At 40.2% G+C, this 576,716-nt stretch overlaps 5 protein-coding genes and 1 pseudogene across 10 annotated transcripts; 4 read left to right on the forward strand and 2 right to left on the reverse strand.

The window, feature by feature from the left end:
* The first annotated feature begins 42,054 nt into the window (after window positions 1-42,054).
* LOC122737012 lies at window positions 42,055-42,785 on the forward strand (annotated as a pseudogene).
* Window positions 42,786-55,305: 12,520 nt separating this feature from the next.
* LOC122735388 (GRB2 related adaptor protein) lies at window positions 55,306-119,839 on the forward strand. The gene is made up of 5 exons (XM_043976900.1): window positions 55,306-55,594; window positions 72,070-72,167; window positions 76,665-76,787; window positions 111,287-111,455; window positions 119,268-119,839. The coding sequence occupies exons 1-5, from the start codon at window positions 55,517-55,519 to the stop codon at window positions 119,451-119,453; spliced, it is 654 nt and encodes a 217-aa protein (XP_043832835.1). The 5' UTR covers window positions 55,306-55,516; the 3' UTR covers window positions 119,454-119,839.
* An 8,682-nt stretch (window positions 119,840-128,521) lies between these two features.
* SLC5A10 (solute carrier family 5 member 10) lies at window positions 128,522-314,982 on the reverse strand. Of its 4 annotated transcripts, XM_043978045.1 has the most exons (17): window positions 314,875-314,982; window positions 308,723-308,794; window positions 306,790-306,894; window positions 304,666-304,725; window positions 298,892-298,996; window positions 251,869-251,974; window positions 250,913-250,993; window positions 245,028-245,233; window positions 239,035-239,170; window positions 176,321-176,339; window positions 173,649-173,680; window positions 171,180-171,287; window positions 162,771-162,921; window positions 143,387-143,555; window positions 135,803-136,018; window positions 131,612-131,696; window positions 128,522-131,070 (listed from the first exon to the last, which is right to left on the reverse strand). In XM_043978045.1, the coding sequence occupies exons 1-17, from the start codon at window positions 314,980-314,982 to the stop codon at window positions 130,976-130,978; spliced, it is 1,854 nt and encodes a 617-aa protein (XP_043833980.1). In that variant the 3' UTR covers window positions 128,522-130,975. The 4 variants fall into 4 exon arrangements, with proteins under 4 accessions (XP_043833980.1, XP_043833979.1, XP_043833981.1 ...); XM_043978044.1 differs by lacking the exons at window positions 173,649-173,680; window positions 176,321-176,339; XM_043978046.1 differs by lacking the exons at window positions 173,649-173,680; window positions 176,321-176,339; window positions 250,913-250,993.
* On the forward strand, window positions 182,658-245,052 carry FAM83G (family with sequence similarity 83 member G). Of its 3 annotated transcripts, XM_043978042.1 has the most exons (6): window positions 182,658-182,800; window positions 183,157-183,955; window positions 215,363-215,530; window positions 234,830-234,954; window positions 237,100-238,594; window positions 244,431-245,052. In XM_043978042.1, exons 2-6 carry the CDS (start codon window positions 183,431-183,433, stop codon window positions 244,836-244,838), a joined length of 2,721 nt encoding a protein of 906 aa, XP_043833977.1. In that variant the 5' UTR covers window positions 182,658-182,800; window positions 183,157-183,430; the 3' UTR covers window positions 244,839-245,052. The 3 variants fall into 3 exon arrangements, with proteins under 3 accessions (XP_043833977.1, XP_043833976.1, XP_043833978.1); XM_043978041.1 differs by lacking the exon at window positions 182,658-182,800 and having other exon boundaries at window positions 182,988-183,955; XM_043978043.1 differs by lacking the exon at window positions 182,658-182,800 and having other exon boundaries at window positions 182,988-183,955; window positions 237,100-238,318.
* An 11,309-nt stretch (window positions 314,983-326,291) lies between the features above and the next one.
* Window positions 326,292-392,283, reverse strand: PRPSAP2 (phosphoribosyl pyrophosphate synthetase associated protein 2). The gene is made up of 12 exons (XM_043972419.1): window positions 391,903-392,283; window positions 376,172-376,283; window positions 375,815-375,967; window positions 375,360-375,412; window positions 370,859-370,925; window positions 366,193-366,365; window positions 364,402-364,517; window positions 357,077-357,132; window positions 350,232-350,380; window positions 341,516-341,586; window positions 330,581-330,727; window positions 326,292-327,100 (listed from the first exon to the last, which is right to left on the reverse strand). The coding sequence occupies exons 3-12, from the start codon at window positions 375,931-375,933 to the stop codon at window positions 326,942-326,944; spliced, it is 1,110 nt and encodes a 369-aa protein (XP_043828354.1). The 5' UTR covers window positions 375,934-375,967; window positions 376,172-376,283; window positions 391,903-392,283; the 3' UTR covers window positions 326,292-326,941.
* Window positions 392,284-427,511: 35,228 nt separating this feature from the next.
* On the forward strand, window positions 427,512-515,500 carry MFSD14B (major facilitator superfamily domain containing 14B). Its single transcript, XM_043975409.1, has 12 exons — window positions 427,512-428,160; window positions 464,349-464,444; window positions 465,662-465,724; window positions 471,620-471,747; window positions 473,002-473,116; window positions 486,997-487,215; window positions 488,026-488,139; window positions 492,755-492,826; window positions 498,087-498,199; window positions 499,954-500,051; window positions 511,978-512,135; window positions 513,589-515,500. Exons 1-12 carry the CDS (start codon window positions 427,996-427,998, stop codon window positions 513,790-513,792), a joined length of 1,545 nt encoding a protein of 514 aa, XP_043831344.1. The 5' UTR covers window positions 427,512-427,995; the 3' UTR covers window positions 513,793-515,500.
* Window positions 515,501-576,716: the final 61,216 nt, after the last annotated feature.

Here is a 576,716-nt window from a genome sequence, read left to right on the forward strand (position 1 = left end):
ATCAAATTATTTCCAAGTTAATCCTATTTTAAATGTGCCAAGGAAGCTCCTTCTCATACGAATATTACAGTGATTGTTTTGATAAAAACTAAGGATACTTTAATAAAGCAAATATCCACCCCTTAATTTATCTGGTTTTTTAATCTGAATTTTCATATGCTATCTTGGATTTCCTTAAAGAAAGGCATCCATGTATCTAGTAGTATGGAGAAAATTCAATTCAATTGAACATTTATTAAGAGACTATAATGTGTGGGGGCAGCTAGGTGGCACAGTGGATAGAGCACCGGCCCTGGAGTCAGGAGTACCTGAGTTCAAATCTGACCTCAGACACTTAACACTTACAAGCTGTGTGACCCTCGGCAAGTCACTTAACCCCAGTTGCCTCACTAAAAAAAAAAAAAGAGAGACTATAATGTGCCAGGTGGGGGCATCTGGGTAGAGCAGTGGTTAGAGCACTGCCTCTGAAGTTGGAAGGACCTGAACTCAAATCTGATCTCAGACACTTAGTAGCTGTGTGATCCTGGACAAATCATTTAACTCCAATTGTCTTAAACACCCAGAGCCATCTCCAGTTATCCTGACATATATCTTGCCACTGGACCCGAATTGCTCTGGAGGAGAAAGTGAAGCTAGTGACTTTACACAGCCCTCCCTCACTTAAATTCAATTCACTGCAATTGACAACATAATAAAATCAAGCCTTGATTTGTTAGTTTCTGATGTGTAAATGCTCACACTGAAAATTTAACAATCAGCTTTCCAGTCGTAGCTGGCTCCAGGACACCCTTGTGTATGGACCACCACCTTCCTTAAAATTTTGCTAAGCTCTATTTAATTTTTCACTTCACCCTAATAAATGAGTTCATCTTTCCTTCTGCCATATTTGCAGTTCTACATTTTGCTTTTTCTGAATCAATTTTCTGTATTCAACAAATTGACAAATTCCCAACTCAAACCTCCACCAGTTCCTTCCTCCAGGGCCTGGCTCAGGTGCCACTTCCTTAATTCAGCTGAATTTGACAAGTGACTATCTGGGTCAAGATACCATGTTAGACAATGAACATGTAAAAATGAACACCCAGAATCCCTGTCCCTCATGGAACTCTTATCCTGCATTTGGAGAAGGAGAAGGAGGAGAAGAGGGCAGGATGTAACATGTACCTATATAAATAAACACAAAGTAATTTGAGAAGGGAGAAGAGACTACTAGAGAGGCAGGAACAGCTTAATGGAGGAGATGGTCCTTCAGCTGAGCCTTGATGGAAGATAAAGACAGAGCTGAAGGATTTCATTCTAAGAAGAAGAAATAGTTCATCTGAATACATGCAGGCAAGAGTTGGAAAGTCTAGTTTGGAAACAGTTTACAAAAGTAATTTTGTTTGGAAAGTAAAGTGCATGAAAAAGAATAGAAAAAAATGAAACTGGAAAGCTAGATTGGGTCTAGATTGTGAAAAGTTTTAAATGCCCAGTTGAAGAGTTTGCATTTTATCCTAGACAGAATAGAGAACCACTGAAGATTTGGGGTATGGTTGTGGCATGGTCATATCTGCATCTTAGGAAGATTATTTTGACAGTTATGTGAAAGATGGATTGGATAGGAGGAAGTCTGGAGTCTGGCAGACCAAATAAAATCCTACTCTAATACTCCAGAGAGGTTGTGATAAGAACTTGAATTATGATAATGGTAGTGCCAGCAGAGACCTTTTCTCGTGGAAATTGCTTCCCCAAATGCAAATAATCTTCCTGCTCCTTGGGTCACCCAACACTTTTTTTGTACCTTTGTTATAAAGATATTCTAATGTGCATTGTGGTTGTTTCTTTCCCCAACTATATTGTAAGTTCCTTGAGGTTAAGAATAGTATATTATTCCAGTTCCTAATATAGGACCTTGTACATAATAAGTCTTTATTAAATGTTTAGGTAACAGGCATGGCCAAGGTGGGGAGCAGACTGCATTTCCCATGAGATCTGGGCTTAGAGAGTGGTTGCTCATTTAATAGCTAATAATACACATAATGCTTTAGAGTTTTCTGGGAGATTTATATCAGTAACTCATTGATGGCCTTGCCCACAGGGAACAAACCCTCTCAGAAGTCTTGGGAAAGGGGACCACGTGCTAGCTGAGAGTTTAGACAGCATTCTCCAAGTTCCTGGGGTTTGTGCTCTTGACCTTGAACCGCAACAGGGGAAGAAGAAAGAGGATGTCAGGAAGTCACAGCAGCTTGGCTACTGCAGAAAAGCTGTAAGAGCTGACCGCCAGGGGACAACGGAGACATTCCAAGCATGAACCCTGGACTAAACAAGGCCGGCATTGCTGATCAAGCATGGACAGGAAAGGCAAGACTGTGATTCCCTCTCCCTTTCTCTCTCTCTAAAGAAAGAAGTTTCATTTCCCTTTTGGCTAAATCTCTCCCTTTTACTCTTAGCTTCCATTGTTCCTTCTCATCTGTTTGAGTAGCAGCCACTATTTAGAAGCTTTCTTCTTATCCTAAAGAGGTCACTTTCACTTTTCTATTGTTGGATTTTTTTTTTGTTGTTGTTTGTTTTTGCAGGGCAATGAGGATTAAGTGACTTACCCAGGATCACACAGCTAGTAAGTGTCAATTGTCTGAGGTTGGATTTGAACTCAGGTCCTCCTGAATCCAGGGCCAGTGCTTTATCCACTGCACCACCTAGCTGCCCCCCACTTTCACTTTTAATCCATTAGTCTATGCTAAGTGTTGGCCAACAAAACTCAGACTGTTTTGCTGTGTTTATTAAAGGCACAGCACAAGAGAATGACTTCCCTTTTTCAGAGATGAAATCATCTGATCAATTGAATCATTCAAAGATACTTGATACCTGATATATACTTCCAGTACAAGATAGCACATTTTATTATTTCCATATTCCAATTGGGAAACTGAGGTCCTTGAAGGCAAGGACTATCTTTTGCCTCTTTTTATCCCTAGTACTTAGCACAGTGCCTAGCACTTAGTACAGGCACTTAAATGCTTCTTGATTGATTGACTAACATGTGAAATGCTGATTAACCTGCAAACTTTTTTGTGATCTGATGTTTAGGTATTCAGCCTCCTGTGAGAGTACAATAATTATGTTCCAGATTCTAGTTTGAGCTCTTCTATCAATGCATACTTGTGAATCTTTTGTGTTTCACATTTCTTTTGTGTGTAAAGGAAATAAGTAGATTCTCTATAGCTGTTTTACATTGTACACTGAATACCTTATTTACTCCTTTTTGGGGACTCCCTATACAATAAACAAAACCTAAAAATTATTTATTTATTTGTTAGCAGTCCCTCCTGCCTCCCTTTCCCCCACTGAACAATTTAAAATTTTAAAAGTTAGTCTAGAAGAGTAAATTTCATGTTGACCATGTCCAAAAATACATACTTCATTCTGGATTTTAAGTCGATCACTTCTCTGGCAGGTTGGCTTGATTCATCTTTAGTCTACTGGACTCATGATTCATTATGGCATTAATTGTAGTTCTGGAGTTTTTCAAAGTTCAAACCTAAATTTTATTTAAAAAAAATTTTTAGAATAAAATAATATTTTATTTAGGCATTAGGGAAAGGAAACCAAGAGAGAGATCCCTGGACTTCTTCTCATGAGGAGAAGGCATGTCAAAGAGTTGTAGTTCTCTGAGATACCTATCTCCCAAACCTAAATTTTAAATAATTTTTCCCAGGGTTCAGAGACAGAAGTATAAAGAGCCAGACTTTAAAAAAAAAGAGTTTGACCCCTCTCTTTAGGACCTGGGCTCTACCAGGATTGAAATCTGTGAGTTCCTGGATCCATAGCCAAGATGACCAACCCTGGGCCTCCTAGTGGCTGTTCAATTCTTTATTAAGCTATGGTACTCTCAGTGACAATTTTTTTCCAATTGCACTTATAATTTTTCCGCTTTTTGTGACAAATCTCTCTCTTTAGAACTATCAGAAACTTAGGATCCTATAGCTTGAAACTCCTCCTATTGTCATTCAGTTCTGACTAAGGTGCCCAGGTGCTCTGATCTGTCATCCTATGCCATGAGAGACATGATGTACTCTCTTGCAAGTTCTCTCCCTGTCTCCCGCCATTGTAGAAACAACTGGAAGGGGATGGAGAAGTATGTGTTTGCCTTTCTAGAGAGGTTATTTAGGTCCACTAGGAAATAGACTTGGTGCTGGCATGTGTCAATTGGTGGTTTGGGATGCAGGCCTGGAAACTATGAGCATGCTAGCATAAAAGGAAAATCAGATGTTGTGATGAGTGTGTTGGGGCGTGCGTTTGCATGAGATTAGAATGTTAAGAGATTTTGAGCAGGGGAGGTGTTTGGATTGAAAATTATTTCTATGAGTCTATGTTTGGAATTGGCTTGAGGAAGAATCAGGGCAGGTGTTCCCTGATAAGTGAGGCAGGTAAGTCTGGGGGTGAGGAGACCTTGGTAGCATAAAACTTTTTGCGCATCCCCTCCCCCTGTCTTGCTTAGTGTATGCAAGGGGGCTGGGTTTATGGAATGTCTGCTAGTACTTACTACACAATTTGCACCAGCACAGCATAGGTAATAATGAAGGGCTGCAAGATGGAATTCTGTCCAGTAGAACATATCAGAATCATGGTCTCTTGAATTTCTCCAGGTCTGTGTTGCAGAACAGTGCCCAGTGGATACAGCACCTTTCCATGTGAAATGACATAGGTAGGACTCTTATGGAGGTCAGTACAATCTCCTATTCTTTGGACCCCTTTGAGATCCATAAAACTGATTTTGGAACAGACTGTTGTCTCTGCTCCCTTCTTCCTGGCATCACTATTCCATCCCTTTTCTAGAACCTTCCTTACATGGAATTTTATTTTCTGGAAACTTCTAAGATCCATGATGGGAGGAAGTGGGGGGAGTTGGGGAGTTGGGCATTCTCTAGTCACTCCTAAGCATTTTTTTCAGTAATTTCAGGGATAAAAATCTAATAAGAAGAGACCCCTTCCCCTTACTCAAACAAACAAACCTCTTTATCTTTCAGCTACATAGCTGAGCAACAGAACCCAGGCATCCTCATGCCAAATGGACAAGAGTTTAGAATATCCTGAGTGTGCCAAAAACAAATTTGCTTCTCAGTTATCACCCTCCTTCCTCTTCCTATTGTGGCCTGAAGATCATAGCATACAAGTCCTTGCAATCCCCCACCCCTTAGCAAACAGAGACCCAGTTTTATCCTTGTCCCTCCCAAGATTAAGACTAGATGTATACTTTGTCCTGAATCCCTTTTGCTTCTGGGTATCTCAAGTTAGGTGTTGTGCCTGTGTTGCTTTTAGTATCACTGGACAGAGTATGAAAGCATCTAAGTCCCAAAGCAGCTGCAGTGGACTGAATTGACTCAAAAGCAGCTTGTCATATTGTAAGAGTCAGCCACAAGCACTAAGGACACCCTGAGAGAAAACACACATGCCACCTGTTCTTCTCCTTGCATTCCCACAGGAGTTGTTGCACTAGGGAAAGGGGCAAGGGAATAAGTGTTTATGTTATGCCTACTATGTGCCAGATGGGGCAGCTAGGAGGCCCAGTGAATAGAGTGTTGGGGCTATAATCAGGAAGACTCACCTTCCTGAGTTCAAATCTGATCTCAGATACCTACTAGCTGGGTGACCCTGGGAAAGTAACTTAACTCTGTTTGCCTCAGTTTCCTCATCTGTAAAATGAGCTGGAGAAGGAAATGGCAAACCACTCCTGTATCTTTGCCAACAAAACCCCAAATGGGGTCATGAAGAGTTGGGCATGACTGAAACAACCAAACAACAATATGTGCTAGACACTGTGCTAAGTGCTTTGCAAATATCTCATGTGATCTTCCAAACAACTCTGGGATGTAGGTACTATTATTATCCCCATTTTATGGCTGTGGAAACTAAAGCAAATAGAAGTTAAGCAACTTGCCCAGGGTCACACAGTTAGTAATTATCTGTGGCTGGATTTGAACTCAGGTCTTCTTGATTACAGGCCCAGCACTTTATCCACCATAGCACTTAGTTAGAAAGTACACTGTCATGAAGGAGCGGAAACCCAGGGACCTAAGGTGTTCACAATTGCTCTGCCTCACCGACACCTAAGGATCCTACCACCCTCATTCTCCTTTTCACTTTGCTCAATGTCACTCTATATCCAAAGAGTGATGAGGGCTACTCTGAAAATACAGCAGCCTTCCTCTCAAATATCCTAGCTAGCTGCAGTCCCCAGATGGATGAGCACACTGGGGAGTTCTCCCCACCTGCCTTCCTTCTTCTGCCCCCACAGTTCAACGGTGTTGTCCTCCACAATGTACTAAGTTGGAACAATGTTTTGTTTTGTTTTCTAGTTCAATTCATCAAACATGGAACCATAACTATATGAAAAGTCCTGTGCTTCAACAAAGACAGGGACTGATTAGTATGGATTTTTTTTTTGTTTAAATGCATCTTTCTCTGAGCCACTAGGCAGTCAAATGGGACCAAAATAATAGTTAAATACTTCCCATATGGAACAGCATTTGCTGAACCTCCCACATTGTCAGACAAATGCTGAGATAAACATATGGAGCTAATAGGACAGTCTCCTGGTACAATGGAAAGAATTCATGATTTGAATGGGAGAATCAGGGTTCAAATCCCAACCCTGCCACTTATTATATGTATATATGACCTGGGGCAACTGATTTAACCTATCCAGGCATCAGTTTCCTCATCTATAAAATGAGGAGACTAGATGAATATGTGATCTTGTACTGCTGTCATGTCATTTCAATCCTGTCTGACTCTTCATGATCTTATTTGAGGCTTTCTTGGCAGAGATCCTGGAGTGGTTTGCCATTGTTTCCTTCTCCAACTCATTTAACAGATGAGGAAACTGAGGCAAACAGGGTTAAGTGACTTGCCCAGGATCACACAGCTAGTAAGTGTCTAAAGCTGGATTTGAACTCAGGAAGATGGGTCTCCTGGTTCCAAGCCCAGTGCACTATCCACTGTAACACCTATCTTCCCTTTTAGATGACCTATAAATCTATGAAACTCTAAACCAAGCTAGTGGGAAACCAAGATGAAGGTGAGCAAGATCTTTCCAGAGAAATGTCTAGTGCCCATGTTGCCAAGATTCAAATCTATGTGCTCAGTGGTAGAAGCACTTCAGTCACAAATTCCTATGGCTGGGGAGAGTATGCTTTTGGTTAGAATCTCTAGAGCAACCAAGCTAATTATTCCAGATTTAGCTGTTTCACCCCAGGGACAAAGTGTCATCACCTGAGTGTTTTATTTTTCCTTTCTTTGTATCTCCTGGTTTGTAGTAAGTACTTAATAAAAGCCTTTTGACTTTACTTAAATTGACATTTAATCATCTTAATTTAAATAATATCAAATTGTGATACTGGTTTTAGGAGAAAATATCCTGCCTGATACTGCTGAAACTAGTAGAAGAAAAAAAATGACAGAAGTAGTTTAAATACAGAAACACAATGTGAAAAGTTCAAATCTAGAAAATATAATTAATCCACTTTGAAAATAAAAGATTTTCTATTTTGGATTGGTCATAGATTTAAAGCTGAAACAGACTTTACAGGCCATCAAGTCCAACACCCAGGGTCACTCAGCTAAGCATCTCAAATAGGATTTGAACTCAAGTCTTCCTGACTCTAAGTCCAGTGCACTACACCTACTTCATATCACCTCCACCTGCAAACGGATGGAATAACACACGTAGTTAAAGATGCTTGATTAAGTATTACCCAACCCAGTATTCCTCATGCTTGATTGTCCCAAACCCTCTCCTTTATGGAATCCTGACCTCTTTCTTTGTTGTTTCTTTGTTGATTGCCTTTACTTTCACTCTTCCATATGGTTACTCACAGCCTGCCCCACTTCATTTCTGTGCTTCTACTCATCCAGCCAAGAACAGGGTTCTTCTCCTGAATTTTTAAAGGTAATGAGGGGATTGTTTGTCTTGTATTTTTACTCCTTTTCTAATTCACCTAAAGAAATTGTTTACACCAATAAAAGTATTGCCCAGTTTGACTGTATTTTTACAATTTGTTTAACATTTTCTGTTATTAGGTCCCTTGATGCCAGGTGAATAAAAAAAAAAATCTGGCTTATCAAACAATGTGATACAAATTTCACTACCATCATGGTTGCATCAAATAGGATATGAAGTGTGTATAAAGTGCTTTGCAAACCTTAAAGCACTATATATATACTAGGTATTATTAGTGGTTGAAAATGAATTATTAGTAGTAATACCATCAACAATGCCCTACTTTGAAAATCTTTGGGCTAAAAATCAAACTCTCCCATTACATTAATAATAATTATTACTGTGATTGTACATATGTAACCTATATCAGATTGCTTGCTGTTTTGGGGGAGGAGGGAGGGAAGGAAAAAAATTTGGAACTAGAAATCTTATAAAAACATGTGGGAAACAATCTCTACATGTAACTAGAAAATAATAAAATACTTTTATGATTATAAAAAAAATTATCACTATTCTTTTGTGTTATAAATATGAAACTTACAAAATATTTTATTATTTTGTGTTATATTTATGACATTTAAATTTGTGTCATAACAATTGTAATAAATTATTAGTTTTATTTGGACAAAATATAAGTTAAGAAAATTATATGTGTGGATGATTTTATGAAAAGTGAGGGACTAAAGGACTGTGACATAGAGATTCTCCTGCCGCAAGGATGTTAAAGAATGATCCTACAAATGTCAAAATATTCACAGCAGCACTTTTTGTGGTAGCAAAGAATTGTAAACAAAGGAGATGCCCATCAATTAGGGAAAAGATGAGCAAATTGAGATGTGCATGAAGGGAAGAGAGTATTACTGTGCTGTAAGAAATGTTGAAAAGGGGGCAGCTAGGGGGTGCAATGGATAAAGCACTGGCCTTGGATTCAGGAGGATCTGAGTTCAAATTCAGCCTCAGACATTTGACACTTTCTAGCTGTGTGACCCTGGGCAAGTCACTTAACCCTCACTGCCTTGAAAAAAGAAAAAAGAAAGAAAGAAAAAGAAATGCTGAAAAGGAAGACTACAGAGGAACAGAGGAACATTTGTTTAAACATATGTAAAGTAAGCAGGACCAAGAAAACGATCACAACAATGACTAAAACAATGTAGCTGAGGAAAGAACCAAAAAAAAAGCAGTTCATGTTTCCCCTGGGGGAAAGATGGTACTTCTTGGGTATTTCTCAATAATTACATTCTCCCACACAGTTCAATTAGAATTAAAGTGGTCTTTTATTTGGCACTAGAGAAAGTGACCAAGCGGGAAGTCAAAGATTTCACCCCTTGGGGAGAAGGGTTTAGGAACATTCTCCTTTTCCTCCAACAGAGAGAAGGCAAAAGCTTTTATGGAGGATAGATTGGGTGTCCACTTGAAAACTGGAAAGGTCCCTTTTGGGATGGGGTGGGGAAAGCTTGGATGCTTGTCATATTCCTGAAAGTCGAGGGGGAACTTTTTCTTTTTTCTTTTTCTTTCTTTCTTTCTTTCTTTCTTTCTTTCTTTCTTTCTTTCTTTCTTTCTTTCTTTCTTTCTTTCTTTCTTTCTTTCTTTCTTTCTTTCTTTCTTTCTTTCTTTCTTTCTTTCTTTCTTTCTTTCTTTCTTTCTTGGGCAACGAGGGTTGAGTGACTTGACCAGGGTCACACAGCTAGTAAGTGGAGGGGGAATTTTTTGAAATGATGGTACTAACCTTTGGAATTATCTCTGTCTCCTGGCTCCCTTCAGGTAGAATCCATGCCTAATTGACTTTCCTGCTATAAAATTTTATCTCCCCTTACTTCTTAGGTGTGTCTGTCCTAATATCTAGTTGGTCAATCTAAACTTTAATAGTCCCTTGATTCCTTAATATGTCTGTCCTGTTATCTGGTCATCTTTGATTTTGCTTCTCACAGGAGAAACTTCTGAGCCCCATGTCAATGTGTTGGCTGGTTTTTGCTGAACTCTTTTTCTTTTTCTTATTTTTTATTCTTTGTTACTAGGGATGGCTCTGTGGTTAGGGAGGGGATGAAAATATATTTGGAAAACTAACCAATACCTCAATGGTGTCTGCTAGTACATGCAATACTTCCTACACATAGTCCCTTGCCTCTGCAAAAAGAAATGAAGAAATAAAGAAACAAGTGAATAAATAATTAAATAAATAAATGAGCAAACAAACAAACAAATAAATAAATAAATGCAGGAAGCTACATTTTCTCAACTCTTCTCTGGGGCCAAACTTGGTCATTATACTTACATAGCATTCAGTTGCTATTAGTATTATTCTTTCCACTTACATTATTGTAATGATTATATAGAGAGGTAAAATGACTTGACCAAGGTCATACAAGGTAACAGTGCTGGAATTTGACTGTAGGTTCTCTAACTCCAAATCCAGTGTTTTTCTCTCTATGTCATGATGCCTTTCCTCCCAGTCCCCAACACAAAAGCAAGAACAACATTTATTAATTGCCTAATAAGTGCAGAACATTATGTTAGATGCCATGAGTTACATAACATTGAATTCCAAAAATGAGTTGAAAATTTAGACTTTACTAGATATTCAAGCTGTTTGGATTTTGTTACTGCATTTTAGTTTCATTTTCACTGAAGTAGATGCAATTTAACCTATTTTTTTTTACTGAGTGAATTCAATAGGTTATACTGAGAAGAAAAGTGAGATTAGAATCCAGGTGGGTGAGAATGTGCACCAAAAGAGAATTATGAAAAAAAAAATTAAAACAAATTTAAAAAGAGAGAATTATGAAATGTTATTGGAAATCCATACTTTTGGGTAGATTTAAAATACAGAGTCTGGTAGCACTGGGAGGAGAAGGCTAGGATGACTATATTTTCTGTGCGTGCATAGTTGGAAATAAGTTGGTTGGTATAGCAAACTTTGACTCCCTTGTTGGCATGGCATAGCTATAATACCACAAGTCACTGCCTCAAAACCTTGGAGCCAGTAGAAACACTGCCTCCATGGGGCCAAATTGTCCTGGGTGGGTGGGGAGAGCAAAAGTGTAATATATTCTATAGTTGTTATTTTGGTTTCTCAGTGATGTTTGACTCTGTGACCCCATTTGGGGTTTTCTTGGTAGCAACACTGAAGTGGTTTGCCATTTCCTTCTCTACCTCATTTTACAGATGAGAACGCTGAGGCAAACAGGGTTGAGTGATTTGCCCAGGGTCACAAGCTAGTCTGAGGTCAGATTTGAACTCAAGAAGATGAGTCTTCCTGACTCCAGGCCCAGCACTCTATCCTCTGTACCACCTAGCTGTCCCCCACGTTCTATAGTGGTGTGTTCTCTAGCTATCTGTGCTGATGTCATCTCTCCCTACTAGACTATCAGGTCCCTGAGGACAACCATCACATCTTATCTAAACTTTGTAACTTTAGTTCCAAGCACAATACTTTGCATGCAATCAATACAATTGTTGCTGTTGTTTCATGTCATCGACTAGTTAAACAAAGGAGAAGCAGCATGAAGGAGTGAGAAGAGTCCTGGATTTGAAGTCCAGGGACCTGGTTCAAATAGAGTGATGTTGGGAAAGTGGTTTTATCTCTCTGGGCCTCATTTTTGTTATCTATAAAATGAGGGAGTTGGACTAGATGACCTCTAAGTTCCTTTCTTGCTCCACATCTGAGATCCTACGGCCCTCTGATTTCACTGGCATCTGTCACTTCCTCTACAAACAGAGCCAATACAAGGGAGGCTTGAATATAGCAACTAGAATTGACAAGCTGGATAACAGAATCAGGCCCTGACCAGATCTTAACAGTCTGGAAAGATGAGATGAATTTAACATGTCAAAATGTAATGGAGATAATAATTATGATGATCTACATATGGGTTTAAAAAATAAATTGTGAGGGGGCAAGTAGGTGGTGCAGTAGATAAGAGCACTGGCCCTGGATTCAGGAGGATCTGAGTTCAAATCTAGCCTCAGACACTTGTGTGACCCTGGGCAAGTCATTCAACCTTCATTGCCCAGCCCCCCCCCCAAATTATATATATATACATATATATATAATAAATTGTGAAATAATAATAGCTAGCATTTATATAGCTCATTAAGGTTTACAAATTGCTTTATGAATATCATCTCATTTAATACTACTAACAACCCAGTAAGGTAGGTGCTGTTATTACCCCCATTTTACAGAAAGGGATAGAGGGAATGAGAGGTTAAGGGACTTGCCCAGGGCCACACAAGTCAGTTATTGTCTGAGGCTAGATTTGAACTGAGGTCTTCCTGATCCTAGATCCAGCCCTCTATCCCCTCTACTAACTAGGAGGTGTACATGGCTAGACACATGGGGAAAAGGTCATGTGAGTTATAGAAATCTACAATCTAAGTATGAATCAATAGTGTGACATGGCAGTCAAAAGAAGTTATGCACTCTTAGGCTACATTAATTGTAGAGCGTACACAAGGGTGGTGATACTACTGTTGTACTTTGCCCTGATCCTACTATGTCTTGGAGTATTAATTTCAGGTCTGGGAAGGAAGGACATTTTAGGAAGAACACTGACAAACTAAAGCCCATTTAGAGGAAGGAAGCCAGTAGATTGCGCATAATCAAAACCATGCCTTTCAAGGATGAGATAAAGAGCCTGATCTGTTTAGCATGAGGGAAGAGAAGACCGAAGGGGGCTGTCAAGGTCTTCAAGTATCTGAAAAAAGAGGTATTGAATTTGTCCTCCTCGTAGCAACAGGTGGGTGTTACAGGGATAAGGAAAAGCTTAAAATCTGTACAAAAGGAGGATGAGGTAATGAGCTCCCCAGAACTGCGGATCTTCCGTTGGAGGCTGGACTTATGTATTGTAGAAGAGATTCCTGTTGGGATTAGATTTGACAACAACCTCTGAGCTGACTTCCACATCTATGATTCTGTCTTTCTGGATCCCATGGCTACTTCCTACATGCCTTGCTTCCCATCTCTCTCCACCTCCCAGTTTAACTTCCACAAAACTGGTCTAGCTTAAGATTGTGTTAGGATAAGAATAGGGACTGTACCTGTAATTTCATTGTTAGGAAACTCTCAAGTGAAGAAACTTCCTCTACCAATGCAGGTTGCCTCCTTCTCTGAAATTTTCTTCTAGAGGACCAAGAAATTAAGTCAAGCCAAGAAACATCCATTCATCTATCTATCTATTTATGTATTTATTCATTCATTCATTTGTTTATCTGTTCATTTATTTATTTATCACTTCATTCATTCATTCATTTAGTTAGTTGTTTGCTCAGTAATTTATTTATTCATTCATCATTTATTTGTTTATTTTTATTAATTTGTTCATTCATTTATTTATTCGCTCTCTCATTCATTCGTTTGTTTATTTATTTATTTATGGGGCAATGACGGTTAAGTGAATTGCCCAGGGTCACATAGCTATTAAGTGTCAAGGATCCGAGGCAGGATTTGAACTCAGATCTTCCTGAATCCAGGTCTGGTGCTTTATCCACTGTGTCACCTAACTGTCCCAAGAAATATTTATTAAGTGCTTATTCTGTGCCAGGCACCGAGTTGTTGTGGGAATGTAGTGGGACCCCAAAAAACCTAAAGATCCCAGCCCCCAAGACCCGGGAAAAGCAGCTCTCTCTCCCACCTCAGGTATGACATTACCGCAGTAAACTGATAAGCAATATTAAGGTCTGCAAGAGGATATGCAGGATATGGATGGATGCTGCCTATCCTACTGATACTGTGTTATCAAAGATCCCCACTTAGTTATCTGGCTCCAGTCTTTGCATTTTCCCTTACTTTGCAATTTCCTTCCCTTTCTTTGCTTTGTAAAGATACAAAAGACCAAGTCTTCTCTTACTCCAATGGGACAGTCACCATGGTGATCTGTTCCCCGGACATATATCCCTCTCTCCTAATAAATCTCTTTTTATTTTACAAGATTCGTGATAAGCCTCCAATTCTTTGGGTGAGCTAGCCCCCTGAAACAGGTTGCAATTCCCCCCAAACAGAGTGAACAATGGGGATACAAATAAAGGCAGTCCCTGCTTTCAAGTAGCTTACATTTTAATGGGAGAAACACACACACACACACACACAAAGTGGGGCAGCATAGTGTTGAGGGACAGAAGAACAAAGACTTTCCAGAAGGAACTTACCAATGGGAGAAGGGGGCAGCAGGAAGAAGGCAGCCAAAGCATCGTGTCAAAGTCCAGAGAGTGAAGCATGGCTGTGACTTTCCCAGGGTCATACAACCAATATGTATTAGGTGGGATATGAACTCAAAACTTCCTGATGTTGTCTGACTCTCTATCTGCCTTTCAAGGTTTGTTACAACTTATTACTATTCGGGCGACATATCAAACAGAGCCAACTAGAATTCCCAGATCTCTTTCAATAGAACTGCCCTCAAGTCAGATTTCACCAGTCCTGCACTTGTTAATTACATGTTTTTTTAAACCTACTGACAAACACAATTAACTGAGATCTGACTGAACTCCATCTAGTTTTGTTCCCAGGCCAGTGAATTGCCTGGGGCTGACCCAACATTATATTCTGGTTTCTGATTATTTTGTAAAAGCCCCAAAACTCACCTCTTCCTGAGATTCCAAAGGTTTCTTCCTGATCTTTAGCTTGTTATGAAAAATAACCTGTCAGGTGGAACTGTGAGATATTTACTCTTCCCAAAGGCAATCTCATCATTCTCTCTGTTCTGTTACCCCATATAAACCCTGTCCCCAGTTCCCATCTTTGGGTACCCTGGTACCTGCTGTGAGGTATCCTGAGTTGCAACTCCTCTTCCTTGATTAAAGACCTTAATTCTGCTATATTAATTGTTTTCATTAATTTTTCAGGTTAACACTACATTAAAAAGGAGCAAAGATTTCTTCCATGAGGGCCTGCGGCTATGAACTCTTTTTTTTTTTTTTTGGCAGGGCAATGAGGGTTAAGTGACTTGCCCAGGGTCACACAGCTAGTGTCAAGTGTCTGAGGCTGGATTTGAACTCAGGTCCTTCTTAATCTAGGGCCGGTGCTTTATCCACTGTGCCACCTACCTGCCCCCTTGCTGTGAACTCTTTTGAAGTTCATCGAAGGTGTGGACTGACCCCAGAATTGGTGGAGGGAGGTCGGTCGGTCGGGCTTCTCCCTTATTGGTTCTCTGGCTATGCCCTCATCCTAGAATAATTCTAGGGAAATTTCTGAAACAAAGCTTATGTATGGCTCCCACTTTTAGTCTCCTCTGAAATGCATAAGAGAATACCTTCCAGAAAAGTTAGTCTGTTTATAATACAGGTATCAGGTATAGGAAAGCTCTTTCATCAACCACAGAAATTGCTTAAGATTAAAAAAAAATCATATAAGACTTCATTAGCATATGGAGAAAACATAAAACAATAATCCATTAACATTCATTATACTCTCCCAGGAAGTAAGATGACTACTTGGGACTTTTTCCCCTTCGATTCTGATCTTCACATCCAAGCAGCTGACAATGCCCAGACCTCCTGCTTTATATTTCAGGATGATCCTCTCAGTAGTCACCTTCTTCCTCAAAGATGACGGCACAAAAAAACCAAAATAAATAAAAATAAAAATAAAGAATTGGGGGCAGCTAGGTGGCGCAGTGGATAGAGCACCAACCCTGGAATCAGGAGTACCTGAGTTCAAATCCAGCCTCAGACACTTAACACTTACTAGCTGTGTGACCCTGGGCAAGTCACTTAACCCCAATTGCCTCACTAAAAAAAAAAAAAAAAGATGACAGCACTATAGAAATTGCCTCCCTATTGGCAACTGGTATCAGACTCTAGACTTTCTACACTCTTAAATCCCTAAAGCAGCTGTCAAAGCTGGCATCAAGATAGCTATTTTCAGACCTCTCCTTGGGGAAGAAAACAGAAAGGCAAAAGAATTTAGCCTCCTATTGAACTAATAGTTGGCATGACCTTCTAGAAATAAGTTTTTCCCAGCCTGGAAAGAGGCTGAACTATTGGCTGAATGAAGAAGTGAATGGAACACCCTTCACTTAGTGAATGACCATAATGAGCATAATCAGCTATTTAGTCATTCTTTGCTATCTCATCTACTTAAGGAAGACTCTACTTGGAAAAAACTGATTGATTGACTGTGGTCCCAAAAGGATGATGAGATCTGGTGAAATCCTACTTCTCACCCTGCTCAGCTTTGTTGTTGCTGGGCAAATCAGCATAGTTTTTGTTTTGTTAAATTTTATTTACTTGATGTTTGTACTTTAATGATTGGCTTTGACCCAGATAAAAATAAGATGATTTTAACTGCATTCTGCCCGAAGCACTTTTGCCACAGAGAGTGAGGTTTGAGGGAAAGGGAGGAAGCCAGTGGCTATGAAGAAGGTCCATGCCCTGTATTGTGGGCTAGGTCTGGCTCAGATCAGTCCCCCTGTTCAATCTTGAAACAAAATGAGACACCAGTAAGTCATTCAACAGCCAACAAAAGATTCTTTTAGCCATAGAAAGGAAAGGTATTCAGTGAGGAATTGTTCAATTCAGTTTAATTCATTGTTCAACTGAGATAAATCCCCTTGCCCAAGTTGCCCATCATTTTCCACCAGTCAAGTTTCAAAACAGTCCCTAAAGCTCTCCTTCTATGGCTGTTGTGTGCTCAGGAGACCAGAAGAGAGGTCAACAGCTGGAGCTTTTGTTCCCTTGAGATAATCAAGTTTCAGTTGGAATACAATACCTTTGAAAGGAAAACCAGCCTAACTTGCCTGGGGGCAGGGGTTAGGATATTGCTACCACTCCAGATTCTGTGATAAGGTCCTTTAGGTCCAGTGGACCTTCCTCCACTTAAATGACCACAGGGCAGCAATAAAAGAGGAAAAGAAAAGCTAAAATAAACATAGCAAAAACAAAACAAAATAAACCCTGCAAAACCACCCAGAAGGAGTGGCTGAATATGGGAGGACAAAGACGGGAAATCCCAGGCTTCCTCGTGCCCCACCCCCCCCTTGGAAGAATAAAGTCTCAGGATCTAAAAGATCAGGTTCACCGGGTAAGTGATGTCAAATCTTTGTAGTTCACAGTAGATTTCTCCATGTAAGGAGAAGACCAAAAGTAGGAGCAGTACCAGGAACATCAGGGTCATAGCAAAGATAATGACACTTCCTGCATAGTTACAATCTTTATCACAGGTCAGGTGATGGACTGACAGGAATATGGAAGGGTCCAACTAGGTCTAGATGACAATAAGCAATAGTTTACAGTAGGCGGGCCTGTCTTCTGCTGCTGCTCATGCCAGTGACCATTCTTAGATAGGTAGATAGATAGATAGATAGATAGATAGATAGATAGATAGAGATATATTTTGGCGGGGCAATGAGGGTTAAGTGATTTGCCCAGGGTCATACAGCTAGTAAGTATCAAGTGTCTGAGGTTGGATTTGAACTCAGGTCCTCCTGACTCCAGGGCCAGTGCTTTATCCACTGCACCACCTAGCTGCCCCAGTGACCATTCTTATACTGTTGGATTGCCTGCTACTAGGGCCAGTTTGGTGATCAGGGGTGCTGGACCCCACATCTCTGTTTACTCACACCTGGTCTGTGTCTCTGTCTGTTAATTGGTCCTTGGCCACCACTGCTGAGGTTTGTGTCTGTCTACTGTTCGTTGGCTATTGCCTCTGCTACCCACCCCACTGCCAGTCTCCCAGGGTGAATTGTTATTTCCCTATGCCAGGCATGAACATTGTCTTGGGTATTGCCTCTGGCCCTGTGTTGGGGAAGGACAACTGTCACCAATGAGGCTCGAGTTCTGTTCTGTGGTAAGCATTGTCCCATTATTCTGGGGCCTGACTCTGTCCCCCTTTGCCTGGCCTGATTCTGTGCTCCTATTTTGGGGGACCTACCCTATACTGAGGCCTGACTTTGACTATATTGAAGACCTGTGCTGCCATAGATCTCCAGGAGCTTTTTTGTTACTGCTGAAGCATTTGTGTGTTGGGGACAGGGGTTACAGGCCAGTGTCACTGTCCCTGGCTGGTCTACTCCAGTTGATGAGACCAGGAACTGACACATTGGAAAGCTCAGAAAAAGAATCATGGACTTTCGTGTAAGGGCTTGAGTTCTGTTCTTGTTAGTGGTCATCCTCTCTAATTCAAGAAATTCCTCCTGCTTCTAGTCAGCCCCCACTGTGGGAACTGGGAGCTCCCAACATCTCAAATTCACAAGTCTGGCACAAAGATTAGGAGTGTCTAGCTCAGGATCACCTATCTGTCTGAAATGGAAGAAGGCTCCTGGAACCTCAGCTCTGCTCAGGTCCCCCACAGGAAGCTCCAGAGAAGAGAGGTCCAGTTCAAAGTTTTGCCTGTCCTCAGCAAATTAACTGGGGTACAACCAACATTTTTGTTCACCTCTCCCCAGCCCCCAATTCTAGAAATATCTCAGGGCTCCTGGGGAGAATTATACATTATCTATTCAAGTGCATCCCCAAAGGCTTAACCAATAAATTATAGCAATGGTCACCTGGCACAATTTCAGTTGCCCTCTCAAGCACCAAATAAAAATGGTGGTGGTGGGGGGGAAGCACCTTTAAATATTTCCTTTCCCAAAATTAGAAAATCCTAAATTTCCAGGGATCTGCCTTGGTTCTGTCAGTGTTGAACATTCCTTGTGCTACCATTAAATGGCTACGTCCATTTACAGTTATAAGGTAAGAAGTATTTATTCAGCGGAATTGTAATTTCCAAAAAGCTATTCAAAACCAAAAAGTTTATTCCCCCCAGTAGTAGACAAATATAATTCCCTTTAAATTGGGAAAGGCCTTCTTTCAGTAGACCTTCCAGGAGCAATTCAAGACCATTAAGAAAGCAAAGGCATTTAGTCCCACTAAAAGGAAAGCTCAGGCTCATTCTTGCTTGTGTGTGTGTGTGTGTGTGTGTGTGTGTGTGTGTGTGTGTGTGTGTGTGTGTGTGTGAAAGAGAGAGAGAGAGAGAGAGAGAGAGAGAGAGAGAGAGAGAGAGGAGAATATCACTATCTATTCTGGCTGCTTTAAAGGTAAACAGAGCTCTGAAGAAATTCTCTAGAACTTGGAGAAGATAAATTGCCAGTGACCAAGGCTGGAAGGCCTAGGCACGACACAGTCAGTGGCCGTAAAAGAGAGTTTACTGCAATTGTCTTCAAAATATAATCCTTAAGGGGGTTAGCTAGGTGGCACAATGGATAAAGCACCAGTCCTGGATTCAGGAGAACCTGAGTTCAAATCCAGCCTCAGCCACTTGGTGCTTACTAGCTGCGTGACGCTGGGCAAGTCACTTAGCCCTCATTGCCCTGCCAAAAAAAAAAAAATCCAAAATATAATCCTTAAAACAGAGCATATTCTCTTCAGTCTCTACTTGATGAATAGCTACAGGTTGCTGACTTTCTAATCTCCCAGAGACAGAGGGGATAATTTGGTGGTATCAAACTGAAGCAAAAATGGGCATTCTAAACAGTACCTAAGCATGCCTGAGGACCCACATATTCACAATATCTATGTTCTATTGTATTTTTATTTATTTTGTTAAATATTTTCCAATCACACTTTCCTTTTTTTGTCTTTAATAGTATTATATCTTAATTTTTCCAATTACATGTGAAGATAGTTTTCAACATTCATTTTTGTAAGATTTTGAGTTATAAATTTTTCTCCATTTCTCTCTGGCCTCCCCCATCCCGAGGCCAGCAAGCAATCTGATATAGGTTATATACTACAATCATGTTAAACATATTTCCACACTAGTCATATAAGAGAATAAGAAAAAAAGGGGGAAACCGCAAGAAAGAAAAAACAAAAAAGCCAACAAAAAAGGTAAAACTAGTATCCTTTGAGCTGCATGCAGACTCCATGGTTCTTTCTTTGGTTGTGGAGAGCATTTTCTATCATGAGTCTTTTGAAATGGTCTTGGATCATTGTATTGCTAAGAAGAGCTGAGTCTATCACAATTGATGATCACACAATATTGCTGCTACTGTGTAAGGTGTTCTCATGGTTGTGCTTATGATATAGTGGGAAATGGGGTACAGGTTGGGGTTGGGGTTCTTGGGAATTCCTCTTTAAAGAATTACACCCTCTTGCACACAAAACTTAGAACAAGGTGATAGTTTATTTAGGAGCAAGGGAAGGGAAGGGTGGGGGAAGGGAAACCATGAAAGAAATCCTTAGACTTTTCATGGGGAGATTTGGCATAAAGCACATGGCTCAGAGGTACCAAATCTCCTCGAACAGGAGACCGGAAGGTACTTTTATAGAGGACTGATGGGGGTGGACCATCTGCCCGTGAAAAGTTCCTTTAATGAAGGTGGACCATCCCCCACTGGTGGTAGCTGGGGGAATTGGGTGAGGAGTGGAAGACCATCCCCCACTGGTAGTGACTAAAGGAATTGGGTGAGGGGTGGCTACGGATCCCTCTTCAGAACACAAAGGCCGAAGCCACACCCAAACTTATCTCTCCAGAGTAAGGGAGACCAGAATGAAGGGTAGGAATCCGAAGCTAGCTCAGTCCGGTTTGGTTCAGCTTATCTCTCTAGGCGTTATCTGTTCTCTGGTTTAGTTTCTCAAGGAGAATATTCCTCGGTGTGCCCCAGAGAAATTCTGGGGTGCTCTGCGCCCCATGACACTTACTTCACTCAGCATCAGTTTATGTAAGTCATTCCAGGTTTTTCTGAAATCTGCCTGCTTATCATTTCTTACAGCATACTAGTATTCCATTACATTCATTTACCAAAACTTGTTCTGCCATCCCCCAATTGATGGGTATTCCTTCAATTTCTAATTCGTTGCCACCACAAAAAGAGCAGCTATAAATTTCCAATCACATTTTAATCTGGTTTAGGTCAGCACTGGGAGCTCTGCAGGCCCCAAAGCAGCCCGGGATGTTTGACCTTTAGAGCAAGCCATCGCCATCTCTAGAGGAATCACCAAAAGAATGAAGGTGGATGTGGGTCCACTTTCCCCTGTACTGCCCATCCCCCATTCCAATAAAATGTATAATGCCCGGTTCCACTCCCACCCAACAGTGACTGTGCCAATTGTTCTGGGTTGGGTTTGACTCAGGCCAGTTCCCTGGTAGTTTATGTTCAGTATTAGAAGAAAAAAAAAGAGAGTCATACATCATTCAACAGTGAACACCCATAGTAAGAGATGGATATTCCATAAGGACATGCATTAAAGACACCTGGATCTGATTCAGCTGATTGGCTTTGCCTCAGTTGCCCATTTTCCAGCAGCCAAGTGCAGAAGTGCATTGTGGTCCTTGTGGTTGTTTTGTTCTCAGGTGATCAGGAAATCATGTCCATAGCCTGAGCCGTTAGTCTTCTCAGCCAATCAAGTCTTGAGAATGGTTTCCATTCCTTCAAGGGAAAAACTAGCCCAATTTGCCTAGGAACAGGGGTTAGAATATTGCTCCCATCACACCTCATAATTTCATCAGATGGATTGAGTCAACTCAGTTGATAAGGATTCTCTTGATCAACCACCTCCTCTCTACATCTAAATTACTTTTTTTTTGTTTCTCCAAGGTATTTATTATTCCTTTCCCTAATGCAGTACAGTACAGTACAGTACAACCCAGAGATTTTTTTCTAAATGACTTTTTTTTGGGGAAGTTCAAATACTGATTTTTCAAAGCTCCTCTCTCCCTCATAATGATCCATTGTAACCTGCCTGCTGTAATCTTTCGCTCCAGACTCTCCCGGGCTCCATTTATTGTAGGAAAAGTCTGACTCAGACCCATCTCCTCTTAGGTTATGTTTGATGTTAGGAGGAAATGAAACACCTGTAGAAAATCTGACTGTTAACCAAAGGAGATTTACTTCACCATAGCAGGGGGTTTATTCAGCCAAGCAAAGCTTCCTTGCTTCTTTGATGCAAATATAAAGACCGAGCCCAAGCTGCTCGTGGCTTTTTGTACTCAGACAAACGTGAGGTCTGAGTCTTTAGTCTTCTGATCCAATAATGCCTCAAGGATAGTTTTGATACATTATAAGGAAAAGAACTAGCCCAGTTCACATGGTGGGAGATTCTGATAGATATTCCTCCTAACATACATTTCCTTCTTGGGATTTCAGTTACTCTGGGACCCTCTGAGATGCATGACCAGCCCTCTTCTTGTTTGAGGAAATCATCCAAATCCATGTCTTAGGAAGTGTGGTCACCCACAGGCATGCCTTGAGGTGCTAGAAAAATCCCCCTGTAAAAATATTCTAAGCATATGCGTAGGTGTCACAATGCCAATCCTACCTTTACTACTATGCCCCGCTTGTAAGCTTCTCTTTTACGTTTAATCAAATCCCCTTTAAAATATCCTTTGGCGGGGGGAGCATTTTAGTATCCAAAACCCCAGTGTAGATGAGCTTCTTAATGGCTTTCCTCCCTAAAGGATGTGACTGAGGCAACACTGAAGGTACTGGGATTGGGGGCAGGGTGGGAGAGGAACTTGGAGGGGAAATGGGTACAAAAAAGGGAGGGCAGTTCCCTGATGACATATTTTACTTCCTTCCCCCTTTTCATCAAAGACCAAGAGGGTGTGGTCAGTCAGGTGGGAGTCTAGACTCCCAGGAAGCAGCTGGGAATTGTTGTGCATCTCTATTCTTCTAGATCCCAGAGAAAGCTCCGTTTGGTTTGGGGGAGGTAGGTATTTAGCACTTGGACCAGGCCTGCAGAGCCCAGCAAGAACAGTCTGTCTTTGCTGGAGGGAATGAACAGACCTGGAATGCTCTTCTATGAACTCCCTGTCCCACTGCCACCCCAGGCCAGGAAATGGCTCCCTCCCCCAACCCCGGGGACAGAACATGCTAAGAATACTGAGTGACAGCTGCAGCAGGACCCAGGCTAAGACAGAAGGCCTCAGTGCTCCATCTGGTCTGGGCTCTCTTTCTCTCCCTCTCCCTCATTCCATATTTTCCTTCATGAATTGTTTATTTCAGGGCTTAGAGACTGTGGGGCTCTTTCTTTTTGCTCCCACCCCCCTCCTGTGTTTCCTAAAGAACTTGGCCTTCATCCATCCATCAGCTTCCGCTTGCTCTCAGTTTGACCCTTCTTGGAGGTGAAGAAGGTGGTTGCACAATTGTATGGTGTGGCTTGAGGAACTCTTAAGAGTTCTTTTTGGCCCCCTTAGTACTTTCCCTACAAGTCCTAAAATATTTGGTGAAGGCACTGAAGACTCTGTGTCAGAATGCAAATACGTAGAATTTCAGAGCTGGATGGGCCCTTTTCTATTATCTAGTTCAATTCTTTCATTTCATAGAGGAAGAAAGAGTTCCAGAGAAGGTAAATTGTCACCGCCTAATTAAAGGCTGATTTTAGAACCCTGCTTTTCTGAGCCCTAGTCCAGTGTTCTTTATACTGAGAGACTAAGACCTGGGACCAGGGACCACGTGGGATCCTTTATTGCACAGACTGTTGCTAAGTCAGGATTCAAATGATGCATACTGACCATGGCAGCAAGAGGGAAAAGCCAATATCTCTTGCTTGTCTTTTTTGTAGTTACATTCATCATGCAAGAAATGTACTTCTGTATCTCTGGACTCTGAGGTAAGAGTTAATGCTGACTTTTGTTTTTTCTTATTTGCAGGAGTATGTGACTTAGTCTGGATCCTCCTTCCAGAGTCAGAGAAGAGGCTATAGGAAGAAATGCCGAAGGAACTGACAATGAGTTGTGGTGAAAAGAACTCTGGACCGGGAGTCAGGAGGTCAAATCCTCTCTTGGCTCTGTCACTCTATGATCTTGAACGAGTCACTTATCTCTCCTTTTTTTTTTCAGTGAGGCAATTGGGGTTAAGTGACTTGCCCAGGGTCACACAGCTAGTAAGTGTTAAGTGTCTGAGGCTGGATCTGAACTCAGGTCCTCCTGACTCCAGGGCCGGTGCTCTATCCACTGTGCCACCTAGCTGCCCCCACTTATCTCTTTAGGCCTCATTTTCCTCCTCTGTACGTTGAAGGAAATGGACTAGAAAAAGATGATCTCTAAAGTCCCTCCCACCTCTGATATTCTAGGATTCTGTGACTCCTTCCTCCAGGGACTTGCAGCTAAGATGGTGGGTAGATGAAACACTGGACAGCAGAGAGCACTGAAGGCAAGCAACCCAAGAGGGAATTGGTAGTGAATGAGCAATATGGCAGAGACTAAGGACTCATGGGGAGATTAACTGAAGGAGAACTTCTGGCGACAAAGCAACTAATGAATACTAGGTTTCTTCCTTGCTATCCCTTCTTCCACAATCCCCTTCCCCAGAAGAAAATAAATACAATATCCATCCTTGGGGCAGGGGGAGTGGCCAGCCAGAGAGGAGGTGTTTCTTGAGTCCTCTCCAATATAAACTCTTTGTGTCCCTTTGTGTAGATAAAACTATTTTGTTTAGAAGCTTCTTAAGTCTGAGTTTATTCAAAGAGTCCAGGGATCATTCTTCCACATCGTGCAAAGTCAGTGGCCAGAGGGCCAGGAAGACCTTAGAATCATGAGTTGATATTGACTCCACTTATACCTAGGGCCATATGGAGAGTTAACAAAACTGCCTTTTCATGATGACTGGGATAGTGTTAGGTCTATGGTAGATACTCAGACAAGGCCTTCAACTGCATGGCTGGGTCCAAGTGGTTAAGTAATGTAGTTGTTTTCCTTGAGGAGTTTTCAGTCTATCTTCTTACCTGCTGTGGACAGACCACCTTAGGGCAAAAGTTGCCACAGCAAAATGGATCACAGTTATTTCTGAAAATATCTTCTCTCTCTACCTTTGCTCCTTCAGAACCATCCCTTGTAACAACAACAACAACAACAAACAACCAAAAAACTAAACCATTAAGCAAAAACACTTAATACAGGGACCTCTTATAACAACATATATAGCATTCTTTCTTAATTCTGCTCATTTTATTCTGCATCAGTTAATAGAATTCTTCCCAGTTTTCTCTGAAATTGCTCATTTTATCATTTCTCATATTGCAATAATATTCCATTGCTTTCATATACCACATTGCTATTGTCCAATAGGAGGATGGTCCCTTTGTTTCCTATTTTTGTCTACTATGAAAAGAGCTACTCTCTCTGTGTATGTATGCATACGTATATATACATATATGTATATATTTATACATAGGCCTTTTTCCTTTGAGATATAGACTGAGTATAGCTGGGTGAAAGGGCACGTAACTATATTTATGGGTCTAGTTTCAAATTGTTTTCTAGAATGGCTGCACCATTTCACAGTTTAAAGCGGGGTCAGATAACTCAATTTCTATGTAGATTGGTTTCACCAAGTTCAGGTTCAAATGCAGCATAGCGGCTGGCTAAGACCAATTTTCCATCTCAATGTATGGCTCAACAAATTATCTGTGATAAAGTTACCCACAGAAATGCCTCAGCTAACTCCAAAGTGCTAGCCTTTTAACCTTCTCAGGTCACATAGTTGTTACTTCTTCTTGTTTCCTTTCCCGCCATCCAGTCTCCACTAACAGCATTCACTGGAGCCTTACTCTGGCTTATCTACATTGTTAAGATTTTTTTCACTCAGGACAGGCCTGTTTTTTTCAGAAATATTTAAGACTAAAGCTCAGCGATACAGCCACTAGGTTATGTTTCTTGTCTTGATTATTTAGAGTTTGAAATTAATGGCTTGAAGTACAATGGGGATATAATATTAACATGACAATTAATCTGGAAAAATTCCATTACCACCCCCCAACCCTATCTGCAACCCCATCCCTGCAAAACAAAACAAAACACAACAAAACAAACAAAACCCAACCTAACTCTCCTCTGTGACTAAGTAAGGTGGATCAAAAGTCACAATGTTTTAATAACTTTTTGAAAATTATTTTTCTTTATTTTTTACCATTTACAAGATTTAATTTTTCACACATAATGCAAATTCATTTCTATATATGATGCTATATAGGCTATGTATATGCTATATATGATGCCTATATATATGATTTCCTATATAGTTTGTGATGCTATGATATTATAAATTAAAAGCAAAAAATAAAGGAGTTATTAAATATCAAAACCCTTTTGTGACTTTTGGTCCACTTATATAATCTATGAAGTGGAACTAAAAGTCTTCCCATTAATACAGCAAACTTACTGAGACATACAGTGCCAAATCATGACTATATTTTGAATTTTACTTGTTAAACAGCTTATGTTGGTAACTTTAGATCAAAATAAATTCTTTGCATTAAATATTGTTCTTTTCAAGCACCAAGAGATGAGGCTTCTAGTACTGATATAAGCTATTTAATAAGCACTAAAGCCTGCCCTTTCTTTGTAAGCTTCAGAATTGTTTAATTTATCTTCAGGTAATACTACTTGGTTCAATAGTATCATGGTACTCAACATATTTTCTTTTCTATCCTCAGCTCCACATTATTATCTCTTGTTGTAATTAGAACCTGGCAAGTTGCTTTGAACAGAACTGGTTTTTTCCCCTAAGATGTCACTGCAGCATTTCTGTATAGTAGGATGATGAGTAAATTTTAACAAGATAGATTATGCCCTTATTAGTAATTTTCCCCTATATATCTGTGCCCAATTTGGAAACATCCATAATTTGACAAAAAATTAACCTAATTGATTTTAGATTTTGGTTTACTTCTATTGGAGGTCATTCAATTTTTGTTGGGACATTGCTTTTTTTTGGGGGGGCGGTGTGTACATGAAATAACTATACTATTTAAGTATTACTTGAAATTAATCTATTAGTAACAATTGTACAGTATTGCTTGGTTCATACTATGAAGCAATCAGTCTATGTCCTTTTAGGAGAAAAAAAAAAGATATAGCCCATAAGCATCAACTAGTAAGACAAAGAATATTAGGAGATTGAAACAAGGGACACGGGTACATTGAAATTTGAGACTACTATATGATAATAATAATGATGATAGCTAGCATTTATGATGCACTTTACTTCTTTTTTTTTTTTTAATTTTTTTTTTTTTAGTGAGGCAATTGGGGTTAAGTGACTTGCCCAGGGTCACACAGCTAGTAAGTGTTAAGTGTCTGAGGCTGGATTTGAACTCAGGTACTCCTGAATCCAGGGCCAGTGCTCTATCCACTGTGCCACCTAGCTGCCCCTATGATGCACTTTAAAGTTTGCAAAGCACTATTCAGATATTATCCATCTTATTTGAGTTGGTGTTCTTGTCCCTTTGTTACAAATGAGGAAACTGAGTCTTGGAGGGGTTGAATGACTTACGTAGGGTTACTTTTCAAGTATATATTTTGTTGCTGCTGTTGCTGTTGTTCAGTCACATCTGCCCCTCTGTGACCTCATTTAGCGTTTTCTTGGCAAAGATATTGGAGTGGTTTGCCTTCTCCAGATAATTTTACAAATGAGGAAACTGAGGCAAACAGGGTTAAGTGACTTGCCTAGGGTCACACAGCTAGTAAGTCTCTGAGACCACATCTGAACTCAGGAAGATGATTCTTTCTGACATTTAAGCCCAGCACTCTATCCATTGTGCCACCTAGCTGACTCGTCAAATAGAAACCTTGGGAAATGTCAAGTCATATATGCACTTTTAAATATCAAATACCCATCCAGAGGTCTTAGTTCTCTATTTTTGAGATTATCATTTTTTAAATTGATGTTTGTTTTGAAATATATTATTAATGGTAGCTTCATGGTTTAGTGCTAGATTTGGAGTCAGGAAGACCTGAGTTCAAATCCCACTTTAGACTAGTTACGTGACCCTGGATTCAGTTTCTCTCAGCTTCAGTTTTCTCACATGTAAAATGGACACAATAATAGCACTTACCTCTCAGGATCATTGTTGTAAAGAGAAAATAAAATGATATTTGTAAAGTGCTTTGCAAATCTTATATATTAGCTACTATTATTTTGTAATATTATTATTATTAATATGCAAGTCAGCTCCCGTAGCACAGAAAAACTGGAGTTAAAGTCATTTAAGACAATTCATATGTTTAATGGGTACACAATATGTTTAATGTAATATTATCCAATCATGATACAAAGGTAAACCAGAACCAATACAGCAACAAAGTTTTATTATTATTATTTTAATCCCCCTTTTAATACCTTACCTTTTTTATTAGATAGTATTTTATTTTTTCCAATTGCATGTAAAGACAACTTTCAACATTCATTTTTTAAAATAAGCTTTTGAGTTCCAAATTTTTATCCCTTCCTCCCTCTACTCCCCCCTCCCCCAAACAGTAAGTAGTCTGATATAGGTTATACATGTGCAATCATCTAAAATATATCTCCACATTAGTCATGTTATGAAAGAAGAAAAAGAACAAAAGGGAAAAAAAAACATGAAAAAAAGTGAAAATAGTGTGCTTCAATCTGCATTCAGACGCCATCATTTCATTCTCTGGATGTGGAGAGCATTCTCTATCATGAGTCTTGGAATTGTCTTAATACTAGAACTTCTGAAGTAATGAGCACACTGTCCCAGACCCTATCCTGCCCAGAACAAGAAGGGTTAGGAGTCCTACTGCTTTGACTTAGCACCCAGTCTCATCTACTCCCCTACATCCCTCCACTGTCAATCAGATGTTTCTTCTACTCAGGCCTTGTAGCCAATTTGTCCTCAGCTCCCAATGCAGACATCACCACTGGCTGGTGCCATTCTGGACATCCTCCTAGTATGCTAACGAAAAGTCCACATCTTCTGGTCCTCTGAAATTCACCAGGACCTATTCTATCAAAGTGAAGGATCTGGGACGGAGGAGGGTGGGGCGACAAGACTTGAGACCAGGGCTCTTCTATTCCTCCCATCCCCCCAAATGATTCCTTCTCAGCATCAGCTTTCTCCTCTCCAACACCAAACATTTGAATCCTTGGGCTCTGGAATGATCTACTATTTTATAAATAGTGTAGGACATGACCAAGTTTCCTGAATACTTCTTAGGCAACATCACTAGTTAATTTGTTGGCTTTCAAGGAGGACATCTAAATTAATCAAGGGCTTTTTCATACTTAATTTAAAGCCAATGCCTGATTGATTCAATAGAGATCTGTTTCCTCCAGACAAATGCATCATGGCATAAGATCTTGTCAGTTACTTTAAGTAGGGTGTGGTGACTTGATTGATTGACTCAATAACTCCTCACTCATGTTAATGACATTGAGGCCACTGTAAGGAAGAAGTCTTTTGGTTCTTGGAGCTAGAATATGCACACTACACTAATATTTAGGATGATTGGAGAGTCAATGGTGGGGGTGGGGGGTGGGGGCGACGCAGGGAAGTCATGCCTAAGTCATGATGTCTGTGGAAACTGTGGTCACCCAGAAACTGGGCAAGGATTGGTGGAAGTATCAGGGAGAGAGGCTACTAATTTGAGAGTTTGAATCTATTGGAAAGGAGAGAAAGAGAGCCTTAGGGAGTGTAGTCTGGGTTAGGCAGTGAATGGTGGCCTTCTTCTCTCCTGGGGGTATTGTTTTGCACAGGATTGTTGGTTCCTCCAGGGCAGTCAAGTCAAGTCCTCAAGCATTTATTAAAGGCTTACTATGTTCCAGGCATTGTATTAAGTGCTAAGGAAATAGGGATAAGTGCAAGAATGGAGTTTCTCTATTACAACTGCATTCCCTTGATCTTTCTCATTGTTCTAGTCTCTTCCCTAAAGTTTTAATTGGAATGCTACACATAAGCCTTCCCATAGGGATTGATGACATCCAACAGAAACTTCAGGAAATGTTCAAATAACATTAATTGATATAAATTAGTACCTTGTTCACTTCAAAGCCCAAACTAACAGAGACTACAGGGTTAAAAGTCAGGATACCAGGGTTCTAGTTCTACCTGCCACTAACTTGCTATGTGATCTGGGGAAAGTGACTTAGTTTTTATAGGCTTCAATTTCCTCATCTTTAAATGAGTGGGTTAAACCAGACATGGTAATTCAAAGTCTCTTCTGGCTCAGATATTCAGGTAAATCTATTAGTCCCTAGGGATTTAATTGCATACTTGGACTACCCTCTCCTGCCCAGAATTGGTACTGCAATGCTTTCGTGTATTTCTTATCTTCCTCCTCCACTCTCTTTTTTTCCTCTTCTCCCCACCCATCACTATCTATGTAGAGACTGATTATCCACTAGGCATATAAAAAACTTATTGTCAATATAGAAAAAATCTAATTCAACAACTATTAAAATGCCTACTATGTGTAAAACATGCTAGGTTGTAGGGCTACAAAGACAAAAATAAAAAAATCCTGTCCTCAGGGGGCTTATGTTATAAGGGAATGTACATGTTAAATAAATACAAGGTAATTTCAAATGGGAATGAGTGTTAACAATTGGAGGAAACAGGAAAATCTTTATATAGGAAGTGGCTACTACACATATTGAACCTTGAGGAAAGTTAGAGTTTCTAAGAAGCAGAAATGAGGAGGGAGTTTGTTCCAGATAAGGGGATCAGCTTGTGCAAAGACAGTTAAGTTTAGGTGAAAGTTAGCAAGCTAGTTTGAAGGCAGGGAACAATGTGAGATGAGTCTTCAAAGGTAGGTGGGAACTGCAGAGTGGAAGGCCTTAAACTCAGTCTCATTTACAAACTTTGGCCACCCTTTGGCCACCCTTTGGCCACATCCATATATGTTACCCAAGTCAATAGGTACCTCCCAGTACATGGTGTTTTCGGGGCTCATCCTTCTATCTGCTGCCTGAATAGTCAAGTAGGAAGGAGTTCTGGGCATTATAGAAATTGCCTACCTTAAAAGTTCATTGGGGCAGCTAGGTGGTGCAGTGGATAAAGCACCAGCTCTGGATTCAGGAAGACCTGAGTTCAAATCTGGTCTCAGACACTTGACACTTACTAGCTGTGTGACCCTGGGCAAGTCACTTCACCCTCATTGCCCTGCTTAAAAAAAAAGTTCATTGTTTGCTACTTAGTTTCAAGATGACAGACCAATCTATATAACATAGTGTAACAATATTATATAATAATGTAACCAGTGTTATACTGTACAATGCAACAAAAAAGAAAATCAAGGAATTGGGAGTCAGGTGAATTGGATTTGAGTCCTGGCCCTGCTGTTATTAGCTGTATGATTTTCAACAAATCACTTCTTTTTTCTGTACCTCATTTGTCTCATTTGCAAAATATGGAGGTTAAGTAGGACCAAATCTGGGGTTCTTTTTAGCTTTAATATCCTATGAGTCTATCAGCTTTGTTGGACTGTGCTCTTTAACTAACAGTGATTAACCTATCAGCTCCTCCACAAAAGCCCTACTCTGATCATTAAGTGTGACATGGAGGCACCTGTGGGCTCTTAAAGGCCATTCCAGGAGAAATCCATCTCTAGCAAGTCCTACTAAATTGGAGAGGCTGCAAGCACAGGCTCAGTCATGGAGTTAATGTCTATTTTAGTTCCTCCAATTTGTTTATGATATAGGACATGTATTCATTTGAAACTTATTGTGGTATACAGTATAAGATGTTGCTCTAAATTTAATTTCTGCCAAACTATCTTCCAGTCTTCCCAGCAGTTCTTTCAAGTAGGGAATCCTTATCACAGAAGTTGGAGCACTTTAGATTTATCAAACCCTGTGCTAGCATATTTGTTTGCTTCTTCATCTTTTGTATCTATTCTGTTCTGCTGATTGACTTCTTTATTTTTAACCAGTGCCAAATAATTTTGATGATTACTGCTTTCTAGTACAGTTTGAATCTAGTATCACTAGTACCCTTTGCTTTCCACTTAAAAATTTTTCTCTTGTGATTCTTGACTCCTCCCCCTTCTCCTGATAAATATTGTTATTCATTTATCAAGTTCTAGAAAGTAACTCTTTGGTAGTTTGATTAGTATAATACCAAATCTCTAGATTATTTTAAATAGTATTGTCATTTTGATTACCTTTTTATTGCCTGACCATAAGTAATTAATTTCTTGCCAATAGTTTGTCTTCCTTCATTTATATAAATAGCATTTCAAAATTCTAGTCTTATAATTCTATATTCTATATTTCTTGGGTATGTGTTGGTAGGTGAACTCCCAGATGTTTTATAGAATCTGAACTTTTTTTTTTTTTGTGGGGCAATGAGGGTTAAGTGACTTGCCCAGGGTCACACAGCTAGAAAGTGTCAAGTGTCTGAGGCCAGATTTGAACTCAGGTACTCCTGAATTCAGGGCCTGTGCTTTATCCACTGCGCCACCTAGCTGCCCTGAATCTGAACATATTTTGAATTGCCTTCCCCCCTCCCCTTCTCTTCTGGGAAGAACATTAATAACAGGTAATGAACTATATAATGTTAGAGTGGTCCCACAGACTATTCCATTAGAGAACTAGCCCAAGAGTAGAGGCTCAAATTGGGGGAGTAGCCCAAAAAGGATGCTGCACCTGCAATTACTTTGTGTGTCATGGTAGTTGGACTCATAGATATCTTATATATGTTGAATGGAATTTCTTTCACTATCTCTACTTGCTGGATTTTGTTGATAAGATCCAGAAAGGCTGATGTTTTTGTGTGTTTAATTTTTAGCCTGCTACTTTACTGAAGCCATGGATTCAAATAATTTTTATTTGAATCTTTTGAGCTCTCTAAGTAAATCATCACCTCATTTGGGGAAAAATGATAATTTTCTCTTTTTTTATCTATCCTTATTCCAACAATTTAATTATCTTATTGCAATAGGTAGAATTTCTAGAACTTTTAATGGTGTCAAAAGATATTCTCATTTTATCTTTGATCTCATTAGAAAGTCTTTACCTTTTATGGGTTAATAGATTATAGATAATGCTAGCTCTTGGTTTTAGTTAGATATTGTTTACTATATTTTTTCAAAGGTTTTTTCTGCATCTGTTAAGATAATCATTTGATATCTGTTGTTTTTTGTTAATGATATAGTCAATTAAGCTGATAGTTTTCCTAATATTGAACCAGCCCTATATTTCTGGTATAAATCCTACCTGGTCATAGTGTATGATCCTTGTGATATACAAGAAAAGTCTATTTGTTCCTTTACTTTTTTTAGTGTTTTAAACATAATGGATGTTACATTCTATCAAAAGCATTTTCTATATTTATTGATATGATGTTCACTTTATATATTTTTGGTTTATTGTATTTATGCATTTTCTAATGCTGAACCAAGCTTGTAGTAGGAAATCTTATTACTAAAGCTTCTTACCACCACCATTATAGCAACCCTGGCCTCCATTCTGAAGTCCTTGCTTAAGCCCCAGAATGCCTTACCTTTGTATTCAAGCTGTCCATAGAGGAGTGGGAGTTATCAGTTATCAGAGTCCCGGTTGTGGGACATGTGTTACTAGTTTCCCAATTAAAACTAAATATATTGACCCATAGAAACATTGATATACAGGTCTGGTGACTTATTTCCAGGGACTAGGGGCAAGTTGAATGGCTAGCTAGGATTCAGGAAGATGGATTCTTATTGAGGGAGGATCTTTCTTCTCTTTGCTCTTTAAATGTGGCCTAATAGGCTAGCTTCTTATCTCTTTTGGACTTCCTTTTCACTTACCTCTGTTCAGAAGGCAGACCATTACACAGAAGAGTAAACTTGATTCTTGTGCAGGGGGAAACTATGTTCCTGAAAAAAATCTTCTCCATCTAAAAACTGGTAATGACTGCCCTGTGGCATGGGAAGGTTGGAGTTGCATGTGCTGGTAGATGGCCCAAGTGGAGAAATCCAGAGAGCAGAATTTCACAGTTTAAATGGTAGCTTGCTGAAGTTCTCTGAAATATTTGGAAATCAGAGAAATTTTCTTGTCAGAATCAGATAGGTATGTGCCCACTAAGCCTGAGAGAGGATTTGCTTTGTTTGGCCTCATATTTAGAGCATTGACCTTTAAGAGCAAGAGTTCTAAACCTAGGGTCAATTAAACCTCTACAGAGTCCATGAACTTGAATGGAAAAAACCCTTACATTTCTATTTTCACTAACCTTTGGCTTCCTTTCTATTTCATGCATTTAAAAAACATTATTCTGAGAAGAGATCCATAGGCTTCACTAGACTGCCAAAGGGGTCCATGACAGAACAAAAGTTAAAAACTTGTTAGAGGGAGACAATTGGTTCAAAGAAGGCTTATTGAAGGAAGCACCTACAGATGAAGGAATAAAACCATATCATAGCTTAAAGCTACACCTAGACTAGGCACCTGAAGAAGAGAATATTTCTAGTTTCTCTCTCTCCTTCCTGTTTCTGAAGCGTCACAACAGCTTGTGTGGAGAAGAGACATCTGGATCTTTGCCATCCCTTACTGTTACCGTGAATTACTCAGCGCAGTTCTTATGGGAAGAGTATTGCTTTTTTAATGGCTCAAAAGTATATACAGGGGCAGCTAGATGGCGCAGTGGTTAAAGCACCGGCCCTGGATTCAGGAGGACCTGAGTTCAAATCCGGCCTCAGACACTTGACACTTACTAGCTGTGTGACCCTGGGCAAGTCACTTAACCCCAATTGCCTCACTAAAAAAAAAAAAGTATATACAACTGTAGTCTAACCCAAGTTTTGTGATTTTTGTGTAAAAGAGGGATTCAATAGATTGCAATTCATAATAGTTTGCCCCACAATAGTAGGCCCAAGTTCAGTGCCCATTTTGGGGGAACTAATGGAATATTTAAGTGCTTTATATGTATTTTAAAAATACCTGTTGGGGGCAGCTAGGTGGTGCAGTGGATAGAGCACTGGCCCTGGATTCAGGAGGACCTGAGTTCAAATCCAACCTCAGACACTTACTAACTGTGTAATCCTGGGCAAGTCACTTATTCCTCATGGCCCCACCATAAAGAAAAAAAAAATAGTTACAAGATTTTGGGCAGCTAGGTGGCACAGTGGATAGAGCACCGGCCCTGGAGTCAGGAGTACCTGAGTTCAAATCCAGCCTCAGACACTTAACACTTACTAGCTGTGTGTGGGCAAGTCACTTAACCCCAATTGCCTCACTAAAAAAACAAAACAAAACAAAACAAAAACCTGTTGGGGCGGCTAGGTGGTGCAGTAGATAAAGCGCTGGCCCTGGATTCAAGAGTACCTGAGTTCAAATTCAGCCTCAGACACTTGACACTTACTAGCTGTGTGACCCTGGGCAAGTCACTTAACCCCCATTGCCCCCGCAAAAAAACAAACAAAAAACCAAAAGAAACCAAAACAAAAAGTTAAGTTTCTGGGGCAGCTAGGCAGTTCAGTGGATAGAGCGCCGGCCCTGGATTCAGGAGGTCCTGAGTTCAAATCCAGCCTCAGACACTTGACACTTACTAGCTGTGTGACCCTGGGCAAGTCACTTGACCCCAATTGCCTTACCCAAACCAAAAAAACAAAAACCTGTTTATTGGCTCTTATGAGTCCTCTGTATATTTATCATATATCAGTTGAAATGAAGGTCTTATACCATGTGCAGCTAGGTGGCACAGCAGAAAGAGTGCTGAGCCTGGAATTGGGAAGATCTGAATTCAAATCTGGCCTCAGACACTGGCTGTATGACCCTGGGTAAGTCACTTAACCCCATTTGCCTCTGTTTCCTCAATGAGCTGGAGAAGGAAATGGCAGGATTGGGTCCATGAAGAGTTTGACATGACCGAACAACAGCAACAACACCTTATGATATCTATATAATTATATATTATACTATTTACATAGGAGTTAGTCACCTTTGGGGAAATCTAGGGCTACCATGATTACATTTGGAGATTTTAGTGGAGTAGCTCCACATAGGGGCAATGATCTGAAAAGAGAAATTGAACTTTTAGAGTTCAGCCTCCAAGAGCAAAAAGCAGTCCATGAAAGCCCAGGGTCTTGGGCTATAGATTACCTGTGGAGACCCCAAGATCAAAAAAACTTAGAATTGGAAGGGATCTAAGAGGCTATCTAGCTTTACAGATGTGGGTACTGAGGCATAGAGAGTCTCATCACCAATATCACATGATTGTAATTGACAGAACTGGAATTCAAACCCAGATCCTTCAAATCCAAATCTAATGCTCTTTCCACTTCTCCTGTAGGGGGAGACAAAGATGTATTCAAGTGTAACTGGGGTTTATACAAAGCTCTTAAGAGAAATTTATTTATAGTTCTGAGAAAAATAGACTCAGAGAGTCTTGGATATTTTAAAAGATAGAGTTAAAAGGACTGAACTTTCATTTCTGGGGGAGGGTAGCCTGGGCTAGGAGAAGCAGCCATAGTGAGAAAGGTAGGATGCTTGTTTTAGCTTTCTACCACTAATATGATCTGTACCAGTCCTGTAGCAAAATAAAAAGAGGGACCAAGGTTTCAAGGGACTGAAACACAGAGTTGTTCTGGATGATCTCTAAAGTTCCTGTCTGTTCTGACATTCTATAATCCTAGCACTTTATATGAAGACAGGGAATAGATCTTATTCATTTTTGCACCTCCTACATACTTTGTATGCAGTAGATGCTCAAAAATGACATTGAATCTTTCCATGAATTTCCATGGTGACTTTGCAGAATCCTTTGTTCCACTTCCTGCCTTAGATCAGGGACTCTGGCAAACAAGAGGATTAGAGAGAGGCCCTGTGGCTGTCTGGCTGATGGATCAATAAGCAGTTATTAAGCGAATAGTAGATACCAGGAACTGTGCTAGGCTCTGGGAATACAAATACAGAGAATGAAATAATGCTTACTTTCAAGGAACTTGTAATCTAACCAAGAGAACATTGTACACAGTAACAGAAATATTGTTTTAAGAATTACTTTGAGTGAATAAATTATTTTGACTCTTATAAATACCCAAATTAACTATAAAGGACATATGTAGAAAGACACTATCTGCATCCAGAGGAACTGATAAATGGAAGTATGTCTAGAATAATTTTACACACACACACACACACACACACACACACACACACACACACACACACACACACACATACACCCCTATTCGTGTCTAATGGTAACCATTTTTAGAGTGAGAGGAGGGAAGAAAAAAAAGAAATTTACATGATAATTTTTTTGTATGTTTGAAAGGGATAGTGAGTTGTACATAGTAGACTTACAGTTTCATATGCAATCATCTTTTTTATTGTATTATGTTATGGAAATGCTTGTTTTATTCCATAAATTAAAAATAAAATTTAAAAATATTTTTACTGAACAAACACATATCAGGATTGATGAAGAATAGGAAAGAGAATTGTACAAGAAACTGTAAACTTTCATGCACAAATAAAAATAATATCTATAGGGATAGAGAGATCTGTAAGCTTAACCAGATAGTAACAAACTTCTATTTTTTACCCCCTTTGCACCTCCCTTGTTTGTACCCTTTAAAGATTTTGTTGATTATCTTTTAAAAATATCTGTCCCCAGGGGCAGCTAGGTGACCCAGTAGATAAAGCACCAGCCCTGAATTTAGGAAGACCTGAGATCAAATCCGGCCTCAGACATTTGACACTTAGTAGCTGTGTGACCCTGGGCAAGTCACTTAACCCTCGTTGCCCCCCCCCCAAATATATATCTGTCACCATTCATCAACTCCTTCCCCCCAAGTAGAAATATGTGTAATTCATCTGAACAAATCAAGATATTGTCTGTCTCAATTCATGTCTAGTTCTATGCCTTTATCCATCACCTCTCTATTAAGAGATTAAAGATATGTTTTATCATTATGCTTTAGAAGTCATGTTTGGTAGCTGCTTTAGTTAGAGTTCTAGGGATTTTCAGATAGGTTTCCCCTTATATTATTAGGGTCATAACAAAACTTGTTCTCTTCATTATGTATCAGTTCATTCAAGTTTTTCTATGTTTCTATGACTTTATCAACTTCCTAATTTTTTAATTGCAATTTTATTACATTCATTTGCCATAATTTGTTTGACCATTCCCCAACTGTTGGAATACACTTTTTTTCACGTTCTTTGCTACAATCAAAGGCATTATTATATTCTTGTACATATGGCCCTTTTCCCACTGCCTTTGAACTCCTGGAGCAAGAGCCTTTTAGTATCACTGGTTCAAAATTTATGTACATTTTAGTGATTTTTTAATATTGTTTTTCAGATTGGTTGAAAAAACTTACCATTTTACCAGCAGTGCACTAGTATATCTGCCCTTCCACAATCCCTCCCAAAATTGCTCTTTTCCTCTTTTTTTCCTCTTTGACAATCAGATGAGTATGAACTGAAACTTCAGGGCTGTTTTGATTTTTATTTCTCTTATTATTATTGACTTGGAGCATTTTTTCACACAGTTGTTAGTAGCTTACATTTCTTTATTTGAGAACTGCCTATTCATATTGTCTGACCATTTATCTATTGGAGCATGGGGTAGATGGGGTGTACGGGGAGGACTAGCAACTTTTGTGAGAGGGCTTCTTGAGCCATTTTCAGGGCTGCTCACCCACCTTTGGTGTTCACTTGTTACCCAACTCATCTGTGGCGCCAAAAAGTTGTAGCATGCTCAGGGGCCACCCCAGTAAAAACCCATCTTGGCATACCGGCTAAACCAGGTCGAGGGTAGCTGACAGGCCTTAACCCTGTTCATGCGTTAGGGGGATGTCTACCCCAAACATGTGAAGACTTCTTCCAGTGGGATGGGTGGATGAGAACAATTTGCTACAACGACCATGAAAGCGCTGAAGCAATCTATATGGAGCACTTAGAGAGCTTGGTCAGATATCAAAGATGCAAGGTCAGGGCAGCTAGGTGGCACAGTGGATAGAGCACTGACCCTGGATTCAGGAGGACCTGAGTTCAAATCCAGCCTCAGACACTTAACACTTATTAGCTGTGTGACCCTGGGCAAGTCACTTAACCCCAATTGCCTCACCAAAAAAAAGAAGAAGAAGAAAAAAAAAAGATGCAAGGTCATACATTGCACCCTGGGCTGTCACCAGTTGTCCTGACTTTTGTCTTTCTACTGGACTTTGATGACTCTGTAAGAGGGAGTGAGACTGATGACTCTCAAAACTTTGTCTCATTTAAATTCAATTCATGAACAAGTCAAGACATCACTTAAAAGTGATGTCATTGGTCTTTGAAAATGAAGGATACCGGCAGCTAGGTAGAGAGCACTGGCCCTGGATTCAGCAGGACCTGAGTTCAAATCTGGCCTCAGACACTTGACACTTACTAGCTATGTGGTCCTGGGCAAGTCACTTAACCCCAGTTGCCCCACCAAAAAAAAAGAAAAAAAAAGAAAATGAAGGATAAACAACAACAACAATGGAGAATGGCTCTTATTCTTATATCTTTGTATCAAGTATGTCTGCCTCCTCTCCTCCATTCCAATCCACACTACATTCATCCATTAAAGTGATTTTCCTACAACACACATCCAATCTCAGCACACCCACTCCACCCCCATACACTCCACTGACTTCCTATTGCCTCCAGGAGCAAATAGAAAATGGGTATTCAAAGCTCTTCATAACCTGGACCCCTCCCACCTTTCTAGTCTTCTTAAATGTTACTACCCTAGGTGTATTTTTCAATCCAGTTACAATGGTTTCCTGGCTATTCCACAAAGAAGACACTCAGCCTCTTCCATTCTCTCTGGTTGTCTCTCATGTCTGGAACATTCTCCCTCCTCTGCTTTGATTACTGACCTTCCTGGATTTCTTTAAATCCCAACTAAAATCCTTCTACAAGAAGCCTTCCTCAACCCCTCTTAATTTTGTTGTTTTCTCTCTTTTTCTTTTAAAAATTTATTTAGCATTTTATTTTCCCCCAATTACATAAAACAATTGTCATGTTATAAAAGAAAACATAGACCCAAGAAAACCCAAGAAAAATAAAGTTTAAAAAAGCATGCTTTGGGGGCAGCTAGGTAGTATAGTGGATAGAGCACCGGCCCTGGAGTCAGGAGTACCTGAGTTCAAATCTGGCCTTAGACACTTAACACTTACTAGCTGTGTGACCCTGGGCAAGTCACTTAACCCCAATTGCCCCGCAAAAAAACCCAAAACAAAACAAAAAAAAGCATGCTTTGGTCTGTATTCAGACTTCATCAGTTTTTTCTCTGGGGGTGGATAGTGGGGGATGGATAGTATTTTTCATTATAAGTCCTTCAGAGTTGTCTTGGATCATTGTATTGCTGAGAACAGCTAAGTCATTCACCATTGATCATCTTACAACATTGCTATAACTGTGTATAATGTTTTCTTGATTCTACTCAATTCACTTTGCATCAGTTCATCCAGGTTTTTCTGAGAACAACTTGCTCATCATTTCTTATAACACAATAGTATTCTATCATAATCATATACCACAACCTTTTCAGCCATTCCCCAATTGATGGGCATCCCATCAATTTCCAATTCTTGCCAACCAAAAAGAGCTGCTATAAATATTTTTGTACATATAGGCCCTTTCCATTTTTGCTTTTTATCTCTTTTGGGATGCAGACCTAGTAGTAGTATTGCTAGGTTGCCTTCTCTTTTTTAATTATTTCTTATTTATAACTGTATATAACTTGCTTTATATATTTTTGTTTGCATATTGTCTCCTCCATTAGATTGTAAGCTCCTTGAGGGCAGGGACTATCTTTTGCCTTTCTGTATCCCCAGTACTTAGCACAGTGCCTGGCACATAGTAGGTGCTCAATAAATACTTCTTGATCAACTAATTGAGTTTTTTATATATCTTAGAAATTGGCCCTTTGTCAGAGAAATTTGTCATTAAGATTTTTTCCAAATTGTTTCTTTTCTCATTCTAATTGCATTTATTTTGCCTGTGCAAAAAAAAATGCCATTTGGTTTTATGTGACCAAAATTGTTCTTTTTTAAAAAATGATCATCTCCATCCTTTGTCTGGGTAAGACTTCTCCCCCTTGTCATAGTTGTGAAAAGTATCTCCTTCTTTTGTCCTCTTCCCCCCCCCCCAGGGCAATGAGGGTTAAGGGTCACACAGCTAGTAAGTGTTGAGTGTCTGAGGTTGGATTTGAACTCAGGTCCTCCTGACTTCAGGGCCAGTGCTTTATCAATTGCACCACCTAGTTGCCCCCTCTTATTTTTTTAAGGTAAACCAACCATTTTATTTTCCTCTGATTAGTTCAGGAATTTTGATAGACAGATATCTCTTTACATGGGCTTTGGAGAGGGTCTGGGGGCAGCACCTACAGGTCTGAAGGAGGGTGGGGGTGTCCGATCCTTTCCTGCCTCACGAGATTGATTCCTCACTAAGTTGCTGTGAATTGCAGCTCACAACAGTAATGTAGTTTCACATATAGTTTGTGCAGCACAAAAGAGCCGAATACACTGGCCTCCGAGATGTCCCTGACAGCCAGCTTCCGCGATGTTGCGGGTGCAGCGGGCTGCGCATGGCTACGGCCCTACTTGGCGCGCCCATTGTTCCTCCTCTTCTTGGTCATCTTGTAAGTCAGAAGCTGAAAAAAAGTTATCCTCTTTTTTTTGTTTGTTTGTTTGTTTTGCAGGGCAATGAGGGTTAAGTGACTTGCCCAGGGTCACACAGCTAGTAAGTGCCAAGTGTCTGAGGTCGGATTTGAACTCAGGTCCTCCTGAATCCAGGGCTAGTGCTTTATTCACTGAGTTACCTAACTGCCCCCTATCCTCTTATTTTTAACAAACATATCTGTCTTTTTCTATTTAGGTTGGAGTTTATTGTGGTAAATGGCATACAGTATTCACCTAAACCTAAGTTCTGCCAGATTGCTTTTCCCATTTTCTCAGCAATTTTTATCAAATGGAGAAGCCTTCTACCAGTAAGTAATGATCCTGGATTTATCAATATGGTACTGTTATGTTTTTTTGTTTATGGGTTTCTTTTACTAATTTCTTCCATTGATCAACCTTTCTATTTTTTAACAATTGTTTTGATGATTTTTGCTGTATAGTAGGCTTTAAAATCTGGTACTGTTATATCTCCTTCATTCCAACTTTTTTTCCATTATTTCCCTTGAAGTTCTTGACCTTTCATGTCTCCAGATTGATTTTGTGATATTGCACATCAGCATTTCATCATTCTATCACTATATCGACTGAACTTGGGGGTGGAAATCAATCCCCTGTCGCCTACATAAGTACACACACACACACACACACATACAATATAAAGAGAACAAATAAAAATAAGTATTAGGGGAGGAGAAAAGACAGCAGCAGTTGGGAAGATCAGAAAAGTCATGAAGAAGGTGGTGCTTGAGGTGCACCTTGAAGGAAGAGAGGGATTCCCAAGATGGCTGACACCATGTAGAAGGCAGCTGCAGAAGATGTGAATGTTACTTTTGAATACTAACAAAAAATGAACACATTTGCACTGAATACTAGAAAAACTGAAATAAAAGTTAAAAAGAAATAGCTTGGGGGCAGCTAGGTGGTACAGTGGATAGAGCACTGGCCCTGGATTCAGGAGAATCTGAGTTCAAATCTGGCCTCAGACACTTGACACTTACTAGCTGTGTGACGCTGGGCAAGTCACTTAACCACCATTGCCTCACCAAAAAGAAAGAGAAATAGCTTTGAAATTTAGAAGATGCTTGTGATGATATAATGATGGTGGATGAAGATTGTTTAATGAGTCTCTATCAAATTGGTGATGTTTTAATTAGCAGTTTTATTTTTGTTTTGTTTTGTTTTTTTGGTTTTACAGGGCAATGAGGATTAAGTGACTTGCCCAGGGCCACACAGCTAGTGTCAAGTGTCTGAGGCGGGATTTGAACTCAGGTGCTCCTGAATCCAGGACTGGTGCTTTATCTACTGTGCCACCTAGCTGCCTTCTCATTAGCAGTTTTAAAGATGAAACCCAGGAAATGTTGGAAGAAGCTAAGAAAAATTTGCAAGATGAAACTGAAACATTAGAATCCAGAGTTGAATCAATCTAACTTAGTCGATTTGTCAAACAATTTGAAAATTGAGTTATATGCAAAATTTGGGAGCAACGTAAACCTTGAAGCAGATGACAGTTAAAAGTTTTCTAAATATAATTTTAAAAAATCTGTTTAGGGGGCAGCTAGGTGGCGCAGTGGATAAAGCACTGGCCTTGGATTCAGGAGTACCCCAGTTCAAATCCAGCCTCAGACACTTGACACTTAACTAGCTGTGTGACCCTGGGCAAGTCACTTAACCCTCATTGCCCTGCAAAAATAATAAAAAAATCTGTTTAATAACTGTGAATATTGGTAACAATATCTTTCTTCAAATGATGTTGAAATCAACATTTTTCTTTAAAAATTTCAGTCTTTTGTTTAATGAAAACCTGCCTATTTTCACATCTTACTTATTTTATATATTTTTTTTTAAATTTTTATTTATTTATTTAATTAATTAAAATTTTTTTTTTGGTAAGGCAATTGGGGTTAAGTGACTTGCCCCGGGTCACACAGGTAGTAAGTATCAAGTGTCTGAGGCCAGATTTGAACTCAGGTACTCCTGACTCCAGGGTCAGTGCTCTATCCACTGCACCACCTAGCTGACCCATTTTATATATTTTAAAAGGAAAAATCCTACTCATCTGCATATTTTGCAGAACAGTTACATCAAGATTAGTGTCTTTGTGTTCTATTTATTAAAGCCAGTTACAAAAAAAAAAAAAAAAGGAAGAGAAGATTCTAAGAGGTGGAGGCATGGAGGGAGTTTATACTGTAGCTATCTTCCAGGCATGGAGGTCAACCAAGGATGGGTGATGGAGTGCTATGTATGAGGTTGAGATAAAAGGCCAATTTCGTTAGACTAAAGAACTTGGGAGGGGAGGATAATGAACAACAAGGTTGGAAAGGTAAGATGGCTGCAGATCATGAAGAGTTAAAAAAACTAACCAGAGGCACAGATATTTATCCTAGAGTCAATAGAGAGCCCGTGGAGTTTATTGAACAAGGCAGTGACATGGTCTGATCTTTTTAGGCATAGTCTCATTTGGTTTCTGAACCTTAGTGGAGCCACCAGGTTTAGGTTCTAATTCTCAGCTTTGCAGATTCAGAAATTCATCTTTAACAGTTTTGTCAGAGTTATGTTCTAGGGGTCTTTAAGCAGACTCAAGAACCTGGATGATAAACCAAGATGCTGATGTATCTTGATTGGTAATTGGTAATGGGGGAATATAACTTTCTAGTGGCAAGAATAGTTATATTGGTTAATTTGTATATTCTCTTCCCAGTAGGAAAATCTACTTGGGAATTAATTACAGATCAGAAGTGGGAGTGATGCTGTGGAAAGAGGATTGACTCTGTAGTCTGAAGACTTTGTTTCATATCTCACCTCTGAAACTAACTATCTGCATGACTTTGGGCAAAGTCACTTAACCTCCCTTGGCTTCTACATCTGTAAAACATCTGGGTTGGACTAAATGGTTTCTGAACTCCCTTTTAGCTGTAGGTATGATCCCAAGATGGGCATAGAGTCGGAATAAAGGTAGCTGGATGTTTTTAAGAGATAGTACCAAGAGACCATGATAGTCACCCTTCAAATCCCAGTTAAAATCTAGGTATTTCCCAATCCCTCATAATTCCAGTCCTTTCCCTCTGTTGATTATTTCATATTATCCTGTGTATAGCTTGTTCTTATATGGTTGTTTTCATGTTGTTACATTAGATTGTGAGCTTCTTGAGGGCAAGGTTGGTGTTTTGCCTTTCTTTGTATCCCCGGCACTTAGCATAGTGCCTGGCACATAATAGGTACTTAAGAAATTGTGGTTATTGCTTGTCCTTCATTTTCAAAGAGGACAAATGATATGCTTATTTACTCCACTACAGTTATGGATGCCCCTGTCCGGGTACTGTGAGTAGATCAGGTAATTTTCTTGCCTGGATTGTACTTATAGAGACAGTACTGAAAGACCCATTAAAAAACTATTTATTTTATTCTGAACTTAAGAAATGAAACAAGCATTTCCATAACATAGTAGAAGAGAAAAAAAGATGATTACATATGAAACTGCAAATCCATTATGTACAACTTGCTATTCCTTTTAAATATATAATAAAGTTATCATGTAACTTTATTTTCCCTCCCTTAACCTAATATATGTTTATATTTATATATGTGAAATGATTCTATACATAATTCTATTTGTCAGTTCTTTCTCAGGATGTAAGTAGTATCTTCCTTCATGGGTCCTTAATTTGGGTATTTATAATAGTCAAAATGACTTAGTTGCTCAAAGTTGTTCTTAAAGCAATATTGCTGTAACTGTATATGGTGTAATCTTGGTCCTGCTCATTTTGCTCTTCATTATTTCATGTAAGTCTATCTGTGTTTTTCTAAGATCATCAAGTTCATCATTTCTTTTTTTTTTTTGCAGGGCAATGGGGGTTAAGTGACTTGCCCAGGGTCACACAGCTAATAAGTGTCAAGTGTCTGAGGCTGGATTTGAACTCGGGTACTCCTGAACCCAGGGCTGGTGCTTTATCCACTGCACCACCTAGCTGCCCCCCTTCCTTTAGTCTTTAATGCTCCTTATAGGTCATGGAAATGTTAAACGATTAAAGATAATAATTTCCTATATTTGTATTAGACATTATGGTTTGCAGGTGTTCTTATCTTTCCAACCTCATTGTACATTATTCAACCTCCAAAATTCTTCAGTCTGGGTAAGCTGTCCGTCCTCCTTTCTGTTCTTAATACTCAGCATGTCATCACCCATTTCTGTGCCTCCACACCTCTAACTCTTGGAATCCTTCTCATCCTTCAAGGCACAACTCAAGGCCGGAGAGAAGCTGACTTTTCTGAGAGGAAAAGATGGCACCATGGCTGATGATTTCAAGTGACTCTAGAAGTTGGAAACACATTATAAAACAGTTTAATATTTATAGTGTCAAAGGGGGGGGGAAGGCTTTGATGAATGTGCAACAGCTATGCATTTTGACCATTTAGGTTTATTTGCTCCACTCATATTTATTCAATTTTTGTAAAATATTCTGAAAATGAGAAGTATCATTTAAGACTATGCATGACATGGCCAATGGAGAAATGTTTTACATGACTTCATATGTAAAATGGGTATTATATTTCTTGCCTTTTCAATGGATGGGGAAGGGGGTGGAGGGAGGGAGAGAATTTGGAACTGAAAATAAAAATAAAATATTTAAAAAAAAGATGCAACTCAAACACCACCCTCTATTTTATTTTGTTAGTATGGGGATTTACACAGTGCTTCTTCAGGTAATCTTTGTGTACAGGTTTACAAGTAATCTCACTTAATCCTTACAGTCTCTGGGGTTTACTGCCCAGTGGGAGGAGATGGAAGGGGATGGAATCCAGCAAGAAAGGAGGCTAGGTTTCATGTCATTCTTGTCCCGGTCTCTTTTTTAAAGACCATGTTGCTTTTCCTCCAGGAGAAGCTCTCTCCTGATATTAAGTACATGGGCACATTTAGGCACCTCTCACTTCTCTGGTTCGTTGTACTGACCCAGGGGAAACCTGAGAATATAAGTATCTGGCATGGCCCCTAAAGGTGGCTACCAACTCCTTTTATAAGCATTGAGACTCAAAAAACTCAAAACACATATAACACACAACACAATTGTTATTTACAAATTAATGGACACAGATAAGACACATCCAAGTCCATTATAAGAGTTCCAGATACATACCTTCTGCCCAGTGAGCTATACTCCCCCAGATGCCAGTAAAATCTTTGTAATTAACTGCCTAGGATGTGACTCACACAAGGTGGGAGGCCAAGGTTTGTATTTATACAAGGTTGCTCCCTTCTAGGACCCCTTTTTGGTGTTCTATGATTTTTTCCTAAGGAGTTCTTACTAGGCACTGTCAGCGCTCCACATCGTGCTCTATAGTTCATTGCCTGTAATTTAGCACTGTGTCTCTGTATTTTGCAGCTTAGTGCTTTTTGCTGACTTCTGCAGTTCTCTTTCTCTCCAGTAATTGTTACTCAACAACTTCCCCAGAGGATGAACTTGATAGTTGCTGTAATATATAGAATGTCTCTACTCTGCTCAACTGTGTTTTTAGTGTAAAACACCTTGGGGTTAGAGTGCCTCTGTTCCTTTGAAATTCTTCTTTCATACACTGTGGTACCACATTTCCTGCCTTTTCATGTTAAATGTCTCTTAGGGTGCTTTGGGCTTGCTTTACCCTTCCACTGTTCAAACAAGTCTCCCATTCAACCCCATTTAGTATTTCTTAAAAATAAAAGTACTTTATTATTTTCCAGTTACATGTAGAGATAGTTTTCAACATTTTTAAATAAGATTTCCAATTTCAAAATTTTCTTCCTCTCTCCCCTCTCAAGACAGCAGGTAATCTGATATAGGTTACATATGTATAATAACATTAAACATATTTCTGCATTTGTCATGTTATAAGAGAAGAATCAGAGTAAAAAGGAAAAACCTCAAAAAAGAAAAACAACAGCACCAAAAACAAAAGAAATAGTATGGTTCAATAAGCATCCATATTCCACAGTTCTTTTTTTTTCTGAATTAGGAGAGCCTTTTCCATCATGAGTCCTTTGGAACTTTCTTGTATTGTTGTATTGGTGAGAAGAATCAAGTCTATCACAGTTGATCAACACATAATGTTGATGATACTGTGTATAATGTTCTTCTGGTTCTGCTCATCTCACTCACCAACAATTCATGCAAGTCCTTCCAGGTTTCTCTGAACTCCTCCTGCTCATCGTTTCTTACAGCATAATAGAATTCCATTAAATTCATATACCACAACTTGTTCAGCCATTCCCCAGTTGATGGGCAGCCCCTCAATTTCCAATTCCTTGCCACCACAAAAAGAGCAGCTATAAATATTTTTGTACATGTGGGTCCTTTTCCCTTTAACCCCATTTAGAATTATCATGAGTTAGCCCCATTTTCTGCTCCCTCCCTGAGTTTTCCACCCCATACAAGAAACAGAACTCGTTATCTTTTCTCCCAAAATCCTCCTCTCATTTTCCTTATTATTATTTATTTTAGAGAGTATTTTAGTTTTCCAGTTTCGTGTAAAAAAGACAATTTTAAACATTTTTTTTTTTTTGGTGGGGCAATGAGGGTTAAGTGACTTGCCCAGGGTCACACAGCTAGTAATTGTCAAGTGTCTGAGACTGGATTTGAACTCAGGTCCTCCTGAATCCAGGGCCAGTGCTTTATCCACTGCACCACCTAACTGCCCCCGAAACATTCATTTTTAATAAAATTTTGAGTTCCAAGTTTTCTCCCTCCATCCTTTTCCGCCTTACTCTCTAAGATGGTAAGTAATTTGATGTAGGTTATATAGGTACAATCATGTAAAACATTTTCACATTAGTTAAGTTGTAAAAGAAGAAACAAAACAAATGAAAAACACTATAAAAATAAAGTGAAAATAGTATGCTTCAATCTGCTTTCAGACTCCATCAGTTCTTTCTCTGGATGTGGGGAGCATTTTCCATAATGAGTGCTTTGGAATTATCTTGGATCATTGTATTGCTGAGAAAAGCTGTCATTCATAGTTGATCATTGCATTATGTTGTTGTTACTTTGTATAATGTTCTCCTGATTCTGCTCCCTTCACTTTGCATCAGTTCATTTAAGTCTTTTTAGGTTTTTCTGAAATCTGCCTGTGCATCATTTCTTATAGCACAATAGCATTTCTTCACATGTAGGTCCTTTTCCCTTTTTTATGCTCTCTTTGGGACATAGACCTAGTAGTGTTCTTTTTAAATGTATATTTCTCTAATCAAAAGTGATTTAGAAGGGGCAGCTAGGTGGCACAGTGGATAGAGCACCGGCTCTGGAGTCAGGAGTACCTGAGTTCAAATCCGGCCTCAGACACTTGACACTTACTAGCTGTGTGACCCTGGGCAAGTCACTTAACCCCAAATTGCCTCACTAAAAAAAAAAAGTGATTTAGAGTGATTTTATATGACTATAGATACCTTTAATTTTATCATTTGAAAACTGTTTATATCCTTTTGCCATTTATCAATTGGGGAATGACTTATAGTCTTACAAATTTGACTCAGTTCTCTATATATTTGAGAAATGAAAACTTTATCAGAGACATTTGCTGTAAAAATCATTTCCCAGCTTTCTTCTTTCTTTCTAATCTTGATTGCATGGGTTTTGTTTGTGCAAAACCTTTACAATTTATTATAATCAGAAATATCCATTTTATATCTTACAATGCTTTCTCTCTCTTGTTTGGTCATAAATTCTTACCTTCTCCATAGATCTGGCAGGTAAACTATTTCTTGCTCTCCTGATTTGCTTATGGTATCACCCTTTATGTCTAAATCATGTACCTTATCTTGGTATATGGTGTAAGTTGTTGGTCTATACCTAGTTTCTGCCATACTGGTTCCCAATTTGCCTGTCCATATGACAAGGTGTGACTCCACTAAAGGGTAGGGAGAGATACGGTCCTTCCTTACATTGGTATCATGATGATCCTACCCAAATGGTAGCTTATTTTCAGGATAGCCTTTAAATAAACTTATATTTGGGTCCCTGGAAGTCTATCTGTGTGTGTGTGTGTGCGCGCATGCGCACACTATCTTCCTAATAGGAGACCTTATGAGTTAAAGATGTTCAAAGGTCCTAGGAGATCTATGAATATGGTAGCTATGGTGGCCCTAGAGCATCTGTGGCTGATAGTAAGGGAAGTTTCTGTATCAGAGAGAAAGACCACCAGTTGGAGGATTAGCCCAAGTCTGGCCACTTTAACAGAATACAAGTGCCCTGAATGGTTGTACAGTGCAGAACTGAGGTGAAACAAACAAAAAAATCTAATTAGTATTCTTTAAAAATTGCTTTGTGTTCTTATGAGGCTTAAATATTAGCCTCCCAACTGATTGTAACCATAGTTATAAACTGTCACAAAATTTTGTTTTAATAATTCTATGAATATGCTGATTTCTTTATTTTTATCATTCCTTTTTTGTGAGTAGGAATAAATTATGTGTAAAGTGCTATGCAAACCTTAAAGTGCTATATAGAATCTAGCTATTGGCTATTATTATTACCTGTTCCATACCGAATTCATATTGTTTATTGAGGGCCTTTGTTATTTCCCTCCCTTTTGGGGAGCTCTAAATTTGAGGCAGAGGTTTTATTATAATTGACATAATCTCTGGAAAGCAGTAGAACTATGTTAACAAGCCAATAAATTTTATAATGGGGAGCCTAATCTCCCTAATTATAGGTCAGATTTCTCAAGCACTGAACTCAGTCTACAAAACCCAATGGCTAATAGAGGACAGAGAAGGGCAAGAGTGGCCCAGCTGAGCAGTACCTCAAGGCTAGAAAGGCATAACAAGGAATCTAAAAAATACTACTTAAAAATGACCTTTCTGGGGCAGCTAGGTGGCGCAGTGGATAAAGCACCGGCCCTGGATTCAGGAGTACCTGAGTTCAAATCCGACCTCAGACACTTGACACTTACTAGCTGTGTGACCCTGGGCAAGTCACTTAACCCCCATTGCCCTGCAAAACAAAAACAAAAACAAAAAAAATGACCTTTCTGCCCACTTTGTAACCTTCTTTCCCCACTTTTCTACTATCCCATATTTTCTGATGGGACAAGTAAAAGCAAGGAATAGATTGAAGCAAATAAGGGAAAGTGGGTCCCTATTCTACTAAATAGCAATCCAGGCTAGTCTCACCAAAAAACCCCCGTTGTTTCAAGTCTGATAGGCCCCGGAAGACTCCGGATTGTCAATTTCCTGCATATTGATGCCTTACATCTCACTCTAATCAGCGGCAAGCTCAACCATAAATGGAAAAATTCAGCCTATTAAGGTTTTCTCTTGGTTCCCAGGTTTTCTAAGCACTACCATTCTTTACTGTCTTCAAAGTCTCAATTCTTTTTTTTCCCCCTGGGGAACTCCCTTGCTTTCTCCAACCAGTGAAAACAAAAGCCCCCACAGTCTGTTTAGCTGTTGGATCCCCTAGCCTCATTGGGCACAGGAAGGGTTGGGAACACTGTGGGGGTGCTCCTTTTTTTGTTCATGGTCGAGTTGTCTTTTGAAGGGTCTCTAAGGCCCTTTGAGGATATTAGTTAAAACAAACAAACAAAACAACCCAAACCAATCCTTTCACTGACTTCAGCAAAGATTGCTGCTTTTGCATTCCTCAGTGTCTCTTTTCAATTATGGGACCCCTCAGGCCAAGGAAATGCATGGTGCCTAAGTGGAGGAACTAGGTTTTCAGATTGGATTATTCTTAGTAACTGATTTAGGCAGGCTGGGGTAGGCTGACCAGCAGAGTTCTCAGGAATGCAGGAAGATCCCAAGGGCCCCCTGTCGGCTCAGTCATGTGACTGGTTTGTTTGTTTTCACCACAAACAAATATGAGTGCTGCCTTTCCGAGCAGTTCCCTGGGGAAGACACTCAGTCTTTCCAGTGATGTAACCATTGTTCCCAGAAAGCTCAGAACTACTTTTTGGGAACTGTTCTCAGAGCCAGGTATGAGCCACCCAAGAAAATCAGTCTCATGGCTATAATTTATGCAACCATGTATCCTGGATTTTCTGAGAAAATTCCAATCTCAAAGGTGATTTTCTGGGATAATGTGATGGTGACTGTGAGAAATTCTTCTGTCAGGCCAAATGTTTCCATTTTAGGTTTAAAAAATATGGTTCCAAAGAATCCTGTTGATCACTTAGAAGGAGTAATTAAATTGGAGTCACGTAACTTAATGTTGATTAATTAATTTAAATGTACATATTTACTAAGCAAGTTTAATTGTATATGTCATGGGAGGATTATGGGCCCCGGTCACCCCAACAATTCTCTGGGGGGTTCAAGGAACTTTTTCCTTGAAACCTCAGGGGTTTTCCCTTGAAATCAAGTAGGCCTCTCCTTGAACACAATCAAGGACACACACACTCACCTAATGGAGATAAGCGGCACAGATTGAACTGAGCATGCTCCAGGACCATCACCCCACATTCCAGTCCTCCTAAGCATCTGGATGAGGTAATCCAGGAGAAGACCACCTGGAACCGCCCATCAGCAGACTGCTTAGACCCATTAGGACAAAGTTGATACCCACCACCAGATCTCTCACGAGGGATTCTTCCTACCACAGTGCAACTTGGGAAGACCACCAGCCCCTCACCCAATAAGAGACTCTTACCCACCCTCATCTAAACCCTATAAAATGGCACCCCACAAGTTAGTTGGGGGGAAAGCGTTTTGTTCTGGCAAAACCTTCCTCCTGGCCGGTTTCTCTTGTACCCCAATAAACCTGTTCTCTTATTCCTGATTAGGTCTTGTGTGAGAGTGTAATTCTTTACAGAGGAATCCTAAGGACCCACGTGCTTTCTCCTATCAGTTTCCCCTTATCATATTGATGTCCAGTGTTAAGTTTCAAATAAAGAAATTGCCAAGAAGAGGAAATAATGTTACCATATTCAGGCTCAGTATGGGTAAATGGAAAGAGCAGGATTTAACATGGAAAGAACTGTGTTTGGATTCTGCCTCTGGCACATACTGGCATTTGTGACCTTGAGCAGACCACTTAGCCTCTGGGCATTGGTTTCTTTCTTTGTAAAGTAAGGGTACTAGGGGCAGCTAGGTGGCACAGTGGACAAAGCACCAGTCCTGGATTTAGGAGGACCTGAGTTCAAACCCGACCTCAGACACTTGACACTTAATAGCTGTGTGACCTTGGGCAAGTCACTTAACCCTCATTGCCCCACCCCCCCAAAATGGTAAAGTAAGGGTACTAAACATGATGACTGCTGATGAACCTTCCAGCTCTAATCCCACATATATGCTATAGGCTGAAGTCCTTTTTAAAAATTGTTATTATTTTTTTTGTTTTTGTTTGTTTTGTTTTGTTTTGTTTTGCTTTGTTTTTTTCTTTTTGGTGAGGCAATTGGGGTTAAGTGACTTGCCCAGGGTCACACAGCTAGTAAGTGTCAAGTGTCTGAGGCTGGATTTGAATTCAGGTCCTCCTGAATCCAGGGCCAGTGCTCTATCTACTGTGCCAACTAGCTGCCCCAAAAGGAGATGTGTTATTTTTATTTATTTATTTATTTTTTGGTGAGGCAATTGGGGTTAAGTGACTTGCCCAGGGTCACACAGCTAGTAAGTGTCAAGTATCTGAGGCCGGATTTGAACTCAGGTCCTCCTGAATCCAGGATGGGTGCTTTATCCATTGTGCCAGCTAGCTTCCCCCTGATCTTTTTATTTTTGGCTGAATTCCTTCTATTGATAACTAATATTACCAAAATAAACCTCAAATGGATTTAAATGTAAATATTTTAAATAAGTTTTTATTGACGTCTTTTTTTATATCATATTAATTTCCTCCAGTATCCCTCTCCTTTACATAAAGTCATCCCATATGTGACAAATATAAAAGCCCACATCAAAAAATAAAAATAAAAAGGCGGTATTTTGCACAACTATGGCAAGTAGGAGAATTCTTCGCTAAACAGGGAATGGAGATAAGTTAAAAAGATAATAGACGGGGGCAGCTAGGTGGCGCAGTGGATAGAGCACCGGCCCTGGAGTCAGGAGTACCTGAGTTCAAATCCGGCCTCAGACACTTAACACTTACTAGCTGTGTGACCCTGGGCAAGTCACTTAACCCCAACTGCCTCACTAAAAAAAAAAAAAAAAAAAAAAAGATAATAGACAATTTTGATTACATAACATTAAAGGCTTTTGGTTTTAATTAATTTTTTTAGTTAAAAAAATTCTTCCACTATTGAAAAAAGAGAAAAAACTCATAACAAATATTCATGATCAAGCAAAACAAATTACCTCATTGAATGTCTCCAAATATGTGTGTTTATTAATGTTCTTTTCTTAATATCACTCATTTTCCAATAATTCCTCCTATTCCATATATATATGTATATATATATACACATCTACATAAAACATCTACATATATGTATATTTGAGCACAATTTGATATGTCAATGAACATATGTATACATATACACATATGTCTGTGTGTAAATTCATTATCTCTTTGTCAAGAGGTGGATAGCATGTTTCAGCGTCTCTCCTCTGGAATCATGGCTAGTCATCACATTGATGAGAGTTCTTATGGCCAAAGCTTTTGTATGAAATCAATGCAGTGAGACTTAGAAAAGAAGTAGTTAATTGGCAGAAAATCTTTAAGGCAAATATCTATGATAAGGATCTTATATACAATAAATAGCAAATTGACAAACTATATAAGAGGGAGTATCGTTCTCCATTAGATTAATGGTTAAAGTATATGGGGGCAGCTAGGTGGTGCAGGGGATAGAGCACTGGCCCTGGAGTCAGGAGTACCTGAGTTCAAATCTGGCCTCAGACACTTAACACTTACTAGCTGTGTGACCCTGGGCAAGTCACTTAACCCCAATTGCCTCACTAAAAAAAAAAAAAAAGGATATGAATAGGCAGTTTTGGAAACGTAAGCTATTGAAAATCATATGAAAAAATTGTTCAAAATGACATAAGTTGGGGGCAGCTAGGTGGCACAGTGGATAGAGCACTGGCCCTGGATTCAGGAGGACCTGAGTTCAAATCCGGCCTCAGACACTTGACACTAGCTGTGTGACCCTGGGCAAGTCACTTAACTCCAATTGCCTCACCAAAAAAAAAAAAATTCACATAAATGAAAACAACTCTGAGGTTTTACCTCATGGCTGTTGGGATAGCAAAGAGAGCAAAAGACAAAAATAATTAAATTGTGGAAGGTAAATGAGAAGACAGGCAACCTTATGTGCCAACCATTCCTGACAACAATTTTTAATTAAACTTAAAAAAAAAATCACTAAACAGACTATATCCTTTGGCCCAATAATATCATGAGTAGCCATATATGATTAAGAAGTCAAAGAAAAAGGGAAAATTTCCATATATATGTATATGTACACACACACACATACACACACACACACACACACACACACACACACACACCTGTTCCCGGACCTTTGCTGGATGAGTTTCTCCTTGTGGTCCCAGAAACTCATAAATGTAACTTCCTGGAGAAATCATGTATTATTCTGGAGGTCAGCCCCCTCTTCTTCAAAGACAGTGGGCTATGAAGGAAAGAACCCTGAAGTAGGATTCAAAAGACAAGTTGTAATGCTGGTTCAACTGCTTAGCTAGCTGTGTAACCGTGGGCTAGTCATTTAGCCTTTCTGGGCTTCAGTTTCCCATCTGTTAAATAGGAATACAAACCCTCTTTACCTCATAGGGCTATTTTGAGGACCAAATGAGATAAAGGATATAAACTGCTATCTACCTGAAAGGAATTTTTATTAATAATATTGGTATTACAACAATTATTTCTATTCAAAGGTTTCTGAGGCCATAGCTTTGAGGAGGCAAGGGTACTTCACAGCCAGGTGACATCTTCCTTTCCCCCACATGGTGACACATCAGTGGCTTCCTGTTTCTCTCCCTGTGAGGGGCAGTTTCAATTGCCTCTTCAAAAGAACACACACACACACACACACACACACACACACACACACACACACACACACACACAAAAACTCCTCTGCTGGAGGAAGCAGGAAACTAGTGTTGTTGTCACTTTGGACTGAACCTTTGGGACTGACGAGAGAGGAGCACAAAGGGTCCAGAAGGTGGGGATGCTTAAGGGGCCCAGACACTGGAAGCTCCCTTGAATATCCCTGCTGATCTGAGCCCAGAAGGGCTGTGGAGAGAACCTAAGAGCAGAATCTACCTCCTCACCCTATTACAGATTCAAGTGAACAAGTGAGGTGCTGAGTCCACCTGGCTGCCTGGGATGGAGTCTGTGGCCTTGTACAGCTTCCAGGCCACTGAAAATGATGAGCTGGCCTTTAACAAAGGTGACACACTGAAGGTAAGGTAGTACTTGGGACTGCTATTGGACAAGAAGAAAGAAGGGCCTGTAATGGCAGTGGTTTAGGAGTTCCTGGATCCTCACAGGGGAGGTGCTTAGGAAATGGGTTAGAACTGCCGAGACAGAATTGAGACTTGGGGACATCTGGATTTTGAACACTGCCATACAGTGTAGTAGAAGGAACCCTGAATTTAGTTAAGATGCATGGGTTCTGGTATTAACTCTATTGCTAACTGAGACTTTCTGTAAGTCACATCCACTCCCTGGGTCTCTGCTGCTTCATTTGTAATATAAATGGTTTGAACAAGATAGCATCTGAGGCTTTTTTCCATTTCTGAAATTCTGTGAATCTAAAACTGTGGCTGGAGAAATGAACCACCACTGCACTAGGATGAAATATCAGGAGAGACCTTAGAAGTCATTTTACAGAGGAGGAAACTGAGGTCCAGGGAAGCTAAATGACTTGCCCAAAGTACCATGAGAAGTAAGTGGTAGGGTTGGGATGTGAAATATTCTCCAGGCTTAAGACTGGAGGAAGGTATATATCTTCCCTGTTAGAATATCAGCTCCTAGGGCAGCTAGGTGGCGCAGTGGATAGAGCACCAGCCCTGGATTCAGGAGGACCTGAGTTCAAATGTGACCTCAGACACTTAACACTTACTAGCTGTGTGACCCTAGGCAAGTCACTTACCCCAATTGTCTCAGGAAAAAAAAAAAAGAATATCAGCTCCTTGAGAGCAGGGACTATAACTTTTCTATTTTTATTCTTAGTGGTAAACACAGTGCTTTATAGATAGTAAGCACTGAATAAATGTTTCATTTGGTTGCTGTTAGGAAGAAAGGTACTAAGAGCTCTTCTTGTTCAGTCATTTCAGCCGTGTCCAACTCTTTTGTTACTCCATTTGGGGTTTTCTTGGCAAAGATATTAGAATGGTTTACCATTTCCTTCTCCAGCTCATTTGATAAATGAGGAAACTGCTCAGGGTCACATAGCTAGTAGGTATCTGAGGCCAGATTTGAACTCAGGAAGATGAGTCTTCCTGATTCCAAGTCCGATGCTCCATCCACAGTACACCTAGCTGCCCGTGCTAAGAACTAGGACCTAAGTACTAGTCTTAGATTTTGGGATGGGGTGGAAGATGGGAGTTACATTTCAGAGACAGACTCAAAGATTAGGTTCTGCCCCCAGACTCAGGAGTATCTGGGACAATCTTGGCTGAACTGGCCAAACTAAACTGGTGCTTCCTACCTAAGCTGTTGCCTGTGTTGTCCCCACTGCTGATGTCTCTGCCATTTCTTGAGCCCATTTGAGAAAGCTGGATTCAGCACATGGGAACTGGCTGGATGTAGGTGGAGAATGTGAGTTTTCCAATAAGCCTCTGGGCTTATTTTATTTTTTTATTTTTTGTTTTTTTTAGTGAGGCAATTGGGGTTAAGTGACTTGCCCAGGGTCACACAGCTAGTAAGTGTTAAGTGTCTGAGGCCGGATTTGAACTCAGGTACTCCTGACTCCAGGGCCGGTGCTCTATCCATTGTGCCATCTAGCTGCCCCCTCTGGGCTTATTTTTAGCCTACGGGGCAAGCAAGCTTTAGTAGCTTGTTTCAGACCATGTACAGAAAGAATTATATGGCTTCTCCCCATTCCTTATATTCCTCAGTGGGCTGAGCATTTACTGAGTCTGGAGAAACCATGAATTTTCTTAGGGTTGATCTACCTCTTGTTCTGGGCTACCATCCAATCTGTTAGTAAATACTACTCCTCTCACAGCCTCATAATAATCCTGTGAAGTAGATGCTACAAATGTTATTATTCCCATTTTACAGATGAGAAAACTGAGGCTCATGGACTTACCTGTGGTTACATAGCTAGTAAGAGACAGAAGAGGAATTTGAATTACAGATCTTTTTGGCTCCAGGTTCAGCACTCTAGTCACTCACTACTCTATGCTGCCTCTCTAATTCACTCAAAATCAATTTCAGAAAAAGGGAAGCTACTTATTTTTTATGACACAGACAAATATATCCTCCAGAATAATTTTAGTTGCTGGCACTAAATCCCCTGGGTAACGTATCAGGTTGATGATTGTATCTGTTATATTATGTTACATTACATGAGACATCTGGGTGACATAGTGGATGGAGCTCTGGACCTAAAGTTAGAAAGAAAGGAAATAAGCATTTATTAAATGACTATGTGCCAGGCCCTGTACTAAGCACTGTCTGATGTCGGGTTTGAACTCAGGTCTTCCTGACTCCAGGTCCAGTGCTCTATCTACTGTACCTGCTAGCTGTCTCTGAAAGTGAGACCTGAGTTCAAATCATACCTTAGACACTTACTAACTTTGTGACTCTGGCCAAGTCAGTTTCTCCATTTGTAAAATGGGAATAATAAAAGCCTGCCTCCCCCATGGTTATTGTGAGGACCAAAAGAGAGAATTTTTATAAAATGCTTCACAAACCTTAAAATGCTAGCCGTTGGATATTCCTGGGACCTATGTCAATGCTCAGAAATCCACTCCAGTATTTTTTTTGTCTTCTCAAAAGCCTTGCAAATGGCCTTTGGCCAAATGAAATACAATTCTAACCTTTTCTTTTTTTCTTTTTCATTTTTTTGCGGGGCAATGAGGGTTAAGTGACTTGCTCCGGGTCACACAGCTAATATGTATCAAGTGTGTGAAATTCCATTCTAGCCTTAGCTTTAATACAGAGAAGAGATTCTCTGAGAGAGGAAGCTTGATTTTCCCTGGAAGAGGGAGCCCAGTGACTTATTATCACACTGAATAATAGTCAGTGGCTGGGGTCAAGAATCTTTCCTGAGAGCAAAATTTGATAAAGTGGGACAACTACCTTTTAGCGAAGAAAGAAAGGCTGGAGAATCCCCCTTCAAAATTCTGCATTGCTTTGCTCTTATGGCATCATAAATTGAGCTAGGAAGGATCTCCGAAGTCATTTAGTCCAACCCCTTCATTTTACAGATGAAGAAACTGAGGTGCAGAAAAGTCAAGTGACTTGCCCAAGGTCACAAAGGTAGTAAATAGCAGAAACAGGGTCTGAACCCAGTCCCTGTTGTCTCCAAATCCGACACTCTTTCTACTGCACTTCTCTGCTTAGCCTCCAGCTCTGGTTTCATCTTTTATCTTCCTCTGCCCATGCCTCCCATTAGATACCACAGGCTGGGGAGAGAATAGCACTACTCAGGTGGGTGTTAGATGTGGTGACCTCTGAGGTCCCTTCCAACTCTGAGATTCTGTAACTTTATGATTGTTACTCTTTCCTTTTTCTTTTTCTTTTTTTTGGTGGGGTAATGAGGGTTAAGTGACTTGCCCAGGGTCACACAGCTAGTAAGTGTCAAGCATCTGAGGCCAGATTTGAACTCAGGTCCTCCTGAATCCAGTGCCGGTGCTTTATCCACTGAACCACCCAGCTGCCCCAGATTCTGTGATTTTAGAATGGCTTTTCCTGACAGGTCTAGGTTCAACACCTACTAGAGAACCTCTTTTGGGAAAATAGAAGCCAGCCCTTTCCAAATGGGGTCTGCTATGAATATAAACCCAACAGGGAGACAGATGAGAGTGGAAACCAGGGATATTTATACCGCGTGTCTTCCCCCAACTTGGCAAATTGGAGCAAAAGTTAATCTAGAGCTTTCTCATCTCTGGTTAGGTGGAAATTCCCCTGCAGTTTTGCCTGCCTCACCACATGAAACAATAGCTCTGTGGGTGGTGCTTTTGTACCACACCTGTGCGCGTGAACACACTCAGACAAATAGAGAAACATACTCTGATAAGATGCAGAATAAGAACTGTAGAGTTGGAAGGCCTCCCTTTAGTCCAATTCATATATGTAGCCAATGAGTCTTCATTGATAATCTGACAATTGGAGATTGAACCTCCCATGAGGGAGAGCACACCGCTACCTGAGGTAGCTCGTTCTGTTTGGGATGGCTCTAATTTTTAGAAAGTGTTTCCTTACATCAAGCCTAAATTTGTTTCTTTGCAATTTTCATCCATTTCTACTGGCTCTATTATCTGGAGTCAAACAGGTCTAGTTTTTACATCACAACACTTCAAATATTAGAAGGCAGCTATGATGAACTCAGAGGCAGTGAGATGGCACAGTGGCTAGAGCGCTGGATTTGGAGTCAGGAACATCTGAGTTCAAATCTGGCCTCAGACACTTACTAGCTGTGTGACCCTGGGAAAGTGACTTAACCGCTGTTCGCCTTAAGCCGCTGGAGAAGGAAATGAGAAATCATTCCAGTATCTTTACCAAGAAAAGCCCATGGACAGCATGGTTCATGGGGTCCCCAAAATTCAGACACAACTGAATAACAACAATCACGAGCTCCCTTATAGTCTTTTCTTTTCCAGGCTAAATGTTCCCAGTTTCTTCAGCTGATCGATCACATAGACTGGTGTACATACACATATTGACGCATAGAGAGACACACAAACAGCATGTATCACGAATACTCAAACCTCCTCGCCCTCGCCCTCCCCAACATGTGGCACATGATCCAAGATACCCAAAACAAAACATATGTGGTCTACCCTGTATACTCCCACATAAACACACATACATACTCTCAAATTATTTTTAACAAAGTGTTCAAAGACTAACTAATGCTTTATGGTGACTACTTCTCTCCACCCCCCTGTTCCTTTCAGTTCCTGTTTGCCTAACTCTGTCAGCAGAACAATGGAAAATCCATCTGTGAACAAACAAGGCCCTGGCCTGGCCTCAAAGAGACGAGTCCCTTCCTCTCAGTGACCTGTTGGCTTTATGTTGCTCACAAGTAGGGACTTCAATACCTCAGGTTTATTCCCCAGCTGTGGCCAGTCCTGGCTTCTAACTAGGGTTGTTGTTTGTCCTTCATTCTGGAAGAGGAACATGACAGATGTCATGACTTGCAATGACTTAGACTTAAATGAGTTGGGGCTGTGCAAAGCCACCAGCCTCACTTTCCCCTCCAGAGCCATTTGGGTCCAGTGGCAAGATATACAACAGGACAACTGGAGATGGCCCTGGATGTTTAAAGCGTTTGGGATTAAGTGACTTGCCCAGGGTCACACACAGCTAGTAAGTGTCTGAGGTGAAATTTGAACTCAGGTCTTCCCAACTTCAGAGCCAATGCTCTATCCTCTGCACCACCTAGCTGCCCTTACTAGGGTCAAAGAGAGACTGGATAGAATGCTGGACTGGAAGTCATAGAGACCTGAGTTTGAATCTCGCCTTTAATGCTTATTAGCTGTGTGACCATCAGCAGTCACTTAACTTCTCTGAATCTCAGTTTCCTTTCCCTATCTGTAAAAGGGGAATAATGATTCCTGACAAGCTAGTTTTGAAGCTCAGGTGAGATGCAAACTTTGATGTGTTATACAAATATGTGCCAGGCAGAATAGGAAAATAAAAGAGAAGCAGTTCCTGCCCTCAGGGACTCCTATTCTGCTGTGAGGAAGGGGACAATATACATTTTGGGGGTTAGAGGTTTCAAAAGAAATTTAGAGACATCTCCAGTCCAGATGGTCATATGGACTGTTTGTGGTAGAGCCTTCTGAGCTCGTATGGATCTCATCAGCCACAGCCCTACACGTCGTACTTTGACTCTGACATAGTGATGCTGTTTAGGTCCTCTTCAAGAACCAAGAACAACAACCAACCAACCAACCAGGGGCAGTTTACCTTTGCAGGTTTCCTGGAACAGCTAGCAGTTGGAAGAGATTTGAAAAGCCCTTGTAGGGGGTAGTACTTAAGCCAAATCTTTAATGAAGTTAGGGATTTTGAAAGGCAGGGGTGAGGCAGAAATGGGTTACATCTTTGTAAGGCAAGGGCAAACGCACAGTGGCAAAAGAGAGAAACATTATCTATCAGGAAACACCAGGTAGGCCAATTTGACTGAAATGTAGAGAGACTGAAGGAAAGAAATGGGAGAGGTGTCTAGAAAAATAGGTTGGAGGGTTTTAAGAAACTATTGCTATCTTTTGTTTTTAAATCATATATTTTTCAATGTATCATTCCCCCTCCAGTTCCCCCAGAGAACCATCTTTTTTTTTTTTTTTTTTGGTGAGGCAATTGACGTTAAGTGACTTGCCCAGGGTCACACAGCTAGTAAGTGTGAAGTGTCTGAGGTCAGATTTGAACTCAGGTCCTCCTGACTCCAGGGCCAGTGCTCTGTCCACTGTGCCACCTAGCTGCCCCCAGAGAACCATCTTTTAAAATTTTTTTATTTAAAAAAATTTTTTTTGGCAGGGCAATGAGAGTTAAGTGACTTGCCCAGGTCACACAGACACAAGTGTCTGAGGCAGGATTTGAACTCGGGTCCTCCTGAATCCAAGGCTGGTGCTTTATCCACTTCACCACCTAGGTGCCCCCTAAATTTATTTTTAATAGTATTTTATTTTTAAAATTATACAAAAAGGCAAATTTTAACATTCATGTAAGAAAAATTTCGAGGTCCAAATTTTCTCACTCCCTCCCTCACCTAGAACCACTTTTTTAATAACAGAATTTTTTAAAAGAGGGGGAAGAACAGTTCAGCAAAACTAACTAACCCACAAACAGAGTCTGAGATTTCATAGAGTCTACACCGATAGTCCCCCCCACTTCTTCAGAGATAGGAGGGAAGTGTTTTCTAATATGGTGCTTGTCTTTGGGAACAAGTTTGGTCATCATAATCTCCCAGAATTTTGTTTCAATTGTTTTTGTTTTCGTTGTTCTTTCCATTCATGTTGCTGTAGACTTTGTGTATATAGTTTCCTTGGATCTGCTTAGTTCACTTTGCAATCAATTCAAGCTTCCCCAGCTGTATTCATCATATTCATGAGCTCCAGTGTGGTTAGTCATTCCCCAGTTGATGGGCACTTGCTTTGTTCCCACTTCTTTGCTACTACGAAAAGTGTCACTAATAATTATTTTGGCGGAGATGACACCTTTCTCTTTGACATTGACCTCTTTGAGGGCAAACACCAAGCAGAAAAATGTCTGGGACAAAGGGGTTTTACTCATTTCCTTAGCATGATTTCAGATTGCTCTCTGGAACAGTTGAATGGATCCACAGCTATGTGGAGGATTAAAAAACCCCAATAGAGGTATTTATACTTGATCCTAGGGGCCACAGGGATCCACTGGAACTTTTTGAGCAGGGTAGCGACATGGTTAGACTAGTGTTTCAGGAATATCAACTTGGTAGCTATCTGGAGCCTGAATTGGAGAAGGGAGAGGCTGGAATCTGGGAGTCTAATTAGGAAGCTATTGCAATAGTTAGGGAGAGAAATGAGGAGGGCCCGAACTAGGGTGGTGGCTATGAGAAAAGAGAGAAGGGGAGAGATTTAAGATATGCTGTGGAGGTACTTTAGAAAAGACTACTCACCAGCTCTCCCCACCTTCCCCTCCCGGCCAATCCAATCTGTTGCCAAGGCCTGTTGATTTCACCTTTGTAACATCTTTCAAATCCGAGCATTCTCTGCTGATAATGCTACCACGGTGGTGCAGGATCTCATCACCTCCTGCTTGGACTAGTGCAATAAGCTCTGGGTGGGTCTCCTTGCTTCAAGTCCATCCTCACTCCAATTCATCTCTCATTTAGCTGCCAAAGTGATTTTCCTAAGGTGTAGAAGTGAATAGAGTACTGGGTTTAGATTTAGGATGACCTGAGTTCAATTTTGGCCTTTGACATTTACTAGCTGTGTAACTCTGGGTAAATCACTTAACTTCTGTCTTTCCCAGTTTCTTCATAAGTAATATGGATATAATAATAGCACCTGCTTCCGAGGGCTATTGTGAGGATCAGATGAAATAAAATTTGTAAAGTGCTTGGCCCAAGGCCTGGAGTATAGTAAGTGATTAACACATTTTTTCCTTCCTTCTTTCCTTCCTGGACCTGTGATCTAGAGCCTAGCTTCTTCTTCTTTTTTTTTTTTTTTTAGTGAGGCAATTGGGGTTAAGTGACTTGCCCAGGGTCACACAGCTAGTAAGTGTTAAGTGTCTGAGGCCGGATTTGAACTCAGGTCCTCCTGACTCCAGGGCCGGTGCTCTATCCACTGTGCCACCTAGCTGCCCCTTAGAGCGTAGCTTCTTAAACTGTGTCTCACAACCCCATATGGGGTCATGTAATTGAATGTGGAGGTCGCTAAAATTTGGCAACAGCAAAAGATCTGGTATACCTATTTGATATACCTATATACTAGAGGTCTCGAAAAAATTTCTTGGGTAAAAAGGGGTCATGAGTGGAAAAAGTTTAAGAAGCCCTGATCTAGAGAATTCCTAAGACTTAAACCAACGTCTGCTTGACCACCTGATACTTCTCTTTTGAACTGGGTTCAAACAAACAATGGATCAATAAGATTTGTCTCTTCACCTGGACCCAGTTGAATTCTGTGACTATTCTGCTGACAAAGGAGTTTCTTTTGTTTTCAAGAAGAATGGCTTGAGAGTATGTTGCAGAGTGACTTTCATGGGGAAAGCAGAAATGACTGGGAGGAGAGGACAAGGGAGATGAATGATGATAGGGGTAGAGACAGCATTCCTGAGGCTATAGTCACAGAAGGAACCCCAAGATGGGGGGGGTACGAGTGGAAGAGGGGATGGATGGGCATAAAGGTGAAGAACAAACAAGACCACTACCAAGTGACTGGGAGGTCTGACTTCAACCTACAGAGGCGAGAACCCCAGTATCACATTACAGCTAGAACTCTAGACACAAAGATCCAATGCGATCTGACAGGTATTTATGAGAGGCAACTTGGTATAGTGGATAGAGAGCTGGCTCTAGCTTAAAATGTAATTGGTGGGGGCAGGTAGGTGGCACAGTGGATAGAGCACCGGCCCTGGAGTCAGGAGGACCTGAGTTCAAATGCGGCCTCAGACACTTAACACTTACTAGCTGTGTGACCCTGGGCAAGTCACTTAACCCCAATTGCCTCACTTAAAAAGAAAGAAAGAAAGAAAGAAAGAAAGGAAGAAAGAAAGAAAGATAATCACACAGCAAAATAAATCTTACCCTCATGGGCTTGTGAGATGAGAAATTCATCAAGGCTATTTGGGAATTTATAGTCCTCACTGATGGCATGAAGGAGGAAAATAGTGCTCTTGCCCCTTTTCTGGGTTTTGAGTTGGTTTCCTAGAAGCACAGGTGATCTTCCTTCCTCCTTTCTTGGCCTGACTCCATGGCATGCATCAGTATACATTTGCAGGAGGCCCCAGCCTACTGGCTAACTCTGTGGCTGGTTTTATGGCCCAGCTTACAGACAGGGTTAGTACTTAAAGTATATCCTGGGTTAGTGGCTCTGTGGGCAGCCATTGGTCATTTGATGGACTGGGGATGTTTTTCTGGAGGAAAGGAAAAGATTCTGGAGCATGACAGGCAGGAGAGTATTGAAGCCAAAGATTATTAAATTTTCAGTGTGAGGATTGCACCTTGGAATGGTACAAGTACAAGTAAGGGTCTTGATTTATTTTGTTGTTGTTGATTATCTAGATTTAAGAAAGTGTTAATAATAATTAAACTTACAAGTGTGTGGCTATATTCCTCCTCTGCTCCTTCAGTCCCTTTATTAAACATTTACCAGCACACCCCTGGGGACCTAAGCATTATTTTCAAGTGTTTTATTGTTATCATGTAGCAGGATAAGACTTTTTCTGCTTGGCCCCATCCAGCAGAATTGGAGCAATGGATGGACATGGCACAGGTAGATTTTGGTTCAGTGTAAGGACAACTTTCTGTACAATTCAAAGCAGAATAGGTTGCTTCATGAGATGATATGTTCTTCACTAATGCAGGTCTTAAATGGAGGTTGGATTACCATTTGGAGATTCTTAGAAAGGGGAGTCTTCACTTTAGTAAGCCGATAATTAAATATATACTACATACTAGGTATTAGGGATACAGAGGATTAAAAACAAACAGCTTTTCCCCTTATTGATGTTACATTCTACCATAGAGAAACAATAAATACACAGATAAGTGAATACAAAATACATAGGAAGTAAATAGGAGGGAGGCAGCTAGGTGGCGCAGTGGATAGAGCACTGGCCCTGGATTCAGGCGGACCTGAGTGCAAATCCAGCCTCAGACACTTTACGCTTACTAGCTGTGTGACCCTGGGCAAGTCACTTAACCCCAATTGCCTCACCAAAAAAAAGTAAATAGGAAATAATTAGAGAAAGTCCTACAATGGGAGCATAATGGGATTTGAACTGAGCCTTGAGTGAAGCCAGGGGAGAAGGTGAAGAAGGAGAGAATTCCAGGTGTGTACAAAGGTATGGGGGTGGGAATAGAATGTAAGCTGCCCAGCACCAGCCTGGGCACACATGATGCCCTCCCAAGCTCACATTCTATCCCAAAGTTTGCATTCTCTGGAAGTATCATCTCCTCAAGGCACAATCAGTTGGGATGTTTGGGGTGTTCAGGAGGACAGGTACCTCTGGTATGAGGGCTGCAGAGGCCTTTCCAGGGCTGCTCATCCACCTTTGTTGCCCTTCTGCAGCTCAGCTCTTACATGTGGCTCCCGTTGGTAAATTGGGGTTGTCTACCCCAAGTAGGTGAAGACTTCCGGGGTGGAATGGGTAGATGTGACCGTTTTGTGTTAATGGGCTATGAAGGCAGAGGGGACGGAGCGGTAAGGAAGCAGAGCTGTGGAGCGCTTACAACTTGTTTATACATCAGAGATGTTAAGATCATCCACTTCATTCAGAGCCATTGCCAGTGGTCTTGACTTTTATCTTGCCACTGGACTTCAATGACTCTGGAAGAGAGAGAGGCGGACTGTCTCCTGTAAATCTAAAGTCCACTAGAGTCAAAAACAATCAGTAGCCAGATGGACCAGTGATTTTTCCTAGGAACGTCCCAGTTAATCCATTAATCAACAAGCATTTATTAATCAATTACTACTAGGCACTGTTTTAAGTGTGCCCAAAGACAAAAATGAAATTGTCCCTGCCCTCAAGGAACTTACATTTTAATGCAGGAGACAGTGACTACACATGTACACATCCAGGGCATGAACCCAATGCATAGAGGGGACATTCATTCTTTGCATTAGGGAATTAGATTTTGAAAAGGGAAAGGATGTTTTCAAAGGCCTGGACTCTAGTCCTAATGACTAGAAATTCTAATGATCAGTGCCTGACTTGCTCTGGGGACACTAACTCCTGGAATATGCTTGAGGCAGGAGAATTATAATATAGAATTATCTAAGAACAGAACTAGACAGGATCTTAGAAATAATCTAGTCCAGTCTCTTCACTTTGCAAAATAAGGAAACTGTGGCCAAGAGAGGCAGAGACATGCCTTGAGTCACACAAGTCCGTGGCAGAGTCAGAATTGAAACTGTGGTTTCCTGCTTCCCAAGCAAATGTTCTTTCTATGAATACATTGCTTTCTCCTCTAAAAAGGACACCTTGGACTAATCCAGCCAAAATAAATGTTCAGGCCATTTGGATACCTAACACGGGTCTGGGCCTACAGTAGTTGCTACATGAACACTTGGGAACTAGGCAGTTGATTACTTCCTCTTGGTTTTTTTTGTGGAGCAATGGGAGTCAAGTGACTTGCCCAGGGTCACACAGCTAGTAGGTGTCAAGTGTCTGAGGCTGGATTTGAACTCAGGTCCTCCTGAATCCAGGGCTGATGCTTTATCCGCTGTGCCACCTAGCTACCTCCTAGTTGATTACTTCTTGAGGAACTATCCTGTGGGAGGTGGGATAAAGTAAAGAAAGGGATTATCCTGTCATCCTGGAAGAATGTATTGTATAAATACAAGGCAATTTGGTTATTCTTCACAAATTTGCATTCAAAATTTGGAATTATTCATTTCTCCATAAAAACAATGTTATCCATGGTGGTTTAGGGTCCCAGGCCTGCCCACAAAAGCCTATTTTAATTTATAAAAGGGCTTCTCTCTATGTGCTAGTTATAAAGTCGGGACGACTCTTGCCACTGGACCCAGATGGCTCTGGAGGACAGAGTGAGGCTAGTGACTTTGCACAGCCCTGCCTTTCTTAAATCCTGTTCACTTGCAAGTCAAAACATCTGTCACGGCCCTCTTTGAGAATGTAGGACAAACAACAGCAAAAATAGTTATAGAGTCAGTAATACCTGGATTCAAATTCTGTTCTTGACACAAGCATTGTGACCCGGGACAAATGATTTAATGTCTATGAGCCTCAGGCAACTCTCCAAGCCTTAATTCCTAAATTATAGATGGGGATGTCATGATAGATACGTTGAGGAGTTTCCACACTAAAGAAATCCCAGATCCTTTGAAGTGAAGTTTATTACTGGGAGGAAAAGTGTGGGGGTAGAAAGAGCCCAAAACTTTGGATTCAGGAAAGGCCTGGATTCAAATCCACTAGCTGTGTGAAGTTGAGTAAGTCACTTCATTCTCTGAACCTCGATTTCTTCATTTGTAAAATGGAAATAATACCTCTATTTCTCAAGGTTGTTGTTGGGATAAACCAATTTAATGTATGTAAAGAGCTCTGCCAATCACATACATATGTAAACCTTGTGTATATGTGTGTATATGTACATATGCATACACATACATAGACATATATGTGTGTATCAGTTATTATTATTAGCACTGGACTTGGAGTCTGAAGACATTTATTTGTCGTAATGTGACTGTAGGCAAGTCACTGAACTTCTCTGTAAAGGGGTATTAATGCTTGTCCCACCTGTCTCACAGTGGTATTATGAAGAATGCTTGGTAAATTGTTAAGTTATGTAAAGGTGAGTAGACTGCAGCTAAATAGTCCTGCAGTAACCCTACTATAGAACATAATCCAACTAGAAGAGAGACTGAGAGTTAGAAATATCTCCTAATCCAACCCCACTCATTTTACAGTTTATAAATGAGCAAACTAACTTTGAAAAAGGTCACATGACTTGTTCATTGGTCAACCACCATGGAAAATGACTTTGCTTTAGGAAAGTTTGTTCAGAGTTGCTAACTACTTGTGCAACAGCAGGAATGGAGACTCCCCTAGCAACTAACTACTGGTGGGGGGGGAGGTACTTTTGGATATGATGGCTAGGGGAAAGGAAGGGAGATTACTGGAGGTAGGGAATGGGAGGAGTATTTAGACAAGAGGATTATAATATAGAATCATCTAAGGCCAGAACTAGAGTGGACCTTAGAAATAATCTAGTCCAATCTTCTCATTTTGTAAGACAAGGAAACTGTGGTGCAGAGAGATAAGGAGACATACCTTGGTCACACAAGACAGAACAAGAATTGAGACCATTAAATTGTAGAATTCTAGAATCATAGATTGAAGGCCTCAAGGGACCTTAGAGGTAATTTTCAAGAGTTCCTAACTTTTTTTGTGTCCTAGGTGCCATTGGCAATGTGAAACATAGGGACTCCTCAGAATAATGTTTTTAAATGCTATACTACATAAGATTACAAAGAAAACCACTTGTGTTGAAATAGTTATCAAAATATTTTTTTTAAAAAGTTCACAGAGTTCAGACTAAGAATGCTTGACAGATTAACCCCCTGGTTTTATTTTATTTTATTTATTTTATTTTTTTGCAGGGCAATAAAGGTTAAGTGACTTGCCCAGGGTCACACAGTTAGTAAGTGTTAAGTGTCTGAGACCAGATTTGAACTTAGGTCCTCCTGAATCCAGGGCTGGTGCTTTATCCACTGGGCCACCTAGCTGACCCCAACCCCCTTATTTTATGTGAGGACTCTGAAGCCCAGAAAATTATCTTAGAATTTCCCTTCACACTTGGGGCCTCCCTGCCTTGGAACAGCCTACCATCCTTGTGGCTGGTTCAGGCTGGAATATTTATCCACAAGGTCCACTCCCCTTCTCCTAGTGGTGAATCTCTTCCAGAGCTTCCATTTGGGGGACGGACTCAACGCACCTTCATTCTCTTTCTGGCCCTGTTCCTGACTTTCTAGACCTTAAAACTGTGCCTCAAAGCTGGTTCCTTTCTCTTCTCCTCTTTTAAGCTTCCTCTTGTGTGTTGTCTCTGAGGGCAGGGACTTTATTTTGGTCTATATTTGTATCCCCAGTGCTTAGCATAGTGCCCAGCACATAGAAAGCACTTAATAAATGTTTGTATCCTTCATTTTCTTCTTTTTTTTTTTTTTTTTTTTGCGGGGCAATGGGGGTTAAGTGACTTGCCCAGGGTCACACAGCTAGTAAGTGTTAAGTGTCTGAGGCCAGATTTGAACTCAGGTACTCCTGAATCCAGAGCCGGTGCTTTAACCACTGCGCCATCTAGCTGCCCCTTTCATTTTCATTGAAAAGAAATTATTTGGCCAAGAGCAGGAAGGAAAAAGGAACCCAGATATTTTTACTTCAAAATTTACCACACAGTCTGTTGATGTAACACCATGGCTTCTATGTTGTATCTTCCTTTCTCTTTTTTTTCCTAAGGGTTCTAGAGTTTGTTCCGCCCATTTCCTTTTTCACTGACATTCCTGCCTTATCAGACTCACCACTCCCTTGCCCATCTCTCCCCAACCACAACTGCTCCTTTCTTTTTACCTTGACACCCTTTGGAACAAGGAAATTTCCCATTGTGCTCTCCTCTCCCATCCTGTCCCTGAAACAATGTTGTACCCTTTGGAAGATTTCTTGGTTTTGTTTTTTTACTGGTAGCTTGTTCTCTTCATCAGGGATGCCTTTGATATGTGTATAGATTATTTTCAGAAAAATTCTATAAGAAATGAAGTTTGAGAATCACCCGAAGAACAATGGAGAGGGATAGAGTGGGCCTGAGTGGACTGCCACACGTTATAAACAAAAAATTATTCAAAGGAAATGGTATAAAGGAAGTTGTTAAAGACACATGGCAACAACAACAACAACAGCAAATGGGAGTGAGAGAGATAGCTGATAGACATCCCCAGGATGTGAAAGGAACTGAAGGAAACTGTTAGCATAGTGAGATGACCTCCTGTGGTATCCTTATGGAAGGATATGATAGAATCACACAGGATGAGTAGGCTGAGAAGGGTTTAGAATATAAATTTGCTAAGAGTAGGGATTGTTTCTTTCTTTGCATTTCTATCCTCAGGTGTCTGGCATATTGTGGGTGTTTAATAACTGCTTAATGATTGATTGGGATCTGCATTGTTGGAGGAAACTCCCCCATCGGTGAGATCTCAGATTTACAGAAGTATTGGAGTATAACCATGTAGGGGAGAGGGACCTCCACCTTCAGTCTCAGCTGATGTAGGCATAAATGATGAGGGTTAACGTGTAAACTCCCTGATTCCTTTATGAAGTTTGAATTAGACAATTGAATGCATCAAAACGTGAGTAACAGGAAGGGTGACCTTTAAAAGTCAGTTCATTGAGTCTAGGAAAGACACTTAAAGAGAAACTCAGAGGGATCCTGTGTTCATCTGTGTAAATTCGATGGTATTTAATGAAGGTAACAGTGACATAAGTGGTAAGGCTTAAAACTCCCATTTACCTGTTGACGTGTTTCCTTCTACAGAATGCCAATTTCTTGAAGATGGGAACTGTTTCACATATCAATATCCCAGAGACTAGCACAGTACCTAACATAAAGTAGGGACTTAACACTTATTGTCTGATTTATCATTCTATTTTCTCACCTTGATTAGGTACTCCTTAAAAACCTGGAATTGAAAAACTATAACTAGTAGGGGACCTTTCCGTCCAGAAGTACAAATTTCCTCCCAGAGATCATGTTGAGCAACACAGGGCTTATGGAGGTTCATGAGATGCAGAGGAATGTCACAGGGAGAGACAGCATCCTCCCTACCACCCCAGACTGAAGTCAAGGCTGATAGGGAGCCGCAGGCTGAAACCCATCAATGGTACAATTAGGCTGGTACAGGTCCCACCCTCATCCCTGTTGATTTTTCCCAGGTGCTAGAATTTCTAGTTACATCTCTGCTGGAATGTCCTCCTCCCTCCCTTCTTTTATCTTATTCAAATAATATCCATCCTGAGGCAGCTAGGTGGTACAGTGAATGTAATGATGGACCTGGAATCAGGAAGGCCTGTGTTCAAATCCAGCCTTAGACATTTACTAACATGTCAACTTGGGCAAGTCATTAACTTCAGTTTCATCATCTGTAAAATGGGAATAATAATAGTTCTTACCTCCCAGAGTTGTTGTGAGGATCAATAAGATAATACTTGTAAAGCACTTTGTAAACATTAAAGTACCATACAAATGCTAGTTGTCGTTGTTGTTATTCATGGAGCAAGGGTTCAGGCCTCACTTCCACCAATAAGTTTACCTTGACTAGCCCCAAACAGTCCACACTAGACATGATCTTCTCTGAATTCCTCCAGTACTTACAGTGAGAGAGAATCTGTCAGCGTCTTGGTGTCCTGCATCATTGTTTCCCTGGTATTAACGTCCCCAACTCTAAAGAGGCTACATCTCCACCTGTTTTCCCCAAAGTACCTGTTGCAGGGCTGGGCTCACAGAATGTACTCACCTGGGGACTAAGTTGGGTCTGATCTCTGACATACAGATTCTGAACATGGAAGATGACCAGAATTGGTACAAGGCAGAGCTGCATGGTGCTGAAGGCTTCATCCCGAAGAATTACATCCAAGTCAAGCCCCATCCGTAAGTTCATTTCTGTCTCCTGACTAACCCTAGCTCAAGCCTTCTACCAGGGCCAGCAGTAATGTGCTCCAGAGCTTAAAGCCTTTACTATTATAGGACTCACAATCTAGCTGAATGAGCAAAGGAGACTCACCCCAGCAACCAATTAGAGAACAATATGCCTTCTTTTCCATCACTTGATTTGTTCTAACCAACTTTAATTATAGAACACTGGACCAAAGGCTGGAAAATCTGGGTTCTAATCCTGGGCTCTATCCCTAACTCATTGGGGGAACTTAGGCAAGCCATGTCCCTTCTCTGGGGTGTCAATTTCTTCATGTGTAAATGAAGGAGTTAACTTAGTTGATCTCTAAAGTCCCTTTCAACCTACCTTTCTATTGCTCGTATTCAACAAATATTTACTGAGGCAGTCTGTCATAATGTTTAGAGCTGGGCTTGGAGTCAGAAAATGTAGGTTCAAATTCTGCCTCCCATACTAGTAATGTAACTACTGGCAAACCACAATACTTCTTTGAGGTAAGTATTATCATCATTTTTCCAGATGAGGTTTGGTCACACAAGTGGTGTTAGAGAAGGGATTCAAACCTAAATATCTCCTGATGATGAGTACTCTTTCCACTATACTTCACTTCCTTTCCTTATGGGGAAAATGAAGGAATGGTTTCCACAGGAAAAACAAACAAACTCAAAGAACCTCCCAAGTATCCCTTTCAGCCCTACCCTGAATACCAGAGAAGCTCTGTTATCTGCTCACTGCAAAAGAGAGATTTCCTTTCTATCATTTTGTCTGCTTATTTTAAGCTACCACCTCCAGCTTCCTGTGCCTGATGGGTACTTTCAACACAAATCTCCAGACTCTTTTATCATTGCCTTCCTTCCCTCTGCTTCTTCTGATCAGTGTCTCAGGAGCCAGCCTCTTATCTGTCCACAGGGTTGAGATAATTTCCTCCTGTGCCTCTTGCCTCACACTGAGAACTCCTCTAAGGGTCTGATAACCAGAATATAGCCAACTAAAGAAGACCACATGGTGTTGGGCCTGCTGGTTTTATGTAGAGAGACTTAATTCAATGAATAATGGTCACAAGTTGCATTTATATAATGCTTAACAGCTTATAAATTACTTTCACACATATTACCTCACAGTAATCCTATATAGGGCAGTTATTATTATCTTAATTTCACAGATGAAGATGTGGAAGCACAGAGATGCAAAATAACTTGCCCAAGGTCACATATCCTATGGTTTAGGACTGAAGCTCAGGGTTTACATGGACTGGATTCAAAAGTGGGGACTTTTTATTGACCTCTGACTCCTTCGACCACCCAGGTTATGCCCTGGGAATTTCAGAATTTGGCTTATGTCTAGTTCTCTCGAGGAAAGCTCCCATGCAACACTTGGGATAACAATATATCTGATATAAGGCAGGCTTCATTTCAGGATAGAAACCTTGTGATTTCACTGGTGTGGTTAGATAAGTAAACCCTCTCTACCAAAGGAGGTTGGTGTTTTCTCTATCTTCAAGTCTTCATTTACAAGCCTTCATTTAACAAAGCAAAGAGCTCGAAGGACCCATATCCAATGCCATAAACAGTCAAGCTGACTCTTCTTTCCTTTTCAATGTGCGACCCTGTGGGGACCTATATATTGCTCCAGACTTAAGCTATTCTAATACTGACACCTTTCCCATAAAAAAGGAGAATACTCAGTGGTGCTAGAAAGTCTCCTGGTGAGCCCCACATTCCCAGGGGCCAGCACAAGTCCTTAAGATTTGTAGTATTTGATTGGGGCCTCCCACATTGAGAGAACTCATGATCGATGTCTCCCAGATTTGCCTAGTCCATAAGCACAGTAGCAATGAAAGGAAGTAAAAGGTTGGCTTCTCTATAGCATGACTCTATTCTTTTTTTTTTTTTGGAGGGGCAATGAGGGTTAAGTGACTTGCCCACACAGCTAGTAAGTGTCAAGAGTTGAAGACCAGATCTGAATTCAGGTCCTCCTGAATCCAGGGCCAGTACTTTATCCACTCTTCTACCTAGCTGCCCCCTCTAGCTCTCTTTTTAAGGGTTAAGACCAGGAAAATAGCTCAGATGTTAACTTCATCAGTAATTAGGCATCATCTGGGTAATAAGTACTAATGAGCTTCATCAATTGAAGTGAATTTAACTCAGTGATAACCTTGACAAAGAATTAACCTTGTAAAGGGAATGTCATACTTAATTTTTTTTAGGAGATATCCTCAATGCCATGACAAAATTCATCAGCAGACAATGAGAACTTTGCATTTTTTACAAAAAAAAAAAATCCAAGCATCGACAGGGACTAGGGAGAGCTTGGTTGGAGACAGCAGTGTTCTGGTAAATGTTTTACAACCAGCTCTGGGAGGTGGTGGTGGGGGGAATGCCCACACAACACACTTTTAAGCTTAATCTGCATTTTTACAATTTTCTCCATTACTTTCTTGAGTGTAGACAATCAGGTACACCCTCTACAGAGAATAACCAGGTTTCAATTCTACCTCTACTCTGAGGGGACCATTATAGGTTTTCCCCAGGGTACCCAAATTTAGAAGGCAATAACTGCACTTGACCTTCTTATCTGGCTATGGAAACTGTTGAATTTAGCAACTGGCTAACAAAAATAAATTAGTGAAAGTAAGATGCTACCATATGGTGCTTCCTCCTTTTCTCGTCACTGAGGCAAACCCTAAGTGAATCCCCCCACCCCGTTTCTAATAGCAGCAGCTTAGTGTCCCAGGGTCTCTTTCTCTCCTCTGTCTTGCCCTGCCTGATCCCCATGAAGGGGAAGGGGGAGATGATGTTCCAAGGTGTCCAAGATTTCTCTTCATGGGTATGCTGGAACCAACCCTAAAGAACACTAAGAGATTCTGGCTATAGCACAAGGCTGTGCATTGAGGACTAATAAGAAACAAGTTTGGAAAGGTCAGCTGGGTCCTAAATACCAGACAGAGAGTTTTACCCATTATCCTATAAGTAACAGGCAATGTTTGAAGGCCGTTGAGCTCAGGAGTGATGCTGGCAATGCTAAACCAGGAAGTTTCATGTGAAATGTGTTATATTTGATGAGTTTACTGATCTATTTTGGGGGATGAGTGATGGTTGGCAGCATCTGACTTTCTGTCTCTTTGCCTTCTCCTTTCTTCCTATTCTGATGTCCTCATTTTCCTTCCTGAGAGACCTCACAGCTCAGTTCAAGGTTCCTGGTCACTTAGTGTCCTACTCTATTAGTGAGTTTATATAGGACATATGTCCTATTCCATCAGCTACCATGGGGATACTCCCACTGACAGATGAAGGGAAGGTAGTGGCATCAGCTGCCAAACTATAGCTTCTTGTTGATATAAAACAGGCAATGTTTAGGTCCCAGAATAGCCCTGGAGGGGATCTCCCATCTGTGACTGATTCAACCTGAAACTTTCCCCTGTGGGGCTCACTGGGGCAGGGGGAAAGAGGAGGAGAAGGAAGTGTTCAGAACAGCTCATCACAGAGCTAGAGAGAAGGGAAAATGTCCATTTCTTCTTGACACTAACAAGTCTGTCTGTCCTATGTGCTCAGGAACATACATGAAAGTGAGAGCAAGGGAGGCAAAAGAAAGTGAAGACAAAGTCATTGTCTCATTGGGAAGAGGAATCACATACAGAAAACTGATAGCAAACACTCCATATGTTGATAAGATGTGATTTCATGCCACATCAGAAAACCCTGTGAGGTATTAACTCCAATTTACAGATGAGAAGAAAGTCTCAGAGACTTCTAGCTTTAATTTTTTTTTGGGGGGGGCGGAGCAGGGCAATGAGGCCAGATTTGAACTCAGGTCCTCCTGAATCCTTGGCCAGTGCTTTATCCACTGTGCCACCTAGCTGCCCCAGAGACTTCTAGCTGGGGATGGAAGTAGGGCTCAAACCAGCTGTCCTGACTGCCCACCCAGCCCTCCTCCCAATGTGCTAGCTCCTCTACTTTCCCTCCTTGGGCTTTGTGAATATCTTCAGTGAGGCCAGCCATTTGCAAGAGACTACCTACTATATCTATTCCTGTTAACTGCCTTTGGGGACAAAGCCTCTGGTCCTATAGTTAGAGGTTGGCCCTCCAAGGCAATTATGCTGGGAATGTGGTACAGAGCCAAGGAACCTGGCATGGGAGTCAGGAGGACAGAGGTTCCATCCCACCTCTTCCACTAGATTACTGTGTGACTTCGAGTAAGTGATTTTCTTTCTCTAGGCCTTCATTTCTTCTTCCTCTGTAAAATTAGAGGGTTGGCCTAGTTACCCAGGGGCCTCTACATTCTCTTCCAGTTCTCATATTCATGGTTCTAGAGGCTCAATCAATGCTTTCTATGTTGTCTGCTGTTTGCTTAGAAGGAATGCCTGACCCCAAAGGCCAATAGTCCTGTTTTTCCTTGTTTTCTTGTTGTTTGCTCTCTTCTCACTTGCTCCCTTGGGAACGTCAGACCCCTCAGACTATTTGCCCTTCTTCCCACAGGTGGTTTGCAGGCAGGATCTCCAGGCAGTTTGCAGAACAGATTTTGCTCAGACGAAATCACCTGGGAGCCTTCTTGATCCGAGAGAGTGAGAGTTCCCCAGGAGAATTCTCAGTCTCTGTGAAGTAAGTTTTTCTTGGCTATCCCTTCTCTTTCAAATTGGTCACTCCAATGTCTTCGTGGGCTCCCACAGGAGGTAACTGGAGTGAGTTAGTTTGTACTACAAGGATGAGGAGAATTGTAGGGAGATTGACATGGTGATAAATAACTGCTCTATGCCCAACTCTTATTTTTTATTTTTGTTATTTTTATTGATTTATTGATTTATTGATTTATTGATTTATTGATTTATTGATTTATTGATTTATTGATTTATTTATTTTAGTGAGGCAATTGGGGTTAAGCGACTTGCCCAGGGTCACACAGCTAGTAAGTGTTAAGTGTCTGAGGCCAGATTTGAACTCAGGTCCTCCTGAATCCAGGGCCAGTGCTTTATCCACTGCGCCACCTAGCTGCCCCTATGCCCAACTCTTTGGGCAAGATGGGAGAAGGCACAGCTTCCAAGCTTAAAGAAACTACAGTGTAGTGGGACTAGATCACACACATCCACAAATGACTATAATACAAAGCTGGATGTGATGAGTGCCAAAAGAAAGCATCTCCCCCAAAAAAGTGGGGGTTGCTATGGAGAATAAGAGGAAGGGAAGACTTCAAGAAATCAGAGAAAGAATCATGGGTTTGTGTGTGCACACGTGTGTGCATGTTGATCTGTGTGTGTATGTGTGTAACTGGGCCTCGGTGGCAATTTCCAGATTTGTAGATGAGAGGAAGGCCATTCTAGACAGAGGGAAGGGTAGGAGTTCAGCAAGAGAAGCAGGGTAGATATTCTTCCCACTTGCCAGATAATAAGGAAACTGAATCCCCTGGTGGTGACGTTTCTTGTCCAAGGTCACAGAGCTGGCTAGTGGAAGAGCTGGGATTGGAATTTAGTTCTCATGACTAGACAAGCTCTTTCATGACAGCTAGACGGCACAGTGCTTAGAGTGCTGGGCCTGGAGTCAGGAAGATCTGAGTTCAAATCCAGCCTTGGCTGTTTGGCCTTGAGTAAGTCAACCTCTGTGTGCCTCAGTTTCCTTCATCTGTAAAATGGGAATGATAATAATAGCATCTACCGTCCAAGGTGGTTGTGAGGATCAAATGAGATTATATTTGTAAAGAGCTTTGCAAACCTTAAAGAACTATATAATACTAACTATTACTCCAAGCCCAGGACTCTTTCCAATAGACCTGTACCCCATAGCTTTTGGACAGCACTGTCATTTTCTTTGGATCTGCCAAGGACAAGGATGCATCTTCCAAGTTCTCCCTCTTTTTTATCTAGACTGGAAAAATCTGCTCTTAAGGATTGCTGAGGGCTTAGGGAAGGATCAGTTCTGCTACTCTTGACACCTATAAGCTAATGCGCTATTGGAGAAGGGCTAAAAGAAGAGTGATGAAACTCATTGCCAGCTAGGCCTCTTCCCACAAGAATAGGATGCCAAGGGGGTCCACATCCCCTCGAATTTGCTCACAGTTGCAGAGCCCAAAGTTGATCCATATGGCACCACACATTTTTTTGGGTGTATGGTTCTGGCCTTGGGAGAAAGAAAGGGGTTTCTTTGGGAATACTCCAATCTTGACCCCTGATAGGTGACTGGCTAGATTCTATTTTCAAAACCTCATCCCTCTATTGAGACATAACATCTGTAAAGCAGAGCATAGTCACAGGCCTAAGGGCTGTTACTAAGAGTGAGAGAAGAACCTATGGTTACCAGGAAGGAACTGTTGACCAGCTTGGTCTCTTCAGGTCACTGCCCTCAGGCTTGCCTGAAAATAAATCCACTTAACAACCCACTGGGTTTTTCACTTCTACTTTTTAATTTGAATGGTTTCCCTCAGAGATCAGGTGACACGAGGGGCCAGAAGCACTGTAACCCAATGAACTTGTGACCCAAAATGGAGCAAGGTGAGGGGTAGGCCAGGTGGGGCCCCAGATTCAGACATTTCACTTTTAGAGGGGATGGGGCAGGAGGGAGAAGTTACTAAAATCAGAATGTCCAATTTGGAAGGTGTCTTAGAGGTCATCTGGCAAATGTCCTTGTTTTATAGTAGGGGAAACTGAGACTCAGAGAGGGTTAGTGATACACATGGCTGGCTGTCTTTCCTAGATGCCTAGAGCTGTTGTGAGTATGGCTGCTGAGCACCAAGCCCCAGTAGTTCTGGGACAGGGAATTTTTTTGTTTGTTTTCTAACTTCTTGGACAGCTAGGTCTGTGCATCCAGTCCTTTGAATCTCAGTGGCAGGAGACGGACATGGTCTATTATTCCCCAAGAACAAATATGGACAAATAAACCCCCCAACTTTTCAACCCACCCTGCCAAATACATATATGGGCTGCACTGTCCTAGGTACCAGCTAACCATTCTTTTGGCTAAATCCTTCATTTCTTTGGATTAAATTCTACTTTCTCTAGGCTTCATTTTTACAGTATAAATACCTGGAGAGAGAAGGCATAGAAGTCTACAGAATAGAATAGAATAGAATAGAATAGAATAGAATAGAATAGAATAGAATAGAATAGAATAGAATAGAATAGAATAGAATAGAATAGAATAGAATAGAATAATCAAATTGAATAGAATATAACAATATAAAACAACATAATATAATATATAATGTGAAATTATATGAAATATTATAATATAATATACAATTCTTAGATATTAAAACTGTGATAAGGCTTTTAGTAGAAGAAAGAGTGCTGTATCAGTAATCAGTATCATGAAATCACATGATAATGGAATCACAGATTTAGAACTGGAAGAGATTATAAAGGTTTTACTCCTTTGCTCTTGTTCTTGTTTTTGTTTTTTTGCAGGGCAATGAGGGTTAAGTGACTTGCCCAGAGTCATACAGCTAGTAAGTGTCAAGTGTCTGAGGCTGGATTTGAACTCAGGTCCTCCTGAATCCAGGGCTGGTGCTCTATCCACTGCACCACCTAGCTGCCCCCTACTCCTTTGTTCTACTAGAATTTCATATTTGGAAGGCACCAACTCATAATTCTCAAAAGAATCCCCTTATAACATACCCAATAACTAGTAGTCATTCAGGCTTTTCTTTTCTTTCTTTCTTTTCTTAAGGAGGCAATCAGGTTTGTGACTTGCTTGCCCAAGATCACACAGCTAGTCACTTCCATTTGCATATTTTGGATGTCCAAGTTCCTGAGCCATGCAAGGACACAGAAAAGAGAAAATCTATAGGATTTATCCAGTTGCAAGTCTCCCTCCCTCCTTTCCCTTCTTCCCACAGAGGGTGCCTTTAGTCTTCCCTACTGTGGGAACAGAGGTAACCACCTCCTGTCTCTACATTGTGTCTCTCAGTGTGCATATGTGGAGGAGAAGGGCAAGCCTGCTTATAGCACAGCTTCTTAAATTTTTTCCACACGTGACCCCTTTTTGCCCGAGAAATTTTTACGTGATCCTAGGTTTATATGCCAAGTTTTTTGCAATTCCCACATTCTGTTATGTGTCCCCATGTGAGGTTGTGACTCAGTTTAAGAAGTTTTGCTAATAAGACTTCCCTTTCCTCAGTTGGTGGCCATGCCCAGAAGGCAAGGTCAGGTCCTCAAAGAAACGTTGTCTGATAAGGGCTCCCATTGAGATTGGGCCAGCTTCTAGAGGGAGAGGGCTGCATTACTTCCATTCTCACTTCTAGAGCACTGACTTCAGCCCCTTCTCTTAGCAAATCCCTAACTCTTTGTCCCAGAAGGCACAGGACTCTGTTCTTGTGTGGTGGATTGTCCCAGTCCAAGGAAGACAGAAAAAAAAATCTACCCTTGGCCTACTTTGAGGCCCATAATAACCAGGAAACATTGCCCCGGATGGATCTCCTGAGGCAAGTGTTGGATTCCCCCAGAGGATAACCAGGCATTTGCCCCATGCTCTATGAGGACAATAGTGGTCTGCCATTTCTTTTTTTCTTTTTCTTTCTTTTTTTTTTTTGCAGGGCAATGAGGGTTAAGTGACTTGCCCAGGGTCACACAGCTAGTAAGTGTCAAGTGTCTTAGGCTGGGTCTGAACTCAGGTCCTCCTGAATTCAGGACCGGTGCTCTATCCACTGCACCACCTAGCTGCCCCCAGTCTGCCATTTCTAACACCTTGGTCAAAGTATCATGCGATTTGGCTTGTCTAGTCCTCCCTAAATCTGTTATGGAATCCTAGGATCATAACATTTTATAGCTAGAAAGGGAATTGTGCAAGTATTTATTAAGCACCTACTATGTGCCAAGCACTGTACTGAGTGGTATAGAAATGCTATCTCATTTTGCAGTTGAGAAAACTGAGATAGAGGTTAAGTGACTTGCCCAGTGTCATACAACTGGGAAGTATCTGAGGCTGGATTTAAATTCTTATCTTCCTGATTCAAAGCCCAAGGCTCTATCCACTGAACTACCTAGATGGAAAGGAAATAGAGATCATCTTATTTTACAGAGGAGGAAACTTGGCTGGGGTGGGGTGGAGGGGAGGAAGGAAGGAGGGAACAGGATTACTTACCTAAGGTAACATAACCAATCAATAGTAGATCTTTCACTGCCTGGTCTCCTGATTCCTTGGGGTCCTGGGAATCTCGCCCCAGTCTTTTTTTTTTCTTTTCAGTTTTCCAAGTTTTATTGAAAGATTGATGACCATAGGGAGAGCGCCAAGTTGGTGCCTCCCCCAGTCTTTTTGGACTGGCAAATGTATGCCCACTTTCTTCTGTGATAGTTATAAGACAAAGTTAAAAGAGATGATCTGTTCCCTTGAGGAAGTTGCAGTTTCTTTCCTTGGGGAGATAATATACAAGAAATAATGTATAGGAAATAGTGAAAAAAAAATAATGAGATTTCTTTATAAGGATAAATGCCAACCTGAGGAGTCCAGATAATTAAAGCTGTCAAAGAATAAAGAACGGGATGTCCTGGCATGTCACAGGAAGGTTTCTTGGAGGATGTGGGGTTTGATATAGACCTTGAAGTAGATTTTGGAGAAGGGGAGGAAGGACACCTTTGGGGAGGCCTAGAGGCAGGAACTTTCATAGCATCTAGCTTCTGGGTATGAGTTTAAGGCCTAGATGAACTATACCCCAAGTTATTATAAGAATTTGCAAATGTGATTGCTGAACTACTGTTGGTGGTTTATTTTTATTTTTAAATTAAATGTTATTATTTTGAATGAACAAAAATCTGCCTTCCCTCCCTCTCACTACCCTCCTCCCATTGAGAAATAAAAACAAAATCCCTGTTACAAAAATGTATGATCAAGCAAAACAAATCTCCACATTGGCTATGTCCAAAATAATATATCTCAGTCTGTCCTCTGAGTTCATCACCTCTCTCAGGTCCCTTCCAGCTAGGTGACTCAGTAGATAGAGCCCTGGGCCTTGAGTCAGGAAGCTATGAATTCAGATTCAGCCCCAGATACTTCCTAGTTGTATGACTATGGGCAAGTCACTTAATCTCTGTCTGAATCAGGAGGTGGGCAGCATATTTCAACATGAGTCCTCTGGAATTGTGGCTGGCCATTGTGTTGATCAGAGTTCCCAAGTCTTTTTTTTTTTTTTAAACATTTTTATTTATTTATTTTGCTGGGCAATGAGGGTTAAGTGACTTGCCCAGGGTCACACAGCTAGTACGTGTCAAGTGTCTGAGATCAGATTTGAACTCAGGTCCTCCAGAATCCAGGGTCGGTGCTCTATCCACTGCGCCACCTAGCTCTGCCCCCTCCCTCAAGTCTTTTTAAGTTGTTTGTCAGTGATTTTTGAAATCCCATAGAGAGTGGGAAGATTGGAGAAGAACAAATGTCCCACCTTCCAGAAAAAAAGGGAGGAAGATAGATTGTACAAATTAGAGGCAAGTGAGCCTGACTTTTATTCCTGCCAAAATTCTAGAATGTATTTATGACAGGAACCTCTTCACAAATGCAGGATGGATGAAATGCAGGGGGTGGAAGTGGGAGGGGAAGAAGATTCTGTTACTCCTAGGCTCTACTTTCCAATGAGCCCATATGCTTCTGTTCCTTTGGAAAATCCCTGTTTTCTCTTAGATCCTGCATGTTATTCATATATCACCTCAGACACAAGTTTATAGTGAAACAAACAACGTAATTAGATTAGAAAAAGCAGAGTGAAATCAAAGGAATACTTCAAAGGCAAACACTCCTATAAACCATAGCTCAAGAAAGCCACCTCATTTCTTCCCACCCCCAGGATAGAAGGTTGTGAACTCCAATCTCTTCCTGCTCCCTTGTCCCATTCCTTACCATGAGAAGGGGGACAGAAAACAGACATATACTTCTGTCTCTCAGTATAGAGGGAGACAGATTGCTTGGCCACCAATGGAAATAAACTCATGAATAAGTACTTTAGTTTAAGGTAAAAAATGCTTGCTGGGCAGGATGGCAGTAAATTGGTCCCTATAAGCACATTGTTCTCCCAAAACAAAAACAGAAACAAATAAAAAAATCTTTATCCTGGGTAAGGCCACTAGTTTTTACTGTTTGTACCAATGTCCATATGGCTCTGTAGGATATTGCAATGGGGCATTTTTTAGCCCGACCCTGCCTGCTTGGGAACAAAGGATCTTTCTTCATGGTGACCATATTTCCATGTCTGTATTCTCTCTGTGTCTCTGTCTCTCTCCTCTCTCTCTCTTCTCTCTCTGTTTCTCTCTTTGTGTCTTCTTTCTCTTTCAAGTCCCATGCATCATTCCTATATTTTGTTCCATGTCCACAAAGTCCGTCCAATCCTAATCCACTTTCCCCAGCCACTAAGATTTTGGGGAGAATAGGGCAAACAAAGCTATACCAAACATTAAAGTATGGAAACACTATTCTTTGCATAGTCCTAAAGGGATGGTTAATGAACATCTAGACAAGGAAGCAGCAATCATAGAGAGGCTAGGCTACCATAACTAGGATTTGTAAAATAAGGCTAGGCTACCATAACTTGTTCCCCATGGCTTCATGGGGAACAAATTATGGTAACCTAGCCTTATTTTTTTTTTTTTGGACAGGATAACAATCTTGATAGGGGAGGGGAATGCTGTATATATGGTCTGTCTCATTTTTAGAGAAACATTTGACAAAATCTCATTCTCTCCTCATGGACAAAAGTGGAGAGGTGTGTGCTGATTAATAGAATAGTCAGGTGAATTCAGGATTGATTGGATAACCATACTAATTAATTTAATTAATTTGTAAAATAGTTTGTAAAAATTAACAATCATTAAGTCCATCCACAATAACTACGTCAATATGGAAGAAGGGAGCTAGTAGAGTACCTTAAAGAACTATGCTTGACTCTATGCTTTCTTAACATTTTTATCAAAGATTTGAATCTAATGATCAATAACTTAGTATTATCTTGTATATATATATTTTTGCATGTTGTCTCTGCCATTCGATTATACGCTTCTTAAAAACAGAGACTGCCTTTTGCCTTTTTCTTTTTGGTATCCTCAGTGCTTAGCACAGTGCCTAGCACATAGTAGGTACTTAATAATTGTTTATGGATCGATTGATTAATTACTGAATAAAGGCATACATGATATGCTGATTAAATTTGCAGGTGACACAAAGCTAACACATTTGATCATGTAATCAGGATCCAAAACAATATTTACAGGCTAGGATATTGGGTTGAATCCAACAAGGTGAAATATAATAGAGATAAATGTAAAATCTCACATTTGGGTTAAAAAAACAAACAAACAAACCCGAACAACTCCACAAATACAGAATGGAAAATTTCTGGCTACATAGACTGCTTAGGTCAATATGAGTCAACAGTATATAACAGCCAAAAAAACAGCAAGGCCACTGTGATCCTAATCTGCATTTAGGGTCAGGATGTCCAGCAGGAGGTAACAGTCCTACTGCTAGAACTATGTTCACTTCTAGGGACCACATTTTTGAAAGGATATTAATAAATTAGGGTGTGTCCAGAGGGATTGTGGGGAGGGGGCAGAACATGATGTCTGTCTTCAAGTCCTTGAAGTGCTGGCACATGAAAGAGGAATTAGATTTGGATTGCTTAGTTCCTGAGGGGAGAGTGGGAGTGATGAGAAATTACAGATTTGCTTAATAGGCAAATTTATGCTTGATGTAAAGAAAAACTTCCTAATCAGTAAAGCTATCCAAAAGTGGAATGGGCTGACTGAGAAGGTAATGAGTTCCCCATTGCTAGAGAGCTTCAAGGAGAGCCTAGATGATAATTTGTTCATTATTTTGCAAAGGAAATTCTTGCTCAGATTTGGAGGCTGGATAGCACCAAGACAAGTATGAGATCAAAGAGGGCATTGGAGGAGGGGGACAAGATGACCTCTGTGGTACCTTCTGATACTAAGATTCTGTGATTCATAGTATATTTGGTGAAAACAAGGAGACTGTTGGTTAGAGTGGTGAGTATGTGTATGGAAGCAGTGTGAGGTGGGTCAAGAAAGGTAGGAGTGAACGATCTTGAAATGATTATTCTGGGTGGTATCTAGAGGGCAAAGGGGAGCCATCGAAGGTTGTTGATTGGGGGCATGACCTCATAAAAAGCAGGGTTTTCTGATGATTCATTTGGTGGTGGTTTTCAGAACTCTCCTAATGATTTAACTGAGGTCCTGCCAGTGGTGGGAGAGAGCATTGACAGGTTCCATTAGACCAGACTGAGGCTGGGGTCAGCTTGAGCTCTCCCTAGTACCCATGTTTTAGGGTACAGAGTGAGACCTCGCCAATGTTCCTGCAATAAAAAAGTCTTAGGATTCCTAGGGGCTTCTCGATGCTATCTGTCTGGCAGCCTGGTCCTCACTTTCACTGATGGCAGATGATAGCTCCCTGCTGAGAATGCCCTCCCTCATGCCGAAGTCCCCACGGGTTGAGAGCCCCAAAGCCTGAAGCCAGGACTATTCAGAGAGTGGTTAGTTTTGAGGGGGAAAAAAAGGTCTCTGTTCAATCCCTGCTTCTTATAGATCTCCCTGTCAAAAAGCAGGGGGAGAGAAAGGATGGGGAGGTCAGGTGGTTTAGGGAGAATGAAACCAAAAGAGATATTCTTGGAAATATGACTTTGGGAATGAGAAACAGGACCAAACCTTTCCATGCTCTACTCCTACGAAGGTCAGGCTTTTCTGCTATAGTGAATCACTGACATTTTACTTTTCTCATGACGACCCAGTGAAGTCAGTCATGCAAACAGTATTATTCCCATTTGACAGATAAGGAGATTGAGGCACAAAAAAGGTTAATTGACTTGTGCAGGGTCAAACAGCTATTCAGAGTTGAGGTTTAGGACTCAGACATAAGCCTTCTGATTTGAAAGGGAAGTACTTTAAAAAAAAAAAAAAAGAAAGGGAAGGACTTTTTACATTCTATTACACTGCTATCAATTAACCAGTTGTGTCACTTCAACCAAATCAATTTAACTCTCTGGGTCTCAGTTTCCTTATAGGTAACATGGGGATAGTAACACCAGGACTAACTACCTCAAAGGTGTGAAATTAAAGATTTAAAAGTGCTTTTTGAGCACCAAGGTGACACAGTAGATAGAGTGCCTAACCTGGAGTCAGGAAGACCTGAGTTCAAATCTGACCTCGGAGACTTACTAGCTGAGTGACCCTGGGCAAGTCACTTAACTCTGTTGGCTTCAGTTTCCTCGTGTGTAAAATGGGCTGGAGAAGGAAATGGCAAACCATTCTAGTATATTTTCCAAGAAAACCCCAAATGGGGTCATGAAGAGTTGGACATGACTGAATAACAACAAAAAAGTGCTTTTAAAAAAGATTATAGGGTATTGGATTGCCTCCTGTCTGGGGGAGAGGGGCAGGGAGGGGAGGGAGGGAGAAAAATTTGAAATTGGAAATCTTATGTAAACAAATGCTAAAAGCTATCTCTACATGTAACTGGAAAATAATAAAATACTTTTATTTTTTAAAAAATTTGAACAAGTTAAAAAAATTTTTAAAAAGATTATAGAGGGCAGCTAGGTGATGCAGTGGATAGAGCACTAGCCCTGGATTCAGGAGGACCTGAGTTCAAATCCAGCCTCAGACACTTGACACATACTAGCTGTGTGACCCTGGGCAAGTCACTTAACCCTCATTGCCTCACCAAAAAAAACAAAAACAAAAAAAGATGATAAGTTCTCTATAAAAGAAGGAGATCATTATTTGTTATTATTATCTTAAAACTATGGCTCTCTTCCTCAACTCCCTTTCCAAATGGTCAGATGCTGGGGAATTTCCGTCCACAGGAACAAAAGTACATACTAGGTCAGCTCAATGTTGATTTCCCTAAGCTCTGGCAGGGGCTCAATTAGTCAACATGAGGTGACCACTGAGCTCCACTAGATGGCACCCTTTGCCTACAATGTCACCTCTGAAGTCTAGGCAAGGAGAATAAGGGCTAGGCTGACTCGGTTTCTCCTGAGAAGAGGGGAGGGGAGCAGAGGGGAGAAGAGAGGAAAAGAGAGGTTTCTAGTGAATTACTGAACCATATCCTGACCCTGTCCTATAACATGCAAAATCTAAAGTGATCTTAATCTGCATGGAAAGGCATACACATACCGCCACCCAACCACATACACACAGATGCCAAAGCTAGCTAATTCAGACTAGACATGGAGAATCAGTCAGGGGCAGAGGAGTGCTGGAGTCAACTGACTTGGAAAGGCTGATTGCTAAATTTTCATGGTGAATGTTCACATCTTGGGAATTGCAAACCCTATAAATCAGGGCTCGATTTATTGTTCTGTTGATTGTCTAGATTTAAGAAAATAATGAACAAAATATTAATAATGAATTAAATTTTAAAAGTGTGTTCTGCCTACATGTTTTTTGACTATTAAACATTTACTAGCACATCTTTGGTTGGGGCTTTTGGACAAAGTACAGACAAGTAGACTGGCTAGAGGCTACTGTTATAATCCTACTAGATGTTATAGTATAGGGGAAAGACTATTGGACTAGGAGTCAGGGATTTGGGTTTGAATCCTACTTCTGCTACTACCCTTGTGACCCTGAGCAGGTCACTCAATGTTTCTGGGCCTCAGTTTCCTCATCTGTAAAAATAAAGGTGTTAGGGGCAGCTAGGCGGCACAGTGGATAGAGCACCAGCCCTGGATTCAGGAGGAACTGAGTTCAAATCCGACCTCAGACACTTGACACTTACTAGCTGTGTGACCCTGGGCAAGTCACTTAACCCTCATTGCCTCACCAAAAAAAAAAAAAGGTGTTATACCAGGTGACTTGGTCCCTTCTAATTCTAAATCCTATGAACCCATAACCACTGGACCAGATACTTTGTCATTCTGTGACTCTGTTTCCTTTTCTGTAAAATGAGCAGTTTGGACTAGGTCTTTCTACTTCTGACAATCTATGTTATGAGTATGTCAGGACAATAGGAGAGGTGTCAGTGGGACTAAAAAAGAGAGGAGTGATTCGAAAGACATTATGAAGGAAGAACTGACAAGATTTTGACAACTGATTGGATGGTACAAAGGTGGGAGATTGTGATGGAAACTGAGTCAAAGACAATTCCTGTTTGGAATCTTAGTGATTAAGAGAATGGTGGTGTCACTAACAAACAAGTCACAAGGAAGACCTGTTTTTGAGTGAAAAGGAGTCTTGTTTTTAGAAAGAGTGAGGTCCTGCAAGAGTCCCCTCCCTTCAAGGCTCCCACATGACGAGTGATTTCCTCAGTACCAGAGGGAGATTGGAAGATAATAGTTACAAAGCTAAAAGATCTCAGAAATCATCTGTTCCAATCTTCGAATTTTGCAGGTGACAAAACAGAGGCCTATAGAGGTTAAATGACTTGCCCAAGGTTATGCAAGGTGAAATCAGGTTTTCTAGCTTCTAACTTTAGATCCTACCCTATCTCCAATACTATCTTCTTGCATCTTGAGAAATCCTTCTAGCACCAGACTAATGCTACCAATTCAATTCAATATTCAATATTGGGTAGACATTTATTAAGCACCTACTATATGTCAAGCATTGTGTAAATGCTGGGGATACAAAGAAAGGTAAAAGACAGTCCCCAGGAGTTCACAACCTAACTGGGGAGAAATCATGCAAATGACTATGTACAAACAAGCTATCTACTGGATAAGATAATGAGTTCACGTTTGGATATGTTCAGTCCAGGACAACAAGTTTGAGATGTTTAAGATGCAATCAAATCATATTTTACTCATAGATGACATTTGGTAGGATTTCTTCTTTGCCCATTTTTTCAATCAATTTATCTAATATTAGAATTACTTGTCCTTTCATTGTTTTATAGAATTCCTTTGTGAATCTCTTTTGTCCTATTCCCTGACCAATCTCCCCTCCCCCCATACCTTGATATTTCTTTTATGACTTGTTCTGTTTCTTTTTCTGAAATTGGGTTATTTAAATTTTCTTTCTTAATAATTTAATATGGGTAACATATTTTGGTAAACATTCATCCACTTTATTTGGTATCAGTTTTATTGGCAAATAATTTAACAAAGTAGTCTCTAATAATTCCCTTTATTTCTTCTTCATTTATTACAAACTCTCTCCAGGTAACTTGGACCTAAAGGTCAGGGAGATATGAGTTCAAATCCAGTCCCAGACATTTATTAGCTGTGTTGCCCTGGCTAAATCATTTAACCTACCTGCCTCAGTTTCCTCAATTATAAAATAGAGATTATAATAGCACCTATCTCTCACACAGTAGGTATGAATATGAGGTGGGATTTGAAACTGGATCTTCTTGACACCAAAGCCTGTTATTTATCCACCATACTGTGACCACTCATTAGATATTTTAGACAGAATAGCTAGAATTTTAGCCTTAACAATACCAAACTGCCTCTTGCTCTTAGAAATATACCCTAAAAAAACATATTCTTGTGGTCGAGAATTAAGAGAGAGCTCCAGAGCAATAAAGCTGTGCATACCCTTTGACCCAGCAATCCCACTTTTAGGTCTTTTGCCCAAAGAAATCATGGAAGGGGGAAAGGGACCCACATGTACAAAAATATTTATAGCTGCTCTTTACGTGGTAGCAAGGAATTGGAAGTTGAGGGGGTGCCCATCAATTGGGGAATGGCTGGACAAGTTGTGGTATATGAATACAATGGAATACTATTGTGCTGTAAGAAATGATGAGCAGGAAGAGTTCAGAGAAACCTGGAGAGTCTTACGTGAGCTGATGATGAGTGAGATGAGCAGAACCAGAAGAACATTGTACACAGTATCATCAACATTGAGTGTTGACCTATTGTGATGGACTATATTCTTCTCACCAATGCAAAGGTACAGAAGAGTTCCAGGGAACTCATGATAGAAGAGGATCTCCAAATCCAAGAAAAAAAAAGAAAGAAAGAACTGTGGAGTATAGATGCTGATTGAACCATATTATTTCTTTTGTTTTGGGTGCTGTTGGTTGTTTTTTTTTTTTTCTATTTTGAGGTTTTGCATCACTGCTCTGATTCTTTCTCTTATAACAGGATTAATGCAGAAATAGGATTAATGTTATTATGCGTATATATATGTGTGTGTGTATATATCTATATCTATATCTATATGTATAGAGATATATAGATATAACCTATATCAGATTGCCTGCTGTCTAGGGGAGGGGGGAGGGAGGGGAGGGAGGGAGAAAAATCTGAAATTGTAAAGCTTGTATAAACAAAAGTTGAGAACTATCTTTACATGTAATGGAAAAAATAAAATACCTCATACATAAAAGAAGGTGCCCACAAAAAAAAAAAAAAAGAGAGAGAGCTCCAGAATGGCAGTTATAAGAGATAGCCTTAGAGGTGTCTTGAAGAAAGCTAGGGATTTGAAGAGGCAGATATGAGGAGGAAAAGCACCCAGGAATGGGAGACAGGCTATGACATGGCACAGAATCAAGGGACAGAATGTCATATACAAGGAATAAAAAACAGGCCAGTTCGGCCAGAATATAATAAGTATAAAAGGGAGCGATATAAAATCAGTCTAGAAAAAGAGATCAGAGCCAGGTTTTGTAAGGGGTTTTAAATGCCAAAGGCAGGAGTTTATATTTTAGAATTTGTAGAGGTGATGGAAAGTCACTGAAACTTCTTGAGCAGGGGAAGAAACATGGTCAGAATCCTATGCTTTAATTATATTAATTTTGTAGTTGTATGGAGGATGGGTTGGAGAAGCAAGAGTCTTGAGGCAGGGAGACCAGTTTGCAGATGAGGAGTGATGAAGGCCTGAATCAGGGCGGTTATGTCGAGACTGGAGAGAAGGGAGCAGACTGGAGAAATGCTGTGAGGGTAGACTATGAGAATTGACAACTGATTGGATATGGGAAATAATCACACTCAGGTTGTGAACCTGTGTGACTAGATTCAATTCACTCTAATATGCACATATTAAAGACCTACTTTGTGTGGGTCACTGCGGCACTGGGGCTTCAAAGAAAAAAATGAAGTATTTCCTGCCCTTGGGGAGCTTATATTCCATTGAAAGGATGGTGGTGCTCTCAAAAGAAGTAAGGAGGTGAGGAAGAAGAGTGGGCTTCTCTGGGGAAGACAATGAGTTCTGTTCTGAACATTTTCAATTCGAGACACCTATGGGACATCCAAGTAGAGATGCTCAGCAGGCATTTGGTGATATGGGACTGGAGCTCAGGAAAGATATGAGGGCTAGATGTATAGATTTGGGATCCATTTACATAAAGATGATAACTGAGCTTGGGGTGCTGATGAGAAGATAAGACCCAGGACAATGTCCTGGGGTACCCTTGAAAATAAACTGGGACACGTATGGTGATTTAGCAAGGGAAACTGAGGAGTAGTCAGGCAGGTAATCTAGTGGACAGCTCTATCATGAAAACTCAGGAAGGACAAAGTATCTAGAAGTCTTGGGGCTTAAAAGTGTCAAATGCTGTAGAGAGGTCAAGAAGGATGAGGATTGAGAAAAGGCCATTGGATTTAAGAATTAAGTGATGATTAGTAACTGAAGAGAAATTTCAATTGAGGAGCATAGAGAGAAGCCAAATTGTAAGGACTTAAGAAAGTGAATGTAGAAGCACTGAGTATAGAAAGCTTTTTCTAGGGATTTGCCAGTGAATGAAAGGAGAGATTTAAGATAGTAACTCAAGAGAATAGAAGAGCCAAGTCAAGGGTGTTTGTTTTTAGCAAGGAGAAGATCTGGGCATGGGGGTAGGCAGCAAAGAAATAATCAATTGATAAAGACAAATCGAAAATTAGAGAGTAGGGATAGAATGCTGGGTCTGGAGTCAGGAAGACTTCCTTCTTGAATTCAAATCTGGCCTCAGACAGTAGCTGGGCTAGTGTGTGACCTTGGCTAAGTTACTTAACTCTGTTTGCCTCAGTTCCCAAATCTGTAAAATGAGCTGGAGAAGGAAATGGCAAATCACTTCAGTATCTTTGCCAAGGAAACCCTAAATGGGGTCATTTAGAGTCAGATATGATTGAAAAATGATTGAATAACAACAAGGAGGGATGATCAAAGGAATAAATTCCCAGAAGAGGTACGAGGGAATGAGATGGAGAGTATAAGTAGAGGGGACAACTAGGTGGTGCAGTGGATAAAGCACCAGCCCTGGAGTCAGGAGGACCTGAGTTCAAATCCAGCTTCAGACACTTGACACTTACTAACTGTGTAACCCTGGGCAAGTCACTTAACCCTCATTGTCCCTGCCCCCCACACAAAAGAGTATAAGTAGAGGGAAAGGCATTGGCACAGAGAAGGACCATCTCTTTCTCTGAATTTGTAGCAAAGGAGAAGACAATGGAGGATGATGTTGAGAGGAGGTAAATTGTAGAATTGGGAAGAAGGAGGGGGCCACAATGGATGGATCCAATTTTCTTTGTAAAGTATGAAGTTATATCCTGTGCTAAGAGGAAGTTAATGAGGTAAGGATGGTGAAGATGGTTTGAAGAGGAAAGAAAGTCTGTGAGTAGTGCATAAAGAAGTCAATTAAGGAAGAACAAAAGGATTGCTGTGCAATCCCAAAAGCCCAATTGAGTTTAAATAAAATAAATTTGTAGGAGATACCATTAGCACAATTGTGTGACCCCCCACAGGCTTGGAAGAGAGGAGAAAGCAGATGGTAGGGGTAATCCAGAGCTGGATTTTTTTAAAGGAAGAGATAAGCAGTGATAATGTAAGGTATTTGAAAGTAGAGACTGGTGTCCAAAAACACTCCTTTTCTCTCTAGAAAGCTGGATTCCCCCAAATTCTTGAAAAGAAAGGCATAGTTTCTTTTGTGTGCTAGTGTTGAAAGGTCTCTCTTGACCCATCCTCCAAAAAAAGTGGGGAGGGAAAGACAAAAAGGGCCAACTCTTCAACTGATCCCTCCTTTTTTGGTCCAGAACATAGGAAGATACAATCAAATATCCCAAACAAAGAATCAACTTCTTGTAAACCCATAGTGTTGATTAGAGAGCTCCTTTGATTTCCCCTCCCTATATTTCTGATTCCAGTGTAATCCTTCAGCTTTGGGATTCCTGGGAATATGCCATGACAACTGCAATCAGTTCATAAGCACTTAAGTGTCTCCTCTGTGACAGGCTCTGTTCTAAGTGCTGGGGTTACAGATGCAAAGAATGTAACAATCCCGATGCTCAAAGCACTTATATGTTAATGGGGAAGGAAAGGTGTGTATATGTGGGTATGTATGTGTATATATAGGTACCATACAACACCTATACACACATGTATGTATATATACAAAATAAATGTAAAAGTAAAATGTTCCTATACATATATATATAATGTATATACATGCATATACACAAAATAAAACAAAGTAAACACACATGTATCACAATACACATGTATGTGTATATATTTACAAGTACATGCATATATTTATTCACATAGACATGTATTATGTACACAGAGGTGTGTGCATAAAATAAAATAAATAGAAATATGTTAAATAGACATATCTACATATATGCACACAAACATATGTATATTTACAAAATAAAACCAAAGTGAATAAGTAAAGAGTAGTTAGATACAAAGTTGTTTGATGGGTAGAGAACCAGCAGCTAGGGGTGGGGGAATAGATCAGGAAAGGCTTCATGCAGAAGGAGAAGCTTGAGGTGTGTTTTAAAAGAGGAGAGGGACCTGGGGAGGAAGAATTAAGCAGGGGTCACATTTCATTGGTGGAAGACAACTATGCAAGTGTCATGTGTGAGAAGCAGAGAGAAGGCCAGTTTGGCTGGATTGAGGACTGTGGGAAGTGGGCTAATGTCTAATGATGCTGGAAAGATAGGTTGGGGCAAAGTTGTGAAGAACTTAAAAGTTAAACAGGAGAGCTTCTGTTTTCTCCTAGAGGCAATAGGGAGCCACTGGAGTTGATTGAGCAAGGCCTGGCATGGTTAGTTTTGCACTTGTGGAACAATGACTTCAGCACTAGTGTGTAGGATGGAGTAGGCTAATTAGAGATTTAAAGCAGGGAGCCCAATTAGGAGATTGTGGCATTAATCTAGGTGAGGTGATGAGAGCCTGAACAAAGTTGGTAACTGTGAGTAGAAAGGGGTTGAATGTGAGAGATATTGTGAAGGTGGCTGTGGTAAGGCATGACGACTGATTTGTGGGGTGACAGAATGAGGAGATGAGGCTAATCCTGAGGTTATGACCCTGCGGTACTGGAAGAATGGTGGTACCCTGGACAGTAATAGGGAAATTCAGAAGAGGGTTGGGTTTGAGGGGAAACAGCAAGTTCAGTTTTGGGCATGCTGAGGCAAGGGGCCCTCTTACCTTCTCCTTGTTTCTCAACAGTCAGAACTAGAAAGCAGGATTGAGCTGTGTACCAAGGCCTCATTCCAGGCTAGGTAGAAAGAGCTCTGACCTGGGAATCGTCACAGATCCAGGCCTAGGGTTAGATAAGGTAGGCCCCAGCCTAGGGCATAACACATAGAGTGTGTGTGCGTGTGTGTGTGTGTGTGTGTGTGTGTGTATGCACACATTTTTAATGCCAGAAAATGCCATTCAATATGGCGTACTGGTCTTTATTTTGTGTTATATTCACATGCAAAGTTTAGGAAAGGCTCAAGTAAACAGTACATCCTGGCAAGAGGTACAATATACTGACTTTTGTCTAGATCACAGAAATACCTTGTTCCAGTTTAGAGACCCATAGCCTATTACAGCTAGAAAGGACCATAGGACCTCTTTTATTTTACAAAGGAGAAAAGCAAGGCCTAGAGATTAATCAGTCAATCAAACAATAAAAATCCATTAAGTTCCTACTATGTACCAGGTACGATGTCCTGGGCCCTGGGAATATAAGTACAAAGAATGAAATAATCTTTACTTACATGGAGAAGTGACTTGCCCAAGATCACACAGCTAGTACATGCCAGAGCTAGCACTGAACTCCTAGCTTCTAACTTTCAAGAGCACCGTTCTGGCCACTACCATAGTCTCGATGCTGTGATGAATGGGAAGATCAGAGCCCAGATTTTTTTTTTTTTTTTTGGGTGGAGCAATGAAGGTTAAGTGACTTGCCCAAGCTCATACAGCTGGTAAGCATCAAGTGTGTGAGGCCGGATTTGAACTCAGGTCCTTCTGAATCCAGAGCCGGTGCTTTATCTACTGCACCACCTAGCTGTCCCTTTCCTGTTTAAAAAAATTTTATTATTTGTTTTTATCTCACCTCTCTTATACCTTCATTCGCTAGTCAGTCAATAAGCTCTTATTAGGTGCTTACAATGAGCCCAGTACTCTGTTAAATAATAGCTAAAAAATTTGAAATGGCTCAAAAGAAACGTGAGATGCACAAATTTAGAAAATCTAACCCAAATGTTCACATGGATTATTTGTGCCTGACCTGTGGTAAAGCATTCTGTGTTCATATCAGTCTGATCAGCCACAGTCGGACACATTTTAACTTGACTCTAACATAGTGATGTCATTTTGGTCCTCTTCGAGAACAAAGGACACTAACCAACCAACCAACCAACTCTGCTAAATCCTGGGGATACAAAGAAAGGCAAAAGACAGTCCCTGTCCTCGGGGAATTCACAATCTAATGGGGGAGACAACATAAAAACAACTATGTACAAATGAGCTAAATACAGGATAAATAGGAAATAATCAATAGTGGAAAGACTCTAGAATGAAAAGAGATTGAGAAAGGCTAATTGTAGAAAGTGGGATTTTTAGCTAGGACTTAAAGGAAGCCAGGAAAACCAGGAGTCAGGATTTGGGAAAGAGAGTATTCCAAGCCTGAGGCACATGTAGAGAAAATGCCCAGAGACAAGAGACAGTCTTGTTCAAGGGAGAGAAAGGAAGCCAGTGCTATTAAACCAAAGAGTGTGTGTGTGTGTGTGTGTGTGTGTGTGTGTGTGTGTGTGTGTGTGTGTGTAGTGGGTGGGTGTAAGGTATAAGAAGACTGGAAAAGTAGGTGGGAGTCAGATTATGAAGGGCTTTGAATGCCTAAAGGAAGATTTGGTATTTGATCTTTCTGAGAATGGGGAGCCATTGGAGGTTATTGAGTAGGGAGGTGACATGATCAGACCCGAACTTTAGGAAGATCACTTTCTTAGCTGAATGGAAGATGAACTGGAGTAAGGAGAGACTTAAGGCAGGCTTACCAACCAGGCTCTTGCACTAGTCTAAGATTGAGATGAGGGCCTGCACCAGGACGGTGGCAATATCAGAGGAGAGAAGGGGGCATATTTGCAAAGGTGAAATTGACAGGCCTTAGCAACACATTGGACATGGGGGCAGGGTGAGTTATATATATAGTAAGGAGTCCTGGTTGTAAGCCTTGGGGACATTGGGAGGATGGTGGTACTCTGAACAGAAATAGGGAAGTTTGGAAGGAGGGAGGGTTTGGGAGGAGAGATAATGAGTTTAATTTTATATATGTTTTTATATATATATATATATTTGTGGGGCAATGAGGGTTAAGTGACTTGCCCAGGGTCACACAGCTAGTGTAAAGTACCTGAGGTCGAATTTGAACTCAGACCCTCCTGAATCCAGGGCCAATGTTTTATCCACTGTGGCACCTAGCTGCCCCTATATATGTTGAATTTAAACTGTTTGCTGGAAATCCAATTCTAGATGTTGGATAGATAGTTGGAGATGTGAGATTGGAGGTCAGCAGAGAGGTTAGGGCTGGATGAGTACATTTGAGAAGCATCAGCATACAAATGATAATTGAATCCATGAGAGCTGATGAGATCACCAGTGAAGTGTTATAGGGGGAGAAGAGGGCTCAAAACAGAGACCTTTGGGACACCTACCATTAGTGGGCATGACCTCGATAAAGATCCAGCAAAGGAGACAGAGAAGGAATAGTGAGACAGGTAGGAGAAGGATCAGGAGAGAGTGCATACTGAAAACCTAGAGAGAAGAGAGTGTCAAGGAGAAAAGGGTGATGGACAGCACTGCAGAGAGGTCAAGGAGGTCAATGGTTGAGAAAAGGCCACTGGATTTGGTGATTAAGTGATCACTGACTGGTAACTTTGGAGAGAGCAATTTTGATTGAATGCTGAGGAGAGGAAGAGGAGGCATCTATTGTAAAAAAGCCTTGGGGTAGCTAGGTGGTAGGGGCGGCTAGGTGGTGCAGTGGGTAAAGCACTGGCCCTGGACTCAGGACTCCCTGAGTTCAAATCCGGCCTCAGACACTTGACACTTAACTAGCTGTGTAACCCTGGGCAAGTCACTTAACCCTCATTGCCCTGCAAAAAAAAAAAAAAAAAAGCCTTCTCAAGGAGTTTAGCCATAAACAGCTAAAGAGGAAGCCATGTGGCCAAGACCCCCATTCTGCTCTTCTCATGTCCTGTCCCCCTCACCCCTCACTACCATTCTCACTCCCCTACCTCCTGCTATTACCTTATATATTTCACAGACTCACAGAAACTCAGAATTGGAAGGAATGATGGTACCATTCTGGCTCTTTGTAATTATTGATTACTTTTTTTTTTGGTAAATAGTATTTTATTTTTTCTGATTACATGTAAAGATAGTTTTCAATGTTCATTTTTATAAGATTTTGAGTGGCAAATTTTTCTCCCTTCCTTTCCTTCCACTCCCCAAGATGGTAAGCAATCTGATATAGATTATACATGTGCCATTGGTTATCCTTCTACTTTTTCTTTATGTTATATTTTACAGTTTACATAGAATTATCTCTTTTGATTCTCCAAATAACCTTGTGAGGTAGGTAGCACCTAAGTTCCCCACTTCAGCCTGTTTCTGAAGATGAAATATGAGACAATGGTTTAAGGCATGTCAATGACAGGTACTGGTTATTTGTGATCATAAACCACAGTATGTTTACTTGTGTACAGGTGTGTTTTGCTTCTTCACTTGGGGCTACTCTTAAGTTCTAGTTCTCTTTAGAAGGGCAGCTAGGTGGTGCAGTGGATAGAGCACTGGCCTGGAGTCGAAGGACCTGAGTTCAAATTTGACCTGGGACACTTGACACTACTAGCTGTATGACCTTGGGCAAGTCACTTAACCCTCAGAGTCATCTCCAGTCATCCTGATATATATCTTGCCACTGGACTCAGATGACTCTGGAGGAGAGAGTGAGGTTGGTGACTTTGCACAGCCTTCCCTTATTTAAATCCAATTAGTGAAAGTCTCAGCATCATCTCCTGATGTCATGGTCCTCTTGGAGAATGAAGGACAAATAATAACAACAACAGTTCTCTTTAGAAGGTGCAATTTTAAGAGGACTTAAAGGGGTCTGAGAAGCCAGCAGTGCGAGAGTCATTCTTAGGGGTTTGTGTCATTAAGTGTACAACTGTATTATTTAGGAACCTACAGAAGGGAAATTAAAACTGGGGCTTTGAAGGTGCTTTTTTTTTATGGAGTTCAGTGTGTGTGTGTGTGTGTGTGTGTGTGTGTGTGTGTGAAGAGAGAATGAGCAGAAACCTAAAGGGAACTGGGCGGCAGTTCTAAATGAATTCAAACATTGAGGGGAAAGGAATCAGTCAGTGAGTGAGTCAATAAACATTTATTAAGCACTTACTATATGTCAGGCACTGTGCCAAGGTTTGGAGATACAAAGAGAGGCAAAAACTAGGTCCCTGCTCTCCAGGAACACACATTCTAATGGAAACCAGCTGGTAGCACTTCATGAAATAAGACCACTGAGCCAAATGAAATCAGATTGAAGGTCTAAAGGTAATCAGACAATTTAATTCCAGAGTCTGAAGGTAATCAGTCCTTTCTCCTCTCTTCATTTCCTCATCTGAAAAAAGGAGGAATTAGGATGCAATCATCTTTAAGGTATCTTCTGGCTTAAACACTTTAGGAGTTGAAGCTCAAGGAACTTAGTTGGGTTCCTCCCCCTCATATTTGTTAATGCCACCATTTTGATATCATTAATAGCCTTAACCATATTTATTTAGCTTGGCTAGAGTGTCTATGACTTTTTTGTGCTCCATGGAGAAATGAGAGACGTGTAATGGCTTGTAAAACACCCGCCCCTAATCCCTGGGCTAGTCTCCAGGATATTAGTCAAACTTCTGCTGCGGATGTTGATATACATGTATATCTGTGCACACAGAGAGATGCAAATCAAACTGTCATTGATTTAGCTTCACCGTAGCTTCTGTTTTGAGATAAATATCTATATCACAGCTAAAGGCCACACATGTGTGGGCTGATAGCCACAGGAAAGAAGATCAATTAGCAAATTCATGAAATCTACACTTCTGTTGTCTAAGACTGTTATTTATTTCTCCTAAGTAAGGTGTTCTGCCTTTATTAGAACAGTGCTAGTCATTAAAAAATGAAAATGGACTTGATTTTTCACATTTGAATTTCTCACATTTATCTTTCTCATCTCATAGATGAGAGATATCCTCATTCTCAAAGGACCCTTTTTACTAGCTAAAATTAAGACAGACATTCACAAATTATGGTTCTTTACAATCAAAATGCAACAGAACTTTGATTCATGGATGTGTTAATCATTCTACCTTGTTCTTGACATCATTTCATCAAATACCAGGACAAGAGGAATGGGAGAACAACTTGTGCTGAGAATGAAAAGGAAACTGGGCAGCTAGACATTGCAGGTTATTAGTAGTGCTTCTCATGTTTATTTTTGAATCAGCTCTCTGAATCCTAGAATATTAAGCCTCTTTGTTGCAGAGAGGAAGAAATTGAGACCCAAAGAGAGGAACTGCCTTATTCAAAGTCACACAGTGAATTAGTGACAAAACTGGAATTGGAACTCAGGTCTCCTGATTCCCAGAACTGTAGGCTGGCTCCATCTAGTCTTTTTTTTTTTTTTAAATCATAGACTCTTAGAAACTTAGAATATTAGAAGTGGAAAAGTCTTTAAAGATCATCTAACCCAACCTCCTTATCATATATATATATTTGCAGGGCAATTGGGGTTAAATGACTTGCCCAGGGTCACACAGCTAGTAAATATCAAGTGTCTGAGGCTGGATTTGAACTCAGGTACTCCTGAATCCAGGGCTGGTGCTTTATTCACTGCACCACCTAGCTGCCCCCTCCTCATCATATATTGAAGACAATGAGGTTCTAAGAATTGAAATGGATTGCCCAAGGTGAGACAGCAAGTTAATCTCAAAGCCCCTAGTAGGAACCAGGTCTCCTGATTTCCATTCCAGTGTTCTTGCAGCCTCACTGTTGAGGTAGAGTTTAGTGAGGCTGAACCATTTGTCCTATCTAGTTGGTTCTTCAAATTGGTTGGCCTTGAAAACAGAGAGTAACTCTTCCCTGGACAGCCTGTGCTGTCCCTTGGTTCTTCTAGGACAGTAGGCCAGGCCGGCAGGGGACAAGGAGGGAGGCTGTGTCCATCCAGGTCCTTGTTTTTTGCCCCTGACCCATCTGTGTACCTGGCCAGAAAAACCAGCCTGGCAAGCTGTACTGCTGATGCAACCTGAGAAAAGTTCAGCATAACTTTTCTGCTGGGCTCAGCGTTCCCCTGGCTCTCTCAGCAGTGGCCTGTCCGCCCCAGCTCACACAAAGATACATGCCTTTGGCACTTCCTGTTGAGCATCAATTCCTTCAGCTGCTGCCCTTGAGGGGGAAGTCCTTCTGGCCCCATTCCAAGCCTGAGCTCATCCATCAGCCATACCCACCATTTCCAGGCAAGAAATCCAATCATCAACAGCATCTTTATCAATACTTCCTGGAGGCTCAGCAATGTACAAGAGACAGGGAGAACAGGCACTGTCTCTGTCCTCAGAAGCTCACAGCCATGCCAAGGAACGAATGAACTGATATCTAACGATACTAGGCAATGCCAAATGAGTAGGGTAGGCAGTAAATGCTGCAGAAACACATGAAAGAAGGGAGAGCACTGTGAGTGAGAGAGAGTAGGCAGGGAAAAATTCATAGAGGATATGAGTTTCATAGAGCAGTGGGGTCTTCCAGGCTGGATATTCTACCTATAAAGGAGGATAAAGGACACTTCAAGAAGGGGCATGAAAAAAAAAGAAAGGACATGATTATAGGCAAAGGTGAGAAGGTGAGAATGAACAATTTGTTTTCTCAGGATGGTGATGAAACCACCCATTCACTAGAATAGGAATGAGATGGGATGCTCCCCACAGACACTTTGGATCCCAGGACCAGTCCCAACCTCCAGATAACCAAGTTTGTTAGATGTATATGGGAAGTAAGAATGAATATGTTTTGAGTCAGGGTTGAAGGGGCTTGCCAAAGAATTATGAATTTTAGTGTATGGGCTTTGTTGTATTTTTCTGGTCTGCTCTGAGGCCCTTTTGGCTTCCATGTTGCTTCTTGCTGTGATGGGGGAGGTATTCTTTAACTTGGCCTTCACCCAGAAGCTAGTGACATCTGAAAATATCTTCAACTGAACATGTTTCGATGTAGCTTTCTTCTAAATTATAGTCCCTAGGTTCCTGGGTAAGGACACATTTTGCCTACAGTGGTGGACATAGCAGTTGCACCTTTAGCACAGGCCTGCTTGGGCTCCCAGTCTCCATTCACTGCTAACAACCCTCTGTGAACTTTTCATCTTCTGACTGTCCCTCCAGGCACTGGAGTCATTCAGCTTTATTCAGAGAAGGGAACGTCTAGGCCAGACAGGACGGGAGTTGTCCAGTCCACACCCTTGTTCTTCAGCTAGTGAACAATCCTTCAGTTGCCCACGTGCTAGACTCTGGTCCTGTAGATGGGTTACTCAGAGTAGAACAATGCTCCAGGCTCTGTGAATGCTGCTACTGCTGTTATTGCTGCTGCCTCTAAAGGAGTCTGAGACTTACTGTCTGCAAAGTACTTAGGAAGATTGCTTCATGGGATGTTGTGGAGCCAGGCGCCTCTCCCCCTATGGAGGCTGTGATATTGTCAGCAGATTAGGATGCACCAAAATACAATGAAAAGATCCATGACCTGTGACTCAGGAGTCCCGGGTGCTAGTCCTGTCTCTGCCACTGAGTGTGTGACCTTAGGCAAATCACTTCTCCCCTCTGGACCTCAGTTTCCTTTTCTGCTAAAATAAAAGGGCCAGGTTAGGTGATTCCTAAAGTCTAACACTCTGAAGGACTAACACTCTGAATAAATAATACTATGAAAAGACGTGGTCCCTCATGCAACCTCCCCAATTGGTGCTGCAATTCTGTTTTATACTCATTTAGCAGATATTCCTTACTGAATTAGAAGCAGGAGCCCTGCTTTGTTTATCTTGGTGTGTTCTCCTTTGCCCAGCACAATTTTTACAATAATAATATCTAGTTTTTATATAGTACTTTAAGTGTGTACAAGTGCTTTATAAACATTATCTCAATTTATCCTCCTAACCACCCTGGGAGGTAGGTGTTATTATTATCATTCCCTTTTTACAGATGGGGAAACTGAGGCAGAACTTTTTTATTTGTTTGTTTTTTGTTTTTTAAGTGACCAGAATCAAATGGCTATCTAAGACCCAATTTGAACTCACAGCTTCTTGACTCTGGGGCCAACAGGTCTATGTACTGTGTTATCTAGCTGCCTCCCCAGAGAAAGTGATTTATACCAGCTGTTCCCCCATGCCTGGAGTGCTCTCCCTTTTCACTTCTTTCTCCTGTCTTCCCATAAAATTTCGATCACATACTACCTTCTGCAATAGGCAGAGACAGCTGGGTTTGGAATCAAGACCTCAGTCCAAATTTAGCCTCAGATACTAGTTGGATGACCCCGAGCCAATCATTTAACCTCTATATGCTTCAGTCTTCTTGACTGTAAATTGGGGATAATAATAACACCCACCTCCCAGGGCTGTTGTGAGAATTAAATGGGATAATAATTGTAAAGGGCTTTGCACAGTGCCTGGCACATAATAAGTGCTTTAAAATGCTTCCCCGCCCCTTTCCTGATCCCATCACTTCCCCATCCAGTCCTTTCCCTCTGAGATTACCTTCCCTTTACATTATATGTATCTTTTACATTCATAGTTATTTGTATGTTGTCTGTCCCATTAGAATGGGAGCACCTTGTTTTTGTCTTTCTTTGTCTTCCCAATACTTAGCACAATGCCTGGCACATAGTAATAGGGGATTAATAAATGCTTATTTAGTGGTCGATTTAATGTTTGTGGAATTGTATATTGAATCATATATAGAGAAAGAATATGCATATTATAGAATTAAATATATATCCATATATGTATGTATATAAATATATAAATAAATATGTGTGTATACTTGTTACTAATTTTTTTAGAAAGACATGGTCCCAGCAGTGTGCTGGTAAATGTTTAACAATCAGCTCTTTTAGTCACAGGCCCCAAACACACACATACATACACACCCATGATACATTTTTCAGTTTAAATTGCATTAGTAATATTTTCTCCATTAATTCCTTCCTTTCTTCTTTCTTCTTTCTCCTTTCTTCTTTCTTTCTTTCTTTCTTTCTTTCTTTCTTTCTTTCTTTCTTTCTTTCTTTCTTTCTTTCTTTCTTTCTTTCTTTCTTCCTTCCTTCCTTCCTTCCTTCCTTTCTTTCTTTCTTTCTTTCTTTCTTTCTTTCTTTCTTTCTTTCTTTCTTTCTTTCTTTCTTTCTTTCTTTCTTTCTTTCTTTCTTTCTTTCTTTCTTTCTTTCTTTCTTTCTTTCTTTCTTTCTTTCTTTCTTTCTTTCTTTCTTTCTTTCTTTTTGATGAAGCAATTGGGGTTAAGTGACTTGCCCAGGGTCACACAGCTAGTAAATGTTAAATGTCTGAGGCCTGATTTGAACTCAGGCCCTTCTGAATCCAGGGCCGGTGCTCTATCCACTGCGCCACCTAGCTGTCCCTTCCATTACTTTCTTAAGACTAGACAATCAACAAAACGATAAATTAAGGTCAAATTTGTAGGGTCCAAGTTTGAGCTGGCTCTAGCCTACTCCTGATTCTTGAACTTATGTCTCCTGACTCCAAGTAGAGTACTCTCAGCTGTGTTATACTACCTCCAACAATTGTTTTTCATGAAGTAATTGCATAGTGTCCTCAGCTGGCCCATTGAATGACAGGTACTGGTAACCCAGAACATAGAAAATGACTTCCTGTTGTCATTATTGTTTAGACATTTTGCTGGTGTCTGACTCTTTGTGACCCCATTTAGGGTTTTCTTGGCAAAGATACTGGAATGGTTTGACATTTTCTTCTCCAACTAATTTTATAGATGAGGAAACTGAGGCAAACAGGGTTAAGTGACCTGCCCAGGGTCACACAGGTAGTAAATATCTGAGACTGGATTTGAACTCAGGAAGGTGAGTCTTCCTGACTTCAGGCCCAGCATTCTGTCCACTGAACCAGCTAGCTGTCCCTTAACTCATTTTAGAGAACAGTTATGTTTGTCCTGATAAAACCCCTTTATCTGTTTGAAACAAATTCCAAGTTCTTGACATGGTATCAGCCTAAAACCCACCTTTGTTTGGCAAACCTTTTCTGAACCTAGCACGTAGCACCCAGAATACAGCTAACCTTGAGGAACTCATAGTCTAGGAAGAAAGAAAAAGAAGACTTACCGATGTGGAATATTTAGAAGCCTATACAGTGTTAAGATGATTATATGTGTTAGGAGAGGTTAGAGTGCTGTTTAGTTATATCTGAGTTTGTGAGTCCTTTGGGGGTTTTCTTGGCAAAGATACTGGAGTTGTTTGCCATTTCCTTCTCAGATGAGGGAACTGAGGCAAACAGGGTTAAATAAATTATCCAGGGTCACACAGCTAATAAGTATCTGAGGCCAAATCTGAACTCAGAAAGATGAGTCTTCCTGACTCCAGAATTGGCACTCTATCCACTGTGCCACCTAGCTGCCCAACATTAATGTGGGCTGGGGTTGTCAGGGAAGGATTATTGGAAGAGTTCAGTCTAAAGGGTCAGCACAAGTTTTAGAGGAAGGGAATCATGTTCCAGGTGGAGGAGGGGGGAAGGCAGGGTGATCAAGCAGTATAATCATGTTGATTTATTTAACTTTATCTGGAGAACAGACCCCTTGCAAGGATCATGTTATGGCTCATGAAAGAGCAGGCACTAGTTTTGGTGATTGCTGTAAGTATGACAAATATGGAACTGCTTCTTGTCCTCATTTGAATTGGCTGTGGGGAGAACCTCAGCTCATGGCTTGGTTCTGTGTTGGCTGAGGAGTCAACAAGGGGAGCCAGTGCCACAGACAGATTCACTCTCTGGGGTCACGGGCTCAGACCCCAGTGTAAATGAGGATAATGATGAGAGCTGACATTTCTATTATAGTTACAAAATTTACCTATGTCATCTAATTCTCACAACTCTGTGAGGCAGATTGTGCACGTTATTACCTTTATTTTATAGATGGAGAAACTGAGGCAAAAAGAATTTAAATGTCTCAGCCATAGCAAATGTCTTGCCATAAGACTCCTAAATGTTAGAGCCAAGACTCATATGTCCATGTCTCTGGACCCTCAAACCAGTGCTCGTTTAATTATGACTTAGATTTATACAGCCCTTTAGAGGCAGTTCCGAATGGTACACCCATGTTAAACCCCTAGCTCTGACACTTAACTTTGAATCTGCATTTATTTTATTAACTGTGTGACTGTGGATGAGTCGTTTAATCTCTCTGACTCAGTCACTAACTCTTTGTATCTTTGTGACTAAAGCAGCTCCCTAGAACCAGATAGGCTGCAATCTGCCCTAGTAAAGGGAATTACCATGATAGGATGTTCCCCCTGATGAAATCAGATGTTTTAATTCTAAGGCTTACAAAGTGCTTTCGGCCACAACTCTTATTTGTATAGCTATATGTCATATATCTAGTTCTCTAAGGTTTACAAAGCACTTTATATATGTTAAGTCATTTTGATCCTCACAACAACCCTTTGAGGTAGGTGACGGTATTATCCCCTTTTTAAAAATGAATAAACTAGAGCACAGAGAGGTTGTAATTTGCCCAGGGTCAGACAGTCAAGTGGCAGAGATAAGATTCAAATTCAGGTTTCCTGATTCCAAATTGAGCATTCTTTCAGCTGTAATACACTACCTTCCAAGAATTCTTTCTTTCTTTCTTTCTTTCTTTCTTTCTTTCTTTCTTTCTTTCTTTCTTTCTTTCTTTCTTTCTTTCTTTCTTTCTTTCTTTCTTTCTTTCTTTCTTTCTTTCTTTCTTTCTTTCTTTCTTTCTTTCTTCCTTCCTTCCTTCCTTCCTTCTTTCTTTCTCTTCCTTCCTTTTTCCTTCCTTTCTTTTTTGTGAGGGAATAAACAAATAAATAGGCAAATAAAGGAATGAATAAACAAATAAATAAATAGATGCATAAATAAATACATAAATAGACAGATAGATAGATAGATAGATAGATAGATAGATGGATAAATGAATGAATTTGAATGAAGAGTTGTGTACCAGAAAGAGCCCCGGCTTTGGGGTCAAAAGTCCTGAATTTGAACCCTGGCTCTGATGCTTACTTAGTACCTTGGAAGGGTTACTTCTGTTTGGGGGGAGTCTTGGTTTCTTCTGATGAAATATGAGGAGAATGACCCAGATCAAATGTGTCAAATATGCTATCAGGCTACATGTGACCCACAACATTCCTAAGTGCTTCCTGAACCAGATAAAAATGTAATTGGGAAAGATTTAACAAAACAAATAAAAATATAATAGAACAGAGATAATGTTAATATGTGGTTTTCTAAGTCAATATTCTGCTTGCTGAGATGCTTATGTGTGGTTTATTGGCTCTGTTTCTATTTGAGTTTGAAACCACTAAAAGATTCTTGCCAGCTATACCAAGATACCTGGGCAGTTATGTGGTATAGTAGATAGAGTGGCAGGCCTAGAGTTAGGAAGACTCATCTTCCTGAGTTAAAATTCAGCCTCAGACACTCACTAGAAGTGTGAGCAAATCAATTAACCCTATTTGCCTCAATTTCCTCATGTGTAAAATGAGCTGGAGAAGGAAATGGCAAATCACTCCAATATCTTTGCCAAGAAAACCCCAAATGGGGTCACAGTAGAAGATGGAAGGGGAAAATGCAGGAGTATCTAAGGGGAAAAAGATGGGGCATAGTGTAGGGACCAATTTTTAATTGGGGAGTGTTAGCTAAGCAGCTTGCTGCAATATTGGGGCAAGGAAGGAGACCGGCAGCCTCCCTCAAAACAGAGCAGGATTTATTTAACAAGAACAAACTTAAAAAAAACCCACAAAAACACAAACAGGATCAGTAGGATCAAGGGAAAGGAAATAAAATGGGGAAAGGGAAATTATACAACCTGAACACCACTACCGCCCAGGAATCAGCTGAGAATACACAGCAGTGTCCTGTCACCTTCCAGCTTCCAGCTAGAATGGTGAATCTCCTCCCCAGCTTCTTCCCAGCAGACCCCAGACAGCCCCCAGCCAATTGACTGGCTGCTCTGACAGACACATGATTGCCCTCACTAGGCTTCCAATCATTATAATTTTGCCAGGCCCATGTAGGCATTGGTGAGTAGTGATGACGTGAGGTGCCAGCACCATGGCGACGACTACAACCAGTGAGTGGAGCACCTTGCCATTTGCGGAGCCCCAGAGGCCAGTGCACGCCCCGAGGTTTTTAAAAAAAATTCTAGCCAAAAGATGGGGTCATAAAAACCTCAAATAACAATTAATTCTTTACAGTAGGAAAAAGGCATCCTTGGCAGAGGCAAAAGGAAACAAGGTGTTGTTTATGTGGCAATAAAGGGTCAGTGTGTATTTATAGTATCTTAAACATCACTGTGGGGGACTGGAATTAGCTTCTTTATCCTCACAGCACCTTAGGAGTGGCTTAGGATTTCCTAGTCCTTGCCATTTTCCAGTTCAGAGAACAGAAATACAGGGGTAGCTGGGTGGCACAGTGGATAAGGCACCGGCCCTGGATTCAGGAGGACCTGAGTTCAGGTATGACCTCAGACATTTGACTCTTACTAGCTGTGTGACCCTGGGCAAGTAACTTAACCCCCATTGCCCTGCAAAAAAAAAAAAAGAAAGAAAGAAAAGAAAAGAAAAAGAAGACAGAAACACAGAGCAAGAAATATTTATCCAGGGCCACTCATGATTTGTCCTTTCCTATGGTAGAAACCTGTCTCTGCTACAAAAAGCACTTATTGCTTCATTGAGTCCCAGTTGTGTCCTTATATGCCAACGTATTTACCACTTACGCAAGGCCCGTCCATCCAAGTCAGACACAGGACCCTTTCCAAAGGGAGAGGCAAAGTAGAAAACCTCCCCAAAGCAAGTTAGGTGCATTTCTAGAATACAGAACAACTGGGAAAAGCTCCTGGGGCTCAAAATAGGGCAACCTCCCCCAAAGCATGATAGGGAAATTCTCAGAAGGCTAGTTCCCTGGATAAAATTTTCTGACTTTCCCGTGTGGAACAAACTTCCCAAAACAGGTCAAGTAAACCTGAGGGAAACCAGGCCACTTGTTGAAGTTGTGAGGGGCTTGAAGCGGGAAAAGCTTTATAGAATCAGTCAATCAAGAAACCAAGCTCAATATGGTAATGTTTTACATAATATTTCATGTATAACCCATATCTGATTGCTTACCGCCTCAGGGAAGGGAAAGGGAGGGAGGGAGGAAAGGAGGGATAACAAACGGAACACAAAACTATAAATAAAAATGTTTATTACTTGGAAAATAAAAGAGAGAGAGCAAGCTCCACAGTCTCTAGGAACCTTTGTTGTTCGGTCGTTTCAGTTGTGCCTGACTCTTTGTGACCCCATTTGGGAGATTTCTTGACAAAGATACTGGAGTGGTTTGCCATTTTCCTTCTCCAGTTCATTTTACAGATAAGGGACTACAGCAAGCAGGGTTAAGTGACTTGCCCAGGGCCACACAGCTAATTAAGTATCTGAGGCCAGATTTCAGCTCAGGAAGATGAGTCTTTCTGACTCCAGGCCTGTCTCTCTATCCACATAGCTACTGGGAAGCTTGGGCCACTGCTACTCCCTTCTCTCAAAAAAAGATAAAGAATTGATGTGCACCTGCAGACCACTAGGAAAATGCTGGACTGTCTTTTAGAGGCAGTCCCCACTCTTTTTTTGTTTGTATTTTGTTTTTTGGGGGAGTTTTTGAGGTAATTGAGGTTAAGTGACTTGCCCAGGGTCACACAGCTAGTAAGTGTCAAGTGTCTGAGGTTGGATTTGAACTCAGGTCATCCTGAATCCAGGTTTGATGCTCTATCCACTGAGCCACCTAGCTGCCCCCAGTCCCCACTCTTGTACCAATTTCTGGGAGGTTATTATGTGCAAAGAGCAATGAAGCAGGAGAAACAGAATCAGGGTTCAAATCCTGGTTCTGCTATTTATTATTATTTGGATGATCTTGGTAAGTCACTTAGCCTCTCTGGGCCTCAGTTTCTTCATCTGTAAAATGAAAGGATTGGATTAGATCAGAGGTATCAAACACACATCTGGCCATAACAGTGTGGCCCTAACCAGTTTAAAATGTAATTGGGGGGGCAGCTAGATGGCACAGTGGTTAAAGCACCGGCCCTGGATTCAGGAGTACCTGAGTTCAAATCCAACCTCAGACACTTGACACTTACTAGCTGTGTGACTCTGGGCAAGTCACTTAACCCCCATTGCCTAAAAAAAATTTAAAAAAATTTAAAAAAATGTAATTGGGGCAGCTAGGTGGTGCAGTGGTTAAAGCACCAGCCCTGGATTCAGGAGTACCTGAGTTCAAATCTGGCCTCAGACACTTGACACTTACTAGCTGTGTGACCCTGGGCAAGTCACTTAACCCTCATTGCCTTAAAAAAAATGTAATTGGGAAATATCTAACAAAATAAATAAAAATACAATAAGACACAGATAAGATCACATTTTAAACTGTCAATATGCAGCCCCTAGAGATTCTTATGTACAGATTAGTAGCCCTATTCCTATTTGAATTTGGAACTGCCCAACGAGGTGACCTCTAAGGTTCTTTTGAGAGCTATGATTCTATAACTGTAGGCCATTTTCTTCAAAATCTCCAACCTCAATGTCTTTTAGAACTTCCTGAGCTTTGTACATTATTGCTGATGTAGATTTCCCTGCCAAAAATGATCATAGTACTCAATATTTATTGAGTTAGGTGCTGTATTCTGTGATAGGCACTTTGGTGGGGGTGGAGGTAGGGAAGATGTCAAAGAAAGAGAACAGGGACAGCTAGGTGGCGCAGTAGATAGAGCACTGGCCCTGGAGTCATGTGTACCTGAGTTCAAATCTGACCTCAGACACTTAACACTTACTAGCTGTGTGACCCTGGGCAAGTCACTTAACCCCAATTGCCTCACTAAAAAAAAAAAAAATTAAAAAAAAAGAAAGAGAACAAATAAATCTTCACCAAGCATCTACTGTGTGCTTATCCTTGTAGTCCCAGGAGTCTTCTAGACATCTGCTACCTGTGTAACCCTTCAGCAAGTTACTGAGCCTGCTGGGCCTCAGTTTCCTCATCTGTTAAATGAAAGGGTTAGATTAAGGTCTTTGCCAGCTCTAGATGTACAATCATTTCCTTCCTTCCTTTTTTTTTTTTTTTTTTAGTGAGGCAATTGGGGTTAAGTGACTTGCCTAGGGTCACACAGCTAGTAAGTGTTAAGTGTCTGGGGCCGGATTTGAACTCAGGTCCTCCTGACTCCAGGGCTGGTGCTCTATCCACTGTGCCACCTAGCTGCCCCTCAATCATTTCCTTTCAATGCAGGCAACTTCCTAGCACTGAGACCACTTTCAGAAGAAAAAGGAAGGGAGGGATATATCAATATCTTTCTTTCCCTGAGCTCATCTCTCCTCTACAGGGATGGTGCTTCATTCCTATAAAATTCCCTCCCTTGACTTTATGCTCAGGCCAAGTCAACTCCACAAGCTTTATTGAGCACCTACTATGTGCAAAATTCCTAGATACAAAGACAAATATAAAACACTCCTTTCCCACAAGGAAATTACATTCTTTTTTTTTTTTTTGGCAGGGCAATGGGGGTTAAGTGACTTGCCCAGGGTCACACAGCTAGTAAGTGTCAAGTGTCTGAGGCCGGATTTGAACTCAGGAACTCCTGAATCCAGGGCTGGTGCTTTATCCATTGCACCACCTAGCTGCCCCAGGAAATTACATTCTAATGGGTTTGTGAAAGCTGTGCTTCCCATGGCCCTGGCTACTCAACCTAAGATATCATTCTTTTTCTTCCTCAGCTATGGCGACCAGGTTCAGCACTTCAAGGTGCTTCGGGAAAACATGGGAAAGTACTTTCTTTGGGAGGAGAAGTTCAACTCACTCAATGAGTTGGTGGACTTCTACCGAACAACTACCATCGCCAAGAAGAAGCAAATCTTCCTGAGGGATGAGGACCCAACACAAAAGGTATCAAGAGGCCCCATCATTAGGAACATGGCTTCCCATTCTGGTTTAGCATAGTTAGCAAAGGGTGGAACTATGGTCAAGGACACTACATGCTGAAGGCCAGGAGATAATGAGGACACAGAGGCAGGAATCTAAAATCAGGCAGATTCCTAGTTAGGGACCAAGAGGTCCAGTGCTGAGCCCAATGCCTGGCACATAGTCAATACTCAATAAATGCTTGCTGACTGACTCAATGACTGGTCACAGTGGGAGGAGAAGAGTTTGGATAAGTTTTAGTAGTTCCTTAGAGCACTGACAGGGTGGGGCATCTCCAACTCGGTCCCTTCTCTCCTGGTTAGTGACTCTCAAGATGAGTCCAGACACCAGACAAGGGTGTGGAGCCCAGGGAAGGAGGAGGCTCTCTCAGATGTCAGTCCCAGAAGCCTCTGGAAATCATGGGGAGGTGTGGATTGTAGAAGGTGTAGGGTAGAAGGGCAGACTAAGAATTAAAGGACAGTTTCTAAGAATCTCATACCTCCTGTCCACCTCTGAAGAACTAGTTATAGGAGATGTTAGAGACAGGGTGTCTGATTCTTACCCCTACAACCTGGGAGATTTTTCCAGATGCTCAGGTACTGATTCTATCTAAAGGATTTGCCCCAGGGAAGAACAGAAACATCTGCAAGAGGGATTTTATGAAACATGGGCCACCCTGAGCTAGGAGGTGCCTGCCTCAGGGATCTGTGGGTGGCAGTGGATTTTGAAGGCAGGGCAGGAAACTGAGATTGGGAGAGCCTGGGAATTGAGAGTAAAGAGTCAGGAATAGAAATAGGCTGGATACAGAAATTTGCCCAAATGGCAATAAGAAAAAACAGTAGGTTGGGGGGGGTCAGGGTCACCATAGGTCAGAACAAGGTGGGAACCAAGAGGATATAGGTCCTAGGGATCAAAATAAGCTACTATATTCAAAGACAAGCAGGTATTCAGCATCCAGGAAATCTATAGAGACCAGAGGACTGGGCAAGCCCTCATGTCTAGAATCTAGGCAGGTTGCCAGAACTACAGAGAGGTGACTGACTGAATGTCTCCTGAGTACCTCTCCCATTCGGGGCCATCACCAGTCGTCCTGATGTATACCTTGCCACTGGACCTAGATGGCTCTGGAGGAGAGAGTGAGGCTGGTGACTGCACAGCCCTCCCTCACTGAAATCCAATTCAGTGCAAGTCACCTCGATGTTATGGCCCTCTTCTGGAACGAAGGACAAACTACAACAAGGAGGGTAGCAAGATGAGCCACAAATAATAGGGCTCAAAAAGAAAGCAGTAAAAGGTCCACCCAGTGACTTGCCTGACATGGTAACTGGTGATATGCTCAACCCCCTAGGCAAAGGTTGTCCAATTCTCAGTCCACATTCCAATCCTGACTGCAGCCTTTGAAGTCCATGACCCAGGGAAGGACAGGATAGGATAGGATAGGATAGGACAGGACAGGATGGGGCAGGACAGGATGAGAGAATCACTTCTCCTGGGTGGAGTGCTGGGATTGCCAAAGGAAAAGGGCAGCAGCCGCCCCCAGCTCTTGTGGACTTTCATAATAGTAGTTACTCTTCACAATAACATAAATGTCCACTTCTGGATTCTTTCATTAGGGAAATCTCAGTATCCTTTAAAAACCCCTCCCTTAATTAGGGCTAATGATACCTGTAAAGGTGAAACTTTTTTTAAGCTATGGAGATTTTTGGAGATCCTGGGAGGTCAGATTACAGAATGGATTTCAGTAGAGTTTCATAACTAGCACTAGAGATGGATTTCAAAGAATCTCTCTGTAGATTTGGATGGGGGGAAAAAATCACATTTATTTTCACTAACCGCTAAGTGAACATTTTCATTTCCTTCAATTATAAATTTTTTTAAAAGTCACATTATCTTGAAGAGTCCATTGGTTTTACCACAAAGCCAGAGGGGCACAGGTAACAAAAAAAGTTAAGAACACTTGGTTTCAATAGTCAAAATCCATAATGGGATGGGGCTTCAGGGCACTCCACTTAGGGTCTGATTGAAACAGAGAATCCAAGAAATCCCAAAATAAAGCCTTTAAAACATATAGGGGTGGGGCAGCTAGGTGGCACAGTGGACAGAGCGCCGGCCCTGGATTCAGGAGGATCTGAGTTCAAACCTGGCCTTGGACACTTGACACTTACTAGCTGTGTGACCCTGGGCAAGTCACTTAACCCCAATTTCCTCACCCCCAAAAAAACATATAGGGGTGATTTTTCCTTAGATATGGTTTAATAGGTAGCCTGGAGGCCCCTCATGGCCTTCTCTTTCAGCTCCACCAAGTTCATAGTACTGTTGGGCTAGTTGTTTATTCAAATTCTCCAGCTCTTAGCCCCCATCTATGTAATTTTTTTTAAAATACCAGACCAAGCCAGATGACACATGAAGTCAAAGCAAGAGGTGCTTAATGAAATAGAATAGCAAGGTAATAATAGGGAGCTGAACAAGGTATTAAATGTTTTCTGCACCCATTCCTAAGTGATTGCCACCAGTCCACTTGTGGAAAGATGCTAGGGAAACACCCCAGAAGCCACATAGGGAGCATCAGCATCCTGGCAAGCCAACCAGAAACCACTATCGAAATTGATGTTGACTCCACTTGGTTCTGCAACAGGATGGGGTAGGCCAACCTGTCCCGATAAGGTCTGCTGACTGTAGTGGTCCTGACACTATCTAGATACAGCTCCTATTTTCCCTCATCTCTTGTCTCTTCTCACATCAGCCTCCTTTGTATGACTCCCCAGCTTTTGAAAACTACACTTAGAATGCTGAAAGCACAACTAATCATGTTATGGAGCTCCCCAGGGTGGGGGTGGGGGGGCTTCTGGCAGCTGTAGTACAAAGTGGACATTTTTCCCAACTCCATATAAAAGCAACTGAAGCATAGGAGCCTGAATGGAATTTTAGACAACTAGGTGGTTCAGTGGATAGGGCACCAGGCTTAGAGTCAGGAAGACCTGAGTTCAAATCTGACCTTAGACACCTACTAGCTGTGTAGTCCTGGATAAGTCATTTAACCATTGCCTAATTCAGTTTCCTCATCTGTAAAATGGGGATAATAATAGTACCTACCTCTCAGGGTCGTTCTGAAGATCAAATGAGATAATGGGAAAATATTTAGCACAATGGAGCACATAGTAGGTGCTTGATAAATGCTTGGACCATTGATTATAAGAAGGGTTTGTGAATATGTGTGCTAAAGGATGATGGGGAAAGAGGAGGCCAGACCACAGCCCTTCCATAGTCTCAGAAGTTATCAGCTCTGGAGTCACCTACTGAGAGATTCCATTCTGGAAAAAATTAATAGACCCAAGGGGCAGCTAGGTGGCACAGTGGATAAAGCACCAGCCCTGGGTTCAGGAGGACCTGAGTTCAAATCCAGCCTCAGACACATAACACTTACTAGCTGTGTGACCCTGGGCAAATCACTTAACCCTCATTGCCCTGAAAAAAAAAAAGAATAGCCCTGCCCTCAGAAACATTGTCCTGATTTATTCCCTGGATATACCCTCTTGGCTCTGCCTCCAGCCACCAAGAATCTTTGCACTGTCCCCTACTACCCTCCTACTTCCCCCTCTCCATCTCTTTCCTCTTGTGCTAACCTGGATGAGGAGAGGTCCTACTCTATGGCTCTTTTTTCCTGTCCCCAAAATGGAAGTACACTGACATAGGGGCCTTCTGGGATATTCACCTCTATTTTGTCACCTAACCCAATGGTGGCTCTAATAAGAGTCCTTTCATTAAAGGAGGGGTGGGTGTTCCTGGGCAGGCTGGGGAAGGGAGAGGTTGTCTCAACTGCTTAATTGATCACTGACTCTGCTTATGCCTATTACCAAACTCGAACATCCGTTCTCCTCCTCGTGCTCCATTTCTTTAGAATGAGCCCTATTGATTTATGACCCCATTTTCTTCATCTGGGCCAAGAGGAATCTTACCATCCACTCCTACTTCCACCCTTGTTTTCTTTTTCTTTTTTTTAAATAATAAACATTTTTTCTTTAAAATTTTGAGTTCCAAATTTTATCCCTCCTTCCCTCCCTCCCCTCCCCACTCCCTGAGGTGGTAAGCAATCAGATATAGGTTATACATGTGCAGTTATATAACACATTACCATCAGTCATTTTGTATAAGAAAACTTAAAAGAAAAAATGAAAGAAAGTGAAAAATAGCAAACTTCAGTCTATGTTCAATCAATATCAGTTCTTTCTTTGGAGGTAGATAGTATGCTTCATCATTAGTTCTTTGGGATTGTCTTGGATCATTTTATCGCTGAGAATGGTTAAGTCATTCACAATTCATTTTTTTTCTCCATTAGCATCTGCCTAGTCCTAATGATGAGAATACATTATAGTGGAAAGAAAACTGAATTAACCATTAACTTGCTGTGTAACCTTCTGTCTGGGCCTTGGTTTCTTCATCTATAATGTGAAAGGGTTAGATTATGAGGTCCTTTCTGAAACTGATACCCTGCAACTAGACCTCTGAATTTCTCTAATTCATCCATCTATTGGATATAGACCTACTTCTGCCTCTAAAGCCCCATCATCAAGAGTCAGCTGCCGGGGCAGCTAGGTGGCGCAGTGGATAGAGCACTGGCCCTGGAGTCAGGAGTACCTGGGTTCAAATCTGGCCTCAGACGCTTAACACTTACTAGCTGTATGACCCTGGGAAAGTCACTTAACCCCAATTGCCTCACTTAAAAAAGAAAAAAAAAAGAGTCAGCTGCCCCAAATAGTGTTCTAAAGTGAAGGCTGGACTGGTCTATAGGACAGATAGCTATTGAGATCGCCCTGCCTCATGGGGGCCCCTGCTCTGGGCATTGGCCTACTCCTGAGGATATGACACCCATGAGAAGGGTAGATACTTAGTAAATATGAAATCAATGAATCGTATAATAAATGAATGGGAGGGGCGGGGGAAACTAGGTAACACAGTGGATAAAGCACTGGCCCTGGATTCAGGAGGACTTGAGTTCAAATCTGGCCTCAGACACTTAACACTTACTAGCTGTGTGACCCTGGGCAAATCACTTAACCCTCATTGCCCCACAAAAATAAATAAACAAAACAAACAAACAAATGAATGAATGAATAGATAGATAGATAGATAAATAAATGAATGAATGAATGAATGAACAAACAAATAAACAAACAAACAAATAAATAAATGAATAAATAAATAAATAAATAAATAAATGAATAAATAAATAAATAAATAAATGAATGAATGAATGAATGAATAAATAAATAAATAAATAAATAAATAAATAAATAAATAAATAAATAAATAAATAAATAAATAAATAGGAGACCAATGGTACTGAAAGAGTCCAAGAAATCCTACTCTCTGCTTGAACTACTTTTAGGTGGTTAAGATTTCATTAGGTCACTGCCAAGTCAGTCAGATTGACCTCTACTGAACCCCTACCCAACCCCAACTTTCTCTTATCTGTACCTTCCTTTATCCCAGAAACTCGGAAAGGCAGAGGAAGGGTACAGAGGTGATGGGGAGAACAGCTAAACCCCTAGCTTCTATACAGACCTCTGGTAGGGGGAGTAGGGAGACAGAACTTTGTTCAAAGAAATAGGGAGCTCTTTCTAGGGAGAGAGTCCATGCCACCTTTATACTTCAGAGTCTGGCCTGAGCCAGTCTGCCCCTTTGGAAAAATCTTGATGCTCATTTTATCTTCTCCATGGGGAGGTAGAGTGGGGAGTGTCCTTGGTTCTCTCCAAAGAGAACAGGTTAATTACACCTTCCCTGTGTTGGGTTATCCCCTTGGGTTGATCCTATCACTGCAATTAACCAAATCCCATAGTCTGGAAGATTAGGTTTCCTTCTGATTGGTCAGATAGGTTATCATCCATTTTTGTTACCAGTTTATGCCAGCCTGGCCTGAGTCTTCCAATGACTCCTTGGTGGCTCCTAAGAGATGTCAGTGTCTGGAGCAAGGTCACTGTCAAGGCTAGGGGCTAGAGAGCAGAGACTCTTGATTCTCCCAGGGATCCTAGAATCTGGATGGGTAGACTAGGGGTGGTGGTGAGGGAGTAGGAAGAGACAGAGAGCAAAGGACTAAGTTCCGGTTTTGGGTGAATGGTGAGGTATGTTAAGGGTTAAAATTCTAGCTAAACTGTCTAAAATATCTAATGAGTGGTCGCCAATAAATTATAAGCTTTAGCAAGAGTTAGACTTTTAAGCATTTATTAAGGAGAATAAGAATTTGGTAAAGAGAGAGAAAAAGGCCTAGATTCCTATCTATTAAAGGGAGAGCACATTTCTAGCTCCCTTCTCCGCCAGAGTCCAGAGGAAAGAGAGCGAGACTGAGCGCCAGTCTCTTCCTTCCTCCTCCCACTAGCCCGCGTCAGGAAGTGACGCCAAAGAAAAGACTCCTGGTCTTGCCCTCAAAGACCTTCGCTTCATGGGCAGAACTCTTCTACAGTTAGTATCCAGCAGGTGGCGTTATTCCAATCGTTACAGGTATAAGCCCTATACATTTAAATATATATATATTCCTGGGGGGCAGCTAGGTGGCTCAGTGGATAAAGCACCAGCCCTGGATTCAGGAGTACTTGAGTTCAAATTCAGCCTCAGACACTTAACACTTACTAGCTGTGTGACCTTGGGCAAGTCACTTAACCCCAATTGCCTCACTTTAAAATATATATATATTCCTGTTCTAAGTCTTGTTCTCCATAAAGGCCTGAGATGGCCCAGAGCTCAGTCCATGGTTGGAAGATGGTGTTGGTCCACACGTGACCTGGTGGGACACTAAATCCCCAGACCCTGGACACAGCTTTGGGAGCCACAAGATCAGTCTTAACTTTGGCTCCATGGAGCAGACAGAGGTATACAGCAAACAGGTGTGAAGGGGTTACTTTAAGTCTCCCCAAGCCCCAGCCCAGGGGGTAGATGATTCAGACTCTGCTCCCAGTGGGGGTGGCAGTTGGGGGTGTTGTCTGAACCTCAGAGATTCTTCTGATATCTGAGAATGGGAAGGGACAGCATTCCAATGGCTCACTAGGGGAACCACCACCTTGGGTGACAGCACCAAGAGACCCAGATCCTTCAGGAAATGCTCTGGGCTAAGGTCACTCTCAAGATGTTTCGATTAGGCTGAGGGCCAAAGAGAAATCCAATTTGAGAGAGTTCCAGGTAGAAAAGGAATTTAAGGGGGCATCTAGGTGGCACAGTGGATTCAGGAGGACCTGAGTTCAAATGCAGCCTCAGACAATTGACACTTACTAGCTGTGTGACCTTGGGCAAGTCACTTAACCCTCATTGAGCCACCACCACCCCCCAAAAAAAAGAAAAGAAAAAAAAAGAAAAGGAATTTAATCTGGGAAGGCTTGGAATTAAGACACAGGACTGAGGGAACCAGGATTTATATCTTAAATTGGACAGAGCTGTGTACTCTTTGGCTCTGCTATGTACCGGTAATTAGCTGACAGAGAATTTTGTGTTCCAGAATTCTCCTACTAGAGCAAAATGTCCTTGAAACTGCTGCCTGAGTGTGGGGGTCACATATCAGAAAGGACTCAAAAGACGTTAAGGACTAGAGAAGAGAGGCTACAGCTCCAGAAAGAGACCTCCCTCCCTGACCCTTCCTTGAGTATTGGCATCAAAAGTGGTCAAGGGAAACTTAGTGGAACTAAGGATTTCAACCAACTAATCCAGGATCCTTTGCCTCCCGAGAGGGGAGAGAAGCAGCCAGAAGAGGCTTCAAAGTCAGCTGGTTCTTGGACCCCTTTTTCTGATCCTTTCTCTTTCTCCTTCTTCTAGCCACCCAGAGTCAAGTATGCCAAGGCCCAGTTTGACTTCACCGCCCAGAACTCCTCACAGATCAGCTTCTATCAGGGTGACATCATCGAGCTGCTGGAACATTCTGACCCCAACTGGTGGAAAGGCCAGCTCTGTGGCAGAGTGGGTTTCTTCCCTCGGAACTACGTCCATCCCATCCACATGTGAACTGTTACCTGGTCCTCACCTCTCTCCATCTTGAAGAGTTGCTTTGAATGGCCACAGCCCCTGAGGATTTTCTGGATGAGCAAGTGCCCACAGTGGGGAGGAGCCAGTGGGTTCCCTACTGTTCTGGTATTGAGGGTACAGAAAGGGTTTCCTGCTATATCCAGAGGTGCCTGAGTCAGGTTGGACCTTGGGAGGGTGCTTTCTGGACCAATTCTATTCTGCAAACATTGATTAAACACTTATTATGTGCAAAGACAAAAACAATCCTTTCCCTCAAAGAACTTACATTCTGTTAGAAGGATAAAATCTGTACTAGAATGTCATGTCAAATCAAGAAACATTTACTAAGCACTTATTATATACCAGGCACTGTGCTAAGTTCTAGGAATACCAAAAAAAAAAAAAAAAAAGGCAAAAACCACTCCTTGCTCTCAGGGTGTTCATAGTCTAAGTGGGGGGCGGGAGGTTGTGGGGGGATACAGTATGCAAACAGCTATATACAAACAAGATATAAACATATTCAATTGGGGTGGTCTAAGAGGGAAGATGCCAGCATTAAGGAGAATCAGGAAAGTCTTGCAGAAGGTAGGATTTTAGCTATGCCTTGAAGGAAGCCAGGGAAACTAGGAGGTGGAGGTGGGGAGGGAGAGAATTCCAGGCAATACAAAATTTATATAAAGTAATTTGGGGGCAGCTAGGTAGTGCAGTGGATAAAGCACCAGCCCTGGATTCAGGTGGACCTGAGTTCAAATCCGGCCTCAGACACTCAACACTTACTAGCTGTGTGACCCTGGGCAAGTCACTTAACCCTCATTGCCCCACAGGGGAAAAAATTTTTAAATAAGTAAATAAATAAAAATAATAAAGTAATTTGAAGAGGCAGAGAGTGCTAATAACTATATGCATGCACAAAGTGTGGGCCAGGTGTGCCAACACAACTGTGAGGGAGCATTTCCATTGAACAATTTCTTGAGAAATAACTGATTTTTACTTAGTGAATGAAGCATTATTACTTTTATCAGGGGCAGCTAGATGGTACAGTGGATAGAGCATTGGACCTGAAATTGGGAGGACCTGAGTTCAAACTTCACCTTAGACACTTACTAGCTGTGTGACCCTGGGCAAGTCACTTGACCCCAACTGCCTTAAAAACATCTAGGGCCATCTCTAGTCATCCTGATCTATATCTATATCTATATCTATATCTATATCTATATCTATATCTATATCTATATCTATATCTATATCTATATCTATATCTATATCTATATCTATATCTATATCTATATCTATATCTATATCTATATCTATATCTATATCTATATCTATATCTATATCTATATCTATATCTATATCTATATCTATATCTGTCTATCATGCTACTGGACCCCTCCCTCACTTAAATCCAATTCAGTGCAAGTCATGACATTAATTTGATGTCATGGTCCTTTTTGAGATCGAAGGCCAAAATAACAACAATTACTTTTATCACCCATGTGTAAGGTAGATATGGAACTTATTTGTACTCTTTTCAACTGCAAGGATGCTTAAACCAGGTTCTACTTATAATATGCCCATATATATAAAAAATATGCTCATGAGTAATAGGGGTCCCACATGTGAAAGGGATCTTTAGGTATAATAATAATGTTAGTCCCTGGATAATAATAATAATAATAATAATAATATACATGTGTATATGTGTGTATATATTTACATATATATTTAATCTCTTCAATGGTTTCTCTTACTAGGGGAAAAGGGGAATCATGATTACAAAGAGCCAATATGGCTTTATCAAAAAACAACTGGGGGGGCGGCTAGGTGGCGCAGTGGATAAAGCACCGGCCCTGGACTCAGGAGTTCCTGAGTTCAAATCCGGCCTCAGACACTTGACACTTACTAGCTGTGTGACCTTGGGCAAGTCACTTAACCCCAATTGCCCTGCAAAAAAAAAAAAAAAAAAGAAAAGGAAAAAACAACTGGGGCAGCTAGGTGGCACAGTGGATAGAGTACCGGCCCTGGAGTCAGGAGTACCTAAGTTCAAATCCGGCCTCAGACACTTAACACTTACTAGCTGTGTGACCCTGGGCAAGTCACTTAACCCCAATTGCCTCACTTCAAAAAAAAAACAAAAAACCCCAACCAACCCCATTTCCCTTTTTGATAGGATTACTAACCTGGATAAAGTTTGCCCAGATGTTAGCAAAGCTTTTGATCAAATATTTCATACCATTCTCAAGTAGGGGGTGGATGAGCACTTGTTGGGTGTGTTATTGTGGGGGTTTCTTTCATGTGCAGGTCAGACTAGATGGCCACTGAGGTCTCTTTCCACCCCCAAATTCTCTGATTATATGGGGGTAATTTTGATTTATACCCTTATCCCCAGTGGAGATCAAAGGGTCCCTCATGTCCTCTACCCCTAACTTAACCTAAACTTCCATTGGAGGGTAAAAATATCTCCAGTCTCTTCAAGGGCAAGCCTTTTCCTAAGTCATGCCTGAGGCATCAACATGAAATCACTCCAGTCAGGATTCAGTAGCTATCAGTGTTTTCTTTTTTAAACCAAACAGTTGAAGTAGCATAGAAATTAAAAGGGTTAACAAGCAGAGAGAATAAGCAAAGGCCCAGGTCTTTCTTTTCCCTTCCCTCCCCCAATTGCTCCCCATGCAGTGTCATCTTACCAATATTTCTGTCAGTTCCAAGGAATTTCCATGCCATCCACTTAAGGTCCTGTTCTCCAATGTCCAAACAGCAACCTGCTTGACAGCTAAGTCCCAGGGATGCAGGGAGTACAGGGTGAGGGTACCCAAAGTAGGATACATCACCTTCCTCCCTTAGCCCCTATTCTTTTCTGTGACACAGCAAGATGGATTCTCTTTGTGCCAGCTTGCTTCTTGCTGTAGCTTTCTTTTTCTCCTTCTTACAAGCCCCTTCAAGATTAAAGTCAAAGCTAACCCTGAAACTTGACAATCTGGGTAAACCACCTGTCCAGAAGTTCAGACCCATCCCTGAAGTTTCTCTATACCCTGTGCATATGACCAAAGGTAAGTTGCTTTCAGAAAGGCCTCAGGACATCTTCTCTGTGCCTTGAAGGAAGTTAAGGATTCTGGGAGAGATAGATGAAGAAGGAGTGCATCCCAACAAAATCGGGCAGACAAAAGTGATAATAAATTCAAACATTTGGGGGCAGCTAGGTGGTGCAGTAGATAGAGCACCGGCCCTGGACTCAGGAGGACCTGAGTTCAAATCCTGCCTCAGACACTTGACACTTACTAGCTGTGTGATCCTGGCCCAGTCACTTAACCCCAATTGCCTCACCAAAAAAAAAAAAAAAATCAAACATTTATTAAGTGCCTGCTGTATGTAAAGCACTGGATTAGGCATTGAAGGAAATATAAGGTTTAGATATATAAAACCATCCCTGCCCTCACAGAGTTTATAGTCTAGTTAACAGTTTCTCGACTGAGACACCAACACATAACTATAACATACAACCATATGTGATAACTGTTACAGAAGGACCAACAAAATATTAAGTTAGGTTTCACAGGGAAGGTTGTTGTCAAGTGTATCAAAGAAGGCTTTGAGGAGAGGGGCAGCTTTTGAGTTGAGCTTTAAAGGACAGGTCAGAATCCAGTAGGTGAAGGGGAAGAAGAAAGATGTCTTCCACAAAGTCACAGAAGTGTGATGGAGAGGTACATGATTGGAGGAGCAGAGAAGGGACTAACATGAGGAGAGGCTGGAAAGGCAGGATGGTGCCATATTAGGCATGACTTTGAACGATGAGCATTCAAGAAGAATTTGAGTTTTGCTTAGTAAGCAAGAAGAAGCCATGGTTTTTTTTGAACCGAGGAATCACATGACTAGATATACGCATAAGGAAGATTATTCTGACAGAAAATGAGGTTTGGGACTCTCAGTTCAGTCCTTTGCTTGGAGCCAAATACTCAGTTCTGGGCCCAGGGACTTGTCTGGGATTGAGGAATTCTTGCCACATCTCTAGAAGGCCAGTGTTCAGTAAGTCCCACTAAGCTACCTGGGTTTCCCCTCTCTATGGCTGCCATCGGTAGGGCCAAAAGAAGACCTTTTTATAAATTCTTCTCCAAATTGGCATCTATGATGGTGGGGAGAAGGATATTACTAAAGGGCAGACTTTACTTCCTCCAGTCCTCTTTTATCCTTCCCTCTGGGACCTGCCAGGTCTTCTCTTGCTACTTTGTCTCCCATCAGTTTCTTGACCAGGAGCAGCAAGGTAAGAGTGTCAGGAAGAACCTGAGTTCAAATCTTGCCTTGGACACTTACTAGCTGCATGATCCTGGGCAAGCCACTTAAACTCTCCAAACTTTATTTTCCTCATCTGTAAAAATGGAGATAATAGTAGCACCTACCTCACAGGCTTGTTGTGAGGATTAAGTGAGATAACATATGTATAGTGCTTTAACACAACCCTCCCAAACTCTGCCCCTTAACAACCTTTTATAAAAGGCCCATAGGTCCTGTACAGGGGTTATAATTCAACCTAGTTTGAGCCAATAAAATCATTTTCAATGCTGTTAATCACTCCAAGAGAATGTTCAGGAAACAATCAAAGAGGCACAATCAAAATGCTCCAAATATAACAAAGTGTGGTAAAATAATGGATTGGGTGTGAAAAAGGAACTACTAAGTACCCACTTAAAGGTGATTAGATCTTGAATTTAAATTTAGCCAACCCTGAGAAGGAGAGTTCTCAGAGGCTGTGGACTGTGACATCAATCAGCCAAACAACTTGAAGAACCTCCCATTTCTGGGAGGAGAACAGGAAGTACAAAGCGGAGGCTGGCAGACAGATGGGATCTCTGTCTTTTGGTTCAAGACATTGGCTTGGTGGCAGGACTTCACATGGGCTGTTAGGAAGGCTAAGCTTTCCATGCTATAAGGAATCTGTTCTCAATCTTTCTCTCTCTTTACTATCTTTTATCTTTTAATAAACCCTTAAAAGCCTAAACTCTTGGCAAATTTATCAGTGATTTTAGCCAGTTTCCCCCCAAAATTGGGGGGGGGAACAGATTAGAACCCACATTTAGATTTTTAAACAACACAAAAATCCCAAATAATAATAACCCCATTTATTTTCACTGAATTGACCAAGCTCTCCTGATGAACTCTCCACAGATAGATTGGAAGATGGAAGAGAGAAGAAAGATCAAAAGGGGAAATATCTCCATAGTGACAATTGCAATGGTCTAGGCCGATAGTGCTAAACTCAAATAGAAACAGGGGCCACTAATCCATACATAAAGATACATGCAGGCTGCATATTGACTTAGTTTTAAAATGTAATAATATCTAGGTTTAATTGTATTTTTATTTATTTTGGTAAATATTTTCAAGTTACACTTTGATCTGATTTGGGCCACACTTGTGGGTGTTGTAGGCTTCAGGCAGCCCAGGGGCTATGTTTAATACTTGGTCTAGACACATGATAATCAGGGCCTATGTTAGTTGGCAGTGATGGGAATTGGGAGGGGAGAGGGGACAGGTGTGAGAACAGAGAGAATCAAGAGGACTGGGTAACTGATGGAATGTGAAAGATGAAAAGTGAAGTCAGAAGAGGAGCAGGTTTAGGGAGAAAGATTATGTTTGTTTTTTGTTTTGTGGGGCAACGGGAGTTAAGTGACTTGCCCAGGGTCACACAGCTAGTGTCAAGTGTCTGAGGCCAGATTTGAACTCAGGTACTCCTGAATCCAGGGCCTGTGCTTTATCCACTGCGCCACCTAGCTGCCCCCTGGGAGAAAGATTATGAACTGTACTTTAGAACTGACTTTTATTCTGGCATCCAACCCCCTCTGTGAGATCTATGCCTCTCACATTCCAGTCTCCAAAACTCCTACTACTCAAACCTCAGAAGCATAACTTCTTCCCTCTTTCTCTGTGTACATCCAGATGGAACTTCAGGAGGCCAGTATTTCTGGGCAGAGCATCTTGCTTCAGGTCTCCCTAGATTGACCATGGGTTACATGATGTCATTGGGATGGGTAGAACTTAGCAGGGGATGCTAATTTTTGCCACCACCTTTCCCGGTTCAATTTTGCTTTATTGTGTCTTGGTTTCTCATAAAGTCATTGGCTTCTATTTGTTCAATCCTCATTCTTAGGCAATTATTTTCATCAGAGAGCTTTTGTACCTCCTTTTCCATTTGGCCAATTTGACTTTTCAAGCTGTTGACTTTTTTCTCATGTCTTTCCTGTATCTCCCTCATTTCTCTTTCCATTTTTTCCTCTACCTCTCTAACTTTATCTTCAAAGTCCATTTTGAGCACCTCTATGGCCTGAGACCAATTCGTATTTTTCTTGGAAGCTTTAGATATAGGGGCCCTGACGTTGACATCTTCCTCTGAGGGTGCCCCTTGGTCTTCCTTGTTACTGAAGAAACTTTCTATGGTCCTCACCTTTCTCTGTCTGTTCATCTTGCCTTTCTTTTACTTGACTTTTAGCTCCTTAAAGTGGGGCACTCTTTCCAGTCTGCAGTATCCCAAGCTTAAGAAGTCCCAGGTGGTATGATTTAAGGAGAATCAGGTTCTTCACTCACCCGGCCTGTTCCCTGGTCCTTAGATGACCCCAGACCAACTTGCTAATCAACCAGCTTTGTGTGTTGTGGTTGTTAGTTCCAACGAGCCTGTGCCCCTCCCTCACCTGGGCCACTGCTACTGGAGCCTACCACCTGGTTCTCGGTAGGGGTGTAAAATCCAAGTTCTGCCTTAGCACCAGCATAGACCCCTGTAGTCTCTCCCCTGCCTAGGGCTCAGCCCACTCACCAGACTGTGAGCTTAGTTCCAGACAACACTGGCACTTCAGCTGATTCAGAGGCTCTGGGGGTCTCCTTCTCTGGTGAGGACTTCCTGAGACTGGATCTGTATCAGGGTGACTGTGGGGTTGGGCCTGACTCCTGTATCAGCACAGCAGCTCCCTCCTTCTGACCTTCCAAGCCGTTCTTGGTTAGAAGATGATTTCAGCACGTTCTTCTGTGAGTTTTGCTGCTCCGGGCATTTTCCTATGGTGTTATTTGGATGTTTTTTGGAGCGATCGTGTCATGAATTTGGGAGCTCACTGCCTTTCCTCCGCCATCTTGGCTCCACCCCCTCCCAGTTCATTTTTGACAGATTAGGACACATTAGTATAAAGTTTGGATGAAGGTCACATGGTTCTATTCTGAAGGGTCGGACCTGAGTTCTAGTCTCAGCTGTTCTCCTGAGTCACTGTGTGTGTGATGTCTAGGTTTTCTTCTAACTCTGAAATTCTATCATTCCTCGATATCAAAGGGATGGAGATCCATAAAATATCTGTTTTACTCTCTGGGACCAGGGACTCCAGCACATATTATTGCTTTTACTTGGTCCCATGGGTATTTCCAGGCTCCCATCCTCAGTTGGTCATTATGTGCTGGCTTGAGTCCCCTAATTCAATTAAATTCAATTCAACAAGCATTTAGTAAGCACCTACTGTGACATTATGCTATTGATGAAGATAGAGAGAAAAAAATCAAACAGTTCATGCCCTTAAGATTACATTGTAGGGGCAGCTAGGTGGCACAGTGGATAGAGCACCGACCCTGGAGTCAGGAGTACCTGAGTTCAAATCCGGCCTCAGACACTTAACACTTACTAGCTGTGTGACCCTGGGCAAGTCACTTAACCCCAATTGCCTCACTAAAAAAAAAAAAAAGATTACATTGTATCTGGAGCAGGAAGGGAGGTATGGAAACAAAAATAGATAAATATAAAAAATATAAAAGCAAATTAGTTTGTCTGCCCTTATTGTGCAGCCACACTGAGGAATAGGGGATCAAAGAGGACCCCTCAAGGAATATTTCTTCTAGGATAGGGTCTCAAAAGGCAGGAGGAAAATTTGAGAAGTTGGGAATGGGGGTGGAGGAAAGGTGATGTTTATTAGAGGAGATATGGGAACAGTGACTAGATTTTCCAAACCCAAGATTGGGATATATGCTCTGACAAAGAATATTCCTTTTGCCCTACCCTGCTTCATTATTTTAAAAAAAAGTTTCTTTAAATCAGGACTATTCGGGAAAACCCAGGTTGTGCATTATTGAGGGGGAAGGTATAGTCATTAAAATGACTAAACATTGTCTGAACGAATGAATCAATAAACATTTATTAAGTGTTTACTATGCGCCAGGCACTGTACTAAGCAGTAGGGATAGAAAAAGAGGCAAAACAAAAAACAAAATGAAAAAACAAAAACAAAACACCCAGACCTTGGGGATTAAGGGATTTAGAAATTAGGAATGAGGTCAGTTCCTTTTGGTAAAATAGGGAAAGACTAGCTCTGAAGCCAGAGGACATGGGTTCAAATCCTACCTCTTATGGATCCCATCTGTGTTACCTTAGGCAAAACCTAAAGGGTTTGGACAGGATGGCCTCAGAGATCCCTTCCAATTCTAAATCTGTGATCCTTTCCTCTTCTAAGGACTCAGAGAAGTTGGTGTTTTTTCCCAACTTCCCAGATACCTACTGCTTCTCTGAAAGCATTCTTTGAAACATATATTATTAATAATAATTATACTTACATATTACATAGTAATTATAATATAATAATTATGTAATTTATATATAATTTATTATATAATATATTATATAGTAAATATAATTACTAATTATATATTACTATTATAGGCAAGCTAGGTAGAGCTTGTGTCCAGTGGGACCTGGAGTCAGGAAGAACCTGAGTTCCAATCTGGCCTTAGACACTTCTGTTATTATGCCTATTCTGGGCCTCTCTGAAAGTAATCTTAATATTGACTTTGGACCACTTGTGTGTGTGGGGGTGCTCCCCCCTTCCCTCCCAACCCCCCAGAAGAAACCCGGTGATAAAGCTGGGGGAATCCATGTATCCACCTACCAACAACTCTGTATTGAGGTCCCCAGAAAGCCTGGGCCTGTGCTTAGACCTTTGGAGTAGATATGAAAAGAAATGACATCTGCTCCATCAAGAATCCAGACGAACAATTTTCCCCATGCAGGTTAGAAGAGATGGTTTTTAAGATTAGAGACAATAACACATCAGTCATCCAGTCAAACAGCAAATGTTTATTCCACGCCTTCTGAGAATAAGGTCCTGGGCCATACAGACCTAGGAGAAGATTCAGTCTCTGCCCTTAGGGAGCTTACAGTCTAGCAGCAGACAAAATACGTACAGACATGATGATAACAGGCAATACACAATCGGTACCCAATACATGGTACAGAAAAAGGATCCGAGTCCAAGATGTTGGGGGCAGAAAGATGGGGATTATTCGGCCATGGGAGAAACATTTTGAGAAATGGAGACAGAACGAGGGAAGTCCCAGATCTAGGAAGGAGCCTACCATTGTTGGAATTGGAGTCAGAAGACTTGAGTTTGAACCCTGCTTCAGGTATTTACTAGCTGTGTGAGCCTGGGCAGGTCACAACCTCTCTGTGCTGGTTTCCTTAACTGTGAAATGGGGATGATAATATCACCTACATTCCCAGGATTGCTGTTGTGAGGACCAATGTCATAATGTATATAAAGTGCTTTGAAAACCTCAAAGTGCCATATAAATGTTAGCTATCATCATTATCATCAAGGAGATAATGAAAGACAGTGGAAGGTCTTGGGTAGTTTGGACTTTGCCCTACAAGTGACTGGGAGCCAATGATGATTCTTGAGTGGGGATGAAAATGATGAAAATAGAATTTGGGGAAGATGAACTTGGCAGTATATATGATGAATCAGAAAGAGACTATAGGCAGATAGAGCACCGGCCCTGGAGTCAGGAGTACCTGAGTTCAAATCCAGCCTCAGACACTTAACACTTACTAGCTGTGTGACCCTGGGCAAGTCACTTAACCCCAACTGCCTCACTAAAAAACAAAACAAAAAAAAGAGACTATAGGCAAGGAAGATGGTTAGGAGGCTACTGCAATGACCCAGGTATGAGATGATCAGGACATGGACCACCACCCAAAGAAGTCAATACAATGAGCAGTGTCCAAGGACTCAGGCTTTAGCTGGGTACTGGGCAGGCACTCAGTTCCATTTTGGAGGAGGAAAGGGAGATGCATGAATACCATTGTCACAGGGTCAGCCCTCTCCAGGCTTAGTTTATACCCTGAGGGGATTTGCTAAACCCGGATCCAATTGACAACCCTGTACACTCAACCTTTTGCTCCCGAAGCTAAGATGGAGCTATTCAATGGTGAAAGTTCCCTTGAGCAGACAAGGTGAAGGATGGGGCATCACTGGTGAAGGGATGAAGGGTCTCAGGTCAGGGTTCCCATGATCCCCTTGAGAGTGATAGTGTGGCTAACAACTGCCTTTCCCTGGGACCCAGGGCATATTCCTGTGTTTAGGAGGGACTGACTCAAAAATGTACATGCCAAGGGACTCCTGGGAGGCATACCAAACTCTGGGCTGATTTACCTTTGCATCTTGCTTTATAAATGTTGTAGAAGTGTTTGATGTTTGGCCAGAAGCCAAGTGATATAGATAGGAAGTGTTCCCTGGGAGGCTATAAAGTCTTTTATGGTGTTTGGTTACTCTCTGGTTCTATTAGATGGTGATTCAGAGGCCCATGCCCCATTGGTTTGGGCTGAGCTAGGCTATTTGGCTTTTCCCCCTACTACTAACACTCAGACTCATGCCTTCTTAGTCAAACCTCACTGAATCTCAAGATCCATACACTTCCCTCTTCCCCCATCCCCAACCCAGATCTCAAGACTAGGAATTCACTGAGTCAGAGACTCAAAGTGGGAGGGAGGAACCTATTTTAGGGAAGCTGGACATGTAGAGGGTGCTTTATATGGATCTGACCATAGGCTAAGGGTAAGGAAGGAGGGAAGAGTCAGGGGTTCATCAAATCAGAGAATATTAGACCCCTAAAGAACCTAAGAAATCATCTAGTTCAGCCCTCTTGTTTAATAGATGAGGAAACTGAGTCCCAGAGAAGGAAAGTGACTTGCTGAAGGTCACACAGCTAATTGGTGGCAGAACTAGGTCTCTCTGACATTGCCTTAAGTAATTATGAGTGGGAGAAGAGAAAGGGGCTAGAGACTTGAAGGCAGATTAAGTCCTCTTCCAGGCTCTGGAATCTTCAGGCAGTGGCCTAAGCTGAAGGTGTTTCCAAGGATTATAAAAAACAGTGGTGGTTGGTGGTGATGGTGGTAGTAGTGGGACACCTTGATGTCAAAGGAGACATGCTCTTGTAAGAACTTTCCACAGCCCAAATGCTTCTGAACCAGGAAAAGAAAAGAAGCCCAGTTTAATAGAAAGAGCATCTGCCTAGAAGTCAGCCTTGGGTTTTAATGCCGGGCCTTTGACCTATTGGTAACTTTGGGCAGGTCACTTCCCTTCTCAAGGCCCCATCTGTAAATCAAATGAGTTGGACCAGATAATCCTTCCAGCTCTAATAGTCTATGATACTTCTCTAGATGTCTAATTGGGATGAATCTCTCCTACATCTCTGATCCCATGATCCTCTGGCTTCCCAGAAAATGAACACCATCAGGCAAAATAGGCATAGAAGAATATGTTGACACACACAAGCAGAATGGCATTGAAGTTGCAAACTCGAGTCCAGAAGGGAGCTCGCTTCTTTCCTGTATGTGGGGAGAATGGGATGCATGGTTTTGAGTGAGTTGGGATGGATGAGGAACTTGATGGGTCAGGAGTGAAGTGAGAATGGGAAACTAAGGAAATAATAGTGGGGGCAGCTAGGTGGCGCAGTGGATAAAGCACCACCCCTGGATTCAGGAGTACTTGAGTTCAAATCCAGACTCAAACACTTAACACTTACTAGCTGTGTGACCCTGGGCAAGTCACTTGACCCTCATTGGCTCACAAAAAAAAAAAAAAAAGGAAATAATAGTACAATACTTGGGTATTAGCATTTGGGAGTCGATAGGGACAGTGATCGGCTCTTTCTAGGATTCCATAAAACATCCTCCAGTCTGTTCCCAGTGCCTTTCTGCCACACCAACCATCATCTGAGGATAGCCTAACATTGAGGCCGCTGGTAAGGGAAGGGAATATAGAAGAAAGACCCAAAGGGAGAATGGGGCTGGGTGGTATGGAAAGGCAAACACTGTGACAAGTCTGGCTCTATCCAGAGTGGTCTAGAGGCCCCCAGGGACCACTTACCAACTTTGTCTCCTGTATCATAAGCCTCAGGCAGAGCTTCTAAAAGATTGTCCTTGGAAAGGGTCCACCATGTTAAATTCTTGATCTGTAGGAATCAAAGAGATATTTGAGCAGGGGGTGGACAATAATGAATGAAAGACGTGGGGATAAGAAAAGGAAGGAATGAGGATGGGAATGTAGAATGAGGATATGGGAGACTATGAAACCAGAGGAGTGGGGTACATGGAAATGAGGGATATAGGGATATTAGGATGGAGTATAGGAGATGAAGGATGAGAGAACAAGGAACCAAGAAAACATGAGGATTGGGGGATGAAGAAATAGAGGGAAGATATGGAGATATAGGGGACTAGAGATTCCCAAAGGGGTAATCAGGCAGGTAGCTGCCCTAAATTAGGGCCGAGAGTCACCACTTTGGGGGAATAGAGCAGAGATAGGGACTAGGAGGGGACTGAGCCCTGCCCATTGGGTAGGCTTCATAGAGCCAATCCTTCCTGGTGTAATGTGTTGCGTATTGGGGTTGGGGAAGAGGGATTCAGTTAGAACTTGCCAACCTAATCCATAGACCATTAGACCTGCTCTACTAAGAATTGGCTCCTCACCACATGCACCACAGCACCTGAAATTCTGCCTTTGATTTCTTAATTTAAAGTATCTTGCCCTCATTTTGCTCCTCTCAGAGGAGAGGAAAATTCCTACTCTTGTGCTTTAGTGTGTATGAAGCTATCAGAGACTGACTGATGGGGCATCTGAGAGGTGGACAAGGGGTCAGAAAACAAGGTGGGAGAGACAACACATAAACTTTGACAGGGTCAAATCTTTTTGCCTTTATACCAGCCTTGCCTAGCTAATTCAGGGGATGCCATCCTGCTGTAGTCTGGGAAGAGACGACTCCTAGAAATATAACCCCTTAGAATCCTTTGTTGCTGTTGTTGTTTAATCAATTTAGTTGTGTCCAACTCTTCATGACCCTATTTGGGTTTTCTTGGCAATGACACTAGAGAGTTTTGCCACTTTTTTCTCCAGCTCATGTTATAGATGAGGAAACTGAGGCAAACAGGGTTAAGTGACTTGCCCAAAGTCACAGCTAGTAAGTGTCTGAAGCTGGATTTAAACTCAGATCCTCTTGATTCCAGGCCCAGTGCTCTATTCACTGCACCACCTAGCTGCCCTTAGAACCCCTAGCACATAGAATAATCAAGCCTGAGCTGTTTCTGCGTGGTGTGTCACCACCAGGTCACAGAACAAGGACCCTGTCTGGATCAGTACAACTGTCTTTCCTTTCATCACAGTATCCCACAGACTAAACCTATCAGAGAGGATGAATTATGCTCTCCCCACCTCAATAACTGGAGCAGGTGCGATGAGGTGTTTTCTGTGTTGCTGGAGAATTAACAGTACTACACAATCTGAGTTCCATCACCAGTCTTGTTACTAACTCCTTGTGTGATTGCTTCTCCTCTCTAAGACTCAGTTCATCCATCTATAAAATAAAGTTGTTGGACTAGCTCTACCACTTGATCTGCGGGCTACTTTGAGCAAGTCACTCTGGGACTCAGTTTCTTCATGTGTAAAATGAAAGGGTTGGGTTAAATGACCTCTAAAGTCCCTAGAGGTCTGAATCTAGGATCCTATGTCCTAAAAACTATGTAATTCTCAAGCCTTGGGCAGATGGACTCTTTCCTATTTCATAGGACTATCCCCTATGGATCATATTCAGCTCAATCCAGCTGAGTCATGGTTACCATGGAAGCAGTAGGGGGTATTCCTCATTGGGTGGAGTGGATATAGATGGTTCCTGATGTCCTGTCTAACTCTCTGATAGTCTATGTTCTATTTTTCAATGATTCCATAAAATGCTTAAAGTTCTATAAGCTCTATAATTATGTGGATTAGTTAATTACAGAGAGTGAAGTATGGATAATTGGCTCCCTTGCCCTGAAGCAGACACCTCCTCATGTTAGCAGTCTTGACAGGTCCTCTCTCCTTGTCCAAGCTATGGGGGTCTGTGGCAGTGGCGTTGGAAGAATGAGCAAGGGACTGGAGGCTTAAGCCATGGTGCTTCTTTCTAAGTGATAGGACTGACCAGGAGAGCTTGAGAGAGGAGCATGTGACAAAGTGAGACAGGATATTATAGTGTAAAGAACTCTGGGCTGGGAATCGGGACACTTGAGAATAGTCACTAGCTTAGTTGGCTGACTTTGGGAAAGTCTCTTCCCCTTTCTTGAATCTCAGTTTCTTCCTCTATAAAAATAATACTTAAGAAAGATGATCTCTAAGGTTCTTCCTATTTGTAACATTCCAAGATTTTATGAATGTAAGGCAGATTATGTGTGTCCTTAGTGGGGCAAAGAGAGAAAAAGCTGATCAAAGGGATTCTGGGGAGGGAATCTAGAAGAGCTATTAAATTTACGGTTTAGGTAGCTGTAGAGAATCCAATTTTTACATGCCAAAACTTGAACATGGAGCCCAGAAAAAAAAACCAAACCAAAAAACACAATGAAAACTAAGCTTCAAGGATGGAAGTTAAAGGTCAGCCAGAGGATTCACCAAGGTGGGGGCAATAGAGAGGATTATGAGAGTGAAAGGAAGAGTAGGAAATGATTTAAAAATAATTTTAAGAGCTGAGGTAAGAGACTAAGCTGAACACTAGGCTTTTATTTCTGGTGTCAGAGAATCTGGATTCATATCCTGGCTCTGCTACTTCTGACCTGACCAAATCTCTTTGGGCTTCAGTTTTCTCAATAAAATAATTTGGATAAGGTGACATTAAAGTTTCCTTTTTTCTCTAAGTTTATCAGGCTATTTAATCTATAAAGAAATTGTGCCTAGAAGTTCCTTCCATTAGATTTTTTTTATTACAAGCAATGATAAATTTATCACTCATCCTGGAGAAATATGGATACAGGATGAATATGGGTCCTGACTAAATATATGAATATGATAATGACAGAGGTGCTAACAATGAATATGAGAAATCTGTTTTTATTACATAGCTCTCACTAGGAACGGGGGTGGGGGGAAGAAGTGCAATAGAACTAAGAAGGAGAACCAGGGAACCTGTCTTGAGGGACTGACTTGATGGATAGAGCCAGTGCTGGAGGGGATGTGTATCTAAGTACAATTTCTCTCCTAAGAGGAATGAATCTAGACTCTGTAACCTTTGCTGTGCACACATAAATACTAACTTGTGTTTAGTTTGTGCCTTTAGGTGTTCTTACATATGCAATACATTTGCCTTTGTGTCAGTCAGAACTGGTCTTCAGTTCAGTGTCAGATGTTACTGCTAGGGTGGTTAATGGAAGAGAGAAAAGTGGGGCATTTTTATGGCTACCAGAGCTTCTAGAAGAAGCCCTTCAATTTGGCAGCAGCAGAAGGGACCATGAAATTGGATTGGAGAAGGGAAGGAGATGTTCAAGGCTGGATTTTTGCCACAAGGCACAACTGTAACCATGGGTCATACAGTGGGAGGCAGTTGTGGACGTAGTAACCAGAAGGTATAACCCTTAGAAAATCTTTGGGAATCATGCTAAGAATGCTTAGCTCATTCTGGGACAAATGGTAATGAGAATTTGGGGATGCTACTTCCTAGTCTTTATCTTCCTGCATCTTCCTGCTCCACACCACCCTACTATAATAGGGCAAGTTGAGTTCAGATGACTCTTGGGACACAAACTTTCTAAGAAATGACCCCATTTCCAGGTAACCTCCCTTTGTACACTTAGTGTAAGAATGTGGATCATCAACAAGCTCCTCAGAGTCATTCAGGCCATCCTCTGGAGGCTGAAACTCTAAGCTTCTATTTAAAACTAGGTATAAAAAACTGCAGTAGAATCTAGTAGGAAAATCCAATTGAGGGCTATCCCACTTTTTTTGTTCATTTGTTTGTTTTGGGGTCTTTTTGCGAGGCAATGGGGGCTAAGTGACTTGCCCAGGGTCACACAGCTAGTAAGTGTCAAGTGTCTGAGGCCGGATTTGAACTCAGGTACTCCTGAATCCAGGGACAGTTCTTTATCCACTGCGCCACCTAGCTGCCCCTTTTTTAAAAAAATTATCTATCTATCTATCTGTCTGTTTGTTTGTTTATTTATTTATTTATTTAGGGCTATACCATTATGATGGCAAGACCACCTCCCCCTTCTAGAGAAAGAAAGGCAAGAGTATCCGAGAGGGGCTAGGGGACCATCTCACCTGAGATTCATCAGGGGGTGGGGTCAGCAGACTGACAGCAGTGACTACAGACACTGTGATGGAGAAGAGCAGCAAGGAGAAGTGAAGATAGTGAAAGTTGTTGAGCACAGCTGGCCGGTTGTCTGGGAAACCGCAAGGTGGCTCAGGATAAACAAATTCCAGGATCATCCGAGTAGCTCCTACTACCAGCCCTGTAATCAGGCCCCAGAAGGCCCCCTGCAGGAAAAGGAGATGCAACCATAGGTGTTTGTCTCTGTCTCTGTCTCTGTCTCTCTCTCACACACACACACACACACACACACACACACACACACACACACACATGCACAGAGCAGTGTAGAGCTGGAAGGGACCTAAGAGATCAACTAGTCCAACCTTCTCCTCTTTCTATTACTCTCCCTCTAACCCTTTGAAAGATTTTGCCATGTCAAAGCTTCAGCCTTGGATTATTCCCATTATCCAATGACTTCACTCTTACTCAGGTGCAGCTGAATAAAGTGGAAAAAGATCATGAAATCCCACTGATCGGGTTCACTACAAATTTACAAATTACATTACAAAATCTCAACTGGGCCCTCCTTGCAGCAAGAAAACCCTTCTACACCCACCTAATAAATTTGCTACCCCATTCGCCACAGTGATTTTTCCAAACCTTTTCATCCTTCCTCAAACCTCCTGAAGCTTCTCCTTCCTCTACTTTCTTACGTTTCATATTTTACTGAAAAAAACAAAATTTAGGTCATTCACCCAGAACTCCTCCCTTGCCCCTCCTCCTCCTCTTATATCACTTAGATACCTTCTGATACTATCTTCTCCTTCACTTGTTTAACATAAAGAGGTGGGCCTTGTCCCAGACAAGACAAATCCCTCTACTCACATAAGTGATCCCATTGCATCCAGCACATCACCCACATTATCATTGCTTCTCTCATATAAATCTACAGTCTCTCCCTGTCTACTGGCTACTTGTCTGCTAACTCTGAACACTCCAACACCTCCCTCATTCTCAAAAAACCCTCACTTGATCCATCCATCCATACCTGCTAGTTATTATCCTGTATTGGTCCTCCCTTTTGTCACTAACACTTTAAGATAAGTACCTTCAGTTTCCTTTCCTAACTCTCTGCAGTTTGGCTTCTGATTTCATGCAACTGAAACTGCTCTTTTCAAAGTTATTAATGATCTCTTAATTGCCAAATATAATGGTCTTTTCTTAATCCCTCATCCTTCTTGATCTCTCTGCAGTCTTTGACACTGTTGATATCCCTCTTCTCCTTGATCCTCTCTTCTCTCTAGGTTTTCAGGACACTGCTGTCTCCTACTTCTACTTGTCTGACAAACTCTTTAGTCTTCTTTGTTCATCCAGGTTGCACTCACCAACCATGGGTTTTCTCCAAGGCTCTGTCCTCATCTCCCCCTATACTATTTCTCACCAGCTCCCACTGATTCAATCCTCATCATTATGAAGATGATTCTCCAATCTATTTGTCCAGCCCTAACCTCTCTTCTGATCTCCGCTCTCCAATCTTTAATGGCCTATCAAACATCTCAAACTAGATGTCCCATATACATTTTAAACTCAACATGTCTAAAATTGAATCCATTATCTTTCTCCTCAAATTTTCTTCTCTTCCTATCTTCCCTCTTACTGTACATGGTACTTCCATCCTCTTGGTTCCCTAGGTTCACAACTTAGGTAACATTTTCATCTCTTCACTCTCTCTTACCCCTCCCAAATCCAATCTGCTACCAAGTCCTATCATTTCTATCCCCTTTTCTCCTCTTCCATTGCTACAACCCTGCTGCAGATCTTCATCACTGTATACTTGGTATAATAGCCTTCTGATTGTTCTCCCTTCCTCAAGTCTCTCCTCTCTACAATCCGTCATCTACTTGCCTGTCGAATTAATTTTCATTCTGTGCAAGTTTTAACAATGTCACCTCCCTTCCCATTCAATAAACTCAGGTGGCTCCTATTACTTCCAGGATCAAATATAAAACCCTCTTGTTTGGCCTTTCAAGTCTTTCATAACCTGACCCTTTCTACCTTTCCAATCTTTTTATACTTTATTCTCTCGCCTTCCCTGTCCCCTCCTACCTGTGATCTGATGACAATGCCTTCCTTGCTGTTCTTTGAATAAGAAACTCTCCAGACTGTATGCATTTTCACTGGCTGTCTCCCATGGGTAGAATAGTCTCTCACCTCCTCTTTACTTCCTAGCTTTCCCAGATTCCTTCAAGTCCTAGGTAAAGTTCTACTTTTCCAAGAAGTTTTTCCCAGTCCTCCTCAGTTTCAATGCCTTCCCACTGAGATTAACTCCAGTTTATTCTCTCTATATATATCTTGTTTGTATACAGCTATCTACATGATGTCTTTTGCCCCATTATACTGTGAGCTCCTTGAGAACAAGAATTGTTTTTTGTCTTTTTTGAAATCCCTTGTAACAATTGGAATGGCTACCTGCTGGAGACTTACTGTAGAAGAGTTCCGCCCATGAAGCGAAGGTCTTTGAGGGCAAGACCAGGAGTCTTTTCTTTGGCATCAGGAAGTGACGTTGGGTAGTGGGAGGAAGAAGGAAGAGACTAGCGCTCGGTCTCCGACTTTTTCCTGAGGACGCTGGTGGAGAGGGGAGCTAGAAATGCGCTCTCCCTTTAATAGATAGGAATCTAGGCCTTTCTCTCTCTCTTTACCAAATTCTTATTTTCCTTAATAAATGCTTAAAAGTCTAACTCTTGCTAAAGCTTATAATTTATTGGCGACCACTCATTAAATATTTTAGACAGTTTAGCTAGAATTTTAGCCCTTAACACCCTAAAGCTTGGTGCCTTGCTTAGCATATAGTAGATGATTATTAAATACTCATTGACTGACTGAACTCTCTGAGCCTGTTTCAATCATCTGAAAAATGGGGGGGGGGGCGGTGATTGGACTTGATGACCTTTAAGATTCCTTCCAGCTTTAAATCTATGAATCCATGAAGGATAAAAACAAAACAGCTCCTGCCCTCAATGTGCTTATATTCTATCCAGTATAAATAGCAGTCAATATTACAGATCATTAAAAATCAAAGTAAATAGCAGAATACTTTCTGCAAGAACAGTACTTGTAACTGTGGGCATCAGACTAAGCCTCCTCAGAAAAATGGTGCCTGAGTTGAGTTTTGAAAGAAGCCCCAGATTCCATAATGCAGAGGTAAGGAGGGACTGCATTCCAGGTATGGAGGTCAGCAAAGGCTCAGAGATGGGAGATGAAAAGTCGTGTATAGGGAACAACAAATAGGTCAGTTTACCTGGAATGTAGAATGTTCAAAAGAAGAGGGATGTACAATAAACCTGGAGAGATAGGCTGGAGCCTAATTGTGAGGGGCCTTAAAAGTCAAATGAAGAAGCTTATATTTTATGCTAGAGGCAAATAGATCTGAGAATCATCTTCATCAGGGAAGGGAATGACAGGGTCAGACCTAGGCTTTTCGAAGGTCAGTTTGACAGTTCTCTGGAAGATGAATTGGAAAGGAATAAACCTGGATGAAGAGACCAATTAGGAGGCTACTGAAAATAATCCAGATGAAAGGTAATAAGAACCTAAACTAGCCAGCAGGCTGAGAAGAGGAGGGATTACCAAAACTGGGTCTGATCATCATTGCCCTGCCTGGGAAGTTCCACTGTCTCCTTCTTGACTAGTATAAATTATGTACTTCTCTATTTGACTTTTAAAGTCCTCATGAAGGAGAGGGAAGAGTTAAGGATGACTCCAAGGTTGAGAACAAAGGTTACTGGAAGAGTTATGTTGCCATCAATACAAATAAGGAATAAAAGCAGAGGTGAGGATTTAGAAGGCAAGATAGATTCTGTTTGGGACTTGCTGATTTTGAGATGTCTATGAGACTTCCATGAGATGAATGGAGCTATCAAGTATGCAGTTGGTGACGTGAAACTATAGTTCAAGAGAGAGACTGGTGCTGGATGTATACATCTGTTGGTTTTCTGCATAGAGATGATAGTTGAACCAAAGAAGGGAGCTGATGAGATCACCAAGAGTGTAAAGAAAGAAGAGACCTGGGGTATTCCTAGGCATAGGGAGTGGGACAAGTGTGATGATCTAGCAAAGAAGACCAAGAAGGAGCAGCCAGAGAGGAACCAGAATAAGGAGAGTGTCAGAAAAACCCAGGGAGGAGAAAGTATTCAGAAAGAGAGAGTGGTCAACAGTGTCAAATGTTGACAAGCAATCAAAAAAGGATGAAGACTGACAAAAGGACACTAGAACTCTTGAGTTCCCTTCTCTTTTATCAGCTCCTAATTCATCCAATCTTTTTAGAATCTTGGGGTAGGGTAATTGCCATCAGGTATTCTGTTCTTTCCAGTGTCCAGACTCAGGCATGGTTCTACATTCTTTGTTCTGCCCTTATTTCAGCTCAGAAAGCTAGAATTTTTCCAAAGGAATTTTTACTAAGAAACTAAGTTATTTCCAAAGTCTTGATGGCAAATTGGATATTTATTACCATCAGTTTTTAATTTTATTTTTTAAAAGCCAAATTGGGCAAAAAAGGAGGATAAAAGTATATTCATGGGCTGCATAGGGAGAAGGAGAAGGGAACTGTCATTTATTAAGCACCTACTATGTGCCAGGAATATATCGGTATTATCAATATTGTCTCATTTCATCCTCATAACAACACTGTAAAAGGTAGGTTATTTTTATGATCCCCACTTAACAGCTGAGGAAACTGAGGAAAACAGAGGTTAAGTGATTTGCCCAAGGTCATACAACTAGTAAGTATCTGAGAGCAGATTTGAACTCAGGACTTTCTGACTCTAGGACTAGTGCTCTATTCACTGTGCCACCTAGCTGTAAAGGACAATGATGGCATCAGAGAGAAGATGGAGCTTCTTGATTCTTATCTTGCTTCTATTTTCTCTGCCAAGAAGAATGAGGCTTGTATTGGAGATGATAAGTCAAAAAATGCCCAAGATAAGTAAGGAAATAGTAAGAGAGCTTCTTTTGTTTAACTAAGGTCACCTGGCCCAAAGGAATTACATGTTAAGGTATTAAAAGAACCGGCAGGTGTGATTGCTGAGCCACTGTCAGTGATTTCTGAAAGATCATAGAAAACAGGAGAGATGCCCCCAAATTAGAGAAGGGGAAAAGCCCTAATTTTTAAAAAAAGAGTTTGATTTGTAGTCTGTCTTCAATGGGCTCCATTCTAGAAAGGACCATTAAATGGATAGATAGTGAACATCTTAAAAGGAAAGCAGTGATTACAAAAAGTCAACATGGCTTCATCAAGAACATGTCATAAGAGACAAACATCATTTGCCTTTTTTACAAGATTATTAAATTAATAAAGAGAATGCAGTAGATACACTTCACTTAGATTTTAGTAAACTTTTGATAAACAGCTTCTTATAGACTTCTTGTGGAGTAGATTGGAGATTATGCATTAGATAAGAATACAATAAGATATATTTACAATTAGTTGGAGGGCTATGCTCAAAGAATAGTCACTAATGGTTCAGTGTCAGAGATATGTCTATGGTCCTGTACTATCTAACATTTTTATCAATGACTTGGGTATTGATACTGATGGCGTGTTCATCAGACTTGAAGATGACCCAATGGTGGGAAGAATGGCTGGGATACTGGATGATAGAGTCAAGATTCAAAAGGATCATGACAAACTAGAGCACTGGGCTGAATCTAATAAGATGAAATACCATAAAAGTTTAATGTAAAATCTTATACATGGGTGCAAAAAAGTCAGCTTCACAAATACAAGATGGGGAAGTTGTGGTTAGACAGTAGTTGTTCCCAAAATGACCTGAGGGTTTAATTGCATCATAAGCACCATGGGATGTGGCAGCCAAAAAATTTCATGCAGTCTTGGCCTGTACTAAGTGTGGTATGGCAGACAGGAATAGGGAGGCAATAGTCCTGCCATATTCTGTCCTTATCAGACCCCATCTGGAGTGCTGTGTTCTTTTCTGGGTACCATAGTTGAGAATAACTGGGATGGTGAAAGGCCCTGAATCCATGTCATAGGAGGATCAAATAAAGGGACAGGGGGTGTTTAGCTTGGAGAAGAGACGACATGTTCAAGTATTAGAAAGACCATGATATGAAGGAAGGACTGGTTGGCCAAACCAGGATCAATGAGTGGAAGTTGAAAAGAGAAAGATTTTGGCTTGATGTCAGAGAAAACTTCCTCTGTAGAATGACCTGCTTCAGAAAGTGTGGATTGCCCCTCCTTGGAGGTCTTTGAGGAGGAGCTGGATAAACACATGTTGGGTCTGTTATAGAGGGAATTCTCTAAGTTATGGGCTTAGACCATATGGACACAGAAGTCCCCTCTGAATCTCAAATTTTGTGATGCTGTGAAGGTCCCTCAATCCTTTTTTTTTTTTTTTTTGCGGGGCAATGGGGGTTAAGTGACTTGCCCAGGGTCACACAGCTAGTAAGTGTCAAGTGTCTGAGGCCAGATTTGAACTCAGGTACTCCTGAATCCAGGGCCGGTGTTTTATCCACTATGCCACCTAGCTGCCCCCCTCAATCCTTTGTGAAAGGATATTGGGAAGCTTTTAGCTGGTTCAGCTGCTCATTGTGGGGCTGTAATACCTGTGGGGTGGGAGGGACCTTCCCAGCCCTTAGGGATATAGAAGTAGTCTTCCCTGTGTCCTCTCCAGTTTTGACTCTCCTTAATACTCCCTCTTCCCTACCATCTCCAGCTGACAGGTGTGTCCCTCCCACCATATTGGTTGAGTGGTGCCTGGCACACACTTTGGCACCTGGGCTGCCCACCAGTTCATAAGAAGCAAATGATCAGGTCTTGCAAAACATGTGGTTTCCCAAAGAAACAGAAACACTTCCTCCAAGAGGTCTGATCAGCACCACCTTGGGAACTTGAGAGATATGCTGCTGCTACTATTACTACTGTTACTACTACTACTACTACCACTACCACCACCACCACCACCACTACTACCAATAATTCACATATATGGCACTTTGAAGTTTACAGAGTGCTTTCCTGACAAATGATCCCATGAAGTAGCTATTGCAAGAATTATAATCCGTGTTTTCAAGATTAAGAAACTAAGGCTCAGAGAATTTAAGGGACTTACTTAAAGTCATATAGCTAGTAAGTTATTGGAACCAGCATTCCTGAAACCAAGGCCAATGTCATTTCCACTATGCTATACTGCTTCTATATTTCCTCTGGTTGAGACTGCTCTTATAATCCCAGGTCTGAAGACCTGAACCTGAAACCCAAATCCCCTACCCCCATCCAGACACAGGTCGACACTTTCCAGAGAAAAAAGTATCTTGTTATCTATCATCAGGTAGCTACTACTACCCAACTACTCTTGGGATATTGGCATTGATTTTCTTGGTGACATCACAGTCCTACTTCTGAGAACTTTGGTATGATGGGAATTTGCCCAACTTGCTGGGCAGAACAGAACATTCATCCATTCATCTACCCCTGCTATTCCCTTGTCAATCCACTTAGGGATCCTTACCCATCCTTTTTCTTAAATAGGTGCACATGACCCTTCCCCTTGACCCTTACCTTATGGCTCTTTACCTACCTGTTCATTGGCCCGATTCCAAAATACTCCTAAGACAAAGATAGCTGTGATAGGAGGTGCCAGGGAACTGGTAACCACCTGCATGTAGATGAAGAGCTGGCCACTTTTGGAGCCCTGGAGGACTGGGATCCAGACTACACTAACACCAATGAGGACCACAATAACCAGCCTGTAGAAGGAGAAATGCCAGTGTCACCAGTAGCAAACAAGTCATCCCCATTATTTGGATCCATTTCTCCTCTCAAGCCTCTGTGCTAGGGGTTGAGGTAGAGAAAACTAGAATGAGAATGATCTGCTACTTTGCAGTGACTCCAAATTCCCTTTGGAGGAATGGGGACAGGAGGAAAGGGATTTAGGAGGGATCAGAGTGAGGACACTCTAAGTTGGTTTGCAGAGGAAAACTTGGTATACTTGAACTCATTCTTCCCTACACTTACCTTAACTGTTCTATTCTTATTTATGATTGCACTATGTGTGTCCCCCAATATTGCCTAGGCTAGGGCTGAGGGCAAAATAGGTGTGATAAATTGATTCACTGGCTAACTGGATCCTGACTACCAGGGCTATGCCTAAAGAAGACCTTGAGTCATAAGGCTTTGGAATAGCAAACTTCAGGGGAGAATCATACCACTCCTCTATCCAGGAGGAATTGTAACCAACCACCTGTACCTGTGTCAGCATCTTTGGGAAAAGTCCCAGCCACTGTGCCCTAGTTTATTTTTGCTTCAGAGAATCATGGAATATTAGAACTGGAAGGGACTTTAAAGATAATCCCATCCAACCCTCTCATTTTACACATGACAAAACTGTGGTGTAAGGTAACATAGTAATTTAATGACAGAACTGGAACTAAGAATCCAGGACTCCTGACTCTCAGTCCAATGATATGTTCATAATACTACATGGGTATGAGGGATAAGCAAAGTGGGAGGTGGGGCACTGCAATCCCAAAACAGAAACCAAAAGGAAGAGTCCCGAGCACTTTTGCAGCAGTAAACATGGGGAATGGGTAGAGCTCAGGAGCCCCAAACCTCCATGTCTCCAACAGAGAGCAACCAATTCTGTCCTCTCTAGTCCTTGGGTGGAGAAGAAAGGAGAGCAAAAGGGAAGGAATGAAGGTGACATACTAATTAATACTAATTAACACTTATATATGACACTTCTCATCTTCAAAGTCTTTTCCAAGCCTTCATTAACCACTGTTCTCTCCCCATAAACCATAATTTCCCATGTCTGTTGGATGTCTCCCCTTGCATATCTTGTTAAAAACTCATCATGGCCCAAAGCAAACTTCTTATCTCTTCTCCTCACTTCCCTATCTCTGTGAATGGCATCAAGATCTTCTTTGTTATCCAGACTCAAAACTTCTTCCTCACTCCCACATTTGGTCACCAAGTCATAGCAATTCTTCCATGGTGATATCTCCAAAACCTCTGTCTTCTCCTTTCCCAATAGACCATCCTAAGCTCCTGACTTTAGCCTTCATCACCTAATACCTGGATTATGATAGCACAAACACTGGTTTCTTTGGCTTCAGTGGTAAAGAATCATGGCAATGAGAGTTCTCTGCTATCCCTTCTGATTCAGCAGTCCCCTCAATCCCCATAGGTTAGGGAAGGTGGGGTTAGAGCACAATCCATTGATAGTACCTCTTTCCCTTCTATACCATTACAAATATATACTCAATAATTGGGAAAATTTTTATATACAGTTTCTCAGATAAAGGTCTTATATCTAAAATATAGAGAGAACTTTGTCAAATTTATAAGAATATGAATCATTACCCAATTGACAAATGGTCAAAGGATATGAACAGGCAGTTTTTCAGTGAAGAAATCAAAACTATATATAGTCACATTAAAAATACTCTAGGGGCAGCTAGGTGGTGCAGTGGATAGAGCACCGGCCCTGGATTCAGGAGGACCTGAGTTCAAATCAGGCCTCAGACACTAAAAAAAACTAGCTGTGTGATCCTGGGCAAGTCACTTAACCCCAATTGCCTCACCAAAAAACCCCCAAAAAACCCCAAAAAACAAACAAACAAAATACTCTAATCATTATTGACTAGAGAAATGCAAATTAAAACAACTTGGAAATATCATCTCACGCCTATCAGATTGGCTAAAATGATAGAAGGGAAAAATGACAAATGTTAGAGGGGATATGGAAAAATTGGGACACTAATACTCTGTTGGTAGAACTGTGAACTGATCCAACCATTTTGGAGAACAATTTGGAATTATGCCCAAAGAGTTATAAAACTGAGTATACCCTTTGACCCAGCTATACCACTATTAGGTCTGTTTCCCAAGGTGATCAGTGAAAAAGGAAAATAACCTATATGTTCTAAAATATTTATAGCAGCTCCCTTTGTGGTAGCAGAGAACCGGATACTGCAGGGATGTCTATCAATTGGGGAATGGCTGAAAAAGTTGTAGTATATGACTGTAATGGAACATTGCTGTTATAAGAAATGATGAGCTGTTTGATTTTTTTTTTTTTTTAGTGAGGCAATTGGGGTTAAGTGACTTGCCCAGGGTCACACAGCTAGTAAGTGTTAAGTGTCTGAGGCCGGATTTGAACTCAGGTACTCCTGATTCCAGGGCCGGTGCTCTATCCACTGCGCCACCTAGCTGCCCCCTGTTTGATTTTTTAAAAACATGGAAAGACTTGAATGAAATAATGAAAAGTGAAATGAGAAGAACCAAGAGATTGTTGTATATAGTAACAGCAATATTGTTCGAAGAATAAATGTGACCAAGTTATTCTGAGCATTATAAATACTCAGATCAACTATAAAGGACCAATAAAGGAAGATACTATCCACCTCTGGAGAAAACTGACAAATAGAAGTATGCATGGTATGGTTTTATGCATATTTATAAATTGTATCAAATGGTGGCTTTCTATAGTGTGGGGTGGGGTGGGGAGGGAGGGAGATGGTTCAAAACTTAAAATGTAACCCCAAAAATTCAATTTACAAAACAAACAAAAACAAATTTTCACTCAGAAGTGCCTTAGGGGGCAGCTAGGTGGCGCAGTGGATAGAGCACCGGCCCCAGAGTCAGGAGTACCTGAGTTCAAATCCGGCCTCAGACACTTAACACTTACTAGCTGTGTGACCCTGGGCAAGTCACTTAACCCCAATTGCCTCACTAAAAAAAAAAAAAAAAAGAAAGAAATGCCTTAGCCCAGTTTCTACACTGACCTACCCACCTTACACTACCTTATCCACTAGCCCAGGAGTATTCTCTGAGGGGGAATTGCCTTGGAAATTTGGATTTGAATCCTGCTTTAGACACTTAGAAGCTGTTTACTTATCTGTAATGGGGAGAAATAATATTTGCCTACCTACCTTAAGGGAGAATTATGAGGAAAGAGCTTTACAGGGCCTAAATTACTTTACAAATATGAGCTATTATAATTAGTCTGATATCTCCTCAAAAAAAAAAAAACTAACAAAAAAGAATCCCTCCTACCTTCCAAGGCCAGTCACTAATAACCATAATAACTCACTTATATCAGCACTTTCAGATTTGCAAACTGCTTTGTGTATATTATCTAATTTGATTTTGACAAGCCTGTGGTGTAGGTGCTGTTATTGCCCTTCTTTTACGAATGAGGAAAAGGGCTGAAAGAGGTTACCTGACTTGCTCAGGGTTATACTAGGTAGGGGATGAGGGTAGTTGTTGCCTCTCATGAAGTTCAGAGCCAGCATCCTAGACTTAGAGGTGGATGTATAGGGTTAGTCTCTAATTTTTCAGAGAAAGAAACTGGAACCCAGAGTGATTAAATTACTTTGTCCAAAGTTACTTAGGTAGTAAATGCCAGAGACAATATTTGAACTCAGTTCCCCTGACTCCAAAGCCATGCTCCTCTTGCCACATAAGAACAGAAGAGAAGGTTCGTACCTATCTCACCCCAGAACAGGTTAATAGCTCTTCCAGCCCCAGGCTTTCAGGATCCCTTTTGTAGGATCCCAAAGCAATGTTGTGCTGAAGACAGCTCAAACCCAGCTCATGTTCATAAGAGCTGATTGTTAAAATTTCAGTGTGAGTATTTGCACTTCAGAGATCAGTAAATGCTACAAATCCATGCTATGATTTGTTTTATTTATTATATAGATTTAAAGAAGGGATGGAAAAATGTTAATAATGCAGACAAAACTTTTTTGGAGAGCTGGTTGTTAAACACTGGTCCCGAGAGACAGGGTGGAGGAGGTCAGACTTGTCCTCTCTCATGTCAGCCTCAGAAATTCAAGGTTTTGCCCTCCCCAAAGAGATCTGGCTTCCCTCAACACATCATCCTCCATCCATCAAGGATCTGCCACTTAGGAATTTCTTTGGGCCTTGACTGAAGCTACATGGTTTTTGCTTTCAGCCTTAAAAATGATGATGATAGGCATAATTCCTCATATTTATATGACACTTTGCTTAGGTAAAGGCTCACATCTCACCTGATCCTAACAACAAACCTGTAATCAACATTTGGCAGGTAAAACCACTGAGCTTCAGAGAAGGGAAGACTCAGAGGAGGCCCAGAGAACTTGCCCAACGTTGCTTGGCAAGTTAATGACAGCCAGGACCAGAACAAAGGTCTCTTGCCTCCAGAAGTATGTTGGTAAATGTTTAACGATCTGCTTTCTGAAAAGCATCAGTCACTTCTAAGTTTAATCTGAATTTTTAACATTTTCCCCATCACTTTCTTATGCCTAAGACAATCAACAAAATAATCAACCAGGCCTTGATTTGTAGCATTTGCAAATTTCTACTGTGTAAATGCTAACACCAAAAATTTAACAACCAGATCTCATCAGCTAGCTTGAGCTGGCTCCAGCACAACCCTCAATTTACACAGAATAATGAACATAGTAGCCTATTTCCTCTCCCCATCCGGTGACAATCACCATCTTCTTATTACTCTGGATCCTAACTTATTTCAGAGTGTCTTGTTCATCATGCTTCTTGCTGTGGTAGAAAGGAAACAAACAGGACTGAAGGTCACAGGGACTGAACTTTAGACCCAGTAAAATATAAGCTCTCTGAAGGCAGGCAGTACTGCCTAGGCTTCTAGGTGATGCAGCAGATAGGACACTGGGCCTGGAGTCAGGGGTACTCAAATTTAAATTAGGCTTCTTACAATGACTAACTGTGTGGACAAAAATGCGTATATTAATTTTGTTTTTATCATGAATCTAAACTTTTATTGACTAGGCAGGAAGGTGATAAATGTGGATACAACTTTAAATTTCCCATATTTCTGACCCCATTTGGGAACAACCAGGCCACATGACTTTTTGGTGTGGGTTTTTTTTTGTTGTTGTTGTTGTTACTGTTTTGTTTTTCTTCTATTTCACTCCTGGTCATCTCAAGGAGAATAGGAACAAGTAAGAAATCCTTTTCTCTCGCTAAGGTCTTTAGGGAGTTAAAAAGATGCTCAACCTAAAAAATCAGGGTAGGGGCAGCTAGATGGCACAGTGGATAAAGCACCGGCCCTGGATTCAGGAGTACCTGAGTTCAAATCCAGCCTCAGACACTTGACACTTACTAGCTATGTGACCCTGGGCAAGTCACTTAACCCCAATAGCCTCACCAAAAAAAAAAAAAAATCAGGGGAGCAGTGCATCAACATTTAAGTGTCTTTGTTTCAGATCTAAATATCCATGGTTCGTGTTTTAAAAATAAATATGTATCTATTCTTTTTCTTGGAATAAATTTTACCAAGGATCAAGAAGAATTTAGATTTTAACAGCAAGATTGCTGTACCACAACAAAGTGGGTTTCTTCTCAAACTGACAATGTTTAGGTTTTAAGCCAATAAAGAACCAGTTAATGTGAAACTAAAAAAACAAAACAAAACAAAAACAAAAAACAATTACTAACTGTGTGAATCTGGCCAAGTCCCTTAACCTCTGTCTTCCTCAGTTTCCTCAACTGTAAATTGAGAATAATAGTAGCACATACCTCTGAGTTGTTATGAGAATCAAATGAGATGATGTTTGTAACATGCTTTGCTAACCTCAAAGTGCTATATAAATGCTAGCTCATTATGATTTCACAAATGAGGAAACTGAGGCCTAGAAATAATGATTAAGCAGCTTGCCCAAGGTCAGACAGCTAGTAATCAATCAATCAATCAATCAATCAATCAGCAATATTTATTAAGTACTTTCTATGTACCAGAAATTGTGTTAAATGCTGGGGATACCAGGAAAAGGCGAAAACAATCTCTGCACTCAAGGAGCTGAGATAACATATATGGAAAGAAGTCTTGGAGGGGAAGGAACTAGCAGTCAGGGAGAGCAGGCAAGCTCTCCTGCAGAAGGGAGCATTTGAGCTGAGCCTTAAAGGAATCCAGGGAATTCTAAAAGGTGCTAAAGAGGAAAAGCATTCCAGGCATGAGAGACAGCCTGTGCAAAAGGGCGGGGATCAGAGATGGAGCTTGGTTGCTTGGAACAGCAAGTAGTTGAGCATAGCAGAATCGTGGAGTGGGATTTTAGAGAAGGGTGAATAATTATGTAAAAAAAATTGTCAAGGTAGGAAGGGGCAAGGTGGCCAGAAAGAATTTATATTTGATCCTAGAAGTTAATGGATGGAGTACCACTGGAGTTTATTGGTGGAGGGGAGGAGGTGATAGAATCAGACCTGTACTTTGGGAAAATTACTTAGGCAGATGGGTGGAGAATGAATTGGAGTCAGGAGAGACTTGAGGCAGGAAGGTCAATTAGGAGATCATTATAATAATCCAGTCTATCGTGATGACAGCTTGGGGTAGGTGGTGGCTATATAAAGGAGAGGAGACATTTGGACATTTTTCTAGGCAAGAGGGAGAAAAATAGGGAGATACTGAAATATGTTTTACATCACTTCATATGGTATATCATGAGGGTATTGTATTTCTTGCCTTCTGTGGAAATTTATTTTGATTTGGGGACCCTACCTTTGGGCTGAGATTAGAAAGCCTTAGGCCCTCAGGGTCTCTTCTGTGTGGGAGGTACTGGTGCCCCCCCCTCCCATCCTCAGCTTCAGCTGAGCCAAAAAGCCCCGTGGGCTGTACAAGACGCCAGGTCAGACAGCTGAGGGGAAAAAGCCCCCAGCTCCCTCCGACCTGAGCAGAGGTATATGAGAGATGCTGGGCTCTGGCGTGGCCTATGCTGGGGCCTATGCTGAAGCACGTGAGGCTGGAGTGTACCCCACCCCCCCACCAACCGTAGCCCTGACTGGCAGATTAGCTTGGTCTGTGGGGGCACAGAAAGCCCCGAGATTTGAGTGGAGAGAAGAAAAGGTATATATAGACCTGGGAGTTAGACTCAGGGGGTTCAGTTGGACAGGGACGGACGAGAGAGGCTGAGAAGAGGTTTGGACAAGGAGACGGGGGATGAGAGGAACAGTAACGCAGGACTAGGAGCAAGGAGGAAAGGCCTGCAGACAAGATTAAGAGAGGCGGACAAGATTAGAGGGGCTGCAAAGGCAGAAGAGGGCAGACTGATGGAGCAGACAGACAGAAGGTCGGTGAGAGAGAAACACAGGGGTTCAGCAGTGGCAGTAAGAAGAGGAAAGTTAGAAGCAGGGGGATTTACAAAGTGAAAGGGGCTCAGAGTTAGAATAAAGTACCTGAGTGCCCTAAGGCAAGCGGCGGCTAAGGCCCTTATTGTATTCAAGAAGTTCCAAGCAGTGGAAAGAGAAGTGCCGCAATGTAGTCAGGTTGTACATTTTATTTCCCTATATTCTTAATTTAAATAGAATCTCATAAATAAACTCTGCTTTGATTATTTAGTTAAGAGGCTTCTTAATCTTTAGTTTATCAATTTGGGAGCAGTGTGGTGGAACTTTATAACTGGCCCATATTAAATTAAACGCAGTCAGATAGCCAAACAGTCAAAAGTTCCCAGATTAGTACCCCAGTCAGCTTTAGCCCCCAAATTAGGCCCAGTCAGTCATTTAAATATTTTCACATTTGAATGGCGACCGTGGCAGGACTTATGGCCCAATTATAATTTTTCTAAACTTATCATTTTTCATATAGTTATAATTTTTCATAAGTCCAAAATTATATACATTTCCAGACTAGATTAGCTAATTATAATTAATTTTTTTACACTTCTCAATAGGTAGGGAAGGGGTGGAGGGAGAGAGAGAATTTAGAACTGAAAATAAAAAATTTTAAAAAAGGAAGAAAATGGTGGTGGGGGTGATAATAGGGTTAATTTGTTGGAGAAGATAGGAGAGGGTGAGATCAAGAATGCATCTAGAGGAGTTGGCATTGGCAAGGAAAAGAGCCACCTCTTCATCATAGACTAGAGTGAAGGAAGATATAGTGGAGGATGATGTCAAAGGAATTTGTGAAAAGGAGAAGGGGAGAGGAGGGAACTCTTGGTGAATGACCTCAATTTTTTCAGTGATGTATGAGGGAGAAGTCCTCAACTGAAAGGCTAGATAGAGAAAGGGGGTACCAAGGGAAATTTGAGGAGAGAAGGTAAGGTTTAGAAAGTGTTTGGATAGAGAATCGATTATGGAGGAGCAGAAGGATTGCTTTGCTGCAGTGAGGGTCCAGGTGAGACAAAATAGCATAAATTTGCATTCAGCAAGGATTTGTGATCTCCTCCAGTTCTGTTTAATGGGAGTTAATAAGTTAATAAGTGGCCTCAGCGGCTGAGGGCCCTTCCGGTGCTGAGATTTTATGATTTTGTGCAGATCACAATTTCCTTGAGCCTCATTCATAAAATCGGGATAATAAGACCTGTACTGGGGCAGCTAGGTGGCACAGTGGATAGAGCACTGGCCCTGGAGTCAGGAGTACCTAAATTCAAATCCAGCCTCAGACACATAACACTTATAGCTGTGTGACCCTGGGCAAGTCACTTAACCCCAATTGCCTCACACACAAAAAAATAAAATAAAATAAGACCTGTACTATCTAAATAATAAATAGTGTTTACATTTTTGTTGTTGTTTGTTGTTGTTGAGTTGTTTCAATCCTGTTGAGTTATTTCACAAATATCTCATCTTATCCTCACAACATCTCTGGGAAGTAGGTGTTATTAGTATACCCAGATGAGGAAACTGAGTCAGACCAAGATGAAATGACTTGCTCGGTGTCACATAGGTCAGAGTGTCTGAGGCAGGACTTCGACAGACCTTCCTGATTCCAGGTCCAACTGCTCTAGCCACTTAGCCACTTATCTCATAAGGTCACTGTGAGAATCAGATGAGATCTAAAAAGGACTTTGCAAAACTTGATATACCACATAAATGTCAGTTATCATTATATCCTACTCACAAACAAGCCAGGCCTCTAACAGGACTAAGAAGACAACCCCACGGCAGTACCTAACTCCCAGCATTACCCTTAGCCAGGGTAGCTTGGTTAGCATAAATGAGCTTCAATCACTGGAATCATACTTTAAGGTTAAGGGGAGAGAAAAGTGAGGGAAAGAGAAGAAGAAGGGGAAAGAAGAGGAAGGGAAAGAGGAAGCCTGAGTGGTTATAGACTGGCCTGGGACAGACCAGTTGAGGGAAGGAGTGAGGAAGTCCCCAGGCTGCTGATAGCCTTATTCCTTTCTAGGTATTTCTTTTTTTTCAGTTGATAAACATTTTTATTTATAGTTTTGAGTTCCAATTTTTATCCCTCTTTCTCTCCTTCCCCTCCCCTTTCCCTGAGGTTGTAAGCAATCCTGGGTAATACATGTATTATTATGTAAAACATTACCATGTTAGTAATTTTGTACAAGAAAACTTGAATAAAAAAAAATGAAAGAAAGTGAAAAATAGCATGCTTCAGACTGTGTTCCATCAATATCAGTTCTTTCTGCGGAGGTAGATAGTATGTTTCATCAATAGTCCTTTGGGGTTGTCTCAGATCATTGCATTGTTGAGAACAGTCAAGTCATTCAAAGTTCTTCACCAAACAATATTGCTGTCACTGTACACAATTTTCTCCTGGTTCTGCTTATTTCACTATACATCAGCTCATACAAGTCTTTCCAGGCCTTTCTGAAATCATCCTGCTTGTCATTTCATATAGCACAATAATATTCCATCACCATCATATACTATGGCTTGTTTAGACATTCTCCAGTTGATAGGCATTCCTTTGATTTCCGATTCTTAGCCACCACAAAAAGAGCTGCTATAAATATTTTTGTACAAATAGGTATTTTTCTCCTTTGGGGGATGTCTTTGGGATATAAACCTAGCAGTGGCATTGCTGGATCAAAGGGTTTGCACAGTTCTATAGCCTTTTGGACATAGTTTCAAAAAATTGCTCTCCAGAATGGTTGGATCTTTTCACACTTTCTAGATCTTTCTAATCTAGAGAGCCACAAAGGCCTAGGATAGAGAGGAAAAGGTCTCAGGATTCTGAGAATAGCTGTTGGATAGAAGGAGGGAACCCTGAGGGACTGTTTGAAGGAGATCCCAGTTCCAGAGGGGTGGAAAGCAATATATGATAAATGGAACTTGGGGGAAAAGGCAGGCCTACTGTCCTGCTATGCAGGATATCTGGGCCAAGGCTTCTTAAACTTCTTCCACTTTTTTGCCTGGGAAATTTTTATGCAACCCCGGGTGTATAGGTATATAAAATAGGCATACGTAACCTTTTACTGTTGCAAATTTTTCACGACCCCCACATTCAGTTATGCAACCCCATTTGGGGTCATGACCCACAGTTTAGGAAGCTTTGGTCTAGGCCATCTTTCTGCAATCTTCCTCACTTTCTGGGTAAAGTCTAGCTCAGGGAAAGCCCTCTATCCAGACCAGACCAGAAACAGCTGCCCACTGGGGCTGTGTCCATAGGCTCATGCTGACCAACTTCCTAAAGGCTAAGAAAGCTCTGAATTAACAAGTGAGGGCCAGGAAACCTTTTATAAGAACCGGACTAAGGGTGGTTTGGTGATTCACCTCAAGCCAAGGTCAATAATCTTTACCTTCCTCCCAGTGCCAGTTAAGTGGGGCTGTTTGCTGTTTACTGACTTTGAAGCTGAAACCTGTGGGTTGATTGCTAGTTCTAACTGACAATCATTACAAAGCAGCATCTCAAAGAGAGTGGAAGAGAGCTCCCCTGAGCCCGGAGGCCTGGGTGGGTGACCTGAGGATAAAAGGAGCAATTCTTCCCTCCCCCAGAAGGGGGATGGGCCTGGGCACATAGCTCTGAGGCTGGATCACAAAATAGTCCACACTCATAGAGCCCTTGGCAAAATGGCAAGGTTGGCCTCCCTACTACCATCTGCCAACACCTGTTCAGCCTAACAGCAACTGATAAACTCATTTAAAAGGCTGTAAATGACTAAAAATAGTTCAGTCTGTTGGCTTTCTAGGAGGCTGGTGCAGGGTCTTGGATTCGGAGCTGGAAAGGACCTTAGAGACAGATCACACAGTTATTCTAATCCAACACCTTCATTTGCAGGTATTTTAACAAGATGTTTGTCTAGTCTCCTCATCTTACAGAGGAAGAAATAGGCCCAGAAAAATTACTTGTTCATGGTCACATGGGATATTAGTTGTAGAGATTCTTGGTTTTCTGACCCTTTCTCCTAGACTATGCTGCCACAATCAAAACAAGAAATGAAGCAGGAAATTTTGGTGGAGGCAGGACAGGAAAGAGTTCTATTTTTATAGCACCTACTATCTGCCAGGCACTGTTAGCACCCCCATTTTACAATTGAGGAAATTGAGGTAAACAAAGGTTAAGTGACTTGCCCAGGGTCACTAGCTAGCATCTGGAGTTGGATTTGAACTCAGCTCTTCCTGATTCTAGGCACCATTGCATCCTTGATTGCAACACTTACCAGCCTTTCAGCAAGAGAGCTTCTTGACCTCTAAATCCCACCCAAAGGCTGCTCTCTATTTTCCATAGGCTAGTCCTGGAGTTTCCTCTTGGGAATGTTTAGAATCACATTCAGAATCATGAAATATTAGTCTAGGAAGGGCAAACTCAGAGACCAGCTAGTCCAATGGTGTCAAATGGAATTTTTTTATTCTGAATAGAATTTTATTTTCCAAAATATATGTGAAAACGAAATTTTTCAAAAAACTTTGTGTTCCAACTTCTCTTCCCCCCTCCATTACCACCCCCACCCACAAGAACTCAATCAATTCAAAATAAGTTATACATGAGTAGTCATGGAAAAATTCCCATATTAGCTAGTTGTGAGAGAAAACAGTCAAAAAACCCAAAACTTCAGATTAAGGAATTGTCAAAGAGGAAATGAAAAAAAAATTTTAATGTGTTTCCATCTGTTTTTAGATACTATCAGTTCTTTCTCTGCAGATGGGTTGCAATCTTCATAAGTCCCTCAGGGTTATATTGGATCATTGCCTTGATGGAAAAATGTATGGTACCTACTTTGCTGGGCTTTTGTGAAGAAGATTCTCTGTCAAGCTTAAGGTACTATATAGAGGTTGTGATGAACAGGATGCTATCGGGAAAACCTGGAGAGACCTACATGAGCTGAAGCAGAGTGAAATAAATGTACTGTATACAAAATAACAGCAATAGTGGGGGATGATCTGCTGGGAAGCATGTGGTTGTTTTCAAATGGACTTTAAAAACCATGAATAGGGGCAGCTAGGTGGTGCAGTGGATAAAGCACCAGCCCTGGCGTCAGGAGGACCTGAGTTCAAATCCGGCCTCAGACACTTGACACTTACTAGCTGTGTGACTCTGGGCAAGTCACAATCCCAACTGCCTCACCAAAAAACAAAACAAAAAAACCAAAAAAAACCCCCAAACCATGAATGAACATTATCTAGGTTACTTTATATTTTAAATTTATTTTATTAAGCACTTTCCAGTTATATTTTGATTTGGAGTGCACTGGGAAGTTTTTCTGGCCATCTGAAGTTTGATAACTTAGTCTAACCCTCTTGTTTTACAGGAGAAAATGACGCCCAGAAAGGGTTAGTGATTTACCCAAGAGCACACAGAAAGTGAATGGTAGCGCCAAGCTGATCATCATTTCATACTTAGGTTGTATTTAAAGTGCTTTCACATACATTCCTTCATTTGAGCCTCAGGACATGTCAGGGTCTTAGGAATTATTGTTTCCATTTTATAGAAGAAGAAACTAAGGTCCAGAGAGGGCAGCAACTTGCCTAAAGTCACACAGTTGGTTAATGGGAGAAGACAGGTTATAAGCCAGGTCTTATGACCCTCAGTTCATCATTCTTGCCATTAAACTTCCCTGGTCTAGTTCAACAATTCAATTCAAGAAACATTTATTAAACTCCTGCTATATAAAAAGCATTGTGCTTGTATTCTGGGGATACAAGGACCAAAAAAAAAAAGGAAAAAGTACCCCTTGTCTTTTAAGGGGTACTTAGCTTATATTTTACTAGGTCTAGAGCTTAGGTCTTCTGACCTATTCTATTTCTACCACAGCACAAAGCATGAATAAGGTTCTCTGAAATAGGACAGGCTTAAGGTATAAGGAGAAGGGGAGGGGAAATAGGTACCATGTTCATTATTTTGTATAAATCAAGGGATGTACTAGAGCTAGCTCATACTAGCTTATGAGAGCCAGTCGTTACATTTTCAGTCTGAGTCTTTTACACTTCAGAAATTGCCAAATGTTACAAACAGAGCTTGATTTTTACTTTTGTTATCTAGATTTAAGAAAGTAATGGAGAAAATGTTAAGAATGCAGATTAAACTTAACCGTATGAATTACATACATTTTTTTTGAGAGTCGGTTGTTAAACATTTACCAACGTAAATTCCAATGTGATGCTGAGTTAAGCCTCACTCCCCCAAAGCCACATCATCCATTTGGAATGGGACATGTTTCTTAAAGAGAAAAGAGGCCTCCTTACTTCTCAACAAGTACTCTCCTATGAGCCACTGGGGGAGGGGGGGGAAGCTTTCTGGCTCTAATAAGGTCACCATCCTCCTTCCAATTTGAGATTCCCTGATTCCTTGGACTCCTCTAATTACATTCCCTATGCCTCTCAAATGCCCAAACTGGGCTGAGGCTGTTAGAGGGAGAACTGTATTTAGAGCTTTGGAAGGTAGGAGAATATCTATCAGTCAATCACTAAAAGGACAGAGATGTCCTGGTGGGAAAACCCATCTTCAGGCTACTTCCAAGGGTTGAGACTAAATTCCACCACAATGAGGAGCCCAACCCAGATATGGACCCCTAAGGATTTACCTGCCCAAGGTTATATACAGCAGGTGAGAGGCAGCACTGGTAACCAAAAACTCTTTGGGTCAGAGATTGTGTCCAACTCCTTTTACACAAGTCCATACGCAAATAAGGACTTAATAAGGTCACGTTATAGAGCTTTTCCAAGCCTTAAAGTATTTCAGAACATTGACCTCAGATTCTCCATCTGTGCTATCTTTTTCCTAACCTAGGTTTCCCTCTTCTCCCCCTCTCAGTGAATGATATAATCACCGTCTCACTTCCTGGTTATGGTCTCTATTCTTTTCTTCCCATGGTCTTTACTCATGCAACCATTTGAAATTCTATAAAGTAATTGCATTTCACTGAATTTGTTTTAGTACTATCAAATCCACATACGACTTTAGGGGAGGAATTTGGGAGACTATAGACTTCACTCCCTCCTTATGAGGTTCTTGAACTGTGGGAATACTACAAGGCTCTGCTGCCCAGGACTATCTCTTTTTCTGCTTCTGCCCTGGACCCTTACTCTCTCTAACTCTGTCTTTCTGTCTTTCTCTTTCCCTCTCTCATTTGGCTTGAGTTCAATGACCAACTCTATGAAGATGACTTCAGATCTGTATATCTAGTCCTAGTTTCTCTCCTGAGCTCCCACATCACTAAACGCCTTATTGGACATTGCAAACTGGATGTCCTTTAGGAATCTCAAACTCAATATATCCAAAACAGAACTTATTTCTACCTTCCCCCTAAAAAAACTTCCCTCTTCTAGCACCCTGTTTCTGTTTAGGGCACCCAGATTTGTAACCTCTATGTCATCCTAGACTCACAACTCTCATATACCCCCCTACATACTCCACCCCCAGTCAAATCTTGTCACTTCTACCTCCATTATATCTCTTGTGTCTGACTACTCACATGACCACTACCATAATTCATGCCCTCACTCCCTCCTGCCTAGATACTGCCATCACCTCCTAATTGGGCTCTCTACCTTGGATTTTCCTATTTCAAATCATCCTCCACAATGCCACCAAAGTGATCACAGGTCTGACCATGTCACCTCCCCATTCTGTAAACTCAGTGAATCTGTTACCTTTAGCATCAAATAGAAATCCCTCTATTTGGCATTTAAAGCTCTTGACAACCTGGCCCCATCCTTCCTGGACAACTTTATTACACATGACTCTCTTTGTACAGGCCTTCCTGCTTTTCCTGACATATAATATTCCATTTCCAAACTCCATGACTTTGCACAGGCTCTCCACTTGTCTGGAATACTTTCCATCCTCACTTCCACCTCTGGTTTCCTTCAATATTCAACTCATGCACCATCCTCTGCATGAAACCTTTCCCAGTCTCCCTAGCTGCAAGTGGCTTTCTTCCTCAAGGTTACCTTGAACCTACTTTGTATGTCTTTTACATATATCTCTTATGTTGTCTTTTGTGTATATATTGTTGTCTCCCCAGGCAGAATGCAAACTCCTGGGGAGTGGGCAGTATTTCACTTTTGTTTCTGTATCTCCAGCACCTTATACCATGCCTGACACATACAGGCATTTAATAAATGCTTGTTAACTGATTGAGTTAGGATTTAAGGGTGATAAAATATAATCTTCCAGAGGAAAAATACTGCTTCAGTTTTTTATCTTTATATATCCAACCCCTCCCTTATCTTGTACATTGATTGTTTAACAAAAGCTTGTTGAATTGAATTGAGTTGGGCTCTTTATGACGTGCCTTCTTCCTACCTTCCAGTCTTCTTACACTTATTCTCTTCCAATAACACATAGGAATTCCCTCTCCCACGTCATTCCATGCTTGGAATGTTGTCCCCTTGTATCTGCTTCTTAGTTTCAGGTGGCTCCCTTCAAGACTCAGCTCAAATCTCACCTATGCAAGGTCTTTCTAGTCCCTCTAGCTGGTTTGTTTTGTTTTTTAATTTTTTTGGTGAGGCAATTGGGGTTAAATGACTTTCCCAGGGTCACACAGCTAGTAAGTGTCAAGTGTCTAAGACCACATTTGAACTCAGGACCGGTGCTCTATCCACTGCGCCACCTAGCTTCCCCACCCCCTAGCTGTTAATGTCTTCCTCTCTGAGAAGCTTCCATCTATATTTAACATATACTTGTATATGTGCATATGTATGTGTATATGCATATGCACATATACACACAAATATGTACACATGTGCATATATATGTGTGTGTATATTCCTACTTGTATATATGTTCTCTCCCATTAGAACATAATCTTCTTACAGGGAGGGACTGTATTTTTGTCCCTGTCCTTTGTATAACCAGCATCTAGCACAGTGTCTGGCACATAGTAAGTCTTTTTTTTTTTTTTAGTGAGGCAATTGGGGTTAAGTGACTTGCCGAGGGTCACACAGTTAGTAAGTGTTAAGTGTCTGAGGTCGGATTTGAACTCAGGTCCTCCTGACTCCAGGGCCGGTTCTCTATCCACTGTGCCACCTAGCTGCCCCCACATAGTAAGTCTTAATAAATACTTGAATTGAGTTCATCAGGGTCCTGTGTGGCCAGGACAGAGGCAAACTCAAGAGAATTCTTCAGATAGAATCCAGGGTAGGCTACTGAGTTGGCTTTCAGTTGGCTAGGAGGAGAGAAGCTTCAACCTGGGACTGAATGGGGAAGGGAGGGACCTTTGGCTCAGACTCTACTCCTCCAGTGAACAAAGGAATTGAAAGACTTTAACTCCAGCTCTGGCCTGGGAGTGGGAGTTGGGGTGAGCTAGCCAGGAAGGAGAAGATGATTCAAAGGACAGGGAAATGGGCTGAGCCAGAAGGGCTAAGAGGGAAAAAATAACAACGAACATTTGGAAGACACTTAACAAGTCTTTCAGCCAAGTCAGGCTTGTGAACCTATAACTTATTGCACTCATTCTGCAGTTTATGCCCTAAGCTTCCCTGTGTAGGCTATGTTCCATTGAGACATGAGATTATAGGTACTGCATTCCAGGGGACCAGGTCAGAGATGTAGAACCTAAGAAAGTGGGAAAGATGGAAAGGCTATGATTCCAAGAGGCACAGATTTGGAGAGGAAATCTCCTGGAGGTCCCCCAGACAACCTGTAATTTGGAGGTTGCCTTGTTCTGAATTGTATTCCAAGGTCTTTCTTTTTTGGTAACAGCAGGAGCTGATATGATGACAGCATGAAGGTTCAGGCTGAGGGTGACTGAAGGGTCACTTCTGCAGATCTTCCCCCCTCCTCCTCCCAGCGTTTGCTCCCTCTGTGATCAGCCTCTGCTGGATCTGTTGTAAAGTTAATTAAGCTGGATGCAAACAAGGCTGTGGGCTTACAGGGGATGATTCCACGGCCTACCAGCCACACAACATGTTCCAACAGGCTCTGTGGAACAGGAAGAAGCTCTTGTTTTGCATATTCCAAGGTGCTGGGTATAGGGGTGGGGGCATGGGCTCATCAGAATTCTTATTAATAACTTGCCCCTAGATCAAAGCGCCAGCCTCCTGGTAATTTTTGACTTTCTCGTAAGCAATTGGGGGAGGGGGATAGATTGGTTGTAGTAAGGGTAGATTTCTTCTTCTGGGCAATGTGGAACATGAGTAAAAGTGTATAAATACTCAGGGTTCGACTCCTCCTTGCATCAGTCTCTCATTGGTATTCCTCCTTTCCATCCTATACATGTGACCAGTTTAATTTTCCTAATCACATCATTTTCCATCAAGAAACTAATAGCTCCCAATTTCCCATTAGATAAAGTTCAACAAAACTCATTAGCTTGACATTCCAGGCCCTCCCCAATCTCTGGCCCCAGACTTCTTTTCTCAACCTTATTTCCTAACTCCACCTCATACATCCCATGTTCTAGCCAAACAGGACTATGCCTATTCGTGGAAAATGTTTCTTCCATGTGGAATGATTTCCCCATCATCTCTGCCTATTCAATTCCTACACATCCTTCAAAGCCCAACCCAAATGCCAGCTCCTCGGTGAGAGCTTCCCTGATCCTAGCTGAAAGTGACCCTTTCCTGATCTGCCCTCAGCCCCAACCCTCCAGCAGATAACTTTCTCATTGGCCCACATCATATTCTGTCTTATATTGGAGTTATCAAAATGCATGTCTTCCCCACCCCCCATTTCCCTCTATTATTCTCTAAGGTAGCAGTCTTCAGAGTAGCTTCATGGAGGGAGGGGTTGACGAACTCCCTCAGAGGCTGTGGCATGACTCCAAAGAGCAAGTGATCAACTGATGATGAGTACAAAGATAAGTTGCATCTCACCCCACAAGAGTCAATCTTCTGGTTGTTTGTCTCCAGCATAATCACAACTACACTTCATCCATTACAGCCTAACACTCCCTTATTCCATACCCTCCTACCATTCTGCAAGCTCCCAACCCTCCCCCTTCTGCCTTGACAACCCTTGAGGGAAGTTATTATAATCCAACCACAACCACCCAGAGTAGCAGCTACCCAGGCGTTCCTGGAAAAAATATCAATCTCTCTCTAACTCATTTGGTTAGGTATAGACAAAGATCTCATACCATATCCAACAATAAGCTTCCAAAGGGCACATAACCTAAATATAAAAGGTCATATCTTAAGCAAATTAGAGAGAGGGGAAAGACTTTTCACAGCTATGAATAGTGGAAAAGTTCTTGAGCAAACAAGGGATAGTGAAGCTCACAGGAGAAAAAATGGACAATTTCAAGTACATGAAATGTTTTTACACAAACAAAACCAATGAAGTTAGAAGAAAAGTATTAATTGGGAAAATATTTGAAGCAATTTTTTTTCTTAAAAGGCTCTGTTATCCAAGTTTTATAAGGAATTGATATAAATATAAAAGAACAAGTCACCCTCAAATAAATGATCAACAGTTATGAACAGGCAGTTTTCAAAAGAAGAAAGGCAAGCTATCAAAAACTATATGATAAAGTGTTGGGACTGCTAGGTGGCATGGTGGATAGATTCCCAGGAATCAGGAAGACCTGAGTTCAAATCCAGCATCAGATACTTGACACTAGCTCTATAACCTTTGGCAAGTCACTTAACTCTGATTCCTTCACAAAAAAGGAAAGAAAAGAAGGAAGGAAGGAAGGAAGGGAGGGAGGGAGGGAGGGAGGGAGGGAAAGAAAGAGGAAAGAAAGAAGGAAAGAAAGAGGAAAAAATAAAGAAAAGTGTTCTGAATTACATACACCCCCACTGTGTGTATCCATTAAGAGGATTAGCAAACCTGACTTTCCTTTCTGTAGTCCAACAGGACCCATGTGGCATACCCATACCTGCCCACCAACAGGAGCTCCCGCTCGCTTGCTTGAGGTCTCAGCTTAGTCCAGATGTCCATAGTAAAGAGTGTGCTGCTACTGTTGAAGATGGAAGTCAAGGAGGACATCAAAGCTGCCATCATGACAGCAATCATCAGTCCACGAAGTCCTGACAGAATTGAGAGGAAAAAAAGGTCACGGGGACAAGGCAGGTTCTTCACCAACCTCCCCTCCTCTATTCTTCACCCCCCACCTTGCCAAACACATCTGAATCCATCTAACCCCAGAGAGAGCAAGATGCTCTGATTCTAGCCCTGGATTTTCTGGTGACTTACTGTAGTCACTCATCCTCCCTGTACTATCCGTCTTTTTTTTTCTTTTTTTGGCGGGGCAATGGGGGTTAAGTGACTTGCCCAGGGTCACACAGCTAGTAAGTGTCAAGTGTCCAAGGCCGGATTTGAACTCAGGTACTCCTGAATCCAGGGCCATTGCTTTATCCACTGTGCCACCTAGCTGCCCCCACTATCCATCTTTTTAATAGAGACAATGGGATAATCTCAGGGTTTTTGTTTTGTTTTGTTTTGCGGGGCAATGAGGGTTAAGTGACTTGCCCAGGGTCAAGTGTTTGAACTCAGGTTCTCCTGAATCCAGGGCCGGTGCTCTATCCATGGCGCCACCTAGCTGCCCCTGGAATAATCTCTAAAGTAACTTCCAGCTCTGATATTCTGTCATTTTATGATTTCTTTCCTCTGAGGCAGGCACATTAGGACCATTTTACAGAGAAAGACAACCAGAAACCTATAGAGGGTCTGAGATTTACCAAAAGTCACACACTGGTAAATCAAGCTTAGGGCCATAGTTCAGACTCACCTCCTGGCCTAGATTCCTGCTTACGTTGTACTTCACTTCTGGGTCTTAATTATGTATTCGCTGCTTTGAGGAAATGACAGAGACCTTCACTGAGCTGGTTAGGGGCTGGGGGTGGAGAGAAGGCAAAGTGGTGATTCTGTCCAAGAAACCTGAAGAAAGGATCTTCTAAGGAAAAGAAACAATTTATGGGAGGTGTGAGCCAGGCCCAAACAGAAGAGAAACACAAGAATTGGTGAGATGACAGACCAGAGACTGTGAGAAAAGGGAGGAGGAGGAAGTAAGATCTAAGCCACCAGACAAAAGCCTGAAGGAGAGAAGAAAACTGACAAGGAAAGAGAGAGTGAAATTGAGAAAGAGTGAAGGAAAGAGGACTTCCAGTTAAGATGGTAGATGGCTTCTAGAAGAACTCAGCTCTCCTAAGGAATACTCCAACAATGGTTTATAAGGAAACCAGATGAAACTGATCAAGAAGACCAAAGAGAAACACCAGTAAACTATTTTATATAGTACAGGAGTGCGCAGGAAGAGGACAAGTAGCTTATAGGCAATCTGAGTCTGGATTCAGCAGGAAAAAAAAAAAAGGCAGATCAATTTGTGGCAAATGGGACTCAAAGTCGGTGGGATTCTGGTCCCACAATATTAATTAGCCACTTGGACAGTGTGGCACCTGGGGGTTGTGGGCATTTCATTGAAACAGAGCAAGGGAGGATTGAACATACACACACACACACACACACACACACACACACAGAGAATTTAGTGTAGAAATACATTAGTTAAACAGGGAAAAGGGGGAAAAAACAGGAAAAGGGGAGAAGGGAAAGGAAGATTTTAGAGGGAGGATGGAGTTAGAGAAGGAATAGTCCCAAGTAAAGCAAAGTGAACTTTGTTTTCAAATGGGAGATCATAAAAGGAGGATTAAATGGAGAGAAAGTGTAAGAGTCAGTGATTGGGGTGTAGGCTGGGTGAAGAAAAGAGGGGTAGAGGAGTAAGATCAGAGCACTTCAATTATAGATCACTAGTGTTAATTTCATTACTTTCCTTGCCTTCCTTTCTTCTCATTTGTAAGGGGAAGTAAGGCAAAGGGCAAGGAGAGGAAAAATTCTAAGAGGATATGATGGAGGTAAAAAACACAATTAATAAACATAACAATGAATATGAATGAAATGAATGCATTCATAAAAATGGAGGAGGGTAATAGAAAGCAGAAGCAACCCAACAATATGTTCTTTGGGGGGGGGGGGGCAGTGAGGGTTAAGTGACTTGCCCAAGGTTACACAACTAGTAAGTGCCAAGCGTCTGAGGCGGAATTTGAACTCAGGCAGGTCCTCTTGAATCCAGGGCCAGTACTTTATTCATTGTGCCACCTAGCTGCCCCCAACAATAAGAAATATAAAGTTGAAACATAAAGATTAAAGTAAGGGATTGAACTAGAATTTACTATGTTTCAGGTAATTTTTTTTTAATGCTGGGGTGGTAATAAAGACATTTATTATAATAAATTATATGGTTATAAAACATTACTCAAATTATCATTAGAAATGGAAAATTTAAATAACCCAGTCTCAGAAAAAAAAAGTTGGACATACCATAAATTAACTTCCAAAGGCAAGAACCCCAGGATCAGATGGATTTACAAGTGAATTCTGTCTAACATTCAAATAACAATTAACTCCAATATTACATAAGTTGTTTACAAACATAGAGAAAGAAAGCAATCTATCAAGTTCCTACTATAAGTGAAATATGTTCTGAAACACAAACCAGGGAGAGAAAAAACAGAGAAAGAAAATTAAATACATATTTTTAATGAATACATGATTATGTCAAGAGCTGCAGAAAAGGCTTTTGGCAGAATACAGCACTCATTAGTGTTAAAAAATGTATTTTTAAAATCAGACAAAAGGAAACTTTGCTTAATATTGTAAAAAGTGTCTACCTAAAACCAAGAGCTAACATTATCTGTAATTGCAAAATGCTGGAGGCCTTCCTAATAAAATCAGGAGTAAAGCAAGAAAGTCTTTAGTTCCTGAAATGCTAACTGGTGCAGCAAGACAAGAAAATGAAATCAAAGGACTAAACACAGACAGAGAAGAAACAAAAATTTTGCTTTTTTGTACATGGTTAATTTAGAAAAGCCTAGATACTCAATTAAAATTTGATAGAAATAACAATTTCAGCAAAGTATCTTAATATAGAATAAACACATAAACTTATCAGCCTATTTATATATTACCAATAAAACCCAGTGGGAAGAAATAAAGAAAATATTGAAAGATAAAGAAAGACAGTGTATAAATATCTGGGAGTCTACCTACAAACACACATAGGAATTATCTGAATTAAACTACAAAAAATTTAATTTGGATGATATTGAATTTTTCATATTAGCATTGCCCATACATGAGCAATTAATATTTCTTTGATAGAGTTAAATAATCTAATACTAATATAATAAAAATTCAATATCATCCAAATTAATTTACAGATTCAGTATTACATCTAAATATGAAAAATTACCTTATAGAACAGACTAAATAACATCAAAATTCACCTGCAGAAAGATTAAGAATCACAAGGAAAATAAAAAATGACAAAAAGCATGTGGATTTGTAATGACCAAACAAGGGATAGAAAGGGTGATAAAGGGTAAAAAAAAAATTGTTACAGAAAATTAGAAATTTTATGCATACACAAAACCAATGCAGTTAGAATTAGAAGGATAAGAGTTAAATGGGAAAAATATTTGTAGCAGATTTTTATGATAAAGATCTGATAACCAAGCTATATAAAGAATGGGTGATATATATATATATATATATATATATATATATATATATATATATATATATATATATATATATATATACACACACACACACACAGAGAATTTAATTCACCCTCCAATACATAAATGGTCAAAGGATATGAACAAGCAGTTCTCAAAAGAAAAATGCAAACTATCAACCACCATATGAAACAAATAATCCAAACCACTAATTATGAGAAAAGTGCAAATTAAAAACTCTGAGGTTCCACTTCATACCATCAGACTGACAAAGATGACCAAAAAATAGCAATTATCGGGGGGACTATAGGAAAGCAGGAATGTTCATGTACTATTAGTAGAGTTGTGCATTGGTCCAAACATTCTAAAAAGCAATTTGGAACCATACAAAAAAAGTCATTGAATTGTTCATACCCTTTGACCTAGTGTTGCTGTCGTCGACATTGTTGTTGCTGCTGCTGTTGATGCTATTATATACCCCAATAGAGGTCAAAATAGAGGTAAATGATTCATATGTACAAAAATATTTATAGTAGCACTTTTTGTGGTAGCAAAAAGCTGGAAGCTATGGGGGTACACATCAATTGGGAAATGGCTAAAATTATAGTATATGAATGTGTGTCTATATTGCATCATAAAAATTACTAAAGGAATAGATTAAAAGAAATTTAGGAAGACTTGAATGAACTGACATGGAATGAAGTGAACATAACTAGGAGAACAAAATTTAAACAACTACAATGTAAAGGAAAACAAAGCACATAATATAAAGAAAACAACTCTGAAAGAGTTAAGAACTCTGATGAAAGCAATGAACAATCATGATGACTCTAACAGAAGGATGATGAAGCATGCTTCCCCACTCTAGGCAGGGAGATGAATTAGAGATGCAAATGAGAAGCAAAATTTCAAATATATTGAGTGTGTGCATTCGAATTTGTTTTGCTTGACTATGTATTTGTTACAAGGGAAAGCTTTTATCTAGGGTGGTGTGGAAAGTAGTGGGGTTGATTACTGTAGATGGTGATGCAAAAAAAAGGGAAAAAAAGGAAAAAATACAAGAAACATGTACAAAATATACAGATTAAGGGGACACATAAACATGACTCTTGGTACTACCTATCATGTTAAATGTAATATGTACTTAAAAAAATAAGCTGGACATAAAAGCTGTCCACATTTCACATATAATCTTTTATATTTTATATATTAGAATGTTCATGTTTCTTAAGTTCATAACAAAAAAGAAAACTGGAAAGGAAAAGAGTCAGAAAGAGAGCACAGGACAGGATTAGGGCAAGACAGGCAATGAGTGGCAGAAGATGGGAACCCTAATTCTCCAGGAGAACCATAGCCAGTAATGCCAATGGCGGTAAGGACCTTAGAGACCTAAGGACCATCTGGTCTAACCTCCTCTTTCTACAGATGATGAAACTGAGACCCAGAGAGAGGAAATAACTTGTCCATAGTCACATTTAGAATTAGTGGTAGAACGGGCATTAGAATCCAAGTCTTGTCAAGGTCTAGAGGTGCTAGGGGCTTGAACCTATGGTGTTTTCCAAGGGTTAGTTAAGTAAACTGAATTTAGTTTACCATATTTTCGGGTCTGTAAATGGGATATGCTAAACATCAGATTAAAAAAAATAAATTTAGAGTCAATCAGTGTTGGTGACTTGCCCAAGCTCACACAGTAAGTGTCTGAGGCCAGATTTAAATTCAAGTCCTCCTGACTCCAAAGCCAGTGCTCCACTGTGCCATCTAGCTATTCCTATACATCAGATTTATTGAGACAAAGAGATGCCTATGTATGCTTCAATAGTGCCTTGCACAGGGGGTAGCTAGGTGGCACAGTGGATAAAGCACTGGTCCTCGATTCAGGAGGACCTGAGTTCAAATCTGGCCTCAGACACTCGACACTAGCTGTGTGACCTTGGGCAAATCACTTAACCCTCATTGCCCTGCAAAACAACAACAACAAAAAAAACAAAAAACAAAAAACCCCAAGAACCTTATTGGAGCAGCTAGGTGGCACAGTGGATAGAGCACCAGACCTGGAGCCAGGAGGATCTGAGTTCAAATCTGGCCTCAGACACTTGACACTAGCTGTGTGACCCTGGGCAAGTCACTTAACCCCAATTGCCTCACCAAAAAAAATAATAATCCTAGAACATGAAATAAGAACCATGACAAATTCCTTTGCCTTTGTGTGCTCTATGGGTTACTATATTTTTGAAGTATTGGGTGGAAAACTTTTCATTAAATGTGTTGGTTTACTTATCCCCTTCCTCACTTTACTGAGGAAGTTGGAACTATCTTCTTAGGCAAGTGATTAGGCTAGAGTATGGTCAGAGCTCCTGAAGTCCACCAGCAATATAGAGGCCTCCTCATTCTGGAATAAGCTTGGGCTGATGAACTAGTGAAGAAGCTTGAGTCAGAGCACTCATGCACAAACACGAAATCATCTAGGGGCATTCTGGGAAAGATTCACAATTCTTCTGATGCCAAAGAATGTATTTCTCACCTAGAAAGAATGATGAAGGCTAAATGAGGACTAGGGAACTTCAGATAATGATTAAGTTAAAAGTTAGGTATCCTCCAGATTGGCAATCAGTAATTTTCTTTGTGTTCTTCCCTCACCAAATTACTTTTGTATATACTTCTATGTGTATGTGTTGTTTTCCCTCAATCCCTAATAGAATGTAAGCTCCTAGGGGGGCAGCTAGATGGCGCAGTGGATAAAGCACCGGCCCTGGATTCAGGAGTACCTGAGTTCAAATCCGGTCTCAGACACTTGACACTTACTAGCTGTGTGACCCTGGGCAAGTCACTTAACCCCCATTGCCCCACAAAAAACAAAAACAAAAACAATAGAACAGAATGTAAGCTCCTTGGGGTCAGGAACTGCTTCCTTTTTTGCATTTGTATACTTAGAACTTAGCACATAGTAGGTCCTCAATAAATATTCTTTGAATTAAACTTAATGGAGGTTTCTAATAACCTTCCATAAACCTATTCCTGGTGTATCATTTCTGCATTTGTATATTCTCTTTTATGTCATGAATAAATGCAACAAACTCTCACTTTTGGTGTCTGAAGTATGTGTAGGAACAAAATAGAAGGGAATGAGGAAGAAAACTGGACATCTAGTTACAGTAACAGTGTTAGAAGAAGGAGGAATGGTCATGAGGGTTCAATATGGCAGATCTTAGAATCCAAGGAGCCAAGCATGCTCCAAGCATTCTGGGACTAAAAAAGTTGGCACTTCAAGTTGGGGTTCAAAGATCAGGGAAGTTTATTAATTTGTAAAGTAGAAAAGCTCTGAGGCCATGATTAAGGTGTCCTGGACTAATGCCTAGGAGTTAAAGCTGACTGGGATTGACAAGGCCTAATGCCCAGAGTCAGAGCCTTCATAATAACATAGATTTTCCCCTACCTTTTTGCGGGAGCATGTGATTTCATGACTGGAGAACTCATGTAGAAACTTTCTTCACTCATGTGAATTGGAAACTTGAGCAAATCACTCAGTTCTTGGGATCTTATCTATAAAATGAGGAATTTGGACTCGATGGCTTTTAAGGTCCCTTCTAGCTCTGACTCTGTGATCTCAGTATATAGCATGTAACTTAGATTTAACTACATGTAACTAGTATAGAATATAGACTTAGGGAGCTAGCTACATGAAACACTGAGAGGGACCATGTGCCTTTCCCAGGGACACACAGCTAGTATGTGTCCAAAGCAGGCCTTGAACCCAGATATTCCTCACTCCACTTCTAATCCTCCATGCACTAAACCATCCTGCCTCTCCATAGAACACAAAACCACAGGTTTTGGAAGCGTCTCCAGAGTATTAGCTCTAAGGGGTCCCTTAGAGCTCATTTAGTCTAAACTCCCTTTGCAGTATCACTGATGGGTGATTATCAAGGCTCTGCTTGAATATTTCCACTGATAGTTTCACTACCTCAAAAGATAACCTGTTCCATTGTTGAATAACCCTAATTATTATATAAAACTGAAATCTGCCTCTTTTTTAAAAACTTCTACCCATTGGCATGGCTGGAAAGGATGATCCCAGCCGCTTAGGGGGATATGAATACGGTAGGAGAAGAACAACAGATATATGAGCCTCTGGACCCTCTGACTGATGGCCTAGCCATCTTGAGAATGACCCTGATTATCTCAGGGAAGGGCATTTTTCCTTCCAATCATACTCTCTCTACACTCAACAATAGTTGACTTCTTAAGACCATTTTGTTTGCCTTTCTTTGTATTCTTAACACTTAGCACAGTGTCTGGCACATAGTAAGCCCTTAATAAATGCTTGTGGACTGAATGAGTGACCCTTACAATTGGCTAACAGTCCAAACCTGGTACCTCCAGGTCAATGCTAAGGGGCCAACTAGGTATTGTGGGGAATCTAAGGATCACTGGTAGACAGCAGCAGCTGCCTGAGCAGCTATTCCCAACTGAAGCCCCAAATGAACAAGCTGGGACTAAGGCCATGGCCAGAGTTAGCCTCTCCTCTTCTCAGCAAGCTATAGCCCCTGGAGAATGAGTGACAATTTTCTGGCCGGCCTTGGAAAATCTTCTAAACTAGGGACATTAAGGAGACTTGGCAAATGGCTTGGCTGGGTTGTTGGGACAGTCCCAGTGGGTGAGACTCCTACACAGGGGAAGCATAGCCTCAGCTCCACCCAGGCCACAAAACAATTAGGAGCTGAGCTGACTGGCCTGGCTTGCTCAGCTGGCTCCACCTGTGGCCGCCTTACCCATGGGCATCAACTCCATCACTAGTTTGGGGTAAGCGATGTTGGAACATCCCACTTCAGCCCCACAGGCCCTCAGGCACTCAGATGTCACCACACAGCCCACATCATCTGAAAAATAAAGTGATGGAGAGAGAATTAGAGAGGAGAGAGAGAGAGAGAGAGAGAGAGAGAGAGAGAGAGAGAGAAAGAGAGAGAGAGAGAGAGAGAGAGAGAGAGAGAGAGAGAGGTTATCCCATGGTAAGGTTCTGCTCCCCAAAACATAGTGTCCCTGATCTAGGGAGTATCCTTGAATTTATTCTTGTTTCTAGAGTAGCCATTTTTATCTCAGAATGTAAGAATTCTATCTGCTCCTCACTTTCTCTCAATTCTACCATCTTTCTTTCCCTACTTCCTTATCTCCTAATTATTTCTCTTCAGATAATTTTTTTTTTTTTGCAGGGCAATGAGGGTTAAGTGATTTACCCAGGGTCACACAGCTACTAAGTTTCAAGTGTCTCAGGCTGGATTTGAACTAGGTCCTCCTGAATCCAGGGCCAGTGTTTTATCCACTGCACCACCTAGCTGCCCCCCAGATAAAATTTTTTATCCTTTCCCTTACACCCAAGCTCTTGACACTTGAGTTCTCACCCACGTATAGCCAGCTGAGGTTGTAGCATTGCCATCCATTTGTGGGAGATGCATGCTGTAGCAGTAGACCAGCATGAAAGGGTAGATTCAGAATTCTTTCTCTTTTTTTGGAATTAAAAAAAAGTAATAAACATTTTTATTTATAGTTTGGGGTTCCAATTTTTATCCCTCCTTTTCTCCCTTCCCTTCCCCCCCCCAAGCAGCAAGCAATCAGATATGGGTAATACATGTATTATTATGTAAAACATTATCATATTTGTCATTTTGTATAAGAAAACTTGAATAAAAGAAAAAATGAAAGAAAGTGAAAAATAGCATTCTTCAGTCTGTGTTCCATCAATATCAGTTCTTTCTGCGGAGGTAGATAGTATGTTTCATCAATAGTCCTTTGGGGTTGTCTCAGATCATTGTATTGCTGAGAATAGTTGTCATTCACAGTTCTTCATCAAACAATATTGCTGTCTCTGTGCATAATGTTCTCCTGGTTCTGCTTATTTCACTATACATCAGTTCATACAAATCTTTCCAGGCCTTTCTGAAATCATTCTGCTTGTCATTTCATATAGCATAATAATATTCCATCACCATCATATAATATGGCTTGTTTAGACATTCTCCAGTTGATAGGCATTCCTTTGATTTCCAATTCTTAGCCACCACAAAAAGAGCTGCTGGAAATATTTTTGTACAAATAGGTCTTTTTCTCTTTTGGGGGATATCTTTGGGATATAAACCTAGAAGTGGTATTGCTGAATCAAAGGGTATGCACAGTTCTATAGCCCTTTGGGCATAGTTCCAAATTGCTCTCCAGAATGGTTAGATCTTTTCACAACTCCACCAATAGTGGATTAGTGTTCCAACTTTCCCACATCCCCTCCAACATCCAATATTTTCTGTTTTTGTTATATTTACCACTCTTATAGGTGTGAGGTGACATCTCAGTTGTTTTAATTTGCATTTCTCTCATCAATAGTGATCTAGAGCATTTTTTCATATGACTATAGCTAGCTTTGATTTCTTTGTCTGAAAACTGCCTGTTCATATCCTTTGACCATTTATCAGTTAGGGAACAGAATTCTTTCTAAGGGAGCCAGTCTCCCCAAAGTAAGGAGGGAAAGTCCCTAAGAGGCCAGGGAACATGGCAAAGCTACCAGGGGTCAGGATACTGTTGCCGCTTTACCCTAGAAACAACACATAGGCCCTGGCTAGCTTGCCAAGTCTGATCCTAATGTTACACATTGAGGTGGGTGGGAAGGTAGATAAATTAAACCTGTGAAAGGTAAAGATCACGGACCCTAACTCTGTCCCAGTTGTGGTTGTGCTGTATGATGCTGGCAAAACAAACAAATAAATAAACGAAAATCTGCCAATCAAGAAGGATAATGCTAAGTTTTTCCAATGCTGTAACAAGACATCACTCATAAAAATAAGCCTCTAGTCTTGTGCCATCATCAAAGTATTATAAATGTCAAGCAATAATGCAAACTGGAAAGGATTACAAGGGACAAGAGAAATCCCTCATAAAGCAGGGATTGTTTGAGGCTCCACAATTGGTAACGCTTTGTGGAGATTCTTGTGGTCTGGACATGCTGCTCAGCAAAAGCCCATTGTCCATGGGATAACCTTGGGGTTCAAAAGTGAGCTTAACATTCCAGTGTGAATATGCATCAAGGGGGACTGGGGAGGTTAAACAATCTTCCCTGCAAGGAAGGAAAGAATCCTTCCCATTTGGCAAAGGGATAAAGTGAAGATGGGAAAAGAAAGAGGGTTAGCCCCAGTCCTTGTAGAGATCTGCAGGCCATGGGGTAAGGACAATTCAGTACAGAGGCTTCTGTTGGTTGCTAGTGCGTGAGATCATTAGTTGCAAATGGCGTCTTCAATTATAACATGTCTCAGAAGGAAAGGTCTTCCCTTATTATGAACTTCTGCTTTGGCTGCACTTTCTATCTGCAAAGGGCTTTGTAGTCATTATTAGACAACTCTCCTAGCATCTCTCTAAGCCGGCTATTATTTACATAAGAAAATAGAAGTATAAAGCCAATGAATGGCCTGCCCCATGCCCTGCGTTTGGCAAAGTTGTGAATTATGCATCTAACCCTTCTCATTCAGACTACCCAACTATTATTCTATTTGCTTCCCCTCTCAGCTCAGATTTTCTGGTCCTCTTAGAGTAGAATCTTCACTGTGTCTTCTGCCCACAGACTGAGTCCCATCACAGTTAAACAGCCCTGAGCAAGAGGCACAGAATGGAGATGGGCTACTAAGAGGTGAATCAGGCCAGCCTATGTCCTCCATTATTAAATAATGATGGATATAAGGAAGGCCCCAGAATGCCTCACCAGCCAGTTTGCCACAGTGCCCGAAATTCCACTCTTGAAACTTGATCCCTTTTGGTTAAAACTGGGACTATCTAATTCAAAAATAAGTTCAACCTTTATTAATGCTTAGGTCAGACTCTCCAGGATCTTCCTTCAAAAGTCAACACTCGGGGGCAGTTAGGTGGCACAGTGGATAGAGCACTGGCCTTGGATTCAGGAGGACCTGAGTTCAAATCCGGTCTCAGACACTTAACACTTACTAGCTGTGTGACCCTGGGCAAGTCACTTAACCCCAATTGCCTCACTAAAATTAAAAAAACAAAAAAAACCAAAAGTCAACACTCTTCTGGCAAAGGCCACTTTTTTTAAGGCTTAGACCCTTCAATTTGCATGTGCTTTTCTTATACTTTTCTCCTTCACTCTTGCAGCTCCCCCACCTGAGACACCTTTCTTCCATCTCCTTTATCTATCCAACGTCTACCCATTCTTTAAGGCTAAGGTAAAGTACTTGCATGAAGCTTGGATCTCCATTGAAAGTGATTTCTTTCTTCTGAATTCTTATAGCACTGGTTGTCCACATCACTCGTTTGGTCATTCAGTCATATCCTACCTTGTATTATTACTTAACTGTTTCAGATGTAGGAGTCTTGTGCATTCCAAAAGAATGTTCACCCATTAAGGTTGGAGACTGCATCTTACTCATTAGGAGGTAGTGTAGTACAGGGGAAAAAGTACTGATGAGAATGAGAGGACATGGGTCCAAATCTTGCCTCTTATGCTTACTACCTTTGTGACCTTGGGCAAATCACACTCTCTCTGGGTCTCAGTTTCCCGGTTTGTAAAAATGAGTTTGGCTAGACAACCTTCTATCTCTATATCTATTCAGATAACCCACACTAATTGACAGAGAGCTGTGCATACAGCAGGTGTTCAATACCTTTGGTTGACTCGAGAATTAATTGGGAGAGTATCTCTGTACAAGATCTCCCCATTGTGTGACATAGAACTCAAACCAAACCCTGATGGCTAGTGAATATTCCACAGGGAAAGATGATACTTGTGACCAACCATCAGTTTTGGACTACTTTAACCTCCTGATCTATCTCTCACCATATCCACCTGGCAGTGTGGGAAGTAAATAATCTGAGTAGAATGCCTGACCTTTCCTCCCCTGCCCTCCCCAATCCCCAATGACTAAAGGAGGCAAGAAAAGGCTACATCCTGACTCCAGGAGTTCTGCTTCCTATAGTGTGGGAGGAGGAGGTGAGCCATGGGACAGGGAGATTCCAGACTGGAAAAGGCAAAACTGGTAATCAAGAAAAAGAACCAGATTCAGTTCAAGGGAGAGAAATTACTTCGAGAATCATATGACTATAATTTTTTTAGAGCTAGAACCAGGACTGAAACCTAGGAGCAAAGGTTTGGCTTTAACTAAATGACTCTGGATGTAGCATAGTGTTCATATTTTTGGATTTAAAAAAAATATATTGGAAAAAATTTTTTTTAAATGTATTGGTGGGGGCAGCTAGGTGGCACAGTGGATAAAGCACTGGCCTTGGATTCAGGAGGACCGGAGTTCAAATCCAGCCTAACCACTTGACACTTAACTAGCTGTGTGACCCTAGGCAAATCACTTAACCCTCATTACCCTAAAATAAAAAATTAAAAAATTTTTAAATGTATTGGTTTTGTTGGATTTTTTTCTCTTTTTATTTTTTCTTTAAAAAAAAAATTCTTTGTTATATGAGATAGCTCTCCAGGAGGGGGAAAGATATAGAGAGAAATTTAGGCGATATAATAATAAAAAGATATCAATAAAATTTATTTTTAAAAAATCAATCAGGAAACATACTATCCACCTTCAAAGAAAGAATTGATATTGATTGAACACAGACTGAAGTATGCTATTTTTCACTTTCTTTCATTCTTTTCCTTTTATTCAAGTTTTCTTATACAAAATGACTAATGTTTTACATAATTGCACATGTATAACTTATATTTGAATACTTACTCCCTCAGGAAGGGGGTAGAAGAGGGAGGGAAGGAGGGATAGAATTTGGAACTGAAAACTTTAAATAAAAATGTTTATTTTAAAAAAATCAATCAGCAAGCCTATATTGATTACAGTTGGTGGTACAGTAAATAGAGCACTAGGCACGGAATAAGGAAGATATGACTTCCAGTCAGGCCTTGGACACGTGGTAGCTGTGTGACCCTGAGCAAGGCTCTTAACCTTTGTTTGCTTCAGTTTCCTCAACTGTAAAATTGGAATAATAATAGTACCTACCAAAAAGAGTTGTTGTGAGGATCAAATGAGATAATATTTGTAAAAAGCACTTAGCCCAGTGCTTGCCACACTTGTTTGCTACTTATTTTGTTCTTGTTGTTCAGTTGTGTTCTACTCTTTGTGAGCCCATTGGGGTTTTCTTGGCAAAGATACTAAAGGGGTTTGACATTTCCTTTAAAAAAAAAACAACAAACAGATGAGGAACTGAGGCAAACAGGTTAAGTGAATAGCCCAGGATTAAACTGCTAGCAAGTGTTTGAGACCAGATTTGAATTCATGAATGAATCTTCCAGACTCCAGGCTCAACACTCTATCTCTTCCCCCTGAATACCTTCTGTGGCTTGGGCCTTGGACAATGCATTGTAGAGTAATCAAGAGAAGAAAAGTAAATGTTTTCTGCCATCTTGGAGCTAAGAGTTTGATTTGGGATTTAGGAAAGCATAATAGAGGCTGGGATGTGATTATGGGACAATTCTGTTATAAATGACACAGGCACAAATCAGCAAACACCTTTTTTGAGATAGGAGAGAGGAAAAACAGGACAAAGGAGAGGGAAGAGACAGGGAAGTTGAAGTGGGAAGGAAGAGGAAGAGGGGAAGGGAAACAGAGAAAAGGGGGTGGAATGTATTGGGGAAAGAAGGAAAGGAGGCAAGGAAGCCGAGTTATGTGTGGCACATTGTTAGAGAAACAGTAAACAAGAGCTGAACTGTGTATTACCCAGCAAGCCTTAATGTTCCAGGTGCCTGAGCTTAGCTTAGTGGGTGGAGGCAGCTGATTACAGCTCCTAACTGGGACACAACCAACCCCCTGGGCCGGGCTCAGTTTCATGGTGTTCACTGGGCCCAGCCCTCCCTCAGAGGGAGCAGAGTCATTGGGCATCTGGCTTAGAATCACAGAGTCATTAAATTTTTTAATTTATTTATTCAACCAATTAAAATGTGCCTGGCAGAAAACACTGCCTCCTTTATTCTTGTGTGGAGCATTTATTGCTGAACAATGAAAAAAAATAAATTTTCAAATAACAATAATAAACAGATGCATCCAAACATGGAAACTCCCAGCGCAGGATCCAAGGGGGGGGGGGGAGGGAGGAGACTTGCTTGGTCCTGAGATTAGAAGAGAGAGAAGAATGGGTCCTGACTGGGACAGGCCAAACACATTCCTAATCGGCCAGGATACCAAGCTGAGTCTCTGGCATTTCAGAGTGCAACAGTCTTGGTGCCTCACTTTAGTACATTGACAAGCTGGAGAGTTAACCAGGATGAGGAAGAACTTTGAGCCCATGTCATATAAGGATCAGTTGAAAAAACTGGAAGCCATATTCAATGACATGAAGGGCTGGTGATTGGAAAAGGGATTAGATCTGTTTGTTCCGGTGTCTAAGCACTGAACCAGAGGCAATGGGTAAAAGGTACAAATAGGAAAACATAGGCTTGATGTCAGGAAAACCTTTCTTTCTTTTTTTTTTTTTAGTGAGGCAATTGGGGTTAAGTGACTTGCCCAGGGTCACACAGCTAGTAAGTGTTAAGTGTCTGAGGCCGGATTTGAACTCAGGTACCCCTGAATCCAGGGCCAGTGCTCTATCCACTGTGCCACCTAGCTGCCCCCTAAATTGAGGGTTTGTTTTGGTTTTTGGTGAGGCGATTGGGGTTAAGTGACTTGCCCAAGGTCATACAGCTAGTAAGTGTCAAGTATCTGAGACCGGATTTGAACTCAGGTCCTCCTGACTCCAGGCCTGGTGCTCTATCCACTGTGCCACCTAGCTGCCCCCAGGAAAACCTTTCTAAAAATTAGATCAGTCCCAAAGTGGAAGAAGGTACCGTGAATGATGATGGGTTCTCTATCATAGGAGGTCTTCAATGAACTGGCTAACCACTTATCAAGTATGGTAGGACAGGGAATCCTTTCTGATAAGAGCTATACCAGATGGGCTAGCCTGATAACTTGACTTATCTCTATTTCAATTCCCCCTCCATGAATGACCCAGATACTTAGGATTATAAATGATCAAAGATTTAGAACAAGAAGGGGCCTTGGAAGTCATCTCTTGCAACCCCCTAATTTTATAGTGAAGAAACCAAGGTCTAGAGTGGTTAAGTGACTTGCCCAAGGTCACATAAGCACAAAAGAGCAGAGCTAGGAGTTGAACATGGGTGTTTCTTCTGCACAGCTTCTAAGGATCCTGGTTACAGTTCCATTTGTGAGCAAGTTTCTCTTTAGGGTAAAAGAAGCTTTGAAACTCAAACATGGAAATTCTAGTCACACAGTTAGAGAATGACCCCAAAATATAACTATGACATGGGACAAAGGCTCCACTGAGCCCACTTCTCTTATGAATGTAGTCTGGTGATCCAGTATTAGAAACAGCATCCCCTGCCTGGCATCTTCAAACCTAATTTTGTTGCTGTTGTTGTTTAGTTGTTTCAGTCATTTCACGTATGACTCTATGTGACTTTTTGGGGGGTTTTGGCAGAGATACTGGAATGATTTGCTATTTCCTTCTCCAGCTCATTTTACAGATGATGAAACTGAGGAAGACAGGGTTAAGTGATTTGCCTAGTAAGTCTAGTAAGCTAGTAAGTTTCTGAGGCCACATTTGAACTCAGGTCTGCCTAACTCCAGACCCAGCACTCTACCCACAGTCCCACCTAGCTACTCCAATCTAATTTTGAATCACAGATTTGGAGCCGGAAGGAATTTTTGAGATCATCTAGTCTAACCCCCTCATTATACAGATAAGGAAACTGAAACACAGCAAGGTGAAATAACTTGTCTATGAACATAGAGGTAGAGCTAGGATTTGAACCCAGGTCCTTTGATTCCAATGCCAAATTTTAATTTCTAACATTCCCTTTCCATGCTCCCAGGAGGAAATGCTAACTATAAAATATAGGATTTGAACCCAGGTCCTTTGATTCCAATGCCAAATTTTAATTTCTAACATTTCCTTTTCATGCTCCCAAGAGGAAAGACTGACTATAAAATATTCATAGTGTTTTATAAGGGCTAGAATAACATTTAGAACTGAAAAATAACCTTCAAGATCAAATTCAAATCTCTATTTTTATAGACGAAGTATTTGCTTAGAGAGAGGAAGAGATTACTCAGTATTGCATAGTCACTTAGTGGTATTATAAGGATGAGATTCCAAGTCTTTTTAGTCCTAGAATCGCAGTCTAGAGCACTGTTTATTTCAGGCAGTAAGTCAGTCAGTCAATAAATGTTTATTAAGCACCTGCTATATACTCAGCATTGTGCTAAGCACTGGGGATACAAGGAAAGGCAAAAGACAGTCCCTACTCTCAAGGAACTCACAAACAGGGGCAATACCAAGCAAACAAAAACATTCAAACAGGTTATATACAAGATAAATTAGTTATAATCAACAGAGGGAAGGCACTTGAATTAATGGGGATTGGGAAAGGCTTCCTATAGAACAGGGCTCCTTAAACTTTTTCCACTCATGACCCCTTTTCAGGTATATAGGTATATAAAATAGTTAAACGTAACCTTTTACTGTTGCCACATTTTTGTGACCCCTGAATTCATTTATGCAACCCCATATGGGGTCAAGACCCATAGTTTAAGAAGCAAGGATACAGAATGAGTGATTTTAACTGGGATTTATAGCAAGCCAAGGAACAGAGGGAAACCCCACCTATCTCTTTCTTCTCCTTTTTTCATTATATCCCTCACTTTCTGCTCCTTCTTCCGTTTCCCTCGAGTGGCACCTGCTCCTCTCTGTAACTGCCCAAACTCATTTTGCCTTCTATTTAGGATCACACTCCCTAAAGGTGTAACCAGGCATAACCCCAGAATTTTTCACTTTTCAGGAAACTTTTAGAAAAGAAAACAAGTAAAGTCATTGGGCACTTAACCATTCAACTCTAGGGAGTATTTTCGACCTTATTCTCCCTTGCCCATCCACCTACCCCTAAGATTACTAAATAAATAATCAGAATCAGTGTTAAATCAATGAAATCTGAGGATCTAAGACAACATCAAATCATCCACCCCCTTTACAGGTTTAGAAACTGAGGCCCAGAGAGGCACCATTTTTTGACCAAGGTCACACATCACATAGTGGCAAAACTGGAATAAGCACCCAGGACTCCTGACTCCTAGTCCCAGTGCTTTTTTTTTCACTTCAACATATTGCTTATTCACCAAACTTCCAAACCCATCATCAATTCACTTCACAAGTCTCTGGGCCTGGCTCCATGTCAGGAGGAGCTAGGAGGAGGTAACACAGGTCCCTGCCCTCTTGAAGCTTGCGACCTCATCACATATAGTTCAATGTCTCCTTCCAAACTAGCTTTGTCATTAGGCTGAGGAGGGACAGCCCAAAAAGCAGGTCCGTTTTTAATGGGCTTTACTAAGGCTCTGGCCAATTAAACCCCTCCCTGCCCAAGCAGCTGTTTAAAGGAGGCTCTAGCCATCAGATGTGGCAGCTGCACCACCCCATAACACAGAACCCCCAAGCTCCAGAGACGCCAAGGCCTCTGTCCAGGTAGCTGAGCTTGTTCTGGAGCTTGTGCTGGAGCAGACAAGCTCCACTCAGGTCTGTCCTTAGGGGACCCACCCTAAGAATCTGCTCCCCCTAGAGCCTTCAGAGCCCTCCATCAGGGACCTAGCTTCCCTTGAGTGAAGTATATTGGAATAGCAGGGGTGAGGGGGGTGTGGAGCACCTCGGATTGGGGTACTGATTCTAGTGTTTAGTCATTTTTTTTTCAGTTGTGTCCCACTCTTTTGGGGTTTTCTTAACAAAGATACAGGAGTGGCTTGCAGTTCCTTCTCCAGCTCATTTACAGATGAGGAAAGTGAAGCAAATAGGGTTAAGTCACTTGCCCAGGGTTACCCAACTAAGAATTGTCTGAGGCCAAATTTGAACTCAGGTCTTCCTGACTCCAGACCCAGCACTTTTTTCACTTCACCTAGCTGCCCCTCCTGATCCAGCAGCAGCATCTAAAGTTGTAGAATCATAAAACTTTCAGAGCTGGAATGGTGCTTAAATTATTTTTCAATCCAATAATCCAATCTTCATTTTACAAATAAAGAAACTGAGGTGGGTGAGAGTGGTCTTCACGTTACACAGTGAACCAAGCCCTGACTCAGAACCAGATTTCCCAACTCAAAGACCATTGCTCTTTCAACTACACCACTTTAACTGCCATAGAGAAATAGCATCTTAAGATCTACAGCTGGAAGGGACCATACAGATCATTTAAACCAAGCCTCTCATTTTACAGATAAGGAAACAGGGCCAGAGAGGTGAAACATCTTGCCTAGAGTCATCCAGATGGCGAGCAGCAGAGTAGGGAGCTGGCCTACACCCCCACTATCGGGAATTAATGAAACCGGTACAGTAAATCTCTACTGAGGCTCTGCATCTGGTCCTATGCTAGGTCCTGTGGGAGTGCCAAGAGAGAAAACCCTTAAGAAGTTTATAATCTGAGGAAAATAACACAAACCAATACAGCTGTGGGGCAGTGGACAGTCCTGGGGGGAGACTTCAGACGACTGAGATCTAATCTTGCTTCTGCTTGCTACTGCCAAGCTGTCTAATTTTGGTTGTCACTTCTCTCTTTGTCTGTCTCTGTCTCTCTGTCAATCTCTCATTCTCTCTCTGGGGCTCAGTCTCTTTATAAAATACCAGAGGTTTGGGATTTTCAAATGAGAAAGCAGGTCCAGAGAGGTTCATTTGTAAACTTTTTTCAGGGTTTAAGAAAAAAAAAAAAACCCCAGAAGGCACTAGGGTCTCTAAACAAGCCTTAGATTGTGTGGGGGCAGAGATTAAGTGAAGTGGGCTGGCAGGTCCTGGTCTGGGATGGCTTCTAGAAGGAGGTGGGGTCTGCCAAGTTCCCAGCAGGCGCATCAGGCTCTCTTCCCGACGGTGCGGGGAGGGGATAGAGGAGATCGTTAAGGGTTAGCGCCCCAGAGGGACAGCGGAGCTGGGCAGGAAATTAGGAGGTGTTGAGTGAACTAATCCCAGTGGGTTTCGGGAATGGGGGCGTTCAGCCTCCCCCCTCCCGTGCCCTGGAAGCTTGGAGACGTCGAGAGACAAGGGGATGAATCAACTTCCTGGATACTCCGCTCGGAGTCGGATCAAGATGTACCTGAGCGCGAGCCGATCGAGGCCCGAGGGGGCGGGGCCATGGTTGCACGTGACCCGCTCCGCCCCCTCCCCCTACTCCTCCTCCGCAGGTGGGGCCGGGCGGGGCCATGACTCACGCGGCTCCCGCCGCCCGCCCCTCCCCTCGCGCCTGCTTCCGACTCGTCCTCTGCCGCTTGTCATTTGCCCGCTTTACCTGGGCAGCTCTGTTCAGCCTCCCCTTCACCCGCCCGGCCGGCCGGCCGCTGGGTCCCAAGTTGCTGGAGAGAGAGCTGGGGTAAAGAGGAAACCCTCCATCTACCTATCCTCCTACCCACCCAGAGGCGTCCGAGACAGCCTTCTCACCCAACTCAACCTCCCACCTCTTCCAGGGACTTCCCAGCACTTTGCTGTGCTTGGAGATCTGAGCGCAGGCCCTGCTGGCTTCCCGGGCTTATTGTTGGGGGTTTTATTGCTGCTGGGGGAAGAGAAGAGGGAGAAAGCCGGAGGAAGGGAGAAGACCAGCTTCCGGCCACCGTCACCTAGAAGCCCCCTTAGATTTCTGAGCCATTTGACCCCCAAGCTGACCCCTCTATCCTCGGCTGCCCTTTCCACGAGCCCTTATTCATTCTCTCCGCCTCTTTCCCCAAACAGGTTCCCTGTGCGCAGAATGCAGGTGAAGCCTGTGCGTGCCAACCACCACCTGACCTGCTGGGCAATCGCTGGGGAGTCAGTCATCTGAGCTCAGGATCCAAGGAGCAAGAAAGAAGGAGGGGGAGAGAAGCACGACTTTGGCCTCTGGAAAGTCCTATACAGACTCCACGCTTGAACCTCCCCCTCCTTCCCCTAGTTTAACTCTGCTCCAGCCCCAACCACCCCTTCCTCCTTCAGACCTGCCTTGACCAGTGTATGTGCCCCTGGTACAGCCATGGCGTACTCCCAGGTGCAGTGCCTGGACGACAGCCACGTGAACTGGCGTTCCAGCGAGTCTAAACCCGAATTCTTCTATAGTGAGGGGCAGAGGTTGGCCCTGGAGGCCTTGGTAGCCGAGGGTCCCGAGGCCTTCTACGAAGTTCTCAAGAAGGAGAATATCCGGGACTTCTTGTCTGAGTTGGAGCTCAAGAAGATCCTGGAGACAATTGAAGTCTATGACCCAGGGTCTCAGGACCTCCGGGAACACAGAGGTCTCAGTGAGGGCTCTGGACCCAATGATAAGGAAGAGAATGGAGAGGGAGGTGATGGTGATGATGCTGATGCTGATGCTGATCTGGTCCCTTCCTTGGAATACTGGCCACAGAAGTCAGACCGCTCTATCCCACAGCTGGACCTTGGTTGGCCTGATACCATTGCCTACCGTGGGGTGACCCGTGCCAGTGTATATATGCAACCCCCCATCGATGGACAAGCCCACATCAAGGAGGTGGTCCGGAAGATGATTAACCAGGCACAGAAGGTGAAAAGGGATGGGGAATCCTGAGGGTGAGGGAAAGGGAATAATAGTTAACATGTATATAGGACTTTAAGGTTTGCAAAGAGCTTTACAAATATCTCATTTGATCCTCACAACCACCCTGGGAGGTAGGTGCTATTATTACCCCATTTTACAGGTGAGGAAACTGAGGCAGAGATCAATAAAGTGACTTGTCCAGGATTACACAGGCATTTGAAGCCAGGACTCTATTCACTGTGCCACCTAGCTGCCTTTCAGGAAAGATAGGACTCCTGGGTTTTCTTAAAGTTTTACTGTATATCAATGAGAGAAATGTTACCTTAGAGGTCAGGAGGCAGCAGAACATCCCCTCCAGTTTCAGAATACTGAGGAGAGTAGAGACACAATGATCTTCAGGACTGAGGGAATACTTGGTAGTCAGACAGAAATGACAGAGAATCAAATTATCTTTGAACTGACCACTTTCAACTGTAACCCACTCCCCTTTTGCCTGGCTTTCCTTTTCAGATATCTTTGTTAATTCATATCAACTTTCCCTTCTTTTCCACAAAGACTTCCTGAGAAAGAATTCAGTAGCTGAACATATTTTGCTTTTAGGTAGTGGCAGGGGTTTTGTGCGTGCGCGTGCGTGTGTGTGTGTGTGTGTGTGTGTGTGTGTGTGTGTGTGTGTACATACGTACCTACCTCTATGACTTAGTGAATAGTAAGAGAGCTCCTGCCCACGCAGATGAGTATTGGTGAGACCAGGGTGGGTGTGGGCATGACTCAGATCAAGGTATGGTCTGGATCCAGATTTTGGGGTCAGAAATTTGCCTACTGTGCCCCTAAGCATGTGATTTAGACACTAGAGGGTAGTTGGAAAATAGACAGACCCATTCCATTTGTAGCTAAGATAGATGGATACTGTAGTCTTAGAAAAACAGTATATTGGGCTTAGCGATTGGAAGGTCTAGCTAAGTTTGAGTCCATACTTTGCCTTAGCAGTGCTGTGTGATCTGAGGAAATCACTTGATTTCTCTGGTCCTCCATCTCTGTTTGGGTAAACTTTAAGATGCAAAGTAGATTTCCTGGTTCTACTTCTGGAGCCAGAGGATTTGGTGATGACTTGGCATGGGCAGGCCAACATGTTTCATTGCTGAACTGAGAATTGGACAGAGGTATTAGGTTGCTGGGTAGGAAGACTCAGAGACTTCAGCAGGGAACATTTAGGCTGAATCTTTATAGAAACTTAGAGTTAAAAGGAACCTGAAAGATAATTTGGCTCCACTTCTGCAGGCAAAGAGGTGGAGCATGAGGCCGACTCAGCTTCCCTTTAGTTTACTAATACTATCCAGCTCAAAACACAAACTCCTTCAATGGATCCCTGAGTTTGGGGTTTTATTTTTAGCCCTGCAGAGGATATTGAATGGCTTCCAGAGTCTGCCTCACACTTTAAACTGTGTGTGTGTGTGTGTTGTGTGTGTGTTAACCCTCAACATAGTCCTCAAGCTATTAAACAGAGCAGTCAACTTAAAATGGGCCTTGCTTCAGCCTTGCCTGGCTGTAAATGAACTGCTGTTTTGGTCACATCTGCACTTAGAATTGTAGGAATGAGAGCTGTCGAGCACTTCAAGATCACCTAGTCCACTCCCTTTATTTTTACAAATGAGCAAACTGAGGTCCACAGAAAGGCACACAAGTACTCAGTGGCAAAATGGGGATTTGAACCCAAATTTCCTGATGCCAAATCCAATGCTCTTTCATCTATATCCTGGTGCTTCTTAGAGATTAGCGTCATCCTAAGCATAGAACTTGATGCCTCTAGGTTGAATTCCCTAATAGATCGACTTTGAGCCAAGGGCTCAAGAGTTTACTCAGGGGTAAAGGTTGGTATGTTTTTGGTCTGAGGATTGGTGACAGGGGTGCAGAGCCTAAAACTCTATTGTGTTGCTACCTTTCTGGTTGACTGAGAGTTAGACTGGGAATGATCTCTGGAAAGGCTTAGTGACTGAGGGGAAACCAGCAGAAGGTCAGGAGTCTCTGTGGCCGAGGGAGAAAGGAAGAGAGAATCTTGAGCATAGAAGCTGGAAGAATTCATTTGACTCTTCTCTCCCCTCCCCTCCCTCCCCTCCCCTCCCATGGAAGGGCAGCCTAAGAGTCCAGAGGCTTCTCTCTTGGAATTCTGAATGAGGGGAGAAGGGGAGAGAATCTTTGTTGTATTAGGTTCTAGGCAGAGGAGAAAGGGCATGCTGATATGTATGACCTCTAAGCAACCTTCCAATTCCACTATTCTATGAATTCTCTAGGACTGTTCTGATAGCCTCAGAGCCAAAAATGTCCATTGTTATTTTTAGCTCTCCCTCATCATAGGAAAGCCAAATCTAGAGGAAACTCTGGGCTGGATAAGTGGAAGGTGTTGGAGCAGGGACTGTTAGTTCCTCTTCTGCTTCGTGACCATAGAATCATAGATTTGCAACTGGAAAAGACCGTAGAAGTCATTTAGTTTAACCCCTCCCCCCAATTTTAGATAAGGAAACTGAGGTAAACTGACTTACCTGGTGTCTCCTAGGTAGTAAGCAGAACTGGGATACAAACCCAAATTCTCTGACTTCACATCCAGTGTTCTCACTGAACTTTGCTGCCTCCCTCCTGGCACCCCTGCCTGGAGTATTATTCAGATTCAAAATGACCAGCATTCATTTTCTACCAAGTCTAGTAACCAAGGGGACAATCTGACCTGGAAATTCCACCTGCATCCTATTAAAGGACAGCTGAGGAACCCAGCTTCCTCTTCTTTCCACTAGCAGTGGTTCAGTGGCCAGGGAAGCAGCAGGACCACAAAGCCAAGCTGCAAACTCAGTCCTCTGGGAACTGAGTTCAAAGAGTCCTAATCTCTCCCAGACAGACAGACACTTGAATGATGGAGCCAGATAGAGGAAGCCTGAGGCCCTGTGGGAGGCCACTTTTGGTAGCAGCTTTCCAGGTGACAACTTAGACTGTTCCACCCCACTGACCAGAGTAGTTGTAACCTGGCTGGCACCGATAGCAAGCTTCAGAGAGGTGACAGGTACCTAGCCTTTGTGTGGGCACAACAGGGGACAAAGATTGAAATTGTCCCCCAGACATGGAGAGGGGCCAGGCAGGCCATTCAGGGATCTGTTGGCAAAGGACAGGAGACTCTAAGGGAAGAAAAGGCTCCATCACTCAGTGCTGTGGCTGAGAAAAGATGTGCTCAGAATGGCTCAGTTCCCTGTTCATCTCCAAATCTAGCAGGCTCTTGTCAGTTGCAGAATTGTCACCAAGCAGTCCACCTTGTGGACCAAGGAATCCAACCCTTTTCAAACCAAGGGGTAAACCATTTTTGTTATCCTGTCCTCCCTTCCTAGGAACCACCCCCAAACATCTGTAAGTAGATGTGGGCATTGCCTTTGCCACCAACCTATGAGGGCCAGCCCTGGTGTTTGGCGATTGTCAGCGGAAAGGTGCTGCAAGGTCCAGAGACGCTGATGAATGCTGACAGGGTACATTCCCATGGGGCTCTGAGTATTTGCCAGAACCCTGAAGCTGACATCCTACCGCCTGACATGCTCTCTGGTTCTTATCTCTTCCCCTCAGCTTGGTTTCCATCACCTGAATCATCAGGTCCTGGCCTCACCCTCCTTCCCACGCCCAGTATTCCCCTAATTAGCAGAAGAGGCTGGGATTCTGGGTACATTTGAGCCAAGAAGCTCCTTCATGATGTCCTGGATCCTGGTACACCATTGAGACTAGCAGTGCATATGTATGGATATGTGTGTTTCAGGCTTCTGATGTTTCGTTGCCTTTCCCACCTCTGCTAATTCAAGTGAGTGGCTCACTTCCCTCCTTGAGTGTCTATGTCTAGATGAGCTGCTGCTGCTTTGGGAGTGGAGGTGACTCATGCCTCTGAGTAGTGCCACTGTGGCCTGATACCTCTTAATCCTGTCAGCAGTAGAGCTAAGACATCCTTCCTAAGGCCCTCCTTCCCTTCCCCTCTCCCTTTCCTAACAAAGTGGAGGGAAAGTGAACTCCTCTAGGAACTACTGTGGGGTCCCTTCCCACCAAGAAGGTCAGTAGCTAGCTGAGGAGATTGAATCTTGGTTTTTCAAAGGAGCAGAGGATTGAGAATCAGGAAACCTGAGTCTCTGCCACTAATTCACTGATTAACTCCATCTCTCTTCATCACTTCATCTCTGTGCTTCAGTGTCCTCTGGAATCTGAAGGGGTTGGATTAGATGCTCTATAAAGTAACTTCTAATTCTAACATTCCTTGACTTTTCCATAGTGAGAGAAGCTGTGACCTTTTTGAAGGTCTAGGAGACTGGATTTTTGTATCTGCCCAGGGATGGGGTGGGAATGGGGGCACAGGGCCACAGCCATTCCTTCTGGTTAAGGCTATCAGTACTTGGTTCTAGGGTGTTTGGTCTTTGCTTTTAACTCTGTTGTTCTTCCACAGTCTCCCCTCATCTCCCCACCACCCTTGCCCCACCTTTCCTCCAGGAGCCTGTGATTATGAAACTATGATTTATCGGGGAAAAACCTGTTGGATTTTTACCTACAGCAGCTGGAAATTCCAGCAGCATTCCAGGTGACATCCCCATACTATGTGGCATGTTGTTTCATGCTGGAAGACAACAGAACCTTGCTTAGAGGCTCCAGCTTCCTCAGAGCCTCAGGGAGATGTGGGTACATGGCTATAAGCGCTTTGCAAACGAACTTCAGCAACAGGGCTGATGGCTGGAATGGGCTACGGAAGGGGCACAAACCAGCTGAGGGAGCTGAAGGCAGAAGAGTAAGGTCAGGCCATACATTCCTTCACTTAACAAAGATTTACCTATTTATAGGGAAAGACAAAATTGGAGGCCATCCCCTGTCCTTTAGGGGCTTACAGTCTATTTGGGGAAGATCAGATATATGCTAGCTTCCATTGACCTGCTCAGAGGAAGGTTCCCTAGCAATATCCATTATTATTCCATCCACCAAGTTTCTGAGAGTTTCTTCCATCATAAACCTGTCAGCTGAATTATCCTCAATCTAGCCCACCAACAGCTTTAGGCACAGCCCAACATACTATCTGCTCAATCAATGCTGTTTCACAATATCTTCATTCATATATTATAACTAAAGTAGTGAAAGGTTATTTGGCTTATGGCCCAAAACATGTCAGTCAATAGAGATAAAAGTTTGACTCTCCCCCCACCCCTAACCAAGCACAATAGTTGTTTCCCCAAGCATACAGTCCCTCTCATTTATATTGTTTCCGTATAGCTCACTACCCTTGTAATCTTGTTTCACTTGATGTTGCTAGTGATGTTTGTTAGAAAGGGTATCTCGTTATTTATTGAGCTCTTATTCTGTGCTTCAGAGGGTAACAAGAGAAACAGCTCCCTGCCCTCAGGAAGTTCACAGGAAGTAATAGGAAAGAATCTGAGTAGATAAGATCCATACAGGTCTCTAGAGTCATCCACCATTGGACACCCTCAGAGGAAGGCTCTCTGATAATATCTATTATTTCAACAATCAAGTTTCTGCTTCAGCCCATGGATTTCTACCATTGTAAAACTGTAAGATATATTATTTTCTACCCAGCCCACCAATCAACTGATAACCAACCCACTGGCACAGCCCACATTAGATTGTCTCAACCAATGCCATTGGAGTAATATATGAAACAATATAATAATAACCGTGCTAGGTAGAGTGGCACAGACTATGAGTCATTTTTTGGAGGTCAAAAGACCCTAATAGATTTGGAATCAGAGGATCTGGGTTTGAATCTTAGCTCTGAGATCTTGGGCCACTTACAAGGGCTTGTTTTCTCATCTGTAGAATGAAAGGGTCGGACTAAGGGATCTTTAAGACTGCTGTTCCGTTTACAGTCCCCTGATATTGCTGTGTGAAAGAGATCATCACCCTATTCTAGGTTGATGAAGGAAGTGAGACTTTAGCTGAGCTTTGAGGAAGGGGAGGGCTTTTCTGACAAGGAGGAGAAGAGTAAGCAAAGGTTCAGAGACTGAAGTGCAAATAGAAACATGCTGTTCTGCTCATTTCCCCTTGTCTTGCCTGGCTTTCCAGGATTCCCCACTGTCCCAAAATGGGCTCTGAAATCTTTAAACCTCTCCTTCCTCCACCCCATGGCAACTAGTTCCCTTTTCCAAACCTTGTGGAGAAAAGTGTTGGCTTCTCTTTAAGAGCATGACCTCAGAGGCTCTTATGAAGCAGTCTCATGGTAGCTTTCATTGGGTGGTTGCTCAATCAAAGCCAGTGTGGATGTGCCACACAAAAGCCTGAGACCAGTCTTTCATTTGAAGACAGTCAATTTAGTTTAATAAGGGTTCCCCTCCCAACAGAGATCGGCTAATCAGAGACAATTGACCTGGGATTATAGATGGGTATTTATTGGCAGGCCTCAGCAGATCACTAAGCTTCCTGTCCTAGCGGTGTTTGTCATGACTGAAGCAATAGCTGAGGTCTGCAGTCTTTTGATGCTGGCTGTCACCTGGAAGCCTGCCCTTACTTAAGATTGGAGGGAACAAGGTGCCAGCATTGCGGGACAGTGGAAAGAACATTGGATGTGGAGTCAGCAAGTAGTTCAAATACACTTCTGCCACTAACTATGACCTCTGGGTCTCAGTTTCCTTATCTTTAAAACTAGATCTGGGGGGCAGCTAGGTGGTGCAGTGGATGGAGCACCAGCCCTGGATTCAAGAGTACCTGAGTTCAAATCCAGCCTCAGACACTTGACACTTAATAGCTGTGTGACCCTGGGCAAGTCACTTAACCTTCATGGCCCCACAAAACCAAACCAAACCAAAACAAAAAAAACCTAGATCTAGACCAGACTGCTAAGAATCCCTCCAGCTCTGAACCTATGACCTGCAGTGAAAGCAATGTTAGCCAGAGCTCTGGGGACTTCATTGTTGTAGTGAGTCACTCCCTGATTCTGGTGCCCTCCAAGAGAACATTTGGGGAGCTGGTGTAACAAGAAATCTGTAGCCAGCTGTCTATAGGAAGAACAAGTCCTACACCCCCAGGACTTTTTTTGGTAGGGAGAGAGCAGGAGTCCTATGCTGTGATTTTTATCACTTTAGTACTTCCTCTTTAGAAGCTCCGTTATTGATGCAAATGTCCAATTCTGCTGTAATTTATAGTCTTAGATAGTAGTCCGGAACATTGAAAGTTGAAGTAACTTGCCCATGGTCACAGGGCTAATCTATGTTCAAAGCAAAATTTACCTCCTCCCTCCCCCAACTGGGGTCTTCCTGACTCCAAAGCTGTCCCTCTCAACTACTCTCTCCCTATGGCTCTCAAAATGAAGAAGAATGGACCTTGTTTGATCAGCTCTTTCCAACCCAAGCTTGATGCCAGGGTGTTAGCCTCTCTGATCAGGTGCTGGGGTGGGGGAACGGAGAAACTGTGCCCCAGTAGGGACTGCCAGGTGGGAAGCAGCCAGGAGGAGAGGCCCACAGCTCAAGAGCATGACCACCTGATCAGTCGTGCTGCAAGAAATGCATGATGCACACCTCTCTCAACAGCCTTTACTCCACTCCTAGTCACTTTTCCAGGCTGACTCAATAACTATAGATATGGAAAACCAGGAAATGTAGATGTGTGGGGCTTCCCCCTACGACTAACCTGTGCCTTCCCAAGTACACTAGTAACATTTCTACCTACTTCATGATCCCTGCCTAGTTCTCCATTTTTCTATCTCCTAACCTAGAATCAAAAATTTTGAGCTGGAAGAGACCTGAGAATTCTTCCCCTCATTTTAGAGATGAAGAAAAGTGAGGCACAGGGAAAACTTTCTTGCCCATGTCACAAAGATAATAAATGGAAGAGCTGGGATTTGAAGCCAGGTTCTCTGCTTCTAGAGCCATTCCTCTGTCCACTGCCCCTGCTTCCTTTCAGCTTCCTGTCTGAGAGAATGGATTTCCCTTCTCTATTCTGGAAAACATACTCTTAAGAGTTATCCTCAGAATGCAGGTTGAGAAGCAGCCTACACCTCTCCCACTGAGGTAATGAAAGGGTTTCAGGGGTGGGGTTAGGCCAGCCGCCAAGATGAGAGAGGGCCAGATAAAGAATCCCACTCAAGCTAGTTATTTACAAGTTCACTTCCTGTTTCAGCCATTAGCAAGAAGACTGGTCTCTGGATTTCTGACATCAATTTAGACAACCAATCTTTCTTGGGAAGCAGGAAGTCCGATAATTATCACTAGCTAAAAGAAGAATAGACTTCAGAAGGGAAGAGCTTATCACAGGTGGTCTTCAAGCAGAGGTTGAATGAGCATTTCTTAGGGAGGTTATAGATGGGGAATTTGTTTAGGTATAGACTGGCTTAGATGACCTTTGGGCTTATAGCCAACTCTGAGATTCTGTGGTACCAACACATAGACAATTGGAATATAGTGAATAAGTACTGGACCTGAAGTCAAGAAACCTGAATTTTTCTGCCTAATACATAGTAAACACTTAATAATGTTTGCTGACTAACTGACCTCCAGCCTCGGATACTAACTGGATAAGTTAACTAATCTCTCAGCCTCAGTTTCCGCATCTGTAAAAGAGAGATAATAATTTATACTATATTTCACTGGATTGTTATTGAGTTACATAAATGTGAGTTAATATGATTATTGCCATAACTTAATGCTCATAATATCCTTTAACTCCAATATAAATTTAGCTACAACCTTTTCAGTGCAGGGTGGGGTAGAGGAAGAGTCAACATTTACTTAAGATACACAGTAGCTGCAATCTCTCCAAGATGTTAACCTCGTATATGATGTGGGTTGCTTTTTGGGCTTGTATGACAGGTATATGACAAGGGGGTGGTCATCTGGTCCCTGCACAGAACAATCCAGGCCTGACAGTTTCAAAAAGCTAGTGCTAATCCCTTGTTGGGGAGCCTTTTTCCTCTCTGTGTGAGAGTATGAGCCCCATTTACAGCAGCCCTAATACGACCAACAGATGTAGGACCCTGAACCAGGGATTCTCCCATTATTGGAGGGTGGAGCCGGGCTCCCCAAGGGGCTGGTAGATGGAGATCTACCTGCATCAATAACTCCAAGGTCTTCTCAACTGTAAGGCCAGGCCTTAGTAAGGGGGGTTGGGGTGAAAATACTTCCAAATTTGGGATTTGTAGTCAGATGGGATCCTTCAGAGGAGGCCTTGCCTGCCTGGGTCTCTAATCTCCTCCTTTCCCTAACATTTTTGCCTGATGACCTTTTCCTCAAAGCTAGCTCTGCTATCTGTCACCATACTTTTATCTTATCTGGTGGCTGCTTTAAGAAACTCAGAGACTTAGCCGCTTTCAGGTTTTGGCAGGGGTGGGGGGGGGGTTGGTAGTATTCATATTCTATTCTGAAAGAACCCTGCTGCATATCTCAGAACTAGAGACTGGAATTGGCTTAATTGCCCCCCTTACACTCCCTCCACTGAATCAGTGGCCAAGAACCCCGTCACCTGATGTCTGATCCCAAAGATGATGTCTGGGCCAAAAGATGAATTTAACAGTGACAAAGTACAATCTCTAGGCATATCATCATCGTCGTCATCACTACTACTACTACTACTAATAGCTGACATTCAGATAACAATTTAGGTTTGCAAAGCACTTTACGTGTTGCTTCATTCTATCCTAACAACAGTCTGTGAAATAGATGCTATTATTATACTCATTTTGTGGATGAAAAAACTGAGGCTAAGAGGTTAAGTGATTTGCTCAGAGTCATAGTGTCTGAGGCAAGGTTCAGACTCAAGTTTTCATGATTCCAAGTGTAGCACTCTATCCACTATGCTGCCTAGCCACCTACATAGTCCTAGTATTGTTCAGCAATTAAGCAGCCACCTTTGTTAATTTTTTTTCTTGAAACTACAATCTGAGTCCCCAGATGGTGGGTGAAGTTGTTAGGATTATTCTTCTAATTTGGGCTTTTTGGTCCAGGTCTCAGTCACGGACTTGTTTTTAAATGGGTGGAAGGGGGAGTATGTATTTAGTTTTTTAAGAACCCAGTCCTGCTGGGAGGAAAACTTTCTCCCTTAGGGATTCCCACCCTCCACCCCCCCCCAAAAAAAAAGAAAGGTGGGGCAGCCCTTTACACACAATACTATTCTCATTAGGGCTCTTGCTGCCTGTTCTATTAACTGTTAGATTAGCATTTCTTGTTTTGTGCATCTTGGGTGGATGACTTGCCTTTTGAGGGTGGGGGTGGGGTAAACTGGTTTGGGGAGTGATCGAAGAGTGGAGGCTTCTTTTGTGCTGACAGTAGCAGGCCTGTTAGCACCTCCTACAACACCCAGCTTCTCCTGTCGCTCACCCTGGGAAAAATCATAGAAGCTGCCCCAGTGAGAGTGTTTCTACAACTCTAGCCATACATTGTCTTGTTAATCCTTCTGACGCCGAGAAGGAGAGGTATTCCAATGTAGCATCAGACTGATGAGGAAACTGAGGCAGGGTGCCCAGATCTAAATCCTGGTAGTTCAGTCAATTAGCACAGTGCCTGGCACATAGTAGTTACTTAACAAATGTTTATTAACTGACTTCTCCTGGCCCTGTAGTAGTACTATCTTTTCTCACGGGACACAGGTCCTTAGGAAGTCTTCTGGGGAAACAAAGAGATTTCAGTTTTGCATTCATTGTGCTACCACACACATGTCAGTTGCCACCACTGACCTGGCTGGTTTGGGCTGGGGGCATTTCTACTCTGCCTTACCGTCCTACAAGATTTGGTCTCAGGAATTCAGAGCAAGCAGGGAGGGGGGAGGGAGGGGGAGAGAGGGGGTTTATGTATGTGTGGATGTAGCAACTAGGATAGAACCCAGAATTTCCTGTTTAATAATAAAAATAGCATCTGTGGTAGCATCTTAAGGTTTTCAAAGCATTTTACACACATCATAAACCCATTTGAGCCTCACCACAACTTACTTAAGTTGGTAAGACTGGTGTTCTAACCCCATGCTACTAAAAAGGAAACAGGCTCAGGTTAAAGTGATTTGCCCACAGTCATTCATTTGGTAAGTGTCTGAAGTGGGATTTGGACCCAGATATTCCTGACTCCAAATTCAGAACTTGGTCCCCTATGCCCCCACAGTTTCTTATTTACTCATCACTAGACTGGGCTTAGTCTCTTGAGGGTTTTTTGTGTGGATAAAGGGGAGGGAGAGGGAGAGGGAGAGGGAGAGGGAGAGAGATTCTTTGCATGGAAAGTAAAATAAACATCAAATTCTTTGCATTGCTGGGACAAAGAGGAGAGTGTGTGTCTTAACAAGAGAAAAGAGCTATATGCGTCCATGGATATAGGAGAGCTGTCTCTGAACAGTGATGTCAGCTCAGAATCTCAGCTCGGGCAGGGACCTCAGAAGTTATCTGGCTCAAACTCTACCTGGGCAGCAGGGCCCTCTCCAACCCCTCCAACAAATGGTCATCCAGCCCCTGCCTGGGGATTCTAGTGATGGGCACCCTGGCGACTGAACTCTTTCCTTCCACTTCCGGAGTACTCAAGCTCCTAGCAAGTTTGTCCTTACAGCCAAAATCTGCCTCCGTGCAGCTTCTTCCCATTGTTCTTAGCTTGTCGGATTTAGAGCTAGGAGGAGTCTTAGCCAGCTCGTCCCTCTGGGCCAAAGCAAAACATGTTGAATCTCTGGTGGGGTAATGGAAAGCGTGCTGGATTTGAGTTCTGGCTTTGCCATTGCTTCCTGGATGAGCACTTTACCTTCCAGGCTCTCCTTTTCCTCATATATAAAATGGGGGGTTGGGGATAAACAGTTAGGTCCCTTTCCAATCTCAGTCTGTGATGCTGGCCCCTCAAATGCTTGAGGACAGCCTACTCTTTTCTCCAGGTAAGCATCCCCATTTCTTTCAACGGGTCCTCTTGTCCTGTGGCTTCTAGCCAGGTCACCCTCCTCCAGATGTGTTTTAGCACAAGAATAGTCTGCCTAAAATATGGCACCAGAGTGGAAATGGGATGGCCTGGGTAGAGGCTTTTCTCTTTGTGTGTCTTAGGCTCCTATTAATGCAGCCTAAACTAGGGTGGGACGAAGGTGAGCCCCCTGGTCTTTTTCATGTGAACTATCCTCTAACTACATGTTCCCCCCTTGTACTTATGCAGTTGATTGTATTTGAATCCTAGTATAAGCCTTTAAGTTTGTTCCTACTAAAGCTCATCTTTTTAACTTGGATTTGTTCTAGCATTGTCTTCTGTTAGGATCTTCTCAGACCCCAATTCTTTCATGCAATCCATCAATCAAGGCTTTATTAAGTGTCTTCCTTCTATGTAGGCAGTACTGTGCTAGGGGCTGGAGATACAAAGTTAGCCCTCAGGGAACTACTACTGGGGGGGGGGACAAGTAAAGAACACAGTACAATACAACTGAGAGGAGGGGCAGCTAGGTGGTGCAGTGGCTAAAGCCCTGGATTCAGGAGGACCTGAGTTCGAATGTGGCCTCAGACACTTGACATTTACTAGCTGTGTGACCCTGGGCAAGTCACTTAACCCCAATTGCCTCACCAAAAAAAAAAAAAAAGAATACAAATGTTAGTGAGATAACAGATCCTTCAAAGTATGTTTTTCCTGCCAGAGTGTGATCACATTGTTCCTTCCAACCAGCATCCCTACTGAAATTCTGCCCATTCTTCCAGGCCCAACTCAAGTCTTCTCACTCGGACATAATAATTTCCTTTTCCCTTTTTTTGAATGCCCGTAACATTCTACACTTGATATGACCACTTATGACTTAGTATTATTAACCATTGTTTCTTGTGTCTGAGACCTGAATTCTGTGCTAGACTGTAAGTGTCACTTGTCTGAAATTCTATGATTTTTTTGTCCCAAGCATCTTATACAGAAGTAGGTGCTTAGTAAATAGCTATGGAGTGATATATTTGCCATAAAGCATTTGTCATTAATAACAACTTTTGTTTATATAGCATTTTACATACATTTTCTATTCAAACGTATCTGATGTTCTGCTGGGCAAGTTACAGGAATACCTACATAGACCTAAGTCCTGGAACAGACTCTTGGAGACAGAGCCATAGCCCTTGTCAGGCATCAGAGTTGGGACTGCCTCGATGGACTCTCCAAGCAGTGATCTGACCTAAATGCAACTGGGCTTAGAAGACAGGTATTATAGGGGCAGTTAAGTGGCACAGTGGATAAAGCACTGGCCTTGGATTCAGGAATACCTGAGTTCAAATCTGGCTTCAGACACTTGACACTAGCTGTGTGACCCTGGGCAAGTCACTTAACCCTCATTGCCCTGCCAAAAAAAAAAAGAAGAAGAAGAAGAAGAGAGGTATTAGAGGCCACTGGGAGGTGATGTAGAGCATTGGAAAGGGCACTGAACTTGGAGTTAAAGATTAAAATCCTGGCTCTGCCACTTACTACCTAAAGGTCCTTCACCTCGTAGGGCCTCAGTTTCCTTATCTGTAAAATGAGAGAGTCAGACTAGTTGACCTTTAAGGTCCATTCCAGCCCTAGACCTGGGGATTTATGGTTAGCACACATTTGTAGTATGGATTGTGTTCAGTGGATTCCAAAAGGAGGTGATGAATAGATACTATAATCAAGTTAGAATCCTAGTAGGAAGTTAGAATAATGAAGTTAGACCAGTCATAGGAAGAGACAGAGATCACCTATTCCAATCAGCACATTTTTATAGAAACAAAACCTAAGTTCAGAAAGAGGTACTAAAGGTAACACAAGCAGTGGGTAGAGCACTAGGCCTGGAATCAGGAAGACCTGAGTTCAAATCCAGCCTTAAATAATTATTAGCTATGTGACCCTGGGCAAGTCACTTAATCCTGTTTGCCTTAACCTTCTAGAGAAGGAAATGGCAGACCATGTCAGTAGCTTTGCAAAGAAGACCCCTGGTATAGTATGGACCATGGGGGTCATGAAAAGTCAGACAACTAAATGACTGAACAACAACACAGCAATTAGTAGGTAGGACTAAAAAGTAGGTCTATAATAATAATAATAATAATAATAATAGTTTGATTTTCTATAGTATTTTAAGGTAACCCTACAAAGTAGCTAGTGAAAATATTATTACCATTTTCCAAATGAGGAAACTAAGGTACAGTGAAGGAAGGGAAGAAATGAGAGGAAATAAGCACTTATTAAATAGTCATTATGTGCCAGGCACTGTGTTAAGGGCTTTACCAACATCATCTCATTTGATCCTCACAACAGCCCTGTAAGGTAGGTGCTATTAACTTTACAGTTGAGGAAACTGAGGGGAAAAGAGGCTAAGTAATTTGCGCAGGGTCACACAGCTAGTCAGTGCCTGAGGCTAGATTGGAAGTCAGGTCTTGCTGACTCCAGGCCCAGTGTTCTGTTGACTTTGCCAACTAGGTGCTTCTGTTGAGTCTCTCGCTCAGGGACATACAGCTGGGACACAAATTCAGCTCTTGTGACTCCTAGTCAGTCCATTGTTCTTTCCACTATACAATGCTGCCTCCCATTAGCTTCTGTGTCTAAAAACTCATTGGTAAAGATCAAAGACTTCAGTCCTAGACCCCTAATGATAAGCCAGACCAGGAAGGGGGGACTACTTTGGCCATGTCCAGATCTCTCTTGAGGAGTCATCATTGCAGGTTATTTTTTAAAGGGCTTTGGGGGTAGCTAGGTGGTACAGTAGATAAAGCACTCACCCTGGATTCAGGAGGACCTGAGTTCAAATCCAGCTTCAGACACTTGTCACTTACTAGCTGTGTGACCTTGGGCAAGTCACTTAACCCTCATTGCCTCGAAAAAATTTTTAAAAGGTGGGGAGGCTTTAAAGGGGTAGTATCTCTACCTAGCACAGTGTCTTATACCTTTTTTGGTGGAGTGATTTCATTGATGGTAACTGTGATTTCATTGGTATAAATAAGAATGAATAAGGTAGCTCTTTCTACCAGTGTAGCTTATAATCACGGAGAGTCTTATGTCATTGGTCATAGCTGGCACTTTGAAGATGTTTGCTAAATTGGATTGAGACTTTTCACTGTCTGACTGGTGCCCATGGTCCTATAGGGAGTTGGGTTGGAGTACATAAGGGCTAAGATGGATTTGAGGTATAGCTAGCTACCCTGGGGATTCCTCTCTGTCCTGTCATTTAACTAAAACCCTGGCATGCCTTGACCTTCAGATGGCAATGAGCCTGAAGGATGGAGCTGAACATTAAGGGATTTCCAAAAGATTTTGACCTGACAGGCCTTCAACTAGGAAACTAGGCCCTTGTTACATGGTTATAAAACCCAGTCCATATGACTCAGAGAGAAGTCAGGAAATGACAAGAAATTAGACTTGGATCTCTTCACCTTCCTACCTGGCAATGGACTGTTGTACCAACGTTACTTTTCTGGCATGGGGGTGCCTATTGGTAGTGTACCACCGTCTTCATCCTTGCATCTGGTCCCACTCCAGGCAATTCATTTGTCTAACCAACATTTATTGAGTACCTACTGTTTGCAAAAGCCTGAGCAGCATTTAGTTAGTATTTTAGTTCACTTTTTTTTCTCACCTGTAAAATGGAGGTGTTTCTCCATCATTCACTTCCTAAGGATCTAAGTTCATGGAAGTGTACAATATGGACTGGGCTTTTGAGATGGACGGGTGGGGCAGCTAGGTGGCACAGTGGATAGAGCGCCGGCCCTGGAGCCAGGAGGACCTGAGTTCAAATCCGGCCTCAGACACTTGACACTTACTGGCTGTGTGACCCTGGGCAAGTAACTTAACCCCAATTGCCTCACCAAAAACAAAACAAAACAACAACAACAACAACAAAAAAGAAAAAGAAAAAGAGATGGACAGGTGCCAGGGATGCTCACTGGGTCATTAGAGACCAATTATGGGCTAACACCCTTGGGTGTGCACTGACAATCCCTCCTACTTTGCTGAGTTCGGAGAGTTAGCCTCAGAGTTCTGACAGTACTAAGAACAAGCAGGCCTTTAGTTACACACCCAAAATCCCAAATGGCAACAAAAAAGCAGTACTACGTGCTGGTTTCCCAGATCTGCTTTCTCTATGAGCTGAAGATTAATAATGATAACAATATCATCTGCCCCTGGAACCACCCTGGGCTTTGATAGGATGGCCTTGGCCTTGTCTTGCTCTATTTCAGGCCTCTATGCACTTCCTGGGCATCTCCAGCTATGTGCTCCCTTCCCCAAATTCCCTTATATGCTAGGTTTTCCTCAATTAGAATGTAAACTGCTTGAGGGCAAGGACTACCTTGCTTGTTTGAATTTGTATGCCCAGTAATTTAGCACCTATGTGTCTTGCACATTTTTTGTTGATCAGTCCAGTCCCACTCTCTGTGACCCCTTTTAGGGTTTTCTTGGCAAAGATCCTGGAGTAGTTTGCCATTTCCTTCTCCAGCTCATTTACAGATGAGGAAACTGAGGCAAATAGAGTAAAGTGACTTACTTAGCCTGGGTCACAGGCATCTGAGAGCAGATTTAAATTTAGGAAGATGAACTTTCCTGACTTCAGTCCTGGCATTCTATCCACTGCACCACACATGGCACATTGTAAGTGTTTTTATATCTCTCTAGATAATAATAAAAAATGCAGACATTGATATTGTGCTTTAAAGTTTGCAAAGCACCTTCCATATAATCTCATTTTATTGGGATGTAGGTGCTGTTCTTATCTTCATTTTACAGATGAGGGCATTGAGGATAAAGGAGGTTGTTAGACTTGACCAGTGTCACACAGCTAGTAAGTGACTGAGAAGGGATTCATACCCATGGTGATGATGGTAAAAAAATAATCCCTTACATTTATATAGTGCTTAAGGTTTGCAATGGGCTTTCTTCACAACCCTTTACTTGTTAAGGTCCCAGCTTCATTTGCTAGTGGTTGGGGTTGTCTAAATCATTTCCTTCAGAGCCTAGGAATCTTACCTGAAACCTGACCTGTGACATAACGTGCCTTCCTTACATCTCCTGGAGGAGATTATCAGGGTAGCTATTGCAATTGTCTGGAACAGCTAGGTGATGCAGTGGATAGAGTGACAGGTCGGAGTCAGGCAGTCTCATCTTCCTGAGGTCACATCCCATAATACTGGGCAAGTCACTTCACCTGCTTGCCTCAGTTCCTCATCTGTAAAATGAGCTGGAGAAGGAAAAGACAAGCCACTCCAGTATCTTTGCCAAGAAAACCCCAAATGGGGTCACAGAGAGTCAGACTGGGCTGAACATGACTGGAAAACAACAACAAAGTGCAGTTGTGAGATGAAATGACCAGGTTCAGAAGGCCATGGTCCTGTGGATGAACAAAGAACTTCTGGACTTGTTCTTTTTAGCATTAGGCTATGCTGCATTTCACAACTTTAGACAGGTACCGACCTTTCCAGGTGAATGAGAGAACAAAATTACTAGTATGTAAAACCATGCCACTCACTTCTAGACTTCAGGCTTAGACTTCTGCCTTTGGGAGTGCATTGCTGTCTTCTAACGGGTGTCCCTGCTGTGAGCAGTGTGCATTCATCTAGCAAACTTTTATTGAGCACCTGCTGTTTGCAAAACCTTATGCTGAGAGTCATAGGGGGATACAAAGAGAAATAAAACATAGCCCCAACCTTCAAGGAGTTTGTAGTCGGGTGGAAACAAGACATTCTTAAGGAAGAATCAGTATCTTAGGTGGCTTAAAAGAGCAGGTGTGTCCCAAAGCCCTTCATTCTCACCAGAAACACTCGATAAGCCAAGTCAGCAGTACCTAGAAGGTAGACTTTGTTCACAGACAATTGGGGGGTGGACTTCAGATGTGGCAAACACAAAGCTCATGTGATCCAAACCAAATCAAGATATAACTGGTAAATATTTAACCAAATAAATAAAAATATAATAAAAATTAGATAACATTACTTTTTTTTGTTTGTTTGTTTGTTTGGTTTTTGCTGGGCAATGAGGGTTAAGTGACTTGCCCAAGGTCACACAGCTAGTGTCATGTGTCTGAGACTGGATTTGAACTCAGGTACTCCTGAATCCAGGGCTGGTGCTCTATCCACTGCGCCACCTAGCTGCCGCCCCTAACATTACTTTTTAAAACTAAGTCAGTTTGAGGGGGCAGCTAGGTGGCGCAGTGAATAGAGCACCGGCCCTGGATTCAGGAGTACCTGAGTTCAAATCCGGCCTCAGACACTTGACATGTACTAGCTGTGTGACCCTGGGCAAGTCACTTAACCTTAATTGCCTCACTAAAAACAAACAAACAAACAAACAAAAAACTAAGTCATTTTGTATCCTACAGAAGCCTATGTGTACAGAATAGTGGCCCGTTTCTGTTTGAGTTTGGGTAGTAGGTAGAATGCTGGATTTAAAATCAGAAAGATCTGAATTCAAATCCTGCTTTAGTCACTATTTGTGTGTGTCCAGGAACAAGTCTTTTCATCTTTTTCAGTCTCTTCTGTCAAATGGGGATAATAACAGCACTTCCTCACAGGGAAGGTTCCAATGAAATAAAGTGTGATATAAATGCTAGTTATTCTATTAGTGTGGCTAAAAAAAAAAAAAGCATCCCAATCACTGAACTGATGGAAAAGGTACAGCTCCTCCTGTGGATGTTACATCTTCCTTGTCTGAGGTTGGATTTGAACTCAGGTCCTCCTGACTCCAGGGCCTGTGCTCTATCCACTGCACCACCTAGCTGCCCTAGTAGTGAGCCATTCTAAATCAGAGGTGTCAATCATGTGGGGCCATTTCCCAATGTAATTGGGAAATATTTAACAAAATAAATAAAAGGACAATAGAACATAGATAATGTTAATATGTGGTTTTCTAAGTCAGCATGCAGCCCCTAGGGATCCTTACATGTGGTTTAGTGGCCCCTGTTTCTATTTGAGTTTGACCCCACTGATCTAGCCACTGATCTTGGCTAGCCAAGATAAGGGAATTCTCCTTGTAATTGTGGGAGGGGACAAGCAGAGCCTCTTGCTTAGTTCTGTCTAAAGCAGTGAAAAAATATTTTGATCACTGTTTAAATATAATTGGTTTCCTTTCTAATCTCAGGTTTTTTACGTATTTAAAAACATTATTCCAAGAAGAGCTCCATAGGCTTCACTAGATTACCAAAGGGGTCCATGACATCCTTAAAGTGTTTGAACCCCTAGTCTACGGGCAGTTAGATGACAGAGTGGCTAGAGAACTGGGTCTAGAGCCAGGAAGATCTGAGTTCAAATTCAACCTTAGACTCATATTAGCTGTGTGATCCTAGGTGAGTCACTTCACCTCTGTCTGCCTCAATTTCCTTAACTGTAAAATAGAAATAATAACATTTACCTATGGGTATTGTTGTGAGAATCAAATGAAATATTTGCAAAGCACTTAGCATAGTGCTGGGCACACAGTAAATAGGTGCTTAATAAGTGCTTGTTCCCTTCCTTTGTCTAAAACAATCTTAAAAACATCTGCCATCCCAGACTCTCATAAGGCTGGTCCCAGCTCCTGTCATATAAAGGGCATGCTGACTCTCAGCAGGACAACAGCTACAGCTGTAACTAATTTTTAGTTGACTTTGGACATCTCCACTGTGTCAGATCCATCCAACAGACTGATCTGAGAAAAGCTAGCCTGGAGTCCTAGAGGACCCTTTTGTGATTTTCTACAGGGGTATGGAGTGAAAGGGCTAGGGGGTAAGGTATGTTTCGAAGTGAATTCCAGAGTTAACTCTGCTTTCAGAAAACAGCATGTCCACCCAATGTCAGAATGTAATAATTATATTATCTCATTTGGTCCTCATGACAACCCTTGAAGGTAGGTGCAGATAGAAGTTAAGTGACTTGCCCAGGGTTACACAGCTATTAAGTACGAGGCCAGATTTGAACTCAGGTCTTCCTGACTTCAAGTCCAGTACTCAGTTGTTTGTGTCACTTTTATGAGCTTTCCATATCACCTCTAATACTTGTCTTAACACCTTAAGAGCTTTCCAAAAAAGGGCATTGTCCTGAGGGCACAGGGTGTCCTGTAGTTAATTTCCCTGGTAGATTTGACCCAGTCCTCATTTTGTGGAGAAGGTATGAGTGGGGCCCCCTGCTTACTCCTGCTTTGCTTTATGAACTCTCCAAATTTATAGGCTTACAAGCACTTTGGAGTACAGGAAGATGACGTGTACACAGCAATGGGTGTGTACCTGGGGATTACATGAGTCCTGTTAGATCACATCTTGCCCTGGCCCCAGTGAGGAGCTGCCCCAAATCCCCATGAAACAACAAGTCCCCATCTGTCTTGGGTAGGGTGGGGCAATGGAATGGGCCCCTGACCTACTTTATAGCAGGGCTCTCCCCCTGCAATGGAATTAGCACCTGACTGGTCCCTTTCCAGAACATGCGTTTGTTTATTCTGTTTACTGCTAGGAAATGTACCTGGACAGGTAGTAGATTACCTAAAATGAGACCAGGGAAAGACCCAATGAGACAAGAAGCCAAGATTCCTACTGCCCTGCCCCTCTTTCCATGAAAGGACCAAGACACTTTAAATCAGGAAGTGGCAGGGTACATCTGTGGCCAGTCTGTGACTAGTCTTTGCTTTGAAAGTAGAGTGGACCTTAAAGAAGGCTACAGATAGTAAACACCTCTGGGGACCAAAGGGACTTTGTTTTGGAAACATGAGATCTTTCACAGGGCACAGTGTCCTGTGCTAAAGGATGGAGTATGGCCTGGGACTCACAGAACTGCTGGGAATTGGTGGGGTTGGAGGCTAGAAGAAGGCAGGTAACTTGATCAGCTTTCTTAAGTGTGAGTTTATTATCTCCAGGCACCAAAAGCCTTTCCAGCAAACACCTCTTTGGTTTTATGATGGAAGGCAGTGGGAAAACAATATCTGCCAGGGATCAATTTGCTCTGGGCCTTAGATTCCTAATCATATGGAGAGTCATTGTCAAGAGCCAAACCCATCAATTAAGCCAGCTTGAACATGAATATAAGTCTATATACCCAGAGTATGGAAGAAAATAAGCCTGAGCCAAATGAAATTCAGGCACTGGGCCATAAAGGTACCTCATCTATAGCCTGCTTTTTTTCTATTCCTTTTTGGAGTCTGTTTTCATAAGAATTCTATTTCACATTCATAGAAAAAACTTTTAGATTGACATGGTGCTTTTTGTTGCAGCAACCCTGTCAGGGTGGGCAAGTGCAAATATTAGAATTCCATTTTACAGATGAGGAAATTGAGACTTAGTAATAACTGGGCTGCCCAGGGTTACATAGCCAGGATTCAAATCCACGTCTCTGATTCCAAGTTCATTTTTTCTTTTCCTGCCACACTGTACCATGTGCCACTATGTCTGTTTATGATCCTGTCTATATTTCATTGGTTTGTTGGTTTTAGAGAGCAGGAAGAGGGAAAGAGAGAATTTGAATTATAGAATCTTAGAACCATATAATATCAGAACTAGAAAAGACTTAAACCCAGGATGCCTAATTTTTGTCCATGCTCTTTCTGTGACAACCATGGGGATTGTGAATGTAAATCAGTCTGGGAATTGTGGGCTCACTCTGGGGCAGTCTCCCTGCTCACCCGCAACTTAGAGAATTTGGGCATTCTGCCAGTCTTATGTCTTCCATCATCATGTGGCTCCCTTTACTTTTTTTTTGTAGTGAGGCAATTGGGGTTAAGTGACTTGCCCAGGGTCACACAGCTAGTAAGTGTTAAATGTCTAAGGCCGGATTTGAACTCAGGTACTCCTGACTCCAGGGCCGGTGCTCTATCCACTGCGCCACCTAGCCGCCCCTCCCTTTACTTTTAAACTACTGGAAATCTGCTAATGTCCTACATTGATCAGCACTGTCACCTAACAATGGGTACCATTTTGACATATAACTAGTCGCTAGTAAGAACTCTGACTCAGTCCTGCTGATTTGATCTCTGCAGTCCTTCACCTTCTTTCCTTAGCCACCACCCTGGGTTAGGCCCTCATCATCTCGAAGCTGTGCTAGAATAGGTTCCTCCTTGGTTTCCCTGTTTCTTGCCTGTCTCCTGTCCAGCCCATCTTCCAACCAGTCTCCAAAATAACCCTCTTATGGCATAGCTCTGATGAGTGGTGTGCTGAAGCCAGGATTGTTAAAGTTTCGATATCTAGACCTCAGAAATCAGCAGACTCTACAAATCGGGGCTTGATTTGTTTTGTTGATTGTCTAGACTTAAGTGATGGAGAAAATGTTTATAATGCAGATTAAACTTTGAAGGGTGTTCTGCATACATTTATTAAAAAATATATCTTAGGAGTGAGTTATTAAGTATCTAACTAACACATTCCTGGTCAGAACATCTGACCATTCCCAAGCTCAAAAACTTTAAGTGGCTCCCTATTTACCCCAGGATGAAATACAAACTCTTCATCCTAGAAGCCTTTCTGGCATTTTTCATATTAATCCCCTTGAACCTCACAGGGTTGTTGTGAGGATCAAATGAGATTACATGTATAAAGCTCTTTGCAAGCCTTAAAGCTCTATATAAATGCTAGTTATTATTCTTATTCACATAGTCCATGTTCTATCCAAACTGGAATTTTCATGCCTTCGCCCAGGCTGGCTGTTTCCTGTGCCATGAATGTACTCCCTCTTTACCTCTCTTGGCCCTTCAGGACTCAGCTTAGGTTACCACCCTGTCTAGCAAACTTTTGCTGATTGCTCTAGTTGTTAGTGCTGCCTCCTTCAAATTTTGCTTCCTTCACTCTCTAGAAACCTTATATTCTACTATCTGTACCCAAGACAAATCCCTCCAGTAGAATATAAGTTCCTTGAGGACAGGGACTAGTACATTCCCCCACCCCCACCCCAGCACCTAACAGCAGTGCCTTGCACATAGAAAGCATTTTGTTTGCTGAACTGATAAGAGTCTTGGACAGAGTGGGTCAGAATGAGTTTATTGCTGCTGTATGTTAACCAGCTCCTTGGTATGGACAGCTCCTTGTAGGAGATAAAAGGGGTAGAGTGCCCTGCTGCAGCAAGGCTTAGAGGATTTAGTCCTTAGGTTCTAATTATATAGTGCTGCTCTCTCCTCCTGTTTGAAGATGCCATTGCTAACTCTTGCTATTGTAGGAACAATATGCAATAAATCAAGGATGGGGAAAAGCATGTGAAAATATAAAAACAAGTGACTTTGGGGATGATTTAGGAATATTGAGGCTGTGATCATTCCTTTTTGGCATGAGAGAGGACTTGTATTTGTGGAAAGGTGGCTAGTGATAGTCGTACCAAAAAAAAGAAGTTAAGAAAGAGTAAAAAAGAAAAAGAAAAAGAAAGAAAAGAGTAGCAGGGAAACAAATACACAGAGGGGGATAGAAGGAAGTTCAGAAGGGGAAATAAGAGAAGCCAAACAGTTTTGTTGCCTTTGCCTTAAGTGTAACATGTACTTCCCCCTGCCCCCATTTCTTTATTTTTAAAATAGCATTTTATTTTTTCCAATTACATGTAAAGACAATTTTAACATTCATTTTCTAATAAAATTTTGAGTTCCAGATTTTCTCCTGGTCCCCCTCCCCTTCCTCCTCCCTAAGACGGTAAGCCATTTGATCTAGGCTATACACATAATTTTTTAAAAAACTGAATATAACAAGAGGTTTATAATTTCACATGCAAGTCCCCCTTTCTGTTGTTTGTATATTAAATTCATTGTGTTTGTTAAGGCCATAAAAAAACACCTTGTTTTTGAAAGGAATGTCAAGGTAGTTAGGGGCTGTCGAAAGAGCAAAGCTCAATTGTAAAGTCCATTTCACTGTCTGGTGAGAATAAAACTTAGAAGCAAACGTTCATGCTATCTTTGTTTATATTGTAGTTCTTGTTAGAAGAGCAAGCAGTGGGGGGGGCAGTTAGGTGGCACAGTGGATAACACATGGGCCCTGATTTCAGGAGGACCTGAGTTCAAATCCGGACTCAGTCACTTGAAACTTACTAGCTGTATGACCCTGGGCAAGTCACTTAACCCTCATTTCCCTACCCCCAAAAAATCCAAAACAAAAACAAAAAACCCCCAAACCCTTTAATTTAAAAAAAAAGAAAAGAGTGAGCAGGATACAGTAGATAGAAGAAGATAGGAAGATTTGAATTCAACTATCACCTCTGACATATACTATGCTGGCTGTGTGACCCTGGGCAAATCTTTTAACCTTTCACTGACCCAGGCAACTTTCTGAAAAAGTAAGTTATGGGCAAGTTGCTGATCTGTACTAGGGTAGGGTTTTCCCCAGGCCAGGAGTTCCCCACACCAATGAAATCACAAGTCTAGATCAAAAATAAAACAAACAGGAACAACAAAAAATTGTTAAAAGTTTTGGGGGGAGGGGCAGCTAGATGGCACAGTGGTAAAGCACCGGCTCTGGATTCAGGAGGACCTGAGTTCAAATCTGGCCTCAGACACTTGACACTTACTAGCTCTGTGACCCTGGGCAAGTCACTTAACCCTCATTGCCCTGCAGAAAAACCAAAAACAACAACAACAAAAGTTTTGGGGGCAGCTAGGTGGTGCAGTGGATAAAGCACCGGCCCTGGATTCAGGAGGACCTGAGTTCAAATCCAGCCTCAGACACTTGACACTACCTGTGTGACCCTGGGCAAGTCACTTAAACCTCACTGCCCTGCAAAATAAATAAATAAATAAATAAAAGTTTTTCATAGAGTTACATAGTCTCAGAGGGTTTTTTAATCCCACTCCTACCCAAGTATGAATACTATCTACAATGCTCCTGACAAGGAACAATCTAGTCTCTGACTGAAGACCTACAATGATGCCTGGGTTAAAAGCCTACTCTAGATCGAGACTGAGGCAGCCTAGTACCCTTTGGCACAGTTAGGATTGTTAGGAGATTGCTTTATGTTGAGTCAAAATTTGCCTCTCTGAGCTGTGAACTGATCCAACCATTCTGGAGAGCAATTTGGAACTATGCCCAAAGGGCTATAAAGCTGTGTATACCCTTTTACGTAGTGATACCACTATTAGGTCTTTTTTCCCAAAGAGATCATAAAAAAGGGAAAAGGACCCCCATGTACAAAAATATTTATAGCTGCTCTTTTTGTGGTGGCAAGGAATTAGAAATTGAGGGGATGCCCATCAATTGGGGAATGGCTGAACAAGTTGTGGTATATGAATGTAATGGAATACTGTTGTGCTGTAAGAAGCGATGTGCAGGCGGATTTCAGACATACATGAACTGATGCTGAGTGAGATGAGCAGAACCAGGAGAACATTGTACACAGTATCAACAACATTATATGTTGATCAACTGTGATAGACTTGACTCTTTTTAGCAATACAGTGGTCCAAGATAGTGCCAAAGGAGTCATGATGGAAAATGCTCTCCAAATCCAGAAGAAAAAAAAGAACTGTGGAATCTAGATGCAGACTGAACCATACTATTTCTATTTTTTTTCTTTTTTGAGGTTTTTCTCTTTTGCTCTGATTCTTCTTTCACAACATGACTAATGCAGAAATATGTTTAATGTGATTGTACATATATAACCTATATCAGATTGCTTGCTGTCTTGGGGAGAGGGGGGGGGGAGGGAGGGAGAAAAATTTGAAACTAGAAATCTTATACAAACAAATGTTGAAAACTATTTCTACATGTAACTAGAAAATAATAAAATACTTTTATGATAATAAAAAAGGAAAGCACACAGAAAATTGTATAACAGTAAACACATAAGTGTAATTTGCAAAAAATAAAAAATAAATTGCCTCCCTGTAACTTCTACCCATGGGCCCTTGTTCTGTGCTTTGGGGCCTAATACAATATGTCTAATCCTTCATCTAAATGAAGATAGCTATCATGTAGTGTGGTGGAGAGAGTTCTGGATGGGCCCTCACAGAACTTGAGTTTGAATCCTGGTTTTGACTTGGTTACTTGGTGTGCATTTGAGTGAGTCACTAAAACCCAGCCTCTGAGCCTCAGTTTTCCTATTCTGTAAAAGGAGGGTGCTCCTAGCTAAGCTCTGAGATTTCTTCCAGTTCTCAATCAAGGAGATTTGTCTCTTCTCGAAGTCATCTCCTCTGTGGGCTGTATTTGCCTATTTTCTTCCATTGGCTCTTTTTTTTTTTTTTTTTTTTTTGCAGGGTGATGAGGGTTAAGTGACTTCCCCAGGGTCAAAGTGTCAAGTGTCTGGGGCAGGATTTGAACTCAGGTCCTCCTCAATCCAGGGCTGGTGCTTTATCCACTGCACTACCTAGCTGCCCCACTTCCACTGGGCTCTTAAGACAGTTTTAAAAATAAGAATGCTTAGGAATTGTATTTTTTTTTAAACAAATTTTCTTCTGAAAGCTTTTTAAGTGATGATTTGTAAAGGTTTGCTGGATTAGTAAGTGTGAGTTTATTACATCTAAACACAAGAGGTTTTGTTTCTATAAAATACCTCAGGTTTTTAGTGAAAGTCAGTTGGGAACATAGGATTCATTTAACAGGAAATGACTTAGTAAAAAGCTGTTCTGGAATGCATTTGTTCCACTGGGTGAAAGACACTTCTCGGGGGGGGGGGGGGGGGGGGGCAGCTAGATGGTGCAGTGGTTAAAGCGCTGGCCCTGGAGTCAGGAGTACCCGAGTTCAAATCCAGCCTCAGACACTTAACACTTACTAGCTGTGTGACCCTGGGCAAGTCACTTAACCCCCATTGCCCCGCAAAAAACAAACAAACAAACAAACAAAAAAAGAAAGACACTTCTCGTGGTTCTGATAGTAACAGGTCCCCTGTGCAAAGCCTCCTGTGATGTCTCATTGAGACACAGAGGTGACCCTGGCTTCTCAAAGATTGTGCCAGTAAAGTGCAGGCTCTGGCAGGTCCTACCAAGCTGGAAAGGCTACAAGAATTGGCCCAACAATGAACTAGGATGAGCAAGGATGACTATTGTTGGAAGCCTGGTGTAGCTAAATTCAGAGAGGCTTATCACCAGATTGGCTGTTGTTAATTGTTCATTTGTTCCTCTCATGTCCAAATCTTCATGACCCCATTTCGGCAAAAGGCACTGGGTTGGTTTGCTGTTTCCTTCTCCAGCTCATTTTACAGGTGAGGAAACTGAGGCAAACAGGGTTAAAGTAAGACTTGCCCAGGGTTGCACAGCAAATAAGTGTCTGTGGCTGGATTTGAACTCACATCTTCCTGACTCCAGGCCTGGTGCTCTATCCACTTTGACACCTAACTGCCCCAATTGGCTATGGGGTAGGGGATTTTTCAATTGACAGTTATGCTTAAAAATCACATGAAAATCTGTGTTGGTTCTTATACTAAAAAGTATTGAATTGTTGAAATATTAAAGATCTGTCTGTCTCAGAAAATCATTTTCAGGGTCTCTTTATGCACAGTGCATCCCAAAATGCTTTGGATAGGTCTGGCCTCTGTCTTCTGGGAATTTCCTGTCTAAAAGGAAGTCTTGCTAATTCATGTTCTCAAAGCCATCCTTAAAGATTGAGTGGGTGGGTGTCTTGGGTATGAAATCATGGGAAGTTTTGATAAATATTCTAAAAAGGGGTTCTGGGTGAAAGCTGGGCTTTCAATATTCTACATCCTCCAGTTAACATCCCATATGTCAGAGTGGGAAGGAATCCTCAAGGTTACCTAATTCAAACCCATCATTTGAAATGAGACCCAGAAGGACAGTGACCTAAGGTCATAGTTACTTGTCGAGGCAAAATTGGAACAAATATGTCCTCAGTCCTAGTGGAATGCACTCCCCACTTTCTGAGCCCCTCTTGGGGAAGCTGAGTTTGGTGGCAAAGTACTGACGTGCCTTCGCGGCTACATTCAACCTAAACTGGGGTGAGGACCAACCTGTAAGGGCCTGCTCACTGGGACAATGTACCTTTTTGCTGAAGCCCTGGTGAGCTCATTGCAGAGAGCGTGCAAACACACCCAAGAGCAGGCTGCAGTCTTTGTGGCCCTGAGCAACAGATGGGAGGGGTGGTTGAGCAGCAGCCTTATTGTGTTGGGTTTGAGGAAGGGGGTGGGGGAAGGAAAAAAGAAGGAAGGAGGTAAGACTGTGGGTCTTGAATGAAATAATCTTGTGGCACCCCACAGTTCTGGTCTGCCACATGCACCTCTGACCGGAAGAATAATTCACAGACGTGCTGTGCGTGCGGTGTGTTGGAGGGGAGGGAGAGGAAGCAGGTGTGTTCCCTAACTGTCTCCAAGCTGCAGGTAAAGGTGTGACCCACACTGTCATCAAGCTGAAGGTAAATACTGAAGCCAGTTGGAAGAGTAGCTATCACACAGGGTCCCTGAACTGCTTGGAAGTTAACTTTGTGTTGTCTATTTACTTGGCACAGAGTAACAATAATGGCTGTGACCCGATTCCACAGTCTCACCTTGCTCCCTGCTGAATGTTCACTGGGGGTTTTGTGACTCTGAAATGGAATCAATTTGTGTAGATACTGACTCATGGAGGGACAGAGATAATGCTCAGCAGCCCTGAGAATGTCACTCAGACCCTCATCCCCCACCCCTTTTTTACAACCCATGGTTCCCGTGTTTTTCTCAGGATCCAAACAGTTACCTGCTCAGAGACTTAGGGATCATCTGAACCCCTCATTTGACATATAAGCAAACTGGACTCAGAGAAGCTCAGCCATCCCCAAGGTCACACAGATGGAAGCTTTCAACGTTTTGCAGATTTAGAACTGAAAAGGACATCTCATTCAACTCCCTCATCTTACAAGAATTTGAACTCAGGTTCTCTTGACTTCAAATCTAGTGCTGTACCTTCCCCCACACTCAGCAGAGTAGCAGAACCAGATCTAGAACTCAAGCCTCTTATCTCCCTACCCAAAACACAGAACCTAGTTAAACACTTTTAAAATGCTTGTTCTTGCATCCATGCTGATGGGGTTGGGAACCTGCATCTCTTAGCAGAAAAGGCTTCTCTTTTTACTCCTCCTAGAGCTTTTGCCTCCCCTTGACCAAAATCTTACAGTACAAAGAAATTAATCTCTAATGGCAGAATTGTAGGTGCTCTGATATGATATTATGGGGAAGGGCCTTCCTTGTACTTTTCTAATCCTCTGTACTTCGGAATCTCTCACTGACTTCCATAAGTACCTCAAAACTCAGGGCTAGGGCCCAGACCTGTGATTTCATCAATTTAGGGAACTCCCAGGTGAGGATATTCTCTCTACCAATCCTGGTCAACATCTTTGCAACTTATAGATCTAGAGAGCTACCTAGAGCTATGTGAGTTTAAGGGGCTTTCTTAAGATTTCACAGCCATTATGCGTCAGAGGCAAGATGCAGATGATTATCTGGTTGAAGGGGGAGCTTTTGGTGGCAGAGCCTGAGTAGAAATAATCTCTTTACTACTCTGTGCCACGTCTTCTCCCTTACAAAGCAGAAAACTCTCTCTAGGATGGGAGTTCTTAACCTGGGGTCTATGAGCTTTTTTTTTTCCCCCTAACATTTTGTTTTGTTTTGTTTTGGTGAGGCATTTGGGGTTAAGTGACTTGCCCAAGGTCACACAGCTAGTTAAGTGTCAAGTGTCTGAGGCTGGATTTGAACTCAGGTTCTCCTGAATCCAGGGCCGGTGCTTTATCCACTGTGCCACCTAGCCACCCCTCCCCAAACATTTTGATAACTATTTCAGTAGAATTGATTTTTTTGGTAATACTAAGTATTTTATTTTATGAATTTAGGAACATTGTTCTGAGGAAGGGGTCCATAGGCTTCACTAGACTTCCAAAGGGGTCCAGGGCACACCAAAAAGTTAAGAACCCCTGGGCTAGTTAAACCCTCTTGATTTACAGAGTAGGAAGCTGATGCTCAGATAAAGGGAGTTTCCTGAGCTCACACACAGTGAGCTAATAATTGAGCCAGGACTAAAATTCAAGTTTCCTGACTTTCAGCACAGAGCCCTCTCTACTCCATGATGCCCTAATAAATAGACTGACTAGTGAGCCGCTAAGGGGGAGGGAAGCAAAGGGAAGTCATCAGTCCTAGCTGAACTTAGGGTGGGAGAGTGCGGACATTGGCTTCTATCTGATTGCCCACATCAAATTTGGGGCTCAAGAAGGTATAACACCCCTCTCATGAAGAATGAATTTTCAAGCTTCCAGCAAGTTTAGAATTCTTACAAAGGGGGAGTGAGGAAACCAGGCTGGAAGCCGTGGGGAAACAAATAGACTTTGAGTTTGTGTTGTGGTAGCCAAGCCCCATCACGAATTCAGAGGTCATGAGTTGCTTGCTCTTCTGCCACGAGTCTAAAGGCCATGGCCTCTGCCCTTGCTGAGATGGCAAAAGAGCTCAGAGGACAGACAAGTCTGGATGGGAAAACCAGCAGCCCAGACCTACCAAGCCTTTAGTCAGGTCAGCCCCAAGCAAGAACCCATGGGCTGACCCATAAAGGATCAAGCATCCTCCAGCCAAGTTTCAGGATAGTCAAGCTAGGCAAGTTACCTGGCTAGAGTAATTTTTGCACACATTTCTTTTTATAAGTGCACATATTTTTAATGCCAAGAAATTCTGGTCTTCATGGCATCAAAATGGCTTATGATGAGACAAGGTGGATGCATGTTACTAAAATCAAGGGGTCCAACTTCCAAAATTCAGGTATGAAAATGTCCCATTCCACCTCTTCCCTGCTCCTCAGACCATTTATTGAAATGCCCTCCACCCTAGGTGCAGAAAAGGGCTCTCTCTCTTCTCCCAGGATCCTAAGACAAGCCCCACTTAGGCTCACCAGAGTCAGAGTCTTTAGTTGAGTTCTGTTGCTACCCCTTTCTGGTCTTCATTTAGTAAAGCATACCTTTCTCTTTGTGACAGGCAGGAGGGAACAACGAGGGTGGAATATAAACATTGTCAAGTGTATTCACTGTTTAACAGCTGGATTTTGCTTGTTTTTCTTTGTTACAAAAAAAAAGTTTCCAGAAATTACAATGATCTAAGAATATATCAACGAAACTTGTTTAACAACAATTAAAATAGCTAGGTGGTGTCTGCTGATAATTCCTGCTACTGGGGGTAGTTGGCTGGCAGTTCTGGGAGTTCTAAGCTAGATTAGGGCTATCAAATCCACACTTAAGTCCAGTACTAATATGGTCAGCCTCTGGGATCAGAGGGCCACTGGGTTGCCTTAGGAAGGGTGAACTAGAACGGGGTGGAAAAATGGAGTAGGTCAAAGCTGCCGTAGTGACCACCATTGGGATAGGACCTGTGAGTAGCCACTGTGCTTTGAGCCCAACTAAGATAGGAAAACCCAATCTCAAAACTAACAAAATAAAATAAAATTGGGGGGCTTCGAATAAATGTTAGGTTATTTCTCAAGTCCTTTTCAGCTCTGACATTCTGATCCTGGTCCCTACCCCTAGGAACTTCTAGGGAGACTAGCTACAGTTAAGGGAGTAGGGTTGGGGAGAAGGCCCTGGCCTAGGCTACATTCTGAAAGTCCCACTAGCTCAAACAGCATTGGCTTGTGCCAATTGACTGGGATCTCACTCTCCTGGTCTCTCCTCTGACAGGTGATTGCTGTGGTCATGGACATGTTCACAGATGTCGACATCTTCAAGGACCTGCTAGATGCTGGCTTTAAGAGGAAGGTGGCTGTGTATATTATTGTGGACGAAGCCAATGTAAAGTATTTCTTGCACATGTGTGAGCGGGCCCAGATGCACACAGGACACCTGAAGGTAAGGCTGACCTGCCTGTCCACAGAGGAAGGTGGCATCTTGGTCACAGGCTGAAGAGCCTCACCTTTTAAACGATAGTCAAAGAATATTGATTCCATGTCTCCTGTCTGGCTCCCTATGCCTGGCTTATATATAAAGAGGACTTGAAGTGGAAGACATTGCCCCTGGCCTCAAGAGGCTTTCGGGAGAGTTGTGCACGAGTCTCCCATCTGTGGAAGGGATAACCAACATGTAGGCAGGATGATGGAGGCTGAGTAAGTGATACAGAGGGAATGCTAGAGGAGCCCAAAGGAGGGAGATGCCTCTGTGAGCTGTGATGGCCAGAGACTTTGAACTGATTTGAGCTGAGCCTAGAAGTATGCATAAGATTTGGAGAGGTGGAGGAGAAGAAAGGACATTTTGAGGATAGGGAGCAGCCACTATTGATTAGAAAGATGCAAGTCAGGGACAGCTAGATGGTGCAGTGGATAGAGCACCAACCCTGGATTCAGGAGTACCTGAGTTCAAATCCAGCCTCAGACACTTGACACTTAACTAGTTGTGTGACCCTGGGCAAGTCACTTAACCCTCATTGCCTACCCCCCCCCCCCCGACAAAAGATACAAGTCAAGGCAATTCTAGAGTACTACCTCATACCTCTTTGATTGGATAATAGGACAGCAGAGGAAAATGACAAATGTCATATGGGATCTGGGAAAATGAGACATTAATACACTATTGGTGGAGCTATAAACTGATTCAAACATTCAGTAGAGCAATTTTGAACTATGGCCAAAGGGCTATAAAACCATGCATACACTTTGACGTCATAATACCACTATTAGGTTGGTATCCAAAAAGAGATAAAAAACAAGAAGTTAAAGGACCTATATATACAAAAAATATTAATGGCAGCCCTTTTCTGGGGCAAAGAATTCAAAATTAAGGAGATGCCCATCAATTGGGGAATGGTTGAACAAATTGTGGGCCAAGATTATGATAGAACAGTACTGTGCTATAAGAAATGATGAGCAGGATGCTCTCAGAAAAACCTGGAAAGACCTGCATGAGCTGATGCAAAGTGAAATGTACGGTATACAAAGTAACATCAATATTGTAAGATGTTCAGCTGTGAATGACTTAGCTATTTTCAGCAATACAATGATCCAAGATAACTCTGAAGGACTTAAGAAAAATGTGATCCATCTCCAGAGAAAGAACTGATGGTGTCTGAATACAGATTGAAGCATAATTTTTTTTTAGTTTCTTTTTCTTAAGTTTTTTTTGTCTTTTTTTTTTCACAACCTGACTAATATGGAAATGCCTTGCATGACTACACATGTCTAACTTATATTGAATTGCTTGCATTCTTAAGGGGGGATGGGGAGGGAGGAAGAGAATTTGGAACATAAAGTTTTTAAATGGATTTTGAAAATTGTTTTTACATGTAATTAGGGGAAAAATAAAATAAAATTCTAAAGAAAAGGATAGGGAGCAGCATGAAAAAAATTGAAGGCTGGGGTTTTCAAGGGAACTGAGGCAGCTAACCTACTAGCATAGACAGTTTGGAACCAGATGTGCAAGGCCCGGCTCAGGAGCATGGAAAGAGCATTGGACTGGGAATCAGATGACTAGGGTGCTAGTCTGGATTTTGCTGCTACTTGCATATATGACCTTGAACAGATCACTTCCATTCTCTGAGGTCCAGTTTCTTCTTCTATATAAATGGAGGTTGAACTGGATTACCTTTAAGATCCTTCCCAGCCCTAACATTTTATGATTTTGCTATTTCCTCCTGTAAGCAGTGGTGAGAAATCAGTCAGATTCTTAGCGAGTTCCTGTTATGTGCCAGACACTGTCCAAGGGGGTTTGGCAGAAGGAAGTAGAAAGGGAAGGAGCAATTCTTTCCTAGACCCTAATCCGAATGCCAGAACTTTGACTTAATTAACCAGAATAGCCTCAAAAGCACGAACAAGGATCAGAAACAAGAGAGACTCCAAACGTGCCTGGTTAACAAGCTACCAAGCTCCAACGCCTCTAATTTAAGTGCATTTTTCCAAGTGTGATTTTTTCCCCCCCACTCCCAAGCCTGAACTCTTTCAAGTGGCTTAAATGAAGCAGGAGAGGGCATTTCTTCTGAGTTTGCAGATTCCATCGTGCTTGGGCCTGGCCTCTTGTGATTCCCTGGCTTTGTTCCTTCCGACCCCCATGCCTGCCCTCCATATAATTATCCAAGGGTATATAAAATCAAAGCTGGAATACCATCATTTAAAGACTGTTTAATCTAACTTTGTCATTGTCCAGATGAAAAAACTGAACTACAGAAGAATCATCATGGTGCAATGGAATAAACCAGTGGCCTGGGCATAAGGAGGCCTGGCATTTGGTCCTGGCTCTGTCATTAACTCATTGAGTGACTTTACTCAAGTTGCTTTATCTCTATAGGTCACAAGTTTCTCTACCTCAAAAAATCAAGGGTTTCAATAAAATTAGCACTAAAGTTCCTAAAAATTTCTATGATTCTATTCTAAGTCATTAGCCCAGGGACACATAGCTAGATGTTGCTGTTAATTGTGTTATTTTACTGACTCTTTTTTTTTTTTTTTTTGGTGAGGCAGTGGGGGTTAAGTGACTTGCCCAGGGTCACACAGCTAATAAGTGTCAAGCGTCTAAGGCCGGATTTCAGCTCAGGTCCTCCTGACTCTGGGGCTGGTACTCTATCCACTGTGCCACCTAGCTGCCCCCTAGTCATATTATTTTAACAATAATTTATCATAAATTGTGTTGTAACTGGAGGCAGCTAGGTGTCCGCAGTGGATAGAGCACCAGCCCTGGAATCAAGAGGACCTGAGTTCAAATGTGGCCTCAACTTGACTAGCTGTGTGACCCTGGGCAAGTGACTTAACCCCGATTGCCTCACACAGCAACAACAATAACCCCCACCACCACCACTACCAAAAATAAATAAGTAAATTATGTTGTAACTGATGGCTGTCATCTATATGATACTTTAGTTTGCAAAGCCATTTTCACTCATTATCTCATTTGAGCCTCACAACAATCCTGTGAGCAAGATAATACAAGTATTATTATCCCCATTTTACACAGCCTAGAAAGGAAACTGAATTGGAAAGGACAAATGAGATAGGGTGGGAGAGGAGAAAAGCATCCTTATATAGAAAAGACTCCTGGGGACGGTAAGGAAGAGCTTTAGCCATAAATAAAGAGAGGGATTCTGGCCGAGTGAGAGAGTCAGCATCTCAGTACTGTTCATGAGGGCAAGCTACAAAGTCTTAGAGTCCTGCTTCTGGATTGCTTCAAGTCATCGAGCACTTGGAATGTCAGTCACCATCCTAGAGATTAGGGGTGCAAAGAGACCGATTTTGTCCTCAAGGAGCTTGTATTCTAAGGGGACTCTGTTTTTCAAGAACATTTCAGGGTTTCCAAAGACACCACAGGATCGGTGGGGTTAGAGGTCTGCTTGTGAGCTATGGGCACTTCCTAAAGGGCTTTCGTGATAGTTTTTCGTTTGTTTACTCTGCTCAGATGGCTAACTCTCTCTGACACTCACCTGGCTAGATCCATCAGAGCACCCTGCAGTAGCTTATACATTCTCGTTTTCCCTGTCACCTCAGAGGTCTAGGCAGCTAGGTGACAAGGTGAATAGAACACTGGAGCTGGAGTCAGGAAGACTGGAGTTCAAATTTGGCCTCAGACACTTATTAACTATGTGACCCTGGGCACTTAACCTCTGTTTGCCTCAGTTTCCTCAACTATAAAAAGGGAGAAATATTAACATTTCCTTCCCAGGGTTATTGTGAGGATAAAATGAGATATTATTTGTAAAATGCTTTGCAAACCTTAAAGCACTACATAAAAGCTAACTATTGTGATGATTATTAGCCATATTTTGTAATCAGTGCAACTAAGGGAGGTTATAATAAGGAAAACTTTAATTACGTGATTAAAACACTCATGAGCCTATGCTAACCCCGGAGGAGCCAGATTTAAGGTGTAATGTATCTCTCAAAGAGAATGTTCTGAGCCCTGATTTAATAAACCTGTCAAGCCACCCCTCTTCAAGGCTCCTCATCCTACCCAGATCTGTCCTGATCTTCCCGTCTTCTTTTGGATTAATGACAACTACTTAAAGATCAGTTATAAAGGCGGGGCAGGGAGATTGGAGGACTAACAGGACTAAGATGCAGGGGAACCACATCCAGCAGAATATCAGCATATAACACCAGAATAGTGGAGCAGTGAAGTCAGGGTGCTCGTTCTGTTCTTGGCCCTCTAATTTGTCCAGGTCCCATCCTCCCAAAGCTAGTAATGGTCAGATCCCACTGTGGCCTTGTCTTCTTTGTGGAGGTGCCAGAAGAGTCTTAGAATGGAAAAGCTGGGGTGTTTGCTGCTTATTCACCCACAAACACCCATATCTATTAGAGAAACATACTCAAAATGCATAGAAAAACAGTGACATAATTAGAAACTGATCTCCAACGGACACCCTGGGAGTTCTTGGGAGGAAATGAAACATGTGTTAAACCTGCTTCCAGTGCATTTCTCCATCACCTCCAGCCCTGGATTCAAAAGGACATGAGTTCAAATCTGACCTCAGACACTTGACACTTACTAGCTGTGTGACCTTGAGCAAGTCACTTAACCCTCATTGCCCCACCAAAAAAGAAAAAGAAAAGAGAAAAGAGAAATATTTCTCCATCACCCTCTTTGTGCTTTTGTCACCTGAAGTTCACATCTGATATGTACAACTGAAAAAGCCCCCAGATCTCAGTTCAAATGCCATTCCTGATGCTTACTACCTGTGTGATTTGGGACCAGTCATTTAAATTCCTTGGACCCCAGTTTTTTCAACTATTAAAGGAGTAGATGGAGTAGTCTGGTCATTATCCACATGAAGATCCAGGCAGAGCCAAGGGGAGATCCCTGGTCTGGCTCCCAGTCTGCTGGGATGTCCACTGCACTACACTGGTTCCTTGCTGCAAAGGACTTCCTAGGAGTTGAGTTCTCCTCACACCTCATCCCCTGCCCCAAACAGCCCGCCATTATTTCTCAGGCTCCTAGAGGCTCCAGTGAGCTGTGACCTCACTATGAAGCCCTGCCCTGCTCCTAGCTTCCAGCTCCTGAGCCCTTCCCTTCCCCCAGGTGGGCATGGGCAGGAGCTTGTCCTGGAGAGGCTTTTCCTTGCAGTTTCCTCTCTTGGTAATAAGCAAGTCTGTATCATGTGCCAGGGTGTGGTGGGGGACCCAAGCAGTGGAGTGGGCCTGGCCCACAGAAGTTTCTGATCTAATGGGGCGGGGGGGGGGGGGGAAGGAACAAGACATACTCATGAAAGAAAGAAAAAAAGACTCAAAAGTCTGTGCATGATGAAGAAGTGCTCAAGAGGGTAGCTGAGACAATGAGTAAATAGAAATGTGTATTGTAGCAAGAGGAAGTCAGGTTTGACTTGGGACCTAAAGGAGAAGCCATATTTAGATGAGTGGTGAGGACATTCCAGGCATATGTGCTTGGAGGATGATGAGATTGCCCTGGTGGGAGCAGAGGGTTCACAGTAGGAGAACCCAGGCTGAAGAATCTATAGGCAGTGGGGAAGCAGGGGAGGCATATGCCGTCACAGGCTCAGGGACATAACTGCTGTCAGCTCTCTGCATTGCAGGGTGTTGACAAGAGAGCCTGATACCATCCTTCTCTGAGATTTCTGTCCCAGGCTGAGTTACTAATGAAGGGAGATTGTGACTCTGGGGCAGTGGGGTTGGGAGGGTGGCTAGGAGGCATGTCTGAGGCCATGCCCACTGAAGAACTCTAGAAGTATTTGGCCTGTCCTGGACCATGTAATTGTGCTGGCTTTGAACCTTTCTTTGTTAGGACCCACAACAAACCACCTAGGGAAACTTCTGACCCTTTGTAAGCTAAGGAAGATGAGCCAATGTTAATGACCTGCTATTGGACAATTCCCACCTTTTCCTTTTCTGATATAGAGCTGAGTCAAATTGTTCCTAGGTCAAAATCTTCAATGCTCTTGAGGTTGGGGTTGGGAGAATTTAGCAATCCCAAATCCCTGTTTGGTCTTTAGAGGCATAGTGACAAGATTGCTAGATTTGGAATGAAGAGATCTGGGTTAGAATCCTACCTTAGGAATTTAGCTGTGAGAAAGTCATTTTACTTTTTTGGAGTCTTAGTTTTCCCAATTTTTGAAATGGATGTAAAAATTTGTGCACTGCATTCTTCAAAGTTGTGAGAAGTATGCTTTGAAGCTTGATATAATTGTGAATTATTATTATCAATTTTACAATTCCTCAATACCTCTGGGAGGTAGGCTGGGCTGGGATTATCATCCCCATTTTACAAATGATGAAATTGAAACTCAGAATGGCTGAGGCCACCAAGACTAGAATCTAGGTCCCAGGTTACCATGCGGCCCTGAAGGTATTGAAGTAGTTTTCTGTAGTTTGGCTCACACACAGAACCTTTGCTCTGTTTGGAGTCGAGTTTCCTCAGCTTTACCTGCCATGGCTAAGTTCCCACACATGGTTTATGGAAGGGCCACAGTTTCCCAGTAACTGGTCCCAAAGTGTGTAGGAGACCAGGTGGAGCCCAGCTGTCTGGGAGCCAGCCATCAGAGGCAGGAGCCACCAGTAACTTGACTGGTTAAAACAAAACAAAACAAAACAAAACAAAACAAAACAAAACAAAAAACTAACAGCCTTATACAGCTAAACTAGAAAAACTGGTAACTGTCCAATTCAGGGAAGAATTCCTGGGTCCAGATTGTGGCTACATAGTTCTGATTTCTTTTTGCTTTGGTAGCCATGGAAACAAGAATGTAAGACAGGTTTGTCCCTCCAGAGCAATGAGACCACCCCATTATTCAGACTGACAGTGTGGCCAATTCAAGTCTGTTCTTTGGCCCCAAGGACCTTTACTTTCCAAACTCCTTCCTCTTCTTTCTTTGGCCCCTTATGGGGCATAGCATTCATCTGGATTCTTCCAGTTCTGCTCTCTTAACTTTGCAGCTGCTCCCTCGGCAAAGTTAGCCTGACTTTGACTTCTTCCAACAAAAACAGAATGTGACCAAATACTCCAGCATGTCCCATTGGATCCATAGTTGCTATGCTGAAACACCCCCAACTGTCTCTTCTCCCTCTGGCTTTTTAATAGAGGTTATCTAAGGATTTAAAGCTGGAAGAGAAGCTGAGAAACCATCTTTCCCAACCCCCTCATTTAAAGAGCAGGAAGAAAAGACCCAGGAAAATTCTTTCTTGGTAAGCCCAGCTCCGAGATCTTCACCTCTCCCAGACATTCTGTTTCACTCACGTTAGTGTTTCTTTGGGCTTGCTTTTGTCATCCTCTGGCTCCCTTCCCTAAAGAAGCTCTCTTCTCCAGAATCTTGGACATTAAGTGCTAGAACCAAAATAGCCCATAGAGAACATCAAGTCTAATCCTTAGGCATTATTGTGGAGAAAATCAAGACCCAGAGTACCGTACTGTGAACCAGTGTCAGGGTGGGCACTCAGGCATCCTGACTCCTAGCCCACAGTTCTTTTTTTCTTTCATCTCACCTTATTGTTTGTGCCTCCCTTCCGCTGACTTCTGTCAAGGGAAAATTAGACTAAGCCACAAGTGCTTCTGAGGGCTGAGACTTGTGTGAGGACAGAACTAGAAAGATGTCTACTGCTGTCATTGGATCAGACCATTTCTGAAACAGTGGAACGCTCGTGAGGAGTCATCTGGCCAATCTAACCACAGTAACAGGCTGGCATCACTTTCATTCTTTCTGCACAGAACCTTTCATCACATTGGTATTCTTCCCAATTCAACAGGGATTTATTAAGACCCTACTGTGTGCCAAGCACAATGCTAAGAGCTGGGGAGTCAGAGATAAAAATGAAAACCATCCCTGCCCTCAGGGAGTTTACTGTCATTGTCTGCCACCTGCTTCTGCTCTGTATAGACATTGCAACAAGAAGCACCTGTAGATAGTGGTCTTTTTTTCTGTCTCTGACACCATTTCCTGCATGTGGTCCCTTTGATGCTGTTATACTTGGTACCCTCAAAGAGCAAATATCACCTGTGTACCTGTAATAGGGAAGGAGTCCCTTCACCCAGAGGACTATGATAAGGGCCTCATTTACTGAATCATACCATGTGGTGCCCTGGCTCAGGATACATAACATTAAATCAGGGCCCAACAGGTTTGGCTTATCTATAACCAGCCCATACTGCAGCCTAGAGAAGGCATTGTGCCCAGAGTCAATTGTGTGTCATGCGGGATATGCAAACACACTTTCCCCAGTTCTCATTCAATGATTTTTCACTTGTGTCCAATTCTTTGTGACCCCATTTGTGGTTTTCTCGGATACTGAAGTGGTTTACCGTTCACTTCTCCAGCTCATTTTATGATGAGGAAACTGAGGCAAACACAGTTAAGTGACTTGCCCAGGGTCACACAGCTACTATGTGTCTGAGGCCAGATTTAAACTCAGGAAGAGGAGTCTTCCTGACTCTCCACCTGTGTTACGTAGCTATCCCACTTCCCCCAAACCCAGTCTTAATTGTTCAAAGCCTGATGCTTTGTTTATTAACCATGTGACCTTTGAAAAGTCACCTGGCCTTAGCTAGGTGGTGCAGTGGATAAAGCACCAGCCCTGGATTCAGGAGTACTTGAGTTCAAATCTGGCCTCAGACACTTGACACTTACTAGCTGTGTGACCCTGGGCAAGTCACTTAACCCCCATTGCCCCACAAAAAAACAAACAAAAAAAAAGAAAAGAAAAGAAAAGTCACCTGGCCTTTCTGAGCTTTAGTTTCTCCATTTGTCAAGGGGAACTAACAATCCCAGCCTTGTCTGCTGGCAAGGGTCTTGTGAAGAATGAATGGGGTAAGGGATGTGCCAGCTTTTTATAAATTGTAAACTTTGTAAACTGTACCAGTGTGAGGTCGTATGATGATGACAATGCCAGGAATACTCCCTGTCCTTGGAAGAAGGAACAGAAATGGGCGCAGCAGAATGAATGGCTAGATGCTTTTCTTCAGAGCCAAGACCATCTCTTGAAACAAAATCATCCAGGCTTTGATGACTGATAGTCTGGCCATTGTGTGTCCTGCTCTGAGGGAACAGTAAGTCTCCAGCTTTAATCATCTGCTCTCTCCTGCCTAGTTGTTCCTGTCCAAAAAAAACCCCTTTCAGCCCAGATTTCTGTTGTATACCAGTTTCAAGTTCCCAGTATTCCCTAGGGAGATGTCAGGAGAGGGAGAGAAATGCCTTCTGATTCCAAGTTCATCCACTTGGGTTTCTGGGAAGGCAAAGTGGGAGGGAACCGTGGGCAAAATATGAACAGAATTGGGTCTCAGTCTCTTCAGTGGACGCTTCCTCCCTTTTGTGCTGTACTGATTTCTTCTCTGTGATAGTAAGCAACAAGACAAGCAGAAAGTGTTGTGTTTTCCACTGTGTGCCCCCTAAAACCTGGACAAAGCTTTGCATAAAGATATACTGAGTAATAGAGTTTTGATCGTAACGTTGGCAGAAGTGATTGGCTCCAGGAGAAAGCTAGCCAGTATTAATTCAAAATCTCTCAGCCTAAGCAGCCGGTCCATGTTAGAAGGAAGCTAACTTGCAGAGGCGACATCCATTCCATTTGTCAGTGTCCTCCTTGAGATACAGTAACCAGAGTTGAACATACTACCCGCCTTGTGAGAGGTTTCATCTTTTGAATCCTGATGCCTGTACATTAACCACGACTCATCTTGTCTGATTTTCCCAGATTCACAGGAATCTACAGATCTCCAATTTCTTCTCAGGAACAACCTAGGTTTCTTTTCAGTTAGTCAATAAAATGTATTAAGTGTATACTATTGGCCAGACACTGTAAAGAAACTGACATTTCAATAGGGGAGACGCAATCTACATAAATAGGCACCTAAGAGTGAAACATGAGGGGCAGCTAGGTGGCACAGTGGATAGAGCACTGGCCCTGGATTCAGGAGGATCTGAGCTCAAATCCGATCTCAGGTGCTTGACACTTATTCACTGTGTGACCCTGGGCAAGTCACTTAACCTCAATTGCCTTACCAAAAAAAAAAAAAAGTGAGACATGGAGAAGATGGACAGGCAGAATTAGCTTGCAGGATTGGGAAAGGACTCATGTGGAAGGTCAGATTTGATCTGCGTCATTGAAGAAAGCCAGGATTTCTAAGAGGTGACAGTGAGGAGGGAGAACATCCTAGGCACAGCAGTCAGAATGTGCTAAGTCACAAAGATGGAGGTCCTCCTGATTCCATGGCTGGTGCATTACCCACTATACCACCTAGCTACCCCCTTAAGAAGTTTCTTTAGGGGCAGCTAGGTGGCGCAGTGGATAAAGCACTGGCCATGAATTCAGGAGGACCTGAGTTCAAATCCAGCCTCAGACACTTGACACTTACTAGCTGAGTGACCCTGGGCAAGTCACTTAACTCTCATTGTCCCACCCAAAAAAAATAAATAAATAAAATTTTTTTAGAAAGAAATTTCTTTAAACAAGAGTTCTAACTGGGACCTAAAGGCCCAGCAGGCATTATAATTGGCTCTCTCCATCCCCTCCACTGTCCTCCACGCCTCACCTTCCTTTGATTGTATAGGTGTGTCCTCTCTTTTGGACATGCCTAGGACTAGAGATCCAAGTCATTTATAAGGGACAGGTTCAAATCAGCTTGCCTTCAGAAAGGCAGCTTTAAGATTTCCTGAAAATAATTTACACAGTATGTGTGGAGGTATAGATCTATATGAAATCTTTTTGGTAGTTTTATAATCTTGGCTATGGCTATGGCTTGGGGAAACCACTGATGTAGGCCCTTACCCAAGAAGCCTGAAACCTTTTAAGAGATCCCACTGCTGAGTCTTATAGTAGCTTTTCTTTTCTTTTCTTTTCTTTTCTTTTCTTTCTTTTGTGAGGCAGTTGGGGTTAAGTGATTTTCCCAGGGTCACACTGCTAGTAAGTATCAAGTGTCTGAGGCCAGATTTGAGCTCAGGTCCTCCTGAATCCAGGGCCAGTGCTCTATCCACTGTGCCACCTAGCTGCCCCCTTATAGTAGCTTTTCAGTGAGGTACCACAGTGCTACTTCACAAATGGGGAAACCAAGATATCAACTGGAGAAATAACTTACCCCAGGTCACAATGTGAACTGGGAAGATAAGGATGTCTGGACTTATAGCTTATTCCTGTGATTCCTACTAAGCCAGTGTTCTCTGTTGAGTTGCCCCATGTACACTTTACCTCTGGACCATCAACATCAGATAATATTTGAGGTCCTATTCTGCTGATGACACAGTGTTAGGCAAGGAGTCAGTTTAGTTAGGTACAAAGGATGTTTGGTTCATAGTTCATTGCTTTTAGAAAAGTTCTAGGGCTAGTCCCCATTCATACTGGTTCACTTTGGTCCAGGTTCTATAAAAGAATATTGGGGTTCACTTTAGAAGGCTGGCAAATTAATGTAACTCATTCTGGATTTTGGTTCAAGCAAAATTGTCAGAAGCCCTTGATCCAAAGTGATTTAGAATCCTGACCTAGATCCTCAAAGAAAACATATGGTCTAAAACAAACAAATGTGATGTGGGCCAAGATTAAGGCAATGTATTTAGAATCTGGCAAACTGGCATCAAGGGCATGTGTGGCCTGTCTGCCTGACCAATGACTGACTACCTTAGGGGTCTCTGACCATATTCCTGTTCCTAAGAAGACTGCATGGAGATAGGGACTCTACCTGTGATTTCACTGGGATAGGGAACTCCCAGGTGAGGAAACTCCCTCCACCTCTACCTAACTTAGAACGTTGCCTGGAGCACATATCTCAGCCCCTTTTTGCCTGAGAAATTTTTAGGCAACCCCTGGTATATAGGTATATAAAACAGGTATACATAACCTTTTACTGTTGCCAAACTTTTTGCAACCCCCACATTCAGCAACCCACAGTTTAAGAAACTAGGGCCTAGAGCAGTGCTGTCAAATTCAAATAGAAATGGATGGAGGGGCAGCTAGATGGCACAGTGGTTAAAGCACCAGGACTGGATTCAGGAGTACCTGAGTTCAAATCTGACTTCAGACACTTGACATTAGCTGTGTGACACTGGGCAAGTCACTTAACCCTCATTGCCCTGCAAAAAAAAAAAAAAAAATAGAAATGGATCCCTGAAAGCCTTCATATTGACATAGAGAACCATGAATCAACATGATTTATGTTGTGTTATGTTTTTATTTATTTTGCGAAACATTTCCCAATTATGCTTCCGTCTGGTTTAGGGGGATGCCCAGGTTTGGCACCTCTGGCCAAGAGCGCTGAAAGTTGAAGTGAATTGCCCAAGGTCACATACAACTGTCGTGCAGCAGAGGTGGGTCTTGACCCCGGGCTTGCCTGGCCTAATGCTAGCACTACGTTGCCTAAGGGCAGAACTTAGTAAGGTTCTGGTGGACTGGGATACAATGCCCCTGAGCTATTTCTGAGTGGCATGAACACTATAGGTGTGGTGAAAACACCGCTTGGGAGTGAGGCCACCTGCCCTGTTAATGAGAAGGCTTTCCTGGCCCCTGCATACACCTCTGTGCAATTAGACGCAGCAGTCAGCCCTGCCTTCCGCCTGATGGTGATGATTATACCAGCTCTACCCTTCAAACCTTGCAGAGGAAGATGAGGCCCACGCTGTCTCATCATTAGGAATCATTAGTAGTTGGAAGAGGGTGGTTCTTGTCCCATTTCCATCTTGTCTTTCCCTATCACAAATAACAAGATCTACCTGGGCCTCACCCTACCCACCCCCCCATTCCATTATCCAATCCAATATGTCTCACTGCTCCAACAGGTGCATAGATTGACTAGTGAGGTATTTTCTTTCTTTTTACCTTGGGAAGGAGGTGTGTTTGTACAGGGGGAGGACCTTACAACAAAGTCAGCTATTTTTCTTTCTTATAGTTTCCTTGGATAGCAGTTAGTTGTTGCTTTGTCAGTTCATCCTTCTACATTTTTTTTCCACAGTAGGGGTCCCTCACTGGAAAGAAATACCATGGTTTGGGGGTGTGTATGTGTGTGTGTGTTTGCGCACACCAGAGAGAGAGAGAGAGAGAGAGAGAGAGAGAGAGAGAGAGAGAGAGAGAGATCTTAACAATACAGCTTTGTACTCCAAGTATGCTTTTTGCCTCCTCTCTCAGGAGCTAGAAGGCTCTGCAGACATTACCTCATTAACCAAGCCAACCTTATGTGGGGAGGGAAGGCAGGGCAGGGAGCAGGGAGAGGCTGGCCCTTGCCAAGAAGGCTAAGTAGGAAGCTGCCCCAGAAAGTCCCTCCACCACCTGATCTGTGAGACCTGAAAGTCCTTTACTATAGGAAAGAGACTTTCATTCCACAAACATGGCAAACCCCTCTGGGAGAGGGTGCACAGCGTGTGCCTGACTTTTACATCAACTCATAAATGAGTACTAGCAGATTCCCTCTGAGAGCTGAACTTGATAGGTAGAGAAGAGGTCCCCAAAGCCACCAGTGTAGGAAAGGAGGGGATGTGAGGACAATGGATGGAGAGAAGTGAGAAAAGACCAAACACCCCCATTTTGCCAGTGGCCCGCTCTACACAAGAACCTTCCCCTTGGGTTGGTTCGTTTTTTGGTTTTGTTTTTAGAGAAGCTTGTGGTTCAGAGAAGAAGCTCAGCTCCAAACTGTACTGCTTCCTGACAGCTTGAGTTTTCTCTCCCAGGACAGATATTCCAGAAATGACAGACAAAGGCTGAGCATGACACATGAATCTGTTCTGTGGTTATAACAGTGGCAACAACACAAGTCGGGTAAATCCCTTCCCAGGTCTGCTTTGTTCCTAGTTCCAACCTCCAAGTGTGCCTCCATGACTGGTACAAAGTCACAAATGCTAATTGCCTTGGGAGAAAGCCAACTAACTCCCTGCCCTGTTCACTCAAAGCCACGAGGCATATGAGCTCAGGGATAAAGGGTACACTTACCTCCACGTACCTTACAGGGCTAGGGTCATGGTGCCGTGGGTGTCCCTTTTGGAATCCTCTCGGAAATTTGCTGGAAGCATTTGAGGAGACTGAAGAGGACAGTCCTGGACAGATCTCCTTGATCTGCTAAGCCCTTCCACCTGAGGTGGAATTTGAACCTACATCTTCTGACTCCATATCCATGGCTTTACCCACCAGATCACACTCTACTACCCGTTGGTAACTAGCACAACACATTCTCTCTCGTAATAAACAGTCAATAAATGGCAAATTAAATTAAGATACATTATCAGCGTGACAGCAAGACTGCAAGTGGGTATGTAGCAGTCTTTTAAGTGTTTGAAAGGAAGAGGAATTAGGGTAGTTCTGCCCCTGAGGGCAGAACTAGGAGCAGTGGGTGGATTTAAGGAACTTTTGCTAACAATTAGAGCCATGCAGAGGCCAGATAAGATGCTTTGGAAGGCAGTGGATTTTTGTCTCACCTGAGGTCTTCCTGCAAGGGCTGCATGATGTAGGTTTGTTGTTCAGGCATGGCTTGTTATTTGTGACCTTGGAGGTCCCCCCAGCTCTGACAGGTTCTGTGTGACATCCACTGGAGGGGAATCAGGATGGGGAGGAATCTGGAACTCATGTCAGATGAGTATCATTTGAAAGAGCTTGACATAATGCCTGGCCCATAGTTGGTGCTTAATGTCAATTGATTAATTGATTGATCGAACTTGAAACATTTAGCCTAAAGAAGAGAAGACTTGGGGGAGGCTTGCTAGCTGTTTACCTCCGTGGAGCTAGCTCTAGGTGACAGAACTAGGACCAGAAGTTGAAGTAACAGGGAGGTAGATTTTATAACGAGTTGACTGATGATGAAGGGCTGCCTTGTGGCACTCACTGATAAGCTTACTGAGAGCAGAGGCTTATATTATATTTCATCTTAGTATCCTGAGTGTCGAGCAAAATACTTTGTACATAGCAAGTACCTAAGACATGGTTTGTTTGTTTTTTAATTATTGAGCTGAGATAGCAAGCTCCACATTACAGGAATATTTTAAGCAGAGCCTGGATGGCCTTCCACATACTGGTGATGCTAGAGATGAGATGCTTACACTGGGTGGGAGGTTGGAGTCAGTGATTTTGAAGATTTCTTCTAACTTTTGGACTTGAGTTCAGTGACACCACAAGAAAGCCCATCTACTCCAAGACTAGTTCCATCCTTCCATGTTTAGAAGAGCTTCAGACAGGGGCCAGCTAGATGGAGCAGTAGATAGAGCACTGGCCCTGGAGTCAGGGGGACCTGAGTTCAAATCTGGCCTCACACACAACACTTATTAGCTGTGTGACCCTAGGCAAGTCACTTAACCCCAATTGCCTCACAAAAAAAAAAGCTTCAGAGAAACCCAGGAAGAGCTATTGATCAGCAGTGACATCATTTCCTCTCTCTTTCACTATCAAAAGAAGTCACAAGATGATACATCAGCCTTGGAACTAGTCATATTACTCTTGTATCTCCTCCAGTACCTGGGGCAGCTATTTTCCAACCAAAAAGGCTCACATCCTGTCTGGAACAAACCACAGAGACCTTTGGTGGCCACATCATCCTATCTTCCAGCAAAGCCAGTCTGTAGCACTTGTGCCTCAAAGCCCCTTCAGCCCCATAGGCACCTAATAAATGCTTGCTTGATTGATTAATTAGGTTGACAGGTATTCTTCACAAAAGAAGGATGTTAAGAGGCAGCTGGGTGGCACAATAGATAAAGCACTGGCCCTAGATTCAGGAGGACCTGAGTTCAAATCTGATCTCAGACATTTGACACTTACAAGCTTTGTGACCCTGGGCAAGTCACTTAACCCTCATTGCCCCAGGGGGGAAAAAAAAAGAGTGAACACAAGTCCCAACAAGGGGACCATAGCCAGGTTCTTGTATTTTTGTTCCCATTATATTCAGCTATTGTCAGCTCTCTCAAACAAGGACCATTTTGCTGACTTTCATTTCCCAGGTGGTAATAAAAGACAGTAGCTTTTCCCAGAGGGAGCTGCATTTCAGTGGTGGGAGTACCCACCGCTACTTGGTCTTTGTGGTTGAGAGCATGAGAACGACCTTTTCAGGTGTCTCGGTGTCTTATTTTTTGCTGAATATTCCTCTGGCTCCCCACACAACTTCTAAAGAGCTCTATCTTAAATGACAGTCATGGAACTGAGTTCAAAGACTGCCTCATCAAAGTTTCATCACTGTAAAATGGGGGTCATACTAGCATCTACCTCATAGGGTTCTTGTGAGGATCAGATGTGATCATATATGTAAGGCACCTTGCAAACCTTAAAGCTCTGTACAAATGTTAGCTCCTGTCATAGCATTATGATTTTGAAAGGGCCTACCCAAGGAGCCACGGAGCCAACCACAGCATTTCCAATCCCTTCTCACTTTTTTCTGCTTGCATATACAGAAGACATCCTAAACTGACACACCTGGAAAGTAGGAGGGCTGGGGAGAGTGGGAAGTGGGCAGAATTCCCACTGAGAATGTGCCGCCCTCCCTGAGGAAGAACATCTTTTTCTCTGGTTTCCAAAAAAGCATGGAGTATATAGCTACACAGAGGATTAGCCATGGGATGTGCAATCCAGTGGTATTAGGTATATGAAGGGGCAGGGCTTCATTTTTGGCATCACCTCAAACTCCCAGGATTTGATGAAGGCTGTTAATCTTGGAGCCTGAAGCATTTACTTAGTGGGGGGCATGTGGAGGACCCGATGGAATTGAAAGAACTTAGAATCTCAAGATCTGAGATCTCATCCTTGCTCTTCCAGTAACTTTCAACTTTGTGACCTTGTCAAATCACTTCTCTAGGACTGTTACTTTCTCCCTAAAACAAGAGAGGTAAAGTAAATGATTTCTAATGAAGCTTCCAGCTATGATTCTGAGGTTAAACCCCACTCTTCTCTTGTGCTATTATCATCCCCATTTTACAGATGAGGAAACTAAGGCTGATCAGAGGTTATGTGACTTGCCTGGGGTCACACAGTCAGTATTTTTTTAAGATAGAGATAATGTTTTAGAAGTTGTGTGGCAAGTCAGAGGAAAAGTTGGCAAAAGGCAAGACACTCAGTTACTTGAAAGGGTCTTTTGCATGCTCTCAACCATGAGTGACAGTCAGCAGAAGCCAGGCTTCAGACATTTCAGGGAGATTTAGCTGTGCTGTGTTGGTTGAGGACTGCTACAGATGGGGGGGCATCCCCAGCTGAGGAAGGATATGCATCATCACCTGTGAGGACCTGGGACTAGCAGGAATTTGTTGAAATCCACAGAGAACCTAGTAACTTCATTTTAGCTGCTAAATATAAGCAAACTTGACATCATAGTGATTTGCAGGGATCCCAGAAGGACTGTTTGCTTCTAGTGCTTGCCTCTTCCCCCCTCCCTTTAATAGGGACTGAAACAGTCCTCCAGTAGACAGCAGAGCAATAGAATAATCAAAGGATCTATTGCCTACAGCTGGAATGCTTTTCTACCCTACTTTTTTTTTTTTTTTAGTGAGGCAATTGGCGTTAAGTGACTTGCCCAGGGTCACACAGCTAGTAAGTGTTAAGGTTTGAGGCCAGATTTGAACTCAGGTACTCCTGACTCCAGGGCCAGTGCTCTATCCACTGCACCACCTAGCTGCCCCTCTACCCTACTCTTGACTTATCCTTCAAGGTCCACCTCAGATACCAACTCCATCAGAACATCTACCAAACTGGAAGTAATCCCTCCCTCATCTCCTTATCTTATCTCCTCGCTTTTTGTTCTCATCCTATGCATCTATCAGAGTCTTATTTGTATTTTACTATATTGCATTTCTCTATGTACATGTCTTATTCTCCCTAATAGATTTATGATCTTTGAGGACAGAAAGCCTTTCTCAATGCTTTAGAATTGTGTATATTGGTGGGAAAGCAATATTTTACTTCACTTCAGGGTTTCCAAGTTATTGCAATACATGGGCATAATATTAATTCAATGGACTGTGTATCATTTCAAAAAGCAGACCCCTGATTTCATTAATATGTAACTCCCAGTAAGGAACTTACTCTAACACTGTGTTACATATAGTAGGTGCTTAATAAGTGTTGGGTTTGTTGTGGTTTTTTTGAATGAGTGAATAAAAGAATGAACAAGTGAATGATGAATGAATCTGCCCTTGACTGAGAATTGACATCTGCCCTTCTTGAAATCACTCAATCAGCTGTCTTCAGGGGATTCTAGCCACAAAGACTAACACAAGGGAAACAGAGACCAATTCAAGTGCAGGAACTGAAAGAGTAGATCAGTGTCAGGAAGGATCCCTGGCCTTAAGCAGAGTCTTGAAGAATGGGAAGACTTTAGATAAATAGAAGGAAGGTAAGGCATTCTATATTGAAAGATCCCTGGTAGCAAAAGGTCAGAGGGTGAGTATCAGGTTGTAGGGGATAAGGTTAGAAAGGCAGCACTTAGTGTCTAAAACTACAAGTTATAGGTGAGTTGACAAGTTGTATATTATCACAGATACCTTGGTAGAGGGATTTTCTAATAATAATAATAACTAGCATTTGTATTGTGCTTTAAGGTTTTCATACTGTTTTATAAATACCTTATTTGATCCTCACAACAGCTGTGGGAGGTAGGTACCATTATTATTAAACCCATTTTACAGATGAAGAAACTGAGGCTGAAGTGTGTAAATTATTTGCTGTGGGTCATACAGTTACTAAGTAAGTGGGGCAAGGTTTAAATTTGGATCTTCCCAACGCCAGGCTCAGCACTCTGTCCACTGCACCATATAGCTTTACTGATGAAATTACAGGTTTAGAGGGGTGGAAAAAGATTAGAGTGGTGGTTTGGAGTTAGGTTATAGAGGGCCTTGAATGCCAGGTAAAGGAGTTTGTACTTTATCCATTGAAGAGCCTTTCTAGGGTTGGGAGCAGAGGAATGACGTTGTGAAAGAGGAATCGGGAATAAGTTAACATAGCAGTATACCCAGGCTATATTGGCAAGGGAGACACTGGAGGCAGAGAAGTCAGCTAGCAGGCCACTGCACTAGTCCAGGTAGGAGTTGATAAGACCTGAGATGTGTTTGCTGCTTTTCATATTATAGTCGTGCCGATAGAGCAAAACTAGAAAGCCCTTTTTTGGTTGCCTGGATGAGGTAGAAAAGAACAGGTACAAGGGGGGCGGGCGGTACTAACAGCCTGGTATGTATGCTGTACCCGCTGCTTTTCAAAGCACATTCATACCAGTTCTCTCATATGATCTGAAGATCTTTGGGACCAATCAGGTGACTTTTAATTCACCATCTCAATTTCTCTTTTCTTCCCAAAGAACCTGAGAGTCCGGAGCATCGGAGGAACGGAATTTTTCACACGTTCAGCTACCAAGTTCAAGGGAGCCCTGGCCCAGAAGTTCATGTTTGTGGATGGCGACCGAGCAATGTGTGGCTCCTACAGGTGACTTTCCCCGAGTGGTATTTCTTCCAATTCTTGGAGCTCGCTTCTCCCAGAGCTAGTTTTTCAAAACTATAGAAGTGTGAGAGGGGATGTGAAGATTAGCATTGGGGGCGGGAGTGTCTGCTGACAAGGAGCTTGAGCTGAGCATGGATGAGCTCTCCCATGTCACGGCGACTCCTCCTTGCTCCCCCCTTTACTCCAGTTCTTTCAGCCTGATCCCTGGCACCAGGTTTTCATTGTACTTGTAATCTGGTCTTGCAACACTTGAGACATTCCTATCCTGGGAAAGTCTCTATTGAGGCATCCCTGTTACTCAAAGTTGCTGATGTCTGAGCTCCACAAGCCAAGCCTGGCTCCTTGACACCACCTCCAGACTCTGATTCTTATTTTGTGCTGATCCCACGGCTTCTCCCAAGGAGCCCACCTTCTGTCATCATCTGTACCATGTCTCTGGGATATGGGGTGTGGGTGCGTGTACTCAGCGTTCTCCCAGATCATTAAGGGTGGAAAGGGAGGGGAAAGTGGGCCTTGTTTCCTGGCCTATTTGAGCAATGCCTTCCATTTGTGTAGGGACTTCTGCTCTGAAAATACTTCCAACAAACTCTTCCAATAGCCCCATGAAAAAGGCAGGATTTGAACTATTGTCCCTGTTTTACAGATGAGGGAGTTGAGGCCCAGAGAAGTTCCAGTGCTTTCCTCAAGGTTGTCCAGTTTCAGGACCAGAATCTGATTCTCCTTGCTCCACTGCCTTTAGTTGTGTCTCTGCTCTAGGCAAGGGGCCCAGAAAAGTCAGACTAGCCCCAGACAGTACTTACTGAGAAGAGCTGAGGTGTCTTGGCTTGCTAACTCACTTTTTACAGACAGAATATCAGCCCATAGTAGTCTTGCCACATATCTCTTCCAATAGTTTTTGTTCTTGACATCTCCCTCAGCCATACAGCTGAGAAGACCATGATTGTGAGCCAGTGACATGATTTTTCTATGAACAGCAGCCAACACTGTGGTAAGGGGAGCATAGGTCCTTATGGAGCCTCTAGAAAGACAAGCTGAAAGTTCTTATTATGTTGACCTCACAGATACAGGGGGACAACTTGCCAGGTCCCACATTTCCCCCCTACCGATCTCCCTTTTCCCATAGTAAGTACATAAGCAAGGTAGTACAGTGGATTCTAGTCCTGACTCTTCCACAAAGTAGATTTTTGATTAACTAGCAAGTCCTTTTCCTTCCCTGGACCTCAGTTTCCTGGTCTATTAAAGGAGGGGGTTTCAGTATAGTTCTCATGATGGACTTGGAGTGAGTGGTCTTGGGTTCAAATCTTGGCCCTGTGTGATGTTAGCCAAGGACTTTCACCTCTCTTGGCCTCATTTTTCTCATCTATAAAAAGAGGGGATTGTGTTAGTCCCTTTACTTACCATATGCTCTAGTGACACTGGCCTATTTGTTATTTGTCACAGCATCGTCATGCTATTTATCACACTCCGTTTTCTGACTTGGAGCATTTGCCCTGACTGTCCACCATATTTTCAGTGCTCTTACTTCTTGCCTCGAATCCCAGCTTTCCTGGATTCCTTTAAGATGCAACTCTATCCTGGTCCTCCCTTTCTCATCCCACACCCTCCCATGCTAGTACCTTTCCCCGAGATTACCTTCCATTTGTACTGTATCTATCTTGTATATATGTGGTCATTTGCATGTTGCCACTTTTGTTAGAATGGGAGCTCTTTGAGGGCAGGGACCATGTTTTGGCCTTTCTTTGTATTTCCAGGGCTTAGCACACAGTCCTCTGTGTCTGGAACATAGTAGGCACTTACTAAATGCTTCTTGACTAATTCGACTAGATGACCTCCAAGTTAACTTGCTGTTCTAATAGTATAGGATCTCAATACCAAAAAAAATTTAAACCATATTCATTATTCTTCCCCTAATAATAACTTATTTTCCCTAAAAAGGTAGCTATTTGCAAGATGGTCACCCTTCTGACAGATTTTTCTTACCATCTCTAAGAGCTTGGACTTTTTACTGACAAAGAGGGTCTCCTGGGAGCTAGAGAAGGTAGTGAGAGGTGAGAGAAAGAAAGGGACAGTGCATAATCATTAAACTATCTCTCCTCACAGATAACTAACTCTGTTTCCTTTCCATTTTAGCTTCACATGGTCAGCAGCCAGGACAGATCGGAATGTGATCTCTGTCCTCTCAGGCCAGGTAGTAGAGATGTTTGACAAGCAGTTCCAGGAGCTGTACCTCATGTCTCAAGGGGTCAGCCTTAAAACGGTCCCCATGGAGAAGGAGCCTGAGCCCGACCCTATCATCCTGCCCACGGTCATCCCATTGGCTCCATCAGGCACCGTAGCCAAGAAACTCATAAACCCTAAGTATGCTCTGGTGAAGGCCAAGAGTGCAGATGAAATCGCCAAGGCCTCTTCTGAGAAGCAGGAGAGCAGTCCAGGCAAGAAATTTGATGGCAAGGGGAAGGTATTGGTGGGGAACCAGCTGGCAGAACGGCCTGGAGACTTCTTAGAGCAGCCTCTGCCCATCCACCCAGGGCTGCTGAACATGGAGCGTGCCAATATGTTTGATTACCTGCCCACATGGGTGGAGCCAGACCCTGAGCCTGGTAGTGACATACTCGGCTACATTAACATCATTGACCCTAATGTGTGGAATCCACAGCCCAGCCAGATGAACCGAATCAAGATCTGTGACTCTTCCTCCCAGGCTGCTGCCCAGTACAAACTGCTACAGAGGCGGCAGAGCCAGGAGGTAGTTGGCCCTGGAATTACCCCACCCCCTGACCCTCCTGCAGCTGTGGAAGAGACAAATGACCCGCATGCCTCACCTCATGAAGAGCTCAGCCCACATGATGTCCCCGACACACTAGGCAAGGACAGGGACCAGGGAGCCTTTGCTGCCTTGGCTGAGAACTGCCATCTCCGGGACAGACATGACGGAGAGGACACAGAGATCAAGCCTCCAGTCCCTAAGCCCAGGACAGTTCATGTCACAGACTTTCTCGCCAAAGGCAGCTTGTATGATGATGGCCTGGGCTGCCAGGCTGGGGGACCCCAGGAAGAGGAGTCATTCCAGCAAGAAGGGCCATCAAATGGTACTGCCCACAGACCTCATGAGAACTCTAGCCAAACCCCTGGCACTGGGCACCCCAAGCTTCTCCAGCAGCTGTCCATGACCCAGGAGGGCCAGGGCCCACCCTCTCCAGGGGCCCCCAATGGGCTCAATGTAGAAGAGGATGAGGATGACGACGATGACTATGTGACCATCAGTGACCAGGACAGTTTCTCAGGTGGCTCCACCAACAGCCGCCACCGACAGTCCGCAGCATCCTCTGTGTCAGATGAGTACTTTGAGGTGAGGGACAACTTGGCCCAACTCCGGAGGCGCCACTCAGAGCACATCCCCAATGGGGCTGGTCACATACGACCACTGTACAGGAAACTGAGTGAGCCCCACATGAGCCGGGGATCATTCATGAGTCCCCTGAGAAGCTCCCAGTGGCTGCGGAGCTCAGGGGGAGAGGATGAGTATGGCAGGAAGAGAAACAGCGGCAAAGAGGAAATTAAACATGTGTTTGGAAGGGGCCCTCAGTGTGACAGCAACAAGACTTATACTAGCCCTGCAACCCAGGTAGGATGGTGTCTTCAAGTGCGTGAGGAGGGGGCCCTTCCCTCAAAGTTCCCCGCTTAGACTCCATCTGCCAATATCCTCAGACATTTCCTTCTTCACATCCCCAGAAGGTAGCTGGTTTGGGGAATTCCTATGGTCCTCAGATGTTTAAGGCACATCTCATTTAAAGCTGCCTCATTTTCAATAGAACCTTTTCATAGGGGCTGTTTTGGCTTTCCACCTATATTATCCCTTCAGATTTCTTTCCTGACCTCCATTGGAAAAGTAAGAATACAGAGGCTGAGAAGGGAAGAGACCAGCCACAGTCACACAGTAAACTACTCACAGAGTAGTTGTCCTGCCCACCTTCAAGGTCCTTCACCTTATATCTCCAGCCTGGTGCTAGTCGCCGTCAACCCAGCAGGGCAGAGTTGCAGTAGGAAAGGGGGATGTTGCCATACCTGGGTATAGTGCCCGACTAATCATGCCTGGCATGATGATTATGCCCATGGGCAGCATCTTCAGGTAACTGGCAAGAATGGAGCCCGCTTTGGCATGGTTCAGGTTCCTGGCAGAGAGGGATCTCTGTACTATTACCTGGGGGGGAAAGTAGGGGAGAAAAAGATGTTACCACACATAGGCTGACATGGAAGGCTTGTTCCTTGTGAAAGATTCACCCAGACAAAATGGGGCTCCACCCTAAGAGTCAGAAGTCTGCCCCTTCTAGCCCCATCCCTTCCCTCCCCACATTAATATCACAAGCCATTGACCTTGAGCTTCCAGAAGCCCACTGCAGCCTCTGGTGGATTGGCCACAGAGGAACTTTTCCCTGGCACCCACAGAGGCTGCAGCATGCGGAAGAGTGAGCACAGTGCCATCACTTCTGTGCCATCTCTGGCAGCCCAGGTACCATGTTCTAAGGAAGGACACAAACAGACCACAACTTATACATAGAAATGGATATCTTCTATCAAAGCAGCCCCTTAGGGAAGCTACACAGGTCCAAATGTTGCTGCCAGGAAATGGTTGGAACTTCTCCTTGTGAACAACCTTCAGGGCTTCACAACCCAGTCTTGTGACTTCGTGGTCATGCCTCATTTTTTTAACCTCAGGTAACAGACATCCAACCTGGTCTCTGGCATTGGTCTCTAGAGAACTTTTAGCTGAGTCCTCAAATCAGCTGTACCCTCAAAGGATCAAGGTTTAGCCCCCCAGGGAAGACACTCCCCATAATAGCTCCCCCCAGACTGGTTTTCAGATATATTCTGAGCAAAGGCAGCACATGAAAATAAAAGAACAGCCTCTTCAGAAGCCTCTGGTGAAGGATGTAAAAGTTCTGGTCTCTTTGTTAAACAGTCAGTTCCCTTACCTTACTGTAAAGCCTAAGTCTTTAGACAAATGTCTTTAAATCTTTAGACTAATGCTGTTAGCTCACCAAAATAGGAAGCTTGTAATAACAAGCCCCACAGGTCAAATCATATGTCCCAGCATCCTTCTGGACCAGAGAATTTCATCCTTTTGATGAGCAACATTGAAGTTTATATACCTGTATACCTGGAGTCATGAGTAGAAAAACTTTTAAGAGGTCCTGAACCAGGGTATTGCCACATTTCTCCTCAAGAGCACTAGTCCCCTGGGGCAGCTAGGTGGCGCAGTGGATAGAGCACCGGCCCTGGAGTCAGGAGTACCTGAGTTCAAGTCCAGCCTCAGACACTTAACACTTACTAGCTGTGTGACCCTAGGCAAGTCACTTAACCCCAATTGCCTCACCAAAAAAAAAAAAAAAAGAGCACTAGTCCCAAAGATCAGGGTCCCAGCCCAGCAGCCTTAAATCATCTAAGAAACAGAAATTTCAGAGGATGACTTTGAGTCGGGTAATACCCCAGAAAAACTGAGGAAGCTAAGGGAGAAGAAACTCGCCAAAAGTGCTACCTTCGGCCTATGAGACATGACAGTTTTCCAGGTTGCTTAGGGAGGTGAGCTTCTGTCAGGATCAGGTTTCAGTTTACTAGTAAGGAAGGATGCAGTCCCAGGTGCTTGTGACTATATTTGCTGTCTGCATCTCAGAAGTGTATTACGTATGTAAGGAAACAAGTGAGAAGTGCCAGCTAATATCCAAGGAAGCGGTTCTCAGACTTTTTGGTCTTAGGTCTCCTTTACACTCTTATAAATTATTAAGTATTTCAAAGAGTTTTGTCTTTGTCAGTTATGACTATTACCATGTAAGACATTAACTGATAATTGTTTAAAATTATTAATCATTTAATAAAAATAAGTCTGTTACATGTTAACAAAAATAATATTTTTATGAAAAATAACTACATTTTCCAAACCAAAAATATTTATATAGAAGAGAGGTATTGTTTGATTATATTTTTGCAAATCTCTTTCGTGTCTGGCTTACTAGAAGACACCTGGATTCTCCTTTCTGCTTTTGCATCCAGTCTGTTGCAGTTTGTCATTTTGGTTGAAGTTTATGAAGAAAATATGGCCTCACACAGATATATCTTTAGAAAAGGGGGGAATATTTTAGTAGGCAAATATTGTATTAATATTATCATGAGAATAGTTTTAGCTTCATGAACCCCCTAAAAGGATTTTGGAAACCCCTAGGTTCCTGAGACCACACTTTGAGAATTGCTAGTATAAGGAAACGTGATATAGTAGAAAAAACACCACCACACCACAGAACTTGGGAGTCAAAGGTCTACGTTTAAATTCCTAAGATGCTACTTACTAGCTGTGTGACCTTGGCTTTATTCCTCCAAAGCCTCAGTTTCCTTTTAATGAAATGGAGATGATAGTAATGGCTAACATTTATGAAACACTTTTAAGGTTAGCAAAATGCTTTGCACATGTGATCGTCACAACCACCCTGCATAAGTGCCCATTTTATCCCCATTTTATAGATGAAGACTTTGAGCCCAAGAGAGGTTAAGTGACTTGCTCAGGGATACCCAGCAATTAAGTATCTGAGGTAGGATTTGAACCCAGGTCTCTGGTTCCCAAGTCTAGCCCTTCATCCACTATGCAATACTGCTTCCTGGTGTGATTTGCCCTGCTTACCTCAGAGTTACAGTGAGAGATTTTTAAAAACATCTGTCAAAGTAGTACCTCAACCATGTGGTAGAGAGGAAAGAGCACTGAATTTGGAATTAAGAAACCTGGGTTCAAGTTCCAGCTTGATCCCTTTGCCTTTCTGAACCCCAGGTGTCTTGTCTGTAACTGATAATTGTGTGCCTTCAGGGTTGGTAGTATTGCCTGATCCTTGGGTTATAGAGTTATAGACCCAGAGAGGTTAATCGACTTACCTAGGGTCACCCAGGTTTCATATGTGCCATATGTCACAAAAAGAGGATTCAAATTCAGACCTTTGTGATTCCAGTTCAGTGCCCTTTCTATTATCTCACACAGGACAATGAGATAATGTGTGTAAAGTTACTTGTAAACTGCCACGAGTTACATAAATGTAAGCAGTTACTATTATTACCCCATGGGGCTAAGGTCAGGTGGAGATATGGATGGCAGAAAACACACAGGAAGTGTCACCACACCTTTTGTTTTGTGATTGTTTCTAGCCCGGTTGGCTTGGAAAATTAGAATGTTTAGAACATTAGGCATTTGCCCAAGTCTATGAATATACGTGTCTCATCCAGGTGTTTACTCTCCCCCTCTCCCTGCCTCCCAGGCTACCAACGCCTCCTTGCCACTACATCAGTTTGTCTCTGTTAGCCAAACTGTTGGCATGGTGTTCAATAACGTCAGGCTGTGTGAGGGTTTATGGCCTTCAGGTTATACCTGTCCTGGGAAGTACTGGGTCCTTCTGAACCCCTGGCCTCTAACAAGGGAAAGCATTGAGAAGGGAGCGTTGGTGAAAACAGCACAGTCCTGGGCCATGAGCTTCAGCTTAGCTATAGTGCATACAGAATACATCCTAGACCCGAGTTCTAGTCCTGGCCTTTCCCCCAAATCACTTTGTGACCTTGGCAAGTCAGCTCCCTTCTCCATGGCTTCATTTCCTCACCTGTACAATGAAGAAGAGGTTGGTTTATTAACCTGGGGTTGATAAACTTGAAAAAAATTTATGACTACATTTCAATATCATTGGTTTCCCTTGTAATCTTCTGTATTTTATGTTCTGCATTTAAAAATATTGTCCTGAGAAGGAGTCCATAGGTTTCACCAGATTTCTGCCAGGACACAAAAAAGGTTAAGAATCCCTGCACTAGATGATTCTGTCCAGCTCTGGGATTCTGGGGTTCTTGGAATCTATGGTTGGCCCAGGGCCAATGTTCCCTCTCCTTTGATACCTCACACCCACTCTAGGCCTTCAGTTCTCAAGTCTGAAGCTGGGGAAGAATAAGTGAGCTGCCCTAGTCCAAGCCAGATGGAGTCAGTCAGTCTGGCCCCCTCAGGCTTCAGATTTGCAGAGAACCAGAACTGTTCCCACTGGGTGGGCCTTTCTGTTTCTGAACTAGTCCTCCCTTGTGCTGGCTAGGTAGTCAACCCTGAAAGAATGCTGACTCATTTGTCCTCCATGGGAAAAATCACCTGAATAACAGTAAACTTAGGGAGGCCAGGTTGAAGCCAAGGATGTCAAGGCACATGACAAGATAAGAGGCATGTTGTTAAATGAGTCAAGTGACCTCTAGGATAAGCTTGTATTAGACTAGAAACCAGGGTGACCCCCAAACAGCAATTGCTCATGCCACCATTTTCTGGCTTCATAGACCTCACATTGGCCAGGAGAACCACTTTCTCCTCCTGGTCCATCTCCCACCCACCTAAATTGATCTCTGCCCAACTAGGAAACTCATTCTTTTTTTTTCAGTCAGTGCTGCTGCCAGATCTAGTTATTGTTAACCTCACACACTCAGGAAAAACTGACCCAAAGTAGCCAAATGTGAAATTGGAGACAGAAAATATTAAGGCAAGAAGAGACTTTAATGTTCATTTCATCCAGTCTCATTTTACTCATTTGAGAAATTGAGCCCCAAAGAGGGGAAGTGACTTGCCCAAAGCCCCACAAGTACTCAGTGGCAGAGCTAGAAATATAATCTGGATCCCCTTCCTCCCAATCACCCCAACCCCCATTTTACAAATGCAAGAAACTGAGGCAGGTGGAGGTTAAGCAAAAAATTGGCTGAGGCCACGGAGCTGAAAATGAAATCCTTGAAGTCAAGGGCTCTTCAGCAGGGTCTATCAACTTAAAAAAATTTTTTTTACATCTGCATTTCAACATAATTGGTTTCCTTTGTAAACTATGCATTCAAAAACATTATCCTGAGGAATCCATAGGCTTTACCAAACTCCTGTCAAAAGTCTATGACAACAAAAATATTAAGAACCTCGACCTTGGGGGCAGCTAAGTCGCACAGTGAATAAAGCAGCAGCCCTGGATTCAGAAAGACCTGAGTTCAAATCCAGCCTCAGACACTTGAGATTTACTAGCTGTGTCACCTTGGGCAAGTCACTTAACTGTCATTGCCCTGCAAAAAAAAAAAAAAAAAAGAACCCCAGCCTTGAGTAGAAGCAAAAGACTTCCCTTAGTAGTAAAATAACAATACACTTAAAGTTTACAAAAGAATCTCCTCATGATGACCCTTTTTAGGTTGTGGTTCTAGTATGACCGCCTCCATTTTCCAGATGAGGAAACTGAGACTCCAGTAGGTTTAGTGACTTGCCCAGGGTCACATTGCTCCTAAATAGGAGAGGCAAAGCTTAAACTCTGATCTTCTGACTCCAAAACCAGTGCTTTTCCACTCCTTACAGTCTTTTATGTTGAAGGGAATTTTCTTGCCTTCCTAAATTTTCTCATAAACTTTCTCTCTTGTCCCTCTCTCCACCCCTTGCCCAGGGCCAGCAGTTCTACCGGTATGGGGATAAGCGACCTGCCCCTGGGACCAAGGACAAAGGCAGCTTCCAGCAGTCAGCAAAGAACACAGAGCTGCCCAAATACCGACGGGATGGCATCCATGCAGCCGATGGCTTCCAGCACCCTGCCAAAAAGCCTGGCCCTGCAACAGTGGGCTCACGCTATTGGCACACCAAGGGTGCCCCCCCAGACAGCAGGACCCTGAGGACTGCTAGAACCCCAGGAAGCCCAGCTGAGAGTGGCACCCGGGAAGAGCTGTCAACCCCATTTGGTATCCCCCTCTCTAAACTATCACAGAACAAAATCCTCAGGAACAGGTCAGGCGGGGGCCAGTGGGCCTCTGCTGATTCCCGACGGAGGGCCCCGGGACCCACAAGCCACAAGGATTAATGGCAAGCCCACTCTCCCTTACCTCCATCAGCCCAGAGCCGATTGCTCCTTACATTGGAGCACTTGAGACTAGACTTTGATAATGCAAGTATTCTTAAACCATGCTGCTTTGACCCCAGATGGGGGAACTGCATTTGTTGTACATATGACACGAGGGGCAGGAGAAGGGGATATGATGTTTACATTTACCTGATCAGTGCACCAATACCAAGTGGCCATGATGGTCAGACCAAAGGTCATCCCAGTCCACGGGAGATCTCCAGTGGAGGGGTCTCGGAACATGTGCATGGCATCCGCCCGGGGCAGGTGGCATGTTGTGTTAGGGATGGTCTTGTTTGGTACCGCCCGTAAGTAAGCCTCCTCCAACTGGTTGTAACCCCCGATTTGGTCAAAAGCTGAAAGGGAAAATGGGAAATTGGACGGGGGGAAGGGAAAAGAAAAAGCGGTGAAGGGAGAGATTGGCTGGTTGGACTGGCCAATGACTCCTGTCTCTCCTGCAGCTGACTTCCCGGTGCAACAATTTTTAAGAATTTCCTACAGCCTCACCTTTTCCACACATATGTCTGGAAAGGAGTTGGGCAGTGAAAAAAAAGATATAATTTTATGATTGTATTTTATTTTTATTTAAAGAGAACAAAATTATTAAAAGATAATTTTGCACATTAGAACTAGATTCCTGTTAGTGACTCTGTAGGGATCTTGCGGGACTTGTTAACCCCAGCTATCCAAGAGTGAAGATTTCTTCACTTAGTTTTGTACTATAAAAAAGCAAAATATGTGTTTTTGTTCAAAACCAAGGATCCCATAGTGAGGTCTAAAGTATTAAACTTCCATCAGTTCCATGCTGGGATCATTGCCTGCTGTGGGGCCCCTGGCTTTGCTTTGTACTTAGAGAATCAGAGCTAGAAGGTGATCTGTGTTCTACAGAAGAGCTCCGGCCCTTCATTTCACACATGGGAAGACTGAAGCCAAGCAGGAAAACAATTTCCCCTCTTTTAAGAGGACCAAGAGTCAGGAGACCTGGCTTCCTGTCTTGCTTCTCCTAGCCAGTTGTCTAACTTTGGATGAGTCAGTTAGCTAGCATTTTTAAAGCACCTACTATGTGCCAGGCACTGAACTAAGCACTTCGGATCTAAAGAAAGGCAAAAGCACAACAAAAACACTAGTTCAATAAGTCTTCTCATTTCTTCAGGCCTCAGTTTCTCTTGTGTAAAATGAAGGTTTGGAGCTAGATAGTCTCTCAAATCTCCCAGCCCTAATGCTATTTCTAGAATATACAGTGTCTACTCAATCATCTTCTAATGAGACTTTTTCTTGGTTTGTCCCATGCCTTACTTCAGTGATCAAGACCACATAGGCCTCCATTGAAACCCCTTGTCCCAGGGCTGCCTGCCCCCCATTCATTCCTTGAATATGTGGTGCAGCCTTGACACCCCTTGAAACAGTGCAGGAAAACATGTCTTGGGCTCACCTGCCAGAAACCTGAATGCAAAACTAATCTAGTTGCTACCATGGGAAGAAAGGAAGGTCACCATAATGACCACTTGCTTTGTCTTGTCTCCTCCATCCTAATTGCCTGGATCTGTCCTATCTGCCCTGCAATGGAGAAAGGAGGGAGACCAACATTTCCAGGACCTACCCTGACTCCAGAAAACAGCGAATTTTCCATTGGTGTGGGTAAGGGAATGGGGGATAATCTGAAAGGAAATATTGATTACTGTTGGCCAACAGCTTTGCCCCACATTCTTCAGAAAAACTGGGCTTATTCCCTATGGTTATCTTCATTCTATTCAGGAAGGAATAAATCTAAAGTCACCCCTAAGTTGGGCCTCAGCTTTCAGGGGAAAATATCAAAGATGCCACCAAGTGGCAGAATTACTCCCTTTCCTCTGACCCTACCTCCATGCCTAGGACCAAAGTACTCAGTGCAAACTGAGGCAGGAGACAAGCCCACTGGCCTGGGAGAGGGCCAGGGAGAAGGGGCCAAGCTCAGACTGGCTCCAGGCTAGTAAACTCAACCTAGAAACAGTTGCCAACAAACATTATTTCACATGCCTCTAACTTCCTACCCCTCGCCCCAATCCCTACACCCCTCAATCTCTACACATTCATCCTTGACTGAAAAAGAAGGCAAGGAGGCAGGACTCAGCGGTCCCTGAAATTTGAGGCAACTCCCTGTGATCTCCAACTTGAGGACCATTTTTCATATATTTTCTTTTTAAAAACAAGGATAGAGGTAATTTATTCCTTCAGATGAGCAATGCCTCTCCCCCTTCAAAGCAGTGTTACATGCTCATTTCAATGCCAATGCTTAGGATATAGGCTCATAGAGGGAAGGGACTTTACAATTGGCTGTTCCAACTCCGTCATTTTACACACAAGAAGAGTGAAGTGATTTGACCAAGGTCACACAGGCTGTGTAGCTAAGTAACAGAAGACTTGGGTTTCAATACTAGCTCTGACACCAAATGCAGTACTCTCCCCTTTGCCATTTTTCATATGAGTTTGGGAGTTTCCTGCACAGCCAGATATGTCTGAGCCCAAAATTACCAGTTTTCGTGTCTTCACATCCATTTTTATGTTTTCTACCCCAAATAGGATCCCCGGACACTCCCCCAAGTGTCTTTTGGCTCTAAGAATCAGGTCCTCCCTCCAAGAGCAAAGATTTGCTGCCATAATGCATATCTCAAAGAACAATCTTTGTTTGGGCTCTGGTGCTTATTACAGAGCTGTCCATAGAATGCAATTTAGAGCTGTAATAGACTTTGGGCATTATCTGGCCAGAGAATCATAGATGAGAATTGGGGACCTTAGACATTAACTTGGCCAGTGCTTCCATTTACAGACTACAACAAGTTCCCTGCCCAATGTCCTATAGTCAATAAGTAGCTGAGCCAGGATTTTAAAAAAGAACCTCTGACTCTCCCTCCAACTTGCTATTCTTTTTTTTCCCCTAGGGCAACAGGGGTTAAGTGACTTGCCCAGGGTCACAAAGCTAGTGTCAAGTGTCTGAGGTTGGATTTGAACTCAGGTCCTCCTGAATCCAGGGCCGGTGCTCACCTAGCTGCCACCCAATTTGCTATTCTTAATGATGTTATTTCTGTGAGTGCCATTCAGTCTCCTGTGTTTAAAACTTGGATACTCAGGGCAGCTAGGTGGCACAGTGGATAAAGCACTGGTTCTGGATTCAGGAGGACCTGAGTTCAAATCCGGCCTCGGACACTAGACACTTACTAGCTGTGTGACCCTGGGCAAGTCACTTAACCCTCATTGCCCAGCAAAAATAAATAAATGAATGAATGAATGAATGAATGAATGAATGAATGAATGAATAAATAAATAAATAAAACTTGGATACTATCTTTTATCCTTACTTCTTCCTTGGATCACTCCCATTAATTCTACCTCAAAAATGTTCTTTCTATCTCCCTCCTCCCTCCATGATTTCCACTGCTACAAGTTAAGACTATCCTCATTAATAGCCTCCTGGAAGGTAGCCTAGCAGCTATTCCCAACTCCACTCACCTCAACCCCAACCAACTGTACCACCACCAGACATCTTTTCTTCCCCATAAATCTGATCACATTGCCTTCAAAACTCCCTCTTCTGAGGAGGTTTTGACTCCATTGCTTAGCTCTACAATCTGGCACCACCTTGCTTTTCCAGACTTGTCTCATACTGTATACTTGACACTTTAGCTAGACTTGACTTTATGCCATCCCCCATCCACTCCATACTTCATTGCCCCCATGAATTGCTAACACTGTTCCATATAACTGAAATGCTTTTCTTTCCAAGCCCAACATCTCTTCCAGAAATCATTTCCTCTCCAGCCTGTAGGCTCAGTATGTGAAGCCCAAAAAAAGGGCATGTGATCACAGTCCACAGTGCTATTCCACATAAGAGAAGTAATATCACTGTATTCTACAAGGGTCATACCACACCATGTCTAATTCTAGAGCCATTTAAAGGGATATACTGAAAACCTGGAGTGCATCTAGAGGATAGCAGAGAATTAGAAACTATGCATACTAGCTGTGTGACCCTGGGCAAGTCACTTAACCCTAATTACCTCACCCCCCCAAAAAAAAGAAAAAGAAAGAAACTATGCCATGCAAAGTTCAGTTGAAGGAACTATGGATTCAACCCCTTCCTTTTACAGATAAGGAGGCCAACTTGGAGGCTCTGCTGGGGTGTTGCACCCCAAGTTCCCCCCCTTCCCTCCATGCCTGTCTTCCTCAATAGTGCATATGAATGCCTCCCTGCATTTGGTTAAGGGCCAAGAAATCCTTTGGAAAGTTCATGAGTCTAAAGATATGATCAACATTCCGAATTTCACCTCTCACCCTATCTGACATAACAAATGAGGGTTTCATCCCAAAGCTTATTGTCTGAAAGAGAGTAAACAAATGGCTCTTGAGTCTGATTTTCCATTCACACTCTATAAATCACCTCCCAGAGTTTGAGTCTCCTTGAAAAACATCTAACAGTAATATGTTTGGGCATGCATGTTTGGGTAGACAAGTCCTGCTAGCAATCTGTTGGGCACTCCCTGGTGAGAAGATAGGTGATCATGCATATAGGAGGTCAGAGGTCAGGGGTGAGGCATCAGTGTTCCTCACACCCCACCCCCCAAGACAGGATGGGATTTAGAAATCAGCTGGTAGTCTTGGAGTCTAAATGAATGTCCACTAGAGCTCATGGTATCCCTATCAATAAGGAGTCATATGGTTAGTCCTGCAACAATAAACCATGAGAGGTGACCTTTCCCAAGTTCAGGAAAAGCAACTAGCCAGCCGGGGCAATTCCCCAGCTACTAAAGAGAAGTAAGTTTATTTTCTGAAAATTTAACTTGTTTTCCAGCCTGGGAAGGCTACCCTCCCCTCACCCAGGTTTTCCTTACAAATAATAACTTATATTTATGTAACATTTTAAAGTTTACAAAGCATTTTCTTCATAACCTTGAGAGGTAGATAGTACATATCTTATTGTCACCCATTTTATAGATAAGGAAACTGAGGCTCAAAGAAATTCGACAGCTTGCCCAGGATTATACAACTAGGAATTATTAGAAACAGTTCAAACCTGGATCTCAACTTTTTAACTGTTCTACAGTTAGGTAACCATGTTACCACTTCCTTCAGTTCAGGTTGCTAGTGCCTTAAGGGAGATACTGTTTAATTTAAATAATGGTGACTTGTGGCTTGAGGTTTCTCAGTTGGTTTGAGGCAAGTGAGGGTGGGTGGGCCAGCCATTCTCTCTAGGGAAAGAACATTTATGATCAATCGTGCTACAGCCCTGTTGTCAGAAGGCACTTGGAGCCAACCTGTCACCTGTCAGATTGGTTAAACAGATAACCTGCTCCTCTCCCGGGGATCGCTGTTGTGCATAGCCTAAGCCAGGCCGAATTTCACCCTGTCCAAACTTTCCCCCTTGTCTCCACTTCTTTTTCTCATGTGAAGTGTTATTGTTGCTGGGAAATTTCTTTTTGTTATTTTAAACAGAGGAGAGGCTCTGCTTGTCGTCTGAACTTAAATGCACTATTTAAAATTCACCTCTGGCTTCACCTCTTTGTAAAACTTTGAGCTACCAGACAGTGTTTCTTGAGTCAGCTCCAGTAGCTGGAGGAAAACTAGCCAGGGAAGAGGAAGCATGGGAAGGGAATTGGAAAGTCCATTAGTATCTCCTGTCCTCATCTCTGTGGGCCCTAGTTCTCCCAAGCAACCTTTGGCAATTCTGCAGGTTCTGCATTCTCTGGGCCATTTTCAAGAACTTGTGGTTATTATTTTTGTTTGGTTGGTTTTTTTGGTGAGGCAGTTGGGGTTAAGTGACTTGCCCAGGGTCACACAACTAGTAAGACCAGTGGTTATTCTTGCAGGGCCTGCCTCCCCTCCCCACCTGTTTCCCTGTATTTATGATCCTAGTACCCCACACCTGGTATTTAAAGATGCAGAAAAGTTGTACAGCAAAACCCAAACCCAATAAAAGACTTCAAGTTGGAATGGGCATGTTCATGTGATTGCTGAGCATGGGGAACAAATGGCTCAAAATAGGATAGGGATCAGCTCCTTACCTTTGATTGTCAGGATGACTGCCCCAATGATCATAATCAGTGTCTGCAATGCATCAGTGTAGATGACAGCAGCCAGGCCACCTATGGGAAAAAGGTAACAATGCTCAGGACTGAACCCTCTAACCTGAGTAGGTAGACAGAGGCTTCCGGTCAACAAAGGGCAAATATTATGAATGAATGGATGAATGAATGAATGAATGAATGAATGAATGAATGAATGAATGAATGAATGAAACTGTGAGCCAGGCAATTAGTTATTTGGAGGGAAGTGAGGGAAGCCTGTGTATCACCCACATTCCCTTCTGCCAAGGTGGAGTCATCCATGTTGCCTGTTTGACTCTCTTCAGCTTGGCATCCACTGCCTCTCATGCTCTGGCCCAACTGTAAATTCCCCAGCCTTGTTCTCTGACTCTGTCCCTCCCTTCTTTCCCTGTCAGCCAACTCCAATCAAACAGGCCTACTCACCATTCTTTGAACATGCCCCCTATTTTCCTTCTTTGCATCTTTGCTCATGCTGTTCTGTTCTCACACTGCTCTTATCTTTAAAAACCTCATGAGAAGCCTGTGAGTAAGGTACCACTGTTATTATTTTCCCCATTTCCGAGATGAGGAAACTGGGTAAGTTACTCATCCATGGCCATGAAGCTATGAACTGTCAGAGGTGGCCAAGATTCAGAACCAATTGTTCCTGACTCCAAATCTAACACTCTAAGTCAATAAATATTTTGGACTTATTGTATGGGAGCACCATATTTCTCTCAGATGGGGTTGGAGGCATATGTAAAACCTACATAGAAAGGATAGAAACCAAGTTGGGAGCTATGTTTTCCCTCTATCATTCTCTTACTTGCACTGAAGAGTGGGGATAGAGAAGGGGAAGGGCAATGAAGGTCTATAGAATGGAAAGAAAGGTTGCCTTGAAGCAGGCCTACAATCTATTTCATTCCATCCCTTACCTGCTATGGTGTAAAGTGCTGTGATCACCAACATTATGCCAGTAGACAGGTAAAAATTCCAACCCAGACAGATGTGCACAAAGAGGGCCCCAGCATACAAATCAATCTGGAGGGAGTACAATGGTCGGTCAATCAATTTGCATTTATTAAGCATCTATTGGGGCAGCTAGGTGGCGCAGTGGATAGAGCACCGGCCCTGGATTCAGGAGGACCTGAGTTCAAATCCGGCCTCAGACACTTAACACTTAACTAGCTGTGTGACCCTGGGCAAGTCACTTAACCCCAATTGCCTCAAAAATAAAATAAAAAATCATTTTTAAAAAGCATCTATTACATACTAGGCAATATGCAGTATGTTCTAAGGATTAAAAAAAGTTAGTCAGTGAGACTAATGGAGAGACAACATACAAACAACGACGTACAAACAAGATATACACAGGATAAATTGAGGGTAATCTCAGAGGGAGGGCGTTAAAACACTCAGGGTCATGTAACTACAACAGTAATAGACTGGCCATGTTCCAGGGCTCAGGTCATCAGGCAAACTGAGGCAAGGGGGCATGCAGTCTAGGGCTACCAACTCACAGTGGGGGAAAAGTCTAGACTATATAATTTTAAAATAAAAAGTAATAATAATAATAGCTTGCATGTTTGACATAGCACTTCACAAGTATTACATCATTTCATTCACCGCACAACTGTAATGTAGACACTATTATTGTTTCCATTTTATGGAATAGGAAATGGGAGCTTCATGAAAGGTTAAGTGACTTGCCAGGGTCACAGAACTAATTTCTGAGGCAGGATTTGAACTCAGGTTCTTCCTGATCCCACATGCAGCACTCCATTGGCTGGGGCCACCTATTTGCCCCAATAAATATTTATTACTTTTAAGTGTCACAGGGGAATTAACATGAAACTGGGAGAAAAAAAAATGAGGGAAACAAATTCATTGCTCTCCTGAGACAATGAATGTACAAACATTTATTAAGTGCCCACAAGTCAAGCACTGACTTGTCCTGGATGAGCTGACATTCTTTTTTTTTTTTTTTTTGGTGAGGCAATTGAGATTAAGCGACTTGCCCAGGGTCACACAGCTAGTAAGTGTTAAGTGTCTGAGGCCAGATCCGAACTCAGGTACTCCTGAATCCAGGGCTGGTGCTCTATCTACTGCGCCACCTAGCTGCCCCTGATGAGCTGACATTCTATTCACACTCTATTCTGAGAAGGTCACTTCCTTTCTCTGGGATCAGTTTTGTCATTTGTAAAATGAAGGATTTGGACTAGCTGATCTCTAAGGATCTTCCTGACTGTAATATTCTGATGATTCACTTGGTTCACTCTGGGACAGGGTTTCCATTGCCCCGTTCCTTCAGGAAGCCCTGAGAGGCAGCCTGGTATAGGAGATTGAGGACTGGATTTAGGTGGTCACAGAATCCTAGACTCTCAGAGTTGAAGGAACATCTAAGGCCATATAGCCCAACTGTACATCAACAAAAGTCCCTTCTGTTGTTGCTGTTCAGTCATTTTCAGTTGTATCTAACCCTTTGTGACCCCATTTAGTATTTTCTTGGCAAAGATACTGGTTTTATTTGCCATTTCTTTCTCCATCTCATTTTACAGATGAGAAACTGAGGCAAACAGGGTTAAGTGACTTACCCAGAGTCACATAGCTGACTCTGTGTCTGAGGCCAGATTTGAATACAGGAAGTCTTCAAACAACTCTTCCTGACTCCAGTCCCAGAACTCTATCTATTGTGCCACCTACCTGCACAAGAATCCCTTCTACAACACACCTCACATGTGGTCATCCAGCTTCTGCTTATAGACCTCCTGAAGCAGCTCATCTCATATTGGACAGCTCTAATTGCAACGATGCTTTTTCTTATATCAAGCCTAAATCTACTTCTTTGAAACTTGCACTCATTACTACTAGTAGTATACCATTACCTGGTCCTTACTTCTGCCTACTGGGGCTAAGTGGGACAAGTCCAATCCTCTACATGTAATCAGATTTAAAGGTGGAAGAGATTATTTAGTACAATTGTTTATTTTACAGTGGAAGAAACTGAGGCCCAGACAGATTAAGTAACTTGCCCAAGGTTACACAAGTGACCATTGACAGAGCCAAGATCCAAACCTAGATTCTCATTCTAGTTCAAGCCTTCTTTCCACTGCACGATGCTACCCCACAATACTTGAAGATGTTTATTATATTCTCCTCCCCCCTCCACCCCTAACCAAATGTGTACAGGAGGCAGCTCAGAACCAGCTACCAAGAACTGATAAATATTCAGTGTGAGCATTTACATCATGGAAGTCAGTAAAGGCTACAAATCAGGATCTAATTTATTCTTTTATTGATTATCTAGACTTAAAGTGATAGAGAAAATGCAAATAAACCAGATTAAACTAAAAGTGTGTCCTGTGTACATATTTTCATCAGAAAGTTAGTTGGTAAAGATTTACCAGCACACTCCTAACCCCAATTAACTCTCTTCTTCTCTCTCTAAACTAAACATTCCCAGTTTCTTCAACTGATCCTTAAATAGCATGACCTGAAAGCACTTTATCATCTTGGTTACCCTCCTCTGAACATTTTCCAGCTCATCAATGCCCTTCCTAAAATGTAGTGCCCAGAATACTCCATAGTAAAATATCACTACGGGGGCGGCTAGATGGCACAGTGGATAAAGCACTGGCCCTGGATTCAGGAGGACCTGAGTTCAAATCTGGCCTCAGACACTTAACACTTACTAGCTGTGTGACCCTGGGCAAGTCACTTAACCCCCATTGCCCCCCCCACACAATATATATATATATATATATATATATATATATATATATATATATATATATATATATATATATATATATATCACTACAGGGCAGCTAGGTGGCACAGTGGATAGAGCACCGGCCCTGGATTCAGGAGGACCTGAGTTCAAATTCAGCCTCAGACACTTAACACTTACTAGCTGTGTGACCCTAGGCAAGTCATTTAACCCCAATTGCCTCACCAAAAAACCCAAAAAACCAAAACCAAGAAAATATATCACTATAGATGGTGACTGCAGTCATGAAATTAAAAGACACATGCTCCTTGGGAAGTTATAGCAAATCTGGACAGCATAAAAGCAGAGATATTACCTTGCTGACAAAGGTCTGTATAGTCAAAACGATGGTTTTTCCAGTAGCAATGTATGGCTGTGAGAATTGGACTATAAGGAAAGCTAAGCACTACAGAATCAATGCTTTTGAATTGTAGTATTGGAGAAGACCTTTGAGAGTCCCTTGGACAGCCAGGAGATCAAATCATTCAATACTTAAAGAAATTAATTCAGGATATTTGCTGGAAGGTTAAATGCTGAAGCTTAAATACTTTGGTCACATATTGAGAAGACAGAGCTCATTGGAAAAGACCCTGATGTTGGGAAAGACTAAAGCAAAAGGAAGAGGGGATGGAAGAGAATGAGATGGATAGATAGTATCATGGAAATAATGGACATGAACTTTTCAGACTTCAAGAGATAGTGGGGGAGGGAGCAGCTAGGTGGCACAGTGGATAAAGCACTGGCCCTAGATTCAGGAGTACCTGAGTTCAAATCCGGCCTCAGACACTTGACACATACTAGCTGTGTGACCCTGGGCAAGTCACTTAACCCCCATTGCCCCACAAAATAAAGAGAGATAGTGGGGGATATGAGGGCTGGTATGCTATAGTCATAGGGTTGCAAGAGTTGGAAGTGAGTTGACAACAAACAAGCTACTCAAGAAATACCCTTTCTCTAGATAGATGGTAGGATTGGTCCCTAAACTCTTGAACTTGGGAGTTACTCACAAGGCAATCTTGAGCCTGATGCTATCTAGGAAATCCCCCTTCTCTGGCTAAAAAGCTGGATTTTGCTGCCTAGGAAATCCCAGGTTAGGAACATTGACATTAGGGGCATCATTAACATGGGGAACTCCACTCTCACGTCTAGTCGGCAAATACATTTTTTCCTTTGCTGTGGTCTCTTCCAAGCTCCTGGTGAGAAGGAAAATCAATTCCCACCACCACCTGCTATTACAGGAAATAGGTGATTCCACACAGCAACCTTTATGAGGTATGGTTTGATAATTAACGTCCCCAAGTTTGTTTGTTTTAAGGGATTTATTCAGAACAAAAGTGGAAGTGAAAGGAAAAAGGCCAAGGGCAATGTCAACTCCCTTTTATGGGCCAGCACAAAGGTCTAGCTCCTTCCACAAAAGTCTATCCTCTCAAGAGTCCGAGCCAACCAATTCATCTTGAGGCCAGCCCATATGGGTTAAATCCATTCTCCAGGAAGCACCAAGGCATTTCTAAACCAAATGATTCACTTAGAGGTAGTTCCAATTTCTGAAATCTAATTAGCAGATGCCTTTTGTCCTCTCCACAGGTGCTAGGGAACATTTCTACACTCTCCATAGAGAGATGCTTTCCCAGAAGTCCCTGACAAAGAATCGCTACCCCATAAGTTCATCAAGTAGATTGGGTAACTCTCCTATCCAGTCCCAACACAACTTGCCTTTTCCACTGTTCACACCACTCCTCCCCAAGCAATCTCAGGCCTACAGAGGGAGCTGCCTAGTCTTTTCTTCCCTCCAATTTATAAGCACATTTTGATGAAACTCACTCCATGGTGCCCACTTGATCTGGGGACTCCCCTCTCCTTCATCAGTACAAAGTCATGATCATCAAATAGTGTCACTATTACACACTCCAATTCAGCTTTTCCCACACAAATCAGAAGACTTCTGAGCCAAGAATCAACATAAACTTTATGACTAGAATCACAGAATCTCAGCCTAGGAGGGGACCTCCTAGTTGAGCTGCTCCAGCTTCCTATTCAGTGTAGTTTAGTGCACTGGATAGAATGTTGAACCTGGATTTAGGAGAGACCTAGATTTAAATTCTGTTTCTGAAATTCACTAGCTATATGACCATGAGTAAATCATCTAATCTCTTCTGAGCTTCAGTTTCCTCATATATAGAAGGAAAATAATAATGTGTTCATTACCTAGAGCACAGGCAAGTGCTTCCCTGCGCCCACCCCCCCTTGCCAAATGCTTTTTCAAACCTTAAACTTAAAAAAACCCAAAAACTTATCATTATGCAGGAATTCTTTCTGCTCTATCTCAGATAAGTGGTTATCTTATTTCTTTTTTTTTTAGTGAGGCATTTGGGGTTAAGTGACTTGCCCAGGGTCACACAGCTAGTAAGTGTTATGTATCTGAGGCCGGATTTGAACTCAGGTACTCCTGACTCCAGAGCCAGTGCTCTATCCACTGCGCCACCTAGCTGCTCCTATCTTATTTCTTCTTAAAGAATTCCTTAGTAATAGAGAACTTCCCAAGGCAAGGCATTCTACTTTTGGCAGGTCTAATTGTTAAAAAGCTCCCTTTCTTCTTTGTGTCCCTAGTCCCTCATATCTAATCAGATGCCAAATCTAGCCAGTTCTATCTCCACACCATCTCTCATATTGGTCCAGTACCCTGGGGTTTAGATTGTCATCAATTCTCTTTTGGACTGTTTGGAGCTTCCTATTTGGTCTCCTTCCCTCAGGGGTCTCCAATACATCCTCCACATAACAGCCAAAGTGACACTCCCTAAAGCACAGTTCTGACTGTTGTTTCCTTATTCAAAAAGGTCCAGTGCCTCCCTATTGCCTTTAAGATCAAATACAAACCCCTTTGTTTGTCACTTAAAATCCTTCATAATCTAATTTACAATGTTATTCATAGATTCTACAGTGTAACAAAATTGGACTATTTGTTAGCCCTCACCTACAACATTCCATCTCAAGCCTCTGTTCCCTTAAACAGATTGTTCCTCATGCCTAGAATGCACTCACTCTCTCCTTACCTCTACCTCTTAAATCTCTTAGAATTCCTTAAAAAGTCAGTTTAAGTTCTATTTCCTACAAGAAACCTTTCCTAATGCTCTCTAAACTACCAATCCTCATTAGATTGTAAACTCCTTGAGGGCAAGGACTCTCTTTTGCCTTTTTTATCTTCTTAACACTTAGCACAGTCCCTGGCACACAGGAGAATCAATACAGTTATCCCTTCCACATCGAGGGGGTTAGGGGCGAGGAACCCTCCCCCCCCCCATCTGAAAAATCTGTAGAAAAATTTTTGGCCCTGCCTTCATACTAGAGAAGTCTGATTTTTTTTTCTTTTTCTTTTATAGAGTGTTTATGGTTCCTTATTGTAAAATTTGGGTTGGTGTTAAATAATACTGTACACATATTTTATGCATTTCTGAGTTTCTAAACTTTTTTGTCTTGTCTGCTGACCTTCATGTGTTGTCTTTGGCTTCTGCAAAACTCCCCCAAGGGAAACTAGGTGGCGTAGTGGATAAAGCACCGGCCCTGGATTCAGGAGTACCTGAGTTCAAATCCGGCCTCAGACACTTGATACTTACTAGCTGTGTGACCCTGGGTAAGTCACTTAACCTCCATTGCCCCTCAATAAAAAAAACAAACAAAAACTCCCCCGAAATTCCTATTTAATTTTTATTCCGACCCTTGATATATTGAAATCAAGATGGGGAAAGTTTAGATGTAGAAGGGATAACTGTAAATATTTAGTGGGGAAACTAAGTGGAGCAGTGGACAGAGTGCCAGGCATGTTGTCAGGAAGAACCTGAGTTCAAATCTGGTTTTAGCTGTGTGACCATGGGTCAAGTCACTTAACCTCTGCCTCAATTTCCTCATCTGTAAAATAGGGGTAATGGGTTGTTGTGAGGATCAAATGAAATAATAATTGTACATCATTTAACACAGTAACACATAGTAAGTGCTATATAAATGTTCGCTATTATTAATATTATTTTATTGGTTGGTTATGCCTCCCTCCTAAAAAAATTACCTTGGATTTACTTGTATATATTGTGTTTTATTTATGTTGTTTGTGGACTATTGCTTCCCCTATAGAAGGTAAGCTCTTTCACGGGAAAGACTGTCATGTTTTTGTATTTGTATCTCCAGAACCTACCATGGTGCCTGGCATACGAGGCACTAAGGAAATGATTGCTGATTGGTTGATTGATTCTGTTTGTTGTTCCTGGTTCTTTCAAAGCCAAACAAGCAAAACAAGTTTAATCCTTCTTCCACATGACTGCCCACCAAATATTTGAAAAAAACTATCATGTTGCCCCTGCATTCTCTTCAAACTAAACATTTTCAGTCCCTTCAAATGCTTCATATATGACATGGCCTCCAGTCTCCACACAGTCCCAGTTTGCACTCTGGACACCATCACCATCACCCCTTTCAGTGTCCTTTAATATATTGTCCTTCCCCATTAGAATGTAAGTTCCTTGGTCAAGGACTATCTTTTTTCTTGAATTTGTATTCCCAGAGCTAAACACTGTGCCTGACACATGGCAAGCATTTAATAAATGGCTTTCTCACTGATTGACTATCTGGGTTTCCCTCCTAGGGTCATGCATTAGCTTGTTAATGCCCTTCCTAAAATATGACATAAGGGCTGAACAAAATACTTCAAGAGCAGTCTGAACAGGGTAGTGTACAATGTGACTGCCCCTTCCCACATTCTGAACACTGTGCTTCTCTATATGTTGCCTGTGATCATGAGCAAGTCACTTAATTTTCCTGGGCCTCCTTTCCTTCTTCTATAAAACAAAAAGTTTAGATGAGATGATCTCTAAGGTTACTTCCAGCTCTAAATTAATTCAGATTAATTCAAATAACTAGCATTATGGAGAGGCAACATGGCTTAGTAGATAGATGATGACTTCAAAGTCAGAAAGACATGGATTCATGTCCTGGATCTGGCATATACTAGCTGGGTGCTGGCTGTGTGGCTTGAGGCAAGTCACTTAACCTCTCAATGTTCCAGGAAAATCTCAAAGAATGTAAATTGCAGAAAACTTACCGATAGGCAGTAGAAAAAGTTTCCTCTCTGGGAATTCCCTACACCAATGAAATCACAAATCTTAACCAGAGAACACCCAACAAATTAACATTGGCCATTTTGTCTGCCTTGTCACACTGTTGACTCATATTGCCCTCTAAAATCCCAGGTCTTAGGGGCAGCTAGGTGACACCGGCCCTGGATTTAAGAGGACCTGAGTTCAAATCTGGCCTCAGACACTTGACATTTACTAGCTGTGTGACCTTGGGCAAGTCACTTAACCCTCGTTGCCCCACAAAAAAAAATAATAAAATCTCAAATCTTTTTCCTAATCATATCTTAATATACTCTTGTTAGGATCCCCATGCCAAGACCACCCCTCTCTTTTCACTCCTCTCTTTTTACTATTAGGAGACACGTTGTTTTCTAGAGATTAGGTCCATCAAACAAGCTGTACCCTGAGCTTGGCATAACAACAATCCTTTGTGTTCACCCTCAGATGAACTCAGCCACAGCAAAATCCCAGAATTGTTTCATATCAACCCCATGTCCAGCCCTGAGCTTGGACATGGGTCCTGTAGGTGCTTGTCCAAGCTCAGTCATGGAGCCCTGCTATGAATCAAACTTGTCTCATTGTTGCTGTTACCTTCTCACTGCCATGGTTGCAGGTCACTGTGTCTTTCCTTATCTAGCCACTGCTATATGTACCAAGGCTTGGCCTCACTACAGTGGGCCTCTTTGTAGAGGAAACCCCAGAACTTATGTCTAGGTTCCCTCCTCCAAAAGAATAAAGAAGTCTTTTTTGCCTATAACCTCTGTGAGCTCTTTGGTCATTTATTTTCAAAGCTGACATCCTCTAGTTGTCCACTTTGCTTTTTTAAAAACATAAGTATAAGATTATATTTATTCCTGTTAAAATTTTTCATATTATTATTAAATTGCTTGCCTTCTCAAGGGAGGAGGAAGGGAAAGAATTTGGAACATGAAGTTTTAAAAATGGATGTTAAAATTGTCTTTATATGTAATTGGGCGGGGGGGGGAAGCTAAATAAAAAAATTTCATATTATTAGGCTTAGAATATTGTTCTTTATGCTATCCATCCCCAGAGAAAGAACTGATGGAGTCTGAATACAGATGGAAGCATATTTTGTTTAACTTTATTGTTCTTGAGGTTTTTTGGGGGGGTCTGTTTTCTTTCACAACCTGACTAATATGGAAATGTTTTGCTTGACTACACATGTATAACATATTGAATTGCTTGCCTTCTTAAGGTGGGGGAGAGAGGAAGAGAATTTGGAACACAAAGTTTTAAAAATGGATATTAAAATTGGTTTTACACGTATGGGGAAATAAACTTCTAAATAATATACACACATACACATATACATACATATACATATAAATAATATTGTTCCGGGGGCAGCTAGGTGGTGCAGTGGATAAAGCACTGGCCCTGGATTCAGGAGCACCTGAGTTCAAATTCAGCCTCAGACACTTGACACTTACTAGCTGTGTGACCCTGGGCAAGTTACTTAACCCTCATTGCCCCACCAAAAAAAAAATAATAATAATACTATTGTTCCTTCCTGTGGTGACCTTTTCAGATACCAATTCTGATGAATAGCATGGTGTTCCCTTCTAAATTTGGTAGCAAAAGAATTCCCCTTGACAACATCAGTTGACAACTTTGTCATACTACAATGGGTTTGTGATCTCATCAATTTGTATTTTCTTTCAGATAATGCAGACTGAAAGCCATCCATGCATGTCCACTCCTTGGACTTTTGTCCATGCTCTCCCATCAGTTCACCACAGAGAATTTGCCCATTGTGTTCTGGGCCCACCCTTGATGTTCTGCTGCCTTCTCAAGGATACCAATGTAGCACGCAGGCTGCCCTTGGTCTTACCACTATTAGACCACTATTGTCTATCTTTGTTTTCAGTCACATAGTTCCTTGATGACATCATTTACGATACTTCTACTTTACTTGCAATGTGTTCATGCCTACTATATATCAAAAAACACAGATTAAGTGCCTGCTATGTGCCAGGGACTGTTAGACTCTGGGGAAGGAAATACAAAGAATGAAACAATCCTTGCTTGCAAAAAGCTTGAATTCTATTGGGTAGTGTGTAATTTAAGATTCTAAATGTGGGTTCTAATCTGTTCCCCCAGTTTTGGGGGAAACTGACTAAAATCACTGATAAAACAAGTTTAGGTTTTTAAGGGTTTATTGAAAGATAAAAAGAGAAAGATCGAGAAAAGAATTCCAACAGCCTGGCATTCCTATCTTTCCTCAAATTTCCTGTGAAGTCCTCTGCCGTCACCACCACCATCAAGTCAGGAACCAAAAAGAGAGAGAGCTCTCCGCGCTGGCCCTCCTTCCTCCTTCCTGTCCCCTCCCAGAAAATGGGAGGCTCCTCAAGTTGATTGGCTGGTAGCCTGGGTGGACAGTACCCATGTGCAAACGTTACTTCCTGACGCCAAGGAAAAGCCGCATGGCCTTGCCCTCTGAGGCATTCTCCTCATGGTGGAGCTTTCCTATAGTAAGTCTCCAGTAGGTGTCGTCATTCCAATCATTACAGTAGGAAATGAGGCAGTGGGGGTGAGGGTGGGGTGCAGATGGGTGCCAGTATGGGGGGAGGGGGAGAGAGAGAGAGAGAGAGAGAATAATACCAAGAAGTTGGGGAGGGAGGGCACTAACAGATGGGAAGGTCAGGAAAGAATCTTTGCAGAAGGTGGTACTTGAGCTATGTCTTGAAGGGAAATAGGGAATCTATGAGGCAGAGGTGAAGAGGGAAGGCTTTCTGGGCACGAAAGACAGCCAGTGCAAATACAAATAGATAGGAAATGGAATGTGTCCTGTACGAGTAACAAAGAGAAGGCCAGTTTGGCTGGACTATTGAGTGTGGGAGGAGGAGTGGTGTAAAATTAGGTTGGAAAGGTAAGTTGAGGCTAGACTGTTTCGGGGTTTTAAATCCTAGAGGCAATGGGGAACTACTAGAGTCTACCAAGGAGGGGAATAAGAAGATCAGATTTCTACTTTCAGAAAATCACTTTGGCAACTATATGGAGGATAAATTGGAATGGGGAGAGACTTGAAATAGAAAGATCAATTAGGAGGCCATTGCAATAATCTAGGTGAAAAATGATAAAGCCTTGAACTAAGCTATTTATTATGTGTGTGGAAAAGCAATAGTCAGTATGGCTGAACTATGGAATGCCTAGAGTGTAGTAATGTCAAAGAATACTAGAAATTTAGGGAAAAAGACAGGTTATGAAGGAAGGAAACAAGCACTTATTAAGCACCTACTATGTGCCAAGCACTGTGCTAATTGCTTTACTTTACTTGCCTGAAAGCCAGCAGGAAAGGAACCAGTAGATAGGGAGAGATTGAAGATGAGAGAGAAAGTTAGGATGATAACTGGGGCAATCAGGTGGAGATGATGGGAAAGAATAGGATGAAGAGTACACATAGAGGGGTTGGCTTTGTCAAGAAGAAGGGAAAAATGACTGAATAATAATGAAATGAACTACAAATATCTCATTTTGTTCCAATCTCAAACCTGAACTACTAGATACCCACAATATTAACATGGAAATGAATCTGCAATGCAAATTGTTTTATAATGAAGTTTCTCATTGATATAACTAAACTTACTGAGCACAGTGATCAAATATGACTTTTTTAATGTTTACTTAATAACCTGCCTTGAAATTTAGATAGCAATGAGTTCAGCTAATATTCAAATGTTATTGTTCTAAAACATCACACAAGATGTGAGAAGCCAAATACTAAGATGTAATCATTAAATAAGTGTCAGAGCCTCCCCTCTATTTGTGAGTTTCAAACTGTTCTACTTGTTTTCAAGAAATACTGTTTAGGGGCAGCTAGGTGGCGCAGTGGATAAAGCACCGGCCCTGGATTCAGGAGACCTGAGTTCAAATCCGGCCTCAGAAACTTAACACTTGCTAGCTGTGTGACCCTGGGCAAGTTGCTTGGCCCCAATTGCCCCACTAAAAAAAATAAAATAAAATAAAAAAAAGAAATACTGTTTAGTTTAATTATAAATCATATGATGTAATGATATATAGAATGTGTGACCTTATTGACATTTTTTATCTCTCTCTGATTTGGAATTAGAAATATTTTGACAAAACATATGAGAAGAGAAAAAAGGATGACTAAACATTATGAGATATTGGCTTAATCATATTTTAATTTTATTCTTATGGAGACATCATTATCTCCCCCTTAGCCTTTGTGATAATATCAGATATACATCTAGGGATCCTAGGTAACTAGCTGGTCATCCTATTAATTAATCCCTAATCTGTTCACGTGTGGGATAGAATTAAATGTGTAATGAAAGGGGAAATTGATTATTAGCTATTAATGATCAATTATTGGTTATCAATTATGGATCCTCAATTTCGGATAGTTTTTTATTAAGGTGACTATTGATTTTAGATTATCATTGCCATTGGACAATCACTGGATACTTATTTTACCTTCAATAAATTGTTTCTTCCAGATGCAGCACAAATCTTTCTCTAAAACAGTAGTTATACAGAGAAGAAACCAAATACTGGAGGGAAAAAGTCATCTGATCTGATTTAAATGGTTTTGCAAGAACAATGCACTTGGCTAAAGTTCCTTTATCTTTTGTTAGGACTCATTAAGAGGATTGGCAGTGAAGATGTGAACAACTTTTCTTCCCAGTCTGGAACTTTGAGCCAGAGGAGTAATCAGCATCAACAATAACTTCAAGAGAACTTTCCCTAAGACCCTAAAGGCCCAGGTGAGCCCCCATCTCTGCTGCCTCAGCCCCACAGCTTCCTTTTCTACAATTTAAAAACCTGTGATTTGTATGTTTGCTCAGTGGGGGTGTGGAAGTGGGAACAGCCACCCCAGTGACAAGCACAGAGCCGATGAGTTTCCCACCCAAGGAAGCCAGTTAGGGTGTTGCCACCTGGGAGAGGAGCAAAGAAAGACTTGTCAAGACAATATGAGTTTTTCCTTCACTCTCCTGAGCTGGCTTGGCCCATTGGGTTAGGAACAGCTCTTTCATGGGTTGGTATCAGGGGTTCCTGCTGATGTAAAGATCCCTTCCCACTCACTGCCTTGCTGATAGCAATGGAAATCCCCAGTCTGCCTGGCACAGCTCCAGGCTGTCACCTTCTCTGCCTAGAATTCACCTCTCCACCCCGCCTACTTTACCATTGCCACCCCCAATCTCATGATAGATTTCAGAGTGAGGAAGATCTGGGTTCAAAAACTACTTTGGTGGTAGGAATAAAATTTCCTAGGGCCAAGGCTCAGTATAAAATGGGCTAGCTTTTCCTACCCCATCCCTCCCAATTAGGCTAGTTCTTTTTTTTGGGGGGGGGGCAGGACAATGAGGGTTAAGTGACTTGCATAGGTAGTGTGTCAAGTGTCTGAGGCCACATTTGAACTCAGGTCCTCCTGAATCCAGGGCCAGTGCTTTATCCACTGCACCACACTAGTTCTTTTTAAGAGACAGGGACACTCTCCTTAGATTGACTGAAGGACCTTTTTCAGGTTGTTGACAGGGCTATCTTGTCACTTGACAAGAAGACAAGAGGAATTCCAGTTTTTCTCTGAGGCCTCTTCCTGTGGACTGACATCTTTACTAACAGGCAAGCTGTCCCCAACTGAGTTAATGTGGTGTCTTCATTGGATATCCTTGTTGAATATCTTTCTTTTGCTTATTGTTAAATAACAGGTGTCGCTGTGGATAGAGTGCTGTGCCTGAAGTCAGACTCAAACCCAGCCTCAGACACTCAGACACAGCTGTGTGACCCTAGGCAAATCACTTAACCCTGTTTGCTTTACTTCCTCATCTGTAAAATGAGCTGGAGAAGGAAATGGCAAACCATTCTAATATCTTTGCCAAGAAAACCTGAAATAAGGGGGCAGCTAGGTGGCGCAGTGGATAAAGCACCAACCCTGGATTTAGGGGGACCTGAATTCAAATCCGGCCTCAGACACTTGACACTTACTAGCTGTATGACCTTGGGTAAGTCACTTAACTCTCATTGCCCCACTAAAAAAATAAAAGTAAAGTAAAAAACCTGAAATAAGGTCACAAAGAATCAGACACGACTGAAAGAACTGTGTAACAACCAGTTAACCACTTTTCAGCCCTGGAACTCACTCCTAATTGGTATCCTCTGACCCTGGGATCCTTTTCTTCTTCTGATTAGATGGGGAGACCTCTAAAGAAGGAGACAAGGTCATCTTATCTCTCCATTTCCCACCTGACTGCACTGCTATGAACTTCTCTATTAGGATCCATACCTGGTACTTTTTCCTAGACCCCTCCCCTCCATCCTCTCCTCTCCTTTTCTGCCTCCATTTGCATATTGTCTTCCCCTGTTCAGTCATAAGCTCCTTGAGGTCAGGGACTGTTTTTGCCATATTTTGTATCCTCAGCACTTAGCACAGTGCTTGGCACATAGTAGGCACTTAATACATGTTTATTGACTATTAACAGTTGAATAACCTAGACTGTCATTTCAGTTATCAGTATACCAGGGAACCAACCTGAGTCAGACCCAAACCACAACAGCTTCACTACCTGTGTGACCTCAGGGAAGTCACTTAATCTCAATGAGCTTCAGTATTCCCATATGTTAAATGGGGATGATAATGCCTGGAGCATCTACTTCACAAGGTTGTTGTAGTGAATAAATGAGAGAATGTCTGTAAACCACTACAAATCTCCAAGTGCTATATAAATGTGAGCTATTATATTAATGACATTTTCTTGTTCTCATGGAGTTCAGATGGCAATGGTCCTACAACAGATCTCTAGGCTGCTATACTTCTTTAATGTTTAATGTTCTGTAGTCTATTTTGCAGATGGATAAAGGGCCCGCTTTTGAAAAGTGAATAAAAATATTGGGTTTTTTTTTGCCATTATCATTATCCTTATTTCATTTTAAGCTATTTAAATGTGGTTTAGGGGCAGCTAGGTGGTGCAGTAGATAAAGCACCGACCCTGGATTCAGAAGAATCTGAGTTTGAATCTGGCCTCAGACACTTGACATTTACTAGCTGTGCGACCTTGGGCTAGTCACTTAACCCTCACTGCCCTGCAAAAAAATAAAATAAAATAAAACAAAGAAACTGAACAAAAAATGTGGTTTAGATTTTTAAATCTTAGGACAAATCACTATCCTGCTTCAATTCATTTTTTTCAATAAACAAAAATCCATTTTCCCTCTCTCCTTCCTATTACCCTCATTGGGAAAAAAAATAAAAACAAAACCCTAGTAACAAACATGCATAATCAAGGAAAACAAATTCCCACATTGGTTATGCCCCGATATTATGTCTCATTCTGAATCCTGAGACTATTACCTCTCCTGCTTTATACTGTTTTTATTTAATCTTCTACAGACTAAGCAAACATGGACAAATGACTGCTTTGTTTAGCTAAACAAAAGTATCAGGTTGTAAGCTCTTCTCTGTAGACTTACTGAAATCTTCCTTGGTACTGTGATGAAATAATGAGATTTAGCAGATACTCAAAAACCCACCTGGAGATTAATCTAGACTGATTGAATCAAGTGAGAGTGATTAACTGCTGATTAGCCTACTTCAAGTTAACTGGATTGTAATCACACCTTGAGAACACCTTCAGAACCAATGGATTTGGATGATGCCAACCAATCAGCTTGAAGCAGTGTGTAAGGACCGCCTCTGTTCCAGACCTATAAAAAGCTTCCACAATCAGTTTGCTGGAGAGAGTTCATGATTGAAGCAGGCTTGTGGCAGAGGACTTGAGGAAGAACCAGACCAGGCTGGAACTCTAGGCTAAATAGGCTTTTTTCTTAACTTTCTGAACTCTATGGGAATATCTGTATGTTTTAATAAATGTTTAATGCCCAAGGACTGGTGCTAAAGCTTCTAATTTAAGGCGACCACAATTTAGATTTTAAACATCACAGTACAACTCCAGTAACAGACCAGGATCATGGGATGATGCCCACATGATTCCGATTTATTCTACTAGATTTCTCAGTTTTAAGCTTTAGAAATTTAAAACTGCACTAAGCCTTTTGGAACACCTTGTATTTTGAAAGCTTTTCCACACAATTGATATGGCAACATCTATGAAAAATATTATTTTTAAGATTTTTTTGAACCAATCTTTATGTCCAGGAAATTATGGTCAAGTATAGTTCTCGACAATATTCCAGTTCCAGTATATGTATTGATTGAGTTCTGTGGGATATTCTGAAATCCATAATTGTAATACAGGGAATTTGTTGTCCACATGAGAAACAGTGATCCTTTTATATGTGATTCTAGCCATCAGTTCTGATCTTGCTAAGTATCCCTTCTATAACTTCTGGAGGTGATGATCTGGTCCAGAATTGTCATCATATACCTCTGTTTCTATAAGATCATAGATTGGAATTCAGGTCTCCTTGACTCCCAAATCCACTAAGCCATCTGGTTGGTTCAACTCAAACTGTTTGTTTACTATTCAGAACTTAGCTGTTTCATAGGCTCCATCTATAGGTGGACTGCTTTAATTTACACTTGATAAATCCAATGGTGTATACTGATTTTCTTTTCTATTCTTTTCTATTGTGAGTATTCTTTTCTATTGCCTGGTTATGTGACAATTGCTTATTCCAAAAGTATTTCTATAGGATTTTTAGCCATTTTTATGTGCTCTGAGAAGATCAATCCTTTTCTTCCTTTTTGACAATGAAATGTTAACCTTATTAGAGCTACATTTTGTCAGTGGGCCTTATGTTTCATTGATTCATACAATATGTTATATATTTGTGTATCAATATATAATTCATACAATATATACAATACAAATTAACTTCATTAATTCATACAATAGTATGGATTTTTGCTAGGTTATTTTCCAAATATGTTCTAGTTCATTTTACTATTCTGTAAGTCCTACATTAAGACTAGTGTTGTATAAGTGTTAATTACTTTAAATGTGCTCTTCCCACTGAACTTTGATTTCAAGATTCTAGTAAGTCTCTTAACATATTCAGGAATATCTTTCTCCTTGATAGCTTCGTGCTCAATGTATCTTGCCTGGAGGAGATGAAGGTTTTTTAAAGTTCTGTCTTCTCCCATTGTTTCAATTTGACCTCCAGATTCAAACTCTGAGGCTTCAGTCTCTTTCTTTGATGTACATCAAAAACTTTTGCATTTTTGAAGTCCAGATAGCATTGGTGAAAGTTGCCATAAGATGGAGGAACTGTTTAATGGGTTGTTATCATTATGTCTTCTAACTAGACTGTGAGTTCCCTCTTTTGGCCCATTCAACCTGACTTGGTACTCTGCTGCTGGAGTTAGAGATGGAGAAGGGGGCCAGAGAGTATTGCTGAAAGGGTTCCTCCAGAAGGTAAATGTAGTAAAGTAGAAAGAATACTGAATTAAGAACCAAGATTCCTGGGTTCTAATGCTGGTTCTCATTTTTAATAAACATTCTCAATTAAATTAACATTCTTAAATTACTGGGTCTCATTTTCCCACCCTATAAAATGAAGGGATCAGATTTGGTGATTTTTAACATTCTTTATGCCCTGGAAGCCTTTTGAAAGTCCCAAGGAGCATTGGACTTGTGAGGAAAGGAGTAATGGTCTCCTCTCAGTAGGACACAACCACCACATCAGTACTGTTCAAATTGTACTCCTCTGGACCTGTTTGAGGACTTAGGTCTCAGTCCCCCTCCCCTTCAGCAGACAGATCACATGGTTCAAGTAGCCCTGAGCTGGTCCCAATTAGGTCCTCTCCTGGGCTGTATCCACATAAGGAATATTAAAGGAATATCCCTGTGTCACTTCCCTATTAAGTAAGAACTTAAAGAATAATTATGGAAATTAGGGTTAAGAATATTGTGTTCTGGGGCAGCTAGGTGGCACAGTGGACAAAGCACCGGCCCTGGATTCAGGAGGACCTGAGTTAAAATCTGGCCTCAGATACTTAATACTTACTAGCTGTGTGACCCTGGGCAAGTCACTTAACCCCAATTGCCTCACCAAAAAGAAAAAAAAAGGAAAAAAAAAAGAAATAATATTGTGTTCTGATTAGCTAGCTTTTGTGCTTGGATTGTAACCCATAAGTAATCAGCCAATGATGAACAAGGGGAGAGTCCATTTTGTGTTAGGGACTAGGAATAAAAGGGGCCTGTGAGCCCCTATGCTTTGCACTTGCTGGCTGAAGTACTTACTTGCAGGTGCCCACTCTCCAGAGAATGAAAATAAAAGGGCCTTTGACAGTTTGCTGCTGAGTTCCAGCAGATTATTGAGCAGGGGTCATTTTCCTCTCAGACTTATAGTAAGGAAGATTTTAGTTCAAACCCTGGTTGTGACATCTACTAGCTATGTAATTTTGAACAACTTACTTTATTTCTAAAGTCATATTTTCCTAGCCTATAAAATGGACATAATAATAATAATAATGTTTGAACAACCCAGTTCAACTTAGGCATAGCCCTGTGAAGAAAGCACTCCATTTACCATAAAATGCTATAGAAAGAAAGGTGAGTTAATTATAAATTGCCTGTCTCCCTATGTTGAGTTTCTTCCTCCATTGAATTCATCCTTTAGTTATGGAGAAAATGTTAATAATGCAAAGTAAACATAAAAATATATCATGGGGGGCAACTAGGTGGTGCAGTGGGTAGAACATCAGCCCTGGATTCAGGAGGACCTGAGTTCAAATCCAGCCTCAGACACTTAACACTTACTAGCTGTGTGACCCTGGGCAAGTCACTTAACCCCAATTGCCTCCCCAAAAAAAAAAAAAAAGTATATCATGGGTACATGTTTTTGTTTGTTTTTTGATAGACAACTGTTAAACATTTACCAGCTGGAAGGATCTTTAGAGATAATCTTACCTTCCCACCCAGTACAGTAGTGCCTTCTATGACATTCCTGATAGATAAAATGCTTAATTACTTCTAGTACTTAATTAGACAGTTAAGTAGCTTTCTAATACTCTAATGGAATAGCACTGGGCTGGAATCAGGAAGATCTGAGTACAATCCTGCCTCAAATACTTATTTAACTGTGTGACTCTGGGTAAAACACTGAATCTCTGCCTGCCTCTGTTTCCTTATCTATAAAGTGGGGATAATAATCTACCACTTCCAGGAAGGTGTTATGACAATAAAATGAGATATTTGTAAAAACTCTTTGTAACCCCCCCATTTGGGATTTTCCTGGCAAAGATACTGGAGTGTTTTGCCATTTCCTTCTCCAGTTCATTTTACAGATGAGGAAACTGAGGCAAACAGGGTTAAGTGACTTGCCCAGGGTCACAGAGTTAGTAAGTATCTGAGGCTGGATCTAAACTCAAGAAAATGAATCTTCCTGACTCCAGACCCCATACTCTACCCACTATACCACCTAGCACTATATAAGTGCCAGCTATTATAACAATTATTATTGTAGTGATAGGGTCCTCATCACTTCCCAAGGCTCTCTGACCTTCATTAGTTTCTACCTCCTTTGAGCTTCTATAGCACTTAGGCTCCATACCACAGAATATAATACCTAATTACACGATGCCAATGGAATTCACTCTCATTTTATGTGTGTGAATCCTGTCTCCCTAACCAGACCAGGGCCCCCTGAAATAAGGGATCCTGTCTTGTTAACCATAGAATCATAGGATGATAGATTTAGAGATCAAAAGGACCTTAGGAACCAATTAGTCAAACTTCCTCATTCTACATACAAGCAGCTGAGGCCTCTGGATTTTAAATGACTTGCCCAAGGTCATATAGGTCATAAGATAACAGAGCCAGGATTCAAACCCAGGTCCTTTGACTCTAAAACCTAAATCTCTGAATCTTTCTTGTTAGCCCCAGGCACACAGGAAGCATCCAATACTTGCTTGCTGACTGACTGAGGGGTATAGAAAAGTGAAAAAGGTACCTGTCTTAGGGACAGAGAATAACCCATCCAAGCAAGGATGGGGCAACAGCTTATGGAAATTCATCCATCTGGGGAAGCTAGGCGGTGCAGTGGATAAAGCACTATACTGTGCTAGGTGCAGAGGATACTAAAAAAAAAAAAATCAGGGGACAGCTAGGTGATGCAGTGGATAAAGCACCAGCCCTAGATTCAGGAGTACCTGAGTTCAAATCTGGCCTCAGACACTTGACACTTACTAGCTGTGTGACCCTGGGCAAGTCACTTAACCCTCATTGCCCCACCAAAAAAAAAAATCCCTGCCCTCAGGGAGTTTACAGTTTACTGAAGGTTATCACATGTATATTAATTAATAAATATAAAATAACTTGAGTAAGGAAAGATTAACTACTGAGAGGGTCAATAAAGGCTTCCTATGGCAAGGGTTCTTCTTAACCAGGGGTCCATGAATTTTTTTTTAATTTTTTTTCATATTTTGACAACTACTTCAATATAATGAGTTTTCTTTGAAATCCTACATATTTTGTTTTATTCAAATAAAAACATTATTCTAAGAAGGGGTTCACAGACTCCACGAAACTGTCAATGCAGTTCGTGACACAAAAATAACATTTTAAATCCCTTGCATAGAAGGGGACAATACTAAGACACAGAGAAGAAGAGTAAGGACATCCTAGGCATGGAAAACAAGCTTAAGGAAAGACACAGAGACAGGGCATGGACTTTGGGGAGCGTGAAGGAGACTGTGATAGCAGCACTACCTCTGGGCATCCCTGCCACTCAGACTGGGCCTGCTTTACCTTAAAGCCATTGAAACCATCCTTGAGATTTAACCTTTGTGGGGTGGGGGGGGGGAAGGTTCAAAGCACTGGCATAACTAGAGCAGCTAAGGTGGAGCTGTAGATAAGGGTGGAACTTGGATTCTAGAAGACAAGTTCAAATCCAGCTGAAGACACCAGCTATGCAGCCCAGGACAAGTCATTTAATTTTTGTCTGTCTCAGTTTCCTCCTCTGTAAATGGGGAGTAATAATAGTACCCAGCATTGTTGTGAGAATCAAGTGAGATATTTGTAAAGCGCTTTACAAACCTCAGAAATGCTACAGAGGATAGAGCACTGGCCCTGGAGTCAGGAGTACCTGAGTTCAAATCTGGCCTCAGACACTTAACATTTACTAGCTGTGTGACCCTGGGCAAATCACTTAACCCCAATTGCCTCAACAACAACAAAAAAACAAAACAAAACAAACAAACAAAAAAGAATTGCTATAGAAATGCTAGTTACAGTTTCCTGGTGAAACCAGGATAGAGGGAGTCAAGAATTCTTCCCTTAGGCTTGGAGTGCCTATATAGATAATGTGAAGGTAGGAAAACTGGGTCCAGCTGTCAATGCTTAATCCTTGCTGAATAGCCTTTCCATGCTATATCTAAATGTAGTTACTTTTATTGACAGTTAGATAGTTTGAGTGTCACATTTTATTATTTTTTTTTTTGGTGAGGCAATTGGGGTTAAGTGACTTGCCCAGGGTCACACAGCTAGTAAGTGTCAAGTGTCTGAGGCCAGATTTGAATTCAGGTCCTCCTGAATCCAGGGCTAGTGCTCTATCCACTGTACCACCCAGTAGCTGCCCTCACATTTTATTCTAATACCAAATCTGACACACCAGACAGACCTAAGCCAGGCTTAGCCTATTACAAGGAGTAATAGGAAATATTTGAGAGAGTATCTAGGACTCAGATTGTGGAGGACCTTCACTAGACTGTGGAGCTTGTGTTTTATCATAGAGGCAACAAGGGGAGCCACTGAAGACTTTAGAGCAGAAGTGGCATGATCAGACCTATTTTAGGTATATCAATTTAGCAACTGTGTGGAAGATGGATGAGAGAGGGATAAAATTGGCAGCAGGGAGGCTATTATGATAGTCTAGTCAAGAGGTCCTTACCTGAACTAGGATGACAGTTGTATGAGTGGAGAGAAAGGGACAAAATTAGAGAGATGCTGTGGCTGTAGAATCCATAAGACTTAGGAAGTGATTGGATATGGGGATGAGGAAGAGATTAGAGTCAAGAAGGACTCCAAGGTTGCAAACCCAAATGACTGTCCCATAGTGGTGTCCTCACCAAATGCAGGGAAGTTTATCGGCAAGATAATGAATTCTATTTGGGGCATATAGAATTGGAGATTTCAAGTGGAAATGTCCACGTGGCAAAAGGGATTAAGAAAGGATGTAGGGGCAGCTAGGTGGTGCAGTGGATAGAGCACCCACCCTGGAGCCAGGAGTACCTGAGTTCAAATCTGGCCTCAGACACTTAACACTTGCTAGCTGTGTGACCTTGGGCAAGTCACTTAACCCCAATTGCCTCACCAAAAAAAAAAAAGAACGGATGTAAAGATTTGGGAATTATCACATAAATTATTTAATTCATGGGTACTGATGTGAGACTGTGTAAAGAGAAAAGAGGACAGGACAGCTATACTTAATGGGCAGGAAGGCCTGCATAGTGATCCAGAGAGGAGACTAAGAAGGAGTGATCAGAAAGCTAGGAGCAGAATCAGAGGACAGCAGTGTCACAGAGGACAAAAGGAGAAAAAAATATTCAGGAGGAGAGAGCAGAGATCAGTATCAAAAACTACAGAGAGGGGGGGTAGCTAGATGGCACAGTGGATAGAGCACTGGCCCTGGATTCAGTAGTATCTGAGTTCAAATCCAGCCTCAGACACTTTACACTTACTAGCTGTGTGACCCTGAGCAAGTCACTTAACCCTCATTGCCCCACAAAACAAAACAAAAACAAAAAACTACAGAGAGGTCAAGAAAGATGGGGACTGAGAAAGGCCAACAGATTTAGCAGTTAATAGATTACTCGCAATGATGGAAAGAGCAGCTCATTTTCCTTACTAATCACCCAGAAAAAAAAAACAAGGCCCATTGAATGAATAGAAGAATTATCTCTCCTACACCTGGAGTGACAACAGGGCAGGGAGTAAGGAATACTGGATTCTAATCCCCGTTCTACCATTATCTTGTTTTGTGGCTTTATATAAATTATTTCACCTTTCCAGGTGTCAGTTTCTTCCCCTGTAAAAACCAAAGGAGTTGGGCTATGGTCTGAGATCCCTTTTAGCTCTCACAGTCTATGTATATGTGATTTCAGCTTTCCTCTCTGAGTCTGCTACCAGCCAAGACTGGATAGAGCTCAGCTTTCCCCAGATTGTCAGCCTGGAGGTAGGAATAGAAAAATTGAGTGGGGAGTAAGGTTGGGCCTTTCCTTCTTACCCCTCAGGCCAAAAAAGGTGGCAACAGCACCACCTGCCCGCCCTGCCACAGGAGCAGCTGTCTTTCCCTCTCTTCCAATTTGGCCCCTGGCAGGAAAGATTCAGGCTTGCCTCTTCCTGGTTAAAGACATCAGCCTGCCACCTCATTAAGCCACTGCCTTCATTGGGAAGGGCTGGCACCAAGCCCTTGAGGTAAGTCAGTGTTCTCGCTGGGGCCTGCTCTGTTCTTGGCCAGACTTCTCCCTGTGGCTTAGAGCCAAAGACTAACTGATGTCAATTCCTCTCCCTACCTTCTGCTACCCCAGTAAACCCTTCACCAAGCCCCATCCAAGTGGTCTCATCACCCCCCATCCCCATCCCCCACAAGAAGGAGGACTTACTTTCTCCCACTCAGCAAGACTTTCCTCAAAGGCAAGGCCACTAACTGGGGAGACTGGGAGGTAAAGGAGGAAGGCGACTGTTGACAATGATAAGGGACCAGCTCTTACACTTTGGTCAAGTCACACGACGTGAATGTAGGAGGCAAAAGAATCTATTACAGTTCACCCTCAGTAATTCACAAGGGCCTTGATCCCTTCTGAGTCTTATACTTGTCCCAAGCAGGAAGCATGTCCTGACTGGAAAGAAGAGGGTAAGGAGGAGGGCAGAGATTTGAAATGTAAATATCACAGGAGCAGCTAGATGGTGCAGTAGCTAGAGCACCGGCCCTGGATTCAGGAGGACCTGAGTTCAAATCCGACCTCAGACACTTGACACTTACTAGCTGTGTGACCCTGGGCAAGTCACTTAATCCCAATTGCCTCAACCCCCCCCCCAAAAAAAAGGAAATGTAAATGTCATTTTAAAACAGGTAGGTATTTTGTTTGATCCATTTCTTTGCATCACCTCTTTTCCTTCACCACACATATTCAGTTTGTAAATCTCATCAATGAAGAAGAAGAGGAGAAGGAGGAGGAGAAGAAGAAGGAAGAAGAGGAGGAGGAGGAGAAGAAGAAGAGGAGGAGGAGGAGAAGAAGAAGAGGAAGAGGAGGACAAGGAGGAGGAGGAGAGGAGAAGAAGAATAGGGAGAAGAGGGAGAAAAGAAGAAAAAGAAGAGAAAGAGGAGGAGGAGAAGGAGAAGACAAGCAATCATTTATATAACACTTTAAGATTTGCAAAGCACTTCATATGTCCTGTCTCTTTAATATCTATACTCTTCTCTCTGCTCACACCACAACTGCTAAATCAGGCCCTCATCACTTCTTACCTAGACTATAACAATGGTCTTCAACAACGGTCTTGAAGACCACACAGATGCCAAAGTGATATTCTTAAAGCTTGGATCTGATCATGTCACTTTTCTGTTCCATCAACTCCAGTGTGTAAAGAATTAATTGTTATTTGAGTTTTTGTTTTTTAATTTAATTTTTATTTATTTATTTTTAGTGAGGCAATTGGGGTCAAGTGACCTGCCCAGGGTCACACAGCCAGTAAGTGTTAAGTGTCTGAGGTCCGACCCGAACTCAGGTACTCCTGAATCCAGGGTCGGTGCTCCATCCAACTGCGCCACCTAGGTTTTTATGACCCCCATCTTTTGGCTAGAATTTTTTTAAAAAACCTCAGCACGTACACTGGCCTCTGGAGCTCCGCAAATTGCACGGTGCTCCACCCACTGGTTATAGCCATCGCCATGGCACTGGCACCTCACGTCATCACCACTCCCCAACGCCCACATGGGCCTGGCAAAATTATAATGATTGGAAGCTTAGTGAGGGCAGTCATGTGACTGTCAGAGCAGCCAGTCAATTGGCTGGGGGCTGTGTGTGGTCATTCTGGGGTCTGCTGGGAAGAAGGGAGAAGATTCGCCATTCTAGCTTGAAGCTGGAAGGCAACAGGACGCTGCTGTGTGTTCTCAGCTGATTCCTGGGCGGTTTTGTTGTTCAGGTTGTATAATTTCCCTTTCCCCGTTTTATTTCTTTTCCCTTGATCCTACTGATCCTGTTTGTGTTTTTTAAAGTTCGTTCTTGTTATGTAAATCCTGCTGTTTTGAGGGAGGCTGAAGGTCTCCTTCCTTGCCCCAATATTGCGGCGAGCCGCTTAGCTAACACTCCCCAATTAAAAATTGGTCCCCACAAGTGGCTCCCTATTCCCTCTAGGATCAAACACAGGTTTCAGTTTGACATTTAAAGCTTTTAACAACCTCACTCCAATCTACTTTTCTAGGCTTCCTGTGCATTATTTCCCTTCACACACTGTATGATACAATCAAACTGATCTTGCTATTCCTCACACATGATATCCCATCTGTTTTTGTGCCTGGGCACAGAATGTCCTCCCTAACTGAATGTACTCTTTCCTCACTTCTGCCTCTTGGCATCCCTAGCTTCAGACAGAGCTTAGCTCAAGTGCCACCTCCTCCATAAGGCCTTTCCATAAAACATGTGTGTGTATGTGTGTTTTGGGCAGCTATGTGGCACAGTGGATACAGACTCATTTTCCTGAGTTCAAATTGGGCCTCAGACACTTACTAGCTGTGTGACCCTGAGCAAGTCACTTACCTCTGCCTCACTATCCTCATCTGTAAAAAGACCTGGAGAAGGAAATGGCAAACCACTCCAGGATCTTCGCCAAGAAAGCCCCAAATGGGGCCATCAAGAGTTAGACATGACTAAAATTGACTAAACACATATATGTGCATGTAACATCCTCCCTCCCAATAGAATGTAAGCTCCTTGAGGGTAAGAACTGTTTCATTTTTCGTTTTGTATCCCCAGCCACATCGCTTAGCACATAGTGGATGCTTAATAAATGGTATTGAGGGGGCAGCTAGGTGGCACAGTGGATAAAGCACTGGCCCTAGATTCAGGAGGACCTGAGTTCAAATCTGACCTCAGACACTTGACACTAGCTGTGTGACCCTGGACAAGTCACTTAACCCTCATAGCCTCACCAAAAATAAATAGATTAATAGATAGATGACTATATGAATAAATAGATAATTTTATAAATGAATGAATGGATAGATAGATGATAGATAGATAAAAATTGAGTAAATAAATAAATGCTTTTGAAAGAGGAAGAGACAGAAAGAGACAGAGATAGAGCAAAGGAATAACCCAGAGAATCTGGAATTGACCGTTATTTCCAAACTAGACCCTCTGTCTACAAAAGGCAACATCTCTCCCATGCTAAGGCAGTACAATCCTTTCCCCCAAGCTTCAAGAGAGCCTCTCGGGGTTTAGCCTGCCCTCCAGGAAGCCCTCTCTAGCAGACTTAAGCTAGGGGGTTCATACTAGAAGCTCCTAGAGAATAAAGACTGAGTCTACACCACTTTGGGATCTTCCATCTGCATCTGGTTTGGGACTCTGCACCCAGGGGATAAGCAAGAAAAGTATTTGGCACTGGGCCCTGCTCAGAGTCTCTGATTCGAAATTTTCCTTAGGTAGACAAACTGCTCTGATGTCACCATCCAGATGGGCTGCAACCAAGGCAGTAACCTTAGGGTGTAACTACATGCAAGATCTGAACAAGATGAGATCAAGGCCTTTTGATGGGGCAGAAGCAGCACACACACCTCCAACAACTGAGATGACACCTTTTACCCCAAAGCCATTATTAAGAGATGAGACCTAATGTGAATATATTAATTATCATTCTTGTGCCTAGATTGCTGCTTTCATTCCAATATTTCATAGTGTTTGGTCTACATGTGTTTTAAAATACCAGACTATGATGTCAATATTATTCTCCCCATTTGATCAGTGGGCATATTGAGTCATCTGTTGCCACACAACTCACTGGAAACAAAGCAAGGGTTTGAGGACAGGAGTCTCATGTCCTGTAGATGAGAGATTCTTCACCTTTTCTGTGCCTTGGACCTGTTTGGCAGTCTGGGGAAACCTGTGGACCCCTTCCCAGGAAGAAGTTTTTAAATGTACAAATTACCAAGGAAACCAATTATGTGGGAATCAAAAAAAAATGTTTTTAAGTTCACGTATCCCCAAGTTAAGAAGCCCTGCTATAGATCCTAATTAGCCTCAACTACTTTATTAGGTTCTCTGACCTCAGAATTATGTGGGCTACACAGTGAACCAAACAGGGAAAGGGGCTTTCTATTTCTCTTTCAGAAAGATTGGAACATAACAACTCACATTTTCATTATTTTTTAAGGCTTACAAAGTACTTTCCCTACAACAAGCATGAGAAATAAATAAGATTGATATTATTATTCCCATTTGACAGGTAAAAGAACCTCAAGCCTAGAGGGTTTAAGTGGCTTGCTCAGGATGAAAGACTGGAATGATTTCTTTAGGAAAGTGAGGCAGAAGAAAGGTGAAGAGAACTACTTAACATCTCTTATCAGGCCAGTGGCAAAGCTAGGACATACTGCCCACATCTCCAGTTCCCAGCCCTCTTTTCCAAACTATGCAAAACAAGTAACTGCCCCAACCCCGTCAAACCTCCCACATTTGGCCTAACTGGGCAAATATGAGGTTGGAGGAATGAAAGCCTGGCCCAGAGAATAGTTTTCAGGTACATAATGAGATTGCAGATGAGTGATGCTTCAAGGGCCTGCTTTAATGAATAGACAAGAAGACATTCACTTGGTGGTTTGATTAATATTTGTTGAATGACTGTCTTTGATGTGTAAACAATCACATCTAAAATGCTTTGAAAGTGTGTTTTAAACCATTTTAACCATTCACCCTGTGATAATGTCGTTTATTTGTACAAACTATAAAGAAAAGATTTGCTTACGAAGCAAAGATACTCTTCAGGCTGGCCCCAGTCCAAAGGACCACAAATTTCTCAGTCAATAGTCTGTTATAAGAGTGTATTACTCCACTGATGCTCAGAACATCCTAACCACATCCTAGTGTTGGGAACAAAGTTGCTTCAAAAGAATTGGGTTTGCTTTTTTTGTATTTCTCTCACACACACACGTTAGGTGCTATGAAGTCATCTGACCAGCTGTTGCTGATGCTGCTGATTTCATCCTCTCGGTTTCCCTCCCAAATGGTCTCATTCTCTTGCTGCCCAAAAGCTGAATTTAAAGTGAGATGACCCAGGCTTATGTCCCAATCCTGCCACTTTATATCTGTTTGACCTTGGGCAAGTCACTTATCTTCCCCAAGGCTCAGTTTCCGTGTCTGTTAATGGGGATAGTAATAATTGTGCTACCTATTTAACAGGGTTGAGAAGTACTTTGTAAACCTTAAATACACACTTTGATAGAGCTTACCACGGAGGTAATCCCTCCTAACAGTGCAAATTGCAACACATCTATACCTTCCAATCTCATGTGACTCTTATTTATGACATCCCATAAATCCTCCATAGAGTATCTACCCATGAAAAAAAGGAACCCTAGAACATTATAAAACTATTATTATTCATAGTTTTTTATTGTTTTTGTTCGGTTGTTTTCAGTTCATATCTGACTCTTTGTGATCCCATTTGAGGTTTTCTTGGTAAAGATACTGGAGTGGTTTGCCATTTCCTTCTCTAACTCATTTTACAGATGAAGAAACTGAGGCAAACAGAGTTAAATGACTTGCCCAGGGTCACACAGCTACTAAGTGTCTGAGACTAGGTTTCAACTAAGGAAGATGAGTCTTCCTAACCCTAGGCCTGGATTTATATCCATTTTGCCACCTCGATGCCCCCTTCACAACAATAGCTAGAATTTATATGGTACTTTGAGGTTTGCTAAGCCCTTTACAAATATTATCTCATTTTTTCTTTGGATTATCCCTGTTAAATAAGTGCTCTTATTAACCCCATTTTATAGATAAGGAAACTTAATCAGACAGAAGTTAAGTGATTTGTCCAGAGTTACATAGCTATTAAGAATTTGAGGTTAGGGGGCAGCTAGGTGGCGCAGTGGATAAAGCACCAGCCCTGGATTCAGGAGTACCTAAGTTCAAATCTGGCCTCAGACACTTGACACTTACTAGTTGTGTGACCTTGGGCAAGTCACTTAACCCTCATTGCCTTGCAAAAAAAAAAAAAAAGAATTTGAGGTTATATTTGAACTCTAGTCTTCCTGACTCCAGGTCCAGTGCTCTATTCACTGCACCACCTACTATTACTACTACTATTGCTCATAGCCATAACAACAGAATGGAATTTCAAGATCTTTTTTATTTCTGATGGGATGACTCTAATTAATAGGCCAACCGTACCAAAACAGAATCATATTTTTTTTTAGATCATAAACTACAAGCGCATAGCCCCTCATTAGCAAGTTTTTGTTTTTTTGTTTTTTGTTTTTTTGGTGAGGCAATTGGGGTTAAGTGACTTGCCCAGGGTCACACAGCCAGTAAGTGTTAAGTGTCTGAGGCCGGACTTGAACTCAGGTACTCCTGACTCCAGAGCAGGTGCTCTATCCACTGCGCCACCTAGCTGCCCCTACAGAATTTTTAACAGCTGGTACCTTCTGAACAATGATAAACACATTCCCCCGCAAGAATTAATAGAGTATTATAATTCTTCAGGACCTTCTGGTAACAGTGTATGCTGTGGCCATTGCTTTGGTAAGGACCATAGGAGGAAAATTGGAAATATCTAGGAATACTCCTAAGGACAGGCGTCAAATACCACCATGGCAGAAAAGCTTTGAAAACACTAGTGAAGACTTCTAAAAAGGCATTAGCAGTACTCCTAATAGAAAACATGAGCACCACATTACCTGATTAAAAGGACAAAAAGAAACCTTGCAAAATGCAATCCAGAGGGGCAGCGAGGTGGCACAGTGGATAAAGCACCAGCACTGGATTCAGGAGGACCTGAGTTCAAATCTAGCCTCAGACACTTGACACTTACTAGCTGTGTGACCCTGGGCAAGTCACTTAACCTCAATTGCCTCACACACACAAAAAAAAAATGGAATCCAGAAAATGAAAATATATCAGAAATTCTTGATACCCTTAATCAATAACTGAAAGTGAAAGCAAAAAATTTAAGGTGATATTAAGTCAAAGCAGTGTAAAGTATGAAATAATTCAATATCCATAAAAAATTAGACTCTAGGGGGCAGCTAGATGGCGCAGTGAATAGAGCACCGGCCCTGGAGTCAGGAGTACCTGAGTTCAAGTCCGGCCTCAGACACTTAACACTTACTGGCTGTGTGACCCTGGGCAAGTCACTTAACCCCAACTGCCTCACTAAAAAAAAAAAAAATTAGACTCTAAAGGTTTGAGAAACAAAGAAATTAAAGGAAAGAAAGACAACCCTCCTCCACAAAGAGGAAGCATGTGAAAAAGTTCTGATCATCAGTGTGGTCAAATGAAGGTTAACAATGGAAACACCAGCTGTATCAAAGAAGCAGCAGAAATGAATGACTAGACAGTTACGTCAGGAAAGCTGACTGACAGTCTATCTTCTCTGCAAAACTAGAAAGCAGCGGGGCCAGATAAGATCCATAACTCTTGACTCACACATTTCACAGTGGTACATGAATTACTAGCAAAGCACTTTAGCATTTTCCTCTCTGACGCAAACCTGATCCAATTATTCTGAAAAGGCATGATATATTTGTTATTAAGTGATGAGAATACTAATGACCCCTCCAGATATAGATCAATAATGTATGATGTTCTGTATATGAAGCAGTCATAGCTTCTATTACTACAATAATTTATAAACACTAAAAATATATATTAGCCAAGGAGCAAAGAGTATGCCAAAAATTCAAAGAGATATAAAAACCAACTCATTATTGATTTAATGATTATTGAACAAGTCTTCTGAAAATATTATACTGTTTACAACACCTTTTGGATTATCATAAAGCCTTTGATTTACTTAGACATTCAGGATTTAGTTAAGAATTACAAATATAGGGGCAAGGGGCAGCTAGGTGGCACAATGGATAAGGCACTGGCCCTGGATTCAGGAGAACCTCAAAAAAAAGAAAGAAAGAAAACTCCACAAATATAGGGGCAGCTAGGTGGCACAGTGGATAGAGCACTGGCCCTGGATTCAGCAGGAACTGAGTTCAAATCTGGCCTCAGACACTTTACACTTACTAGCTGTGTGACTCTAGGCAAGTCACTCAACCCCAATTGCCACACACACACACACACACACACACACACACACACACACACAAGAATTAAAAATATATAAGATAAATCCAAGAATAGTGAGAATACTAGAGTATTTAATGTCTACATGGAACACTGCTCCATTTAAAACATGCCACCAACACAGTAACGTCAAGAACAATTTATTGATATGAAATATGGTATTTTTCAGGAAGACACAGATTAAGCCTGCTGTGGTTCTGCCTGATATTAAGTCAATTATCATTATTCTTTTTTCTTTTTGCAGGGCAATGGGGGTTAAGTGACTTGCCCAGGGTCACACAGCTAGTAAGTGTCAAGTGTCTGAAACCGGATTTGAACTCAGGCCCTCCTGAATCCAGGGCCGGTGCTTTATCCACTGCACCACCTAGCTGCCCCTGATTATCATCATTCTTGAATAGAACTAAATATAATTTTCAAGCCAATGAAGAAATCATACCAAAAAAACATATTTATTACTTAAGGTACATGGTTGTCATCAAGTTATAGAGCTCTACTGAAAACAAAAATAAATATCTACTTCATCTCTTGGAAACTTTCTCCAACAATATCAAGTGTCATTTGGGTTAGACAAGCATAAAATTCTTACTGTGTTCTAAGGATGATAAGCTGAAGGCTCTGAGTTTAAATCTGGAGGTCAAATTGAACCAAAGGAAAAAGGCAATATTTACAAATAACTTAGTCTTCTCCTAGCAAGTCACAATGAGCATAAAACTATGAGAAAAACTGAGACTTTTCTTATCGAACACTGATCAATGAGAAAGTTGAGGCTGAGTATGCCAGGAGACTGACTGGTATATTTAAGTCTAAGCTTAACAGGAAGAACATAGAGTGATTAGCTCTATTACCATAGAGTAATAAGTAACACCTATGTAATGCTAATCTTAACATAAACTTTTGACATGGTAAAGTAGTAAAGTATTTAAAAAGTGTCTGAACAAAAATCTAAGCAATATTAATAGGACTCCAAGGCTGCTATAGAAAGCTTAATGTTTCCTTGTAAAAAAAAAAAAAAAGGATTGATAGATGTTCCCAGAAGACATAAAAATGTTTAGAAATACCAAGGCACCACTTTACAGAGAAATGCTGAAAAGTATATACCACTAGATTTGTCAGATGTAACCAAAATTAGTTTATCTCTGCCAGGAAATGGCTTAGCAAGAGACCCAACTAAGAAAAGTCATCCCTCTTATGGATGAAAATGGAAGTAGGACAACAAACAGAAGAAAAATATAAAAGATCTGCCAAGATTTTTTAAAATTACAAGCTTTTTCAATTGTAGGCAAGTCAACAAGACAAGGCAACAAACAGTTATTCAGCATTTATTATGTGCCAGGCACTGTACTAAGAACCACCACACTTGGACCATATAGCACCTTAATCCTGGTTGTTTATAGAGGAAGTAGAAATGGCACTAAAGTGAATAAAGACTAAAAATGCAGCTGTATCAGATAATTAAGTAGACTACTTATGTTGAACTAGTGGGAAGAAATGTACCAGAGTTGTGAAAGATGGACAGGCATGGATGATTGTAAGCTACATTGTTAGAAGAAACTTCTACATCAATGAAATTACAAAGCCATCTGAGTATTTTGAGTTTTGGCATATAGGCAAGAGTTATAATCTGTGCTGTTGAAGGGAGCACCCACAGCAATGAGATCAGAAATCCCCTGAAGTGTCAAAATCCTTAAGTTAACCCAAAACCAGGGAACTTCGAAATGAAACTTGAGGGGAAAAAAAAAAGTTGGGGTTTTTTTTGTTTTTTTTTTTTTAGTAAGGCAATTGGGGTTAAGTGACTTGCCCAGGGCCACACAGCTAGTAAGTGTTAAGTGTCTGAGGCTGGATTTGAACTCAGGTACTCCTGAATCCAGGGCCGGTACTCTATCCACTGTGCCATCTAGCTGCCCCCCAAAAAGTTATTTTTTATTGAGGCACTTTGAGGTGTCCCGGTTCATAAAATAGTTCATAAAATCAGTAAACAAGTCAGTCAACAACAATTAAATATTATTAATATCGAATAAGTATTAAATACCTACTACATGGCAGGCATTGTGCTAAGTGCTGAGGATACAAAAAAAGGCAAAAGACAGTCCCTGCTCTCAAGGAGTTTACAATCTAATGTAATTGTAAGATTTAGAGCTTAAAGGCACCTTAGACATTATCTAATCCTAGTGACTTGCCCTACTTCAATATTTTGAATGATATCACTTAAATATTATTCAAGATTGTAAGGCATCAAGTTGAGGCATGCCAGTCATATATAGGAGGGGTAAAAGAGTTTCTTTATTGCTTCTCCACCCCAAATGTGCCGGGAAAAGTACTAAATAGGCCAATTGTCTGTGTGTGTTGTTCTGATTCATCACCACCACTAGGCATTCTGTTGCTCTAAGAATCATCTTTATTGGGGTAGGGGTGGGAAGTGTATCAGCTGCTCCAAGGACCACCTCAAAATAACACAATAGGTTACATTTATAAAGCACTTCAAATTTTATAAAGCACAAATTATATATTATTTCATTTCATCTTCATTATTTTATCCTAACAGGGAGGTAGCATAGTGGATGGAGTGACAAGCCTGAAGCCAGGAAGACTCATCTTCTTGAGTTCATATCTGACCTCAGACACTTAATAATTATGTGACCCTGGCCAAGTCCCTTAACCCTGTTTGCTTCAATTTCCTCATCCGTAAAACAAGCTGGAGAAGGAAATGTCAAACCACTACAGTATCTTTGCCAAGAAAACCTCAAAGTTGGTTCATGAAGAGTTGGATATGACTGAAACTACTGAACAGCTACAACAACATTACTATCCCCATTTTATTGATGAAGAAACTGAGGGTCAGAGGAGTCAAGTGATTTGCTCAGGGCCACAGAGTAACTGAGGCAAGAACTGAACCCCAGTTTTCCTAACTCCAAGTCCAGCATACTATCTACTTCCCTGATCTGCCTTGCCCTTCTCCTTATGTCATAGCTCCCCAACCCACATTCCCCCAAACACTGGCCACTCCTTGCTGCTTGTCTCTACTCATCCAGACCCCACCCACCCAGTCCCCTCAGGTCATTCATTCCCCATAGCTTGTCTCATTTGGTAGTCTGAGCATGAGAAGCTACCCCCTATTCTGCCAAAACAACTTTCGTGTCTGAATGTTCTCCACCTTTGTGGACACACCTATTGCCACTGCTCTTCTTTGGGATGGCCAAAGACAGGCAACACAAGTGTGGCTAATTGAAATTGATGTGGGAGATGCTTAGATCATCAGTTTCAAAACAAAGGAGAATACTTCCTTTTTTCCCTATCTTCCTTTGGTGAAGGAAGTAGCTTTGATACTTGAGTTAAATTTATACTGATTTTGGCAGCTCAAGACAGTGGTATTCTCTCTCTTTTTTTTTTTAAATACCTTTTTTTTTTTTTTTTGCGGGGCAATGGGGGTTAAGTGACTTGCCCAGGGTCACACAGCTAGTAAGTGTCAAGTGTCTGAGGCCGGATTTGAACTCAGGTACTCCTGAAACCAGAGCCGGTGCTTTATCCACTGTGCCACCTAGTCGCCCCTTTTTTTTTAGTTTTCAACATTCATTTTCATAAGATTTAGAGTTCCAAATTCTTCTCCCTCCCTTTCCTCCCTCCTCCACAAGACAGCAACCAATCTGATATAGGTTATATATGTACAATCCACAGGTACTCTTTTTTTTTAGTCTGTGTTCAATCGATATCAGTTCTTTCTCTGGGAGGAAGTAGATTTGAAAGGGGTTGCTCTCCTGCTCAATTTACTCTTCCCCAACTTGTGAGAAAGCTTTAAGGAAAGCCTTCCTTGGTGAAGAAGACAGCCCTTCTTCACAGAAATTAGTTTTCCTCTAAAATAGAGAATGAACCAGACTTCACCCTTTTGTGCACACAAAGACTTCAGGACTTTTGTTTCTTCCTAGCAGTCATACAGGAGCAGCTAGGTGTCATAGTGGGTAGAGCACAGGGCTTGGAATCAGGAAGACATCTTCCAGAGTTCAAGTCTGGCCTCAGACACCGCCTAGCTATTTCACCCTGGGTGAGTTACTTACCCCTATTTGCCTTGCTTTCCTCATCTGTAAAATGAGCTGGAGAAGGAAATGGCAAACCACCCCAGTATCTCTGCCAAGAAAACCCCAGCTAGTGTCATGAAGAGTTGGACACGACTGAAATGACCAAACAACAACAATGACTCCAGGCGTACAAGAAAAATAAAAGGTGACAGACTTGGAAAGGAAAGAAGCATCCAGAAATACCAGTCCCCAAATAGAAAGGAGATTCTAACATTCTACTATTTAGGGTCTGCTTAGAAGCAGAAGGAAACAGCCACAGTTGTGCTAATTCAGTAAAACAGCAAAGCATCATAGATCTAGATCAGGAAAGGAATGCAGAGGGCATCTAGTCCAACTCCCCCATTTTACAAAGGAGGAAGCTGAGGGAATTAACAGAACATCTCATTAAGTCCATAGAGGAACCTGAGGGAAGTGACTTGCTCAAAGTCATATATCAAATTAGGCTCAGAACCAGGATTACAATCCCCCTTTCATGATTGTATTCTCTAAAACCTTGAAGGCTACAACATCGATATAGGAAATCTACTTCAGCTAAATCCTCTGAACCTGCAGGAGGCCATGACTCACTAAAAATAAGTGATTATTGAAGACAGATTTCCTCACCTGGATCTGATGTGCATGGGAAAATAGCAAAAGGCAATAGAGACTAAGACAGAGCCACAGGCAGGAGGAAAGACCTTGACAGCTGAATCCTTCTCTTTTCCTTAAGGTTAAATACCACCAGGTAGCAGCTGCTTTATAAGGGGACTGGAAATTTGTTTCTTTCATAAGGTGCAGAGGGACAGGGGTCCAGAATTGCTAGCTCTATCAGGGGATTTATGTGATAGTCATCCAGGTGATTAACCAATCATATCATGAAGCAAAAATACAGGATAATCTCTTGTCAGTCTATAGTTCTACTTGCTGGGCTATCAGGGGAGGCAGCAATGTCCCCAAGACTTGCAACCCAGAATGCTTCTCAAGGATCTTCAGATGGAGACAGAAGAGAAAATGATTCAAAGAGGACTTCAAAGCACAACTAAAAGATGCTTCCAAGTCAGTATGGATATTCCTGGTGGGTCTGGCAACTAGGGAGGATGGGACAAGTTGCTTTGGAAGGAGAGAACAGAGGGACCAATGAGAGACCCAAGTTTTGCAGACTCTGAGCTAATAGGCGGTTCAGAGACTATGTGGTGCTTTAGCGCCCTCTTGTGTCTCCTTTCCTGATCTCTCAGTGACATGTTCCTGACCAAAAATTTAAGAATTCTGGTTAGCCTCACCAACTGAGCCAAACCCTACTTGAGTCAGACTGAGCCCTTAACCCCTTGTCAGCCCTCTTACAAAAGCATGCCATTGTTCAAGGCAAACTAAGAGAACAATCACCCCCAGCACAATAGGCACAACTCAGACAAGTGCTCTACCGGGGCTTTGAGTGTCTTTACATATTAATGTTGGCCCAAACCTGTGTCCTGGAGGATTTTCCTTCAGGCAAGTAAACTCCTGAGAGACAGAGAGGGATACAAACTGACTTTCACATACGTGTATATCTCTCACCTATCACATTATCTGCTCTCCTTCCCACACTCTACAATCTAGTCAAATTGACCTTCTCTTTGTTCTTCACATACAACACTGCCTCTGCCTTCTCCTTGCCTTTGCACTGGCCATCTCACTCACATACCTGGAATGAACTGCCTTCCTATCATTAGCTAAGAGTCCCTCCCTTCACTTAAGACACATAGCACAAACACCATCTTCTGACTGTTATTAATGCCCTCCCTCCCAAATTACCTTGTATTTAAACTACTTTTTATATGTTTATATTCATTTTATATTTATGCTATATACATATATGTAAGGTATATATGTATGTATATGTGTGTGTATATATCTATATGCCATTGGAATATAAGTAAGTAGGGATTGTTTCATTCTTTGTACTTATATCCCCTGGGCCTAGCACAGTGATTGGCACATAGTAGGTAATTAATTAGGGCAGCTTAGTGGTGCCATGGAGAGTGTGCTGGGCTTGAAGTTAGGAAGACTCAACTTCCTGAGTTCAAATCTGACTTCAGACACAATAGCTGTGTGACCCTGGGCAAGTCACTTATGGCAAACCAATCTAAAAGCTTTGCTAAGAACACCCCAAATGGGGTCACGAAGAGTTGGACATGACTAAAACGACCAAACAACAACGAGGCAATTAATTAATAAATGCTTATTGATTGATGAATTCTAAAGCCTGATGAGAGAGACCCAGCTAAGCCAGATCATCTCAAGCGCATTTGTAAATAAAACTGGGAGGAATTATCTATAAATAAATAGATGCAAAAAGGGAACAGGCTTACTAGCATTTCTATAGTAATCTAGTCGGATCCTTGATGAATAGTAAAATTATCACATTTCAACTCTACCACCTCCATTCCACCAGAAAGGGAATTAGCATTTGAAAAGATAAAATCAAGAAGAATAACTTGAACTGAACCATTAATACTTTAATGGGCCCATGATTTCACTGGTATAAGTATACCCTCCATTAGTTCATATCACAACTCATCCATTCCTTCTCATCCAATATTATTCTTGTCTATATCTTTCCATAAATCCTCCATACAGTATCTTTCCAAGATATTGAGTGGAATTCCTCCTTAGGAGCTTCCTATATATTGTAGACACCAACACAACATTTGGGCTTTCCCTAAGCTTTTCCTCACTCTTGCTCATGACCTAGACCACTCTTTTTCAATTCATACATGTCTTTGGCAATGCCTTTTTCTTTTTTTGCATTTCTTTTACAAGAGTGATTATTGGTATTATGTCTTAGTCTATTCACATACACCGTGTGTCTCTCCATTGCCCCCTGGGACGCTTGCAATGTGACCCATGATGAAACATTTACTTATGATATTTTGATGTATTTGTGATATCATCAATATAGGAACTTCTTTCAGCACTGCAAATTGCAAACCATGCAAATCTTCTCATCCTGCAAGCCTCTTGTCCACCTCTTTTCATAATTCCTTCACAGGAATTCTACCCAATGTATTATGGACCAAGGCATTTGGTATTCTAGATTTGTTGGCATTTCATGAATACCAGTGGTGCATAAGATTTGTCCACCAATTATCCTTCACTTTTACTTCATGACTGTCCCACCTCCTTATGTAGTCATATATTGCTGATATCATTTATACTGTTTCTTCTGTACAATTTATCATGGGTAATAAATGTGTTGTTACTTCCTATTTGAACTAATTATTCTTGTGAATGAGGTTGCTTAGCTCCATTGTTTTTATAATACTGAATGAAAGTGTTGTAAGCCGTCTAAATTTAGTGTCCTGAGGGGCAGCTAGGTGGCCCAGTGAATAAAGCACTGATCCTGGATTCAGGAGGACCTGAGTTCAAATCCAACTTCAGACACTTGACACTTACTAGCTGTGTGACCCTGGGCAAGTCACTTAACCCTCGTGACCACCCTGCCCCACCCCACCCCAAAAAAATCAGTGTCCTGGATAGAAGGCCTGATTATTCAACTCTAGTTCTATCTCTGCCTCCTTCAGTTTCATAGCACTGCCCCCAGGCAAAAGAATTTCCAAAAGTGGCTGCTCCTAAGTTCCAGCTACAGTAAACCAAGGCTAAGCTGAAAAGATGATCATGAGAGCACCACTTTGGTATGTTTAAGCCCTAGGGCTTTGTTATGGATGATAAGCAAAGTGGCAAGTCAGGCAGGTGATGGGCAAAGTGGTAGGTTGATAACAGCAGCACAGAGGGAGAGAATGATGAAATGAAGTAGAAGGTTTTGTTTAAAAGTACAAAGATTGGGGCAGCTAGATGGCACACCGGCCCTGGATTCAGGAGGACCTGAGTTCAAATTCGGATCAGACACTTAACAGTTACTAGCTGTGTGACCCGAGGCAAGTCACTTAACCCCAATTGTCACATACACACACACACACACACACATACACACACACACACCAAAAAAAAAAAAAAAAAAGGTACAAAGATTTGTGTAAGTCCAGATCAAGCACCTAGCTTTTAGATCTGAGAAAAGTAAGTGGAAAAGAGACTCAGCCCAGGTGTGTTGGTAAATGTTTAACAACAGGGCTGGGGGTGGGGTGGGATGTGGCTTATACACTCACACTTTTATGTTTAATCTGCATTATTAACACTTTCTTAAATCTGGACAATCAACAAAAACAATAATCAAGCCCTGATTTATAGCAAATGCCAATTTCTGAGGCATAAATGCTCACACTGAAAATTTAACAATAAGCCTCTTAGAGCTGGCTCCAGCATATCTCTGGACACGTGGGTATCAATCTCCAGGATGTCCAGAAAAGATTAACACTAATATAGGATGCCCCAAAGGACTGCACTAACCCAGAAGGCAGCCAAGCCTATCCCAGGTGGTCTGTGGAAGTACCCATACTTGGGAGCACTTCCCTATGGCACAGACAGAATCAGTTATGGCCCCATATACTGGAAACCCATGACCTGGCATCACTTGGCACGGCCTCCTTCTTAGGTGTCTTTCAACTTTCCTGCCTAGGCTCAAAGTGCACCCACTGGGGCCCACCACTTCAGTTCAAACTGTCACCTTTGCAGGGGATAGTGAGATCGCCATCCAGATAGTGCTCCTGGACCAGGAGATCGTCATTATACCAGGGGTGAGAAAATCCCTGAGAGATACATCACTCAGCATCGTCACTCATTTAAGTCCATCCAAGGAACCCTAGAGGTTCAGATCTGTGTCTGCTCCATGCTTGTTCTGTTTCCATGCTCTGAACATAACCAAGCCCAGTCCAGGGTCCTAAAACTCTGACCCTGCTTTTTCATGGTGTCCTCCATTACATTTGTAACTGGATATGGATATGTTTCCATTGCCAGTTCTTCTCTTTTCTTGATTGACTCAGGTAAGTCGTAGGGAGTTCTGGGAGGTTGACATAATACCTGAGAAGCATTCATGCTATCTGGACTCCCACTCACTATACTTCGTATCTTGCTGAAAGCTACCATCAGAAGATTCCCCAATTCCTTCTGTCTTTTCTTGGGAAGCTGCATGACAGTCTTCTTATCTTTGTTCATTAAGCTCACCACTTCTACTTGAGGTAATAAATCTAGCGCCTTCTGCATGCAAACTAGACTTTTACTGAGCTTCATATAAATGGCTTGTACTTTCTTCTCAAAGCTCTAGATGATCCCAAGGAGTGGTCATCCCATTTCCTGACTGTTACAGTCAATTTGCTGGTTTCTTGTTTTTTTCCTTAACTGCAGGTAAAGCTCTTTTACTTGTTCTTCTAGATCATTCAAGGTTCCCCCTTGTTTCTGACTCATTGGGGTCCTTGGTAGGTCTATAGTATCTCTCTGTAGGGCCATCATCTGTTCTCCCAGAAGTTTCACATCTGTCTCCCCTCTGCAGAAATCTAGCTGAGCCATGGATGCCATTAAAATTCTTCACCTTGGAGAGGCTGCTGTTATTGCAAAGGAGGTTCATCATAGCCGCTCTCTGCCTATAGTCTTCCTTCAGGGTTCAGTTCGTATGCCACACCTGACCCCATACTTTCCTCAGCTGGAAAAAGGGAATTCTGCTTGGGTTCTTGAACTATTTGTTTTTTTGTTTGTTTGTTTTGTTTTGTTTTTTAAAGTGAGGCAATTGGGGTTAAGTGACTTGCCCAGTCACACAGCTAGTAAGTGTTAAGTGTCTGAGGCCGAATTTGAACTCAGGTACTCCTGACTCCAGGGCCGGTGCTCTATCCACCTCGCCACCTAGCTGCCCCGTGAACTATTTGTTGCTCTTTGAATAGGATATTCTTATCTCCCACCTCCATGCCTTTGTACTGGTTGTGCCCCATGCCTACAATGCTCTCTTTACCTCTGATTCCCCCTTCCAACATCTTCAGGAGATTTCTCCCACTATTACTCCAACTCTTTCTTTTATATTAAATCTCTCTCTATCGACTGGTTCCTTCACTGCTGCCTACAAACACATTCAAGTCTCCCACATCCTTTAAAAACTCTCCTAGATTTTATCATTCTTACTACTTAACATGTTATATCTCTCAGCTAAACTCCTCAAAATGACTGTCTACACTCAATGCCTACACTATTTGCTGTCCTCTCACTCTCTTCTTAACTCATGTCTATGCAGATGACTCTTAGATATCTATATACCTGTCTATCTATCCATTCCATCTATCCATTCCATCTATCCATTCCATCTATCTATCTATCTATCTATCTATCTATCTATCTATCTATCTATCTATCTATCTATCTATCTATCTATCTATCCTTGAGCAGCTAGGTAGCACAGTGAATAGGGCACTTGACCTGGAGTCAGAAAGCCCAGATTTCAAATTTGACCTCAGACACTTACTAGCTCTGTGACCTTGGGCAAGTCACTTAATGCCTGCCTAAAACTGAAGAAGGAAATGGTAAGCCATTCTAGTATCTTTGCCAAGAAAACCCTATGGACACTTGTCCACAGGGTCATAAAGAGCTGCCTCCTAATGAATGACCGAACAACAAAAATCTATCCAGCCTTGCATTCTCTTCTTAGCTCCAACTCTGCATTACAAACTATCTCCTGAATATTTTGAATGGCATACTCCCAGTCATGTCAAACTCAACACATCTGAAATGAAATCTATAATCTTTCCAAAAAAACTCCACTTATCTTCCCAAGTTCCCTATTACTATCAAGTATACTATCATCTTTCCAAGTTCACAATTTTGATGTCATCTTCGACTCCTCACTCTGATTCACCCCATACATGCATCCAATAAGTTGCCAAATCTTGACGTTTCTATCTTCACAACATTTCTGGCATACGTATCTTCCTTTCCTTCTGCATGATCACCACCCTAATTCAATTCTTTATTATCTCTTCTGTAGCCTATTGCCTCTTAATTGCTCCCTACCTCAAGCTTCTCCCCAATCCATCCCACACACAGTTGCCAAGTGAATCTCCTAAATGATAGGTCTGATGAAATCATCTGCCTACTCAAGAGAATCCAGTGGCTCCCTATTACCCCTAAAATCAAATAGAAATTTCTCTGTTCAGTATTTAAAGATTTTTAGTACTTCCAATTAAGACAGTGACATGAATGTTCTTCGGGAAGTTCAGCTCTCTCATGTAAGCCTCAACAAATATCTGAAAATGATTTCAAAAAGACTAATGATTGGGGCAGCTTGGTGGCGCAGTGGATAGAGCACTGGCCCTGGAGTCAGGAGGACCTGAGTTCAAATCTGGCCTCAAGACACTTAACACTTACTAGCTGTGTGACCCTAGGCAAGTCATTTAACCCCAATTGCCTCACTAAATTAATTAATTAATTAATTAATTTTTTTAAAAGACTAATGATAAAACCTAAAAGTAAGAAGAGTGATAAGCTCTTCTACCCAGGTGAGAATTACACCCAAAAAAAGGCAGGTAGAGAGTGGGGTGGGAAGGCAGCATGAATACAGGTAAGCCCAGTAAATGGCAAACCCAGAGAGAGGGGTCATGCCAAGAAAGCCATTCAAACTCAGATAAATGAACCAGAAGTCAGAAAAACCACTCCAGGAAAGGTAACTGGATGAAAAGTAAACAGGTTAGTAAAGGTAGGCATGGGAGCCCATAGGGAAGCAGTGTGAGCTCCTATAAACCCACCTAAAACCATCCAGTCAGTACAGAAAGGGGAGAGAGGTCCACTAGCCACCTCAGGCTCTAGTAGTCAGAGGCCTAAAACTAAATCCCCACCATGGCTTGTCAGAACATTAGTGGAGACAGAACCAGCTCCCAAAGATAACTGCACAGGGAAATAGGACCTAGTCATATTTGCTTGAGAAAGCCACAGAATGAGACAGGGAGAGCTCAGCATCTGGATACCAATGCCATGAAGCACATGCAGGAGGTCTGAGAGCACAGTGACTTCCAGCATCCCCCTGAGGCCTGTCAGGGCCACAGCAGGTGAAGGAAACAATTCCTCATTAGAGATCATGCAAGGAAAAGACAAGCGTCTGGACAATGTCAGAACCCACCATGGACCATCTGGAGATTGAGTTAAAAGTCAGAAATTTCAGCAAAATGGTAGGGCCTGATGCCAGCCAGTCCTATCTGGATCAGCACTGGCAGCAACATCCAGACTACAAAGGAGTTAATCAATCAATCAACAACCATTTACTATGTGCTAGGCACTGTGCTAAATGCTGAAATCAGGCTCAAAGAAGGCCAACTCAACCCATTCAGGAGGACTGGAGGAGAAAGGTCTGAGTACAAAGTGCCAAACTAAGAACTGAGGCTGAAAATGTGAGTAAACGAAAGAAAACACAAACACCAAGAATAAAAACCAAGGCTTAAGAGAAAAAGAGAGGGGCAGCTAGGTGGCACGGTGGATAGAGTACTGGCCCTGGGTTCAGGAGGACCTGAGTTCAAATCCAGCCTCAGACACTTGACACTTACTAGCTGTGTGACCCTGGGCAAGTCAATTAACCCCAACTGCCTCACCAAAAAAAAAAAAAAAAGAGAGAGAGAAACTCTATAACTTCTTTTTATAATTTATTTTTATTTTCAGTTCCAAATTTTCTCCCTCTCTCTGTCTTCCTCCACGCATTGAGAAGGCAAGAAATAGAATATCCATTACACATATGAAGCCATACAAAAACATATTTCCTCATCATCCATGTTCCAAGAGAGGAAAAAGAAAGAGAAAAAATTATGCTTCATTCTGCACTCTGGATCCTAACCCCACAACTTCTTCAAGAAGAATTTCAAACTAAAAAATGGCTTGGCCACAAGGACTACAAGAATGACTAGAAGAAATGGAACAAGAGAACAAAATAAAATTAGAACTTAAGTGAAAGTTGGGGAAGAAAAATTTGGAAGAACAAATATTTATTAAGCATTTCTAATATGATAAGCTCCGAAGGATATTCAAATGAAATGTGTAGTCTAGTGGAACATATGCTGCCTTTGTAATTACTGGAGATGAGTTCAAGTACTGACTACCTACGTGAATTCAGAAAGTGCCAATCTAGGCCTGTTTCCTTATATGAACAATAAAGTAGTTGAGCTAGAGCCACTAAGGTAATTTCCAGTTCTATTTCCATGATCCTATGGATTGTATTATGATTTGAGGATAAAAAAAAATAAATACTTTAAAGAGTTCAATAAATATGGCAGAGAGAGTAACTATACCAGAGAAGCCATTTAAAAAATATCTTGGTCACAAGGGCCACAAGAGTGGCTAAAAAGAAATGAAAATAAAAATGAAATGAGAGATAAAGGGGTGGGGGGAATGGAAAGGAAAACAAGTATATTAAAATAGAAACTAAACTCTTACCATGTAGTGGACTCCTTAAAAAAATGAATAAGCAACTAACTTCCCCCCAAAAAAAAACCTTTAATGACTTTCAGGAGATAATAAGAAATATTAGAATATAGTGAAAAGATTTTTAAAATAAAAAAGATTTAAGGTATATATTATTAAAAAGCAATTGTGGGGCAGCTAGGTGGCGCAGTGGATAAAGCACTGGCCTTGGATTCAGGAGAACCTGAGTTCAAATCCAGCCTCAGCCAGTTGATTCTTACTAGCTGTGTGACCCTGGGCAAGTCACTAAACCCTCATTGCCCTGCCCCCCCCCCCCAAAAAAAAGCAATTATGCTCTACTGTGTGTATGTGAATACTCTTATTCTGGTGTTTACGTTCAGAATAAAAAAATAAAATTTTTTAAAATAGAAAAAAAGAAACACAAGCATAGTCAAGATAAAACTAGAAAGGTAAACAGATTTGAGTGATTGGAAGGGACTCAGTAATGATGAAGTGCTTACATTCTAATAGTGGGAGAAGAAACAAATATTCTTTCTTTCTTTTTTTCTTTTTGACAAATATTCTTTCACAACCCTAATTCCTTTAAGGATCCCAGAGGGAATGAAATAAAACAAATACAGGAACTGAGTGTGGTTCTGTTCTGTTTGGTTGATTTTAAGTGAGGAAAGAAAAATGAGACCAACATATCAAAATTTTTGTATGAATATGCTTATTAATTAAAAGAATAGGTTTTTTACTTTTCTTTTTTGGGGGGAGTAGGGAGAGTGTGGGAGTTTTGATATTGATTCTAAAAAAAAGGAGGAAAATAAAGAAAAGTGTCAATGAATCATTTAAAAATAAGCAGAAAAGATCAGAAGAAAGTTCTAAAGGGTTATAGGTAATAAAAAAAAGGTTTTGGAACTTCGTTGTTAAATTTGAATTTTTTTTTTTAAGTGATATAGGGGCAGCTAGGTGGTGCAGTGGATAAAGCACTAGCCCTGGATTCAGGAGGACCTAAATCAAACAGTACATAACAGAAACTGACAGTTTCATATACAATCTCTTTTTTGTTTGTTGGGGGTTTTTTTTGGGGGGGAGGGTATATTGAAATGTTCATGTTTGTTAATGCTTTTAAAGTTCATAATAAAAAAATTAAAAATAAAAAGGCTATTTACAACCTGGCCCCTTCCTACCCTCTCAATCTTCCTTCATATTACTCCTCTCCATGAATTCTGGGATACAGCCACCTTGCCTGTTTAGCAGACATGATATACTATATCCCCTGTGCCTGTGCTTGTCTGTCTTCCATCCCATGCCTGGAATGTCTCTCTCCTCCCCTTGTCTCTTAGAATTCTGGTTTCCTGCAAGATTCAGCCCATGTGCCATCTGCTTTAAGACTTTTCCTGATTACTGTCTCTATTCCTACTCCCAATTCCTTGGGCCCACCCTCTCAAAATTACTTTATATTCATTTTGTATATATCATTTTTATTTGCATATATCACATTTATCATTCATATGGTATTTCCTCTCTAAAAATGGAAGAGATCCTTGAGGGTACTATTTCATTTTTTTTCTTCTTATCTAGAATTTAGCACAGTGCCTGGCATCTAGTAAATGCTTAATAAATGTTAGTTGATGAACATATCAATAGATGTAGAAAAGCATTCAATAAAATATAGCAATGTTTGTCTCCCTTCTTTGAAGAAGTGGGGGATGATGGATATGGAATATTATGGATACTGTCTATGTTATTTAGTTTTGTTGAACAGCTTTTTTTTCTTTTTCTTTCCTTTCTTACATGGAAAGTTTTGTTGGGCAGAAAAGGAGATAACTAGGAAATAGATTCAGGAATAAAGGTAACATAAAAACAAAATATGTAAGCAACATTTAAATATATTTAAAATAAAATATAGCATCCATTCACAATGTAAAACATTTAGAACAGGAATAGGAGTATTTTTCTTTGACACAATAATAAATAATACATAAAACCCAGAGCTAGACTTTTAGGTAGTTGAGGAGCATTAAAAGCATTCCCACTCAAAACAGGTACATAACAGGGGTGTCCATTTTAACTATTTAAGGCAGTATTAGAAATGCTAACAATTGCCATTGGACAGTAAAAATAAATTAGAGACATTGACATTAAAAACAAAAAAATTGGGGGCAGCTAGGTGATGCAGTGGATAAAGCACCAACCCTGGATTCAGGAGGACCTGAGTTCAAATTTGGCCTCAGACAGTTGACATTTAACCTGGGCAATTCACTTAATCCTCATTGCCCTACCAAAAATACCAACATCATAAAACAAACAAAAAACAAGACAAAACAAAAAAAATTTGTTGCAGATGACATTGTTTACCTGTAGATCCATCATTTTTTTTTTTTGCCTTAAAAAAAAATCTCCCTTCCTCTCACTTTAGATCCCAAATAACCCAGGCAGCAGTTCCCCATGTACCCAGAACTTTCCCAGGCCAGGGCTACTCACAGATATCTTGGTGAAAACAGACATCAGCAATGAAAAGATGGACAAGAACATGCGTATCCTAGACCTTCCGTATCTCTTCTGAAGGTACTCAGGCATGGTGACAAGCTGGTGGGGAAGGACATACACAAAGTCATCATGAACTCCAAATTCTCTCTGGCCTTCATATCTTCCCACTCCAACCTTCAGTAATCTCTGACTGCCTTCAACACTTACCGATACTTTGACACTTATATTGGGTTTTGTTTGTTGTTTTGTGTGGGGGTTTTTTTTGATGGTGATAGCTAGTATTTATATAGCACTTTTAAGGTTTTCAAACGTCTTTACATGTTATCATATTTAATAATAATAATAATAATAATAACAGTGTTTAGTATGTGCGAGGCACTGTCCTGAACGCTTCAGAAATATTATTTTATTTCATCCTCACAACCATGGGAAGTAGGTGCTATCATTATCCCTATTTTACAAATGAGGAAACAGAGGCTAAGCGACTTGCCCAGGGTCACACAGCTAGTAAGTGTCTGAAGCCAGATTTGAATTTAGGTCTTCCTGATCCCAGGCCTGCAGTTCTATCCACTGAGCCACCCAGCTACTTTTTTGTTTTGTTTTGTTTTCAACATTCATTTTCATAAGATTTAGAGTTCCAAATTTTTCTCCCTCCCTCCCTCCCTTTCCTCCCCCCTCTACAAGATCCCAATCAGGTTATATGTGTACAATCCACAAGTGTTCTTTTTATTAGTTCTTTCTATCGGGGTGCCTTGGGATTGTCTTGGATCATTGCACTGCTGAAAGTAGTTGTCATTCACAATTGCTCATTGAACAATACTGCTGTCACTATGCACAATGTCCTTCTAGCTCTGCTCACTTCACTATACATCGATGTTCATTAGTCTTTCCAGGTTTTTCATGGATCATCCTGTTTGTCATTTCCTGTAGCACAAGACCATTCCACTACAATCATATAACACAGCTTTTTCCATCATTCCTCAATTGATGGACATTCCCTTGATTCTCAGTTCTTAGCCTCCACCAAGAGTTGCTATAAATATTTTTTGTACAATTTTCCCCCTTTTCTCTTTTTCATGATTACTATTGTTAACTGTTTCCCTTCCATCCTATTCCCTTCCCCATGATATTTATTCTATTATCCATCTTCTTTCATCCTATCACTCTTCAAAAGAGATTTGCTTCTGTCTGTCCCCTCCCCCACTCTGCCCTTCCTTCTTTTGCTCCTCTCTCTTTATCCCCTTCCCCTCCTATTTTCCTGCAGGGTTAGAGAGATTACTCCACCTAATTGAGTGTGTACATTATTCCCTCCTTGAGCCAATTCTAATGAGATTGAGGTCTTTGAGCCAATTCTGATGAGTGTTAGGCTCATTTACTGCCCAGATTAAACAGATTACTACACCCAGTTGGGTGGGTCTGTTAGTCCCTCCTTGAAGCAGCTCTGATGAATTTAAGGTTGTTGAGCCTTTTCTGATGAGTAAAATTCATTTACTGCCCTGCTCCTCTCCCATCTCTTCCCCCATTCCATAAGCTTTTTCCTGTTACTTTCATGTAGGATTTCACTTCTGCCCTTCCCCCTCCCCCAGTGAATTCCCTTCACCCCTCAATTTAACCCTAAATATGTCATCGCCTAGCTAAGTGACACAGTGGACAAAGCATCCCCCCCTGGACCCAGGGGGATCCCAGCCAAAACCTGGCCTCAGACACAAGACAGTTGCCCACTGTACGACCCCAGGTATGTCCCCCAGCTCCAATTTTTTATAGTTCTCTAGGGTCTTGTATTTGAAAGTAAATTTTACCATTCAGTTCAGGTAATTCCATCACAAATATCTGAAAATCTTTTTCATTAAAGTCCCATTTTTTCCGCTGAAAGATTATGCTGAGTTTTGCTGGGTAGGTGATTCTTGGTTGTAATCCCATTTCCTTTGCCCTTTGGAATATCATATTCCATGCCCTCCAGTCCTTTAATGTAGAAGCTGCTAGATCTTGTGCTATCCTGACTGGGGCTCCACAGTACTTGAATTCTTTCTTTTTGGCAGCTTGCAAAATTTTCTCCTTGACCTGAGAGTTCTAGAATTTGGCTATAATATTCCTAGGAGTTGTCCTTTTGGGATCTCTTTCTGGAGGTGATTGGTGGATTCTTTCAATTTCTATTTTAGCTTCTTCTTCTAGAATTTCAGGGCAATTTTCCCTGAGAATATCTTGGAAGATGGTATCTAAGCTCTTTCCTTGATCATGGTTTTCAGGTAGACCAATAATTTTCAAATTCTCTCTTCTGGACCTATTTTCCAGGTCAGCAGTTTTTCCCAGAAGATATTTCACATTGCCCTCTATTTTTTACATATAAGGTATTTTATTTTTTCCATTACATGTAAAGATAGTTCTCAACTTTTGTTTATACAAGCTTTACAATTTCAGATTTTTCTCCCTCCCTCCCCTCCCTCCCCCCTCCCCTAGACAGCAGGTAATCTGATATAGGTTATATCTATATATCTATATACATATACATATAGATAGATAGATAGATAGATATACACACACACACATATATATATATATACACATAATAACATTAATCCTATTTCTGCATTAATCCTGTTACAAGAGAAAAAATCAGAGCAGTGATGCAAAACCTCAAAATAGAAAAAAAAAACAACAGCACCCAAAACAAAAGAAATAGTACGGTTCAATCAGCATCTATACTCCACAGTTCTTTTTTTTTTTTTCTTGGATTTGGAGATCCTCTTCTATCATGAGTTCCCTGGAACTCTTCTGTACCATTGCATTGGTGAGAAGAATATAGTCCATCACAGTATGCCCTCTATTTTTTATTCATTTGGATTTGCTTTATTGTGTCTTGGTTTCTCATAAAGTCACTGGCTTCCATTTGTTCAATCCTCATTCTTAGGCAATTATTTTCATCAGAGAGCTTTTGTACCTCCTTTTCCATTTGGCCAATTTGACTTTTCAAGCTGTTGACTTTTTTCTCATGTCTTTCCTGCATCACCCTCATTTCTCTTTCCATTTTTTCCTCTACCTCTCTAACTTTATCTTCAAAGTTCTTTTTGGGCACCTCTATGGCCTGAGACCAATTCGTATTTTTCTTGGAAGCTTTAGATATAGGGGCCCTGACGTTGACATCTTCCTCTGACGGTGCCCCTTGGTCTTCCTTGTTACTGAATAAACTTTCTATGGTCCTCACCTTTCTCTGTCGGATCATCTTGCTTTTCTTTTACTAGACTTTTATCTCCTTAAAGTAGGGCACTGTTTCCAGGCTGCACTATCCCAAGCTTAAGAAGTCCCAGGTAGGGGCGGCTAGGTGGCTCAGTGGATAGAGCACCAGCCCTGGAGTCAGGAGTACCTGAGTTCAAATCCGGCCTCAGACACTTAACACTTACTAGCTGTGTGACCCTGGGCAAGTCACTTAACCCCAATTGCCTCACTAAAAAAAAAAAAAAGTCCCAGGTGGTATGATTTAAGGAGAATCAGGTTCTTCACTAGCCTGGCCTGTTCCCTGGTCCTTAGATGACCCCGGACCAACTTGCTAATCAACCAGCTTTGTGTGTTGTGGTTGTTAGTTCCAACGAGCCTGTGCCCCTCCCCCACCTGGGCCACTGCTACTCGAGCCTACCTCCTGGTAGTAAAATCCAAGGGGTGTAAAATCCAAGTTCTGCCTTAGCACCAGCATAGACCCCTGTAGTCTCCCCCCTGCCCAGGGCTCAGCCCACTCACCAGACTGTGAGCTTAGTTCCAGACAACACTGGCACTTCAACTGATTCAGGGTCTCCTTCTCTGGTGAGGCCTTCCTGGGACTGGATCTGTGTCAGGGTGACTGTGGGGTTGAGTTCCACTCCTGTATTAGCACAGCAGCTCCCTCCTTCTGACCTTCCAAGCCGTTCTTGATTAGAAGATAATTTTAGCACATTCTTCTGAGTTTTACTGCTCCAGGCATTTTCCTATGGTGTTATTTGGATGTTTTTTTATTTGGATGTTTTTTTGGAGCAATCTTGTCATGAGTTCAGGAGCTCACTCCCTTTCCTCCAGCATCTTGGCTCTGCCCCAGAAGTCCTCATTAAGCATTGTTTTTGTTGTTATTGTTGTTGTTTTGTTTTGTTTGCAGGGCAATGAGGGTTAAGTGACTTGCCCAGGGTCACACAGCTAGTAAGTGTCAAGTGTCTGAGGCCGGATTTGAACTCAGGTCCTCCTGACTCCAGGGCCAGTGCTTTATCCACTGCGCCACCTAGCCGCCCCGTTTTGTTTTGTTTTGTTTTGTTTTGTTTGAGACTGGGTCTCCGTATCTCACCCAGGCTTGGAAGTCCATTGGCTACTCACAGGCCAAACATAATACTGATCAGTATGGAGGCTTAAACTTGCTCCATTTTTTCCAACCTGCTCTAGTTTGTCCTCCTTAGGAGGAACTCGAGAAGAGATCCACCAGTTCCCGCCTCCCTGGCAATGGGGACTACAGGCAAATACCATCATGCCTAGCTCTTGTACTCTTCTTCTTCTTCTTCTTCTTCTTCTTCTTGGCAGGGCAATGAGGGTTAAGTGACTTGCCCAGGGTCACACAGCTAGTAAATGTCAAGTGTCTGAGTCTGGATTTGAACTCAGGTCCTCCTGAATTCAGGACCAGTGCTTTATCCATTGTGCCACCTCTTGTACTTTTCTTGAGTCTGTTCTGTCAAGAGTTGCTAAGCCTACCAAATCTTCTCTGGGGAACACCAGTTGCTGAAACCCATTGCCTAAGTCATGAAGGGTTAACAAATGAGGAAACTGAGGCACAGAGATTTCAAATGATTTTCCCACAATTCCATAACTGGCAAGTATCTGAGGCCAGATTTGAACCCAGATCTTCCTTGACTCCAAGCCCAGCACTCTACTTTAACCATCTAAAAATAGAGTTGTGCAGACAAGATAAAACCAACATATAGTGCTAGAGAAAGCATACTGGATCTGGAGTCAGAAAATCTCGGACTCCCTGTTGAGACAGTAGCTGAATGACTAAGAATGTTAGTTAACCTCTATGAGCCTTAGTTTCTTCATCTGCAAAATGAGATTACTCTTACTGTTTATCTAACAGAGCTGTTGTGAAGAAGGTGCTTCAGCAACATTCAGTTGCTAAGTAACTCTTCAGTTCCCTGTGATGATCTCATGATTCATTTTAAGTGATGCCCAGTCGAGGTACTGCAGGGACCTGCCTCATCTTGGAGGGGAGGGAGGAAAGAAGAATCTATAAATTTACTGGTAAAGGGAATTCCCAGTGAGGAAACTTCCCTCTACCAATGAAGATCAATAGCTGTTCATCTCAGAGAGCCATCCAGGGCTTTCAGAAGCTTTGGCTTGCCCATGGTCATATAGTCAGAATGTATCAGTGATGACCCAAACCCAAGAATTTCCCTCAGAATATGTAAATATGTGTATACATATATGTACATGCATAGGTATATGTATAAGTATATGTGCATATGCATATGGATGTGTATGTGTATATACACATACACATACACACACACACATATATGTTGTTGAGTTTTTTTAATTAGCAGATCCAACCTAGAAAGAAGTCTGGATATCATGGACTGAGTTGGTACATGACTGACTACATGTGATACAGCTGCCCATAGCCATGAAATCATGTATCTCTTGTTTCATGACACATTGACCTTCTCAGTCCCTACCTTCCGGTCCCATCATCACTCCCTTATTGCCCAAGGTTCATGCCACCAAATATCATTGGTCATTTTGTATAATCTAGAAAATGGACTCACCTCTGAGGAGATGTAGATGGGCACAAATACCCATGCCAGTGCCAGCAACACATATGTCGCCTAAAGGGTGACAAAGATGGTATAAGTACTTGCTCCCTCCATGAGAATGAACCCTACAGTGAGAGGCAGGATACCTGGGCCTAGCACGAGCTCAGCCACTCACTTCCTAGGTAAGCCAGGCCAAGTCAATTTCCTAGGGACTCCAGTTCCCTCCTCAGCAAAGTAAAGAGGTTATTTCAATCAGGTGATCTCTGAGAATCTCTTCCAGCTTTGAGGTTCTACATTTTACTTCGCAAATACATAGTCCTGAATGATCTATTGTTGAACATTCAGAATTAGGACCCTGAAAAGTCCTCAATCACTAACAAAAAACAATTGAACCCTCGATATGACTTTCTAAGGTAGGAAAATGGATTCAGACAGAAAAGCAACTTAATTTGACCAACATTCTGTTTGTTTGTTTGTTATTAATTTTTTTTTTTAGTGAGGCAATTGGGGTTAAGTGACTTGCCCAAGGTCACACAGCTAGTAAGTGTTAAGTGTCTGAGGCTGGATTTGAACTCAGGTACTCCTGACTCCAGGGCCAGTGCTCTATCCACTGCGCCACCTAGCTGCCCCTTGACCAACATTCTGAATCCTAAAATGTCTATGCTGGAAGAGCCCTCAAAGAGATCATCTAGCCTAACCCCTTCATTTTGCAGAGGAGGAAACTGAGTCCCAGAGAGGGGATGGATTCATGCAAAGTTGCAGCGCCAGGAGAAGGATTCAGGGTTCTTGGGACCAAACACAATAGCTGCCTCCCTAGATTCCCTGAAGCAAGAGCTAAAATAGGAAATGCTTTGGGGATCTAGAGTTGTAAAGGACCTCAAAAGCTATCTACCCAATACTGTCATTTTACAGTTTAGGAAAGTGAAGCCAAGAAGGAGTAAATTATTTGTCCAGGGTCATATAGACCTCAAGCAGCAGTTTCAGCATTTGAATCCAGGCCCGCTTAATCTATAGTCAACTCTTTTAATTATACCATACTACCTCAAGCAAGGAAAAATAGAATCAACTAAAACTCATCCCCCCACACTGCCTTGTTAGTCCAGTTTTTAATTCTTCCAAGTGGGCAAGCTCAGCCAGGGGTGCACAGTCACTCCTAAGGATTGTCTCAGGTTCTTACTTGAGAGTTCCATCCTTGACAGGCACGCATAAGAGAAGCTGTCAATTATCTCCTCTCATCCCTAAATAGGCGAATGCCGGAAACACCCTGAAAATCTTCCTATTATTCTCTAATGATTCCCAGGGATGCCTACTGTGAGTGAGATTTTCCCCCACCCTTTAGATTTAAGCGATTTAACTATGGTATTAATCAATATTTAGACTACAAATTGCAATTTAACATGATTGGGTATTCTTTAGTACCTTAAGCAGACAATTATAGAGTAAGTAAGATAGATATCGGTAGAACTAATATACATGTCGTGTTGTAATCTGGTTTGGGATAATTTAGAGTCCATCACTCAATCCCAATTCACCATCATCCAATTGTGGTTAGGCATCTACCAATCAGCTTAAAGGGCAAATACCAAAAAGAGTAACTCCTGAGCTAGAAAAGACCAATCACAGCTTAGAAGAGCAGTCAACTGATGGAGATGGATGAGTCCTCGTGGTGCTATCCCAATATATGTCCAAGAGTTAGCAAGCCGGATGATGGCTCCCATGATGTGGACAAACCCAACTGCAAGGGGCCAGCAAGTGGGATGAGGAACTTTGTTTATTTACCACTTGGGGGATGTGCAATTGTGGGGGGAGTTTGTCTAAAAATAGTAGCGTATAAATACTTTACAGCTCTGTGGGGGTATAAAAACTCCCGGATCCCTAGGCTGGAGGTCTTTTAGGTCTTACCCCTGCCTGAGACCGGCTTTATTGTGAGATAGACCCTCTCTCAATAAACCTATTTTCCCCGACTTGGGGACTTCACTGTTTCTTTTCTTCATCGGACTAAGAAATTTTTGCGACTCTACCCATCCCCACTCTTGAGAGTTGTGGCCCCGTAGGACAGACAACCCTAGTAACTGTTCAAGTTCTCACGTCAGGGTTTGGGGGGAAGAGAAGAGATGGACGGACTGTGGCACTTACGTTGAACTCAAAGCCAGCTACAGCTAGTCCTCCCGCTGCACCTGACCCAGCCAGTCCAATGAACAGCCCAGATCCTTCACTGCTGGCAAAGAGGGAGGCTCCAATCTGTAGAAAGGAACACATAAATAAACAATTTCTCTTTACCATCCAATCCCATCTTCTCCTTCACTCCCAAGTTCATCAAGCAGCCAGATGGGAAACAGAAGCCAAAGCTACACCATTCGATATATCCCCAGTGACTTTCTAACCTAGGAACATAGATTTAGATATGGTCGTGTTGGGCGGGGGGGGGGGGGGGGGGGGGGGGGGGGGGACACGACACACTACCCTCTCCTGATTCTCCTTCTACCTACCTATCTGATCAGTCCTTCTCAGTTGCCTTGGCTGGATCTTCATCCAGGTCAAGCCATCTAACATTGGCTCTGAAAAGTGACCCTATACATATTGTGATCATATTGTCCTGATCTTCAGATGTATGGTCTGATGAAAGATAATCCTTTTTCAAAGCCTTTTTGCCCCATTGAAAGAAAATTTGTCCCACAAAATTCAGTATGTATGATTGTTGTATCCATATGCCAGAGTCCCATGGCTTTTGATAGTCAGGAGTGCATGACCTCTGACTTAGGAAAGCCATCAAAAATAGAGAGTGTACAAGGTTTTATGAAGGATGCAACTATTGCTGACCTTATGACGCAGACATCAACATCCAGCAGTGCCCAAGGTATTAAGCAGCTTGCAGCATAACCCAGCACATAAGACTTCCTCAGGACAGAACCATAATGTAGAAGAGCCCCAAATCTGCACTGATTTGACACAAATACATCTTACTTGACTGCCCTGATCTCCCATATATGTATGTATGTGTATGCATGTATGTATATATGTCTATATGTATGCATGCATGCATATAGACATATACACATACACATATTCGTTTTCATGGCCACAGTGTAAGAATGATTTTAGGAATAATAGAATTAGCAGCTTAGGGTCCTGAGCCTTCCTTCTTAAAAAAGACTTCTACCTAAAAGCAACTTCAAAGAGGGCTAGAGGGTGATACTATTGGCACCAGCTGCTGCCTCCTTGCTCCCACAGTTCAATTTATCTCCCTCCCTGAGTAAATCCCAAGAAAACATCATCTGGGAAGTGGAATATATCAAAACTTCACCTTAGAGCCCCTAGTTTCCCCCCACATCCTTAGTTCTTGGTCTCTACCACAGACTCAGTTCCCATTCCTAAGGGAAGGAGGGGTCTGTCATCCCCTCCCATAGGCTCCAAACCCCTCCAGGGTTTCCCTCACTTTTTTTTTTTTTTTGCGGGGCAATTGGGGTTGTGACTTGCCCAGGGTCACACAGCTAGTAAGTGTCTGAGGCTGGATTTGAACTCAGGTCCTCCTGAATCCAGGACTGGTGCTCTATCCACTGCACCACCTAGCTGCCCCCGGTTTCCCTCACTCTTTTTTTTTTTTTTTTTTTGCAGGGCAATGGGGGTTAAGTGACTTGCCCGGGGTCACACAGCTAGTAAGTGTCAAGTGTCTGAGGCTGGATTTGAACTCAGGTCCTCCTGAATCCAGGGCCGGTGCTTTATCCACTGCGCCACCTAGCCGCCCCGGTTTCCCTCACTCTTAAGGAAGGTTATGGGGAGATAGGAACCTGAGAGGATATGGGGAAATGTGAAGTAATGGGAAGCCAGAAGAAAATGAGATAAGGCTTAGGGTTGAGGGGAGAGATCACTAAAAGGAGATAGGTTGAGTGGGAGACAAGAGGAGATACAGGTGCTAGCAGAAGATGGAGGGCTGAGGAAAGATGAAAATATTGAGAGTGGGAAAGGATGATAGAATGAGAAAAGACTTGAGGAGAGAGAAGGAAAGGTGGGGCTAAAAGGAGAGAAGCTCAGTGGCAGAGGAGAGAAGGGAAGTTCAAAATATACTTACTGGCCACCATGTCATGTCCCTTCCTGCGAGGAAGTAGCCTCTCAACGTATTTCTGTTGACTCTGCATGAAGACTGAAAAGAGAAAGAAAGATCCTTACCAGAGATCAACAACTGTGGTTTCTCACAATTTGGAGAACTGTGCCCAAACCAACTCAAAAGGGACCCGAGTAACAGCCATACCAAGGAATTGGACTTCTACGGTAGAAAAAACACAATAAAGAGTTCTAACCCCTTATCTGTTGCTAACTAGCTCCTGTGTATAAAATGCTCTCTCTGAACCTCAACTTCCTCATCTATAATTTAGAAACTATGGCCTGCCTCCTTCATAGGATCATTGTGAGGGTCCAATGGTATAATTTCAAATATAGGGTCGAATGGTATCTCAGATATAGATATATATTGGAAAAGCAAGAGTGCCCCCTAAATGTGAAAAATCCTCGTCATCCTCCTCTTCCTCTTCCTCTTCCTCCCCATCATCATCACCACCACCACCACCATCATCATCATCATTACAGAATAACCAAAGAGACTTCCAAGGGATCTCCAACTACTTAATTGGATTAGGCACGACAAGAGGTAGAGGCCTGCCGAGAATGGCCTCAGATTTTCCTGGCACACTGGAAATACCAAGAGAATGGTGCTGGGCAGTATAAATTAAACATTAAACTCTATAGTAAAGACTAGAAATATTATAGGATTTCAGAGGAAAGAAGTATCACTAAGGGTCATAGAAGGCTTTATGAAGAATGTGAGACATGAAGGACAGGTAGAAATTGGCCTGGCAAAAGAGAGGGCAGAGGGTATTTCAGTCATAAAACAATTTCATGATACTTCTTTCACTAATACAGATCGCAACCCCTCTGCAGTTTTGTATATGGTCTTCATTTATTATTCTGGCTAAAAATATTCAGTGCCCACTGACCAGCTTGGAATGACCTTAGTTAAACTGATCCTTGGATGGGGGCAGCTAGGTGGTGCAGTGGATAAAACACTGGTCCTGGATTCATCAGGACCTGAGTTCAAATCTGGCCTCAGACACTTGAAACTAGCTGTGTGACCCTGGGCAAGTCACTTAACCCTCATTGCCCTGCCCCACCCCCCAAATTTAGACTGATTCTTGGAGATATGCATAGAGTTCATTTCTGAATTCATACCTTTCTAGGCTAGAAGCTTCTGCAGCTTGGTAGGTAGGATCTACCAGAATATGTACTCTGCATGATCTAGTGGGTAAAATTTAGGAAGATCTGAGTTCAAATTCTAACTCTGACACTTCCTAGCTATATTATTATTTTAATTTATTATTATTTTATTTTTATTTTTGGTGAGGCAATTGGGGTTAAGTGACTTGCCCAGGGTCACACAGCTAGTAAGTGTCTGAGGCCGGATTTGAACTCAGGTACTTCTGAATCCAGGGCCGGTGCTTATCCACTGTGCCATCTAGCTGCCCCACTTCCTAGCTATATGACACCAGGCAAGTCACCTTACTATTTTGAGTTTTGACTTCCTTATCAATAAATGGGGATCATGATACCTATAACCCACATTACTGGATTATTGTGAGACTCAAAAAAGAGCAAATGTGTATAAAGCACTCTTCAAACCTTAAAGTTAATATAAATGTTAGTTGTTATGGTCACAACCCAAGTTTTCTTCTATGTCACCATGAGATAATAGAGTAGGACTTTAGTCCTCATCTAGAAAATAGAAATAATTATACTTTCCCTACATATGAGGTTTCTCCTTTCAATTCCATCAAAGAAAGGGTTTACTCTTCATAACTCTTCATAATCATTAGTGATTACTAAGGTGTGGGGAGGGGGTGAAGAAAGGGAGGAGAGAGCCCAGAGAAAGCAAAAGCCAGTGGCCAGGAGCAGCTAGATGGCACAGTGGTTAAAGCACAGGCCCTGGATTCAGGAGTACCTGAGTTCAAATCCAGCCTCAGACACTTGACACTTACTAGCTGTGTGACCCTGGGCAAGTCACTTAACCCCCACTGCCTATAAAAAAAAAAAGCCAGTGGCCAAATTCTAATATTACCATGACCAGGTGAATAATTTTTTAAGGTTTTCATTAAAAATACTTTAGGTTGGATTCTGGAGAGCAATTTGGAATTATGCCCAAAGGGCGATAAAGCTGTGCATACCCTTTGACCCAACAATTCCACTTTTAGGTCTTTTTCCCAAAGAAATCATGGAAGGGGGAAAGGGACCCACATGTACAAAAATATTTATAGCTGCTCTTTACGTGGTAGTAAGGAATTGGAAGTTGAGGGGGTGCCCATCAATTGGGGAATGGCTGGACAAGTTGTGGTATATGAATACAATGGAATACTATTGTGCTGTAAGAAATGATGAGCAGGAGGAGTTCAGAGAAACCTGGAGGGTCTTACGTGAGCTGATGATGAGTGAGATGAGCAGAACCCGAAGAGCATTATACACAGTATCATCAACATTGAGTGTTGACCTACTGTAATAGACTATATTCTTCTCACCAATGCAATGGTACAGAAGAGTTCTAGGGAACTCATGATAGAAGAGGATCTCCAAATCCAAGAAAAAAAAAAAAAGAACTGTGGAGTATAGATGCTGATTGAACCATACTATTTCTTTTGTTTTGGGTGCTGTTTTTTTTTTCTATTTTGAGGTTTTGCATCACTGCTCTGATTTTTTCTCTTGTAACAGGATTAATGCAGAAATAGGATTAATGTTATTATGTGTATATATATATATGTGTGTGTGTGTATATATCTATATGTATATGTATATAGATATATAGATATAACCTATATCAGATTACCTGCTGTCTAGGGGAGGGGGGAGGGAGGGGAGGGAGGGAGAAAAATCTGAAATTGTAAAGCTTGTATAAACAAAAGTTGAGAACTATCTTTACATGTAATGGAAAAAATAAAATACCTTATATGTTAAAAAAAAAATAAAAATACTTTAGGTTGGGACAGCTAGGTGGCACAGTGGATAAAGCACCAGCCCTGGACTCAGGAAGACCTGAATTCAAATCAGACCTCAAACACTTGACATTTATTAGCTGTGTGACCCTGGGCAAGTGATTTAAGCCTCATTGCCTCACCAAAAAAAAATTGTTTTTCATTTTTAAAAAATGATTTTTTTCTTTTTAGGTCCCAGGCTTTCTTCTTTGGAAAGAAGAGGTGAGAAGTGGTGGGAATAAGGTACAGTCTTCAGGTGCTGCCCACCAGCCAAGAAGGAGTGGGTTCCTTTATTAATTTCTCCCCCAATCTATCCATCCATTATTTATTTATTTATTTATTTATTTTTTTGCGGGGCAATGGGGGTTAAGTGACTTGCCCAGGGTCACACAGCTAGTAAGTGTCAAGTGTTTGAAGCCGGATTTGAACTCAGGTACTCCTGAATCCAGGGCCGGTGCTTTATCCATTGTGCCACCTAGCTGCCCCCATCCATTATTTTTTAAAATTATTGTTTTCATTTCTTTAGGCATGGATAGGTTAGGTTCCCTTCTCAGTTTGCATCCCAGTCCTGGCCACATGCCATGAAAAACCTACTGGAAAGTTGGGGTTGGGAGCCAGGGGGGCTTTTTTTCAGCAGAGAGCTGGGGAGAGACTCCAGTATGGCCCCAATTGCCCTGCAAAGTGTTCACAGATGGATCCCTGTTCCATAGCTGCCTTGCTTTCTCATAGTTGGGGAACACTTCCAACTCACATTTTTTGATAACTATTTTTGTTGGACTCCCCTTCCTAGAGAAAATAGAGAAATGACCACAATTTTACAGTTAGTTTGACACTTTATTACTGCATTTAAACCTCATCATCTGTGACTAAATGCTATGACATGAACTGAATTAGGGAAAGGGGAAATAATAATTCTCTTATCTTACATATATAATTGCAGATTCAAGCTATGTAAAAGAAAGAAAGAAATGGGTTGTCTTAAAAGTAGTGAATTTCTCTCCTCTTGTCTTTCCAGAGACTAAATAACTTGTTGGCAGTATTGGAGGAGGATTTTTGCTTGAGTTGGACTGCTTGAATGATAAAGTTCCTTTAAATTCTCTGATTCTTATATAATTCTACCAACAGTCCTGTTGGGTAGGTAGGGTAGGTCATGGGATAACAAAATTTGGAACTGGAAGGACTGAAAGCACCTGGCTTAGATTCACATAGCTATTAAGAGGTAGAACTGGAACTCAGTTCAGTGCCCTTTCAATGACACAAGGCTGCCATTTGTAACTTCCTTTTATAAGCAAGGAAACTGAGACTCAAGAAAGGCTAAAAGATTTGCTAAATCCCCAATTAGCCAGGTCTTCTGTCAGCCTTTTCCATTGACCAGAACCACCTCCTATTACACTTCTATGACCAGCTCAAGGGGAGGGCTTAGAATGGAGCAGAGAAAGTGAGTGGAGATACCTGTTACTATTCACTCAAAGCAGAGGAACTGAATGCAATACCAGGGAACTTTCCCACAGAGGCCAAAAGGCAAACTCAAATCTAGGTCTTCCTGACACCAAGCCTAGCTCTATCCACTAAACAATTCTGTTTCTCACAACTGCAGTATGATAGTAACAATAGCAAAAAAATTACATTAATATAGCACTTTCAGGTTTGTAAAAAACAACTTATATACATTGTTTAATTTGTTCTCCAATCTGTGAGGTAATATAGTTATTATTCCCATTTTACAGATGAGGAAACTGAGACTCAAATAGGTCAAGTGACTTGCCCAGAGTAACAGAACTAGTTATGTGCCAAGGCAGGATTCAAATTCAAATCTTTCCCAGGTCCTAGTTTAGTGCCCTTTACAATACACCAGGCTTCCACTACCATATAAAAATCCCTTACATTTGCTCAGCATTCAGTTCATACTTCTGAAAGTATCCTCACAACAAGCCTGTGAAGAAGGAAGGACAGGGAATATTACTATTGTCCCTATTTGACTCATGAAGAAACTCTTGCCCAAAGTAATCTGGCAAGGAAGCGTTGGAGTCAGAACTTTAACTCAAGTCTGGCCATAATCAGTATAAGGTCCACAAGGAAATGTGGTGGTGACATTTTATAAGATTTTCTCCTAATTACTTAACTCATATCTCCCAGAGTATTGAATAATCAAATGATCTGTGAGTTCATTAGAGTAGGGAAACTCTGCAAAATGCAACCCATGCATGAGGTCAAGAGATAGCCTTAGGCAATACCACAACTTGGTCTGTATCCGAAGAGAAATTTAAAAAACTCCAAAAGTAAAGGACCTATATGTACAAAAAATATTTTAACGGCTCTTTTTTTGTGTGGCAAAGATTGGAAATTAAGGGGATGCCCATCAATTGGGGCTGAAAAAATTATGATTTATGATTATGATATAATCCGATTGTGGTATAAGAAATGATGAGCAGGATGCTCTCAGAAAAATCTGGAAAGACTTACATAAGCTGGTGCAAAGTGAAATGTATTCTGTGCAAAGTAACAGCAATTTTGTAAGATGATCAGGTGTGAATGATTTAGCTATTCTCAGTAATATGATGATCCAAGACAACTCTGAAGGACTTATGGTGAAAAATGGTATCCATATCTAGAGAAATAATCTATTGTATATGAATACATATTAAAGCATACTTTTAAAAGAGGGATAGCCTTAGGAAGTTGCTTGAGGCACATAAAAATTAAGTTACTAAACAAATTATGATGTATTAATGTAATAGATTATTACTGTGCTGTAAAAACCAATAGACACGATGAACCTAGAAATTCCTATAAAGACATATATGGATTGATGCAAAGTGAAACAAGCAGATCCATGAAATAAAACACACACATATATATACATATACATGTATACACACATATGTATGTATATATACATACATACATGACAGCAACAATGGAATAGAAAGAATAACAATGGAAAACTTGCAGTAACAGAGCAATTTGTTTTAAATTCAACCAAATATTAAACAACAGACTTTCCCCCCCAAAAAAAAGAAAGAAAGAAATTAAGTTACCCAGGGTTACCTAGCTTATAAATGTCAAAGACTGGATTTGAACCCAGGTGTTCCTGTTTCCAAGCCCAATACTCTATCCACTATATCATATGATAACCTCCAGAAACCTACAAGAAAAAAAATATCCTAAGTTTCAAAAAGTCAAATGCAAGAAGTTTCCATTTGGGACTCACCCATATTCCCACAGCCACATTTAAAGCAAAATATACCACGATGACAATAATATCTGCTACATTAAGTTTTTGCCTAAAATAAGGCTCGCTAGTGGAGTCATCTGCCATGATCTCTTGTTTTAGCACTGGACTGAATGAAGGCAACAAAGCAACAAAGCAGGTTGTGATGGGCTTTCTTGTTACTGATTAATCATTAAACCAACTCGATGATGTCATTTTCAGCCCACGACATGTCTGCATGGGGTGAGGATAGCTTCAAAGTACAATTCATTTGGTTTCCTAGCCCCTGCTTTAAAAAATCATATGACTAGGGACTGCATGGGATCGAAGGCTACAAAAGCAACCTGCCCCTTTAGGGGCACAAAATGCTATTCTGGATAGCCACAAGAGATGGGCAGTGCATCTCAGAGTCCTGACCCTAACTGAGGAGAAGATGTTGTGTGAATGCACAGCTAGCTCTTACCCCAAGAATGTTTAAAGTCTTTTGCTGCAACTTGGAGACTCCATATCTCAGGGAAGATACCACACAGAGTAAACTTTATCAAAGGAATAAAGAGAAGCATCATTTACTCCCCAAAGCCAAGCTTGACCATTGCAAATAATCTTACATGAACTGCCTTTTAGTGATGTTTTAATTCACATTATACTTGTTATTTGTATTGTTCTCCTGGTCTGCTTCCCTTCCTTTGCATGAGTTAGTACATATTTTCCAGTGTTTCTTGGAACTCCTTGCATTCATTGTTTCTTATTGTACAGTAGTATTCCATTGCATTCATGGTGTTGAAGACTGTTGCTGATTCATGCTGGTGGGGAGCAAGAGGAAGGGGTCCTGAGGAATTGGTGTCTAGTTGAAATTAAAATGCTCTGTTTTGGGGGAAAGGAACTTTTAGTCATTACTGATGGTGATTCAGGAGATTTGAGTGTCCCTGAGGCTTCTTTGTCTTTATAGCTAGAAATATCATGAAAGTGAATGAAAGTACCCTTTCTAGGGAAAGGAGAGAAGAATGAAGAGATCAGGGAACAGAAATCTAGAAAAGAATTTATGAAAATTCCCATTTTGCTCATTATTGGTTCTTATTTTAATAATATTTTAGTAAGTAATTTTTAAAGGAAAGAACTAAATTAGATTAAAATCCATTAAAAAATATGTGATTTCAGGAAAATGTGAAATGACACTCAACCTTGAGGTAATTGTTCTTCTCCCCAATCTGTACCCTGTTCCTATTTATTTCTGGTGGCCCTGGGAGACTTCTTTCTATTTTTTTTCCTGGAAGCTTTGATGCCCCCTTTAAAAATTTCCTTTGAGGGGCAGTTAGGTGGCTCAGTGGATAGAGTGCCAGCCCTTGATTCAGGAGGACCTGAGTTCAAGTCTGGCCTCAGACACTTAACACTTACTAGCTGTGTGACCCTAGGCAAGTCACTTAACCCCAATTGCCTCATCAAAACCAAAAAATTTCTTTTGTAATATAGAGAAGAATGGGCTTTTACATTGAAGATAGTGGGGACAGGTTGTAATCCTCTTTGCCAGAAGTATGCCTTTATGTAAGACTTGCCACTTGTCAGATCTATACATGGGCCATCTGGTTCTGGTAACATGGATGCTTCCATGATGTCATCCTCACAGATTAGGAATGAGCCCCAAATGTCTCAAAATGAGGCTATGTGTGCAAATACTCTTAAAGCACTACATAATTATGATGATTATTAATAACAATACAAATTACATAGTGAGGGCAGTATGGAATAATGGGTAGAATGTTGGATTCAGGGTTCAGGGAAACTTGGGTTCACACTTTTAATAATTAGGATCAATTAGGAAGATTGGTCAGAGGATCTCAAGTTTGAAGGGATTTTAGAGGCCACTTGAGTCCAACACTCTTCCTTTTATAGGTGAGGAAACTGAGTCCCAGACAGGTGAAGTGAGATGTGTGACCAGGACTAGGTCATTTAAGTTTACTCAGCTGTAAAATGGGGTTTAATAATCCCCACTTTGCAAGGTTGTTGCAAGACTCAAGTGAAACCATCTATGTAAAATTCGACAGATCTCAGGGCAGCTAGGTGGCACTGTGGATAAAGCACAGCTCTGGATTCAGGAGGACCTGAATTCAAATCTGAACTCAGACACTTGACACTTACTAGCTGTGTGACCCTGGGCAAGTCACTTAACCCTCATTGCCTCCCCCTGCACCCCACCAAAAGTTCGACAAACCTCAAAATACTGGGTAAATATTAGTTATTATCATATAAATAAGCACAGTTAAACAAGTTCCAAAATTGATCATTTTAAAGCCATACTACATCTTAGGGGTAACCATTAATACTGATGTTGTGAATAAATATTTAGTGGTCTTTAACTCAAGCTTCAAGGAGAAGAAAAGCTTGAAAGGAGGGCCCCTAGTTTAGTATTACAGTATTTTCCACAGAGAGTGTATGTTCCTCTCATTTTCTTCATTTGTTTATGGACTTTGATCCTGTCCCTTCTCAGTCATAATCCTTCCAAAATGAAGAGGCATCATCTTTTCTCTCTATCCTTTTTTACCCTGTCCTTACAAGCTTGTCCTAAGGCAATAGACATGATGGAAAGTAGCCACAAGGAAGCTGTGGACTGGTTCAACTCTTGTGGAGATCAATTTGAAATTATGTGATAAAAGTCACATTCAAATTATTTGACCCATTACAGGGCATAGAGGTCAATGAAAGAAATGTCATATTCACTGAAATATTCAGAGCAACACATTTTGAGAGGTAGCAAAACAAACAAAAACCTGGAAAAACATAAACCCATCAAATTGTAACCCATTGATTGGTAAAATGGTTGAACAAATTGTGGCATATGAAATCAGCACCAGTTCCCAGGTCTAAGTTCCTGGCTTGATCCTCCCAATGCCTGGTCTTGCTCAAACCAGATAAGAAACCTATAAAAATTCACCAGACTTCATTGGTTTTGGTTCCCTTTTCCACTGGGTTTCAGTGAAATTGACCTGTTTCCACTCTTCCTGAGTGCCTTTCTTTATTGTATGTCCACTCAATAAAACTGGTTTGCTCTACTTTTTTTTTCTCATTACTTGTTCTGTGTTTCTTAGTACCCAGTTTTGGATCCTGAACTTTATTAAACCTGTATAAGTATAGTCATCATTCATTTTCCAAAGACAAAGATCTCAGGAGATAAAAAGGGACAGACATCTCATCTCTGAACGTTCTCACAAGCAGTTGTAGGATGAGTGCTCAATGAACCACAAATTATGATCCCTCTTCAAAATCTACTTTTACAAAATCCTTTGTTACTCCACTAAGAAAGATTCTCATCAAGACTGAAGGGAAATAATTGCAAAGAACAAGTACTATAGAAATAGATTCATATTCCTTTTAGTCAAACAAACCAAAAAAGACAATTTTTTTCATGCAACATAAACACAGTTAGCTAGGTGGCCAGGCCTGGTGTCAGGAAGATCTGAGTTCAAAGCCAGCCTCAGGGGGGCAGCTAGGTGGCACAGTGGATAAAGCACCGGCCCTGGATTCAGGAGGACCTGAGTTCAAATCCGGCTTCAGCCACTTGACACTTACTAGCTGTGTGACCCTGGGCAAGTCACTTAAACCTCATTGTCCCACAAAAAAACAAAAACAAAAAGCGAAAACAAAGCCAGCCTCAGACACTTACTAGTTGTGTGACCCTGGGCAAGTCACCTAGCTTGTATTTGCCTCAATTTCCTCATCTCTAAGATAGGAATAACAGCACCTACTTAACAGGAAGATCAAATAAGATAATATTTGTAAAGCATTTAGCACAGTGGCTAGCACATAATGTGTTATATAAATGCTATCCTTGTCATTGTTGTCGTCATCCTCCTCCTTCTCCTCCTCTTCCTCCTCAGTATTATATTAGTTTCAAACCTCTGATTATGGTGGAGTGAAAGGCTACAAGACAGTTTCTTTTCCCAGTGCCCAAATGGCAGTGGACATGCCAAAAAGAATCAAAACTACCAGAAATCCTTAAAAGAAAAATGTCTCTTGGGAAGAACAGCAAATAAATGAGGGGAAAAAAAAACTGCGACAAAATGAAGAACACAGGCATGAAGAAGTAGGGGAATAAGAAAGTCTGGTCATTTTTGAGAGAAGTAATTTTCCCCTGACTTTTGAAAATTAGGTGACTCACTCTCCCCATAAAGTAAAGGAACCTGCTATTGGAATCATTGCATTATTTTTGAGATTACTGGGCTCTCTTTTTAGGAATATTAAAAAAGCAAACATAGGGGCAGCTAGGTGGCGCAGTGGATGGAGCACCGACCCTGGAGTCAGGAGTACCTGAGTTCAAATCCGGCCTCAGACACTTAACACTTACTGGCTGTGTGACCCTGGGCAGGTCACTTAACCCCAATTTCCTCACTAAAAAAAAAAAAAAAGAGCAAACATACTTGTTTTCCTGACAATTAATAAGATCATCTCTGGGTCTCTTTAGTCCTAAATCTGAGGTTTCCTCCCTTCCCTCTTTTCAGAGATTATTACTAACTTCATTTGCTACTAATTTCAGGGCTGTCACTGTCCACTTCTGTTTCTTAATCTGATTTCCAGCAGTATCACAGTTAGAGCTGATAGCTCAGGAGGTCATTTAGTTCAACCCCTCTCATTTACTGGATGAGGAAACTGAGGCCCAGAGAGGTTGAGTGGCTTGCCCAAGATGCACAGGTCTTAATTGAAAGAGATAAAATTCAAAGCTATGGCCTCTGTAGTATTTTACTCAACATACCACATTGCCTCCTCTAATGAAATCATTATTTCAGGCTTGGTCAGGCACTAACTGCGTGTCTAAGTGCATGATTACAGAAAACAAAAAACTTCCCTTCGTGTTTTCTGGGGGTAGTTTAATTAGAATTTAACCTGTGCTTTTTTACACTCAGTCTTTCACAAATGTGTTAATATGTCAACCAGGGTATCTAGTAACCCAACTAACCGGCAAAACAAATGTCTTCTGTTACACTGTAACCTGGAGGTTTATTACTTAAAGGCTTTATCCCAATTACTGTATGTCCTTGGAGGACAGTACAGAAAATAGCACTTAAAGTCAACTTATATGAAACTTCTCAGACCCTAAATTACCTTCCTGCCCCCACCCCAAACCTAATACAAAACATCTAGATTCTATTGGTTTGAAACATTACCAAAAGGGTCACTTCCCCAACCTGTACTCATACACACAGCTGTGTTGTCAGAGATGTTACTTACAGGGTAAGCCTGAGGGTAGTTACTCCTCTTAGTGAAGGTCTGGAGGACTCTCCGGTCTGCTTCTCATAAACAACAAGCCAGGATACTTAATTAGCTCTTAGCAAAGGCATTTACTCAAATGGCACAGCCAGAACAAGTTATAAAACATTTCACCCTCTAAAACTACATATATAGAGAGTCCGGAGAAGAAGGGTAAGAAAGTGGACACATATTTCAAAGTACAGTGGGAGTGATAAACACGTGTAGGAAGCATATTTGGCCAAGAGAATTCATAGCTCTGGAAACAACAGATCTTGATATTTTTCTCTCCAAATATTTCTCACAAAATTCATTGAACGATGGAGTGTTGGTATTGGTTATAGATGCATTGATCCATTGCCAAACTGGACTGGTTTAGTGTGTCTTGAAGAGGATGACCTTCTGTACTCCTTGAGCTTGATCTTCAAAGTAGTTGTAGTTTTCACCACCTCCAGACTCACTCATTACCTTTTTTAAAATTAATTTTATTTTCAGATTCATATTCTCTTTTCTCCAGTTCTCCAGTTCTCCCCACACCCCAAATTTAGTAAGCAAGAACAAATCCTCTATTAAAGTCAAGCAAAAAAAAATTCCCATACTGACTATATCTAAAAAAATCTATTAGGATATGGGTAGAATGTTTTACTTTGAGTCCTCTGGAATTTTGGTGGGTCATTCATTAGGTTGATCAGTTTCAAAATCTTTTAAACTTGTCTTTACAATATGACTATTATTGTTTAAATTATCTTCCTGGTTCTGCTCACTTTACTCTGCATCAGTTCATAGAAATCTCCACCAATTTCTCTGAAACTATCCCCTTCATCATTTCCATCACATACTTGTAACACTTTGTTCATCCATTCCCCAATTGATGGGTGCTCCCTCAATTTCCAATTCTTGTCACCAGACCTAGTAGTAGTATTGCTGGGTATATGCAGTTTGACAGCTTGGGGGCATAGTTCCAAATTTCAGCTTGGTACTAATGTGGTCTTTTAGTAGGTGCAGAGACCCTTAATCTAGAATTGGCAAAAACCTTTCCAGCTCTTTTCTTTCAGAGCCTTGGCTTTGATGTTTCTAATTTCCCACCTGGAGGGAGGAGAGGAATATTTCATTTTCATTTTTTACTACTCTTCCTAATTCAGAACTGGGGTTCCTTGGTGAGGGATTCCATCTTATGGAGACTGTCCTGTACATTTTCCAAAATGGTCTTCTCTGGTGTACAAACGAGCAGCTAGGGAAAACATACTGAAGCATTCTATGCCCTGGTGAGGAGTTCAATGTCTGTCCTTACCTCTAATGACCTTAAACTTTGCTTAAGTCTAAAGAGGGAATACTCCATTAAGTTAATTTACCATTTATATTTCTCAAGTGCTTCACAATTAATCATTTGCTTTCATTATTTCTTACAAGTTCTCTGAACTCTATCTAGGGCAAGATAACTAGGAATTTATCTGGGGTGCCAAAGTTAGTACTTAGGATCTTTCAACAACATAGGAACAGCAGACTTTAGCACTCAGTTAGCTAGATCAGTTAAAATAAGAAGGTACCAAATGACAGGTTGGGTGGAGCTGCTTCATTTCATAAATATAACCACTTTCCCCTCCTCTTAGTAGCCTCCCCAGCAGCTGCCACTGCCCTTTTCAATTAAAGGTAGAATTTCATTCTACTTAGCCCACACAGGGTTTATTGGTACTTGCCTTAGATATAAAAACTCTTAGTTACAATTCTACAAGTTCTTGTTATTATCCTTATGTTCAGTTTATAAAATATTTCTGCTCTTCCATTTTCATTCTCTCCCACTGGGCAGCTAAGGTGGTGTAGTAGCCAGAGAACTAGGCCTGGAGTCTGGAAGACACTTACCAGCTACGTGACCCTGGCAAGTCACTTGTTTCCCTACGTTTCCTCAACTGTAAAATGGTGAGCAGCACCCAGTTCTCAGGGCTGTTGTGAGGATCAAATGAGATACTTATATAAAGTGTTTAGTGCAGTGCCTGGCACTACAGGAGACTTTATATAAAAGCTTGTTCTTTTCTCATGAACATCTTGGTTTCTCTATAAGGTAGCTTGAGATCTTGTGGGATCCCATCCAAATTAAAGATGCATCTAAAGACAATGGGACTTAATTGGAACACACCACCAGAAGGGAGCATTGGGATCAGAAGCACCACTCTTGAGTTTCTCATATCATTTTTTGGCCTTATACCAAACTATTCCCTGAACATACCTCTTGCATCACATAGCAGACTACATACATCGGCCTTTAATCCTCACAGATTTTTGGTTATGTGTCTTTAATCCTCACAATAGAGCTTTGACTTGGCAGAGAAAGAAAAGGTTTCTGAACTGCTTGTTTTTCACAAAAAACATCATCCCTGACAATGAACAAGCTACTTTCAAATGGTCACGTTCCAAATGATTAGTCAGTCAACAAAGTGCCAGATACCATGCTAAATATTGAAGATACAAAGAAAGGCAAAAAGATGGTCCCTGCCCTCAGAAATCTCAGATTGCAATGGGAGAAACAATATGCAAAAAAAACCCATGTATAAACAAAAAATATACAATTGGAGGCAATCATAGCAAATGGACCTAATGAAACATTAGGGGAAAAATACACATTTCAAAAAACTGGCAAAAGGGGAAGAGGTTTCTCTTGATTTGTAAATTAAATAAAATAAATTTTTTTTAAAAAAACAATAAACAGGGGGCAGCTAAGTGGTACAGTGGATAAAGTACTGGCCTTGAATTCAGGAAGACTTGAGTTCAAATCTGGCCTCAGACACTTGACACTTACTAGCTGTGTGAACTTGGGCAAGTCACTGAAGGGGGGGGAGGGGTGTGTGAAGAGAAGCAATAAACAAAAAAAGGGCCTAGAAAGGGATGGTTCCACTGGAGCTCAGTGGAATGGAGCATCAAAACCAAGAAAGTTGGTAGTTTTTTTAATAGGGTTCTTAACTGAGTCAAGCAGGTATGCCTGTGAGTTTGAAAGGAAAATTGTGTAACAACAAAATTTTAAAACTCTTACCAATTCTAATTAAATTCTACTTGAAATAAACTAAAAATTGAATAAAAGCAAAGTGTAAATTTGGAGGAAAGAACATATAACCAAAAGATTCAGTTTTAAACAACCTATTGCTAATTTTCAAATAAATTAGTTTGTGGTTACAAACACAAAAATGTTGCTACTATGAAACATTATTTAATTGATCAAAGAGTATTTTTTTCTACTAATTTGTTTAGTCTTAGAGAAATAAGTTCATGGGAAAGATAGGATTTGGGGTATCTTGTTTTCCCATTTTCTTTACTTCACTTATTCTGGGCCTTGGTTTCCTCAATTGTTAAATGCTAACTGCTAAGACCCCTTCAGGTGCCAACACTCCAGGATTCTACAAAGGAATAGAAATCTGCAGAAATGAAGAAAAGAAAAACCTATTATTAAACCTATTTGATATTGCAACAGTAGTTTCAGAAAGTCTCAGGTCTAGGGGCAGCTAGGTGGTGCAGTGGATAAAGCACCTGCTCTGGATTCAGGAAGACCTGAGTTTAAATCTGGCCTTAGACACTTGACACTTACTGTGTGACCCTGGGCAAGTCACTTAACCCCCATTGCCCCACCAAAAAAAAAAAAAAGCCTCAGGTCTTCTTTGTTTTCATAAAAGAAGAATGATAAGGTAGAAACAAGGCTAGAGCCAGAGTTAAGAGACCCAAGTCCGCATACTAGCTATAACATTTATTAGCAACATGACTATGGGGTTGCAATTCCTGAGTCTCAGTTTCCTTTTCTGAAAAAATAAAAAAGGGATAGAGAGAAATAGTTATGAGGATTGATTATAATGGCAAAACGTATGATACCTACTTTGCTGGGCTTTTATGAAGAAAATTCTCTGTCAAGCTTAAGGTACTATATACAGGTTATAATTAACAGGATACTATCAGAAAAACCTGGAAAGACCTACATGAACTGAAGCAGAGTGAAATGTACTGTATACAAAATAACAGCAATAGTGGGAGACAGTCTGCTGGGAAGCATGTGGTTATTTTCAGCCAGGCAATGATCCAATATAACCCTGAAGGACTTATGAAGATTTCAGCCCATCTGCAGAGAAAGAACTGATAGTATCTGAAAACAGATGGAAACACATTTAAAAACATTTTTTTTTCTTTTCCTCTTTGACAATTCCTTAATCTGAAGTTTTGGGGTTTTTTTGACTGTTTTCTCTCACAACTAGCTAATATGGGAATTCTCCCACAACTACTCATGTATAACTTATTTTGAATTGCTTGAGTTCTTGTGGGTAGGGGGTAGGAATGGAGGGGGGAAGAGAAGTTGGAACACAAAGTTTTTAAAAAATTGATGTTAAAAGGTGGGTTAGCGGTACCAAACCTGGAGCTTTACTATAAAGCAGCAGTCATCAAAACTATCTGGTACTGGCTAAAAAATAGAGTGGTAGATCAATGGAATAGGCTAGGCTCAGGAAATGCAGTAGTAAATGACACTAGTAATGTAGTGTTTGATAAACCCAAAGACTCCAGCTTCTGGGATCGGAACTCAGTATTTGACAAAAACTGCTGGGAAAACTGGAAGATGGTATGGCAGAAATTAGGCACAGATCAACATCTTACACCTTATACTAAAATAAGGTCAAAATGGATACATGATTTAGACATAAGAGGTGATACCATAGGTAAATTAGGAGAGAAAGGAATAGTCTACCTATTAGATCTTTGGAAAGGAAAACAGTTTTTGACCAAACAAGAGATAGAGTATATTATAAAATGCAAAATGGATGATTTTGATTACATTAAATTAAAAAATTTCTGTACAAACAGAAGCAATGCATCCAAAATTAGAAGGGAGGCAGAAAGCTGGGAAACAATTTTTGAGGCCAGTACTTCTGATAAAGGCCTCATCTCTAAAATATATAGGGAACTAAATCAAATTTATAAGAATCCAAGTCATTCCCCAATTGAGAAATAGTCAAAGAATATGAACAGGCAGTTTTCTGATGAAGAATCCAAAGCTATCTATTCCCATATGAAAAAATGCTCTAAATCTCTAATGATTAGAGAGATGCAAATTAAAACAACTCTGAGGTACCACCTGACACCTATCAGATTGGCTAAAATGACAAAAAAAGAAAATAAATGTTGGAGAAGCTGTGGGAAAATTGGAACACTAATTCATTGTTGGTGGAGCTGTGAACTGATCCAACCATTCTGGAGAGCAATTTGGAATTATGCCCAAAGGGCGATAAAGCTGTGCATACCCTTTGATCCAGCAATACCACTTTTGGGTCTTTTTCCCAAAGAGATCATGGAAGGGGGAAAGGGACCCACATATACAAAAATATTTATAGCTGCTCTTTACATGGTGGCAAGGAATTAGAAGTTGAGGGGGTGCCCATCAATTGGGGAATGGCTGGACAAGTTGTGGTATATGAATACAATGGAATACTATTGTGCTGTAAGAAATGATGAGCAGGAGGAGTTCAGAGAAACCTGGAGGGTCTTGCGTGAGCTGATGATGAGTGAGATGAGCAGAACCAGAAGAACATTGTACACAGTATCAACATTGAGTGTTGACCTACTGTGATGGACTATATTCTTCTCACCAATGCAATGGTACAGAAGAGTTCCAGGGAACTCATGAAAGAAGAGGATCTCCAAATCCAAGAAAAAAAAAAAAAGAACTGTGGAGTATAGATGCTGATTGAGCCATACTATTTCTTTTGTTTTGGGTGCTATTGGTTTTTTTTTTCTATTTTGAGGTTTTGCATTACTGCTCTGATTTTTTCTCTTATAACAGGATTAATGCAGAAATAGGATTAATGTTATTATGTGTATATATATGTGTTTGTGTATATATATATATGTATGTAGATATATAGATATAACCTATAACAGATTACCTGCTGTCTAGGGGAGGGGGGAGGGAGAAAAATCTGAAATTGTAAAGCTTGTATAAACAAAAGTTGAGAACTATCTTTACAAGTAATGGAAAAAATAAAATACCTTATATGTAATAAAAAAAATTGATGTTAAAATTTTGTTTTTACATGTATTTTGGAAAATAAAATTCTATTCAAAAAAATGAAAGAAAGAAAGAAAGAGATAATACTTGCACTGCCTGCCTCGGAAGGTTGTTGTGAGCAAAGGGTTTTGTAAACATTGAAAGACTATAAAAATACAAATTGTCATTTATTATAATCAGAGAGCTATAGCTTAGTAAGCAAACCAATGGTACAACTCAATAAAAGTTTAAAAAAATTCACACAACAAATTCTTTATTCCTTTTTGTTGCAGAAAATAAATACAGGTGCATATTTCATATGCTTTTCTATAAAAGCATTTCTACAAAATGTCACTGCATACAACAGTATAACCTTTTAATTTTTAAAGGTCAAATATCACAGATTAATTAATTTTATTAACATCTTAAATCATCTGAATCAAGCAACTTTGGGAAAGGGGTGGTTTATGAGCACAAAATATTGTTTTTAAACGGTAAGCTAAACCAAAACAACTGGATCTTTTTTCCCCTTTCTGTTCTTAAACACAAGGGAGTTGGGAATGTGCTTTTTGAAAAAAGTTACACACAAAACCCCCCTCCCCAACCCTACCTAACTGTTAAAAATCTGGTCTACCCTCATAGAGTAAGAAATTAAGGAAAAAAATAGGGGTGGGGAAAAAAACCCATTAAACTTCTCCACCCCCCCAAAAAAGGTTCCTTTGAAATATTTAAGATCAAGCATGATACTTCACAGTACATGTTCTATACATTTCCAGTTTGGCCCATGTTAGCTTATATGAAAAAAAAAAAAAACAACCCTCAGTCATCCAAGCCTATATTTCTAAACAGGTAAGACATGGATTCTCCATTGTGAATTCGGCGAATGGCTTCGGAAAGGATCATGCTGATATCCACGGTCTTAATTTTGGGGCACTGGAGTTTCTGTATTTCATGTGGAATTGTGTTGGTAACCACCACCTGCCAAGAGAAATAAACCAAATATAAGGCTAAGGAAATTACACCATTTTCCCTTGAGCAATAGCTCTTATTTTTTTATTTTCAAGGGTAGTCTTGGTGGCAGTATACCGGCATCTTCTGGTAATGGTTTATTTATAATTTGTCAAGTTCACAGTCTCTCAACAAGCACTTCCAGGATTTTTTCATTACAATTTTACCTATGAGGTACACAAATTTTCCCCCAGCATCTAAGACACACAGAATAAGCATGACTAGAATATCTATGGTGGCAAGAGAAAAAGAAGCAGTCTTTATCTCCCCTCTGCCCCTGATACTGAGGATATTTGACTAGGAAAACTGAATTTTCCCAACAATTAACACATAAAAGTTCCAGACTTCAGCACTTTTTGGAGTAGCAAAGAACTGGAAATAAAGTATGTGCCCATTAATTAAGGAATAGCAAAATAAAATGTGACATATAAAAAATTAAATTTATTATACTGTATAAAAACCAACAAATATGAGAAATTCTGAGAAACACCGAGAAAACTTATATGAACTAATGGAGAGAAGCAAGTAGAAACAGGAAAACAATATACACAATGACTACAATACCATAAATGAAACCACCAAAGGGCAACAAAATACAGATTTAATGCAATAACTAGTCTTATTTCCACAGAAATGATAATGTAGCACCCTGTCCTACTCTGAGTAGGGAGGTAGAGGCCTACAGGTACAAAATGTTCTAGAAAAAAAATGTAAAAATTTGTTGCTTCCACTTTCTTATTTGGCTTCTGTAGACTAATGTTCCACTTTCTAAGGACACAAAGATATCTTTGTTGCTAAATCCAATGGTCTTTTTTCATCCTTCTTGACCTCTCTGCTGCTTGACAGTGTTGTCTGTACTTTCCTTTTGGATACTTTCTTTCATGGGTTTTCTTTCTTTTCTTTCTGCAGGGCAATGAGGGTTAAGTGACTTGCCCAGGGTCACACAGCTAGTAAGTGTCAAGTGTCTGAGGCTGGATTTGAACTCAGGTAGTTCTGAATCTAGGCCCGGTGCTTTATCCACTGCACCACCTAGCTGCCTGCTTCATGGGTTTTCTTTTTTTTGTTTTGTTTTTTGTTTTGTTTTTATTTTTTAGTGAGGCAATTGGGGTTAAGTGACTTGCCCAAGGTCACACAGCTAGTAAGTGTTAAGTGTCTGAGGTCGGATTTGAACTCAGGTACTCCTGATTCCAGGGCCGGTGCTCTATCCACTGCGCCACCTAGCTGCCCCTTCATGGGTTTTCTTGACAGTGCTTTTGTCAGGGTTCTCTTCCTATCAGACTGATCTTTCTTGGTTTACTTTGTAGGATCTTCACTGATGTCCTGCCTACTTCGTAGAATATACCTCAGATAGATATTGGGTTCTGGCTTTTTCTCTCTCCACTTTCTCAGTAATTTCATCAGCTCCTATGGATTTATTATATACATATGACACTTAAATCTATTTCACCCTTAAACCATTCACCCCTCAGTCCCACATCTCCAACTGCCTTATGGACATTTCTACCTGGATGTCCCATAGCCATCTCAAAATCAACATGTCATTAATAAAACTTGTTATCTTTTAGCCCAAATTGTCTCCTCTTTTCAAATTCCTTATTTCTAATAAGGAAACCATCATTCTTCCAGGTACATAAGCTTACAAGTCAGAAGTCATCCACAACCTACTGCACTCACTAATCCCCATATACTATCAGTTGACTAATATATTCTTCTACCTTAATATGTAATGTTCATTCCCATTTCTCCACTCAACCACAACCACTATAGTTCAGGCTCTCCTCACCTCTCTTTCACCTGGACTATTTTCAGCAGCCTCCCAATTGGCTCCCCTTCATCTATTAATTCTCCTCTTCTATTTGTTCTATTCTCCAGAGTTGCCAATATTTTGAAACAAAAGTTCGAAGCATGCTAAAGCTTTAGTGGCTCCCAACTGCCTTTAGGATAAGCTATAAACTTTGTTTGGCATGTAAAAGCTCCTAATACTCTAGCTCCAGTTCGTCTTTCCAGGTAGATCACACATTGTACACATTATTTCCCATCTCACACAGTACGCTCCAGCCAAACAAGCCCACTTACTATTCCTCACAGGCTCTCTCCTCATCCTTATTTCTAAATATATCTCCACTCACCCCATCCAGAGATCCATCCCTTACTTTAAAAATTCTTTTTAGAGAGGGCAGCTAGATGGCACAGTGGATAGAGCACGGGCCCTGGATTCAGGAGTACCCGAGTTCAAATCCGGCCTCAGACACTTGACACTTACTAGCTGTGTGACCCTGGGCGAGTCACTTAACCCCACATAGCCCTGCCCCCCCCCAAAAAAACCAATTCTTTTTAGAGAAACAAGAGAAAGTAGTATAACAAAACCAACACATCAATATGCACCTGTCCATATCCATAATCCCCAACCTTTCCAATGTTTCTCAGCTCTTCTTTTCAGACAAGTTTGGTCATTATAAATAAACAAGATTTAATTCTGTTGTTTTTCTTCCCATTCACATTCTTATAGTCACTGTTTAGACTATTTTTCTCCTTACTTGGTTCAGTTTGTATCAATTCATATAATCTTATATTTCTATGAATCCTTCCCATTCAGCATAACACAATAATAGTCTATTAGATTCATGTACCACCAATTTATGGTAGGCATTTGCTTTGTTTTTAGTTCTAGAGAAATGCCATGGCTACTTTGGTGCAAATAGGACTGTTTCTGACTTAGGTTATGCAAGCAATGGGATCTTCGGTCAAAGCGTTACAGTCATTTTAGATATCTTCAGAGCTTTATTACCAACTACATTTCAAAATGGTATCCCTGCCTTAACTGTTACTACTAATTTCCTGTGGGCTAGGAAACCAGATAACCAAACTCATTAGAATATCAAACATTCAGGTAAGTATCTGTGCAATGGTCCAAGTGGCTCTTGTAGAAGCTCTCTCCAGTGGTTCTTTCATATGCAGTTTTGTTCTCTGATGTCTAATTTAGCTGCTCAGACCTTTTTAAAAAAACTTCCTTCTGGGGGCAGCTATGTGTCACAGTGGATAAAGCACTAGCCCTGGATTCAGGAAGACCTGATCCGACATGAGACACTTGACACTTACTAGCTGTGTGACCCTGGGCAAGTTACTTAACCCTCATTGCCCCACCAAAAAAAACCCCCAAAACCACCTTCCTTCTTCCCCTCAGTCCTATGCTGAACAAGATTGCCAGATAAGTGAGATTACTATGACTTTTCTACTCCAAAACCATCTTTCCTTTTCTCATAGTTTTGTGCAATAGGCATGCTGGGCCAAGGGAAGAGGAGTACTTTCACCAAAAATAACTTTCTAATTCTTAAAAGGAAATTTAAAATAACCCAAGCCTTGAGTGTATTCTGAATAAGTACAGACCAACACAGATTTCGCCACATTACTTCAGCTGAGATTCTGAATCTATGAAGCAGATTTACTTACCTCATCAATAGCAGATTCTTCTATTAATCGGGGAGCATCTGAAGATAGGAGACCATGGGTTGCCATCACAAAGATTTTATAAGCTCCTCTTTCCTTCAGTGTTTCTGCTGCTGCAAGAAAGCTGTCAACATCATCAATAATATCATCCTGTAAAATTACACACAGAACAAAAATAGATTAGTACATTCTTTGTGATGGAATCAAGAGAAGTAATCTGGAAATAGCTTGTTTTACACATCATAAGGCAACAAAATATTTTGTAATATCTAGACAGTATCCATAGGAGTCTATATTGAATTCCTGCCCCCTTGGGTATATATGGTTTTATTGTACTTTTCCCCACTTCCATCCCCATTCAGCTCGCTCCTTAGATTTTTAAAAATCATGATCCATGTTCCGTTTCTTCCTCAAATCAGCCTTAAAAATAATAATGCAGGGGCAGCTAGGTGGTGCAGTGGATAAAGCACCAGCCCTGGATTCAGGAGTACCTGAGTTCAAATCCGGCCTCAGACACTTGACACTTACTAGCTGTGTGACCCTGGGCAAGTCACTTAACCCCCATTGCCCCGGAAAACAAACAAACAAAAAAATGCAAGGGAGCAGCTAGGTGGCACAGTGGATAGAGCACTGGCCTTGGATTCAGGAGGACCTGAGTTCAAATCCAGCCTCAGACACTTGACACTAGGTGTGTGACCCTGGGCAAGTTACTCAACCCTCATTGCCCCACAAAAGAAAAAAACAAAACAAAAAATAATAGTGCAAACAGTTTTTGTTTAATCACCAGTCCCTTAAAAAACCATCATATTTAAAATTCTTCTACTTTAAGAAATGTCAAGAAAAACTTCATAGACACCAGCCAATTCATATTGCAAAGACAGTGGATAGTGCATCCATTGGGGCCTTTTTTTTCCTGGTAAAAGTATTTTATTTTTTTCCAGTTACATGTAAAGATAGTTCTCAACATTTGTTTATACATATACTGAATTTTTTTTTTTTGGGGTGAGGCAATTGGGGTTAAGTGACTTGCCCAGGGTCACACAGCTAGTACAAGTTAAGTGTCTGAGGCCGGATTTGAACTCAGGTACTCCTGAATCCAGGGCCGGTGCTCTATCCACTGCGCCACCTAGCTGCCCCCTACATATACTGAATTTTTAAACAGATATTTTTAATAATAAAGTAAGTTCAAAGCTACTACAACTTAATATGAATAAATAAGCACTACTTTGGCTTAGTAAGATGGCATGTTTATTTGAAATACCAAATAGAATTTATATAGGAGATAGAATTCAAAGAAAACTTCTCCAGACCTTTACTTTCTCTGACAATGACAGAAAAGTAAATTAATACGTGGTAACTTGAAAGAAAAAAAATTAATAAACTAGAATTAACTGAGTTTTAATTAGCAGAGGTATGATAATTACTGGGGAACTAAACAGCCATATAGTAAATGCTTGGAAGAAATTTTAAAAAGGGAACTAAAAAGCCAATCACTTTGAAGTTTACTTAAATCATGGTAATACATTATTCACAAAACACCAAATACAAAGACTTATCTGGGCACATAGGGACCTGTCAGTCTGTGCAGAAAAAAATCTTAAAGGAGATTATAAAACAATGAAATTTTTTTTCTTTTTGGTGAGGCAATTAGGGTTAAGTGACTTGCCCAGGGTCACACAGCTAGTAAGTGTCAATGTCTGAAGCTGGATTTGAACTCAGGGACTCCTGAATCCAGGGCCAGTGCTCTATCCACTGCACCACCTAGCTGCCCCGAGATTTCAAAAAAGAAACATCATTTGTTTATATGAAATCTTTCTCTTGGTAACAATGACAGAGCAAAAATTAAATGTTAGGCCTCATTGTTAGGTGTGCTTCACGGTGTAATGTTAGCAGAATCAAAACTATATAAATATGGGTTACTCATTAGAAATGATAAATCAGTATTAGAAATTATTAGAAATATATAGAAAGATCAGTAACATACAATTATTGCTTTAAAATGTGCGAAAATGCCTTCCTCATGACTCTCAGGTAAACACTATGTATAGTTTCATCTCTGTGCAGAGAACACATGATAGAGTGAAAAGGGAACTTGGATTTGTAAAGTCAGGAGAGACCTAGGTTTAAATCCTGACTCCAACACTCACTAGCTGTATGACCATGGGCAAGTCATCTCTGAGTCATAGAATCCTCAGATGTAAAATGGGAGTAATAGCGTATCTCATGTAGGTTTGTTGACAGACTCAAATTAGATCGTGTATGTAAATCATTTTGCAAATTTTAAAGCACTAAATATATGTCACCTACCATTGTTATTATTTATGGATAAGTCTCAGAGAGATTAGGTGACTTGCTTAAGATTACCTGGCTAATAAGCTAGAACTTGAACTCAGGTCTTCTAAGCAAAAGCAGTGCTTTCCCCTGGCCTTGTACTATATCACCTTCCAAAAAGGTCTATAAACAACAACTTCCCACAAGAATAGTGTGGAGAAAAATAGCCTTTTTTCATGAAAAAAAAAAAAAGTAGCTATTTATTCCTCCTTAAAAACAACCACCACCAAGACTAGGCCAATAATAATGATAACCTTGATATTTCAAGTAATATTACCACATTTCTTTCTTTTTGGGGGGGGGGGAAAGGAAGGAGGGCAATTGGGGTTAAGTGACTTGCCCAGGGTCACACAACTAGTACTTGTTAAGTATCTGAGGCCGGATTTCAACTCAGGTCCTCCTGAATCCAGGGCCAGTGCTCTATCCACTGTGCCACCTAGCTGCTCCTACTGCATTTCAATTATCCAGCAGAGGAATAACCTGGGACCTGGCCATATGAAAGGGGGCTAACCTCCCCAAATTCCAACTTCATGTTTCAGTTTCAAGGAAAGAGGAATTAAAAGTATAGGAATGATAGACTCCTAGCCAGGAACAGAGTATACCTAAGAAAAATTGGTAAGAATGTATATTTTTTGGTTGTGTTAAAATCTTATTAATTGAACTTTAAAATAAAAAGGATGGGAAAACTCTCTCTAGTTTTCTCATCATCATCGTGTGTGTGTGTGTGTGTGTGTGTGTGTGTGTGTGTGAGTGTGTGTGTGTGTGTGTATATGAATCCACCAAACTAAATACCATAAAGAATAGCTACAATGAAGGAATTAGTTGAGACACTCATAAATTCATAAGAGACAAAATACAAGAAAGGAGTCAGTGATAAGACCCAATACTTCAAATGTATATAAATGTGCAAAGTTTAGGCAACAAGCAAGAGGAACTAGAGATCCTATTTCAAGGAGAAAAATCTAACTGCAATTAAATGCGTAACACTGAGATGTGAAAGAATGAACCTCATGAATATGGCTTTGGATGGGCATAACTTAACTCAAAAGAAAAAGGATAAAAAAGGGAAGGGGAAGAACTAGAATGTATATTAAGATATACTACCAGCAGGAAGCAGGTAGAGAGCACTGAGTGAAGATTAATGGAGAGAGAAACACATTGTTTTGTCATGGTATACAACAGACCACACCCAGACAGAAAGAGGAAAAATATGAGGAATTCAGGAAACAGTTTAAAACAGTGAAAGGAAACTTTTACCTAAATATCTGCTCTGAGTTCTCTCTTTGCCACAAGTATAACAGCAATTAAGTTTTTACTCTTCCCTAATGATAATTTTGTCCTTCTCCAAAAGTTAAGGGAAACCAATGAGATGAAATTCTATACAGGATCTGATTGTCATGTACAAGGACGAACCGATTACTGGGGTAATGCAGAGAACATAGTGTGGAAGTGATCAATCACTCCTACAGTTTATGATAGATGAGAGAAAAGTTTTCTGGACTTTGGGAAATCAGATTTTAAAGGAAGCACAGGTAGGATCCTATGGACTAAAATTCCATATGTGAAGACACAGCTGAAGAGAAATAAGAAATTCTCAAGGATAAAATCCTAAAATTCAATGGGAAACAATTCCAGCAGGATGAAAAATGGGAGTTATCTAAAGAGATCAATACGTATGTTAACAACAACAAAGATTTCTAAAAGGACATAGGTAAGACAAAAGCAAGGGAAGGTAAGTAAGCTGAGGATGAATATGAATGTGGTTCTGTAAACAAACTAAAGTGTCAGGACTGCTAATGCTCAGAAAACAACTGAAACTGGCAAGGGAAGCTTAGGATAACAGAAAGGGTGGATTTGGTTGAGTTTTGGGTTTTGGTTTGGTTTTTTTTTGCTATATTGGGGTAAAGGGGGTAATAAAATAAGGGATGTCTTTCATTTAAGTGGATAGGACAAAAAAATTAGATCAGAAAGAAGCTAATTTAATGTTATTTTGCTTCTGTTTTCTCTATTAAGAAGAATGACCTTCACACTGGAAACAAAAGAACAAAAATGCATAACAGGGACCTGCTTGTCCTTGATGAATTCAAGTCATCAGGACCAAATGAACAACATCCTCAAGGTACTGAAAGAATTGGCAGAGGGGACTGATGAACCATTGTTAATGACATATGAAAGATGAAAAATATATAATCCCCAACACCCCAAAATGGGGTAAGGATAACAAATGGTGTCTGCTACCTCTAATCCATCTTTAATTTCTAGGAAAATTGGGAAGCAGATCAAAGAAATCTAGGAAAAAAAGTGATTATGTCATGAAGAGGTGACTGCAAACCAGTGCTATTTCCTTAAAAAAAAAGGTTATTCAACTAGCATATAATAATAATACCAAAGATACAGTTTACCCAGCTAATGACAAAGTTTTTCCTGCTATTTTGGAAAACATGTAAAGGATGAAAAATAATATAATACAGTAGAGAATACAATACAATAGAGAATAATACAAGTTGATGGCTTTCTGCTTTGGTGGGCTGGAATAATCTAGTAGGGTAAGGCTGAATCCTGGACAGCCTATGTGCATCAGAAGAGAAAATGGCTGCCACAGCAGACCCACCAAAAACTAAGTCTGGAGATTCAGATATACAGCATAGAAAGGATTAAAGGTAGCATAGATGCAATATAGATATAAAAATAAGAGGGTGTCTCTAATTTCAATATATGGTTTCTTTAAAAAAAATGGTTATCTTTTGCATTTACAACATTACCTATATTTCACAACATATTCTTCCTTCCCCTCCTAGAAAGACAAACACTTAAAAGAAACGGGGCGGGGGGGTGGGGGGGGGGAGAACAGGATGCCTGCCGCAGAGAGACAGTTCTAAAAAACTAATCAACATATTAACCAAATCTGATAGTCCTCCACCTCTTCAAAGAAGGTGGAGGTTCGTTCTCACATCTCTTTTCTGTGGGGGAGAAGAAGTGCACAAGACAGAGTATGGTCATTATAATATCACATTGTTCAGTTTCCATTTCTTTTGCTGACATTCTTTCCATTTACATGGCTGTAGTCACCATATGCATTGTTTTCCTGGTTATGCTACTTTAGTTTGCATCAGTTCTCATAAGTCTTACCATACTTCTTTGTATTCATAAAATTATAACATTATATTTGTGTACCACAATTTTAGCCATTCCCCTAATGATGGGCATTTATTTTGTGTCTACTTCTTTGCTGCTATAAAAAGTGGGACACATCTTTTTTGGCTGGATGTCTTTGGAATACTTGCCAAGCAGTGGGATTTTTCATCAAAATATAGTTTTTTGTTTGGTTGGGTTTTTTTTTTTTGGGGGGGGGGGCAGGGCAATGAGGGTTAAGTGACTTGCCCAGGGTTACACAGCTAGTAAGTGTCATATGTCTGAGGTCGGATTTGAACTCAGGTCCTCCAGAACCCAGGGCCGGTTCTCTATCCACTGTGCCACCTAGCTGCCCCCAAAATATAGTTTTAATAGCCAAATATCACTTTCCTAAAGTGGACCTTTTGGTGGTAGCAGCCCTAGGTCCTGGTGACAATATTTTAATTTCTCTTATTAACTAAAAGTAGAAGATCTTCAACTAGAGACTTAAAAATAGATACTGATTCTTTTTTTTTCCTCATCTTGAACAATGTGGTAAAATTATTAGAATTTGGCTGACTCATTTAGGAGGTGCCATACCTGGCCTGCCCTGAAGTTATGTAAGTTACTGAGGTCAGGAGGAGAAACCTCTCTCCATAGGCAGTTTTTGAAGGACCTCCCCTTTTGGGGGAGGAAAATTAGAGGCTCGCTGAGGGGAGTCTGAGTCTCCTCTGGAGCTCTCTCTCTCCAGGTGGTGAGTTACTCTGCTTTTTTGAATAGACTTAGGTCAAAGCTAGGAGGATTATCCGTATTTCTTCTCCCCTATTTCCTTGTCTTTGATTTTTATTAATTTCACCTTTGCTGTTTATTTTATTCCCAATTAATAAAATCTGATCCATTTGTGGAAAAGAGGCTGTAAGGCTTCTTTCTTATTGGCCTGGGAGAAAATATCTAAAAAGGCAGTTCAGAGGGGAGGGAGCTTTAAACCTAGAGGTCCCTCATTATTTCTGGGACCCCAATATTTCAGTGAGCCACCCAATTAACTCTCCATTAAATTTGACCCTTACAACAATAAGGCATGGAAATTAATGATTTTAATAAATTATATTTAAGCACATCTGACTAATTTTTCTCTTTACTTAGACATTTTTAAAAAGGAAGAGTAAATAACTAAAGCTTGCTTATTTTATAACCTGAAGCCAGATTAATTCAATATGATTGCACAGCCAAATCTAAGGAATGGATGTAGATGTCCATAAAAGGTTATCTTATTACTACCTACTACGATTGGTGGTCCCAGATTAATGAGGCATTGCCCTAGGTATGAAAAACAATAGGTATGATAGTTGATCCATGTGAGAACACTCCTCTTTCTCAATAAACTCTAATGAGTAGATGATACAGGGAATAGAGCACTGGGTATGGAATCAGGAAGATCCAAATTCAAATCCTTCCTCAGATACTTACTAGCTGTGTGACCCTAGGGAAATCACTTAACCTATGTCTACATCAGTTTCCTCCACTATAAAACTGGGATAATTAATAGCATCAACATCCCAGGGCACTTAATAAATGCTTGTTTCCTTCCTTCCTACTGCCTCTAGTATCAAATATATGACTTTTCATAAGGCTTTTAAAACCTCTCACAACCTGGACCCCAGCTACCCTTCCAACACTGTTATGAATGACTCTTTTTCATATCTTATATGGTATGGCCAAACTGGTTTTCTTTCTGTTTCACACATTGGTTCCACTTTATCTCTATGAATGATACATTCTACATTACAGTGTAGAGAGTATACACAGTCAGATGATATATACATATATATTTATACATATGTATAAACTTGTCAACTTAAATCTATGTTCCTTTACCATATATATATATAGAGAGAATGATTACTCCTTGGTCAAAACAAACTAATTTCGGGGCGGCTAGGTGGCGCAGTGGATAAAGCATCGGCCCTGGATTCAAGAGTTCCTGAGTTCAAATCCGGCCTCAGACACTTGACACTTACTGGCTATGTGACTCTGGGCAAGGCACTTAACCCCCATTGCCCTGCAATAAATAAATAAATATTTTTAAAAAGTTAAAAAAAAAAAAAAAAGGGGCGGCTAGGTGGCGCAGTGGATAAAGCGCCAGCCCTGGATTCAGGAGTTCCTGAGTTCAAATCCGGCCTCAGACACTTGACACTTACTAGCTGTGTGACCTTGGGCAAGTCACTTAAGCCCCATTGCCCTGCAAAAAAAAAAGAAAAAGAAAAAGAAAACGAACTAATTTCTGGAATGAGCCATACTTGTTCTTGTCATTAATTCCCCATCTCTTTTCCCTTGTTATGCTTTCTAACACTTCTCTTCAAGGCCTCACCTGCTCAAAACCCAACACAAGCCCCCTTTAAGGGGACTGAACCATCCCAGAGATTACCCTAAAAATTTTAAAGGAAATTACAGTGACCAGTGAAAACCTGTTTGGTATAGCTCCAGCCCCACAAGTTAATAAACCTAGAGACCGGGCATTAGTGGCCTCTTGCCCCACCCCAGTCTTTTTGCTAGGTGGCACAGGTAAGAGTTGAATTCCCTGTGTCCCCAAACCTCACTCCTAATTAGGCAATTTAGAAAATAACCTAATTTCTCTGGTCTAAACTATCCTACTATTTCTCTTCCTTTATGGAAGACAATGCAGTCTCTTATTGATACCATCAAGCTGTTTGCTGAAAGCCTTGAGTGTTAAGTGGCTCTGATACTTAGACCACAGTGTAATAAATCTGTTACTGCTATCCTGGTGTGACCCTGCTGCTCTTCATCTGAACTCTCCTGCACTGCAGGTATGATTTTGTTTTTGTCTTTGTATCCTCAAGGTCTGCAGAGAGCCATGCTCATAAGAGTTGTTGAAGTGATGAGCTAGCGTGGAGCTAAAGCTAAGAACATGAAATGCCAAAGGGACTAATGTCAAGTCTTACACTTGAATTTGTAAAAATCAGCTTCACAAGTACATGATGGGGAAAGTGTGACTAGACAGAATTTTGTTTGGAAAAGATTTGGGGGAGGGAGTGAGAATATAAGTAGACAACAAACTTAATAAGTCAGCAATGTTATATGGACTCAAAAAAGTCAGAGCAATATTGGGCATCATTAAGAGAGGAATAGTTTCCAGGAATAAGAAGGTGAAAGTTATTCTGTACTCTGTCCTGGTCAAACCACAAACGGAATGCTATTGTATTCAATTCTGGGGACAAAAGTTTTAAGAAGGAAAGTGATAATTTGGAGAGCACTTAAAGGAGAACCAACCAAGAAAGAAAATGGTTTTGAGTATATGCCATGACAATTAGTTAAAGAAACTGGGCATAGTTAGCCTAGAGAATACTCAAAAAGACAGAATAGCTGTATTCAAATCCTTAAGTGAGAAGAATCAGGAGAATGTTGTGCACAGAGACAGTAACATAGTTTGATGAACTTTTAACAACTTAACTATTCTCAGCAATACAATAATCCAAGACAATCCCAAAGAACTAATAATAGATAAGGCATACTAAAATCCACCTCCAAAGGAAGAACTGATATTGATTGAACACAGACTGAAGCATGCTATTTTTTATCTTCTTTGTTTTTTGAGTCATCTTGTACAAAATAACTAATATGGAAATATTTTGCATAACTGCATATGTATTATCTATATCTAATTGCTTATTTTCTCAGGAAGAAGGGGGGAATTTGGAACTCAAAACTTACCCCCCCCAAAAAAAAAGCTATCATGGAAAAGAAGAGTTAGACTGGTTCTGTTTGGTCCCAGGGGGCTGAACCAGGAATAATGGGTGGAAATTGCAAAGAGGAAATTTTAGGTTTGATTTCAGGAAAAACTCCATAACAATTAGAGATGCCCCAAAGTGCAGTAGTACAAGAGGCGACAATTTCCTTCTCATTAGTGGGCTTCAAGTAGAGAAGAGATGACTGTCAAGTAGGTTATAGAGAAAATTCCTTTGGCAAAGTGTTACATTACATGGACATTAAAATTCCTTCTAACCATAAAAGTCAGTGAGTCTGGAAATATCATTAAACAACTGAAATAATATTCTTTTAGTAGTTTAAGGATATAGACAAATAACTTAGAAATATTAAGATCTCAAGGGAAGTCTCACCACTTATTTCTTGTTAAACTGACACTCAAGTTTTAAGTAAAGAATACTGAGCTTTTAATCATTAGTATCACTGAAGGCTTCATTTCAGTATAATGAAAAGACAGGATTGAGTAATCAGATCGATCAACATGGAATAGTGAAAAGGGAGCAGAATAGGAGAGAAGATGAATAGGAGAGGCAAAAGGAGACAAAAGGAAGATGAATAAAAGGATAGGCAAACCTTTGCCTCTACTATGGCTTCTATCTGCTGGGATAGTTTCAATGACTTAAAGTTATCAAACTAGTTGACAATTCTGCACCAATTTTTCTTTTGGGTTTTGCTTCACAATCAAGGCTTTCTTAAAGGAACATTCATAATCGTGACCATCACAATTACTTGGAAACTAACAAATTCAGGCTTCACATTACCACCAAAAGGAAACATTAATCCAGCTGCAGCTAGTGTTAAGGTTGAATTATTCTTCTTACACAAACAAAAATTTCAGAAAGTACTCTGCTGCTGTGCTAAATGATAATATAGAATTGAAGATGGTACTGTGGGAAAAGGCTGTTTTTGCAGAGTTCTAGAATTGTCAACTAACTGTCATCTGTGTTTTATTTTACTTCTGTAGGATTAAGTAGTGTTAGCAAACATTCCTACATCAATTTCTCTCTCATTTCCTGCCAATTTTATGTACTTCAATTTCAACAACATAAGGATTAATAACTTCATCATTGTGGATACTCCCTCCATTGATTGCAATCCTTTTATTATTTAAAAGTTGGCTTTCATGTATTGGCATGGCCAAAAAATTTCTACATACAGCTAAGTGCTGAGCCTCCTCAAATTTAGCTGGTCTAGTCCTCAGACCACACACATACTAAACATCAATTGGGGGGGGGGGGGCCGCACAGCTAGGTAGTGCAATGGATAAAGCACTGGCCTTGGATTCAGGAGGACCTGAGTTCAAATCCTGCCTCAGACGCTTGACACTTACTAGTTGCGTGACCCCGGGCAAGTCAGTTAACCCTCATTGTCCTGGGAAAGGAAAGGAACGGAACGGAACAGAACGGAAAGGAAAGGAAAGGAAAGGAAAGGAAGAAAGGAAGAAGGAAGGAAGGAAGGATCATTGCATCCCTGTTTTAAACTTTTGCAGCTTGGTAACACTTGTCAAAGTCTATACCACAACAAAGCAATTTAAGTAACCCAAGGTCATTTACAATACTCAATAAGGCATCTGGAGTAGGACTTTAATAAAATACTATGTATGCGGATATTTAATTAAGTATATCTATTATACAAAGACAATCTTTAACTCTTTAAAGCAATTAGGTATATTTCTAAAACATTTTAAATCATAAAAGGCCTTCGCCCACATACCACAATAATGGCTATTCTTCCTCCTACATCGCCAACAACTGTAATGGGTGGCTTTTCTTTTGGAATCAACACTGATAAAAGAATAAAATCAAGAATTAAAGCTAAATTTTAGGAAAAAACCAAGAAATACGCTGATATACAAATGTTAAATTTTCCTCAAGAAATTTTTGTGCAATTACAAATTCAGATTTCCTTTCTTATCAGAATTTCAGTTTTACAAAAGGAAATAAGTAATGGTAGAAGCAATAGTGTAATTATTATAAAAATCCCCACATTTTATGGCATTAAAAGTTTTTGCTAAGAACATCAATTAATCCATCCATCCAACTGATTCAATTTTTCTGATACAGTGTTGTAAGAAAACTTTTTGGTTTTGGTTTTGGTTTTTAGTGAGGCAACTGGGGTTAAGTGACTTGCCCAGGGTCACACAGCTAGTAAGTGTCAAGTGTCTGAGGCCGGATTTGAACTCAGGTGCTCCTGACTCCAGGGCCGGTGCTCTATCTACTGCGCCACCTAGCTGCCCCCAAACATAGCTTTTTAAAAGAAATAAACTAAGATCGAAACGTAACAAAGCTGTTTAGAGGAAACTGAGGTCCAGAGATAAGTGGGTGAACTAGTGGCCCAGCAAATTAAATAAAAAGGACACAAAATGATTTCAAAAGTTAAATTAGAGGGCAGCTAGGTGGCGCAGTGGATAGAGCACTGGCCCTGGATTCAGAAGTACCTGAGTTCAAATCCGGCCTTAGACACTTGACACTAGCTTTGTGACCCTGGGCAAGTCACTTAATGCCAATTGCCTCAACAAAAACAAAACAAAAACAAAAAGTTGAATTAAACTAAGATTTGCACACTGCTACAGAATAGTTCTTAGAACAAGGGTTTATGCCATAGTTTTGTAATTCCAGTCCTGCACTTAATATATACATATCACTTAGTACATACATTATAAATATTTGCTAAGTTGACTAATATTATTTTTTTGCTTTTAAAAAACCATTTGGCAATATATGAAAAGAAAAGCACTTTCATAAAGCACTGAATATATCACTCGTAATTAATTGATTTCAACAAGTTTATATTTTCTATTTCTTCATTCACTTCTCTAATTATTTTATACCCGACTTACCAGAGCACCTATTCCAACATTATCTTCTTTCCTCAAACCTCCCACCACATTTCCTCCCCCCCCCCCCCGTGTCCTCTTACCTGAAGACCTAGCCAATAATAATTTCACCAATAATAAAACAAAAACTGAGGCTTTTTTCACCATAAACTCTCTCCTTTCCTTTCTTTATCTTACATCCTTTGGACAAAATCCTCCACTACCTCTTACTTCCCTATGGCCTCTGATCTTGCCAAATCATCTCGCTAAAGCCTACCCCTCTACAGGGTAGTTAGGTGGCTTAGAGGGCTGGGCTTGGAGTCAGGAAGACTTATCTTGTGAGTATAAAATTGGCCTTAGACACCTATTTAGTTGTGTGACCCTGGGCAAGTCACTTAACCCTATTTGCCTCAATTTCCTCAACTGTCAAATAAGCTAGAGAAGAAAATAACAAAACACTCCAGTATCTCTGCCAAGGAAACCCCAAATAGAGGTCACGAAGAATTTAACATGACTGAAACAACATCTCCGCTACATGTACCCTTGAATCCATTTCCTCTTCTCTATCAGACTGCCTCCGCTATTATCCTATATCCCCAATCTCTTTTACTATCTCTCCCTATCTATCAGTTCCTTCTTGGCTACAGTGAAAAACTTCCTGTCTCTCTCAACTTTGCCTCTCCTTTTCAACTAAAATCACTTTCTCCTAAAGTCTCTATAAATCTCACTTCTGACATCACTCAACTGAAACTGCTGTTCTCTCCATTGTTACCAATGAGCTCTTAATTGATAAATTTAATGGTCTTTTCTCAGTCTTTACATTTCTCAACCTCTTGAAGTTTCTGACCAACTCCTAGATACTTACTCTTCTGTTGGTTTTTATCATACTGTTCTGTCTGATCATACCTTCTTAATCTCTTTTGCTGTATTTCCATTCATTCACTCTCCCATTCATTTATTCACTCTTTTTTCTTTCTATATTATCTCCCTTGGTTACCCTCATCACTTCCCATGGACTCAATAAACATCTCTAACTGGATGATTTGCAGATCTATATAACCTATCACAGTCTTTCTAGTAAGCTTCAGTCCTATATCACCAACTGTATACAACATTTTGAACTACATGTCCTACACGTATCTCAAACTCAAAATGTTCAAAACAGAACTCATGAGCTCTCCAACCCCCAAAATAACCTCCTCATATTCATACTTCCCTGTGATTGTGGAGGGCATCACTGTCTTCCCAATAAACCAAGTTTGTAACCCTAATGTTATTCCTAACTTTTCATTCACCTCGCATATATAATCAGTTGACAAATACTGAAATTTCATTTTCTAAATCTCTCGTATTCATCCTCGTTTCCACCAACACAAGGACTATCCTGGTTCAGGCTCGTATTAAAAGTCTTGGACTCTTTGTCTCAAGCTCTCCTCATTATTTTACCCTCCAAAAAGCTGCCAAAGTGATGAAGCATATGTCTGACCATCTCAACCTCCTAACTTAATAAACTCCTGTACCTCATCATCTCTAGGATCGAATAAAACACTTCTGTTCAGACATTTAAATCTCTTCACCATCTGGCTTCTGTCTTTCTGGTCTTTTCATGCATTATTCCTCTCTATATATGCTATGGTCAAGCCATTGTGCTGATCCTCAAACATAATACTCCATCCATCATCTCTGTGCTTGCATTGACTGTTCCTGTGCCTGGAATGATTTCTTCTCCTCAGCTCTATCTCAAAAAATAACAGGCCTTTATCAAAATTTGGTTCAAAAACCAAATTGTGCAAGAGACTTTTCCTGGTTTCTCCTAACTGCTGGTTTCTTCCTCACTTTGTTTTTTTCTTTACATCTTCAGTATAGTTCTTGACATGCAGTAATAAGCATTTTACAGAAGAAAATGCTTGTGGATTAAACGTCTTGAAAAGGGCAGAGGCGGGGCAGCTAGGTGGCGCAGTGGATAGAGCACCGGCCCTGGATTCAGGAGTACCTGAGTTCAAATCCGGCCTCAGACACTTAACACTTACTAGCTGTGTGACCCTGGGCAAGTCACTTAACCCCAATTGCCGAAAGAAAGAAAGAAAGAAAGAAAGAAAGAAAGAAAGAAAGAAAGAAAGAAAGAAAGAAAGAAAGAAAGAAAGAAAGAAAGAAAGAAAGAAAGAAAGAAAGAAAGAAAGAAAGAAAGAAAGAAAGAAAGAAAAGGGCAGAGGCTATTTAATTTCTGTCTTTGTACAGAATAAAGACACTTAAATGTTTGCTGTCTGAAAGAATGAGGGGGCAGCTAGGTGGTGCAGTGGATAAAGCACCGGCCCTGGATTCAGGAGTACCTGAGTTCAAATCCGGCCTCAGACACTTGACACTTACTAGCTGTGTGATCCTGGGGAAGTCACTTAACCCCCATTGCCCCACCAAAAAAAAAACATCAAAAAAACAAAAAAAAGAATGAATGCTTGATATAACCTGAATCATCAGAAGCCTCCTAAGAATCCCATCTTTGGAAATGATAAACAAATTGTGGTGCATAAATGTGATGAATTATCAGACTATAAGAAACAATGAATACAAAAAAGAATGAGTAAATAACAATGAATACAGAAAAAAATAAAACTTACATGAACCAATACAGAGTGAAGTAAACAGTAGGAAAACAATATACACTATGACTACAATATTACAAATGAAAGAATAAAAGAAAGTTGAAATTGAGTGCTATGAAATTATAGTAACTAAGCTTGGTCACTAAGAAAACAAATGAGAATGTGTCTTCTTTTTTGCAGAAGTAGGGGACTGCGTATGGAAAGCTAAGTATGTTACCAGATCTGGCTGATGTGTTATTTAATTTTGCTAAACTCTTTTTTCTTTCTTTCTTTTCCTCTGTAATAACGGATAGCTCTCTAAGAGAGGGAGAAGGATGGGAAGTATAAGTTTAGAAAAAACAAAAGATATCAATATATTTTAAATAATTTAATAGAATTGAAATTAAATAATAAAAATTATTTTTTAAAAAAGTATCCTGGGGGCAGCTAGGTGGCGCAGTGGATAGAGCACTGGCCTTGGAGTCAGGAGTACCTGAGTTCAAATCCGGCCTCAGACACTTAACACTTACTAGCTGTGTGACCCTGGGCAAGTCACTTAACCCCAATTGCCTCACTAAAAAAAAAAAAAAGTATCCTGCACCTTATCTAAAAAGCTAGCTTTTTTCCATGCAATATCTAGGATGTGAAGATCTCCATTTCAGTTAAGGTAGGTAATATCCCACAGTCTAGAATGTTCAACTAAAGTCATTAAGGTCAGATTTTTGTGGGGACAAATAAAAGAGAATACTGGTTAGTGCAAAAAGGGAAAAGAGCTTTGTATTACTTATGCTATCTGAGGTTTCTGAACTCATCAATTCTGTTTAAATAAATCTCTTCCCAGTTGGTTCCTTCAGGAACCTCAGTTCAATAATCACAACATAGTATAAATAGTGGAAAAAGGACAAAGTCAAGAATGAGAGGATCTGAGTTTGAATCCCATCTTTGTCACTGCTGTGACTCTGCTTATTCAGAGGATCCAGGTTTAAATTCTGTCTGACATTCCCTGTTGGGACCTTAGACAAGTCACAACCTCCTGTATCAAAGTTTCATCAACTGCAAAGAGAGGAGGTTGGATGGAAATTCAGATCAGCAGAGGTGACTATGGAAGGAGAGGCTCAAAAATGCAACCTTGGTGGAGCAGAGAATAGGTCCAACCATTCAGGAAACCAATCTGGAACTCCTCCCCCAATAAGTCACTAAACTGTGCACAGCCTTTGAACCATTACTACATCCTAAAGTCAGGACAGGACTGTGTCTGTTCAGACTGACAAAAGCTCAGAAGGCTCTATCATAGGCTGGGTAAAAATAGTCTCTATGAACATCTGGAGTGGAGATGGCTCTAAATTTGTGTATCTCACATTTCTTTTGAGCTACTGTAATTCTGTTTTGCTCAGAGTACAGTGCCTTCTTTGATGTGGGCATACCATACCGGATGGTCCTCTTTCAGTATCTCCCATGTCTCACAATCAATTCCAAAGTTCTTCAGAGAAACCTTGAGATGGTCCTTGTATTTTTTACTTTAGTGGAGCAGCTGACTTCACTTCCCAAACTTTCCTTTAGAGCCTCCCAAATACTGAGCTCGCTCTGGCGATGTATGTCAACCTCATCATGTATATGTACATGCCTGAAAAGTATACTGCCAGTGTAAGTGAACTTATCCACAGCATTTAAAAGTACTCCATTTGGGCAGCTAGGTGGCACAGTGGATAGAGCACCAACCCTGGATTCAGGAGGACCTGAGTTCAAATCCGGCCTCAGACACTTTATACTTACTAGCTGTGTGACCCTAGGCAAGTCACTTAACCCAAATTGCCTCACCCAAACAAAACAAAACAAAACTACTCCATTTGTTTTGACCAATGGTTCTATATATGAATGTTGTGGTGCTGGCTAATGCAGAGCCTGTTTTCTTGGTATTAATAGGCCAAAATTAGCACAAGCAGCAGAGAACTGATCCATACTCTGTTACAGTTCAGGCTCAGAGCCTGCACTGAATGCACAAACATACGCAAACAAAAAGCTGAGCACCAACTGTCCTACTTTAGTTTTGGCTTGTAGCTTTTTCAAGGCAAATAATTTACTGTCAGTCAACAACTGATCATGATGCGATTTTTCAATCTTGCTGAAAATGACATGCTAAAAAGCATGGTGGCAAGTACACAGCCCAGCTTTGTTCCACTGGTGACTGGGAAAGTCCAAGAGCATTGCCCATTATCCAGAACACCTGGCAAGCAAGCCATCATGGAACTGAAATACAATACTAATGAACTGGGCAACCAAGATCTTCCACAAACCTTCATGACTGACAGTATCAAAAGCCTTGGTTGGATCAACAAATGTTGTATACAGACCTTTTTTTTGTTGCTGGAATTTCTCCTGGAGCTGTTGGACAGCAAACACCATACTAACTGTTCCTCAGCCCTCTCTGAAACTATACTGGGTCACAGATAGATAACCATTTTCCAGATAAAGGAGAACTTTGGCAAGAATCTTGTTAGCAATGACTGAGACAGAGAACCACCAACCTGTGATTATCACAGGATAACCTATTTCCTTTTCCTATTTTATAATGTAAAGTGAAATGAGAACTAAGAAAACAATTAATACAAAGACCACAGTATTGTAAAAATGCAATTTGAAAGTCTTAAGTATTCTAATAATTAATCATGATTCCAGAAGACTGATGATAAAGCATATTTTCTTTCTATTTTTTTTTTTGGGTGAGGCAATTGGGGTTAAGTGACTTGCCTAGGGTCACACAGCTAGTACATGTCAAGTGTCTGAGGCTGGATTTGAACTCAGGTCTTCTTGACTCCAGGACCAGTGCACTATCCACTGTGCCACCTAGCTGCCCTGATAAAGCATATTTTCTACCTCTTGATAAGAAAGGTGATAAATTATAGGTGCACAATGATTTTCATAGATGACCAAGTGGCTAATATGGGTATATGTTTTACTTGATTACACTCATTTGTTACAAGAGCTTTCATTTGGGGGATGTAGGGAGGGAAAGAATTGTGGGAGGGAACAGAGGGAAGAGGAGGTGAGTAGGTTGTCAAAAGAAAAAAGGGACTCAATGAAGTATTTAAAATAATCATGAAAAAAACTAGAAGTATAAAAAATGATTTAGACAAGCAGAGCACTGTGGGTAATACTAAGTTTAATATGTACTTTAAAAAAGCTTTATGTAACAGACATTTGGTTTCAAATACAATCTCCTTTTTCTGTTCTTTGTAAATAAAAATGCTCATGTCCGTTGTTTTTCAAGTTCATAATAAAAAAGAGGGCACTTGACTAGATAGATGGCCCATGATGCACCTTCTAGTTCCATAGATGATAGAATAATCATAACAATAATAGCTAATATTTGCATAGTACTTTTATAGCTTGCAAAGTGCTTTTACACATATTATCTAACTTAAGCTCACAACAACCCTGAAGTTAGCGCTATCATCATCATTTCCACTTTTCTACCATTATGTAAAACTGTCAGATTTCCCCTGAATTCATATTTCACCCCTTTCATCTAAACCCACTTTATCCTCCATACCTAAAAAACCATTAAGCCCTCTCTTAGAGTTTCTCTCAGACTTCTCTTTTTATCTATATCTTTACAGCTATTACCAAGTTCAAGCCCTCACTACCTCACAGCTGAATCCTATAACATTCCTGCTTCTGCTGTCTTTGCCTCATTCCAATTTACTCTCTACAGCAGTTCCAAATGGTTTCTTCAACATCACTTTAGTTATTATGACACTCCTTTTAATAACCTACACTAGCTGCTATTCAGTTCAGCCCTATAATCCTTAAAAATCCAACACTTAATATTTTTCTACTCAGTAAGTTAACGCTTATTAAAATCCTATTATATTGGACTAAACCCTCTTCTCAAGGAATGCAAAATCTGGCTTCTTGTTGTTGTTCAGTCATTTTTCAGTCGTGTCTATGCCTCTTTGTGACCCCATTTGGGGTTTTCTTGGCAAAGATACTGGAGTGATTTACCATTTCCTTCTCCAGATCATTTTAGAGATGAGGAACTGAGGTAAATTGGGTTAAGTGACTTGCCCAAAGTCACACAACTAGTAAGTATCTGAGGCCAGATTTGAACTCATAAAGATGAGTCTTCCTGACTTCTAGGCCCAGCACTCTTTCAATTATGCTACCTAAGCTGTCCCATAAAGTCTGGTAGGGGAAATAAAAAAATACTTTAGAGACCTCAACTCCTGGTGAGGAAACTTCACTGCAGAGCAGCACCTGCCCTAAAATTTACAGTTTTAGAAAGGCATTAAACTGTAATAGAGAGAAAGTTTGAATAACCTATGGTGGGGAGTGTGAATAAGAACTGGAGATGAACAGAAGGATTGCCATCAAATAGTCATGGCCCAATTGTGATTAGAGAGCATGTATAGAAATAGGACCACATCAACATGTCTGCCTGCTTTCAATAGCTCAAAGAAAAAAGTGATAGTTGAATTCTAAACTCCTTGGTATTCAATGTCCTCCATGATCTGATACAATCTGAATCTCCCTCTTAATGCTCCCTAACATGAAGCTTTAGCTCGTTTCTTCTCTTCTCAGCACAGGTATCATGTTTCTCATGCTATTGCATTCACCCTTCCTCAGGTCAGCTCTTCTGCAAGGGTCTCCCCAATGAAGCTTTCCTAGACTAATCTCACAAGAATATTTTGTTCTCTCAATTTCTCTAACACATACAGGATAAGCCACATATGTCATCCATCCATTAACAATATAAATACATTGCTTTAAATTGTCCTTTAGTGTGAACTAGATAACATTTTCTTCTGGGCTAAATTAGGCACTCAAAGTTAGGAAATACAACTTCTTCATTTCTGTACCCTTCCCACAATGCTAGTCACAAAATAAGCATTAGGCAATAAATATGAATTGATTTGAAAAAAACAAGTTCTCATATAGCTTTTCCTTGAAAAGAAATTAATAAATTATTAAGAAAAAAGGGTGAGGAAGAAATCTCTAACCAAGCAATAGACTAGATTAAACAAGTGTTTGGACTTACTTGGAATCTCCAGACTGGGATGTATAGCAGCTACATTTTTGACTGTAGGTGGGGAATGTCTCCCATCCACCAAATCAGACTCAGCATCTTGAGCTTCCCCATGAATCACAGCAATTCCTAATCTCAGTCTTTCAGCAAAGGATTGTGCCCTAAAATCAAATATCAAGAATATATTTATTATCACTTAGCACCAGCCTACTTTCTCTAAGGTTTAAAAGAAACAGCATTTTCATTTTTCAAGAAAATGAACTAGCATTTCTATAGTGTATAGAGCACTTTACAAACATCTCATTTTATATTCACAATCACCATAGGAGGTAGGTACAATTACTATACCCATTTTATAGATTAGATATTGTCACCATTTCACAGATGAGGAAATGCGGGAAGAAAGAGGTTAAGGGATGTGCTAGCACCTTCCCCCTTTCCCTCCCCCAAACTAATCCCTGAAAAAGCATTTTTTAAAAATCATTTAAAAAATATCCACCACATAGTAGGAAGGAAAGGTAATATAAAGGCTAGGGATGATACTGACCAGAGACTGAAAAAGTTTTACATTTCTCTTCCATCAAATACCTTATCAGCATAAAAGAATGTCTACTTTCCATAAACTGTTTTTTTGGGTTGGTTTTTTTTTTTTTTGGCAGGGCAATTGGGGTTAAGTGACTTGCCCAGGGTCACATAGCTAGTAAGTGTTAAGTGTCTGAGGCCAAATTTGAACTCAGGTCCTCCTGAATCCTGGGCCGGTACTCTATCCACTGCGCCACCTAGCTGTCCCCATAAACAATTAAGTTTTGATTTTGGGGGGGGGGATGACCAATTGTGAAATTTACTGTTTTAAATTCAAAATATTGTTTATTTTTTTAAAAAATCGAGTTCCAAATCCTCTTCCTCCTTACACAATGAGAAGGCAAGTAATATGATATCAACTATACATGTGAAATCATGTAAAACATTTCCATATTAGCCATGTTGCCCAAAAAAGCCAGAAAAATTATACTTTTGCACTCAGACTTCATCAGTTCTCACAATGGAGGGGGACAACATTTTTCATTATGAATCCTTTGGAACTGTCTTAGATCACCACTTTGAACAGAGTTGCTAAGTCTTTTATAACTAATCATCATTACAATATTGCTATTACTATGTACAGTGATCTCCTGGTTCTTCAGCTCACTTTACTCTGCATCAGTTAACAGAAGTCTTTCCAGGTTTTTCTGAAACCTTATCAGGTAGTATCTTGAGAAAAGATTGGAACTTGACTCCAGATTTAACACTCAATCCATTACACTAGCTAGCTGCCTCAATTAAACTTAGATTAATACCTTACTCCATATTCTCCAATACATTCTAAAAAGAAACATCAATATTGGAGGGCTTTTGAGAATATAGGCACACTTAATGCTGGTGGAGCTGAAAATCAGTTCAACCATTTTGGAAAGGAATTTGGAATTATGCAAATAACATGACTAGCAAGATCATACTCCTTGACCCAGAGATTCCATTGTTAGGCTTATAACCCAAGGAAGCCACTGATAGAGTCCACATATATACCAAGTTATTTATAACAGCACTTTTTTTTCATATCAAAGATTTGGAAACAAAAGTGTATGCCCAATGATTAAAAGATGACTGAATAAACTATGGTACATAGATGTGGTACACAGATTCTATAACCACAATTATAAAATGAAAGATGAATGTATAGATAGAGAGATTCACATGACCTGACAGAGTGCAGTATACAAAGCCAAGAAAATTGCATGAAATGATTTTAACAAAGTAAACAGAAAGATCAGACACACATACACACACACAATAAAACAAACAAAAAGTGAATGTTGCAGAACCATAAAGAACAAGTACAACTTAAAGAGATATGAGAAAACATCTCTTTGCTGAGATGTTATATAATGCTCCTATTTTCAGACTTTTCCCAAGGTACTAATCAGTTATGCTAATTTTTTTTTAAATTTTGTCTTTAAAAAATACTATTTGTTGTATGGGATGTAATCTAGGATGATGAGAAAAGATATGGGGAAAGAAGAGGAACTGATTTAAAAAACCTGAAACTTATTTAAAAAAATAAAATGAACAGAAAAAGAAATGAAAGATATAAAGAAATACAAGGAGATGAAACTGCACTTATTTGCTGATGATATGATTTACTTTGAATATCCCAGTAATTTTTCAATCTACTCATTGAGACAATTAATAACTTCACCACAGTAGCAGGCTATAGAATAAACCTGCAAAAATCAGTAGCATTTCTGTATATCAAAGCACAGTCAATAACTATACAGTCAATTTAAAAATGCTTCTTAGATAAAAGATGACAGTGCTACAAAAGTTTACTTACAGATTTAGTGCTATACAAATCAAACTAGCAAAGGGATACTTTACAGAGCTAAATAAAATAATAAAATTCATTTGGAAGTAGAAAAGACCTATAATATCACGGGAAATTATGAAAAAAGTTAGAAATTGAGGAGGCCAGGTAAGATGGCTTAAGAGGAAAGAAGGCTTACAGATGAATTCTCCCCCACAGCTACTCTTCAAAGAGTTGGGGCCTAACCAGAGCTGTCCCGCCCAGGAACTTAACGTGGGCCTTGTGTACCAAGGAAAAAAGAGATCCCAGATTGAGCATACAAGGACCTAACCTTATGCAAGGAGCAGGAACATACACCAACTGGCAATTGTCATTCATTATTCAATACTGGGACACAGATTCCATCTGGGAAAGGACCTGCATCTGAGACTGGGTAGGGGTGGGCTGTCCAGGTCAAGAGCCCCAGATTGTACTGAATGAAGAAGCAGGCAGTAGCCATGTGACTCTGACATAATATGTGAGGTTTCAGATCCAGCTCCCAGCCTAGTCTGAAGCCAGCACTGGAATAAAGCCTCCCCACAAAATAACCTTCCAAAAAATTTATAATAAGAGAAATTGTTATTATTATCACACAATAACACTGAAGCAAGTGTCTCGTGAGCCTATCTACAGGTGTACTTTGTGTTCAGAGGGGATCAATAAAGTAAAAAGAGAGGAATCTACTTTTTTTTTTGGTGAGGCAATTGGGGTTAAGTGACTTGCCCAAGGTCACACAGCTAGGAAGTGTTAAGTGTCTGAGGCTGGATTTGAACTCAGGTATTCCTGAATCCAGGGCCCGTGCTCTATTCACTAGGAATCTACATTTTAATGAGTATGATGTTTATAAACTAACTCCCTCATTTTATAAGTAAGGAAACTAAATACAACAGAGGTCAAATTATTTGCCCAAATTCACACAGATAGTCAAAAGCAAAGCCAGAATTTGGACTTAGATCCTGATTCCAAATCAAGTACTCTTTTCACTATGCCATGCTGTTCTGGGAAATTACTAAGAGGAAAGTACTATGTAAACCTTATAGTAAGAATTACTTCTATGTTATTACCAAAGCTCTCAGGGATTATGAGATCTATTTGGATAGAGAAGGCAGTAGAAAGACGATGCCAGAAATATACTCAACAATTTGTAATTTGAAGTAATTTTGTGGATGCACACTAGAATCTTGCTATGTTCTTCAGATATGAAATTCCCTTGGCACTTAGTAACTAAACAAGGTTAAGAGCAAAAATTAATTTGACTTATTTAATTCTTTTCATTCATAAATGCTGTTAGGTGAAAAATTCCAGGGCAAATGAAGCATTTAACTATAAGATAATTAAAAGCATTTCCAAAAAACAGACAAAAAACCCCAACACGCTAAAGGTTGTTTTCTCTCTCTTTCCACATGGGTGGCTTCACTCTTTTGTTACTGCCTACAATTAATGTCAGCAGTACCGCTACTAAATTAAAATATAAAGCTTAACTCTAAATCTTATGAAAACGTTGAAAACTATCATTTTATGTAACTGGAAAAAAATGTTTGTTAAGGGGGAAAAAAAGCTTAAGTAACCTCCTGGAAATTAGATACTATTGGACAAATAGAAAATGAATACTTGGGGGAGCTAGATGGCACAGTAGATAGAGCACCGGCCCTGGAGTCAGGAGTACCCGAGTTCAAATCGGGCCTCAGACACTTAACACTCACTAGCTGTGTGACCCTGGGCAAGTCACTTAACCCCAATTGCCTCACACACACACACACACACACACACACACACAAAAACCAAAAAAAGAAAAGAAAAGAAAATGAATACTACAAGATCCTTTAATTTATCACTAGAAAGACAGCTAGCCTCCATATAAACACACATGCTTCAGCTTCTCATTCTGTACATGACCTTCTTTTTTTTTTTTTTTAAGTAAGGCAATAGGGGTTAAGTGACTTGCCCAGGGTCACACAGCTAGTGAGTGTCAAGTGTCTGAGGCCAGATTTGAACTCGGGTCCTCCTGAATCCAGGGCCAGTGCTTTATCCACTATGCCATCTAGCTGCTCCCTATCCTTAACTTTTTAAATGTCTTTTCTTTAACTTGACTCTACTAGAAATATATCTGCCATTTAGTATACTTATTTATATTATTAGAAGGTCATGTACAGGGGGCAGCTAGGTGGCATAGTAGATAAAACACTGGCCCTGGATTCAGGAGGACCCGAGTTCAAATCTGTCCTCAGACACTTGACACTCACTAGCTGTGTGACCCTGGGCAAGTCACTTAACCCTCATTGCCCAGCGAAAAAACAAACAACAACAAAAAAAACCCCAAACAAACAAAAAAGTCAAGTATATTAAATGTTTTAGATGCCATGGTTTAGAAGCTACCATCTTTGTCTTTTTTTTTTTTTGGGGGGGGGGGGAGATAAAGCAAAGAGGCTTTATCCACTGTGCCACCTAGCTGCCCTACCATCTTCATCCTTAAACACTAAGACATAATTATGTGTAAGTTACTTGGGATAAACAATAATTCTGATATGGTTTTGTTTTGTTATGTCAATGCCTATGTGTGTGAGGCCCATTAGATAGAGCACTGTACCAGGAATCAGGAAGACCTGAGTTCAAACCCAGACGCAGACAATTACTTTGTCACCTTGGAAAAGTCACTTAATCTCTATTTACCTCAGTTTCCTCAACTGTAAAATGGGGGTAATAAAAGCACCTATTTCACAGGGTTGTTATAAATCTCAACTGAGATAATATCTGTATAGCACTTAGCACAGTACATGGAACATAGCAGGTATATATAAATGCTTATTCACTTGTACTGATACTTGTCTGACCCCAACATCTGACCTTGACCACATAAAACTGAATCAGACTCACTTTCCTAGCTTTATTTTTTTTTTTTGGTGAGGCAATTGGGGTTAAGTGACTTGCCTAGGGTCACACAGCTAGTAACTGTTAAGTGTCTGAGGCTGGACTTGAACTCAGGTCCTCCTGAATCAAGGGCTGGTGCTCTATCCACTGTGCCACCTAGCTGTCCCTAATTATTTTTTAGTAGAGTGCTGGACTCCATGTCATACACATGTGTTTCATTCTTCTTGTTATATTTCTAATTCTATAGTTTTAAGAATGAAATGTTTCTTCAAAGAAAAACACAAAAGTTGTAGCTTTTTAAAAGTGTTCACTTCAATGACTATTAAAGATACCGTAGCCACCGCTAATATTGGGGAACACTTCAAGAATCATTCAAGTCCACAAGGAAAAGGATCAGTTGCCCTGAAACACAAATTAAAGGGTCATCTGAAACAAAAAATAGTGCCAAGGACTGACAAACTACTGCGCCTTGAGTCTAATTAATCACTGAAAAATGAGCAAAGACATTATAGTTTAAAGGGTCATAACCGATTCCTTTAGAGTACGGCACAGGCATCTTGAAGTTGTAAGAGCAGTAAGAGATCTTTTTTTTTAAATGGGAGAAGGGACTCTGTTATGAAAAACAAAAAGAATATAAGAAACATTTATTATGAGGACAACAAAATGAGCAGAAGAGTATCGAAGACTGAGAAATGGTCATGCTTTTTATGAAACTCACTTTTTCATTTCAAGGCTATACCAAAACAATTTTCAGAAGAGGTTCTGGAAAACCTGTGGGATCTGGGTATCTTCATCAGACCACAAGATATCAGCATGTTCCCTTTTTTGCTCCCCATCAAAAAAAAGTTTAGGGGAATTTTTTCCATTCAAATGGTCCTGCAAGTCTTATACCCATTGAGGGAAATAATAAATTCTGATAAATAAATGGAAATAAATATACTTCAATGGCCCAGAAACTTGTTTGACTTAGATCTTTTAAAAAACCTATAGGATATGGGGGGCAGCTAGGTGGCGCAGTGGATAGAGCACCGGCCCTGGAGTCAGGAGGACCTGAGTTCAAATCCGGCCTCAGACACTTAACACTTAACTAGCTGTGTGACCCTGGGCAAGTTACTTAACCCCAACTGCCTCACAAAAAAACCCCTAAAAAAACAAAACAAAAAAACCTATAGGATAGTAGCAGCTAGGTGGCGCAATGGATTGAGCACCAGCCCTGAAGTCAGGAGGACCTGAGTTCAAATCCGGCCCCAGATACTTGATACCTACTAGCTGTGTGACCCTGGGCAAGTCACTTAACCCTCATTGCCCCACAACTCTCCCCCCCAAACAAAAAAACCCTATACGATAGACCTTGAAAAACCAGACTGTATATTAAATATCCAATGTAATGTGTCATTTTATGAAGGATTAAAGAAATTATGCCCAAATCCTATTGACTTGATGCTAATTCATGTAAAACAAATGACTATAGCAAAAGGAAGATCTACTGCATACTGAATGTTTTATTTTAATTGCTAGTCAACAAATGTAATTCATCCAAGTAATTAGCATACCACTGTATTCATCCTATTAATATCTTCCTTAAGAGAAATTAGAAGTTCCTACCTACCTCTTGGCTGAAGCTGGTGATTTGGCTACAATCACTGCATTCCTGTAATCTGGGATCTGTGGCAAATAACAGATTTCATTGTTTACTACCATGTCAATTATTGTTCTGTTCAAGCTAACATCTTAGCAATCAATAAAAATGAATAAAGGATGCTATCTTATTATTTAAAGCTTCACCAAGTATCCTCAAAAATGTAAACACTCAAAACTCTTTTGAAAATGAAGAAAATTTTTACCTGAAAAAAATCCTTGCATCTAAAAACATTTTTAAAAATAGCATATTTTCAAATTCATAAGTAGTAAAACAACTGGTAAATGGAATTATAAAAAAATATGCTGCTATGTGGAATCCTTTAAATTAGGATAATTTCCCATTCAAGTCAAAAATCACACTTTGCTCTTTACAATTCAATTCTTGTGAATTTAGTTCCTTTCTAATAATATTTTGGAATGAAAAGGTAGGTCATTTGTAACAATCACTCATTTGCTGTAAGAGAAAATTGATTGGTCATTGTGGTAATTGAAAATTCTCTTGCATACTGACGATCAACAACCAAAGAGTCTCAAGACAAAAGGTCCCTTTCTATATTATCTAGCAGTTGGGGAGCAGAAAGTCAGAACAGACTAAGAATAAGGATCAGAAAGAAACAGAAGACTCCTTTGTAGCTACTTATAATCCCCCTCCAAGTTATTCCCTAAAGAAACAAACTGTCAAGGGGGCAGCTAGGTGGTGCAGTGGATAAAGCACTGGTCCTAGATTCAGGAGGACCTGAGTTCAAATCCAGCCTCAGACACCTGACACTTGCTAGCTGTGTAACCCCAGGCAAGTCATTTAACTCTCAATGCCCCGCAAAAAAAAAAGAAGAAGAAGCAACAGCAAACAGTCCCCCACTAGTGATTAGGAAAGACTAAAGATGCAGGGTAACAGAGAAAGGTGGGGAGGCAGGGGTGCAAAGGACAGTAAAGTAAGAGAAGAAATATTCTATTAGCCTCACACCCCTTCACAGCCAATTTTTCTTTGTCTAGTTTAAGCTGTTCTCTTTGTATTCTACTTAATACTCAAGTTTCCTAACTCTGGAATTTATATTCTGGTCAAGGCTGATGCCACAAGAATCTTTCACTCCACTATTGATCAAAGTTGTTCAAAGCACTAAACTAGTATAAAAGAAGCAAAAGGAATTAGATTCATATTTAATAGGATATAAGTATTCATCTAGTTAAAACAAGATTCTTTTTAGCAACTGGTAAAACTACGAGCTAATTCTACATACCACAAATTTTCAACACTTGTTTAATTCTATATGCAAAATCTGATAATTATTCTAATAGATTTTGAAAAAAGTATTAAATCTTAGTATATAAGTATATGAATAATAAATTCATTTACCATGCATAGACAATAAAATGGTAGCCTTTGGGTACAGCACCTATGGGGCAAGTTAATTAGTATGCAGAGTCTCCATGAGAGGTAACTTACACTTATACTGTTTAAAGTGCTTTCTTCAACTAAGAAATTAAACAAATTAGATAAAGTGCTTTCTTCAAAGAAATTACATAACTTATGAGACTTCCAAAATAGCTATTAATGGAATAGTATCTATAGTGTTTTAAAAGATTAAAAAACCTTTAAATAAGTGATAAGCTATATATCAAACAGGATTTATTTAACATTTGACACAACCCCTTCAACATACTGTCTGAAACAAAAATCGAAGGTTTTCATAATCATGATGATATAGAGAGTTTAAGTTGCAAAAATATTTTATAAACTGTACCTATATTTTGGGTATTATTCAACAGATTTACCAATGGCAAGCTAACATTAATGTATCACTAACCAATGTATAGATAATAACCAGTATGAAAACATATATCTAGTGTATTCATGTACATATATAGTGTATATATAGTAAAAATATATGGTGTATATGTGAATATATAAAAAAGAAACTGTGTTTACATCCATATAGTTATATTCTACTATTCCTGTATAACACAGGACAATGAGAAAATGTCATTAAGATTGTTGCCTCCAGCTAGGTGGTGCAGTGGATAAAGCACCGACCCTGGGTTCAGGAGGACCCAAGTTCAAATCTGGCCTCAGACACTTGACACTTACTAGTTTTGTGACCCTGGACAAGTCACTTAACCCCCATTGCCCCTAAAAAAAAAAAGTAGAAAGATCTACACAAAAAAAAGATTGTTACCTCTATCTTTTGTTTAAAATAATACAAAACACCCTGATAAAAATCCATTTTGCAGTTTGTCATTTGGAGTCCACCAATTTGGACTTTCTGTTAACTAGTTAAATTCAGGTTTGTTTGGTTTTCTATGTATCATGAAAAAAATTTAAGAATATGAATATAGCCAAAACACTGTTAAGATAATATATGTAATATATTATATATAATATAGCCAATAACACTGTTATTAAGAATGCCAAATGAGGAAAATAAAGAACTAAACAAAATAATGCAAGGAATAAAAGAACTACGAGTACAGTATATTCTAACTACAAATGGTTATATTTATATATGAATATATACTCAATAGGGGTCTAAATAAAACTTAGTAAGCTAATAGTCACATTAAAAACATTATTCCTGTAAATAGCTTGAGCTTTAATTTTAATAGGTTTTTTTCTCCAAGATTATGTTGCTAATTTATTTAAGAAAAATTGCTTCATGAAAACATTTTTAAAACTTCAACAGAATCCAGTCATATATAATCAACATGCTCACCACAAAACATTATTTATTAAAAATAAATCTGGTAAGACTTAACAACATATTGTTAGTCACTTTCAAATTATTAGATATGCCTGAAGTGAAATTATTCCTTTAAATAGTAAGGTTCTTTACTAATTAAAACTGTTTCACTACTATTCTTTTTTAAAAAAATAATTAACATTTTAATTTCTAGTTGTGAGTTCATTTTATCCCTTGTTTGCTCCCTCCCCTCCCCCCTTTCCTAAGGTAGCAAGCAATCAGATATGGGCTATATATGTATGATTAATGAAAGGAAAGGAGGGGGCAGCTAGGTGGCGCAGTGGAAAGAGCATTGGCCTTGAATTCAGGAGTACCTGAGTGTCAAACCCTTGACACTAACTAGCTGTGTGACCCTGGGCAAGTCACTTAACCCCAACTGCCCCACCAAAAAAAAAAAAAGAAAGAAAGAAAGAAAGGAAAGATGAGAAAATCTCAGTAATGAAAAAGGTTTGGAACAATCTGTAAACAATGGATAACATCATTCATGAAGATTATATGCAAATTCATTCTATACTTCTCATTTCATATAAATGGACATATATGTATGTGTTTCTATTTATATTACATATATACATATATGTATGTAATATATAGTTCTTAGAAAAATCTGCAATTATTCTTCAAAATTAGGTACCAATCCCTCTTCATCTTTCCACCTCTTCTTACTCTTTTTCCTTTTTTTCTTAAATAATTTTTTTTGTTATTGAGGATGGCTCTTTGTAAATTTGGGAAGGCCATGGGGAAATCTAAGTGGTATAGAACCAAAACATAGAGAATGAAATGAAATAATGTATTTATCTCAAAGAAGAGAGATGACAAATTTTATTAAATAAACAGAAAAGATCATTAAGGACAAAACAGTTTTGATGATATAAAAAAAACAATTTAATTAAAATAAAGATAACATTGGAAAATATTTATGGCAAATTTAAAAGATTAAAAACATGGCATCTAACTGCTAAAAAAAGTAAAAAGGCAAACACAATCTTAAATGAAAAATGATCCAAGCACATGAAGTTACACCCCAAAAGGAAATAAATTGTCAATAATCACTTGAAAAAATGCTTAGCGTTAAAGCAAATATAAATTAAAACAATGCTGAGGTCCTATTGCACATCCCTCTCCAAACTACAAAACCAAAACTAATGTTGGCAGGTTTATAGAGAAATAATAGAATGTTTTAAAAATTAATTTCAAAGTTCATTCTGCAAAATTAACAACTGGAAGTCATCTAAATGTCCAACAATAAATGATGTGGTATGTTAACAAGAATGAAATATAATACAATTAGGTTAAAACAAGTATAAGGACTACAAAGAAATCTAAAAAGATAACAAAATAATGAAAAAAAAAATTCCAGAAGACCAAAGTAGCTATCTAACTAGAACCACATGAAGGTAAAAGTGAGAACAAAGAAATACAATAAAAGAATGAGTAAAAACTTATGGGGGGGGGCAGCTAGGTGGCGCAGTGGATAGAGCACTGGCCCTGGATTCAGGAGGACATGAGTTCAAATATGACCTCAGACACTTGACACTTTCTAGCGGTGTGACCCTGGGCAAGTCACTTAACCCCAATTGCCTCACCAAAAATAAATAAATGTAAACTTATATAATATTTAATTCACTGAAATATTTGGATTTAAATAGTTGCAAAGCAAGTATAACTAGTTGGATGGATGAGTGTTTAATATTGTTCACAATAATTTTAAAAGAAAAATATTACTAAGTGTAAGCTACCAGTATCTATATTCTTTTTAAAAAGAAATTTAGGGGGCAGCTAGGTGGCTCAGTGGATAAAGCACTGGCCCTGGATTCAGGAGTACCTGAGTTCAAATCTGGCCTCAGACACTTGACACATACTAGCTGTGTTACCCTGGGTAAGTCATTTAACCCTCATTGCCCCACCAAAAAAAAAAAAAAAAAAGAAGAAGAAATTTAAATAAATGTACTTCCAATTTTAGAAGTGTTGACACATGAAAACTGAAATATATTTAAGTATGCAAGTATTGATCAAAAAGAAAAAATAATTACAAAAATTCACAATATTTCAAATACTAAGCTCTGTAAGGGGCTAAAATTCTAGCTAGTCTGTCTAAAATCTAATGAGTGGTCGCCAATAAATTATAAGCTTTAGCAAGAGTCAGACTTGCTAGCCTTGCCCCTTCTTCCTCCCACAAGCAAACATCACTTCTTGACGCCAAAGAAAAGCTGCATGGCTTGCCCTCAGATGCCTTCTCCTCATGGCAGAGCTTTCCTACAGTAGCTCTCTAGCAGGTGGCATCATTCCAATTGTTACAGCTCCATCAAGACCTGATAGTAACCTTAAGGGCTTACATGTAAGAGCATGTTTATGGATTATTTTACTAAGACCAAACATTAGGTACAAGCAGAAATCAGAAATAAACAGTTTTCAAATTACATATCAGAAAATCTGAGTCAGATAACAAAGTAGTTTTAGAAGCATCCTCCTCTGCCTTAAGTATATTAAAACATGGTATCCAAAATCTTAGTGCTCAGCCATAGTAACTTAAAATTGCACTAAAACTTTTATGAAACTCTATATTTCATATTTAGATTTAATCATATCTAGTTCAAGATAAAATCTTCAAACTGGTTTTCATGCATCACCCTAATTTATAACTCCTTGAAGCAGGAACTTGTAGTCTATAACATCGAAGTGAAATTTGAGGGCAGCTAGGTGGCACAGTGGATAGAGCACCGGCCCTGGAGTCAGGAGTACCTGAGTTCAAATCTGGCCTCAGACATTTAACACTTACTAGCTGTGTGACCCTGGGCAAGTCACTTAACCCCAACTGCCCCACCCCACCCCCCAAAAAAAGTGAAATTTGAGTTCTGGTCACATCCTGGTTCAACAATACATACAAGACAGCTTTAATCCAGAAAACAGCCTGCATAGTAGCCATCAATCTATAAAATAGCAGAAATATTGGTTGAGAACAACTGAAAACTGCATTTTGAGAAGTCATTTTCCATTGATGAGTAATAAGTCCTCTCTAACTTAATTTCATCTGGTTTACAGGGCAAATACCAAAGAATTATGATTATTTCCATTTACCAAAACACAACTTAGCTTTAAATGCTTAGCAGCAGTACACAAAAAGGCTATAAGATGGGAGATGCTACTCTATAAAACTATATCTGATAGGAAAGAAGTCAGGACATGTGTCAGGAGATCTGTGTTCCGGTCCTGACTCTGACACTTACTAGCTGTATTAACAACCCCGGGCAAATAACTTAGCCTTTCTAAGCCTCAGATTTCTCATCTATCTATAAAACAGGGATAACAATTATACTAATTCACAGTGTAGTTGTGAAGAAAATATTCTGTAAACTTTTTTTTTTAACCTCAGTTTCCTCAACTGTAAAATGGGGGTAATAAAAGCACCTATTGGGGGCAGCTAGGTGGCGCAGTGGATAGAGCACCGACCCTGGATTCAGGAGTACCTGAGTTCAAATCCGGCCTCAGACACTTGACACTTATTAGCTGTGTGACCCTGGGCAAGTCACTTAACCCCAAGTGCCTCACTTAAAAAAAAAAAAAAAGAATAAAAGCACCTATTTCACAGGGTTGTTATAAATCTCAACTGAGATAATATCTGTAAAGCACTTAGCACAGTACATGGAACATAGTAGGTACATATAAATGCTTATTCACTTGTACTGATACTTGTCTGACCCCAAACATCTGACCTTGACCACATAAAACTGAATCAGACTCACTTTCCCAGCTTTATTTTTTTTTTGGTGAGGCAATTGGGGTTAAGTGACTCGCCCAGGGTCACACAGCTAGTGTCTGAGGACAAATTTGAACTCAGGTCCTTCTGAATCCAAGGCCAGTGCTCTATCCACTGCGCCACCTAGCTGCCCCTATTTTGTAAACTTTAAAGCACAATATAAATGTGAATTATTAAAGACATGTGTTTAAGTGGATCTTAATATGTTTCTCTTTTTTTCATGTATCTTTCCATCTCCATCTTTGTTTTCTTTATACGTCTATCTCTCTCCCAATATCCTTTTCTCTCTGCTAGCTGGCAATAATAAAGAAAAATGTTTCTATTAATTCTATCTTCCCCCCTTATTATTAAAGTTTAAAGACAATTCTTTTCTCTAACAATTAAAAAACCTAAATTGTTTACATTAAATTTTCTTTATGGGTTACTAACACTAAAGAGAAAAAAGATTTCCTATTCCTGAGAGTTTAATGATTTTACCTGTTATCAGAAATTTGTAAAAAATGGTAGGCTTAGACATGTACTCTAAAAATTCCATGCAAAAATAAAAAGAGTAAAAAAAAATGATGGGCAAATAATAAAATGGCTAATGAAATGTATAAAATCTAGGATGCCTTTTTTAAAAAACCAGGTCAAAAAGGTCAATTTTAATAAAAAACTTTAGAACAGAAAAGTACTCCCCACAATATGTCATATTTTGTTCCTGACAGGCAGAGTTTAATAACCCCCGTAAGGTGAAAATTACCCTTCAACCTTAAAAGAAATTATTTTTTTGAAAGAATAATGAAGGTTAGGCTACCTTACCTCTTCTTGAATGTATTGTAATAAGAATGGTGAAGCTCTCAGATTATCAACAGGAATATTGAAGAAGCCTTGTATTTCTTTCTGATGTAAATCCATGGTGATAAGGTGAGTCAAACCTTTAAAAATAAAGCAGATATATGGTGTCCTAGCATTGAGAAAAGTATACTATCTTTTCTTCTTTTAGACATTTCTTTTAAATTAAAAAAAAAATCTTAAAACATCCAAAACAATATTAAGGAAAATAACTAATAACCATATCAACACAACCTCTTTGCCCTGTTTTCATAATAAGCTACACAAGAATCATTTCAAAGGTCAATTCTGAAATAAAAATGTTGCTAACCATTATTAAATAGAAAACTCATTCCAGGTGTTCCCTTAAAGAATATATGCATTGAAAAACAGCAAAATAAAAATGGATTCATGATTAATTTGTGAAATTCTATGACCAGTTCTTTAGGTACTTGCCAGGAAAACCCAACATGGCAGTAGGAAATGGGGCTGCGATCACATTTTAGGCACAGAGGGTACCGAGACAAGTGTGAAAAGGGTAGAGGCAGATAGCATGGGGATGAGAGGACAGGATAGTGAAAGAAGGCAGGCAGTATGAGGAAGAGAATGGAGAGGGCAAAAGGCACAATCAATCACTCATGTAACCACGGATTACAGTTAGGAACACTAAGCAGCATGGACCTAATGGACCTAATGCTTGGGGGCGGCTAGGTGGATAAAGCACCAGCCCTGGCAGGCAATGCTTGAACCTTACTTCAATCAGAATTGGTTTAAAGAAGTAAGATTATATTCATATTCAGTTGTGTACAGAAATGTAACTTACCCAAGTAGGGAAATAAAAAGCAAAAGAGAAAATGGGATAGGGAGGCGTGGTGGGGGGGAATGATAAAAGGAAGACAGATTAAAGGAGGCTGAGGTTAGAAGTAAAATAGACTTTTCAGGAGGGGCAGGATAAAGAGAGAAGAAACAGAAGAAAACAGATGGAAGGAAAAACAGTCTGGTTTAAGAGAAATCAGGTAAAACATGAAAGTATAAAAGATGCTTTGAAGAGGCAGCTAGGTGGCGCAGTGGAGTCAGGAGTGCCTGAGTTCAAATCCAGCCTCAGACACTTAACACTTACTAGCTGTGTGACCTTGGGCAAGTCACTTAACCCCAACTGCCTCACTTAAAAAAAAAAGATGCTTTGAAATTATGTTTCTGTTCTGTCTAACCTTTGATCTTTCCTTTACTGTTAGTAGATGCTCACTGAATGCACTGATTTGAGGGGGAAAGGCAAAAGTCAAATTATCTATTATATCATTTAACAGCTTCTGCAAATGGGACACATAAGAAAGGAAGTGAAACAAAGCCAAACCACTGAAGTGTTATGCCATCCATTAGCCTGGCTAACCAAGGCTCTGGATTAATTAATTCCAAAGTCTAGCAAAATCTGAAGGAATGGGGAGAAAATTTCAAACTCAAAATTAAAAAGTAAAGAACACTTAAATTATTTTAAAAAGAATTATCTTTAGATGCCTTTTTCATTACATTATGTATTTTCTTTCCTTTTTTACCCACAGAGCTTTGTAAGGTTGCCAGAAAAACAGAAGAATTTTGTGTTATGTATTATTTTATTTACTTCTTTAAAAATAAAATCCTTTATTATTATTACTTTGAAATGTTAGTTGTGACTATTTCAATATTTTTTGTTCTGTCTTAATAAAGTACATATAAAATTTTTTAAAAACAGAAAATGATAACTAACCCCCCAGAATAATGCCAAACATTCATTGGTCTTACCAGCTTTGCACATCATTGAAGCCAATAATTTAGAGACAATGGAACCCCTTTTTCTCATCTTGCACTGCTTACTATATGGAAAATAGGGAATCACTCCAATAATGCTTTTGGCACAGGAGGTTTTACAAGCATACACCATGATCAAGAGTTCCATGACTGTTGTATTCACATCCCTGAAATAAAAAGATTTCTAGTTTTATATCTGTACGTTAAAACTCAATTAACTACATTCAATATAACATCTATTAATAACCAGCAAAATACTGCTTAAAAGAATTATTATTCTGGACCTAAATTCTAACAGATAGAGAAACAAAAACTGGAAAGCACTAGGCTTAGATCAACACAATACAGTATGTTCTACAATATATCAAAATGAACACATGACGCTAATATTAAAGATCATACTATGAAAAAATTAAAAGAGAAACAAATAATATACCTCTCACAGATATGGGTTGGAGAGGTATATTTTTATTTTTATTCATTTTTAGCTCTAAATTCTCTCCCTCCTAGAGCAGCTAGGTGGCACAATGGATAGAGCACCAGCCCTGGAATCAGGAGTACCTGAGTTCAAATCTGGCCTCAGACACTTAACACTTACTAGTTGTGTGACCCTGGGCAAGTCACTTAACCCCAATTGCCTCACTAAAAAAAAAAAATTTATCTCTCTCCCTCCAACCTCTCTACTACCCATTGAAAAGGCAAGAATTATGATACTCATACATACAAAGCTCTGCAAAACATTTACACATTAGCCATCTTTCAAAGGGAAAAAAACCAAGAAAACAATTTTTAAAAGAAAAAAATACTTCAATTTGGCCTCTGAGTCTATCAGTTCTCTATTTGGAGGTGGATAGCATTTTACATTATGAGTCTTTTGGAGCTGCAGTGGGTCACTGTATTGATCAGAGTTACTAAGTCTTTTATAGTTATCTTTATTATTATTATCATCTTTAAAATATTGTTCTCGGGGGCGGCTAGGTGGCGCAGTGGATAAAGCACCGGCCCTGGAGTCAGGAGTACCTGAGTTCAAATCCGGCCTCAGACACTTAACACTTACTAGCTGTGTGACCCTGGGCAAGTCACTTAACCCCAATTGCCTCATTTAAAAAAAAAAAAAGAAGAAGAAGAAATACAAGGGGGCGGCTAGGTGGCGCAGTGGATAAAGCACCGGCCCTGGATTCAGGAGTACCTGAGTTCAAATCTGACCTCAGACACTTGACACTAGCTGTGTGACCCTGGGAAAGTCACTTAACCCCCATTGCCCCTCAAAAAATACAAAACAAAAGAAAAAAACAAACAAGAAGAAATACAAATCAAAACAATCCTGAGATTTTACCACAATACCCTTCAACTTGGCAAAGATGACAAAAGATGCAAATAGTTAATGTTGGAAGAAGTTGTAACACACTGATGCATTGATGGTAGAGCTATAACCATTTTGTAAAGCAATTTGGAATTATGCAAATAAAGTGACTAAAATGTCCATAACCTTAGACCTAGAGATTCTATTACTGGGCTTATATACAAAGAAGGTAACTGATGAGAATAAAGTCCCCATATAAACCAAAATATTTATAGCAGCACTTTTGGGGTTGAAAAGAATTAGAAACAAAGTAGATGCCCACTGACTGGAGAATGGCTAAACAAACTGTGGTACATCAATATATATTATAGGGCTACAAGAAATGAATGTGATGAATACAAAGGAGTGTGGAAACATCTACATGAACTGCTGCAGAGGAAAATAAGCAGAGAGAAGTAAGCGGAGTTAGAAAACAATATAAACAATGATTATATATATGTAAATGGAAAGAACTATATATATACATATGTATGTGTGTGTGTATATATATATATATGCACACATGTGTGTATATATTTAAAATAATAAAGAATAAACATGGCTAAAAAGAAGAGATACAAGAGGATGTTCCCCTTTGAAGAGGTGGGAGATCCATAGGCATTAAACATTGTACAAGTTTTCATACTTTTTCAATGTATTTGATCAATTATGCTGATTTTTCCTCTTTTTTTTGGTCTTAAAAAAATACTATTGGGGGCAGCTAGGTAGTGCAGTGGATAAAGCACCGGCCCTGAATTCAGGAGTACCTGAGTTCAAATACAGCCTCAGACACATGACACTTACTAGCTGTGTGACCCTGGGCAAGTCACTTAACCCCTCATTGCCTTGCAAAAAAAGAAAATGAAAAGAAAAAATACTATTTGCTTTATAAGATGCCTGGAGAAATGGGAGGAGGGATCCTGGAGAAAACCATAGTGATTTTTTTTTTTAAAGATACCAATAATTTTTTAAAAACATAAAGAACAGGGACAGCTAGGTGGTTCAGTGGATAAAGCACTGGCCCTGGATTCGGGAGTACCTGAGAGTACCTGAGTTGAAATCCGGCCTCAGACACTTGACACTTAATAGCTGTGTGACCCTGGGCAAGTCATTTAACCCCCATTGCCCCGCAAACCAAAACCAAAAACAACAACAAAAAAACCATAAAGAACAGGGGGCAGCTAGGTGGAGTAGTGGATAAAGCACTGGCCCTGGATTCAAGAGGACCTGAATTCAAATCTGACCTCAGACATGTGACACATACTAGCTGTGAGACCCTGGGCAAGTCACTTAACCTTCATTGCCCCACAAATAAAACAAAAACTAAAAAACATAAAGGAGAATGTTTCAGGGTAAAAAATATAGGTAGCAGAGCTCAAATTCAGTAAAGAACATAAGGGAAAATGCTGCAGAATAAGGAACAGTCATCTTTATAGCAACACAGCTTATCTTTGAGGAAACCCAAACTAAGCTTTCAGAGAAGGAGGAGTTAAAGATGAGAACAGCTATATCAGCAGTGTTAGGTTAAGAAGAGAACAAAAGATAACATGAAATACTGAAAAGGAAACTGAATATATTAAGAAAATTTTATGGGTACAAAGATGTTATTTTGATTTCAGGATTAATACCTCAAACAAAATAAAATCAAAGCCAAAAATAGAATATTAGAACAAACTTAAATTTAAGGGAAAATACAAAAAAAGGATTAAGTAGTGATAAAAAAGTAACCATCCGAACAAAGCATCAGGTTGGGCATCATAAGATTTGAGTTAAAATCCCAGTTCTTCCAAAGATGCCTGGCTCTTATTTTTATGTTGTTGCTCTTATTTAATTAGCTTATTTTCTTTATTCCATCTGTCACATGCCCTTACCTTCACATAACCATAACATAACATGACAACACACATGCTACATAAATGCAAAGGTCTAATACACAGGGGGTCCCACTGCCACTACCAACTCAGTACCTTGCCTTTGTGGCAATGACTAGGAACAAGGAAGTGAAAAGCAAACAGTAATCTTCAATCTCTCTAACCCCTGGGTTCTTAACCTGGGGTCAATTAACTTGGTTTTATAAATATTTTGATAACTTTCTTTCAATATAATCAATTTCCCTTGTAACCCCATATATTTAATTCACTGAATTTTAAAATATCCTGAGAAGGGATCTATAGTTTTCACCAGACTGTCAAAAGCTAAAAAATTCTGTTCCAGGATATACATTACCTAAGGATTGCTTCTTGTCCCTGAATCCTATCCTGAGATTAAAAACCCTTGTCTATCATAAAGGGGTGGCTGTTGGTCTGAATTACCACAAAAATAAAGAAGAAAAACTTAGGCCAAGGATATTATGCTTATGGTAGGATCACGCCACATTTAAAGAATCTCTTTCAAGGATGTGACTACAGTGAGGGATACTGCTATAACTTTATTCCTATATAATAAAAATATCTCAAATTTTATCCCAATGATCAAAAGGCCAGGATAAAGATTTCACTATATGCCTATACATGTAAAATCATGTAAAAATTTACAATAATCTAAAATGGCATAAAGACTATTTTATACAAATAGTTCTTCTTTCAACACTATTTGGTAGATTATATATACACCCAATTTTCATAACTTGAAGCAAATATGCAGCAGATAAATAAACAAAGGGGTTTTAAATCGCTGCTTTGAATAAGACGATTCATATGAAAAGGCACTTTATGATATGCACATATGTATATTCAGAGAGGAACAACAAAAAAGGAAAAATGGATTTAAATGAACTATCATATATAAATGTTTCAAAATAATAGGTCCAAACTCTAAAGTCAAACGATCACATCCAACATTGTAGCCAGTCTTCCATAACTATGATTGGGATGATAGTATAAAACAATTCCAAAAAAAGGATCAAGCATAATAGCAACACAGTGAAACATAAACTGCTTTGGTATATTCTTTTGTAATCTTTTTCCAGTGCTAAAGGCAAACATGATTCAAATGAATGTTTTAAATGAGAAAGATTCCATTTATTCTAAGAGATGTTAGTGAGCTACATTATAATTAGTAAGTACTACCCCAAATACCTTAACCAATTAATGCCAAACTGAAAATTGAAAAGCAGACATTTACATAAAATTATACAAAATTCAATAAAATGTGTGTAACCTTTTAATTCAATGTGTCACCAATAAACAATAGTGTCTTTCCCCCATTTCTTAAAACAGAAATCATAATTCCTCTAAGACACAAATCTTATTATTATAGTATTACTATACAACACTAAACAAAGTAGTAACTAAAATATGTATGCCAATCATTACTCACTTCGAAACCGTTTGGATGATAAAAACATCTTTTCCTCTGACAGATTCTTGAATTTGAACTCTTGTTTCTAATTTTAAAAATATATATAGTTAATACCATTTTAAAAAATACAGTCTCAAAAAAAATAGTCTCAGGATGAGTCTCTATTATACAATAAAGAAATTATAAGTATAATAAATGATTTACAGGCTTATAGTTATTTACTCATGTTCATCTTAGAAGATTCTTCACTTCTGAGAAAGGGGATCATGAAATTCCTCTTCAAACATGGGACCCTTCTCCTAAAATATCCCTGAATATTTAATTACATCATGATGATCTAGCCAGAAAAAGGCAGAAACTCTGCAGGATGTAAAAACTTTCCCAAAGTGTTATCAATGTTACTATGTTATACAAATTATTAATAACCCCCAAATTTGTTTAAATATATTTATTCACTAAATAAGCAATTTTCAAGCCCCAGGTGGTCTGTGCTAGATGCCAGAGATACAGGACAAAAAATAATCCTTGCTTTTAATGATCTTACAGTCTACTAGGGAGAGAGAACATAAAACTGATAATGCTACATACAAAATGCAAACTAATTTATAGGAGGAGAGGAATAAACATTTGGGGGTTGGGGAGCAGGACATATTCTGTAAGAGGTAAGAAGTGTTGTGCCATGAAGCAAAGTAGTGATTCTAAGAGACCTCAACAACATTCACCTGGAATATTGCCAATAGCTTCCTGAAAGAGCTTTCTGATTGGTTTCCTACCTTCTAGTTTTCCCTCTCCAATCCATCCTCCACACTGCTGCCAAACTGATGTTCCTGAAGAACAGGTTAGCTTCAGGCTGCCTTTTAAATTTTTTTCTTGTTTATTATGAACTAAACAATCATCAACAAATATACAAATAGCAAAAAAGATTTGTTTCTAAAACAATGACTATTGGACATCCAAGAGAGTAAGGAGGACCCAAGACAGAAACTAGGATACATTCAAACAAATACAAACTAAAACAATTTCAAGGTTAACACATTAATTATGCCTAAGAAAATGACAAATTAAAAAATCATAAAATTCAATGCTATTACGAGTTGTGGGGGGAAAAACACAAACTCCAATATACTATTGGTAACATTATGAATTGATATAATCTTATGGAAGGCAGTATGGCATAACAGGAACTATAAAACTGAGCATACCTATTAATAAAGCAATGCCACAGCTATAAATTAAGGATTTTACTTAGAAAAAGAATTCTATATACAAAAGTAAAAGGAAGCATGATATAGAACTGGCCTTTAAATCAAAACTATTTAGATTCAAATTCTGTCTCTAAAACATACTGACTTTGTCACCATAAGCAAGTCACCACAGGAAAGCTAGGTGGTACAAAGAACGGAGCACTGGGCCTGGGTTCAGGAATACTGGAATTCAAATCCATCCTCAACACTTGGCTGCGGGACCCTGGACCAGTCACAACCTCTTTTTGCCTGTCTTTTCAACTACAAAATGGGAATAATCCTTACCTCGAAGGGTTGTTTTGAGTATCAAATGAGATATTATTTGCACTTAGCATAGTGCCTGGCACACAAGTAGACGCTATATAAATGCTTGGGGAAGCTAGGTAGTGCAGTGGATAGAGTTAGCTCTGAAGTCAGGAAGACTATCTTCCTGAATTCAAATCTGGCCTCAGACACTTACTACACTGTGTGACCTTGGGCAAGTCACCTAACCCTGTCTGCCTCGGTTTCCCCATCTGTAAAATGAAATGGAGAAGAAAATGACAAACCACTCCAGTATCTCTGCTGAGAAAACCCTAAACGAGGTCACAGGTGGATATGACTGAAAAAAACGACTGAACAACAACATAAAATGTTTATTCCCTTCCCTTTCTCAGTGTTCCAGACAATTCTCTAAGACTATAAATTACTGCATGGGTGATTTGCATCAATGGGAGCAAATTCCACACTGAGGGTTCCCCTATACCAATGAAATAACAGGTCTGAATAAAAAAAGTAATATTCATTGTGGATAGATTTGTAATCATAAAAAAATTGCAAGCAGGCTTTAAGTCTTACTTATTAAGATATGGTTAAATTATGTATATCACTGTGTCACAAAGCAACAAATACGAAACATACAAAGAAAAACCTAATATGAAGGAATGAAGAACAAAGAAGCAATTAGAATAGACATATTAATTAGACAGAAAATTGCAAAAAAAGTCTAAGGCCAGGTGAAAATAGGAGATAAACAAATATTTTTTAATCTATAAATATTTTTTAGAAAACAATTCTTTGGAGTTTACGGCTTTCTTATGATTATTATTTTGTTTACCCACTTGACTGAGGATGTTTTAGTGATAAAACTATTTTTGGTTTTTGTTTTGGTTTTTTTTTGCAAGGCAATAAGGGTTAAGTGACTTGCCCAGGGTCACACAGCTAGTGTCAAGTGTCTGAGGCTGGATTTGAACTCAGGTCCTCCTGAATCTAGGGCTGGTGCTTATCCACTGCACCACCTAGGTGCCCTGATAAAACTATTTTTAAAGAGGCAGTCAGGTCCTTTTAACTTTTGTTTCTCTTGTAAGTTTAAGTATAAGAATGCAATCAAGATTTTATAAGCCATTTCCTAGTCACCAGTCTTAAAACCTCATCTTGTGCCACCTCCCTTTCCCTAACTAATAAGCACTTAGTTACCAAGTCCTGTATATGCTTGCTCTGAAATATCCCAACTCTACTTTGGTTTCCAATTCAATAAACATTTACTAAGCACCTACAAAGTGCCAGGCACTGTGCTAAGAGCTAGGGATACAATAAAAAGAGTTGATCCTTTTTTTTTGGTTGGTTGGTTTTACAGAGCAATGAGGGTTAAGTGACTTGCCCAGGGTCACACAGCTAATAAGTATCAAGTGTCTCAGGCCAGATTTGAACTTAGGTCCTCCTGAATCCAGGGCCGGTGCTTTATCCACTGTGCCACCTAGCTGCCCGAGATACAATAAAAAGAAAAAGAGTCCCTGCCTTCAACACCTCAACAAGCTTATGATCTAAAGGGGAGAGATGATACACAAAATGAGGCAGGAAGGGGGAAATCATGCACTTCTACTTTCAGTATTTTAAATTAGGCCCTTACTAATCTCAGACCTGGACTATGACAAAGGCTCTAAAGAGGACTGCCTACTTTCTGTCTCATGTTGCACCTGAAACAAAGTGCTAGTCTTGGAGGTCAGGAAGGAATAATTTCAAATCCCAACTCCAGCTTAATAGCTGTGTCTGTCTTCATAAATCTAGCTAAAAATAATAGTAGTTGATTTACCCACGTGCAAATCACTGAAGATTCAGTTTCCTCATCTGTAAAGGGAGAAAATTAGCTACCTCACAGGATTATTGTGAGGTTCAAATTAGCCACATAATAATCCTCCTAATCAAGTCAGTTCCTGCTTAAAAAAAAAAACAAAAAAACTTTCAAGGACTCTTCCCAACAATTACCAAATAAAAATGAAAGGAAATTAAATTATTACGAGCTCTGAGATTTTTCTAGCCCCAGTCCTATTTTTGACATAAGGAAACCAGGGCACAGAAAAATTAAGTGACTTGCCCAAGGTCACAAAAGTAATAAATATCAGAGCTGAGATTCAAATCCAGGTCCTGACTGCAAATCTTGCCACTATATTAATAATAATTTTGTTAATGTTTTCATAATACTTATGTGGCAATGGTTTAAAAACAAACAAAAAATAATATAACCAACTAAAACTCTCTAAATGAACAGCTGATTCAAGCATTTTCACTAAATTGACAGTTCAATTCAATCAGTTGGATGTTTGTTGTTTTCAAACCAAACTGACCAGTTAAGCACTTGTCTAACAAAAGAAGTGAGAGAAACAGCATAATGTAGAGGAGAGGGCACTGAATCTAGAGTTAACTGGGTTAAGAGCCCCAACCACTTACTAGTTGTGGGACCTTAAGCAAGTCACTTAACTTCTTGGTGATTTTGTTTCTTTGCCAGCAAAATGAGATTAGACAGGTCTCAATGACCTTCTAGAGGAACCTTCCTAAGATTCTATGATACCATGATAGAGTACCTCTTGGTGCCCTAAGCAATTCCGCACTATAAATTGCAAAGAAGGTGCTGATCTGCATTGGTAAAGGAGGTACCTAACCAGTAGGTGCATATATGGATGGAATTGTTGGTTTGGTTTAAAAAACATCATACACACTCATTTTTATGTACACATCTCCTCCAAGGGAACTTAAATTCCTGGGAGTACAGAGACCTATTTCATTTTTGTCTTTGTATCTCCAACGCCCAGCATAGTGCCAAGAACACAGAAAGTTGATTAACAAACACTTATAGATTTCTACCCCCATTTTGATGAAGTGACTTGCCAATTAGGTCAAAACATTCAAAACAGTTGTTAATACAGAGGACAATACAATGATAAAGTCAAAAGGAATTTGAATCAATCAACTATGTTACAGAGAAATTAATAGGATAAGAGCATAATATGGTTGCTCACCTCTGTTTGGTTCCTGGTAAACCTGAACTTTGCCCATTTCAACCCCTAGTCTCCTATAAAAAAGGGAAAATTAAAAACATTTTTTAAAAAGCTCAACCAACATTCTTGCCATTAAAATTTAATCTAAAAAAAGATCAAATAGTAGAAATCCTGATAAAGTTAAATATAAGAGGAAACATTTTCTAAAATTGTATTGGAATGTAAATTATAAAATCAATTTTCATGAGGGAAACTAATCTTTCCAAATACAGACAAATAATCCCTAACACCTGTTTTACCCAAACTTGAATATGTGGAAGTTTTAAAGTCAATAGTATTTAAATATTACATGAATAAATAGATCAACTATAAAAACTTTATCTTTAATAGTCATTTGAATGTTAATATTAGTGCTAGTTTACCCACTAAGTTTAAGTTATTGCTGAATAGGTAGTAGCAGCATATTTCATACTTACTCAGCAATTTTCTTTGAAAGTTCCATACAAGATGAATTAGAATTAGCTGAAAACAACACCAGGCCACCCTTAGGTACATTCATGATGGTTGCTAATTCAGAAGGTGCCACACAAAACATCAAAACCTCCTTGGTTTTTTCGATTTCTAGAGTACTGGAAAAACATGCAACATATTTAGGGTTAATATAGATAGATAGATAGATAGATAATGAAATACTTCATTTTCTTATAATAAATTATGATCACCAATCCAAGTTGAAAATTTGTCAGTACTTTCGTGTTACCAAATTCATTACATGTCTGCAATATCATAATTCTATTATTTCTCAATACTATGAAGGATAATTATAAACTTACAAGAAAAGTAGAGCTTAGCTCAGTTGAACCAGTAGGCAGAATTTAAATCCTGCAGAACAGTATTTGAATTAAGAAATAGAGTTGCTGTCATTCTCCAACAACAAAATTCTTCCTGGATTAAAAATGAAAAAATAGAAAATATCAAAAGCAAGGTCCTGGACTGATGTTTCCATAAATAATTATCAAGTTATCTAAACACATCATCAGATGAATAAATAACATCATTTAATTAACAAGTACTTATTGAACACCTCTACCATAGATTAACACTATGACCCTAGAAAGGTAAATTCAAGAGGTTGGAAAAGGAAGTACTTAAGTATTTATATTCTAATGGTGGAGAAAACTGTATCTTCAGAATGTTACTGTCTTCAAAGGTCACAGAATGAATTAAAAAAGATCAAAAAAGGGCCTAAGCATGGTTTTATGTCCTTTGTTTTGAAAGACCAGAGAAAAAAGGAGGGAGAGAGGGATACACTAGAAAAAGCTACATATGGAAAAGTTCCAACTAAACACAAAAACAGAATTCTAAAAATCAAATTAGGGAGAGAACTGAAAACAAAAAAAAACAAAACCCTATTGATTAAATAATACTAGAGCAGGTTTTTCTACAGACAAACCATTACCTAATCTAGTAAAGAAAAAAAAGAAAACCACATTGCTAATCTCTAAAAAGTTAAAAAATCTACAATAAAGAGGAAATAAAGGAAATATTAGAAATTATTTTGTCCAATTAGGTGCCAAAAAAATTGATAACTTAAATAAAATGGATGCATATTTATAAAAAATATAAAATGTGGGGGCAGCTAGGTTGCGCAGTAGATAAAGCACTGGTCCTGGATTCAGGAGTACCTGAGTTCAAATAGGGCCTCAGACACTTGACACTTACTAGCTGTGTGACCCTGGGTAAATCACTTAACCCCCATTGCCCCGCAAAACCCCCCCCACAAAAATATAAAATGTACCATAACAAAACACTCAATAATGCAAGCTCAGGAAAAAAAAAAAGAAAGAAATGAAACAAGTTATAAAAGATTTCTCAAAGGGTAAGACCACAGGATCAAACAGATTTACCAGTAAATTCTCCTAAACATTCAAAAAGCCCCAATTTTACATAAATACCAGAAAAGAAACAAGGGAAAAAAAGAACCAACTTCTCCAAGTTCTACCAAACGTCAATGAGACAAATGGTTCTGAAATCTAAACCAGGGAGAGGATTAAATCAGAGAAATAAAAGCATAGACCAATCTAAAGTTTGAATAAAATAATAGCAAAGAGGCTATAACATATTAGAAAGAATATAAATACTAAACCCAGTTTGGATTTATTGCAGGAATGTAAGATTTGTTCAATATTAGTAAAACCAAAAACCAAAAAAATTACATCATTATTTCAATAGTTGCAAAAAATACTTGACAAAAACACAATACCCTTTTATGTGAGAAAAAAAAAAAGAATTCCAGCCAAGATGGCTGCCTGAACTAGACGTAGATTACCCAACCCCCATATACCCGATTTCAGCAAAAGTCTAAATCAAGTCTAATAAGCTTCACCAATTATGTGAATTCTTATTCCCCAAAACTGCACAAGATCAGCCTGTGGGCAACTAGAAAGGAGACCAACAGTAAAGCCAGGACCAGTACAGACAAACAAGCAGATGGGATGAAGGTCCAAACTAAGGTGGTAGCTGTGTAAGTATTAAGAAGGGGATGAAGAAGAGAAATGTTTTTGAGGTAGACACAGCACAAAAACTAGGCATTGTAAATGATAGTAATGGAATACTACACTGTGGCATAGGAAATGATGAGCAGGATAGTTTCAGAAAAACCTGGAAGGACTTATATGAACTGATATAAAGTTAAGTGAGCTGACTCAGAAAAACACTGTACACAGTAACAGCAATAGTTTAATGATAATCAACTGGAAACTAGGCAGCTCAGTGAATAAGAGTGTTGGCCTCAGACATGTATTAGCTGTGTGACCCTGAACAAAATCACTAAACCCTATTTGCCTCAGTTTCCTCATCTGTAAAATGATGTAGAGGAAGAATTGGCAAACCATTCTAGTATCTTTGCCAAGAAAACCCCAAATGGGATCACAAAGAGTTGGATATGACTGAAAAACAACTCAAAAACAACAGTCATGAGGTCAATGATAAAAAATAAAGGCACATAGATAGATATAGATATACACACACACACAGAGTCACACACATTTGGCATGGATGAATGGATATCAAATATGTAAAGACTTTTTTGTGGTAGCAAAGAGATGGAAACAAAACAGATGGTCATCATTTGGGAAATAGGTAAAGTGTGGTAACATGAACATAATCAAATATTACTGTGCTGTAAGAAATTAATATGAATGCAGAGAAGCACAGAAAGACTTTTATAAACTGACACATAGTGAAATAAGAGCAGAGCCAAGAAAACAACATACACAATGTAATAGGAAGAACTACCACAAAATAAAAAAGGAATGTTGCCAAATTAAAGAAGAATAAGTATAACCTCTCTCCCTTACCCCAAAAAGGGGTATGAGAAAATACCTACATCCACTCCTTTGCAGAGTCTACTAGTATGGAGTATTACATATATTGTCCACTTTTTTCCAACATATTGATTAGTTTTGCTAATTGTTCTTCCTTTTTCGTTTAGCTGTCTTTAAAAAGTATTTTATATGGGATGGCTCTCTGGGAAGGGTATGGGAGGCATACAGGGGAAAATGTAGGACATATAAAAATAAGATATCAATAAAAATGTATATAAAATAAAACTGAGAATTTTGATCAAATGGCCAGACTCAAGAGGTCTGTGATTTGGAAATTTTACTTTAAAAAGTGGAGTGTCAGGGGCGGCTAGGTGGTACAGTGGATAAAGCACCGGCCCTGGATTCAGGAGTACCTGAGTTCAAATCCGGCCTCAGACACTTGACACTTACTAGCTGTGTGACCCTGGGCAAGTCACTTAACCCCCATTGCCCTGCAAAAAACAAACCAACAAACAAACAAAAAGTGGAGTGTCTGGCTAGGAGGGGTTATTTTGAAAAGGCTTCAAATAAAACTTATTTTGAAAGCATTAACTAGCTTATTCCTTTTGGGGGGGGGGCAATGGGGGTTAAGTGACTTGCCCAGGGTCACACAGCTGGTAAGTGTCAAGTGTCTGAGGCCGGATTTGAACTCAAGTACTCCTGAATCCAGGGTCAGTGCTTTATCCACTGTGCCACCTAGCTGCCCCCATTAACTAGCTTATTGATAGGTCAACTGAAAAGCTACAAAGTTTGTCTTCTCTCTCTGGCTCCTAGGGTTTTGCCTACAAAAACCAAATTTTAGATATGATCTGACAAACAGTAAAACTATCTCCTTAAGATGTGGATGATATGCCAGCTTGCCTCTCTTTTTTATTTTATTTTTTGGTTGTTTTTTTTTTTTTTTGGTGAGGCAATTGGGGTTAAGTGACTTGCCCAAGGTCACACAACTAGTTAAGTGTTGCGTGTCTGAGGTCAAATTTGAACTCAGGTCCTCCTGAATCCAGGGCTGGTGCTTTATCCACTGCGCCACCTAGCTGCCCCCAGCTTGCCTCTCTTAAAGTTCATAATCAAATTAACTTTTTTGGCTACTAAATTACACTGTTGAAACAGACTGAGCTAGAATTCCACTCAAACTCCTGATCTTTTTTTTTCCAGATGAATTATCTGGTGTTACCTTTTGCTTTTACATTGAATTAATCCCCTTAATTACTTGCATTTAATTATACCCTTTTAATTTTATTTTTTAAAATCCAAGATAGTTTACATTTGTAACAAGAACCTATTAACGTTGAAGATATAATTTGGGGCAGCTAGGTGGCACAGGGGATAAAACACCGGCCCTAGATTCAGGAGGACCTGAGTTCAAATCTGACCTCAGACACTTGACACTTACTAGCTGTGTGACCATGGGCAAGTCACTTAACCCTCACTGCCCCACCCCACCCCCATCCCCCGCAAAAAACATAGTACTCATACAGCAAAAGTTTTTTACTGAACTACAAAACTTTACAACAGAATAGAATACTAAATCAACTGGGATTTCCTGTGGTATAATGGAAAAAGCACAATATGATTAAGGTCAGAAAACACCTAATTTTCATTTCTACCTCTTCTACTTATTTATCAGAGTGATCAGGTAACTTCTCCCTTTCTATAAAATCAGACCAATATACCTATATGATATAGCTCACAGAACTGATATTAAGGCTCAAAGGAGTATAGTATATTTAGAAGCGCTCTATAAATCATAAGGTGCTATTAAAATGTAAAATATTACTTTCTGAATATTCATCCATTATACCAGAAAGCTAAATAAGAGGGTTGTTTTATGTTAAATTATGTTCCCTGCTGTCCACTTACAATTATACTGTCACACAAATATAGACAGTAGAAGGAAAAGGGTTAAATAGATTAATTTTAAAAGCCTGAATCCAAGTTGGGTTAGCCATGGGCTCATTAGTATTAAGCTTTGATTTCAGGAAGTTAAATTGCTTCACATTTTGTGACAAAAAAGGAAAATGATAATTGCTGAAGGGCCTACAGGATTAGAGACAGAACAACGCACTATTGTGGCAGTGAACTGGTAAAGTCACTCTGGAAGACAATTTGGAACTCTATCTGAAAAGTCACTGAACTGTGTATACTAGGTATTTATCCCAAAGAAATCTAAGACAGAAGGAAAGAACCTTTGCGAACAACAAATATTCATAGCAGCACTTTTTGGGATCAACCCCTAGAAATTAAAAGGGTTGTCACAATAAATTATAAAACAGCTATATAAATTATGGTATATAAACTTAAGGGCATATTATTGTAAAAAATGATTAAAGGAATGGAATCAGAAACCTGATAGGATTTGTATGAACTAATGCAGTGTGAAGTGAACAGAATCAGGAGAACAAGTTATATGATGACAGGACAACAACATGAAAGATGCAAGAACTATGATCAATGAAATCACCAACCAGGGCTCCAGAAAATGAAGATGAATCATGAAAGAAGGCAGAATGAGACAGACATTTTCACAAAAGGTCAACATGTAGATCTGTTTTGTTTTACCATACTTCTTTTTCTTTCTTTTTTTTTTTTTAGTGAGGCAATTGGGGTTAAGTGACTTGCCCAGGGTCACACAGCTAGTAAGTGTTAAGTGTCTGAGGCTGGATTTGAACTCAAGTACTCCTGACTCCAGGGCAGGTGCTTTATCCACTGCGCCACCTAGCCGCCCCTTACCATACTTCTGACAAAGGAGAACTTTTTTTTTTTTTGAGAGGGGGGAAAAGTTATGGAAAGTACAAGTAATGCAATAAAAAACCAAAATGCAAGTTAAAAAAAAATTCACAATGCTTACAATAATGTAATGGTAAAACAATTTTGAAAATATTAAGACTGTTTAAAGCAGTGATCAATTATGCATGACTTCAAAATACTAATAAAGGAGACTAAAGCCAAATGGCTACCTGAAAGCAAGGCTATGCAACCCCCACATACCTACTTCAGCTATGCTCAGAAGTAGAAAGAACAGAGGGCCTCTCTGAGAAAATCCCAAGGGATTCAGAAAGCCTTAGATATATGCTGGGATTTTCAATGCCCCTTAAAGGCCCAGAGGAATGGCAGGAATTAGTATAGGGGACAGCACTCCTGAGTGCTGTATAGGGAGAACAGAAAAGGTTATCTTAGAAAGCTTTTAAAGTCCTTCATAACCTTGTCCTTTTGTCCTTTCCATTTTTCTTACACCTAACTCCCCACTCTCACTCCCACCCTCTGTCTGGCCCTGCCCCCACCTGAATACTCTGTGATCTACTAGTATCCTTGCTGTTCCTCAAACAAGACACTCCATCTCTTGAATCTGAGCATTTTCAATGTTTGCTCCCCATGCCTGGCTTTTGTGGGGTGCTGGGAAGTGGGGGAGGGGGGAGGTGTCTCCTAACTTCCTTTAAGTTCCACCTAAAATCCTACCTTCTAGAAGAAGCCCTTCCTGATCCCCTTTAATGCTAGTGTCTTCCCCCTGTTGATTATTTTCAATTTATCCTACATAGAACATCTTTGCACATAGTTGTTTGCCTATTTCCTCCACTAGAATGTGAGCTCTTTGAAAGCAGGGACTGTTTGGGGTTTTTTCCCACTGAAAAATTTTTAATCATCTTTCCATTCTTCCATTTTTCCTTTTCCCCAATAATAAACATTTTTATTTATAGTTACGAGTTCCAATTTTTATCCCTCCTTCCTCTCCCCCTTCCCTGAGGCAGTAAGCAATCAGATATGGGTTATACATGTGCAATTATGTAAAACATTACCATATTAGTCACTTTGTACAAGAAAACTTGAATAAAAGAAAAAAATAAAAATGAAAAATAGCATGCTTCAGTATGTGTTCAATAAATACCAATTCTTTCTTTGGAAGTGGAGAGTATGTTTCATCAATAATCCTTTGGGATTATCTTGGATCACTGTATAGTTGAGAATAATTACATCATTCACAGTTCTTCATCAAACAGTATTGCTGTCTCTGTGCACAATGTTCTCTTGGTTCTGCTTACTTCACTATACATCAGTTCATACAAATCTTTCCAGGCCTTTCTGAAATCATTCTGCTTGTCATTTCATATAGCACAATAATCTATCACCATCATATACCACAGCTTGTTTAGTCATTCCCCAATTGATGAGCATTCCTTTGATTTCCAATTCTTAGCCACCACAAAAAGAGCTGCTATAAATATTTTTGTACAAATAGGTCTTTTTCTCTTTGCCGGGATGGCTTTGGGATATGACTAGCAGTGGTATTGCTGGCTCCTTACCTTGCTCAACTTGAAACTGCTTTCTATAAAGTTATCCATTTTGTCAACTCTGCTGTCTCCTCAGTTCTCATTTCTTGACCTCTCTGCATTTGTCACTGTTGACTATTTTCTCTGGGGTTCTGTGACACTGGTCTCTTTGTAGATATGATCACTCCTCAGCTTCCTTGGCTGGATTGTTATACAATCTTGCCCCTTTGTCCTGTCTATTTTTCCTTCAAACATCTCATCTATTTGCCCCCTTCTCTGCTCCAACGCTGTTACCACCCTAGTGTAAGACCTCATAACCATACACCTGGGACTACTGCAATAGCCAACTTGTTGGACTTCCTTCCTCAAGTTTCTCCCCACTCCCGCCCAGCTGTCAAACTGATCTTCCTAAAGCCCACATCTGACTGTCACCTATCAATTCAATCTACTCTAGGGGCTCCCTCTTACCTCCAGGATCAAATCTAAAATTCTCTTTAGCTTCCAAAGCCCTTCGTAATTTGACCCCCTTGACTCACCTTTCCAGGCCTTTTATACCTCATTCCTCTCCAGATATTCTACAATCCAGTGATACTGTCCTTTGTGCTATTCCTCACACCTAGCACTCCATCTCTGGACTCTATCTAGATTTTCCCTGGTTACCTCCCATGCCTAGAATTCTCTTCCTCTTTATCTCTGCTTCCAGGATTCCTTAGATTCTTTCAGTCTCAGCAAAAATCCCATTTTCTACAAGAAGCCTTTCCCAATCCACCTTAATGTTAGTGCATTCCCTCTGTTGATCATCACCAATTTATCCCTTATAGATATTGTTTGTACACAGCTGTTTGCATACTATGAGCTAGACCCATTAGACTGTGAACTCCTTGAGATTAGAGATTGTCTTTTGCCCTTCTTTTATCCCCCAATGCCCAGCACATAACATGCCCTTAATGAATTCTGCCTGCCTGATCTCAACTATGGATGTACCTGAAGGCTCTGTACAGGTCATCCCCTTCTCTTCTCTCTTGATTCTCCCATCAGCTTTAATTATTATTTCTATGGAGAACATTTCCCAATCTATATGTATAGCTCTAGTCTTGTTTCTGAAATACATTCCCTCATTCCCAACTGCCAATTAGACATTTTGAACTGGATTTCCCCATGGCATCCAGAACTTAACAAATCTGAAAGAGAATTTGTTATCTTTCTCTCCAAACCTACCTCTCTTGTAAATTTCCCTACTTCTGTCAAGAGCAATACAGTTTGTTTTGTTTTTTTAGTTATAGGGAAGTTCAGAAGGGAGGAGGATTTGGGGGGAAAGATGAGTTCAGTTTCTGACAGAATTAGTAGGATATATTATTAGTAATATATCTATAGTGCTCTCCAGGCTGAGATGTCCACTAAGCAGCTGAAGATGGGAGAGTAGATTTTAGGAGAGGAGTTAGAGCTGGATACATATAGATCTGAGAATCATAAGCATACAGATGATAATTGAAAACATGGGAACTGATGAGATCACTAAGTGAAATAGTAAAGGGAGAAGAGGAAGATCCAGAAGAGAGCCCTAGGGGACACTCTATCCATTTCACCATGCTGCCTCTTATTTATATATACCTTTAACATTCAAGTTAAATATATACTTAAAAAAATAAGCTGTAAAAAATAGATTCAGTTTCATATGCAGTCCTTTTTTCTGTTCTGTTCTTTATATTCAGAAATGTTCATATTCATTGAAGTTTGCTAAGTTCTTAAAAAAAATCTAGGTTGTAAAGCTGGGTGACTGGAATTAATCAGCTAACAATTAAGTGCTAACTATATATTATGTTTCATACACTGTACTAATCAATAGAACAGATAAAATCTAGTCTCTATGGTCAAAGAATTTAAATTCTAATGGGAGGGGCAGCTAGGTGGCGCAGTGGATAGAGCACCGGCCCTGGAGTCAGTAGTACCTGAGTTCAAATCCAGCCTCAGACACCTAACACTTACTAGCTGTGTGACCCTGGGCAAGTCACTTAACCCCAATTGCCTCATTAAAAAAAAAAAATGCTAATGGGAGAGGTAGCTAGGTGGGGCAGTGGATAGAGCACCAGCCCTGGATTCAGGAGGACCTGAGTTCAAATCTGACCTCAGACACTTAACACGTATTGCTGTGTGACCCTGGGCAAGTCACTTAACCCCAATTGCCCCACCAAAAAGAAAATTCTAATGGGAAAACATGTAAGTCATTATGTAAATTGTTCTCCTGGTTCTCTTTATATGTACTCAAAAGTACATAGAGAATATATACAAAATGAATACAAGGTAGCCCTGTCCTGGGCCCCCTTCTCTCTCAATATTCTCTCCTGGTAACCTCTCAATGTAGATGACTCACTGATCTATATATACCTGCCCAATCTCTCCAGGAACTTCAATCCCTCTTCAACAATAGCCTATTGGACATTTCAAACTGGATGTCCCAGAGACATCTCAAACTCATCCAAATATCCAAAACAGAACTTACTATCTTTCCCCATAAACCCATCCTCTTCTAAACTTCCTTATTTCTGTCAAAGTCACTACCATTCTTTCAAGTCTTCCAGGTTTGTAACTGCCCTCAAAGTGGAATTTGAACACAAGTCATCTTGACTCCAGAGCCAGTGCTCTTTTCACTACACCAAGCAAAGGGACAAGAAATCTAGAACAGGGGGCAGCTAGGTGGCACAGTGGATAAAGCACTGGCCCTGGATTCAGGAGGACCTGAGTTCAAATCCGGCCTCAGACACTTGACACTTACTAGCTATGTGACCTGGGCAAGTCACTTAACCCCCACTGCTCCACAAAAACCAAAGAAACAAACAAACAAACAAACAAAAAAAAAAAAAACAAGAAATCTAGAACAGAACTGGTAAGGACCAGAGGTTATATGAATTGAAATATGAGAGATGGTACGGATGTAGAATGGACAATATGAGGGAGGGTGGGAAGAAATAACATTACTCTCCTCCACATACTCTATGCTCCACCCAAACTGGTCTATTGTCAATCTCTCAACTTGTACCTTTGATCCCCTCCTATCTCTTCAGTAGATTACCTTACCTCCTGTCCGCACTCCCAATCTTCTCTTAAAGTTATATTCTTTTCCTAAATCATATTAATTTCCCCAGCCTCAAAAAAAACCCCACCTTTGGGGCAGCTAGATGGCGCAGTGGATAAAGCACAGGCCCTGGATTCAGGAGGACCTGAGTTCAAATTTGGCCTCAGACACTTGACACGTACTAGCTGTGTGACCCTGGGCAAGTCACTTAACCCCCCACTGTCCCACCCAAAAAACCCCACACCTTTGATTCTACCATCCCATCCCCCTCAAATTATTGTTCCTACCTCTCCTCCTCTACATAAACTTCTCAAAAATCTATTTCTACTCTTTGACTCTACTTAGTTCCCACTTCCAAACTCTTTTATTTAATCAGACTTCTGACCTGATCACTCAAATGAAACTGCTTTCTACAAACTAATATTGGCCAAATTCAATGGCCTTTTCTCTATCTTCATCCTTCTTGACTTCTCCACAGCATTTAATGCTGTTCATCATCTTCATCCTAAATATTCTTTCTTTTCTGCATTTTCATTATAGCACTCTGGCTTGGTACTCCTACCTTTCTAGCCACTTAGTTCTTCATCTCTTTCAGATCAACATTCATAATCCATCACCTAACAGTGGTTGTACTCCAAGATTCTGTCCAGAACTCATTGATCTTCTCTCTCTTCACCTTTTTTTTGGTAATCTCAACAGTTCTTTTGGGTTCTCTGCAGATAACTTTGCTATATCCCTACATCCAGTCCCTCTCCCTGAGATCCACATCAAATTGCCTTTTGATATCTTTAAACTTAATTGTCCCATAGTTATCTCAAATTCAACATGTAACACAAAAACAGAATCAGTTCACCTCCAGCTTTCCCCACAAATTACATGTCTTTTTCTATAGTAGGTACCACTATCCTTGGTTATAACTTAGACCTGGAAGGTGAAGTCATTTAATCCTACCCTCTCATTTTACAGATGAAGAAACTGAGACCCAAAGAGGTTAAGTTACTTGCCCAAGGTCACACAGATATAAGGGTCAGAGCTGAAATGTGTTCCTAGACTGTCAATAAATACCAAATCAGGGGCAGCTAGATGGCGCAGTGGATAAAGCACCGGCCCTGGAGTCAGGAGGACCTGAGTTCAAATCTGGCCTCAGACACTTAACACTTACTAGCTGTGTGACCCTGGGCAAGTCACTTAACCCCAATTGCCTCACCAAAAAAAAAATTTAATTAAAAAATAAATACCAAATCCAACCCTTTTTTTCACTGTACCCTGTTTCCATTATACTCACACAGGCACCAGTAGCCCAGATCCTCATCATCCCTAAGTTGGACCATTTCAACAGCTTCCTAACTGGCTGTAGGATGTAGGGAACTACATTGTCTCCTGCTTCTCCAATCCATCTTCCACACGAACAGTTGTCAGTAAAATTCCCAAAGCTCAAGTATCACCACATCACTCCCTCTGCTGAAAATGTTGCAGTGGTTCCTTTACTACTTTTAGACTAAAATACAAACTCCTGTTAAGCACTTATAGCCCTTCATAATCTTGCTCCAGACTACCATTACAGTATTTTTAATAGCCTACCTATCTCATATAGAACATTCAATCTCCTAGAATGCGTTCTCTCCATTCTTCAACTTTACCTCTTAGAATCTCTAGCTCACAATGTACTCATAAGCTGTTGGTGGAGCTATGAATTAGCCCAACCATTCTGGGAAGTAATTATGAATTAATTTTTTTAAAAGGTCACTAAATTGACCATATCTTCTGACCCAGGGATCCCATTTCTAGGCATATACCCAAAGGTCAATGACAGAAAAGTCTCTCATATAATAATCATAGCTGGGTTCTTGATTCTTGGTACCCAAAGGCTATTATCACTTTTTGTGATAGCAAAGTGCTAGAAACAAAGCATTTGACTATCAATCAGGAAATGGTTAAACAAATTGAGATACAAAGATGTAATGTAATACTACTGGGTCAAAAGAATCACTGTATACTAAGAGTTCAGAGAAGCATGAAAAGACATAAACTAATGCAGAGTGAAGTAGAACCAGGAAAACTATACAAGACTATAACAATGTAAATAGAATAAAAAACCAAAACTAAGCACTATTTAATGGTAATAACTAAGGTTTGTCTTGGAAAAGAGCTGAGAAAATGTGACTCCTTTTCCTGGGGATGAGGAGGGTCATATGGGTGTGAAATGTTACATATAACTGTCACACAGGGTCAATATATTGATTAATTTTGCCAAACTGCTTTGTTGTTTTTCTTTTTAAATCTGTTATAAGGGATGACTCAAGAACCAGGAGATCAATTCATACAAGAAGTACAACACTATAAATAACAACTAAAAGACTTAAGAACTATGGTCAACAAAATGACCACTTCCTACCCCCAAAGAATGATGACAAATCATGCTTCTCACAGTTTGGCATTTGCAATGGATTGGAGAGAGGTTCGTTTTCAGACACAACCAATATATGTATTTGTTTTGAATGACAATGCTTATGTTATAATGGGAGGGGCTTTATTTTGTGGGGGAGTGATCAAGGGAGAAAAGATGGAAAAGAGCATCCATGAATCATTTATTATTATTATTATTATTTTTAAGTGAGGCAATTGGGGTTAAGTGACTTGTCCAAGGTCACACAGCTAGTAAGTGTTAAGTGTCTGAGGCCGGATGTGAACTCAGGTCCTCCTGACTCCAGGGTGGGTGCTCTATCCACTGTGCCACCTAGCTGCCCCTCCATGAATCATTTAAAAAAAAAATAAGCAGAAATTCATTTAGAAGAAAACACCAAGATAAAGCACCGGCCCTGGATTCAGGAGAACCTGAGTTCAAATCCAGTCTTGGACACTTGACACTTACTAGCTGTGTGACCCTGGGCAAGTCACTTAACCCCCATTGCCCCACAAAAAAAAAAAGAAGAAACACCAACAAGCAGAACAGTATGGGAATTACAATGTTAAATTTGAATTATCCCCTCCCCAAAACCTGCATAGTATGAAAAAGCAGAGTATAAAAAACAGAAGTTCAATTTCATATACAATTCTTTTTTTTGTTCTTTGTATACTGAAATGTTCAACTTTGCTTATGTTTACTAACTTCATAATAAAAATAAAAATTTAATTTAAAAGAAATGTGACTCATGGGAGAAGGATCATATTCTAAAATGTAATGATATTTTTAAAAAAAAGCCATCAGTAAAAAAGAAAAGGAGGGGGGGCAGCTAGGTGGCGCAGTAGATAGAGCGCTGGCCCTGGAGTCAGGACTACCTGAGTTCAAATCCAGCCTCGGACACTTAACACTTACTAGCTGTGTGACCCTGGGCAAGTCACTTAACCCCAATTGCCTCACATAAAAAAAAAAAAAGGAGGGAAATAATCCCTAGTTTCTATCAAAGCTCAGCTCAAGTGCCAGCTTCTACAAGAGGTTTTTCCTAATCTTCTCCAGCTGTGTGCTTAGCTAGCACACTGTCCCTGTCTCTCTCTCTTTCTCTTTCTCTCTCTATATGTGTTGTTTCCCTGATACAATGTAAATTCCTTGTAGTAAGAAATTATTTCTTATTTTTTGTCTCATCTCTGGAGCCTGACAGTGCCTGGAATACACTAAGCAGGCACTTAACTAAATTTTCTAACAATATAAAAACTTAATAAAATCATTTTAAAGTAATTTAAGAGTAAAGAATTTCTAGAATCAAAATCCATAACAAAACATTGTGCAAAAAATGCTAGACTTGAACTGGGTTTGAATTATAGTTCCAATATTTGTGTGACCACTTAAGTAATCACACAACATGGAAGACAGTTGCACTACCCACTTCACAGTAAAGAAAATATTTTGTAAAATGCTTGTTTGCTAAATATAACTATTATTGTTGTTATTATTACTATTATGAAACTTCCTTCACAAAGTCCTATCCCAATTACTGGGTTCTCATTGAAGAACAGTCTGTGGCAGTTTCTACCATGTTGGAAAGGCTTCAAACACAGTCGAGGTAACTGATTATGATTGCTAAGTACCTGCCTAGTTAAGTACAGAGCAGCTCATTTCCAGCAAACTGGCCATTTGGTGAATTCTTTGGCCATAACAACTATTATCATGAATCCCATCCAAATGATGCAAGGAAACAGTGTTAAGAGGAAAATTTTTTTTTAAAAAGAGGAAAATAAAAACATTTTTCTTCTGGTTAACATAAAATGCCATTACTGGTTAGGCCTGAGAATTAACAGTAGAACTGTTCTTGTTTGTTTTCAGCCCTTGCCTCCTAGCTGATTCACTAATTGAGAGGCCTGAGCTAAACTTAAGAAAAAAAAATTACAGCAAAATGAAGACAGTCTAGGTCATTTATCAACATCATATAATTTTCCCCATGCCTCACATTTCATGGACAGTTCCCTTGAGAAGTTTTCACTCAGGGAGCCCACAAGAGAGAAATTTTAAGTAGGCCATTAATACTCTAAATCCTAGTTTCTTAAACTGGTTCTTGACCCCATATTGTATAACTGAATGTGGGGATCAAGAAAAATTTGGCAACAGTAAAAGGTTATTTTATGTATTACGTTATCTATTTTATATACCTATATACCTGGAGTCATGTAACAATTTCTCAGGCAAAAAGGGGTTGAGAGTGGAAAAAGTTTAAGAAGCCCTGCTCTAAACGACCCTTTAGACTGCTAGAAAGAAGTACTGTTCAGTCATGAAGGACCCTATCTGGGACTTTCTTGGCAGAGATGCTGGAGTGGTTTACCATTTCCTTCTCCAACTTATTTTACAGACGAGGAAACTGAGGCAAGGAGGGTTAAGTGATTGGCCCAGAACTCAGGAAGAGGAAGGAGGAGTCTTCCTGGCCATTCTATACGCTGCGCCACCTACCTGCCCTATCTCGAGGGAAGGAAAAAGGGTGAAATGGTAAATCTGGGCTCAGGGAGTATATCTTAAGACTTCGAACTGCCGTGGTATTACTTAGAACCTGAGGTCCTGCAAAATATTTTTATAACGATTTCGATACAGCTTAGGTTTCAAAGCAGCTAAAGTAGCCCAGTCCACAGAGCACTGGACTTGAAGTCAGGAAGACTTGGCTTCAAATTTGGCCTCACACACAAGGTGTGTGACTAGGTAAGTCAAATGAGGTCCTCATCTGTAAAAATAGGGGTAACAACTGTACCGACCTCCCAGGGTGGTTGTGAGGATCAAATGAGATAACTTGTATCGTGTTTTGCAAACCTTAAAGGGTCTTTGTAATACTACTTTATTTTACGCATTTAAAAGCATTATAACATAAAAAGATTAGAAATCCCAAATGTAGAACCTTCCAATCAGTCAACAAGTATTTATTAAGAGCTAGCAGGGCCTGGGGATACAAAATACAAAAGTAAGTCAAATCCCTTACCCTCCAGGAATTTATCTTCTAAAAAAAAATTAGCCCCAATTCCACGATAAAGGTGTACCTATCACCTCTAGAGTATCGGGGGGAGGGGAGCGCAGGGGACCAAGACACCCCCCACCACCACTCAGCCCCCAGGGAAAATGCTGAATGGGCCATAAAAATACTAGCTATTACTATTCTAGGAGATGCAGGGGGTGGGGCATCCCTGCCTTGGGGACCCCTACCCACATTCTCTAGAAACTGGGAGAACCGCCGCCTCTAGTAAAAAGACATTCCCTCCATCTTTCCTGGTCAGAGAGGACCCCCCCACACACACACACTCCTTTCCTCTTCTTAGTTCCAATTCCCAGTGAACCGAGAGCCCGGAGCAAGCTCTGCCCCGGCCCAGCCGCCCGGGGAGATGGGATCAGTCACGGCTGGGGAGGGAGCGCCCCGGCCCCGCACCTGTCCCGGTACCCAGCCAGTCACCTGTCCGCCGGGCCGCTCCTCCCAGCACTGCCTCCGCTGAGCCGAGCCTCCCGCCGCGCCCCGAGCCGGCCCAGCTCCCAGCAGCTGCCGCCGCCAGTCGCCACTGGAGCCGCCGCCACCCAAACGAGAAAGCACCGGGTCCCCTGTTGGCGACTCTCGCAGCAAAATGGCGGCTCCGTGTGCGTGAGTGGCGCCCGCTCCGCTCCCGGAGACCCGGGGGCGGGGCCAGGGCCCCAGAGGACCCCGCCCCCAGCGCCCGTGCGAGCCAGTCCACGAGGCTGGCAGGGGGCAGGGAGGAAAGGGGGCTAGGAGGGTACTTGGGTAGGGGAAGGGGAAGGGGAACGGGACTAGGAGGGGCTCCAAGGAGGACGGGGAAACGAAGGAGCCTGGAAGGGGAGCGGAGGGAACGTGGGAGGGAAGAGGAGGATGGAGGGGGAGGGCACAAGGATGAAGAAGGAGGAGGGCCCACGAGGGGCAAGGGGGGAGCCTAGACGGCCTGAAGGAAGGAGTGGGGTAGTGGGCCTGAGAGACGAGCATGGGGACGGAGAGAAGGCAAGGGGGTAGAAGGAACTTAGGAAGTTTCATAGAAAAAGTAAAAGAGAAGGAATGAGCAGGGATGCTGAGAGTGGAGGTGGGAGGAGTGTAGGGAGGGCGGGGAGTGTTGGGCTTGTATGGAATAAGACCTTACCTTAGTACAATATGGAAAGTATACATTCCGCTACTGAGCTAGAGAACGAGAGCAATGGAGGGCCGAGATGTGCGAATTGTTTAAAGTACAGACCAAAGAGAACAAAGTACGATGGTAACCATACTCTCTAGGACCATGGAACCGCAAGGATGTTGTTCATGAATTTCAGATGTCTGTGAACTTGGATGGGGGGATATTATTTATTTTGACTAGCCTCTCAATGAAATTTAGCATTTCCTGCAATTATGATTTTTTTTTTAATTCTGAGAGGGGATCCATAAGCTTCAGCAGACTGCCAAAGGGGTCGAAGACACACAAAAAGGTAATAACCACAAATTTACTAAGAACTGACTATCCCCTCCCAGTGATTCCCCACCTTACTCCTTGGACTTTATGTTATTATGTAAAAGGATCCATATACGTTAAGTAGTTTCTATTGAGAGTTGAGCGGCTTCTACTCAACTCAAGGGCAGTCTCTTAGTTCCCGTAGTTCTGTTACCCCATAAAAACCCAGTCCTTGGTTCCCATCTTTGGCTATTCCTAGCATGTTGTTTTACGACCCACAAGCTATAGTTCCTCTTCCCTGATTAAAGACCTTATTTTCTCCTATATTGTTTCCTTAATTTCCAGGTTAAAGGTCAATAACTTCTCTTATAGACTTTTTCTGACTTCCAGTTCTGTTGGATTTTTTCCCCCATCAAAAAAGTAGGAGTGATTTGTCTTATATAAGTTCTACATGGAATTACAAAGGAAGCAATTGGTCTTGAATATTGCTTATGGAAGAGCTGCTAGGAAGAGCAGGTAACAAACTGCATTTTGCCTCATTTGGACTTTGCTGATTCATTTGATTAATAACAAAATATAGAATGCCCATTGTCTGGGAGAAGTAAAATGGTAGTAAAAGTCCTATATTGGATTGTAGAGATAAAATTTCTGGATCAGACAGGCTAGCCGGGATAGATCTCCCTTGGGCGATAACTCCCAGCTGGTGTGACCCAGGGTGTGGTATTCCATCTCTCTGTTTTTGTGGTGAGCTTATTCAGGGTATTTGGACCTCTGCCTTTTCTTTTTCCTTTTGTTTCAGCCTGTGCACTTCTTTTGGCTTTCATGGAAGAGTGGAAATCAACAAGATGACACTAAGACCATGGATCTTTCCTGGAGTTAAACACTATTTAGATAGAGAATTTAATTATGCAGGGCTTTGCCCCCAAATAAAAACTCAGGAGACTTGAAAAATAATGTTAAATAGGGAATATTTTAAACAGAAAACAGTGTAATGGGGGGAAATGGGGTACAGGTTGGGGTTAGGGTATGGGGTTCTTGGGAATTCCTCTTTAAAGAATTACACCCTCTTGCACACAAAAGTAGTTAGAATAAGGTGGTAGTTTATTTAGGAGCAAGGGAAGGGAAGGGTGGGCGGAGGAAAACCATGATAGAAAGCCTTGGACTTTTTCATGGGGAGATTGGCATAAAGCACATGGCTCAGAGGTACCAAATCTCCTCAAACAGGAGACTGGAAAGTACTTTTATAGAGGCCTGATGGGGGTGGATCATCTGCCTGTGGAAAGTTCCTTTAGTGAAGGTGGACCATCCCCCACTGGTGGTAGCTGGGGGAATTGGGTGAGGAGTGGAGGACCATCCCCCACTGGTAGTGACTAAAGGAATTGGGTGAGGGGTGACTACAGAGAACCCCACAAAGTTTATAGATGGCTTTAAGTCTGTGACACTGGAGTTTGACCTTTCCTGGACCGATTTGCAAATTATTCTTGCCAGCTGTTGTACCCCTGACGAGAAAAAACAAATTTGGGACCTGGCAGTACAAGTTGGGGATGAACACTCGCAGGTTGGAAATTGGGTTGGTGTCCCTGGATTTACAGCTGTCCCAGTCATAGAACCGAGATTGTGAGGGAAAAACTCATCCTCTTCTCAATAATTCTCAGGAACTCAGCAGGGAGGTGACAAAGGCTTTATTTTCTTCTCATGAGAAGGAGGCACCCTAGTGTGCAGCTATTGGGTGCCCAGAAAAGGGGGCTCGCAGGCCCTGTTTTATATCCTAGTCCCTAACGCGAATGGACCTTCCCCTTTTTCATCACTGGTCAGGGTTACAATCTACGAGCAAAAACTAGCTAATCAGAACGCAGTATTCCCACCCCTCTTCCTTGTATGGGCATAACTCAGGAGTGGACCTTATACTTCCTTATATGGACAGAACTCTGGAGAGGACCTAATTGAGACCAGGGCTCCTTGAACCATGTGACCTTGCTAACCTGAGGGGGAAGGAGGGGATCTAAGACCTTTGTCCTACAAACAGGTCTGGGGAGTATGACTGACTGTTATATCCATATTTAGAGGAGACAACCGCCCATTTCTCACAGAGATGGAACTATGATAACAGGGAAGACAGGGCTCCTAGAAATCACATGGTCACTTGCCTAGTTGAGGGAATGAGAAGGGGGGTTAAGAAACAAGTCAATTATGGAAAGGTGAGGGAGATAACACAGGGGTCTGATGAAAATCCTGCCGTCTTCATGAGCCGCTTAGCAGACTCTCCGAACAAATATACTAACCTAGACCCCCAAAGAGATGTAGGAATAACTGTCCTCAATATTCATTTTATCAGCCAGTCTGCTCCTGACATTAGGAGAGAACTCCAGAAGTTAGACTGGGGTCCCCAGATCCCATCCTCACAACTCCTTGATATTGCTTTTAAGATTTTTAATAACAGGGACCTTGCCGTAGCCAAAGAGAGAGAAAAGATGGCTTGTGCCCACTCCATAGACCAAGCTTATATAATAGCAGCAGCCATCACCACATCTGCTACCAGCAGAACTCTGGCTGGCCGACATTCTGGCAGCTGCAGTAAACCGGGACACAGAAGTGGGGGATGCCGCACGAAGGTGAGGTCAGCTCTCCTACCTCTTTGTCCTCAGGGCAGCACCCAAGAGATCTGCTCTGCAGCTTGCTCTCCTGGCCAGCATCGTGTCAGGCCTATGGCCACTCTGGACATAGGAGGCAAGCCTAGGAATGGTTTTGGGGCGACCTCTGTCTTATTCTCTGGTTCAGGTCCTAGCATGCAATCAAGGCACAAAGTGGGGATAGGATAAAGGGACCCTAAATGTAGACAGACACTACCTATCACAGAATTAGGCTTGATTTGATTACTTAACTCTGGTAAAGCAGGCCACACCCTGTCCTGCAAAAAAAAGGTCCCACTTGACTCCTGATCTGATAAAGTCCCTTTTCCTTTTTGCTCTGGTCAGTTTTAATTTTTTTGTTTAAGTCTGTTCCATCTAGGCTCAAGGATTCATGACACTGTGCCTACTTGTTGCCTCTGGACTCTCTGGGCCCCTCACAACTCCGTGCATTCCAGGCCTTCTCCACTTCTCTCCCCTCCCCGTCCCTTGCGCCCGTGATTTCTTTGACCCCCGGTCAGCATGAAGCAGTTTCAGAAGAATCTTTGTCTCCTTTCCTTACATATAGAGAAGTGGGGAATGTCATGGGGTGCAGAGCACCCCAGAAGTTCTCTGGGGCACACCAAGGAATCTTCTCCTTGAGAAACTAAACCAGAGGACAGATAACACCTAGAGAGATAAGCTGAACCAAATTGGACTGAGCTAGCTTTGGAATCTTACTCTTCATTCTGGTCTCCCTTACCCTGGGGAGATAAATTTGGGTGTGACTGCGGCCTTTGTGTTCTGGAGTGGGATCCGTAGCCACCCCTAACCCAATTCCTCTAGTCACTACCAGTGGGGGATGGTCCTCCACTCCTCACCCAATTCCCCCAGCTACCACCAGTAGGGGATGGTCCTCTCTCACTAAAGGAACTTTTCACGGGCAGATGGTCCACCCCCATCAGGCCTCTATAAAAGTACCTTCCAGTCTCCTGTTCGAGGAGATTTGGTACCTCTGAGCCATGTGCTTTATGCCAATCTCCCCATGAAAAAGTCCAAGGATTTCTATCATGGTTTCCCTCCCCCCACCCTTCCCTTCCCTTGTTCCTCAATAAACTACCACCTGATTCTAACTACTTTTGTGTGCAAGAGGGTGTAATTCTTTTTTTTGTTTGTTTTGTTTTTTTTTTTTTTTGCGGGGCAATGGGGGTTAAGTGACTTGCCCAGGGTCACACAGCTAGTAAGTGTCAAGTGTCTGAGGCCAGATTTGAACTCGGGTACTCCTGAATCCAAGGCCAGTGCTTTATCCACTGCGCCACCTAGCTGCCCCGAGGGTGTAATTCTTTAAAGAGGAACCCCAACCCCTAACCCATCCCGTTCCCCAGTTCCCCCCATATCAACAGAAAAGGAGCAAATACTGAGTGACCTCTCTTTCAAATCTCTCTTATAAGCACTTTGGTTAGACCTTTTCTTCACTTCTGCTTTCTACCAGGAATGCTTTTTTTTTTCTTTGAGTGAACATGTTATCTTTTCCTGCTCCTTGAGAGTTTATAATTAATATTATGAACTGTCTGAGCACAAACAAAACTAACAGGTTTGCTGTCTGCTCTTCCCAGCTTGGTCAGGCAAAAAGTGACCTCCTCTGTTGGGAGCTCTGGCAAAGTAAAGAAAGAGGAAGTGTTGGAAGGGAAGGTGAGTCAAGAGAATCTCAAGACCCATGTAATAGGTCTACAGGCCCAACTACTAATAACCCTTATTTGTTGTCACCTATCATGTTCTATGTACCTTAATTCCTCTCAGCAAACAATACTGTGTTTTAAGCAAAAAAATATGTGACAACCACTAGACTAGATAAAAGCAAGTCCCTTTCATCTCTAAACCCTGGTCAATCAAAAAACATTTATTAAGTGCTTACCATGTGCCAGTCACTGGGGAGACAAAAGGTGGCAAAAGACAAGGAGCCCTCAAGGAATTTACAGTCTAAAAGGGGAGACACCATGCCAGCCCATATATACAAAGGAGCTCTATACAGGAGAATTGGTAAATAATTAACAGAGGAAAAGCACTAGAATTAAGAGGGGTTGAGTCTTTATCTACAAAATAAGGGGTTTAGAATAGATGGCCTCTGAGGTCTCTTCCAGCTAAGCATCTATGATCCTATGAATTAACAGAAGCAATTTCTGAGTCACTGTTTCTTGGATAACAGGAGAGGCACTGCTGGAATTCAAGGGATTATGTATACTGGTTTTAATAAAGGAAAGGATAAAGTGCCTGCAGACTTTAGGCCAGTGAATTTGTCCAGGCAAAATTCTAGGTTGGATTATTAAAGAGATGATTTGATATAGGGGGAAGAGTTCAGAGAGTGAAGAGTCAAGGATGACACTTAGGTTAGGAGCCTTGGTAACTGGCAAGATGGTAGACATATTGCTGGAGAACCTGAATGGTATTGTTTGGGGCAAACTGCCTCAGTTTACCCAAATAACTCGAGGAGACCACCAAGGCAAGCAGAGACAGATTTATTACATTACCACAGGAATGGGCAAACTCAATGCCTGAGTCGCAATAGCTAATACATGCCTTGACCTTTTATAGGGGAAGTCCCCACGCACACTAGGGTGAGCTCACAATCTAACACCCAATCCTGTCTCACCCAGGGTGCATGTTTAGCTCGTGATCAATGTATGGAGACATGCATACATGTTCCAGGAACAAGGGGGAAAAGGGGAGGGGGAACAAGGTCAAACTGAAGGAAGAGGGAAGGGGTGGGGGGAGTGACAGTCAGATGTTCAGATGTTTCAGATCTCACAGTTCCCACTGACTCCCCTCTCCAGGCCCCTATCTCTCCTATCTCTAAAGATATTCAACTTGAATAACAGGAAGTCACTCAGGTGTTTCAGCATTGTTTTGTAGTCTTGTTAATTTTAGAAGGATGACAGGGTTAAAATTTATCTTCAGCTATGTTGGGAAATCAAAGAAATAGAATAAAGAATAAAAGAATAATCCACTGTTAGGACCCTAGGGTCAAGGGGATTCTGCTCTGAGAAAAAGAGACATGTCACTTAACATCTGGTCTCAACTTAATTGCTGCATCCTGTGCTGAGCCCCGTCTTTTCTTCTTGAGTCCTGAGTATTGAATTGGTGGGCAAACTCCCCAACCCACTCAACAGGGACTGGGGTTCTGACACATGATGGATTCCAGATAAAACTAAGATATAGCTGACAAGTGTGGAGACTGAACAGAAGTAAAAATACTATTAATTGGCAATAAAACAAAGGAGACAGTGAGAATTTGACAAGCAATAAACTTTTTAATTTTTATTTATCTATCTATTTATTTATTTATGTTTTATGTTTTAATGGTGGGTTTTGTTTTTTTTTTTGGTGAGGCAATTGGGGTTAAGTGACTTGCCCAGGGTCACACAGCTAGTAAATGTTAAGTGTCTGAGGCCAGATTTGAACTCAGGTACCCCGGTACTCCTGAATCCAGGGCCGGTGCTTTATCCACTGCACCATCTAGCTGCCCCAAGCAATACACTTTTAAACTAACTATACTGGGGCGGGGCTGGGTATCTTCCAGACCCCATTCTCAGAGTTTAATCTGACTCAAATCCATAATCATCTCATACAGTATCAATCTTGACATTCTTGCTGAAAAATAAAACATAATTAAGAATGAAGTTGCGCTAGGTCTGTACCCCAAAGAGACCACAAAAAAGGGAAAAGGACCCACATGTACAAAAATATTTATAGCAGCTCTCTTTGTGGTGGCAAAGAACTGGAGATCGAGGGAATGCCCATCAATAGGGGAATGGCTGAACAAATTGTGGTATATGAATTTAATGGAATACTATTGTGCTGTGAGAGGGGCAGCTAGGTGGCTCAGTGGATAGAGCACCGGCCCTGGAGTCAGGAGTACCCGAGTTCAAATCTGGCCTCAGACACTTAACACTTACTAGCTGTGTGACCCTGGGCAAGTCACTTAACCCCAATTGCCTCACACACAAAAAAAACAACCAAAAAAACTCAACTATTGTGCTGTGAGAAACGATAAGCAGGAGGAGTTCAGAGAAACCTGAAAGGACTTACATGAATTGATGCTGACTGAAAAGAGCAGAACCAGTAGAACGTTGTACACAGTGACAGCAACATTGTGTGATGAACAATGGGGATAGACTTGGCTCTTCTCAGCAGTGCAACAATCCAAAAGAGTTTCAAAGAACTTGTGATAGAAAATGTTCTCACCGTCCAGAAAAAAGAACTGTGAATTATAAATGCAGATTGAATTATACTGTTTCTATTTTTGGACTGGTTTTTTTTTTCCTTCTTGTTTGAGGTTTTTCCTTTGTGCTCTCATTCTTCTTTTTTTTTTTCTTTTTCTTTTTTTTTTCTTGCGGGGCAACGGGGGTTAAGTGACTTGCCCAGGGTCACACAGCTAGTAAGTGTCAAGTGTCTGAGGCTGGATTTGAACTCAGGTCCTCCTGAATCCAGGGCCGGTGCTTTATCCACTGCGCCACCTAGCCGCCCCCTCTCATTCTTCTTTCACAAGATGACTAATGTAGAAATATGTTTGATGTGACTGTACGTATACAACCTTTATCAGACTGCTTTCCATCTTGGGGAAGAGGAAGGGAAGGGAGGGTGGGGAGAAAAGAAAAATTTGGAACTAAAAATCCAGTGTAAACAAATGTTGAAAACTATCCTTATATGTAATATGTAACTGGAAAGTAATAAAATAAAATTTAAACAAGAATGAAGTTGCAACTAAATGGAAAGATCACTCACAGAGACACCTTAGAAAAGCAAAGGCATTTTATTTTATATTTAGAGGCAATGAGAAGCATTATTTTATGTATATTTGGTCATGGGTTGTGATGCTAATGATAAATATTTGCAGAAAGTCCACCATGAAAATAATCGCACCTTGTGTTTTAACATCAGTTATTAAGGATGAAGAGACAACATTCTACAAAGGATTTACAGACAAGAACCTCCAAATCAAATCACCCCACACCATGATACTTGGTAAGTTTAAAGCAATGCTTAGGATAGGGAAAATTTTTAATTTAAAAAAGTATTGTTGAACCTAGTCTTCCTGAAGTATTATGCCCCACAGACTACTGATATTTTCAGTATAATTATAAGACTACTGATAATTCAGTATAATAATAAAAGATAATTCTAGCCTAATACTGCTCTAGGAGACAAGTAAGGGATAGGCCAGATTTCAGATTATTTTTCTATCCATGTCATACACGAGCAAGTCATTTTATTATTTTAGATAATACTCACACATATACCTTATTTAGAAACTATAATAATGGCAGCTAATATTGTTTGTGTGTTGTTATATGGACAATAAAGTTTGGGAGAGGGAAAGTTTGGAATGAAAAGCTGTAGATTCATCCAGCACCTGCTCCAGAGGCTGCCTTTGGGCAAGTAAGCATCTAGATAAAGACTTCTCTTCCCATCACCTCCCCAATTCCTACCTGGTAAGATTTCTTAGTGTAGTAGCTTTTAGTCAGCCCAAAGTGATAAGGAAGGAGAATAAATGATACAGAAAGACAAAGATTTTAATTTGAACTCTCATTCCCCTAGACCAGGAGTCCTTAAGTAGATTTCAAAGTAGTATTTGAACTTTTTGTTTGTTTGTTTGTTTGTTTTGGTTTTGTTTTGTCTTTTTGCGGGGCAGTGAGGGTTAAGTGACTTGCCCAGGGTCACACAGCTATTGTCAAGTGTCTGAGGCTGGATGTGAACTCAGGTCCTCCTCAATCCAGGGCCTGTGCTTTATCCACTGTGCCGCCCAGCTGCCTTGAACTTGGTTTTATAATATTTAGATAACTGTATATAACGGTGACTAGTCTGGCCCCCACTACCTGAAGACCATGTATGTTACATGTCAACCCTGATGAAGGGTTCTGTGATAGCCTTAAGGGTGTGTCCAGTTCCTGTCATAGACTCCAGGCTCCACTAATTGTGTTCTCTCAGTTTTAGGGGGTCCTTTGAACACCAATTCCAATTAACCACTTAACAGTTGGATTAGCTTTTACAAAGGAATATTTACTTCCAAGATATAACAAGAACAAATATACAGGCTCCCCCACCCCCAACTGGTAGGAGACTTAATTCCCATTTGTACCACTTCAGTCTCTGGGGATGGGAAGAGGATTAGGCTCACAGCTTAGCTCAGTTCTTATATAGCACAGTCCCACTAAATTCCAAGTCCAAAGTCTTTGGTCATGAGTCCCAGATATTCAGTTTTTTCAAGACTTCCCAGTTAAACAGGTAGCAGCATACAACCTGGAATCTTGCCTCCAAGGTTTTTGTTCCTTGCTTTCATGTCCAGGGATTCCACAGTCTGCACCTAGAACTGAAAAGGACAACCAAAATAGAACAAACCCCAAGCCTGTTTCTCTGTGCCACAGAGACCAACTGAACCAATCCAGCTCAGTAAATGGTTCCTTTGCTGCTGGTAAACTGGACATTTACCTTCCTTCAACCTCCCCCCAAATGTCACTTGGAGAACTAGTTTGTCCCAGTCTAGTCATTTTAGAGACAAAGCTTATTCTAGCCATGAAGCCAATGGAAAGAGGTTGTTCTTAGTCAAATGGTAGGGGAATGCAAAATGACTTCTCCCAGACACAGGTCCCCAGTGTCTCCCAAGTGAGTGCCTCCATATTAGGTGATCTGGGATTGCACAAAGCAAAGCCTCTTTACATGTATCTCCGTATAAAAAAACAAAACAAAACAAAACAAAAAAAGGGGCAGCTAGGTGGCGCAGTGGATAGAGCACCAGCCCTGGAGTCAGGAGTACCTGAGTTCAAATCTGGCCTCAGACACTTAACACTTACTAGCTGTGTGACCCTGAACAAGTCACTTAACCCCAATTGCCTCACTAAAAACCAACAAAAAAACAAAACATGTATCTAGATATAACTGGTTTTTTTTTAATATTTTACATATTTTAAAATATTACCATGAAAATAAGTCATTAGGCTTCATAAGACTCCAAAAGGGTCCATGACACACACAAAAAGTTTAGAACCTTTATCCTGGAAGAGGATTCTGGAAGATGGCAGAATAAGGCAGGAAATACCAGTCTCTCCAAATTTCTCCAAAAAATAAGATAACATATCACCTCAAAGTGAACTTTGAGCAGCCGAAATAATTAAAAGTCAAGGTAAAGGGGCAGCTAGGTGTCACAGTGGATAAAGCACCGACCCTGGATTCAGGAGGACCTGAGTTCAAATATGGTCTCAGACATTTAACACTTCCTAGCTGTGTGACCCTGGGCAAGTCACTTAACCCCAATTGCCTCAACAAAAATAAATAAATAAATAAATAAATAAATAAGTAAAGGTAAAGCAATTGTCTTCCTAAGACAACTTGAGAGGACCTTAAAAAAAAAAAAAACAGACCTCCAGGAGTGGAGGTTTGGCCAGAAGGGAAGTACAAATACCTCCAGGCATCTCCACTGAATCAACAAACAATAAGCCCTGTGGGGCAGCTGGGGCAGCAGGTGACAGTTTCAGCCTCAGAAACTTTCACCTCAGACTGTGAGGAGTTAGATAGCTGAGAATGGGAAGATTGAATGCCCTTCCACTGTTGAGGGACACCAGGCCCAGTTATGCTGACCAGCTGTAGCACTGGGCTGCATCTATGAGTGAGGAGTGAGCACCCATCCCCCTCAGTGAGTGCAGTAGTAGAGGGGTGGGGACCCTGCTGGCTGTGGGTACTTGTAGGAGAGTGGAATCCCTGAGTAGAGGGGAGAGTTGAAGTTTACAGTCACAGGAGGAACTGAAAGAGCAAGAGTGTGGTGACAAAGTGGCCCTACCCTGACTCAGGGGCTGAGAAGACTGTGGAGGTTGGGCCCTCAGACGGTGCTTAGAAAACAACTGTATGAAATACTTGAAGCCTGAGGCATCACCCTCCTCCCCATGTCCACCCCTCAGGACTAGAATCTGACTATAATAATAAGCCACTAAAAAAAAAGTAAGTAAGCAAAGGAAAAGGAACTGACCATAGAGAGCTGCTATAGGGATAGCAAAGATCTGGGTTCATACTCAGAATAAGATAGTAAAGGGGGCAGCTAGGTAGCACAGTGGAAAAAGCACCAGCCCTGAATTCAGGAGGACCTGAATTGGAACTGGCCTCAGACACTTGACACTTACTAGCTGTGTGACCCTGGGCAAGTCACTTAACCCTCATTGCCTCCCCAAAGAAGAAGAAGATAATAAAGTTTAAAAAGCTACTCCTACTTTAAAGAAAAATGTCAAATGCTCACAAGCCCAAAAAGAGTTCTTGGAACAGCTTAAAGAGAACTCTAAAAATCAAATAAGAGAGGTTGAGGGAAAATGAGGAAAAAATAAGAGCAATCCAAGAAAATCAAGAAAATTATGGAAGGAAAGTTAACCAATTGGAAAAAGAGATCCAAAAACTTAAGGAGGAAAGTAAGTCTTTAAAAACTAGAATTGGGCAAGAAGAAGCTCATGATGTTATAAGACACTAAGAAATAGGGGGGGGGGCAGCTAGATGATGCAGTGGATAAAGCACCTGCCCTGGATTCAGGAGTACCTGAGTTCAAATTCAGCCTCAGACACTTAACACTTACTAGCTGTGTGACCTTGGGCAAGTCACTTAACCCCAATTGCCTCACCCCCCCCCCAAAAAAAAAGAAATAGGGGCAGCTATGTGGCATACTGAATAAAGCACCGACCTGGGATTCAGGAGGACCTGAATTCAAATCTGACTTCCAACACTGGACACTTACTAGCTATGTAACCCTGGACAAGTCACTTAACCCTCATTGCCCCAGCCAAAAAAAAAATACACTAAGAAATAATAAAACAAAATCAAAAGAATGAAAACGTAGAAGAGAATGTGACATATCTCATTAGAAAAACAAATGATCTAGAGAACAGTTCAAGGAGAAACAATATAAGAATCGTTGGACTACCTGACAGTTATGTGTGTTTTTTTAAGAGTCTAGATACAATATTACAAGAATTTATTAAGGAAAATTGCCCTGAAGTTCTAGAATAAGAGGACAAAATAGAAATAGAAAAAAAATCGATTGATCACCTGAAAGAGATTCCAAAATTATAACTTACAGGCATATTGTAGCTATGTTTTGAGGCTCCCAGGTTAAGGAGAAAATACTACAGGCAACAAGAAAAAAAATTAAATATTGTGGTACTATAGTCAGGATAACACAAGACCTAGTAGCTTCTACATGAAAAGACTAAAGAACTTGGAACATTTTATTTTATTTTATTTTTTGGTGAGGCAATTGGGGTTAAGTGACTTGCCCAGGGTCACACAGCTGGTAAGTGGCAAGTGTCTGAGGCCAAATTTGAACTCAGGTCCTCCTGACTCCAGGACCTGTGTTCTATCCATGGTGACACCTAGCTGCCCCAGAACATTTTATTTTGAAGAATAGAGATGGAGTTTCAACCAAGAATAACTTACCCAGCAAAGCTGAATATAGTCTTGAATGGAAAAAAAAGGGGGGGGGTATTGAATTGAAAGACTTTCAGGCATTTGTGACAAAAAGACCAAAACTCAATAGAAAATTTAACATATAAAATCCAGGAGAAACATAAGGTAAACATTAAAGACCAATTATAAGTGAGTCAATGTGGTCCCACATCAAAACTTCTTACTTTTAATATAGGAAAATGTTCTCTCTCCTCTTTTTTTTTTTTCCACTCTTAATTTTATCATGGGTGGTTTGAAGCTTTGGGATGGAGTTGAGTATAATGAGATGATTCCAAAAAAACCAAAATTTAGTAAGGAGAGGTGAAATGGAGTAATTATCTCATATAAACAAGGTATGAAAGGAAAAACTGTTACTGTGGAAGCAGGTGGGACTTGAAGGGTGGTAGTGCTGGAAGCTTATTGTTATGAGAATTGGGCTTGAGAGATACATTAGATATATATCAAGAAGGGTATAAAAGTCTTCTAAATTTATAAAGAAATAGGAGGGCAAGGAGACAATAAGAGTGGGACATTTAGAAGGTTGTGTAGATCAAGAAGTAGGAACTTGGAGGAAAAGAAAAAGGGTGTGTGTGTGTGTGTCAAAAAGCTCATTTATTTTTATTCTCCAGAGAAGGGGCACCCCTGGCCTGTCTTTTATCTTCTGCCCATCCCTTAGGCGATTGGCCCTCCCTCTGGCTAATCAATCAAACACAGCATCCCTGCCCCTCTTTATTGATTCTTCTTCTACTGGCAACTTTCCTTGAGAAGCCCTCTGTGAATTAACCCCCATTTGTGGATATTAGCATTTGAGTACCTGCTTCTATTTTTTTTTTGCTTTGGATAAAATTTTATTTTCCAAAATATATGTGAAAACAATATTTTAACATCAATTTTTAAAAAACTTTGTGTTACAACTTCTCTTCCCCACCTCCATTCACACCCCCCACCCTCAAGAACTCAAGCAATTCAAAATAAGTTATACATGAGTAGTCATGGAAAAATTCCCATATAAGCTAGTTGTGAGAGAAAACAGTCAGAAAACCAAAACTTCAGATTAAGGAATTGTCAAAGAGGAAAAGAAAAAAAAATTTTTTAATGTTTTTCCATCTGTTTTCAGATACTATCAGTTCTTTCTCTGCAGATGGGCTGCAATCTTCATAAGTCTTTCAGGGTTATATTGGATCATTGCCTTGCTGAAAATAACCACATGCTTCCCTTCAGATCATCCCCCACTATTGCTGTTATTTTGTATATGCAGAGTGAAATGTACTGTATACAAAAATAACCTGCTTCTATTCTGATTAACTCTTCCAGCTGAACCTGAGTCTACTCCCCAGACATTAAATCACCTGTAGGTGTTTTCCTAGACAGCTCCAATCAACTTGAGGGGAACCCACTTTTCCTCACACCTTGTTTGTCTCAGTTTCTTCATCTGTAAAATAGGAATAATAATTGTACCTTCCTCTCAGGATTGTTGTGAGGATCAAATGAGAGAGTAATTGTAAAGCGTTTATCACAGTGCCTGATACATAGTGTTAGATCAATGTTATTTAGTTGTTTTTCGGTCATGTCCATTCTTCATGACCCCTTTTGGGGTTTTCTTGGCAAAGATACTGGAGTGATTTGCATTTCCTTCCCCAGCTCATTTTACAGATGACAAAACTCAGGCAAACCAGGTTAAGTGACTTGCCCAGGGTTATACAGCTAGTAAGTGTCTCAGGCTGAATTTGAACACTGATGGTGAGTCTTCTTGACCCTAGGCCTGTGCTCTATGCACTGCTGTCTCTTATCGATGTTAGTAGTGGTTATCGTTATTATTGTTACTATTCGTGTTATTATTATTATTTTGTGACTTTCCCATGGTAAAACAGCTATTTGTCACAGGCAGAATTTGAATCCTTTCCTGTGTCCTTTTTGGCCAAACAGATCAAGTATTATTAGGTCCACTGTCTCAGCAGATAGGCTAAACTAGGTTGAAGCAGCTAATCAACAGGCCTCAAATCTGTCAGTGAATTAGGGGGATGTCCACCCCAAATATGTGGAAAGATCAGATGAAAACAATTTGTTCCGAGCCATGAAAGTGACTGAAGTAGGCATTGTTGAGTGTTTAGAGCTTTGTCAAACATTGAAGATGCCAAGGTCATTGAATGCATCCTGGGCCATCACCAGTCATCCCAAGTTTTGATTTGATACTGGATTTCAATGACTCTGGAAGAGAGTGAGGCTGAAGACTTTGCGTAACTCTGCCTCATTTAAATCCAATTCACCCACAGGCCAAATCCCATGAGTTCATTGGTTCTCTTCAAAAACAAAAGACAAACTGTTTCTTCTACTTAGCTTTTATCTTCTTGGAATTTGCAAAATGCTAGTAGGCTGCCCCTTCAGTAGTTACTACCTCCTCTTTTAAAGTGATCTGATCTAGATTATGCTGAAATGTGCTGTAAACTTCTGGTTTAAGTCTTTCAGATTTCTACCAATGGATACTAAAATTTCTTTCATTTCTAGATACTTTAGGCTGGTCAGTTTATTAATATTTTCCAGAAGTTTGTAGTTTTTACTGTGGCTATTCGCCTCAGAAGCTATTTTGGAAAATGTGTACTAGCATAGCTCTTCATTCTCAGCCAATCTTCATAATCACATCATTTAAGTTAAGGAAGGGAAAAAAGAGAAAGGATGGCTAGAGCCAGGAGAAATGGGCAAAGGGAGCAAGAAGAGTAAAGGAATGGTAGGGAGAACAGAAGGATAGGAGAGAAAAAGGGGAAATTTAAGAGATAGGAAAGGCCAGAGTTACTGTTCTAGAAGTGGGCTCCTTTTCTTGTCTCAGTGCTTAATTCTTATTGATTCAGCTCCCAGTTATGGACTCACCTTTCAACCCATCTCTAAGCATATACCCTGGGATAGCTCCATTTTAGCAGATCACAGAGATTCCCTGATTATATCTCCATTACAAAAGCAATTAGCATGAAAGGTTTTAAGTAAAGAATAATCAACCTTGTAATCTTTACATTGCACTTTCTCTGGGGCTATTTCTTCCAATTCCCACTGGAATTTATGGACTACGTCCCCAGAGGATGGTTACCATTTTTTTTACTCAGAATACCTGGGGTAAACTAAGGGTCTGAGATTCTAATGCTGTCTCTAGTAAGACCCCCTCTGATATGGTCTCTATCGATTATCAGTCAATAACCTCACTTAGCTTGCAGAAAAAAGGTATATAACAGTTGATACAAAGAAGAAACCCCCAGAAGTCTGCACACTTTCTCATAAATAACTGTTTTTTTAAAATTTTTGATTGCTATTGATATTTCTGTATACACAAGTTTGGGGTAAGCAGATTATTATTTTATTAATATTATACCAGTAAAGGATTGACCATGTATCTCAAACTGTGGTACAGAAAGCATGGAGAGCTTCAGCATGTCAGCTTGAGCAGAAAAGTGCAAGAATACACAGAAGACCCTAAGACCTAGAAGACCCAGAGAAGACCCATGCAGGCCTAAAAAGGACCTTTTATGGTGGCTTCCAAGGGTTTTTATCCTCTTTTGATAGAGGCCGGTTATTATACATTGATCAAAGCTAATCGGCTAGCATCATTCAATTCCATTGGTTCAGGAGATTTGAAGGTGGTCTACATTAGAATCAACTCTATGGATGAAATCTGGGAAAAGGATGCAAAAGACCTTCACTGAAGTTGTTTAAGGCAAAGTCCTTTATCTAAGTGTGGTTTAAGCCCATCAATCCTTCCCTGATCTAGATGAAAGAATCTATCTCTATTTCTTTTGTTGGCTTGGTTTTGGCCCAGATGAGATTTGATGAAGTTTCTCAAGGCGGGTAGGGGGGTAGGGAGAAAGGACTGATCTCTGGGTCGTCCAAGAAATCCAAGAAAAAATAAATTATGTTCTCACAATACAAGGGTCTATGGGTATAGCAGCCATAAAATACAGAGAGAGTGAGGATCAGGAGAAGAGGATACATGTGGCAAAAATTCACAGCTTCTGGTTACAGGTTAATACAAGTCATTTCTTTTCTTTATAGAATCTTCATTAAATTCCCCTTATCTGGAGATTTCTGTTGGATTTTGAAGATTGGTACCCTTATAGAGTTCTGAGGCTGCCTTTCCTCTATGTAGCTAATTTGTCCTCAATGTATCTATCAACTTTTGATGTACATGTTGCCATCAGCCACTGATACACTGGGGACTCTGCTACCAATGTAGATAGAAGACCACATTTTCCTATGATTGGAAGTTTACAAGGTCATCTTCTGTTCAGTGGTGGTGGTGATTGGGGGGTGGGGGGGAAGAGGAAGAATTCAATCCTTCCCCCTCCACCCAAGGGAAATTCTTTCTGCCTCTACTAGATTAGTTGTTGAAACTCCTAATGGAATGCTTGATTCTGAACTGGCTTATTGTAAAATAACTAGGTTAAACTGAAGTGGTTTTTTAAATGCTTAGAAAAGAAGAAAGTTCAGAAATAAACACAGACAAGGAGATTAGTTTTAAAGTAACATGTAGATTTTTTAATAGACTTTAAAAAAAAAGCATGGAGAATGAAATGGAAAGTCATGTTTTCATATATTTTATATTTTGTTGTGTGTACAGAAATGATCTTTTTTTAAGGTGCTTAAATTAATAATAAATTTATTTAAAAAAAAATACATATGGGGCAGGGGGCAGCTAGATGGCGCAGTGGGTAGAGCACCGGCCCTGGATTCAGGAGTACCTGAGTTCAAATCCGGCCTCAGACACTTAACACTTACTAGCTGTGTGACCCTGGGCAAGTCACTTAACCCCAATTGCCTCACTAAAATTTAAAAAAAAGAGTCAGATCCAGGCAAATGAGGCAATTCATTTGCCTGGGAACTAGGGGAGTGGAGAGGGAATCATTTTTCAGTAAATTTTATAGTTCTCTTACTCTTCCTATTAATTTATTGTTGGTTTTTTCCTGGGGCAATGAGGGTTAAGTGACTTGCCCAGGGTCACACAGCTAGTGAATGTCAAGTGTCTGAGGCCGCATTTGAACTCAGGCCCTCCTGAATTCTGGGCCAGTGCTTTATCCACTGCACCACCTATTGCCCTCTTCCTATTGATTTAACAGATACTCTAGGCCTTCTATAATTACATTAACCAAGGTAGATCTGAGCATTGCATTTCTTATAGAAAGTGTAAATTATTCAAAAAGTCTTTTTGTTGCTACATTTGAAAGACTTCTTGCCACTGGAGAGAATCTTTCTGCTGTATTTGAAACTATACTTCCACCTAGTGGAATTTTCAGTAATTAAGCATGAAGATGATTTAAATTATTTCCTTAAATATGAAATCATTGGTTCAGACTGTGTCTTTGGTCACAGAGTTTAATATAACAACCAGTTCTAGTCACTTATACAATCTGATAAATTTTTAATACAATAATTTGAATGGAAGAACTTAATTTTTATACCGTGGAGGAGTCCAAGAATTTGTTTTGACTTTAGGATTAGATAATACATTGTTTAAGGATATAGTTATAGGTAAATTTATTTATTTGTTTATTTATTTTTAAGTGAGGCAATTGGGGTTAAGTGACTTGCCCAGGGTCACACAGCTAGTGTCAGGTGTCTGAGGGTGGATTTGAACTCAGGTCCTCATAAATCCAGTTTCGGTGCTTTATCCACTGCGCCACCTAGCTGCCTGTGGTAAATGTATTTAGATAGAAAATTAATTATTTGGGGGCAGCTAGATGGTGCAGTGGATAAAGCACCGGCACTGGATTCGTGAGGACCTGAGTTCAAATCCGACCTTAGACATGTGACACTAACTGTGTGACCAAGGGCAAGTCATTCAATCCTCATTGCCCCGCAAAAAAAAAAAAAAAAAATTATTTCTTTTTTCTTTTTCTTTTTTTAAAAAATATTTTATTATTTTACAATTACACATAAGGATAGTTTTCAACATTTGTTTTCTTTTTTCTTTTTTTTGTGTGACAATTGGGGTTAAGTGACTTGCCCAAGGTCACACAGCTAGTAAGTATCAAGTGTCTGAGGTCAGATTTGAACTCAGCTCCTCCTGAATTCAGGGCCAGTACTCTAACCACTGCACCACTTAGCTGTGCCATAACATTTGTTTTCTTTTTTCTTTCTTTCTTTTTTTTTTTTTGGTGAGGCAGTTGGGGTTAAGTGACTTGCCAGGGTCACACAGCTAGTGAGTGTCAAGTGTCTGAAGTCTGATTTGAACTCAGGTACTCCTGAATCCAAGGTCAGTGCTTTATCTACTGTGCCACCTAGCTGCCCCATAACATTTGTTTTCACAGGATTTTTAGTTCCAAATTTTTCTCCCAAATTTTTCCCTCCCTCCTCCCCAAGACGGAAAGCAGTCTGATATAGGTTGTATATGTACAATCACATTAAACATATTTCTACATTAGTCATCTTATGAAAGAAGAATCTGAGCACAAGGGAAAAACCTCAAAAAAAGAAGGGAAAAAAACCAGTCCAAAAGTAGAAATAGTATGGTTCAATCTGCATTCATAATTCACAGTTCTTTTTTCTGGATGTTGAGAACATTTTCCATCTTGAGTTCTTTGAAACTGTTTTGGATCGTTGCACTGCTGAGAAGAGCCATGTCTGTCATCATTGTTCATCACACAATGTTGCTGTTACTTTGTACAATGTTCTCCTGGTTCGGCTCCTTTCAGTCAGCATCAGTTCATGTAAGTCCTTCCAGGTTTCTCTGAACTCCTCCTGCTCATTGTTTCTTTTCTTTTCTTTCCTTTTTTTTTTTTGGTGAGGCAATTGGGGTTAAGTGACTTGCCCAGGTCACACAACTAGTAAGTGTTGAGTGTCTGAGGCTGGATTTGAACTCAGGTACTCTTGAATCCAGGGCCGGTGCTTTATCCACTGCACCACCTAGCTGCCCCCTGCTCATCGTTTCTTACAGCACAATAGTATTCCATTACATTCATATATCACAAGTTGTTTAGCCATTCCCCTATTTTTTTTTTTTAGTGAGGCAATTGGGGTTAAGTGATTTGCCCAGGGTCACACAGCTAGTTAGGGTTAAGTGTCTGAGGCTGGATTTGAATTCAGGTACTCCTGACTCCAGGGCCAGTGCTCTATCCACTGCCCCACCTAGCTGCCCCACCATTCCCCTATTGATGGGCATTCCCTAGATTTCTAATTCTTTGCCACCACAGAGAGCTGCTATAAATATTTTTGTACATGCGAGTCCTTTTCCATTTTCTATGGTCTCTTTGGGATACAGACCCAGCAGTGGTACCACTGGGTCAAAGGGTATGAATAGTCCCATAGCCTTTTGGGCATAGTTCCAAATTGCTCTCCAGAATGGTTGGATCAGTTCACAGCTCCACTAACAATGCATTAGTGTTCCAATTTTTCCACAGCTTCTCCAACATTTATTATATTACTTTTTTGTCATATTAGCCAATCAATAGTGATTTAGAACATTTTTTCATGTGACAATAGATAGCTTTGATTTCTTCATCAGAAAACTGCCTGTTCATATCCTTTGACTATTTCTCAGTTGGGGAATGACTTGGATTCTTTTTTTTTTTTTAATTATTTATTTATTTTGGGGGGGCAATGGGGGTTAAGTGACTTGCCCAGGGTCATACAGCTAGTAAGTATCAAGTGTCTGAGGCCGGATTTGAACTATCCACTGCGCCACCTAGCTGCCCCATGACTTGGATTCTTATAAATTTGATTTTGTTCTCTATATATTTTAGAAATGAGGCCTTTATCAGAAATGCTGGCTGTAAAATTTGTTTCCCAGTTTTCTGCCTCCCTTCTAATTTTGGCTTCATTGATTCTGTTTGTACAAAGCCTTTTAAATTTAATGTAATCAAAGTCTTCCATCTTGCATTTTATAATATTCTCTATCTCTTGTTTGTACATAAATTGTTTTCCTCTCTATAGATCTGAGAGGTAAACTATTCCTTCCTCTCCTAATTTATCTATTTTGTCATCCTTTATGTCTAAATCTTGAACCCATTTTGACCTTATTTTTGTATAAGGTGTAAGATGTTGGTCTATGCCTAGTTTCTGCCATACTCTCTTCCAATTTTCCCAGCAGTTTTTGTCAAATACTGAGTTCGTATCCCAGAACCTGGAGTCTTTGGGTTTATCAAACAATAGATTACTATGGTCATTTACTACTGTGTCTCCTGTGCCGAACCTATTCCATTGATCCACCACTCTATTTCTTAGCCAGTACCAAATAGTTTTGATGACTGCCACTTTATAGTATAGCTTCAAATTTGGTACAGGTAACCTACCTTCCTGTGCATTTTTTTTTCATTAGTTCCTTTGATATTCTTGACCTTTTGTTTTTCCAGATGAATTTTGTTATTATTTTTTCTAACCCTGTACAATAATTCTTAGGTAGTCTGATTGGTATGGCACTGCATAGGTAAATTAATTTAGGTAGAATTGTCATTTTTTGTTGTTGTTGTTTTTTTAGTGAGGCAATTGGGGTTAAGTGACTTGCCCAGGGTCACACAGCTAGTAAGTGTTAAGTGTCTGAGGTCGGATTTGAACCCAGGTACTCCTGACTCCAGGGCCAGTGCTCTATCCACTGCGCCACCTAGCTGCCCCTAGAATTGTCATTTTTATTATATTAGCTCGGCCTATCCATGAGCAATTGATATTTTTCCAATTACATAGTTCTGATTTTATTTGTGTGAAAAGTGTTTTGTAATTGTGTTCATAGAGTTCCTGGGTTTGTCTTGGCAGGTAGCCTCCCAAATATTCTCTTTCTATCTCTTGTTGCTGAGCTTTTGGTGGTCATGTATAGAAATGCTAATGATTTATGTGGGTCTATTTTATATCCTTCAACTTTGCTAAAGTTGTTCATTGTTTCAAGCAGTTTTTTAGTTGATTCTTTAGGATTCTCTAAGTATATATACCATCATATCATCTGCAAAAAGTGAAAGTTTTGTTTCCTTTTCTTTTTTTCAGGTAAAAGAAAGGAGGGAGGTTATAGAGGAGAGGCAAGATAATCAAAATATCCTCCTCTTTTTCTTTTTTTTTGGGGGTGGGGTGGGGGGTCAATGAGGGTTAAGTATCTCACACAGCTAGTAAGTGTCAAGTGTTTGAGTCTGGCTTTGAACTCAGGTTCTCTTGAATTCAGTGCCAGTGCTCTATCCACTGTGCCGCCTAGCTGCCCCATACAATACACTTTTTTTGTACAATACACTTTTAAGTTTAATTCTCTTTACTAACATTTTCTTAAGCCTACATAATCAACAAAAAATAAATCAAACCCTGATTTATACTGTTTGCATATTTCTGAGGTGTAAATTCTCACACTGGAAATTTAATAATTGGCTCACAAAAAATAATTGTCTCTAGCACACCCCTACACACAACAAACCAAAGTGTCTACTAAAAAATATAGCAATGTCGGGGCAGCTAGATGGCACAGTGGATAGAGCACCGGCCCTGGAGTCAGGAGTACCTGAGTTCAAATCCGGCCTCAGACACTTAACACTTACTAGCTGTGTGACCCTAGGCAAGTCACTTAACCCCAATTGCCTCACTAAAAAAAATATATATATATAGCAATGTCAGAAAAGTAACTAGCTATATAAATGATAGAGGGGTTTTTTTTTGTTTGTTTTTTTGTGGGGCAGTGGGGGTTAAGTGACTTAACCAAGGTCACACAGCTGGTAAGTGTCAAGTGTCTGAGGCGGATTTGAACTCAGGTACTCCTGAATCCAGGGCTGGTGCTTTATCCACTGTGCCACCTAGCTGCCCCCTAGAGTATTTATTAAGCATTTAATTTATACCAAGCACTGTGCTAATCATTGGTGATACAAATAAAGAGGAAAGTAAATTATAACAGAGAGCTGAGAAGAAGGTTTGAGGGTAGAGGTAAGGGAGGGGATATGTGGATTGGAGATACTCTAGAAATAAGGTAGCAGCTTGGATCTGGGCAAAAATATGAAAACTCTTGTCACAATCTAGGATTGTTCTAGTGGTAGAGTCCAAGGTTAAGATGGGGAGGAGGTACAAATTACTTTAGAGCAGAAGGCAGGATTTGGAAATGTTCAGGAATTCTTGATCCAAGCAAGGGAGAATTCTCCAAAGAAGAATTCTATTACTGGTTTGTTTTGGTTTTTGTTTTTTTTGTGGGGCAATGAGGGTTAAGTGACTTTCCCAGAGTCACACAGCTAGTAAGTGTCAAGTGTCTAAGGCTGGATTTGAACTCAAGTCCCTCTGAATCCACAGCTGGTACTTTTTCCACTGTGCCACCTAGCTGCCTCCTCTATTAATTTTTTTCTTTGGTGTATTAATGTTTTAAAGAAAAATGAATACCTATGATAGACAAATTATTCTCATAAATTGAGAAAGAATGCACTCTACCAAACACAACACTCTTCAATAACAAAAACCAAGTAACAATAATAAACAGTGAAGTCCCACTCAAAATAATTACAAAATGTTTCCAATTATTTGCTACCACAAGAGAGCTGCTATAAATATTTTTGTACATATGGGTCCTTTTCCTTTTTCTTTGATGTCTTTGATCCTCTTTTTTTAACCCACTAGTGGTACCTCTATGTCAAAGGGTGTGTACAGTTTTTGGCATAGTTCCAAATTGTTGTTCAGAATAGATGGACTGCTCTTACTCCAACTCCACTCCATGCAGGACACCAGAAGCACATTAGTGTACCTGTTTTCCTGTATCCCTTCAGCATTTGTCATGTTACTTTTTGTCATCTTAATCTATTGGGTGTGAAGTGATTTTTCAGAGTTGCTTTAATCTGCATTTTTCTAATTAGTGATTTAGAGCATTTTTTCATATAGCTAGTTGTAGTTTTGATTTTTCCTTCAAAAGCTGCCTATGCCTAAGCATTGATTATTTATCAGTTGGTGACTGGCTAAACAAGTTAGGGTATATGAATGTGATGGGACAGTATTTTGTCATAAGAAATGATGAAGGGGATGGTTTCAGAAAAAAACCTGGGATGACTCATATAAGCAGATGCAAAGTGAAGTGAGCAGAAGGAGAACAATTTATATAGTCACAGCAATATTGGAAAGATACTAAACTTTGAAAGACTTAGTAACTCTGATTAACACAATGACCAATTACAGTTCCAAGGATTTATAATGAACCATGCTGTCTATTTCCAGAGAGAGAACTGAAGGAATCAGTGTGCAAATTTAAACATATTTTCTGCTATTTCTTGCATTTTGGGGGAGGAACATGGCTAATGCAGAAATTTGTTTTGCATGAATATACATATTTGTAATGGTTCTATTTTTTGTTGGAATTAGGGGAGGGAGAGATTTAAAAACTGAGAACAAAATAGGAAAGCCTCATTAAAAAAACTAAAATAATTACAAAATGAATAAAATATTTGGGAATCAATCTATCAAAGTACAGTTAAGACCCATATAGATTCAATTACAAAATGTTTATTAAAGAAATAAAAAGAAACTTAGAGAAATATGGAATGCTTATGATTGGATATTGCCTATGTAATAAAAATGGCAATACTACCAAAGTTAATTTACAGATTTAATACCACAGCAAACTACCAAAGAGATACTTCAAAGAAATAATAAAAGTACTAATAACAGTATTCCATAAATTATAATTATATAATTAACTTAATGATAAATTAATTTGGAGGAATAAAAGATTTAGAATTTCAAAGTAAATAATGAAAAAAGATAGGAATGAAAAGGGGAGATAGACTAGAAGCCTTTCCAATAAGATTAAGGATAAAGGGGGCAGCTAGGTGGCGCAGTGGATAGAGCGCCGGCCCTGGAGTCAGGAGTACCTGAGTTCAAATCCGGCCTCAGACACTTAACACTTACTAGCTGTGTAACCCTGGGCAAGTCACTTAACCCCAATTGCCTCACCAAAAAAAAAAAAAACACCAAAAAAACCCAAAACAAAACAAAAAAAGATTAAGGATAAAGCAAGGATATTCATTATCACCACTACTATCTTGCTCGAAATGCTCACTATAGCAAGGAAAAAAAAATTAGCATAGGCAAGAACAAGAATAGACAAAGAAGAAAAAAATTGTCACTTTTTTCTGATGACACAATGGTTTACTCACAGAACCCTAAACTGACCAAAAAAGTAATTGAAACAATAATTCTTGCAAAATTGATGCATATAAAATAAATCCATATATACCATTAATATTTCTATATGTATATGTATATATGTATATGTATATAGATATATAGATATAACCTATATCAGATTACCTGCTGTCTAGGGGAGGGGGGAGGGAGGGGAGGGAGGGAGAAAAATCTGAAATTGTAAAGCTTGTATAAACAAAAAAAAAAAGAAAAAGGTGTGGTATATGATTGTTATAGTATACTACTGTGCTATAAGAAATAATGAGCTAGGGCAGCTAGGTGGCACAGTGGATAGAGCACTGGCCCTGGAGTCAGGAGTACCTGAGTTCAAATCTGGCCTCAGACACTTAACAATTACTAGCTGTGTGACCCTGGGCAAGTCACTTAACCCCAATTGCCTCACTAAAAAAAAAAAAAAGAAATAATGAGCTTGATGATTTCAGGAAAACATGGAAAAACTTGCACAAAATAATGAAAAATGAAATAAGCAGAACCAAGGTAACATTGTACATAGTAGCAACAATATTGTTTTAAGAAAAACTTTGAGTGAATAAGTCATTTTGACTCTTATAAATACCCAAATTAACTACAAAGGACATATGACAAAAGACATTATCTGCATCCAGAGAAAGAACTGACAAGTAGAAGTATGTATAGAATGATATTACTTATCTATCTGTCTATATACTTATTTGTTTCTAATGGTAGCCATCTCTAGGGTGGTGGTGGCGAGGGAAGAAAAAAATTTACATGACAATTTTGTTGTATATTTGAGAGGAATAGCAAGTTGTGCATAGTGGATTAGAAGTTTCATGTGTAATCATCTTTTTATTTGTACAGTTATGTAAAAGGTTGTTTTATTACATAAATTAAATTTATTACATAAATTAAAAAAAATATTTCTATATGTAACCAACAAAACTCAGCAAGAAGAGATAGAAAGAGAAATTCTATTTAAAACAACTACAGAATGTATAAAATACTAGGTGTCTTTCAAGGCACACAGAAGAATTATTTGAATATAGCTATAAAACATTCTTTACAGAAATAAAGACATCTAAATAATTGGAAGAATCTTAATCACTTATGGGAATTTTGAGGAAATATAATAAAAATGACAAGAACTGCCTAATTGATTTACATATTTAGGGCCATATTAATCAGAATACGAAGGATTACCTTATAGAATTAGAAAAAAATAATGAAATTCATTTAGAAGAACAAAAGGTCAAGAATCTCAAGCAAAATAATGAAAAAAAGTGGGAAGAAAGGGTGGGGGGCTAATATTACCAAATATCAATCTATTCTACAACAAAAGAATCATCAAAATGTTTTGGTTAAAAAATTGAGAGAACTGGGACAGCTTGGTGGCTCAGTGGATAAAGCACTGGTCCTGGATTCAGGAGGATCTGAGTTCAAATCCAGTCTCAGACACTTGACATTTACTAGCTGTGTGACCTTGGGCAAATCACTTAACCCCAATTGCCCCCCCCACCAATTGAGAGAACTATCAATAGAACAGATAAGGTATATAACTTACAGAAATAAATGAACGTTGTATTTTACTATTTGATATACCCAAAGACCCTAGCTATTGGGGGGTAAGAACTCAATATCTGACAAAAACTTCTGGGAAAATTGTGAAGCAGTCTGGTGGAATGAGATATAGAGTAATTTCTTATATTGTATACCAAGATAGACTCCAAATGGATATGTTGACTTAGATATAAAGTTGATATCATGAATAAATTAGAGGAGGAAAGAAAGAATATCTTTCAGCTCTATGGATAAGGGAAGAATCCATAACCAATTGTTGTGGGCCTAGGGCCCCCCAGAAGTTCCCTGGGGCACATTCAAGAATCTTCTCCTAGAAAAACTAAACCAGAGGACCTACAAGCCTTAGAGAGATAAGAGGAATCAGTTCAGACTGAACTAGCTCAGTGACCCCCACCCTTCATTCTAGTCTCCCTCAACTCTGGGGCGATAAGATTAGGTGTGGCTGCTCCCTTTGTGTCCTGAAGAGATGGCTTGGGAGATCTGCAGCCACCCCTCACCCAATCCCTCCAGCCACCACCAGTGGGGGATGATCCTCCCTCACTAAAGGAACTTTACACAGTCAGATGGTCACCCTCCCCCCATCAGTCCTCTATAAAAGTACCTGCCAGTCTCCTGCTCCAGGAGATTGGTATCTCAAAGCCAGGTGCTTTGTGCCATACCTCTCTCTCCATGAGAAGTCCAAAGATTTCTTTCATGGTTTCCCTTCCCCTCCCTTCCCTTGCCCCTAAATAAACTACCATCTTATTCTAACTGCTTTGGTGTGCTAGAGGGTGTAATTCTTTAAAGAGGAATTCCTAAGAACTCCCAAACCCCTACCCCATTTTCCCCCATGACACAATCAAGGGATAGATAGAATCACAGTAGATAAAATGAGTTTAGGAATAGGGGGAGCTTTCCTTAAAATAATAAACAGTATCTACCTAAAGCCATCAGCAAGTATTATATGCAATGGAGATAAATTAGAGGCCTTCCCAATAAGATCAGGGGTGAAACAGGGATGTCCATTATCACCCCTATTATTTAATATTGTACTAGAAATGTTAGCTTTAGCAGTCAGAGAAGAGAAAGGAATTAAAAGAATTAGAATAGGCAAGGAGGAAACAAAACTATCACTCTTTGCAGATGATATGATGGTATACTTAAAGAATCCTAGAGAATCAACTCAAAAATTACTTGAAACAATTAACAACTTTAGCAAAGTAGCAGGATATAAAATAAATCCACATAAATCATCAGCATTTCTATACATGACCAACAAAGTCCAGCAGCAAGAGATAGAAAGAGAAATTCCATTTAAAGTAACAGTAGATAATATAAAATGCTTGGGAGTCTACTTGCCAAGACAAACCCAGGAACTCTATGTACACAACTACTAAACACTCTTCACACAAATCAAATCAGATCTAAATAATTGGAAAGATATCAATTGCTCATGGATAGGCAGAGCTAATATAGTAAAAATGACAATACTGCCTAAATTAATTTACTTATTCAGTGCCATACCAATCAGACTACCTAAAAATTATTTTATAGAGCTAGAAAAAATAATAACAAAATTCATCTGGAAAAACAAAAAATCAAGAATATCCAGGGAAATAATGAAAAAAGATTCACAGGAAGGTGGGTTAGCAGTACCAAACCTGGAGCTTTATTATAAAGCAGCAGTCATCAAAACTATCTTGTACTGGCTAAAAAATAGAGTGGTAGATCAATGGAATAGGCTAGGCTCAGGAAATGCAGTAATAAATGACACTAGTAATGTAGTGTTTGATAAACCCAAAGACTCCAGCTTCTGGGATAGGAACTCAGTATTTGACAAAAACTGCTGGGAAAACTGGAAGATAGTATGGCAGAAATTAGGCATAGACCAACATCTGACACCTTATACTAAAATAAGGTCAAAATGGATACACGATTTAGACATAAGAGGTGATACCATAGGTAAATTAGGAGAGAAAGAAATAGTCTACCTATCAGATCTTTGGAAAGGAAAACAGTTTATGACCAAACAAGAGATAGAGTATATTATAAAATGCAAAGTGGATGATTTTGATTACATTAAATTTAAAGATTTTTGTACAAACAGAAGCAATGCATCCAAAATTAGAAGGGAGGCAGAAAGCTGGGAAACAATTTTTGTGGCCAGTACTTCTTATACAGGCCTCATCTCTAAAATATATAGGGAACTAAATCAAATTTATAAGAATCCAAGTCATTCCCCAATTGAGAAATGGTCAAAGGATATGAACAGGCAGTTTTCTGAAGAAGAAACCAAAGCTATCTATTCCCATATGAAAAAAATGCTCTAAATCTCTAATGATTAACAATTATTTGGAATTATGCCCAAAGGGCTATAAACTGTTCATACCCTTTGATCCAGCAATACCACTTTTGGGTCTTTTTCCCAAAGAGATCATGGAAGGGGGAAAGGGACCCACATATACAAAAATATTTATAGCTGCTCTTTACATGGTGGCAAGGAATTGGAAGTTGAGGGGGTGCCTATCAATTGGAGAATGGCTGGACAAGTTGTGGTATATGAATACAATGGAATACTATTGTGCTGTAAGAAATGATGAGCAGGAGGAGTTCAGAGAAACCTGGAGGGTCTTGCATGATGATGAGTGAGATGAGAAGAACCAGAAGAACATTGTACACAGTATCATCAACATTGAATGTTGATCTACTGTGATGGACTATATTCTTCTCACCAATGCAATGGTACAGAAGAGTTCCAGGGAACTCATGATGGAAGAGGATCTCCAAATCCAAGAAAAAAAAAAAGAACTGCAGAATATAGATGCTGAATGAACCATACTATTTCTTTTGTTTTTGGTGCTGTTGTTTTTTTCTATTTTGAGGTTTTTCATCAGTGCTCTGATTTTTTCTCTTATAACATGAATAATGCAGAAATAGGATTAATGTTATTATGTGTATATGTGTATATATGTGTGTGTATATATATATATATATATATACACACATATATATATATATATGTATATATAAAACCTATATCAGATTACCTGCTGTCTAGGGGAGGGGGGAGGGAAGGAGAAAAATCTGAAATTGTAAAGCTTGTATAAACAAAAGACGAGAACTATCTTTACATGTAATGGAAAAAAATAAAATACTTTATTAATTAAAAAAAACACATGAAAAAATGTCTCCAAATCACTATAAAACAACTGAAACATAATCTGGAACTATGTCCCACGAATTGCTAAACCTTTCATAAGCTTTGAACCAGCAATAAAATTACTAAGATTATATGCCAGGGGGCAGCTAGGTGGCGCAGTGGATAAAGCACCAGCCCTGGATTCAGGAGGACCTGAGTTCAAATACGGCCTCAGACACTTACTAGCTGTGTGACCCTGGGCAAGTCAACTCTCATTGCCCTGCCCCACCCCCCCAAAAAAAATGCCATGAAAAGATTATATGCCAGATAAAAGTGAGAAAAAAGACAAATATGTACACAAATATTTATAGAAACTCTTTCTGTATTCCCAAAGAACTGGAAATTAAGAGGTTTCTAATCATCTGGGTAATGGTTGAATAAAATAAAGTAATGGTTTCAGAAAAACCAGGGAAAACTAATGAAAAATGAAATGGACAGAATCAGGTGAAAAATTATGCAATAACAACATTATAAAGACAAATAACTTTTAAAGACTTAAAAATTTTAATGCAACTACTACCCACCATTCCAAAGAATCAAAAAAGAATATGATACCTCCAGTAATACCACTGCTAGGTCTACATCCCAAAGACATCCAAAAAAAGGGGGAAGGACCTATTTGTACCAAAATACTTATAGCAGCTCTTTTTGTGGGGGCTAAGAACTGGAAGTCAAAGCGATGTCCATCAAGTGGGGAATGGCTGAACAAGCTGTGGTATATGATTGTAATGGGACATTATAGTGCTATAAGAAATGACAAATATGATGATTTCAGAAAAATCTGGAAATACTTACAAGAGATGATGCATAGTAAAGTGAACAGAACCAAGAGAATGCTGTACACAGTGACAGGAATATTGTTTGATGAAGAAGTGTGAATGATTTAGCTATTCTCAGTAATACAGTGATCCAAGACAATCCCAAAGTATAATGATGTATACTATCCATGTCCAGAGATAGTACTGATATTGATTGAATACAAACTGAAGCATGCTATTTTTCATTTTCTTTCTTTTTTTTCTTTTATTTAAGTCTTCTTGTACAAAATAACTAATGTGGAAATGTTTTACATAATTACTTATGTATAATTTATATAACTGCTTACCATCACAGGGATGGGAAGGGAGGGAGAAAAGGAAGAAGGCATAGAATTTGGACCTCAACACTTTAGATAAAAATGTTTATTCATTTGTTTGTTTGTTTATTTTATGGGACAGTAGAGGCTAAGTGACTTTCCTAGGGTCAGACAGCTAGTGGTGTCATGTGTCTGTGGTTGGATTTGAACTCAGGTCCTCCTGAATCCAGGGCCAGTGTTTTATCCACTATGCCACCTAGCTGCCCCAATAAAAATGTTAAAAAATTTAAAAAGGGGATGATACCTCCTAACAGAGAGGTAGTGTCCTCAGGGCCATATGAGACATATATTTCTTTAACATGACCAATGAGGGAATTTGTTTTCCTTTTCTAAGAATATTTGTTACAAAGATTTTGTTTTTCTTTGTCTTTTTTTTTTTTAGTGAGGCAATTGGGGTTAAGTGATTTGCCCAGGGTCACACAGCTAGTAAGTGTTAAGTGTCTGAGGCCGGATTTGAACTCAGGTCCTCCTGAATCCAGGGCCAGTGCTCTATCTACTGTGTCACCTAGCTGCCCCTTTCTTTGTCTTTTTAATGTAGAAGAGGAGGAAGAAAAAATACATTTTTTGTTTTTTGAAAAAAATCAAATTAAAAAGGAATGGATCAGGAGGCAGCTAGGTGGTGCAGTGGATAAAGCACTGGCCCTGGATTCAGGAGGATCTGAATTCAAATCCAGCCTCAGACACTTGACACTAGCTGTGTGACCCTGGGTAAGTCACTTAACCTTTACTGCCCTGCAAAAAAAAGGAAAGAAAAAAGGAAAAAGGAATGGATCAAAGCTATCTATTCCCATATGAAAAAATGCTCTAAATCACTGTTTGTTTGTTTGTTTTGCAGGGCAATGGGGGTTAAGTGACTTGCCCTGGGTCGCACAGCTGGTAAGTGTCAAGTGTCTGAGGGTGGATTTGAAGTCAGGTACTCCTGAATCCAGGGCAGGTGCTTTATCCACTGCACCACCTAGCCGCCCATCTAAATCGCTACTCATTAGAGAGATGCAAATTAAAACAACTCTGAGGTACCACCTGACACCTATCAGATTGACTAATATGACAAAAAAGGAAAATGATAAATGTAGAAGCTGTAGAAAAATAGGAACACTAATGCATTGTTGGTGGAGTTGTGAACTGATCCAACCATTCTGGAGAGCAATTTAGAATTATGCCCAAAGGGCTATAAAGCTGTGCATATCCTTTGACCCAGCAATACCACTTTTGGGTCTTTTTCCCAAAGAGATCATAAAAAAGGGAAAAGGACCCACATGTACAAAAATATTTATAGCTGCTCTTTTTGTGGTGGCAAAGAATTGGAAATTGAGGGGATGCCCATCAATTGGGGAATGGCTGAACAAGTTGTGATATATGTTGTGATATATGAATGTAATGGAATACTATTGTGCTGTAAGAAATGATGAGCAGGAGGAGTTCAGAGAAACCTGGAAGGACTTGCATGAACTGATGATGAGTGAGATGAGCAGAACCAGGAGAACATTGTACACTGTATCATCAATATTATGTGTTGATCAACTGTGATAGACAGCTAGTAAGTGTCTGAGGCCGGATTTGAACTCAGGTCCTCCTGAATCCAGGGCTTGTGCTCTATCCACTGCGCCACCTAGCTGCCCTGGCCTTACATCTTTTAATCATTTTCCTTGATATTCTAGGTTTTTTGTTTTTCTAAATGACTTTTATTATTTTATCAAGTTCTGTAAAGCATCCCCCTGGTAATTTAGTTGGCAAAGCATTAAAAGTTAATTTTGATAGTATCATCATATTTATTATATTGGCACAGCCTAGCCATGAGCACTAGATAATCCTCTAGCTATTTAAATTACTCTTTATTTCTTTACTGAGCACTTTGTAATTTAATCTATACAAGTCTTTTGTGTTCTATGGGATGCTGATCCCCAGATTCCTTTTTTGCATGTTGTATTATTTGGAATGGGATTTCCCTGTTATTTTTTCTTGCATTTGGTAATTGTTATCTAAAAATGCTGTTGGCTTTTGAATATTTATTTTGTAGCCTGAGACTTTGTTGTAACTATTAACTCTCAATTAACATCTAATAACTCTATTAGCATCTTTACTGATTCCCTAGGATTTTCCAAGTAGATTATTGTATCTTCAGTAAACAGGAATCTCTTCTTTATGGTTTTTTTTTTGGGGGGGGTAGTGAGGGTTAAATGTCTTGTTCAAGGTCACACAGCTAGTAACTGTCAAGTGTCTGAGGCCAAATTTGAACTCAGGTCCTCCTGAATCCAGGGTTAGTGGTTTATCCACTGTACTACTTAGCTGCCCCCTTTAAATATTTTTGTCCCTTTAATTTCTTCCTCTTTTCTTATTGTTATTGCTATAATTTACAGAATGATATCAAATAATAGTTGTGAGAGTGGGCATCCTTGCTTCATTCCCATATTTAATGGAAAAGGTACTAATATATCCAAATTGCATATAATCCTTGCTTTTTTTTTTAGATAGATGCCTTTTACCATATTGAAAAAGGTCTTTCTATATCTATATTTTGTAGGGTTTTTAGTAGAAAAGTGTTATATGTTGTCAAATGCTTTCCCCTGTATCTGTTGATGAATTGTTATTTAAGAAATTATGAGGTAGGGGCAGGCACTCACAGCACTTTGGTTACTGGTCCAGAAAGACTACAATGGCAGATAGAAGTGAGGGGGCCAATGACATAGAAAGTACAGAGACAACCTGTTACAGGGATTTAGAGTTAAATGGCATCGGGGTCAGGATAGGGTGGTAAAGGAAGGCACATACTGGTAGGAAGGGAAATGGGAATGGAGAGAGGCACCAAGAATCACTTAGATAACCATGGATTACAGTTGAGAGTATGCAACATCATGAACCCAGAAGGAGATGGAAGATTGCTGGAGATGGACACAGGAGTTTGAGGTCTCATTTTTATAGGAGTTTTTTTTGGGAACAGACTAACTCTTTGTCTGTGTCACCTTGAGTTTAGTTCATTAACATATCAAAATCAATAGGGATAGCTAGGTGGTGCAGTGGTTAAAGCACTGGCCCTGGATTCAGGAGGACCTGAGTTCAAATGTGGCCTCAGACACTTGGCACTTACTAGCTGTGTGACCCTGGGCAACTCACTTAACCCTCATTGCCCCACTAAAAAAGAAAAGAAAAAAAGAAAAGAAACATATCAAAATCATCTCAAAGTTGTTGGTAAAACTTTCAAGTTAACATATCCACATCCTCTCAAAATGGTCAGTACCATTTGATGTCCTGCTAGTCTTAATGTTGATATCTAGAACTCATCTGAGATTTTCTTATCATAGGACCAAAAGACCCTAACAGAAAAGTCTAGATGGCTTTCCCTGTTTCAGCACACAATACTTGGATGTGAATTTTGGTTAATATATGGTACCATTTGTAAATTATATTCATTTGATCTTTGCACATGACTGCTGGGTTTCCCTTTGTAATCTTATTTCCTACTAATGCCACCAGTATAATCGGTTACTTAAAATTTTACTATACTGACTAGAAGAAGGGAGCAAGTTTGTTCAGGGGGAGAGAAGGAAATACAATTTTAACACAATTGAGATGATCACGTGGTTTTGGATGTTTTGGTGTTTGATTACTTATTACATATTTGATAAGAACTATGGGGAACAGTGAAATGCAGACGGGAAGAAATTTGGCTTACACCAACATGGTACAACATATTCCACAATAAATTCAAATTAGGTATGTAGGCTGAATAGTAAAGATAAGATCACAAAAAAATTACAAGAGAAATATATCATTATACCTTTTACAGTTTTGGGGAGGGCATACATTCCTTTTTTTTTTTGTGGGGCAATGGGGGGTTAAGTGACTTGCCCAGGGTCACAGAGCTAGTAAGTGTCAAGTGTCGGAGGCCGAATTTGAACTCAGGTACTCCTTAATCCAGGGCCGATGCTTTATCCACTGCGCCACCTAGCCGCCCCTGAGGGCATACATTCTTAACCAAGAGATGGAAGCAATTATAAAGAACAAAATAGATAATTTTGATTACATGACAGAGAAAATCTTTTGCGTAAACAAAATTAAGACATGTACACTAAAAAGAGAAATAATTCACTAGGAGAAAAATCTCTATATCAAATATTTTTTATTAGGGTTTAATATCTAAGACAAATAGACAACAGACCAAACGACATTCCCCAATATAGAAATGGTCAAAAGATATATACAAATAGTTCTCCAAAATAAATTACAATCAATTGACAACTATAGGAAACCATCTGATTCTGAAACCACACTGCTATTTTTCCATCTCAAAGGAGAAGGATGTGTTTATATTTTACATACTTAGACGTGCATGTATTCTCTCCATCATAAAGGATCTGGAAGGGAGGGCATTCTATAACTCCTTGGACTTGGCTGCCCAAATAGCCAAGCAATTTTTTTGATTTGAGTCGGTTACCCTAGGCCTTCTTTGCACCCTTCCACCTCCCCCAAGAGCCAGCACTCACTCCTCCCCTTAGTTTTGGGAGAGGGAGATTGAAACGGAAAGATGGGGGGAGGGGGGAGACGGAGGGAGGGCGCTGCGTGTGATTTGGCCGTAAGCGGATGCAGTGACGCGTTTCCGGAGGCGTGTAAAGTTTGAGGAAGCAGTGGCCCGGATTCAGCCGAGGGTTCATGGTCTTCTAGTTTGCCCAGGCAGGGAGGACAGGGCAATTCCCTAGGCTGCTCCCGCAGGGTTCATCTAGTCTGTGTTAGGGACTCGGCGTTCCGGTCGCCCCCGGGTAACGCGCGCGGCACTGCGCGTGCGCCCGAGAGCCCGCGCCCCTCCCCCGGCCCCAGCCAGTTGCAGTGGTCGGGTTGGCTGTCTGCCTCTTCCTGCGCTCCGCCGCTGGCGCCTCCGCCGCCGCCGGGCGAGCTCAGCGCGAGCGCTGCTGGCCCTAGCGAAGCAGATGACGGAACGAGCGCCGGCGGGAGGAGGAGGCCGCTGCCAGCTCGAGAGGGTCCCGGGGCAGGAGCGGAATCCACTGCAGCCGCAGCCCCTCCTCTCCCGCCTCTTGCTTGCCTCGCCATCTCTCCCAGCCGGCTGGGAAATGGGACCAATATGAGTCCCGAGCTGCCGCCGGAGAAGGAAGAGCAGGCGGCGGCAGCTGCGGTGGTACCCGCGGCATCAGCGGAGGAGGAGGAAGGAGGCGGCATCTGCAAAAAGAGAAGTAGCCGCATTATGCTGGTGAAGAGGATCAGCGCGAAGCTGGGGGGGAGCAGCTCGGTGAGCGCTTCGGGATCCGGGGGGCGGGAGGGCGGTGGGAGGACACGCGTGCGCGGGGCCCCGAGCGATGGCACCCTGGTAGGCGGGCGGGCGGATAATTGCAAGCTTCCCCGCCAAGCACTTTTCCTCTCCGCTGGGCTCCGGCCGTAGCATCTCACCCCCGCTCCCAGCCCCCGATGCTTTCGCTACATCCAGCCTCTTAGGTACCTGGGGAATGGGGCAGGGAGTCGTAGCTCCAGACCCAATTAATTTCCAGATCAGGAGGGAGAAGAAACCGTTGTTGGGAGTTAAATGGGAAGGAAGAAAGTTACAATTAAAAAAAGTTCCTCTTCCGAAGGTTTGCCTCATTAAAGTTTGTGTGCTGTGCGACATCGAGCACCTGACTGGGATTAAGGCATGTTTTCTATGAGAGTCGGGATAGTTCTCTCCCTTTCCCCCCCCCCCTCTCCAAAATTGTACTTAAAGTTAGGCATGAGCTCCCCCATGTATCGGATCCCTGATGTGAGAGGGGATGCTTCCTGAGCTTACTCCAGACTGCACCCACTAACGGGCACTTCCCGTAAGAAGAAAAAGGATTCCCGCAAGAAAAACGAAACACCTAAATGATTAGTCAAAGCTGGGTTTTTGTGTGTGTCAGGAGCCCTTTGGCAGTCTGGTGAAGCCTATAGGCCTTCTCAGAATGATGTTTTTAAATGCATAAAATAAAATGCATAGGATTGCAAAGGGAACTAGTCATTGAAATACAGTTAACAAAATATGAAAAAAAAAACTTCATAGATCCTCAGATTAAGAACTTCTGAGTTAAAGCTTGGAGGATTTTTTTTTGGTTGCATACGCTTCTGGAGGATTGTGAGTGAATCTTAAAGGCTTAAATGTTCCTCTGAAGACAGAACTTTTGGACCCAAAACGAAAATAAACAGGAAGCATTTTATGCTAGTACATTTGGCTTCAGCCTTCAAAGACCACCTCACCAGGAAGTTAGTATTGAAGGTATCTGTATTGTTTTATCTTTCCTGAGGTTTGTTTTAAAAAAAATGGGTCAAGTTGAAATGTAAGCAGGATTTTGAACTTTTTGCTAGAAAGAGGAAGGAAGGTGGCAACTTGATTTTTAGCACTGAATTAAATATTCTAGATCTCCCAAAGAAATGACCTTTCTCAAATAATTTTTCCTTCTTTCCCCTTCCTTCCTTCCCCACTCCCTTTCCTTCCTTCCTTCCCTCCCTCCCTCCTTCCCTTCGAGGACATTAATGAGTCTTTTCCAGCTTTTCTGATACTGGTGGCCCTGAGGAGTTTTTCCATTTCATTGACAGTCAAGACATACATAGTCTTTGCCTCCAATTTGGGCCTTTGTGGTCCAAGATTCTACAATTCTAAAGGTGGAATGTCTCTCTTTTTGAGGGAGTGGTTTAAGTTTTCTTTGGCCTAGGTCTGGTGGAAGAGAGATGGTAGATCAATATGATTCAGTAATCCTTACATATTGTTTACTTTCTTTTTTTTTTTGTTTTTTGTGAGGCAATTGGGGTTAAGTGACTTGCCTAGGGTCACACAGCTAGTAAGTGTTAAGTGTCTGAGGCTGAATTTGAACTCAGGTACTCCTGACTCCAGGGCCTGTGCTCTATCCACTGCACCACCTAGCTGCCCCATATTGTTTACTTTCAATTTGAAGCCATATGAAAAAGTTCTTTTTTTAAATAAGGTAAACAGAAATTGCAATGGGGAGATTTGACTACATATAGCAGTGTTTTAGTAACCTGTACATATCTAAAGTCACTGTGGAGAAACAAACTTGTTTAAGTCCTTTTAGCCCATTAGTTATTTTACTTAATATATCACTATACCTTAGTGGGTTAGAATAGAATCGACAGCTTTTCCAACTCTTAAAAAAAAAGGATCAGATTTTATACATTATGATAAGTTGAGATGTGGTAGGGCAAAATGTATACAACAAAATTATTGTGCTAGTAGTAGATAATTGAAATGTGAAACTTTTTATATATAGTAGTAACTAGAAAATAGGGGCAGCTAGGTGGTGTAGTAGATAGAAAGCTGGGCCTGAAGCCAGGAAGACCTGAGTTCAAATGTGGCCTCAGACACTTAGTAGCTGGCTGACCCTATTTGCCTCAGTTTTCTCATCTATAAAATGCACTCCAGTGTTTTTGCTAAGAAAACCCTAAATGAGGTCACAGAGTCAGACAGGATTGAAACAATTGAACAATGACAAAAAAGTAACTAGAAAGGGTTTGCAGTTGTAGCTCCCTCACGGGGAATGTCTTAAAATTGTTGGCTCTTTTTTTCCTTTGATACAATATTATTTCTCTTTTTCACAGATCAAAAAACCAAATCCAAAATAATAAAAAAAAAACAACCCTCAGTTCTCAGAAATATACAAGACAGTGTCAGGGAAAAGGAAGTCTTTCTATGGATAATTTGCATCCATTTGAACTTTTTTTGTTCCTTAATGGCTTAAAAAAGAACTTACAGAGCTGGTCAGTTGACTTCTATTAGTGATAGTAACCTTCTAAGTAAATCATGTCCACACAAATAAACTTTCATTTTTTGGGTCTCATTAAGTTTTATTTTTATTAATACTTCCATTTAAGTAATATCAGGAAGTCCATGATGAATTTTTAATGGCAACTAAATTCTCAGTGTCACTGGACCTGGGAATATGTAGCTTTTAGAAATGGGTTGACCTCCATTTGACAGTGAATAACTAGGACATATTTCCAGAGTATTGGCTATACTTAATAAGGGGAATGGCATGTTGATTTGGCTGTGTGGCATGTGAGCACCCACACATTTTATGCATTAATGTGATATATGAATATGTTCATTGCCAAATTTACTGCATATTTAATTTTTTTGTTCCCCAAATGTTGCATTTTATTTTTCCTTTGAATATGTTAAAAATTGCCTTTGAAATGAAAAAAAAATTGATTTTTGTTTTGACACAGCAGATATTTTTCCACAAACAATATATTTCCTGTAGTATTTAAATTAGGGGTGGGAAAGGATTTGGAAGAGGGGGTTAGGTAGAATTCTTTCTTAGTGCATTTCTGCTCACACAGATGCTAAGAAATTTTGGCTTATCATTGACTGCAGATTTTAAAAAAAAAATTTAAGTTTTTGTTATTTTGAACTTAACAAACCCTGACAAACATGAACATTCATTTCTGTATACAAAGAACAGATTTTTTAAAAAAGAGTACTTTTGAAACTATGACTTTCCATTATGTATAGTTGTTTGCCTTTTTTTTAAGTAAATGTTTTTGGGATCTTTTTGTTTATAAATTAAATAAATTTCCCTCTGAATCCTCCTCCCTTCTTAGAAAGATCAATGTCTTATAATAGTTTTCTTTTTTTGAGAAGGGAAAAATAATTAGCAAAATCAATTAATGCATCAAATAAAAAAACAATCTGACAATATTCAGTGTTCCACACCACCACTCTGCAGAGCTTTGGTGAGAAGATGTCTAGTCATTTCTCTTCTTTGGGACCAAGATTGTTCTTTGCAATTCTGTAACATTTAAAAAAATTTTTCTTGTTCTTTCCATTTACATTGTTGTAATCATTATGTATATTGTTTTCTTGGCTCTGCTTAATTCACTTTGCATCTGTCCATGTAGATCTTTCCCTGCTTCTCTGTATTGATTATATTTGTCATTGACATACAGATAGTAATATTCCATTACATTCATGTACCACAGTTTGTTTCGTCATTCTCCAGTCAGTGGGCATATACTTTATTTCCAGTTCTTTGCTACCATAAAAAATGCTGCTTTAAATATTTTGCTGTATATAGATCCTTTTTTCTGTCAGTGATCTTCTTAGGATGTATGCCTATCAGTGGAATCACTGGATCAAAGGTTTGGATATTTTATCACTTTATTTCCATAATTCAAAATTATTTTCCAGTTTAGTTGTACTGATTTATAGCTCTACTACTAATCTACAGCTCCCAGAATGTCTTAGTGTACTTATCTTCCCACAACCCTTCCAACATTGACTATGATATTTTGGGGTCATCTTTGTAATTTATTACATGTGAGGTAAAATCTCAGGGTTATTTTGATATGTATTTTATCATTAGTGATAGGGAGTATTCTTTAATGCATTACTACTTTTCAGTTCTTTTTGGAGAAATATTTGTTCATATCCTTTGACTACTTCTCTATTGGGAAATGGCTTTTGGTTTTATACATTTCTGTTCAGTCATTCAGGAAGCTAGCATTTATTAAGGGTTTCTCTGTGCCAGGCACAGACTGTACTAAGCACAAGAAGGGCAAAAGACAGTCCCTGCTCCTCAAGGAGTTGTCTAGTAGAGAAAATAACATGCAAACAACTGTGTACAAGCAAGATAAATACCAGATCAGTTGGAGATAATCAACAGAAGAAAGGCACAAGCATTAAAGGGGCATCAGGAAAGACTTCTTGCAGAAGAGGAGACTTAAATGAAGCCTGAAGGAAGCCGGGAGGGAGAGAAGTTCAGGTATGGAGGACAGCCAGTGAGGGAAGACTCTTGGGTTAGAGAGATATTGTCTTTAAGGGTCAGCAGAGGGACCAGCCTCCCCCAATTGCAGGGAGGTATAAGGTGAGAGAAGACTGGAAATTTACGAAGGGGCCAGAATGGTCCTTACAGGGTGGCATTATAAGGAAAACAGGATTTTCATTTGGATTCTGGAGATGTTAGGGAGCCACTCTGTGTGTGTGTGTGTGTGAGAGAGAGAGAGAGAGAGAGAGAAAGAGAGAGAGAGACAAGAGACAGAGAGAGACAGAGAGAGACTTAGTCGTCCTTGATCTTTAGGAAAATCAGTTTGACAGCTGAATGGAAAATAGACTAGGGTTGGAAGAGACTTGAGGGAAGGAGACTAGGCAGAAGGACTATTGGAATAGTTCTGGTATGTGGTGATGAGGGTCTGTACTAGAGTCATGGCCGTGTCAGAGGAGAAAAGAATGCATATTCAGGGGAGATTTTTCAAAGGTAGAAATGTAGACTTAGGTAGAAATTGTAGACTCAGCAACAGATTAGATGTGGGGGTGGGGTGAGAGTGAAGAGTTGAGGATGACATGTAGGTCATGAGCTGGAATAACAGGGATTATGGGGATACCTTCCACAGCAGTAGGGAAATTAGGAAGGGGGGAGGGTTTTGGGCACAGTGGATAAAGCACTGCCTCTGGATTCAGGAGGACCTGAGTTCAAATGTGGCCTCAGAAACTTGACACTTACTAGCTGTGTGACCCTGGGCAAGTCACTTAACCCTCATTGCCCCCCCCCCCCCAAAAAAAAGGTAATGAGTTCAGTTTTGGATGATTAGAAGATACTAGTTTGAGATTTCCAGTAGGCTATTGGAGTTTCAAGTCTGGAGGTAAGGGCTGGATAAATAGATCTGGGAATCAGCAGCATAGAGGTGATCATTGAATGCATGGGAACTGATGATTTCACCAAGCAAAATAATACAGAAGGCCCAGAATAGAGCTTTAGCTCTTGGTTAACCCAGGGTCAGTGGACTGGATGTGGATAGAGATCCAACAAAAGAGACTTGACGGGTGGTCACACAGGTAGCAGGAGAACCAAGAGAATATCAAAGGTTTCAGAGAGGTCTAAAAGGATGAGAATTGAGAAGAGGCCATTGGATTTGCATTTAAGAGAAAGATCAATTGAAGAGAACAGTTTTGGTTGAATGCTGAAGTCAGAATCCTGATTGTGGAGTGTTAAGAGAGTGTGGAGTCATCTGTTCTAGATAGCCTTCCCAAGGAATTTAGGCCAAAAACGCCAAAGAAGAAGCTATGTGTCCAAGACCGCCGTTCTGCCCTTTGGAAAGTTTCCCTCACACACCCCCTTGAAATCTAAGAATCCCTGGTCTAGGGGGCAGCTAGGTCATGCAGTGGATAAAGCTCAGGCCCTGGATTCAGGAGGACCTGAGTTCAAATCTGGCCTCAGACACTTGACACTTACTAGCTGTGTGACCCTGGGCAAGTCACTTAACCCTCATTGCCCCACAAAACAAACAAAAAGAATCTGTGGTCTAGGGGAGTGATAGTTCAGATTAAAATCTCTCCTTCCCCCTCTCCCTCCTCTGCTTCTCCCTCTTTCATTTGAGTTTGGGAGTGGGTTGAGGGCATTTGGTTGCATCTGTCTCCTGGCATCTTACTTCTTCACCATCTGGGAGGAAATTCCCTTATTTAAAGTATTTACATGTCATTTTCCTTTTGTAGCTTCAATGGAATCTAATTCCTTAACACATTCTGTTTGTTTTTCCCTTACTGTTGGCCATTCTTTCAAATGAGAAAAAAAAGCATATTTGCCATTCTAATGAATATGGAATGTTTTCCAGTAATTATAACATCTCTTAAATAGATAGTAATGCTAATACAGTGACAGTATTTCACTTTGAAAAAATAATTATTAATAATTGATTTCTTGGGGGACCCAGGGATCGAGCCTTCCCCACCCCCCACCCCCCCCAAAAAAGTGGAATTCTCCTTGTAAGTCTTAAAATCTCTTCTGGGATAAAACCAAGTTCACAAAAGGAGCTTTGGGTGGAAATAGATTCTTTTGTCTGGATTGCTGAAGGACTGATGGTTTAAACTACACCTAGATGGATGGACTTGGCGGGAGGGGGGCATGGAGGATGGGGGGGGTTTTGGGGGGGGGGGTTGGTGGTAGCATAACATTCCTTTCCCTACCAAGAGTTGAGTGACCTGATGTCATCCTAGAATTCATTTTATTATAATATAACCTACCTTCAAGTCATGTTGACCAGTAGATTTGAATAATGCTAACCAATTAGATTTTTTTTGATGTATAATGATCCAATTTGATTTGATTGATTATAATGACCTGCCTTTTATCAAAAGGGATAAAAAAACCTGGACAGGCAGCCATGCTGTCTCATGGCTTTCTGGGACTATCACATGGCCTCTGTCTCTCTTACCTGATTTCTCTTGGGGGACCACATGGGTCTTTTGGGTCTTTTCTCCTATTTATGCTAACTGGGATGTTGAAGCTTTCTCTGCCTTCTCTACCATGTGGCCTGGGACCATGAGAAGATAGGGGGACATGTGGTCAGTCCCTTACTGGTATAATATTGCTAAATTAATAACATGCTTATCCCAAACTGGTGTTTATAATAATTTTTCAACATCACACAACTAAGGAGCTAACTTGCTGGAAGTGACAAAGTAAGTTTATGATAGGACTAGGATGGATGTTCAATTTTATTGATTCTAATTTAATTTTATCTACTTTATGTCATTTCTGTTAATTAATTTCTGTACCATTAATTCTGTTTTCCCCTCTCACACTTTTACATATTCACCCAAATCTTTGCCTAGCTCCAATACCATATTGCTAACAAAGTTGGATCTGGTTAGTTGGTTTTGGGGGAGGAGTCTTCAGGACTCATTGGATAGTATTTGTTAAAGAAGATAAATCACTTTTTTTTTTTGCAACATTTATTTTTTCCAGTTACATGTAAGGGTAGTTTTCAGCATTCATTTTCATAAGATTTAGAGTTCCAAATTCTTCTCCCTCCCTCCCTTTCCTCCCCCCTACACAAGGCAGCAACCAATATAGTATAGGTTATATATGTACAATCCACAAGTGCTCTTTTTATCAGTTCTTTCTTTGGGAGTGGATAGTATGCTTCATCATTATTAGTCCCTTGGGACTCCTATTTTCCTGCAGAGTTAGATAGATTACTCCACCCAATTGGGTGTGTGTGGTGATCCCTCTTAGAGCCAATTTCTGATGTGTGTAAAGTTCATTTATTGCCCTGCTCTTCCCCCATCTCTTCCCCCACTCCATAAGCCCTTTCCTGTTTCTTTCATGTCAGATTTCACCCCATGCTACCTCTGCCCTTCCCCTTCTCTCAGTGCATTCCTCTCACCCCTCAGTTTTACCCTAAAGATGTCATCATGGGGCAGCTAGGTGGCACAGTGGACAAAGTATCCACCCCAGACCCAAGGGGACCCCAGCCAAAACTGGGCCTCAGACACAAGACATAAGACCCACTGCATGACTCCAGGTATGTCCCCCAACTCCAATTTTTTATGGTTCTCTAGGGTCTTGCATTTGAAAGTCAACTTTTCCATTCAGTTCAGGTCTTTTTATCGTGAATACCAGAAAGTCCTCCTTTTCATTCAAGTCCCATTTTTTCCTTGGAAAGATTATACTCAGTTTTGCTGGATACGTGATTCTTGTTTGTAATCTCAATTCTTTCACCCTCTGGAATATCATATTCCATATCCCCCTCTGGTCCTTTAATGTAGAAGCTGCTAGATCTTGTGCTATCCTGACTGGGGCTCCACAGTACTTTAATTCTTTCTTTTTGGCAGCTTGCAATATTTCCTCCTTGACCTGGGAGCTCTGGAATTTGGCTATACTATTCCTTGGAGTTTTCCTTTTGGGATCTATTTCAGGAGGTGATCACTTTTGACAAGAATTCATACTTCCCTTGGCTACCTCCTCCACAATTAGTGCCATCTTCGAATAGAATATGAGCTCATACAAATGTAGTAATTTTGGATCAAACAAATAAATGATAGCACGCTAGTATAAGTAATTCTTTTTTCCAAAAAGGCAGTTTGAGGAAATGCTGGCATGAAACTGAATGAGGTGTGCTAGATTTGATGTCAGGAAGACCCGAGTTCAAATATAACTGTAGATCAGTGGTATGTTAGAGCCAATTCATGGACCTGATCCATTGTGAGCATTTTACCTCTCAGAAATGGGCAAACATTATAATTCAGGACCTGATTTATTTCTTTGTTGATTGTCCAGACAAAGTGATGGAGAAAGTGTTAATAAAGATTAAACCTAAAAATGCATCATGGGCACATGTTCCCCACCCCCTAGTTGTTAAATCTTTACCAGCAGCATATGGGATATCTAGGTAGCACTGTGGATAGAGCACTGACCCTGGATTTAGGAAGATCTCAGTTCAAATCCAGCCTCAGACATCTGACACTTACTAGCTGTATGACCCTGGACAAATCACTTAATTAGGATTGCCTCAAACATCTGGGCCATCTCATCCTGATGAGTGAGGTTGGTGATTTTGCATACCCCTCCTTCACTTAAATCCAGTTCAGTGCTGGTCATGATATCCATCTCCCAATCCGTGTCCTCTTGGAGGACAAAGGACAAACAAAAACCAGCAGCATACCATTGTCTCAGACCCAGGACAAATCACTCAGCCTCCATTTGCCTCACTTTCCTCATTTGTAAAGAGGGAATAATTATAGCATTTATCTTCCAGTTGTGAGAATAAAATATTTGTTTTTTTCTTCTTTCTTTCTTTTTTTCTTTTTGCAGGGCAATGAGGGTTAAGCGACTTGCCCAGGGTCACACAGCTAGGAAGTATCAAGTGTCCGAGGCTGGATTTGAACTCAGGTCCTCCTGAATCCAAGGCCAGTGCTTTATCCACTGCGCCACTTAGCTGCCCCTAAAATAAGATATTTATAAAGCACTTTGCAAACTTTAAAGTGCTTTCTAAAAGCTAGTTGCTCTCATTCTTATTATTTCTACCAACAGCATCCCTATTGGCTATTAATCCAATTGTATCATATGAGACAACGTACAAAAATACTCCTCACACGGTAGTATCATGAACCCTTTAAAAAATGTTGTCTGTGTTTTAATGTTTCAGATAACCAGATACACATGAATGTCATGGGACTGAAAATCAACCCTTTCTAAGCTGAATGGAATGGGTAGAATTACCGTCATCAAAGAAAATGTTTAGAGCAGTATCTTTGAATTATCTACATCAGTGCCATCTTACTATTGACCCTTTTTATTCTGTAGAGCATTTTTTTCTTTCTTTTGTGGCTTGAGGTTCTTTCCCTGACTGGGTTTAGTGTTAACTACAGTTCTTTGATCTTAAATCCAGCTCTTCCTTTACTTAATGGGCTTAACGTTCTTTACCTCTTTGTGTATATATACTGTGTGGCATCCCCAGTGTCCGAATCTTGTGCTAAGCTTGTAGATAGAGGGGATTCAGTGGGCATAGTTTACCCAGATATCAGCAAAGTGCTTAATAATTTTTCATTCATTCTGTACTAAAAGTGTCCATTGTTTTTGACTTGTTTTGTTTCCTTTTAGTTTTGTCTTTTTTTTTACATTGATGTAGTTGTGGAAAAAAACTTTATAGCTAATTTATAACTAATGTTTTTAGCTAATTTACTAATCACTTAAAAATTGAATATCCAGTGATTTTAGCTAAATGGTTATTATCCCATATTCCTGCTTGGACTGAGGAGATCCAGTTAGAGTCCCCTTCCTCCATATATATTTATAAAACATTTATACTATTTATTTTTATGACTAATAATTTATATTTATTATCATGGGGGAAATAGCTGGTGAGGGCCCTTAGGTATTTCTCTCTCTCTCTCTTTTTTTTGAGGGGCAATGAGGGTTAAGTGACTTGCCTAGGGTCACACAGCTAGTAAGTGTCAAGTGTCTGAGGCTGGATTTGAACTCAAGTCCTCCTGACTCCAGGGCAGGTGCTCTATCTACTGTACCACCTAGCTGCCTCAGGTATTCCTCTTCAATTATACCTTCTCACACGATCCAATTAGAATAAAATAGTCTTTTATTTATTTATTTAGGGACCAAGAGAGAAGTCAAAGACTTCTCTTGGGAGAAAATGGCTTAGAGATCACATGATTCTCTGAGGCACATTTCTCCTGACAGGAAGGGAGGCAAACCCTTTATAGAGGATGGATGGTGAGGAGACAGATGGGAGAAGACTTGCCCAGGGTCACACAGCTAGTAAGCGTCAAGTGTCTGAGACTGGATTTGAACTCAGGTCAATCCAGGGCTGGTGCTCTATCCATTGTGCCACCTAGCTGCCCCCATTACCTCTTTTTTTAAGCTTTCCTAAACAGTTTGGTCACAGGTAAACAAAAAGTTACTTCTCTCAATTGGATTAAACAGTTTTGCACTCTTAGTTTGGTCACCATAAACAAAGCACCCTTAATCTTAGGAGGAGCCCTCACAGACTTTGTCTTCCTTTTAAAACTGATAGGGGACTTTGAAGTGAAACCAAAGGACTACAGATCAGGACTTTGTCTCCTTGGCATTGATTAAACTTGTGTAAAGTTTTTTGTTTAAATGGGGTGAAGGGTGAGATCAGAACATTGTCATCATAGTATTTCTTTTTTTGTTTTTGTGTGAGGCACTTGGGGTTAAGTGACTTGCCCAGGGTCACACAGCTAGTAAGTGTCAAGTATCTGAGGCTGGATTTGAACTCAGGTCCTCCTGAATCCAGGGCCAGTGCTCTATCCATTGCGCCATCTAGCTGCCCCCATCATAGTATTTCTTAGTATTATCTCAAGAATGAAGCTTTGTGTAAGTGCTTCCACACCAGCACTGTGTATATTGTTCTGGCTCTGCTTTCTTCACTGGCATATTACTTCTTACGAGTCTTTGTGTATTTTTCTGAGTTCTAAATGTTTGGGACAAAATTGCTTCAGTTTACCCAAATAATTGGAGGAGACCACCAAGTCAAATAGAGGTCGATTTATTACATTCCCATGAGAACGGGCGACCCCATGACCCCATGCCAGGGATGAGGAGTGCAGTAATGGGCTCATAAGTTGGGTTTTTGTGGAAGTTTTGTGGGGGGCTTGGGGGGGGTGGGGGGTGGTCCCCTTGTGCACAGGGTGAGCTCACAATCTAACATCCAATCCTGTCTCACCCAGGGTGTGTGTTCAGCTCGTGATCAGGGTATGGATACATGTTCCAAGAGTGAGGGGGAAGGGGAGGGGGAAAAGGTCAAACCATAGGAGGGGTGAAACTGCTCCAAACCACTCCACCCGGGTAAGGAGGGGCATGGGGGAAGAAGGGAGTGACGGTACCAGGATGTGGTACGGGGGGAGTTAGGACTTAGGAATGTAAGAGGGGAGAGGTAGTATCAGGGTGGCGTCTGGGTCTGCACTAGCAAGAGACATCTCCTGCCTGGTCATAGCAACAGCATAACTAACCCATAAAAAGGACTAGGGGTTTGGAATGTAGGCAAGGTGGGGGGGAAGGGGTACTAGGGTACATCAGGTTCAGTAAGGCAAGATAAATGATTTCTATTGTAATCTATGGAATAAAACATGAACAAAATGATCTGACAGGGACTAGGGGCTGGGTACTTTCCAGACCCCATCCTCAGAATCTGAACTGACTCAAGTCCACCTATCCCAAACAAATATTTGTTGAACTCATGTCACTAATCTAGTAGAATTTTGGCATGATAGACCTAGAGTTGAAAGGGACCTGAGAGGGCATTTAGTCCACCCACTCCCCACTCTCTCATTTTACTGTTGAGTAAACTGGGGGGCTGAGGAGTTTAAATAACTTGTCCAAGGCCACAAGTGAAATTGAAGTCAACAAAATTTTTTTTTTTTGGTGAGGCATTTGGGTTAAGTGACTTGCCCAGGGTCACACAGCTAGCAAGTGTCAAGTGTCTGAGGCTGGATTGAACTCAGGTCCTCCTGACTCCAGGGGCGGTGCTCCATCCACTGTGCCACCTAGCGGCCCTGAAGTCAACAGGATATTTACAGGTATACTTTGGAGATATTGTGGGTTCCATTCCAGACCACCACAATAAAGCAAATACCACAATAAAGCCACAATTTTTTTTTGTTTCCCAGTGCATAGAAAAGTTACATTTGTACTATACTGTAGTTTGTTGTGTGCAATAGTATTATGTCCAAGAAAAATGAATGTACCTTAATTGCTTTATTGCTAAAATAAGTGCTAACCATTATTTGAGCCTTCAAGTTGTAATCTTTTTGCTGGTAGATCTTGCCTCCGTATCTGTGGCTGCTGACCAGTTAGGGTGTTGGTTGACGAAAGTTGGCAGTGATGTGGGGATTGGATTTAATTGATCTAATTGATCGGGAGGCATCCCAAAGAATTACAAGACTCAGTGACTCAGTTTACTGTGAGTGATCACAGGGAGACCACTGGGAAGTGTTTTGAATAGGGAGAGGAAAATGGTTTAACCAATCTCCTCCTTATCTTAATCTCTTCCTTGTGGGAGGTACATGGGAGTGCTTATCTTAATTTGGACTTCCTGGGGTCCTAAGACAACCTCTGAAGCTGGTCTTTTTTTCCTTGAAGGTGTATTTTTGGGGTTTACATGTCATAAGGACACATTTTGCTTTCTCTGTGAATGTTCCTAAAGACATGCTTAAACTTGTCAGACTGAGAGGGTCTCTGTTTTTGATATCTCTTTACTCAATATCTCGTTTCTAGGTGTCCTGTCATCTAGGAATATTAATGGCTATTAATGGTTATTGGTCCCTGGTTACTGTCTCTGTTGATGGTGAGGGTTGCTAGGGACAGACTGTCTTGGTTACTGTAAGAACCCAAACCTTAGTTTCTCTATTAACCCTTTTAGGTACTATTGATAACTCAAGTCTTAGGTTACCTGTTAACCCTTTTTAGCTACAATTGATAGGTTAACTCTTAGCCCCTTTTAGCCTCCTCCATCAAGGGTAGTTGGGGCAGTTTCTTAAAATAAGACAGTGAAGTTTGCCTCATTGACTCTTCCTTTCACTTGAATACTCAAGAGGCCTTTGTAGGGTAATTGGCCTAAACCCAACAAAAGATCTTTGGGTCAAAGAAAAATGGTATTTTTGAAATCCCTAGGTTGCCTCATATTGGGGTTTAGATTACTCTTTTTTTGGGGGGTGTGTGGCAGTTGGGGTTAAGTGACTTGCCCAGAGTCACACAGCTAGTGTCATGTATCTCTGAGGCTGGATTTGAACTCAGGTCCTCCTGAATCCAGGACCGATGCTCTATCCACTGTGCTACCTAGCTGCCCCTACTCTGGGTTTTTGATGGCTGCCAATGGGGTATTATAAGCTCTGGCAGGGTCTACATACCATGCTGGAGAGGCAGCCTCATGATGGGGAAATTTTTTTTTTAAATAAACAGCAGGTGGCTTTTAATGACTCCTTACAAGGTGTCCAGGTATACACTTTGGGAAAATCCACAACAGGAGGGCATGGGCCTTACTTTACATTTCATTGATGAGGGTGGGCACTCAGTTCAGGAGCTCAGTGCTCTCCAGACTCGAGGTTTAAAGACACAGACACAGACACAGACACAGACACAGAACATTTTTTTTTTTTTTTGGCTGGGCAATGAGGGTTAAGTGACTTGCCTAGGGTCACACAGCTAGTGTCAAGTGTCTGAGCTGGATTTGAACTCAGGTCCTCCTGAATCCAGGGCTAGTGCTTTATCCACTGTGCTACCTAGCTGCCCCCGACACAGAACATTTTTAATTAGCAGCACCGGTACTAATGTCATGAGGGAAGATTGACATGTGTTAGCAGGGTCTTCCCACAATCTGGTGCTGCTGCACCAAAATGCTTTCTTTAAGAAAAGAAAAAAGAGCAGGAGGAGGGGAAGGAGGGACACTGAAGCAAAGAGAAACCAGAGAAATCCTGGCTTCTGCTGCTTCCTTAAATGCAGCTGCCCTCAGGGGCTGGTGTTTTTGGTCTGATGGCCAGCTTTTTCTGAACTCAACTCTGGCTGGATGCCCCTAGTCCCTTCTGGATGATCTCTAAGTGATGGATGTTATTCTGTTAAGGAGTGTGCAAGGTCTTGGGAGCTACTGTAAATGTGTGTCCTGGAGGGCAGCTAGATGGTGCAGTGGATAGAGCACTGGCCCTGGAGTCAGGAGGACCTGAGTTCAAATCCGGTCTCACACACTTAACATTTACTAGCTGTGTGACCCTGGGCAAGTCACTTAACCCCAATTGCCTCACTAAAAAAATTAAAAAAAAAAAAGTGTGTCCTGGAGCTTGGGGATGTCAGGGTTCTGTCCCACAGGCGGTAGGCCGTGAATGTCCCAATTTCAGAGAGCTCAAGGGGAGATCTTGGGAGGTTTTGTGGGGAAATTGACATGTTTCTTACCACCTCTTATATCTTTTAGTTAGGGATTCTATTCTGTTGTATAAGTAGGCAGGTAGGTAGAACATTTTGAAAGCACTTAATATTTGTGGGCTCTTGGGATACAAATAAAAGCAAATAAGGCTGTCCTTACCCTCAGGGAGGTTACCTAAAGGGAGATGATGACAAAAGGAAAGGGGTGGGGTCTGTGATGTATTCTGGAAACCTAAAGATGTGGGAGAGTCTTGGGAATTGGGACAGAGGCCTGAGTCATGGCATCATCTATATCATGATACCTCCTTGTCACTTTGAAATAGGTGGGAAATTAGGTACTTAATGAATAGTCTTCATGTTAGCTTATATGATCTTTGCTTTATTTATTTATTTATATTTATTTTTTAAAAATGTAAGCTTTTTATTTAATGTTTCAAAAAACATATTTAGTCAAACAGACCAAAGCCCATGTCATCATCAGACTCCTCAGATTCTTCTTTTTTTGCTTCCTCTTTCTTCTTCTCAGCTGGGGCAGCTGTGCTAGCAGGAGCAGCACCTCCAGCAGGGGCAGCACCACCAGCTGCTGGGGCAGGTCCACCAACTCCTACATTGCTGATGAGACTTGCAATGTTTACAGGGCCTTTGCATATAATCCAGGCCAGAACGGTTCAACATTTACACCTGCTGCTTTAATGAGGGCATTGCTTTTATCCTCCGTGACTGTAACCTCATCGTTGTGAAGGATGAGAGCAGAGTAGATGCAATCGAGCTTGGAGAGTGGCCATTTTGGGAGATGGATGAGGAGAGACTTGTAGTGGTGCTAGTCGCTGGCTGAAGTGAGGATTCACCCCAACGTGGCCTTAGCTTCCAAAGAAGAACCGAGCACCTTACAGACAACCAAAGAGCCGATCTTTGCTTTATTTAAAAAGGCCTCTCCTCTCGTTTCATAGCTGTTAGATTGTAGGAGTAGGGGCAGCTAAGTGGCACAGTGAATAGAGAGAGCACTGGCCCTGGAGTCAGGAGGACCTGAGTTCAAATCTGGCTCAGATGCCTAATGCTTAACACTTACTAGCTGTATGACCCCGGGCAAGTTACTTAACCCTGTGGGAATTTATTGTGAGTTGGGGACCCTGCCTTTGGGCTGAGATTAAAAAGCCTTAGGCCCTAAGGGATTTTTTCTATGTAAGAGGGTCTGTGGCCCCTCCCCCTCCACTTCAGCTGAGCTGAAAAGCCCCATGAGCCTTACCTAGGCCAGCTGGGGAAAAAGCCCCAGCTCCCTCCTCCCCAAAGCGATCTACCCCAGAGATCCTGGGTTCATCCAGGCTGGCCTCTGAGGTGAGGAGGTCCCAGGGGAGCAGCAGGGGGCGTGTGCCCCTTGAGCCCTGGGTGTGGTGTGCATGGGGAAACTCGAGCTCCCCTGGCCCAGAAGCTGAGGGAGAGGGACAGATAGAGGAAGGATTGGGAAGGAGTAAAGTGCCTAGGGGTTCATCACTAAAGTAGTGAGAGAGAAGTTAAAGAATGAAGCTAGGGGCTTGGAGTTAGAAGAAAGGAATTGAGCAGTGAAAGTGAAGCAGGGGAGCTGGAGTGAAGGAGAAAAAAAGTGAAAGTTGAAATCAGTTCAAGCGGTGGCAGTGGCCCAGCATACCCATAGGTGAGAGGTGGCAGAAAGTTTAAAGGCTGACAGGTTGTATTTTACTTTTGTTATCCTTGTTTCTACATTTAACTCTAAATTTATTCACCTAAATAAACCCCATATTTGCTTTAATTAATTAAAAGAAGTATTTTAATCCTCTTTTGCTTATCAATTTGGGAGCGGAGCAGTGTGGAAAAATTTTTAAAGGGCCCTAACAGATTGGTTTAGGAAATTAATAGCAGTCAGATAGCCAGCCAGTCAAAAGTCCCCAGATTAGGCCCGCCAGTTAGATTAGGAGCCAGCTAGTCAGTTAAAATATTTTTACGACCCCAATTGCCTCACCAAAAAAAAAAAAAAAGAAAGAAAAAAAAGGATTGTAGGAGTAGAAAAGAGGGCATGGATCTCACATTTTTGGTGGCACAAAAAAGGTAATTATGGGCTACTCAGTTGAAAGATTGAGGAACAGTTATAAACTTCCCTCATTATATCTTAGGTTCCTTATGAGAAGTTTGGCCACCTGGTAAAGATTTTTCCAAGTGTTTCACCTAAAGTAGTATTTGAGAGGGGATGGTAGAAAGGTTTGAATAAACTTGGGACTGTTGGTCTCTGCCCTTCTGTTTGCTGAACAGCTCCACTTAGAGGCTTTTCTCTGTGAAACTGAGTATTCTTATTTCTCTGTCTGTAGGATATTTTTCTAAAATCACAAAATCCCAAGGGAAGCAGTGGTGTAGTAGTTAGGGAGCTGGGTAGGAGCTAGGAAAATCTGAATTCATCTCTGGGACATTCAGGCTATTTGAACCTGGAAGGTTATTTAACCTTTCAGTGTTCTAGGCAACTGGCTATAAGCTGCGGAGAACATTTTGGATCTGTGTTGGTAGATGGAATTTCTTCATCTGGGAGTGTTCTGTGTACATGAAATTCAAGGTCCAGTATTTACCCCTAAGAAGTATAAAGTGTTCATTCTCTGCTGTACAAAAATAACCACCTTCATTTCCTTTCTGTGATGGACATGAGGTTTTCTCCTATTGAGACCTCCTTGGTGTTGTCTCCAATGTATGTCATTCTGACACCTTGACTATATAACCATCCACTGAGCTGGTAGATCTTATGCTTATACAGGGAAATGGAACAGTCCAACTTAGGAAGAGTTTTTCATTTTCTAGGCTCCTGTTATCCCAGAATACATAGGATCATGGCTTTAGTGTTGGAATGGATCAGAGATGATCTAGTCTGACCTTTCAACCTTCCTCCTTCATTTTACAGATTAAGAAAAAGGTCAGAGAAGTAATGTAACTTCCCAGATCACAGAGGTGCTATCTGCAATGAATCCTGAACCCACATCCTGACTACAATTCCATTATTTTGGCATTACACTGTTCTGTCTCTTGTTGGTCCTGCTATGAGTGGTTTGGGGATCAGGAGAATGCAACTTCAGTAAGAGCTCTAACACTGATTCTTGTCTTGGGCAAATTCAGTTCATTAAACATTTTTAAATGTCAACTGTGTGCCCAAGGTACTCTCTGTCCTCTGTATGTCTATAAAATTTCTACTTGGATTACCCATCTATTGTGAGCCACTGGTTGGGGCTCTTTTGCATGTTTAATGGAATGCTTATTCAATCTTATCTTCCCCTGTGTGTCAGCAGATGGCCTGATCAAAAAGAGCCAGCTACTAAGTTCAGCAGGCTGGAATCCCCTCCCTTCCATAAAATTGGTGGGGTGGAGTGTAGGCTGCTCTTTTGCCCAAGGCATATACAAGCAGAATTTGAAGCTCTTATTTTGCATGTTTGGTTGCTGCCAATACTTCATCCCCACCATCTTTCTTCTCAGTGAAAGATGTGCCAGGGCCTGAAACTACTATATTTCAGTTTGTCTGAGGTCTACCTGCCAAACTAAGAAAGGGCTGTAAGATTACCACCGAGTATAAGTTGCTTGCTACTGGATAGCAACTGGATAGCTACTGGATGGTTTTATAAGAAGACATTGGTCTCTATATTATATATGAATGTTCACTGCAGAATCCTTTCCTGATCTTCTCCAGTCATTAGTTCTTTCCCCTCCTGAAAATTACTTTGTAATTTTTTCTTTACAAGACTTGTATGTAATTTATCTCTGTGTGTACTGTGGTTTTTTTTGTTTTTTGTTTTTGTTTTTTTAGTGAGGCAATTGGGTTTAAGTGACTTGCCCAGGGTCACACAGCTAGTAAGTGTTAAGTGTCCGAGACCAGATTTGAACTCAGGTACTCCTGACTCCAGGGCCGGTGCCTCTATCCACTTCGCCACCTAGCCTGCCCCTCTGTGTGTACTGTTTATTCCAGTAATGTAGCGTGTACATGTAATGTAGCAAGGACTGTATACCTGACACATAGTAGTTGCTTAATAAATGCTTGTTGGGGCAGCTGGGTGGTACAGTGGATAGAGCACTGGCCCTGGAGTCAGGAGTACCTGAGTTCAAATCCGGCCTCAGACACTTAACACTTACTAGCTGTGTGACCCTGGGCAAGTCACTTAACCCCCGATTGCCTCACTAAAAAACAAAACAAACAAACAAAAAAACAAACAAAAAAAATAAATGCTTGTTGAAGTGAATCTAGTTGCATATTTTGAGATAGCAAAATCCAGACTTTGAGATATCTTTATGCTGCAAACATATGTAGACTGTGGTGATTATGTGCCAACACATATCAGGTTGGTTTGGTTCTGTAACAATGTTCCAGCATTTAAGGATTTGAGATAAAGCATTCACTAGATATTTGCTGGACTCCCACCTATATACAGGGCACTCAGAGATATTTCAGCAGTTGATTCCCCCAGAAAATTATCTAAGCCATATGACTTGAACAGTTGAACAGTAAATCTAATCTCTTGTCCTCACCTTATGCAGTTGTTCTGGCACTAAATTAGGTGGGCGGGTTGGAGAAGAGAGTTTCACTCAGCTCATTTATTTTGTCTCATCTTTGTATTCTAAATATAATTCAGTACATGTAATGGAATCTTCCTTCATCTTGACTCAAGTTCTTTCAGGAAGAATAGGCATTTAAAAAATGAACATTAACTGAGGAAAAAGATGAATCTGGGCTAAAAAGTGATTAGATCATGAGAGAATTAGTTTATGAAAATACTTGGAGTAAAGTGAACAGTTTTCATATTTATTTTAACTGAGTTGCGCCCCAGAAATGATCAGTTGAAACAGCCTGAGTAATTACTAACATGTCCTTATAATCATTGCATTTTCCATGGGAATAAGCAGATTTAAATAGTTCAGGCTTTTCTGAAGTACAGTGGCAAATCATGTGAGTAGCAAAACTATTTTAACCCCTTTTATGCCTATCATATTAGTAAGAATCACACCCAGCTGTCTTTTTTTTTTTTTTTAGTGAGGCAATTGGGGTTAAGTGACTTGCCCAGGGTCACACAGCTAGTGTTAAGTGTCTGAGGTCGGATTTGAATTCAGGTCCTCCTGAATCCAGGGCCGGTGCTCTATCCACTGCGCCATCTAGCTGCCTGCCCCGCAGTGTTTTATTTAAAAAAAAAAATGTTTTGACATTTTTCCTCCCTCAAAGCATAGTTTAAAATGTTTTCATATTCAGTGCTATAATTTTTGAAGTTTATTAAGCATGCCTTACTTAGGAACAAGCTGTGCTGGTAATATCATATAGGGAACTCCTGGTTGAGGAAAATCCCTCTACAAAAGCCAAGTCTGCACCATCTCAGTAATTGATAATCATTGAGAGTTGCCTAGAGCATTTACATGAAGTGATTTGCTCAGATTCACACGAGCAGTATGTTCACCCAGTGCCTTAGCCCAGTGCCTGGCACATAGTAAGTACTTAATAAATTTATTGATTGTTTGATATGAGTCAGACTTGGACTTAGCGCTTCCTGGCTCTGAAGCTAACTCTCTACTATACCATACAGTCTGCTGTCTCCATATTGTAGTATGTTAAAACTTATTTTATTGTTTTAATGACTTCGTTTAAAAATAATAATAGCTCACATTTACATAATAGCTATAAAATATCCAGTATTTCATAACTTCGATTTGAATTCAGGAATCTGGATTCAAAATTCAGGGCTCCTTTCAGTATACAGTGCTCCCTCTACAGTGTTTTCCACCACGTTCCCCATACTCCACTCCCTCATTTGTACATTTCAGGTATTGATGAGTTGCTCACAAAACCAATGGTTCTGTACCGGCTGCTGTCAGATTTCAAAGCTTAAGTTGACTCTCACAGAATTTACCAGTTTAGAATTTTAATGGAAATATCAGAATGTTGGATGTTCTACAGTGAGTTTTTGCCCTCTGAGTTGATTATGTAAAGAGTTCTCCACCATGAAAAAACACTCGTGGCCTAGATTTTGGTAAATAATCAGTAAGCCATATTGAGCAAATCCTCTATGCTGAAAGCGCTGGCAATACGAAATCTATGATAAGAAGTTCCAAATACTTAGAATGTTTGGAAGAGGAATAAAAATTACACATATGAAACAATAACAAATGATACAAATAGGAAAGTACTTTATTGCTGATTTGTGTGAGATTGAGCACCATGTATGAGGAAGTTCAAGGGAGGTAAGAGTTAGGACTGGCGTAGTCATGGAATAAGTGGGACTTCAGTTGTTGTGGCCTTGAAGGACTGGTAGAATTCTACTTAAGTTTAGGTGGCCAACTAGCCCTCTCTCTTCACCACTTATAATTTTTAGCACTTTGAAACTCATTCACACTATTGTTACTCTACTAGGCTATTTGCCTTTTAAAACTTTGCAGCCCTAATGGTGAAGTGAAAATATTGTCCCCTCTTAGAAGAACTGCAGGTATATTGAGCTAGAGAGTATGTGTGTGGGTGGGGGGAAGGGGGTTTCCTCTTTTGTGAAGGGAAGGAGTGGCTTAGAAGAGGACTACTCTTTTTTCCCAAAATCACATTAAGCCCAAACTTCGCCTGGAAAATAAAAATTATTCACACGTTTTTAGTGTACATAATGCCAGCTGCTCTTTCCCTTATCTCTGACCTTCCCCTGCTATCATCTCTCTCTGCCGATTAATTCTCAAGACGCCTGTGACTCAGAGCACAGTTTTGTGTGTGTGTGTGTGTGTGTGTATGTATATGTACACATTGCTCTCCAGAATACCTCCCGAATAATTTAATGTATTACTCTTTAATATTCTTTTTTTTTTTTTTTGGCGGGGGCAAATGGGGGTTAAGTGACTTGCTCAGGTCACACAGCTAGTAAGTGTCAAGTGTCTGAGGTCGGATTTGAACTCCAGGTCCTCCTGAATCCAGGACTGGTATTTTATCTACAGTGCCACCTAGCTGCCCCTACTCATTAATATTCTTTTAGAATTTTCATGTAAATGATCACATTAGCCTATAATGATAAATTTTGTCCCAAAATATTTAAATTTAAATTTACCTTATAATATGGCAAAAATGTAACATTTTATCCTGCCATAATTAAATATAGAATTATAAAACTAATAATAAAACAGTTATGTAACATTTTACATGGGAAATTCTGTAAGAATGAAAATAATCCAGCAAGGGCCCTCATGTTTACTATTACTTATAATAGTTTACATATTTTATGTTTTGCTTAATATAAATAACATTTTTAATGAAAATGCTACAACTTGGAAGATATTTACCAATATGATAATTATATCTATGTATACATACATATGTATATTAAATGTGTAGCTATATCCATATCTGTATCTATATACTTAATTTTCAATTTTGGACTTTTGAACAAAGGTTTCCAATATCTGACTAGGTATCAAACAATGGTTTTTTTTTTTTAGTGAGGCAATTGGGGTTAAGTGACTTGCCCAGGGTCACACAGCTAGTAAGTGTCAAGGGTCTGAGGCCGGATTTGAACTCAGGTCCTCCTGAATCCAGGGCCAGTTCTCTATCCACTGCGGTAGGAGAATTTTATAAGCTTTTTTTCTGAGATGGAAATTCATTTTCTTTTTAGCCACTGAAGTCAGTGAAAATAGATCATTAATTAAAATTGAGTATTTACTTTTCTCCTGGCTGATGACAAACACTGTATTAAATGATAAATGTACTTCAGATTCAGTTGTATACATTACTTTGTTTTTAACAGGGTTTCTATATAAACTAACCATTGTAGTAAAGAATTTTTTCAGATGTTACTTTCTTCTCTTCTGTCACTGGCACACTTACAGAAATGCTATTGAATGACTGTCCAGTATTGCAAACCAGTTTCATTTCAACATCTGCCAGCAAAGAATAGTAATATTAAGTTGAGGATAAGTTTAAATCAGAAAATAACCTTAATATTCCAAGGAGAGGGAATATAAGATTTGTTTCTTTAGAGCATTGTGATAGTTCATGATGGTTTCGAGATGGCTTGTAATGAATGTGTATGCTCAGTGATAACCATGGCTTTCAGACAGCTTGACCTTTGTGCTCTAGAATATTCGTTCTCATTAACGTCCCTTATTATATATTGTTCCTGGAGATAGTTAAGGATAGTATGAAATCATTACATTTAAAAGCTAAACTTTGTTGCCAAAACCAATGTGTGAATATAATGTATAAAGGCTTATTACATTGTACACAAAATACTTGGAAACTGTTTTCTAATCTGCTTTTAAGTCTTCCAGTGTTACACATATAGCATCTTTTGAGTAACTGAAAAATAAATGTAATGGTTTAGTAAGCTCAGCAACTTTGATGCACAGGGGTCTTCCATTTGGATCCACATCTTTTTGTGAGGTATCCTTTGTAACTAGGATAGCTGTGACCACCAAGTATAGAAATAAACTAGACTTGGAACAAGACTTTTGAATTACTGTATCACCAAGTGTCAAATCCTGATTTTAGAAAATGAAGCCTCTTAAGTCACCTTGTTCTCACTAAATATTAATATTTTTGAGAGTTAAAAGCCTTCCTGTATGGTAAAATAAATGTTTTTAAGATTTTATTTCATCTTTCACATCATTTAATTTTTTTTGCATTTTACGGTGTGCATAATACATTTGGATAGAATGTATATATAATTTATAAATAAATTTTCTACTTACCATATTTATAGCAAATGTTCAGAAACTTTAAACTGAATTGATATGCTACCAAAAAAGCCTGGAGATAACTGCTCTAAAAGCATGTGGACTTCTGAACTTTGTGGTTTCAAACAGTTGGGGAAAGGCCTATTCTGGAATGTACTGGTAAGAACAGGCACTACCTCCCAGCACCCCTGACATAATTTAAATTTAATCTGCATTATTAACATTTTCTCCATCACTTTGTTAAATCTCATCAACAAAACAGTAAATCAAGCCCTGATTTGTAGAGTTTGCTAATTTCCTAGATGTAAATGCTTATGCTGAAAAATTTTTTTTTTTGGCAAGGCAATGGGGGGTTAAGTGACTTGCCCAGGGTCACACAGCTAGTAAGTGTCAAGTGTCTGAGGCCAAATTTGAACTCAGGTACTCCTGAATCCAGGGCCTGTGCTTTATCCACTGCTCCACCTAGCTGCCCTATGCTGAAAATTTAACAATTAGGTATTTAACTTCTCTTAACCTCAGTGTCCTGAAAGGGAAAATGAGGGGTTGGCAAATAGTTTTCTCTTTCTCCTAAGTGTGATTTATTGGCAACATTGTTATAATAGGGGTGATTATAGTGATTCATTGGTGGAGGGTAGTACAAAGAATCTGGAATTCTTGCCTGCATTTGGAATTGCAAGTACTTGGATTTGAATGTTCAATTTCCTCATAAATTGAGGGGATTGGCCCAAATGATTTCTGAAATTCATATGAAGGTGTTTTTTTTTAAAGTGAGGTAGGTGGGGTTAAGTGACTTGCCCAGGGTCACACAGCTAGTAAGTGTTAAGTGTCTGAGGCCGGATTTGAACTCAGGTACTCCTGACTCAGGGCGGTGCTCTATCCACTGCGCCATCTAGCTGCCCCTCATATGAAGTTTAAAGCCCATGATCCCATGCACTCAAAGTATAGGACAGATAACAATTCCTCTTTCCATCTCCTTATTCTTCGATTTTTGATCCCAGTCATCAAGCATTTAAGTGCTTGCTGTATATGTGCCAAGCACTGTGCTTTGTGCTGGGGATACAAAGGGACTAAAACAAAACAGAACAAACTTAGAAACTACGTTTCCCTCCCAGGGAGTTCATGTTCTACCAGGGCAGACACATGGCAAACACCTATGGACACACAGATTTAAACAGTGGGGGAGGAGGTGGGTTGGGATTGGACTCTTGCAGTAGAGGGAAGATTGCAGCTGAGTCATGAAGGAAGCCATCAGGGAGGTGAGGAGGCGAGGAGGTAGAGCATGCTAGGCATGAGGCCCAGCCAGTGAAAAGGCAAGGATGTGGAAGATGGAATGTCCTAGGGGCGGAATAGCTTTGTCAAATGCTTTTTTAGAGCAAGAGTTCAACTTTTTTTTTCCCTCTGGGATACCCTTTGTCAGTCTGGAAGCATAGAGGGCAGGTAGGTAGTACAGTGCATAAGGCACCGGCTGAAGACAAGAAGACTCATTTCTTGGGTTCACAATCTGGCTTCAGACACCTACTAGCTGTGTGACCTGAGCAAGTCACTTAATTGTGTTTGTCTCAGTTTCCTCATTTGTAAAATGAACTAGAGAAGGAAATAGCAAAACCAGTCCACTATCTCTGCCAAGAATGCCCAAATAGAGTCATGAAGGAGTGGATATAACTGAGATGACTGAAAATTGTCTGTCTGATGACGCTTAGGGGTTGCTTCTTGAGGCAGCTAGGTGGTGCAGTAGGTAGAGCAGTGGATCTGGAGTCAGGAAGACCTGATTACAAATCCAGCCTCACTCACATACTAGCTATGTGATCTTGTGCAAGTCACTTACTTAACTTCTGTTCTATCTCAGTTTCCTAAACTGTGAGATGGGGATACTAATGCAGCTACCTAGCAGGTTGTTGTGAGGATCAGATGAGAGAATATTTATAAAGGGTTTAGCCACAGGGCCTGGTACAGAGTAGGTGCTATAATAAATGTATTCCCTTACCCCTTTCTCAGAATAATGTTTTTTTTTCTTTTTTAGCTGAGGCAGTTGGGGTAAAGTGACTTGCCCAGGGTCACACAGCTAGTAAGTGTAAGTGTCTGAGGCCGGATTTGAACTCAGGTACTCCCTGATTCCAGGACCAGTGCTCTATCCACTGCACCATTAGCTGCCCCTCAGAATAATGTTTTTAATGATACAAATGGAATACTTAAGTTCTAAGGAAGCCCGTTATAGCAACATATATTTATCAAAAATTTAAAACCACAAGTTCATGAATTTCAGATTACGAATCTATGCTCTAAGGGCAGCTAGATGGCGCAGTGGATAGAGCACCGGCCCTGGAGTCAGGAGTACCTGAGTTCAATCCGGGCTCCGACACTTAACACTTACTAGCTGTGTGACCCTGGGCAAGTCACTTAACCCCCAATTGCCTCACTAAAAAAAAAAAAAGAATCATGCTCTAATCCTGATACTGGGGGATATAGGCAACTAAACAACCTAAATATAAGAAACATTTTTTAAATTAAAATTTATTTTTCATAAAAATTATGAACTTAAGTACCAAATAAATGAGAATTTCATATACAAATCAGACATGGAAAAATACCAACTTGTTTCTCCTCCAAAGATAGAACAAACTTCAGTGCTATTTTCTTTGTTTAAAAAATTATTTGGGGCAGCTAGATGGTGCAGTGGATAGAGCACTGGCCCTGGATTCAGGAGGACCTGAGTTCAATCCAGCCTCAGACACTGACACTTACTAGCTGTGTGACCCTAGGCAAGTCACTTAACCCCAATTGCCTCACCCCCCAAAAAATTTATTTTCAGTTTCCAAATGCTTTTCTTCCCTTCCTCACCCATTTAGAAGGCAAGCAATATGATGCCCATCATTGCATTATGTTTTTTTTTCCTTTCTTTTTTTTTTTTTAAGTGAGGCAATTGGGGTTAAAGTGACTTGCCCAGGTCACACAGCTAGTAAGTGTTAAGTGTTCTGAGGCCGGATTTGAACTCAGGTACTCCTGACTCCAGGGCAGGTGCTCTATCCACTGCACCATCTAGCTGCCCCCTATGCATTATGTTTTTGTCACTAATGTCCTGCTTGTTCTGAATTTGAGGGAGTGGAGTGAGATAATTAAGGTGAGAAACATCTAACATCTGGGGTATCAGAAGAGCTTACCTCATAGGAGTAAGATACATAAGCTGAGTCTTGAAGGAAGCTAGGGATTATAAATAGGTGGAGCTGATTTCATGGAGAGAGCCTGTGCAAAGGGATATGCAAGAGAACAAAATGGAATGCTTTTTTTGCATTCATTTATGGGCATGGTCTTTTTTTGTTGAGCCCATTTGTTTGCTTAGAAATCCAGTGTTAACACTGCAAGGAATGACATGTTGATTTTAGAGGTAACAGTGGTGCTTGGACCACATTGGGCTAGGAGAAAGAAATCTGGGTTAAAATTCCAGTCCTGCTTTTCAGCTTCTGTGATGGGCGTGTAACTTCTTGGTCTCCGGTTATCATCCCACCTATAACACGACAAAGGGAAACATGACAGAGAGAAGGAAGATAATAGAAGTGATATTATCATTGGAATATACTATACATCACCTGTACAGAATGAAGAAATAATTGAGGACTTTGGGAAATATCACAAGTAATGATGGGATACTTCAGTTATCCAGACATCTGCTCAAGCTCACTCACTGCCAAAAGCAGAGCAACTAATAACTTCTTTTCTTTCTTTCTTTTTTTTTGGTTAGGCAATTGGGCCAGTTTAAATGACTTACATAGGGTCACACAGCTAGTAAGTGTCAAGTGTCTGAGGTCAGATTTGAACTCAGGTCCTCCTGACTCCAGGGCCAGTGCTCTATCTGCTGTGCCACCTAGTTGCCCCCCTAATAACTTCTTTTTTTTTTTTTTAAAGTGAGGCAATTGGGGTTAAGTGACTTGCCAGGGTCACACAGCTAGTAAGTGTTAAGTGTCTGAGGTCAGATTTGAACTCAGGTACTCCTGACTCAAGGCCGGTGCCCTAATTACTTCTTTATTTCCTTAATTTCATCCTTTAAAAGGCAGAGGAAACTAATAAAAAGGCATTCTGTTTTGGATTTGATTCTCATTAATAGGGAGGATTGATTGCTGTCAGGGAAATGAGGGAAACTTGAAGGGAAGTCATTCATTATTTTAGAGTTTATAATAGAGAAGAGGAAAACGACATCTGAATGCACCCTTAATTTTTGGGAAAGAAGATTTCAGTGAATTTTAAAGAATGTTAGATAAGAGCCCATGGATGAAAATGTTTCAGGAAATTCAGTCCAGGAGGAGTAAGAGTTGTCCAAGAATGAGATTCTGAAGACACTGAGGGAAAGTTTCAGTGAAGAGGAAAAATGGGATTTTGTTTGAGGAGACCAAATGTGGATCCACATAACCCAATAACCAATTTCAGATTAAGAAAAGAAAGAAAAAAAGAAAGAAATGTATGGAAGATGGAAATGAGCAAATAGTGGACTGTGTATATAGGAGTGGGACTTGTTACTTGTCCATTGTGTGAGAAATGCTAAAACTCAAAATACCCTGACATTAGCAAGGAAAGTGAAAGCCAACAAAAAGGGCTTTTTGGGGCACTTAACCCTCATTGCCCTACAAAAAAAAAGAAAAAAAGAAAAAAAAAGTATGTTGGGGGCAGCTAGGTGGGACAGTAGATAAAGCACCAGCCCTGGATTCAGGAGCACCTGAGTCAAATTCGGCCTCAGAGACTTGGTACTTACTAGCTGTGTGACCCTGGGCAAGTAACTTAACCCTCATTGCTCCACAAAACAACCCCCCCAAAACCCCCAAATAAAAAACCAAACAAAAAGTTTTGTTGGCAAAATAAAAAAATGTAATTGAAACATATTTAGTGAAATAAAAATGTATTTTAAAAAAGCAAGAAAGTTATGGTTTATAATAAAGGCTAGATTTGCAAAAATCGACTTTTGGCCAAAGGTATGCTTTATTTAATTGATATACAATTCAGTGTGTGGTTTCCATGACCCAAAAAAAAAATTAATATGTGTCAAAATCTTGTGATTTCAGTGCCTAACTCTGCAAAAGAAGTGATTGTAACCAAAGGATGACATACTACACACAAATATTTTTTTAAAGATGTAAAAATAAAGTTATGTGGGAGAAAGCATAGCTTCTCCGAGGATCAAAGAAAGTATAAAACCTTTGCTTGGAGTGAATTGATAACTGACAACAGGGAGAATGCAGAGCTTCTCAGCTCTTATTTAGTTGTTTTCTCTGCAAAGGATAATGACCCTTTTATGCTGGAAATGATAGAACAGAAATGACTAACAGAGAGCTGATAGCCGGGATGAGTAAGGAGATCTTGAGAGAGCCCTGTAACTGTCCTTGATGAATTCATTTCAGTCACCTGGCCCATAGGAACTATATCCCTCTGGTCCTGAAAGAGCTGGTGGATGTCATTGCTGAGTCACTGTCAGTGTTGTTTGAGAACCTTATGAACAATGGGAGAGAGAGACCATAAAGTTGGAGACAGCAGATGCTGTCCTAATTTTCAAAAAAACCGAAGAGAATGGAGTCTGCTAACTAATCTAGGCCAAAGGTTTGACTTAAATTCCCGGGAAACTCCTAGAAAGGGTCATTAAATAGACAGTTGGTGATATATAGAAAGAGAAAGCAGATATTACAAAGAACCAGTATGGTTTTATCAAGAATGAATTATGGTAGATTAACCCCATTTTCTTTATTTTGGGGGGGGCAGAATTATTAAAATAGCAGATGAGGGGAATTCTGCAGATATAGTTTGTTTAGATTTTTAGCAAAGGTTTTTTTTTAAATAATAAAAAGAGTTTTATTAGGAGAGAGGGATATATAATTATAGTAGTCTGCAAACAAATCACCTTGGTTGAATGCCCGGTTAGAGACGATCTGGTCTTTTATTTCTTTACAAAACAAAAGGGAGGGAAGGGCACTACAGAGAACTGGGAGGGAATCTACTGGGAGGGGTTTTTGGAATAATGGGGCATCCATATCTCATGTATCATCCTGAAGACATTGGTATTGCTCATCGGCATACTCTCATCTCTCATGCCCTGCCACACCTCATACCTGAGGTGGGAGAGAGAGCTGTTTTTTCCCTTGGCCTTGGCAGTTGGGATCTTTAGGTTTCTTGGGTCCTACAGCTAGTATGTAGAAGGACTCATAATAATTTTTTTTTTTTGGGCGGGGCAATTGGGGTTAAGTGACTTGCCCAGGGTCACACAGCTAGTAGGTGTTAAGTGGTCTGAGGCTGGATTGAACTCAGGTACTCCTGACTCCAGGGCCGGTGCTCTATCCACTGCGCCACCTAGCCACCCCCGATCATAATAATTTTTAAGGGTGTAACAAAGTCTCGAGACCAAAAAGTTTGAGAACTGTTATTCAAGGGTATTTCTGTTGAAAATCCAAGGAAGGACACTTTCAAGGGAAAATTTCCCCCCTCTTTTAGGCACATAAAACATTAGATTATGAGTTAGCCCTTTTGAACTATTCAAACTTGTTTACTTTTTTTTTCTTCCAAATTTCCTTTGTGTGCTTGTTTGTATTTTTGTTTTTGTTTTTTTGTTTTGTTTTTTTGGTGAGGCAATTGGGGTTAAGTGACTTGCCCAGGGTCATACAGCTAGTAAGTGTTAAGTGTTTGAGGCCGGATTTGAACTCAGGTACTCCTGACTCCAGGGCTGGTGCTCTATCCACTGTGCCACCTAGTTGCCCCTTCACTCCTTTCTTTATCAACTTATTTATTATGTTTTCATGCTATTCTTGAGGTTGTAGTGGCTCTTCCATACATCCAGGGTCTGGCTACAGTTAATGCAGAATTATAATTTTTTTCCAGGCATTCTCTTGATGAAAGAGGTTAAAAGGGTTAAGACTTGATCAGTAGTACCCAGAAGGGTTAACTGAGAAACTAAGACCTGGGTAACCAACAGAAACCATTAACCATTAATAGCCATTAGTAATCCTAAATGACAGGAAACAGAAACTGTTCCTAGAAACCAGATCTTAAAGTAAAGAGATAGAACAAATAGGGAGATCCTCTGACTCTGACAAGTTTGAACATGTTTTTAGGAACATGAGCAGAAAGACCAAATGTGTCTTTAGGTTCATCTTATGATGTTTAAACCCCCAAAACACACCCCCAGGGAAAAAGGTACTGCCTTGAGGGATGTCTTAGGACCCTAGAAGTCCAAATTAGGATATGAACCTCTCTAAGGAGGAAGTCAGGATAATGAGGAAATAACCCACTTTTCTCACTATAAATATAACCATTTTTCCTATCCCTATTTGAAATACCTTTGGGTGTTTCTCCCTGTGGTCATCACAGTATTCTAATAAAACTTAGGAAACTGAGTCACTGAGTCTTGTAATTCTTTGGGACACCTCACGATCAGTTTGATCAATTGAACCCATCCCCCCACTTCACTCTTACCTCATAATCTTTCTTTTGTATTATTAATTCTCACTTATTCTGGTTTTATTCTACTTTTCCCAAAGTGACTTCCTTGTAAACATTTTATTTCAGTTTATGTTGTTTCTCTTTTTGGGGTGCATCTTCCCATTTGAAGGTATTGAAGGAAAACTAGACTTAGATACAACCCCTTCTTTAACTGTCTTGCTGCTTTGCCTCTCGTGAGTTGTATTTTTGGTTGGAGTTGTGTGTGTGGTGATACACAGTTTGGACAGGCAAGTTCATAGCTTGGTTAAAGTTTCAAATATTTAATGAAACTCCTGGGGAGTAACTTGTTTTGTACACTATATGTAATTATGAACCTCTACTAGTTATAGTGAACATTTGCTCTTTTCTCTAATAGTTAAGCTATTACTTTTTTTTTTTTGGTGGGGTAATGAGGGTTAAGTGACTTGCCTAGAGTCACTCAGCTAATGTCAAGTGTCTGAGGCCAGATTTGAACTCAGGTCCTCCTGAATCCAGGGCCAGTGCTTTATCATCTCACCACCCTAGGCTGCCCCCTATTACTTTTTTTGTTTGTTTGTTTGTTTTTGCAGGGCAATGAGGGGTTAAGTGACTTGCCCAGGGTCACACAGTAAGAGTCAAGTGTCTGAGGCCAGATTTGAACTCAGGTACTCCTGACTCCAGGGCAGGTGCTCTATCCACTGTGCCATCTAGCTGCCCCCCATTACTTAAAAAAAATTGTTATCTCTTGTTTTTACATTGGCTAGATTTTTCTCTATATCTGTGTCCTTCCCCTTTCTAAAGAGCCATCCCATTTAACAAAGAATATTTTTTTGGGGGTGAGGCAATTGGGGTTAAGTGATTTGCCTAGGGTCACACAGCTAGTAAGTGTCAAGTTTTTGAGCCTGGATTTGAACTCAGGTCCTCTTGAATCCAGGGCCAGTGCTCTATCCACTACGCCACCTAGCTACCCCAAGAAAAATTTTTTTGGGCGGGGCAAAGAGGGTTAAGTGACTTGCCCAGGGTCACACAGCTAGTGTCAAGTGTCTGAGGCTGGATTTGAACTCAGGTCCTCCTGAATCCAGGGCCGGTGGTTTATCCACTGGGCCACCTAGCTGCCCCAGAACATTTTTTTAAAAGAAAAAAAGGGGAAGAAGAGAGGAAAAACCCCCAGCAAAACTGATCAGTTCATTAAAGAAGTTTGAAAATATATGCAGTATTCCATCCATAGTCTTACCAATTCTACCAAGAATAAGATGAGGAGGTATCTTTTCATACTTTTTTGGGCCCATCCATCCTTGTTCTTGGAAATTCTGCAACTTTTCATTATTGATTATTTTTGCTTCTTTCCATTTTTACAGTATTGTAGTCATTATGTATATTTGCTTGACAATTTCACTCAGTTAATTTAAGGCTTGTTATGTATTTTTCTCTCCATTCATCATATTTGTTTTGTTGTTTCTTATGACAACTTGTCCTTCTTTAATTTGACTGGTTTGCTTTGTTTTTTCAGGCAAGATAATCTTTAAAGCCCTTCTTTGTGGAGTATCACTGAGTAGAGAATTTTTTTCTCTCTTTTTATTGTACTAGCCAAAATTTCTCTGGTTTTCTTTCATTACTGTCACTTTCAGTTAAGGGGACAATTTTTATTTAATTTAATGAGGAGTTCTAAGCTCTAGTGACTCTAGAGAAGAAAGTATTATTATAAGACAGTATTATTATTACAGGATTTTAGCATAAATCCAATTGTATCACCAAATAGTTTGTATGAGATGCCCTGTGAGATTACTGAGAGTTCAGTTCCTAGAGAAAGCACTTCCTTAGTTAGGCTAGGAGCTTTGTCAATTTCTGAGGTCATTTTCTAGAGAAAAAAAAGCTTCTTTAAAACATTAACTAAGAATTGACATGTTTCTTTTCTCATAATCACTGTAAGGCACACATTGTATTGTGTTTATTCAGAAAAGTATATTAGAGAATGAGGAGAGTAGAGATACAAAGTATCCAGAGGAAGGTTGTCAGGGTAGTAAGTCTGGAAACTGTGTCATCTAAGAGCCAATTGAAAGCACTGGGGATTTTTGGCTTGAGAGAAGAAAGGACCTGGGTGGTTGATTTTATCTGTCTTCAGATATGTGAGAGACTGTCATGGAGAAGGAATAGACTTGTTTTGGTTTTATTTAACCATTTTAAATGGGTTGTAAGGAATTAGGTTTGTAAACTCAAGAAGAACAGTTTTACCAGAGTTTTAATAATCAGATACTTTTTCTTTAAAACTATGTGCCATCTTCTTAGATACTGATTTCTTATTTCCTACTATAAATTTTTCTTGGTACTTAATGTACCTGATTTCTAAAACCAGAGGATAACTAAGTAAATAACAGTACAGATGCAGGTCTACCAGTTCAATGAAAGCTTTTGTGGCACACTGAAAGAAAGACAGGAGGGTGTGATCCTCAGTTAGCCATGGAGACAGCTCAGAACCCTGAAGCCCCAGTAGTCCTGGGGCTAGCTGTGTTCCTCCTCCTCCTTCCTCAGTCAGCCTTACTTTTTAGTCTATCAGCTAGAGAAGCTGTCCTTGTTTGGCTGTTTGACCATACCAAATGGTTCAGTATTAAAACAAACCAACAAACCAGATATGGTTTCATCAATGGAAATGATGTTAAAGAAGATGCATTGCCTTTTCTTTTCTTTTTTTTTTTTTGCCTTTTCATCCTAAGGACCACTGTGACTTTGCATCTCATTTCTCTTATAGCAGAAACCTCCAGTATGTGTTGCATCTTCCTAAAATGTGAGTTCCTTGAGAGGGGAAAACGGTCTTACTTTCTTATTAGTGCAGGGCTTTTGTTCATAGTAAATGCTTAATAAATACTTGTTTTATTCATTTATTAATTCATTTGTCGTGATATAGTTGTTCGTCCTTTGTTTTTCGAAGAGGACCAGTGATATCATGGGATGTCTTTATTTGTGCCTGAATTGGATTTAAGTGAAGCAGAGATGCACAGCCTAACTCTCAGTCATTGAAATCTAGTGGCAAGAAAAAAGTCTTGGGGCAGCTAGGTAGCGCAGTGGATAGAGCACTGGCCCTGCAGTCAGGAGGACCTGAGTTCAAATCTGGTCTCAGACACTTAACACTAGCTGTGTGACCCTAGGCAAGTCACTTAATCCCAATTGCCTCACAAAAAAAAAAAAGAAAAAAGTCTTAACAACTGGTGATTGCCTAAGATTTCAGTGAATGACCTTGGTGTGTGATATTCTTTTTTTTAAATTTTTTTTTAGTGAGGCAATTGGGGTTAAATGACTTGCCCAGGGTCACACAGCTAGTAAGTGTTAAGTGTCTGAGGCCGGATTTGAACTCAGGTACTCCTGACTCCAGGGCCGGTGCTCTATCCACTGCGCCACCTAGCTGCCCCAGTGTCTGATATTCTGACCAAACTCTACCTGCCTGCTTCAGATACCTTCATGGGCTTTGGAACAAATTGTTCTTATCTGCCCATTCATCGGGTGAAGTCTTCACGTGCTTGGGGTAGACATCCCCCTAACTCACTTTGCTTCCTTTTATCCTAATGTATGTAATTAACCTTGATCTTTCTTGATATTGTGATTTTAAACTTTTTTTATCTGATAGCATTATGGTAATTTGTATTTTATTTTCTTGAATCATCTAATGCAAAGTAAATTTTATTCTAACTTCTTAGTGTATGTGTGTGTGCGTGTCTGTGTGTGCTTTTTTAGATTTTTTTTTTGTATAAGACAGATTTTTGGCTTTTTTTTAAACCACTTTTGTTCTATTTTGGATTGTTTGATCCATTCAAATTTAAAATTTTGATCATTAGGTATGTTTTTCTCCTCTATTTTATATTTAGTTAGTACTCACTTCTTGAGATTAGTTTTGTAGCTAAATAAGTAAAACATTTTATTTATGCTGTTTTGTTACTAGGCTTCAATTCTATTCTATTCTATTCTCCCCCCTCAGCCCCTTCCCCCCCCCCATTTCCCTGCCCTGCCCTGTGCTTCATCTTTTTATTTATTTATTTATCTTCCTCTTTTGATATTTCACTTTCCTTACTCAGGGAGTGGTTCAAAAAATCTTCCCTTTAACCACCTATTTTACGTTTTTTTTTCCTATTTTACTTTATTAAAAATAAATTTCTATTGATATTTTTCCTTTTCTATCACTTATATTTCCAAGTGAAAGCCGCCTTCTAACTTCTTCTAGAAAACCATCCCTTATAATAAAGACTTTTAAAATATGAAGAAAACAAAAGTTCAGTAAAACTAATCAACATTTAAAAAAGGCTGCTAATTTCCAAAGGACTCATGGAAAATGTTCTCCACATCCAGAAAAAAGAACTTTGGATTCTGAATGCAGATTGAACCATACTGTTTCTACTTTTTTTGTGTGTTTTTTTGAGGTTTTTCACTTTTGTTCTGATTCTTCTTTCAAAGGTGACTAATGCAGAAATATGTGATTGTACATATATAACCTATATCAGACTGCTTTCTGTCTTTGGGGAGGGAGGGAGAAAAATTTGGAACTAAAAATCTTATGAAAATAAATGATGAAAACTATCTTTACATGTAAGTGGAAAATAATAAAATATTTTTATGATTAAAAAATAAACAAAAAAAGGTCGCTATTATAAGCTCTATTCCTCCTCCCCCTTGTCCCCATCTTATTCAAAGAAATTGTATTGTCATCTTTTCTTTGGGGTCAAACTTGGTTACTATAATTTTGTAGGATTCAGGTTGTGAAGAGGGCAGTTGTGTTGTCAGTGCAGAGAAAGGTTTGGTTGTGAGAGATGTGGTAAATCAAAGTGTTGCAATTTATATTGATGTAAAACTGTGATGTGTACAAGAAGTATTTTAAAAACTATTCTTGGCATATACATTTTGAAATATGAAATTTGGAACACCATTTCATTGAGTACAAGTGGATATAGCATTGGACCTGGAATCAGGAAGATCTGAGTTCAGATTCGACCTCAGATATTTACCAGCAGTGTGATCCAGGGCAAGTCATTTAACCTGTTTGCCTCAGATTCTTCATCTGGGTGGTACCTTCCTGGGTGTTTTGAGAATAAAATGAGATAATATTTGTAAGGGGTTTAGCACGGTGCCTTGTACTCTTTCAAAACCTGCCACGTTTTGGAAAGTCATGTCTCATTTGGCCACAATTTTTTCATATTTTATTTTCTTTTTTTTTTTTTAGCAACAAGGTATTGGCCATCCCAGTGTGTACCACGCAGTTGTCGTCATCTTCCTTGAGTTCTTTGCTTGGGGTCTGCTTACAACTCCTATGCTCGTAGTAAGTAGCGTGTGTGTGTGTGTGTGTGTGTATTGTATATGTATTTGGGTTTATGTGAGAGAGAGGGACAGGAAGCCTCTGATGGACTGCAAGCACTTTGCTTGGGAATAGCTGTTGCCAGTGATTTTAAATCTTATGACATAGAAGCTACCATGAGGTAGCTTCGATTATTTTCCTTCTAAAACCTTCAGCAGAAATTGAGTTACCCTCATGAAGTTCTTATGGTTCCCCTTGTTACAATGGTAACTTAACTGCTTGTATGTACCAGCTCTTTATATAGTGGCACCATTCCTTAACCTCCAGGACATAGTGATTCAGGCCTATGGCCTCCAGTCCTGTAGTTAATACAGCCCTAGTTTTGGGCAAACTTCAGCCCCTACCTTAAGGAGACTCATTCTAATAGCTTCTCAGATCTAGATAAAAAACCTTAGTTGGATCTGAATGGCCTAATGGGGTTGGGAAATGACCAGATAAGGTAGAGACTTGCAGGGAAGTCCCAAATTTTGGTGGGGCGATAGGACTTTTATTGTTCTAGCCTTGTATATTCTGGTATAATTTTACTAATACTCTCATAGGCTACATTAGTTATCTTGTCCAGTGTTTCAAAAGCAATACCCAGAGCTCCTTATAGGAAAGAGCATCATCACCCTGTAGTCACCTAACTTAGAGTCAGTAAGATTCCTCTTCCCATCATCCTTAGAATACCTGTTTGCCCAGATAGTTGCCACGGCTGTCTTAATCTTCCCCTCAGACTTCAACAGTTGATCTGCCTGAACAGGTATTCTGGGAAGTGTGACAGGGGAGAGTTAAAGGATTACCTTTCTGCAGTGATGAGATAACATAAATATTGGATTGGACCTGACCTTCATGGTTGTGTGACTGGCTGCATTCAGCAATTCCATACATGTATGTTCTAATTGAAAACTTTTGGATCTAGTTGACAAAATTAAATAGTACCTGATGTGACCAAAGTCAGGGACTTTGTGAACAGTGAAAAACAAAGAGGTCTCTTTATTTAGCTAAATGCTGATGGGTTTGGGTGTCTACAAGGAAGAGGGTATGTTTGAAGATAATGGCAAAAAAAATCCCACAACAAAACAACTTGTGGCAAAATTTTTCTGTATTTCCCTGGAAAGAAAGTTTCTTTTCATTCCTTTTAGTTTGCATTTATGCCTGTGATGTAGTTTATTTGACTGTCTTCCTCTTTTTTTGGGCAGGTCCTACATGAAACATTTCCTCAACATACTTTCCTCATGAATGGTCTCATTCAGGGTGTGAAGGTAAAAAAAGATTGTTTGTGTGGGTTGAATAAGGATTGAAGTTAGAATTCTAAATAAGACCCCTAGGGTATTGAGGTAATACTTGGGGAGATAACTAATGTTTCATCTGGAGATCTAGGTTTAGGTTCTGAAAACAAAGTCACTCCATTTATCATTAAGTTTAATAACATCTGAAAACAACAGCTTGAACCTGCTGTCATTTTAATAACTTTTCATGAACATTTGCTTGGTAATTTGCAAAGGGTTTCCAAATTATAGGAGTTTTTAGTTTTTTCCTCCCACAATCTGGGAAGCTGGGTAAATGTTATTACCCTTTACCTACTCATGGAATCTTAGGCAAAGAGGGAATAAGCAGCTTACCACATCGAATGGAACCTTTTGGTAAAGCTGAATGAGAATCAAAGTATTCAGGATCGTTAACTTAGCATTTAGTCTTGTCTACTGTATCTTACCCATCTCACCCTAAAACACCACTGCAGTAAATCAACGGGCATCTTTAGCAATGCTTAATAGTTGCACTTTACAGATTTCCCACAGGGGAGTGTCATTTGGGATTTGCCATTTGCTTCTCTGGCAAGCTGTGACCTGTGCACGTTTTTGTGGTATACCTCACAGGCCTCATCTACCATAGAAACGAACCTTGTGTAAAGATATTTTCCACTCTGAAGCTGGGGAGCATACAGTTTTATTGGGGGTAAAATGATTGTATGTGAGATTGTTGGATAATAGTGTAAAATAGAATGAGATAAGGCAGAAGTTGATTGGCACTGTGCTTGGGGGCTCAGAAGCGAGAAGGGGAAAGGAATTGGTGTGGACTGGAGTTGTAGAAAGTGGTGTAGTGGAAGTGGGACATGGTTTGGCTGCTGAGCAGTGGAAAGGGTTTGGATTGAGAAAGGGAGGGAAAGAAGGTGGCATAGAGGTAGGGATGAACATGGTATGGGAAGGGTACAATAAATTGACTGGCTTAACTGGAGGGACGTGTTTTTGGGGACAAAACGGGGAAAGGGTTTTATGTCGACATCCAGATCACACTAAATCCTATCCCAAGGAGCTCATGTGGCTTACAGTCTTCTTCTCCACCCCATCCTTGCCTTCAGAGCTTTAATATTCCTTTTGACATCCCTTTGAACACCCTGGCATTGCCCAGAAATGTGCCATCTCCATGGTCTTCAATTTGGAAATACCCTTCTCTTTGGATCCTTCTTTGTTTTTGAATCCTTTATTGCTTCTCTCCTTCTTCTTCGTCCTTCACAACATCCTACTTTGGCCTCTTCCACTTTCTTTCCCCTTTTATGGTCTTGACCCCATCCTTCAGTCCACACTCTGCCCATCATCAACATGGGTAGCCTTTGTCATCTTCATTCTTAAATGTTTGTTTTAAAAGAAGAATGATCATAATCTCTTTAAGGAAAAAATCCTAAAGATGAGAAAAATTTTGTTCCTTTAGGACCTTCTTTAAAAAGTAAGCATAGGGGTGGCTAGGTGGTGCAGTGGATAAAAGCACTGGCCCTGGATTCAGGAGTACCTGAGTTCAAATCCGACCTCAGATACTTGGCACTTACTAGCTGTGTGACCCTGGGCAAGTCACTTAACCCCCATTGCCCGGCAAAAAACAAAACAAAAAAAACCAAACTAAACTAAAAAGTAAGCATAGAGGGGTGGCTAGGTGGCGCAGTGGATAGAGCACTGGCCCTGGAGTCAGGAGTGCCCTAGTTCAAAATCTGGCCTCAGACAGTAATCACTAGCTGTGTGACCCTGGGCAAGTCACTTAACCCTTACTGTCCCACCAAAAAAAAAAAAAGCAAGCATAGTGTCTTTTCTAGAGGCAGCAAGGTAGCCTGTTTTATAGAGTGTTGAACTTTTTGGATAGAATGATGAACTTTAGAGTTAGGAAGATCTGAGTTCAAATCCTGTTTTAGATACTTTATAACACTGGGTTAGGTATTAAACCTCTCTGAGCCATAATTTCCTTGCTGTAAAATGGGAATAAAAATAACACCTCCCTTCCTAGGTGGTTGTGGGTATCAAATGAGATAACCTCTGTAAAGCTATATAAATGTTAGCTATTATTATTATTATTATTGTTGTTGTTTCCTGGTGTAGGGAGGGGTCTGATCTAGTACTTTTTTTTTTTTTTTTGAGGTGGTTGGGGTTGGGTGATTTTGTCCAGGGTCACATAGCTCGTAACTGTTTGAGGCCAGATTTGAACTTGGGTCCTCTTGATTCCAAGGCCGGTTTTCTATCCACTGCACCACCTAGCTACCCTAATCCAATTATTTTTTGATGTGGGGTTGAAGGCAATCTGGTCTGGTGAGTATGCTCTGGAATGTTCACACTAATTACCAAAATTGTAGTCCATACCCCGAGTCATTCTGGGGGAAATTTCTGCCTTTGGGCTCCCTTCCTCACTCTCAATCTCAAATTACAAATTTTTAGACTTAGGCAAAATCACTGTTAATGGACATATAAATTAATAGCAGTATCAAGTCACACAAAAACAAAGACAAACATTCAAATACCTGTCCAGTAAAGGGGGGTTTCTGAAGAAAGGGATTGAGATTTAAACTCTTAGAAAAGTAGGAAGAATTCTGGAGAGCAATTTGGAATTATGCCCAAAGGGTGATAAAGCTGTGCATACCCTTTGACCCAGCAATACCACTTTTGGGTCTTTTTCCCAAAGAAATCATGGAAAGGGGAAAGGGACCCACATGTACAAAAATATTTATAGCTGCTCTTTACGTGGTGGCAAGGAATTGGAAGTTGAGGGGGTGCCCATCAATTGGGGAATGGCTGGACAAGTTGTGGTATATGAATACAATGGAATACTATTGTGCTGTAAGAAATGATGAGCAGGAGGAGTTCAGAGAAACCTGGAGGGTCTTGCGTGAGCTGATGATGAGTGAGATGAGCAGAACCAGAAGAACATTGTACACAGTATCATCAACATTGAGTGTTGACCTACTGTGGATGGACTATATTCTTCTCACCAATGCAGTGGTACAGAAGAGTTCCAGGGAACTCATGATAGAAGAGGATCTCCAAATTCAAGGAAAAAAAAAAAAAAAAGAACTGTGGAGTATAGATGCTGAATGAACCATACTATTTCTTTTGTTTTTGATGCTGTTGTTTTTTTCTATTTTGAGGTTTTTCATCATTGCTCTGATTTTTTCTCTTATAACATGACTAATGCAGAAATAGGATTAATGTTATTGTGTGTGTGTGTGTGTGTGTGTGTATATATATATATATATATATATATATATATATATATATATATATATATATAAATAACCTATATCAGATTACCTGCTGTCTAGGGGAGGGGGGGAGGGAGGGAGAAAAATCTGAAATTGTAAAGCTTGTATAAACAAAAGATGAGAACTATCTTTACATGTAACGGAAAAAAATAAAATACTTTATTAAATTAAAAAAAAAAGAAAGGTAGGAAGAAGAACAGAGCTTTTAACTGGCCTTAATTTCATTCTCACCCACCAGTTTAGTTGGTTTGCATTCCACTCAGGCATCTGTAGTCTTTCCTTTGGCTTTCCAGTCTGTGGTCATCTGCTTGTGTCGTACTTTTGCTTTCTCTAGCAGACTCCAAAACAAACAAAACAAAAGTCTCCTTAATAATTTTGGACAGTTTAGCTCCAAGATTCTCAGTCTTCCCAGGAAAGCCCTAATGTTTTTGTTACCCCAAACCTCAGCCAGCTGTAATTCTCAATCTTTTTAGATAACTGCTCAGAGTATTTTCTCTTATACTCCTGGACCAAGAGAGCTTCTCTTCTCTCCCCACCCCCCCAATGATTTTCTTTCCCAAGGATTTATCTGCCTTCCAGCCTCAGACAAATTTCCTTTCTTGACAGTTATGATTTAACAGTTGCCTACTTCCCTTAATTGCTTCTTTTCTGGGATTGTTTAAAATAAATTAAGCCAAATTGTAAAAGATTGGTAGACAGTACTGCCTCATAATGAATTTATATCTAGTAGTCATCTTTATGGTGTTTGTGACCATCTCTATAAAAATTGGGCATCAGTTCCTTGGCCAGGAAAATTATCCTGTGGAAAAATCAAATTGAATTTTCATTATGTTGACTTATAGTGTTTTTTCTACGCACCAAAGATTGAGGTTTGTGTATATTTTTGTTATTTAAATTCTTTTTCTTACCAGAGATTATGTAGGCTGTTATCTGTTTTATCAAGTGAGGACAGTACATTTTCCTATGAACAAAGTTTTTCAGTTCAGTTTGAGAAATGAAAGTGAAAGATTTGCTATAAAACACTGTAATGAGGCAAAAAAAGAAAACTCTGCCTGTAAAAAAGTTCAGATTTCAGTTTGATAATGCATAATGATAAAGTCCTTATGACTTAATGTGAGTTAGTCAGAGGGTGTGTTTTGTTTCTCTTTCTCTAAAAATGAAACTTGAGCAAGTGGCGATTGACATTTTGTTTTTGCTCTTCCCCAAGGCTGCTCCCCATCTTTCAAATTAATTCATAAAATTCATAACTAGTGTTGGAAGAAAGAATAGATGGAATGGAAAAAATGTTTCTTAAGTTCCACATGCAAAGTATTGATCTAGGCACATGTTGGGATATGGATAGAAAACTTAGACCATCTCTCTTCTTTAGGACCTCATTTTCTAACTGGGGGAGACAACATACCAGTGTTACTTTTGGCCTAATGGTTGGATTTTGAGGGACTAGATGACTATAGTGTGTATTTGCCAATCTCCCTCTTCTCTCCATCTTCCTGGTAGTCCTTTGAGACACAATGACTTCAGTAAGCTCTGTCCAGTGAAATGGTAAATGTGAGGAGGCCATATTTGCTACTAGACTGATAATTATTTCCAGGCTAAGCATCTTTTGTACATTTTAGTCCTAGGAATAACAGTTAATTCTCACTCTAAGAATTCCTTATGAAAATTTCTTCTTTCTTTGACTGATAGAAATCCCTTAAGATTAGTTTGTGTTGTTTGGTATATCAGGATCATTTGGGAACCAAAATTTATATATTGTGAAACTTGATTGTGTCAGTTCCCTTTTGCTCATTGTCTCCGGTGGAGAGGGAACCTAGAATGGGAACTCTACTTCTTTCTCAAACTTTTGCAATTGTTGGAGCCATGTTATCATTATGTATTCTAAGTAGAAACAGACTTTTCTTCCGATTGTAACTGTTTGAGCAATGATCACTGGAGTGACTTTGATCGAGGTCACCTCTTCTTCTTCCTCCATGTCTTTGTGTTTTCTGTCTTCCTTTGATAGTAACTCTCAGGCCATTAGGAATTGAAATGTAGTATAAATCCATCTAGGCTTCTTATTGTCTCCATTCATACAACCCAGATGGGAACTATTGTTTATCTTGATTTCTGCTTAGTACATAGAGGTCCCCCTGATTTTTCCTTTTTCACCCTTCTCTGCTCTGCATCCTTTCTACCTTCTTTCCTGATATATACCCTCTTTCTGATTCCATAGTATGTTTAGACACATTTTCTTGTTAATACATAGTAAACAAATGTTTATTAACTTTGCTCCATTTATATTGAGAGGATTAATGTTCTTGCTTTTGACATACAGATATCTTTAGATGTGATTTTAACTGTAAATGAATATAGTATTTTTCAGTCTTAATAGGATTTGAAGATTGAAATAGATGTGGTTTCACAATAAACTTTAATAAATTCTTTTGTTCAATCAAAAATATAAGGAAGATCTGGTCTTTGCTTAAAACAATTTCTAATTGAAATATGAAGAGAGGCTGAAGGGGCTTACTTCACATGATTTTGTTAGGGACACATAAACTTAAAACTCATAAAAGGAAATAAAAGATTTTAAATGATATTAGATCCAAAGTACAAAGACTATGTAACATTCACTTTTGTTTCTTTCCCCTTTTTTTAGGGACTTTTATCCTTTCTGAGTGCCCCCCTTATAGGTGCTCTGTCTGATGTATGGGGAAGAAAACCTTTTCTTCTAGTTACAGTTTTCTTCACATGTTTCCCAATTCCATTAATGAGAATAAGCCCATGGTAAGTGATACTGACTTTCTCAGGTGGCTTGACCTTTTTGGGTTCTTTGGAGACTGAGTATAATTAGATGATCAGAGATTTAGAATTTGAAGGGACCTAAAGGCCACCTGGTCCAATCCCTTCATTTAACAGATGAGGCTCATGGAGGTTAAGTGACTTGCCTAATACCTCACCTTTGTGAGTGTTACAAGGCAGGATATTTCATCCTATTTGTGATTGAAGTCCTACTCATGTTTCTGTCCTGTTTGAATCTTGGATCAAATGAGATAATAACTGTATAGTACTTAGCACAGTACCTGGTTTGTAGTAAGCAGAAAAGGTTAGTTATTATTAATGATGATTATTAATTATTGTAAGCAGTGTGCAAACAAGTTGCGAGATAGCTGTTTTTAGAGTCAAGATGAATACTTTAAAATTTTAAAATAACTCCTGTGACTTTGATGCTATTTCTGTTTTAAAAAGCACCTTCAGTTCTTGTAATTTGTAGCAGATATTCAATTTTTTTCCTTTGTGAAAAGACTCGTGTTTTGCACAGTATAAATCTCATGCTAATGAAATCTCAGATCCTTTAAATAAATCTCATGCCAGTATTTAAGTGTTTAAATTTACTTTGTAGCCATAAGATTTTTTTATATCTATCTGCTTTTTTCCAATTAACTATATTACTATATTTTTATTTATTTATATTTACTAATTTAAATTTATATTTACTATATTGCTATACTTGTTTCCTATTTAATGGAAGTAACCTAATGGATACCTCTATACAGTTAGGCTTCCAGACTTTGATAAATTAATGCTTTTAAGAATTTTCTGCTCTGAAAAATGATTTGGATGTAGAAATAATCTACATTTTAAGCTATAAGATTACTAACCTTTCTTAATTATCAATCTGAATTTTAATAACTATTTTGTACTTTGTCAAGAAAATGATTTCATTTTTATGAGTGAGGAATGTTGATGTTTATGCCCTAGAGGGAGAGAGTTAAGAATTTTATTTCTGTTAACTAAGTTGATGATAAATCATCTCATAATCAGTGGTAAAAAGAATTTGTGAATATTAGATGTGAAAATTATAACCAAAGACATGATGCTTATAAATGGATATATATATATATATATATATATATATATATATATAATATGTATATTACACACACACTTTTGATAATAAAGTAACATGTGATAAAGTTAGGGTTTTACATTGTTTACAAAGCAGTCTTTATTTTTAACTTTATATTTTTTTCTTTGTAGGTGGTACTTTGCTATGATTTCTGTCTCGGGAGTTTTTTCAGTTACCTTCTCTGTAATATTTGCATATGTAGCTGATATTACTCAAGAGCATGAGAGAAGTACAGCCTATGGATTGGTAAGCTATCAGATGGACCTTTTGTTTTGCAATCAGTAAATTGCTTTGTCGGTGGTACTGAAAATTAATGCTATATCAGTTTCAAAATTATGAGTGAATATTAATTAAAGAATTAATTACAAAGGAGATTGTTAGAGTGTTAGGAGAACACTTGCCGAAAGAAAGAGCAGCCAGTTAGTGTTAGAAAGTTAGAGCCTCCCATTTCTTTATTTGTTCTGTTTTAAAGTATAAAAAGCTGATTTGGGGGCAGGTCATAAGGGAATTTTTTTGGTGAGGCAATTGGGGTTAAGTGACTTGCCCAGGGTCACACAGCTAGTGTCTGAGGTTGGATTTGAACTCAGGTCCTCCTGAATCCAGGGCCAGTGCTCTATCCATTGCACCACCTAGCTGTCTCTCATAAGGGAATTTTTAAAGAAAAGAACTTGTGAGGTGACCCTTTTTTTGCGGGGGAGGTTAGAGAAAGAGAATCAGTGGGAATTTAGTTATATTGCTGTAGAATAGACGAGGATAATCAACTATGGGGTAGGGGGAGAAGCAGCAGACTTATAATTGAGTAGATTTGGGGTTAAAGCCCTGGCTTGTTCTCTTTTTCACTTTGATCAAATCACTCCAACTTTCTGTCTCATCTCTAAACTGGGTAATAAAGTATCTCACAGGGTTGTTGTTGTCACCTTAAAGTGCTGTTGAAATATGCATGATGATGATGGTGGTGATTGTGGCGGTTATAATGAAGAAAGTTTTATAAACTCTTTTGTTAATTTAACTTGGTTAGGCAATGCTAACTTTGTTTATACATCTTTACATTCCTTCAAAGTGAATAACTTTTGTATTATGTTACATTATGAAATTTTCAGTTAATTTAAAACTGTATTAGAGATTGAAACTATATTGCAGAGATAACAAGCATGCGGTAGATGATTAAGATTCAAAAAGATTTTGGCTGTTTAGAACTTGAGGACAAATCTAGTATAGTAGGATTTAATAGAGATAAATATATACATATGTAGATATAAATAGATGATCTTATGCATGAATTTTAAATATCAGCTTTACAAATATAAAATAGAGAAAGACAGCTAGTCAGCATTTTGGCTAAAAAAGATGAAGGGGTTTTAGTGGATTCCATAATTAGTCAGCAATATGCCTTAGGAGCCAAGAAAGTCAGTCAGTCAGCATTTAGTAAGCATCTAGTATATACCTGGGTCAGAGTCAGAAAAATATAAATGTTCTACCTACTTTGCTTTTTTTTTTTTTTTGTGAGGCACTTGGGGTTAAGTGACTTGCCTAGGGTCACACAGCTAGTAAGTGTTAAATGTCTGAGGCCGGATTTGAACTCAGGTACTCCTGAATCCAGGGCTGGTGCTCTATCCACTGCGCCATCTAGCTGCCCCCTACTTTGCTTTTGACAAACTATATCTGGAATATCTTGTTCAGTTTACACATGCCTGATTTTAAGAAGGACATTGATTAGCTAGAGAATATTCAGGACAAGCCAACCAGGATAATGAGGGGTCTTGAGAGTATGTCATATGGACCATTTGAAGGAACTAGGGACATTTAGCATGGAAAAGGGAAGACTTGATGGGAAATATGATAACTTTTTGAGTATTTAGTGTGCTAGTAGATGGAAGAGGGATTTGCTTTGCTTAACATGGTCTAAGAGCAAAGGTTCTTTCTTTTCTTTTCTTTAAAAAAAATAATATATATATATATATATATATATTTTTTTTTTTTTTAGTGAGGCATTTGGGGTTAAGTGACTTGCCCAAGCTCACACAGCCAGCAAGTGTTAAGTGTCTGAGGCCGGATTTGAACTCAGGTCCTCCTGACTCCAGGGCCGGTGCTCTATCCACTGTGCTACCTAGCTGCCCCCTTTTTTTTTTAAATTAAAATTTTTTTTTTGGTGGTGTAATGAGGGTTAAATGACTTGTCCAGGGTCACACAGCTAGTAAGTGTCAAGTGGCTGAGGCTGGATTTGAATCCAGGGCTGGTGCTCTATCTACTGTGCCACCTAGCTTCCCCCAAGAGCAAAGGTTCTTCACCTATTTTTGGATACTGGACTCATTTGGCAGTCTGTGAAGCCTATGACCTTTTCTCAACAATGCTTTTTTTTTTTTTTGGTGAGGCAATTGGGGTTAAGTGACTTGCCCAGGGTCACACAGCTAGTAAGTGTTAAGTGTCTGAGGCCAGATTTGAACTAAGGTCCTCCTGAATCCAGGGCCGGTGCTCTATTTACTGGTGCTCTATTTACTGGTGCTCTATTTACTGGTGCTCTATTTACTGGTGCTCTATTTACTGGTGCTCTATTTACTGGTGCTCTATTTACTGCGCCACCTAGCTGCCCCAACAATGCTTTTTAAATCTACAAAATAAGATAAATAAGATTTCAAAGGACCAGTTGCATTGAAATACAGTTATTAAAATTAAAACAAAATTTCATGGACTTAGAGTTTGAACTTTTATCCTAGAAGGTAGAAGTAGGAGTAATGGGGGAAAATTTCAGTTGGGTAGATTTAGCCTTTCTAACCATTAGAACTGATGAAAAGTAGAATGAACTGCCCAGGAGGTTGTAGTTTTTTCCTCTCTGGGGTTCTTTAAAGTGAAGGCCTGATGAGTACTTATTGAATATCTGGTAGAAAGTATTCTTTTTCAGGTACTGAATGGGGTAGATAGCCTCTCAGGTTTGTAAGACCTGTGAAATTTAAGGAATTCAGAGCCAAGCCCTGAGCTATCATTTTGTTAAACCTTGTTTAGCACACCTGCTACAATTCTAGCTTTTTTTGGATAAGGATATAGTAAGAAACCTTGGTTGTGCTGCATTTTGTACTCTAGTAGTTAGTTACATATTATGCACAAAAACCTCATTCATGAATAAACAGCTTTAAAAATCTCAAGCACATGATTTCTCAGTAAGCAAAATGCTTTTGTTATTAATTCAGTGAATGAATTACTGCACCCAGCCCCTTTTACCGACTGAGATCTTGATTGATGACTTGACCTTTTTGTGCTTTTGTTTCCGGTCTTATAAATGGTAATAAGAGTGCTTCCTACTTGTGTATACTGCTGAGGAATGTGAGGCTTGAAAGGTCATTTGTCTCTTACTTTATTGAGACAGTCATGAATTCTTGCCTGAGGTTTTAGGAGCATCATGAGCCCTGTTAAATAAAGAAATATTAAATATGAATGCTGAAAAGTATGACCATTATTCTGCCAAACATTTGCCTTGTAGACAATGTTCTATTGTAGCATCTGGGAATTGCATATCCATCCATAAAGCCAATTGTTAATGTACATGTTCAGCTAATGGGGATTTTTCACCAGATAAGAGGAATATCAGGACGCGGTGATTGTTTAGTTAGAACGAACTATATTTGTGTCAATTCAAAAGATTCACATTTATTAAGGAAGGAACTTTATATGTATATTTTTTAAAGGTAAATTTTTTACATTCTTATAGTATTTTTTGGGGGAGATTTGATACATTTTTATGGCCTATCTCAAAAGATGAGGGAAATATGTAGAAATATTTATAAAGGAATATATGTTTGCACATTTTAATGTTCCATATAGATTTATGGTAATAGCAACCATCTGGAAGAAAGCCATCAACCTAGAAGTAAATGGGAAAAGAATTTTAAGGAAAATAGCTTTTGGCAAAGCCCAGGAGAGTAAATTAAGATGTGGAGACCCAGAGAAGAATTTAAAATTGTGAGTAAACTTAAGTGTGAATATTTGGTTTCTCCTTAGGTAATCTCAGGATAGGAAATAAGAAAGGGTAGAGAGTGACTGGAAGCAAAAATATTTGTAGATAAAATTTAGTGTCGGGGCAAACAGTCTTATTTCCCTATAGTTCTAAAAAGCAACCATTACAGTATGCTCCAAAATTGTTCATAATAAAGACGTTGTACATGGGGAAACAGGAAAGGATGGGGAGAGGGGAAAGGGAGATTTAAGAGAAAGATTTGGGTTGGGGAAGGAATAGACACAGGCAAAAGAAACATCACTTGTAGAGGGTAGATCTTGAAGTAGTGATGAAAAGGAAATAAAGAATGTTGTAAGAATCAGTATTTGGGATTAGATGAAGAGAAGGGCAGTGGAATGGGAGCACACCACATCAAATATAGGTTGTTTATGTTCATCTTTTTTTCTTTTTCATCTTTTTTTGCTAAGAGAATGGTGGGAGTTGAAGAGAAAAAAAAGAAGTATTGAGTATGATGGAGACAAATACATTTAACCATGTAAATGTTATGAATGTAAATGGGATGCACTCATCCATAAAACAGAAGAGCGTAGCAAAATGAATAAAAACCCCCAGAATATAAAAATATTTTATTGACTAAAAATGTACTTACACTGCAGAGATTTACACAGAATCAAAACTAGAGGCTGGAACAGAATTTATGATGTCTAAGACTAGCAAAAAAAAAAAAAAAGCAAGTATAACAATCATGATCTCAGAGAAAGACCTGTAAAAGTAGATATGGTTAAAAGAGCTTTGTGAGGAAAATACATATTGCTTAAAGGCATTACAAAAATGAAATAATGGTATTTAACATACGCACCTAATGACAAAATATCTACTTGAAGGAAAATTAATTGATTTGCAGAGAGAAATAGATGGCAAATCTGTAATGGGTGAGGACCTCAGTGTGTTCCTTTGGAGACCTAGAGAAATATAAAAATAAAAGAGATATAGGAAAGAAGTTAAGGATCTTAACAGAATTTTAGAAAAATGATAGATTTCTGGGAATGGAAAGGAATACACAGATTCACCGCTGTATATGGCAAAGATTGAATATGCTAAGGCATTAAAAAATCCTCATAAACAAATATAGAAAAGCAGAAATATTAAACGCGTCCTTTACTTTAAAATACAATGAAATTATACTCAATAAAAGGCATTTGAAAAAAGGATGCAAACTTGAATGAGGACTAAATAATTGTATCCTAAAGAACCTGATGGATGAGAGAATAGATTATAGAAATAAAAGATAATTTCATCAAAGAAAATGATACAATTGAAACAACTTCCAGAATTTTGGGGATGTAGCCAAAGCAATCCTTGGGAAAAATTATTTCTCTGAGCACTTTCATCAAGAAGGGGGAGAAAGGACTATTCAGTGAATCAGGCAAGCAACTTAATTAAAAAACAAGCTATAAAGTCAACATTCAGAAAAATGTAACTGAAGAAAAATGGAAATTTTTAAAAGCAAAATTGAAAAAATCCATAATGAAATAAGACCAAAAGTTTTCTTTGGAGGAGGGGGCAGGGGAGAAATCTCATAAAATAGATATTGTTTGCTGATCTTACTTGTTTTTTAAAAGGAAAGCTGCTATTAAAAGTGACAAAGGAGAATTCATAACACAGGAAGAGGAATTAAGGGAAATTATTAGAAACGTTTGTACATTTTTATGCCAACGAAAAAAAATGGCTCGCTGTTTGTAAGGATATAAAATATCAATATGAACAGAATGAGAAATAGAATTTAAATATCATAGTTTCAGAAAAAAGAAGTTGAACCCAGCTATAAATGAAGGAGCCATAAGTGAAAGAGAAGGGGGAGGGTAATGTGAGTGGTGGTGGGCAAGGGGGGACCAAGTGCTGATGGATTTACAAGTGAATTTTATCGAGTAATCAAAAATTTAATGCTCATATAAATTGCAAAAATAGGAAGAGATCCTACCAGATTTTTCCTATGAAACTAATAAGGTCTTGATACCCAAACCATGGAGAAACAAAGCAGAAATAGAAAACAGTAAACCACTCTAATGAAGACTGACATTAAAAATGTTGAAAAGAACATATTTAAAACATATTTAACATAATTAAAAGCTTATACATTTGTGACCAGGATAGATTTTTTTTTTACCAAGAATGTAGGATTGATTCAATATTAGAAAAATGATAAACGTAATAACTATGTTAATGAAAACCCCATGATTATATTAGTAAATTCCTCAAAACTTTACATATAACACAGTAGCCATTTTTGTTTAAAAAAATTAGAAAGCATAAGAATAAATTGGCCTTTTGTTGATATTGTAATTGGTATATTGAAAACCAAGAGGTAGCCTGATCTTTAACAGAGAAATTCTAGAGGACTTTTCAGTAAGATTTGGGGTAAAATCTAATTTTTAAAAATATCAAACATTGCCACCTATTCTTTTGATATATAATTACAGCTATAGAAGTAAGATGCAGAAAAGAAATAGATTAAGCATTGGCAAAGAGGAAACAATTACCTTTTTACAGATGAAATGGTAGTCTACGTTGAGAATTCTACTGATTTAACTAAGAATTAATTGAAATAATTTCAGAGGAGTAGCAGGATATAAAATATACTCACACAAACAATCAACCTTTCTGGGTATTAACAACAAAACCTTGCTGGAAGCTATGGGAAAGGAAATTTCATTCAAAATAACTATAGAATATATAAAATATTGGGAGTCCACCTACTAACACGTATGTAAAAATTATATGAGTGCAGCTATATCTTTGTACACAGTCAGAAAGGTACTTGACTCATACAGGGTCACCAACTCTTTAGATGCCCAGGAGAAATGAAGCAGTCTCCAATACTCTGTTTCTTTCATGTGTACTATGAAATTTTAAGGAGGATTTCATTTTACTGTATTCTTTTACGCTAAAAAATCCCAGTTGGCACTGCTCCTAAGGATCTTCTTGAACTTGAAATCTGTTTTATGTGTACATAAATTGGATTTCAAAATATGAATTTCAGTTGACCTGTACTCATTACAGAAGTTATCCTCTCAGGGAAAATGATTCATCAAGTGTGCAGTATCATTACAGTAGTAAGCCTGGTTACTTTGACAGCTTGTCATTTACTAATGAATACATCTTGCAAAAAGAAAGGAAAGGTTATAAGAGCAACTAAGGCCTTTCAATTACTACTTTTCTAAGTCTAATAATTAACTCTTTCTTCTCCATTATGAATCAAAAGTTCTGGCCTTATTATGTCACTATGCTGCAACATTCCAGGGTCTTCATCTTTTTCTTTATCTTCATTTTCCTTTTTTGTGTACTGAAGTACAGAATCTATTGACTGCAGGAAAGTCAGGCCACTGGGTGAAATCAACCAGGATAAAGGGAATTTGAAGGAAATATCTGGGGGCAGTTAGGTGTTGTGATAGATGGAGTGCTGGGTTTAGAGATTAGGAGACCTAATTTGGAATCCCATTTCAGGCACATTTCCTCAGCTGTAAAATGGAGATAATAATAGTACTTATCTCCCAAAGTTGTTGTGAGGATCAGATGGGAGGGAAATAAATAAATGAACAAATATACACATAATACATGTAGTCAGATGTGTGTGTATATACACACATTAAATAAAAGCTCTTTAGGTAATATAGAAATATTAGCTCTTTGTATTTCTTTAATCAACTAGCCTCATAAATACAAACTTAGATCCTTTTTTCCTTATCAAATATGGGTGCCATTAATAGAATGATGAAGATTTGAGCTACTATTATTTTAATGATTTAATGATGAATATGAGAAAAGAACAACTGGTAATTCTGCTGTGAAAATAGAATTAGTAATGTTTCTTATTGTCCATATCAAAATGGATTTGCAGGTATGTTTTTTTCCTACTATGCAACATTAAATATGCCCTTTGTATCTTTTAAATTTAAACATTTATGGGTTATTGGGGAATAAAAGATCCCATCTCAATTTCAACCTCAATTAACACCTGCCTGTCAGATTTTATAATGACTAATGAGAGTGATGTGATTTGGCCCTAGAAGGTTCCATATGTAATGCTTTGGGCAAGTCATTAAATTCTCTGCCTCGGTAGTTTCATTTGTAAAATTGGTCACTGTTTAGCACTTAGCATAGTGTTTTGGTCATAGGAAGTGAGCACTTAATAAATGCTTGTTGACTTGTCACAGTGCCTTCCTATCTCATAGGCTATTATACAGATAAAAAGATAATAATAGGATGGAAAATGCTTTGAAAAATTACAGAATCAGAATTTTTAGAACAAAAAGGCACTTAAGAATCATTTTGCCTAACCCCCTAAGTTTTTCTCCATGAAAATCTTTTTATTTAAAATTTTTTCCTTTTAAATATAATGTTCTTGATACCTCTTATTCTGATATAGCAGATAGTTCCAAAAATCTAATATCCCCATAGACTGATAGCCTAGTGACTTTCTATTTTTGTAGTTTATTTGTGGTTGACAGAAAGGAAGGGTAGAATCCTGGGCCTGGAGTCAGGAAGTGAGTTCAAGTGTAGCCTCTGATGCTTACTAGTTACTCAGATGCTTACAAGACCTTGGGCAAATCATTTCAGTTTGCCCCAGCTTACTTAACTGTGAAATGAGGATGATAATAGTACCTACCTCCCAGGGTTGTTGTAAGGATCAAATGAGACAATATTTGTAAAGTATTTAGTATAGCACTTGGCACATAGTAGGCAACTAATAAGTTCTCATTTTCTTCCTTCTTTCTTTCTTCCTCTTAACTTTAATAATGTCATAGCAACATTTTATTTGATCCAGGCTTTGTTGCTTCTCATTTACATCATTGTAATCACTGTGTATATTCTTTTTTTTGGCAGGGTAATGAGGGTTAAGTGACTAACCCAGGGTCACACAGCTAGTGTCAAGTGTTTGAGGCTGGATTTGAACTCAGGTCCTCCTGAATCCAGGCTGGTGCTTTATCTACTGTGCCAGCTACCTACCTTCTACTATGTATATTCTTTTGCCTCCGAGTGTTCCCACACATTTCTAGATTCTTTCTATTCATCCTTACTTAGAGCTTTATAATGTATTACATTCACATGCCACACTTCATTCATTTATTCCTCGCCACACTTTGTTCATTTATTCCCTCAGTCTTTGGCTACATTTTTTAATTTACCTTTTCCATTGCATATAGTCATCCAAGGTCTTTTGGGGGAAAAAAATCTATGCAGCAAGTTTCTCTGATAGATAGAGGGAAATGATTTGAATTTATTAGAATATATTCCCACTTTTATAATTTCTTATGGAGCAATGATATTCCATTACATCCATTAACCATATTCAGTTAATTTCCTGGTTGATGGACAGCCTATTAAGTTTCCAGTTCTTTGCCACTATCAAAAAAAAAGCTGTTAAAATATTTTTGAACATATAGTTCTTTTTAAAAAAATCTCTTTGGGGGCTATAAAACTATGCATACCCTTTGATCTAGGAATATCACTACTAGGTCTATATCCCAAAGACATCAAAAAACGGGAAAAGGATCTATTTGTACAAAAATATTTATAGCTATTCCTTTTGTGGTGGCTAAGTGTTAGAAATCAAGAGGATACCCATAAATTGGGGAATAGCTAAAAAAGCTGTGGTATATGATTGTGATGGAATATTATTGTGCTATAAGAATTGATAAACAGGATGATTTCAGAAAAATCTGGAAAGATGTAAACTGATACAAAGTGAAGTCAGCAGAACTGGGGGAGTGATGTATACAATAACAGCAATATTGTATGATGAACTGTGAATGACTTAGTTATTCTTAGTTATTCTCAGCAAAACAATGATCCAAGGAAGTCCCATGCTATCTGCCTCCAGAGAAAGAACTGATATCATCAGAATACAGACTGAGGCATACTATTTTTCCTTTCTTTTTTCCCCCTTCATTATTTATTTATTTATTTGTGGGGCAGGGCAATGAGGGTTAAGTGACTTGCCCAGGGTCAAAATACTAACACCATCATTGATATTCATTAATGCTTATTTTCCCACAGTCCCCCCTAATAGTTGTCATTAAAAATTTTTTTTTTTGGTCATCTTCGCCATTTTTTTTTTAAAGTGTTACAGATTTGGGCCTTTGGCCTTTATTTGGGTTTGGGGAGGTTTTTTTTTTTTTTTTTTGCCGGGCAATGGGGGTTAAGTGACTTGCCCAGGGTCACACAGCTAGTAAGTGTCAAGTGTCTGAGGCCAGATTTGAACTCAGGTACTCCTGAATCCAGGGCCATTGCTTTATCCACTGCGCCACCTAGCCACCCCCAACCTTTGCCTATTTGATCAGTATGAAGTTGAACCTTAGAGTTGCTTTAATATGCTTTTCTCTACTTATTAGTCATTGAATTTTTTATTTTCATATACTCTTAACTATTGATAGCTTAATATTGATACCTTGGATTTTTTTCCCCAAAAGCTGCCTTGTTATAACCTTTACCATTTATCTATTGAGGAGTGGCTTTTATGGGGGTGGCTAGGTGGTACAGTGGATAAAGCACTGGCCTTGGATTCAGAAGGACCTGAGTTCAAATCCAGCCTCAGACACTTGACACTTACTAGCTGTGTGACCCTAGGCAAGTCATTTAACCCTCATTGCCCCCCCCCCACCCCCCCCAAAAAAAGAATTGCATGAGGGAAGTGGTTTTATTCTTATAAATTTTAATCAGTTCTGTGTATATTTTGGAAATGACATCTTTGTCTAAGAAGTTTGCTGCAAAGATTCCCCACTCCCCTCCCCTTCTAATATTAGCTGTATTAGATTTATGCAAACACTTTTTAAGTTAGGTAATCAAGTTCTCCAAATTAAAGTCTGTGATCCTGTCTCTTGTTTGGTCATGAATGATTTTCTTATCCGTCAAATTAAAAAAATATTTTTTCTTTCCCCTCCCCTTCCACCTCTAATTTGCTTGTGATATAACCTTTTTGATATGAGTCATTTGTTGCCTACTTTCATTGTGTGAGGTTCACTTCATAGTCTTGATCGTATACAGTGCCTTCTACCTTTGCCCTCATTTTTTGGTTGCTCATATCCTGACAACTCTCAACTCTGGGTCACTCCTACCATCTGCCTTTTCTATTTCTATTATCCTTTTCTCTTACTTTTGTATGCTTTATCTTGTTCCCTGTCCCAACTGTTTTTCTTATTTATATGACTTTTTACATTAAAATTTTTTTTCGATTAGAATAAAACCTGTCTTCTTTCTTTCCCACAGTATTTCACAAACCTGCTTGCTACTCCATTCATACTAACCTTAGTTTAGGCTTTTATCTCTTGTTCCCTGGTATATTACTATAGCATTTTTTGTTTGTTTGTTTTTTTTTTTTTTGCAGGGCAATGAGGGTTAAGTGACTTGCCCAGGGTCACACAGCTAGTTAAGTGTCAAGTGTCTGAGGCCGGATTTGAACTCAGGGAGTCCTGAATCCAGGGCTGGTGCTCTATCCACTGCGCCACCTAGCTGCCCCTATTGCTATAGCATCTTACAGTAACTGGTTTCCTTTATGCTAGTGTATTTCCTCTCTAGGCTGTTCTTGACATCAGTAATGGGGGCCATATGCTTAATGGAGTGTATAAAGTGTTCTTTTAGGTATGGGAAAAAATATATATATAGGCTCTGAGGTCTCCAGACTTTCAACATGGCCAGTTCCTAGTAGAGCCTGCTCTGTATGGGCTCTGGTGATCACTTGAGGGTGAGATTTAGAATCTTTTGTCCCTTTAAACATCCTTCCAAAGGTTCAGTAGCAGTGACAGTAAGGATAGATGCTTGAGCCAGCATAGCTAAGAGCATTAGCTACTGCTTCTTTATTTGTTTGTTTGTTTGTTTGTTGGGGCAGTGAGTGTTAAGTGACTTGCCCAGGGTCACACAGCTAGTAAGTGTCAAGTGTCTGAGGCCGGATCTGAACTCAGGTCCTCCTGAATCCAGGTCCTGTGCTTTATCTACTGTACCACCTAGCTGCCCCAGGGCATTAGCTTCTAACTTCCACTACACTATATTAGGAACTGATCTGGTCCAGGAGCTACAGTGGCTGTTACATGTGGCAGTGACGATCATGTTGGCAGAGGCAGGAGTGTGGAGGAGGCTAGGTTGATTGTGAAGGCCAAGGAACCAGTGGTGCCTACCAGGACATCCAGCCCAGTCTTCACTCCCCCCCATCCTAGGGGTGTAGTGACCTGGGAAGACGCCGACTAAGACTGGTACACCCCAGGCTATGTGGGGCTACAGTAGCCCAATCAGAACTGGGGCCAGCTGGGGGCAGCTGTGGCTTTGAGAGGAGATCTCATGGGGCTCATAGGACTGCTGCCAGGAGCAGCAGGGCTAGGCTGTCAGCTGGGAAGTGACAACCACCAAGCACTTATTAATCATATACTATGTGCCGGACACTGGGATAGGTGCTGGGGGACTACAAAGACTAAAATGAAAGTACCTGCCCTTACAGAACTTCCGTTCTATTGGAGGAGTTGTATGTATACTTTTTTTTTTTTTGATGAGGCAGTTGGGGTTGAGTGACTTGCCCAGGGTCACACAGCTAGTAAGTGGCAAGTGTCTGACGCCAGATTTGAACTCAGGTACTACTGAATCCAGGGCTGGTGCTCTATCCCCTGTGCCACCTAGCTGCCCCTGTGTATACATTTATACACTAATTTTGAGGAAAAGGCATTAGCTGCTGGAGAATCAGGAAATGCTTCATGTGGATGGTGACACCTGAGCAAAGTCTTGAAAGAATTCTAAGACAGAAGTGAGGAGCGAGTGCATCACAAGCATGGATCTAGTCTTTGCAGAGACATAATGGCAGGTGATGGAGTGGTAGAACATCAAGAGTTACTTTGTGCTCTGAGGCTGAGTATGAGCAAAACTAAGTTGGTGTCAGGTTGTGAATTCTTCTAAATGCCAAACAGAAGCTTATGAAGAAGAGATCAGTTAATGGAGGAGTTATTCCAAAAGAAAAAAATGACTGAGATATCAAGAATGGCAGGAAGGGAGATGAAAAATTACAGGGACTTCGTCCAAATTTTAATGTCCTCAGCTCTGCAGGGAACTCTTCACATGTGCAATTAGTAGAGAAATTAAGTCATATACTGAAGCTTCATCTTCAAAACATCTTGATCTCAGATAGGAACTGAAAATCATTTGTTGAGTTCTCTGAGAACTTCTGCTTTCATTTTGGCTAAATGTGGTCTCTCAGTTCAGATTACAGCCCCTTTGTACTCTCAGAAATGAAACTAAAGAAAATGGAAGATGCCAAGGGCTTGGGTATGCAAAGGATGTGCTTGGAGCCAGCCTAGGATATGATTTCTAATGTTTCCTGCTGTTTAGTACTTAAAGGGTAAAGATGGACTCAGACCATGTCCTTTGGTGGTGATGTGTCATACTTTGGCCTGCTTTATTTGCTTAGTATATACTTCTGAATGTCCAAAATCAAGTTGGAATTCCGATTTTTCCTAGGAACACAATATAAAGAGAAATTACAACATAATCTTTTATCTTTGGTAGTAGAATTCAGGAGTAATGCTGATAATTGAAATCTGTAATATAGATAGACCTTGTCAGTTGAAATCATCAGCTGTTTCCACTTTCAAATATTCTTTCTTGAATTGCTTATGCTCCATTTTCTGTCTCATTTTAGTGTAGTATTCAACAAACCCTAAAATGATCACAAAATTAGAGCAATGGAGTAAAGAGGAAAGAATTTGGCTAACTTAAAAATTAAATAGTTTCCTGAGTAATTTATATGTTGTGATATTTTTTATGTAAATTAAATATGTATCCTCATTGAAATATTCTAGATGTAGTTTGTTGTGGTGGCTATTTATAGTGTTCGTTTCTATTTATAGCAAGATTCCCAACTTTTTTATTTGTAGCATGTATCACTTTGTGGTGTTTCCTGTTAGAATTTGTTAGAATGTGTTCATCACAAAAGTTATTTGAATTTGCTTAATGTATCACTGCCCTCTTGTGTCTATATATGTCTGGATGCATATACATACACTCACAGACATATATGCTATGGAATACTTACAGGAGGAAGGGGTATCATAGAATTTAAAAACAATCAAGTTATAGTATACAGCGTTGCTGTTTGAAAAAGATTAGGAATCACTGAATTCTTGGATGCTTTTTCTTACAGGTATCTGCTACATTTGCAGCAAGTTTGGTAACCAGCCCTGCTATTGGAGCATATCTGTCTGCCAGCTATGGAGATAACCTGGTTGTGCTTGTGGCCACAGTGGTGGCTCTCTTGGATATCTGCTTCATCTTGTTAGCTGTCCCGGAATCTCTGTCTGAAAAAATGAGGCCTGCTTCTTGGGGACCTTCAATTTCATGGGAGCAAGCAGATCCTTTTGCGGTAAAACTCATTCAGTCAAGAACCAGAATGTGTTTGATTTTCACATTTTGTACCCTAGCCAAGCAAATCACGAAAATTTCTACAGCCATGACTAATGCTTTCCTCTGAAGAATGTAGGGGATGGATTACTGACAATCAGTGGCTATGTGAGCCTGCTAGAATGTACTAGGTTAAGGGTGGATCCACAGAGGATTTGAACTTTGCCCTGATGATTAAAAAAAAAATTAAAATAAGAAATGTCCTTAAGGATAGGGAGAAAGCAGAGAAAGAGTGTTGTTACCAGTGGCTCACCTTAGGGCTGCAGTAGATTGTCTGTTGGCACTGTTCCTTTGCTCTTCTCTTTACACATAATGACTGAAAAGTGATTTTGTGAGTAATGAAACTACCCTGCTGGTTGTTGCTTTGAACTATATGATGAATGAAGGAGAGATTTTTGATTTTTTTTATATAGTCTTCAAGAGTATTTGTCTTTTCAGAACCTATTAATTGATTTTCAACATGGAACACAATAATAGTATTTAACGGACAGTGAGCAGAGTTTTCTGAGTCTTTGAGGGATCAAAAACAAGCATTTCCAAAGTGACAAAAAGGTTGTAGTGGAGTAATCATTAAAATGCATTATTCCATGAATTTCTTTTTTTGTAATGTAGCCAGTTCATGATTTATCTATCTTTGTTATTTTTATTATTTGCTCTTTATTTATCTAAGGGATCATAGCATTGATACTGATTGTCTAGAATATTGGGGAATATCAATGATGTGGATGTGGAAATATATTTACATATGTGTTTCTTTTTTTCTCCTGGTCAGTCTCTGAAGAAAGTGGGAAAAGATTCCACGGTCTTGCTGATCTGTATCACAGTCTTTCTTTCATACCTTCCTGAAGCCGGGCAGTATTCCAGCTTTTTCCTCTATCTAAGACAGGTAGGTAGCCTTCAAACACTTGAGTTGTATATATCAAAGAGTATGGTAGGGCCTGATTGGGCTCACCAATGCTAAGTGACTCCCTTACTGTCTTCTATGTGAGAATATCTTGAAAGAGGTAGAACTACAGACTATCAGCCAATCATAGTTGCCCAGCCATGACACACAAATATTCTAATCACCATCTCCCTGTTAAAAGCCCCTGGTAATCAAATTCCAGTACTCTGCCCATCATATTGAAGGGTTTTTGATCATACATATACTGCTGGACTTCCCATCAGTGTTCACTGTTTTGAAAACTCTAGCCTTCAAAGACTGAGTAGTTTTTTAAAAAGACTATAGTTTGCCTACATAGCTGAACCTGTTGCTAGCTGAAGGAGCTCAGCCCAAGGACAATAGTATTGATATCCTGGGGCCTAGGTGGACAGCTGTGTCGATGCTTACCATCCTAACTCCAGGATAGTAAGACTCTTAAGTGAAGTGAAGCCTCCTCTTCCCCCAGGGTCAGAGTCAGAACTTATCTAATGTTATTTCTTCCAAAAATGGATGGAGAAAATTTCCAAGTCTGCTTTCGGTGAAAGAAGCACTTAGGCACGGATAGAACATGAGAACAAATGGATTTGAAACTTTTTTTAAGGCAGAAATCATTCCAGCAGGAAATAGCCTTCAGTACTATACAGTGAGAAAAGGAAGGCTATGACTTACTTTCAACCTTCCTTATAGTCTAGATAAGTCCAGTTTCTTTAGAAGTTTAAGTTTTATTGAAGTGACACCCAAGGTAGAAGGGGGATGCTGTGACCCTAGACCTTGTCTCAGAAAAACTCTGAATTGCTTTCATTGATTGAAGCTTCTTACCCTTCCAGCTCTTCCTCTGATTCACTTTTTCCTAATCCATTCTGTCATGATTGTGGTTGTTTGTCACCCCCCTCTTTCCTGCTGTTGCCGCCTATACTCCTGTGCTCTACTTACTGTCCTCCTTTTGCTTGTGGTACCCCATAGCTAGGTGGCATAGTGACTAGAGGACTAGGCTTAGAATCAGAAGACTTATCCTCATGAATTCAAATTCAGCTTCAGACACTTACTGTGCGACCCTGTCATTCAACCCTGTTTGCCTCAATTCCTCATCTGTAAAATGAACTGGACAGAGAAATGGCATGTTATCCTCTTTGCCAAGAAAACCTCAAATGGGATCACAGAGTCAGACATGACTGAAGCGACTCAATAACAACAACAAAAACCCTATAGATAAGCTGTTCAATTATGAGACCTCTACCCTGGAATCCCTTGCCTCCTTGTCCTCTTGGTACTAATATCTTTTTTTTTTGGGCAAGGCAATTGGGGTTAAGTGACTTGCCCAGGGTCACACAGCTAGTAAGTGTTGAGTGTCTGCCCTTTGGTGCTAATATCTTACTAAACCTCACCCCTATGTTACTCTCCCCAATCCAACTTTTTTGATTCTCTCTTTGTATTCCCCCTCTTTCTCTCTCTTTCTCCCCAATGTTTCTGCCTCTTCATTTTCTGCTTATATGCTGACTTCTTCAGTGTTACCAACATGCCCAGTTCTACCCATCCTTAAAAAAATCCTTTCCTCAATTTTGTCATCTCCTTATTGTCAGCTATTTCTCCTCTTTTTCGTGGACTAACTCTTGGGTTAATCTTCCTATTTTCATTTACTCTATTTCTTCATCTCCTCATTTCTCAATTCCTTGTAATCTGATTTCTGGAAACTCTTCTCTATAAGTTATTTAACAGATTTTTTAACAGCTAAATCTGCTGATCCTTTTTCAGTCCTCAGCCTTCTGGACATCTCTACAGCTTTGGACACTCTTGACCACCTCTTCCTACTGAATATTTTGTTTTCCTTGGATTTCCTAACACTTTGTCTTCCAATATGATGATGACTCCTCATTCTCCTTTGCCAGAAACATCATTTCCTACCCTTCAGCTGTGGGTGGGGACCCCGCCCTGCCCCCAGCCACTTTTTTTTATTTACCTTACTCCAAATTATCCCTTTGCTGTTGAGAGCACCACCTTGCTTCCATTCACTGTGGTTCATGACATTAGCATCATCTTGATTTTTTACTCTCCCTCACTTCTCTCCCCTCCTCCCTATTTAATAAGTTGCCAGGTTGAGTCTGTTGTACCTCCTCAGCATCTCTCACACCTGCCTTTTTTCTTCACTCTCAGATAGGTATCATGTTAAGTTGGACCCTCATACCTCTCACCTCAGCTCTTTGAATTCTTTCTTCATTGTTCTTCTTGCTTCCAGTGTCTCCCCTTGATCATCTTTAACAAAACTTCCTAAAACACAATTATCCAATTGGAACATGTCCCTTTCTGTCTCAGAATTCTTCAAACTAAAATAGAAAATCCTTAGCTTGACATTTAAAGCCCTTTGCAATCTGGATCTAGCCTTCTTTTCCATACTTATTCACATTAATCTCCTTTATGCATTCCAGGGAAACTGGCCAGCTTGGTTTTCCCTGAACTTGGCATTCCATCTTCTATTGAAGAAAAAAAATTAATTCTGTATCCTGTTTTAGATAAGAGTTTGCCAGAGACAATTTTTATTAGTTTATCATTATTCTTTTTTTTTTTTTTTTAGTGAGGCAATTGGGGTTAAGTGACTTGCCTAAGGTCACACAGCTAGTAAGTGTTAAGTGTCTGAGGCCGGATTTGAACTCAGGTACTCCTGACTCCAGGGCCAGTGCTCTATCCACTGCGCCACCTAGCTGCCCCAGTTTATCATTATTCTAAATCCAAGCACTTCGAGTTCAGATAGAGATGTCCAAATGAGCAGAGTCCCTTCATGCCCTTAAATTTTTATCTCTAAAACAAGGCAATTTGAAATCACATTTTTTAGGAATCTTGAACAAGAAGGTGGCTACAATATGATAAAATACAGGTAGAGGTTAACATTCTACTCTGTCTAGTCAGATATTTGTAAAAAGCTTAGTGCAGTGTCTAGCTCTTAGTAGGAGCTATATAAATGCTTAGTCCCTTTCCCCTTCTTCCTAAAGTAGAATTGCCTTTCAGTGGGTCATAACGCTAATTCCTTTAGGGTATGGGGATGTTAATGATCCAATTGTAAGTTGGTTACTACCCAAAACCCATTTTCCCAGTGGACTTTAGCTTTTGTCTTGACTTTTTCCTTACTTTCCAAAAGTTTAAGGTCTTTTGTCTTGAGAAATATTTATTTCTGAATATTTTTAGTTGAACCAGAAAGGAGGTTTTTAATGTGTTTCCATGTGTGCCTCCATGCTGTCTTCTGGAAGGCACTTCCATCTCTCCTTTGCCCAGCTTCCTTCAAGGCTCAGTTCTCTTGATACTTCACTTACTTGTTAGTACTCTGTGCTTTTTAAACATGTATTTCTGTTCTCTCTCCCCTATAGTCTGAATATCCCTTCCCCTCTCTAGGAAGATGGGGGGGGGGATGGGAGAAGAGGGCCTACAGAGCTGAGTCTTGAAGAAAGCCAAGGAATCCAGTAGGCAGAGGGCAGAGTGTCCTGGACACTGGAGACAGCCAGTGAAATGGCAAGGACATCAACCAGTTTTTCTGGATTATAGAACATATGGAGGGAATTAAAGTTTAAGAAGACCACACAACTAGAAGGGTCCAAGTTGTTCCATAAGGGCTTTAAATTCTAGAGGATTTTATATCGCATACCATTATACTTTCACCATCTCTCACTTAGCAGCACCACAGCTGTGAGGTTAAAGATATGAACATTTCGCAGTTACTTTAACTTGTCCTGGGATGTCTTAAAGACAGCTTCCCTCTGCCACTGTCTCCCTCCGCCCCCTTACTCTTCTATGGTAGAATAACCCCTGATTTATTTTTGTTTGTTGTTTTGTTTTGTTTTGTGGAGCAATGAGGGTTAAGTGACTTGCCCAAGGTCACACAGCTAGTAAGTGTCAAGTGTCTGAGGCCAGATTTGAACTCATATCCTCCTGACTCCAGGGCCTGTGCTTTATTCATTGCTCCACCTAACTGCCCCCCCAATTTACTTTAAAAAAAATCTTTGTTTCATTAACTATTTCCCAGTTACATTTTAAAAACTTTTAGACACTCATTTAAAATATTTTTTGAGTTCCAAATTCTCTCTTCCTCCCACCCCTTCTCGACCTGGTACCTACTTTACTTCATAATAATATTACCTGCATTTTTGTTTGATAGTGGGGTGGTGAATTTTCTAGCCAGAACAATTTTCAGTGACATTTGAAATCTACATTTCATGCATGTATGTGAAGTTTCTTGATAAGGCATTAGTGGTAAATATGTGATAAATGCTTTGGTTAAACCAGGCAGATGGTTTCTGTTTTTTAATAATTTGCTATCAGTACTAGAATTCATAAGAATTCCCCCTCCCCTCAAAAAAATTTAAAATTGACTATTTCTCCTTAATAATTTCACATACAACATGTGAGTGAGCAAAGCCTGTTTAGGTTTAGATTTTCAAATATTACCTCAGAATTCTCTGGCTAAATCATTTAGATGCTGTATTTGTGAATTGTATCCCAGTATTGTTTTCCTGTGGATGAAAAAATAATTGGTATTTTTTTCACCTTTAGGATGTCAGTATTGCTAATCTATTCTTTTTATCAACTTTCTCAGATTATAGGTTTTGGATCAGCTAAAATTGCAGCATTTATTGCCATGGTAGGAATCCTGTCCATTTTAGCTCAGGTAAGTGTCAAAATGAACACTTTGAATAGCATATTGAAATTACTATTTAGTTGAGGTATTCGGTTGTTATATTGCTTTTTAGTTTTTTTTGCAGACCTCATTTTGTAGCTTTTTCGGGACCTTTATTTTTTGTGAACTTAAAGGCAAATCTTAGAAGTTGAGGCCTTGAATCTCCAGATGGTATAGCCTATCTATAGTGTAGCCTGTCTCAGAGCATGTAATTTAGTTACAGTACTGTTTTGTGCGAGTGCAAAATCTAGCTTGCCAAATAATGTTACTATTGAAAAATATAGAAGCTCAAAGAAGGAAGGAAATTTGAGTAAGAGAGACATCCCCCAAATTTGAGGAACTGTAGTAAATACTAGGATATGTATAGTATGAGTAATTGGAAACATTCATTTCTCTTTTCCCCATATCATAAACGTGGGACTGTGGAAGGCAAGATACATCTTCCTTTTCAGATCTATTCACTATTGTCTATTCTGTAGAGGTAGATTCTTTATCAAGGTTATATGGAAGGGAATGCAGAAAAGAATCCTCTAGGGTGAGGAAACATAGATACTTTCTGATTTGTAACAGTAGAGAATATACTCACACCAGTGGGATCATGAATATATTGAAATATAGAATATAGACTAAACTGTTTGATTTTCCCAGAGACAGCGCAACCCTAACATGTCCAAAATAGAATTTCCCTCCCTTCCTCCCCAAACCTCCCTCCCTCCTAACTGGTCTCTTGCTTTTAAGTTTCTCTTTAGCTCCATTTTATCCTCCACATAGCTGCTGCCAAAGTTTTTTTCCTTAAGGGTGAATCTGACCATGTGATTCCCTTACTCAACAACTCCAGTGACCTTATATTGCCTCTAGGATAAAATATTTGCAGCTTCTTACTGTGGAAAGGGTGCTGAACTTAAGTCACAGGACCTGAGTTTTTGTATGTAGAGTATTAATAATAAAGACAAGTGCCCTTTTGGCTAAGATGGTGACTGGAAAGGTGATAGATGATTCCCACTCTCCCACATATACATGAGCAAATATCTTCGAATCTCTAGCATCTGATGGGGGCCTGTTAGGACAATGGCGGGAGATGGAACCAGATTCTTTTGGGGGATTATATGATGAGGAGGCAGAAAAGGGCCAAGACCAATACTTGCATGGTGCCACCAGGAGAAGAAGCAGAAGCAAGGATTGTGGGAAAGTACAGGGCCTGGTCTCAGCCATCCTATCCTAAACTATACAGGCCCTGACTTCTAGTTTGCAGGGGAAGCAGGCCCAAGCTGGGCTGCCCACCCTATCCAAGAGAAAGGGTAGGGAATGGTGAAGGTGTAGAACCTTGTTCTCGGTCAGCAAGCAGTTATTAAGTACTTTCTATGGGCCAGGCATTGTGCATAACTAACTCGGGATGTAAAAAAAAGGCAAAGGGACCCAGTCCAGAAACTGAATCTGGAGATGTGAGGAAACAAGTAACTATTAAACACAAAGAAGAAATATTATGAGTTAAGACAAATTCAAGTGGTTATTACAGAAGAAGAGTGTTATGGCACAAGTAAAAATAGCGCATCAGCAAAAAGAATGACTAATCCAGAAGGCTAGTCCAAGAGTAACTGAAAAAGATGAATCAGGATGAAGAGACAACAGATCTCTTAAGAAACAAAAAAGAGAAAAATTAATTTAGAACAGAAGGTAGGAAACCTTACTCAAGAAGTGATCTCATTGAGCATAGAGTGGAGGAAAAGGAACTAAATAATTTTGTGAAACAGCAAAAGCATTAGGAGTCAGAATTAAAAGTCAGAAGATTGAAAAAAAAAAAGGAAGAGTAAATAATGTATCTGCTATCAAAAACAGCTGACATGGAAAACAGGTTGAGGAGAAATGATTCCCAAATCAGTTGTCTCCCTGAAAACTGTGACCAAACAAAAACTGTGATGCCATATTTTAAGAAAACATGGAAAACTGCCTAGACCTATTAAAACCAGAAGCCTCCTCAAAGAAACCCCAAATTTGCCCAAATACTAAGGACTGGCTCAGTCAAACTCCAGAGCTTCTAGGTCAAAGAAAAGAAATACTGTAAACATTTAGAAGTGAAAGAATTCAAGTGAGGGGGAATAACAGTCAGGATCACAGATGACTTGAGCATTCTGCCGCAACTATAATTAAAGGCGAGAAAACCTTGGAAAACTGTATTCCAAAAGACAAAAGGCTTACAACCAAGAAAAACTTAGCCTGCTAGACTGAGTATAATTCTACTGTAGAAAAAAAAATTGAACCTTAATGAAAGAGGACTTTGAAGCTTTCCTGAAGAAAAGACCACAGCTGGGTTGAATCTTTGAAATGCAAATACAAGAGACAAAGGTAAATACATTTGCAATTGGTAGGGACTAAGTGATGAAGAATTGCTTACAAGCTCATAATGGGAGAAGAAATCTTTCTCTTCAGAACCCTGCTGTATTTGAGGGCCAGAAAAAGAGTTAAGGAAGAAAAACATGGGTCCTCAGTGTGTGTGTGTGTGTGTGTGTGTGTGTGTAATGAAAAGGGAAAGGAACAGAAAATAAAATGTTAGGGAAGAAATGAGGAACAAGCAGAAACTAGTTTTCATATTTGACATGCATGAGGAGTATACAAACATGGAGGAGGAATGTATAAACTTAAATACGTTCTGTGCAGTTTTATGTTCAGTCCTCTATCTCTTCTACTATATATATTATTCTAGTACCTTTTCTCGCTTGATTGTTTCTTATTTATTCTTTACATATTTTGTTTGTACATATCTGTTTGAACATTCTCTCAGGGATGGTCTTTTGCCTTTCTTTGTATTGTCAGTACTTAGCATTGTGTCTGGTACTTTGTAGTTGCTTAATACATGCTTCTTTAAAAAAATTTTTTTTTTGCGGGGCAATGGGGGTTAAGTGACTTGCCCAGGGTCACACAGCTAGTAAGTGTCAAGTGTGTGAGGCCGGATTTGAACTCAGGTCCTCCTGAATCCAGGGCCAGTGCTTTATCCACTGCGCCACCTAGCTACTCCCTAATACATGCTTCTTGATCGGCTGACTGACTGTATAGAACTGCCTGTTTTATTTATTGTTTAAGTTCAGAATAAAAAAAATACATTAAATTTAACAGAGAAACAGGTGGAGAGAAAGGAGGTGGGTTTAAGAAGGAGGGGAGAGTTGGAGGAGTAGTTAAAGCAGGAAGTTCTGAAATCATTGACAAGCAATGCATTGTTGCTGCTACTATGTTAAATTGAATATAGACTTATAAAAAATTTAAAATATAATAAAAGCAAAAGTCATATTCTTTGTATAAAATGCTAAATTGAAAATTGGGTGTTAGCATTTGTAAGTCAAGTTATCTTTTTTAGATTTTAGACTTTTATTTTCCTAATTACATAATCAAGTTAACTTTTAAATGACTGAGTTATATATTTTGTTTTTAATAATAAAGAGATGTCATGGAGTTCAGTGGTAAATTCAAATAGAAACTGATCCCTGTGGATAGTAAATTTCCTTAATGGGGCACTCCCCATTAATATTTTTTTTTAAAGAAAATTTTAATTTAGAATAATCAAAATTATCCATTTTACACTTCAACAATGCTATTGTCTTTTTTTGGGCGGGGACAATGAGGGTTAAGTGATTTGCCCAGGGTCACACAGTTAGTAAGTGTCAAGTGTCTGAGGTCACATTTGAACTCAGGTCCTCCTGAATCCAGGGCTGATGCTCTATCCACTGTGCCACCTAGCTGCCCCACTCCCCATTAATATTAACTATGTTGTGTTGCATTGTATCAGTAGCTCTCTGAGAGTCTCACACATGATGGACAGAGAACTTCAGGAATACTTGTAGGCAGTTCAAGTCCTGCCTTTGACTTATACTGGTTATGTGATCCTGGACAAGTAAATTAATCTCTCAGTGTTCTGAGTATCTGAAGATTTTATCTGCAGAGGATCTTGACCTGCATTGGTAGAGGAAGTATTCTCAACTGAGAGTTCCCTATATGAATGAAATAATAGATCCAGTATCTATCCCTGTCTCTACTAATAGCTTCAGTTAGTTGGTTAACCGTAAAATAACTCTTATCCAGCTCTATTTCAGTACATCTATCATATGCATGCATCAATTTCTTGTCTTAAGCAGATATTTTCAAAAATCTTTTTATCTCTAAAATTCTTTATGTATAATATGTATATTAAAGGCCTCCTTCAGAGCCTAATTGTGGAATAGAGATGTCTCTGGTTTGTTTTTGTTTTTGTTTTTGTGAGGCAATTGGGGTTAAGTGACCCATATAAGAGGGGCAGCTAGGTGGCACAGTGGATAAAACACCGGCCCTGGATTTAGGAGGACCTGAGTTCAAATCCGGCCTCAGACACTTGACACTTACTAGCCGTGTGACCCTGGGCAAGTCACTTAACCCTTATTGCCCCACCCAAAAAACAAACAAACAAATAAAAAAGACTTGTATGCCAGCAAAAGCACAAACTACTATTCTACTATTCTGGAAGGGCTTTGTACTTAACATGACAAACATAATCTCCCTTTTCCAAGCACCAGTGAATTATTAGAGGTTAGTCATCAGGTTGTTTGCATGTAGATGAATTCTGTTGCCATAAAAACATTCTAAAGCCATCTTATAGCAAGTTGCAACTGGGCTGTGATCTGGGTTGTTGGAAGGAGTACCCATACTCACAAAAACCCAGATACTTAGAATGTATGATAAGTATCTACTAGATTTTAAATTTATTGAACACGTGCTTTGTAAAACTAGTTATACCTCATACAATTTCATTTTTTTCTTATGGATGCTTAATGAATGTTGTTAAACAATGTTTCTCCAGAGGTAATTGGAAATGTCCTTTTTAGATTAAAATGACTAATGAATTCCTATTCAGCGTTAGAAGAACATTTAGCTCTATACTAGAGAGGTGCAGAGGGACCAGAATAAGGAAAAACTTTGGGCTCCTTTTTTCTGGCAAAGCTCTGGACCTTTGGAACTGAACAAATAATCATTTTCTAAGAGGTGGTATGACCCTATCTATTAAGTATCCCAAGTCATAGCATTATACATCATCTTAAATGAGATTTTATGGGTGTATGTCTTTAATTTTGAAAACTTTAAAGCACTACATAAATGTCTTTTGTTATTGTCTTTATAGCACTATACTTTTGGTAGCATTCTGTTATATGTCCATGTTTTTTATAAAGCAGCAAATCATTTGAAATGTTTTAAAATGGTTTTCTCACAGTTTTTCTCTTCTGCTTTTCAGACGGTATTTCTTAGCATCTTGATGAAGTCAATAGGGAACAAGAACACTGTTCTCCTGGGGTTGGGTTTTCAGATGCTCCAGTTGGCTTGGTATGGTTTTGGATCCCAGGCATGGTAAGGGACCAGCATTTCTGGTAGTCATTATTTCTAAACAAGCTTTTTAGAAGAGCTTTAGCTTTAAGTGAATGATCTTTGGGTGTTAGTGAATTAAGACTGGGAAAAGGCTTTTTATTAATGACAAATGTGCAAATTTTATGATATAATACCACATTAGTGATTAGCTGTGTTTAGGATTCCACAGGATTGTAAGGTTTGAATTTGAGAGGAAAAGAAATGCAGAGAGATGATGGTATGGAGTTAGTGAAGAGAGAGTGGTCTGGGAACCAGGAAAAACTGACTTCAATTTCCAACTGCTACTGATTGAATCATTTAACCTCTCTACGCTCTAGGCACCTCAGTAAGGATATTAGTTGTAGCAGAAGTGCTGACCTACATTTATAGAGGGATTTTCCTCATCTGGGACTTCCTTGTACAGAAGAAATCACAAGTCTAGTCCATACTGCTATGCTTATAACATTTAATTTGGAAAAAAAACCCAGCGCTAGAGCATTTAAATTTTGTTTAAAAAATATTTTTACGTATCATATTCAAGGATTTTTTTTTTGAGGTGTGGGGCTTTTAAACATTTGGCCTATTCTTAAATAATGTAAGTTGTTTCAAGAAATAGATCATATATGTTCTTATGCTAATGACATTGTCTAATAAATTAAATTACAATACAAAAAGATCTTATTACCACAAGGTCAAAACAACTCCATATTTTTCTCCTTGTCAGCTCTTCATTTTGTGTTTACTATATTGTCAGTTGTTTGTTTCACTGATAGAGCTAGCACATACTTGACACAGAAATTTTGGTATATCAAGGAATACTTGATAGAGCAATTTGAAGACACAAACATAGGTGGCTAGTGTGTGGTTCTCTATTTCTGTGAATTGCTAATTATCTTAGAAAATGAAAAAAAAATTCCTTCCCATTGTTTCTAATATGTAGCCCTTCATTATAGCTTCATTATTTTCCTCATGTTACCTTTTAGGGCTAGACCTAAGTACTGTTGGTGATATAGAAACTCCATTATTCTTAACTATAAACCTTATGAAGGGAGTAAGAGGTATTTTTTTCTCTTTTGAGGTTGTGCATGTCATTTAGCCACTAATTTTAGTCAGAAATAAGGACCTGGTTTCCATCATCTTTTCAACTTGAATCCAATTTATTGAGAAAAGGTCTAGTCTAAAGGGACTAGTCTTCCTTCTTAATATTAGTTATTCTCCATTTTTTGTCCTTAATTTCTACTTTCTTTGGAGATCCTAGTGCTAGCCACCAGGGTACATTTGGAAGAATCTGGAGTATTATCCTGAATTTTCAGATCTGTTTATTCAGCATTTCCTCTGGTTTAAACTTCAACAATATGTCCTTGTGAATTCTGCTAGCCTGCCAGCATCAAATTTTACCCCTGATTCTTTCTTGGCTCGATAGGTAGGTCGAAGCAAATGAGGTAGCCTGAAGGGAAATAGGAAGATTGGAAACTTCAAGGTACAAAGCAGAGAATTTCCCTCATGTAATTTGCTCATTAGATCAGAAGAGGGAAAGCATGATGAATGTAAACTGGAAAAAGCTCCATTGCATTGAGCTGATGTCTTTCCAGAGAAGCAAAGAATCCAAAGGAATGAAAAACAAAACTCATACTGGGAAGCTCAAATTGCACGTATTCATTCAGTCCCCAATATGGGTACAGAGGAAATGTGGAGGAAAATTCTAGTTTCTCTGTGACTGGAGTATTTGATCACACAGTGACATATTATTATTACAGGATGATGTGGGCAGCAGGAACCGTAGCAGCCATGTCAAGTATTACATTTCCAGCGGTCAGTGCACTTGTTTCACGAAATGCAGAGTCAGATCAGCAAGGTGAGGTCAATTAAATTGCCTGTTTTCATGTCTTATTATACTGCTTGGCTAGTTCATTTACTTTATCCTTGTGGAGTTAAATACTGGTTTCTTGAGCTTCTGTTTTCCTGCTTAACCTTTTTCTTTTCTATTCTCTTGCTTTGCTTTTCAATTTTACTTGAAAAAAATTAAACAAAGATGTATTTTCTCTCCTTTTAACATCTCCCCCCCCAAAAAAAAAACCCAACAACCCAACAAAACCCATGTACAAATATAGTCAAGCAAAACAATTGTCCACATTGGCCACTTCCCCCCAACACATACATGCATGCGTGCACACACACATATGTGTATATCAGTTGGCATTCTTAGTCTGTTACTTTTTCATTAAGAAGGTATGTAGGGGCGGCTAGATGGTGCAGTGGATAAAGCACCGGCCCTGGATTCAGGAGTACCTGAGTTCAAATCCGGCCTCAGACACTTAACACTTACTAGCTGTGTGACTCTGGGCAAGTCACTTAACCCCAATTGCCTCACCAAAAAAAAAAAAAAAGGTATGTAGCAGGGGCAGCTAGGTGGTGCAGTGGATAGAGCACCAGCCTTAGATTCAGGAGGACCTGAGTTCAAAGCCGGCCTCAGACACTTAACACTTACTAGCTGCGTGACCCTGGGCAAGTCACTTAACCCCAATTGCCTCACCAAAAAAACCCAAAAAACAAAAAAAAGAAGGTATATAGCCTGTTTCATCTTGAGTCCTTTGAAATAGATTGGTCAATGCATAGATCATAGTTCTTTAGTTTTTAAGAATTATTTGTCTTTACCATATTATCATTTTTTAGAAGTTATTCTCTTGGGTCTATCTACTTCACTCAGCATTAATTCATACAGGTCTTTCTAGATATCTTTGAAACCTACTACTTCCTTATTTCTTATAACCCAGTATCATTTCATTACATTCACATACCCTAATTTGTTCACCCATTCCCCAATTGATGGGTACCTTCTTAATTTCCAGTTCTTTGCTACCACAAAAAGGGGTACCATAAATATTTGTGTACATATTTGGGTCCTTTTCTTCTTTCTTTGATCTCCTTAGGTGTGTAGATCTAGTAGTAATATCACTGGGTCAAAGAATATCCCCATCATATTTTATTTTGAAGGTAATATTTTTCATTTTTTCAGATTTTCATTAGAAAATTTACCTTTTTCTCCCACCTTCCCTCCCCCAATTGAAAAAGTAAAATAACATTCTCGTAACAAATTTGTATAGTCAAACAACACAATTTCCCACATTGGCCATGTACAGAAAAATATGTCTCAACAGGCACTATGTTTTCATCACCTCTTTTTCAGGAAGTAAGTAGTATACTTCAGCATGAGTTTTCTGAAATCATGATTGACCATTGTGTTGACCAGAGCTCTTAAGTCTTTCAAAATTGTTTGGTTTTATAGAAATTATTCTTTTAACTTTAGTCTGCATCATTTTATAACAGTCTTCCTATGTTTCTTTGTCTCCTTTATCCTTTCTTTCTCTTTCTTTCCCTCCCTTCCTTCCTTCCTTCCTTCCTTCCTTCCTTCCTTCCTTCCTTCCTTCCTTCCTTCCTTCCTTCCTTCCTTCCTTCCTTCCTTCCTTCCTTCCTTCCTTCCTTCCTTCCTTCCTCCCTCCCTCCCTCCCTCCCTCCCTCCCTTCCTTCCTTCCTTCCTTCCTTGGCAGTTGGGGTTAAGTGACTTGCCCAGGGTCACACAGCTAGTATGTGTCAAGTGTCTGAGGCCAGATTTGAACTCAGGTACTCCTGACTCCAGGACTGGTGCTCTGTCCACTGTGCCACCTAGCTGCCTCTCCTTTATCATTTCTTATGGCACAATAGTATTCCATCATATTCATGTACTTGTGATTTGTTTAGCTACTTTCTGTTTCATCAGCATCCTTAGTTTTTAGTTCTTTGCCACCACAAAAAGAGCTGTTAATAATTATTTTTCTACATACTAATCCCTTTTCTCTCTTTGATATCTGTATACTAGGAATGGTAATGCTGGGTTATAGGACATGCACAGTTTAGTAACTTATTGTCCATAGTTCCAAATTGCTTTTTGGAATGGCTAGATCAGTTTACAGCTCCACCAACAGTGAATTAATGTACCTGTTTTCCTGCATCAGGGGCCCAACCCACATTTGTCACTTTGTTTTTAGGTGGGTCACTTTTGTGAATCCTATTGGTGTGTCACTTTTGTTTGCATTTCTCTCATTATTAGTGATCTGGAATTTTTTTTTTTCCATATGGTTATTGATAGCTTGCCTATTCATATCCTTTGATCATTTATCAATTGGGAAATGACCTTTTATTCTTATACATTTGAATTATTTCCCTGTCTGTCTTGGAAATGAGACCTTTATCAACTTGCTTCAAAACTGTTTTTCCTCTAGTTACCTGCTTTGCTTTCTGCTTGGACTTTCACACTTTTCATGTTTTTATAAAATCTATACTCCCTAGTTTTGAATATTAAAAAGGCCAGTGGAGCTATACTGCCTTTCAATGTTGAATTCACACTTTCCCTCCTTATCAGAAATAACTGCTCACATTTTTGATTAGCTCTGTCAACATCAATCATAGACAAGTCAGCATAATTTGTTAAAAGATTATGTAATCGGGGCAGCTAGATGGCGCAGTGGTTAAAGCACCGGCCCTGGATTCAGGAGGACCTGAGTTCAAATCCGACCTCAGACACTTGACACTTACTAGCTGTGTGACCGTGGGCAAGTCACTTAACCCCCATTGCCTAAAAAAAAAAAAAAAAAAAAAAGATTATGTAATTTAAAATGCTTCTAATTGACATAGGAAACAGATTTTTTTTTTTGGTGGTGGTTGTTGAAAGAGGGAGTAGAAAAAGAACAGATTAAAGAGGTGTATTATATGTTCATTCAATAACCTTTTTTTTTTTTTTTAAGTGAGGCAATTGGGGTTAAGTGACTTGCCCAGGGTCACACAGCTAGTAAGTGTTAAGTGTCTGAGGTTGGATTTGAACTCAGGTACTCCTGACTTCAGGGCCGGTGTTCTATCCACTGTGCCACCTAGCTGCCCCCTCAATAACCTTTTAAAGTGCAAAGCATTGTGCTTGGTGATAGGAGGAAATACAGAGAATGCATATAATCTGCCTTCTTTAATGGATCTTATTAGTTAGCAAAAGGGATACAACACAGTTAAGTATATAATACTTCGTAATTAACTACACTGCAGTATAGAATATGATATTCTAGAAGACAGTACAGGATGCATATAAGGTCAGAGTGAATTATTTTCACTATGGGTGAGGGGGTGAGTGAAATTTTTGTGAGTGATGGAGGAGGTGACATTTTAGTTGGGTCTTAAAAGGGTAGTGTACTGCACCTGGAGTCAAGGAGACCTGAGTTCAAATCCCACTATAGAAGCTTTATTAATTGTGTGACCTCAGATAAGTCCTTAAACTTCTGTACTCCTCATTTTCCTTATCTGTAAAATGGAAATGAAAATAGCATTTGCCTTTGTTAAGGGTTAAAATTCTAGCTAGTCTGTCTAAAATATCTAATGAGTGGTCGCCAATAAATTATAAGCTTTAGCAAGAGTTAGACTTTTAAGCATTTATTAAGGAGAATAAGAATTTGGTAAAGAGAGAGAGAAAGGCCTAGATTCCTATCTATTAAAGGGAGAGCACATTTCTAGCTCCCTTCTCCACCAGCGTCCTCAGGAAAGAAAGCGAGACTGAGCGCCAGTCTCTTCCTTCCTCCTCCCACTAGTCCGCTTCACTTCCTGACTCCTGAAGAAAAGACTCCTGGTCTTGCCCTCAAAGACCTTCCCTTCATGGGCAGAACTCTTCTACAGTAAGTATCCAGCAGGTGGCGTTATTCCAATCGTTACAGTCCCCCCTGTTGTTCCTCAAGAAACAAAATGTTTCCTTGACGGAACAGTAAAAAGAATATAATAACTATTGCTAACTAATAATATGTGAACAATAATATAGAAAAGGAAGAGAGAAAAGTTTTGTCCAGAGGGGCGATTTTTTTTTTTTTTTGTCCTCATGAACCGACGCTTTGACATTAGTCTTGCAAAGGGAGGGCCTCTGCAGAGGGTACATGTTACAGATGGTGTATATTATAACAGAAAGAGAAAAACAACAACAAAAACAACAAATCAAAACTGTTCATTTAAAGTCTCTGAAAGTCTTTTCTCAGATGTCCTCTAGGTGTAGTCGTGGAATGGAAGTCTTTTCAGGGGTTGAGGTATGGATGCTGGTAATCAGCCAGGAAAACTTCCTACAAAATTGAGCTTAACACAACTTTAAAATAGCTTTGTCAATAATCAAATCAAACAATGAAAGTTCTCAAAAACATGTCTAAGGGAATTCAGAATCTTAGTTGTTACACATGAAACATATAATAAAACAAAAATTGAACCATTCTTTAAAATTATAATATTACTATAGTCCCCCCTTATGGAGGGTATTTGAGAAGACAATTGCTGCGATATTAATTTTTAAAAATAATTTTTATCTTTGTTTCATCACTTTTTGCATCATCTGCCTAATTATCCTCATGCCATTATGAGAAATTAAAAAATCTAATATAATTGGTAACAGGTGTCAAGGCCAAATTCAACACTGTATTTATCATGACACCTGAGATAATTATGGGGGTTACCATAAAAGAACAGAGAAATGATGGGATATGAGCATTCCCACACTTGAGCAATATGTACTGCCCATGCAGTATGCCAGGCTTAAAATAGGTGGATGGAATATATGTCCATGCCACCGAACATATTGGAGGAAACTGAGTCAGACTTAATCAGATGCATGGGATTGAGATGGTCCATGGCATCAGGCATATAGGAGGGAGCATAGAAGCCAGGTGTAGAAGTGAGATGGGTGGGATCAATACTTCCAGCCATCTGTACAATATTGTGGGGAAAAATAAAATAAAATATTAAACCAAGAGAATCCAACCTCAACATTAGTCAAAAGCCGTTCCCTCGGCCATACCTTGACTTCATGCATGTCTCCCCTCATGTGACAGTTCAGTGTCTGCTCTTGCATGTATTCCTCTTGTGATTGGATGGCATCTTGGCCAACTGGCATCTGATAACTCAGAATAAAGGCAATTAATGTCTTAAATGATAAGTTCCCATAATCCAAGTCTCATATGGATTTAAAAATTGAGGATAATAAATGATTGCAAAAAATGTGAATACATCTTGACTCAGAACACAATATATAATTATGCAACAATTTCAAATAATACCCCTTTTTTTTACTTAGGATACAATTACTTTTTTGAAAAATCTGAACATATTTAAATAAAAGTTAAAGCACAACACAATCTCAAAGACAACTTTTACAAATGTTCCCCTCTTTTTTTTTTTTTTTGGAATATGCTTATCAAAAATAATACTTCTAGAATCAATTTACACTTGCCATGGCAAACAATTTGCCAGGGAAATGCTTTAAAGAGTTTGATCAAATAATCAGTTGAGAAAAAAAATAACAAAAACAAACAACTCAGAATATGGGAGCACAATACTCCTAGAATTAACATTGTATTATGAAATCAAAACCATGTTTCAAAATTAGATAGATGAATGAATAGAAGAAAATACACGTGGAATAATAAAAGACAATGAAATTCAAACTAGGGAAATCTAAATGAATATGAACTTAATATTAATAAGAGTATTACAAAATATAAACTTGATCGCATGACTATAAAAAGCTTTTACAAATATTCTCCTTGTTTTAGAAACTAAGTATAAGACACAATCTCAAAAGCATTAAAATCTCTATGAAAATAAACCTATACCATTAATTCCAAAATGTATATGTAATAGCATAGAAATCCTATGTAACCTCTGAACTGACATTAATAATCTGAGTGAATTCAGAACACTCTTGATTCCAATATCTAAAATCCCCAATACTCATATCAGTACCTTGCTGCTTACTTCTACATTTCTGTAAAATATATACCCTTCCATGGCAAAAGAAGCGGAGTCTTGAACTATGTTGATGATTGTCATTCTTATTCGGCTTAAGTTTTTCTTCTTTAACCCCTCTATATTGTCTGTCAGTCTTTTCACCATACAAATGCTTTATAAGATTACTAATTAAAGACAAAAGCAGGTTAGCAAAATTATGAACAAAACAAGCATATCTGGAATTTAAAGAGTTTTCTAAGATTGTCTCAAAAGCACAGCCAGGCCGGGGAAGGGCTGAGCCTGAAGCTGCAAATGCAGGTAGAAAAAGTTGAGCATGCGCACCAGATCTCTGGACTTCCCAGGCAGGGGAAGCTATGGGCTTGGCCATAGGAGGAGTAGAGGGTGGGGTCTGGAGAGGAGGGGAGGGACCAGAGCAATTTGAATCAGACTTGATTTTGAACTCAGGCCTGGATTCCTCTTCCCCCACTTTGCCTCCAGGTGCTAGGGGATTAAAAGCTTCTAGAGGGTGGGTCATTGCCTCCAGGCATGCAAAATTAGAGCAACAATTAGTGTTAGAACTGGGAAAAGCTGCAGAACTGGGAATCTCTACAGGTTTCTCTGAAAAAGCATGGTTGGGAGAGGGAGAGATATTTCCTTGTGTGAGTAAGTTGCTGGCTCTTTTAACAAAAATAAAAAGAAAAATAGAAAATCCACAAAAACAAAGCATTAACATGATCTTATCTCCCATTTGTCTGGTTAAACAGACTAAAATCAAAAATAGGGTAATTAGGGAGTTTAAAAGGTCCATTTGAAAAAATTTAAAGGGAAAACACAGCCAGTACGCCAGTACTTAGCAGTTTAAAGGGTAGGGGAAATTTCTTACCCAACCGGAAGATCAGAAGTGAGGTTCAGCTTTCCTCTTCGTGGTCAGCCATCTGTTAAGGGTTAAAATTCTAGCTAGTCTGTCTAAAATATCTAATGAGTGGTCGCCAATAAATTATAAGCTTTAGCAAGAGTTAGACTTTTAAGCATTTATTAAGGAGAATAAGAATTTGGTAAAGAGAGAGAGAAAGGCCTAGATTCCTATCTATTAAAGGGAGAGCACATTTCTAGCTCCCTTCTCCACCAGCGTCCTCAGGAAAGAAAGCGAGACTGAGCGCCAGTCTCTTCCTTCCTCCTCCCACTAGTCCGCTTCACTTCCTGAATCCTGAAGAAAAGACTCCTGGTCTTGCCCTCAAAGACCTTCCCTTCATGGGCAGAACTCTTCTACAGTAAGTATCCAGCAGGTGGCGTTATTCCAATCGTTACACCTTGCAGGGTTTTTGTGAAGCTCAAAAGAAATTATTTGTAAAGCACTTTGCAAACCTTAAAGAACTCTTTAAATGCTATTATTATTGTTGTTAGTTCTTATAATAGTATGATGTATGTGGTGAGGAATAATATGAACTATAGCTGGGAAAGTGGAAGGGTTTGATCTCCAGGCAGAGTTGTTAGTGGATAACCACTCACCATTCTGAATAAAGAACTGATGTGATTATGTTTGTGCATAAGGAGGAAATACAATCTTTCATCAGTGTAAAGAATATATTGGATACAGAAGAGAGTAAAAGAGAGAAGACTGGTTAATAAGCTATTTCACTAGTCCAGGTGGGTGGTAATTAAGGCTAATACTTAGCTGTGGTAACGTTGGGAATAGAGAGAGGGAAGTGGTACTGGAATGGGTGACAGATTTGGAGTCAGAAAACCGTGGTTCGGTTTCCTGGCTTTGCCTCTGTGTGTTGGACAAGACAGTCTCTGGTTTTCATTTTATTCAACTATAAAATGAGGAGTTGCAGTAAATGATCTCATAAGTCCCTTCCATCTCTAAAACAGAAAGAATTGAATTTGAGACTTAGAATAAAAGTGGAATTGATGGAATTCTTTAAATGATTGGCTATGGAACTGGAGAAAAAAAGATGAGTCAGACACCTGTTAAGTTTTGAATGTGAGTGGTCCTACTGTCAGAAATATGGAGAAGTCAGAAGGAAGGATTGTTTTGGAGTCAGGGTTCTGTTTTGGGCATATTGGGTTTGAGGTATTGGCATTAAGGTAGAGATGTCTAGTAGGTAGTTAAAGATGTAGGACTGGTGGTTTTTGTTTTTTTTTTGCAGGGCAGTGAGGGTTAAGTGACTTGCCCAGAGTCACACAGCTAGTAAATGTCAAGTGTCTGAGGCCAGATTTGAACTCAGGTCCTCCTGAATCCAGGGCCAGTGCTTTATCCACTGTGCCACCTACAGGACTGGTGTTCTTAAGTGAAATTGTAGGCCTGGACACAGGGATTAGAATCTGTCATTCCTGTGGAGACAGTAACCGAAGCATTGGGAGTTGATGTCATTGGCAAGGAAGAATGTGCAAAGAGAAGACTGAGGACAGAACTTTGAGGTTATTAAAGGGCTGGGAAAAGAAAGAGGAATCAATAATGGAATACACAGAGAAATCCCCCTGGAAGGATTTTCCCCTGTGGTATTATGGGAACCAGGGGAGGAAAAGAGAATGACATGATCTGTCAGATACCACAGATACCACATTGTCTAGAGTATTATGACAGAGAAAAGACCAATTTGAGATTTGCATGTGAAAGACAAATGGGGAAACCAGAAGTAAGATGTAAAGACTATTCTGAAGATATAATAATGAAGGAACAAGTTCTCCAGGATTAAGGCATATTAAATGACCATACACTATCTGAACTATTATTAGTAGTAATAGTAGTGGTTTAAAAAAAAATAAAACTCACATTTATGTGGTACTTTGAAGTTTACAAAATACTTTCCTTGTCAAAATAACACTGTGAGGAAGGTATTTTATGTAATGGTATATTAGGAGGAACAGTTTAAAGTGAAAAACATTTAAAATTTAAAGTTATAATTTACATTTATATGGTACTATAAGTGCTGCATAATATTTAGAAATATCTTTAAAGTATGATAATTTAATATTTTCTTCTTCCCCTCTCTTAACTTCTAATCTTGTCAGAATTATTCTTCCTGTTCCTTATATCCCACCCCCTTGTGATTAATTGTTGACAGATAGTGGAGAGTGCCAGTTATATGGAAAGATAATGCTCTTTATTGCATGAGACTGGAAATATCCACAGTGAAACTAGGGCTGAGGACAGAACTTTAATTGTATATATTGGATGTAGTCAGCTCATTATTTCCTGACTCCATAGCAGATTTGAATTAGGACAGAAATCAGGTAAACTGTTCACATCAGCTGAAAAAAACAAATATGTAAGGCAAAACATTTTTTGTGCTTCTTCCAGGCTGTTATGTAAGGATCACTCAAATAGGATAAATCAGTTCAGTTCTTGAAAATGGGAGGGAGGTGGGGTGGGGAACAGGGTGGGGGGGGGGTGGGGCAGCAATGTTAAGCTACAGAGTGAATATCCGCCATCTAGTGGTAGAAAAGCAAGTTAGCAACCACTCTATACAAATTACACAACTATGGTTTCAGAAGCAAGTAGACAGGGTCTTGATCGCTTTTTTCATTATAGCACTTGGGATGCACTTTTAGTCTTGCTTTATTAATATAGATGCTTGTCAGTATTATTATTATAAAATGTAAGTTGAGTAAAAGCTGTGGCTTTTATATACCTGGCATCTTACCAGCCTGAAACTTGCAAACACTGACATTTCTCATACTTTCTGTTATAAACCTTCATTGTAATAACTAGGGGAGATATGAAAAAAAGAATACAGAAAATACCAACTCTTATGGTTTCGAGGGTTCTTGGTTATTGCAGGTCAGTCAGTCTAGTGTAGTGGAAAGAGCCAGAAGATGTGGGTTTGGGTTCCCATGCTACCCTTTACTAGTTATGTGACCTTGAGCAAATCACTTTTGACTCTTCTGAGCTGTGGTTTCCTTGTCTGCCACACAGGGATAGTCATATTTGTGCTATTTATTTCTTATTGTTACCGTGAAGATCAAATGAGATGATGCATGTAAAGTATTTTGTAATTTTAAAGTGTGGCTCAGATATAAACTTGCCATGGTAACACAAAAAGACTATAGTCTGAGTAGTACGTAAACTGTTTAAAGTTTATTACAAGCAACAGTAGTTGGAGGATTCACTCCCAAATGGCAATGGGTCCCAAAGTTTCAGTGAATATAATGGCATATTTATGCAGCTGCAGAAATGTAGGAAGTCCAAGAGGGAGGGAAGGAGCAGACTTTATCAAGGTCAGAAGCAGAGAGATAGGAAGAGACATCAAGGACACATTTGGTGCTTACTTCAAGGTAAACAATCCTGGAATCTGGCATTTAGCAGGAAAGGGATTTGGGACAAGATTAAACAGTTCAGTAGCCCAGATGAGATAAGGGCACCCAGGAGACAACTTGGGAACAAATTGGGGAGACAGTTATGTCTGAAAGGTAGGACTGCCCATCTGTCTCTTGAATGACAGTATCTATGGGAACCCAAGGAAGAGACAGACTTGGATATCTGAGAAAAGCACTTCTGCTGTCTTTGCAGGTTTGCACATAACAGTAGACTCTTTTTCTTCAACATGAAATAGGGAAGACAGTCCCCATGTTGATTCTAATGGATTGACTTAGGACGGTCAGCATTTGGAAGTAAAGAAATAAGTGCAGTAGGGGAAGATAGATGAGGTATTATAACAGTATCTGAGGTAGCCAGGTGGTACAGTGGATAGAGCACTGGACCTGGAATCAGGAAGAACTGAGTTGAAATATAGCCTCAAACCCTTATTAACTCTTTTGTTGACCCTGGGTAAGTCACTTAACCACGTCTTTTTGCCTCAGTTTGCTTAGCTGTAACATAGGGATAATAATAGCACCTAACTCCCAGTGTTGTTGTGAAGATAAAATAAGATATTTTTAAATATTATGCAGCACTTATGGTACTATATAAATGTAAATGCTAGCTATTATCATTTTAAATTTGAATTTTTTTTTCACTTTAAACTGTTCCTACTAATATACCATATATAAAATACCTTCCTCATGGTGTTATTTTGACAAGGAAAGTCTTTTGTAAACTTCAAAGTGCCATGTAAATGTGAGTTTTATTTTTTTTAAACCACTACTATTAATACTCCTAATAATAGTTCAGATAGTATATGGTGATATACTGTTCCTTCTGTCTCTCCAGATATATAGGGCGTCCCAAAAGTTTTAGGCTACTAAAGTACACCAAGATATTGAGGACAAGTAATTTGTGGCCAGTGATGGATACTGTGGAAAGATACAGTAAAGTCAATGAAAAGGGAATGAGATGTATTTATAAGTTGATGTAGTGAACAGAGAAAGTACTTGTGAATTTACTTTGCTCAGTAAATAAAATATAAGGCTTGTTAGCTGACATCTTATCAACCCCAGAAAGCTCCAGAAACTTTCTTCTGATATGTTCTACAAATCTTCAATATGAGCATCAGGGGAGTGGTTAGCTAGTAGAGAGGTTATGTGTGAATCGCCCAAGGATTGTTTTGCTACTTCTGTTGGAGATTTTTGGTGGTAGTTGGGGAGGGATAGATTCATAAACAGTCATCATTTGCTCATGGACCTCACTGACTTTCCTTTTTTATGAAGGAAAACCCAGGCAGTAGGACTGGGCATATAATCAATCAATCAATAAACATTTATTAAATACTTACTATGTGCCAGGCCCTGTGCTAAACTTTTTTTTGGGGGTGGGGTGAGACAATTGGGGTTAAGTGACTTGCTCAGGGTCACACAGCTAGTAAGTTGGCAAGTGTCTGAGGCTGGATTTGAACTCAGGTCCTCCTGACTCCAGGGCTGGTGCTCTATCCACTGCACCACCTAACTGCCCTAAACTTCTTAAAACCTTTCTTTTTCCTGATGTAAGGAAGCATGGCAGCAAGTCACAGTAATCCACAGAACTGTGGTATCATGACAGACTTTTGAGACTGGATTCAGTCGTGTTGCAAAACTAGAACCCTGTCCTTGAAAATGTCATGACCTCACTTTCCTTTATTCTGTTTCAGGAGTTGCCCAAGGAATAATAACTGGAATTAGAGGTCTGTGTAATGGCCTCGGACCAGCGCTGTATGGTTTCATATTCTTTTTGTTCCATGTGGAGTTAACAGAATTGGAATCAGTTCAGAGTTCTGATGAAAGCACCATTCAAGATTCTGGCAGTAAGGTAAATTAACTGGGAAACACATTTACAGCTTATAACAAACTGGTTGTATCTAGATGACAATAAAATTTTGTCCTAGAACTTTTGGATAGTTTTTATATGTATATATACACACACACACACGCACACAAAATATCTTTACTGCCTTTGACATATATTCAAAGGTATCTGTGGACAAGGAGGGAACGTTTGAATAATTTAATGATAGAAGGACAAGGTTGTAGTCAGTTATGTTTGAATTGAAGGTAGGTTAATTTAGTTATCGCCAGGCATAGTGGTATCTTCCTGTAGTCCTTGATCCTGGAGAGGCAGAGGCTGATGCCGCTCAGGAGTTCAGAGCTGCAGGAGGACTAAAGTGTCCACACTGAGTCCAGCACCAGTGTGGTGAACCCCTGGGAGTGGGTTATCTATAGCCTGAGTGGGTTAAAGCTTCCATGCTGATCAGTATTGAGATTGCGTACTTTCAGCCTGGGTGAGATAGGGAGACTCAGCTTCCAATCAGTCTAGTTTTTGTTTTTATTTTTATTTTTATTTTTTTATTTTTTATTTTTTGCACGGCAATGGGGGTTAAGTGACTTGCCCAGGGTCACACAGCTAGTAAGTGTCAAGTGTCTGAGGCTGGATTTGAACTCAGGTACGCCTGAATCCAGGGCCAGTGCTCTATCCACTGCGCCACCTAGCTGCCCCCAGTCTAGTTTTTAAAATAATTTAACTTCTCTCATTTAAGTCCTTGAAACTAGAAGAATACTATATTACTTTGGCATATCCCACCACTTCCCTTTCACAGCATTTAGTATAGGTATCCTTACATAGAAATATAATGTAGAAGTTTTATATTAGATAAAGTAGAAGATGAATTCATTTTATACTTCCTAGGTGGCACAGTGGATAGAGTGCCAGGCCTGGTATCAGGAAGACTCACCTTGCTGAGTTCTAATCTGGCTTCAGAAACTAGCTGTGAGACCCTGGGCAGGTCATTTAATCTTATTTGCCTAAGTTTCTTCATCTGTCAAATGAGCTGGAGAAGGAAATGGCAAACTGCTTCAGTATCTTTGCCAAGAAAATCTCAAATCGGCCCATGAAGAGTCAAACATGACTGAAAACATCTGAACAACAACAAAAATTTTGAATATGAGCTGGGATGGGGACAAAGGGACTCTAAGATGAGGAAATAGTCTAGCTGCCTATTAGAAAACTTGGATATTGTAGCTTTCTTTAGTTCCAAATTCCACATTTTGGTTCTCCAAAATTCCATTTTGGTTTCTTCCTAAGAGCAGTGATTTAGTGCAGAAAGCAGACATGAGAAGTGTGACTTGATATGTTTTGGGAAGACAGACGTGCCAAGCAGATGCAAGGATCTGGGTGGTTGAAGATGTTATTACAAAGAATAAATCTTTGTCATTTACACTTGACTCTATTCCACTTTGATTTCTTCTTGTTTCTCTTGCTATTTCAGGGAGCCATCATTCCAGGCCCCCCTTTCCTGTTTGGTGCAATTGCAGTCCTCCTGGCTTTCCTGGTTGCCTTATTCATCCCTGCACATAGCAAAGCCAGCAGTAATAGGAAGCACAACAGCAGCATCAGTGGCAACCTGCCCACCAACCCAGAACGAGGCAGTGATGAAGACATTGAACCCCTGCTGCAAGATAGCAGTGTTTGAGAACTCTCTTCATAGGGTGAGACTGCACATCCATGCCCTGAGTTGTGAACATTGCAGGAAGAGGGGGCTACAGCAAACTTACCGCTCCAGAGAACCATGGGAAGGGCTGAAAGAATATGAAAATTATAGGACCCTGTGGTGATGATATTGGTACCTTCCCAGGGCTGGGTTTTTGAGACTGATCTTCTCCTTCGCCCTCCCCCAACTCCCCCCATTCTGTTGATAAATTAGGAACAAGGTAAGATTTGAAATTCTTATCTGCAAATGATATGCACCTCTAATGGTGGTCCAGAGCCCTGACCTCGAAACTCCAATGTAAAGGGCACCTCTGTAGCAGAGAGAGGAATTCGACTACCTTTAAAAGGCAAAATGCAGTTAGTCATGATGACTACAACCTTTTGAAATTGCTTGATGCAAACCATGCAGGCTTTAAACTAGGCTATGTTTCCTTTACAAGAGACAGTTAAGGTTCCTTTCTGTGTTTCTGCTAGTTTCCTTGAATGTATATCTCATTCAGTCCATGTGGTTTGGGGAGGGGGGGCTACACTCTACAGTCACTTTTAGGAAGGGATTCATCTTTTTTTTTTTTTTTTTTTTGGTGAGGCAGTTGGGGTTAAGTGACTTGCCCAGGGTCACACAGCTAGTAAGTGTCAAGTGTCTGAGACTGGATTTGAACTCAGGTACTCCTGAATCCAGGGCCAGTGCTCCAGCCACTGCACCACCTAGCTGCCCCAGGGATTCATCAATTTGCAGCATCCTTATTTCATCCTTTCTATGTCTTGACTACAGCAAAATTCATCATGCCAGTGGGCAGTAATTATAACAATTATTTTTTTCCTTTAAATATAGAAAGAAAATGTTCTTTAACCATAAATCATGTAGAACCAAATTCTAGGTTTTGAAAATGGTTTCAAAGAAAAAATAAAGGTTTTTAGGTGGCACGCTGAATAGAAGTTGGTCTTACTCCCTTGCCTCCAAGGCTCAGTAAATGTGAATCTTCCTAAGTTTGTGGGACTAAATCACTGGGTGCTAAGGGAATATTTTATTCAAGTTTGCGCACAATTATTACATTGATACTCAAGTTCCCGCTCCCCATCTCCGTTAACTGACCTGTGAAATCTTTGTTCCCATTAATTGCACTACTGCCTTAACTGCTCTGTAATGTGCATTTATTATCATATTTAGCCTTCATATCAGTCTCTTTATCTCACTTGCAGAATCTCATGGGAACATTCATGTAAAATTCCTTTCTGAAAGAGCAATGCTTTAGTGGGCCTAGTTTCACTACAAGTCCCTAGGTAACTTTTTGAGATGTTTTATGGGGGGAAAAAATCTATACAAATTTATACATATTTTGCTGCACCATTAAAAGGACCATTGAACAACACCTAACTCTAATGAAGCACTCCTATGAATGTTTTATATGTATGAAATATATGTAGATATTTGTAAGGAGTTTTAATTTTTTTCTTGATGGGGTGCTGTGTAAATCTTGTATTTATAAATGTAATGAGGGTATTGACTGAAAAAAAATATATATACAGCTTTTATAAACGATTGTGTACTGACTGAATACATTTAAAAGAAAAAATATATTTTGAAACATGTTCTGCCTTGAAAAGAGGTAACAGGCCTTTTGTACTCTGCTCTTGGTTTTTAAGTGAATAAGCTTCCTAATGCATAATAAATTTACAACTTCAGTGTTTAAGTCTCTTGTTTCTTTAAAGCAAATAATACCAGTAGTTTTCTTGTTTTCTTTTTAAATAAATTTCTGATAAGTCACATGAAATAAGAACTTTCCTTGCTATTAATCACCATAATCTCTCCCCCCTATTCCGCCCCTGTGTTCCTCTTGTCCTCTTCCTTCCCTTCCTTTCCCTTCCCAGAGAGTATCCTATATAGTAAACAACATTTTTAAAGATCAAAAAGCAAGGGAAAGGGAAAAAAAATGAACATGATTGATTGATACTTTGAAAAAGTCTGAAAATATGTGCAACATACCACACATTTCACACTGTTTAAATAAAACTATGGATGATCTATTCAGTTGATTTTAATCAGTGTTTATGTTTTATCAAGAAGTCAAATTGAAACACTTAATCTTACAAGTTGGGGGAGTAGGATTCTGTAGTCATTCCTATGCCATACAATTATTATTATTAATTTTTTTTGGTGGGGCAACAGGAGTTAAGTGACTTGCCCAGGGTCACACAGCTAGTGTCAAGTGTCTCAGGCTGGATTTGAACTCAGGTCTTTCTGAATCCAGGGCCAGTGCTTTATCCACTGTACCACCTAGCTGCCCCCTATGCCATACAATTTTTTTTTTAATATACTTTTTTTTTTAAGTGAGGCAATGGGGGTTAAGTGACTTGCTCAGGGTCACACAGCTAGTAAGTGTTAATTAAGTGTCTGAGGCTGGATTTGAACTCAGGTACTCCTGACTCCAGGGCTGGTGCTCTATCCACCGCGCCACCTAGCTGCCCCACCGTACAATTTTAATAGGGAAATTTTATTTGACATCATGGACATGGTTTATCAATTTTGAATAAAATATATTTTATGTAAGTATACACTGCCCGTTTAAGATAACTGCTTCATTCATATGGAGCTGTTTAGTAGTAAAAGGAATAGAAAAGATATTTTTGTGGGAAGGAAAGAATTAAATCAACTATTAAAAGAGCTATGCTGTTGCTGTTTTAAGAGTATGAACATTTTGGTTCCTAAAAGTAGAAGGAAAATATCTTCAAGTGAAAACTGCAAAGATACTTGTATAAAGAAGTTTTCCCATCATGATTCAAGGCTTCCTATTTATGCCACAGTTCATTTTCTGTTTCCAAACTGTTTAAATCCCATCTGAAGGTTGTGGTTTTTTAATACAGCAATTTTTATTAAAACGAGGTAATTTTCCTATTCCTTTTAGGCATCAAAATGTTAAATCTGTGCTAGCAATTTTAGGTCCTTTAACGGTTGATTTAACTTTTCATTTTAAAAATGCTTTCCCTGTACATGTCACTAGTATACTGTTTCATATGAACAGAATAGTTGCTTAGAAGAGACAGTGTACCTTACAAAAAGTACAAGTTAAACAATTTTGTCTTTTGCTGTTGATAATTACCTTGAAACTGCACTGGACATTCCGTCCTTGATGCAGTCACTGAATAATTCTTTTTCCTCAGGTTTTCCTGCATAATTTATTCCACTTTGAAGGCACATTGGACATAACAAAATACAAGGGTAAAGGTTCTCCTCTTTGTACTGATGTTTACAGTTTTGCATACCCACTCACACACCTTTGCTTCTCCATACTTAAAGTGTCCTCTGTGCCTCTGATATTGGTTTTGGAGATCAGGGCCTAGGTTAGAATCCTGACTTTACTGTGTGACCCTGGGCAAATCCCTTCATTTCTTTGAGCCTCTGTTTCTATATCTGAAAAATAGGAGAAGTTTAGACAAAGTGCTCTTGAGCTCAAAATACGTGATTCAATGTTACTAGATTTCCTTTTTTCTCAGGGTGGTGGTGATAATGGTAGAAACTTCACAAAATTTCTGTTAGGATGAAAACCTTAATTTACCACTATAATTACATATAGATGTTTATATACATTCTCCAGTCAGCCAAATCAGTTAATTGAAATTCACAAAGCCAACTATATAGAAAACTGTCTATTTCACATATAGTTATCTTGCCATCTCCAGTTCTCCAAAAAAAATTTCTCATACTCTATATGGTATTGTTGTTCAGTTGTTTTTCAGCCATGTCCAACTCTTCGTGACCCCATTTGAGGTTTATTTCCTTCTCCAGTTCATTTTATAGATTAGGAAACTGAAGCAAACAGGCTTTAGTGACTTGCCTGGGTCATATAGTTAGGTAAGTGTCTGAAGTCAGATTTGAGTCCAGACCCAGCACTGTGTGATCTATCAAATACTACTTGGTCTAACTAATTTCTGCCTGTTCTTCTAGAAGTTTTATCTAATTGAGTTCTTCCCAAGTAATTGATGTTTTTACATTGACTGAATTTGTTTCTGATTCTTGCTTGTCTATTTTATTTTTTAATCCAAATAGATTTTTTTTATTCTGAATAGAATTTTATTTTCCAAAATATATGTAAAAACAAAATTTTAACATCAATTCTTAAAAAACTTTGTGTTCCAACTTCTCTTCCCCCCTCCATTCCCACCCCCCACCCAAAAGAACTCAATCAATTCAAAATAAGTTATACATGAGTAGTCATGGAAAGATTCCCATATTAGCTAGTTGTGAGAGAAAACAATAAAAAAACCCAAAACTTCAAATTAAGGAATTGTCAAAGAGGAAATGAAAAAAAAATTTAAATGTGTTTCCTTCTGTTTTCAGATACTATCAGTTCTTTCTCTGCAGATGGGCTGGAATCTTCATAAGTCCCTCAGGGTTACATTGGATCATTGCCTTGCTGAAAATAACCACTTGCTTCCCAGCCGATCATCTCCCACTATTGCTGTTATTTTGTATACAGTACATTTCACTCTGCTTCAGCTCATGTAGGTCTCTCCAGGTTTTCCCAATAGCATCCTGTTCATCACAGCCTCTATATAGTACCTTAAGCTTGACAGAGAATCTTCTTCACAAAAGCCCAGCAAAGTAGGTACCATACATTTTGCCAGTATAATCAATCATCATAACTATTTCCCTCCATCCCACTCTGTTTCCCATGACATTTACTCTATCTTCTTTTTACCTATTCCTCCTCAGAGGTGCCTTACTTCTGACTATCTTCTCCCTTGCTCTGCACTCCCTTTTTTCACCCTTCCTTCCTTGTCCTCTTCCCCTCCTATTTTCCTGCAGTGTTAAATAAATTGCTCCTCCCAATTGGTTATGAAAGCTATTCCCTCCATAAGCCCACTCCAATGAGATTCAGGGTCCCTGAGCTAATTCTGTGTTCTAAATTTTTTCTTCCTCCCTCCTCAACCCTCCCTATGAGATCAAGCAATTCAATATGTCATACTGGTGCAGTAATGCAGAACATCTTCATCTTCCTTGAAAGTGTTTTGCTTTTTACTGCTCTCTCCCCCAATCTGCCCATTCCTCCTCCCCTCCCCCCCCCCCTTTTCTCCCTCCCCCCACCAGGGCAAAAGTATATTACTATACCCACTTGAGTATGTATGTTAGTCCTTCTTTGAGCCAATTCTGATGATATTAAGGTTCACTCACTCCCCAACTCCTTCCCCCTCGTCTACTCTCCTCTATAAGTTTTCTTCTTGTTTCCTTCATGTGAAATACCTCTCCGCAGACAATCTCTCCCCTTCTCCCTCCCCCAGTTTATTCCTCCTACACCTCAACCCTATTTTAATGATGTCATCATGGATTAGCTAGGTGGCACAGTGGATAAAGCACTAGCCCTGGACCCAGGAGGCCCCCCAAGCTCAAATCCAGCCCCAGACATAAGACACCCCTCCCCATCTGCCCTACGAAAAGCAAAACATGAATGCTTTACAGATATCATCCCTTCATATTCAGTTCAGCCCTGTCTTCTGTGAATTTCTTTTTTTTTTTTGCGGGGCAATGGGGGTTAAGTGACTTGCCCAGGGTCACACAGCTAGTAAGTGTTAAGTGTCTGAGGCCGGATTTGAACTCAGGTCCTCCTTAATCCAGGGCCAGTGCTTTATCCACTGTGCCATCTAGCTGCCCCCTGTGAATTTCTTGTGAAGAATTTTTTTTTTTTTTTTTTGGTGAGGCAACCGGGGCCAAGCGACTTGACCAGGGTCACACAGCTATTAATTGTAAAGTGTCTGAGGTCACACCTGAACTCAGTTTCTCCTGAGTCCAGGGCCAGCACTCCATCCACTGCACCACCCAGCTGCCCCTGAATTTCTTATTGAGGTAGTTCTTATGATTTCAAAGTATTATCTTCCCATGTATTAATGTAAACAGTTTGATCTTTTAATATCCCTCATGAAGTCTTTTTCCTGTTTACCTTTTTATGCTTCTCCAGGATCTTGTATTTCAAAGTCAAATTTTCTATTCAGTTCAGGTCTTTTCATCACAAATGCTTGAAAGACCTCTTTCTCATTGAAATCCCATTTTTGCCTCTGAAAAATTATACTCAGTTTTGTTGGGTACGTGATTTTTGGCTGAAGTCCCAGTTCCTTTGCCCTCTGGAATATCATATTCCGTGCCCATCGGTCCTTTAATGTAGAAGCTGCTAGATCTTGCTTTATCCTTATTGGAGCTCCACAGTATTTGAATTCCTTTTTTCTAGCTGCTTGCAGTATTTTCTCCTTGACCTGGGAGTTCTGGAATTTGGCTATAATATTCCTGGAGGTTTTCCTTTTGGGATCTCTTTCAGGAGGTGATCGGTGGATTCTTTCAATTTCTATTTTAGCTTTTGCTTCTAGAATATCAGGGCAATTTTCCCTCACAATCTCTTGGAGGATGGTGTCTAAGCTTTTGTTTTGGTCATGGTTTTCAGGTAGTCTAATGATTTTCAAATTATCTCTCCTAGATTTATTTTCTAGGTCAGCTGTTTTTCCAAGAAGATATTTCACACTGCCCTCTATTTTTTCATTCAATTGGATTTGCTTTACTGTGTCTTGGTTTCTCATAAAGTCACTAGCTTCCATTTGTTCAATCCTAATTCTTAGGCAGTTATTTTCATCAGACAGTTTTTTAATCTCCTTTTCCATTTGGCTTTTCAAACTGTTGACTTTTCTCATGACTCTCCTGCATCGCTCTCATTTCCCTTTCCATTCTTTCCTCCTTTTATCTACATCTTCTTTCTATTTCTCCTACTTTCTCTTCAAAGTCCCTTTTGAGAGCTTCCATGGCCTGAGACCAGTTCATATTTTTCTTGGAAGCTTTGGATGTTGGAGCTTTGACCCTGTTATTATCTTCTTCTTCTGAGGTTGTATTGTGGTCTACCTTTCCCCCAAAGAAATTTTCGATGGTCTTCTGCTTTCTCTGCCTGCTCATCCTGGCTTACTATTTCTTTTCTTTTAACTCCTTCTTTAAGTATGGCCCTGCTTCCAGGACACAGTGTTCAAGGTACAGCGTGGCCTGGGGGATGGTTGGGCTTCTTCTCAGCCTGCCTGGCCTTGCTTTTACTTGATTTTAAACTCTCCACTGGGGGGGTGGGGATGGGGGTGGGGAGTGCTGCTTCTCAGCTCCACTCCTGTTCTCAGCTTCAGAGGGTCCCAGGTGTTTTGGGTTGGGGGCAGGGCAGGCTTTAATCTCACCTGGCCTGTTCTCAGGTCCAGAGATAACCTCAGGCCTATTTACTAAGACACCAACCAGCAAAGCTTTTTGTGGTGTGGTTCTCAGCTTCTGATGAGACTGCTCCCCTCCCCCACTTGGGTCTCCTGCCGCTCAGGATTTCTTCCTGGTTGCCTGCTGGGATGGGACAGTCGAATCCTTCCCCCAGTCCACTGGTACCCTTGCACTTACCACCCTGGGTCAGCCGTTCAGTCCAACCGCGCGCTCAGTTCCAAAAGATGCTGGTGCTGCAGCTGATTCCGAGGCACTGGGGCAAATTCCTCTGGCGGGTGTCTGGTGTGTCAGCCGGATTGCAGGGTTAGGCTTTATTCGTGGCCTACAATCCCTTTCATTCCTTTTTTTTTTATTATGGTCCTTGATATTTCAGAACTTTTGTTCCTTCAAATTTAAAAATTCTTTGTTCAGCTCTATAGCATACCTGTAGGTAGTTTGATATAGCTATGTAAAAGTTATTTTAGGTTATATTGCCATTTTATTACATTAGCAATGGTCCAACCATGAGCAATAAGTACTCTGGTTATTTACCATTTTAAATTTCTTGAATATTTTGTAATTGTTTTTCTGTGTTTCGAGTGTGCATGGGTGGATTGACTCCCATGTGCTTTATGTTTTTTTGCTTTATGTTAATTTGAATGGGATTTCCCTTTTATTTCCTTTTCTGCTTTGCTATTGCTATATAGACTACCCTTAATTTTCATGATTTTATTTTGCAATCTACTTTACTGAAGCTAGTAATTATCTCAATTAGTTTCTTTGCTGAATTTCTCAGGTTTTTCTGTGTAAATCGTGGCTTCTGTAAATAAGTATGAATTTTGTTTCCTTTTTGCCAGTGTTTATGCCTTTAATTCTTTTTCTCTTATTGTTATCATTTTGAAAATGATCCAAAAAAAAGGAAATGATCTCAAAAGTGGGGAGAATAGGGGGCAGCTAGGTGGCACAGTGGATAGAACACTGGCCCTTGATTCAGGAGTACCTGAGTTCAAATCCAGCCTCAGACACTTGACACTTACTAGCTGTGTGACCCTGGGCAAATCACTTAACCCCAATTGCCTCACAAAAAAACCCCAAAACCCCCAAAAAAACCAGAAGTGGGGAGAATGGGCCTCTTAAAAAATATATTTAGAATTTTATTTTCCAAATTACATGTAAAATGCAAATTTTGACATCAATTTAAAAAAAAAACACTTTGTGTTTCAAATTCTACCCCCCTCCCGCCAAACTCAAGCAATTCAATATAAACAATACATGAGCAGTCATGCAAAACATTTCTACATTAGCCGGGTTGTGAAAGAAAATAGAGAATAACAAAACTTCAGATAAAGAAACTAGCAAAAAAATTTGTTTCAATCTGTGAGAATGGGCATTTTTGACATAACTGTATTTATTGGGATTGCTCCTGTTTTCCTATTGAAAATTTCTTGATATAGAGTGAAAAGCTACAATCTATATGTTTGTAGCTTATGCTTTTTGCTTTTTTTTTTTTTTTTTTGAGGTGGGGCAGTGAGGGTTAAGTGACTTGTCCAGGATCACACAGCTGGTAAGTGTCAAGTATCTGAGGTCAGATTTGAACTCAAGTCCTCCTGAATCCAGGGCTGGTCCTTTATCCACTATGCTACCTAGCTGTCTCCAGCTTATGCTTTTTGTAAGAAGTCCTTCAATGCTTAAAATAAGAAGTAAGTGTTGTATTTATCAAAGATATTTTATGTATCTTTTGATAAGAATCATGTGGTCTTATGTATTTGTTTTTAATGTGATAAATTATGCTAATTGCATACTGTTGTACTGTCACTGCTATACATTCAACTTAGTTACAGTGAATAGTTTTTTTTTGAATATATTTTTGTAGTCTTTGTGCTAGGATTTTACTTAAAATTTTTGCATTAGTTAAAAATGAGTGATATTGACTTATGGTTGTTCTCCTGTCCTCCATCATGATCTAGTTATTACAACCATGTTTGCCTCATAAAAGAATCTTCATTTTTTCAGAGATCATGTCACCTGTTAAGCCAAATGATTACTTCACCTATCATCTCTGAGTTTTTTAAACACCCAAGACTGTAGTTCATCTATTTAATCTCTTATTATCTTTATTCATATTGAATATCAGTTGCCCATATGCCTTTTAAAATTGTCCTTTACAGCTTTAATGTCTTCTTTCTTTAAGCGTTTCCCTCCTCCTATATATCTTCCAAATAGCTGCCAAAGTCCCAACTTGCTCCCCAACTCAATAAACTCTAGTACTCCCTACTGTTTCCAGAATTAAAATATAAACTCATTTATTTGGCATTTAAGGGACTTTACAACCTGATGAAAGAAATGATTACCAATAACCACCATTTGAGGAGATCCAGAGTTCCCCTTTTTCCAAAGTCCTCATTTTAAAAGCACAGCCTCTGAAGGTTGAAATAACTTTCTCTTTAGACCCTAATCAACCTTTTAAGCAATCTGATTTTAGGTTGTAAAAATATTATTACTAACTTGGGCCTAATCTGTGGACTTTTGACTGGCTGGCTATCTGACTGCTATTAATTGCCTAAGCCAGTCTGTTAAGGCTGTTTAAAAATTCCCACACTGCTCCTCCCAAATTGATAAACAGCCTCTTTTTATTTAAAATAATCAAAGCAGGGATTATTTATAAAAATAAATGTAAAAGATAAGGGTAAAGAAATGGAAAGGACCTTTTTTCTCCTTCATTCCAGCTCCCCTGTCTCCCTTTCACTGCTCTGCTCCTTTCTTCTAACTCCAAGCCCCCTTCACTTTGTAGAAACCCCTGAAAAGCCTCTTAGCATCCTTGTTCCTCTGCCATCTCTCTACCTTCTTGCTAGCCCTTTCTCCAGCTCCTCTGTGCTGACCTACCTTCTTCTACCATCCCCCCTTTCCATTTACTTCTCTCTCTCTACTGCCGCACTGAATGCCCCAGTGTCTCTAGCATCTCTTTTAAAAATTCACCTCCTTTCTCAAGTGAAACTTGGGCTGGCCCCCCCTAGGGCTGGCCGAGACCCATGCTGCCCATGCCCGGAGCTGGGGGCTGAGCAAAGCAAATTCTAGCGTCCCTCAGGATTTTTTGTGCATGTCTCTGCTGTGCGAACCGGCCTGCACCATGCCACACCCGGGGTCTGGGTTTTTTCCTCCACGCAGCTTAGCCTGGCTCAGAGGCCAGCCCCCCCCCCCCCCCTGCAGCTGAGGAGGGGGAGGAGCAGCTTTGTTAGGGGGACCTGAGGCTAATTTTAACACCTACAAGGTGAATTCCTACCGGTTGTGTTCTACTCAGGTTTGAGTGGGGATAAATTCTTTCATTACATTGCTGAGATTGGGGGTAAAGTAAATGACATACTTAAAGTTCATTAGAATAAATCCAGCCCCTTGTTGTGTAATATTCATTCTCATATTACTTGTTAACCAATGAGAGTTGATTGCCACCATCTAGAGCAGGGCTTCCTTTTTTTTTTTTTTTTTGGTGAGGCAATTGGGGTTAAATGACTTGCCCAAGGTCACACAGCTAGTAAGTGCCAAGTGTCTGAAGCCAGATTTGAACTCAGGTCCTCCTGACTCCAGGGCCGGTGCTTTATCCACTGTGCCACCTAGCTGCCCCTAGAGCAGAGCTTCTTAAACTTTTTCTACTTATGACCCCTTTTTACCTGAGAAATTTTTACAAGCCCCCCAGGTATATGAAATAGGTCTACATAACCTTTTACTGTTGCCAAATTTTTCACTACCTCCACATTCAGTTATGTGACCGCATATTGACCCAGAGTTTAAGAAGCTTTGCTTTATAGCACCCACATTTCCAAGGACTTAAAAGCTGTGAGACAACCACTATGATGGTCTTTGACATTAGAGAATGCCATTGACCTCTTTTATTAAAAAAAATTAGCATTGTTAATAAAATTATTAATTGCTGGGTCAAAGGGTATGAAATCTGCCTGCTCATCATTTTTTACAGTACAATAGTATTCCATTCCTCACTTGATAGACATCCCCTCAATTTCCAATTCTTTGCTGCTACAAAAAGAGCGAGCATGCGTTTTTATTAATGTAGATTATGCTCATGTGGGAGTAGGACTGTGAATCTCAGAAAAATACATCCAGAGCTTTAAGGGAGATGGGGGGAGGCAAACAATCTGTTAGCCAAGTATTTATTAAGCATTTACTATGAGTCAGACACTGTTAAATTCTGAAAATGCAAAGAAAGGCAAAAACATGGTCCCTGTTCTTAGGGAGCTCATGTGAAAAGTGGGGTAGACAACATATAAAACAGCTATTTACATACAAAGTCTAGATGAAGTAATGTGAGGAACTAGGAGAGACCTCTGTACTATAAAGTGCTGAACTTAAGAGTCAGGAAAATGGGGCAGCTCGTTGGCATAGTGGACAAAGCACAAGCCCTGAATTCAGGAGGACCTAAGTTCAAATTTAACCTGAGACACTTGACACTAGCTGTATGACCCTGAGCAAGTTACTTAATCTTCATTGCCCCACCCAAAAAAAAATAATATAACAGTACATTTTGTAGTAGGAAAGAACAGAGTAAATGACCATTAACTGGGGAATGGCTAATCTAAATTGTGGCACATGAATACAGTGGAATATTACTGTGCTGTAAGAAACAATGAATATGAAAACAGTGAGGCATGGGAAGCCTTACATGAACTATGATTGAATGATAAAAACTGAATCAGGAAAGCAAGATACATGATGACTACAGTAATGTAAATGGAAAGAACAAAAAAAAAGTAGAATTTGAGTGCTATAATTATAATGACCAAGGTTGGCCCTGTAGAAGAGATATGATATAAATGTTGTATATCATATCAGTAATATTGTTTTAAGAATGATAGAGCGAATAAGTTATATTGACACATTATAAATACCCAAATTAACTTTACACATTCTTTTTTTGGGTGGGGGGCAATGAGGGTTAAGTGACTTGCCCAGGGTCACACAGCTAGTAAGTGTCAAGTGTCTGAGGCTGGATTTGAACTCAGATCCTCCTGAATCTAGGTTTTGTGTTTTACCCACTGTGCCACCTAGCTGCCTCTATATGTTTTTATATGTACTTGATATCACCCCCCTCTAAAATGTAACCTCTTTGAGGTAGGGAATATTTCTTAGTGCTTGTATCCCCTACCCAAACTGTGCCTGGCCCAAGCATAATAAGTGCTTGTTGATTGATTATATGCCGAGGGCTGGGTAGCCTTCTTTTCTTTAACTTTCCCCCTTTTTAAGAAGAGAGAAATGGATAGCTTGAAAAGTTAATGGGTGGCTTCTCTTGGTCAAGAATGGAGGAAAAGATGAGAGTCAGGCTAGTCTGTGTTTTTGTTTACCTATAATGACAATATTGATTACTACATTGGGTCCAGATTCTGTTGCTAGACTTTCAAGACTTTATAATCTGGTTTATTTGTCTAATCTGGTTTTATCTGTTACTACCTAACACACTTTCCAATTTAGGCAGATCAGTTTCTTCAATGTATCAAAAAATTATTGATATTTTGTACCACTCATTGATTTTTGCATTTGTTCTGCATTTGTTTAATTCCCAGTGATTAGCATGGAACCTGGTTCATAGTAGACACTTGATGTTTATTATACTATCATTGAATTTTATTCAGCAAGTATTTATTGAATTCTTATTATGTCCTAGAAAAATAATAGGCTATTTAGATTTACAATTGTACCAAGACTTTTGGGAAACCTTGTCTTGTTTCTCTTGTCTACATTCTGAACCTTTTTTTTTTTTCATTTTAAAAAATTTATTTAGAATTTTTATTTTCCCAAATTACATGTAAAAACAAATTTTGGCATCAATTTTTTAAAACTTTGTGTTCCAAATACTCTAACTCCCTCCCTCCCCATCCCCCCATAAGAACACAAGCAATTCATGAGTAGTCATGCAAAACATTTCCACATTAGCCAAGTTATGAAGGAAAACAGACAAAAACAAAACTTCAGATAATGGAACTAACAAAAAAATTATGCTTCAATCTGTATTCAGATACCATCAGTTCTCAGTTCTTTCTCTGTAGATGGACTGTATTTTCATAAGTCCTTCAGAGTTGTCTTGGATCATTACATTGCTAAAAATAACTAAGTCATTCACAGCAGATCATCTTATAATATTGCTGTTATTTTGTATACAGTACATTTCACTTTGCATCAGCTCATGTAGGTCTTTCCAGGTTTTTCTGAGAGCATCCTGCTCATCATTTTTTTTTTAAATAGTAAACATTTATATAGTACTTTAAAGAGAGATTTCCTAACAATAAATCCATGAGGTTGATTATTGCAACAACAGTAATAGATAACATTTATATAGTACCTTATACCTGACAAAGAATTTTCTTCATAATAGCCCAGCAAAGTAAGTACTATACATTTTATCACCATCATCAATCCTCCTTCTCATCAATCAATCAGGCCTCATTAATCATCATCTTACATTGCTCTTGCCTCTGCTTCAAAGTTTTTTTCACAGTTGCTATTGCTGTTTCCTTCCATCCTATTCCCTCCCCATGATATTGACTCTATTTTCTATCTTCTTTCACCCTATCCCTCCTCTAAAGTGTTTTGCTTCTGACTGCTCCCTCCCCAATCTGCCCACACTTCTTTTACCCCTCCCCCCTCTAAACCTTATTCTTCAAGGGCCAATTCAAATCCTTTACTCTAGTAATAGAGCTTTCTTTCTTTCTTTTAAAAAAATTAATATTTAGTTTTGCCTCAATTACAAAAAAATCTTAAACATTCATTAAAAAATTTTTTTTGAGTTCCAAATTCTTTCCTTCCCATACCTGTGCAGTATGCAAAACATTTCCATGTTAGTCATGTTGTGAAGGAAAACACAGAAAAAAAAAGAAAAATAAAGAAAAGGTATGCTTCAGTATGCATTCAGACTCCATCAATTATCTAGAGATGGATAGCATTTTCATCGTGTCCTTCAGATTTGTCTTGAATCATTGTATTGCTGAAAACCGCTAAGTCTTTTAAAGTTGAGCATCATAAAATATTGCTGTTACTGTATACAGTGTTCTCCTGGTTCTGCTCACTTTGCATCAGTTCATGTAAGTCCAGGTTTTTCTGAGAGCATCCTGCTCATGATTTCTTAGTATTCCATCACAGTCATATACAACAGCTTGTTCAGCCATTCCCTGATTCATGGACATCCCCTCAATTTCCAATTCTTTTTCACCACTAAAAAAAACTTCATAAGTATTTTGGTTAAAATGGGTCCTTTTCCTTTTTTGTTAGAATACAGACCTAATAGTGGTATTGCTTGATCAAAGGATATGCATGGTATTATAGTACTTTGGACATAGTTCCAAATTGTTATGCAGAATGGTTGAATCTGTATACAACTCCACCAGTGCATTAGTGGCTCAATTTCCCCATATCCTCTCTAACATTTGTCATTTTTCTTTTCTGTCATATTAGGCAATCTGATAGGTGTGTGTGTGTGTGTGGGGGGGGTGTAGTTCAGAGTTGTTTTAATTTGCATTTCTCTATTCAATAGTGATTTAAAGTGTTTTTTTATATGACTATAGATAGCTTTGATTTCTTTGCCTAAAAATTGCCTGTTTATATCCTTTGACCATTTATCAATTGAGAAATGACTTATTTCAATAAATTTGACTTAATTTCTAGATTCTTGAGATATGAGGTCTTTATCAGAGAAACTTCCTATAAATTTTTTTCAGTTATGATAACTATATATTTCCCTCCATTCTATTCCCCTCTTATCCTACCCTCTCCTTTCATTCTGTCTATTCTTAAAAGTGTTTTGCTTCTGACCTTTACCTCCCCAATCCCTCCTCTCATCTATCAGCCACCCCCAAACCCCCCATTCCCTTTCTCTCCTACTTTCCTGTATGGTAAGATAGATTTCTATACCCAACTGCATATGTATATTATTCCCTCTTTGAACCAGTTCTAATGAGAGTAGCTCATGTACTCCCCCAGTCTCCTCCATCTTCACCTCCACTATAAAACCTCTTTTGTGCTTCTTTTGTGTCAGATAATTTACACCATTCTGCCTCTCCCTTTCCCCTTCTCCCATTGCATTCCTCTTTCTCACCCCTTTATTTTACTTTTTTAGATAATCATCTCATCATATTCAGCTCACATCCATACCTTCTGTCTATTCCTTTTAACTGCATTAATAATGATAAAGTTTTTAGCAGTTATGAGTATCATTTTCCCATGCAGGATTGTAAACAGTTTAACTTTATTGAATCCCTGATTCCTCTTTCCTTTTTCCTTTTTTTTGTTTCTCTTGAGTCTTGCATTTGAAACTCAGATTTTCTATTCAGCTCTGGTCTTTTTTTCCAGAATGCCTGAAAGTCCTCTATTTCATTTAATGCCCATTTTTCCCCCTGAAGGATTATACTGAGTTTTGCTGGGTAGGTGATTTTGGGTTGTAATCCTAGCTCTTTTGCCCTCTGGAATATCATATTTCAAGCTCTCTGATCCTTTAATGTGGAAACAGCTAAGTCTTCTGTTATCCCAACCATGGCTCCACAATATTTGAATTGTTTCTTTCTGGTTGCTTGCAGTATTTTCTCCTTGACCTAGGAGCTTTGGAATTTGGCTATAATATTCCTGAGAGTTTTCATTTTGGGATCTCTTTCAGGCGATTTGTGGATTCTTTCCATTTCTGTTTTACTCTCTGGTTCTAGAATATCAGGGCAGGTTCCTTGACAATTTCTTCAAAGATGATATCTAAGCTCTTCTTTTGATCATGGCAGTTAGTACAAGAATTCTTTTTTTTTTTTGGTTGGGCAATGAGGGTTAAGTGACTTGCCCAAGGTCACACTGCTAGTAAGTGTTAAGTGTCTGAGGCCACATTTGAACTCAGGTCCTCCTGACTCCAGGGCCAGTGCTCTATCCACTGCACCTTCTAGCTGCCCCACAATAATTCTTATATTATCTCTCCTGGATCTATTTTCCAGGTTTTTCCAAAAAGATATTTCACAGTTTCTTCTATTTTTTCATTCTTTTGATTTTATTCATTGTTTATTGATATCTCATGGAGTCATTAGCTTCCACTTGAGCAATTTTAATTTTAAGGAATTATTTTCTTCAGTGAGCGTTTGTATCTCCTTTCATATTTGGCCAGTTCTGCTCTTTAGGGTATTCTCATTATTGGATTTTTGTGCTCTTTAACCTTTTGGCCTATTTTGTTTTTAAGGTGTTATTTTCTTCAATATTTCTTTTTGTCTCCTTTACCGAGCTATTGATTCTTTTTTCATGATTTGTTTGCATAACTAATTTTTCTTTTCTTTTTTTTTTTTTGGTAAAAGTATTTTTGTTATTTTCCAGTTACATATAAGGATGGTTTTCAACATTTGTTTTCATAGGATTTTTAGTTCCAAATTTTTCTCCCACCCTCCCTTGCCTTCTTCCTTCTCAAGACAGAAAGCAATCTGATAAAGTTTATATGTGTGAAATCACATTAAACATATTTCTGCATTAGTCATATTGTGAAAGAAGAATCAGAGCACAAGGGAAAAACCTCAAAAAAGAAGGGGGAAAAAAAAACCAGCCCCAAAGTAGAAACAGTCTGATTCAATCTGCATTCATAAACCACAGTTCTTTTTTCTGGATGTTGAGAACATTTTCTATCATGAAGTTCTTTGAAATTGTTTTGGATCATTGCATTGCTAAAAAAAGCCAAGTCCATTACCATTGTTCATCATACAATGTTGCTGTTACTGTGCAAAATGTTCTCTTGGTTCTGTTCCTCTCAGTCAGCATCAGTTCATGTAAGTCCTTCCAGGTTTCTCTGAACTCCTCCTGCTCATCATTACTTTTCTTTTCTTTTTTTTTGTGAGGCACTTGGGGTTAAGTGACTTGCTCAAGGTCACACAGCTATTAAGTGTTAAGTGTCTGAGGCCAGATTTGAACTCAGGTTCTCCTGACTCCAGGGCTGGTGCTCTATCCACTGCGCCACCTAGCTGCCCCTCGTCATTACTTTTCACATTGATTTTTTTAAAACTTTGTGTTCTAAGTTTTCTTTCTTCCTCCCTCCTTGACTTTCCCTGTGAAATCCAGCAATTCAATATATGTCATACATGTGCGGTTATGCAAAACATCTCATTAGTCAGGTTGTGAAAGAAAATAGACAAAATACCTTTAGAAAGAGGAGCTAACACATAAAATTATACTTCAGTCTGTATTCAAATACCATCAGTTCTTCCTCTGTTGATGGTTTACATTTTTCATACGTCCTTCTGATATCCTGCTCATCATTTCTTTCACAGTTACTATTTCTAACTGTATTACCCTCCATCTCATTCCCTCCCCTTGATATTTACTCTATTTTCTATTTTGTTCACCCTTGAAAGTGTTTTGCTTTTTACTGTCCCCTCCCCCAATCTGCCCTTCCTTCCTTCGCCTCTTCCCCCCTCCCCCCTATCTCCTTCCCCTCCCACTTTCCTTCAGGGCACAATATATTACTATGTCCATTTTAGTTTGTTTGTTATTCCCTCTTTGAGCCAATTCTGATGAGAGTAAGGTTCACTTACTCCCCTGCTCCTTCCCCATCTTCCCCTCCTTTTCATAAACTTTTTCTTTTTTTCTTTTATGTGAGCTACTTTACACCCTTCCACCTCTCCCTTTCCTTTTCTTCCAGTGCATTCCTCTTACCCTTTAACTTTATTTTAATGATGTCATCATGGGTCAGCTAGGTGACACAGTGGACAAAGCACCAGCCCTGGACCCAGGAGGCCCTGAGCCCAAATCCAGCCCCAGACATAAGCCACCCCACCCTGCCTGCCCCACAAAAAACAAGGATAAACAAAAAATAATTGCTTTGCTGATATCATCCCTTCATATTCATTTCAAACCTGTGTCCTCTAAGTATATTCCTTTGAGCTGCCCTAATACTGGGAAAGATCTTATGAATTAGAAGTATTATCTTCCTGTGTAGGAATGTAAACAGTTTCATCTTTTAATATTCCCTCATGATTTCTTTTTCTTGTTTACCTTTTTATGCTTCTCTAGGGTCTTGTATTTGAAAGTCAGATTTTCTATTCAGTTTAGGTCTTTTCATCACAAATGCCTGAAAGTCCTCTTTTTCATTGAAGTTCCATTTTTTCCCCTGAAAGCTTATATTCAGTTTTGCTGGGTTCATGATTCTTGGCTGTAGTCCCAGTTCCTTTGCCCTCTGGAATATCATATTCCATGCCCTTTGGTCCTTTAATGTAGATGCTGCTAGATCTTGTTTTAGCCTTATTGGAGTTCCACAGTATTTGAATTCCTTTTTTCTAGCTGCTTGCAATATTTTCTCCTTGACCTGGGAACTCTGGAATTTGGCTATAATATTCCTGGAAGTTTTCCTTTTGGGATCTCTTTCAGGAGGTGATCAGTGGATTCTTTCAATTTCTATTTTAGCTTCTGCTTCTAGAATATCAGGGCAATTTTCCCTGATAATTTCTTGGAAGATGATGTCTAAGCTCTTATTTTATTCATGGTTTTCAGATAATCCAATGATTTTCAAATTTTCTCTCCTGGATCTATTTTCCAGGTCAGCTGTTTTTCCAAGGAAATATTTCATATTGCCCTTTATTTTTTTTTTATTCATTTGGATTTGCTTTACTGTGTCTTGGTTTCTCATAAAGTCACTAGCTTCCATTTGTTCAATCCTAATTCTTAGGCAATACTTTTCCTCAGAGAGCTTTTGTATCTCCTTTTCCATTTGGCTTTTCAGGCTGTTGACTTTTTTCTCATGATTGTCCTGCATCAATCTCATTTCTCTTTCTATTCTTTACTCCATCTCTCTAAATCTTCCTTCTATGTCTCATACTTTCTCTTCAAAGTCCTTTTTGAGTGCTTCCATAGCCTGAGACCAATTCATATTTTTTTTGGAAGCTTTGGCTGTTGGAGCTGTAGAAATATTTTTAAATGACTAGCCTAATTTTGGGGGCTGAAGCTGACTGGAGGACTAAACTGGGGACTTTTGACTATTTGGCTATCTGACTTCATTAATTTAATATGGGCCGTTTATAAAGTTCCACCACACTGCTCCACTCCCAAATTGATAAGCACAGGATTAAGAAGCCTCTTAACTAAATAATCCAAGCAGAGTTTATTTATGAGATACTATTTCAAATTAGGAATACAGGGAAATAAAGTGTACAACCTGACTGCTTTCCTGCAGTCTCTTTCCACTGCGTCTCTTTTGCACCTGCTGCACTTCGAACTTCTTGAATACAATAAGGGCCTTAGCCGCCTCCGGCCTCAGGGCAAGTTACACTTTCCCTGGTTTGTATTAAGGCCCATAACCTTGTCAGCCCGGTTTCTCCTTTTCCGAACCGAACTCTCCTCCGTCCTTGTCTGGGCTCTCCTCTAGTCAGCCTCTCTCCTAGTCCTTCCTCGAGTCTCCTTCCTCTAGTCTGTCTCCTCCATCCGTCTCCTTCCTCTTTCTTTCCTTCTTTTAGTCAGCTGTCCTCCTCCTAGTCCGTCTCCCAGGTCTATATATACCTTTTCTTCTCTCCACTCAAATCTTGGGGCTTCCTTCGCCCCCACAGACCAAGCTAATCCGCCAGCCAGAGCTGTGGCTGGTGGGGGGGGGGTGCGCTCCAAGTTTCACGTGCCTCAGCACAGGCTATCCGGGATCCGCTCAGGTCAGAGGGAGCTGGGGGCTTTTATTTCCCCCCAGCTGTCTGACCTGGCGTCTTGTATAGCCCACGGGGCTTTTTCACTCAGCTGAAGCTGAGGAGGAGGGGGGAGACCCTGAGGGCCTAAGGCTTTCTAATCTCAGCCTAAAGGTAGGGTCCCCAAATCAAAATAAATTTCCACAGAGCTTTGATTTTGTTATTATCTTCTTCTGAGGGTGTATTCTGGTCTACTTTGCCCACAAAAAAGTTTTCTATAGTCTGCTGCTTTTTCTGCTTACTCATCTCCACTCAGAAGCAGATGTCTGATTGAAATCTGATTCTCTGTGGTCGGAAGCTTGGTATGCCTGTGTCCCTCCCCCACTGGGCCACAACTGCTCGATTCAGCCCATTGGTTCAGAACCAGGGCGCTTTGCCCCAACTCCAGCAGAGACTACAGCCACTTCACCCAGGCCAACTGCTGAACCCCCTCACCAGTCCGTGAGCTGAACCTCAGAAGAAGCCCCTGGTGAAGATTTTGAGACCCTGGAGGTGTGGTCTGTTCCTGCCTGGGTCCAGACCAAGTGCTGAGTTCCTCTCTTAGCCTGACCAGCAGGTGATTACAGTTGCCATTTTTGGCTGGAAAATAGTCTTGCTCTGTTCTTATGTGAATCAGGCTACTCTGGGGGTTGTTTTATGGCATTATTTTGGAGAAAGTGGATGTTTTATTGGGAGCTTGAGGGAGTCGCAGCCTTTCCTCTGCCATCTTGGCTCTGCCCCCCCCCCAACTAATTTTTCTTCCCCATTTTCCTTCTACCCCTCTTTTTTTTTTTTTTTTTTTGCGGGCAATGGGGGTTAAGTGACTTGCCCAGGGCCACACAGCTAGTAAGTGTCTGAGGCCAAATTTGAACTCAGGTAGTCCTGAATCCAAGGCCGGTGCTTTATCCACTGTGCTACCTAGCTGCCCCCTACTACCCCTCTTTTTTGATTTTTTTTTTGGTGAGGCAATTGGGGTTAAGTGACTTGCCTAGGGTCACATAGCTAGTAAGTGTTAAGTGTCTGAGGCTGGATTTGAACTCAGGTCCTCCTGACTCCAGGGCTGGTACTCGATAGAGCACTGTGCCACCTAGTTGCCCCTCTTTTTGAGCTCTTCCATGCCTTAAGACCAATTCATAGTTTTCTTTTAGGTTTGAGATGTAACAGTTTTGACTTTGTTGTCTTTGAGTTAGTGTTTTTATCTTCCCTATCACCATGACAATTCTCTATAGTCCTGCTCTTTGTTCATTTTTCCCCTGCCTATTTCTTGACTTTTAATTCTGTGCTTAAGTGTGGCTCTACTTCCAGAGTGGAGGGGGCACCATTCCAAGCTTCAGGTTTTGTGTGTGGCTGTTTTCAGAGTGAGAAGGTGTAAGTAATCAGTTCTTCCAAAGTGGTATGATCTAGGAAGAAGTTTGTTTACTACTCTCCTGGTCTGTGAGCAGCCACAAGCACTCTTTTCTGCCCTGGAAGTGTGACCGCAATTGCAATTCCCCTGTGGCTTCAAGTTCTGGTGTGCTAGTGCTCCTCACCCTGGGACTGAGACCCAGGACTACAACTCAAATTCAAATACAGCAATGCAACAGAGTCCTGCTGCTGGTGACAACAAAGGGACCCTTGTAATCTTCTTTTGCCTATTTGTCTGACTCTATTCATATCCTTTGACCATCTGTCAATTGGAGAGTCATTCTTATAAATTTGACAAAGTTCTTTATATATTTGAGATAAGAGATCTTTATCCAAGAAATTATCTATAAAATCCCCTCTCCCCAATTTTCTGTTTTCTTCTAATCATGGCTACATTGGTTTTATTCGTAGAAGACCTTTTAAATTTAATGTAATTAAAATTTTCCATTTTATATCTCACAATGCTTTCTATCTATTGTTCATAAATTCTTCTCCTATCTATAAGTCTGATAGGTAATATGTTCCATCTTCTTCTGATTTATTTATGCTATCTCCTTTGATATCTAGGTCATGTATCCATTTTGCTCTTATCTTGGTAAATAATGTAATATATTGGTCTATACCCAATTTCTGCCAGACTGTTTTCTAGTTTTCCCAATAAATAGTGAATTCGTATCCCAAAAGTTGAAATCTTTACATTTGCCAAACACAAGGTTACTATAATAATTTACGACTATGTATTGTTTATCTCCTCAATTTCATGGAATAATTTTTCTTTTTATTACCCAGTACCAGATAGTGTTAATAATTATTGCCTTAAAATCTATTTAAAATCTAATACTGCTAAATCTTCTTCCTTTACATTTTTCATTAATTCCTTTGATATTTTTACCTTTTGTTCTTCCAAATGAATTTTGTTATTATTTTTTCTAGCTTAATAAAATACTTTTTTTTTGGTAATTCACTTAGAATGAGATTGAATAAGTAGATTAGATAGAATTGTTATTTTTATAATATTGGCTCTGCCTACTCATGAACAATCAATATGTCTTCAATTATTTAAATTAGTCTTTCTTTGTATAATATATGTTTAATAATTATGTTTATGTAGTTCCTGGGTTTGTCTTGGCAGTTATATTTTTCCTCACTGTTTATCTTCTTTTTGCTCTATACCTCCTCAGACATCTAATTTATTTTTGACCACTGCCTCCCTAATGCTTACCCTTTCTAAGAATCCTTCCTTTATCTTCTGCCATTGCTTTCATATTCCTTAATATAGCTATCCTTCTGAAAATTTATTCCTTATCCTCTCTCCTTACCCTCCTATTTCTTGATCTGTACACCCTTCTAAGAATCTCTACCGTATCTTATCCCCGTGCCCCATTATTTCTTAATCTGTATTGCCCTTCTAAGAGTCCCTCCCTTATCCTATTTTCTTATCCTCCTATTTCTCTGCAAGTTAGAACTTTTATACTCTTTGAGATGTATGTTATTCCCTCTTTAACCTAATTCTGATGAGAATAAGGTTCTAGCAGTACCAGCCCTCCACCCCCTCCTGCCCTCCACTGTAACAGTTGTTCCATTAATGCCTTGTTTGTATGAGATAATTGCTCCATTTTTACCTCTAACTACTTAATTTTTTTAGGATCATCCCACCATACTCAACTTAACCTCAAACCTTTTGTGTATGATCTTTGTAACTATCCTAGTAATGATAAAATTCTCAAGAGTTATAATGTATATAAGAAGTAAACAGTTTGACCTTATTAAATCCCTTATAATTGGTCTTTCATGTTTACCTTGTGTTTCTCATGATTCTTGTAGGTCAAATTTTCTGTTTAGTTTTGTTTTCCTTATGATTACCTGAAAGTCCTTTAATTCATTAAATATCCATTGTTTCCCCATGCAGGATTATACTCAGCTTTTCTAGGTAAGTTATTCTTGGTTGTAAATCCAGGTCCTTTGCTCTTTGGAATACCCTGTTCCATGCTCTTCAGTCTTTTAATGTAGAAGCTGCTAAATCTTGTGTTATTCTGACTGTGGCTCCACAGTATTTAAATTGTTTCTTTTTTTAGTGACTTGTAGTATTTTATTCTTAACTTGGGAGTGTCAGAATTTTGCTGTAATATTCTTATGAATTTTAATCTTAGAATCTCTTTCAGGTGGTGATTGGTGGATTTTGTCACTTTCTATTTTACCATATAGCTTTGAAAATTCAAGGCAATTTCTCTTAACAGTTTCTTGAAGTATAGTGTCTAGACTCTTTTTTTTTTTTTTTGTGACTTTCAGGTAGTCCAACAATTCTTATTGTCTCTCCTTGATTTGTTTTCCAAGTCAGTTGTTTTTCTAATGAGATGTTTCATGTTTTCTTCTATTTTTGTTCATTTTAAAATTTTGTTCCCTATTTCTTAGCTTTATTTTCATAATTTTCTTGATTTTCTTCCATTATTCTTATTTTTTCCCCCTAATTTTCCCCCTAATTTTCCCTCAAGCTCTCTTATTTGATTTTTAAGTGGCTTATTTCTTGGCTTGAACTTTGTTTTAGAGCTGGACTGTAGTCAAGGAAGCCTGATCTTAGGTACTCCTTGTTGTCCCTGAACTATGACAAGAGCCCTCTGCAACACTGTTACTGCAAATGCTCTTATCCTCCTGTGTCTACAAGTTTCAGCTTGCTCTTCCCTGGGCCTGAAACCAGGGACTCTGATTTCCTGTGAGTTACCACAGTTAATAGGCATGTGCTTTCTCCTCCTCACCCACAGCTAAAGCCTGGAACCATGTCTAGTCAGGGCACTTTGGCCCCTTGTCCAGCACCAGACAGCAGAGGGCCCTACAATTTTCCCTTGATTAGTTGCCTGACCCTCATATTGAAACTGGGGATGCAGTCCACATAGCAGCCCCCAGGACTTGTTGATTTATTCAGTGCTATCTGTCTGGAGGTATTTGCACTTTCTGGTCAGACCACCACTCTAGGAGGCAAGGTACTTCCTAAGTCCTTCCAAGTTGTTTCAGACTGGATAGCTTTATCCTGGCTTAATTATTTCTGCCACTCTAAAGTTCACTTTGAGGGGGGGGGGAATTTGGGAGAACCAGATGATTTTCCACCTTATTCTACCATCTTCCTAGAATCCTCAAATCTGTCTTTTCCTTAACTTTTATGGCCTAAGAGGAGTATACATGATGGAAATATGTAAAAGAATTATTTCCCTGTCACTCTGGCATGGTTTTGCCCAAAAGAGGCCTTGTTAGAATCCTGATTGTTTAGCTTTATTGTTTCTCTGAGGCCTGAACATAATAATATTATTGAGGCTTGAACAAAATAATAAAACCTAGGGTTTTACCTCTATAATTTCTGTTGTGGTAAATATATTTTGGCAGCAGTTGTCTACTATATGAGGTCAGACAAGAGAGATTTCTCTCATTACAAAACTAAAAGAGGTTCATTGCAGCATTTTAAAAAATATACAAAAAAATAGAAGGAAGGCTGGAAGGAAACATAGGGAGGAAATCTTTGGAAGTTACCTGTTATGTGTTGAATTTATTTTATACAGTCTTCTTTTTCTGTTTTACTTTGAATTTGGAAATATTTGTTTTATTTGTTGTTTGTTAAGTTAAAAAAAAAGAAGAAAGAAAGAGCCTCTCATACAGGCATTTTGCTATAACTCTGAACTGTTTTTTCTTAACTTGAAATGGTTACATTGACAATTATTGTTCTATCTGTGGCATTAACACTTTAACTGATTTGATATGGTTTTTAATAATCAAAGCATCACGAAAATTGAAAATGTCTTAATGCTTTAAGGGAGAAACCCAAGCCCATGAGTACAAAACAGTCTTTTAAAAACAAACAAAAAAACCCCCCATTGCCTGGACTCAGCTTAATACAAGGACTTTGTATTTGAAATTGCTCATGGGAATTGACATTGATCATAATAAGTGACCATTTCCATTTGACCTTCATGCTTACCTTATTGTTCTGAGCAGGAAGCTCAGCTCATAGCTGAGAAAAACAAAATAAAGAGGATGCTCCTTTAGATATCATCATATGCCAGCTATGATTGATTTTTGCTTATGAAGGCTGAATCTAGATGAGCAGGCACGTACTAAATTATTCCACTGATACCCTCTTCTGTGGCATCTGTTTCCATTCTTTGACTCTGATTCTTTGATCAGGTTAATATGATGGACCAGTCCAAAGTCCATTCTAAATCATACCCCAAATAAGATCATAGAATTATAGATTTGTATGAACATAGAACAAAAAGACCCTTAGAGCTCTCTTGACACAATCTTCTTATTTGATAGTAGAGGAAAATTAAATGCAGAGGAAGAAAATATTGCCCCCTGGGTTACATAGGGAATGGCAAAAATCACTTTAAATATGTGACAAAAGCACGATTATAGCAACTTGATCAAGTTAGTAGTTGAATGTCCACCATTAGGTATTGCTTAATTAAAATCCTTGCCTTTAAGCTTCTTTTATGCCTATGTTCTAGTAATTAATTTGAATGTGATACAAGTGCTGATAACTGGTTTTCCAGACCATTAATCCCTGTGGCTTAGGAGACTCTAGTGACAGGTTTTTTAGAGATTGTTATGGAAGGTGAAGGCTGTTGGCAAAAGTTTGCCCTGGCAATCACTTCTAACAGCAACTTCATGTAATTGGAAGTTGGCAATGGAAAATACCTCTCCTATCTAGCTATATCGTGGCATGAAATCCTCATAGTGTTGTCTCAGAAGGACTTAGGGTATCTGTCTCCATAAAGACTAGAGCTCACTTAGGACTAAGCAGTTTGGTCATGGGAGAGAATCTAAGCTGAGACCCCATGATGTCTGTCTACAAAATCCAATGTATTATTAGAGCTAGAAGATGCCTGAAGGCACTGACCTTCAAATGTTAAATTAAAGCTTCACATCCACTTTGAGAACATTTGAGTCAGAGACATTTTTCGTTTGTTTTAGGAAAGAAAAAATGCCTGGTTGTATTATTTTAAAATGGTACAAACTATTTTTTGCCCTGAAAACAATAATAACTTACACTTAGACAATACCTTTCATCCTGGGTGATTCCCAAATAGTTTGCTGATGACATATAGAGAGAATTACTTTACCAGCTATTTAAGTGTAGCTACCGGAAATTTTTTTTGTTTGTTTGTTTGCTTGGTTTCTAGTGATCTATTTTTAACCCTTTCTGTTCAGAATTTATGGCATCCATTTGGGACAGTAACTGCTGATCTTCACTTCCCAGCAAAAAGGATTAATGAGCTCCCTTGTGAAAGGGTATTTCATTCATGCAACCATAAAAATACTTCCTCATAAGTGGCACAGTGGATAGAGTGGCAGGCCTGAAGAGAGGAAGACTCATTGTTCTGAGTTAAAATATGACTTCAGACACTTACTAGCTGTTTGACCCTGAGCAAGTCATTTAACTGTTTACCTCAGTTTCCTTATCTGTAAAATGAGCTGGAGAAGGAAATGGCAAACCCCTTCAGAATGTGTGCTAAGAAAACCCCAAATGGAAAAACAACTGAACAAAATATTTTTTTTGTCTGAAGAATATTATTGTTTGGTTTTTGGTATGTATTGAAGATACAGCTTTAAGGTTTTGATTGACTTAAGGCTCATAGACCTCAGGTTTTCAGATGATTTAAGTCGAAAAAGGACTTTACAGATCATCTTGTCTAACCACTTTATTTTACAGATGAGAAAATTGAGACCTCAAAAAAGACTCAATGAATTGTCTAAGGTCACACAATTAAAAATTTAGTAGCACAGCCAAGTTTCCACCTAGATCATCTTTTTTTTTTTTTTGGCGAGGCAATGAGGGTTAAGTGACTTGCCCAGGGTCACACAGCTAGTGTCAAGTGTCTGAGGCAAGATTTGAACTCAGGTCCTCCTGAATCCAGGGCCAGTGCTGTATCCACTGTGCCATCTAGCTGCCTCCCACCCAGAACATCTTAACCTATATTTAGGGCTCTTTCCAGAGGTGTCAAGCCCTCAAAACTCCCCAGTAGAGTCTGAACCAGAATAAAATATAATTGGGAAACGTTTACCAAAATGAACAATATAATACAGATAATGTTAATGTGCCATTTTCTAAGTAAGTATGCAGCTCATAGCAATCTGTTTCTATTTGAGTTGACATCACTTCATTATACCATACTACTTTTTTTTTTTTTGCAGGGCAGTGAGGGTTAAGTGACTTGCCCAGGGTCACACGGCTAGTAAGTATCAAATGTCTGAGGCCAGAACTGAACTCAGGTCCTCCTGACTTCAGGGCCGGTGCTCTATCCACTGCTCAACCTAGCTGCTCCACCATACTACTTTAACAACAATAATAATGGTCAACATTTGCATAAATGCTTTAAGATTTACAAAAGTGCTGGGGCAGCTAGGTAGCGCAGTGGATAGAGCACTGGCCCTGGAATCAGGAGGACCTGAGTTCAAATCCAGCCTTACACTTAACACTTACTAGCTGTGTGACCCTGGGCAAGTCACTTAACCCCAGATGCCTCACAAAAAAAAAAAAAAAAAGATTTACAAAAGTGCTTTAAATAAGTTATCTCATTTGTTTCTCACAACAACCCTGCAAGGCAGAGGTTATCATAATGCCCATTTTACAGATGGGGAAACTGAGGCTAAGAGGGGTTGAGTGACTTATCCAGGGTCTGACAGCTAAGTGTCTAAGACAGGATTTGAACTCGGGTCCTCCTGCTTGACTAAAGTCCAGTACTCTATCACCTAACTGCCTCAAGAAGTAGCTGATTGAGGGCAGCTAGATGGCGCAGTGGATAGAGCACTGGCCCTGGAATCAGGAGGACCTGAGTTCAATTCTGGTCTCAGACACTTAACACTTACTAGCTGTGTGACCCTGGGCAAGTCACTTAACCCCAATTGCCTTACGAAAAAAAAAAAAGTAGCTGATTTTTAAAAAAAAATTTTAAATTTATTTTAAATTTATGGAATAAAATAAGCATTTCTCTAACATAGTATAATAAAAAAGGATTGCATACAAAACTGCAAATCAAACATGTACGACTTTCTATTCCTTTTAAATATATCATAGTTATCATGTAAATTTCTTTTTTTTCTTCCTTTTTTTTCATTGCCATTCCTCAATTGATGGATGATTCTTAATTTTTTTTTCATTCTTTGAATTTTATTTTCCAAAATATATGTAAAAACAATTTTTGACATCAATTCTTTAAAACTTTGGGTTCCAACTTCTCTTCCTCTCTTCCTTTCTAACCCCACCCACAAAAATCAAGCAATTCGAAATAAGTTATACGTGAGTAGTCATGGAAAACATTCCTATATTCACTTGGTTGTGAGAGAAAACAGTTAAAAAAAATAAAACTTCAGATTAAGGAATTGTCAAAGAAAAAAAAATTTTAAAAATGTGTTTCCATCTGTTTTCAGATACCATAAGTTCTTTCTCTGTAGATGGGTTGCACTTTTCATAAGTCCTTCAGGGTTATATTGGATCATTGCCTTGCTTAAAATAACCACATCCATCCCAGCAGATAATCTTACACTATTGCTATTATTCTGTGTACAGTACATACATTTCACTCTGCTTCAGTTCATGTAGTTCTTTCCAGGTTTTTCTGATAGTGTCCTTTTCATCATAACCTGTATATAGTACCTTAAACTTGACAAAGAATTTTCTTCCTAATAGTCCAGCAAAGTAGGTACCATATGTTTTGCCATTATAATCAATCATCATAACTATTTCCCTCCATCCTACTCCCTTCCTGTGATATTTACTCTATTTTCTATTTTGTTTTACCCTATTCCTCCTCAAAAGTGTTTTACTTCTGACTGTGTCTCTTCTCTCCCCCCAACCCCCTGCTCTGCACTCCCTTTTTTCATCCTTCCCTCCTTATCCTCTTCCCCTCCTACTTTCCTGTAGGGTTAAATAGATTACTCCTCCCAATTGGGTGTGAATGTTATTCCCTCTTTGAGCCCACTCTGATGAGATTAAAATCTTTGAGCTAATTCTGGGTTCTAAATTTTTCTTCCTCCCTCCCTCCTCAACCCTCCCTATGAAATCAAAGAATTCAATATGTCATACCTGTGCAGTTATGTAGAACATCTTCACTTTCCCTGAAAGTGTTTTGTTTTTTACTGCTCTCTCCCCCAATCTGCCCTTCCCTCCTTCTCCTCTTCTCTCTGCCCTATCTCTCTCTCCTCCCACTTTCCCTCAGGGCAAAAATATATTACTATACCCTCTTTTTTTTTTTTTTTTGTGGGGCAGTGAGGGTTAAGTGACTTGCCCAGGGTCACACAGCTATTAAGTGTCAAGTGTCTGAGGCTGGATTTGAACTTAGGTCCTCCTGAATCAAGGGCTGGTGCTCTATCCACTGTGCCACCTAGCTGCCCCCTAGTATGTCATCTTGAGTATGTATGTTATTCCCTCTTTGAGCCAATTCTGATGATATTAAGGTTCACTCACTCCCCCACTCCTTTCCCCTCTTCCCTTCCCCTCCATAAGCTTTTTTCTTGTTTCCTTCATGTGAATTACCTCTCCCCAGACCATCTCTCCCCTTCCTCCTCCCCCAGTCTATTCCTCCTACCCCTCAACCCTATTTTAAAGATGTCATCATGGGTTAGTTAGGTGGCAAAGTGGACAAAGCACCAGTCCTGGACCCAATCCCAAATCTGGCTCCAAACATAAGACACCCCACCCTGTTTGCCCCCAAAAGAACAAAGCATAAATACTTTACAGATATCATCCCTTCATATTCAGTTCAGGCCTGTGTCTTCTGTAAATTCCTTTCTGAGAAAGTTCTTATGAGTTTGAAGTATTATCTTCCCATGTAGGAATGTAAACAGTTTAATCTTTTAATATCCCTCATGATTTCTTTTTCCTGTTTACCTTTTTATGCTTCTCCAGGGTCTTTTATTTGAAAGTCAAATTTTCTATTCAGTTCAGGTCTTTTCATCATAAATGCCTGAAAGTCCTCTTTTTCATTGAAGTTCCATTTTTTCCTCTGAGAGATTATACGCAATTTTGCTGGGTTCATGATTCTTGGCTATAGTCTCAGTTCCTTTGCCCTCTGGAATATCATATTCCATGCTCTTTGGTCCTTTAATGTAGATGCTGCTAGATCTTGTTTTAGCCTTATTGGAATTTCACAGTATTTGAATTCCTTTTTTCTAGCTGCTTGCAATATTTTCTCCTTGACCTGGGAGCTCTATTTGGTTATAATACTCCTGGAAGTTTTCCTTTTGGGATCTCTTTCAGGAGGTGATCAGTGGATTCTTTCAATTTCTATTTTGCTTTCTGCTTCTAGAATATCATGGCAATTTCCCCCGACAATCTCTTGGAAGATGATGTCTAAACCCTTATTTTAGTCATGGTTTTCAGGTCCAGTAATTTTCAAATTATCTCTCCTAGATTTATTTTCTAGGTCAGCTGTTTTTCCAAGAAGATATTTCATATTGCCCTCTATTTTTTTATTCATTTGGATTTGCTTTACTGTGTCTTGGTTTCTCATAAAGTCACTAGCTTCCATTTGTCCAATCCTAATTCTTAGGCATAATTTTCTTCAGAGAGCTTTTGTATCTCCTTTTCCAATTGGCTTTTCAAGCTGTTGACTTTTTTCTCATGACTGTCCTGCATCACTCTCATTTTTCTTTCCATTCTTTCCTCCACTTCTCTAAATCTTCCTTCTATGTCTCCTACTTTCTCTTCAAAGTCCCTTTTGAGTGCTTCCATAGCCTGAGACCAATTCATATTTTTCTTGGAAGCTTTGGATGTAGGGGCCCTGAGGTTGTTATCCTCTTCTGAGGGTGCACCTCGATCTTCCTTGTGGCTAAAGAAACTTTCTATTGTTCTCAACTTTCTTTGCTTGCTCATCTTGCCATTTTTTACTTGACTTTTAGCTCCTTCTTATGGTGGGGCCCTACTTGCAAGCTACACTGTGTCAAGTTTTAGAGGGTCCCAGGTGTTTCGGTTTGAGGGAGGGTAGGTTTTTCTCTCACCTGGCCTATTCTCTAGTTCAAAGGTAACCTCAGGCCAACTTGCTAGTTAACCAGCCAGCAGAGTGCTGTGGTGGTTTTTAGCTTTGATGAGCCTGTGTCCCTCCCCAACCTGGGTCTCCCCCCCCCCCTCAAGATTACTTCTTGGTTACCTGTTGGGGTGGGATATCCAAACTCCTCCTTAGGTCTCACAGATACCTCTGTGTTTTCCACCCCCTAGACCAGCCATTCAGCCCTCTCCCCTAACGGTAAGCTTAATTCTAGAAGACGCTGGTGCTTTAGCTGACTAGGAGGCTGGGGGTAGGTTCCTCTTGCGCGGTGTGTTTGGGGTATGTGTCGGCATGATCAGGGGCTTGGATGCTGCTCACAACCCAGTACTGCCCCCTTTAATCTGTAAAATAATCTCAGCATCTTTTTGTGGGTTTTGCTGCTCCAGGGCTTGTTTTATTGCTGTTTTGGGGGTAATTTTGTCAGGAGCTCTGTGTGTTTAATGTCTTTCCTCCGCCATCTTGGCTCCACCCCCTCTGATGATTCTTACAAGTGGTAAAACTTATTTTGCCTAAAGAGGAAAGAGTTTTGTTTTTTAAAATTTAAAAACTTCCTAGCACAGTCTGATTCTTTAGAGGTTCCCATATAGCTGTTTTTCCACTTTATTAGTCTGCAATACCTTTTGTCATATTTCTAACATGTTATAGGATACATGAGAGAAATTTATTGCTATTTCACTAGTAACAAAAACTCAGGCATACCTATTGGTTATTTTATTTGTAGGCAATAGCCTATAATTGACCTGGCAATCAGTAGTGACTTTGGTCAGGCTATCTCCTACTTCTAAGTGGTTCTGTTTCTTCTCCCACCTTAACTCTAGGTTCTCTGGGGATATCCTGTATTTGTAACACAAAAGGGAAACTATATTGGATCCTGCTGTATCTGGGTCTATCCTTTCTCATTTTTACTATGACAGTTCATCATGAAAATCACCTATGAATGAGACCATGGCTCTCCCTGCTAATATAGTTGAGATCACAAAGCCTGTGTCCAACAAGGTACAGACTGCAGAGAGAGGTCTATGGGGGATTTTCACGTCGACCAATTCTGAGAGTTGTGAACATAATTCTGATTGTTTTCAAATCTGACTTGACAACAGCAGAACTATCGGAAGCATCCTTTCCAGGGCTATCAGATGTTGGTCTATTAGCTAACCTCCTGAGGTATAGCCGCAAAGGTGAGCCACAAAATGCAGTAAACAATGATTCTTCCCTGGCCACTAACAGTGCTGAAATAGAGTTCACTGGTATTTCTGTACCTCTTAGTTTAACAATTAATCAATCAATTAAATATTTATTAAAAGCCTACTACTATGTGGCAGTCACTGTGCTAAGTGCTGGGGATACAAAAAGAGGCAAACAACAGTTCCTGCTCTCAAGGAGCATACAGTCTGATGGAGCAGACAACATGCAAACAGAAATATACAAAGCAAGCCCTATATAAGTTAAATAGGAGATAACAGAGGAAGTGCACGGGAATTAAAAGAGTTTGAGAAAGACTTCCAAAACAGGTGGGATTTTTGGTGGAGCCTTAAAGGAAGCTGGGAAATTGTGGAGGAGGGAAAGCATTCCAGCCATGAGGGACAGCCAGAGAAAGTATGTGGAACTAAGAAATGGAGTGTATTGTATGTGGAATGGACAGGAGGCCAGTTTACCTGGATTAAAGCCTATGTACTGGGGAGTACAGTATCAGAATACTGGAAAGGTAGGAGGGGGCTTGGTTATGAAGGGGTTTGAATGCCAAAGAGAGCATTTTGTGTTTGCTTCTGGAGGCAGTAGGGAGCCACTAGAGTTTACCAAGTAGGGTGTATGTGGATGTAGGGTGTGTGGATTTGTTGGGAGAGTCACAGCCTTTCCTCTGCCATCTGGGCCCCTGCCGTGTGTGTGTGTGTGTGTGTGTGTGTGTGTGTGTGTGTGTGTGTGTGTGTGTGTGATGACTGGACTTGCATATTAAGAAAATCACTTTAGTGGCTGAATGCAAGATGGACTGGAGTAGGGAGAGACTGGAGGCAGGTGGACCCTCCAGCTATTGCAGTGACTTCTACTGTTGCAGGTAGTTGTGAGGTAATATGGGCCTGTAATAGAGTGGTGGCAGTATCAGAGGAGAGGTTTCTTGTTTATCCATTTACAGTTTTGTCCTACCCTTTGTGATCCCATTTGGCCTCTTCTTGGCAAAGATACTGCAGTGCTTTGCCATTTCCTTCTCCATCAGAAGAGAGGAGATTTTGCAAAGGTGAAATCCATAGGGCTTAGCAATGGCTTGAATATGGTGAGTGAGGGATAGTGAGGAATCCAGGATGTCTCACTCTTAGGTTTCAAGCCTGAGGGACTAGGAGGATGGTGTTGTCCTCTATGGTAATAGGGAAGAAAGGTACAGGGAATGGGGAGAAGGTTGGGGAAAGATAATGAGTTCTGGTTTGTATGTACTGGACATCTAGTTTGAGATGTCTGAACACAGAGGTAGCTGTGCAGAAAAGGGAATCCCTGGCTAAATAAGTGATTATATTAGCTAAGGGCAGTATTGTTGAACTCATCAAAGGCATTATAGTTTTAGTAATAATAATAATAATAATAAAATAATAGCATTATACATAGTACTTTACAAATATCTCATTATCCTTACAATGATCTTGGGAAGTAGGTGCTATTATTATTTTTATTTTACAGATGAGGAAACTGGGACAGATAGAGGGTACATAACCTGTGCAGGCTCCAACAGCTAGTAAATATGGGTCTGAGGCTGGTTATGAACTTAGGTCTTCCTGGATCCTGGTCCAGCACTCTATCCATCTGTCAGCCTCTGAGTGGTTTTTATTTGTTTGAGTTCCTTCAGTGTTTTGTTCCTTTTGTGTTCCTATAGATATTCAGTTCAATTCAACAATCATTTTATTTGCTACCTAATACATGCCAGGCACCAAGCTAGGCACTGAGGGGAAAAAAGGCAAAAAGCCAGATGCTGAAATGATATGTAGGATAGAGATTTGTCCATAAGTTTTATATCAGTTAAAAGAACTGTCAGGCTGAAGGCCATTAAAGGCTATTGAAGCTTAGAATTAGAAGCAACACTAGTTATTATATAGTCAGTCCAACCCTTGCTTAAATCATAGGGGTATAGGATGTTAGAGGTCACCCAGTCTAGTAGCCAGCTGAGGCATGAAACCCCTCTACTGTTTCCTTGACAGGTCAATTGGCCTATATTCATCCACCTCCAGTGACAAAGAACTCACTACCTTTTGGGGAAAACCATTTTATTTCTTGACAGTCTTAATTGTAGGGAAATTTTCTCTCATTTGGAATCAAAATCTCTATTTGTGTACAGGTCACCTGTGCCTCTCTGTTAGCTGTTTAATTTATGGGTTATTCAACTCTATTTTTTCCCTCCAATTTGCCTCCATATTGCATTATCTTTCAGTCATTTGAGTGCCAGAATGGAGAGGGAAAATATATATATATATATATATATATATATATATATGTATATATATATATATTTCTTAAAGACTATCTTCATGGGAGTGATAATATCTTAATTAGAGAATTTTCTAAGAATATGCAAATATGTCAGGTAGCCATATATAAAGTCCATGTTAATAGACTGCCCATGGTGCACCTGGGTACATTATAGAGGCAAATGCGACCCCTCAGATCCCTTAAGCAAGTGAAAATACTTTATTTTATGAGCACTTTGAATAGTTCTAGGCACATAGTAGGTCCTTAACAAATTCTTGTTGACTTGACTTTTTTTTTTTGGTGAGGCATTTGTGGTTAAGTGACTTGCCCAGGGTCACACAGCTAGTAAGTGTCAAGGGTCTGAGGCCAGATTTGAACTCAGGTCCTCCTGAATGCAGGGCTGGTGCTCTACCCACTGCGCCACCTAGCTGCCCCTGACTTGACTTTTGAGATGAAACTAGAATTCTAATGGTTAGAGAATTAGAATGTTAGTAACTTGACTTTGATTTCCAGGATTGTTATAAATTTTTAGGTGGCACTGGCTACTAAGGCTTCTTCTCTGGGCTTCTCCTTCTCCCCCCCCCCCCCCAGCCCCTTCCCCCACTTAAGAATCTCTAGCTTCCTATTGGACTCATCTCAGGTGCTACATTTTATGGAAAGCTTTTCTCGATCCCTTTTGTTTTTAGTGTTCTTTCCCCAAGCCTAAATCTACTCTTTACCCAAATTTAGGTCATCAGCACGTATTGCCTGGACTAGGGAATAAGGGAATAGAGACTTATTAAGCTCCTACTATGTGCTAGGCACTGTGCTAAGCCCTTTAACAAATATTATCTCATTTGAATCTCACAACAACCCTGTGAGAGTTATCCCGATATTATAGTTGAGAGAAAACTCGGGCAGACAGAAGTTAAGTAGCTTGTTCAGGGTCACACAGCTAGTAGATGTCTGAGGCTGGATTTGAACTCTTCTTGATTCTTAGCCCGACTCTCTATCCATTTTGCCATTAAGACGACTATGGTTTGTAATAGTATTTTAATTGAATTGGTTTCTTGTAGAAATTGGTTTCCTGTATCAGTTCTCTACCTTCTTCACTTAATCCTCCACATAGCTGCCAAATTGATATTCCTAAAGCATGGTTCTGATTGTCACCTTCTTTCTGAAGAAACATCAACCGATTCCTATTCTCTCTAGCATAAAATACAAAATTCTCTTCTGGCTCTTCACAATCTGGTTCCAACCTTTCTTCTTCTTTTTGTGGTGAGGCAATCAGGGCTAAGTAGCTTGCCCAGAGTTACACAGCTAGTAAGTATCAAGTGTCTGAGGCTGGATTTGAACTCGGGTCCTCCTGACTTTAGAGCTGGTGCTCTATCCACTGTGCCACTGAGCTGCCCCTCCAACCTTTCTTTTCAGACTGAATTCACATTACTATCTAGCATGAATTTTATATTCCAGTCAGACTGGCCTATATTTCCCTTGGACATGACTTTCCATCCCTTTTCTCTGTGCATTTTCATAAGCTATTTTGCATGCCTAGAATGATTTCTCCTCACTCCTCTGTTCATTGGAACAGCTTCCTTCAAGTTTCAGCCCAAGGATTCACTTTCTTCCAGAGGTATTTCTTATTCTTCTACTTGTCAGTACTCTCCTGTCAGCAAAATCACTGTATACATGCATGTATATACATACATATACATATACACATGTATCATGTATGTTTTATTTCTGTATTATGTATACTTGCCCAAGGCCGCAAGCTAATAAGTGTTTGAGTCTGGATTTGAACTCAGATCTTCTTGACTCTAGACTCTACCACTGTACCACCTAGCTGCCCTCAGTAATTTGTTTTCATGGGTTTATTGAATATTGGACTACTGTTTTCACTTGCTTCTGTTTCTTGCTTACCTAATTGGTTTCACTGATATATTTTTCTAGTTTTTAATACATGAGAGGCCATATGTTTAAATAATGCTGGTAGACTTATGTTAGATATGAATATCAAATGAACTCTTACAGGTACAAAATCCAATGCCATTTCATATTCTATATAATTTTCATTCCAAAATCTGTCAATTAGATTGAAAATTTCTCTTTATGTGGGATTGACATAAATAGGTTTTCAGAGAAATGGATCTTTCCTACCAGCAATTTCAACAGCATAAGATCATTAAAGAAGAGAGCCATGAATGACTGGTCATAGAACCAGTAAGAGCTGAATTCAGTTCCCACATCTGACATTTGCTAGCTATGTGGTTTCAGGCAGGTCATTTTAATCTTTGAGAGAACAAGGCAAATTTCTAAGACTGCACTGACAGAATTTCCGTATCCAGGAGTTCCCTAGATCAGTGAACTCACAGATCCAGTCCCTGTCTTCAAGGTATATAATATAATTAAATGAGTATCTTTACATGATACATGATGTTTTACCCACTTAAAATGTAAGATTTTGGTTTTATGATTAGTTGATTATAAAGCTCTAAAGACAAATGGAAAATTTTCCTTTCTTCTCCATTATCTACAAGGAGAACTATTTGAAACAGTTTTGCATATGATTTGCTTAGGATTATTTTGACCTTATCTATAACTTCAGGTAGCACCACTTTTTTTCTCTCTTATAAAATGAGACATTTAGCAGTTTTGCAAACAATGTAAAGAGCTTGTAAAATTCAAAGATCTTTTTTGATGTCATATTTTTAAAAAATAGTATTTTATTTTTGTCAATTACATGTAAAGACAATTTTAAAGTCATTTTATTTATTTATTTTTTTTTTGTAAGGCAATGAGGCGTTAAGTGACTTGGGTCACACAGCTAGTAAGTGTCAAGTGTCTGAGGCTAGATTTGAACTCAGGTACTCCTGAGTTCAGGGCTGGTGCTTTATCCACTGCGCCACCTAGCTGCCCCTAAAGTCATTTTGAAAAAATTGAGTTCCAAATGTTTTTCTTCCTTATACCCTCCTTAATACAGTAAACAGTTTGGTATGGTTTATATATTATGCATTCATGTATATTATTTCTACATTAGTCATGTTGTGAAAGAAGAGACAGATTAAAAGAAAAAAGCAAAAAATAAAAAATTGTATGCTTTGATCTGCATTCAGATTCCATCAATTCTTTCTCTGGAGGTGGATAGCATTTTTCATCATGAGTCTTTTGGAATCGTCTTGGATCCTTGTATTTTTGAGAATAGCTAAGTCATTCACAGTTGATCATTGTATGATATTGTTGTTACTGTATCCAGTCTTCTCCTGGTTCTTCTCACTTCACTTTGCATCAGTTAGTGTAAGTCTTTCTGGGGTTTTCTGAAATCAGCCTGCTTATCATTTCTTGTAGCACAATACTATTCCATTATAATTATATACCACAATTTGTTCAGTCATCCCCCAATTAATGGACATCCCCTAAATTTCTAATTCTTTTCCACCACAAAAAGAGCTGCTATAAATCTTTTTGTACAAATAGGTCCTTCCCCCCTTTTGTTTTCTTGGTGATATAGGATGTCATGGACTTTTAAAAAAAGGGCTTGTTTTTGCTTACTAAGAATCTGTTTTTCTCTGAAAAAATTATTTTGTCTTTCTGATTTTTTGTTCAGTTGTTTCAGTCACGTTGGACTCTTTGTGACACCATTTAGGGTTTTCTTGGCAAAGACACTGGAGTGGTTTTTCATTCCTTCTCCAACTCATTTTATAGTTGAGGAAACTGAGGTAAACAGGGTTAAAGTGACTTGCCCAAGGGTCACACAGATAGTAAATATCTCAGTCCAGATTTGAACTCAGGTCTTCCTGACCAATGCTCTATCCACTGCACCCTCTTAGTTGCCAATTTTTAGACTTATACATTTTCAAGATATCATTTTAATTTATTAGATTCCATGCAATCTATGCTAACATCTTATATAAAGCAAACACAACAGTCTTTTCACCAGTCATAGTAGTTGTGTATCCAATGAGCAATATAGTGGATCATGCTTTCTAGATCTGGGCTTTTTGTTTACATTTTGTTTCCCTATTTCTTTAACTTAAATTGTCTTGAACTAGTTTAGGCTATTCTTTGTTTTTTTTTTTTTTTTGCGGGGCAATGGGGGTTAAGTGACTTGCCCAGGGTCACACAGCCAGTAAGTGTCAAGTGTCTAAGGCCGGATTTGAACTCAGGAACTCCTGAATCCAGGGCCGGTGCTTTATCCACTGCGCCACCTAGCTGCCCCCCTAGTTTAGGCTATTCTAAAGGATTTTCTCTTCATACTTGTTATTACATTTGTCCATCATGAAGGGATATTATTTTACTTTAAAATAATTTTAAACACTTAAAAATAAATACAGAATTAGATAATTAAATTTTAAAAAATATTTTTTTTCATGCATTTATAATCTGTTTCTCCTACTACCCTTTCCACCTTGAATCCTCTTTGAAAGAAAGTAATGTTCATTTTTAATCATACATCCAAAGACAACAAGAAATATAGTTCTCATCTTTCAATGCTCATGATAAACAGTACCAGAAAAACCACTATGAAGATAATGTCAGACACTGTGCAAAGTGCTGCAGATACATAAAAAAGCTTAGGAGATAGTCCCTGCCCTCCAGGAGCTAAAAGGTCATGGCGGAGAAACTACTGGAAGTGGAACTGAACAGATAGCACATAAAGCTTATCCATCAGTATCTCTATTTTGATCAGTCTGGTTTTTTTTTCCTTTTCCTTTCTTTCTTTGTATCCTCAGGGTTTAACATAGAGCCTGGTACAGAATAAGCACTTAATAAATGCTTGCTGTTGTCATTGTTCAGTTGTCCCCAGCTCTTTGAGACCCCATTTGGGATTTTCTTGTCAAAGATCCTGGAGTGGTTTGCCATTTCACTCTCCAGCTCATTTTGCAGATGAGGAAATTGAGGCAAACAGGGCTAAGTGACTTTCCCAGGGTCACAGAGCTAGTAAGTGTCTGAGGCTCGATTTGAATTTAGATCTTTTTGACTCCAGGTCCAGCACTCTATTCACTGTGCCATCTAGCTGTCCTAAATGCTTGTTAACAGCTTGACAATTTGGAGAGACCATAATCTGAGCCCAAAATTTTATAGGAGGATAACAGTGGACTGGATTGCATTTGGAAAACTGGCATGCTTCTTATGACCTTCAAATTTTTCCCTGAAACAAGGCACCTACTTAAAAAAATTTTGTTGAATTTTTATGTCATCTTCATTTTCAAATATATCTTTTTTCCTCCTACATCTAAAGGGCTATCCATTATTTCTTTTTCTTTGATGGGGCAATGAGGGTTAAGTGACTTGCCCAGGGTCACACAGCTAGTAAGTGTCAAGTGTCTGAGGCTGGATTTGAACTCAGGTCCTCCTGAATCCAGGGTTGGTGCTTTAGCCACTGTGCCACCTAGCCGCTCCCCTATCCATTATTTCAAATAATAAAAAGGACATAGGAAAAAAAAAGCTCAGCAAAACTATTTAACCCATTAAATTTGACCATACATGCCATGCTCTATGTGCATAATCACCCTCTTTCTTCAAGAAGGTAGAAAGGTGTCTTCTTATATCTTTTCTCATGTTGAGTTTGGTCATTAAATTGCAGTGTTCAGTTTTGATTTTATTGTTATTTTTCCCCATTTTTCTAATGTGTATATTTTCCTATTGTTTATTTCATTCTATATCAATTCATGTAAATTTCCCCACGATATTTGATATTTACCAAATATTAACATCCATCACTTTCATGTACTATGATTTGTTTAATCATTTCCCAATCAGCAGACATCGATTTTATGTCTAGTTCTTTGCTAGTAAATAAAAAAAAATATTCATTCATACTGGACCTTTCTTTCTATCTTTGACCCCTAAGATTTATGGTCAGCAGTGGGTCAAAGGGTATCAACATTTTAGTCACTTTCTAGGCATAATTCTAATTTGCTTTCCAGAATGGTTGGACCCCTGGGCAAGTCACTTAACCCCCTTTGCCCCACAAAAAAACCCCAAAAAACCAAAACCAGAATGGTTGGACCAATTCAAAGCTCCCTGAGTAGTACATTAGTGTGCCTATCTTTCCACAATCTCAACATGGCTGATTTACGTCTTTTGCCATCTTTTCCAATTTGCTAGGTGAGAGTCATTTTCATTTACATTTCTTATTATTAGATGTTTGGAACAGTCTTTCATACAGATATGAATAGTTTGTAATTCTTCTTTTAAGAACTCTTTATATCTTCTTACCACTTATCCATTGAGGAATGGCTTAACTTTTAAAACATTAATATTACGGGGCAGCTAGGTGACACAGTGGATAAAGCACTGGCCTTGGATTCAGAAGGACCTGAGTTCTAATCCAGCCTCAGACACTTGACAGGTAACTAGCTGTGTGACCCTGGGCAAGTCACTTAACCCTCATTACTCTGCAAAAAAAACCCCAAAACCAAAACATTAATATTATTCTTCTAGTGTTGCTGCACGCTTATGGGGTTATGGAATACCACAATATTGATGAGATTAAAATTGTGGGTTATCCAAAGATCAGTGGGGAGGTACATGCTGGATAGAAATAGACTGCAAGTTATTAACAATTAAACTTAATGGGAGAAGTGGCATATAGAAGGTAAGACCAAAGTGATGCATGATTTTAAAAGTGAGCTGACTGTTCGGGTAGGGGGATTGAGGGATGAATAGTCTGTGTACTCCACTAGTATCTATGGAAAGTCAAAAGACACAGAGAAAAGAATCCAGTATGATGGGGGGAACCTTTATAGAAAACTCCTGGGAGGACATCAACTAAATCACATAGGATGAGAAGGGATGGATGGATTGTGTTGTGCACACAGGGATGGGAATACCCCCTCTATGGGATCAGAGATCCATGAAGGTATCAAAGAATGACAATCCCAAGTAACTTTATGTTTTAGGCCCAATTTATTGAAAGATAGAACTGATACAAAGTGCATGAAGGGAAGAAGAAAATAGAAATATTTGAAGCAGGGATGTCAAACTTAAATGGAAATGGGAGCCATTTAGAGAACCACATATTAACTTCATCTATGTTCTATTTTTATGTTGCTAAATATTTCCCAATTACATTTTTTTGGGGGGGGATAGGGCAATGAGGTTTAAATGACTTGCTCAGGGTTGCACAGCTAGTAAGTGTTAAGTGTCTGAGGCTGGATTTGAACTCAGGTCCTCCTGACTACAGGGTCGTGCTCTATCCACTGCGACACCTAGCTGTCCCCCCTCCTAATTACATTTTAATCTGGTTCAGGCTGCACTTGAGAGTGTTGCAGGCTGCTTTGTTGTGAAGCCCAGGGAGTTGGGAGACCATGCTCTTATCTTGGATTTGTCCCTGACTATGACCTTGATCGAATCACGACCTCTTTCTATTCCTCAGCTTTCTCATCTATAAAAAGAAGTGTAGATAGATTATCCCTAAAGGCCTTATTGCCGTAAAAATTAAAAGTAACTTTAATTTTAGTTCTTTCACAGCTTAAGTTTCTAGTCAGATGGCATTCCCCTTCTCCCTTTTCCTTCCCTCAACTCCCTCCCCCCTTGTGTTTTTGCCTTTGTCTGTTTTCCTGTCTTTCTTTTGAATCATCTGCAACCTCTATTCCATGTAAAAACTGTGCCCCTGACACAGGGCTCTCCAATAGTCTGCAATAACAAAATAATGCTGTTATCTGTATTCTCTAAATGAGCTGTCTTTTTCTTTTCAGGCTGTCCATGAATGTCTGCTCCACAAAGATAAATGTATCCTGAACTATTGAAATGTATTTAAAATGTTACTATTTTTATAGGTTAATTAATGTGGACTCTGCTTAGAGGTTAATTTTCAGGACTTGCTTTAATGATTATGGTTATTATTTTTTAAATAGCCACTAAGTATTTTCAAAATAGTGAATTCCTGCTGTTTCGAGTTACTGTGCTCTGTAGTCCAGTGACCACTAGCTGGCAATGTTATACAGCTGTTCTTAACTCTAGACCGCAAAGCGTTCCTTATTGCTGCTGAAGACCTTTAATTTTTAAAATGGAAAAAGAGATTGAATTTCTGCAGGACTGGGTACTTTTGAATATTTTTCTGCTAAGGCTCTTGAGCAGCTTATTAATAAGACCAAAAACACTCAAGAAATAAATTTCTAAGTAGGGATTTTTAATTTTGCTCTTCATTGTTCTCTCCTAAGTTTAGTGCTTAATATTCTTCATTTCAGAGCACATATATGCCAGAAAACTCCTATAACAAGGGAAGAAAGTGGTGCTACCTTAACCAAACGGACCTGCTCCTGTAATTCTTGCCCTGTTCTTGTCCCCATAGGAGAAAAATATTAATATTGCCCTCTTTTGGAATGAGAGATTTCTCAAATGTTTATTATCTTCTGATCTGTCTTTTATTCAGCACACTTAGAAAATGGCAAGCATCCAAAAATTCACTTAGTGGAGTTCTTCATCTGGCCAATTACTAGCTACAAAACTGAGAATCTGGAATAACAACAACAACAAAAAAAAGAATTACATTTCAGAAGTGCTTGTGAACATTCTGTCATATTACTTACTATCCCTTGGCTAATGCAAATGGAATGGAGAAGCACTTTTTTTTTTGGTTGGGAAGAGGATGTTAATATCCATTTACTAGCATTGTTACTTAAAAAATAATCTTTTCCTCATGGTATTTCATTCTAACTAAAATTTTTTAAATAGAAGTTAGCTTGTCACTAATGGGTATGTGAGGTGTCAGGCAATTTCATCAATTACAGTCATATTTGTGGGAAAAAGTCACCTTCATTTAGGTTCTCATGACTATTTTCTTGAAAGAATATACGTTACCCTTCCAATTGGATATGGTTCAGTACTGATGATAATAATATAATACTTAGCTTAGGGTATAGCACTCTCCTGAAAAACATTAATATAGCTTTATAGCCAGTAATGAGCGAGTCCACACATAGATCAACTATAATATTTCTGCATTAAAAATAGATAAATGGAAATTTTAGAGTCCTGGCTCTGGGCAACAGAGGTCAGATGAAGATAATATTGCCACTCCTGACAAGCCTGACAGACAACCACTCCTCCCCTTACACCTCCCCCCCCCCATTGCCACCACATCAAAGATTGCCTTCCCAATTGTTTGTGTGTGTGTGTGTGTGGGGGGGCAACGGGGATTAAGTGACTTGTCCAGGGTCACACAGCTAGTAATCGTCAAGTGTCTGAGGTCGGATTTGAACTCAGGTCTTCCTGAATCCAGGGCCAGTGCTTTATCCACTGTACCACCTAGCTGCCCCCGCTTATAAGCTTTTAAGGCAGGTCTCACTTAACATTTCTGGTTCTTGGGGGTGGGGGTGGGGGGTTGAACTGGATGACCTCTCAGGTCTTTTAGTTCTAAATCTAGGTCTTATGCCTGAGAATGAGGTCATTCTTTTAGACATGAACATCAAAGCCCTTGAGGGGAGCAGTAAATGGGGGAATAGTGTGGAGTAAGAATTATTCCTTAACTCCAGAGGAACACTAGTGAGATCTATTCAATAACCACAATCAGAGATACATATTAAGAACAGAGTTCTTTTTTTTTAAATTTTATCTTATTTTTGAGGCAATTGGGGTTAAGTGACTTGCCCAGGGTCACATAGCTAGTTAAGTGTTAAGAGCCTGAGGTCGGATTTGAACTCAGGTCCTCCTTAATCCAGGGCCGGTGCTCTATCCACTGTGCCACCTAGCTGCCCCAAGAACAGAGTTCTTAACCTGGGGTCCATTTTTCAGGGCCTCCATGAATTTTGATGGGAAAAACAATTACATCTTTATTTTTCCTAAGCTCTAACTAAAATCGAGCATATACTTCAATTATGAATGCTGGCAATAAACCACAGTAGTCTTGGCAGTACCTGTGACTCTATTGCCAATAAAGACCACATATTACATATCATATCATATTACAGTTGCGTTTCTCTTGAAATATTGTTCATATTTATCATCACTTTGAAATTATCGTAGTTGTTAGACCAGCTGTTAGACCAGACTTCTTGTCAATAGACAATATATTTCAATATAATCAGTTTCCTTTGTAATCCTTTGTATTTTATTTTGTTCATTTAAACACATTATTCTGAGAAGGGGTCCATAGATTTCTTTAGACTGCTAAAGGGGTCCGTGACATACAAAAGTGTTTAGAGTCCTTAATCTGGAAGATGAGGACAACTGAAGCTAAAAGTTCACATCAGACTCAAGTCTACATATTAGAGCAATTCATCTTCTGCAGAATTGACTCCTCTCTGAACCAGTGGCCTAGAACCCTTTGCTTGACCTGATAACTCTTCAACCTTGCCTCTTGTGATTGTATCGATTGAGCGTACCAGGGGCCTGCCTTGACCCATAATTTGATCTACCCATGTGACCTATCAATCGACTGTTGTCTCATTAATTTCAGGTGCTGTCTACTCCTGCTCCCCACTAGGGCTTAATTTGGCCTAACCAATATGGCTGTTGTCTCAAGACTGGCATTGTAGTTTGCCAGGCTAATTGCCAACATTAAGAAATCTAAACTTTGGGGCCAGCTGAAAGGCATACTCGTTAGGATGAACCTATGCTTCAGGCAAGCCCTCTGTTCCATAACACTAAATTAATCTCTGATTTTTCAATATCCTTTAGCTAATGGATTTTTTTTCTCTCATTTTGGAAAAAAAAAAAAGATCGAGTCCTCTCGAATTCTGTTATTTCTCTCCCCCTTTCCCCCTCTAACCCCACGATTTATGGAGCAATTGTCTAGAAAAACCAGAGCCTAATTTCCCTTAAATTTCTCCCTTGTAGCAATTTAGAGGCTTTGAGGGGGAAAGGGGTAAGATGACTGTGCATCATGTACTATTATTTTCAGCTCTGGAAGTATATTTTGGTACATTCCAGAATAGAAAATCGTGATTGCTTTAATTGCTCCAAAATCAGATAAACACATTAATACAACATTCTGAAACAGGTTAAATCCCATTACTAAAAATTCTAAGGGAATTTTTCACTCTGAAGGAATTTTACTGTGTTGGAATTTTGTTGTAGCAAATAGGCATTCAATAAATACTTGATGAGTTGAAGAAAATATTGCCTAAAATATTTTTGTCATACTGTATGAGAGATTCAAATTTAATAGCTTTCATTGTAATGGGATTTGACTTATATTAATAATTCATGCCTTGGTGTAGCACTTGACATGTTATAACAGGACAATATCAATGTGAGATAGTGGAAAGGCTGTTGGATCGGAAATCAGGAGGACCTGGGTTTGAATTCTTGTTGTGACAATGTATGAACAGGAATAGGTCATTTCTTGGAATTTCAGCATTCTCATCTATAAAATAGATATGATCACCTCTGTATTACCTCTGTCACAGGATCATTGGGAGGTATAGAGTTTGTAAACCTTACAGTGCTGTAGAATTCAGTTGTTATCTTTGTGGCCCTAGAATAAAGCCAGACTGTTGGGCAGTTAGTTGGTAAAGTGGATAGAATGCTTGGTCTGGTCAGAAAGACCCAAGTTCAAATACAGTCTCAGATATTTTCTAGCTGTATGGCCTTGGGAAAGACACTTAACGTCTGTCTGCCTCAGTTTCTTCATTTGTAAAATGGAGATAATAAGAGGACCTACCTCCTGGGGTTGTTAGGTAATAAGAGAATATATATAAATTACTTAAAACAGTACAAAGTAGACACTATTTAAATGCCAGCTATTATTATTATTTAAGTGGGCTAAAATAATAATGTACTAAATACTACCCTAGTGAACTGAACCAGTGAATATGTCTCCAGTTGCCTAATTTGCTATTGGAGAGTGTTTCCCTGAACTGTGTAGACTAAAACCCAATGCTCTGACTAATATGAAAATGTTTTACATGATTCTACATACATAACCTATAAATAATTGCTTACTTACTGTCTTAGGGAGGGGGGAATTAAGGGAGGGAAGGAGAAAATTTGGAACTCAAAATAAAAAAAAATGAATGTTAAAAATTGTCTACATGTAATTGGGGAAAAATAAAATACCATTAAAAAAATAAAACCCATTGCTCATGAATATTCCTGTTCACTAAGTTTCCTTACTTCCCTTAAACTGAATATGCTATAAACAGTGAGTCAGATGAAATTAGCCAATATAGAACAAAGTTTCTATGCAGCAAAGGGCTTGAGTATGTTATGAAACATCGAGAGGTGAACTTTTATCCTGTGAGAACTACATCATCATTTGTGTCTAATGGGGAGCACCTGCTTCCAATCAGCAAAGTCAGAGTGGGAGGAATAAGGCTATAAACTACCATGGCATGTTAAGATTAGTCTCAGATGCATTCTCTTCCAAGTCAATCTTACCCCCTCGACATGGTGATGACTCCAGGAAGCACTGCTGTAAACAAATCAGTAGGCTTGGCTTGGATGAAAGGAGCAAAACAAATGCAAGGGAGACAGTGCAGAATCACCAAATTCTCATCACAGCAAACAACAATAACAACAAAAAACTGAACAAAGGTGTTATTAGTCTCTAAGATCTCTTGATAAATTAGCCATCTGTTTGAGAAAAGGCCTTTACTTTGTAGGGGTATATACAGAGTGATGCACTTTTAGATGGAAAGAACCCTGAATTTGGAGCCTCTGTTCCAATCTGGACTTTGCTACTTAATACCCAGGTGACATTGGTGCAAGTTATTTCATCTCTCTAGGCTTCAGTTTCCTCATTTTTAAAATGAGGGAGTTGGATTAGAAGCAGAGGACCTGTGTTCAAATCCTGCCTTTGCTCCTTTAACCTGTATGGCCTTGGGTAGTTTACTTAACTTCCTGTAAATTGAAGGGGTTGTAGTAGGGGGCCTCTGAGGTTTCTTCCACCTCTAAGCCCATGATTCTATGCTTAGATTAGGCCCCTTCAAGCTCTACATCCTGTAATTGCAGGGGAAGTACTTTTAATGTTGTTTATTTTTATTTTTTAAAGAATAAATGTTTTATTGATGCTCTTTTGTGTGTGAAGCAATTGGGGTTAGGTGACTTGCCCAGGGTCACACAGCTAGTAAGTGTCAAGTGTCTGAGGCTGGACCTGAACTCAAGTCCTCCTGACTCCAGGGCTGGTGCTATATCCACTGTACCACCTAGCGGCCCCTATTGATATTCTTTTTGATAGCTTTTTTTTTTTTTTTTTTAGTGAGGCAATTGGGGTTAAGTGACTTGCCCAGGGTCACACAGCTAGTAAGTGTTAAGTGTCTGAGGCCGGATTTGAACTCAGGTACTCCTGACTCCAAGGCCGGTGCTTTATCCACTGCACCACCTAGCCGCCCCGATATTCTTTTTAATAAAAAAACACCTTGCTATCATTTCCTCATGCCTTTTTTCTTCTTACTTCCTCTCTCCCCTTTCCTCTCTTATAATAGAGTACATTTAAGCAAAACAATATATTGCCCATGTGTGAAAACATATGCTTCCTTCTGAACCTATGGTCTCCAACCTCTCTAGTAAGAGGAGGGTAAGCTTTGCCATTAGCCTTTTGAAGACAGAGTTGGTCATATTGGGCTTCTGATGTCTCTCAGTGCTATTTTCTCCTACATTATTGTAGTCATTGTGTAAAACTGTTATGGTTTAGCCTACTTCACTCCCTCTATCAATTTATGTGTCTTTCCAAGTTTCTCGGCATTTGTTATATTCATGTCTTACAGTGCAACACTATTATATTCATATGCTGGGTGTGTTGGTAAGTGTTTAACAACTGGCTCTCCAAAAAAAAAATGTATGGCAAGACACTTTTAAGTTTATTCTGAATTATTGTTTTCTCCATAATTTTCTTTTTTCTTTTTTTGTGAGTCAGTTGGGGTTAAGTGACTTGCCCAGGGTCACACAGCTAGTAAGTGTCAAGTGTCTGAGGCTGGATTTGAACTCAGGTCCTCCTGATTCCAGGGCCGGTGCTCTATCCATTGTGCCACCTAGCTGCCCCTTGTGTATCATTTTGAATACACTGTGAGTGTTGTGTGGGAAATCCCCACATGTGACATGTTCATGTGCTGGGGAAAGAGGAATCCAGAGGAACCCATGGCAGTGTACACCCTCTCCTCTAACTGTCTTTCATTTTGGGCTTGTTAAAATATTCTCTACACATACACACATACATATGTGTGTATGTGTACATATATATATATATAATTTAATATCTGTCATCTATCTGTCTGTCTAGAGCAGGGGCTCAACTCAGAGTCTATGAACTTTTTGGTCATGGTTTTCAGGTAGTCCAATGATTTTCAAATTATCTCTCCTAGATTTATTTTCTAGGTCAGCTGTTTTTCCAAGGAGATATTTCACATTGCCCTCTATTTTTTCATTCAATTGGATTTGCTTTACTGTGTCTTGGTTTCTCATAAGGTCACTAGCTTCCATTTGTTCAATCCTAATTCTTAGGCAATTATTTTCAGCAGACAGTTTTTTAATCTCCTTTTCCATTTGGCTTTTCAAACTGTTGACTTTATTCTCATGACTCTCCTGCATTGCTCTCGTTTCTCTTTCCATTCCTTCCTCTCTTTCTCTACATCTTCGTTCTCTCTCTCCTACTTTCTCTTCAAAGTCCCTTTTGAGAGCTTTCATGGCCTGAGACCAGTTCATATTTTTCTTGGAAGCTTTGGATGTTGGAGCTTTGACCCTATTATTATCTTCTTCTTCTGAGGATGTAGTGTGGTCTACCTTTCCCCCAAAGAAGTTTTCGATGGTCTTCTGCTTTCTCTGCCTACTCATCCTGGCTTACTGTTTCTTGGCTTTTTACTCCTTAAAGTGTAGCGCTGCTTCCAGGACACACTGTGCTACAGCGTGGCCCAGGGGGTGATTGGGCTTCTTCTCAGCCTGCCTGGCTTGTGAGTAATCACAGCCGCTTTCTCTTTGACCCAGAAACAGAAGTCTGATTGAACTCTGATTCTCTATGGTCGGAAGCTTGGCGTGCTTTTACCCCTCCTGCACTGGTCCACCACCACTCGATTCAGCCCCCTGGTTCAGACCCAGGGCGCTTTGTCCCAACTCCAGTAGATACTGCCTCCACTTCACCCCGGCCTACCGCCGAACCCCCTCACCAGTCTGTGATCAGAGCCTCAGAAGCTGCTGGTGCTGAAGACTCTGACATGTGCTGGAAGCAGTGTCCCTGGCTGGGTCCAGACTGTGCACTGAGCTGTTCAGCCTGATCAATAGGTGATCAGAATTGCCCTCTTTTTGCGGAGAAATAGTCTCACTCTGTTCCTATGTGCATTAGGCTGTTCTGGGTTTTGATTTTTACCGCATTATTTGGGCATGAATGGACGGGTTTATCTGGAGCTTGTGGGAGTCACAGCCTCTTCTTCGCCATCTTGGCTCCGCCCCCGAGTCTATGAACTTTTTAAAGAATATTGTTGATAACTGTACTTAAGCATAATTGGTTTCTTTTGTAATCCTGTGCATTTGATTTTATGAATTTAATATCATTTTAAGAAAAGGACCATAGGCTTCACAAGAATGCCAGAGGGATCTATAACACACCACAACCTTGTGGTTAAGGACAGTCAAACTCAAATAGAAAAGGGGGACCACGGGGACAGCGAGGTGGCGCAGTGGATAGAGCACCCGCTTTGGATTCAGGAGGACCTGAGTTCAAATTTTTGTTTTTGTTTTTGTTTTTTTGTGGGGCAATTAGGGTTAAGTGACTTGCCCAGGGTCAGACAGCTAGTAAGTGTAAAGTGTCTGAGGCCAAATTTGAACTCAAGTCCTGAATCTAGGGCCGGTGTTCTATCCACTGTGTCACCTAGTTGACCCTGACCTGAGTTCAAATTTGGCTTCAGACACTTGACACTTATTAGTTATGTGATCCTGGGCAAGTCATTTAACCTTAGCCTGAGGGGGAAGAAAAGAAAAGGGGTGGGGCACTAAACTATTCTAAAAGATCCCTTTGGACTCCATATTAACTTAGAAAATCTCATATTAGCACTGTCTCTGCTCTATTGTATTTTTATTTATTTTTTAAAATATTTCCCAATTACATTTTAATTTGGGCCTGTCACCACTAAGTAATGTATACGGACTTTTGCAGGCATCTGTGGCTCATTTGATGCTTCTGGTTTAGGGGAATGAAAATTCAGTTTATAGAGCCCATTCTTTACTTGTTATTTATTTCTTCTTTTCAGCTTGCCCTGGTTAAAGGCTGCTGTGCTGAGGAGCCACTAGGGAGGAAGTACCTGGGGGGTGGGGGGTGGGGAGAAATCATTGTTCAGTTGCTTCCCTGCCTGATGTAGGCTTCTGCAGTGGGTCATTGAGGACTTACAGGTTTTTATTCCAGAGTCACCTTTTCCCAACCTCTGTTGCTCTCAAATAACCCCAAACAATAAAGGTTAGTGTACCAGGTTCTTTTATCCGACAGTAGAGTATTCAATGTCAAAGAGGGAACTGACAGAAGCAGCAGGGTGGTGGGGAGAGAAGAAACTTGGAAGCTCTGGCCAGCTCAGTCTCTTGGAAATACAGCAGGCAACCCTAAAGGCATTTGACTGCAAGAACGGAGTACAGCATTCTCTGCTTCCACGTTGGAGAGGGGCAGTAAACACAGTTTAGAGGGTTTGGAAGTGTGGTGGGGAGAGGGATAATGTCTCTGAAGGGGCCAGTTTTCCTAACCGAGATTTGTTCAGCACCATAGGCACCATACCTCTTTAGGGTTGGTAGAGCTACAACTACTTTCATAATCTCTCTCTCTCTCTCTCTCTCTCTCTCTCTCTCTCTCTCTCTCTCTCTCTCTCTCTCTCTCGCTCGCTCTCTCTCGCTCTCTCTCTCTCTCGCTCTTTTTTTTTTTTTTGCAGGACAATGAGGGTTATGTGACTTGCCCAGGGTCACACAACTAGTAAATGTTAAGTGACTGAGGCTGGATTTGAACTCAGGTCCTCCTGAATCCAGGGCTGGTGCTTTATCCACTGCACCACCTAGCTGCCCCCCATAATTTCTTTGAAACAAAGAAAGCACTGAAAGGGAAACAAACCAGGATTTAGGAAATACCTCTTCCATATGCTCCTTCCAAAGATGGCGATATGGGAAAATACAGGGGATGAAACTGAGACCTGAGCTGAGACCCCCAAAATGAAAGTAGAACATACTGTTTGTTCCCCTGAAGTCTGTGGTTTAGTACCAACTTCCTGACATATGCCTCTGTTTACTGAAATATGCCTTCCTGTCTGCCAAGTAGCTCACCACAAGGTACCTGTGAAAACCTGCATGCATTTTCACACCTAAGAGAAATAAAAACTGCAGCTTGAACACTTGGTGGCTGCCCAGAGTGTCAGAAGTGACTCTGCTTTGGGCCGGTGCGTCAATAAACTGCTCTTCCTTATTCCTGAGTGCCATTTGGATTTTTCCGTCGGCATTTCCCACAACAATGGAAGATAAGCTCACAATTTGAATTACATTTTTATGTCATTCATCTTCCAGTTTCTTCTTTCCATGAACAGGACTCTACATGCAACTTCCTCAAAAACATCCATTGCTATCCATTCTGGGATTTCTGTGTCTTGCGAGGCTGGGCTACACTTGTAATAGTATGCTTTCATTTAAAAATGCTCATTAGTAATATCCTTGTTGCTTGTAGGTAATTCGACTTAAAGTGGCCTTGGGTGGGGAGGGGGAGGGGACAGAAATAAGCTAAATTCAGATATTTCCATACAGAAAGAAAGAGATATCTGCAGAATGGAGGCAAAAAACCCAAGCCCATTTTGATAGTATTAAAGAAAAATAACTCCAGATCAAACCTAGTATAGCTAAAATCCACAGCTATCCAATCTGATCAAATAAACTTTTCTTAAGTGCCTACCATGTGCCAGGAACTATGCTAAGTGCTGGGGATAAAATTAATAAAAAGACGGTCCCTGACCTCAAGGAGCTAACAATTTTTTTCTTTTTCTTTTTGCAGGACACTGAGGGTTAAGTGACTTGCCCAGGGTCACACAGCTAGTAAGTGTCAAGTGTCTGAGGCCGGATTTGAACTCAAGTCCTCCTGAATCCAGAGCCAGTGCTTTATCCACTGTGCCACATAGCTGCCCTTTTCTTTTTTCTGTTTCTTTTCTTTTTTTAAGGAGCTAACAATCTAAAAGGGAGAGAGCACATACAAAAGGAGGCAGGAAAGGATGGTATGCCAGGAGGTGCCTGGAACTAGAGCATTTTTTCCCATGGAGTTGAGAACAGGTAGAGCAGCAGATGCAGAGTGAAATGGGTCAGAAAAGTCCAGTTTCTGCCCTCTATAAAGGAAAGTTTTGGGAAGATTTTGGTACTCCACCTGCCAGGCTATCTGGGGAGAGGAATCTGAGGGAAGTGGTTTCAATCAAGACTTGAGTGAACAGCACAGTGATGAGATTTGAGGTGATTAGCTTAATCTGGGAGGAGCATCTTGTTCTGTGGAATTGAGACCAAGGACGACAGCAGATGATGAGTGGAGAGCTATGGCTCTGAGCACTCATCTGGGATAGTATTTTTTTAAACCTGTACTATATTGATTTTGGTGTGGGAGGGGGGGTGTGTAGGCTAAACTGATGGTTTTGTTTTTGTTTTTGTTTTTGTTTTTTTTAGTGAGGCAATTGGAGTTAAGTGACTTGCCCAGGGTCACACAGCTAGTAAGTGTTAAGTGTCTGAGGCCGGATTTGAACTCAGGTACTCCTGACTCCAGGGCTGGTGCTCTATCCACTGCGCCACCTAGGTGCCCCGAAACTGATGTTTTGAAGGGATCTACCATTAGTAATGCCCTATGTAGTACAGACCCTACAAGTAAATAAGCAAGTTTGAGCTTCATAATAATAATTATAGGTAGCACTTATATAGATAGTGCTTTAAGGTTTGCAAAACACTTTACTTATGTTATCTCATTTGATCCCTACAACAACCCTGTTTTACAGATGAAGGAATTGAAGAGGAGAGAAGTTAAGTGTCTTTTCCAGGGTCACATAGCTAGTAAGTGTGTGAGTTAGGATTTGAACTCAGGTCTTCCTGACTACAAGTCCAACACCATCAGCTCCTCATAGGAAACACTGTACAGTTGTGTTGTGTTGTGAGTAGCCACTGCTATGGCTAACCAATAATTAGGGGACTAATGTACAATATGGGCTGTAGATCCTCACCAAGGATTGCAAAATTTGGAGGGATCAGGATACCATTAAAAGGACTTGAAATGTTCCTATGAATTCCTTAGGACAGAAGTGGTATATGGTGTAAAGTGCTGAGAAAGATACTTGGAAAGTAGGACAATATGACTGATGGCCACTTGAAATCCTGGCTCCTTCCAAGGTTCCTAAATTGATACCTGGAAAGGAAGGAACAAAAATTTCAGATAGTCTGCAGTCTTATTCCTTATTTTCTAAATACTTTTTTCAGTACTTTACACCCCCACCAAGTGATTCATAGCATTCTTTAAAGTCCTTTCAACTAAGTTGCTAAGCCAGAAGGCAGCAAATAATTTCCAAGCATCTTACTTCTGACCAGGAGATGTTGAATGAGATAAAGTCCAAAGCAGGAAGTGGAATATTCATGTGGACTGCTAAGGAAACCTGTTCTTTGCCAGCAGCATTGGCTCAATCATATAGTACTTTCAAGCAATGTAGACAGAAGGCACTGTGGACAATCATGGTTATTTTCAGGGATGTGATCTTAATTATCTGGTGAGAAAGCCATTACTCCCTGGTTGCAACATGCTCCAGATAAGTTTCAGAAATGGCAAGAATCTGAGTCTGAGAAATGTAGGTGATTACTAGAAATCCTCAGGGGGTCTGTTTTTGACATGACATGTACTTTAAAGAAGTTCTCTTCATAATGTAGTTACATTTTTTGAGACTTGAAACATTTATTATTTATATTAAATTTTATTTTTTTCAATTATCAAGCATTTATTTTTTTCTCCCTTCTACTTCTTCCCCTGGCTCCTGAAAAACAAGACAAATCAAAATCCTTGTAACAAATAATTATTATCAAACAAAACAAATTCTCACATTAGTTATGTTCAAAAATATGTGTCCAAATTCAACATGTCCCAAACTGCACATTTTTATGGATATTAGTTCATCATTTCTCTGTCAGGAAGTGGGTAGCATTCTTCATTATGAGTTCCTGGAATCATGGCTTGTCATTGCCTTGATCAGGTTTACATGTACTTTGAAGATACAGTGTCCTTGAGGTCACAGTACTGGAATATTTTTTTGGGGGGTAAGGCAATTGGGGTTAAGTGACTTGCCCGGGGTCATACAGCTAGTACATGTCAAGTGTCTGAGGCTGGATTTGAACTCAGGTCTTCCTGACTTCAGGGCTGGTGCTCTATTCACTGCGCCACCTGGTTGCCCCTAGTACTGGAATATTATGGCATTATAGAATGAATAAATGAATGAATGAAAAAGCATTTATTAAACACTTAATATATGTCAAGCACCATGCTAAGTTCTGGGAACACAAATATAAGACAGTTCCTGCCCTCAAGGAACTTACATTCTTTTTTTTTAACAATTCTGAACTTAATAAATATTAAAAAGGAACATTTTCATATTAAGAATAGAAAAGGACACCGTATAAACCCACAACTATTCAATATTGCTCAGTTTCTAAAAAAGCACATAATAAATTCAAACACATTACTTTCAAAACTATCCCGCTTATCTGTGTTTCTTTCTAGACACCTTTCTATTCTCCTCTGGGTATTAAAAATATTTCAGTGGCCTTCTTTTTTTTTTCTTTTTTCTCCTGGCATTATTTTTCTACCTACTCTCTCCCAAACCCTTCCCCTCCCAATTAAAAATAGGAAAAAAAACCCCACTTGTAACAAATACACATAGCCAAGCAAAGCAAATCAACACAACAGTGACTATGTCCAAAGATTTGTCTCTTTCTGCATTTTGACTCCATCAACTCTTTATTAGGAATTGGATAACATGATTTCTACAGAGAGATAATTAGTTGTTGTTTTGCTCAGAGATCTTAAGTCTCATTGCATTATTTTTATTTATAATATTATCCTATAAATTGTTCTCCTGGTTCAAGAGGGCCAGATTCTGCCCTCTGATTCACTTTTTTTTTTTTTTTTTGGTGAGGCAATTGGGGTTAAGTGACTTGCCCAGGGTCACACAGCTAGTAAGTGTCAAGTGACTGAGGCCATATTTGAACTCAGGTTCTCCTGACTCCAGGGCTGGTGCTCTATCCACTGCGCCACCTAGCTGACCCCTCATGCACTTTTGTATGTGGTGGTCAGCCCTACTTGGTCTCAACTTGGGTCATGTGGATACCTATTCTGACTTTTGTCTCCTGGGGTAGATTGCTGGTAGGCTTTAGGCTTTGCTAGATCTTTGGTATTCAGTATGATGGATCTTCAGGTCCTCCGTCAGAGTCTTAGAGGCCCTGGGGCTAGAGTTTCTGGTTTGGGTTGCTGCTTGTGGTTACTTTCAATGTTCACTCTAGGTCTTTCTCATTCTTATTGCTCCTAGATATGGAGCCTTGTAGGCTACAGGTTACTCTGGGTGGCTTCTGTCTTATTTACCTATGCTTGCTTTGGTTTTCCTGGTGGGCTCTTTTTCCTATTGCTTGTGGACTTCTAGCTGATGTTTTGGTGTAGTTGTGTTGGGGATGGAGTTATGTACTCTAGTTTCTCATTGGATTTAGATAATTATTCAGATAATTAAATTTTAGGTCCTTGCTGGAGTTGGTATATGGGTGCTAGGTCAGTATATGAGAGCCTACCTCTTTTTGGGGCAGCAATAGCTTTAGTTTCCCCCTATTAGAATGTTAGCTCCTTCTACCCAAGATTGGAAGGGGCGACTAGGGTGACTAGGGTGACTAGGGAGGGTCACTTTGGTTTATATCATACCCATACCCAGGTTTATATCATACCCAGGAACCATATCCACAACTAGGTGGTTCAGTGAATAAAGTGTTGAGCTTTGATACAGAAAGAGCTGAGTTCAAATGTAGCTTCAGGCTGTGTGACCCTGGGCAAGTTGCTTAATTAATCTGTCTGAAACATTTGTAAAGCATTTAGCACAGTGCTTGGTACATAGTAGGTGCTATATAAATGCTTATTCCTTTTTTCTCCTTAGTTTCCTCAACTGTAAAATTGGGATAATTATAGTACTTACCTCCTACATTTATTATGGGAATCAAACGAAATGATATTTTTAAGTGCTTGGCACACAATAGGTACTATATCCTTTCCTTCTTCTTACCCTGAGTTGATTGGATCATGGTTTTAGAACTAGTTGGGGTTGGGGAGGAGGAGGGTTTGCAAAGTGTGTGGTGGCAAGGAAGGGTTGGCAAAGCTCTAGAGAATTTGGTTGGAGAGTAGGGAGTGAAAGCCAATTTGGGAGCATTGAACATACAGAGTTAAGTGATGTTCCTAACTGCTTCTCCAAATGAGGAGAAACTCTAACTTCGTGCTACAGTAATCAAAAGTAAAGTGGTTGTGGAATGCATGAAATATTCACAGCTTACTCAAATGATGTTGACCTCATCATTCAGCTGAAACTGTTCTCTCCAAAGTTATCAATGATCTCTTAATTGCTAAATTGAATGATTTTTTCCTCCCAATTCTCATCCTTCGTCACTTCTCAACAGACTTTGACATTGCTGATCACCTTCTCCTTGATACTCTCTTCTCTAAGTTTTCATGACACTGCTCTTTCCTGGTTTTCCTTTTTCCTGATTCACTTCTCAGTCTTCATTACTGGCTCTTCATTCAGGCCATGCCCACTAACCATGGATTGCCTCTCCTCTCTCTCTTTTTCCTTTTTCTTTTTTTGTTTGTTTGTTTTTGTGGAGCAATGAGGGTCAAGTGACTTGCCCAGGGTCACACCGCTAGTAAGTGTCAAGTGTCTGAGATTGGATTTGAACTCAGGTCCTTCTGAATCCAGGGCTGGTGCTTTATGCACTGTGCCACCTAGCTGCCCCCCTCCCCTCTCTCTCAAGCCCCAAGGCTATGTCCTGAATCCTTTTCCCTTCTCCTTTCATACTTCCCACTAGTGATCTGATTAACTCCCATGGGTTCAAATTATCATCTTTATGCGGTGATTCTCAAATGTATTTATTCAAACCTAACTTATTGGATATCTTGAACTAGATGCCCTGTAGATAACTTAATTTCAAAGTGTCCAAAACTGAAGTCAGGATATCCTCCACCTTGCAATCCTACCTTCTTCCCAACTTTCCTATTAGGGACATGGGTACCACCATTCTCCCAGTCACCTGGGCTATCTGTCAGGGTGTCACCCTTGACCCCACATTCTCTTTCTCATTCCCATCTTCAATTTGTTGCCAAGTCTCTCCTGTTTCTCCGTTCATAGTATCATTTTTATATGTCCTCTTCTTTCCTCTGACACTACCACCACCCTGGTACATGCCCTTATCACCTCATAACGACTTTGTAGCCTTCTGTTTGGTCTCTCTGCCTCAAGTCTCTCCCCACTAATCCCTCTAATCAGCTGTCAAACTGATCTTCCCAAAGCAAAGGTCTATTATAACTCCTTTCTCATCTTCAACAAATTCTAGCGGCTCTCATCTATTCGGGGTACCTGGGTGATGCAGTGGATAGAATGCTGGACCTACCTGGAGTCAGGAAGAAGAGTTCAAATTCTGCCTTAGATATATACTAGCAGTGCAACTCCAGCCAGGTCAGCCTCGGTTTTCTCATATGTAAAATGTTAATGATAGCACCTCCCTGGGTTGTTAGGAAGATAAAATGGCATTTTTAAAAAATCACAAAAGTATTTTATTATTTTCCAGTTATATGTAAAGATAGTTTTCAACATTTTTTTTCTTGTGGGGGTATGGGGAGTTAAGTGACTTGGCCAGGGTCACACAGCTAGTAAGTGTCATGTGTCTGAGGCCAGATTTGAACTTGGGTACTCCTGAATCCAGGGCTAGTGCTTTATCCATTGTGCCACCTAGCTGCCCCCTCAACATTTGTTTTTATAAGAGTTCTAGTTCCAAATTTTTCTCCCTGACTCCTTTCCCTCCCCTCTCCCCAAGACAGCAACTAATCTGATGTAGGTTATATATGTACAATCACATTAAACATATTTCTGCATTAGTCATGTTGTAAAAGAAGAATCAGAATGAAAGGGAAAAATCTCAGGAAAAAAAAAACAAAAAAAGTAGAAACAATATGGTTTAAAATGACATATTTGTAAAACACTTTGCAAACCTTAAAGTGCTAAATGAATCTTAGCTATTATTATTATCTCCATGATCAAATATAAAGTCTTCTGTCTGGCTTTTAAAACCCCTTATAATCTGGTCCCTTCCTACTTTTCCAGTTTTCTTAAAACTCTCCAATCTAATGACACTGACCTCCTCACCTCTGCCTCCAGGCTCCCCTGGCTTTCTTCTGCTCCTAGATAAAATCCTACTTTCTGCAAGAAGCCTCTCCTGATCCTGCTTAATGCTAGTACCTTCCCTCTAAGATTAGCGGCAATATATCCGGTATGTATCTTATTTGTAGATAGTTTTTCATTTTGTCTCCCCCATTAGACTAGGGAGCTCCTTGAGAGCAGGAATTGTTTCCCCCCCCTTTCTTTCTTTCTTTTTTTTTTATTTTGTTTTTTAAAACCACCTTTTTTTTTTTTTTGGTGGGCAATGGGGATTAAGTGACCTGCCCAAGGTTACACAGCTAGTAAGTGTCTGAGGCCGGATTTGAACTCAGGTACTCCTGAATCCAAGGCCGGTGCTTTATCCACTGAGCCACCTAGCCGCCCCCCCTCCCTTTCTTTTTATCCCTAGCACTTAGCATAGTGCTTTGCACATAGTGAGTATTTTAATAAATATTTGTTGACTTCACTTGGTTAGTAGGAACTCCTGTATTTAACTCTTTTTAAAAATATTAATTAATTAATTTTAGTGAGGCAATTGGGGTTAAGTGACTTGCCCAGGGTCACACAGCTAGTGTCAAGTGTCTGAGGCCAGATTTGAACTCAGGTACTCCTGACTCCAGGGCCAGTGCTCTGTCCACTGCGCCACCTAGCCGCCCCTGTATTTAACTCTTGATGTGGTCCAAATGCCCTGAGAGCAGCTAGGTGACACAGTGGATAGAATACCTAGTCTGGTGTTAGGAAGACTGATCTTCCTGAGTTCAAATTTGACCTCACACACTTAAGAGCTGTGTGACCCTGGGCAAGTCACTTAACTCTATTTGTTTCAGTGCCTCATCTGTAAAATGAGCTGGAGAAGGAAATAGCAAAATCATTCCACTATCTTTGCCAAAAAACCACAAATGGGGCCACAATAAGTTGAACACAAGTGAAAAATGACTGTGCATCACAATGGTTCAAATTTAATATTGGGTCTTCTGGCTGTTATGGTATTGTTGAATGAAGTTTCTGGTATCATCCTGTTCAAAGTTCCATAGTAATATTGATCAGAGAACTGGAGATTTCTGTAGTAAGATTATAGATAGACTTATATAACTAGTATATATCAGAGGTAGAACATGAACCAAGAGCTTTTTGGTTTAGAGACCAGCTTTCTAGTCACTTTACTAACCAGTCTGTCTTGTACACAACTTGTAATTTGAGGAATATATCTATATATATTTCTATCAGTTGTATGTGTATATTATACACACATACAATTATATGTGTATATTAACATATATGTATACATGTCTATATCTATATCTATTAAACATACAGTCCATAACCATGTACTTGATATAATTTGCAGGGATAGTATATTTTCAAACTGGAAGGTAGATATATTGGATGTGATCAATAGAACCCACTTATCTTTCCCTAATGCCCTAAACTCTAAAATTCAGGCACTGAAGGGATAAGAACTGAACTTTATTGGAGCAAGAAGAATCAGCTGTATGGAGACAAGAAGGGAGTATCTATATTTGTGGCAGTGAGTAAAAAGGCAGTGACCAAGGCAGCTTGGAGGAAGGCCAAGGTAGAGGTATGGTGGATGCAGATTTAGCCAGTGTGATGGGACCTAGACTATAGAGAAAGCAAGTATAATTTGGAATATAGAGATCACCTTCACTGAAATTCTTCAATTCCACTTGAGTCTTTTCTTATTGGTGGTATGAATTTATTAATATGGAGATTGGTGGTTGATCCCTCTGGGGAATGACTGAAAGCATGTGTCCCAGTTACCTTACTAATTGGCTTTGTAGGAGAGTTTCCATTTTTGTTCTGATATAATAGAATCAAAGAATAATAGGATCTCAGAATTGGAATTGACCTCAGAGGACATTCATGCCCAGTTCTTACATAGTTGAATGCTATTCCTCTCTATAACACATGACATAAATAGTCATTTAACCTTTGTTTGATGACCTTCAGTTAGGGGCAACCCAGCATCACCCTAGGCTATGCATTCCACTTTAAAATAATTCCAGTTATCAGTTTTTTCTTATATTAATGCTCTGAATTATGGTCAAAACCTTAGCTGCTAGCTGGTGAACTGATTTGAATAACCCTAAGGGAGAGATTCAGAAATTACCTAAATTCAGTTAGGGGGCATAGGGTCCAGAGGGAGAAGGAAAGAGCAACACAGAGGGAGCAAGAAAAAAAGAGAGGAGGAGAAGCAAAGAGGAAGCTGGGAATGAGGGGGGAAGAAGGAGAGGAGGAATAGAAATGGAAAGAAGGAATTTAGGTAGAGGGAGAGGAGAAAAGAGATTCTTTGAGTGGGGACAAAAAACAAGTTAGCTATATTAATGGTGCTAGAGAAAAGTTTGCCAAACTTACACCTTGTCCATATAAACTCAGAGCTTTTTTCTTCACTTCAGTGTATATGTATATGTATGAATATAATGCTCATGTGTATAAATACACACATATTAAGGTAACAGGCATATGAGAGTTATTGACTTTAAAAGGCTTACTTGAGGGGGCAGCTAGGTGGCACAGTGGATGGAGCACCAGCTCTGGATTTAGGAGGACCTGAGTTCAAATCCAGCCTCAGACACTTGATGCTTACTAGCTGTGAGACCCTGGGCAAGTCATTTAACCCTCATTGCCCCGCCAAAAAAAAAAAAGCCTTATTTGGTTAGGTGTTTTTTGGAAGTAGTGATAAATATCATGTTTAACATTTTATGGATAGCTGTATGTTATAGGAAATAGAAAAAGAATTCTAATTCCTCTTTTATATTTTAAAGTTTAAAATAAGAATTAATCTTCAATAAGTGTAAGTTTAGTTATTTCCTTGCTATTCCAAAGAAGCATAAGCACAGAAAACATGAACTGGTGGATAATCTAAATGGGGCCTTTGTTTTTGCTTAGTGACTTCTGGAGAAAGAGAAATTAAAGACTTTGAACAAATCACTTTTTTCTGGACCTCAGATTCTTTATTAGAAAAATGAGGGATTTGGAGTCAGATGATTTCCAAGGTCTTAACATTTGTTGATCCTGACATGGGCAAGTTGAAATTAGAAAGGCAAGGGGCTGAAATTTAATTTAGTTCAGCAAACACCCATTGTTCTTACTACTCTTGAGAAAATCCTTACCAGAATAATGGTTTTGAAGAGATGAGCTTTTGCAGTGGTAGACTGTCTAGGATTATTGAAATCATGGTTCAATTTTCTGAGCAATCTTGTCCTATCATCCAATTCAATTTTAGATCTTATTACATTATTGAAGGGTTTATCCATGATTTTAGTCAACAAGCTGCTTGTATAATCTGGGCAATATATCTTTTAATCCACTTTGTCTTCTCACTATGAATGGTTAGATTGGTTTATTTCCCAATAGTCTAGATTTCACTGAGGATGCTTGTAGAATTTTGTGGTATAAGGCAATTAGTAGGATGCCATGTGCAAATAGGAACATTTGGAGAACATAGACAAAAATGAATGGATAAAAACATCAATTAAGTGCTTACAATGTGCTACTTACTGTGAAGTAAACACATTTTTTGCATTCCTAAATGCCTGTTGTATTATTTCCTAATCCACCTCCCCACCGTTAGTACTGCCCCCCTCTCTCCAGGACCACAGTGTCTTTATGTTGTACCCTGGTTACTTAGAATTCTCAATGGAGCATTTCCTCTAAGTTAGCCTCACAGCCTTTCCTAGGAATTTTGGGATCTGAAATAAGACAAATTACACTCAGGGTAAAGGCACAAAGCTTGCTTTCATTTTTGGGGAGAGGTGTGGGACTCAGATATGAGGACACTCCTGGGAAGTTTGCTGAAATTGGAAGTGGGGAGGGGGAAGCAAGGTGAAGGTGGAATAGCTCATCCCAGACCTCCATTTTGTAGCTTC

This window comes from Dromiciops gliroides, chromosome 1, assembly GCF_019393635.1.
Source record: "Dromiciops gliroides isolate mDroGli1 chromosome 1, mDroGli1.pri, whole genome shotgun sequence".
In the NCBI taxonomy this organism is placed as follows: Eukaryota; Metazoa; Chordata; class Mammalia; order Microbiotheria; family Microbiotheriidae; genus Dromiciops; species Dromiciops gliroides.

What these genes read in the sequence shown, in the direction of transcription:
- LOC122735388 (XM_043976900.1), top strand. Translation starts at nt 55,517, where the DNA reads ATGGAGTCTGTGGCCTTGTACAGCTTCCAGGCCACTGAAAATGATGAG. An exon ending in ACAAAGGTGACACACTGAAG is followed by an intron (nt 55,595 to 72,069) that starts GTAAGGTAGTAC and finishes TCTGACATACAG; the next exon opens with ATTCTGAACATGGAAGATGA. An exon ending in ATCCAAGTCAAGCCCCATCC is followed by an intron (nt 72,168 to 76,664) that starts GTAAGTTCATTT and finishes TTCTTCCCACAG; the next exon opens with GTGGTTTGCAGGCAGGATCT.
- FAM83G (XM_043978042.1), top strand. Translation starts at nt 183,431, where the DNA reads ATGGCGTACTCCCAGGTGCAGTGCCTGGACGACAGCCACGTGAACTGG. An exon ending in TGATTAACCAGGCACAGAAG is followed by an intron (nt 183,956 to 215,362) that starts GTGAAAAGGGAT and finishes CTCCTCTGACAG; the next exon opens with GTGATTGCTGTGGTCATGGA. An exon ending in ATACTAGCCCTGCAACCCAG is followed by an intron (nt 238,595 to 244,430) that starts GTAGGATGGTGT and finishes CCCCTTGCCCAG; the next exon opens with GGCCAGCAGTTCTACCGGTA.
- SLC5A10 (XM_043978045.1), bottom strand. Translation starts at nt 314,982, where the DNA reads ATGGCAGATGACTCCACTAGCGAGCCTTATTTTAGGCAAAAACTTAAT. An exon ending in GGAATCGGGCCAATGAACAG is followed by an intron (nt 136,019 to 143,386) that starts GTAGGTAAAGAG and finishes CTTTTCCTGCAG; the next exon opens with GGGGCCTTCTGGGGCCTGAT. An exon ending in CACCCCCTGATGAATCTCAG is followed by an intron (nt 131,697 to 135,802) that starts GTGAGATGGTCC and finishes TGATTCCTACAG; the next exon opens with ATCAAGAATTTAACATGGTG.
- PRPSAP2 (XM_043972419.1), bottom strand. Translation starts at nt 375,933, where the DNA reads ATGTTTTGTGTGGCACCTTCTGAATTAGCAACCATCATGAATGTACCT. An exon ending in ATCATCCAAACGGTTTCGAA is followed by an intron (nt 366,366 to 370,858) that starts GTGAGTAATGAT and finishes TTTTTATTTCAG; the next exon opens with GGATGTGAATACAACAGTCA. An exon ending in TACAATACATTCAAGAAGAG is followed by an intron (nt 357,133 to 364,401) that starts GTAAGGTAGCCT and finishes TATTTGCCACAG; the next exon opens with ATCCCAGATTACAGGAATGC.
- MFSD14B (XM_043975409.1), top strand. Translation starts at nt 427,996, where the DNA reads ATGAGTCCCGAGCTGCCGCCGGAGAAGGAAGAGCAGGCGGCGGCAGCT. An exon ending in TTTTCCTCTATCTAAGACAG is followed by an intron (nt 488,140 to 492,754) that starts GTAGGTAGCCTT and finishes CAACTTTCTCAG; the next exon opens with ATTATAGGTTTTGGATCAGC. An exon ending in TGCAGAGTCAGATCAGCAAG is followed by an intron (nt 500,052 to 511,977) that starts GTGAGGTCAATT and finishes ATTCTGTTTCAG; the next exon opens with GAGTTGCCCAAGGAATAATA.